Source organism: Mesocricetus auratus, unplaced genomic scaffold (assembly GCF_017639785.1).
Source record: "Mesocricetus auratus isolate SY011 unplaced genomic scaffold, BCM_Maur_2.0 Super-Scaffold_100018, whole genome shotgun sequence".
In the NCBI taxonomy this organism is placed as follows: domain Eukaryota; kingdom Metazoa; phylum Chordata; class Mammalia; order Rodentia; family Cricetidae; genus Mesocricetus; species Mesocricetus auratus.
The window spans coordinates 9,943,657-10,497,702 of NW_024429199.1; the positions used below are offsets into that span (position 1 = coordinate 9,943,657).

At 40.4% G+C, this 554,046-nt stretch overlaps 1 protein-coding gene and 1 non-coding gene across 2 annotated transcripts; both read left to right on the top strand.

The window, feature by feature from the left end:
• Positions 1 to 68,100: 68,100 nt before the first annotated feature.
• Positions 68,101 to 459,642, top strand: Slc35f1 (solute carrier family 35 member F1). The gene is made up of 8 exons (XM_005073294.4): positions 68,101 to 68,443; positions 314,729 to 314,904; positions 378,488 to 378,615; positions 414,572 to 414,731; positions 420,904 to 421,060; positions 423,016 to 423,068; positions 431,440 to 431,594; positions 456,220 to 459,642. The coding sequence occupies exons 1-8, from the start codon at positions 68,271 to 68,273 to the stop codon at positions 456,442 to 456,444; spliced, it is 1,227 nt and encodes a 408-aa protein (XP_005073351.1). The 5' UTR covers positions 68,101 to 68,270; the 3' UTR covers positions 456,445 to 459,642.
• Positions 287,285 to 287,391, top strand: LOC121132947. The gene has a single exon (XR_005869664.1). It is a non-coding gene; the product is annotated as a U6 spliceosomal RNA (small nuclear RNA).
• Positions 459,643 to 554,046: the final 94,404 nt, after the last annotated feature.

Consider the following 554,046-nt stretch of genomic DNA (forward strand, 5'->3'; position numbering starts at 1 on the left):
ACCATCCAGATGAATCCACTGCAACTGCTCAGTTGTTTTTAATAAGAAAGATGGAGCCAGTGTGAGAATGATGCAATCCAATGAAGACTGGACTGGTTTAGGTTGCTTTTGAAGAATAAATAGGTACACGCGCCACTCCCAGAAATATGGAAATCCTCAGGAACTAGAAAGAGCATTTTCCTTTAGAGGCTCCAGAGGGGATCAGCACTGTTGACACTGGTACTTCAACCCAGAGAGCTCTACTTTAGACATCTGACATCTGGAACCTAAGATCATATGTGTGTGTTATTTTAAGTCAGGGAATCTGTTGTCATGGCAGTAGGAAAGTAACGTACACAGTAGAGTGTATAGACCTTAAGTGTATAGTTTGTTAAGTCTTAGCAAACATCATCCATGTAGCCAACCCGCTTACAGGTGTTTCCAATCCAATCCTGTTCAAAGCCCCTTCCCCCAGAGTAGGCACTAGAGGTGCTAATTTCTATCTAGTTTTGTTTGTTTTACCTCAATATACACAAAGTAATATTCATTATGTGATAAACAAAACCTGACTTTTTTTTTCAACATACAGACTTTTAGATTTATCCACTTTAATTCTACCAATTGTGCCATCCTTTCTCTCACTTAGTACTTTACCTTTGAAGACACATTGCCAGGTCACATCAGGACTGTGTCTTGTCATTTCTGTCATAATCTGCCAGTCAAAGAAGTGAAAGCACCAACCCAGATTCAAAATGATGGAGAAACAATTCTCCTTGGTGTAAAGACTCTGTTATGAACCGAATTCTGTTTCTACCTCCCACACCCCAGAAGACCCTTAGGATGTGATGTTATTTGGAGACATGGTCCTTAAAAAACTAAGGTAAAATTAGGACGTAAAGGTGGGTCCTGATTCAATATATCTTCTAATTACAATTCAATATATACTAGGAACAGTATGTAATGTTCCTATTAAATTGTGAGAATTTCATACAATATATTTTGCTCATCTTTATCCTTCCTCTTAGCTTCTCCTAAATCCATTCCCACCTTCCTAGCACCCATCACTTTGGGTACTCTTTTTTTTTCTTTTAGAGTAAACCATTGAGTCCAATTTGTGCTGTCTTTGTACTCCTCAGTGTGGAACCATCTACTGGAGCACAGTGGCCCTACCAGGAACCACACCCTTAAAAAATTGACTCTCCCCCCCTCAAGAAACCAGCAACTCTCCATAGCTCCTCATTTATTGCAGGGGGCTCAGGAGTCTGAGTCTCTTCCCTTCCATGCTGGGGTGTTGTCTGACTTGATTTCACGCAGACAACTACAGCAGCTGCTGCTGCGAGTCCATGATGACAGCATGTCCTGTCATGTTCAGATGACAGTTCTACTCCAGTTCTCCCAGACCACGGGCTCTTACAGTCTTCCTGCTTCTTTTCCATCATGGTCCTTGAGCTTTTTGGGGTGTGTGTATGATACTGAGGTTCCATTTGTGGCCGATAACTCAGCTGGCACTTATTCTTTTCCCTTTCACAAGTTGCGAGTTTCTACACTAGCCATCTTCATTGCACACTAAACCTTCCTTGATGAGGCCTGAGGGCTGCACTAATAAATGACTACAGAGACAGGAATTTAGAGGGAAGTTCATCCATTTAGCAGAATAATAATAGTAGGTTTATTCTGGGATCCTGTGAGTTCCCCAACCCTGGATTCTTGGATACAGTTCCAGACTTGTGTATCCTCCTGTGGAGGAAGCTTTAAATTCAATCCGCATTCATAGCACAATTATACCCATGGGCATATCTTGCCACACAAATCATTATCATAGCTCACAGGGTTCATAGCTGGGTAGGACTGTTGATGACTTTTTATCCCCAGCAGCATGTGCTTTTAGTACTCTGCAAGCCAGTCAGCAGGGAGGAAGCTTTCTGGTTGGTACACTTGCTCTCTCTGTGTCCTGTCTTCGATGTGTGTGGTGAGTTCAGCAATAGAGTTCCAGTGAACAACTCAACACAGTGGCAATAGACTGCATTGTTGTTGGGTCTCTGGAATACTTTTAACCAACAACTTGATGGGAGGTATCTCACACCTGGCACTGGGCTCTTTATTTGGCAACCTGTGACTTCTGGGAGGAGCATTATTCCATGTAGCATAACCCTAAATAAACTCTCTCTGTCTCTCCCACTCTGTTTAGGAAGCTTATAAAATAATATGTTTCTTTATGACTTTGAAATATTAGTATTATCTATCTCTCTACTCTCTCCTCTGTCATACCCTTCCATCTCCCTCCATGTGTAAACCTCTTTCCCTATATTTTCTTCCCTTCTTCATATCAACTATGTTCTAATATCCTCCCTCTCTTTAGATCTTTCTAACCCCTTTCCCACAAGAGTCCCTTTCTAGTTTCCTGGATTCTAAAGGCACTCCAAATTAGACAAACAAATCAAAAGGTTTTATGCTGGCTCTGGTTTGATTCAGTCAGTATACTGTTTTCCAGCACCATGCATCAATATATCTTTTTAAAGATGTGACATTAGAAGAGAGACACACAAAAGGAAGACCCATGGAAGATACAAATAAAGACGGCCACCTAAGAATTACAACAAGGAACCTCAGAATGATGTCAACCATACCGACACCATGATTTTAGATATTTATCTTCCAGAACTATGAAGAAGTTGATTCTCGTTCTTTAATTCACCCAGTCTGTGGTATTTTCAGAAGTCCAAGCAAAGTAATGCAGACCCATTGTAGGGATCCACATTCTGTGCCTGCAGCTGGGTGGCTGCAGGACACAGAGGCAACAGTATTAACACAAGTCAGAGATCAGCCTGACCTGCACAGTGAATGTGTGGGCTGGAGGTTAGGCCTTGTCTCCAAAAGCTTAAAGAAAGATCTTTATCTTCTGTTTGTCCCATGTATTTTGTTGTGTTTTTTCTTTAAAAATTGCTCTTCTTTTGGCTCTATTGATTAGATTTTACAATTCTGTCTCTCATTTTTCTCTCTCAGTTCTAATTCTGTCCTATTTCTTTGTAATTGTTCTATGGGCCTGTAATTTATCACAGCCTACATGGACTCAGCATTATATTCTTCATGTGATATTTAAGATTCTTAAAACAGTATAAATATATTTTCTGTTCTTTTCATAGTTCCCTCATGCATTATAAAGATTATAATACAGTAGTATCATTGTTTATAAACAGTTGTATCTGTTACTTTCATGTCACAGGACAAAATATCTGATAGAAACTATTTCAAGGCGGTAAGTTGAGTTTTGGCTCATGGTCTTTGAGGCTTCATCCATTGTGAAGGACTGGACAAGGGTAATTAATGGCGCTGAAACATATGGAGGAGGCTCCTTAGATATTGGAACCAAAGTTTGAGTGAAGGATCAGAGACTGAGCTGTATCATTCAAATGCCTGCTCTTAGTGGCCCACTTCTCTCAGCCAAGCCCTTCCTCCAACGGTTCCTTTTGCAATCTCCCAAACCATGAACATTCCACACTCAAACCATAACAACAGTCAATTGTCTTAAGATACAAAGAAATCAGACCTTTATATACCTACCTAGCCTTGCACCTAAAACCTTTGGAAATTTTTCTTTTTCTTTCTCTTTTTCTTCTTTAGATTTGATATTCTGTGGAATGTTTGCTTTTAATCCAAAGAACTTCCTGTCATGCTTGTTAAAATAAAATTCTGATTGCCATTTTTTTCTTAGTTTTTACCACTGAATTATAAGTTTTCAAACAGTGTAGAAATGGCTACACAAACAAGACCTGAACCGTGGCAACATCAGTGGACAAGCTCGTGTGGAAGGGAGAAAACCTCAGTGGGTTCCACCCCTGAACAAGGAACTATAGGCAACTGATGACTGCTGGTAGAGGGAGAATTAACCTCTGCCAGGGTTGAGCCCCCTAATTAATTGTCCAAAACTGAATGGTCAACTCTGAAACCATATATACACAAGCAACAAAAATAAACTCAGTATGTTTTATTTATGTATCTGTGTTCCTGTGTGCACATAACAATAATAATCAGGAAGAAGAGGCTATCAATTTTGGGGGGGCATGGAAGAAGTTGAAGTGAGGAAACTTGGGAAGGGCTGGAAGGAGGAAAAGGAAACTCAATGTATTTTAGTTTAATTAAAATGTATTGAGTAGACTCTTGGTCCCCCCTCCACCCTCCACCATCTGCTTGAGGTGAGTGTGGGCTCTGCTTGGGCCCCAAATTCCACTATCATCCCCTCCTTGGATCTTCCTGGGCCTGGTCCTCAAGTAGAGTGGATGCACCTTGGCAGGAAGGACCACCCTGAGTCTGGCAACACCTCACTCTTGGTTGCCAATCCACTCTCTGCCCTCTGCTTGAGTGAGGAGAACACCAGGAGAGGCTAGATCATCCAGAGTTGCATACACTGAAGTCTTGGCCCACATATGTCACCGGGAGATTAGAGGAGAGGGAGAGACCCCAGCTGCACCCACTAGAGGAAGGGATGGGAAGACGACAGTATAGAACATACTTAACAGCAGAAAGACCAATATGACACAACCAGAATCTATGGACTCCTCACCAGCAAGACCTGAAAAGCCCAACACAGATGACACAGAAGAGGAAGACCTTAAAAACTATTTTATGAAGATGATAGAGACCCTTAATGAGGAAACGAGAAAATCCCTAAAGAAATAGAAGAAAAAACAAAAAATACATGAAATGGAGGAAAAGACAAACCAAAAAATTCAAGAAATAAACAAATACCTTAAGAATCTAAAGAAAGCCAAGAAAAAACAGAGTGAAGGAAACAATTCAAACAGTTCAAGGATTGAAAGCTGAAATAGAAACAACAAAGAAAACATAGAATGAGGGGATGCTGGATATAGAAAAGCTGGGCAAATGATCAGGAACTACAGATGTAAGTATAACCAATAGAATACAAGAGATGGAAGTAGGAGACTCACTAGAGGATATGCAGTCATCGACCAAAGAAAATCTCAAGTCCAGCAAATCGCTATCACAAAATATTCAGGAAATATGGGACACCATGAAAAGACCAAACCTAAGAATAATAGGTATAGAAGAAGGTGAAGAAATACAGCTCAAAGGTACAGAAAACATATTCAACAAAATCATAGTAAGAAAACTTTCTCAACCTAAAGAAGGTTATGAAAGTACAAGAAGCTTGCAGAATACCAAGTAGACTGGATCACAAAAAGAAGTCCCCTCAACACATAATAATCAAAACACCAAACTTACAGAGTGAAGAAAAATATTAAGAGCAGCAAAAAAAGGCCAAGTAACATATAAAGGCAGACCTATCTGAATTACACCTGACTTAGTCATGGAAACTCTGAAAGCCAGAAGGTCCTGGATAGATGTTCTACAAACACTAAGGGAGCATGGATGCCAGTCCAGACTACTTTACCCAGCAAAGTTTTCAATCATTATAGATGGAGAAAACAAGATATTCCATGGTATAACCAGATGTAGACAATACATAACCACAAATCCAGCCCTACAGAAAGTCCTGGAAGGAAAAGTCCAACCAACGAAGATAACTACACTCACAAAAACATAGGCAATAGATAATCCCACTTTACCAAACACCAAAAGAAAAAAAAGCCGGGGGACAGAATCTATATACAATAACACTACCACCAACAAATCCAAAACAAACAAGAATTAACAATCAATGGTCATTAATATCCCTCAATATCAATGGTCTTAACTTGCCTATAAAAAGATACATGCTAAAAGAATGGATATGAAGACAGAATCCATCCTTCTGCTGCATACAAGAAACATATCTCAATGTCAAAGACAGATGTTACCTCAGAGTAAAGGGTTGGGAAAAGATTTTCCAATCAAATGAACCCAAGAAACAAGCTAGTGTAGCAAATGTAATATTGAAAAATTAGACTTCAAATTAAAATCAACCAAAAGAGATGAAGAAGGGCATATCATATTTATCACAGGAAAAGTCCATCAAGATGAAGTGTCAATTCTGAATACCTATGCCCCAAATATGAAGGCACCCACATTTGTAAAAGAAATATTACTAAAGCTCAAATCACATATAAAATCTCATACACTTTTTAGTGGGAGACTTCAGCACCCCATTCTCACCACTAGACAGGACCTCCAGAAAAGAAACTTAACAAAGAAACAAAGGAAGTAACAGAAGTTATGACCCAATTGGGATTAACAGACGTCTATAGAACATTCCATCCAAACACAAAAGAATATACCTTTTTCTCAGCACCACATGGAACTTTCTCTAAAATCAGCCACATACTTGGCAACATCACAAACCTCAACAGACACAAAATTTGGAATAACTTTACAGCATGGTGGTCTGATAAGATACAGGGGGTATATTCTTTTGTGTTTGGATGGAATGTTCTATAGATGTCTGTTAATCCCAATTGGGTCATAACTTCTGTTAGTTCCTTTGTACTGAAATCAATGAAGTAGAAACTAGGAAAACAATACAAAGAATCAATAAAACAAAGAGTTGATTCTTTGAGAAAATCAACAAGATAGACAAACCTTTATCCAAACTAATCAAAAGGCAGAGAGAGAGCATGCAAATTATCAAAACCAGGAATGAAAAGGGGGACATAACAATGGACAGTGAAGAAATCCAGAGAATCTTCAAGTCATACTTTGAAAATCTGTACTCTACAAAATTCGAAAATGTAAACAAAATGGACAATTTTCTGGATAGATATCACTTGCCAAAATTAAATCAAGAACGATAAGCAATTTAAACAGACCTATAACCCCTAATGAAATAGAAGCAGTTATCAAAAGTCTCCCAACCCAAAAAAAAACCCAGATCCAGATGGCTTCAGTGCAGAATTCTACCAGAAATTCAAAGAAGAGCTAGTACCAATTCTCCTCAAAGTGTTCCACACAATAGAAGCAGAAGGTTCATTGCCAAACTCTTTTTACGGGGCTGCAATTACCTTGGTACCCAAGCCACACAAAGACACAACTAAGAAAGAGAACTACAGACCAATGTCCCACATAAACATTGATGCAAAAATATTCAATAAGGTACTGGCAAATCTAATCCAAGAACACATCAGAAAAATCATCCACCATGATCAAGTAGGCTTCATCCCAGGAATGCAGGGATGGTTCAACATTAGAAATCATATATGGATTTTAGACATGGATCAGGATAGTGCCAGTCTGTACTTACACTGACAGAGAGTCTGGTAAACATGAGAGAGATATGCATGGTACCCCAGAGAAGAGGAATGAGGCAAGTTCTTCTGAACAGATTGGGAACATGGTGAGGGGTTGGGGGGGGGGTGGGAGCTGGGAAGAAGAGAGGGGAAGAAGAGGAAGAGAGAGTAGGTCATGGGGGAACAGGAAGGTTGAGTGAGGGGTAGAATAGGGGGAAGAGGGAATCATAGGTTAGAAGACAGATCTGGCACCAGTGACACCTCTAGTGATCTAAAGGGATGACACCAACTGGCAAGCTAAGCAATAGCAGAGAGACCACCTCGAATGCCCATTCCTGATAATGAACTTGATGTCTATAACCATCCTGGAGCCTTCATCCAGTGACTGATGGAAGCAGAGGCAAACACGCACAGTTAAACACTGAACTGAACCCAAGGAACCCAGTGACACAGAGAGAGGAGCGATGTGCAAATTGGCAAAGAATGGGCTGGCAAAACCAGCCGAGACAGCTGATCTGAACAGGGGAGATCTCTTGGACCCCAGAAAGACAGCTGGGAGGCCAGCATGGGACTGATCTAGACCCCCTGAATGTGAGAGTCAGTGAGGAGGCCTGGGCAACCTATGGGGCCCTGAGCAGTGGATCAGTGTTTATCCCTGGCATACAAACAGACTTCATGTGTCCATAACACAAAGAGGAATGCTCTCTCAGCCTGGACTCTTAGGGGAGTGCCTGGACCCTGCCCTGAGTGAAATGACAGACTCTAGATATCTCCTATATGAAGGAAGTGGCTATAGGATAGGAGGCTGGGGGGGGATGGTGGAAGGGTGTGGGAGGAGGGGAGGGAGAGGGAACTGGGATTGACATGTGAAACAAGCTATTTAAAATTAAAATAATAAAATAAAAAAGAAAAAGAAAATCAATCAATGTAATCCACCATATAAACAAGCTGAGAAAAAAAAAACCACATGATCATCTCACTAGATGCTGAAAAATCCTGTGACAAAATCCAGCACTCCTTCATGATAATGGTCCTGGAGAGATCAGGGATAAAAGGAACATAACTGAACATATTAAAAGCAATATACAGTAAACCAACAGCCAACATCAAAGTAAATGAACAGAAACTCAACTTGATTCCTCTAAAATAAGGATCAAGACAAGGCTGTCCTCTCTCTCCATATCTCTTCAATATTGTACTTGAAGTTCTAGCTAGAGCAGTAAGACAACAAAAAGGAGATCAAGGGAGTAAAAATTGAAAAGGAAGAAGTCAAACTTTCATTATTTGCAGATGATATGATAGTCCACATAAGTGACCTGAGAAACTCTACATCTGAAATTCTACAGCTGATAAATACCTTCAGCAAAGTCGCAGGATACAAGATTAACTCAAAAATAAATCAGTAGTCCTATCATATACAGATGATAAATGGGCTGAGAAAGTAATCAGAGAAACATCACCCTTTATAATAGCCACAAACAACATAAAGTATCTTGGGATAATGCTAACCAAATAAGTTACAGACCTATATAGCAAGAACTTTGAGTCTTTAAAGAAAGAAATTAAGGATGATACCAGAAAATGGAAAGGTCTCCCATGCTCTTGGATAGGTAGGATCAACACAGTAAAAATGGCTATCTACAGATTCAATGCGATCCCCATCAAAATACTGGCTCAATTCTTCACAGATTTTGAAAGAACAATCCTCAACTTTATATGGAAAAACAAAAAACCCAGGATAGCTAAAACAACCCTGAACAATAAAGGAGATTCAGGAGGCATCACCATCCCTGACTTCAAGCTTTATTATAGAGCTATAATCCTGAAAACAGTTTAGTATTGGCACAAAAATAGACAAGTAGACCAATGGGATTGAATTGAAAGCCCTGATATTAACCCGTACACCTACGAACACTTAATTTTTGACAAAGAAGCTAAAATTATACAATGGAAAAAAGAAAGCATCTTCAACAAATAGTGCTGGCATAACTGGATGCTGGCATGTAGAAGACTACAGATAGATCGCTGTCTATCGCCATGCACAAAATGAATCACAAACCTAAATCCAGCCACATGGAACCTTTTAGAGGAGAAAGTGGGAGGTACCCTTGAACGAATTGGTACAGAAGACTGCTTTCCGTAGCACAGACACTGAGATCGACAATTAATAAATGGGACCTCCTGAAACTGAGAAGTTTCTGTAAGGCAAGGACACAGTCAGCAGGAAAAAATGGCAGCTCACAGAATGGGAAAAGATCTTCACCAACCATACATATGACAGAGGGCTGATCTCCAACAATGAACTCAAGAAGGTAGCCACCAAACCACCAAACAATCCATTTGAAAAGTGGGGGGTGCAGAATTAAATAGAGAATTCTCAATAGAGGAGTCAAAAATGACTGAAAGACACTTAAGAAAGCACTCAACATCCTAAGCCATCAGGGAAATGCAACTCAAAACAACTCTGAGATACCGTCTTACACTGGCCAGAAGGGCTAAAATCAGAAACACCAATGACAGTCTATGCTGGAGAGGCTGTGAGAATTAGAAACACTCCTCCATTGCTGGTGGGAGTGCAAACTCGTTTGGCCACTTTGGAAACCTCAGGAAAATGGAGAGATACTATTGCAGCCCAGATATGGGAAGGAGGTCCTGGGCTCTCCTCCAAATGATGTGATGGACTTTGATGGTCCCCTGTGGAGGGCCTCACTATCCCTGGGGAGTGACTGGGCAGTGGGGAGCATGGGAAGATGGCAAGGTGAGGGAATGGGGGGATTGATATGTCAACAATAATGCTTTTAAAATACTTAAAAATTACAAATAAAATGTATTGAATATATGTAAATGAATATAATATAAAATATTTTATTTTAAATTATGTGTATATGTGATTGTACATGTGGGGTTATGTACACATAAGAACAGGTGCCCACAGAGGCCAGAAAAGGGCGCTGGAGCCTCTGGAACTGGTGTTACAGGTGGTTGTGAGTCATCTGGTAGGAGTGCTACCAATAGAACTCTGGTTCTCTGCATGAGCACTGCATGCTCTTGGTTGCTAAACCCTTTCTTCAGCCCCAATATTTATTGTCTTTAATGATCACATCATGTCTCCACACTACCTTTCAAATTCATAGGTTGAAGACGTAACTGCTAGGACCCCATTGTGTGACCTTACTGAGACACAGGGTCTTTGTAGCAATAACTCATTTAAAACCAGTAGGATCCCTTCTTTTAGGACGACTGTTGTCAATACAGAGTGATGGAATGTAAGCACTACGATCTGCATAAGAGATGTTATGAATAGACACAAGGAAGGGGCACCCAAGTAGGGTAAGATTTTGTGTTCAGTGCAGAGTACTGGAGACCCTCAATGGTGCTTTCTTGTGTGAACAACACAAATCCAGTCTTCAATACCCTCAAACTCCTTTGCCTTCTCAACTTGCTGAATTCATGTTTTCTATCTGGGCACATATCTCTGAGTTGTCTGTAACTGCTCCGACCAAGAAAACAGCTAAGAATGTGTATTCACATTGTACATTCCCTATGTTCTGTGCAGCAAACCCAATGCTGTTAGTCAGTATCTGAAAAAAAAAACCCTCTGTAATTCATCCCACAGTTGTCTGTCTGTCTGTATGTATGTCTATCCCATACTTGATACAACAATGTGTGTAAGTGAATGAATTTGACTTGGTGTTTTTAGTGCTCAGCATGCAGTCTGGAGTAGCTGGTGCTAAATCAATGTTTATCCTAAAATTTAAAATATTTCAACAAGATGCCCTGTGAGCCTGCCTGCCACTGTGGCAATGTAATCAGGCACACTTTTCCTCCTCCCCTCTAATTCCAACACCTTTTCTTACCCCAGCTTTGTAGCAGACAATTCGCTGCAGCCTCTCCTTCTCTGCCCGTATTCACAGGGAATCATGCAGATCTTCTCCTGCAGCCTTCTTCCTCCACCCCATTCTGTTGTCTCAGCCTTCAACTCTTGCAGGCACTCCCCGAGAACCCACTAGCCATGGTGGAATGGGAATCAGGCATCTTCATTCTCTCTCCTCTCCTCCAATTCCAGTCCCCCAGTCTTAACCCAGCTCTGTGACAGACTACCTGCTGTGGCTTCCTTTTCCACCTTGCCACCATTTCCAGGTTTCTACACAAATCCTGGTGACTGCTTTCTTACCTACAGTGGACCCTTCCAGCCACTAACCACCCTGCTCCCAAAAAGCATCCAGAACTTTCCCATTCCATAGTGTCAACCTACAATACCTAGAAACACATTCCACCATGAATCTCCATACCTGGTCGACTCTCTGAACCATTCCCTACCAGGCAACACATAACTACCATTCTCTCCTAAGAACCAGAGAAGGCAACAGAATCCAAGGAACAGAACAGCCACCAAACAAAGACAAGACTAGATAACAACGCCTAGAATTAAAATCATCCAAAGCCCAGATGCCTAGACCAGCATAAAAGCACAATCAATAATAGCCAAGACAATATGTCTCCATTAGAGTCCAACAACCCTACCAGAGTAGGCCCCAAGTAAACAAAAGCAACCAAAGCACAAAACAGGCCTTCAAAGTTGTTATTATGAATGTGTTCAAGAACCTTAAATAGAATATAAATAAATCCATTCATTAAATCTATGAAGCACAAATAGTGGAGTGGAATGAAGAAAATTATTCAAGACATGAAAGTAGAGATGGAAGCAACAAAGAAACTCAACCTGAGAGAAAACTGGAAATGAAAAACTTAGAAATTCAAGCAAAAACTTCAGAGGCAAGCCCACTAACAGAAAGCAAAAGATGGAAGAAAGACTCTTAGGTGCTGAAGAAAAAAATAGAAGAATGGATATCTTGGCTCCCCTAACTCCCCACCCAAATGTTAAAACTTAAAAAAATCCTGGCACAAAAAAAACACACACTAGCAGATTTGATATAAAAACAGGGTCTATGCTCCTGCTACATCCAAGAAACACACTTTAACACCAAGAAGAGACATCGTTTCAGGGTAAAAGGATGGAAAAAGGTATCCCAAATATTGTAGCCAAGAAACAAGGCAGTGCAGCCATTTTAATCTGAAAAAATAGACTTCAAACTAAAATTTATTAGAAGATATAAGGAAGGACACTATATACTCATCAAAAGAGTAATCAAGCAAGAGGATATCACAATTCTAAACATCTATGCACCAAACATGAGGGCATCCATGTTGACAAGAGAAACACTACTACAGCTAAACTCACATATTGACCCTCACACACTGTGATAGTGGGTGACTTCATACTCCACTCTTACCAATAGATGATCACTTAGAGCAAAAGTAATCAGAGAGATACTGTAGATAAATGATATCATAAACCAAACAGTCCTAGCAGATATTTACAGAACATTTCACCTCAAAACAAAAGAGTATTTTTTTTTCTTAGCAGTTCATGGAACTCTCTACAAAAGTGGCCACACAGGTGAACATAAACCAAATCTCAATAGAGACAAGAAAATTGAAGTAACACCCTACATCCCATCTGATCACCGTGACTTAAAGCTGGACATCAACAACAAGAGAAAGCTTACAAACTCATGGAAATGGAACAACTTATTTAGAATTGAATGAAAATGAAAACACAGCATACCCAAAATTATGGGACCCAATGAAGGCAGTTGTAAGAGGCAAGTTGGTAGCTCTAAATGCCAACATAAAAAGTTAGAGAGATTTCATATATTCGTTACCTAATACTATATGTGAAAAGCTCTAGAGTAACAAGAAGAAATAACATAATAAAGGAGTAGACAGGAAGAAAGCATTAAATTCCAGGCTGAAATCAGTAAAATAGAAACAAATATAAAAATTAATTCAAAGATTCAATGAAACAAAGAACTGGTATTTGAGAAAATCAATAATACTGACAAGCCATTAGCCAAATTAAAGACAATCCGAAATGAATAAAAGCAGAGATGAAAAGGATGTAACAACAGACACTAAAGAAATCCAGAGAATCATTAAGAACATACTTTAAAAACCTGTGCTTCACCAAATTAGAAAATCTAAAAGAAATGGATAATTTTCTTCATATAGACCATCTACCAAGGTTAAATCAAGAACAGATAAGTCATTTAAACAGGCATATAGCCACTATATAATCAATAGTCTTCTTAAATACTAATAACAAACAGACTGAGAAAGAAATTAGTGAAATGGAAGCATTAATTAAAAGTTGTCCAACCAAAAAAAAATACCCAGGGCCAGATGGTTTCAGCAAAGAATTCTACCAGACTCTTGAAGAAGAAATGGCATTAACACTCCTCAAATTACTGCACAAAATAGAAACAGTAGGAATATTGCCCAATTCTTTTCATGAGGCCACAGTTACCCTGATACCTAAACCACATAGAAACCCAACAAAGAGTATTACAGACAATTTTTTCTTTTGAAAACAAATGCAAAAGTTCTTAATCAAATACTTGCAAACTGAATGAACACAAAAACAAAATAAAAAAGAACACTCACCATGATCAAGTATGCTTTATCCCAAAAATGTAGAGGTGGTTCAACAAATTAAAGTCAGTCATTGTAATGCACCATATAAACCGATTGAAAGACAAAAACACATGATCATCACATTAGATGCAGAAAAGACCTTTGACAAAATCCAACACCCTTTCATAATAAAAGTCCTAGAGAGACTAGTGATATGAATAACAGAGGTGATTTATTGCAAGTACACAGCCAACATTGACTTAAATAGAGTGAAACTCAAAGCAATTCCACTAAAATCAGAAGCAAGACAAGCTTGTCTACTCTCTTCATACCTCATTATAGTACTAGAAATCTTAACTAGAGCAATAAGACAATTGAAGTAGATCAAAGGGATACATATAGAAAGGGAAGAAGTCTTCAAATGGATCAAAGACCTCAACATAAATCCAGCCACACTGAACCTGTTAGAAGAGAAATTGGGAGGTACCCTTGAATGAATTGGTACAGGAGACAGCTTCCTGAACATAACTCCAGTAGTACAGACACTAAGATCAACAATTAATGAATGGAACCTCCTGAAACCAAGAAGCTTCTGTAAGGCAAAAGACATAGTCAGCAAGACAGAAAGGCAGCCCACAGATTGGTAAAAGATATTCACTTACCCCATTTCTGACAGAGGGCTGATCTCCAAAATTTACAAAGAACTCAATAAGTAAATCTCCAAAATACCAAAAGATCCAATTAAACAGTGGGTTACAGAACTAAATAGAGAATTCTCAGTAGAGGAGTCTAAATGGCTGAGAGACACTTAAGAAAGTGCTCAACATCCCTAGCCATCAGGGAAATGCAAATCAAAACAACTCTGAGATACCATTTTACTCCTGTCAGAAGGGCTAAAATAAAAAAACACTAATGACAGTTTATGCTGGAGAGAATGTGGTGAAAAGGGAACACTCCTCCCCTGCTGGTGGGAGTGCCAACTTGTACAGCCACTTTGGAAATCAGTGTGGAGATTCCTCAGGAAAATGGGAATCAGTCTACCACAAGACCCAACAATTCTACTCTTAGAATATACCCCAAAGACGCACATTCATACAACAAGGACGTCTGTTCCACTATGTTCATAGCAGCATTGTTTGTAATAGCCAGAACCTGGAAGCAACCTAGATGCCCCTCAACTGAAGAGTGGATACATTACACAATGGAGTGCTATTCATCGGAATAAAACAATGGAATCTTGAAATTTGCAGACAAATGGACAGCACTAGAGGAAACCATCCTGAGTAAAGTAACCCAGACACAAAAAAACAAACATGGTATGTACTCACTTATATTTGGATTTTAGACATGAATCAGGGGAGTGCCAGCATAGAATCCCAGTGCCAGAGTCTGGGAAACAGAACCTTCATTCAGTGACTGATGGAAGCAGAGGCAGACACCCACAGCTAAACACTGAACTGAACTCCTGGAATCCAGTGACAGAAAGGGAGAACTGTTGAGCAAAGGGGTTAAGACTGGGCTGGTTTAATCCACAGAAACAGCTGACCTGAACAAGGGGGAGATCTTGGACCCCAGACTGATGGCTGGGTGGACAGCATGGGACTGCTCCAGACCCCCTGAACATTCAGTGTCAGTGAGGAGGCCTAGGTAATCTATGGGGCCTTGGGTAGTTTTTATCCTTGGCATATGAATGGACTTTGGCTGCCCATCCCACAATGAGGGATACTCTTTCAACCTGGACTCTTGGGGGAGGACCTAGGCCCTGCCCTGGATGAAATGACAGACTCTGGAGATCCACCATAGAGGACCTCAACCTCCCTGAGGATCGCAGTGGAGATTGGGTGAGTGCCTGGTGGGGAGGATGGGGGAGGAGGGAAGGGAGGGCCAGCTGGGATTGACATATGATGCAAACTTGTCTCTAACTAAATTTAAAAAAAGGAAGAAAAAAAGAAAGGTGAGAAGTCAAAGTATTTTTATTTGTAGATGAAATGAATGTATACACAAGAGGTACTAAAGTTCTATCAGGAGGGCAAGAAAAATGAATGATTTAGTGGTTAAGAGCACTGACTCCTCTTCCTGAGGTCCCAAGTTCAATTCCCATCACCCACATGGCAGCTCACAACTGTCTAAAACTCTTTTTGTGGGTTCCAATTTCTCTTCTGGCATGTAGACATTTGTGGAGGCAAAACATCCATATACACAAAATACATAAGTAAATAAATATTTTTTTTCAAGACATGGTTTCTCTGCAGCTTTGGAGGCTGTCCTGGAACTAGCTCTTGTAGATCAGGCTGGTCTCGAACTCACAGAGATCTGCCTGCCTCTGCCTCCAAGTGCTGGAATGAAAGGTGTGCACCACTAATGTCTGTCAAGTAAATAAATCTTTTAAGAAATTCCACTAGGAATTTCCTACATCTAATAAACAGTTTCAGGAAAGTAGAAGTATAAAAAGTTAATACTCAAAAATCAGTACATTCCTATGTAAATGACAGACTGAGAAAGAAATTAGGGCAACAAATACCTTCCACGAAATACTAGAAAAATATGTTGGTGTAATTTTAATCAAGAAAATGGAAGATTTGTGTGATGCAGAACTTTTAAGACATTGAAGAAAGAAATTGAAAAGGATATCAGAAGATGAAACAATCTCCCATGCTCATGGAACAGTAGGGTTAATGTAGTAAAAATGGATACCCTACCAAAAACAATCAACAGATTCAATGCAATCCTCATTAAAATTCCAATGCAATTCTTTACAGAACAATTTTCAGCTTCATATTGAAACAAAAAAACCTAGTACAGCTAAAATAATCCTAATGCTAAAAGAATTGTTGGAGGTATTAGTATCCCTGATCTCAAATTGTACCATAGAGATGAAGTAATAAAAACTGCTTGGCATTTGCACAAAATAGATATGATTATCAATGGAATTGAATTGGAGACATAGCTATAGACCTATGTACACCTGTTTTTTGATGAAGAAATCAGAAATATATACTGGGGAAAAGACAACATCTTCACCAAATGGTGCTGGTCAAGCTGATGGCTGTATGTAAAAGAATGCAAATAGATTCATACCTATCATTCTGCAGAAAACTCAGCTTCACATGTATGAAAGATCTTGACATAGGAACAAATCTGTCAGAATAGAGAATGGGTATCTAGTCTTAAACTCACTGGCACAGGAAAGGACTCAATGTGCAAGAACGTAGATAGCACAGACACTAAGATCAACAATTAATAAATGGGACCTCATGAAACTGAGAAGCTTCTGCATGGCAAAAGACACCATCATATGGAGAAAGTGACAGCCTATAGAATTGAAAAAGATTTTACCAACTACACATCTGATAGAGGGCTAATATCTAAAATATATAAAGAACTAAAATAACAACAACAATACCTGGGCATTAAGAAAACAAATAACCTAATTTAAAAAATTGGATACAGACATAAGCAGAGAATTTTCAAAAGATAAAAATGACTGAGAAATATTTTTGAAGTTTTTGAACATTCTTAGCCACTAAGGAAATGCAAATCCAAACTGCTTTGAGAGATTTCATTCTACGCTAGTCAGAATTGATCCAGATCAATAAAACAACTGACAGCTCATGTTGGCAAGGATTTAGAGTAAGGAGAACACTTACGCATTGCTAGTGGGAGTGCAAACTTGTACAGCCACAATGGAGATCAGTGTGGCAGTTCCTCAGGAAACTGGGAATAGTTCTATCTCAAGGTCCAACTATACCACCCTTGGGCATATAACCGAAAAATGCTTCATCACACTACAGAGACACTTGCTCAACCATGTTTATTGATGCCTTATTCCTAATAGCCAGAAATTGAAGCAGAAATGTCCATTTATGGATGAATAGATAAAGAAAATGTGGTACATTTTCACACTGTAATATTACTCAGCTATAAAAAAAAGAACAAACAAAAAGACCCAGAGTCATGAAGTCGCAGGTAAACGGGTGGAGCTAGAAAAAATATGTTGAGTGAGGTAATTAATCCAGGCCCAAAAAGACAAATATGTTAACTGTTAAATCTTGAAAAAAGCAAGCTACAATTCATATTACTATAGAGGTTAGTTATAGCATAAGAGAATTAGGCGGGAGATGATGGGTCTCCCTAGGAAAGGGAGATAGAATAGATAGTTATGGATGGTTAAGGGTGTGGGGACAGGAATGGGGGGAGCAAATGTGGAGAGGGAAGGTAGAGGGGTACAAGGAAGGTAACATGAGGAGGATCAGCTGAAACTAAGATCCATTTGAGAGATCGTATGGAAACCTAACTTAGTAGAAGCTTTATAAAATATATACACATATGAAGGCAATCTAAATGATATTGTCCAATAATGGAGGAGATGAACTCCAACTGGATGCTTTGTGCTGTAGACAGGTTACATTTAATAGAGTTGGCCAAAAGGGTCCCATGGGAACCCCTGAAAGACACAGGCTATTGCCAAGGCTATTGGTTGTTCTTCACAAGACTATGGTAAGTCACTACTGCTGAAGGCAACAGCTACACAATATGGAGAATTTGAGCTGGTGATTATCTAGACCCTTCACCCTACATCCTAGTGTTCATGGCACTGGAACTTGGCACTCTGCATGCTATCAAAGAGGAAAGGTAAACACTAATCCAGCTACAAATACTTCCATCTAAAAAGGTCACCTGTAAGATTAGTGCATGAGTGGCACAAAGTTTGTGGAACCACTCCATTCAATGGGACCCATTCCCAACACTCCTCGGGTGGCTAAGAACTTGAGATCAGATAGACCAGGGACTAAGGGAAAAATAAAATGCTACTGTTCTGCTAAACAAATGAAACAACAAAATGACTCCTAAGGACATTTTGCTATATTCATAAATTAGTGTCTTGCTTAGCTGTCATCAGAGAAACTTCCTGTCCCAGTAGATAAGAATACATACAGAGACCTACAACTGGGTGATATGCAGACAGTGAGAGACATTGGAACACTTAGTCCTACATGGGATGTCCTCTATCAAATCCCTCCCCACCTCCAGTCTCAGGGAACCCTGTGGAGGAGGACGTGGAAAGATTGTGAGAGCCAGAGGATATGGAGGACACCAAGGAAACACGACCTTACAGACACAACAGTACCGACACACATAAACATATGAAGTCTTAGAGACTGTGCCAGCATGGACAGGATCTGCACATGTCTGTGCCATATGGGGTTCCCGAGAGGTCCTGTCCCTAATTCAGAAGCTGCCTTCTATTGATAACTGCTCACAAATTAGAAATTAGTTTTCTCCAACCGAGTCTCACTGAGGAGACAACTCACTCTTAAGGCCAGAAGCCCTGTTCAGCAGTAGATGGCCAACACACAACGAACTCAATGTCATCTTTGTAGGTTCTTTATCTCATAAGGTTTTTCCAGGGCTTTTGTTTATTTGTTTATCTTTTAGATCCTTTGCATATTATGGCTTGTGGATTTGTGACTTTAAAGGGCTCCCATGTGTGTGAAAGTGTGTGTTTCTGCATCTATGTGTGTTTCTTGTGGATTTTCTTTGGCTCTTTTTCTTCTGTTTGTTTTTGTTTCATCTTATTCTATTAGTATTCTTCTAATAAGGGACCGAAAGGGTTGGATCTGGATGGGAGAGAAGTTTCGGGAGGAGCTCTGAGGAGTTGGGGGAGGGGAAATCATACTCATTATACTGTATAAAGTAAGTCTGTTTTCAATAAAAGAAAAATAAAGTTCTCAAGTTCCACACTGGCCCCTTATATACACAGAAGATATAAACTAGGAGGGGAAGAGGGGAGTGTAAATACAGCAGTTTGTTTTCTATTTCCATCATCTTGTACTTCATGCAAGTAGAATGACATAGTTCATTCTTTGAACTGTACAGGGAAATGCTATTGAGAAGACAGAGGTACAGTCACAGGTACTTGCTATGTAGAGTGAAAACCATCATCTGCAGCACATTTGGCTGAGAGGAAGCAATTATGTTATTTCGATCCCACAAAACAGGTACACATTATTTCTTGAGACTATGAATAAGTGTCTTGACAGGAAGGAGCCTTGTATTTGACTGTCCATCCGTTATCAGCTTTCTAAGAGGCTCCACCAGAGAGAGGAGCCTTCCATTCTCTTTAGTAATTCCCACCTTTTGCTCTGAGGAATTGTTTTAAAAGATGTCTTCACGCAAAACCCAGCTTTGGAGCTCATCTGCACCTGCATCCCAAAGTCCCCTGAGTGTCACCGGGGAGTGTGGCTGTCGGCTTCTTTATGGTACTTTTGCATCTAACAGCATGGGCACCGCTTTCATGCTCACCGACTGTAAGGTCCATTGCTGTGGGTTTCAGTAAGACAATGCCTCCTATCTTCTGTTTCAGAGAGGGACTCACAGTAGAATTTCCTTGAAAGGGTGAGCTGTGAGTCATTGTCACAGCTTGGGTGACCAGTGGTGGCCTTTGACATCTGTTCTCCCATTCTGTGTACATTCTATATAAACATAAACCTATGTTATTTCCTCCCAAAGAAATAGGGAGATACCAGACTTAGAATTTGCTAATAACACACATGACCTTCTGTAGTACAGATTTTATTGAACAGTGATGGAATAGAATTATGCAGATTTCCCTAGCTGCCTGAGTGCTGACATTTCCTCCTTCAGAGAATTAACTTGATTCAGGACTCTGGAAAGCAAGAAATGAATAAGATATTAATGAGATTGATTTATGCAAAGTGAGTCACAACAATGAATATATTGTGTGTTATGCAAACCAGAGGCAATGTACTTCAGAACCAGTCACTTGAAATTTTAATTTCAATGGTGATAGATTGAAGCACTCTGCAGCGATAATGCCCCATGTTAAGAACCCACACCCAACCCCAAAGTGATCCAATAAACACTGTAGTTTTAAATGAAAGAAATGTAGAAAGCAATTAAAATAATAACATTAAATTGTTATGTGCTTACATATATTTCTCGACTGAAATGTGACAAGATGACAAAGGATATCAGGCAGCAATCATTTGACATGTGACACTTGACATGTGACTTTCTGCTTCACAACACACCTTATATGCCTAATGACGAGACAAGCTTTTCCTTCATAATACAATTTGTATCCCACTGGGTCATGAGGTAGTCATTATTGCACAGCTGTTAGCTTCTGGGTAATAAATAGATTTGAAACAAAGCATCTTCTATTAGCCAGGCCATTGCCATTCTACTAAACAGCAGTGACATTTCCCACAACAGCAATGATAATAATCTTTTACTTAGAAATATACAGTTTGCAAAGAGTTTGGTTTAGGAATAATAGTGCCTACCATGTAGGCACTTCTCTACATGAACTCTAGGTACCTGTTAGCTTAATGTTCATTGCTACTCTGTGAGGCTGTTACATTTCCTCTATTTTCCAGACAAGAACCACTCAGAGTTGAGAGATTAACTTAACTAAGGTCATATACCTAGCACAGGATGGGAGCTGAGATCCATGAGACTCAAAGTTGGTCATCAGATATGGTTTATACTATCTAACTGAATGCTCACAATCTATTCTAACCTTAAATGAATGTAGATGGGTCCCTACCTAGCTCCCAAAGTATTACAAAGTGTTGTGATTCTTTTTTTTTCCAGTATTATGTTTATATTTATTCTTTTTTTGATTTGATGATATTTATATAAGTCTCTTATTATTATAAAATTCATTGAATCATATATATATATATGAAGTGGGAAAGTTTGTTGCACAAGTTATATATCATTAATGTTATTTTTATATTTTATTTTCCAGTTTAAATTTAGATAAGAAACGAGGTTGCTTCACAAGTCAGTTCCAGTTCCCTCTCCCATTCCCTCCCCTCCTCCCGTGCCCTCCCCCCCAACCTCCTCCCCCGTTATCCCCTCATTCCCCCAGGGAGGGTGAGGCCCTCCATGGGGGTGTCCATAGTCTGTCATTTCATATAGGGCAGGGCCTAGACCCTTCCCCAAGAGTTCTGGGTGAGAGTGCACCTCACATTGTTCTATGGGAGTCCAAAGTCCGTGTGTATACTTGGGATGGGTACTGATCTGCTGCCCAAGGCTCAATAGATTCCCTAGGCCTCCTCACTGACACCCAGACTCAGGGGGTCTTGATCAGTCCCATGCTGGATTCCCAGGCTGTTGCCTGGGATTCAAGAGTTAACCTTTGTCTGGTCAGCTGTTTCTGGGGGTTAAACCAGCCCAGTCTTAATCCCTTTGATCATCAGTCCTCCCTCTCTGTTACTGGCTTTCTTGAGTTCAGCTCAGTACTTAACCAAGGGAGTCTGCCTCTTCTTCGATCAGCCACTAAATGAAGTTTCTGTTTCCCAGACTCTCTGGCCATAGGATTGTAGGCTGGCACTCCCCAGATCTATGTCTAAAATCCATATATGAGAGAGTACATGCCATGTTTCTCTTTTTGTGACTGGGTTACCTCACTCAGGATGGTTTCTTCTAGTGTCATCCATTTGCCTGAGAATCTCATGATTCCATTATTTTTTTCTGCTGAATAGTACTCCATTGTGTAGATGTACCACATTTTCTCTACCCACTCTTCGGGTGAGGGACATCTAGGTTGCTTCCAAGTTCTGGCTATTACAAATAAAGCTGCTATGAACATAGTGGAACAGACATCTTTGTTGTATGAATGGGCATCTTTTGGATATATGCCTAAGAGTGGAGTTGCTGGGTCTTGTGGTAGGTTTATTCCCATTTTTCTGAGGAATCTCCATACTGATTTCCAAAGTGGCTGAACCAGTTGGCACTCCCACCAGCAATGGAGGAGTGTCCCCCTTTCACCACATCCTCTCCGGCATAAATTGTCATTGGTGTTTTTGATTTTAGCCATTCTGATAGGAGTGAGATGGTATCTCAGAGTTGTTTTGATTTGCATTTCCCGGATGGCTAAGGATGTTGAGCACTTTCTCAAGTGCCTCTCAGCCATTTTAGACTCCTCTATTGAAAACTCTCTATTTAGTTCTGCAGTCCACTTTTTAATAGGGTCCTTTGGTGTTTTGGAGACTTGCTTCTTGAGTTCTTTGTAAATTTTGGAGATCAACCCTCTGTCAGATGTGGAATTAGTGAATATTTTTTCCCATTCTGTGGGCTGCCTTTTTGTCTTGCTGACTGTGTCCTTTGCCTTACAGAAGCTTCTCAGTTTCAGTAGGTCCCATTTATTAATTGTTGATCTCACTGTCTGTGCTACTGGTGTTATGCTCAGGAAGCTGTCTCCTGTACCAATTCGTTCAAGGGTACCACCCACTTTCTCTTCTAAGAGGTTCAGTGTGGCTGGATTTATGTTGAGGTCTTTGATCCATTTGGACTTAAGTTTTGTGCATGGCGATAAACATGGATCGATCCGCATTCTTCTACATGCCAGTCTCCAATTATGCCAGCACCATTTGTTGAAGATGCTTTCTTTATTCCATTGTATATTTTTAGCTTCTTTGTCAAAGATCAGATGTTCGTAAGTGTGTGGGTTAATACCAAGTGTTGTGATTCTTAAAAAGAAGATGTTTGTATAAAGGAAACAGGTAGGGAAAAGCTGATTCTTGGCTATTTTTCTTTTCAACTCCTTCGTTAAATTATTCCCATATCTTCTGTGCTCAGGATGCCATCTCCTCTCACCACCTAGCATTCTTTAGCTGGGCCTGGAAATAATACTCTTCGTGTGTGTGTGTGTGTGTGTGTGTGTGTGTGTGTGTGTGTGTATGTTGGAGTCAGAGATGGAGGCAGAGTCAGAGAGACATGGACAGAGTGATACAGAGGGAATAAGATCCCAACAGAGCCATATAAAGGGAGAAAAGATTTTTTTCCCTTATGGCAGCAGTGATGCCTTCTATGTATGGACTCTCAGCCTTTTTATGAATCATGCTGAGGATTCATGGCTGATACTCAATCCCTGAATGGTCTTTAAGCATCTACTCTATACCATTCTCTGTGTTAGATGTTGGAAATGCAGTGAAATAATACAGACATATTACCTGCCCTCATGGGACTTTATACTTCCTCTGAGAAAATGGATTCTTGGCTAAAAAAACATTTTTAGAAGGAAAATTATGACAAAGTGTAAGGCAGCAACAAGCAAAGATCAGGTTAGCTTTTGGGAGCAGAAAAACACCTCCTTCCAATGCCTCATGTTTCCACCTTACTGGAGGAGATAAATTGGTGTAACACCCAGCGCGCCTCAATTTGTGCTTCGTGTCTGTTGTCAGTATCGTGTCTTCACACTTGCTCTCCATTCTTCCCTCATCCAGCATTACTGTTGGGAGGAGAAAGCAGACATAGGCAGCCTCATGCCTCCTATGCCCTTCTCTGTGGGGCTTCATGATGCTTTTGCTCTTACGCATTTCTTCATGCTTTTCAGCTATTCTAGGCCGGTTTTGCCCTCTGGGAAGGCCTATAGATTTCAGCTCGGCATGAGACTGGGTGGATGAGTCCATTTGGTTCTGGGGTGCAGAATTAGAAACACACAATTGGTTCACATTTAAACCACACTCTTTCATAACAGCCCAAGGAATAATAACTGACATTTTAACACCAATGACACTTTACTTTTTGTGTTATTTTTCTATTGCCTCAGAGAATCCTTTGAGTGGGGGAGAGAATGGCATAAATTATTGACTTCATTTATATCCCCACTGAAGCCACTATAGATGACTGTAACAGTTACCTTTAAACATCTCTGTTAGAGGAGAGCTAAGAAACATAAAAATATTCTTGTAATTCAGTTGTCAGCATGACAACTATTATTTTATTTCTTAAAGCAATGCTATTTGAATAAAAGTGGTACTGGAATGAAAAGTTAGGGAACTGGTTTTGTTCAGCTAACTGGTGTCAAATTCCTTTGGACTTTGGCTACATATGTAATTATTAATGGTAAGGATAACTTGTGGCTGTTTATGAGGGAGTCTTTTTTTTTACATAACAGTGAACCATGAAGCTTCATTTCACTTTTTTCATAGCATACATCAAAAAAATTTCATCAAGTCTAAATGAATTACCATTGAACTATTGCTGTGCATTTCATTTCAGGGTGTGTCTTCTGATGGGGAAATGAGGTGATGACTTTGCTTTTATGTTTGTTGACTCCTTTATGTGTCAATGAAGTCCAGAAAGCTTTGACATCGGCTCTGCATTTGGTTCTTTGTTCTCTCAATGTTTTTCATTACATTCTCTCTCTCTCTCTCTCTCTCTCTCTCTCTCTCTCTCTCTCTCTCTCTCTCTCTGTCTCTCTGTCTCTCTGTCTCTGTCTCTGTCTCTGTCTCTGTCTCTCTCTCTCTCTGTGTGTGTGGTGTGCGTGCATGTGCATGAGTGTGCACACTGGGACCAGGGCACGTGTGTGGAAGACAGAGGAGCTGCAGGAGCTCATTCTCTCCTTCCACTTTGTGGATCCCAGGGATTGAACTCAGGTCACTGGACTTTGCAGCCTGCACCTTTACCGGCTGGCTCACCTTGCGGGCCCTGCCACCTTTCACAGAGAGTCTTCAGAGTGCAGCTGATGATCAGGACAGCTCTTGATATGTGAGCTGCCCATGCTGACCTTGTGTGTGTCACTGAGACTGTTGCTTCTTTTCGCTTCGGCTTGTCTCACTGCCAATGCCACTCCGCGCAGTGATCAGGTGGAGAGCCTGTTAACCTGATCTTGTTGCCTTTCCTCAGAGACTCATGAAGGATGAAGGGGAAAAGGAGTCCTTCATAATCATTTCTTATTTTCATTTTGAAGACATGAGTTATTTTCACAGATAAATCCTCTAGCCTCTCAACCCTGAGCTACAACTTTGCTGTACTCCAAATGCACTCAGTCTTTCCCAAGTACAATGTTTACTGTGTTAATTTGCAGTTTCTGATGTGTTCTTCTAGCCACTCGGTCATTTGTTTAGCATTAGGTAAGTCATGTGCTAGGTCCTAGGAATGGGAAAATGGGTAGGAAAGAGAATTCCAGCGATTACACAGTAGAGTTTCATAATCTATTTGAGAGCAAATCAAGGAGACAGTGCTTAACATACACTGGCTGAGGAGGGATTACATGGTAAAGGAGTCAGGGGATGTTTGCTCTAGCTTTGAGAGAGGTAAAGATAGGAACGTCTCTAGAAGCAGAGACGGGGTCTCTCTCTCTCTCTCTCTCTCTCTCTCTCTCTCTCTCTCTCTCTCTCTCTCTCTCCCTCTCTCCTCATATATTTCATTTGTCATCTTTTCTCCAAGTCTGAGCATCAGCAGCTGGGCAGACACACTGTAGCAAATGGCTAGGCTGTAATTCTTTCTGGTCCTCAGTTTTAGCGTGTAGAGTTGTATTTCAATTACAGAATTTCAGGAACTGAGACCTGTGTGGTTTTCTCCTCAGAGGTCAGGCGTCTCCTCTTGTGTCAGTACATACAGCTAGTCATTTCTCACTGTTCACACTGCAGGGACTGGGAAGACAGACTCTGGGAAGCAAGATGAACAGGTTCTAGAAGGTCAGGTGGTGCTGGTAGGAAAATAATTTCAACCACGTGTACATGCATGTGTGTGTGTGTGTGTGTGTGTGTGTGTGTGTGTTTGTGTGTGTGTGTGTGTATGGCCCATGCGTGTCTACAGAGGCCAATCCTTTCCCGCATCTGGCTCTTTTACCACATTCCCCTTGTCTTTTCAAAGCTAGTCTCTCTGTCTAGGTTGAACTTGTCATTGTACTTGGGGACTATTAAAGAGGAAGAAATGAATGCTGTTTTTTCTAGCACTTGTCAATTCTGGCTGAGTTACTCAGACAGTTGGAATGCTCTCCTGGGAATATTTAAAAAGCCCTGTCCTTTGGTAAAAAGAATTTCACAGAACATTAAAAGTTCATGAAGAAAATTTTTGTTTACAGTTTATGAATATTAGTATTTCTTTAATTTTTATCATAAGAGGATTTGTATGTGATGGCTAATATGCCACACTATATCATAAAATGGAAGCCATAAACTAAGGAGGAAACTGGGCTTACAAACACCTCCAACTTTTCATATTTTTTTCACATTGCTTATTTTCTGTGCTACTTGACTATTGCTACAAAAATGCTTGGATAAAAATGTTCATAAAGGGTTACTGCATACAAAAATAAATATTTTTGTTACTTGCATGGAATTAAGTTGATCTATTTCTGGGATCCCTTGTCCTGCTGGGGCTCAAAAGGAAGTTGCTTGATACAGGCTGTGTTAAAGTGGGGTTACTAGTATAACTTAGTTATGATCAGTGTGTCTTTATCGTTTACCACACAAGCTGGGCATATCCTTTTCATGGCACTGATGGAATCATAACAGAGTGAAACTGAAGATCCCTAAAAATTAGCTTGCACTTTGAACACCAATGCCTCTTCCTCATTATGTTGATCAATGCAAGCCACAAGACCCACCTAGAGTAAAAACAAACAAACAAAAGCAAAATAGATTCCACCTATTGAGTAAGAGGAACTGCAACTTAATAAGGGGATGCTACAGGAAGGAGGGAAAAACAGGGGTTATTTTAATAATGTGTCACATTTTCAGACTTTGTTTATGTAAGAGAAGATGGTTCATATCACAAGATGTACTTGAGTTTAGTTTTTGCCATGTGTATTTGTTCAGACTGTAAAACATTTATTGACTTGCCATTAGAATATGAGCTTTATAGCTTTGGCTAACACTAGACCCAGGCAAATTCTGTTCCAGCCCCTTTACCCTGACTTCTAGAATAATAAAGTCACAAAAGCTAAGGATCTGTCTTCATAGTCAGTAGAATTTGCAGCCAAGGAGCTGCAATCTATCTTCCTTAAAGATGACCCAATGGTATTGATTAGAGGTAGCCTCGAACAATGGGGTGTTTGGAGGGGGAGATAAAGGAGGTAAGGAGAAATAGGGGAAGGAGAGGGATGGAGGCAGAGAAAGAGGGAGAGGGAGAGAGTGAGGGAGGAGAGACTGACTCTTGGCCAAAAAAAAAAATCACCAGGGACACCAATCTACAGCTTAGTGCCATTCTGATTTGATGGCACAGGCATCATCTGAAGGGGCATGGGTGGAGCAGATGTTTCACCATCCAGGTCTAGTAGGTCTTTGTGCTTTTCTTCTGGCTGCTGAGATCCAATGCTTGGACATTCCAAGGGGCTCTGTAGACGAGTGTTTTCTGAAAGCCCTTATTCTTCAGAAATCACCTGTAAGGGACTCTGCTATCTGAAACCATTTGCTTATTTTCAGAAACAGAAAAGGTCTTATCAATTATATTAACACCCCATTTTTAAGACTGCTATTTTTATAAGATTTTAGTTACATTCAACACGGGTGACAGATCATGGACACTAGACAACCACATCGAATAATGTATGAGTTGGTATCCGTCTCTTTTTGGGAACTGAAGTGGTCTGAGCCTCTTCAAGGTAGCTCAGATGTCTCACTTCTTGCAGGCAGTGTGGCTCATGGGAGCCTCTTCTAAAGCTTAGCTTGCTCCAGAGTGTCTCTGGAAGTCTTTATAACTTATCTATGCTTGGGGGGGGCAGGACCTGGTGATAGCTGTTCAGTTTTAGGGACTTCCTGAAGCTTTAGAATTGTTTATCTCCTGCACTTAAACTTAAGCTTCCCTGCATGATAATCCAATCTCACAACATTCTGTTGGGCTCCTTTCTAGCATTCTATGTCTTAACAAGCTTCCCTCCAAAATGAATGGTTTTTCTCTCAGATGAATAGCTACACAATAGCCATTAAGTAAAAAGTTGCTTTAAATATATAAATTGCCATTTATCATAAAACAGTGATTAGTATTATGAATGTAAAAATAAGTTTATTGCTGGGTGGTGGTGGCACATTCCTTTAATCCCAGCACTCAGGAGGCAGAGATAGGCGATCTCAGTGCATTCCAGTCAAGCCTGGCCTACAGACCAAGCTCCAGAACAGCAAGGAATGTTACACAGAGAAACTCTGTTTCAAACAACAACAACAAAATAAACAAACAAGCCATTTATATGGAATGGGCTCTCAAAGTCCATTCTTACACCAGGGGTAAATACTAATCTATTACCCGAGGCCCATAGATTGCTGAGGCCTCCTCACTGACACCCACCTTTTCCCATTCTGTTGGCTGCTCTTTTGTCTTGTTGACTGGGTCCTTTGCCTTACAGAAGCTTCTCAGTTTCAGGAGGTCCCATTTATTAATTGTCTGTCTCAGTGTCTGTGCTACTGGTGTTATATTCAGGAAGCACTCTCCTGTACCAATCCGTTTAAGGGTACCTCCCAATTTTTCTTCTAACAGGTTCAGTGTGGCTGGATTATGTTGAGGTCGTTGATCCATTTGGACTTAATTTTTGTGCATGGTGATAGATATGGATCTATTTGTAATCTTCTGCACACTAGCCTCCAGTTATGCCAGCACCATTTGTTGAAGATGCTTTCTTTTTTCCATTATATAGCGTCTTTTTCAAAGATCAGGTGTTCATAAGTGTGTGGGTTAATATCAGGGTCTTCAATTCGATTCCATTGGTGTACTTGTCTATTTTTGTGCCAATACCAAGCTGTTTTCATTACTATAGCTCTATAGTAGAGCTTGAAGTCAGGTATGGTGATGCCTCCTGAAGTTCCTTTTGTTTTTCCATAGAAAGTTGAGAATTGTCCTTTCAAGGTCTTTTAAGAATTGTACTGATATTTTGATAGGGATTGCATTGAATCTGTATATTGCTTTTGGTAAGATTGCAAATCTCTTCTTATGCACTGATTTTGATACACTTTTTCAAAAAACCACATGTGGTAGTTTGAATAAAAATGATTTCATAGACTCATAGGTACTGACACTATTAAGAGGTGTGACCTTATTGGAATTGGTTTGGCATTATCAGAGGAAGGGCAGGCCTTGAGGTATCAGATGCTCAAGTCAGGCCTAGTGTGTTTTTTTCCTTCCTGCTGCCTGAAGATCCAGAGGTAAAACTCTCAGCTTCTTCTCTAGGACCATGTCTGCTTGTGAGCTGTCATGATGATAATGGGGTAAACCTCTGAACTGTAAGCCAACCCCAATTAAGTGTTTTCCTTTATAAGAGTTGCTGTGGTCCTGGTTCCTCTTTACAGCAATAAAACTCTAACTAAGACACCGAGAAGCACACTCTGTATCGCATTCTAAAACCAGACAAGCTTCCATTTTATTAACAGTTATACACCAGTTTCCTAACAACTCTCCACTGTTGGTCCACCTAGAAGGTATTAAACAGAATCTTATTTTCCTGAAGTTTATGTGGCTTGCATTGTTTTTCCTGCAGGCTAAAATATAACTCAAAGTATTTCTTCATCATACTCATGTTATCATCTCTTCAAAGACATATTACTGGATGTATTTTGTTTTGCTACTGTAGAAGAGCTGCTTACAACGAGTAACACTAAAGGGTATAGTAGGAATATGATAGAATCCAGAGACAAACTGTGTCTTGATGGGTGCTGCTCTACGTCTTCCAGCAGTGTGACCTAGAAAATTTTATTTCACTTTTCTAGAGGTCAACTTTTTAATCTTTAACATAAACACAATAGCAATATTATTTCATAAGATTATCAGGAAGATATTCAGACATAAATCACCTCACAGAGTATTAATAATATACATGAGTGTGAGCTGTGTTGTCTATGGACTTCGGTTATGGATTCTCATCCCTTTGATGCTGACAATGCCTTAGAATCAGATCTCCACCAACTGCACGCATATGTCCCCTGCTCAAAGTCAGGAACAATGACAGGCTTAGCAACATAGAGTGTGGAATTTGTCACTGAAATTTCATACAGCTTCACATTTCCTTCAAATGTCCTGGCAACTCTTTCTAGAGTGAGAGAGGAGCAAGTGATATCAACAAACCTTTACAAATTTCAGAAGGTATAGAGAAGTGAATGTGGGTTTTCTTTGTGTATAGCAGCTGAATTTGAAGCATGTTCTTGGTCAGAATTTCTCCCCAAATGGTTGTTTCAGTGCTTTCAGTGTAATTATTAAAATTATAGAACACTAGTTAGTATTTCTAAAATTGAATTTAATGGGACAGGAAAAAGAATGTTATAATAGAGTTGTAAATTTTCATCTGAGCAGAGTTTTCATGACTTTATAGTCAAAGTTTATGACCTGGAAAAACATATATAGTTATTTAACATATTAAATAAGCATTATGCTTCCAGACACTAGTATAACCACATTATTCTTACATCATATATTTATTTCAATTTTAATTCTTTTGGCTTCCTGAGACAGTGTCTCTATATATAGGCTGGGCTGTCCTGGAATTTACTATGTAGACCAGGCTGGCCTCAAACTCACAGAAATCCATGACTTCTGCCTCCCAAGCATTGCGATTAAAGTATAACACCCAGCTTACATTACATTATACATTTATTTTAAATAGCTAAAGCAACCTGAGAAAGTTCCTGAACAAAATTGAATGCTGAATATTGATAGGTTCCCTTGTGAGACAACTAGAAGCCTCAATAAAAACATTTATCCCTTCACGCTAAATGTCAGATGTCCCTTGTCACATGCACATGCCAGCTTAAGGGAAGCCATTGTTCCCCAGGAACCTCCTATCACCTCCACTTTATGGGGTTGTTGCAAAATTGACAATGAAACTGGTGATCATAAATTGATTTCTATAAATAGATGAACTTCAGAAAACAGAAACTCCTGCCTTGTAAATAACATTCTCAGATACTATATTTACAAGTAGCAAAGGAGATTGAGTGCCAGCGACAAAGTGTTCACCAAAAGGAAGTGACAGTGCCTTCAAGTTGTGACTGAAGATGGTATTTTGTTGCATCAGGCAGAAAACTTTCATTAACTGGGGTTAAATGTAAGAAGTATGAAACAAGATGAATAAAAGTAATAACTCCATTGTGTGGGATTTGCAACAAATGCCAGATGCAGAATATATTGAACACATTTTCCTATGAGTGTGTTATTATTAGCATTATTTTCAGTATCATGATGTGCACACTGGAGGGACCACACATTATAAATTGTGTATGTTTGGATTATTATGGTTTACTCATGTTCTTGAGATCTAGTCTGTGACATTTCTTATTCAGTTTTACATGTTCTCTGGTTTGTGCAAGCGTGGAATTTGCTGGATATATCAAGAGAAAGTGTGACCCTTGTTCTTGATGATACTTGATGATATTTCTTCATTTTGGCTTTCTTGTGGTGTGTTCCTGGTATGCTCTCTACCTCTGAGCAACATTACCAGGCCTTTATTGTGAGGAGTAGCCCTCCTGTTGCATTCTGGGGTCAGGAAGTAGGATTATGCAGTGCTAAGGCATACGAAAGACTCAATAAGTGGGTATACTGGTTTAACCATCCCTAGTTCCTCTTGAGTTAGATAAATGCAGTGTTTCTGGGGGCATATGTGGCAACACCTTATGCCTGAAACCACAGTGACCAGTGGCTAGGTAGTTCTTCACAGTTTGGATACTCTGAACAAATGATGATTAGTGTTACTGGTAGAAACCACCAATATGGAGAGAATTTAAATCATGTTATTCATTAGGGTTCAAGTATGAAAATTAATGATTGTTATTTTTAGAGATTACCACTTAATACTTTGGAACATGGTCAACAGCAAATAAATAAGACTGAAGAATGCAGAACTGGAGAGGAAGAGAGTTCTATAATAGATTTCTGCAAATTAATACAATACTAAAAATGTATTAGCTCAAATTAAAAGTTATTCTAAACTTACAATGTTACAAAGTAACCAAGACACAGTGTCAAGGCCCAGACTGGCTTTTATGCAACTGTGTATAATCAACCCTGTTCTTTATGCTGGAAAGTTTTGAGTAAATCAATGTTTATTATTAAGAAATCTTAGGAGCTGGAGAGTTGACTCATCAGTTAAAAGTGGATTCCTGGTCTTGTAGATGACCCAAGTTCATTTCCTAGCACCTCCACTGAATGGCTGACAGTCAATTGTTACTCCAGCTACAGAAGATCTGATGCCCTTTTCTGGTCTCCTCAAACATCCACATATATGGGGCAATACTCACACTGATACCTACACTTAAATAAAAATAAGTATTTTAAAGTCTTAGGCTAAGATGATAACCTGAGGCTATATAGGTTATAGGCTTCAAGGGACTAAGGGCTATAGGCTAAATGTACACAGTAATAAAATGACTCCTAATGACATCACTGTGCACCTAGGTTAGTGCATCTCTCAACCCTTCAAGAAGCCCCTTCTTGAAGTAGATGGCAATAATAGGGAGACTTGTAAGTGGTCCATGGACAGAGAATAAAAGGCTGTGGAATGCTCCACCCTAAAAATCCCAGCACGGAGCAGGAGGGGTGGGAACAAAGTCTATTCGTGAGTGACAGCTGACAGAGAGGGAGCGTCAGGTTTCCTTAAGGAGGTGGTCTCTGCTAGACTGAACACCTCCAGGGCAGGCCAGCCCCACTCCCAAGACTACTTGGCCAACATAAAATGGTGTCAATGGGATGGAAAAAGGACACAAAGTTGGGTGAATAGGGAGTGAGGTGGATCTGGAGAAGAGCTGGGGAAGGTGGCTTGAATGACCAAAAGACATCGAATGAAAACTCCCAAAGAATGACTAAAATGTCTTGGGAGCAATTTTAATCAAGCAAGTGAAAGACTTGTGCAACAAAATCTTTAAGACACTAAAGAAAAAAATTGAAGAAGATATCAGAAGATGAAAAGATCTCCCACGCTCATGGGTTAATATAGTAAAAATGATCATCCTACCAAAGGCAATCTACAGATTCAACACCGTCTCCCTCAAAATTCCAACACAATTCTTCATGGAACTTGAAAAGAAAATTTTTAGCTCCATGTGGGACACACACACACACACACACACACACACACACACACACACACACACAGTATAGCTAAAACCATCTTAGTAATAAAAGAATGGATGGAAGTATCAGTATCCCTGATCTCAAGTTGTACTACTACAGAGACATAGTAATAAAAACAGCATGACATTGGTACAAAAACAAATTTTTGTCAATGGGATGGAAATGAAGACCCAGATATTAGTCTACACACCTATGGACACCTGTTTTTGTTTTGTTTTGTTTTTAATGAAGAAGCCAGAAATACACACTGGAAAAAAAAAGCATCTCCAACAAATGGTGCTGGTGAAACTAATATCTGCATACAGAAGAATGCAACTAGATCCATTCTTAGCATCTGCCTGAAACCTTGTCTTGTTTCTGATTTTAGTGGAGATGTTTTGAACTTGTCTTCACTTAGGCTGATGGTGGCTGTGGGATTCCATTAAATCACATTTATTATGCTGAAGTGTATCCCTTATATCCCCAGTTTCTTTAGGACTTTTATCATGAAGGGATGTTGAAGGGATGTTGGATTTTGTCAAACGCCTTTTCTGCATCTAGTAAGATGACCATGTGTTTTCTGTCTTTCAGTCTGTTTATATAGTGGATTACACTTGTTGAATTACATATGTTAAACAATCTTGCATCTTAGGATGAAGCCTATTTATAATCATCCAACCTTAGGCTTTTGTTGTCCTTGTTGGGAGACTTTAATTACTGCTTCCATTTCACTAAGGGTTATTGTAGGGAAAAAGGACCAGCCAGAGAAACACACCCTGAGCAGAGCCAAAGAAACACACTTTGGACCTGGAACCAGAACCAAAGAAATGTATCCTGACCCTGAAACCAGTGCCAAAGGAACACACTTTGTCCCTGGAATCAGAGTCAGTGAAAGAAATACACCCTGGCCCTAAAATTGGAGCCAAAAGGCTAAAAAGGTCCAGAGAAAGAAACACACTTTGGCCCTGAAACCAGAGCCAAACCTGACCCTAATCCTGTGTAAAAAAGTAACCAATCCTCAAGCACAGCTCTAGCCAATCTGAGCTTAGCACTGAAATCGGACCAATCCCTACCCTGGAAAAACTTCCCCACTCCCAAAAATCCCTATATAAACCCTGTGTATGTTCAGCTTGGCTGGTCCAGCTGCCTTCCAATAAACCCTTTCGGATGAGCTTTGGGTGAAGATCTTCTTTTGCGGCGGCGACAGAGCAGAGGCGACCCTGGGCAGAGCAGAGCAGAGCGAGCAGGGCTGTAACACTTGCCCAGGAAACCTTCCCTTGGCAGAGTGGAGTGAAACTGCTACACTGGGTGAACATCCCCAGCAGGAAGACCCTGTCTTGCCTGAGCGGAGCCGATACACTGGGGAAGCCTTTCTCTGAGGCAAGGCTGTAAGTAGCTAAGCTTACTGCAACCTGTGGTGGTCCTTGGCTCCCTAGCTCCAGGATACCTTTCCATCTGAGCTGTGTAGCATTCAGTATTCTGTGACTCCCGAGTGCCAGAATACCTGATCCACTCCTGTCCCGACCCATTCCGAAACGCTTGCAGTTATGAGTCTGTTTAAGTTGCTTATCTGATTTTAATTTAACTTTGGTAAGTCATATATCCAGAAATTTATCCTTTCCTTTTAGGATTTCCAGTTTAGAGGAGTAAAGATTTTTAAAATAAAATTTTATGATTCCCTTGGTGTCTGTTGTGATGGCTCCCCTTTGGTCTAATTTTATTAATTTGAATCTTTTCTGTCTTTTAATTTGGCTAAATATTTAGCAGTATTAATGATTTTCTCGAAGAACTCACTTTTCATTTCATTGATTATTTGCATTGTTTTGTTTGTTGTTTCTATTTTATTGATTCCAGCCCTGAGTTGAGTATTTCTATTCCTTTAGGGTGGTAGTTCTTTTTGTACCAGGGCTCTCTGATATGCTGTTAGGTTACTAATATGAGATCTCTTCAGTTTTTAATTTTATTTTATTTTTATGTTGGCACTTAGTGCTGTGAATTTGCTTCTTAGAACTATATTTGTGGCTTCCCATGGGTTTAGATGTGTTATTTTTTTCATTTTCAGTCATTTTTTTTTTCTGAGACAGGGTTTCTCTGTATTGTTTTGGAGGCTGTCCTGGAACTCACTCTGTAGACCAGGCTGGCCTTGAACTCACAGACATCTGCCTGCCTCTGTCTCCCTAGTGCTGGGATTAAAGGCATGCGTCACTACCACCGCCTGGCTTCAGTCAATTTTTGAAAGTTTTAAAGCTCTACCTTAATTTGTGCCTTGACCCATTTTTCATTCAGTAGTGAGTTGCTGACTTTTCATGAGTTTGTAAGCTTTCTGTTGTTGATATCCAGTTTTAACCTGAGGTGGTCAGATAGGATGCAGGAAGTTACTTCAATTTTCTTGTATCTCTTGAAACTTACTTTGTGTCCAAGTATGTAGTGACTTTTGGAGAAAGTTCCTTAGCTGCTGAGAAAAAGGTATAGATTTAACATTTCTTTGACTAAGGCATTCTTTCTTCACCTTATCTTCAACATTTGAGTTTCTCTCTTCAATCTCTTATACTCTGTTGATGAAGTTTACCTGTGAGGTTTTTTCCTTGATTCCAGAAATTTTCATTTCTAGTTTTAGCTGTTTTTTTTAATGATTCTGTTTTTACTTTCATATCTTGAGCTGTTTTCATTATTTCATTCCATGCTTAATTTGTAGAGGGTTTATTTATATCTTCTTTTTTATTTAACATAATTTCCTTATTGAATCTTTGGAATTTTCACATCATGCACCCTATTTCTTCTCACCTCCCAATCCCTCCATATCCTCCCCTCACCCCTGCAGTGCCCTCCCAAAAGAAATTCGGTCTCCAGCAGGTCCTAGGTGGGGTAGATGTTAGGGTAAGCCAACTCAAGGCCTGGCTGTGGGCCTGGGTGGTATCTGAGTTGGTCAGTCAAGGCCACTGGAGCTGCCCACCTCAGGTGAGAGGTTGGACACCAACTCCCCTATGTCCATGCCATGAGGGTTAGTTCTCCTTAATCCATGGTGAGAGGTGGGACTGTCTCTCCTGAGTTCTGGGGCCCAGCTCTCCCATGAGGGTTGGGACCAGCTGCAGTGTCCAGTGAGTGTCAGGACCAACTATCCCAGGGTCAGTGAAGGGCAGGAATGACTCAGCATGAACCTCTGATTTCATCATACATGGCTTCTATGGGTCCCCAAGGTGACAGGAGCCACAGACATAAACACAGACCCCAACTGCCACTGGACCATGGACCCAGACATGGCCCTTGGCAGCAGCTTGGGCCCAGATACTGGGCATCCTTGTGGCATTTGGTGGCAACATGGGCCACGGCTGGCCACACACACCCTGGCTGAGGTGGGACTATAGACACAGACATGGCCCTTGGTAGCAGTTCAGGCCTAGACATCACCATGGTCCTAGGTGGCAAGAAGGTTTCCCCCATCCACTCCTTAGAAAGGGTAAGGCATCCCATGGGGAGTCAACAAAGCCTGGCACATTAAGTTGAGGCAGGACCAAGCCTCTCCCCCTTGTATCAAGGTGGTGCAAGTCCTCCTACAATAGGAAATGGGCTCCAAAAAGCCAGTTCATACTCCAGGGATAGCTCCTGGTCCCGCTGCCAGGGGCCCCACAAACAGATCAAGTTGCACAACTGTCACCCACATGCAGAGGGCTTAGTTTGGCCCCATTCAGGTTCTCCAGCTGTTGATCCAGAGTCCACTAGCTGGGGTCAGCTGTCTCTGTGGATTTCCCTGTCATGGTCTTGACCCCCGCTTGCTCATGTAATCTCTCCTCCCTGACTCCCAGAACTCAGCCTGGTGCTTGGTTGTGGATCTCTGCATCTTTTTCTATCAGTTACTGGGTAGAGGTTCTATGATGACAATTAGAGTAGTCCCCAGTCTGATTACAGGGGAAGGCCAGTTCAGGAATCCTCTCCACGACTGCTAGGAGTCTTAGCTGGGATCAACCTTGTGGATTCCTGGGAATTTCCCTAGCACCAGGTTTCTCCCTCACCCCATAAAGGCTCCCTCTATCAAGGAATCTCTTTCATTGCTCTCCTACTCTATCCCTCCCCAAACTCAACCAATCCATTCCCTTGTGTTATCATCCCCCATCCCCTCCCTCTACCATCCCCTCCGCCATCACCAAATAATTCTAATAGGTTAAAAACGATAGTAGGGCTTTTATTTTTTGTAAGCATCATAGAAGCCTTTAAAAATTCTTTGTGAGCGACAGTATCTTCTCTACCTTCATTTTAAACATAATTTAATTGCTATTTTATATGAACTAGCTTTTTGGAAGGAGGAAGTGTTTATTCTGGCACACAGTTCAAGGGTATACTTGATCAGAGTGGAGAAGTCGAGGCTGAGGGAGGTGGAGGCAGATGGTCACATTGCACCTTCAGTGCGGAAGGGGAGTCCTGGGGATGGAGGGATGGCTTTGTGGGTCAAGGTGTTTGCCACCAAGCCTGAAAACTTGAGTTTGATGCCAGGAACCCACTTAGCAGAAGTAGAGACCCAACTCCTAAAAGAACTTTAACAAAATAATTTAATACATTTATTCTTATGTGTGTGGCTGTTTTGCCTGTATGTCTGGATATCATGTAAAGTGCCTGGTATTCATGGAGGCCAGGGGAGTTGCAGACAGTTATGTGCTTCCATGTGGGTGCTGACAATCGAATCTGGGTCCTCTGATGGAGTAGCTAGTGCTTCTAACTGCTGAGCCATTTCTCCAGCCCCATATTCTAATTGTTGCTGTCTGTAACAACTGGCTTGCAAAATTTCAGAGAGTTTAACTATGGCTTCCAGGCCTCTTTTGAATGGTGACTGTTATCCTTGCCAATTCACTTGTCTATTTGTATTTCTGAGACTCTTCATTTCATTTTACTTACTGCCTGTTGCTGGTCCCAAGCGAGACTCCTTGAGGCCATACTTTGACCACCTGTTATACCTGTAGAGCCACTCATTACTCTCTTGACCCCAGTTTCCCTCCAGAGATGATTCCTCAAAGGACAGTTGTAGCTTGGGAAAGAGAAGACAACATGGGTAGGGGCAGTCACACTCCAGGTTCTGAAAGAGAAATATCGCATTTCTTCTCATACCAAGGGAGTATTAACTCAAGGGAAGGTTTGTTAGGCTAAAGCAGGAGTCCAGCAGCATTGACAGTGGCAGTGCTTAGTCAGCATGCATGAAAGAAAGCTTGAGTTCCATTCCCTGTACCCAAATTAAGGGGTGGGGTGATGCATGTAATCCCAGCACTCAGAAGGCAGAGACTGGAGGCTCAGAAGTTCAAGGTTATCCTCTACTATCCAGAGTTTTAATGATAGTGTCTGTTTATTGTCTTGTTTTAATGACTTTCTTGTAAGGTTTTAAAGTTTTATTTCCCCTTCGCTCATTCCATCTTTGTTACAAACGAGCAAGATAAATATTTATTCAGGTTACAGGTGAGGTTTAGAGAAATTGAATAACTTAATGAAGGTTCCGTCATCAAAAATTATACAGCAGATCTCAAACTTGGCCAGTTTCACCACGGTGCATACAGCCCCTCTGAGTCTTAGATTTATCTGCTTCTCCATCCTCCTCCAAGTAAGACAAAAATATAAATGGCTTTATATCTCAAGCCATCCCCTCCCCGTCATCCATTCTATCTTTATTTCTTTTTAATCCCAGGTAGACCATACCCCACCCATGCCAATCTCTTTCATCTTAGGGTTGCAACATACTTTACAAAATGTATCCTTGTGTCCTTCCTTTAGTATTTGTTTGCCACCTAAGTATACTGTTATATGCTAGTTGATATATAAGTTGTTGCTATTCTTACACATTTCATCTGATTTTATTTCATCTAAGGACACTTAGTTGGCTTTGACACTGTGAGTTCATTATCAACTAATGTACACTGCTTCCTCTTATTATTGCTGAGAACAATTCCTGTGTTAATGTGATTGCTGTTTACATAAATGTCTTGGCCTTGGGCTGGAGAGATGGCTCAGCCGTTAAAGGCTAGGCTCACAACCAAAAATATAAAAAATATCTTGGCCTTTATTTGAAAAATTTCTAAGCTTTGTATATTCTCCAGCCTTTCAAAACAAGTGGTAGTTTGTATTTCTGTATTTCAGTTACTTCTTTGTGCTCTTTTGTCATGAGATGAATACCATACCTTTAATTGAGGGGCATTTCCACATCTTCTTCAGGGTCACCTCTCCTCAATTCTTCTACATTCCCTTTCCTGACTTTCTAAACATATATTGGATGCTTGTAGTTTATCCTCCATATTATTTATTTATTTTATATTAAAAACAAAGGACATTTGTTCATCAGTTTTGTAGTTAATCCTCCGTATCATTTATCCTCCATATTATTTATTTATTTTTATATTTTAAACAAAGGGCATTTATTCATCAATTTTTACATAAAGTAAAAACTATATCCTTCAATGAAAAACAGAATTCAAAATCACGTCTTGCAGTAAGGTCATAGAATATGTGGACACACCCATTTTTTAAATCTAAAATTTAGTTTTATGTGTGTGGGTGTTTTGCTTACACACATGCCTGCCTGCACACCACTTGCAAGCCTGGTTCCTGTGGAGGCCAGAAGAGGGCATAGGTCTCTAAGAATTGGAGTTGCAGACAGTTGTAAGCTGCTGCCTTATGGTGCTGGGAATTGCACCTGGACCACCTGGAAGAGCAGCTAGTGCTTTTAACTTCTGAGCCATCTCTCCAGCCTGGCACTGTTCATCGAGAGACTTACACTGCATTGAAAATGTGTTATACCCTGAGAGAGCATCCAAAAGGCTTTCACAAAGTATCTGATATATGTAAACCCATTAGCATTTACTTTTTAAAAATTACCTTTACCTTCTCCTTTCTAGGTGTCATGCTATACCCACATATATATTTGTTTACTTGTGCATGTATATATTATAGGGCAAGAACCTCATAGGGGGAACATGCATTTTTTTTCTTCCCAAGATTGAGTGGCTTTGCTTAATATTATATATTCTAAGTTCATCCATTTTCTTGCAAATTTTGTGATTTTACTTTTCTTGAGATCAAATGATATCATATATATGTATATATATATATATATATATGATGGATTTTCATTATTGATTCACTGGTTGATGGACAGCTAAGTTAGTTCCATTCCCTTGCTTTTAGTGGATAAGGCAGCAACATACATGGCCATGCAAATATCTCTGTGATAAGATATGGGGTTCTCTGGGTATATGGACAGGAGTGAAATAGTTGGGTGATATGCTATCCTCCACATCTTTCAAATATTCATTTAAAAAATCTCTTTGTGCAGTGTTTCAATACCTGAAATGCACCGTACAATTCATTTCTTTCTGAATGCCTGATCTTTTATCTTTCGCTTATTCTTTATCTTGAAAAGATCAATACAGTTATTGTTAAAATTTACTTTTAGCAATGTTTTGGGACTTGCAAGATGGCACAGGAAAGAAAGTCCTTTGTAATGAGTCTTTCTTTGTCCCACCAGCCAGCTCCCAAATAATGACATGGAGACTTCTTATTAATTATGAATGCTTGGCCTTTAGTTTAGGCTTGCCCCCCGAACTATCTCTTACAACTTAATCTGCTTTTGTTAATCTATGTTCTACCACATGACTTTTTTAAACCTCTTCTCCACTTCTGACGTATTCTACATCTCCTGGCATCTCCGGCATAATCTGCCCACCTAGATTCCTCCTCTTCTTCCTCTCTCCTCCCAGAAATCCTGCCTCTCTCTCTCTCTTGCCTAGGTATTGGACATTCAGCTCTTTATTAAACCAATCACGCCAATACATCTTCACAGTGTACAAATACATTACAACAGTACTTGACATGCAAACCTCATGAGTTTGATCCCTGTAACTTACATATAAGAAAAGGAGATGGAGTCATCTGTACCTGTAATCCTAGTTTAAGGCAGGATGGGAGCTAGAGACAGGAGACTTTCCTGGGAAGCTGAAGGCTGGCAGCTGAGAGCATATCAGGCACAAGAGAGATCTTATGCAAACAAGGTGGAAGGAGATACAGAATCCCTAGAGCGGTCTTCTGACTTCCACATGTATGCTCTGGCACAAGCAACTCAAACTTACACACTTGCTTCATACATGCATGCACACACTACAAATAAGCACATATATATATATATATTCAAAATAATTTTCTTGGTCTCTGGATTTTTTTGTGCACGTGCATGTGTGCGTGCGTGTGTGTGTGTGTGTGTGTGTGTGTGTGTGTGAGTGTATGCTGTGTGGGTATATTGCCATGTGCACACACAAGGCAGAAGAAGACTAAGTATCTTGTCTTATTCTCTTGAAATAAGTCCTTTACTGAATCTGAAACTCGCTATTTTAGTTGACTAGCCATGGCCAATCAGCTATCCACCGTCTTCACCCTAGTTTAGGGTTTGCAGACATGTGCTCCACGCCCAGCTTTTATTAATCCTGAGTTTTGGGTTTTGAGATCAGGCCCTGAGCTTGCTCAGCAAGTCCTCTTTACCAATGAACCATCTGCTCAATCCCTCTGAATATATTAAGGAGGCTAATTTTCAAATTTCCCCTTAATAAAATTTTACTACTTAAACTCCCTGTGTGTAAAAAATTCCCTACTTCCCCAGTTTAATTCTTTTCTGAAGGGAGTTTTCACATCCATTTTAGAATTTTAGACACTGAGTAAATCGAATTGTTTTCCGTGGAGGGGTTTTGAATCTTGGATGCTGAGGTGCCTCCATGCTGTTTGCTTTCCCACATACCACAGCATATGACTCTTTTGTTTCTTTCTAGTTTGTGACAATTTTTAATGTTTTCTCATTTTCTGAAAATTTTGATGCATTTTAGTCAGTTATTTTATAGGCTATTTTCAATTTGTCTGATCAGTGTTATGGAGTTATTTGAGTGTGTGTTTGTATGTATACACATGAATGGTTTGTGTGTATGTGTGGTGTATGTGCTGGTGTCTAGGTCTGTGTGTTCATGTGTGTATGTGTCCCTGTGTGTGTGTATGTGTACACATGCATGCACAGACATTTACACATACTCACCAGACAAGTTTTCTGTTCTATCATTTTCCACACCATTCCCTTAAATACAGTACCTTCCACTGAACTTGGAGCCTACCTGGCACTCATCAAGCCCAAATGATCCTCCTGTCTCTGTCCCTCAAAGTGTTGGCACACATAGTCTTGTCTTGCTCTTTACAAGGGTGCTGTGATCTGAACTCAGGTCTTCATTCTTTGTTCAGTAAGCCTTCCTACTCACTGAGGCATCTTCAGCCATCTGTCAGATACTTTCTTTGTAATTACATTTAGCTTATAAGATTATTTTTTAAGAAGCAGAATGCCATTTCTTCTCACTACGTACCCAGGGCGCATGTAGCAAATGGCTGCCGTTGTTGATGCCAACATCAATCCTGTGCCATGTATTTCCATCACAAAGGGCCTGCATTTCCTTTCCAAGCCCGCCTTTTGCATTCAGTCACTGAGTGCACTCCACCATTTAAGATGAAGCCTCACCTGCTGGAGCTCATCATCTAGAAGTCTTTTCTAGGGACGACTCATCTCTTCCCTTCATTGATTTGTTTATTCCATAAGCTTAAATTAGTGTAGACTTTTGTAGAAGTATTCCATGTAATGAGCTTTCCTCCTGCCACCTGGGTCCTGTCACTGCTTTAGCCCCCAAATAACACACAAGGCACTATATTAATTATGAAGCTGTTGGCCGTTTGCTTGATTTCTCATCGGCCAGCTCTGACTTGATTATTAACCCATAATTACTAATATATATTTCTATAAGGTCTTACCTTACCGAGAACACAGAATTGCGTCCTCTCTTCCCGGGAAGATAATACTCTTCTTCATTACATTTCCCAGAATCCAACTAGACTCATAGTCCCACCTATCTTGCTCCCCAATTGGCCAACAGTGCTTTATTTACATATACACAGAAGGACTTTCCCCATCAATTCCATATTTTGGGTTGTAAACCAATAACTACATTGTTTATATTCTGATATGTTCATTCTGGATTTATCTATAGGGAGCTCCTTCAGGTTGTTTCCTCTGTCCTGTAAGCATGTTAGTATCCTTTTGTATTTGAAGTCTTTCCCTAACTTCTGGTACTATAGGATGCTCCATGAGAATCTTATGTTTTTCTGTTCTTGCCCTAGAAGTGGCCAGTTCTTGAAAGAGTCCTGGTTCTTTTATTGGAGAATGGAATGTAGAAAGTAAGATCAGATGCAGGTGTGTCCGTTGGGTACTGGGGTGTTTCAGGCCCTTTCAGTGGATGTGGCTGGGAAATATATGTGTAATTTGTATGTGTTTAGCCTGTGCTTATTATACTTCTTACTAATTTCTTGGTTCCAGCTTTACTCAGATTATGAGAAGCTTAACCAAGTCACACATGTGGAATAGCCCGGCCACCTCAAAATATATGTGTCTTGACTTAGAGATGTAGGTCAAATTTAAGACTTTCTCCTGAATAAAAATACTGACATGGGGCACTACAAAATGGAGATATTTCCCCACTCATTTCTCCATGCTTCCAGGCTAGGGATGAGGTCTTGGGCCTGTGAACAGTTTCTACTCTGTGTCATGGACTGGAAGCTGCTTCTGCCTCCTCTCTTTTGTGTAGAGAGCTAAGTACCAGTGATACACAGATACAAAATGTGCAGCGTCAGCACAAATCTTTCTCTGGCATGTTGTCTCATTCTCATATATCATGTCTCCTGACATGCCCTCAGGTCATTTAACATTGTAGTTTCTTTTATTTGAAAGTTATTCTTGTTTCTTATACCTAGGGGATATCTTTCTTCTTGCTTGACAGCCCTGGTAAAAATCAATTTTTGATGTTATGGTTTATCTAGCATCTGTGTGTGTGTGTGCGTGTGTGTGTGCATGTGTGTGTGTGTGTGCATGTGTGTGTGTGTGTGCGCGCGCGCATACTCGTGCACATATATGGGTGTGTGAACAACTACTCATGTGTAGACTCATATGTATATTCATCTTTGGACTGAATAGAATTTGGGTCTATTAACAGCTAAAGAAATGAACAACAGAAAATTGACATGACTCAAGACCACGTCATGGGTTAGTGCCCAGGCTGTTTGCATCTTCTTTTCTTGTCTTTCCTCTTAACTTTTCTTCTATGGTAACTGTGATAGTTCCGAAAAGTTTAAAGCCTTTTTACATATAGCTTTGCATTTCAAAAACAAGTTCAATTCTAAAAGCTTCCAGAATTCACCACTGTGGTTGACAAGGCCTGAAATGGTGGCATAAAATGGATGTGGGTGGGAGAACATCATGACAGATTGAGGGTGAGTTCCTTTTCATTGCAGAACAATATAAAAGATATTTAATTTGCAATCTTACTGTGACGGAACACTGCTTTGCAATTACAAATATTCCTAGAATTTCAAAATTTATTTTCCTTGAAAATTAGCAGACACCAGATTTACTAGAGTTTGTACAGACAACATGGGTAGCCCAGCCAACTCAAAACCTATCTGTCTTGACTGAGAGATGTAGGTCAAATTTAAGACTTTCTGCTGAATAAAAATACTGACACAGGGCATGTCAAAATTGGAACAAACATTTACTTTATAGCTTAGTGACTTAAAAATATTTAAATGTTCTCATTTTATTGGATTTTATTAATTCTTCCCTCTCATATAGTCTTTTTTAACAGTTAGTTGCCCATGACTGTCCCATGACAGCTATAATGTAATAATACTGAGAACAATTTTATATAACCAAATAGCCTCAGGGTCAAAATGCTTTACCAATAGTATAAAGTTAAGTATCATTAAGTTTAACATTGCATACTGTGCACACTGAGTGTGCACCACACTGCTGAATCATATCCCCAGGCCCTTATTAAAAATCTCTTCAGAAACAAGTGAAGTTAAACAAACAAACAAACAAAAATAGATAAAAGGCCTCTTCAGGCTTCTCACTAGACATGTCCAGTGATGAGGGTTGAATATTAGGTAAAAGGTGACTGATACCTAATTACTGAGATTATTTCTAAGCAGAAGAAATATACTCCATCAAAAAGCATCTTAAGTCATTTAGCAGCATAATGTACAAATTACTTAATAAAAATTTCCTGGGAGGAGGAGAGGGAGAGGGAGCTGAGATTGACATGTGAAATAACCTTGTGTCTAATTTAAATTTAAAAGTAAAAAAAGAAAAATTTCCTGCCTTAACTCTGACATTCTCATTAACATTGTCTAGTCTGTATAAAATTTGATGGTCCACTATACTTGTTAATCTGTAAAAGCTATCAATTAAATTTAAATTCTCTAATTTTTTGTTTTTGTTTTTGCTGATTTGGGATGGTCCTGTGGAGCCTGGACTAGATTCGAACTTAGTGTGTAGCTGAGGATGACCTTGAACTTTCTTCCAATTTTCCAGTTTTCCTGTCTTTGCTTCCCGAGTGCTGGGATTACAGGCATGTATCCCTGGGTTTGCATTCTTTTAGAAGCAAAAGTCGTGTGATGAATTGTTGGTGTCTTTCATTCTCCTCCTCATCTTTGTCTTTTAAACGATCTTACTATGTGTGCCAGGCTGGCTTCAGACTTACGACCTTCCCTCCTCACTCTCCTGTGTGCTGGATCACAGTTGTGCGTCGCCACATCTGGGTCTTCAGTGTCTTTCCTTGTGGAGTTTTCAAAAATTGTACCTTCAATTAAGACTTTACCTTTCTTGTGGGATATTAAGTCCTTAAAAGTATCTGTGAACCACAATATGCATTGTATTTGTTATTTATCCATAATATTCTTGAAACGTATTCATTATTTATTTGCTACATGCAGTATTCTTTGAAATTGAGGATTTTATATGGGAGTATAATGCATCTGTATCAGTTTCATTCCCTCCCCCTCCATTTCCTCCTGTGTCCTCTCAACCACCTCTCTTATGTTTATTTTGTTATATATATATGTCTACATATCTAATATCTCTTTATCTCTATATAAAGATAGATATATTAAATATATAATCCACTGAGTTCAATTAATGCTGTCCTGATGCACACGTGTTTAGCATTGATCACTTAGGATTGTGGACTTGTCTCTACGCACAAGTAAACAAACAAAAGCAAAACACAGAACAGCAGCCATTAACTTGCCTATAGCTCTTCAAGTGGGTGTGGCTCCATGTGGAATTCTCCTCCATTCATGTTTGCGGTGCCGACCAGTGTGGCCTCTGCAAGTTTTGTGCAGGCAGCCATATTGTTGAGTCCATGAGAGAAACATTCCTGTCCTGTCCTGTCTGGAAGAAACTCTCCTGCAGCATTTGTTCTGGTCCTTGGGCTCTTATAATCGGTTTAGCCTCTCTTTGGTGATATAACCTGAGTCTTCCATCCTGTATTTTAAAAATATGCATTCAGTTACAGAAATTGGAACTATATCCCAATGCTATATCCTAAGAACCAGAATGCAGTATACAGCCAGGAGTCTGGTTATGCTAATTGGAGACTAGAAAGTCTATTGAGTCAATATTTATGTCACTTTTAGGTTGACTCAGCTACATCGTTTGGTCTGAGTGATACAACTTGCTAAGCTATGGCCTTGACATTGACATCCTCTCTATACCCACACTTAGTGGGGATTTACCATAGCTATGTCTTCAAATATTGACTGGGAAGACTGAACTCTCACACTATGCAGCTTGCCTCTGTTCTGAAGCTCTTCTCTTCCACTTTGGTTTTCTTGGAGAGGTCTTCAACAGCAGTGTATTAGAAACCAGTGGTCTCATCCACAGCTGCCACCGAGTGAAGAGAACACTTTCAACTTGTTTACTCCTCACAGGACTCCCTGTGGGCATGGCAGGTAACAGTGGGTCAGTAGCATCTTGGCTCATAGATCAGAGTGCACAGTTTGGACACAGGCCTACTCCAATGTCCTGTTGAGGGTAAAGACTGTTGAAGTTAACAGAGCAAAAGGAGCAAAGCATTTTCTTTGTCCCTTCACCTGTTGTCCTTTTGGTTCCTCCATATATATTTCTCTCAAAGGACAGAGATCACCAACTGCACTTTAGTTCATTCTATCATCTCAACTGTGTACCAGGGAACACAAAGCCTTTTTGGTGGGACATTTTTATCTTTTTCCTTTTTCTTTGAGATGGGGTCTAGTGTATCCCAGGATGGTCTTCTGATCATCCTTTCTCCACCCCGTGGTCCTGGGATCACAGGGTGCTGGGGACTGAACCCGGGGTGCTGTGCATACCTAGCAAATGTTGTACAAAGCGAGCTTTGGCTTCAGCCTTGATTGTTGAGGGAAGAGAATGTAGCAGTAATAGTTACATAATTGTAAGAGTAGATCTGCTCTCCTATGTGTCTCTTTCTGAAAAGTCTAAAGCAAGTATTCTGTCTGTATGTGAGGAGAGAAGGCTCTCTGTCTCTCTCTGTCTCTCTCTCTCTGTCTCTCTCTCTCTGTCTCTCTCTCTCTCTCTTTCTGTGTGTGTGTTATGAAATAAGATGAAACACTTAAGTCATTGAGACAAGAGAAATGACTTTTTATTTTATGTCCCTTCCTCACTCTCCCTTCACTTAATTTGCCCACAATAACAAAACTGCAAAGAACACTCCCAAACTCCAAACTGATTTCCATAATGATCACTAAGCCAACATCTTATTATCTCCTTTATCTTGTCACCTAACAGATATTTATTCAGTTCTGGGTGACAAGAAAAAAACATTTTAAAGGATTTTGCTCTTTATTCTAAAGAAAAAATACCCTAATTACTTTAAAAACAGTGACACATTAGCAATTACAACCTTCCTGTCCACATGAGACCCATTTAGGAACATTAGCTTCCTCTATATTTAATGAGACTGTCCTAACTGAGAGGGCCTTCCCCAGTCACTTAGGTAGACTCTTTGTCTTTTGGTCTACCTCTGTTTTCTAGGCAGGCTTGGGAGTGTAGCGATGGTGCCACAGATGGCACTTTGGTAAGATGATCACACCCTTAGATTCTAGTAAAGTCCCACTGGGAAGAAATTCCATTTTGCACAAGTATTTGTGAAGAAAGTGACAGGCAGGAGTGAGATATTTAAAGTAGATTGATGCCCAGGTATCATGCTCACCTGCCCTGTACTGAGCATGGGGCAAATGTGTGGAAGGGAAACTCCTGGAATCAAAGTACAAGAGGAACTCGTTAATGCAGTCAGTGCAGCACATAGTGAGGGAGAGGTCTGAAGTCCTTCCTGAGGTCCCTGTTGTTGGTTTAATGAATAGATACCGCCTCCCACCTTGCTTCAGACAAAATTCCTGTTGCTTAACATTAATAATCCTCACTTGTATGCAACTGGATTTAAAAAAAAAGTGTTATCTTATAAAAGGTGTTAAGTCCTAAACCAGTATTGGGCAACACAGGCATATTATTGGTAACTCTTATCTTAATTATCCCTGCTCTTGGGGGTAGTAGTTAAAAATGCTTCTCAGAAGTCCAGTGAGGTAATATCCGAAGAGGTACCCATTTAGATGTCTAACAGATTTTCTTCAGTAGTTTTTCTGTCCTGTCTCAGTTTTAAACACTCTATGTAAAGGGCATGTACAAGAACTCGGTCTCTTTCCATCATCCTTGTAAGTCTTCATAAGAACTAAACACCCAAGTATGGCCCTGTAATGATAAATAAAAAAGAAAGGTGAAGTGGGTACCTTTCGGCGGACCCTGTCAAAGTATGCCTATAAGCAAACACACGCCGTGCGCAACAGAGTTAGTGCAAGAGGTTTATTGCGGGAGGAGAGGAGCAAAAGGCAGTGTTGGAGTGGGGACACGAGAGAGGCAGGTAGATAGACAGACAAGAAGAAAGGAAGAGAGGAAAGAAGAGGCAACGAGAAGAGAGGAGGCAAAGAGAGGAGACAGACAAGAGACGAGAGCCAGCTGCGTCTGGCAGCACTTCTAAGAGGTGCACATGTGGTATAGCTGACAGCATAAGGGCACCTGGGCGACAGGCGATGACGTAACTGTTTTGGCTCCGTTGCAGTGGAAACTAACAGATCCTGTGTATCCCTCGTCCCTCTCCCCTTCCTCCCCTTCCTTCTTCCTGACTCTGTTTCCCAGGGGGAAGCTCTGTGTGGCAACTGGAAAGAGGTGCCACGGGAGACTCAAGTGGAGGAGGGTCTCTGGCTTCCCTGGCAAGGCAGATGGCAACTTGCCTGGTTTTCTCATCTGAGTTTTTTGTCTGACCCAGTCATTAAGCAGTGGGGAGTCGTGAAGTTGTCTGGGTCCCTGTTATCATGCGGAATTCCCATGGCTCTTCATGCAGTTAGCTTTGTCTGTAGTAAATGGAGAGAAATGCCTCCTGGATCTTGCCATCAGCTGAGGAGCATCTTTAAGTAGCAGATCAGACATGTATACACCTTCTTTTCGGTCCTGTGAAATGATTCAGTGTGTGCTTAGAGGGATCATCTGAAAACATTAAAAGCTCTAGCGAACACTTTTACACAAGATGAGAAGTTCTTTAGTTAAAAATGACATAAATGCTGGCACACACGTGAATCATGAGAAAATACAGGACATGTTCATTGCTGCAGAAAATTCCCTCTTTTCCATTTGATTTTAGATATAGCTGCAAACAAAAATTATACAATATGGTATACTATACATCTAAAATATGTACAGATGGCATAATAATTACCACTGTCAAACTAATTAACATATGCAGCACCTCATAATTGCCATGAGTCTAAGTTTTGAGAGTGTGTAAGAACTTTGCTCTCTTTGCAGATCTAGAGTAATATAGTATTTGTTTAATATAGTAATACAGCTGTCATGCTGTATTTTCTCTGTTCCATGCAATAACCACTAGTCATGTGACTTTTGAGTACTTGGGAATTGCCTTGTGTGACTGCTGAATTGAAACGTAAGTTTAGGTAACTTCAGTTAATGGAAATTTAAATTTAGATAACAATAAACAAGCAAACCCCAAATTTCCTAACTTAAACTTTGTTTTTCCCGCGAGATTCCTATAGCAGACCAAGTAGCTTTGCCTTCGGTGCAACCACGTGATCCCTCTTTCTTTTCACCTTACTGAGTTAGCTTTCTCTCTGATCACTAATGTTAGCATTTTCACCACTACCTGCTTGCTTCTGGCAGAAATTCAGTGTTTTATTAGAAAACGTGCTTGTAGGAGAAAGCCTTTCCCCGCCTTCCTCCACAGTTCACAAAAGCTGCCAAGCACTGCTTCCCAAGGCACAGAATACTGGCCCCTGGGGGCACGAGACAGAATAGTGCACGTGTTTGCACAATTATATACTTATTTTTGTTAATGGATATTAGAACCATGCATTTAGCACTTCTGATGTGTGACTTCACAGATATTGCTGCTTACTATGAAACTAAACTAGGCATTTATGTTTTCGAGAGTCATTTAAATATCATGTTAAATAAATAGTAGTACCATTTGCTTTTGGAACGGTGAAATGGTCAAACTCTGGGAAATACAGTCACTGAGTAAACTTCTATACTAGCTCCAGCCACATATTGCCCACACGCCACACGCACGCCTGTCTTTGCCAAGTCTTTGTTGACTCGGTTGCTTCTGCCTTGAGTATCTATCTGGTCTTGACTCCTCACCTCTACACCAGGTAAAATTCTACCACCAAAACCGGATGGAGTCCTCAGAGAAACCTTTTCTGCTTCCTCTGTTCTTCAACTTTCTCATAAAGCAAGTGTCTCTACCTTTTATCCTTGTGCTTACTTATCTGTCAGAGCAGCATTGAGCACAAGTTGGTCTCATTGGTTATATATGTTTTGTTCATTAAACTAAAATTATGTGGAAGCAGGGACATTGTTTTAATAATTTTTATGCCTTAGAGTATCCAACTTGTCCTACGTTCTTAAGTATTTGTCATGGAATAAACACAGTTTTAATATAATCTTTATTATGTGAAGTCAATTTTTAATCATCTCCTTCCTTTTCTCTCATGCTTATTGTAATTGGAAGAAATGTTGGTCACCCTAGACTAGCAAATGCACAGGAAACCAAAGGGAAATAATAATCAATTATTATTATTTATGAAATATGTGTGAAAATTTTTCAAAGTTTTCCAAAACTATACCAAACTTAAAAAATGTTTAAAATTACTTGAACTTTTCTAATGAAAACTTTTAAAGCAAGTATTTAATTTATTAATTAATACAGGCTAATATATATATATATGCTGTATACTGAAACAATTTGGTTTGAATTATGAAACTTCTTGTTACTTTCCTTCGCCAAATATTTTTCCAACTGTACTTGTTATCTGACAGGTTGCTGGGGAAAATTCTTGATAAGGAGCAACTTAAGGGAGGAAGGGCTTGCAGTTCACAGTTTACAGTCTGAAGGGTAGAGTCCATCATAATGAGACAGCTATTGAATCAGGAGTTCGAGAGGGTGGGCATATGTTTTCTATAGTGAAGAAGTAGAGGTGAATATTGGCACTAAAGTTGATTTTCCTCTTTTATGCAATTCAGGGCTCCAGCACACGTAACCATGCTGTTCAAAATTATGGTGAGTCTTCTGGTTTCAGTGAATGTAATCTATATTAGCCCTCACGACATGCCCAAAGCTTCTCTCATCCATGATTTTAGGTAATGTCAAATAGACAATATTAGCTCTAACACCTGCTCTCCTCTTTACTTGCCTTGGGGAGTTCCCCTACAAATGTTAACACTGCTCATGCTATATGTTCTTTTCTCATTAGTCATAGAACCTTCTTATAAATAAGTTACTCAAACTTAAAATTAATTTGGAATTTTTATGTTGATGTGCATTTTGAAGTTGTTAAAAATAAGAAATGAATATTACAAGTAACAAATATATAATCTTGCATAGGTCTTTGTTATCAAGGTCAGGAACTAAGATGTGTAAAAAACATAGGAGTAAAATGAATTTTCATTAGTCTTCTGATGGGAGATGTCCTTCTGTATATGTGTTTCTCTTATTGGTTGATGAATAAAACACTGATTGACCAGTAGCCAGGCAGGAAGTATAGGCAGGGCTACCAGACAAGGAGAATTCTGGGAAGAGGACACAGAGAGTGAGCCACTGGAGAGATGCCATGTAGCTGCCGAAGGAGTAACAGGTCTGGGCATTCTCTGGTAAGCTCAGACCATGTGGAAATACTTAGTTGAAATGGGTTAATAATTAAGAGAGAGCTACCTAATAAGAATCCTGAGCCATTAGCCAGACAGTTTATAATTAATATAAACCTTAGTGTATTTATTGGGACTGAAGGGCAGTGGGACCAGGAAGAACAGAAACTGTCTATAGCTTTCTTATGTGAATAATGTCATTTCTTGTGTGTAGGATAATAAAAATGTGCAAGATAGCCAGGGTTTGTATTAACAATATCGGTTTATATGAAAAGTCGGCTGCATTAATTGACACTTACTTACTTTAACAGGTAGCATGTTGTTCAGGAGATATCTTCTTGAATGCTGTTGCACCTTCATCCTTAAATAATGACCAGCAGAGGATGCCTGGTTCTGGGTAGGCAAAACACTCACAATACAAACCTAAATTTTGTACACTTATTAGAAAAGTAGGTAGAAGTTCTTTAAAAATGAAGAGAGCTTAGAAATACAACAGAAATTATTACTGGTTTAAAGGTAGCTTTTCACCTATTTAATGTTTACAATAAAATGTTGAAAGGTATATAGTAGACAATGACTTACTCTCATCAATTTTCAATAGCGCATTGACTTGTATAAGCCTAAAGGGAAAAGAAAAATCTTCTATTATCTATCTATCTATCTATCTATCTATCTATCTATCTATCCATCCATCCATCTATCTATCTAATCTATCTATCTATCTGAGAGGACATGAAGTTGGGAAGGGAGTGGGAGGGGGTATGATAGTTGAATAAGAAGAATTCCCATAGGCTCATATATTTGAATGTTAATTCATCAGGGAGTGACACTGTTTGAAAGGTTTAAAAGGATTAGGTATGTACTTGTTGGAGTGTGTCACTGAGGGTGAGCTTTGAGGTTTCAAAAGTCCATGCCAGTGTCTCTCCTCTCCTGATGCCTGTGTATTTTCATGTAGAACTCTCAGCTATTTCTCCAGCACCATGCCTGTCTGCCTGCCACCATGCTCTAAGATGGGGGGTGTGTCTGAGAGGAGTTGGAGGGGATGGGTCAGGAATAGAAAAGTCAAAACATATATATGTATGAAATTCTCGAAATGAATAAAACATTACTAATTTTTAAAAACAGAGTTGACTTTGATGGGACTTCTCTAAGTTTGGGGCTCTTAGGTGTAATTTTTGTTGTTGCTTGGCTTTTGTTATTCTGTCCACTAAATCCAAGTTGCACATCAGAGTTTCCATCCCTGCTAATTCTACCCATTAAGATTGTTTCAGTGACTGAACATTATATGTCTTAATGTTGACTTGCAGATGCCTCAAGACAAAGACAGGATGTAATGTGCTTCATTTCCTTTTATTTGAGACAGGGTCGCATTTCCCACTGTGGCTCTGGACTTCCTTCCTTACAGTCACCATTTTCCAAAGGCTGAGATTATAGATATAGACTTTTATGTATAGCCCAAAATACTGCTTTCTGTCACTAAGGATTGAACCAAGGGTTTTGACATGCTAGGCAAGTTTCCAACCACTGAATTGTATCCTCAGCCCATGGTGTGCTTCATTTCCCAATCCACTGCATTGATTTCTGCCTTGCATTGGCTTTACCCAAGATCTGAATATCTTTTAGAATTGTTCAGGGGGGAGGGGAGAGTGAGCATGGGGCCTGTCTCAGGCACTCTTTGGTATTTCCTGGCCTGGGGACTGTGGCCAGGTTGACTTGCCCCAGGCAGATCAAGGCATCCAGAGTGTGCTGACATCTCCCTGCGAGTACCTCCTTCACCCACAGGGAGAGGGAGTGTCTTAGACTCACCTGCATCCATCACAAGACCCATCAGAGGATTGGACCTGCTTGAACCCACCAGAAGAGAAACATGGACCAGTACCCACCAGGAGAGGAAGAGACCCCACCTGTACCCACTGGAAGAGGGGATGGAAAGATGAACATATAAGAACACATTCAACAACAGAAAAACCACTGTGACACCACAAGAGTCTGGCAACTCTACACCAGCAAAACCTGAACATCCCAACACAGATGAAGCAGAAGAGAATGACTTTAAAAACAACTTAATGAAGATTATGGAGACCCTAAAGGAGGAAATGAGAAAATCCCTTAAAGAAATGGAAGAAAAAAAACCAAAAAAAATTTCAAGAAATGGAGGAAAGGACAAACCAAAAATTACAAGAAACAATTCAAACAGTGCAATATTTGAAAGCTGAAATAGAGACAATAAAAAATAAACACAGTCTGAGGGAATTCTGGAATTAGAAAATCTGGGTAAATGATCAGGAACTACAGATGCAAGCATAGCCAACAGAATACAAGAGATGGAAAAGAAAACCTCAGGCATGGAAGATACACTAGGAGAAACAGATTTATCGTCCAAAAAAAATCTTAAGTCCAATAAATCCCTAACACAAAATATCATGTAAATATGGGATACAATGAAAAGGCCAAACCTAAGAATAACAGGTATAGAACAAGGTGAATAAACCAAACTCAAAGGTGCAAAAACCATATTCAACAAAGCCATAGAAGAAAACTTTCCCAACCTAAAGAAAGACATGCCAATGAAAGTACAAGAAGCCTATAGATCACCAAATAGAGTGGACCACAAAAAAGTCCCCTTGCCACATAATGATCAAAACACCAAATATATGGAATAAAGAAAGATAGAACAGCAAAGGAAAAAGACCAAGTAACATATAAAGGCAAGTCTATCAGAATCACACCTGACTTTACCATGGAAACTAAGAAAGTCAGAATGTCCTGCATGTTAACAGAATGGATTTGAAGGTAGAATCTGCTGTATACAAGAAACACACCTCAACTTAAAAGACAGAAGTTACCTCAGAGTAAAGGGTTAGGATAAGATTTTCCATTCAAAGGGACCCAAGAAACAAGCTGGTGTAGCTATCCTAATATTTAACAAATTAGACTTCAAACTAAATTCAAGTTTGAAGATGAAGAAGGGCATTTCATATTCATCACAAGAAAAATCCATCAGCATGAAGTCTCAATTCTGAATATGTATGCACCAATACAAAGGCACCCACATTTGTAAAAGAAATATTACTAAAACTCAAATCACACCAAAAACCTCACACAGTTATAGTGGGATACTTCAACACCCCACTCTCACCACTAGATAGGACCACCATGCAGAAACTTAACAAAGAAACAAAAGAACTAACAGAAGTTATGACCCAATTGGGTTTAACAGACATCTATAGAACATTCCATCCAAACACAAAAGAATATACCTTCTTCTCAGCACCACATGGAACCTTCTCAAAAACTGACCACATACTTGGCAACATAACAAACCTCAACAGGTACAAAAAATTGGAATAACCCCCTGTATCTTATCAGACCATCATGCTGCAAAGTTAGAATTCAACAACAACACAAATTTCAGAAACCCTACAAACTCATGGAAATTGAACAATGAGCAATTGCACCATTCCTGGTTGAAGGAAGAAATGAAGAAAGAAATCAAAGACTTCCTAGAATTCTATGAGAATGAACCTACCCAAACTCTTGGGACACATTGAAAGCAGTGTGCTAAGAGGAAAGTTCATAGTACTAAGAGTCCACATGAAGAAACTGGAGAATAGTCACACTAGAGAATTAACAGCACAACTGAAAGCTGTAGAACAAAAAGAAGCAAACTCACCCCCAGAGGAATAGCTGCCAGGAAATAGTCAAATAGAGGGCTGAAATCAATAAAGTAGAAACTAGGAAAACATTACAAAGAATCAAAGAAACAAAGAGTTGATTCTTTGAGAAAATCAACAAGATAGACAAACCTTTATCTAAACTAATCAAAAGGCAGAGAGAGTGCATGATAATTAACAAAATCAGGAATGAAAAGGGGACATAACAACAGATATTGAAGAAATCCAGAGAATCTTCAGGTCATATTTTGAAAACCTGTACTTCACAAAATTTGAAAATCTAAAGGAAATGGAAAATTTTCTGCATAGATATTACCTACCAAAATTAAATCAAGAACAGATAGGCAATTTAAACAGACCTATATCCCCTAGTGAAGTAGAAGCAGTCATCAGATGTCTCCCAACCCTCCCCCTCAAAAAAAAGTCCAGGGCCAGATGGTTTCAGTGTAGTATTCTACCAGAAACTCACACAATAGAAACAGAGGGTTCATTGCCAAGCTCTTTTTATGAGGCTACATTCACCTTGGTACCCAAGTCACACAAAGACACAACCAAGAAAGAGAAATTCAGACCAACCTCCCATATGAATATTGATGCAAAAATACTGAATAAATATTGGCAAATAGAATCCAAGAACACATCAGAGAAATTATCCACCATGATCAATTACGCATGATCCCAGAGATGCAAGGATGGTTCAACATACAAAAATCCATCAATGTAATCCACCATATAAAGAAACTGAAAAGGAAAAACCACATGATCATATCACTAGATGCTATAAAAATCCAACCCCACTTCATGATGAAGATATTGGAGAGATCAGGGATAATAGGAATATACCTAAGCATAGTAAAAGCAATAAACAGCCAACATCAAACTAAATGGAGAGAAACTCAACGTGACTCCTCTAAAATCAGGAACAAGACAAGGCTATCCACTTTCTCCATACCTTTTCAATATTGTCCTTGAAGTTCTCGCTAGAGCAATAAGACAGCAAAAGGAGATCAAGGGGGTACCAATTGAAAATGAAGAGGTCAAACATTCACTATTTGCAGATATGATAGTATCCCTACTATATACATATGATAAATTGACTGAGAAAAAAATTCAGAGAAACATCACCCTGTATAATTGCCACAAACAACATAAAATACCTTGGGGTAACATTAACAAAACAAGTGAAAGATCTGTATAGCAAGAACTTTGAGTCTTTAATGAAGGAAATTAAAGAAGATACCAGAAAGTGTGAAGATCTCCCATGCACCTTGATGGGTAGGATCAATGTAGTAAAAATGACAATTTTGCCAAAAGCAATCTACAGATTCCATGCAATCCCCAGCACAGTTCTTTACAGACCTTGAAAGAATAATACTTAACTTTGTATGGAAAAACATAAGACCCAGGATAGCCAAAACAACCCTGTACAATAAAGGAACTTCCAGAGAGATCATTATCCCTGACTTCAAGCTCTATTGTAGAGCTACAGTCTTGAAAACAGCTTCGTATTGGGACAAAAACAGACAGACCAACGGAATGGAATTAAAAACCCTGATATTAATATTAACTCACAAACCTACAAACACCTGATTTTTAATGAAGAAGCTAAAATTATACAATGGAAAAAAGAAAGCATCTTCAACAAATGGTGCTGGCATAACTGAATGCTAGCATGTAGAAGACTACAGATAGATCCATCCTGTGTAAGGTAACCCAATCACAACATAACAAACATGTTATGTACTCACTCATATATGGATTTCATACATAGAGCAAAGAATTACCAGACTGCAGTCCATACTGCCAGAGAAGCTAGGAAACAAGGAGGACCCTAAGAGAGACATACATGGTTCCCTGGAAAAGGGGAAAGGAACAAGATCTCCTGTTCTAATTTGGAGCATGCGGGTGGAGGGGAGTGGGAGTTAGGAGAAAAAGAAGGGGAGAAGAGAAGGGGAGAAGAGGACATGAGGGAGCAGGAAGATTGAGTCAGGGGAAGAATAGAGGAGAACAAGAAAAGAGACACCATAATAGAGGGAGTCATTATAGGTTTAAAGGGCAATCTGGCACTAGGGAGATGTCCAGAGATCTACAAGGATGACCCCAACTAACAATCTAAGCAATAGTAGAGAGGCTACCTTAAATGTCCTTCCTATAATGAGATTGATGACTATGCTATATACTATCCTGGAGTCTTCTTCCAGTAGCTGATGGAAGCACAATCAAACACCCACAGGTTAACACTGAGCTGAACTCTGGAATCCAGTTGCAGAGAGGGAGAAGTAATGAACAAAGGCTTCAAGACCAGGCTGTAGAAACCCACAGAAACAGCTGACCTGAACAAGGGCGAGCTCATGGATCCCAGACTGATAGCTTGGAAACCAGCATAGGACTGTTCTAGACCCCCTGAATGTAGGTATCAGTTAGGGGGCCTGGGCAATCTATGAGGCCTCTGGTAGTGGCTCAGTGTTTATCCCTAGTATACAAATGGACTTTGGGAGCCCACTCCACATAGCGGGATATTCTCTTAGCCTAGACACATGGGAGAGGGCCTAGGCCCTGCTCCAAATGATATGGCAGACTTTGAAAAATCCCCCATGGAAGTCTTCACCCTACCTGTGGAGCAGAGGGGACGGGATGGGATTTTTTTGGGTGACAGGGGAGGAAGGGAGGGAGAGGGAACTGGGATTGACAGTTTCTAATTGGGATTGTTTCTAATTTACATAAAAAGGGGGGAGAATTGCTCTGGGGGTAGGAAATATCAATACTATGCACTCACATGTCCTGATCAACCATTTAATAAACGATACTTTTTATGTCAAATTACTTATATATACTTAACTGGTCTGCATGGATCCTGAAATACATTTTTTATTATTCCAATTATTTTTTCATTTCTTTTTTATAAGTATGTTTTTTAATTTAAATTAGAAACATGCATGCTTCAAATGTCAATCCCAGCTCCCCCCTTCTCCCTCCACCAGTCCCCCTACCCCCTCACCCCCAGCCCAATCCCTACATCATTCTCCAGGGAGGGTGAGGCCCTCCTTGGGGGGATCTCCAGAGTCTGTCATTTCATCCACGGCAGGACCTAGGCTCTTCCCCATGTGTCCAGGCTGAGAGAGCATCCCCCCCATGTGGAATGGAATGGGCTCCCAAAGTCATTTGTATGCCATGGTGAAGACTGGTCTAGTACCTAAGGCCCCAGAGATTTCTGAGGCCTCCTCACTGACACTGCATTCATGGACTCTGAATCAGTCCCCTCTTGGCCTCTTAGTCATCAGTCTGGGGTTCAAGAGCTCCCCCTTGTCCAGTCAACTGTCTTTGTGGGTTTCACCAGCAAGGTCTTGACCACCTTGCTCATCACTCCTCCATCTCTGTCACTGGGTTCCAGGGGGTCAGTTCAGTGTTTAGCTGTGAGTATCATATAAGGTAGTCATCAACCTTATCATCAGGTAGGGGCTATTAATGTAGTCTCTGCGCTATTACTTAGTTTTCCAGTTGGTATTATCCTTGTACATCTCTAGAAATCTCACTAGTGTCAGCTCTCTCCTCAAAGCTATAATGACTCCAATTATTATGATATCTCTCATCATGGTCTCCTCTGTTCTTACCCTGACTCAACCTTCCTGCTCCCCCATGTCTTCTTCTACCCTCCTCTTATCCCCCTCTCTTTTCCCTGGTTCCCTCTCTTTTCCCCCCATGTTCCCAATCTGCTCAGGAGATCTTGCCTTTTTCCACTTCTCTGGGGGTATAATGTGTATCTCTTGGGAACCCCCTGTTTCCCAGACTCACTGGCCCTGGGATTATAGGCTGACACTCCCCTGATCCATGTCTAAAATCCATATATGAGTGAGTACATACCATGTTTCTCTTTTTGTGACTGGGTTACCTCACTCAGGATGATTTCTTCTAATGCCATCCTTTTTCCTGCAAATTTCAAGATTCCATTGTTTTTTTTCCCGCTGAGTAATACTCCATTGTGTAAATGTACCACATTGTCTCTATCCACTCTTCAGTTGTGGGGTATCTAGGTTGCTTCCAGGATCTAGCTATTACAAATAATGCTACTATGAACATAGTGGAACAGATATCCTTGTTGTATGAATGGGCATCTTTTGAGTATATGCCTAAGAGTGGAATTGCTGGTTGGTGTGGTTGAATGATTCCCATTTTCCTGAGGAATCTCCATACTGATTCCAGAATGGATGTACAAGTTTGCACTCCCATCAGCAATGGATGAGTGTTCCCCTTTCTCCGCATCCTCTCTAGCATAAGCTGTCATTGGTGTTTTTGATTTTAGACATTCTGACAGGAGTAAGATGCTATCTCAGGGTTGTTTTGATTTGCATTCACTAATGGCTAAGGATGTTGACCACTTTCTCAAGTGTCTCTCAGCCATTTTAGTCTCCTCTATTGAGAAATCTCTATTTAGTTCAGTTCCCCACTTTTTAATTGGGTCCTTCGGTGTTTCGGAAAATAGTTTCTTGAGTTCTTTGTAAATTTTAGAGATCAGCCATCTGTCAGAAGTGGGGTTAGTGAATATCTTTTCCAAATCTGTGGGTTGCCTTTTTGTCTTGCTGACTGTGTCCTTTGCCTTACAGAAGCTACTCAGTTTCAGGAGGGCCCATTTATTAATTGTCGATCTCAGTGTTTGTGCTACCAATGCCTTAATCTATAAGGCATTTGTTCTCAGACAGTTTAAAAAATGCCTCAAGTAGATTCAGCCAAGAAATTATACTAGAGTTGGAACTGATATTATTTGGCCTCTCTTTTTACTGTAATATTTTTACTACCTAGCCAAGAATTAAGTATACAAGTAACACAAAATTTTGCATTAATATTATATGAACTAAATTATTAAAGTTATAAGCAGAAGATGGTAAGTGAGTTCAACATGAGAATTTTATTTGTCTAGTCACAGATAGTGGGTAACATAGTATTTAAAATAGTGACAATTTCTGAGGTGTCTCACTGGCCACTTATTTTCCATGTTGGGAATCAAACCAAGGCTATTCTAGAGGCTACACAAATTTTCTACCACCAGTCATGTTCCCTAGCCCTCCACAGTCACTTTTGCTGTGTACTTATCTATTAAGATGATTTTCGCCCCTTGAGGGAACTGATCCTACAGAACTAATTCTTTCACTAATAAGGGTGTAGGTAAATTATGATCCACAGAACCAAAGTATTTATTTAGCATTTGTGAGAAAACATGTATTACCTATTAACAGAGACTTACTATATTGCCATGATAAAGATATATACCTACCATGTGTTTAGAAAGGGAACATTTTGTAAAAATGCATAGATATTATAAATCTATCAAAGCATATTCCAATTATACAAAATTAGACTTCATCCACAACTAGTATAATCCTAATATCATTTCTCAATCCTCTTTATCTGGAGCCAATTGCAACCTACTGAGTCTTCTTAGAACAAGTTTCCAAACTGCGTAAGGAAAATTGGCATAGTTAAGCAAAAATAGAGTGTAAAATGGGTGACATCTTGTCTCCTGTTGTTTACTGTATCTTTCCCTGTTTTGTGCATATCACATCCATAATAACCATTTATAGACTATCTTAATTGATGGTGAATGAGTGCTCATGAAAGTTCTCTGCTTTGATGTCTCTATTATTTATCCATTTCTTGGATTTAAATGTAATGAATACACTCTGCTCTCCTTCTTTCCTTTCTCTTCATGTCTTTTCTATCTCTTTTCTTTACTCATGAATTTAATAGAGTGAATAATAACCTGAAACCTATCCAGATGCAATGAGTTCAACTGTATGTGTTATACAGTATGGTGGCTTGAATAATAAATATCCCCTAGCCTCAGATATTTGAGTGGGTTGTCGGCTGTTGGGAAGGATTAGGAAGTATGTGTGGTCTTATTGGAGTAGGTATGACCTTGTCAGAGGAAATGTGTCACTGTTGGTGGACTTTGTGGTTTCAAAAGCCCATGCTAGGGTTAGTGGCTCTCTTCCTGTTGCCTGTGGATTCAGCTACTTCCCCAGCACTGTGTCTATTTGTGTGACATCATGCTACCCACCATGATGATAATGGACTAAACCTCTGAGTCTATAAACAAGCCTCACTTAAATTCTTTCTTTTATAAGAGTTGCCTTAGTCATGCTGTCTCTTCACAGTAACAGAACAGTGACCAAGACAGAAATTTGTACATGAACTAGGCCTGACATTGTTAGCAAAATGTGAGAATTTGGGACTTTGGATTAGGAAAGTAATTGAATGCATTAAGCAAAGTTTAATGGGCCATACTAGTAGGAACATGGAAGACAATGCTGAGACAGATTTGAACCACTAGGGCTCTGCTCAGGAAGTCTCAGAGGGGAAGGATATTAGTTAGTGGCCATTCTTGTAGTATTTTGGCAAAGAATGTGACTGCTCTCTAAAACCTGTCTGGCCTAAATTGAAGAGTTTTGGATTAAAGGAATTGGCAGAGGAGATTTCAAGACAGCTTTTTTGTTTGTTTGTTTGTTTGTTTTTACGAGACAGGGTTTCTCTGTATTGTTTGGAGGCTGTCAGTCCAGCCCAGCCTCGAACTCACAGAGATCCACCTGCCTCTGCCTCCCGAGTGCTGGGATTAAAGGATTAAAGGTGTGCACCACCACCGCCTGGCCCAAGACAGCTTTATATTTACAGTGTTGTGTGGTTATGAGTAGTTACTCTTATGCAGATATTTGATGAAAAGGAGCAAGCTGAGCAAGGAAAACCTGTAAAGTTTAAGGAGAAAAGGAACACCAGGAAGTGTAGTGGAGCTAAGTGTAGTGCTCCAGGAAATAAAAAGTATGAAGAAAGTCTGATGCTAAATAGAATAAAGGAGTTGGTGATCTCAGGGTAAGACTCTACCCAGGTAGGCTTCCAATTTGTGAAAAGGAACTAAAGAAACATTTAAGCAGTGAAGGAAACCAACAACAATAGAAATATGATGCAGATGTAATTGAACAAGCGGGCCAGGTTCCAGTCCCAGCAAGCAGCAGAACTTGGTGGCTTTGGCCCCATGGTTCTGACTTTAGAGCCAATGATACAAGAGAGGGGCTGTGGAATCTCCCTCCATAACTGAGGAAAGTTGCTGAGGCCAGTTACATGTAAGGAGTGTCCTTGCATGTGGTCCTAGAGAGATCATTGTGTGAGTCTCTGAAAGTGAAGCCTGGATTACATTGAAGACTTCAAGGTGTTGGAGATGCTAGAGTCTTGAAATACCTGCAGAGGAGAACTGCTAACAGAACGTGAAACCACCCCCAAGAGTCAGAAGTACGCTGTAGTCAGCAAGTCTGAAAGGAGTTGGACATCTGAAGAAAACTTTGACGTCTGACATGGAGATGTAGAGTTTGTAGTTTGCCCAGTGGGTTTTCAGTCTTCCTTTGGTCCAAGATTTTCTCAGTATGCTCCTCCCCAACCACCCCTTTTGGAATGGTAATGTGTAACCTGTGTCATTGTATGTTTGAACTATGTGATCTGTGGTCTGATTTTTTTTTATTTTGATTTTACCAGGGGGTTACAGTTATGAGATTGCTGTGAGTCTCATAAGAGACTTTGACTTTTGGACTTTTGAACAGTGTTGAGAATGTGTTAGACTATGGGAACTTGGACTGAACACATTTCTTCATCATATGGCCAGAAAACTATGGGGGCCAGGGAGTGGAATGTAGTGATTTTAATAAGAATGATCCTCGTAGGCTCATATTGAATGCTTAGTCATCAGAAAGTAGTACTACTGGGAAGGATTAGGAGGTGTGGCCTTATTGGAGTATCTGTGGCCTTGTCGGAGGAAGTGTGTCACTGGGGCGGGGCGGGGGAAGGGCTTTGAGGTTTGAAAAGTCCAAGTCATGCCCAATGTCTCTCTTCCAGCTGCTTTTGCATCCAGATGTAGAGCTCTTAGCTATTTATTTGTCCAGTACCATGTTTTCCTTTGTACTGTCATGCTCCCTGCGGTGAAAATCATGAACTAAACCTTTGAAATGGTATGTCAGCTGAACTAAATGATTTCTTTTATAAGTTTCCTTGGTCATGGTGTCCCTTCACAGCAACAAATAGAATGAATTTTTTTAAAAAGGAAAGAAAATGACAGAGGAAGGTATTTGGGTCACTTCAAAGCAACAATGATAATCTAGACAGCTCCTTAAAAATTTGGGGACTGTCTCCAGGTACTTTTGAGCCCTGACTTTGATGTTATTTTTCACTATAATGCAAATGTTTACTTAATCCTAAACAAATTGATCAAAATGCCCAGTGACTCTGAGATCTGGATCTTAGACCAAACTATGCAATCCTTCCATGCATTAAATGACTTCAAAATGAGCAATGCTATTCAAAGATGTAGTTGAGCTGATAGCCAGCTTCCTTAAGTCATTCAACAGAATTGGTATGTGTTTTCAGAACTACTCAGGTGATATAGTAGTATGGCGGGAAATGCCTGAAGGGACATTTTTGCAAGGGTTATCAGGTTACTGACTGTGCAGAGAGCTGTAAGGTGATCCCTGTGGCTCTGGACCCATAAGCTACCAGTGAGAGTCAGATTTTCTTTCCACCCCTCCCCCAGTTTGATAGCAAGTCCTGGAGAATATTTTGAAACAAAGAGCAGGAAGGTGGCAAGAGGAATTTTCCATATCTTTTCTGTTTACTTCCATGTCAGACTTACTGCTCTTACATTTGAAGGTTTGACATCTGTTTCCCTATTTCTTACATGCTACTTAGCTATTCAAGAGTGTGGAACACTGAATCCGAGAGGTTTCTGCCATCTACGCTATGAGACAATATAAGGTCTTTTCTCACTAGCGGGATTAGAACTTGAACTAGTTAGGGTTACTATTGCTACGATGAAACACCAAGACCAAGAGTAAGTTGGGGAGGAAAGAGTTTATTTGGTTTACACTTCTGCATTGTAGTCTATTACTGAAGGAAGTCAGGGCAGGAGGGAACTCAGACAGGGAAGGAATCTGGAGGCAGGAGCTGATGCAGAGGCCAATGAGGGATGCTGCTTACTGGCTTGATTACCATGGTTTGTTCAGCCTGTTTTCTTATAGAACCCTGGACCACCTGCTGAGGGGTAGCACACCCACAATGGATTAGGCCCTTCCTCATCAGTCACTGATTAAGGAAATGCCCTACAGGCTTGCTTGCCTGGTTTTATGGGCATTTTCTTAATTGAAGTTTCCTCCTCTCAGGGAACTGTTGTGTTGAGTTGACAAACTAGCTAGTACCACCTCTGATCTCATTTTCTCACTGTTGTTTTCTCCCTTCCTGACTCAATGGAACAGAAGGATTTAGCAGTCCCTCTAGAGAAAGATGTGCCTGCAGACACGGAGGAGCAGTCACAGGGCTGAGTTGTGAGATGCCAAGAACATTTAGAAGGAATCAAGCCAAATGTGAGGGGAGAGGGCACTGAAACAACCAGTCACTCAAGGAAGACACCTGGAATGACTGTAAATGCTGTTTTAATAGAGATATTTCCATTGAGATTTGCTGCCAGGGCCAGCCGAAGTGCATTTTACTCATTCTGCTACGTCTGGTAGTTCCCCCAGGGCAAATTCATTGCAATCTATTGGAATTTTAATGTTCACAAGGTTACAAACCTTGTTCTTGTTTGTAGTAATTCGTGGACCTGTCCTGAAAATCTGGGGTGAATATTCTAGAATGAAAAGTCACCAAGGAAGCGTGAGGTGATGTTCTAATTATAAAATGGCAAATGTCCCAATTTGGGTGGAATTTTGTAGAAAGGCACTCTAGGGACAGACAGTTCAGGTAGAAACTGGGTTTGACAAATACTTAAATATAGACTAGAGAGGTTTTGCACGTTTTGTCTTGCTTGAGACAGGGTTTTTCTGTGCAATTCTGGCTATCATGGAACTCTCTTTGTAGACAAGGCTGGCCTCGGAACTCATAGAGATCCACCTGCCTCTGGCTTCCACAATTTCTTTTAATGACGAGTACCACCAATATTATAAAGCGACTGGCTTCTTTTAAAAAATATTTAAATTAGAAACAAGCTTGCTTCACATATCAAACCCAGCTCCCACTCAGTCCCCACCTTCCCAGTCTCCCATCAGCCCCCCACCCCAACCACCGATCCAATCCCCACTCTGCTCCCAGGAAGGGTGAGGCATCCATGGGGGATCTCCAAAGTCTGTCATATAATCCAGGGCAGGGCCTAGGTCCTCCCCCATGTGTCCAGGCTAAGAGAACATCTCTCCATGTGGAATGGGCTCCCAAAGTCCATTCGTATGCCAGGGATAAATACTGATCCACTACCTGAGGCCCTGTAGATTGCCCAGGCCTCTTCACTGACACCCAAATTCAGGGGGTCTGGATCAGACCCATGCTGGCCTCTCAGCTATCAGTCTGGGGTTCATGAGCTCCCCCTTGTTCAGGTCAGCTGTTTCTGTGGGTTTTTACCATCCCATTTTTGACTCCTTTGCCCATCACTCCTTCCTCTCTGCAACTGGGTTCCAGGAGTTCAGTTCAGTGTTTAGCTGTGGGTGTCTGCTGTTTCCATCAGAAACTGGCTTCTTTTTGTCCCTCTCCCCTTTTCCTCTTTTGATATAGTCTACTACTTTTGAATGTCATTTGCCTCCGAACATCCTAAACAGCAGTTTTTATCTGCTGGTTTCCAGAGCATTTAGATTCAGTGGCAGTATCAATGTGCTTTTGTGTGAACAAATGTACCTGTTAAACTAACTCAGTGCGATCAATTCCTATTCTGCAGTAAAATGGAGAAAAATCTTAAATGCATATCATTTTCATTGCAAGATCCTTGCCCAGGCAATCTAGATTAAGGGAAATTTGAAACAATTTCCAGAGTCAATTACTGACTGAAATGCAGATCAATAGGTATAAGGAATGCCTGGGACAAAGCCCATTTCGTAGCAAGTGCTTCAGGATTTCAGTAGCTAACACACAGTTATCCCTTTGACAACTGGAGAACCTTGAAGAAGCCATCCGGCCCTCCTGATGGGTAGTTTACTTCATTTCACTCTTAGAACATCCCCGGGAGTCTCATGAGTAGCTTTGTCCCAGAATTTAAGAAACCGCCTAGGCTCTCCGTTATTTCCAGAAGTGCCATTAGAGTCCGCAGGCTTTCCTTTCCGGGCTCCATCGCCTAAATGGAGATGTTTTGGGGTGGCTTGGTTTGCTTTTCACAATTCCCAGAATGCATTTTTGGTGAGAATCTGTTTTTCTTCCCATTTCCTGCAGATCCCTTCTGATGAGAGTAGTTGGAATATTTAGGGTGTTCCGTTTGGATCTGTAACCTGGACCAACAGCGGTCTAGCCGTGAGGCTGCCCCGGGCCGGTGGTGCTTGATTCCGCAGAGCCTCGGTAGAAGCAAGAGGGGCCCTACCCAATTCCAGAGGGCGAATCTATCCTGTGCTGCCCTAAAGAGAGAAAACCACCCACCCACCGCCAGTCACAACATCTTAGACCTAGGGCCTCTTTAGACGCCAGGAGAAGGGTTGGGGACACCAAGGCACAGCCGGAGCGCCCTCTGGCGACAGCAGAGCGCGCGTGTCCCCCCCCATCCCCCGCCCCGACCCCCTCCGCCAGCTCGGCGCCCCCGCCCGGCGCTCCAGGTTCACTCTCGGTCTCTCACTCCGTGAGACACAGACGGCAGCCTTCTTAGCGAAGCCGGCACCAGCTGAAGCAGCGCCACCGCAACTGCCACCGCCAGGACAAGCCCTGGGCACCGGGACAGAAGGCGAAGCCTGGCAGCCGGGTTCCTCTCTCTGCACAGTCCTTGCCTTGGACCCGGCAGCTCCGGGTTCCCGCCGACCCCCTTCGCAGCCACTTGGCGGGGTGTGCCAGGACTTGGGTCGCAGCTAGCGAAGAGCCCGGGCGGGAGGAAGCGGCCCGGAGCGGGGGTGTGCGGCCAGGACCCGGTAGCAAGCCGAGGGCACTGCGCCGGGAGGCGGCGGCCGGAGCCGCGGGTGCCTCTCCGCGTCGTCGCTTCGCAGGCGGCACCGCCTCCCGGGCCGGGGCTGCTTGGCCGGGTTCTCTGCGTGTTCCCGGGCCCGGAGCCCGCGCACTATGTGCCCGGCAGCGTTCTGATAGCCGCTCGCCACCGCCTCCGCCGCGATGATTCCCCCCGAGCCTCCGCAGCCCCAGCTGCAACCGCCACCGCCGCCGGCCCCGCCGAACCATGTGGTGACCACCATCGAGAACCTGCCAGCTGAAGGCAGCGGCGGCGGGAGCCTGTCCGCCTCCTCCCGGGCTGGCATGCGCCAGAGGATCCGCAAAGTGCTGAACAGGTGAGCACAGGCGCCCAGCGGGGACGCCAGGGACAGGCGCTATGGGCGCCCAGCCCGAGGTCTCCTCGTTCGATCGCACATCCCCGAGGTCCTTTGGGACTGGGTCCGGGCCAGGGGAGATCCGTGAGCCAGGGCGAGCTCTCCCTGCGCTCGCAGCTTTGTCCTGGCGCTGGGATCCCCCGAGTGGCGGGGCTGCAGGCAGGTCCGGGGAGCTAGTTGGGGAGAGGCGGGGTTGTTCTACCTGCGGCTGCCCTGTGTGTGTGTCCACAATTAACGCCTCGCATCAGCACGTTGTTTCACTTCCCTTTTCCACACTTATACCAGCTTCGCGCTCTGGGGACCCCCCGAACATGGCCTGGGCGGAGGCGGGAAGGCGCCGGGCTGTGGTGATGGCGTGGAAGTCACCAACCTCGCGCTGTCTTTTGCTCCGCCCTGGTGGCACCCACTCCCTTCCCCAGGGGCATAGGGTCGTGGTGAGGACCTCCACCCCAACCCATCCTCCGCCTCCAGACAGAAGGGGGAAAACACTTCTGCTTGATGCTTGAGTCGCTGTGCAGACTCTTGGTGGCTTCGGAGCAAGGAAAGAGGATGGAGGCCTGGACCAGACCAGAACAAAGTGCAAAATATTGAGGGAAGGTGTGAGAATCAGGTGTCTGGTTGCTGTGCTCTGCTCCGAAACTGAGCCGGGGAGGATCGACCTGGACTTCAGTGCTGGAATCCGTGTATTGGGTTATCAAGGACAGGAGCGTTTTAGGACGAGGACTCTGTTCTCTTGAAAGTGGGATCTCCTATAGTACCCCCACTTAAATGTGACGTGAAAGGGACTTTTGCCACTTACCTAACTTAAAATGATTGATGAGCTGATAGAGAAAATTCACCTAACCAGCCATGTGAGTGTGTGCTTTCCAATGCGTCTGCAGGGTAACCCATCCAATCGCATTATTCATACAGGTTTCTGTGTGGTACCATTTTTGGTAGCAGAAATTCCCTGATGTGCTCACATGGAACTGTTTGGGTCATAAAGCTCTACTGAGAGCATAAATACATGTAGAGAAATAACTTGATTTTTTTTATTTGGAGAGTGTGGTTGTATACTATTCAAAAATTGCTTGATAAAAACCTAATGCTTGTAATAACTTATTTTTAGACATTTCTGCTTAATATCAGATAAGAATTTCACTCTTAAGTGAAACATGAATTGGGACTAGAAAGTCCAGTTTTATCCTGTCATTTGTAGCTTTGGCTAGCACATCCCTAAATAGCACTTAAAAGATGATTTAAAGAGATGAAAAGCGAAAGGAATCGGGAGGATGATGGCACAGTTCATATTGTGTGTGTGCCCTGTTCTTTATGAATACTGAGTTTTAAATCGCCAATATTTCAAGCATAATACATTCTCAATTATTAAATTATTCTTTTTTTCTCATCAAAGTAGAAAACCTCGATGCAATAGTTCATTTGTTATCATCGAGGCCACAGTGCAGCTCTGCATATATAATGAATCTTAATGTCCACAATGATAAAATCACAAAGGTAGGTTTGAAGGGATTCGGGCATTTATCATTCCTTTGCCTCTACCTAGCCACAGGGCTGTGGCAGAGTCGTTTATCTTCTCTGGTCTTGGGCTCTTCGTTTGTAGAGTATGCTTAGTGACAACTGTTTCAACTCCCTGTCATATCATGATTTTAAGAATTAGATAAGGCTGAAGAAAAATATCATTTTAGAAAATGGAAAGTTCTAAATATCATTTATTTAGCCCAGTTTTGTTGGCCAAGACAGGTCCATGAGAACAACATAGGTAAAGAAAAGTGAAGTAAGGGCTTTCATGCTAGAACTTTGCATTTTCTAAGCCCTGTGCCATCTATGGGTTGAGTGGCATTATTTCCTATGTATAGAGGGGGAACGGAGACTTAGGTTGAGTTAATGACGTTTTTACCTCAAAAAATATATGGAGTGGAACCTTAGGACTAACAAAAACAAGCAAGCAAACAAACAAAACCCCGCAAACCAATTCTTCTTTGTCTCTCAAACTCTTTAAACATTTCAAAAATTTATCTTTTATATTACAATAAGTTTCCCTCATCCTGAAAAGGGTAAGGGCACATTATTCTTTTGAAAAAGGACATCTTTAAGGAGACAGAAAACATTTTAAAAATTGTGATGGAATAATTGTGTGATGGACTTGGCTTTTGTGTCAGGATTGTTTCAGCTAGATTAGCAGAAGCTACTGAATGGCCAGGCCCTCTCCTATGGAAAGAGCGTGGGTGGTGAGGCTGGCAGTCTTAGATGTAGCTCTTCTTGTTGAACCATCACAGAGTGCACTGGGTATGAAGTCAGCTCACTGGGGTCTGTGCATATGCACCTTATTTACCAAAATCTCATAACCCACTCATTTTCTTTTTTTTTTTCTGCCTCCTTTCCCTTCCCCTCTTTCCCTAACAATTCTGCCCCCTTCACCCGAGTTGTCTATCCACAAGGTGCTGTCAGCGGTTCTTTTTTCAACCATCTCTGGCATGCAGCAACTTAGCTCTTAAGAGAGATCCATTCCAAATCCATGATCTCCAGCCAATGTAAAAAATACATGTCCAACATTTGGCATTGATATATAGAGTTGGCAGCATTCTGTTGCTGTGAGCTGGTTTAGCAGCCTCTTTGTTTCCTGACTAGGGAGCAGCTCTAACCATCTCCTTGGGAATATTACTGAGAGAGAGAGGCTGGGGAAACAGGGTGGGGAGGATCAAACTGTGTGATAGGCAAGCCTAGTAAACTGTCCTTGGTCAGAGTTAGTGTCAACCAGAGAAGGGAAGGCAAACATACTAGTTGTCTGTCCATTCAGGGACGGTTAAAAAGAGTTAAGATGCTAATTGATACTTAACTAATGGTACCCACTCGCAGAAATTAGAATGAAAATAGAATGTGAACAGTATATGAGCATCCATCTCGCAGAATTGTGTATCCATTTCTTTCTTTAGTGGAGCACCAACTATTGACTTTAAACACCCACAGAGCTAGATTGCTGCATTTTATATGTGAGAATTAGGGCATCTCACTGATGGTCTAGTCTCCTTCTGAATAGCAATTAGAATAATATATTATACAAGACTTTAGGGAAAGAGGAGGATCATTCTTTTTTTTCCAGTTAATAGTATGTGTCTCTACTCAAAATTACTTTTGAGATAGGATGCAAGAAATAGAAGATGCTTCAAATCCTGGAGTAATGACTACCTTTTGATTTTAAAGATGCAAAATTATGCATTGATGTAGATAGATAAGGAAAATTATGACAAAATGCTTTTCACATACTTTTTGTTTTTATAGAACAACAGTATTTATTATCCTGCCAGGGACAAGCAAGATACAATAAAAAGAAAATGCTTCAAGGGCAACAGTTGATAACCCTTCCACAGAAACTGCTGACCAAGTAGATTTCTTTGAAACATATAGGAGTATGCACTATTAAAGTGCCAAAGAATTTCTTCTGAAATGATTAGATAATAAAATGTTCCTTAAAATGAGTGCATTTTTATTGAACTTTTCCTACTTGGACATCATGAGTTTCTAGTTTCTGATCCATTTTCTTCAGTTGCTGGGTTGCATGGGCTAACAAAGCTATCTGTGCTTTGACTCTTGTAGTATAGGTGTTTAATATTAGGTGAACGGGTCAGTGTCTTGGACCATCCATTAGTTTGGAAATACTTTTCCACTTAGATCTATTTTTCTAATTTTCAAACTTTGATGCTTTTTGAAAGTTGTAAACCAAAGAACAGTAAGGCAGAAGAATGCAGAAAAATTGGTAGAGAGCCTCATGTCATCCATGCCAAACCTGGGAAGATGCATTGTGAATACACAATCTTTCTGTGTCACTTACAAGGTAAATAGAACATTGTTAACTGATGGAATAGTTGCTGCTGAGTAAGGCTTTGCCTAAACATGGTATTAGATCTAGCACGAAGGCATGGTATAACATAGACTATCCTTTTTCTATGAAATTAGAAGGCTTTTGTTGAAAGATTGTTGGTGAGGTTCTGCTTCACACTGTTTCTTCTCACAGATGCCAAAAACAAGAGGAAAAGCAACTTATAATGAGGATACTAGACAAAAAATATACTGACTGTAACTGGGTGATTAGAAACAAACATTTATCGGATCAGTAGTGGATAAAGGGTGTCTGAAGGATGCACTTATTTTTAAGTAAAAGGATAAATTAACTTTTAAAATGATCACCTAGGACTTTCGTGTTTATGCACTGTACTTGGGTGAATGTTCAGTAAAGGAATATTTGGCTTACCTTGGTAAATGTGATGCATTTCCATCCAAGTAATTTGTGTGGAATCAGACAGACATGCATTTGTATAACTGTTCTTTGGCTGTTCACTTTGTCAAAATCTGGTAACTCCACAGGGCCATCCAAATAGATACCCATTGCCAAAATTCACTGCTGCAGGTGTAGATGCTACAGGCGATTGAGATGGTCATCCAGGTAACTCCGAAGAAACTGCTTAATGCAAGGGTTGCTATCTTACTATGTCGTTATTTACCTAAGAGGAAAATCGAGATAATGAAAGTCTCACTTTTAGGTGTATTTGTTTGTTTGTTTGTTTGTTTTGAGACAGAGTTTCTCAGTGTAGCCTTGGCTATCCTGGAACTCGCTCTTGTAGACCAGGCTATCCTCGAACTTACAGAGATTTGCCTCCTAAGTTCTGGAATTAAAGGCATGCACCACCACTGCCCGGCTTCCCCTTTAGGTCTTGTTTGAGTTCAGGACAATGGGCATTTACTGTACATTGTTCAAACACAGTATTGTTTGATTGCACATCTAAAGGAGTATGGCTAAGAAGTTAAACTCCACTTGACATATGGAAAAAAATCCATAAATATTTGATATGTTTCTTGACTGTCACAAACATATGTGAGTACATGCTCAATTATCCTTAGCAGCTACTATGCAATGGAAGGTGCATGTGTGACAAAACTATTTTCAGAGTTGAAGACCTCAAAGTCTTACTGGGGCATGGGGGACTTGGCACATGTATTGCTACAGAGAATGTAATGTTACAATCCACTATTTGAATTGTCTTATATAATTTCCTACTGGATGTGTCCAGATTTCTAGATCCTGGGACCATGCACACACACACACACACACACACACACACACACACACACACACACACACACACACATATATATGTTGTTCCATGCTGAGGTGTTTGCTTTATGTTACCATGGTAAGCCACTTAGCAAAAGCAGCTTAGGAGAGGAAGCGGTTTAGTTGGATTACCCTTCCAAGTGAAAATCCATCATTGAGAGAAGAGAAGTCATGGTAGGGACTTGGGCAGAACCTGAGACAGAAACCATGGAGGAACTCTGCTTTCTGTCCCATTTACAGACTTGTGTTGTGAGCTGTCTTATACAGCCTGGAAGCGCCTCCATAGACATGGTTTTGTCCACAGTGGGCTAGGTCCTCCTGCATCAATCAGCATTCATGACAATATCCCACAGAGGTGCTCATGGGCCAGTCTGGTCTTGGCACTTCCTCAGAGGTTCCCTCTTACCAAGTGACTCTAAGTTGTGTCATGTTGACAATAAAAGCTTACCAGGGCAAATTTGCAATTCATACTAAACTTCTTGCCAGACATTTTGTACTTACGCAGGGACTACTTGAATGCTGAGAAAATTCAAAGAAAATATCATTTGTTTATATACTATTATTTACTATTTAATTTTCTCTCAACTTAATTAAACTTACATTCTCATTTTTCTCTCAAAAATACTTACCAGTGCCTGATTGCACAAAATGCCTTAGATATTATTTTTCAAGTTCTGACATCATAATTCCTATTGTGTTCCACTTAGATTAGTTACATGGAACTACTGCAATGGAATAAATGATCTGTTTTATGTTGTTACTATTTTTTATCATATAGAGGTGAGGGAGTGTGCATCTATGGTGCATGTGTGTTGGTCAGAGGACAACTTGTGGGGAGTCAGTTCTCTCTTCCCAGCATGTGGGTCCTAGGATCTGATTCAGGTTGTCAGTCTTGGCATCAAGCCTCCTTACCCACTTCGATGCATCTTGAAGTAGGGTAAAGTGACAATTGATCCACCAAGTATCAAGACTTTAGACAAACGGTTTGGAGAATAGTTGAAATTCCTGCCTGAAAACCTCCTCATTCCCTGGAACAGCAATTCTTAACCTGTGGGTCTTGGCCCACATCAGATATCCTGTGTATCTAATATTTACATTATGATTCCTAACAGTAGCACAATTACAGTTACGAAGTAGCAGCAAAATAACTTTATGGTCGGGGGAGGAGGGTCGTCACCACAGCATGAAGAACTGTATGAAAGGGTCACAGCATTAGGAAGGTTGAGAATTATTGTCCTGGAAACGAGAAGGCATATAAAGTAGCAACTCATTTCTGTAGAGCGGGCTGTAAGTGGAGAGTACTACTTTCATGGATCTTACAGTAGAAGAGAGCAGGTCTTGAGTCTAAGAAGATGGGTCAGGGTTACCACACTTCTGTGCTCAGATCATTGATACCACTTCCCCTCAAGTTCTGGGGAGCACTGAGTAGATGCCAGTCAACCATTCAGCAAGCAGTTATTAAGTCAAAGGAGTGGCATGATCTACACATTTGGCTGTTCTTCGGGGAAAAAGGCAGCAAAGCACTCTATTCTTAGAAAGGCTAGATTCTAGTAAGTGAAGGCAGAAAATAACCACATCCGGATGGCACTCAGGAATGCTAGTACTGAGCTTAGAATTGAAGTAGGGTGACATGGCAGAGCGTAATGGAACTTTAACATGGGTGGTCCAAAGAGGTCTTGCTCTGGCGTCATGAACTCTAATCAGAATGACCAAAGGAACTAGTCACTGGAGACATAGAAGGAAGGACATTCTAGGTAGATTTGATGAGATAAACAAGTATAATGAACTAAAAGAAGACCAGAGTGCAAGAATCTGGATAGTGAGAAAAAGACTAAGGAAACAGGTAATACATTTTTAAGTAGGATGGAGAACATGTAAGAGATTTAAAATAGATTGGGTATTGGGTCAAGTTTGAAAAAATCATGTAAGCTGCTAGTGGAGAATGGATTGCAGGGGGAGGCCATACTGTGTAGGAGAGGCATGCTGGTAGCTGTTGGGAGTTGAACTGGGCAGGGGCAATGGAGATGGGGAAAAGTAAATACTTTTGGAATTATTTGCTTCAGGCAAGGGGGCCTTTGAGTTTTCTAGGGTAGCTAAGGGAAAGGAATACCTAAAAAAATCCCTGCGTTGGGGACTTAAGCCATTCGGTGGGCATAGTGCCATCTTGACAGCAGAGAAAGACAGGTGGAAGAACATGTTTGTGGCTGGGAAACCAGAGTTTACTTCTTCCAAGTTGAGTTAGAGATGCCTGGTCGGAATGCCAAGTAAAGGCTGAAATTCTGGGCAGAAATTAGTACTTAGAATTTTGGATTTAGGAATCCTAGTCAGGTCCTCCTGAAGCTGATGTATAGAAACAGGTAGAGAGGGGTCCTGAGCATGATCTGGAGGAAATACCAACTTTCAGAGTTAAAAGGAGAGTGACCTTGTCATGTCACGGTAGTGTCTGACTCCAGAGTTAAAAGGAGGACCCAACTAAGGTGAGAGGAGGAGTCAAAAGTAGGAAGTGGATGGGGTGGGTGTGGGGAGTATGATGTCCTGACATTAGGAGAAGGCATTTCCAGGGGAAGGCAATAAGGCATTCATTGTGATGAGAGTCCATAAAGAGCAGGCAGAGATGTGACTAATGGTTTGGTAACACACAAGACCTCAGGGACTGTGAGCGTTTCTATTGAGAGACACCACAACCATGGTAACTCTGACAAAGGACAGCATTTAATTGGGGCAGGCTTATAGTTCCAGATGTTTGGTTCATTATCATCATCGCAGGGAGCATGGAGGCATGCAGGCAGACATGGTGCTGGAGAGTTCTGCATCTGGATTGGGAGACAGCAGGAACAGAGAGTGTCACAGTGGGTCTGGCTTGAGCATCTGAGACCTCAAAGCCCAACCCCTAGTGACACACTTCCTCCCACAAGGCCACACTTCCTGTAACAAGGCCACACCACCTAATATTACCACTTTCTATGGAGGCCATTTTTATTTAAATTACCACAGGCTGTGACAATGAAGGATCAAAAGACCAACGCAGGCAGAAACCTGGTTTGGACTGATTGGGTAGAGGTGACAGAACAGAACTGTTGAGAAGTTTTGCCTTTAAAAGGAGGCATAGTCTCTAATGATGGGTCTGTGTGCTTGTGGCAATGGTTGCTGGAGAAGGAAGCCGCATGTGCAGTAAGGAGGGCGATGAAGGCTGAGGAGAGTCTAGAGAAGGCCCACAGAGAGCTATGTCTGACAAAAGGGAGCTCACTCTCCAATGCTCCAGTGTGTGGTGGGGCCTACATGGACTGGAAAAAGCCCATTTTGTGGGACTGAAAAGCAGTTTCTGTCAGATGTCTTCTCTCCTGGAGAACTGCAAGGTTAAGATTTCAGTTGTGAATGGAAGGTGCCAGGTGCTGGGGGGAAGAGTGCAGGGTGTTTATACAGAGAGAAGTGGGGGAGTAAGGAAGGAAACACACATTAAAATGTTACCTGCAAATGTGACACTTGGGGTGGAGGTGTGGTGGCACTGTTATTTAGCATCCAACTCGAAAGGGCTAACCCAAGTGAATTCAGGTGTGAAGTGGGGGTCCTGGGGGACCTCAAGAGGGGGAGGTCCTGTTTCAAATCTGGGGGTGGGAGAGAGAAGAGGAAAGTAAGGGATTTTATGTGGTCACTTGAAGGTTAGTGCTTGGACCATTGTGCCCCCCTGAGAAGGAGATGTCTTTTCCCTCAGGCAAGTGACAACTTGTGGGGCCTTCAATTTTCTCAGTGGTAAACCAGTTAAAATAATTCTGGCTCATTTCCCATTGGATGTTTGGGATTTTTTAAATGAAGTAACACTAGGGAGAGGACTTGGAAAGCTGCCAAGTACTTCACAGTGGTTATCCTGGTCACAGAATTAGAAGAAGTGCCTGAGTTCCCTTAGCTCTGCTCTGTCACCAAGGCGTGCTACATGCTGACCTGGCCGGCCTTTCAGCACACAGCCATGACTCTGCCCCCTCGGCTTGCCTCAGCGTTGTCAGTCCGAAGGGAAACCACCTAGTTATGAGCCAGGCACTAGTCTGTTTATATCAGATGATGATGATGATGATGATGATGATGAATTTCTTTTGGTAAATATACTTTTCCTTCCTTTTTAAAAAGAAAGCCTCTGGCAGAGTCTTTCATGTGGCACCAGGCATACGGTACGCTGTCTGCTCTCGGAGTTGGGGCTTTGGCAGCTCCTCTGGTTTGCACAGGAGGGTTTGACAGGCTTCAGGAAGGGGTTAGTACCTCTTGAACCCAGCGGGTTTCCCACTGAGGGAAGGCCTCAAAGGAGTGGGCTGCCGAGACAGAGCAGGCTCTGAGGGAAAGGACCGAGCTGCTTTAATATGCTAATGAGGGAAGCCCAGATGCAGGGCGATAACTGCAGCTCTTTGTGAGGTGCCCTGGCTGGCTACAGTCTCTGTCCCCGCGTGAAGACCGCTGCGGGGCCGGGAAACACTGCGTTCTCTGAGCTGCTCTCCGCTCCGCAGCCCTCCCCAGCAGAGCATCCCGTGGGCGGGCTGCGGCTGTGGACCCTGAGAGGACCTGCAGCCAGGGCATGGGCGTTGGGACATGCAGAATTCCAGCGCGATGGTGGGTGCTGGACAGGGTGGGCATGCCATGAACAGGAAGGACGTTTGTGGCCCCGCAGGGTGGGCTCTTGGCCCTCGCAAACTGCCAACTGGCTAGTGGCGTGTTTAAGCGGAAAGGGTTTAAGGCTGCAAGTCAGCCTTCAGTTGTGGGTTCAGTCAGTAGCATATCATGAAGCAACCAACCAAGCACCAGTGAGCTCTGGGGAAAAACATCTGCCTTGGCTATTTTGCCAAAGGATGATGTGGCATCCTGAAATAGGAAGGGGTTCGAGCACCCACCAGGAAGAAGATGCCAGTAAAGGTGTCTTCAAGTAGTGTCTGCATGGCAAGGACTTGGCATGTACCAAGGCTGTGTTTAAACAGCGAGTCATCTGCTCACACAGAAACTGGGTAAAGCATTACTAGCCACCCCAACTGCTGCCCCCAGATTTCACTGTAAAATCAAGGATCATATTTCTCTGAAAATAAGAGTTTCCTGATGAGAAAAATTAAGTGGAAACTATCAAACTGTAGTATTTTAACTGTGTGTGTGTGTGTGTGTGTGTGTGTGTGTGTGTGTGTGCGCAGGACAGAGGTCAATGTCAGCTGTCTTCCTCAGTTTTCTCCACCTTATTTCTCATTTAACAGTTTTTATAATTACCCATGTGAGTACTTACATTTACACCATTTCAAGCCCCCCAACGTTTCCAATGACCCTCACTCTCTCTCAGTGTCATGACCTATTCCTTAATATGTATGTGTCCCACTGAGTCCATTAGGAGCTCTCCTACACGTATGTATTTAGGGCTTGGACACCTGTCAGGAGACTCATCCCAGGAGAAGACCAATTCTTTTTCTCAAGAGCCAATGATTGACTTAAGCTCTTCATCTAGGTGTAGGGTCTTGTGAAATTTCTCCATCTATGTTGGCCTATCAAGTGTTGATTTTATTATGCAGGTCTTGTGCAGGCACCTACAGTGTTGAGAGTTCACAGGCGCAGCTTCTGGTTATGTCTTGAAGCAGGCAACCTGGTCCTCTGAGTCTTTCTAAGCCCCTTTCCCACAATGCTCCCTGAGCTCTTAGGTTGTAGGGGTTGCACTGAAAATGCAGCAAGTTGGTTTAGGAACACCACAGCTACTTATTCTCTACGTTTTGACCAGCTGAACCTCTGCAATAGTCTCCGTCTGTTCAAAACGGGGCTTCTTTAGTGAGGGGTTAGAGCTGTAATTACTGTGGGTATAGGGATACATGTTTAGAATACAGTTAGAAGTTATGCTATTTTAGGAAAATGGCAGTATATGTGATCCTCTAGAGTCTGTGACTTCTGCAGCACTTGGTGGTTGACTGGGTTTACAGTACCACACATGAATTCTGTACTCTTGAGCAGGCCATATGTCCAGTTAGACATATGTTGATTATCCCAAAGACACAAATGCCACTATTGCATTGTTAGGACCATCTTGCCAGGCCGGTCATTACTATGGTGTATAGACATTACAGTTGGGTAGGACTACTGGCTTCTTTTCTCCCTTGGAGGTTTGCATAAGCATCTTTGGACTCCATAAGAATTCTCATAGAGGAGGATTCTAGGTCATTTCCAGATCCATCATCTAAGTCCTGTGTCCAAAGTGCATGGAGTCTTTAGCAATAGGGTCTTACTTTCAAACTCTGGGAGGTTACCAAGGGAAATGGCAGCAGCCTGTATTGTTTTGGGAGTCTCTTGGACCCCCTGCTCAACAAGTTGAAGGGAGGTTTCCAATGCCTGGCATTGGGGTTTTTGTTAGGTAATCTTTGGCTATCTATTATGTATGTATTTTAAGTAAGCTTATAAAATAATGTTTCCTTGTGGCTTTTTCAAGTCCCAGTAATATTATTTATCTATCCTTCCTTTCCCTCCCATTTTGGTAGCCTCCCTCCCCACTTAAACTAGGTTCCCCTATTTTTTTTTTTTGGAGACACAATATCTTTATGAATGCCAGTTAGACCCAGGGTCCTTCTGTCTTCATCTCCCTAGCTCTGGGGTTCCTGGTGTTCACTGCAATGCCTGACTTTCTAACATGGTCCTGGGGATTAGACTCAGGTACTCATGTACCTTACTAACTTATCTACCCTTCCTTTCCAGAAAGAAAGTAGAAGACTTTTCCTTTCTGATTTTTTCCTGAGGATATTAAGATATTTATTTATAACCATATGCTATGTATTATTTCCCAAATAATACCTACTAGATTTGTAGTGGGCCTTTGCCTGCCAACATCTCTCTGTGTCTTTGCATTTTCTGTCTCTCACATGTGTCCCACACTCATAGGCAGACAGGTGGTTTTCCATGTAGAGTAATTTGTCCTTCTTAGCTGATGCTCACACTCAAATCTCCTAAGTCTTCTTTACACCCTGGGGGGTAAGAGAATTAGTTTTAAAAGAATGTCTTATTTTCAGTGTGTTTCATTTGTATTTTGGAATGGTATCTATGAAAATAAAAATATTGAGTGTGGAATTACCAACATGCTAGTTCTAACTAACTGTGTGACCTAACCTATAAAACAACTGTCTTGTAAGTTGTTTTCTGGACTTCCTGAGAACAGTGGTCCGGCTTTAAACCTCCTGTCTTTTTCCTTTGATTGTAGCAGGTTGAATGGTTTTACATTTTCCAGGCAACATTCTTGTCTTTTGAAAATTGAAATACTTCTTTCCTTGAGGCTTCCTGTTATTTACCACTGCTAACAGGATACATGACTTTCTCTAGTTAAAGCTGGGTCCTGTCATGCCTAAAAATGTATAAGCCTGCTTACTTTCAATTTGGAAAATTGACTGCTTTCAACTCGAATGCTGACAAATGGACTCAAGTATCTTCTATGTGAGAAAACCTTTCATAGACCCAAAGTTAGTTGCAACTCGAGAATATATCTTCCAGAGTGGCAGAAGAAAAGTGTCATGTGATATTTGATATTGTAAAAAAGATATCACATTGCTCTTATTAAGGTATCATGTTGCTCTATATATTTTCAGAGAAAGCAGCAATTATGAAAAGTATGTATATAAACAGACAGAAAGGTTAAATGGACAAGAGTATTGGGCTTTCAACATGTTAGGCTGGTTTTTTTTTTTTTTTTTTTGGTTTTACGAGATAGGGTTTCTCTGTATTGTTTTGGAGGCTGTTGGTCCAGCCCGGCCTCGAACTCACAGAGATCCGCCTGCCTCTGCCTCCCGAGTGCTGGGATTAAAGGCTTGAGCCATGACCACCCGGCAGTTAGGCTGGTTCTTAAACTTCTTCTGCTAGCAGTGATTTTGCAGTTGAGAAATTTTTATGAGACAGGTTTATAGGTATATAAATCAAGCCTTATTGATAATAAATCACAAAAAAGCTTATTTTAAAACAATTCTTTGACATACATATAAGTTTTGCATTTGATAAGGATGAAGCAAATTTGCATACTAATGAGATGGATGCACTTGCTTATTCTTACATAAAGAACTAAATCTTGGCTGATTAGCTGATGTTGTGGGCCATAGAGCATCATCAAATTGATTCATATTTTGGTTTTACATCACCAATGTTGAGAGCATTGCTTCACTTAAATGCATAGCACAAAATGGTAAAAGTATGTTTAGGACTACTTCAGAAAGTTTTTGAAATTCTGTCCCAATTTCAAGCCAGAATTCACTGAACTGTTGTTTATGCAACTCAAATTACAACTTGAACAACAACTTTAAAAATCAAATATTCTAACAACACATCCCAACAGCATTCTAATCTGATATTTACATTTATTGGAATGATGGGGGGAAATATTAAAACTCTTTGTTGTTCATAATTAAACCAATATGTTTATCTAACAGGAGAAACATTGTTCAATAAAAACATTGCAATTCTATTCCTCCCTCAACCCCATCCTGACAATGGTGTGTGTGTGTGAGTATGAATACATATGTATATCTTTTATACATACATATATATGTATAACAACAATTAATGAAAAAAGAGGCCATGACTTTGAAAGAGAGCAAGGCAGTGTATACGGAAGGAAAGGGAAGTGTGTGTGTGTGCAATGTAACCATATTATGATCTCAAAAATAAAGGAAAAAATCAAACAACATTGCAATTCATAGTCTACAATAGTTTTGAATATGAGCCAGTCTTTTTCAGGCTGTGGTGGTTGGTGCTTCATGGTGTGACTGCATGCACATTTCAAAGTGCACATTTGTGCATTCAGAACCAAATACCACAGTGAAGTTACTGAATGCAACACTGGGAACAGTTTCCAGAAATACCTGGTTTGTTGTGCATTTGATTTTGAGTTAATATCTAGTTATCACCTATTAAGAAGCTTCTCATTGTTTCCAATATGTTTGTGCAGTCCAGTTGTAACCCACAGTTTAAGAAACTATGTCTTAAACTGTGGATTGGGTGAACTAAGATGACAACAACTCAATAACCTTGTTGGCTTTAACATTTTGGGCATCAGAGCAGTGCCAGATGGTGGCTAACTGCAGCCATTTTTCCTTTCCTCTTCCCAGACAGTGTGTATCACCAGAGCGGGAAGTTTTCATCTAGCACAGAGTGACAGACATTTGCTTTATATTATTAGAAACAAACCTCTATTTCAAAAAGAGTTATGAAGTCATTTGGCTTACATAGTTGATGTCATTTGTATTGCCTCTATGCAGGGTTGCATGAGCAGTTTCCATAGCTGTTGTAAGCAATAAACCTATAAATGTTGAGTGCTGACTCAGCACAAGCCAGTCTGCAGGAGAAGATGATTAACTTGAGGGGAAGCTGGCGTCAGCAAGAAGAAATACAGCCATGCATTCAAAGAAATATGAAGCACTTACATGTGACATTTCAGGAACCATCTCAGGGGAGGGACGTGTGACTGTGCTAGGAGCAAATAAGTGTGTTCTTTCCCCTCTAATACTAGCATTAGAAAGTTTGTTACCTAAAAATCTCTTACCTGTTCTCTTATCCAATACATTCATTTCACCTGACATGACTGATAAAAGCCAAGTATTCTACAGACTCCCTGGCCAAGAAACTGCCCTTGGTCTTGAGATAGGTAAGGTTTCAGGTTGACCTGAACATATTTAAGGGACCATATTTCTGATGATAGAGGAATAAGCACCCTTTCCTTTTGTTGAGAGTGATAAAGGAAACATCTCCTGCTACTCCCTATTATAGGCAGTCACCTTATGGCTGTGAAAGAAGCCCAAGGACGTTTTAGGGTGTCACTAATACTAAGTAGAGAGAAGTTAAGTGCCTTGATTATCACAGTACATGCTTGAAGCTTGCCCTGTGCCATGGCTTTCATTTTGTGGGATGATTATATCTCTTTACAGCTAAAAGAGTTGAGACCTAAAATGTTATTTATCTATTTATTTCAAGATGTCTTTATGTAGTCTACACTGATCTCAACCTAGCAATCCTTCTGCCACCTGAGTACTGGAATCACAGGTACCAAGACCATTTGAGTTAAGATCTATTTAGCTTAAGCATCACTAACTGTTGTGCCTCTTTTACTTGTCCTTGAACGTGAAGACTTTCTTTGGATGCCATTCAGGCCTTTCCTTTCCCTTCAGTCTGGATGTCTCAGCCAAAAGAGAACAGGAGCAGAATGACAGTGTGGATGGTCTGGTCCAGTCTCTTCTGTAGATGGGTGGTTTTCCCAAGATGTTCCACTGTGGGTAGATTCTTGTGACTGGGAGATGCCGTAGATATCCATTCTAGTCTGTAGCATCTAAGATAATCTTGATTTGGTCTGACTTTAGACAGGTATATGGAGACTATTGGGATACTGGGGAAAGGCTCTTTCTATCTCATTCATTTATTCATCCAATAAGCACATATTCTGAGCTTTCATTGTGTTAAGCTGGCACAAGCCATGGGTATATGAAAGGATTCAGACAACACAAAGGAAACCCAAGAAAACATCAAATAAAAAAAGCCAGGGAAAGCATCTGGTGGCTTAAAATTAGAGACAGAAGAAGACATGGGCAGAATAAATGGAGGAGTATGTTTTTGTGAGTGCGTGGGTGGTGCTGAAGGTTACACAAAATAGTGTTTTGTGTAGAAGCAACATGTCAGAAACCTGAGAAGATGAAGTCATGTTCTACTAAGGAAAATAAAAATAGGTTCAGTATGCTACACCCGTGCATGAGAGGGAGTGGCCAGAGGTTGGAGGTACAGGTTGGGTCCAGGTCACGCAGGGTTTTAAGTTTGTTGTGTGTTCTTTACTGTGAGAGTGCCGATAAGTGCTCTTTCTAACTAGAAAGGTAATATGTTAGATGTAGGTGTCTGCAGTCTAAACAACGAATTTTAGTAGAGCAAGACAGATTGCAAGTATTGTGGGAAGGCAGCAGTCTCAGAAGAGAAATGCAGAGCTCTGATGGCCTCTTAACTACTTTTCCCTGGAATCATGTTCCTTGTAATTGTCACACAAGACAAAGCCCTATGAGCCAGGTCTGATGGTGGTCAGTGTTTGATTTTGCTTAGTGTAGCAGCTTCTTACTAACACTTTTGTTTCATCATCTGTGAAATTAGAATGAGAACACCTACCTCATAAGAAGACAGAAAGGGATTGAATAAGATAGTTATAATTCTTGGCACCAGGCCTGAAATACATTAGCCGTTATAATTGTTAATGTACTTGAGAGTAATATACAGCTTTGGAAGAGGCCCAAGAATAAAGCCAGAAGAGCTTCCATGCTCCTTCATAGTCTGGGAGTTGAGATTAACTTGGAAATGTTGAGACAAGTGCTAACTGCGGTGCCATCAGGTTTTATTTGGAAGCAGGTCTTGGAAATTATTGTGTTGGCAACACATTTCTAACCTGTGCTCCTGAAAGGAGAAATATAAATCAGAGGAAAAGATGGTAAACAGAAGATGTGCCCATTGTGCAGTTATGAGAAAGGCTATCAACTTCACAGGACAGGCTGAAAAGCTGAGTATCTGGGAGATGCTGGTAGAAGGGGCTTCCAAGAGTATAAGATTTCACTGTAGTGTGAACATTCAGCAGAGATGCACCTGGAAATCCTAGATAGATGCAGGTGCATCCTTTTAGGGTAAGGGCCTTTGTCTTTTTTTTTTTTTAAATCAGCTGCAGTAGTGCCTGCCAGATGGTAGTTATTGTAGTCAACAGTACTGCACGAATGGGAAGATGGGTCAGAATTTTTGCCTGGGGCATAGACACTTGTTGGGTAGGGTCCCCTCCATTTACTGCCTACAAAGCAGCTCTTGTATTTCCTATTGAATTCATTAGACAAATGATGAGAGAAGCTAATCGATAGCTGGTGAACTGATTCATGGGAATAGGTTTCTTAGGCCACAGTGTGAAAGAAAAGCATGGATTCTTTCCTTGAGCTGTATAAGCTATTTTTAGTGAGCAGATGTTGCAGCTTTCACAAAGCCTCTGGCAGGGTTTCCTTCTACTCTCATTTCATCCCAAGTACTGTAGCGTTCATCACTTCCACTCCAGAAACATGCTGCTTTCTGAGTAGACTAGGGGCTGCTGGGGGAAGAGTAATTAAGAAAACAAAATATTAAGCGCTTCACATGAACCTGGCCTCATAGTAAATGGGTGATAAACAAGAGTGAAGAAAGAAGTAACGTTGAGACTGTGAGTGGAGGAAGAAGATGGCCGATAAACACTGCTCCTTGATTAATATGGAAGAAATTTCTTTGCAGCCTTGGCAATAATATGCAGCTTTTGGATTCCTCAAAGTGAATCAATTTCTATACCCAGAGCCTAGGAGTATAATTTTAGCTGCCAATACCTATTAGTTACGGAAGGGCCAATCAGTTTTCTTTGTGCATTGCTTATAAACAAATACATCTCCAGATCAATTGATGAAAACACAGCAACATAGTGTTTTGAATAAGAAAAAGAAATGATCTTTAGACAGTATCATGATATGTGAAGCTCTGAGTAGAAAACTGTACCACCAGAACAATTATTTCCAATGAAAGGAAACCATGCTTGAGATTTATGTTAGATGTTGGAAACAGGTTTACACGCATTAGTTTCCTTGTTGTTTCTATGGTCCAATGTAAAATGCTGGTCTTGGGATTTGGGAAATGGTAGTTTGGGCATTTCTTGATTTTTTTGAAGAATAGTTCTAGAAATCAATCAGACATACAGTGGCTTTCTTCCATTGTGCTTTACATGGTCTTCAGTTATGGGTCATGTTCTGCTCTGTCCTGCAAAGGGGTTGGGGTAAAACTACATAGTTATGATATTCATATTTGCCAAGATTCTCCAGGAACAGAATTAACAGGATCTATCTATTCATTTATATACAAATAATGTACAATTTTATGAATGTAACATATATATATATTCATACAGGCATACAAATACACACAGATCTAGTGTTAGAAGCTGGGTTGTATTACTGGTTGGTGCTAGCAAGTCTTCAATTTGTAGTCTTAGTTAAATCTGCATGCTGGAACTCAGGCACAATTTCTCTTAAAGTCTTCAACGATTGGACGAGACCCAACCACATTATTGAGGTAATCTATTCAAGTCAGTTAATTTTGAATGTTAATTACACTATGCAATATCTCCACAGCAAGATTCACTCTAAGGTTTGTTTGACCAAACAATGGGGTACCAGGGCCTAGAGCCATATTGACACATAAAATTAAGCTGCACAGTAACAGTAATAGTAAGAATGATGTCAATTCTTGGACTCAATGGAATTACAATGTATATGTCAGTCACTGCCAAAGCCTTTGCTTGTTCTGTCTTCTTTGATCTTCTCAAACCTTCATTTTAAAGATGAAGATACTGAGTCAGAGAAGTCTACTCAATAGGTCAAATGTATAGATCTCAAGTGGCATGTCCAGAACTTGAACCTGTTTGGTTCTAAGCTACAGTTTTATAGTTTATTGTATAGAGTAGGTATTAATTATTACCATTTTATTTTCTCCCTATGATAGAAGCCTCTTTCAAGCTTTAGAGAGATACTATGCCATTGATTGACTCTTGTTTTCCAGACCTCCAAGGTCATTGAATTCAGAGGCTAAAAGGACATAGTTGTTGCATTTCTTGGCACTACTTTTTTCCTCTTAGTATGATTCCACAGAGGAAGAAGGCAACATTCAACAAGTATGTTAGAAAGGTGTTTTGTTCTTCTACAGCCCTAGCACAATTGTGGCCAATGGGCTGAAGATAGATGTCCCAACATTACAGCGAAACTTTGGGGGACTGTCCAGGTATTGAGATGTCTCTGTTAATTCTAGTGTTTATATATTATCCTTCTGTGGTCTTTGATGGAGTTGAGGACAGATAGTTGTAATTATAGTTTTCTTTAGTTATGATAAAAGATAAGCTACATATAAGACTTTATAACTCACACAGATAGGATAGATAATAAAATATTTTCTTTAAATCTTACTAAATGTTATGGACAAAATATTGTAACTATAGTTCTTACTTGATAACTTTTCTGTTATATATAATTTGGCTATGTTAAAGTTAAAACCTTTCTTTTATTTTAGATAGAAAAGAGTAGATGTTGGAAGACGTCATTCTGTAAATATGTGTCTAATTGGTTTGAATAAAGCACTGTTGGTCAATGGGGAAACAAGATAGGTGGGACTAGGAGTCTAGGAGGATTCTGGGAATTGTAGTGAGGAGAGCTCTCGCCATGTGATCTCCGGGGAGCAAAGGGCGCTCAGGAGTGTGTCCTCAAAAAGATAAGTTCTTATAAAATGTATATTAATAATTATGGGTTAATAATCAAATCAGAGCTAGCTGAAAAGAAACCAAACAAACTGCCAACAGTTTCATAAACAGCAACAGGGACCAGGCAGCAGGCAGGAAGACTAAATGTTACAGCTTTGACCTTGTTTGAATCATGTGCTAACCCTGATCTGTCCCTAGATCTAAAACTTGTCGTCTTATGATTGGTACTACATGGGCTCAGGCGTAAGTTTAGTTTGGAAGGTTTGAAATCCAGAAGCCAGGATATCACAATGGAAAGCATGCTAAAAAAGATGGAGTAGGGGGTGATGTAACACTATTACTCCTCTTTGCCTTTCTGTGTAGACACCCACCCCGGGAGGAAAACACCATAATGAATATTCCTATGACTGAAGTTGGGTTAGAATTCACGTGAAACCATTTTGTAGGACTATTGCTTTTGTGTAGTGTAGGCTGTTTGAAAGGATAGCCCTAAATTATTTAGAATTTAAAATATAGATTTAAAAGTCTTTTCTTTTGACTCAAAACATAGGACCTCAGCGGACTGCTTCTCTAAACCTCAACATTAATTAGCTTCTCAGTAGGTGCTTAAATAGCACAAGCTGTCTTAAGGCAGTAAGTACTGCTTCCAACGAATGTTCCTATCACATTGTCCTTTCTAACTTGTGATCAGAATTATCTTGAAATACAATTGCCTATGTTACCTAGTGTTCCTACTGTAGTGTGGGCTACCAGAGCAGGGAGGGCAAAACCCAGTCTTCTCTCCCTGGCTCCCTATAGTTCCTGGTGCAGATTTCTGTTACCAAGAGTGGCGGAAAGTGTTTTTGAGGAAGTGAATGAGTCTAAGTCATAGAGCGAAATAATCCATTGTATGTAGTAGCACATGAAGTCCTCCAGGGTAGTTCTCTGCAGGCCTGTGCCCAATCAAGGGCACTGTTCAGGGTCAGCCACTCCTTTTACTCTTTGACCTTTTAAGTCTATACCCTCAAATATGAAATGGGGATTGTACTAGTATCTACCCCACAGAGATGCTATGAAGGCACATTTTTAACCCCTAGGCCATTGTTTAGCATTTAAAACATTATCTATTACACTTAATGCTGTTTGGTTGATTTTGATACTGGGATTTTACCAGGATTTATTTAAACTAAGCAAGGGCTTGCCTCAGTGTTGTTTAAAATTGTGCTTCTATTACATGTCAGAACTTAGATCTATTCTTACTGGTATTGCAAAAGTGAAAACATATCTTTTAGAAAACAGGTTGCTTCCTTTTGTTTTTGTTAAAATCGCATTAATATGTATATCATGAAAGCTGTTACAAGAAATGAAGAGCACAGTGTGTGGGTGGAGGTTGCCTAAGGATCCCTGTTTCAGGCATGACAAAGCTGCTGCTGACTCATCTTGTTGATTCCCCAAAGACAGTTTTCAATTTGCTCAATCTATTTTTGCTGTGAACATGGCCTGTTTCTCTCTATGCTCATGGTCGACTAATGGTATAAACTGTGCCACATTAATTCTCTTACAGCCCTGTCACTTCACATGTTATTTGATAACATTAATATTCAAAATGCATCCAATCATGCATAGGTATCTCTCCACTCCTCATCTAGGTTTAGCTAAATGTACGAGGTACAGGAACATAGGGTAGAGTGTGTCTAGGTTTCTTTTGAATTCACTCTGAACTTGTAGAGACAGTAGGACTCTGAGTGCCCAGAGAAATCTCTAGATTTATACAATACCAAGAAGGCACTGCAACCAGTGACTGTTGCTACTTGTTTCTGTTACCTGATTGATTGATTGATTGGTTGATTGATAGATTAGAGTGCTGGGGACCAAACCCAGGGCCTTGTGCATACTAGACAAATACTGTACCACCAAGCTACATTCCTAGTCTTTAGTATTTTGAGACAATCTCCCTATATAGTCCAACAGGACTTCCAAATTATAATTCTCCCTTTTCTGCCTCTTGAATGCTAGGGTTATAGGCATGGACCTGACACCTGGCTTCTTCCTCCTCTTCCTCCTCCTCCCCCTCCTCCTCCTCCTCCTCCTCCTCCTCCTCCTCCTCGTCTTCTTCTTCTTCTTCTTCTTCTTCTTCTTCTTCTTCTTCTTCTTCTTCTTCTTCTTCTTCTTCTTCTTCTTCTTCTTCTTCTTCTTCTTCTTCTTCTTCTTCTTCTTCTTCTTCTTCTTCTTCTTCTTCTTCTCCTCCTCCTCCTCCTCCTCCTCCTCCTCCTCCTCCTCCTCCTCCTCCTCCTCCGTTGTTTTTTCGCAACTATGGATAAAGGTGTATCTCCAGATGGGGGAATACTATATGATATTTCACTACTGTTACCTAGTTTACAGCTACAGTTTAGATGTTTATATCCATTTATTACTAAGTTGTAACTTAAACCTCAAGGTGAATATTAGGAGATTTTCAGAAGGGGATTATCCCATAAAGGATCCACACTCATCAATGGGCTCAACACACTTGTAAAATAAATTTGCCAGGTCCTCCCATTTCTTCTGTTTTGTGTGGACATAAAATTTGTCCTCTTTGCTTTCTCTATGTGAAGACAGACATGAAGTTGACATTTTGGAAGCAAAGAATAGCTCTCATATGCTCTCAACATAGAATCTGATGAAGGACTCCTTCCTCTGGAACTGTGTTAAAGAATTTCTATTTTTTTGTTGATTGTAGTATCAGGGAGCAGATGTATATTTCACTTTCAACTATTATTATCTCTATTTGCCAAAGAGGAAAACCAAAGCACACAAGAATTAAGATAATAAAGTAAGATTTGAACTCATACAGTTTGTTATAGAAGTCTATAATCTTAATGATCACACAGTTCCTGGGAAGATGGCAAGATAGAGGATCTTTTTCAGACTCTATAATCACTACCAAAGTGTGTGTGTGTGTGTGTGTGTGTGTGTGTGATTTTTCTAGTAAAATCCAAGATGAAAATATTGAATGAACCAAATTTCAGACACTGATACTTCCTTCTGGGAATACCATGATGTTCAAGTCCTTGATCTCTATATATTAAATTTCTGGTATAATTTCATGCAGGCTAATTCTTGTCAGCTTTCAGGAAATGACAAGACCATGTTGGAACTTCAAGATAACCCACATTTTCCTCTGGAGGCTTTTGTCAAATGCTATCTTGTTTTAGAGAAGGGTTAAGGGGAGGCTGAGACAGGACCTGACTTTGCAGCCATGGTTGCTCTGGTACTCACTATGTAGCCCAGACTGGTTTCCTACTCCTGGTAATCCTCCTGCTTCAACCTCAATCCAGTTCTGGGATTTCAGGCATTCAACTCCAGGCACGGCTTTTAAAGACTCTCTTCCAGTGCCTAGAGAGATGGTTAAGAAAGTATTTGTAAGAGGGTCAAGTTCATTACATGGAAACCAATAGAGATAGCTGACCTGAGCTAATGGGAGATCACGGACTCTGGGCCAACAGCTAGGGAATCTATGGAATCCACCTAGGCCATCTGCACGTGGATGGCAGTTGTGTAGCTTGTTCTGTTTGTGGGACCCCTATTAGTGGGACCAGGACCCGTTTCAGGTGCATGAGCTGACATTTTGGAACCTATTCCCCATGCAGTGATGCCTCACCCAGCCTTGATGCAGGAGGAGGAGCTTGGTCCTGCCTCAAGGTGATATGATATGCTTTGTGGACTTCTGAGGAAGGCCTGCCCCTTTCTGAAAGGAGGAGGAGTGGATGGGGGAGCTAGATGGGGGTGGAGTGGGGTGGATGACTGTGGTTGGCATCTAAAATAAATGAAAAAATTAATTAAAAAAAGAGATGTTTGTTGCTCTTTCTGAGGACCTGAATTTGCTTCCCAGCACTCACATCAGGTGGCTCACAAATTCCTCTCATTCTAGCTCCAGGAGATCCAACACTGTCTTCTGGCCTCTGAGAACTCATGACATATACACACATACATGCAAATAAAAATAAGATACATCTTTTAAAATATATAAAAACACCCTTTAGAATCTACTTTTTTAAAAAAGAAACTCCTTTGATCCGAGAGACACCTACGCTGGTGTGAAGAGAATTTCAGAGCTTCACAAGCCTGCAGGTTGCCCATAGCCAACCCGTGTGCTTTGATTGCGTTGGTGTCTTTGCTGAGCATCTTAGAATATTGTCAGTAACAATTCTTCTGTATTGATATATATATATATATAAGCCTGAATGTATCGAATGTGTGTGTGTACACTGTGTGCATGCCTCATTCCCTTGGAGGCCAGAAGAGGATGTTGGATCTTCTAGAACTAGAGTTACTGAGAGTGCTGGAAATCAAGCTGATTCCTTTGCAAAGGCAACGAGCACTCTGAACTGTCTCCACCCCACATTGGTATCATTAAAATATCAAAGCTCTAGGTCAGTGCTTCTCAACCTTCCTAATGCTGAAGAAACCCTTAAATACAGTTCCTCATGTTGTTGTGACCCCGACCATACAATTATTTTCATTGCTACTTCGTAACTGTATTTTGCTATCATTATGCATCATAATGTAAATATCCGATATGCAGGATATACAGCATGTGATCCCAGAAGGATTGTGACCCACAGGTTGAGAACCATTGTTCTAAGGATTAATTTGGTACCTTTTGGTCATCTGCTTTTTATTCTTTTTTTTCTGGGAGTTTTCTCCTTCTTCTATTCTTTTATTATTATTATCATTTATTATTTATTTTTAAATTTAAATTTAGATTAGAAACAAGGTTGCTTCACAAGTCAGTTCCAGGTCCCTCTCCGTTTCCCTTCCCTCCTCCCGTGCCCTCACTGAGATGAATTGACAATGGCAAGTGAGCTCTTACTAGTGATAATTAATACTCACCTCTTTCAATTTCCACTCATACTGTCTCTTGGACATGTACATGTTCTCTGGAGTTATTAAGTACTTACACGTTAAATCGTTTCTTCATTAATAGACATGTTCCGTATTTAGATTTTACTTGTTCCCGATTTTTTTCCCAACAAAAGTAAGCCCTATGAAGTGCTCTAAATTGGATTATTTTAGAATGGCAAATCATCTTTAAAACAACATCATATACAAGAGACTCCCATTATTCCTAAGCATTTTTGAAAAAGAGAAAGCATAGATGGTCTATGATGTAATTGTTGCCATAGCAATTATCACCTTCCAAAAAGAATAGTGGAGAGTATAAATCCATGTAAATTATCCAGAGCACTAGTAGGAGCCGCCCTCTGGGAACCCTGATTTATGAAGTCTTAGAGAAAAAAGGATGCTTTCCTCCTTTTTCTTTTCAATGGGAAGAATAGAGAAAAGTGCTATTGTGCTGTGACTACCCAGCCTTCTCTTTTTGCCCCTGGAGAGTTCCAGAAGGTGACCATCAGTCTGGCAGTCACTGAAGTGGACAAAGGGCTCTTGTGGTAATAAATGGCAGCAAACACTTGACTGTGGTGGGATTTGTTGCTTTATGAATATTCTGCATTCAAACTGTCATCTGCCAGTACCCTTGTTGAGAGCTTGGTGCTCACAGCTCTGCTGGTGGCTCTTTTGCTTGTCCTTACCTATGCCTTCTTTCAAAGTGAAGTGGAATTGACCACTGATTTGATTTCAATTGTAATAACAAAAGTGAGAATTGTTTTTGAAGCTTGTCTAGTGAGTAGAGGTCTGCAGGGACTGTGGAAAGAAATTCATAAGCCACAGGAAAAGGGTTGAAAAGGGAGGAGCTGCTGAAGGGTGACTTCAGAAATGTAAGCTGTATTGAGCAATTGCTGTTTGGTGCCTAGTCTGGGATTCACCTTTTTAACTTTCGTCCTTTGACTTCCAGTCTTTTGGAGAACAGGCTGTGTTCACTGGAGATATGGTGCAGGTCATTGCGGCTGGGATACAGAGCTGTTCTCGGTTGAAAGTATTTCTTATAGAAAGGCTAATAGAAACAAGTTAATAGGGTAAAGGTGTTGTCAGCTAATGCAAACTCAGAGACTCATATTAAGAAGATATTCTGAGGGGAGAGAAATTTTGATAAAAGAATATCTTATAACTATTAAGGCTATATTTTTATATGGAATTAATTGTGCCACAATAACACCTCAATACTTCATATGCTGGTTTACCTCACTGTTTGAAAGATAATTTTACATGTCACTTGTAAAACGAGTTCTGGTATCAACAGATGCAAAGTTCTTTTGGGTACCTTCTATCTTAGTTTCTTTTCTATTGCTGTGATAAAACACATGACCAAGGCAGTCACTGGAGAAAGAGTTTATTTTGGCTTTTGATTGCAGAGGGTTGAGAGTTCACCATTGCAGGCATGCTGCAGGAGCAGAAAGCTAAGTGGCGGCGTCATCAAACCATAACATAATGCAGACAGAATGCCACCAGCGACGCATCCTTCAGCACGGCTGCACAAGCTCATCCTCCTCAAGCAGTGCCACCAACTGGGGACCAAGTTTTCAAATGGCAGAGACTGTGGGGAGTAGTCTCCTTCGAAATACCCTGCATTAGGCACTTCTCAGTTATGAAGTCTGTAATTTGCTACTTTAAGATATGACTATAAAACCATAGGAGGGCTGGGGATGTGGCTCAGTGAGGTACTCAGTGAGGGAGATAGGTGAGGTTCTTGCTGTCAAAGGCGCCTGATAGCCCAAGTTCAATGGCTGGACTCACATAAGAGAAAGGAAGAATCAATTCCTGCAAGTTGTTCTCAGAGCCCACACATTTGTTGTCGTTCTCTCTCTGTCTGTGTCCAGTACAATAAATAGATAATAGAAAAGCATATAATAAAGAACTGTTTGTTTAAATGACTTCTGATACTGTATAACAAATGGCAACATAGGAAATGTTCACATTTGGTTTGATGAAATGCACAGTTTAGCATCCTAGTTTAACAATGGATCTTCCTAATGTAAAACCCATTCACTTCCCCACTCTCAAGGAGCCTTTCATTTATTTCACTGTAACGACTTTACTCTTTGGTAGATCAAATGCCCGACCTCTTGCTCTCAGTATCTTTTGTGTTAGAAAATCTGCACATAGGAAAAACTTCTCATGTTTCCAGTATTGGAACTGTAGAAGAGGGACATTCGAGACAAATTAGAGTAACTCTAATGTTTCAGACAGATTTAGATTCTGTTTAGTCTCCGTAAATACTGGATTCCTACTGCCCAGCTTAATGTCTAAATGTGCTGCTTCAGATATTTGTCACTGCGGAGTCAGTCAGTAAGATTCTCCCTTACAGGTCACAGCTCCCACTAACCGTGCTGCCAGTAGACAGAGTCGATTGAATTTCTTCTTTCGGTTATCAGTGTTTGGCACTGTACACTCCAGCATATTTAATCTACAAACTGGCCTTCTACAGATAGTTACTTAGTAAATGTATAGGCCTCATCAACTCCATTTAAGCAGATGAGAAAACTGGGTCCATAGCAGTTATTTAAGTGAAAATTGAGATTCAGGCTAAATCTATTTTATTCTGACTCATACTCCTCTTGTACCTATTAATTTTCAGGCATTTAGGCAGTGTAGTATCTATTGTCTTACATGAAATCCTCATGGAAATACATCTTCTACAACTTAGAAGCAGCGACCAAGCCCTTGGGTACATTGTCTTCATTTTCTGGTGCAAAGCCCGTGTTGTTGGTGGAAGGTCCAAGGTTCCTCAGCATTTTGGGTGGATTCAGGGTGAAACAAGTTTCTAGGTATGCTGCCTGCACCAGCCTAGAACAGAACTGTTTCTGAAAGGCCAGGTGATCTTGGCACTTAGAAAACCGCAGTCCTAAATGTATCCTAAACTAGGTGGCTGTCAGGGTAGGAAAGCTTCTAGACCTGTTTCCTATGAAGATTGTAGTTTCTGTGGTTTAGGCTAAATATATCCAAATATGGCGTAGTGCGGATCCTTGCTTAGGATGTATGGACTCGATAGGGTATCCTGCTTCCCTATCTGGTGAGTGGTTTTGCCTTCAGTGTCCCTGTTCCCAATTTGACCTATTTTGAGTCAGGTCTTTGGTAAGATATGTCAATTTTTTCAGAGTGACTGTTTTCATGTTATTTGTAGTAAGTTGCAATGATAAAATGAGTGGAGCCCAAACTGGCAATCAAGAATTACAGGTGGCATTCCTTCCTAGCAGCTTCTCTTAAAAGAGCTGTCAAGGACTGTGACTTCCAACCTTAGCTAAAAGTTTTCCTGTAAGTCTTTAAGTTCCCTAGATTCTCCCTTGCCTAGTGTTCTTCTTGAGCCTGTTAAATACCAGGGCTTAAAAATCATCTTTGTCTCAGACTGGGCAATGTGACACTGGCTAGTAGATGCCATAAAAATTCCCACCAAAATAATCAACAATAACTGTTGTTCTTATTTTTGTTTAGTTTTTGTTTCCTAATGTTCTCCCATTCCTCACTATGCTGATAATACTTTTTCACTTATTTTAAAAACAACATAAATATTTATAATAGAAATATGTAAAACTTAGATCTATGTCTCAACAGTGATTGGTATAGTACTTAATAATGATTGATTTTGCATCCCATGTTGTCTTTGTGAATTTGTTATTTATTCCTGCTTTGTTTTGCTGAAAGGCCTAAGTCTTCTGTAGTAGATATGTGAATTATATATTTTTACAATCCTTGCATTAAAAGCAGTTGCTTACCCTTGAATGTTAGTTTGACTAAATGTATGTTTTAGTCTCAAATTGTTTCTATCTAGACTTTGAAAAGACTGTTTCATTTTTCTTTTATCAACCAGTGTTATCCCAGGAAAACCAGAGATTATAATAAGTTTTGAATATTTGTAGGAGACAGTATTTTCTCTCTGGAAGCATTGAGAATCCCCCCTCAAATGTTCTCACACATAGATTGCTTCCTTTTTTCCCTTTACTGTGCCTTTGGGATCAATCTGGCTTCATATAACTTGCTAATTTATTCTGCCATTGACATCTATTCGCTATTTTATATGTCTATTGATTTTTAAGCTTCTTCAAGCATAAGCTGTTTTCTAGGACTATTTCTCTTTCATACAGCCGATCTTTCTTTCAGTTGTTGTTCTTATCCATATGGCGATATCCAGTTGAATTTCATTATTTACAGTAGTTTTATAGTCTTTGAAATTGCCATGGTGAATGAATTGCAAATACCAAACCATTGATCTTAGGGAAAATACAGGAGTAGGCTCTTATTAGTCTCAGGTCACAAGATCACAAAGCAGATCACAGCAAAGTTACTGGTCTAAGGTAAGCTTTGGAACCAGAAAGAGAGTGTTGCTATGACTGACCTCAGCTGGGGATGTGCACACCAGTTGGCTCAGTCTTCACTACTGTTATGTGATGCATCGATGATCACCAGACTGCTAGGTATATTGATTTGGAGATTAGAAATAAATTGTAGTCAGTAGACAGATTCAAAAGGAGTGAAGATCAAGGATCTACTTGTTGAAGGTCATCACCTGTTTGTTCTACTCCCTGTTTCTTTGGGTATTTGTAGTTGAGGATTACAGAACTAAAACATCCCAGAACCACCATGTCAACAAAGAAACCATAACCTAGGTTCTTGTCACTGAGTTCAGTGGCTTCGTTCATGGCTTGGTTTCCTTGAAACAACTGATGACATTCATGCATGTATATTTTCATACTTGAGATTCCTCGCTGAAGCTGTGAATTCTGTTTTGGGATATCATGCTGTTGCATGGGAAGAACAGGTGGATGGTCTTCGAGGAGTAACATGCAGATGTTTTCTTCGTTAACATGGGAGGCTTCTGTTTCTTGGAGATACTGGCAATGCAAGTGATTCTCCAGTCTCTGTCCTACAGACACCAAGAGTCAACACCAGTATTTCCTTCTATAGGTAGAAGGATTATGGAATTGGGTGGGAATACTAAACTATTGACTGAGATATTTGCCTGGGATCTCCCTCCTGATATTTTGTCACCTCTGAGTCTTGAGTGTTGTCCTACAGTTGCTTTCTTCTTTGTAACAAAAATTTTGATGTGACCTTGGTTATGCTTTTTGCCATCAGTATGGTCCTGCCAGTCTTCTTTTTGTTTTGGGAATCTAAATTTCTGCCCATCAATTCTGTAGTTCAGTTTCTTAATCTGTGTTGTACTGTTTTGTTTCTTTTTATATGCAGACAGATTTTTTTCTCGTCTGTTTTTAAAATTTGAAGTGGGAGTAGATAGGAGTAAAGGCTCAGTGTGTATCATTTTAATCTTGTTTTTTATTATTCTAATTAGGGAAAATGTTCTTAAGAAGTTTATTTATTTGCAATTTTTTTAAAGACAAAATAGTCCAGATGTGGATTTCATGACGGGATTTATACAGAATCCTTTATTAATTGCTTATGAAAGCATCTATAAGAATGAATTCATAGAGATGAAGAGATAGCTCAGCTGGTAAAGAGCATCTGCTGCTATTCCAGAGGACCCGTGTTTGTTCTAGTACTCAGGCTTCTTACCACAGGTCTGCAAGTCTAGTTCTATGGGATCTGATGCCTCAGGCCTCCAAGGACACCTGCAGTTGAATGCACATTCCCACATGAAGTCATACAAACCCATACATAATTCAAAATAGTAAAGGTAAATTGTTAAAAATCATTTAGATGCCAACTAGTATATATATATACTTACTTAAAATGTTTTGTTAATTGCATGTTTATGACTGTATTTTACCTGTTAGCATGTGATCTTCCTAACTGTGAATTCCAAATAGTTTCTGGTTCATTATAGCATTTAATAGTCATAAAGGTCCTATAAGGTAGTAGATATGGTATTCATGTTGAACACAAGGAAACAGATTCACTGCCTTTAATTGCTTATGGGTCTCAAATAATTAAGAGAGCTGGTGTCTGATCTAATAGCTGTCTTTTCCCCCAATTAATCATTCAATCATATTCTCACAGAGGATTAATACTTATTTCAAAGATTCTAATTGTCCTTTCCGTGTATATTCCCATTCTCATGAAAATAAGGAAAATATGATGCATAACAAAATGAATCTACAATGGATGGGCTATGACAATGTTTGTGCATATACGCCTTCTGTTTTGGGGCTTATCATCATGGCGGAATGAACAGCTGTTTAAAAGTTCATCTTTTCAAAACAAATTACTAATCAATTTAGCATCATTAAAAAGTTCATTTCCAATCTATGGCATAGCAATCAAATATTTATTTAAGGGAAATAATTCTGCTCTCTATGTTTTTTTTCACTTGAATAAACAGATAATAAATCAAGAAACATGGTAAATAGCAGGCTTCTAGCTCAGAACTGCTTAAAAAAGTTCTCCTTATGTCTACATTGTAGAACACAGAAAAATTACTTGATAATTGGATTTAAGTTGTAAAAAACACCCATCCAGATAGATGATGAGTACAAGGAGATTCCAGTTTCTGATTTTGCATCTTAAGCTTTTCAGACATGGAACTCAAATTTAGGGAAATTCCCTACAAAAATCAGTGGGACCTACCTTCATCATCATCCCATTTCTGATGGATCATGTTGGAAGAGAGCCAGTAGGGTAGTAGACACTTCCAGGCAACACCCTCTTGGAGACACAATTTCCCCCTGGGTTGGGGATGGAGGGAGGTGTGACTGAGCCAGATTTTGAGATTAGTCCAATGACTCATGGCCTAATATAACAGAGAATTAAGTTAAAGCCAGTGGAAAGTGTCCTTGGTATAAGAGGTCTTTCTGGAGAGCCAAGTGTTCCCAGACTCCATTCTTTACTTTTTTGTCTTCCTTTGGTGGGATCATTGATGACTCTTGAAATTCATACTTCATTTTTCTTTTGCTGAATTTGTTATCTTCAGCATCTCATAAACAGAAATAAATCTCATAGAAAGTAAGCTCAACAAATTTCATAGGATTAAAGAAAATGAAGTCTCGTGGTTTACTCAATACTATCACCCTGGATGGTGTTGACATTAGTGATTCATGTCTCAGTGTTCCATGTCTGAGTTCTGACTGAAGCTCTGTCCAGCTCTCACGATTTTCCTTACACATCTCAAGAGATCCAGAATCCCCCTGACCTGGCCTTGTCCATACTATGCAGAGCCCACTGCCCACCAGGCCTGGCCTGCCCTCCTGCTGTGGCATTTGCCTCACTGGAGCCTCAAATATCCACTGAGTCACCTGGGAGTCCTAGCAACTCAATCATGCAAACTCTTGAGGAAAGGGGAGGAGGATGTTTCTTTCTCTTTGGGAATACTCTGCTAAGGACGTTCTGAGGGTTCTTGGGTTCAAACAGTGGGGGAGCCAAGGATGATGGCTTTGGCACTAGATGCAAGTCTTTTCTTGCTTGCACCATACTCATATCACAGGGTATTAGACTGTTCTCTCCCCTGGCTCTCAAGCCCACTTCTTGTTCCAGTGAGCAACTTCAGCCCTCAAATGGATTTTCTTTTGTTGACAATTACCCATTTCTCCCATTATCCTTGCATGTTCTTTTTTTTTCAAGACAGGGTTTCTTTGCATTGTTTTGGAGGCTGTCCTGGAACTCACTCTGTAGACTAGGCTGGCCTCAAAATCACGGAGATTCGCCTGCCTCTGCCTCCCGAGTGCTGGGATTAAAGTTGTGCGCCACCAACGCCCAGCATCCTTGAACGTTCTTTTCTTTTTACTTCCCAAGTTCTTTCAGGTGTGCTTGTAATATGTTTGAACTCCATGAACTGATAATTCAAATACTATTCTACCACCTATCAGGAAGATCTTTGATCTCATGTGAACCAGTGAATGCAAACTGGCACCTGAGAACAAGTGTCAGTTAATCTTTGTCTCAGGCTGGCCTAAGTCTCATTTCAGCCCCAGTATGGACTGCACATAGTTCCCCACTTGTCTCTTTTCTTCAGGTGCTTGCTCTTCCTCTGGCACCTTTATGGGAGAGAGGTGTGCTAAGATGATACGGGCATTCTGGATCTTGAAGCCTGCATTGGACCCATTTAGGCCCTCTGCATGTGTGTGACAGTTTTGCATCTTTGTTTGGGGGACTCCTAGCAGTGAGATCAGGACTTGTCCCTGGTGTTTGAGCTGGCATTTGGGAACCCAATCCCCAAGGTGGTTTGCCTTGCCCAATCTTGATGCGGTGGCTGGTGGAGAGAGGATCTTGGTCCTGCCTCAACTTGATGTGCCATGCTTTGTTGACTCTAATGGGAGGCCTGACCCTTTCTGAATAGAGATGGAGGAGGAGTGAATAGGGGCACGTATAGGGGAGGTGGCAGGGAGAGGAGGGAAGGGAGACGGGTTAGTATGGAAAATAAATGAAAAACCAATGAATTAAAAAAAACCCAAACCAACCAAGCAAAAAGAATGGATCCTAGGGGTATAAACCTGGAAGCATAACAAAAGCACCCTCCTGTGGCATTTTCAAAATAAGATGAGTTGGAGGAGTTCATTCAATAATTGGAAGGTTATGTCTATGTTCATGTTGCCTCCAAGTTCTATTTTATTACTACTAACATTGTTATTTTAGTTGTTGTTTTGAGACTAGGCCTCATGTGTCCCATGTTGCTCCTGACCTGGCTAAGTATCAAGGAAGATCCTGAGCTTTTCATTCTACTGCTTCTTCTCCCCTACAGCCCCCATACTGGGATCACAGCTGTATGCTAACTAGCCAGGTTCATGTTCTACTGAGGATTGAACCAGGGCTTTGGGCATGGCTGGCAACCACTCTACCAACTAAGTTATGTCCCAAGAACCTGGCTCTGCTTTTCAGTTAGGAAGCTTCTCCTTTCAAATTATCCTAGAGATCAAGAACCTCACATGTAGACTTAACACAGGTCACCGGATCAATATTCTTTGTGGTTTGGGAAGAAGGACTTCGGGTCCTGCATCCTCATGAACCAGCAGAGGACACAAAGGAGAATGGACAAATGTTACTGTGACAGGCCAGGGCCATTCAGGGGATGCTCTTTAAATTAATCTTTTCCTGATGAGCTGATGTTTAGCCGTCATAGTCTAACCATCTATTGGTGGACAGTGGCATGGAGGAAGTATGGGAGAAACAATTTATGTTTCAAAATGAGACAAGGGGGCTGGAGAGATGGCTCAGTAGTTAAGAGTGTGTACTGCTCTTGAAGGGGACTGACCCCATTCCCAGCATCCACAGTGGATGGCTCACAACTATCAACAGCTGGAGCTCCAGGTGAACAGATGAATCTGGCCTCTGAGGGCACCTGTATGCACACGCACATGCCTCCCACACTAGCACATAATTAAAAATAAAGTAAATATTTAAAGTATTAAAAAGTGTGTATAGGATGGAGAAGAAAATACATGAAAGCAAATAGGTCTTTCTTGAGTTTTGTGCTCTTGGTTCCTTGTAAGTCAGTTTAATGATTAGCCAGGGCTGACAATAGTACAACAGCATGAGCAAACTTCACTAAGCACCAGGGCTCTTCCTGTTGAAATGTTGTTGGAAGATTTTTCTTTTAAATCTCCAGAAGTTAACTAGAACATTTCATATATACCAAGCCCATGTGACTATTTATTTAACCAGCTATATTGAGTGACTAATACAAATTACATATGTTTAAGGTATGTATCAGTTACATTTGTGTTCATTTTACAGAATGCCTGAGAGGTTTCTTTGGCTCAGGATGCCAGAAGACTTTAGTCTGTCACATAGGGGAAGATGTGGTTCTGCAGTCCCTTTCTTGACAACAGGAGCCAGAGGTGGAAGCTGTTCCCATTGTGAAAGAGCAGGAAACAGAGAACAAATTGAGCCAGGAGGGAGCATAGAGTCTCCACAGACCTCAACCCTGTAATCTATACCTGTCTCCAAGAAGTTCCACAGCACCCCCCAAATATCACTATGAGCAAGGGAGGGATAGGGCTGTCAAAACTAAAACACATGAGCTTGAGGGGATGTTTAAAATTCAAGATATAGGAAGGTTCTATAGAAATTAAGAACCAGCAATCCTACACATTGGACACATTGTCTTAAAGGTATCTTCACTTCTATGTTCAGAAGCATTGTCCAGGGTAACCAAGATATAGACTCAACATAAACATCCTACTGCAGAGAAATGGGTAGAGATATATATTTAGATCATGTCAAGGATCTGAAATTTTTTTTCCTTCAATACAGCAATGACAACTTCCATTTGTAATGACACAGAGCTCACTGACCTGAAGGCAGGGCATCAAATCTGAACCTGATACAAGAGCACTAAACTGACTCGACAGGTTGTACTTATATTTGAAACAATGATAAAGAAAAGAGGCCACATATTTGCGAGGGGTGGTGAAGGGGGAGAATAGGAAGAGTTGGAAGTAGGATAGGGATAGGAAAATGATATAATTATATTTTAATTAAAAATAAAACAAAGCCAACTGGTTTCTGATCACATTATCTTACCTTTGATGTTTTAGGACCAAGGGTCTACATACTGGCGATGCTATTTTCATTTGGTGTTAAGAAGCTGGAGCCGGGCGTTGGTGGCACACGCCTTTAATCCCAGCACTCGGGAGGCAGAGGCAGGCGGATCTCTGTGAGTTCGAGGCCAGGCTGGACCAACAGCCTCCAAAACAGAGAAACCCTGTCTCGTAAAACAAAAAACAAAACAAAACAAAACAAAACAAAAGAAGTCCAAGGGTGTTAAGAAGCTGGACGTATTTTTCTGAGTTACAAATTCCACATTGAAGCAAATGCTCCCCAAAGCAAAAATGAGAACTCTAACACCTCTTGAGAAAATCTGTGACTAGAATCAATTATTTTTAGTCTTTCATGCTTCAGATGAGAAAACATGTTGGAGAAACTTTCCACTGTTTCAGAATACCGAGAAACCAATTCATCTGATCACATTGTTTGCATTCAAGGTAAAGCCTTTGTGGTTTTTATTTTTTTCTTTTGTATCTATAATGAAGGTGGAGAGGCTCATGGAGTAGGAAAATATCTCTGAAGAAACCCTGAAGTCAAGGTCAATCAATTACATAGTTAAACCATCACAGCTACTACAACAGAGAACCTTCAATTAAACAAGTAACCATAGGACTGTAGGTAGCTCATCTTCCTGGGACATACACACTTTCCCATAGGCCCGTTCCCTTTATTTCCTTCTTTGTACAGCACCGCCGCCTTTGAAATTACTGATTAAGTTGTATCTGATGAATTTTTGACTAAGAAACAAATCTATTCCATGAAGTGAGTTGTTCACATACTACTGAGGATTTAACCCTGTATTTAAACACCATACATAATTGTGTTCCTTGTTTAGAATGATAACAGGTTCCTTTTTTTCCCATCCACTCTGGAATTAGAGATAAATTGACATGAAGACTCATCAAATTACTGGTCACTCAGGAGTCAGCTGTAGATTTTCTCCTCTAAGGTTATTACCATTTGGGTAATAATCACTTGGTATTTGAATATGTGTAATATTTACAGCAATACCTTCTCACGATCCTAAGAATGATCATCATGGTGGAAAGTAGAAGCTGGTGATGTGTATTTTATAAAAATCATGATTCGGTTCTATCAAAATCACCTTGAGTTGCTTGGGCAATGACACATCAGGCACTCATTCGAGATGACAGGGCCAGTTAGGGCTTAAAATATGTGTCTTACTAACAGCAGGTCTGTGCTTCTATTCTGAGATTTGGAATTGATTCTGTTATAATTACAGAATATGAAGTATACAAGCACTATGAGCTAGATACTATAAAAAGGAAAGGGGCAAATTTTTGAACTTGTAGTCTATAGATCATGCAGCATTTTGCCACAGGTTTCGATTTTGAGAGTGTTAATGACCTCGTGGAAGGATTTAAACTTTTAGGGCTGTAAAGACAGCTCAGCAGGTGAAGGTCATTGCACCAAGTTTGACTCCAGTATCCCACAAAATCATTGCAGATAATCAGCTCGACTTCTAACCTTCATGTGCACTGTGGCACATGAGCACGTGCTCCCAAACATACACACACATGCATACACACATGTGCACACATACACATGCATATACACACATGAGCACACATGAAAATACATATATGCTTGCATGCATAAAGTCACACACATATACACACAAGAATTTTATTTTAATTAAAATTATTTATTTATTTAATTGTTTTGTCTGCATGGGTATTCTGCCTGAATGTATATCTGTGCATCACATGTGTACCCGATGCCTGTTCATGCCAGAAGAGGTATGTTGGATCCCCTGAGACTCAAGTTACAGAAGGTTATGAGCCACTGTGTGGGTGCTGGGAATCAAACCCAGGTCTTTTGGAAGAGCAGCCACTGTCCTTAACTGCTGAGCCATCTTTTTGGTCCCCAAGAATTGTAATAATGAATGAGGCTGGTTTACTCTTTCTTGGAAGCAGTTTCTCTAGTTGTGGTTTCTTCATGTCTGTTATTACATTCCTGGAATTCATTTCATTGGATCATATATGTTCTGTGTAATTTTTAAATCAATTTAACTTTCTGGCATGTATAATAAGGTTTATGATTACACTTTCTGTCACTAAAGTTGTTGTTTTATCATATTCAAACAGTCAAGTATTTGGCATAGCTAAAATTTTGTTTTTTTATGTTATTTCTAAGTTTTTCAATATGGTTTTGTAGCTATAGCTGTTATTAGAAGGAAGTCATGTGAAGCTGTAGCTGTTGTGACTTGCATTTTATGTTACTTATTTTTATGAATAATGCATTCACTTTCACATAAATTAACAACTGATAGTTTTTATTTTATAGGAAAGCCATGTGAAATATTATGATCAATTTCTCTTCTTATACAATTTATTCTTTTTCAATGCACCATGCCTGGCTTGAATTCTTTCCGTGTGATACAGTCAATAGTCACGTGCCTCCAAGAAAACTTTTCCTCTCTGATACACTGATCCAATTTGGAGTGGGTTTTATAGATTCTGTTTGTAAGATATACTAAACTTTACTTCAAATTCTGTTTGAATGTGGTATGTGTATCTCTCTAGCCAGGATGGTTGGTAGATGATTATTGCTGCTTCATATCACATGTTGAGGCTAGATCTGTGGAGGTAGCCTAAATGTGTTTTCTGATTTCTAATTCAATTTAAATATAATTAAAAATACATATATTGCCAAGATTTCCACTGAAACCCTAGCTTTTTAGTTGGATTTCAGGAAAGTGACATAATCATCTCTATGCATGAGTAAAATTCTTGTTAGGTTGGATGTGCTAGAAGCATTTTTCATCCAATTTTCACTGGGTTAAAAGAAAGTTGATGAAAAATTTAATACCAGATAAAGTTGAATAGGTTGAACTAATGCCACTTATTGAAAACATTAAAATTGATGTTGGTGTAGGATTGTGTAGTATAATGTATGTTTAAAGCATATATCAGCAGCATATATAAGAAATGATTGAAATCGGCTTGCAGGGGAAATTATCCAAATCCTTGCCCAAAGTTGACTTTACTTTAGATGTTCCATGAAGGATAAATCTTTCTACTTGATTATTGCACCAAGCATGAAGACTTTTGGCCAAACTCATAATGAAATGAAAACTCTCCATATTTGAAGGTCTAGTGTGTTTTTGAACTTTGGTTTATGTAAGAATTGAGTTTTGCTGCTACTTAAAGTAGTTATTTTAGTTTCATATCACTGTCTGACATTCTGTCTGCCTTTAGGTGTGGTTCTTTTGTCTTCTTTCATGTGCCCTGATAAACATAAGTCTGGATTAAAGATTGTGTTTCCATAGGGAATGGGCTCCCAAAGTCCATTGGTGCACTAGGGATGAACACTGGTTCCACTGTTAGAGGTCCCATAGAAAGACCAGGCCTCCTAACTGGCACCACATTCAGAGGGCTTGTTTCTGTCCGGTGATGTTTGCCCAGCTTTGTGACTGGGGTACTATTTCAGCCCAGATACATGAAGGAGGGCCTAGGCCCTCCCCCAAATGATGTGGCAGACTTTGATGATCCCCGACGGAAGGCCTCACCATCCTTGGGGAGTGGGTGGGGAGTTGACTGGGGGATTGGTGGGGGACATGGGAGGTTGGAAGGGAGAGGGAACAGGGGGATTGGTATGTAAAATAAGATTGTTTCTAAATAAAAAATTATTAAAAAAGATTGTGTTTCACTTTGTGACAGTCATAGCAGTACAAACTCTGATAATAGCACATGCATGGAAATATTCCTTTACCACATGTAGATCCAGTATTTTCATGCAGATATGAAGTCTCCTTCTCTGTTCTGATTTGGTGTGCTCACTCATTTAATGTGAAAAGCAGAATAAGGGGGGTGTCATAAGATAGCTTAATTATACTGACATTTCCAATGTTGTATTCTTTGTTATTGCTATGCAGTATCAAAACATGGACAATTATGGAGAATTATATCTACAAGTGAACTTGGCCCCTGATCTTGTATCTATCATTGCTTAGTTTACTATGGGCCATTTGTATATCCCATGGGGTAGTTAAAAATCATTAGTAAGGCTAAGAAAAGGGATTTGGCATAAGAAAAGATATGAATCATCTCTGAGATTACTCTATCACCAGCTAGCATAATAAATTCTGTTGTTGAGCTCAGATATTCAAGATCTTGTAGTAGATTAATGTTTAGTAGTTGAAAAGTTCAACATGTGAGGAATGAAAGTCCACGAGTAAATTTATTCTAACCAAAGACCTGTGGTAGAGTTTGTCTCTAAAGGATAATGTGGCAACGACTTGGACCCTAGGGAGGAGCTATGGGAAAGTTGTGGGACATGTAAGACATGAGGCTCAGTGGGAAGTCTTTGGGTTGCTGGGGACATGTCCTCAAAGGATATAGTGGGGACTTGGTGTCTTCATCTTCATTCCATTTTTGCTTCTTGACCACAGGTATAAGGATTTTTTCCTCTGCCTCTTGAACTAGCCACAATGTCACACTTTGGCAAAGCTGAAGAAGCCATGGTTCTGACAAGCCGTGGGCTGGAGCCTCCTGAAATACAAGCTCAAATAAACTTTTTCTTTGTAAGTTGATCAATTTTTTGAGGATTTATAATAAGGATGGAAGGTTGACTATCATTTCCATTTTTTTGGTTTGTTTTGAGGTTTACCTCTTTCAACACACCTGTGCACAGAAGCACACATAATACATTCTAAATGCAAACACATTTTAAGTATTTGTTGATTTGTTTCAACTTACTTTACTGCCGTCTTTATGGATGCATCTGTTCTAGGAAGAAAATGCCTGCATACAAACAAGGGAAATTTAACTAAACTTTACAGGATTCCAATTTTAAAGAGTAATTTGTGAGCAGTTTTAAAATGTGGCTCTCATTTCAGAGTGAAGTCATTCTTACCTTTAGTTTCAGTGATGCTGAACTTCAAATGCTTTTACTATGTTCCAAATGGTCTGGATTCTTGCCAAGTTTTTTCTGGATCTGTCTCCGATGGGATGCAGCAGGATTGCCACTTGGAAGGTAGAGTGGGGCAATTCCCCTCCGCAAAGTACCTGGGCAAGCTGCAAGCCTCTATTGCCAGTGCTTTTCCCATCCATGAGCTGTTTGGTAGTTAAGCCACTCTCTCATGTTTCCCATACCAATCAGGCATATTACTAACTAGCTCTTACATTTAAATTAACCCACATTTCTCATTTATTCTTTGCCAAGTGGTTTGTTCCTTGTTACCTCATTTTCAACACGTCCTGCTTCTTCAGCAGCTGGATGGTGTCTCCCAGACTCTACTCTTCTTCTCTTGTATCTCTGTTTGGATTTACTGCCTCACTCTATCCTGCCTTGCCCTAGGCCAAAGCAGCTTTATTGATCAACCAATGACAGCAACACATATTCACAACATAAAGACATCCCACAGCAATCTGCTTCAATCTACCTTTCTTCTTGTTTGGAGGTATTTCCTCCATATTTGCTACTAATATTTTGTTGCTTAATCGTCACAATATCTTTTGAGGGTTCATTCACTGTTTTACAAATATGTATGGAAGTATTTAAAGAGAGAAGTTCATCTATCCATCTGTACACACACACACACACACACACACACACACACACACACACACATACCTATAATAGTCACAGCTCACAATGATTATTTTTAGGGAAGCTTTTAAAGTGACCCCTGCTTCTAGTTTTCAACCTACAAGTAAAGACCTGCTTCCAGTACCCAGTATTGTAAGCTTAGTGAGACTCTCCACTGTTTTCACTGTCTATACTATGTTTGTTTGAGTTGCTATGAGTCTACCCAGCAAGATTATGATTGAAAACATGTCTCTTCTGGATAGTTGCAGGGGATTTCTTTCACTTTGCAGGAATATTTTCAGTATTGGGAAAAAGAGTAAATTGTTTGGCATTGTGGTTCATTACCCAGAATGAACCTTTAGAGATGGACCTTAAAAAACTTGAAGGTAGAAACTTCATAAGACACACCAGGATCTTGAGAAAATGACTGGCATTAGAATGATAAGTAGTTTCCCATGAGCTGCAAACGTGTTGACAGTAGCTACACCTCAGGTTGTTATCTTAGAATAGAAGGATCCAAACTCTCATTCTTCCTTTGTTCTCAGTGTTTTAATCAGACTTTGGCATGAGAATGAAAAGGAAATGAACTGGGTAGCTTCCCATTTACACCCATTTCCCTGTCTTCTCCTCACACAGAATCCCAAGTTCAGACTTGCTTTTGAGACTGCTAGAAATTGTTGAGGGTTTAGTTGGAGAAGAGGATGGTTTAAATGTGCTTTACAGACTCTAAAAAGTCTGGGATTAAAATTATTCTATTAATACAATGATATAAGATAAATAAAATAGTTATGAAAGCAATCTGCATGTTGCCATTCAACTATTATTTCCGCAAGAAGCATAGTTTGAGAGGATTGCTGGCTTTGTGCTTCTTTATTCAATCTTTGTTAGCTGAGATTTTGAGGGACTGATGTCTGCTCACAGAACCCTTCTGGGTAGAGCTTTGGTAAGAACTTAGGTGCCATGATATTCTATCTAGCTTTCTTAAGTCCATGATTGCATCTCCAGTTTATTCTGGCAGACAAAAGTATGAAAGATCATATAATAATATCTCCTCCAGGTGACAGGTTCTTTTGAGTGCTTTGGCCCAGAAGAAAACAGATAATGGATATCTGAAAACCTTCTGCCTTGTGAGATTGCTATATTGGTTGGGCTAAATGTAGACAGATTTTTCTCTATTCCACCAGCCAGCTCCCAATAATGACATGGAGACTTAGTATCAATTACGAAAGCTTGGTGTTAGCTTGGGCTTGTCTATAGCTAGCTTTTATAACTTAAATTAACACATTTCTATTAATCTACATGGGACCACATGGCTCATGGTTTTTACTTCTCCTCCTGTATGCCCTGCTTCTGTGTCTGGATGGAGACTCTATGATCGACTCTCATCAGATGAATGTGGATTCTGCCCTCTGAACTGAGGTTGGACTCTATTGGTGGTCACAGTGCAATCAACACAAACAAAACTCTCCCAATAGATGAATGTCTGTAGAACAACATTTATTTGTTGAGTCAGGACTGAGGCAATGGCTCAGTGTTTTCCTTACAGCATGAGGGCCTAAGTTTAGATCACCAACTCCCATGTAAAAAGCTGGTTGCTGCAGTACATGCCTGCAACACTAATGCTGGGATAGGGGGTTGACATGCATCAACAGGTGGACCCATATAGCTTGTTGGTAGCTTGTCTAGCCAAATAGAGAGTTCTAGGTTTAGTTGTTGATGCCGTTTCAGAACTAGTAAATATGTAAGAGGGTGGGACTGAAGGATGAAAAGGTAGTAAGGGAGGGTGTGTTAACCTTGTGGTGGTTGTACTAGGAAGCTCCAGAACTGTACTGAGCTTTGGCTTATGTCAAATGCCATTCAACTGATAACATGAAAAGACATTGAGAGTTAGTGCTTAAGATTGGCCTGGGTTGAAATCTGAGATCTGTGGCTTAGCATTAACTAGTTATCTAGTTTATTTGTAGCCCTTTTTATGATGAGAATGTCCAGTCTGGCAGTTAGTTGACAACTGGTATTCTCTATGATGTAAATACATGTGTGAAAAGGTCAAAGAACAAACTTTACTAATAAAAATGAAGCAATAAGGTGGAGAATGATAGAAGAAATATTCAGCATTGAATTTGTCCTCTACATATCATGCATGTACATACCCGCATGTGCATGTATACACACAAACCCATACATGCAACACACACACACACACACACACACACACACACACACACACAGGATGGTTGATTTTTTGGGGCACACTGAGATTATTTAGGCCATTTGTTAATGGGTTTCAACCAGTGAGGACTGCTCCTTCCTTCCTTCCATCCTCCCTCCCTCCCTCCCTCCCTCCCTCCCTTCCTTCCTTCCTTCCTTCTTTCCTCCATCCCTCCCTCTCTTTTTCTTTCTTCAATTCTTTTCCTTTTTTTTTTTAGCAATTATAGAATAATACATAATACTATATATTTGAGTCAGACAAATCTTAGAAGTGGGAAAACTTGCTGTAACTTGCTCATTCATCCAGTGGATGAGTTGAGTGTCCACTCTGTGCCAAACTTCTTTTTAGGTTTTGGTGAATCTCCGTAAACAAAGCAGTACAACTTTCCTTTCGTGGAACTTATATTTACACAGAAGATAGATGCTCCCCAAATCTCATGTCTTTGGAATTTGGTCTCCAGTACAAAAGTCCTGAAAGATGGGATCCTTAAGAAGTAATTATTTCAAATGCCTTTTATTTCTTAATGGACTAATGATATTGTTTCAGGAGTGGGTCAGTTTTGGGCTGGGTTATGCTATAGCATACTCATGGCTAAGGTAAAAACTTGAATTGGGTGGGTGATATAAGACATGGAAAAGGTAATGCAATTTGAAGTAATGTAGTTAGGGAAAACCTCAATGAGAATATGATTTTGAGTGAAGACAGGATGGTGTTGGGCACAGAGGTCTATGCCTGTAATCCCAGCACACGGGGTGGTGGTACCATACCACTAGGATCATAAATTCAAGGCCAGCTTTGATTGTATTTTAGGAAGCAAGCAAGCAAGTAAATAAGAAAGAAGAAACTATTACTGATGTTGTCTGTACATTTATGGAAGAGCTTCTCCGACAGTGGGAAGAGTTGGGCATGGAGGTCTATGTTCCCAGACAGTGGGAAAAGTAAGCATAACATTTATGAGTCTAGGTCCTGGGCATTCAAAGAAGTTCAGGAGGCCAACAGAGAAGACTGGGTAGCAAGAGAAGGTTCTAGAGAAGAGGGGAGCAGATAGTAGGAGTACAGCTTTGAGACCATTATAAAGACTTTGCCTTTGGTCCCAGAGAGAATGAAACTCAATTGTGTATTTTCAGGAGACAAAGAGTACTGTTTGGTTCCTAAGAGATCTCTTGTAAGGGACAACTTTGGTTGTGGTGCTGAGGAGAGGCAGTCTTAGGTGAGCCAGGATCCAATTATAGGGAGCATTTACTACATCAGTAATCTAGGTGTGACACAGTGGTGATGCATGATTTGTGGATATATGCTGAAGGTAGAGCTTTTATGAGTGCCAGGCTCCCTGGGTCTGGGATATGATCGGATAGCTATTAAAAGAAAGGCCAGTAGTTGAGTGTTGTTCTATACAGTGGATTATGTATTCAGTTATTCATGTTCAGCTGTTGCATAAACAGCTGGCAGAGGCATCTCGGGGCTGGACAGAGGTCTCTCCGGTCATGCACATTTGAGAATCACCACAACTGATATTTAAAACTGAATGTGACAAAAGGGAGAAGAGGACCAAATACTAAGTAAGCTCCCAGTCACTCCAACATTAAAGGAGACCAAGCCAAGGAGACATCGGCCGAGTGATTTATCAACAGCTTTGGGGTAAGATAAATAAACATTTTGTCTACTATTGGTTTATTTTCAAGATTTATTTGATTTGTGGAACAAATGACAATAAAGGAATGTGAAAAAGTAACTAGAAAAATAATTTAAGATGACAGGGTTTTGGCTATAATAATCTTAACCATATTAACTAGAAGAGATAAATGGATAGGGTAGGAGATGAAGAAGAAACAGCATTTTAATTTTTCTACCTTTTGTACTGATGATTTACCAATTCTAATGTTTAATGCTTTGGATTTAGTTTGATATAAAATAATTCAATCCATGATATCTTGGGTAGGGGATAAATAGGACTTATTCCTTTATTTTATTACAAATTTGAGTCCCTCACTTTTTAAATTGGTTTTGTGTGAGTGGGGAAAGGTGTTGCTTTCTTTTGCTTTTCATTCTTTTCTTCTTGTATGTGAGGGTTAGGGCAGTCATTTCAGTTGTCAGCTTGTCATCAGGACTGTCATTCATTTATTGAACCAGCATTTTACTGAATCTATTTCATATCCATCTTTTTTTTTGATGTTGGGATAACTTTCTTTCCTTAAATATGTCCAACTTTGGTGTGAATGAGTACTAAGAAGGTAGAAGAATATGGAGAGGAGAATTGAGAGACTTGTTATGGAAACTCAAGGAGACAATGACCAACTTCCTGGTAAGGAATGAAGTCTTTTACACACGAGGTAATATTCAAGGTTAGTCTTGAGGGGTCAACAAAACTTTTCCAGGGAGCAGGAAGGCAATGAATCAGACAATATCTTTATTTGGAAATTAGTATGAGAGAATAGTCCAGAGTTTAGAATGTATACTGGGGATAATATTAGAAACCTTAACAAGGCTCACACAGTCTAGGTTGATTTATACCATATAGCCTATTGGTTTATTAATCCGTTGAATTTTAAACAACCCTAGGAAGTGATACAATATTAAAATCATTTTTGTAAATGTATATAAACAGTGTGTGACTTCACCCCACAGTCATAGTAATGAGCTATAGAGCAATAATATGCACATTTGATGCCATGTGAGTTCTAAGGTCCCCCTTTGTTTTCTTCTTGAGACAATTATAAAAACCTCCATTCCATGTTATTAATTATTCTCTCTAGCATATCGTCTGTCCCCTATCAGATAAGATTTGAAAAAACCTTTTAATTGTTGTGGCTCTGTTTTCATTTTCATTCTACAAATATTAATTCAGAGTCACTTTATTAGGTTGGCATGCCTCCCACCAAAGACTGGTTTGTGGGAGATGCCCTCAGACCCCTTCCAGTAGCTGATGATCCAAGTGTTAATGAATAAGAGTACAAATACAAAAATCCTTCTATCTCAAACACATCTATGGAACTGACTGCTCACACCTTGTGCTCATTTCCCTCACGTAATTATCACCTTTGAGTTGGATTCGAAGACACCACCTGTCTACCTGTATCCACAAAGCTCTTAGCTTCCTAACCACTGTCACTGTCAGTTTCCTCTGACAGAGTTGAGAATGGTGGTGTGGGTGGCATGTGTCCAGGAAGCTGGTGTATCAGCTTGTAGGCACAGGAGGTTTGCATTCTTCATCTTCAGTAACGTATGTCTCTCTCTGGGGGATAATGGGAATCCTTGCACTGATAACACATCATCTTTAGTGTTCTGTGGAAGAAATCCTCCTCCCTTAGCAGGTGTCTACATGCTTTGTTTATAATAACACTTGGCATTACATTTCTGTCTGTGATATAACCTCCATCTGTGGCCTTTCAGTCATGCCTGACTCCATGTTACTTCTTTTCTTTCTCCATATCCTCACTCCACTGTTGTTCTTCTGGAAGTTGTTTGTGCCTGACGATGATTTGATAAGCCCACAGAGATGTGTTCTTCAAGCTTGCTCACACCCTTAATTAGCAAAAAGTTGGATTGTGACTTGCAAGGTAGTAATGAAAACTGCATATTTAGCCTGGAAATTTAGCAGGGTGTGGCTGAATCAGAATTTCCCCACACTCACCCAGCTTTTAGCATTTGGATGCCTGGTGAGATTAAATAATAACCTAGAATCTAGAACCTGGGCCATGTATGCCATCTTCTGCTGTCCCTCTACTCCATAACAGCACTATCAGCAGTTTTCTAGTTTTGTTGTTGAACACTAATTGAGTATCATTTACCAAGAACTGCATGGCAGATGCCATAGAAGATCCTTGTCATACAAAGACATGTATTCTCAAGGAGGCCTACTCTTCAGTGGAGTGATCCAAGTGATACTGGCCATTGACTCAGTTAAAATATCCAAGACACAGGTAACCACCAATCCAAGTAAATTACAAGATTTCCACGGTGCAGCTGCTCTGGTGAAGATAAAAAAGCCATCTAAAACAACTTTTGAAGCTTTACAGTAAACATGATTAAAACCTTTAATTTGAAAATGTGCAGTGTTGAAATTATAATTTCTCAAATTGCAGTTAAGACGTAGAAGAAAGCAGGTGTTGAGACATCAATGTTGATAAATAAGGCAACTTCAAGTAGTCAAAGCCTTCCGTAGGAAGTGGCAATATTTTTTTCCCCAACTCTTTAACATAAACTGAAGGAATATATTTTAAAATATGTCCAAAGGAAAAGAAAAATCACAGACATGCACAAGTGAGTGAATTAATTTACTATTTATTTCTGTCTAGATGCTTTATTTTTAGACTTCAATGGAAATAGTTGTCTTCATAAGGAGTTTTTCTCAAAAGTGTGAATGTTATCTATGAAAGAGAAGATGTTTTACAGGGTTTAGCCACAGTCCAGAATCCTTCCAAAACAGAGTAAGGGAGCTAGAGATTTGGAGTAAGGTCAGAAGAGTCTGAAAGGTTTAGAGATAAAATTCAGTGCCAAGCTGGAGAGATGACTCAGCAGTGAAGAGCACAGGCTGCCTTTCCACCACTGGTAACTCCACTTCTAGGGACCCCTCCCCCTCTTATGGCCTCTGCAGGCCCCAGATATGCTGCACAGACATGCATGCAAGCAAAATACTCATACATATAAAATTAAAATAAACTAGTTCAGTGCATAAAAAGAAAGGAGTAATGTGCTCCTTCTCAGACAGAAAAAAAGGGAGGGGTCATAATAGAATGAGAGAAGGATTGTTTGCTGAGTTAAGATGGAAAGGGCTAAAAGTGTCCTAAGGATGGAAAATACTGGAAACAACCATGTGATTGCATTTTATCAAGAATTTAACAGATGGGGAGGCAGGAGTGGACATGATCTGAATACACCATATTCAGTATGAAACCATCAATGAATACATGACAAAAATAAAAAATGAGAAAATGAGATTTATAAAATCAACTAAGATTGAACTCATTTTGTGCAATCCAAGGCAAAGGGGGAAGTTAGGAGTATTGTATCTTAAACATACTCTGAAGGAAACACAAAGATATCTAAAAGCCAAAAGACGACTTTTCTGCAAGTTTGAAGGCATGCTGTGATTTCTTTTCTTCCTTTTACATTCCTGGCTTCTTTGAAAGAACAGTGAGCACTCACCAGCTTGCTTCTTTGTGTAATAATGTAGGCCAAGGAATGTGCCCAGGGTGGAAGACCTGGAAAAGACCCATGTGCAGACCTAGGTTCAAAGACCCCACAGGAATGCTCTTTTTGCCAGGACTCTAATCCTTGCCGAAAACCCTAGGTGCAAGCAGAGAGGGTTGGCGAGGAAGCCAAGGGACACGAAATGGACTCGGCCCTGATTGCCATGGCACTGCCTAAACACGAAGGCCCCGGGATTCCCCATGGAGCGCCTGCCCATGGAATGCAGGGCTTCTGAAAGGAACCTCACTGTGCAGCTGGGCGTGAATGTTACTTGGACTGTGCTTGCCAGCCGGTGGCCAGCCTCATGCTGTGTCCTTCTGCGGAGCTGCCATCTGCTGCAGCTTTAATGAATGAAGCACCGCCCACCCCCCTTTGACAGAACAATAGCTTCAGTGATGTGATGCGCATTCCTATAGATTGAGTCTTTTGCTCAGTCTTGTGTGTATGAGGGGTGAAGGGGGCTAGGAAAGAGACTGGTATGTCTGAGTCTTCTCAAATTGGCCATGACTTATTTCAGATGGAGCATTGATGGATGTTGTTGAGGTGGTTAATGTGTTATCTTTGCTTTTAATTGGAATGTTCAATCAACTTTGCGCTGGGGACTCATACTGCTCTGTGCTCCGCTTTCTCTACATTGTGTCTGTTGTTCTTCCTCTAGCCTGACTCAGAACACAAGTAGGTAGATTCGAGGATTCTTTTCCTTTTCTTAAGTCACCTGATGTTAATTCCAGTTGATTAATTCCCTTCCTGTAACCTGTGCCTTGGCATTGTCCTTAAACCCATCTTGCTACCTTTGATGCAGTTCACAGGCTGAACCCTCCGCAGCAGTTGTCAATACTTTCTTACCCTATGGGGTTCCTCAAACTCGGGGCAGAATCTTCTTAATTACAAAGGAAAGAAACATGCAAAAGACGAATCAAAAACTTTGCCAGGAGAGGATTGATTTGATCTTTGGATTAATCATCCTTCAAAACAGAAAATCCTGTTCTGCCTGTCGATTGCAGCCCTGTGGTTAATAATCTTTAGCCTCCTACAACTAAGAGGCAGCTAATTGGGGAGAAACTTGCAGGTTGGTTATTGAACTCATTGAGGTCATCTACGTACTGATTTTCAAGAAGTGATATTCTCAGTTAAATGTTACCCGGACCCTTCATGCATAAACCAGCCCTAACTGTAAATGTTCTGGTAGGTGTGGAGAGAGGTGAGCAGGAAGTGGGGGAAGGCTTGCCCCTCGCTGGCCAGGTTCAAGGGCTGTCCTGACCAAGTTCACAATGCTACTTACTAACCACAGCCTTGGGGTAAGACTCCACTAAACCTTAGGAGAAAGTGGATGCCATTTAAGTTTTCTTTTTCTTTTCATTCTGCCTTCCAACTGTCAGCAGTATTGCTACTTTATACATTCACTGGGATTTCTTTCAAGTTAGGCTCTATCAGGCAAAGGATACAATAAGTGAACACTAAAAATCCCTTCCATTCTAAAATTCAGAGGGAAAATACCCTTGCTGGTTTGCCGCTATGGAGAGTTGAATCTTTTGTACATAGTAGTCATGTGACAACCTTGACATTTGTAATCTATTACTGTAAGTTCTATGCTTTCATTGTTATTGATGTTCTTCTAAGCTTTTATTTAAGTATTATATACAAATATATTTGTGTGCATAAACATAGCACTTGTCTGAAGTATGTATAGCTCATTCAGATATTTATAAATGTGTACTTGCACACACACACAGTGGTAGGGTAGACATACAGGGCCCTCAATTTCATTTTTTGTGCATACTGTTTCCAATATTAAGAAAAATCCCTTTCATAGATCCAATTTTATAGTGCAGAACTATCTTCAAACCCTCACCAAATACAAAAGTTGTTGATGTTTTCTAGGCTAGGGACTAGAATAGCCATCCAAGAAGGCAGGTGCTATCAATCTCTGTGAATGTTTCAGAGTTCACTAATATTCGTGGAATCTCAGCCAGTCTGGACATAGGAGGACATTCACATCTCCAATAAGACCTCATGAGAAGGTGTAGGAGTGTCGTTTTCTTGGGGAGTAGAAAGCAGATAATTTATCGCTAAAACCTGGATTGTTTTGCAAGCGAAGGGAACAATTCATTGCAGGGCTGGACAGCAAATATCAACTAGGGTATATGGTTCTGGGTGTCTCCTGGGTATCTACAGATAATGATTCTCAGCTCTACAGGTTTCAAAGTACAGCCTTACATATGTAAATAACTATGAGCACATTAATAACTCCAGATAAAAAACCATCTGAATATTCTAGAACTTGTGCCTTGTACAAATATCAGTGGGCTACAAAGGTTTTTAGCTCCATCATATATTATAAAAATGGCACAAGAGAACCATTTGAACAACCGTTAGTGCTGAACAAGCTAAATATGGTGACTGAGAAGACAAGGGATTTGGTTTTGGTGGTTTCCCCCCATTCTTTTGTTTATTGTATGTATATGGAATGCAATTTATATTTTTACATGACCTTGACTTTAGAAATTTAGTTAAATTCAGTTATCATTGGTAATAATTTTAAATATGCTTTTTATTGATATAGAATGACATCACTTCCCTCCATTCCTTTATTCCCTGCAGGCAGGCCTTCCCAGCCACCCTCCTTCAAATCTTTCTCATGCCTCCCTCTACTCTCAAGCTGACAGCATCCTTTTCTTTGATTACTCTTTATTATTTGCATATGTGTGTGCATACACATATATATCTGTATATATGTGTGTGTGTGTGTGTGTGTAATTTGTTGAGTCCATTTTTGTTGTTTGTGTGTACATGTTTTCAGGGCTAACCAACCTTCATCGAACAACCAGTAAGTATGTTCATCCCTGGGAGAGGCTGATTTTCCTTCTTCCTCCCAGAAGTCATTAGTTGTCTACAGTTCTTTGTCTAGTGGTGGGAACCCAAGACATTTTCCACTTTCCATGTCAACATGGCCACTGATGTTGCCATTTATTTTGGTCTTGTTGATGCATCCTTTTTAGAAAAAGACTGTTTCACAGCAGACTTTTTGGTGTTTGGCTCTTCTGTGATGTTCCCTGAGTCGCAGTTGCCTGAGTGGTGATGTAGATGATGTACCTTTTGGGGCTGGGCTTTCCATAGCCTGTTGTTCTCTGCATTGGGTTCAGGTGTGTTTTTTTTGGGATGGTCTCCATTTGTTGTAAAGAGAGGCTTCCTAGATAAAGAGTGCTGACTACACTTACCTGTGGCTCTAAGGATAAGATTTAAGAATATAGTAAGGAATTCTACTGAATTAGCAAGGTGGCAGTGGTAGATTATTTTCTAAGATCTATGACACCTCTAGTCCTAGGCTAGGTTTCTAGCACCAGGGTTTATCTCCCTCCTGTTGAGTGGGACTTAAGTCCAATTAGGCAGCTGTTGGCTGGCCCTGCCACATGAGTGCCACTTATAGCACCTTTATGAACATCTTGCCCTGCTGGTAGTTTATAAATGTTGCATCTGGGGAGGACAGTAATTGCTTCCCTCCCTTGGCAGTTTGTATAATATTTTCTGAAACCACGGAAGCTAGACTATAGGAAAGAGGCTTTTGGGTCAGAGCCTGCCTGAAGCATCTGAGTCTTATGTTCTGAGGATGCAGTGTCTTCAGCGCCAAGAGCCACATCAATAACCCGTATTGTTTGGAGAGCAACCTGGACCATGCGGACCAACCATTCAAAAAGATGGTTTCTTGTGCTTGGTGCTGAGGTTTCTGTTTTTGGGGAACATTTTCTTTTAAAATTTCACCAGTATAATGCTACCCAAACTATCTCTGCAATATTTCAAGTTCAGAAGCAGTGTCTATAGTCAGAAGTTAGTCTCCCAGCTAGATTTTTTCACTTCAAACCCAAAGTTTCCAAATGATGGATTTTGCATTCATGTGTCTGGTGGTACCTAATTCAAGGTGGAGATCTATGGAACAGAAAACTCATCAATATATATGTTTAAATATAAAAGAAACATTGTGATGACCCCAAGATTTTCTTCTTCATTGATTACTAAAATATGCTCAGTATGAACTTGGGAATGTTAAATATATTTTAATTATTTGAAAATGTTAGATAACACATCTATAATTTATTTTGAACTCTCCATTAGCTTTAAATATTAAATTAAGCTTCAAAATCCACTCTTAGACTGTTCCAAGTATTACCTGGGAGATAATACTTCACTTTGAAATCTTGTCATAAGAAAATCCTTTCTTATGGAAGAAGAGGCAGACTCCCACGGTTAAGTACTGAGCTGAACTCAAGAAAGCTAGTAACAGAGAGGGAGGACTGATGACCAAAGGGATTAAGACTGGGCTGGTTTAACCCCCAGAAACAGCTGACCTGACAAAGGTTAACTTTTGAATCCCAGGCATCAGCCTGGGAATCCAGCATGGGACTGATCAAGAACCCCTGAATGTGGGTGTCAGTGAGGAGGCCTAGGTAATTTATTGAGCCTTGGGCAGTAGATCAGTACTCATCCCAAGTATACACACGGACTTTGGACTCCCATCCAACAATGAGATGCACTCTTACCCTGAACTCTTGGGGGGGGGGGTCTAGGCCCTGCCCTGGATGAAATGACAGACTATGGACACTCCCATGGAGGGCCTCAACCTCCCTGAGGAAATGAGGGTATAATGGGGGGGGGTTGGGGAAAGGGAAAGGGAGGAGGGGAGGGAAAGGGAGAGGGACCTGGAACTAACTTGTGAAGCAACCTTGTTTCTAATCTAAATTTAAACTTAAAAATAAATAATAATAAAAAAGAAAATCCTTTCTTATAGCTGATGCATTTTGTGAGCTCTTTGTTGACTAAGACTTGAAGATGACGTTTGTGCCACTTCATGTTTTACAAAATCTTGATGCTCTTTTATATCTTGAGACGTATAAATCTGTGTCTCTAAGAGTTTTAAAATTTGCTCTTGCAAGAAGAAATGCTTGTTAGGATTTTCAAGCACTGATGAGTACTTGAACTGCATTTATAATATGTATCTGTTACCTAAACTGTAGAGATCCTCTTTCCAAAGCTAAGCATGGAACCCACTGTCCAGTGTATGACCTGACAACTGGCTTAAGAAATGGATTTACATTTGGAGTTGGACTTGACTCACCCCGAGGATTGCATACCCAGAACAGCTCACATAGTGTTTAGCGCAAATTTGGTAGAACAACTTCTCAAGCAAAATTTTATTTCATCTGGTCTCAAGTTTTTACTGTTTCTTTGTCTCTTCGGAGGCCGTTTGATACTCCAGTAAACAATTATAGATAGATTTCCAGGCTCCTATTGCTCTACCAAGAAATTTATCACCTTTCTGCTTCACTAGAGACTAGATAAGAGAAAGAGTTGGGTAAGTAGAAACTAGAAATGAGAAAACAGTATGGAGTGTGTTAGGACTCAAACTAAGTATAATTTTGCTTCAATCTGATATTAATCATATTGTTTCATACATACCTGTACTGATTCCATACCCCCTTTTGTTTTGAACACACCTGTATTGATTCTGTACCCATTTTTGTTTGGCACATGCCTGTACTGATCCCATACCCCCTTTTATGTATATATAAGTGCAGGTACTGGGTCATGCCTGAAGGAAGCCTAAGGTATAAAATACAGATGTGATGTGTCCTAGAATGAAGGTCTGAAAACATATGTAGACATTTTATAGCCATGGACAATCACTGACCAGTACCATAGTGGTCCATCACATAAATGGTGTGTGGGGTCAAGGTTCTGTGATCTGGCCATTGGGGGTAACTTTGGAGGTTGTGTACATGATGATTTATAGGAATATCAGATATCTTGAACTGGAACTGCCACTGATTATTAGGCATCCTTTCTACATGTGTGCTGACTGCCCCACAGTAGTTTATAGACGCCTGTTCTTTAGCTCACAAACATCCAGTCATTGGCTTGGCTAAGGCAGAGTCCTTCCTGGCAAATATCACGAAGCTTCCCAAGCTCTTTGTCTGCAGTTACTGACTGGAAGGATGGTACCACTCTGCTGGGCAGTCGGCTGTGGGGCACTGTGGGCATTAGGCTTTCCCAGGAGACGAGTAAGCCCTGGTCCTTTTGCCCTAGCTCAGCTGGAGATAATGTATACAGTGCAATGCAGAGTGATGGTGCTGTCTTTTGATGTGTTGTTGGGATGCCTTGTGCAGAGGAGGATTCTGGCCCTTCCATTGTGTGTGGGAAACTGTGATTAAGCCTTCAATGAGTGCTTCTTTACTAGGCAACATGGGGACAGTGCCTGGAATCTAGTCAGTTCATTGATAAAACTCGAGGTTGGAAGCATGACTGTTCCTTTGTCTAAGTGCATCCAGGCCTCAGTAGTGGGCTACTGCCCAACTCTGCCGCCTGAATCAGCTGCTGGCTGATCTGGGGCTTTGCAGAGGCCATTTAAAAACACCTACAAGGGAAGCTTTTAATCTTTCACTGGGAAACTTCAGGATTCACCGGATGTCACTGAGGCTCCTGGTGGCCAGTTAGGATTTGAGTTGGGACTATGGAAAGTTAGGATTTCAGTAGCTTTCAAATGCTTAGATGGTCAGTATTTTTTTAAAGAAATATTTGACTTCAAGGCCAAACCTTTGCCATAATTCTTAACATGGAAATGAAACCCAAGACAATGAAGAAGATGAAGCAGGGTGCCCCTTCTCCATCTTGTCCGTGGAGCAATGTTCTGATTTGAGTGATGCCTTACTTCCTGGCCGGGGAGGAGGTTTTTCTTTAGTGAGATGCTCACCACTCAGGTTCTCTGAATGATTGACGATTTGACCTGAGCACCTAGTATCTCGTCAATTTTCTCTCACTGCTTCTAGACATATTTCTAGGTAAAAAGAACAACCACCCAAAGAAAGAATGACTTCAACCTTCCCTGTGTGACTTCAACTTTCCCTGTGAATATTTTAGGATTTCAGGAATCATTTTTTTTGGTCATTCCTCTAGTCTTACAGAAAAACTTTTATCCCTTTGACTTTCCAAAGGCTAGTGAGCCTTGATTCATATAATACTAAGGCTTTGTGCTTTAGAGAAAAGCCACCAAATTAAAAGAAATAGCTATCAAAGGGTAAACCATTATCATGGCATTGACTGTCTCTTCAGATTTTCAAAATAGGCTCTCCCAAGCATCTGAATTAGCTTGAATTTTAGATTTAGTGAGCCTGATAGAGCATCTGAAAAATAGTTTCGTGCTAGAATCTCTTATTCTTTTGGAGTATTTATTGGGAAATTAAAAGGATTTATGCAGGCATATGTATGTATATGGTGGTACTTTGTGGGGATGGATATCTTTGTAATTTGAAGAGTAACAGTTTTGTACTTTTGAGGACAGTCACTGATTTCAGCCTAAAGACAGTTCAGTGGAAGACTAGTAAGAATGCTTTCACTGACTAGACGTCTACTTTCCCAGAATTTCCCCAACCCCTTGTTATTTTTCCTATTCCTGTGCCATTTCTGTCTGAAGAAGTGCTTTTGTGAGTTGCTTAGAGAGAGCCTGGAAATCAGCTCCTTGTTGTGTAACAAGATGTCCCTCCTGCATGGTACACAAATGGTCCTGGGAGAATCATTTAGGCTCCTTGTGCACTGATTTTTCATCAATAAAATGGGGGCTATTTGTGGAATTTTATGAGATTTGTACATGTGGTCTAATGTCTAGAGAATGGTGTGACACATGGTGAACATTGTGTTTGCTATTCCTGACACTCTACGGGTATGAGATGGTCACAGTAAATCTATGAATAGGAATGGGAATTGGATGTGGAGGAGACTGACATGGACTCTGTTTTTTCATTAGGGATGTGTTGGGAACTGTGTACTCTGGCTTTTATTATACTGTACCAAATGCTGTGTCTACATATTGTATGTGAAACTTGTATGAAACAAGAGCTTTTTCACATGTCAACAACCAAATCTCCACGTACAGGGCAGAAACAAGTTTTCCAATGCTCAGGATTGTTCTACAACAACAACAACAAAAATTCCATGCAAGTTCAAACATGTTGTATTCAAGGAGAGGAAAACAGTTCTAGCATCCTGAAATAGATACACCTTGCTATATCTGAGATGCAGGAAAAATAAAACATATTTGTACATAATTGAAAAGATTAAAAATAGAACTCACCCAAAAATTGTCTCAGTAGTAAACAAAGCAGAGGGCCTTGGGGAGGTGGCTTGGTTGGTAAAGTGCCTGCTGTGCATTGTCAAGATTTGGATTTGATCCCAGCATACACTCTGAAAGGTTGGGCGTGGTGGAATGTTCCTGAAATTCCAATACTTAGCAGCAGGAGACAAGAGGATCCCTGGGTTCACTGGTTAGCCAGTTTAGTGAAAAGTGAGCTCCAGGTTCAGTGAGGGACCATGTCTCAAAAAACATGGTAGAGAATAATTACAGAAGACCTGCAGTGTTTACCTCTTGGCCGTCATACATTGTCATAGTCTCTCTGTCTCTCTCTCTGTCTCTGTCTCTGTCTCTGTCTCTGTCTCTCTCTCACACACACACACAGAGAGAGAGAGAGAGAGAGAGAGAGGAAAGCAAAACACAATAGCATTTGAAATGTTTCTCTTTGCTGTACAGTTGAAGACTAGTCTGTAGAACCAATGATATATGTCTTATACCACAGTTTCAAAGTATGTATGTACCTGATATTTATAATTGTATAACAGATGCTTATACATTAAAGCAATAGATTTTGATTTCCTCCTATGTGACAACCAGTCTGTTAATTTCATGAATATTTTGCATAGACAAGAGTTACATATGATTGTCCTTGTTTTTAACAGAGAACAAAGCTTTGATCTTTAGATATTTGAGTAAATAGAGAGCTAAGAAATTTACAAGGCAGAAATCAAATTCAGGATGTTTGGGTACAAATTCACATAATTTCCAGTATAATCATGTTGTCTTTTGAAGACAATTTGATTCAGTTCCATAGGAAATTCCTAAGCCCCCATAGCATTCAAGGCACCAATGAGATGCAAAGGTTAAGTAGACCCAAGAACATGCTGCCTACCTTGATGACAGGGGATCACAGTATTATAATCTCAATGTCCTTCCATTCTGATGAGTAATTTCACATTCTGCCTTTACCTTCCGTATAGTTTAGATAACCCATAAGGTACTTGGATCCTTCAAATATAGTATTTTTGAATGCCCTTACCTGTGTAAAATCCTTGTATTTAACGTTCTTTCCATTACTGAACATTGTTATCTTACATGGTAGTTTACCGATTAGCCTATGTGTATTATAGATTAGGTATAAATTTGGTCACCTTAAAGAATCAGAGAAAAAGTATACTTTAGCAAGTTGTGATGAATTTTGTAGGAAGATAAGCATCTGCTTATATCATTGTTTTACTCTCAACACCTAAAGAAGAATAGATTGCCTTAGTGTGAGTGTGGGTAGATGGAAAAAAGGACCTGGAGGGCAGCACAGATAGTTAGGATAGCCCCTTGGAAGAGGGAGGGCTGCAGATGAAGATTCCTCATTGCAGAAAGAAAAGTTGGGTATCTCAACCATGCTTGATGGACAGTGGACAAATTATTAATACAGGCATGGGAGAGAAAGGCAAGGTGATCAAAAAGTCAGGGAGAAAAGTGGCTATGAGGTATACTTAAGAGTTTAAGGAAAGTTCGAGTGTTTAATATTTCTCCATAATTGTCTGAAACTTGTGTTCCTTCATTGACTAGGCTCTCTGCACCTACAAACAGTTCTTTTGTTCGATTGAAGAGCTCAGGAAGTGAAAGCCTGATCCCACAGGTCAGCCTGCTCAGAGTTACTCATCTTTGATCCAGTACATTTTCTTCTTATCTATTCTCAACACGCTGTTGGTCACCTCTTAGGAACTTTGAGGAGGAACTCCATGAGTGCAATGGAAATGAGAACCCCGACTTTCTGTGAATAGAAAGGCATGCAATCCCAAACAGCTTTAGTAATTCTGAAAATAGTTTCTGTTTTATCAGCAAAACTATTCATAAGGCCATCATGCCTGCAGGCAGATGATACAATCATGGATCATCTCCACATGATGCTAACACTGAGTAGAACCACATGGAACATTTGTAATTTATTCCTTCTTCGCTGACTCCCAGGCAGTCCTGACAAAGACTGAAGGTGGGAAGAACTCAGCCTCCAGGTCTAGAACTGACTGACTGGCCTCTTCTCTCTTCCCTGTCTGGTTGTCCAGTCTCAGTTAACACAAAGCACTGTCATAGTATTTCTCAAGGGACTTGGCTACAGCTTTTTTCCTTGATTCCACTGCTCTTCAACCTAAAGTCTCATGCTAAGTATATAAATGCAACATATACAGTTTTAATATTTCCTAGTAACCCACTGAAAAACAAAAAATTGTCTTCCAGTATTGACTGTAGTAAGGTGTGACGCATCTCATTTCCTAAAATTCAATACAACTCAATTAAAAGCCCCATGTAAATTGTTTTGTCTAGTTTTATAGATTATAGATAAAGATACATGGAGGAAAGCCTTGGCTGGAGTAAGATGGCAATGATGGTGGAACACAATCTACACACAGAACAAACATCTGTAATGAGTGTTACTCATGGGCACAGCAGGACCTGTGTCTGACGTCACTACTGCAGATGCTCTGGTGATGTTTCTACACCTGGATATTTGCTAACTTCTGGACAACAGACTGAGTCACTGAGGTTTCAATTTGAGGTTTAGTGTATTTGACAGATAATATTTCTCTAGAATTCAAGACTAGTTCAGTGGCAAGCTTGCTGTAAAGTACATCCAAGAGATGGGATAAGCAGTACCTCCCATTCCTGTGCTGGCTGCTAGTGTCCAATCTTTACCACTGTGTAGAAGGAAGAAGCAACATAGCTCACAAAGGATTCCCGCAGTATATTAAGACAGAAAGAGAAAACCTGAAGAGGGATAATCTGTAATTTGTGTTTTCCCCTCTGGTTACTAAAGATTTTTCATTGTTTCTACAGCATTTTCAGCATGCTTGCTTTTTGAAATGACCTATTCCTTGCTTTAAAAAAAACCTGCAGGTTCTTGAATACCATCACACATACACAAACATACAGACAGTTTTACCATGCAGACTTCTTTGATATGAGACCATGGGGTTTTGTATAATCATCTGCTCACCCAGAGAGCAGCTGCTGTTCTTCTCTGGCAAACAGAGTTTGGAGGGAAAGGGCAACAGTACAGGGAAGCTGTAGCCCACCACTCCTCACGATCTGACAGAAGCTACACGTCTCCAGATGGCCTTGCCAGCTCTCATCAGCTGCTAGACAAGGGTCCTCCAGAGGGTTCAAAGAAGAAATTGTCATTGGAGTGTAAAAGTCTGGAGAAGAAGCGTTGAAAAAATTCGGATAGCATCACTCTAGATCAGCTGGAGTGCTCTCACTGTGAAAGACTACTCTAGCCAGTCTCCATAATGCAGAGCAGCTGATGTTTGTGTGGAGAGTGCCTTCTGGTAGAATTGTGGCTCATGGGCTCAAACTTAGTCTCCCTACTTTCAGCTCCCCGAACTTCATGAACATCTTAAGGTCTCTAAGTTGCTTTTCTCAGGCTGTGGCTTTCCCAGCAGCCAGCTGCGTTAGGGGAGATGAGAGCCTTGGTTGGTACCATTTTTCAGTTTCCATGGTGTAGATGGTGTAGTTGCTTCCTCTCCTGTAGTTCCAAGTTCCAGAGAGTTGTGGCCTACAAAACTCCAGGGTGCTTAATAATCTATTAATTAGCTGTTCCAACACATCACCGCTGAATGTGATAGAGTTTACCTCACATGACAGTAGTGAGGATTCCTGAAAAGATGCAGGTGAAGGTCTCAGCATCCTAAGTGTGCCACGTAACAAATTCTTACAATCTGGAATACTTTCCAGTGACTTTGGTTGAATACTACTTTTGGAAAGTCTTGTTATTAATGTAATAATTAATCTGACTTCAGGTTGTTCTATCATCAAAAGTTGTGATTTTAAAACTGCACATTCTAAGGGTAAATCTAATATTTCATTTATTGGAACAATCCCTATGTACTGTACAGTTTTTGAGAAAAGAAGGATATTTAATGATGTGAAGACAGCTTTCCAAAGAAACCATTAACCAATGCTTTAAAAAGCTCTTAGCATCTTTACACACAATTATCTTATTTTGACGTTTTGAAGCTCGTTGGCCAAGTCTTGAGGACTTTTTGCAGCTTTCATGCCTGGTTCTGTGCCATTTGCATCAGCTGTTGATCTCTGCCCTGTCAGGTATCTGCATGATGTTTTGTTTCCTCAAACCGTTCTATTATCTATTATGTTCTCTCTTTCTAGCCACTGTGCTGTACTAGAAACATCCCTAGCTTTTCTGATTGCTTTGACATGCAACCACATCAGGCAATCCAGTCCTACTCTTTACTCTCCTATCTCACTGTAAACATCCTTGTGGATCCCGAGCAATCTCCATCCAGGGCTAAGGGGCTGGAGGTGGGACCTATCTGCTATTTTCACACTGTTTCCTCTGTTCCTCTCTGCAGTATCCTCCAGGATGAGAGCATGAGAAGGGTCATATCTTATCACATAAATGAGGAGTTATACTTCTCCTTTTGAGCAGTTACCATAAACGTGCTTCCTCTTCTGAGGAGTCTGGCCATACTGTGGGAGCACTGCAGATATTTCCCTTCTCCACCTTTCATTGCATCAAAGGTTTAGGCTCAAGCTGACCAGTGTTTTTCTTCTCAACTTCACTTCTAGCTTCTTGGACAAGAAGAGTCTGTAGTGGGACTCTCACTCTACATCAGAAGTCTACAGCTTCCAGCGGCCTGCAAGTCAGGCACTGGTTACAAACCCTTGTTCTAGTGAGTGGTAACAGCAAATGTGGAACTACTGGAGAACATTTCCTCCATCTTACCTTGTCCCTTCAGCTATTTTGAGCTCTGCCAAGACAGGCAAAAGCTGCTACTAAAGAAAAATTCTAGCTAGGGAATAAATTATTACTTTCTTCTTTTATGCATTTGCCTCAGTCTTTTACAATGGCTATTCTTTTTTTTATTTCTTTAAATTTAAATTTAAATTAGAAACAAGGTTTCTTCACATGTCAATTCCAGGTCCTTCTCCCTTCCCCTCCCCTCCTCCTGCGCCTCCCACGGATCCCCTCAACACTACCTCATTTCCCCAGGGAGGGTGAGGCCCTCCATGGGGGTGTCCATAGTCTGTCATTTCATCCAGGGCAGGGCCTACACCCTCCCTCAAGAATCCAGGCTGAGAATGCATCTCTCATTGTTAGATGGGCTCCCAAAGTCTATTTGTATGCCAGGAATAAATACTGATCTACTACCCAAGGCCCGATAGATTGCCTAGGCCTCCTCACTGACACCCACATTCAGGGGGTCTTGATCAGTCCCATATTGGATTCCCAGCCATCAGTCTGGGATTCAAGAGCTAACCCTTTTCAGGTCAGCTGTTTCTGGGGGTTAAACCATCCCAGTCTTAACCCCTTTAATAATCAGTTCTCCCTCTTTGTCACTGGGTTCCTTGAGTTCAGCTCAGTGTGTAGCTGTGGGAGTCTGCCTGTGCTTCCATCAGCGTTTGGATGAAGGTTCTGTTCCCCAGACTCTCTGGCTGTGGGATTGTGGGCTGGCACTCCCCAGATCTATTTCTAAAATCCATATATGAGAGAGTACATTCCATGTTTGTGTCTTTGTGACTGGGTTACCTTACTCAGGATGGTTTTTTTCTAGTGCAATCCATTTGCCTGCAAATTTCAGGATTCCATTGTTTTTTTTTTTCTGCTGAATAGTACTCCATTGTGTAAATGTACCACATTTTCTCTATCCACTCTTCAGTTGAGGAGCATCTAGCTTGCTTCCAAGTTCTGGCTATTACAAATAACACTGCTGTGAACATAGTGGAACAGATGTCCTTGTTGTATGGATATGCATCTTTGGATATATGCCTAAGAGTGGAAATTCTGAGTCTTGTGGTAAGCTTATTCCCATTTTTCGGAGGAATCTCCACACTGACTTCCAAAGTGGGTGTACGAGTTGGCACTTCCACCAGCAGTGGAGGAGTGTTCCCCTTTCTTCACAACCTCTCCAGCATAAACTTTCATTGGTGTTTTTGATTTTAGCCCTTCTGACAGGAATAAGATGATATCTCAGAGTTGTTTTGATTTACATTTCCCGGATGACTAGGGATGTTGAGCACTTTCTCAAGTGCCTCTCAGCCATTTTAGACTCCTCTATTGAGAATTCTCTATTTAGTTCTGTACACTACTTTTTAATTGGATCCTTTGGTGTTTTGGAGACTTGCTTCTTGAGTTCTTTGTAAATTTTGGAAATCAGCCCTCTGTCATATGGGAGGCTAGTGAATATCTTTTCCCATTCTGTGGACTGACTTTTGTCTTGTTGACTGTGTCCTTTGTCTTACAGAAGCTTCTCAGGTCCAGGAGGTCCCATGAAGTCAGGGATGGTGATGCCTCTAGATGTTGCTTTGTTGAATAAGGTTGTTTTGGCTATCCTGGGTCTTTTGTTTTTCCATACAAATTTGATTGTTGTTCTTTCAAGGTTTGTGAAGAATTGTGCTGGTATTTTAATGGGGATTGCAATGAATTTGTAGATTGCGTTTGGCAGGATTGCTATTTTTACTACATTGGTCCTACCTATCCAAGAGCATGGGAAATCTTTCCATTTTCTGATGTGTTCTTTAATTTCTTTCTTTAAAGACTCAAAGTTCTTGTAATACAGGTCTTTCATTTGTTTGCTTAACATTGGCCCAAGGTATTTTATGTTGTTTGTGGCAATTGTAAAGGGTGATGTTTCTTTGATTTCTTTCTCAGCCCTTTTATCATCTGTATATAGTAGGGCTACTGATTTTCTTGAGTTGATCTTGTAGCCTGCCACTTTGCTGAAAGTGCTTATTAGCTGTAGGAGTTCCCTGGTACAGTTTTTTGCATCACTTATGTAACTATCCTATCATCTGTAAATAGTGAAAGTTTGACTTCTTCCTTTCCAATTTGTATCCCCTTGATCTCCTTTTGTTGTAATATGGCTCTAGCTAGAACTTCAAGTACAATATTGAAAAGGTATGGAGAGAGTGGATAGCCTTGTCTTGTTCATGATTATAGCAGTATTGCGTTGAGTTTCTGTCCATGTAATTTGATGTTGGCTGTTGGTTTGCTGTATATAGCTTTTATTATGTTTAGGTATGTTCTTGTCATCCCAGTTCTCTCCAAGACCTTTATCATGAAGGGGTGTTGGATTTTGTCAAAGGCTTTCTATGCATCTAGTGAGATGATCATGTGATTTTTGTTTCTCAGCTTGTTTATATGGTGGATTACATTGATGGATTTTTGTATGTTGAACCATCCCTGCATCCCTGGGATGAAACCTACTTGATCGTGGTGAATGTTTGTTTTGATGTGTTCTTGGATCTGATTTGCCAGTATTTTATTGAGTATTTTTGCATCAGTATTCATGTGGGATATTGGTCTGAAGTTCTCTTTCTTAGTTGTGTTTTTCTGTGCCTTGGGTACCAAGGTTATTGAAGCCTAATAGAAAGAGTTTGGCAAAGACCCTTCTGCTTCTATTGTGTGGAATACTTTGAGAAGAATTGGTATAAGCTTTCTTTGAATTTCTGGTAGAATTCTGCATTGAGGCCCTCTGGACCTGGACTTTTTTTGGTTGGGAGACTTTTGATGACTGCTTCTATTTCCATAGGGGTTATAGGTCTATTTAAATTGCTTATCTGTTCTTGATTTAATTTTGACAAGTGATAGCTATCCAGGAAGTCGTCCATTTCCTTTAAATTTTCGAATTTTGTGAAGTACAGGGTTTCAAAGTATGACCTGATGATTCCCTGAATTTCCTCTGAGTTCGTTGTTATGTCCCCCTTTTCGTTTCTGATTTTGTTAATTTGCATGTTCACACTCTGCCGTTTAGTAAGTTTGGACAAAGGTTTGTCTATTTTGTTGATTTTCTCAAAGAACCAACTCTCCGTTGCATTGATTTTTTTGTATTGTTTTCCTAGTTTCTACTTTATTGATTTCAGCCCTCAATTTGATTATTTCCTGGCATCTACTCCTCCTGGGTGAGCTTGCTTCTTTGTGTTCTAAAGCTTTAAGTTGTGCTGTTAATTCTCTTGTGTGACTATTCTCCAGTTTCTTCATGTGTGCATTTAGTGCTCTGATTTTTCCTATTAGCACTACTTTCAACGTGTCCCATAGGTTTGGGAATGTTGTGTTTTCATTCTCATTGAATTCTAGGAAGTCTCTAATGTCTTTTTTTAAATTTCTTCTTTGACCCAGGAATGGTGCAATTGTGCATTATTCAATTTCCATGAGTTTGTAGGGTTTCTGCAATTTGTGTTGTTGTTGAATTGTAATTTTAAAGCATGGTGGTCTGATAAGATGCACGGAGTTATTTCAATGTTTTTGTACCTCTTGAGGTTTGATATGTTGCCATGTATGTGGTTGATTTTTGAGAAGGTTCCCTGTGGTGCTGAGAAGAGGGTATATTCTTTTTTATTTGGATGGAATGTTCTATAGATGTCTGTAAATCCCAGTTGGGTTATAACTTCTATTAGTCCCTTTGCTTCTTTGTTAAGTTTCTGTCTGGTATTCCTGTCTAGTGGTGAGAGTGAGGTGTTGAAGTCTCCCACTGTAAGTGTGCAGGGCTTTATATGTGATTTGAGTTTTAGTAATGTTTGTTTTACGAACGTGGATGCTTTTATATTTGGGGCATAGAATTGAAACTTCATCTTGGTGGATTTCTCCTGTGATGAGTATGAAGTGACCTCCTTCAACTCTTTTGATTGATTTTAGTTTAAAGTTTAATTTGTTAGATATTAGGATTGCTACCCCCGCTTGTTTCTTGGGTCCATTTGATTGGAAAATCCTTTCCCAAACTGAGATAATATCTGTCTTTGAGGCTGAGGTGTGTTTCTTGTATGCAGCAAAAGGATGGGTTGTCTTTGAATCCATTCTGTTAGCCTGTGTCTTTTTATGGGCGAGTTAAGACCATTAATATTGAGGGATATTAGTGACCATTGATTGCTCATTCTTCTTTGATTTGGAATGGTTGTTGTTGTTGGAATTATGTGTGGAATTCCACCCTTTTTTTCTTTTGGCTGTTGGTGAGGTGGGATTATCTAATGCCTATGTTTTTCTGGTTGTAGTTAACTTCCTTGGGTTGGAGTTTTCCTTCCAGAACTTTCTGTAGGGCTGGGTTAGTGGATACATATTGCTTGAATCTAGTTTTGTCATGGAATATCTTGTTTTCTCCATCTATAGTGATTGAGAGCATTGCCGGTTATAGTAGTCTGGGCTGGCATCCATGGTCTCTTAATGTTGGTTGAATATCTATCCAGGACCTTCTGGCTTTCAGAGTTTCCATGGAGAAGTCAGGTGTAATTCTGATAGGTTTGCCTTTATATGTTACTTGACATTTTCCCCTAGCTGCTCTTACTATTATTTCATTATTCTGTATATTTCGAGTCTTGGTTACTATGTGGCAAGGGGACTTTTTTTGTGGTCCACTCTATTTGGTGTTTTGTAAGCTTTTTGTACCTTTATTGGCATGTCTTTCTTTAGGTTGGGGAAGTTTTATTCTGTGATTTTGTTGAATATGTTTTCTGCCCCTTTGAGGTGGTTTTCTTCACCTTCTTCTATACCTATTATTCTTAGGTTTGGTCTTTTCATGGTGTCCCATATTTCCTGGATGTTTTGTGTTAGGGGTTTGTTGAACTTAAGATTTTTTTTGGTTGATGAATCAATTTCTCCTAGTGTATCTTCAACACCTGAGATTCTCTTCCATCTATTGTTGGTTATGCTTACATCTGTAGTACCTGACCATTTGCCCTTGCACTGTTTGAATTGTTTCTTGCAATTTTTGCTTTGTCTTTTTGTCCACTTGTTGTATTTTTAAAAATATTGGCTTGTTTTTTCTTCCATTTCTTGCATTTTTTGTTTTGCTTTTTCTTCCATTTCTTGCATTTTTTTGCTTTGTTTTTTCTTCCATTTCTTTGAGGGATTCTCCTATATCCTCTTTTAGGACCTCTGTTTCATGAAGTTGTTTTTAAGGTCATTCTCTTCTGCTTCATTTGCATTGGAATGTTTGAGTCTTGCTGGTGTGGAGTTTCTAGAATCTGGTGTTGTCATATTTGTTTTTCTGTTGCTGAGTGTGTTTTGTATTGTCTCTTTTCCATTCCTTCTTCTAGTGGGTGCCCCTAGAAGAGCCCCTTACTGATCTGGTGGTTAGGGGACCAGAGTTCCCTTTTGGTGGGTACAAGTAAGCCCGATACTGTGGTAGTTCTCCTCTTCCTGGTCCTAGTCCTGGTCCCCAGGGTGGAGAAGAAGAAGACTGGGAATCTGGGGTGAGGTTGCATAGGTACCACTGGTGGTCTGCAGACACTGGTCCTGGCCCCTGGTCCCATTGGTGGAAGAGAAGACCATGAATCTGGGGTGTGTGGCTCCTACCAGGAAGGGAAGCTCTCTCTTTGGCAGCCCCTAGGTAGTCCCAAGGCACTTGGAAGGTAGAAGGCAGGCTGGGATACAGGGCCCTGTTTTACCTGGTCCCCTGGTCCCCTTGCTGTTCCCTTTGGTCAAAAAGAAAACCAGGAATCTGGGGTGTGTGGCTCCAGCCAGGAGGGGAGGCTCTGTAGCAGTCCCCAGGCAGTCCCCAGGCACTGGAACACAGGCCCTGATACAGGGCCTGATTTACATGGTCCTGTTGGTGGAAAAGAAAACTAGGAATCTGGGATGCGTGGCTCCGGCTCAAAATGACTATTCTTAAGTCCCTCTCAATAATATTAGGGACAGAGAAATCCCTCTAAAGTACGTTTCACTATTAGCCCTATATCATACAAGAATCAGTGATAGTGATAGTGATAGTGATAGTGATCCCATTATTCACTTCCACACTTAGGTGTATTTTTAGGGCTACTAGAAAGAAGTCCTCTATCCTGGGTATATATGAACAATGGAAGTCTGGACAACCATTCTTGAGGCTCAGTGTCTAAGATCCATGTGACATCAGGGTTGGTTGTTCATACTCCTCATTCTTTCTCTTCTGCCTTTACCTCTTTTTTTTTCTGTCCCTCTTATCATTCCCCTTTTATTGGTTGTTTTTTGGAGGCAGGCTTTTACGATAATGATCGGCATGATCTTTATATTCTTTATAATTGTCACTCTACCTACCTTCACCCTTTGAAATGATGGGACACTAGTATGACAGCCACACCTAGCCACAGTTGACTTTTATTAAGTACCCCCTTTTGTGTGTGTGTGTGTAAATCACCATTTTCCTTTGTGTCTTTATATCATTTTCCCTTTTTGTACTAGGTTCAGTTTTCTTTTTCTTCTGAGGCTACCAGTCTTATTGGTTAGGACCATGCTAATGGCCTTAGTTTAATTTAATTGAGTCTTTTAAAAGCACTACCTACAAATATAGTTGTATTCTGAAGTATTGGACATTAGGACTTCAATATATAAATGGAAAGAGGTTGTCACAATTTGACTTTCACAATCTAATTTGTGTCTCAATTTTGAAATGACACAAAAATACCATTCAAAATTATGTCCACTAGAAACAGAAACAGCAGATACCAAGCATGTGTAAGAGCTTTGCTTTGTCCACATCACCAGAGTAATTGAAAATAATGAAATAGACAAAATAGAATTTTAGCCCAAATGGCAGAAGAAGCAGAAAAGAATTAAGGAGAAATTTAACTATGAGATATTGGAAACAATCATAGGTCAGCAAAGAAGACATCAAAGGAAAGAATGGAAACATCAAAAGTCTACTTTGAAACTAAAGAAAACATCATATCCTTTAATAAACAAGGAAGTGAGATCCTGCAGTAAGAACAATCCATTATCTGGGCATAGTGGCTCAAGAGTTTAATTGTTGTCCTTAGGAGGGAGATGCAGGTGGAGCTCTGTCAGTTCAAGGGCAGTGTGGTCTACATAGTGAGTTCCAGTACAGATAGTGTGACACAGTAAGATCCTGTCTCAAACAAAGAAAGGACCCCAAGCCTCCAGAACCCTCAAGCCAAGACAAGAAATAAACAAAAACACCCCACTAAAAGATTATTTTTAATGAATTTGTCACTACCTAAATTGTTATGGCAATGCATATCAGCAACATGATTCATACTAGGTTTATGTTATCATTCATATTATGGCTTATTTAATGCTTTTGCTTTAACACTTTAAGATGATGTTTATTCGTCTCAAAAGTGGACCCTTTTGTTCTTGTTTGCTGCTCTTTGCAAACCTAATTGTTGAATTCTGTCTGTGAGTTCTATACTCTTCACTTATGTGAACAAGCCATTGAGAAAAAATATCCATTCAAACAATATTATTGGATGGATGAGTTATTGAAGTTTCCTCCATGAACCTTCTCTTTGGTGGATACCATTACCAAAAAGTAGTTTGCCTTAAGTCCATGCAAAGGAAAGAGTCCAAGAATAACTTGGGAAAATAGCCAAGAAACCAGTATTTGTCTTCACTTTAAAACTTAAAAGAAAATTCTTTGAATTTTTAGTTATGCTAAGAACCCAGAGACGTGTGTGTGTGTGTGTGTGTGTGTGTGTGTGCTTAATAAAATACTGTAGACTGAAGATGTCATTAACTATTCTCTCAGAGCACTGCTTTTATTTAATTTCAGAAATAATGGAAGAGACAGGGAGAGATTCACTGTTTGGATCTCTCTTGCATGAAGCAGAGCTGAAGCAATGGTATGAAGATCACCAGAGAGGCAAAGGCTTGTTTGCAAAGTTGGGTGTGCGTGTCAGAACTCTCTCAATACTTCTGTGTTTTCAAATAAAAACTATGGCTTGAAGTGGCTAGGGGGATCTTCTGTTCATTTTTATAAATTCAGTGACATTTAAATTATTGCTGATATAACTACTTAATAATCAACCCTTTACATTGACAAAGACCTTTTGAGAAATATGGGTCTGTAGTCTAGGGTACTCATTAATCTCACTGTCCCTGGGTCCCCAAGATTCTGATCCAGTATGTGCAAAGACCTGTGCATGTCTAGGGAACGTCTTCATGATTCTGGAGTACATACATCTAGGCAGCAATTTCTCTATTCTGCCCCATCCCATCCCATCCTGCAGCCACTTTTAAATAATCACTCAAAGGCTTAATATTAGTAATGAAATATTTGGCCTGTAGCTCAGGCTGATTAGTAACTACCTCTTACATCTAAATTAATCCATTTCTATTAATCTAAGTATTGCCTTGTGGCTTGGTACCTTTTCTCAGTACAACATTCCAATCTTGCTTCTCTACATTTGTTGGTGACTCTGCCTCTGCCTTCCTCTTCCCAGAATTCTCCCCATCTGCCTGTCTAGCTCAATCTCTTCCTGCCCAGCTATCATCCAATCAACTTTTATTTAACAATGAACATAATCCACAGCAGTACAGGCCTGGGGACTACTGTCTTGGGGAATTACTCTGCTTACTGATGATATATCCCTAGTACCTTTCATTGTCTCTGTTGTGCAAGTTCATTAACTACCTGTTTTGCTCAGAAAGGACTTAGATGATTATTCTTCTATATGGGCTTCATATGAAGCCTATAAAATGGCAGGTTTTTCTCTCTGTGTTTTCTTTTTACTAGCTGAAGGTTATTTCACAATTTCAGTGTAAGATTGTCTTTCCCAAATGTCTATTAGTCTGCATGGCTGGATTTCATCTGGAAGAAATGAAGCAGGAGAGGTGATATTTTCTGAAGAAATTTTGTTGTCAAAATTTCACATGTTCACAATCCATTCCTCATCGATTCTCAAAGTTTCACCTCCAAGCAGAAACAATTTCACCCGTGTTTAGACAAAAATATGCTGCTTGTATTTATCCTCACTCTCCAAAAGGGCAGGTGTAGACTAGGAGGAGATACCAGAGATGCCATTGAAATCAGAACTCCAGTGACATTAATGTGGATTGAAAAGACAGAAAAAGTTAAGGGGACATGAGCAGGAAAAGATACCTCATCCTGGTATCTAGTTTGTGTTCCTGTGAGATGAGAGTCAAGAAACTTCAACACAACTGACAAATATAATTGTTTACAGAGGTCATGCCTGTTTCTTTAAAGACATCTCAGACAAGGATGCTCTAGCCAATAAACTGTATTTACTTAGGGCCAGAAAGTCTGTAGCCTTAACTTTCATTTTTTTCAGATGGTGTCTTTCCTCCCTCCCTCCCTCCCTCCCTCCTTCCTCCCTTCCCTCCCTTTCTTCCTTCTATTCTTCCATTTTTAACTTTATTTTTGAGATTATAACATAATTACATTTCCCCCTCCTATGTTTTCTTCCAACCTCCCCTCCTATACCTCTCCTTATTCTCTTTCAAATTCTTGGCCTCTTTTTTTCATTAACTGTTATTGCATGCATATTTACATATATATATATATATATATATGAATGTATATATATATATATATGAATGTATACATGTATATATTCCTAAACATACCCTTCTCTGTCTGTCTAATATCATTTATATTTATGTTGTGGCTGACCATTTGGCATTGATAACCAACTGGATTGCTCTTCTTTAAGGAAGATTACTTCTCTCCATTTCAGCTTTCCTTACTTGCCTACAGTTCTTGGTGTGGGGTTGAAGCCTATTGTACGTCTCACCTCCACTTTAGTATGTCAGATGGTTTTGTTGTTTTATTCATCTCTTATTTGGACCGCCATGTTGAGGACAATTTGTGGATATAGTTTCTGACATTACTAGGAGATACAATCTCACAGTGAACTCCATGGTCATGTCTCTTACCATCTTTCGATGGATCCATCTTTAAGAAAAGAAAAATATGGAAACCAACTCAATGTATTTTTATTTAGATTTTCAACTTAATTTTCAAACTTCAGTTAATCTTGAAGTCTGTTAAACTATAATCTTGAGCAATTCAGCGTAGAAAGCCATAGGGTCATTTCTAGCCATTGTAAGGGCAGCCCAGGTTTGTGTCTTGGAGAAATCAACTATGCTTAAACACTATCCTTCTCTCTCTACTTAATGAACTCTCTAACTTCGCTTACTTTTGACTCCTTTTGGAACCCTTTCTGGTAGTAATCAAGAACTAGGCTTTACTTGAATGGAGTCCTCAGGGGAAGAACTCTTTAGGTTTCTGATGCTAGGTGGTGTTTTCCTTCCACCAGGGATCAGATGGTCAGTCTTGTAAAAAAAAAAAAGAAGAAAGAAAACAAAACAAAACATTTGCCTTTTCTTTTTTCTTTTTTGATAATTCATTCATTCAAGATAAAGCCATTCTGGAATGTATGAAATGTAACAAAATTTAAAAATAATATAAACCACCTGCAATTCCATGACTCAAGCTTCTTTAACGTTTGGGACATTTTTCTTTTCTAAATCATATATAGCTATTTAAAATATTTTGTATGTATGTCTATGGACATTGCTAATCATGTTATGCCTTTAGGATGAATTTCAGAATGTGTGTGTGTGTGAGTGTGTGTGTGTGTGTGTGTGTGTGTGTGTGTAGTGGGGAGAGACAGAGACAGACAGAGTGAAGGTGGGGGGAGAAAGCTTTAGGATTTGATATGTATTTGTAAATAACTTTCAATAAAATGATTCTAACTGGCATTTTTAAAGGTTACACTGAAAATTCAACCACACAGAATTCAAGTGGATGCTCCATCCCACCCACTGCTCTGGAATGACAATATTGCCTACTTTTAGAAAGATCATAATTTTAGTGTTTCTGGGCTACAGAAATAGTTCTCACCTAAGGTCCTTTCCCAATGTGATGTAGGCCCAGGGTTTGATCCTCAGCACCAACAAAGAAAACCACAAGCAGAATCAATGACTGTGTCTGAATTTTGTGACTTTCTTACAATTTGGGGTTGAGTTTTCTTGTCATCTGTGCTTGAACACAACACTGCAGTTAGGTGATGTGTTCTGCTCTGTCTGTGACCATGTCTGAAGTTAAGAATACTACTTATAGGTCCCATGTAATACTTCTCTACATAATCTTTAAGCTACATTCTCTCCAAGGAGCTCTTCAGGCTTGTAATGCTGGTGGGAACTGTTAACATTGGCAACATCTCCTCAGCTGCCAGCTGTAGCTTTGTTCTTTGCTGTAGCTCATGAAGCAGCTTAGCTGAATCTACTTCCCAACAACACTCTAGAATAGAAGAGACATGTGTGGTCTTCAATTTCTATTTGTACTTTGTGTATTAGTCCCTTTGCTACATCAATGTCCTTTTCCCATCAGCCCATGAGGACAGGGAACTCTAGACACCATCTGTCCAGCCTCCCTCACATAGATCTCCCTTACATAGATACATGAACTTCTACTTTTCTTATCAGACAAGTATATAGACATGATACCTTAATAAATGTACAAGGATAATTTTACAAGTTGAAACTAGAACTTTCAGAATATATTTGGTGAGAGTGTTAAGCCGATGCGGGCATCTAGGGCTTCTGTAGCAAATTCCACAAGCTAAGTGGCTTATCGACAACAGAAGCTAATTCTCCCACATCTTTGGGTGCCAGGAATCCACAACTAAAGTGTTGGCAGGCTTGGTATCTTTTGAGGCCTCCCGGAGGCCCTTTCCCTGTGTCCCCACAGAGCCCTTGTGATTATCTCTGCTTTATTTCTCTTACGAGAACCCCAGTCTTACTGGAGTAGGATATACCCATATGGCTGGCTTTTACCAACTTCTTCAAAATCCCTGTTTCCAAATGCTTCCTCATTATGGAATGAACTTGGGGTTTGGACCCTAACACAGATGATTTATTTCCATACCATAGATGGATTTTTCTTTGGGCCACCAGCTCACAAAAAAGATACGGAGACTTATTAATTATGAAACTCAGCCTATAGTTTAGGCATGGTCTCCCCTTTTTCTGCTATGTACAGCATCCACATTGGTTGTTATGTATAGCAGATTTTTTTCTTTGGGCTTCCAGCTCACAAATAATGACATAGAGATGCATTAATTATGAAAACTCAGCCTATAGCTTAGACTTGCCCCACTAGTTCATATAACTTAAAGTTACCCATTTCTGTTCATCTACTTACTGCCATGTGACTCATGGTTTTTACTTCTCTTCCTGCATGTCTTGCTTCCCCCTGCATCTGGCTGGAGACTTCTCCCAGATCTCTCTCTTTCCAGAAGTCCCACTTATACCTCCTGCCTAGATATTGACCATTCAACTCTTTATTAAACCAATCAGAAGGCATCTTGGCAAGGATGCATCTTCACAGCGCACAACAAGATTATTCCGCCTTAAAATGCAGACACATAGCTTGGGGTAGGATGTGTTTTGGGTATCTTTTCACATTTCAAATTGAGACTTCATATGTATATATACACCCATATTTTACTCTTTACTCAATGAGTTAATCATTTTACATCATTGTCACAAATACTTGATATAAATAATTAAAAAGAGGGAAATAGTTACTCCATTTCATGCCCACCTTGTGGCAGCCATGGAGCAGAGAGACTAAGAAAAGGGGTGTGAACGGCTTCCCCTGAGCAATCAGCACCCGTCCCTTGGACTCTTGTCTTACTAACCTGTTCAGCTATGAATTGATGGATGAATTAATTCAGTGTCAGGGTCACTGCACCCATGCTGTACTCACCTCTCAGCAGCACCCCCATTTGGGAACCAAGCCTTCAACATGTGACTCTTTCAGACATTCTAGTCATAAGATAGCTTTCACTGCACATGTTAGATCCTTTCTCCACAACTGTTATAATGTGAGCAAGTTAAGGGCATCTAAAATTCCCATAAATCTAAATGTTTAGTTTTATCCATGGATCCCAGGAAAAAATGCCAAGTCACAGTATCTTCCAGTCAGCTATTAGTAGTCAAGACTCTACACTGCTTTGGGGTTTGTACTGTACTGTGCAGTGCATTTGTTATACCCAGTTTCAAGACTTTGTTGGATAGTGCCAGTTCATCTGGTAGAGATTCTGTGGTCTGAGTCCCATCTCTGCCACTCATCAGCTCCCCCGACCCCCGGGCAGTTTGCATTATCTCTGTACCCAGTTTCCTTATCTGTAAGACAGAAAGGAACATGATAGTTGTGTCAATAAGTTGTGTCTGGCACATGGAATACTTAATGAACGTGGGATTTTGTTATTATCTAGGGGTAGATTAATGTGTTTTTCAGGCTGAAAAGGTAGCTCCTTCTCTCCAAACCAGTAACGCAGCAAACTGCTCTCTTTGCATATGGCAGGCACTTTGTAAGTTTGTACAAAGTGAGTGATACGAAAGAATTTGCTCTTACATAATTTGCACCAAATGGAATTCAGTTTGGACGTTAAGCATCAAGGTCAGAGAATGATGCTTTCCAACTCTAGAGAAGAGCAGAAGGCAGCTTCATCTGTGACAGGCCAAGATTCTGAGTCAAAACGGGGCTGGGACTAGGGCGGTAGCTCAGTGGGTAAAGAGGCTTGCCACCAAACCTGACCACAAGTTTGATCCTTGGAACCCACGTGCAGAAAGAGAAAATAGAGTCCTACAACTTTTCTTACAGTCTTCACATTTGTACTGGCATGCTTGAGTGTCATCTCTCTCTCTCTCTCTCTCTCTCTCTCTCTCTCTCTCTCTCACACACACACACACAAATTTAAAAATGTAACTGAACATGATAACAACAAAACCCAGAAGCTTGTGACAGCTGTTCTCAAGAATTTTGAGCTCAAGTCTATTTATATTTTTGAAAATTATGGAGGATCTAAAGAGTTTCTCCTTATACATGTCACACCAATTCATATTCATCACATTAGAAATTAAGACAAAAAAGTTTAAAAATATTTATGGAATTACTAAGATTATAAAAGTAAACCAATTGCAGGTTAAGATAAATGTCAAAAAAATAATTGTACTTTCCAAAAAAAAATAACTGAGAACCATGCTGCTGCTTGATGCTTCTACAAACTCTTTCATACCTGCATTTACAGGGGAGAGGCCGAGTCATTATTTGATTCTGCTAAATCTGTCACAGTATGTTCTCTGTGTACATTCAGGAGAACAAGAGTGAAAAGGTGCAATAATGAATTGGTGTGGTTGTGGTTCTGAGTGTTGGGGACTCCCACAATTTCTTGGAATTGGAGAGCTTCTGTCCTAAGTTGTGTCCATTAGGAATGCATTGAATAAGAACTTTTCAGTTCTCTATGTATCAGCACTGATGAGGGGAGCAGATGGCAACGGTTGCATCCTTCCTCTGATGTTAACTGTTGACTGAAATGCATCTCCAAAGCCATATTCATTCACCTTTCTGTCGCAGAGTCCATTCTCAAGATCAATGAGAACATGGAAGGGCGCTGGGGATTGTCAAAGTCGTTTGCCTAAATAAGTAAATATAGAAAAGAGAAGAAACTCTGGTTAGAGTTTCCTGCATAACAAGGGCCTGTAGACAGTGTGCTTTCTTACACTAACTGAAGCTCCTCCAAATGGGGGTGCCAACGAAGCTTTGAGGTGGGATTGGCAGAGGGCAGCCCACAAGAGGCATGGCGCCGTGACTGCAGTGCAGTGTAGTGTCTTAAAGCACCCTTTTCATCTTAATGTAATGTTCTCAGATGTGTCCAACGTAATTTTCTCAGTCCACCAGTTGTGTAGAACCCGACTATGGGAAGATGCAATAAAGGAGCCCAAGCTGTGGGAAGTTCGGTTCTTTTGGGTGTCACCTGGAGTCCCCTCTGTCCTTCTTCCTACCCATGTTCCTGCTGTGCCGAGGACATTCCCAGCCCACTCCACATGCTATTTAATTCCATTTTGTTCCTGACTTGACCCATTTTTACAACTTTGACGTTTTGAGGGATGATTTAGGATTTTTTATATTAAGAATTTACAAAAGCAGCATTTTCTCTCGTTTAAGCAAAAACTTTTTTCTTTTTTCTTTTTTTTTTGTTTTTTGAGACAGGGTTTCTCTGTGCTCTGGAGTTTCTCTGTGTAACAGTCCTGGATGCTCTGGAATTCACTTTGTAGACCAGGCTGATCTTGAACTCACTGAAATCCCCTACCTCTATCTCCCAAGTGCTGGGGCTAAAGGCTGGCTAAAACTTTGAATTTTTAATGGAAATGATGAATCTCGTGTGAGTACAGTAGAGTGCATGTGCCTCATAGATTGTCATGGGATTCACCTTAATAGCCCTGCCATTTGAGTGACATACAGTGAGAGAATATCCATGTGTTTCAAAACAAGCTACACCTCACAAATGCTCATCAAAAATTCAGTAATTAGATAGTCTTGAATGAGTTTTCTCTGAGTAGTGTGCACTTCTCTGTCTAGTGAGCATCACTGTGCATTTCTGTCATGGTGTACTAAACGCACCAAAGTCTAAATAATATGCTTTAAATAATTTGCTTTAAAATTCTGTCCCATGCTCACAAGAGGGCGCTAATTCACATTGCTGTCTCAAGTGGCAACAATTTACTCAAACCTTTTATCTTCAAAGTCAAACTAGAAAAGTAGGCTTAAAGAAGGCTGTTGAAAGGTTTATTTGCTTTGTAAAAAAGTTTCGGATTTGACAAATATTGGGTTTAAAGAAATCAGATATCATATAGTTGGTTTTATTTATGTTGCAGACTCAGCTTTTAAGAGAATAAGTGAAATAGGGAACAAAGATTTTTTTTTCGAGACAGGGTTTCTCTGTGGCTTTGGAGGCTGTCCTGGAACTAGCTCTTGTAGACCAGGCTGGTCTCGAACTCACAGAGATCCACCTGCCTTTGCCTCCTGAGTGCTGGGATTAAAGGCGTGCACCACTAATTTTATTTATTTTCCATATTTAGTATAATTCTTGTTTATTCTCTACTGTACACTGAGATAAGAATGGTTTCAGGAAACAAGCACTCCATAAATATGTAATTACAGATGTTGAAATAAATACTAAGAAATTTAATGTCTCATACCTAAGCTTGATGTGCAATCTCATATTAATTGATGTTTCCATTTTATTATAATGAAAAACTCTGTACTAGCTAGAGTTAATTCTGCTGTTTTTCTCCCATGATTGGAAAAATAATACACATATTGTAGAAAGCTCAGAGAATTCTGGAAAATATTTAAAGATAAACAATAATTATCCTATAGCCACAGCTCATGTTAATATTTTGGTGTATTCTGTTGCATGTTTTGCATATACAGTTGCACTTACATCATATATAGATATGCAAATGAAGTTTTGTGTGCTAGTTTGAAAAATGTACTGAAATATGGTTTTCAGTGAGTCATTTGCCTTATTTAAAAAGTAATTGTAGTGACTGTCCATTATTCCATTTTAATTATTCTCATATTAATATTTATATACATTTTGCCATAAATAATGATGCAATAGATATTTTTGACCATAACTTTTAAACAATACAGCTAATGACTTTCTTATAGCAGATTTCTATAAGTAGAACTATTCCTAGATGACAAACTTGATCTATTCTTAAAGCTTTTGACACATACTGTTTAACAAACACTTTCTAGAAAGGTCTTTTTCAACAACTTATAAAATAAGATATTACTGACACGTGATTTATTAAAGCGTGACTGATCATTCAGAAAAACAAACTCAGCCTCAAGCTATAGAGATTAGTGGGGATACACAACTTTAATCTCAGCATCCGGAAGCTAGGAGGGGGTGGTACACACGTAGTCCTAGGACTCAGGATTAAGAGGTAGACAGACCTCTGTGAGTCCAAGGCCACTCAAATCTACACCAGATTGATTCAGTCTAAAAGAGAATTATAGCTCACACCTTTAATCCCAGCACTAGAGGGGTATAAAGACAGGAGAAAGCAGTCAGGAAGAGGCATTCGTTCTCCAGCCACCTTGAGGAGAGGCAGCAGGCTGAGACTTGGTGAAGAGGTGGAGTATGGATCAGCCCTTTCAGCCTGAGCTAGAGGTGACAGCTAGTGGCTGGCTGCTTTGCTTTTCTGATATTCAGCTTCAAGTCTGAACCCTAATATCTGTCTCTGGGTCTTTTATTTTCCATGCTACAATCCAACTACCTTCATTTAGTACTCAGTGCTTTAATTTCCCCCAGTACTAGCTAAGTTGATTGGTTTCAATGTTATCTATCCAGCATGTCACACAATATGGCCTTCTGTCCTGCTGGGGATATTGGAAGCTTTCTAAGATCAGTCAGTCATTTTTATTCCCGTTTCTGTGAATTGCATTTTTCTCGACTCTTGCCCATTCTTAAATCTAATATAGAGGATTTTGCCATTTTCAGTGAACTGGAAAGACTGCCTAAAGATGCCCCAGACATTCCTAAAACACATCACCTCCAGGATAAGTCCTCCAACTCATATAATATAATTCCAAAGGTGGTGACCGTCATTGTACAGCCCATAAACGCCTCAACCCTCCATTTTCCCACTGGAAGATTTCCCCCATGAGATTAGTATTAGATTCTGGCCTCTGAAAGCAGCTAAGACGATTTTAATGAGGGTAAAGCGTGCCAGCACAGGCCGTGGAAGGGCTGGGCCTGCCTCACAGATTCTCCCTCTCTGGACGGCAGTCAATTTCAGATGCATTGCTTTCACTCCATCCAGGCTAGAGAGTATTAATAGCTCTTTTCCTTTCACTAACACAGCTTGTTCGCAAGTCATCAGCATCCTGGTATGTTCCTGATCCCGCTGTGCCCAGCCTTACATCAAGAAGAGAAAATCTTGCTTATAACATCCCTTTTAAAAGCACAGTGGCATTAGAATTCTATTATTCTGCCTTCCTACTCCTTTCTGGGGCTCTTAGCCCAAGGTTGAATGAGAGGGTCCTTAGCAAGAGATGGCAGAGAAAACCTAGCCCTGTCTCCACTAGGATGTCCTGGGAGTGTTCCTTTGTCTCCATCAGATCCAGCTGATGTGACTTCCTGGGGGAAGCCTTCTGTTTCTTAGCCTGAGTGAGTGATGAATTTTTTGTATATTCCAGGGGAGATAGTTGATTCATGTTTCTTTAGCCCTGCCAGCAAAAATTACTCGAAGTTCTCTTCTCTTCATAGTGGCATCATGCTGCTGATAGTATCCCTTCTTCCTGAGGGTGGGGGTTGGGGCCTCCATGTCTTTCTTGATCCGTGGATGGATTTCTGTTTATGGGTGTGTATGGTAGCCATGGAGCCAACTGCTTTGCACAATTGTCCAAAACTTCATGAGTAGGATTGCAGTGACAAGCATGGGACTATTTATGTTACATTCTTAACAGTTTTTGATTGTGAAACAGTGTATAGGAAAAATCTTCAGAAGCCGGCATGACTAAATTTCCTCACCAAGGTGCCGGTGCTCAGGTGGCCTGGAGGGTCTATAAGACCCCAGCTTAGGGCCTGTTACATCAGGTAAATGTGGGAGATGGAGGGGAATACAGATGTCCACAATCACTCCAAGAAAGGCCTAAATAGTCTCACCTCTGAAGCTTAATGACTTTGCAGATTTGGAAGAATTTGGGTGAACACCCAGTTCCAGCATTGTATGTGTTACAATGCCTATTTCAACAATTGTGAACAGCAATGGAAGTCCTTGTAACTTATAGAACTACAAAGTGATTTGGAAAAGGACTAAAATTGAACAGAAAGGAATTTATGCTTTTATCCATTTATTTATTGGACAACTGTTAGGATTTTCCTTTTCCAGCCAAGGTGTCAGTCACTGGGTGAATAAAGTTTCTAGCTATTGGGCTAGTCAAGTCTGTGTCTGTAAGGATGATGGAGTTTTTAAAGAAGTGAGATACATAATTTTAAAATATTAACAGGATATAGACTAGGAAAGACAGTCTAGAAATGCACACAGTATAAAATGGGACCTAAGAGTGTGTGCGGAGCATTGAGTGCCAACCAATTGTTGACACTGGTGGTATACATGGGTAAAAGGGAAGGAGGTTTGTTCACAGGGAGGCGTGAGTTCATTCTATGGAATGAAATCCTCAACAGCATCTTGTATGTGTGCATCATGCATCATGTTTATGTTGGTGCCCATGCTCACACGTGAAGGTCAGAGGCCAATTTGTGGGTCATTTCTATCCTTTGCTTTTTTTGAGACATTGTTTCTCTGTGTAATTCTGGCTGTCCTGGAACTCACTCTGTAGACCAAGCTGGTATCCCACTAAGAGATCTGCCTGCCTCTGCTGGATAAAAGGCATGTGCCACCATCACCTGGTTTCTCCTTCTGTTTTAACATGTGTTCTGAGGATAGAATTTACACTCTCAGGCTTGCAAGACAAGTGCCCTTACCCACTGAGGCATCTTGCTAACCCAAGAAGCTAAAAAAAAAATAAGATTAAAACGTTTATTTTATAGTAGTCAGAAACCCTGAATTGGATCATTGACTTTGGATTACAAGATGGAACAGTTAGGACAGTTATGGCCTCTGATGAAAGTGTGTAACCTAAGTGGAGCAGAGTTAGGGGACAGGACAAGTCAGTAGCTGGGTTTCTGTTTTCGGTTGCCATGAGATGAGATGAGCAGAACAGTTAAACTATTTTGGCCATGGGCTAGAAGAGGAAGATGCAATTGTTGAGATTGGGTTGTCTGAACTGGAGGGTAGAATGGAGATGGTGCTGGAGATGTGGATAAAGTCATTCCACAAATATCAGTGTTGGTTCAGAGCGTGGTACTGGAGGAAGCCATCCAGGGAGTAAAGTTTGTGAAACTGAAAGCAGAATTTCTTGAGAATTTAATATGGGGAGGTTTAAGGAGAGAGACAGAGAGAGAGAAACAGAGAGAGAGAGAGACAGAGAGAGACAGAGAGACAGAGAGAGAGACAGAGAGATTGGCAGCTGTGGTGGAAGGTCTTCTGCTTGGGTGGTGATGACACATGAGGGAGAAGGTGAACAGGGCTGGGATTTCCTGGGGGTGGTGTACCAGTCAGTCTTTCAACTCTCATTGGTAGCTACTTGTTTAGATGTCTTTCCATGACCCCACTTTCAGGCATCACTGAACTATCCGGGATTTTGACTTTACTTAGCAGAGATGAACATACGCTACATGAGCTTGTAATGGTTGCTGTTTATTTTTAAGAGTCTACATTCAGCAGCTACTGTATTCTAAATACTTATCCTTATACCCACAGATAAATGTAGCGCCTACCGATCATCAAAGATGCTTCCTTTTGGGACAGGGACTGAAACAGAGATCCACAAGTTCTCAGAAGGCTGAGAATAAGCAATCACAGGATGGTCCGTCCAATACACACCCCCTACATCTAAAGCTCAGGGGACATTGCACAAAAGGAGGAGGAAAGACTGTAAGAGCCAGAGTAGTGGGAACCTGGTGCTACATGGTGTCTTTTTAGATATGACAAGGAAGCTGCACCCACCAAATATCAACAAACCTGCACAGTGACAATACAAGTTTTAACATGCCATCACAAAAAATTCACAAGGTTCCACCCTGGATGAAGAGCTACAGGCAGTCAATGGCTGCCAAGGGAAGGAGAGTAATTTTCTTCTCTAGGGATGTTAATGATTGGTAGGGTTTGTGTGTGTGTGTGTGTGTGTGTGTGTGTGTGTGTGTGTTCCAAGGACAATTAGAGAAGAGATCATGAACTTGAGAAGGAGTTATAGGGAGACACAAAAGGAATTGGAGGTGGAGAAAAGGAAGGGGTAGAAATGATGTAAATACAATACTTATGCATAAAATTCTCAAAACAGAATTAAATCAATAAACTTAATAGGATTAAATAAAAATTTAAATTCTAAGAAATATAAAAGCATGAGAAATGATTTTTTGCATTGACACCCACAACATCCACATCCTTGTATTACACCTGCCTTTAGAGTGGCTATCAACATTGTTTTCACCTTGTCTTTTGCTTCTCATGGATGCTAAGGATACACAGCTCAGAGTTGGGCATGCAAGGCATGACATCATTCTAACTTTCAGGACCACAGAGCCATGTTTAAGAGGGTAATAAAATACCAGGTTCACATTTAATCTTTGTTCAATCACAATCTCTGAATGTGTCTCCGTAGAACTTATGTTAAAATACATTTATTGATTTAAAACTTCTACCTTTTTCCCTCTAAATACGTTATCCTGTTAAGATCTCCTTTCATACTGAAGTGGCTCATTTCCTTAGACAAATTGTATATAGGAAAGGAAGTAATTTTGACTCTGCGTGGTGATTTGCTGTCAGACTCCATATTAGCTTTCCTTTCTAGAAAGACAAGTCCCTCTGAAAGTTACTGAAATGCAAAAGAAATGTAGGAAAGAAGACAAACAAGTCAGTATTTAGTAAGGAGTTGGGTTAGCCTTGAAACCTTCATCTTCAAAGAAACCCCAAACTTCTATGATTTCAGAGAGTACAGGTAAAGGGAACCTTGTAAGAGACCACATTTCATCGTGGACTCCTCTCTGGCTGGAAGGTGCTTCCAGCTGGAAGGAGTGTGCAAATCTTGTCAATGAGAAGTTCTCAGGGGAAGCAGCTAATACACACTTGTGCAAAGCGGGTGGCTATGGAGGATGCACATGGAACTGAAACACAATCTTAGATGCTTTGTTCCAAAAATTCTACACTTCTCCAAAAACACTGAAAAGTTAACCATCCTGAATCGACAACTGGGTTAGTTTCTATTGCCTGAGAGAAATTGTCTTAAAGGACAGATGGTTTGTTTTGGTTCATGATTTCAGAATATCATCATTTGTCTCCCTTTCCACCTCCCCAGGTAAGGCAGTGTTGTACAGTGATATGACCAACATCATGTTGGATGAAAGAGAGGAGAGGAAGAAGAAGAGAGAATGGGAAAATATAGTATCTCAGGGAATGGCCCTAAGAAAACTCCCTTCTCTTCGACTAGGCTCTCTTTCCTGATTCTATTACCTCTCAGTGACCCATCAGATGATGAACCTACCAATGGATTGATCCTCAAATAGTATCAGAGACTTGATAATCCAGCCAGCTCCCCAAAGCCCCACCTTTAATCACTGGTGCATTGGGATAAGCTTGGGGATATTCAGATTCAAACTGTAATGGAGATACTGCCCTGGAGACTCTCCAGATACATTTGTTGGCCTTCTCACATCATCAGATTCTCTAACTGATCTTCATTAGCCAGCGTTATCCACTGATTAATACCTTCATGATAGTGGTAGCACTTACACGTCATTATCTCATCTCCCTGCTTTTCCTGATTCTGTTCATTGGTCTGAACTGGTTTAGACTAGAAATTTGGTCAAGAATAAGGACAGGTATAATTGTCTTCTCATTGTACATGTGTTGACATACTTACCACTGCGTTCCCCCTGGAACATGAGGGCCTTCTGCAGCAGGCTGGTGACCGATGATTCTGAGACCTGAAAAGCCAACCCAAATCATTGTTATGTGTGTGGTGGCTGGTTACCTCTGAATTGTAGATGTAAAATGTGCTTACCCAACATGAGAAATTTAAAAATGGATTTCCTCCCATTCCATTGATATGCCCATTTCACTGTCTTATAAAATGTAGAAGCTACTGTAAACCCATACCATGCTTTTAGAAAACCAAAGAACTTTTTTTTGACCTGGGAAACTTCCAATGTTTTCACCTCATTGGTGAATTACAGAAATATCTTTAAAGATAAGATAGTTAAAAACCCATTTGTAGATCAGAAACAAGTAGAAATTCTGGTTTCACTCCCAAGCCTCTGTCACGCTTGGCCTGCCTGAAGATGGAGACTACTGTGGGATGAGAGGCCTTCTCCACTCCTATGTGAACTCTCTGAGAGGTATATCCCACTACCTCATGGGAATCCACCCTCATATTACTTTAATGGCATTTGAAACTGAAGAAACGGAAGTGTCTTAGGAAATGACTTATTATTGATGGTGGTACAATCGCTGCTGTTTTCAGTCATCGTCATTAGCAATGCTGGTGCTATGTTCTGGACTTGCCACAGGGCAGGCTCACTACCTGTTCTTGTGTGCCTTGCAAACCATGGATCACTTTCACATTTTTAAGTTGTACCAAAAAATTCAAAAGAGTTGTTTCGTGACAGAAAAAAAATGCAAAATGCAGACTCCAGTGTCCAGAAGTTAAGTATCAGAGGACTGCAGCCACACCTATTCCTTTCTGTACTTCCTGTGACTGCTTTTAAGTTGGGTAGTTTCTGCAGAACCTACATTTATTCTCTGTCCTTGCCAACTCCTTTCTTTGAGGGATGCTTTAGAGATATTAGTGTATGTGATTCTCTGCACAGCACTATTCTGTGTGTACATCCATTGTTCTCTTCTTAGTGATGAGAGAGGCCTGGCTTAGGAAGGAGATGAATTGACCATGCTGAAATGACTGGGGAATGACAGAACAGCACAGTAGCCAGTCTGTTTGGTATGCAAGCATCAGGCCCTTTGTCACATGGTAAATTGCATTTCTTATTGACTAACGACTCAGTCCATTTCCACAACAGCAGTCTCTGCATAGATTCTTAATTCTCAATTCTCCACTAGTACATTACATCATTGCACAGGAAAGGTGAGCTTAATCTGGTTCACGATTTCACAAACCTTGCTGTAGTTGACTAATTAAGTTGCCAAACTGTGCACTTTACTGAGCCTTTTGTAACATAATCTATCAAACTATGCAGTTGACTTACTCCTTGGGTGTACCTAAGAATAAAAACAATGTAGCACCCTTCCTTTTGTCATTATTTTACCAGTGCATAAATGATGAATGTTCTAAAGTAAATGCTGAACAAATAACTTATGTAATACAGGCTGGAATTTAAAAGAGAAATTGCGCTTCCAGAGAATAATATCTCAAGTAGGTAAGAGTTTTGACTTTAGTGTCTGTGTGTGATGATTAATCACAGATGTCAACTTGATGAGATCTAGAATATCCTGGGATGTGGGTCTCTAGTCATACTCATGGAAGATTATCTTAGGTTAACTGAAGTGAGAAGACCTGCCCATTGTGGGTGGTACTATTCCCTGAGTTTAGGTCTTGGACTACATAAAAAGGAGAAAGTGAGCTATTTGTAAGCATTTGTTATTGTATGCTTCTTGGTGCATGCTATGTGACCAGCAGCCTTAGTTTTCTGTCCCTGTGAATTCCCTGCAGTAACAGACCTTACCCGAATTGTAAGCTAAACAAGCAAACAACAACAAAAACCTAATCTACCTTTTCTTCTTTCAGCTGTTTTGTCAGTGGATTTTAATCAGAGAAACACGAAATGTAAGCAAGATGCTGTAACTTGAGCTTTTAAAACTGAACAGTAATTATAATCATTTAGGCTCTTCAGTTTCTCACGTTAATACTTAGTTAACACACATTAGATAACTCACAATTCACTCGTAATGGGCACATAGGAGGACAAAATGCTTGAGAGAAACTATCTGAGTTTATAATTTAGCTTGCATGCAGAGTTGTTTGTCACATTTCAAAAGTCATTGTGCCATACACGTTAAGTACAGCATCTGCAGATGCTCATTAGCCAGCAGAAAAGAGCATCTGAGACCATCCACTACCTGTTGTGTGACTGTCTAATATACATCTGCTAAGTCACACGCTCCCTCCACTATTTAAGTATCTTCTAAGATGACGGAGATGGCTCAGTCTGCAAGTGCTTGCTGCACACCTGTGAGGATCAGGGTTGATCCCAAGCATCCATATAAGAGAGCCGGATGCTCCACTGTGCCTATAACCCAGGCATGGGGGTGGGGTGGATGGGGTTGGGGTGAGGGTATGGAGACAGGATGATCCTGCAGCTCATTGACCAGCTACCCTAGCTGAATATATGAATTTCTAGCTTAGCGAGAGATGCTTCTTTCAAACAGTAAGCTGGGGAGAGACCGAAGAAGGGACCTGGCTTCAACCTGTGTCATCTGCAGGTGAATGCATATGTGTGCATGCACACACAGCACTATCCTCAAAACAGTCTTCTAAGAAATTATATACCATTTCTCTCTGCAACGCTCATTTTTGTTAGTTCTTATTTACACGTCTTTCAACGGTTGAAGAAGGAAGGAAGCTCATGAAGGAAGTTTATAAAAATGTTCAACTTTTTTTCTTAATGATTTTACACTTGTGGAAAAGTGAATACACATGTACTTAGGTCGGGTACCATGCTGTTAGCTGCCCTGACTGATGAGCACCAGAAAATAGCTTTAGCTTGAATAAAGAGGGCTAACTGTGTTGTAAGCAGAGGAATAATTCTGTTGGGTCCACAGGCATTGATGGGACAGCTTATTACAAAGGACAAGGAGGCTATGGACATGTTTGGAAGGTGGCATCTATGGTCTATCTCCAGCTCTCTCAGGCTGGTTGGTCTCTTGGTTTAGATTCTTTGTTGGGTCTGTTTTAGGCTCGATTCTGCAGGGCTGTCTCTTCTGCTTCTCCCTTTACACATTAGAACGTGGGCTTTTCACTGCTTGCTAGAGGCCAAGCAGCATCCAAGATCCCAAGCCTGGCAGTGAGAATCCATTTGGCTTAGTTTTGATCAGGTGGCCAGCCAGGGCCAGCCAGGGCCAACCAGGGCCAGACAGTTCTGGATGAGGACAGAGATACTAGCATTTAAATATGCTACCAGAGCCAGTGATGCTGAAAAGCAAAGCCATCAGGAAAACGAAGCAGCAGGATGGGAAAGTCTCAGTAGGGGAAATCTCTGCTGCATGACCCCATGTCAAACCCAGCGTTAAAAAGCTACTCGCTTACTAGTTTTACTTTTCTTGCTCAACTCAGAAAATTTTCCTGAGCTTGTAAGTTTTATTTTTTAACATAGGGTCTCACTATCTAGTCTTGGTTATCTTGACACTCTCTATGTAGGCCAGGATGGCCTCAATCTCACCAAAATCCACCTACCTTTGCCTCCCAAGTGCTAGGACTAAAGGCATTTGCCACCATGCCTGATATAGTTTTGAGTTTATGTTTCTTCTGCTTATTTTCAGGAGATACTAGTACTACCCACTATGAAGGGATGCTTGAAATGGAATGTTTGCAAAGTTGGCTGATGATTGATTGATCTGTGCCCACACACTATTCTGATCACAGCTGCCCATGGGTACCTGCAGTCAGATTACCTCTGCATGGCTGACTTCAACTTGTACAGCATGCTTTATTGTCAATTTTAGTGGAGACTATTGTTTTCTTTCCACTCTGGAAAGTTTTGAAAGATGAGGAATTCCTACATTGACTTCACTTGTTAAAGGAGAGAGAAATTTCCTGATATCTCTGAGGCACCATCTCTCCTGGAAACTGAAGTAGATTTTTGCTATCTCTGGAGCTCTTTCTAGAGAATGTGTTCAGTTCCCAGTCTTGGCTTATATCTGAGCATGTGATAAGTAGCATGATGAGTGATATAACAGAGTGGAAGGAGTTTGTTTCAGTGGTTAGGTAGACCATTCAGAGAGGTACAGAGGGTTGAGGAGCAGAGGAATGACACCTATACAAAGTGCTGGCATGGGGAGAAGCTACTCTTGAAGGTCAGGTTAATGGGTCAAGCCTGAGCCCCATGTTCTGCTCCTCCATCAGCTCTACTGTCCCCAGACCAGCAGTATCACTTTGTTATAAATTAGATAGCTGTGCATATGCAAAACCACTTAGGACTGTTCACAACTGTCCATGCTGAAATGAAGTTATACTGTCTTAAATACTAGAATTTTCTAATAGCTTTGGTATCAAGTGATGTGAATGTTTGGGCTTTCTTCTTCTCCCTCTTTTTTCCAAATCCTATTGCTCAAGAGCATCTTCTCTTTATAGTCCCTTTCTTTTCTCTCTCCTCTATGCCCTCTCCCTCTTCTCTTTCTTTCTCCCTATTCCCTTCCTCACCCCTCTTCCCACAGGACACCTAGCCCCAGCCTTTGAGTGAACTTAAGAATTTTTACCAGGGCTTTTGAATTTGAGCTTGTTCAGCTATTTAAGCCAAGTATCACAAAGCCTGCTCTGACTGACTTAGAACCTGGAGGGGAAAAGGATGGAAGAAAAAGGGAATGAATCTATGAAGAAAAACAGTGCCCTGCATATACAAACCCCATGGTTAGTGAAGTGCTATTCCATACCAGGAACATGAAGATCAAGATTGTGAATCATCACATGCTGGGACTTTCTACAAAATGTATTATTTTATGTCGGCTAGATAAGTAACAACTTCCACTAATAAAAGTTCATAAAATTTAAGTCTAGGAAGCGCATTTTCTGAAGTTGAAGAAATGGGTTGTCTTTTTAGAAGCTTGAAGTTTAGTTTCTATGTCATGGCCCAGAGAGGAGAGCTTTCAATCTCCATCCCTCCACTCAATGTATCCTTTGAGAGCCGTAAAGCAGACACAGACACACATCAGTTCGCAAGAGATGGGTGAAACTGTGGATGCCAAGCCTCTAGCAAAGTGCAGGGACAACACTAGCTGTAGGTGTAAAACAATGACTGCTCTATGTTTGAATGACCCTAAGCTACCGTGCTATTCTATCCTCTGGTAGGAGGCAAAATGGTAGATTTTCTGCTTGCAGTCATTTCTCTTGTCATGCAACAGCAAGTCTTCCTGGGCCAAGAGAGTTCCAGCATCCTGCCTTGCTTCCCAAGTAAATGCAATTAAAAACTGTAAGGCCTTCTCTATGCTATAGAATATTCTATTTAAAGCAGAAGAAAAATCTTAATCCAGCGACAGCCTCCCGTCAGAGTTTGTGCAAAGTTAATGAACAAAGTTGATTAGTCTGTCCCCCTTGACTGGGATGAGCCATCTTTGGAGAGAGGCCTGGTTTGCAAGGTTACAGTTATGCCTGCTACTAATATTGATCAACTCTATCATTATCAGATTTCTTTTGTGATGCTGAGGAATGCTGTTAGCACAAAGGTTAGGCTCCTAGTATTTATTATCAGAGTTTTATTTTAGAGCCAAAGGAAAGGTATGTTGTAAACGGATTCAGAGTTTCAGTCTTGGGTGGTGGGTGGTGTTGTTTTCCTGAAGCTATGGGCGATGAAACAAGAACCACAAAACTCAACAAAACCCATGTGGAGTTTATTGGGAAAAGGGAGCAAAGGGAGGGTAGGTATTGGCCAACCTGGAACAGAGATGGAAGGGGAAGGGGGAAGGGAAAGAAGGGGATTGAAGTGGGAAGAAGGGATGAACAGGTGGGAGGTGCTCGCTTAAAAGGGAAAGTTTGCACATGCATGCAGAATCCTTATGCAGCCACATAGAGTGTGACTATCTGCCTGAATGCTAGTTGTCAGGGGATGGAGTCAGCATAATGCCTGAATCATTATAATGGGGACATTTGGAGGATAGATAGTGGGAACTGTTACACAGTTAGGAGAACAGACTTAATGCCACTGAATTATGGCCTTAAAAGATGTTAAAAATGGTAAACTTTATGTTGCATATACTTATCAAAATAAAAGTCCTGGTTTTTGGGTCTCCGGATCTATTGTTTTAGTGAGAGCAGCAGGGATGTTGGTGGTACCCAGGGAGCCACTGGAATTTCAGGTCCTGGCCTTCTCAGAGGTCACCTGTGTGAGGCTCACTATATTCAGCTGATGCACAGTCGCTGACCACACCACCCACCTAACCCTTCTGGCATTGTGGCAAATAACAAGCCTTAGTCTCCAGGCAGAAAGCTTATACAAACATCCCGGGCCATCCTGAACTGAACACGTTCTGCGCATTCCCCCAAGGGGACCGTGTGCACTGTCACCCTGGTGTGTTATGGTTTCAGAAATGCTGTCAGCTTTGAAGGAAGCGCTTCCCACCTGCGACCTGTTGGGTAACTGGGGACTCTTTGGCATATTAACTGTCACATCTGGAGACAAAACTTCTCAAACAGTGTTTGCTTGGGTTTTCATTTTGAAAGGATTTTAGTATCAAGAATTTAACTTTAGGGCACTCTGAATCCTTATTTTACAGTGAAGAGGTTAAAATGGAAATTAGATGGCAATTTCTCAACTTACAAAAGTTTTGCCCTTTTACTAATTAAAACACTTAAAATCTGAAGCATAGTGTTAAGGTTAGGCTTTAAGACCCTGGGAACAAACAAGTACTGTCCTTTATGTTGAATTTAACTTATCTTTTCAGTGAGTATATGTGCTACAATCTCCAGTTTTTAGGCGGGATAAAGTAAAACAACAAGTGACAATAACACCTATGAACTTTGATTGCTTTAAAAAAAGAGAAAGCAAGGAAACCAGACAGAAGCCTCTAACATAATTTTGTAACAAACTCTTGTAGAAATATGGCATTTGTTTGGTCTGACAAATGACAATATATTTTTTTCATTTTGGAAGCTCTTTTGTTTTCTTCCCTTTCCTTTCTTGATAGCCGAGCTGAATTCAGTTTAGTGTATCACCATGAAAGGGAAGTGCCTAAATTCAGAAGTTTCTTTCTGTCCAAATATCAGATTCAAAAGGGAACCAGACAGTTTTTGTTTCCCTGGTTTTACAATGGTTAAGTGAATGACTTCCATGCTGAGGATATCTGAATCATTTAATAATTGCAAACACAATCTGTGTAATTTCATTTAAATTATACATACAAAGGTATATACACACTTATATGTATTACATGTCACTTGAGATAAATATAAAATATGACTCTCTATGGCTTTTTCCTGATACCTTCAGTGTTGCTTATCATTCTTCCCTCGGTTTCCTGCTGATGCTTCTTCCTTACACTTCTCCTCTTAAAGCCCCCACTTTTCCCACTTTCCTCTTCGTATCCCCCTCTAGAGCTCTTCCTCCCAATGCTTTGGCCCCTTTTTATTTTTCTTGTTTCTGGTTTTCCTGGCTATACACTCATGTTTAAAGGAATTTAAAAGTCACCAGGTCAAGTGCCATTGGGATTGAAGTCATTTTCTCTAGGAAATAACAAGATCTATAGACTAAGAAACTTCTGTTTCCTTGGATGCCACTTAGACTTTTGAATTGTCTTAGGCTGAATATGCACCGTATGCTTCTCTTTCCTCTTTCTCCCAGCAGAACATCTTCTCTGCATCATCTCCTGGTAAAATTCCTTCGAGGTTATTTGATGACTGAAGAAATGACTTTAGAAATCATGTAAAAGATATTAAAGTATTCTGTTGTACTAAATAGTACAGCTCAAGACAACCCATTAATTTCTGGCTTCCAACACTTGAATTGCAATTAGCATTTTGCAGAGTGAGTTCATGTACATCATCCCAACGATGCTCTAAGGATGCCCAAATGCTTAGGTGTTCAAGTTCTTTGCATAATATAGTGTGGCATTTGTATATAACCCAATAATTTAATTACCTCTAGATTACTTACAATACCTAAAAATGTAAACAGTGTGAAAATAGTTATGTTGTGTTATTTAGATACCAGTAATGCAGAAAATAGTCTGTACTTGTTTACTATGGCTTGTCCCTGAACATTCACTCTTGTTTGTGAATCCAAAAATGTGTAATGTATGGATTCAGAGGAAGGGCAGACATCCACTCTTTGGACCATGTGCCTACTGTGTGCTAATCCCTATTCTATCTTTCAGAAGATGTGTGAAAAGCAAACAAGATACCTATATTCTTGGTTGTATGATGCTTTAGAAGTTAGGGTTGTGACACTGAGATCGACAATTAATAAATGGGACCTCCTGAAATGGAGAAGCTTCTTAAGGCAAAAGACACAGTCAGCAGGACAAAAAGACACCCCACAGATTCGGAAAAGATATTCACTAACCCGACATCTGACAGAGGACTGATCTCTAAAATTTACAAAGAGCTCAATAAGCAAGTCTCCAAAACACCAAAGGATTCAATTAAAAAATGGGGGACTGAACTAAATAGAGAATTCTCAATAGAGGAGTATAAAATGGCAGAGAGACACTTGAGAAAGTGTTCAACATCATTATCCATTAGGGAAATGCAAATCAAAACAATTTTGAAATACCATCTTACTCCTGTCAGAATGGCTAAAATCAAAAACACCAATGACAGTCTGTGCTGGAGAGGATGTAGAGAAAGGGGAACACTCCTTCACTGCTGGTGGGAGTGCCAACTTGTACAGTCACTACGGAAATCAGTATGGAGATTCCTCAGGAAAATGGGACTCAGTCTACCACAAGACCCAGCAATTCCACTCTTAGGCATGCACCCAAAAGACACCCATTCACATAACAAGGGTGTCTATTCCATTATGTTAATTGCAGCATTACATGTAATAGCTAGATCCTGGAAGCAACCTAGATGCCCCACAACTGAAGAGTGGATAGAGAAAATGTGGTACATTTTTTATTTGCCTTTTAATTCTGTGGCATATATGGTAACAAATTAAGTTGGTGTAAGCTGAATTTTATCAATAGATTCTTTTGACTTCATTTATTGCATAGAAAGACCTTTCCTATCCTGAAATTGGATACTCAGGATTTTCTTTTAGTTTTTAAACATTCATCCCCTCTCCTTAACTTATTATGTTTCTGCTTTCCATGTTATATGAGTTGCTATTTGTTTTCATTTACCTGATACTTGACGTCATTGTGTTTGTTTAATTCTTGAATTTGGGGAATTAAAGAGGATCTCTTTGAAGTTGATCAAGGGTCACCACTTGATTGATTGATTGAGCAATTGAGTGTGTGTGTGTGTGTGTGTGTGTGTGTGTGTGTGTGTACCCATGCGCGCATGCGTGCTCACCCATGTCACTAATGTGTGTTTGGAGGTCAAAGTCGACTTTCAGGAATCGGTTCTTGCCTCACACCTTGTTGTTATTTTGAGACAGGGGTCTCTCTATTTGTCTTGACTTTTCTGGAACTCACTATGCAGACAAGGCTGGCCTCAAGGTCACAGAAATCCCCTGCCTCTGCCTTAGGAGTGAGAGATAGGTGAGTGCCTTAAGGTATATGTCACTGTGCTTGGCTCCAGCATGTTGATATTTCATCTATCTTGTTTCTGCTGCACTGTATCCTTTAAGCTAGCTGAATCTTCCATCTTTGACTCCCATCCCACCTGTGATGGTTTGAAAGAAAATGGACCTCAAAGGAGTGGCACTAGTAGGAGGTGTGGCTTTGTTGGAGAAAGTGTGTCACAGTGAGGGTGGGCTTTCAGGTCTCCTATACGCTTAAGCCACTGCTAGTGAGTCAGCCTACTTCCTGTTGCCTGCATAGCAAACGTGTAGAAGTTCCTTCTCTAGCACCATGTCTGTCTGCACACTGCCATGCTCCCCACCATGAAGATAATGAACTAAACCTCTGAAAATGTGAGCCACCCAAATTAAATGCTTTTCTTTTATAAGAATTGCCATGGTCATAGTGGCCCTTCACCACCCATAAGAATGCTTAGACTACAGATGCAAGCCACATCTGCCTTTATTTTTGTGAGTTCCAGGAATTGAACTTAGATAATCAGACTCGTGCGGCAAGCATTCTCACTAAATGAATCATCTCCCTGGTTCCTATGTCTCCCTTTAGTACTGAAACCCTCTGTGTACTGGAGTGGGGAAAACCATATTAAGTGTACTTTGATATACATCATAGTTCCCTGTTCCCTTTCATTGTATCCAGTTTCTCTTTACCTCTCAATTAATAAATGCAAATCCTATCTTTTGTCTCCTCATCTAGGCTTGTATAAAGATCTTGGTCCTAGAGAAATCAAGTTAGGAAATGTGACTGCTCTCTACTCAATATGCCTTTCTAACTAAGAGAAAATGCTGACTTTTTCAGACATCAGAAATATTTTTCTGTGCAGCTCTATTTTTCTGTGAGAGCAATTTCTAATGGAATGGCTTATGGCTGTTTTTTAAAATGCTATAAAGAGAGTCTAGAGTGAAAGATTGTTAAAGCTAGAATGGTACACAGAGAAATTCAATTTCTTATTCTGAGATTAATTGATAGTCTTTCCAGCAGTCATTGGTTCTCTGTAGAGTATTTTAGTCCCATTAGCTTCACTCTCTATAGTTTCTATCAGAAAGATAGGAATTTTGCAGATGGCATTGGGCCATGCTTCATTTCTGGTCAGATCACACCATAATGATGCCACTTATTCATCCATAAAAGCTTGTGGAAGTGCACTGAACATCTGCACATAATGCAGCCATTCATGCAAAGAAAGCGGAGGACCCTGTTTATCACAAGGGATCTGCAAGCTCTCTCTTCCTGCTCAGTCAGCCTCAGAAGTTTCAACTGCCATGGGAGACAAGTGCCAACAACCCATTAGCCTGATGAGCCAATCTGCAGAAACATGCTCTCCCTGCCCCTTGCATACCTCGCCTGCATGCTGGGGCTCAGCCAACATGCACTGAATTCTTCTAGAGCCCCAACAGTAGCAACTTCCTTCTGTAGCTCCACTCCCAAACCACTGCTCAGACATACGGCTTCCTGTAGTTGTGTTTACTCTTAACCACATGTTCTGCATAAGTTTTTTTTTGCCAAAGCAAATTGGAGGCTTTTGAAATTACAGTGCTCTTTCAAACTGATGGGTCAGGAGTACTGTTTCAATGAAAGCGTAACAATCGCTCTCATTTGTAGGCATTGTAAGTGTTCATACATGCACCCAATTAGCAGATTTGCATTGACAGCTGCCATGAGCTACATCTTATGGATACAGCAGTGAAGACGGAAGAGACTGTCACATATCCAGCCATCGAATTCAAGGACAACAAATGAACACAGGCGTTAAGAAGTTTATTATTTTCCTAGAGAAAACTTTAGTTTTTGTTCATAGTTATAGCTTAATTTAGATCCTAGTCTGAAGAATCCAAGTGTGATAGTTTTAACAGTTGTCCTCACTCTGTACCTTTAGGTGCTTTCTGTTGTTTATTAGAAGCATAATTCATAATCTACATGTACGGTAATAATGGTGATGCAGAAGGCATAGAGTTCAGCCCCATGATGGCCTCAAAGTATTAGTTTTCTCTCCCCATTGTAACAAGTTACCAGCAATTGTGTCTTAAAACAACACATATGTTAGTATAGTTGTGAAGTATAGAAGTCTATGCTTCTTGCTTCGCACTGGGTTTCACAAGGAAGAAATCAAATATTACCTGCTGAAGCTCTTAGGGAGAATCAACTTCATGCCTCATTCAAGTGGTTGGCAGAATTCAAACCCTAGTAATCATGGGCCTGAGGTGTCTGTTCTCCTGTTGACTTATCGGTCAGGGGCCTCTCTTAGCAACTAGTAACTACTTGTCCAAGTCATCTTGTTGCCACCGCATTCCTCAATCAGGAATGTCACTTCGCTGGAGCCTCACCATTCAGTCCTCATTCATTTCTGATAACCAGACACAAATCTTTCAGTTGCTGGTGTGATTACACTGGGTCTACTTTGATAATCTAGGATCATCTCCCCGAATCAATAGCCTTATTTACATCTGTAAAACCCCCTTTGCTATGCCAAATCACGTATCACATGTTCCAGGGATTAGGCTATGAGCAGCTTGGAGGTGTCCTTTCATAGCTTTTGAAGTCCTCACAAGTGCTATTTATGACTAGTTGAATACTACAGCCTAGGAGATGGCTGTGTACATATTTGTTCATTATATAAGCAAAGAAACAGAAGCTAGAGGAAACATGGCACTTACTAGACCATGGCAGCTGTCAGTTTTGATACTGGGATTAGAATCCAGGCTGTCTCTAAAGCTATCCTGCTTCATTTCTAAAAATCAACCATATGAACCATAAAGCAAGGAGTGGTGGTACATGCCTGTAGCCCCAGTACCCAGAAGGCTGGAACAGGAGGTTTTTGAACAGGTTAGAGGATAGCCTGGATTACAAAATAAGACCCGATCACCAGAAAAAGTGGTGATAAAATAATAAAATATTGTTGTTGAAGAGATATTTGTTCACTGACAAAAATTAAACAATTGGCAAATGAAAGCTCCTCAGAATTCTCTGGGGTTCCCACACAAGGAAGAAAGTTGAGGTTTAATATAAATCACTTTAAGTAGTTTCTACACAGAGGAACTTCATTCATTTTCTTTTAGTTTTTAGGCAAATCAATTAATTTAGTTAATATGTTATTATAAAATGAATGGCAATGCCTTACTATTTATGCATTTGGTATCTTAGTAAATATCTTGATCTGAAAGCAATGTTTTATAATGTCTGTATTCTAGAATACATCTCAGGGCGACCTAGTACCTTAGGACAATTTCTTCCTCCTTTAAGTCTCCTGGTACAACTCCTGACTTTCCCACATCACATACCACTCCTGACTTTCCCAGATTATCCTTTTTGGTTTTTATCCCACTATAAGAACACTAGCAGTTATAGAGTTTATTGTTTAGGAGATAGCTATCTTTATTAAATAGCTTTAATATGCATGAGTTCTTTTTATTAAATTTCAATTCTGTTTTCTGCCACTAATATAAAGCTGAAGACAAATTCTAGATATATATTTTGAATATATATATTATATTTGAATGGTAATTTAGACAAAACTATCCAAGTGTTAGGTAATTGTCATTGATAACTTTTAAGAATTCCACTCAAAGTTGAGTTCAGTGAAGGGCTGGGGAGTGCAGTCTCACATGCTCACTACCTAGGACCTGATACAAGTAAGTGCTAAGTAAATACATACTGAATGAAAGAGTCAATATGAATACTTACAGTATAAGCACAAGGGAAAACAATATATTTATTTATCAGAGAGAGAGAGAGAGAGAGAGAGAGAGAGAGAGAGAGAGAGAGAGTCGCACTGGCCAGGAGTCAGAAGCGTGGCTGGCTTCCAGGAGACAAAAGGGAGGTTCCTTCTTCTTTCACTTCCTTTTATATCTACCTGTGTCAGTTTACATGTCTCCGCCCTCATGGGTGGATAGCTTTCTGGGGTTCACTCCTACAACTTACACTTTCCATATGAACAATGAGGCCTATGCAAAGGTCTGCTTTAAAAGAAATCACCAAATAAATTTTATTTGTGCATTTTAATAGAGTAGATAACTTTTACTATATCATTAGTCATCAGAACATTCTTCATTTGAAGATATATAAACTACATTACTGTTGATTATACTCTAAGTGAATTAAACTATCAGGAAAGAGAACTCCTTAAAACCATTTCCCATCTTATTGAGCCAGGATTCCCCATGGGTGAGGAAACAACACAGAGTCTCTGGTGCATATTTTACGTCATCATGTTTATTTTTACTTTTATGATTCAGACACTATAACATCTATCCAGTGTGTTTTTATTTCTGAAATACCATAATGTAAGGAAATATAAAACTCCACACTTACTTATCAATGTGAAATCTTCAAAAACACCCTTCAGGTCCACACTTAGAGCTTAAGAGCATCAGATCATTGCAGCAAATATTTGCATAATTGCACTGGCCAGGAAGAGCATCCTTCTATCTTAAATACTAGTTTTCCAAGGACACATTAGACTCTGTACCAAATAACTATCTCCAGCAAAGACAATGCCAGATATGTGCCAAAAATTGTACTTTCTTGTGATATAAGAGAACCTTATGATATAGGATAAGAGATAATAAAAACCTCAAAATTAGTTTAGAGGAGTTAGAAAGCATTGGCTGTCATTCATACAACTCCAAATATGCTATTTATATTCATTCTATTATATATTATTTCAGCTTTACATACATTCTCAACGACTGCTTTATTCGTTCTCTCTTCCCTATGAACAGTCATGCAATATTATTATTTATCCACACAATATCAGATTCCCCTTAGGAAACTGAGCAGCATATTTGTGTTATATTACTGATTCATTTAGAAGAAAGGGGGTTCAGATGGATTCATTTTCTTAATTGCACTCAAAGACGTTTAATTATACAACACCCACGGAACTTCTATGTCAATGATTTAAGATGCATTATCTCTCATAGCTCTGCTTCCAAATTTCCCGGGAAATATCTTGGCTAAATCCATGTGTTCTTTGGGTGTAGGGTTGGCTGAACCAGTTAAAATAATTCTCCAAGCAATCCCATAACAGTGAGACTCCTTATATTTGTTGGTAGGTAATTGCATAGTTGTCCAGAAAGCATCCTGGAGGGGATAAGCCCAGATTCAGAAGGTTGTGAGTTCATGCATTTCCTTGCTTCACAATAATCTACAGGCTGTGGTCTCTGGTCAGATCTCTTACAAGGGGCGTGGAGCTAAGCCGGCTTTTCTCCACTGTGCATTGCCCTGGACAGGTATCGATACTGGTATGTCTCTCAACCAACAGTTCTTGTCATAAGCTAAGAGTATGCCACGTTGATGCTGATAGAAAATCATAAAGAGAGGAACTCTAGGCTGGAGTGATAGGTGAGTCAGCAAAATATTTGCCTTGGGAGCGTGATGACCTTAATTCAGACCCCCATAAACAGTCTGGTGTAGAGGATGAGGAGACAGGCAGATCCCTTAGCTTGCTTGGTAATCTTCAGTCTAATGAGAGGCCCCGTCTCAGCAAACAAGGTGGGTGACTGCAGAATGATAGGATTGCCCTCCATCTTTCTGCACACACATGTGAACACAGGTGCATTTGCACACTGAGGCATCTGCTCACACATGTACCTGCAAACACGCAACAGACTCTCTTTACACACACACACACACACACACACACACACACATACACACACACACAGAGTCTTTAAGCTGTGACGCTTGTGGGAACTTATTATATAGCTATCTTAGGGTTTCTATTACTGTGTTGAAACACCATGACAAAAAGCAAGTTGGGGAAGAAAGGGTTTATTTCCCTCACAGTTCCGTATAAAAGTTCATCATCAAAATCAACGAGGGCAGGAATTCAGACAGTCAGGAGCCTGGAGGCAGGAGTTGATACAGAGGCCATGGAGGGTGCTGCTTACTGGCTTGCTGCCCGTGCCCAGTCTTTTCTTTTATAGAACCCAGGACCACCAACCCAGGGATGGCACTGTCCTCAGTGGGCTTGGCCCTCCCCCATCAATCACTAATTAAGAAAATCTCTATTGAAGTTCCCTCCTTTCAGATAACTCTAGCTTGTGTCAGATTGACATAGAACTATCCAGGGCATTCTCTCTCCCTCCCTCCCTCCCTCCCTCCCTCTCTCTCCCTCCCTCTCTCTCTCTCCCTCCCTCTCTCTCTGTCTGTGTCTCTCTTCCATAACACACACGCACGCACACACACACACACACACACACACACACACACAAGAAGGAGAGGGAGGAAGAAAGAGCGACAGTGAGTGATGGGTGGGGGGAGAAGAGAAGAGGAGAGTTGGTGCACTTAAAGCAAAACTCAGCTTTCTCAGTTGTGAAAGGATAACCACGCTGCTTAACTACACAAAGTGATGAAGACCATTGCGAGTTAATATGTATAAAGCTTTAAAGCCACCCTCGCCAACTTCTCCTTTCATATCTACTGTTTGCATTTTTCTTCTTTAAGTGGGTACTCAGCACCATATGGAGCTTCAGATCTCACAGAACATGGGTCAGCCCTGCTTGGCAGAGAGAAGTAAGAACAGCAAAAGTCAGAAAGAAGCAGACTCACCCCAGAAGTAGAGGAGAAGAGAGCAGAGCTTTGGGACTCCCTCTCCGCTGGCTTCTTTGTCCATTTTCCTAAACAGTGATCCTTGACTGCCTGCTTTACAGGGATATTGTGAGGGGCAAATGAAAAATGCATGTGAAAGCAATTTACACATGCAAATCACTAAGATAGTACTACCAGTTAGCAGTTTTTTTCTGCAGGTGCAGTAATTTACAAACACTGTAAGCAATCTGGGAAAGTATGCAGAGGGCACCTGCAAATTGTTGAAGCTTTTCTGTTTTCTTGAAAGTCGGTAATTAAACAGGATAATTTAGTTTTGAAGTTTTGAAGTTTTTACTTTTGTTCATTTCAAATCCTAAAGTTGATCAATCTCTCTAAATATTCTTATAGAAGTAATAGAGTTTCTGTTTTATCACAGGGAGTTTTAACAATAAGTGTACATACTAAGCTAAATTGTGGTTATTTTGCTTATTGACTGAACCATCCATTCTTCTACAATATACTAACCATTGGCTTAGAGAAAAAAATTCTAAACTGGGCAGTGGTGCAAACCTTAAACCCGGCACTCAGGAGGCAGAGGCAGGCGAATCTCTGTGAGTTCAAGGCCAATCTGGTCTACAAAGCTACACAGAGAAACTATATGTCAAAAAACAAAAGCAAACAAACAAACAAACAAACAAGAAACAAAAGAAAAGGAAAAGAAAGAAAATTTTAGGTTCTGTTCTGGCATCAACTAAAAATTCAAGGGAACTGAATTCAAATTCTCCCGACACAGATTCATGTCTGCTATATACAAGCTAGTCCCCAATGTGGCTTGTGCTCTCATACAGTGGTGTACAGTCTTGGGTGGAGGAAAACAAAACAAGTATAAATGAAGCATCCTGATGGAAATAATTATTCACATGTGCTATCTAGAATACAAAAGGAAGAATGATTTTAGTTTGACCTGCAAGTCCAGAGAAGATTTTGTAGGGATTTGACATGTGACTAGGGAACAGTGCTTTCAACATGAAGAGGAGGAAAGGCATGGGGGGATGGGTGGTCTCAGGTTTTTAGCGGGCTTCTGGTCACATGATTCTAATGCATGTGCACTACTCACATGCATATGAACCGTGAAGAGACCGCAGGGAAGCTCAGGTCGACATTGATCAGCTTCGCCTTTCTCTCAAAGTCATGAGTACAGGGTCTTGCCTGTGCCTATCAGTGAAACCACTTTGCTGTGAGTCTTGTGCACTGGAAAGCATATGTCGTTTTATAATTTGCCTTTCCAGTGCTACACACTATTTTATAACCTTCCTTTTAATTTTTTATTTTTCAGGATGTGTGCCATCACATTAGTTATGTGGTGGCTCATGTCCCCATACCTCATATAACTCCAAGTATCAAACTAGAACGCACTTACATAGATACTTTTGTAGTGTGTTCATGATTCTTCACCAATTATATTAAAACATATGACCACAGATTTAGCAGTTTTGCACAAGAATCCATTTCTTACCTCGTATTTCCATGGGTTGGAAGTCCAGGGATGGGCTAACTGAAACAGCTTTGTTTCATGTGGTTGGGTACTGTTGTCATTTGGAAAACTTGCTTTCTTTTTGTAGGACCGACATCTCATTGTTTTGTCAGCTGTCAGTCAGGAGCACCTATGGCATCTAGATCTCCACAGGCTCCAGCACCACACAGACCATTCTTTTCTTCCAGATAATTATGGATGTATCTCTCTGGCTTCTAATCCCTTTCACACCCAAGCGGAATTTTCTGTAATCATTATCCAGTCAAGGCAGTGACTAATCCATTGTGTTGGCTCTGTCTACACTCAAGGGAAGAGGACTACTATATAGATTGTTCGTATCTGAGAATTCTGCCTATTGTGTCCATGCCTGAAATTGATGTGTTTGGGCCTCTAGTTGCAACTTGGGATTTACAAAGAAAATGGAAGCTGGGCCATGAAAGAGATTCACTACAAATGGTGGGACTCTGGCTGTCACAGTTTATCAGATGTTGACTTGGGTGGGCCTTGGTCCTCACCGTATGAAGAACTTAATATTATCCCTGAGTTGTCACTATCCTGCATAGAGTAAGGGGGGATTTTCTGAAATCACTGAGAACGGATTCTAAACTTATAGTTGATGCTAGTGGCGACCAGATTAGATCTAAGCAGATGGCTGGTGACAACCACAGATGGTGACAGGCTTGGTTTAAGAAGTCTGTCTATTGCTGTGGGGAATAACACTCTTTAATATTTTGCTTCCACAGCCTAAACTCCCTCTGGGGTTGGTTTCTTTCTGCTTTGCTTTAGAATCTGGCTCCTCTGCCCATGTTTGTCTTCCTGTTATTAGAAACTAAAGACCCATTTGAGGAATTTCAGATGGCGCTATTATAATTATTGAACATACCACATGGAGAGCTTAAAATTATGATAGACCTTAGAAATATTTGTTGTCCTTACACTTATGTACCACCCTGAGCGCCAGTTACCAATTCCTACACACAGAGTCAACTGACAACCAACAGATCAAGCATTGTATTTTATTTTTTTTCCCGTGAGTTGAGTTGCTAATTTACTCTGCAGATATTTGCTGAGTGCCAGTTAGTTACATGCAGGCACTGTGCTTGGGTTTGGGAAAAGGCAGGATACACAGGCTCCCGACTTTAAGGGCAAGGAACAGAGAGCTTACAAAGGTTCCAGAGAGCCTAAAGACAGCAAGAGCCTTTTACTTATGGAATTGGGCATGGGGGATGTTTTCTTTTTTTTTTTCCTTTTTTAAATTTAAATTAGCAATAAGCTTGCTTTACATGTCAATCCCAGCCCCCTCCCCCTTCCCTCCTCCCCCACCCCTCACCAGCCCTCCAGCCACCTACCCAATCCCCACTCCATTCCCCAGGGAGGGTGAGGCCCTCCATGTGGGGTATCCAGAGTTTGTCATTTCATTCAGGGCAGGGCCTAGGTCCTTCCCCAAGAGTCCAAGCTGAGAGAGCACCCCTCATTATGGGAGGGGCACCCAAAGTCCATTTGGATGCCAGGGATAAATACTGATCTACTGCCCAAGGCCCCATAGATTGCTCATGCCTCCTTGCTGACACCCACATTCAGGGGGTCTGGATCAGTCCCATGCTAACTTCCCAGCCATTAGTTGGGGGTCCAAGAACTCCCCCCTGTTCAGTTGTTTCTGTTGGTCTCACCAGCCTGGTCTTGACCCCCAATTCCTCCCTCTATGTCACTGGGTTCCAGGAGTTCAGTTCAATGTTTAGCTGTGGGTGTCTGGCTCTGCTTCCATCAGTCACTGGATGAAGGTTCTAGGATGGCATGTAAGGCAGTCGTCAACTCATTATCAGGGATGAGCATTTAAGGTAGTCTCTCCACTATTGCTTAGTTTGCCAGTTAGTGTCATCCTTGTAAGTCTCTGGAAATCTCACTAGTGCCAGATCTCTCCTCAAACCTATAATGACCCCCTCTATTATGGTGTCTCTCATCTTGCTCTCCTTTATTCTTCCCCCGACTTAACCTTCCTGCACCCCCATGTTCACCTCTCCCCTCCTCTTTTCCCCCTCCATGACCCATCCCCCCATGCTCCCAATCTGATTAGGAGGTCTTGGCTAATCCCCCCTTACCTGGGGTACCATGCATATCTCTCTTAGGGACTTCCTGTTTCCCAGACTCTCTGGCAGTGGGATTGTAGGCTGGCACTCCCCTGATTCATTCTAAAATCCAAATATGATTGAGTACTTTCTGTGTTTGTCTTTCTGTGACTGGATTATCTCACTCAGGATGGTTTCTTTTAGTGCTGTCCATTTGCCTGCAAATTTCAAGATTCCATTCTTTTTCTCCACTAAGTAGTACTCCATTGTGTAAATGTACCACATTTTCTCTATCCACTCTTCAGTTGAGGGGCACCTAGGTTGCTTCCAGGTTCTGGCTATTATAAATAATGCTGCTATAAACATAGTGGAACAGACATCCTTGTATGGATGTGAATCTTTTGGGTATATGCCTAAGAGTGGAATTGCTGGGTCTTGTGGCAGACTGAGTCTCATTTTCCTGAGGAATCTCCATACTGATTTCCAAAGTGGATGTACGAGTTGGCACACCCATCAGCAGTGGAGGAGTATTCCCCTCTCTCCACATCCTCTCCAGCATAACTTGTCATTGGTGTTTTTGATTTTAGCCATTCTGACAGGAGTGAGATGGTATCTCAGAGTTGCTTTGATTTGCATTTCCCTGATGGCTAAGGAAGTTGAACACTTTCTCAAGTGCCTCTCAGCCATTTTAGACTCCTCTATTGAGAATTCTCTATTTAGTTCTGTACCCCACTTTTTGATTGGATCCTTTGGTGTTTTAGAGATTTGCTTCTTGCGTTCTTTATAAGTTTTGGAGATCAGCCCTCTGTCATATATGGGGTTAGTGAATATTTTTTCCCATTCTGTGGACTGCCTTTTTGTCTTTTTGACTGTGTCCTGTGCCCTACAGAAGCTTCTCAGTTTCAGAGGTTCCATTTATTAATTGTCGATCTCAGTGTCTGTGCTACTGGTGTTATGTTCAGGAAGTAATCTCCTGTACCAATTCATTCAAGAGTACCTCCCACTTTCTCTTCTAAGTGGTTCAGTGCGGCTGGATTTATGTTGAGGTCTTTGATTCATTTGAACTTAATTTTTGTACATGGATCTATCTGCAGTCTTCTACATGCCAATATCCAGTTATGCCAGCACCATTTGTTGAAGATACTTTCTTTTTCCCATTGTACAATTTTAGCTTCTTTGTCAAAAGTCAAGTGTTTGCAGGTGTGTTGGTTAATATCAGGGTTTTCAAGTCGATTCCATTGGTCTACCTGTCTATTTTTGTGGCAATACCATGCTGTTTTCAGGACTATAGCTCTACAACAGAGCTTGAAGTCAGGGATGGTGATGCCTCTGAAAGTTCCTTTATTGTACAATGTTGTTTTGGCTATCCTGGGTCTTTTGTTTTTCCATATAAAATTGATTATTGTTCTTTCAAAGTCTGTGAAGAATTGTGCCGATATTTTGACGGGGATTGCATTGAATCTGTAGATTGCTTTTGGCAAGATTGCCAGTTTTACTTTGTTGAGCCTAAGTGTCCAAGAGTATGGGAAATCTTTCCATTTTCTGATACCTTCTTTAATTTCTTTCTTTAAAGACTCAAAGTTCTTGAGATACAGGTCTTTCACTTGTTTGGTTAGCGTTATCCCCAGATATTTAATGTTGTTTGGGGCTTTTGTAAAGGGTAATGTTTCTCTGATTTCTTTCTCAGTCCATTTATCCTTTGTATATAATAGGGATACTGGCTTTTTTTTTAGTTAATCTTGTATCCTGCCACTTTGCTGAAGGTGTTTATCAGCTGTAGGAGTTCCCATGTAAAGTTTTTCAGGTCACTTATGTAGACTATCACATCATCTGCAAATAGTGAAAGTTTGACTTCTTTCTTTTCAATTTGTTGTCTTATTGTTTTAGCTAGAACTTCAAGTAAAATATCGAAGAGGTATGGAGAGAGTGGACAGCCTTGTCTTGTTCCTGATTTTAGAGGAATTGCATTGAGTTTCTTTCCATTTAGTTTGATGTTAGATGTTGGTTTACTGTATATTGCTTTTATTATGTTCACGTACATTCCTGTTATTCCTGATCTCTCCAGGACCTTTATCATGAAGAGGTGTTGGATTTTGTCAAAGGCTTTTTCTGCATCGAGTGAGATGATCATGTGATTTTTCCTTTGCAGTTAGTTTATATGGTGGATTACACTGATAGATTTTTGTATGTTGAACCATCCATGCATCCCTGGAATGAAGCCTATTTGATCATGGTGGATGATTTTTCTGATGTTTTCTTGGATCCGATTCGCCAGCATTTTATTGAGTATTTTGCATCAATGTTGATGAGGGAAATTGGTCTGTAGTTCTCTTTCTTAGTTGTGTCTTTGTGTGTCTTGGGTACTAAGGTAATTGTAGCCTCATAAAATGAATTTGGCAACGAACTTCCTGCTTCTATATTGTACAATTATTGTCCCTCAAGAAATCAAGATCGCTGGAGGGTCATATTAATGGTGATATACCAGTGTGCCATTTGGTTCAGATCATTACATCATCCTCCCATTTTGAAAATAGATGTAAAGCTAAGTAGAACTGTTTTGGGAGAGAATATTGCAAAAATAAAGAGAAGAGAAATCATGGCTCTGCTCTTCAGTTCCATTTGCATTCTACACTAATGTGAGTAAGCAATGTTGCCCAGGGTCACAGACCTAATTAGAGGTAAGACAGTGGTTTAAATCCTAGGAGTCCAATCATCTTTTGACGATTCTAGAAAATAGTTTAACACCCTCTATCCTTTTGTCTCTTCTTACCATGTTCTAGTGTGCTTATAATTATCCACTCTGTAAAATAACTTCCAAATGACTACTCTGTGCTTTAGCATAATTTTATTCTCATCTACTTTAAGATTTTAAGTACAAATTAATCCAACTATATTTTCAATTAGAGTTATATTCTGCATGTAGCTATTGAAGACGAAAATTTCCTGGTGTTAGAGACACAGCTTTCGATGAAGGGATTTTATTGTTAGATATGCATGCAAGGAAATTAGCAGTTCCCATGAAGGAATGACTTGGAAGTATTGACTGTGTGTTTCATAGGTAACCACTGAAGATAGAAAGCATGTACACCTGTGTTATTGTTCTTTAGCTTCTTTTAAAGTTAATATACTTTCATAGATGGGATGTAAAGGGAGGCTTTTTCCTTGCTGCTGCTTTGGTTTATCCCCCGCCAGTATCCTGGGCTTTGCCGCGTTATAGTCACCAAATAACACACAAGACGCTGTATTAATTATGAAGCTGTTGGCCTTGCTTGTTTCTTACGGGCTAGCTCTAACTTAAGTAATTACTCCATAATTGCTAATCTAAGTATTTCTCTTACCAGAGAGGTTTCTGGGCTTCTTACTCCATGGCGTTACATCTTGACTTCTGTGTTTCTCCTTCCCAGAGTCCTTCTGGACTCCTAGTTCCACCTATCTTACTTCCCTATTGGACAACAGTGCTTTATTGACATATACACAGGACTTCCCCCATCAATGGGAATTAGCAGAACATGTTCCTAATGGAATTTTATTTTGCTAGCATGGAGAAGAAGTTTCCTATCTTGAGTTCAATGTTGAAATCTGAGATGGTAAATATTCCATTATGGCTTGGGAAGTCTCTTCTGCACCTAAGAATCCAGTTTGATGATGTTTGCTGCAAACACTTCCATTTAAATATATCTTGTTAGTGTCATCTCAGAACAGCAATGCAGTAGGTTTTTCCATTTGTTTCCTTAGTAAGACAATTAGTTTTTCAGTATTAATGTACTTCAGGGATGAATTGTTTGTGGAAAGTTTTGATATATTTTTAGAGCAGAACTAACAAATATTCTTATGGTAAAGACAAACACATGGGAAAATAAAAGTCAGGTTATGTTAAGAATGAACTCTGCTTCTTAGCAATTTTTATTTGTTGCCATTTCATTAGACCATGTCAATAGTAAATGCTAAAAAATTGCTCTGTTAGGCTAAGTTCTCTTGTATTATTTAAAATACTATATTACCCTTTGGTACTTTTATTATGGTTATGGACATTTTATTTTTCATTTAAGAAATGGAAAATCCTTTAACTAATCTGGTGCTTTTTCACAAGTTTCATAAGATCAATGTGAAGTTATCAGGGAAAATATTTTTACACATTACTCATCTATGCTTTATCCCGCCTGAAATAACCACCCTTTCCAACTCATACCCACAGAACACTAGGCAGTATGATGTAGCGGATGTCTCTCTGCTGGGAGAACTTTTGCCCCACCTAGGTGTTCTGTGTGACCTGGAGAACGATTTATGATATTTGGGTTGTAGGTTTTGAAGGAGTGAATTTGTGAAGTATATAGTAAACAAAAATAAAGGAATAAATATCAAGTAGCAGATAGAAGCAACAGGGACCCATGACATCCAGCAGAAACAAATAGAATAGTATGATTGAGAAAACAAGCAAATGTAAATATAACCAAATCAGGAGATTACAAACATCCAGAAGACATGGACTGAGAAAGCCTGGCCAGACTGCCTGCTAGAGTTCCCTACTGAGAGACTCCCAGGCAAGTAAAAAAAATAGTGAGCAGAGAGAATCTCACCGGACATCATCATTGGGGACTCCCAATGTCATCACTGGGAGCTCCCAAGCCCAGCACTAATTGACTAGGGAGCTGGAGGTCCTGTCTGAGCTTTCACTCCATGGTGTAGCTTCTATTCTACTGTTTCCACTGCAGGCATTGTCTACCTTCTAACTGTTCTCAAGGACCCAATGTTTTTGATATCCTGAACTGCCTGCTATTTTTCTTTCTCCCTGTTATGGAGTTCGGGGCTAGTCTGCCCCAGACAGGGAGTTGTGTATGGGACCTGATAAATGTGCTTGGGTCCAAAGTAGAGGAGGAACCCAATTCCAGTTAGAGCTTGTCACTGAGCTCAACCAGAATATCGGAGTTTATCAGTAACACCAGGTGACATTCAGCACTGCCTGGATCACTGGGAAATGGAGGTGGTGAGGGAGGGAATTGTTGTTGGCATCCAGTAGAAGAAGCCAGGGATGCTTCAAAATATACATCAGCACACAGGACAGCTACACAATACACAGAATTGTCTATCCCAAATGTCAGTTGTGCTGTGGTTGAAAAATTATGAGGCAGAGACAGAAACTTGAGGCTGAAGGACAAGATGTATGACATGTATTTATTCTTCTTCATTTCTTATAGGACAGGCAAAAAAGGAAGGGGAAATGATTTGAATCCTCAGAATGAGCTCCGTAAGCATAGCATATAATTAAAAAACATGCACTTTAAAGGAAAAGAAAGAAATCTAGAAGGTAAAGGTTCAGAGAAAACTGTCATGATGTTTTAGTATAATCAGAAGTGATGTCTTGTTACTTGTAACATGGATAGTCACAGAGGAAAGGAAAAATTAACATGTGGAAAAGAGAGAGGGGAGGAATAAAGACAGAAAAGGCTGTGTTTATTTATTTAACTGGCCTTATGATGCTCTCTTATCTTTTAATGAACTCAGGTATTATCACTTAGTTCTGCTTCCTGGAGAACTAAGTTGGAGCTGTCTCAGTTGAAAGCATGTAGAGACAATAAACACGAGAAACAAAAGAAAGTAGACTAAATTGCAGACAGGATATTTGGATACACAAGTATGAGGGTTTTCATGGTGACAGCAGCTGTAAAGGTCGACCTGTTGTTTCCCTAGCCCTATTTTCAGAGTTCCCTCCCTATTGGCAAACCAGGGCTGAGGTGCCACATGCCATGCTATGCTTGGTGTGTGGGCCCAGTGTTTCTGAAGGGTCTTGCTGTGTCTGTCCTGATTCATACTTACTCATTTGCTAAATGGATCCTGGAAAACTTACTTAACCTTCTTGAGGTGGGAATAGTTTTTCTGTATTTACTTTCTATAATTGGATAATGATGGAGCAATACAGGGGAGTGTTGAATCCAGAGCTACATTGTTAACCCATTCCACCATCAAAATGGGAGTGAGGGCTACAGTTATAAACTATGAAGCACCCTGCTTGTGTACAGACTCCCTGTGTCATCTACAGTTATAGCTGCAGATTTGGCAAGTAACATCTACCACCAGTATGAGCCTGCTTTGGTAACTCGGGATATGAATAGATGTGAACAGCTTTTCTTTTTGAGGAATTTGTTCATTATTGCGGCAGTAATCATGAGAATAGGTCACAGTTCTTTTAGTCTTGGGTTCTTATGCCCCATCTTCTAGAGAATGGTGCTTAAGTATTAATAGCATCACTGGGAAAACATGGCAGCTATTTCCCCGTTTGCTTCAGCTCAATGAAGAGCTGTTCAGTGTGGACCCCAGTGCACTGATCTCATGAATGGATGTGATTGTGAGAAAGTCATCCCCTCCTAAGGCAAGATGTGACACTGGAAACAAAGACTGGATTTTTAGCTTATGTGATGAGCTCACTCCAGGGCCCATGTGGGGACCTTGAAGCCTGTCCAGGTGCCAGCTTTCTGTGTATATGACATTCTTGGGGTATTTTTGGAGGCTGTGCAGTAGCCTTTAAACATTGATCTGCAGTGTGAGAACCGCAGGGTCAGATAGGGTAAAATCTCATAATTTCTATGTTGCCTAAATTTTCCTCAGAGGACACAATTCTGTGCAAACAGAAACCACAATATTTTCAATCCAGCCAAATCAATAAAGGCTTTACAAAAGAATATTTATTTAACTGTTTTCTGTTTGCTTTTTTTATAAGAAAGTACACATCTCCCGTTCAGGACCCACTATAACTTTTGTGAAGAGAAGCTGCTAATTATTAGGAGAAATGCATCCAGAAAACCACATTCGAATAGTTGCTTGAAGTAGGAAAACCTTATGGAAACTGCTTTTGATTTATGTGATGTCTAAAAGCCATGCTGCCTGATATTTCCCCTCATTGAGTTGACTGATTCCATTGTTTTATTATCCTTTAGTCATAGCTTATTATTTTGGCTCTATGGAAAATCCATCCAATTTATTGTGGATCAAAGTAAACTTGAAAGGCATTAGCTTGTATTTCTACTTGCATAGTGAAAATTCCTAGGCATACAATACATTGTAGGCACAAATAGTCAATTAGGCACCACAAGTATGCTTCATACTGCACTGGCTGTTCTACAAATTTAGAGTAAGAATGATGCAGATGTAGTAAAGTATTACAGAATAAATAATCCAAGTCTATGATTGCTGCACAATGAGGAAAAGACCAGCATTTGAGTCAGACTTAGGCTTGGACTGAGGTTTATTAGCTGAGTTTTCTTAAGTAAATTGATTTGTCCAAGCTTCACTTTCCTCCCATGTCAAATTGACATACTAAAACTTTCCTTAAATGCACATAATCTTGGCAACATAAAATACTGTAACTAAAGTACCCAGCCCCAGTGAGCACCATGGGACCCATTGTTATGCAGATCCATGACACGGCTCTGAGAATTCAGAGACCACTGTCCATAGGAATTGGAGAAGGTCAAGAACAATTCTTCATGAGAATTAAGCTGGACTGCTAAGGTCCATGAGACATCATGAACCCCAAGTGGGTGGAAATCCATAAAAGCTGTTAGCATCTGTTATAATGCAAGGACATGTGGAAAATAAGACTTGGTAAACATAGAAACTGGTTGCTGGGAGTAGACCATAGAATTCATATTTGAGACTCAAACTTGCACTTGTCACTTCTTTAAGACTGAGTTGACTCCAGGTGCCTCACTGGAATTGGGGGCTTTCACGTCAGGAAGCAATGTCACTTTTCTCACACGCTAGGACTTTTGGAGCAGAAGTCAGAGCTTCAACTAAGAGCTCAAGATCAAAGCTGCCACCATCCTCTCAGAATCAGGGAAGCAGAAGTGGGGATGGGTACATACACAGATCGAGTGTACAGAGTGGCAGAACCAATGCAAGTAGACTAAGAACAATCCAGAAGGTCTCCTAGGAGCCTTAGTGCCAGCTGTCCTCTATAGCTTGTTTGTCCTGACAGGTACATGCAGGCTGGAGACTAGGCACGATGCAGTTCTGACTGGCAGGTGGAGTCAATAGCAGAATGGACATGTCTCTGCTGCCCCTCTCCATGACCTTCTCCCTCCCACCCCCCGCCACCATTTTCTCATTTCTCTCCTGGTTCCTCTTTGCCTCCTTTCTTGTTTTTGTTTATTCTTATAAGAGTAGTTTTATGAATTCGAGTTTTTATAATCTGACCCCAAACTTTAAGATTCAGTCTACATGAAAAGTCATGTAGCCAGAAAGCCTTATATAATAATTCTAAATTATTTTAAGATACATTCCCCACCTGTTACCCCACTGTTCTTTGCTGGAGTGAAAACTCCTTTGGGGCAAGAATCATCCTAGCAAGTTCTTGTGTTGAACACTTTCTGAGAAATAGCTGAGGCCTCAGAGTACCACAAACTTCTAGGAAGCCTTGCTATTTGCTCAATAGATCTGTATAAACCATCTTGGAAGATAATTAGCAAAACTCATCTAATTTTCTTGAGATGACTTAAAGCAACAATCTATCAAATTTGAATGATCATAACATCTTTTTGAAATATATTGATTTCCAAAACATGCCTTCTTTTTCCAGTATTTTTGTTTAATGGGTCTTGCTTCTAGATGATTCATCCTCTCCTAACTAATCTCCACACCTTAGCTTTGGAATCAGTTTGCTGTATTTTTTGGAACTCAAGTCTTTAGAACATACTTTGTCCCAAATGATGTTTTTAAGCCAATCAAAAAGAATCATGCAGTACCTGAAGCAGGTGTCCCATTGTCTGTGTCATGTGTGCACATGTGTTTGCATACACATGACTGTGCATATATGTGTGTGTTCATACAACAGTGGTTGCACTGTATATACATACGGAGGTCAAAGGACAAATTCAGGTGTGTCATTCCTCAGCTACCATCTGTCTGGTTTTTTTGGTCAAGGGTCTCTCATTGGCTTGCCACTCCACCAAGTAGTCTATACTAACTGGCCAGGAACCTGCCTGTCTACAGTTCCTATCATGTCAATGCTGGAAATACAGGTATAAGCCACTAAGTCTAGCTTTCCCCTGGGTTCTAAAGGTCAAACTCAGGTCCTCATACTTTTGGTGGACGTGGTTTCCACTGAGACCATTTCTCCAGCCCTCCTTCTGTCTTGATTGAATATTTTTACAGTTGTGGCATCTACTAATGTTTATTTTTGTGTATGTATATATTTTAATCCTTAGAATAAACATCATATTGAATATTTATTGTTTCATGTTGAATACATGAAGACATTTTTTAAATGTGTGACATTGTTTACTGTAGAAATATTAACTAGCTTACAATCCCATTGCCAGAGAGTCTGGGAAACAGAACCTTCATTCAGTGGCTGATGGAAGCAGAGTCAGACACACACAGATAAACACTGAACTGAACTCCTGGACTCCAGTGTCAGAAAGGGAGAACTGATTGTCAAAGGAGTTAAGACTAACCCACAGAAACAGTTGACCTGAACAAGGGGGAGCTCTTGAACCCCAAATTGATGGCCATGTGGAAAGCATGGGACTGACCCAGATCCCCTGAATGTGGCTGTAAGTGAGGAGGCCTAGGTAATCTATGGGGCCTTGGGGGGGTAGTATTTATCCCTGGCACAGAAATAGACTTTGAGTGCCCATAATGAGGGATGCTCTCTCAGTCTGGACTCTTGGGGGAGGGCCTAGACCCTACCATGGATGAAACAACAGACTCTGGAGATCCACCATGGAGGGCCTCACCCTCCCTGGGGATCGGTGTGGAGATCAGGTGGGGGATTGGAGGACCTGGTGGGGGAGGGATGGTGAGGAGGGGAGGGAGAGGAGCTGGGATTGACATGTGAAACAAGCTTGTTTTCAACTTAAATAACAAAAAAGGAAGAGAAAAAAGAGGGAGTATGGAGCTAGAAGAAACACTGTGGAATTTGGAGATAATCTTTGGCTAGAACTGTTTTGTTAGAATATTATTTAAAGTGGCTGAAACTCACTTTCATATTAGTAAATAAAAACGTATGTTGTACTGAGGAGAAATAAAATAATGGATATGAAAGAAGCAAAAAAAAAAAAGAAATATTAACTAACTTAAAGAAAGGCTGAGAAAGTGGAATTCTGTAAGCACCTTATCCATTTAGAAACACTGTTTTTCTAACCTGGTTCATTAGCAAGGGTGGGAGAGGGGGAAGATAGCCTGAGCTTGGTCTCCATCTTAGTCCTTACTTTGGACACATGTTGCTTTCTTAAATCAACATTTTAGGGCAAAGTTGCAAATATTCTTTATTGAAGCCCATGTTCTATAGAATGACCCTGGTTCCAGGCTACCATGTATAGATGATTACTGGTCCTTCATTTGCTTAATGCTTAACCAACCAGCGTATGATTCCTAGCTTGTGTCCTGGCTATTTCTTATTCCTGAAGCATTTTGGGTTTTTTTTCAGGGGGCGGGGATCTTTCTCTCCTAGGCTGGCTTGAATGCACTTAGAGCCCAGGCTGGTTTCAAACTTGCAGCAACCTTACCTGAGTTTCTGAGTGCAGAGATTATAGGGATGGGCTGCCCTTAATGAATATTTTTAAAAGGAAAAATATCAATAAATCTTTTCTCTCTACAGTATACCCTTAAAATATCTACTCACCTCAGACCCCAACCCTGCTCCGCCAATAACCAAGCATGTCTTCATATACAATCCTCCAGTGAAATTTCAGCATTGTTTAACACATGTCAGCTGCTGGAAATAAAGAAATCTGTGAAATCCCTTTGTTTTCTGTGTTCTCAGAAGGAAAGACAGTTGCTTCAAGAGCTAGTGTAGAAGAGGGAAAATGGACCCAGTTATCTTCTTCATACTCTAGAACACATATAAATTGGGGGAATTCTGAATGTTGTCCCTAGGCAGGTACAGATTATGTTCAGTGACCACATTAGTAGCAAACCCCAGGGACTAGCCCTGAGCCTGGAGGGAAGCTACAAACAGAGTGTCTCAGCAGTGTGGTAATAATGGACAAGCAGATCTCAATATGGGAGTGTTTGCATGGTGTTCAATTCTCAAGAAAGGAACCAATGTATTTCTTCTTTCTCCTTCTCCTCCTCCTCCTCCTCCTTTGAGTTCAAAGCAAACCAAATGTAAAAATATGCCTTCTTATTGGAGACCTCTGAGGGATGCTTATCTTAGTATTGTCTGCGTTATTAACTAATAAAATGTCCCGGAACTCACAGCCGGATCATCTGCTCTCTAGCTGCCAGTCTTCAGTTTCTGCTGACAGTGATGCTTAGTGTACAGCAAAGCTCAACTTCAAGTAGAGAGGGCTCTTCTAAATAATAGCGACTTGGCAATGGCGTGAGCTCACTCTCATTATGTTTCTGTCATTCATCTGTGGTAGATCTTTTGTAGCTCTCGAATAAAATAGCTCTGGGGTATTATTTCTGCACTCTTCTGTAAGCTCTGCTCATTAAATAGAGTGCTCCCCGTTAAGTTCCTTTTTAATTTTGTTTTCTAAGATAATCATGAGAGAGGGATTGGATTGTAGTGAGCCCTTCTCATGGAACAGTTAATGGCAGTTTGATATAAGATCACGTTTTTAAAATGCATAAAGTCAATGAGACTTATCATTGTTCTATCCTCCACTTTTTAAAGTCCTCTAGCATTTGCCCAAAGTGGCACAGGCAGAGTTCATACAGTGTCTCACAACTAGTAATTATCAGGACGTGGGTTCTTTAAGTGCAAAGAGTATCCAACCTGTAACCACAGCACTTAGTGGCTGCACAAGCCCCTTGATTTCTCTTAACATCCCTTACCATTTGGAAATGATCAGAGTAATTCCTACTTTGCAAGGTTGTTGTGAGATTAAATTGTGTTTCCTTATATAACACCAAAGCATTCTGCATACTGACAATTATACATATTTTTGGTCCTTTTGTTACTGCTATTACTGATTCAGATAAGGATATGCTAAAGATACTTTCCTATGTAAGATAAAAGTCTTACATTTGGCTGGGCGGTGGTGGCGCATGCCTTTAATCCCAGCACTCGGGAGGCAGAGGCAGGCGGATCTCTGTGAATTCGAGGCCAGGCTGGACTGACAGCCTCCAAAACAATACAGAGAAACCCTGTCTCGTAAAAAAAAATAGTCTTACATTTGGAAGACATCACAGGAGTGTAGAAATAAGATGGTATAGGGGCCCTGCATATTTCAAGATTATGAGCATTTATGCAGGAAACATGCTACCAAAAGTCTCATGCTCTACTGCTGGTCCCACAAAGCTAGTGATGTGAGCCTAATGGGACTGGAAGGGAAACATTTTTCATACTCACATTGCTAGAGTATTTTGGACACATTGCATAGACTGACCTTTATTGACTGTAAACTTGAGAACTTTGAGAACACTAGAATTTACATGTCATGATGTGGAGAGCTGCGACATGCCACGCCTTAAAGATGGCGCTGGCTTCCGCCTACCACCCTCCCGATGGTGAGCACTCTCGGAGTAAACAACTCCATATTTGGTCAAGGCTCGGGTCCACGGCTTGCTTCCGTGTATGTGGACATATCTGCTGTCGCCAAGTGGCATGCTGGGGTTGGCTATGCCTAGGCCATATAAGCTGTGGGCTGGCTTTCCCCGAGGAAGAAGAAGACTGTTTCAAGGTTCCTGAATAAACCACTTGGAGAAGAGTTCCCGAGTCGTGTCTTCCTTGCTGGTCGAGGTGGTCATGACATCATGATGGAACTCCTTTGCTTTGTGACAATAGTCCTGATGTATATGCATATATGTATTATGTCTTGTTTGTCATTTTCAGACCAAATAATGATCTTATTTGAGTGTGGTTATTGAATACATATGGTGCATAACTGTAAAAAAAGAATAAATTAAAGAATAAAATAATCAAAACCTAAACAAAGTTAAACAAACAGTCTACAAAAATGGCATTGTGTTTGTTTTGTGTCATTTTGTTTGGGCGTGGGACCTGCCTTGGTATGGTTGATATACCCAGTGACACTCTGATGGAAAAGAACAAATTTCTCATTGCCAGCAGGTATTAACTTCAAATAGCTTCTTGCTTAAGAGTAGGACCCATGTCCACTTCCTCCCCTCAGTGCTGGGACCCTATCTGGCTTGAAACTATACAGGTTTTATGTCTGATGAGGTAGTCTCTGGGAGTTCATATGTGTATCAGTTCTGTTGTGTCTGGAAGACCTTGCTTCTTTGGAATCATCTGTAACCTCTGACTTTTACAGTCTTTCTGTTTCCTCTTCGGTTCAGCTCCACTAGTTTGAAGGGAGGGTTTTAGGGCACTGAGTGCACTCTAGTCTCTCACTCTGTAGATTTGCTCAGTTGTGGGTCTCTGTGTTAATTCTCTTGTACAGAAAGAAGTTTCTCTGACATTGGTTGAATGAGGCATTGATCCTTGGATATAGTGGTATGTCATTAGGAGTTTATTTGTCTGCTTTTATTTTTGTTTTTACTTGTTTTCTGTTTCTTGTTTTTTTATTTTTTGGAGAGAATAAGACAGAGTGGAGAGAAATAGAGATAGAAATAGGGATAGACATAGAGATGTAGATAGATAATAGACACTCAGAGAGAGACAGACAAAAAGAAGACAGACAGACAGATAAAGTTAGTTGTATAAGGATGTTGGGGAAGATCTGGGAGGAGTTGAGGGAGGGGAAATGGCACATGCCTTTAACCCCAGCACTTGGGAGGTAGAGGCAGGTGAATCGCTGTGAGTTCAAGGCCAGCCTGATATACAGAGCAAGTTCCAGGAAAACCTCCAAAACAATACAGAGAAACCCTGTCTTGAAAAACCAAAAAAATAAGTTAGTATAGATATCAATATTTAAGCAAGTTAAACACTTTCTTTCTACTTTGCATAAATGTGTTTTATTTCCACCATCAGAAGATACTTAGCACCCACCACATGATGACATGCTTTTGTGTAGTCACTGAAGGTTGGAGAAGTGGGAAGAGACACAGAGAAACTTGGAAAGAATTCACATATTTTCCATTAGTGTTTAGGAATGCATAACCCTTAAATCCATGTTTTCAGTAGCTTACACTCTCTGTTTCAGTGTATGTAATGCACTAGATAATGTATCATCCTGACCTTCTACCCTTACCTGATTTCAGACTGAACCTCTTAGGCAATGCTAGTGGGAAAATGTAGGTATATTTTTACATAATAGTGAACTGGGGTGATATCCTTCAATTAAATTGCTATTTGTGTTTGGTAAGAGTCTTTTTTTTAAAATAATACTCTCATCCCATTTGTGCTGTGCTCTTTATCACAATGGAAAAATACACCTATTTTTCCCCCAGTGATTGTTTTTATTTTAAAGCATTACACAAATGCCACAACATTTGATACAATTTCAAAGGCTGCACTGTAGTTGGATTTTTTTTATTGTTTGGAGGCCCACCGCCCAGCTTCCAAATAAATACATGGAGACTATTTTATGTAAAGAATGCCCAGCCTTAGCTTGGCTTGTTTTTATCCAGCTTTTCTAACTTAAATTATCCCTTTTCTCTTTATTTATGTTTTGCCTCTGTGCTTTTTCCCTTTCTTTATTCTATATATTTTTATTTCCTTCTTGCTCTGTGGCTGATCATGTGGCTGGGTGGCTGGCCCCTGGTGTCTTCCTCTCCCCCTTTTCTTACTCCTCTCTCTTCTCTTGAGCCTAGATTGTTCCTCCTATTTATTCTCTGTGCCTGGTAGCCCCACATGTTTCTCTCTTCTGCCTAACTATTGGTAAATCAGCTCTTTATTTGACCAGTCAGGTGTTTAGACAGGCAAAGTAACACAGTTTTACAAATGCAACATAAAAGAATGCAACAGATCTTTGCATCATTAAGCATATATTCCACAGCATAAATGAATATAACACATCTTAAACTAATATTCCACAACATTGGGCCCTGGTATCTTTTAAGATGTAGTGAAAATAGACATGCTATTTCTTTCTTTTAAGACCAGCCATAATGAGTCATTATGGTATCTGTATTTCTGCTCCCTTTCTTTGAGATGTGGTTAGGACGTGTAATTTTGTACCTACTGTAAATGACTAACATTGAACACTAACCCCATCCTGTACACAGTGAAGGTTGTGTGATACCTGCATATGGACAGCTAGTTTATGTGTTAGATTGACTGTTAATTAAGTGCTAAGTGTGATAAGTTTACTGGATGGAGATTTGGCATGGTATTGCCCTGAAAAAGTATAGTAAGTGGTTGGAAAATAAAGGAAAAGTCCACAAAGGAAACATTTAGAATTCAAATAATTGATGGGGTGGATGGAATAAAACCCAGGGACTAATGTGATGGAAAGCTTGTCAAGGTGAGTATTAGAAAATACATTTAGATGCACTTGAGGGGAGGAGTATTGAGGAATACCGTGAGACAGAGACTGAGTATACTGTTTGGAGGAAATAGGAAGTAGGAACTCTTATAGGCTTATGTATGAACAAAACAAAGTTTGTTAAACATGGATATGAATTCAATGCTTAAATGTTTAGAGGGTACAAGTTTAGGGCCCAGAAACTAGTAGAGCAGAGGGATTGCTACTGGGGACCTAGACACAGGCTAAGTGAAAAAGAATCAGAGATACTTTGAAATAAGTGGTCATCACAGAGGAGCCGAGTATGGAAGCTCATGGGTTAATCTTGGTCCAGTCCAGATCTGAGCCCCTGTTTGAAGCAGCAAAGGGAGGGAGGGATAAGGGGAGAGAAGAAAGAAAGGAAGGATAGGGGAATAGAGGAAGGGAGAGAGAATATTCTAGATCTCTAAAGGGGTGAGTTTAAATCCTACCTAGAATCATACCCCTGCCACATTTCACTAGTCCAAGTAAGTCATAAAGCTGGCTCAGATTGGCCAGTGGGGTTGGAGCAGGACTGCTAAAGTAATGTTGGAGTGCAAAAGATTTGTGGCATTAGAATATGGCCAGATTTTATTATAAAATGACTTAAAGCATCAAATGGATGTAGAGGGAAAGAAGAAAACGTAGATAGACTGGAAGACTGGAAACACTGGAACTGATCAGATTGCTAAGAAGTTCCTGTCCTTATGGTAAAATAACAAAGACAACTTATGGAAGGAAAGAAGAAAGGAAGAGGAAGGGAGGGAGGAAGGGAGAGAGGAAGGGAGAGAGGGAGGGAGGAAGGGAGAGAGGGAAGGAAGGAAAGTATGTTTATTTTGCTCACAGTTGGAAGGTACAATCCATTGTGGGGTACAAGTCATGGCTTCAGTATCCTGAGGCATCTCGGGCCATGGCATTGGCAGTCAGGAAGAAGAGAGAAATAAATGTGGGTGCTCAGTTCTCTTTCTCTATTTTGTGAGGTCTTGGACACAAGTCTAGAAAAAGTACTCTTAGGGTAAGTCTCCTCATCGCAATTCAATGTACTCATGAGAATCCCTTGCAGGCATACTGGAGTCTAACAAAATGTAATTAATCCCTCACAGGTGTCTTTGATAATCAACATTAGCCACTAGAGTAACCTAATCAGAGAGAAGAAACTGGAATATGTCAATGAAGGAAATCAATGAGGATGAGCAAATATAGATAGCCCCAACTCTATTAACATGAAAATGAATGGAAATTAATTTGTGTGGGTTAGATTCTGCTTTGGAAAGTAAGAAAGTGATGACATTCATCAGCACTGGGGACACTGGTGAAGTGTCTGTTGTTGAGAAGGGAGCTGGCAGAAGACTTGGAAGGGAGCGCTTTAGTTGAACACTTGCTAGAGAATAGGAGTTATGAATTCTCTTACAGAGAATCTGGGTTTGCTTCCCTGGACCCTCATGGTGGCTCGTGAACACCTGTAGCTCTGTTCCAGGTGATTTTCTGTCCTCTTCTGGCCTCTGCTAGCACAAGGCACACACATGGTACACAGACATATATGCAAGCAGAACACCCGTACACATTAAGAATAGCATAAATTTAGAGACAGAAAGAGGGAGGGAAAGAGAAAGAGAGAGAATGATGTGTATACAGTCCACTATTTCGAAGGTACTCTATGATTCCTTTGCTTAATATAAGGATACATTTTTGGTAGTGATTTCTGAAGATCAAAACACAGAGGCAGTGGGAATAACTCTTTATGTAAGTTTCATGGAATGCAAAATAAAATGGAAAATAATACAAAATAAAAATGGCCAGTCCCCTGCCTCAAAGACTAGGGAAGAGTTTAAGACAGTGGCAATAAAGGATTAAGGCAAGCTGAGAGGCTTCTTGATGGTGGAGTCCTGGGTGATTTCACCTTGTCACTTGCTCATGCAGCTGACCTGGCAATGGCAAAGCCATCAGAGGACTGAGCAGAATACAATCTCTGCATGTAACTTTGGGTATTTCTTCTTCACTACTTTCTTCCTTTTCTTCAATTATACATAAAAATAGCTAAGGTAATAAAAATGATGGATGCTGGAGAAGTCACAGGTGCGGAAATGGATTGGAAACATGATATATGTGAGGGCTGACCCTCACTATTCATCTATGCCAGTTTAAATGGGAAAGTTGATGTCTCTGGCCTCAAGCCCTATATCATGATGTCGCGCTGAAGCAGCCATGGGAGTGTCCAAGTGATATTAATATTAGGATTATCATCTTAAGCATAGTACTCCTAAAACCATCTGTTTTCTTACAAACAGATGTGGAGCTTTCCTCTTTGCTTTCCTTGAATCTAGCTGAACGCCAATTTCTTTGTGATGGTGAAAAACCAAGCTCCTTTCTAGCTATTTGGAGACCATTTTCAGAGTCATGAAACAAGAAACAAATTTTGAATTGAGGCTGAGTTAGCTCTACTTTCCTCTACGAGTCATATCTTCTGAGGCACAATTTCTATGGAAGAGTAAAAAATTCCCATCAATTTAAGAGATTTTTTACCTAAGAGAAACTTTTGACTTACCAAGGAATTAGGCACATAGTAGCTTTTATATTCAGACTTCAGACCTTAATGCTGGAATAAATTTAGACATGTGTGATTGTCAATTATAATCTTTTTTTATCATTTTTTATTTTAATTTTAAATAGCTTGTTTTACATGTCAATCCCAGTTCCCTCTCCCTCCCCTCCTCCCGCACTCCCCTTCCCCCCCACCCTCCCACCCTATTGCCAAATCCTTCCACATAGGGGATATCTAGAGTCTGTCATTTCACTCTGGGTAGGGTCCAGGCACTCCCCTAAGAGTCCAGACTGAGAGAGCATCCCTCCTTGTGCTATAGGCACACGAAGACTGTTTGTATTCCAGGGATAAACACTGATCCACAGCTCAGGACCCCATAGGTTGCCCAGGCCTTCTCGCTGACACTCACATTTGGGGGGGTCCAGATCAGTCCCATGCTGGCCTCCCCACTGTCGGTCTGGGGTCCAAGAGCACTCCCCTGTTCAGATCAGCTGTCTCTGCTGGTTTTGCCAGCCCATTCTTTGCCAATTTGCTCATCACTCCTCTCTCTCTGTCACTGGGTTCCTTGGGTTCAGTTCAGTGATTAATTGTAACCATCCAGGAGACTTCATTCTGTGACTGATGGAAGCAGAGGCAAACACACAATTAGTCAATTATAATCTTTTTAATTTTATAAATGAAAAACCTGAGTCCAGATTACGACTTGTCCAAGATCAGCCAACTGGACAGAAGCTAGTTGTGAGGGTTAGAACCACTCCTGCAGTATCCTCACATCCTTGCTTCTAGCCCATCCTCAAAACCAGCTTATTTGCTGGCCAAATACCCAAGAGGAAGCAGTTTGAGCTAGGAAAATTTCCTTTAGAGCTCATCATGGTGGGTAAGTTCTGTTGGCTCACGGCTGTGGCAGCAGGAATGTGAGGCCATCTGGGCAGGTCAGGGGGTAGAGAATGCAGGTGCTTTGCTGCTTTCTTACTTTCTGTGATGATGGAGGAGGAGGGGAGTGTGCTTTAGATATTCCGTTATGGCTGAGCACGCCACATAGTCTTATTCTCTGCACTTGGGACAGTCATATGTTTCTGTATTAGCCACCATCCACTGTGCAAAAAAGAATTTTTAATGAGGACTGACAGCTGAAATAATGTATAGGTAGAGAGATGCATATCTAGAGAGCAGGTTGATACTTATGTCTATTTATCAAAATACTAGTAGTAGGTTCACTTCTCATGCTATAATTAAGTCAAACTGAGTTCATACATTTCCAATGACATGGTTCCCTATGGCAAGTGTCTCATATGATGTAACTCAAATCTTTATCATCTAGAAAAAGCTTGGGATTCAGAATGTTCTAACGTTTAATTTTTAAAAACTAAAGTTTACATATTGGGCATTTTAAGCTGAAAAAATTGGGCTCTGGACATAGCTCAGAACTCAATGGCAGAGTGCTTGCCTAACGTGTAGAAGGCTTTGGGGGTGGGACTGGAGAATGAGAATTGCAAAGATAGTCCAGATTTCTCCATACTTCCAACCCAGATTTCCCTATTGTTACTATGCTGCTTGAATATGCTATAACTAATGAACCAGTAATGCGATATTTTAATTAGACTCCACACTTCATTCAGAGTTTGTTTTCCTTTATTTTTTTCTTTTTCTGCCCCAGAGTTCTATCTGAGGTAACAGGTCACAGGTTATTATGTGTCTCCATTCGCCCTAACTTCTTGTTGGTATAACAACCTCTGGCATTTAGAGGAACACTGGTCACTCAGATTTGTTAGTGTTCTCTTAGGATTGTGGTCCATTCTGTCAACCAGACACATTATTACTGACATTAATGACCATATGGCTGGGGAAGTGCTCCATAGATTTTTCACTACCACCCCTTCATTTTTATTGTGGCCTTTAGAAGGAATTCGCCACATATAATGCACAATTGAGTAAGGAGTGATGATCCCACATTAAGGGAGATATTTACATACTTATTTTTTGGAATTCCATGGCAGATATACATATATTGTCCCACCATCATCTATGTATTTATTCAGTCACACATCTGTGCCATTATAGATGCATGGATATATTATTATAATATTTTTGGCTTTACTCTCATATGCATCATTTAATTTGTTCAGTGCACTTCAGCTTTGACCTTTGACCAGAACATGTCTTTTATTTTAGAGCAAATCTATTATCTTCAAAGAAAATTCAGGTCAGTAAAGTATTCCAATAGTCTGACTTTCTGTGATTGCAACAGATTTTCTGTGTCTGTGTCAAAACAGCAGCAAAAAAATCTTTCATTTTTATAATCCCCATTCTTGTTAACTTCCATTCTTATCCACATTGGTGCCTAAAATGTTGTCAGCACCAGTTTAGTGATGCATTGCTACACACTTTGAATAATAAAAACGAAGTTAAGACTAGAAGACTAGAAGCTTCTTGCTGCAAACAGAAGAGAAATAAAAACTTATACTGTAAAATTAAAACAACTCTGGGGGTTCAGAAGGAGGATATAACCAAAGTGTCGGATTAAGCCAAGCACCATGAGTGATGATGTCAGCGTTCTCATGGACCCTTTCTGATGTCAAAATGCTTTTTTCCCATTACACAGTCACAAGCTACAATTTTGTCTGCTCTATTTGCTTAAACTAAATACACAATCTGCAGATCTCCACCTCACAGAATCCATGATCCCCACCAAGCTGGTCTCTTTGCTTGCCCACACAGAGACACTAGTCTTTTGAGGAATATATAAATGTACTATGTTAGCGTAAAATTTGGTGTGTTTTGGCAGGTACTCTCAGTTGTATAAATAGCTCATTGCTTTTCTTCTATTAAGTTTTCTGGTCCCCCTTGTAGTTAATGCCTTTCCCATTGGCAACCCTTGGCAACCACTGACCTGATTTTTGTCTTTGCCTTTTCTAGTGACCATGCAAACAGAGCCATATGGTGTGCCAGCTTTTGTATCTGACTCCTTTCACTTAGTCTAATGCTTAAAAGATTCAACCTTATCAACACTTGCACTATAATGAACTCAATTCCCTCTGTGCAGAAGACAGTCCATTTTATTTCTTTATCCATTTAGCATTTGATAGACATTTATATTGTTTCTGACTTTTGGCAAATGTGTGAGCTCAGTCCTATTTACATGGGTGTATATTCCCCCTAACTCTAGTAAATACCTAGGGGCTCAAGTGCCATGTCATTTTTAAACTTTGTAAGAAATTATCATAAGGAATTCCACAGCAGTCCTACCCATTTGCATCTTTACCAGTAGTGTACGGTCATTCAGTGTCTCCATGTCCAATCTTTTAAATCTCAGTCCTTTTAATAAGCCTTGCACAAGGTTAAGCCAGCCATGTACCTCTGAGCTACATCTTAACCCCATTTTACACTCTCTGTGTCCTGCCTATGAAACTTATTGAGATTTCTTGTCTTCTAGAAGCTATATGGTATTTAGTTTTGGAGATACTTTAGGCTTGGATCTCTTTTAAACTAACTGTTTAATATGGAACAATGTTATTTTACTAACTTTTAATAGACTCTTAGGCTTCATATTCAATATAAAATCCAAAATATATCTGGATGTTATATTGTTTTTACGTCTTTCTTTGTTCTGTGCTATCCACTCATGTAGTGAAAAGTTGCTGGTATGTTAGTAGCTGAGAGACAAACTCTGTAAGGGATAGCTTCCACTGTCTGTCTTCTCTTTGTACTTGTTTTCCTTTTGCCTCATGAAAATGAACAACAGTGAGATTTCTTTGAAAAGTTGTCACAGCCAAAGCTCTCTTCAAATTTTTTCTTCTTTTCTTAACTCATTGAAAATTTCATACAATGTATTTTGATCATATTCACCTTCCAACTCTCCCAGAGATCCATACTCCTTCCATACTAATCCAATTTTGTTTCCCTATTCTCTTTTAATTTCATAGAGTCAAATTTGTGTTTACCATTTCCTATTGATTATGTGGCCATCAGCTGGTTGACTTAGGAAGGGCCACACCTATGCCCTCTTCTAGTAGCTATTAAGTGCCCGAAGCTCCTTAGTGAGCGATGAAACTTCATGCTGCCCTCCTCTTTTGAGTATGTTGAATGGCAGACATGGAAGAATTGGGGTTGAAAATAGTAAAGAATGTGGATTGTAAAATAATGTTTTTCTGAGGACAGCAACTGATCCTATGATGTCCTTTGGAAATATAACCCCAGACTCAAGGTACCATGAGGATCATTATAGAAGCAGACATGAGGAACATCAGATGGATCTCTGCAAGGACAGACAAATGGCAGAAGAAAAGTAAGCTTTGGAAGCATACTTAGTTAAAGATCTAAGCCCAAACTGAAGGCTCATAGATGGAGAAGTATATGGAGAGGACTGAGATCCAGTAGATTTGGAAAGAAGAGATAAAGCAGAGGGAAGACCTAGAGAAGACAGCTACATCTGCCCCTGGTGATTTTAACAAATTGTTTGGGGGTAGGGATGGAAGGTGTGAGAGAGAAAAAAGGAGATTGTCTCTTATTAGTCTTTCCTGACTTGAATTCTCTGACAGCAATTAGTAAATGTTACAAGATTCAGTATTCTGTTTACAGAACCATAACAAAGTTGCTGACTTGGTTTAAAATACTTCAATTTTTGATACCTAGCAGCCTATACCATGTTAATGTGAATTATTAAGTTCTAAAAGGAAGACCTGTCTGCACGGGCAGCATTTCTTACTTCCTAGGCTTTGTATCCTTCTTATTTATCTTATTTATTATCTTTCATCTGTCTATCTATCTATCTATCATCTATCTAATCTATCTATCTATCTATCATTTATCTAATCTAACTATCTATCTTTCATACATCTATTTTGTGTGCCTGTAGGGGTATGCCTGTGCCACAGTTCATGTGTGGAGGTCAGAAGAGAAGTTGTACAAGTCAGTTCTCTTCGTCTACCTTGTGTGTTCCTGGAACCAAATACAAGTCTTCCAGTGAGTTTCAGTATTGTTTATGTAGCAATTTCTAAGAGAGACTGTGTCACAGCAGTCTTCCTGATATTCTGGTTCTTATAATCTTTCCACCCCCTCTTCTGAGATGTCCCCTGAGCCATAGATGCAGAAGCTATGATGTAGATGTATCTGTTGGGCTGGGCTTTCCAGGATCCATCCATATCTGCATTTTTTCCAGTTCCATTTTTTTTTGTGATGCTCTGCATTTGTTGTAGAGAGAGGCTTCCTAGATAAGTGGCCGTAGCCACACTCTTCTGAGGGTATAAGCATAAGGTTTGGAATGTAGAGAGGAATTATGCTGGTCTAACAAAGCGGTGGTAGTAGATTCTTTTCTAAATTTCATGATGGCACTACCTCAGGAAGGTAGCTATGTTTCCAGTGCCAGGTATTGCTTCGCTCTTGCTGAGTGGTGATGGGGGAAGTACTTCTGATTCTCTCTTTTTTCTCCTTCTCTCTTTTTTAACTTAATTAGAAACAATCTTGTTTTACACATAACCCCAGTTCCCTCTCCCTCCCATCCTCCCATGCCCCTCATTGACCCCTCATCCCATACCCTTTCTGCTCCCCAGGGAGGGTGAGGTCTTCCATGGGAGATCAACAAAGCCTGTCACATCATTTGGAGCAGAGCTTAGGCCGTCCCCCGTGTGTCTAGGCTGAGAGAGTATCCCTCTGTGTAGAACGGGCTCTTACTGGTTAATGAATAAAACATTGTTTGGCTAGTGACCAGGCAGGAAGGATAGGTATGGCTACCAGACAAGGAGAATTCTGGGTAGTGTAGGCAGAGACACCGTGTGAGACTGGGAAGGTAGGATGTACCGGACCCTTCTCTGGTAAGATAAGATCACATAGAAATACTTAGATTAATAGACATGGGTTAATAATTAAGACAGAGCTAGCCAATAAGAAGGCCTAGTCATTGGCCAACAGCTTTAAAATTAATATAGCTCCTGTGTATTTATTTGGGGCTGAAGGGCTGTGGGGCCATGCAGGCAAGAACCTCTTGATACAGAGTGAGACTTAAGTCTCATTACATAGTTGTTCATTGCTACCTTCCATATGGACTATGAAAATTACTAGTGTAGCAAGATACGCATAATGGTACCTATTTTTTTAAGGAGGAATAAAAGTGAAAGAAGACACAAGAAAATGTGAGAACAGGTTTAGATTATATATACATATATACATACAAGCATATATATCTACAATGACTGAATCGTGGGCCAGTTTTGTATTAATTTGTCAATTGTATGTACTTGGAAAACTTTAATTAGTCACCTATATATGTCCAAGTGTGCTTGGGTTGAGACACAGAGGGAGAATGATAAATATATATGTACAAATAGGCGGGCTATGTAGATGCTTCAGCATGAAACACCCCCACAACCCTTCCCTACCTCATTCCCTTTTCCCTTTTCCAACATTTAGAAATAATAGGAATCGAACCTTAAACATCTCACAAAAAATGTCGGTTGTTTCTCTTTCAGTCTATTTTTTGTCACAGGTGAGTGCAGTACAGTAGAATATACTAGGAAAGGTGGTATGTATGTTTTCAAATTTTAAATGCTTTTCTTATTTTATAACTTGTCATCATGCTTTTTGGTAACATAGAAAAACCACTGACTCTTAAGGTCTCATTAATACCCATGTAGGCTACGTCACTATTTTACTCTACATTCTTTAGGTCATTAACAAGTTCAGAATCTTTTCCCTGTCAGAATGTTCTGGAGTTTTGTGCTTACCTAATCCTGATCTGTCTATTTCTTTTGGAATCTGATGCTCATAGGCGATGTATTGGTGTTCCTGCCTCTCTTCTGGTAGCATCTTCTCTCCAAGGACAAGACATTCTGATGTTCTTTCAGTGGCCATGCTGCCTTATGAATATGATAATCTTATTGAACACTTTTACATGTCTGTTTTTTCTGGACAGTCTTCCCCCACCTACATTTTATACTTCATGGAATAAATATATTACAGGCACATTCCCCCGAAGAATAACATCATTTGCATTTTGTTGAACATTTTACTCCTTTTATTATTATTAATACTGTCCTTGACTTCTTTTTATAGTCTCTTTTAATACCCCTTTGGATTTAGAACTCAAATAATTGTCAGTGGCTAAGTAAATGTTAGGTAATTCCTTTTCACCAATTAAGATGCATGGCCTTTGGATTTGGAGATTTTTACATTAACTTTAAAATAGGGAGTTATTTTTGGATGCATTAATAAAACCTCCTAGGCATTATCTTCTGTTAATGTTCAAGTGCATTAATTTTTATTTTAAATATGAGACTTAAGAAGCTTTACTTTGAGGGGACTAGGGAATCTCAATCTCAGAACTACAGATGCTACAGGGTCACAGTCACACCTCATTTGCTTCTCTGCCCATTCATTTGTTTTTGAAAATCTTTTTCTTCCTGAGGTATATTGTTATTCTCTATATTACAGAGTGAGACTTCTCAAGTGCAGGGGAGTGTCACACCTAGCATAGAATGCAGGATCAGCATAGCATAAGGCAATGGGGCAGGAATTCTGAGCTCACCTCATCATTGTTATTCATGAGATACTGGTAAGACTTCTCCAAAGTGACTGGCATTATCACCCAGCAAGCATTTAGATCTCTGTTGTAAACCGGTAGGGCTTTGAAGTCAAAGATTGTCATCTTGCTTGTCATCATATTGCAGATACAATGTTGCAGAGTGAATGGCAGGCAATTGGACCTTACTGTGAATTTTCTGTATGAGTGGATCCATCAGTAGGAGACAAAAACTAAATGGAAGACAATAAAGATGCTACTAGAGACTTAGTAGACAGAATCCTCCTTACAAAAGAGTGATAAATGGCTGTTAAAAGCATATCACTCTAACAAGGTTAGCAAACCTTTTATGCAGAGGTCTCACAGTAAAAAATCTTAGACTTCATGGACACATATTCACATAAATAGATGTCCTGAAATCATGGTCTCTGTGTCTGGAGTGTGAATGCTATTACATTTTTCTAACCTAAAATTCTGAAACTCATCAATGTTTCATGAATAAGAATCCATTCTTATTTGTTTATTAATATTTGTTGCACTACATTTAACAAGGTGGACTTTTTAAAAATTTCATTTATTTTGATCCAGGGACAGAAATATGAGCCAAACATGGATGACTTTACCCTGGTTTTAGAAAGTATTATAAAAGCAGTGTGGTGGTGGTATACACCTTTAATCCCAGTATCTGTGAGAAAGAGGTAAGAGGAACTCAGTTAGTTAGAGGTCAGCCTGGACTACAGAGAGAGTTCCAGGACAGTCAAGGCTACACAGAGAAACCATATCTGAAATGAAGAAGTAGGGGAGGAGGAGGAGGAAAAGAAGAAGAAGAAGAAGAAGAAGAAGAAGAAGAAGAAGAAGAAGAAGAAGAAGAAGAAGAAGAAGAAGAAATCACTCTATAGGTACTATGTACATGAATGAATGCCCAGTGTTTTGATAAGAATATAAGAACACTGTCTTACTTACTTTTTCTCTGTGGTAAAGCACCCTGACAACTTAGCTAAAGGAAGATATGGGTAATTTTGGCTCAGAGTTCCAGGGTTCAGTCCATCCTATGGAACATGCTATGGGACAGAGGATGCTATGGAACTCAGAGTAGTGGGATCTTGGGGCAGCTGGTTTTGCCACTTTTCTAATAAGGAAGGACAGGGAGATGAATGCTATGTTTAGCTCAGTTTTTCCTTTTTTTACAGTTTAGAGAATGGTACAACCCACAATAAATGGGTTTTATTATCTCACTTAACCCAATCAAGGTAATTATGCCTCAAGAATGGCCAGAGGTCAATTTCCAAGGGGACTCTAGATCTCATAAATCTTACTGCTGGTTGTTCTTAACCATCCCAATAACTAAATCAAGAAAACAATGAGTGGCATAATTTATGTGAAATTTAGAAGATCTGGTGATGGTTTTAGTGGTAGAAGTAACCAAACTGGCTATTAAAATGTATGTTTTTAACAAATTTATTAAAATATACAAGTTTTACACAGGAGAAACTTTTTCAAAAAAACTTTTATTGATTCCTTGTGGATTTCACATTACACATTCTGATTGCACTTATTTCTCTGTGCCCTTGAATCTGCTCTCTGACCTTGCCATCATCCTCCCTAAAACAAAAGCAAATTTAAAAGAAAAACCTAAATCAAAATAAAACAAAGAAATAAACAAATCAAACAACAACAATAAGAAAATCTTGTCATAGCAGCTGTAGTGTGGCCCATTGAGTCACACAATTTACCCTTTAGTCCATTCATTTTAATTGCAAGTGCTCATTGCCACAAGTCTGGCTCTAGTTTCTGCTACATCAAAAATAATGGGCTCTCCATGGGCTCTTGTTGGATATCCTGTTGCTGTCCTGTGTCATGGAGATCCTGCTGTTTTGAATACGTAGGTTCCTCCCCTTCACATACTCCAACAATTCATAGGTTCAGTGGATGTTTGGATGGGCCAAATCATAATCCTGGTTCTTGGCCTGAGTGGTAGCTAGGTAGATCAGCCTGCCAGCTCTCCCTCATTATCACTATCTGGGCGAGCCCTCCACCACTGCCTAGGCTAGTTCACCCAATGCTCCTGCAGCAAGGATCAGGGACAGTTCTCCCGCTCTCAGGTTCTCAGATCTATGTCACCCGCACTTAGAACACCAAGGCAAGCTCTACTGTTTTGCCCAGGCAAAGTGCAGGGCCCTCTCTCCTAACTGCTGTAGGTGTCATGGTGGGGGTGTCAGCTCTCACGGTTGGCTCACCTGTGCATCCCCACCAAGAGGGTTAGCTGTAGTGTGCTTCCCAGATGGGGTGCAGCGCCTGCCCAAGGAGAGTTTATAAAGGAGAACCTTGTTTTTTCTTCCTTTCTTCTTCTCAAGACGTCTTCAAAATGTCTTTTAAATAAGCCTATTTTGCAATCTTGTCTTCCTGTAAAACATTCTCAGTACGCGTACTTCAGTTCCTCTGTTTCATTCAAGAGTCTTCTGTCTGTCAACTCTGATGCTAGTCTCATCTAATACTTCAGTCATCTGGATAATACTTAGTGAATACCAAATAGTATTCTAAGTAGTGAAGATGTAGTGATGGTGTGGGGATTGGAAGACGTCTGGACCTAAATCAAGTAAGTAAGCATTAAAAATTTCCAGTGGAAAATGGGTTATAGGAATCAAGCTCCACTAAGTGAGACAGGATAGGCTGAGGATCATGGGAAAGGCCTCGTTGAACAGATCATATTTTAACTCAATGCTAGCTACTCTCCAGTCATCTTACAAGTAAAGGCGTCATCATGAAAAATGCCCTAAAGCACATGCAAGCTTGGGCTATCTGGAAGATGGAAGGGAAGCTGAATAGGGAGAGTGCAGTTAGGACTGGACCCAGGACCTTGTGGTGCGTGCTAAGCAGGCTTTATATCACTGATCTATCTTCCCAACCCTTTCTTATCTCATTGGTAAAAGTAAAATTTAAGGCTAATATCAGTCATGACATCATTCATAATCACCTTGTTCTTATTGTCTATGCACTCATTCACTCACCCACTCTTCACTCATTCTTTGAAACTCAAGCACACACTACATTTTTCTCATATCAGGCACTGTGCTATTACTAAAAATATGAAGAGAAGACATTGTCTTTGCCTTTCAAAATCCCATTAGTTACTGATGAAGAACAATGGTTAAACTACTATTTAGTATTCATATATTTGAGCAGATATTAAAAATAAGCATAGTAAAATTGAGGTATGCTGTTTGGCAGTATAGGGGGGTGCAAAGGGACCCATTGCCTTCAATTTTAATAGTGTTTCAAAAGATGTATAGGAGTATGATTTGCTGGGAGAATGAGGAAGGCCATCTCAGACACTAGATCTTAAAGAGCAAAGATGCTAAACCTTAACATTTATAGAAGCTGCTGGATGAAACTCTGAAAGTTGGGGGCCAAGTTCAAGAGGTTGAGCAGGGCTTTTCACACTTTTGACAAGGATGCTGACTTTTATGACTAAAAGATATTGTATGATATTGCTCCTGGTGAGATATGAACAAATGTTCACTCATTTCACATATGGAACCAACAACAATCAAATTAAAGATACTACCAAAGTATGACTTGGGGAGCCAATGAGTTCTGTTGGAGTCATGTACATGCATATGGGTGAGAGGTTTCTTATAGCAGCAGAAATGACTAAAGGCAGATGCATCATCATGGGTGAGGATGGCTCATGAAAACTGGAACCCTAGATCTTAGTGCAGATCTTATAGGCATCTTGACAGATCAAGGAAGGCCTCTTTCAGGCAGGTTCATTGGTCTGTTCTTTACAACCTGATTTTTTTCTTTTTTTACTTAATTTATGTTTTTAAATTTCATTTTACATTCCAACAAAAGTTCTCCCTTCCTCCCCTCCTCCTGCCCCTCTCCATCTCCCCTGCAACCCATTCCCCCATCTACTCCTCCCAACAGATAAGGGCTCCCACAGGGAGTCTACAGTGTCTGAATCATTAAATGGGGCAGGACCAAACCCCAACCTGCTGTGTTAAGGCTGAGTATGACATCCCTTCCTAGGGAATGAGCTCCAGCAATCTAGCAATCTAGCTCATGCACTGGTCCTCCTGCCAGGGACCCTTGCCTCCATGATAGAATCTTCACCTCCATAGAAAGAATATCTTATCTTAAGAAGCTTCCTCCAAGATGGACATTGTCAGCTCTGAGGAAATTGTTCTATGGCAAAGGGAAAAGAAATGTAGATAGTTACTATGTGGAAGTAAGAAGGCTAATCTTGGGTGTGAAGAGCAAGAAGATAAAGATGAGATGTGTCAGATAATACAAATGAATGATGAAGAAGTGTATTTAGAATGACAGAAGGAATGAATGGAAGCACTGGATTTAACAAATAATTCTGCCCTTAAGAAACAACCAGTATAGGTGAACAATTGGATGTGGATAATACAGAGAAGAAAATATTGATGAGTAGTTACCCTTTCTAATAAAATAGAAGACAGAGGAAGAAGACCACAGTCAAAGGAAGGGAAATTAGTTTCTTGTTGAGCATGTTATTTTAAGTTCCCACAGTACACTCCGACTCTTAGTTCACTCACTGAGTTTACAACTCAGTGGGTTCTTGGAAGCTGCTGAAGCGTGTCCTATGTCCTGAGTATCTGTATATATGTATGGCTCAGCTGACTAAGCTGAATGCTGACAATAAGAACACAGAATCGAGCATTTCACTTTTCCACATGTTCCTTAGCAGCATGCATATGTTTTGTCCCTAGCAGGTGCTGACTTAATCCATTTCATACTGCTGTAACACACTGGGTACATTATAAGAATAGAAATTAATTCTGTTTATTGTTTTGGTCTAGTTTCTGATGAGGGCTTACATCCTGTCTAACATGACTATGGTGAAAGGGTAAGTAGACATGAGAATGGAGGAAGAGGGAGTAGGAGCGAAGGACAGAAGAAGGGGAGAGAGAGACAGAGATATACAGAGAGACAGACAGACAGAGAGAGACAGGGAGAGAGAGAGAGAGAGAGAGTGTGTGTGTGTGTGTGTGTGTGTGAGAGAGAGAGAGAGAGAGAGAGAGAGAGAGAGAGAGAGAGAGAGAGAGAGAGAGAGAGAACAAATCCACTTTTACAACAGATAATCCACTCCTCCCCTCGAGTAGCGGCATGAATCTATTTGTGATGTAGGGACCCTTAAGACCTCTCTTAATGATCTCACTTCTTAATACCTCAAATGGCAACTAAATGTCAGCATGAGTTTTGGAGAGGACATTAAAATCACAGCAGGTTTTCAGTAAAAGTAGGGTAACGAATAAGTGAGTGGAATTGACCATGAAAGATTCTGTCTCCCAAGAAGACTAACTGTCCCTTACAGCCTGTATTTTCCACAGAACACTGAGTTCATGCAGTGCATCCTGGATTTCTCTGTGATCTAGGAAAAGTGTTTTAGAAGAAATGCATCTCTAGAGGAGAATTCTGAGGAGGTCTTTATATTTTTTTAAAATTAACTCTGAAGATATACGTACATAATACATACATACATATACACACATACATATATATGACGGTTTGTAAATTTGCATATATTTTGATCATATTCTTCCCTGCCTCAGAGTTTTTTCCAGATCCTCTCCTCCTCCCTTCTCATTGAACTTTAAGTTCTTTTTACAAAAAAAAAAGACAAACCACAATACAACAACCCCTCAAAAAGGAGAAAACAAAAGAAAAAACAAACAACAAACTGTAACCAAACAAAAACACACACACAAAAATGAGAAGTCCATTCATTCATTTAAAAAATATGTAATGATATGAATTCAAAGCTAGCTCATTAAAGTCGGACAAGACAAATGGGAGGAAAAGAGCCCAAGAGAAGGCACAAGAATCAGAGATCTACTTGTTTGCACTTAGGAATCTCACAAAATTACTAAACTGGAAACATATATATATATATATATGTATATATGTGTATATGTATATATATATATGTGTGTATGTATGTATGTATGTATGTATGTATGTATGTATAGGACCTGGTAAATGCTGCTTCAGTCTGGAAGTCATGTGAGCTTTGCTCGTGCTGATTTAGAGGGTCTTAATTTCTTGGGGTCCTGCATTCCCTTTGGCTCTGACACTCTTTTTTCCTCCTCTTCCTTGGGGTTCTCTGAGCTCTGAGGGAGGGATTTGATGGAGACATCCCGTTTAGGGCTGAGTATTCTAAGGTCTTTCACTCTCTGCATAATGTCTGGTTGTGGGTCTCTACATTTATTCCCATCTGCTGCAGAAGGAAATTTCTTTGATGATGGGTGAACAAGGCACTGATCATATTTGTCTTTCTGGGTTTGGGAGACCTCTCTCAGGATGATTCGTTTCTAGTTCTATCCTTTTGCCTGTACATTTCATGATGTCATTTTTTGTAAATAGCTAAGTAATACTCCATTGGGTAAATATACCACATTTTCTGAATCTGTTCTTTTATTGAGGGACATCTTAGTTGTTTCCAATTTCTGGCTATTACAAATACAGCAGCAATGAACATGGTTGAACAATTGTGTCTGTGATAGGATGCAGCATCCTCAACAAAATAAAGGCAGTTTGAAGCAAGCCCATAGCCAACCTCAACTTAAATGGAGAGAAATTCCAAGCAGTTCCACTAAAATCAGGAACAAGACAAGGTTGTCCACTCTTACCATGCCTATTCAATATAGTGCTTGAAGTCTTAGATAGAGCAGTAAAACAACTTCAGAAGAGCAAAGGTGTGTGAATTAGAAAGGAAGAAGTCAAAGTCTTGTTATTTGCAGATGATACAATAATATACATAAGTGACCCCCCCAAAATCCTGCCAGGAAACTTTTACATCAAACACATTCAGCAAAGTAGCTGGATACAAAATTAACTCACAAAAATCAATCGACTAGAGGTTCACCAGTTAGACACCGTTACAAAAGAGTCTGAGCACATTTTGTTTCTTAGACTAGGGATGAAGATGCTTTGTTTTTGTTTTATTTAGAATCTATATTAAAATCTGAATACATCTGGTTCACTTCTGCCCACACTCAGGGCAGAGGACAGAGGTGAGCTCTGGGTCCCCATCTTAGACCTGAATTCCTCCTGCTTGCACTCTCTTGGATCCCTTGACCTTGGGACTGCAGCCAGGTAGACTTGCCCCCAGACTGATGACCAAGCTACCAGAAGCCTGCAGAGAAAGCAGGTCCATTCCTGCTCGTACTCAGGACAGAGGACAGAGTACAGAGAGCAGAGAGCAGAGGCCAGAAAATACTGGATTTGCTTGTACCCACCAAAAGGGAACCCTGGTTGCCTGCCCACGAGGAGAAGAGGCTCTTTCTACACTCATTGGAAGAAGTAATAGGAAAGAGGCAATAAGAACACACTCAGCAACCAAAAAACAAATATGACACCACCAAAGTCTAGAGATTCTACACCAGCAAGACCTGAACACCCCAGTACAGATGAAGCAGAAGGGAATGACCTTAAAAATACCTTCATGAAAATGATAGAGGCCCTCAAAGAGGATATGAGAAAATCCCTTAAAGAAATGGAAGAAAAACCAAAGCAAAAACTCTAACAAATGCAAGAAAGAGAGGAAAACACGAAGTAAAAATTACAAGAAACAATTCAAAGAGTGCAAGGGTTGAGAGCTGACATGGAGACAATAAAAAAAAAACACAGTCTGAAGGAATCCTGGAAATAGAAAAACTGGGGAAACGATACAAAGAATCAATGTAAGGAAGAGTTGGTTCTTTGAGAAAATAACAAGATAGACAAACCTTTATCCAAACTCACGAAATGGCAGAAGGTGAATATGCAAATTAACAAAATCAGAAATGAAAAAGGAAGACATGACAAGGGTTTGAGCAGAGATCTGGCACTTAGTGAGAACTCCAGAGATGTACAAGGATGACACCAACCGACAAACTAAGCAGTAGTGGAGAGTCTACTATAAATGCCCCACCCTAATAATGATTTTGCCGACTATCTTACATACTATCCTAGAACCTCCATCCAGTGACAGACGGAAGCAGGGGCAGACACCAACAGCTAAACACTGAACTGAACTCCTGGAACCCAGTGACAGAGTGGGAGGAGTCATGAGTAAAGGTGTTAAGACTGGGCTGGTGAAACCCAGAGAAACAGGTGACCTGAACAAGGGGGAGCTCATGGACCCCAGACTGATGACTGAGAGGCCAGCATGGGACTGATCCAGAATTCCTGAATGTGGCTGTCAGTGAGGAGACTCAGGCAATCTATGGGGTTTTGGGTAGTAGACCAGTATTTATCCCTGGCACACAAATGGACTTTGGGGACCCATCCCACAATGAGGGATTCTTTCTCAATCTGGACACTTTGAGGAGGGCCTGGGTCCTCCCTGGAATGAAATGACAGACTCTAGAGATCCCCCATGGAGGGCCTTACCCTCCCTGGGGAATGGAGTGGGGATTGGGTAGGGGCTTGGGAGTCTTGGGGGAGGGAGTGGGCATATAAAGTATTTTGGAATAATTCTAAACAAGCAAGTAAAAGACTTGTATGATTAAAAACTCTGCAGGTTATGTGGCAGATGGCATTGTTAGGATACTAGTGGGAGGAAGGGACCTAATCTATTTTATTTATTTTTTATTTTATTTTCAACTCTTACCTGAGATCTAAAGCTATATATATCTACAATAGTAAATGCTAATAAACATTTGACAGATAAGCAGAAGACTATACATTTTTCTGCTTCTATAACTCACTGGGTATTTTTGTAGCATACAGTATTAGGCACACTCCCTCTCACACAGTCTTCTAATTCTCAAAGTACTTCAAATATCTGCACTTAAGCACTTTTTGTGTATTTAACTTTCTGCCATTTGTCAACTTTTCCAGATAGGCAGTGTAAAAAGCTAAAATCCATTACTCGCATCTACAAGAAGAAAAACCTCTCTCTCCTTTTGCAGCTTCTCCCAGAATTGATTTTAAATCAGGCGTTTTAGAGGACTCTGATTCCATCTATTGTCTGTTCAGGGTGAGGCTCATTTAGTCTGTGGTGATGGGCAGAAATGGTCTCTTAATTGACTGGAGTGTGGTGAGCTGGTGGCACTTTAAGATGCAGGGATGTTCCCTGCAGGTCCCCTCCCTCACACCTGCTGGGATGTGAAGACAGAGCCTGATCTACCATAAATGGAGTGGCTACTGACCTTGTCTCCTTTAGCTCGGTCTATTCTCTTTGTTTCCGCCTTGCTCTTTGGGGGAAATATAGATGGTCCTTCTTTTCTCCTGTCTGGCTTCCCCACCTCTGCTTCTGCACTTCATCCTGTTTCTCTGAGTTCATTCATCTGTAATGTGTGCTTGAAATCCTTCCCTGGGGACTTCTTTTGAATCTGGGTTTAGGATTACGAGAGTTTGTTGCAAGTCACTCACATCCCAGGTCCAAGTTTCTATTTTTCTCCAAGTCCCTTACCAGGGGTGTTAGTCAACCTCAGTAGTTCAGGCACACAGCTGAAGAGCCTAGATACTCTCACTCACCAGCCAAAGTGAGTCCTGGGTTTTGAACTGTGCTTCATGATTACCTTAGATCTTTCTGCTTCTGCCCAGACAATTTTCCCAGATCTGGTTAAATACCACATTCATTGCAACTTGCCTGCTTTCTTTCTTCACACTTGATCAAGAATCTGAATTCAACTCTATCTCTGACAACAATCATCCTTCTAATTTAGGAAATGGGAGAGAGTGAAATATCTATCTATCTATCTATCTATCTATCTATCTATCTATCTATCTATCTATGAAGCCCCTGAAGTCTCTTCTTGCAGTGACTATATTACATACTATAATATATGTAATTTGTTAACCATATGTTAGTTTACATATTTTATATAAGCACTATAAGACCAAGTCTTACATATACTAGTAGGTGTGAGCTTTTTTTCAAGTACAAGTTAAATTACTTGGTTATACTATTTTTCCCCTAAAGCTAAATTGTGAACTTTCTGAAGTTTCTCTTTGCTTGGCAAATTTATTCTTGAATAGTTTGCCTTGTGGTGTCAGAGCTCCTGAAATCATCGGGTGTGATAGCACGAACACACCTTTAGGCAAGTGGATCTTTTCGAGTTTAAGGTCAGCCTGGTCTACACAGTGAGTTGCAGGCCAGCCAAGGCTACATGGGGAGATACTGTCTCAAAAATCCAAACAAAGAAAAAAGGATGAAAGGAAGGAAGGGAGGGAGGGAGGGGGGACAGAGGGAAGGAGGAAGAGAGGAAGGAGGGAGGGAGGGAGGGAGGGAGGGAGGGAGGGAGGGAGGGAGGGAGGGAGGGAGGAAAAACTATTGCAATCATGTTCTGGCATCTAATCCTCCATCAAAGGCTTCACACTTTCACAATGGAGAGATGTTTGAAATAAGACCCCGGTATTAAGGACTGTGTGTCAATAGCATCTCTAAGGTAAGCAAGCCTAGGTAACACAGTGAGACCTCTTAGTCTCAAAAAGAAGAAAGGAATAAGGAGAAAAGAATTAAGAAAGGAGATAGACATCCTTTGCAACTGGAAAGGAGAGAACCTTTAAGATTGTGTTCCCCGGGCTAAATACAGCACAGTGGATCTGTAAAGATCAAGTCCACTAGACACAAAGTGTCCATGGGCGGTAGGAGTCTTAGAGTACAGTCTGGAGCCTGGCCTTAGGAAGCTCTGGTTGGATGTTTGCTTTGAACCTAAAACTTTAATACAGATCACTGACCTATAATAGCCATTTGTCTGTCTGTCTTCCTTCCTTCCTTCCTTCCTTCCTTCCTTCCTTCCTTCCTTCCTTTCCTTTCCTTCTTCCTTCCTTCCTTTTCCTTCCTTCTCTTTTTTTTTGAGAGAGTACAGGCTGGTCAGGAATTCAGGATGTAGCTGTAGCTGTGGCCTGAAGGCACTATGCTCACCCATGATGTCCTTTAAGTCAATGGCAGTCTTCCTGACTCACTCACTCTTACACTGGAATTACAGTGTGAGCCGCCATGTCTAGTTTAGTTATTTTTCTTTATTTCCAAACGTTCATTTTACTCTGTAGCTCTTGTGTTAAGGAAACTTTTCCCCTCAGAGTCGTAACATTTACAACATTACCTCTTATAAGTGCTTTAAGATGATGCTAATCAGTTTACTGTTTTTATTGGAAGGAAGGGAGAAGGAATCCGTAGTATTTTTCCATAGCTTTGGCTAGTTGTTTTCCTTTCTTTGATGTTGTCATTAACTGTTTTTCTAGCTATTAGTTGTCTCTGAGTTGAAGCTGAGACAAAGCTGATAGGGAAAGTGGCTAGATAGATAGAATATATTTTTCCTGAAGTTGTGGCTCAGTCAAGTGGACACAAACCTGCTATGTTTGGAAAGAATTTCCAGTCCTCACAACCAATCGGCTAAAATACACAGGCATCTGAAGAAATGTGTGATTGCTCTTATAAAATTACCTAGGGATCTATGGATGCTTTTCCTTCTAGAGAGTTGGGTTGGCTTTGCAAATCTTGACATCTTTTAAACTAAACTAAACTAGCACTTTTTCATTCATCGTTCATTACCAAAATAAGTTTTACTACAGTCCCAGCTCAGCTCTAACCCTACTCAGTGGGCATGCTGTCAGTAAGAATGGGATGGTGGCCAAAAATTCATGATGCTGTGAAGCCAATGTCAGTTCTTTCCTTAGCATTACATTTTCTCCCTCTAATCTCAGTACAAAGAATTTGTATCCATTTCCCAGTCTCTCCTCTCCAGATTCCTACACTGTTTCCTGGATCTCACTGTCTTGTCTCTCTGACTGGTGAAATGATGCTTCCCTCTTACTCTGATTCTAAGTGAGGTACAGCTTTAGAGGATGTGAGGGATATGGGGAGTCATCAAGCTAACTACTGACCTCCTCTCAGTGGTAAATCCTCCTAGGATGCTCAGGCCTTATCCACTTGAAATGCAAACACTGAGAATGACAGAATGAGTGAGGGAACAGGTGGGAAAGGCTGCCTGGGGCAGTCTCCCCCAAGACTGTATCCACCTCTGGAAGAATCAACCTTTTTAGAGCCCCGACCCAGGAGTGATGAGCTGTGTGGGCTCTAACTGGATCAGGCTTTGTCCTTGTTGGCATTCAGTAACGTACAGGTCCTTGGATGGACCTTGTGGGCTGCAGGCTTCACACTCAAGCTTCTTCAGCGTGAATGCTGGGATCTGGTGGAGTTGCAGAGACATTTGCTGTCCTGGAGAGAGGATAATGATTCTGAGAGTGCAACGTGGGTATAGGGAGGTTATTTGAAAGCCAATGTTCAGAATCATGAGAAGTGAGAGAAAAAGGGGGATTGGGATGAGGCATTAGAGAACATAGGCTTAGTCACTAGGATTGGGTGGGTCTTGAGAGCCCCCTAGACTACTTTCAGCATCCCCTGGGGGACTTGGGAGCGGGTAATGTAGTTGTAATCAGGAAACTGCTTGAGGTCAGGAGCTTTGAGTTACAAGAAGCCATCATCCTAAGCTGTAGGAGATAACAGTGGGAAGTAGAGGACCAATGGCAGATACAACTCACCCTTTGCTTTTTAAAAGGAAGTTAGAACTCTCATTTCTGAGACACTTTCTTAGCCTTATAGTGACAAATTAGTCAATTTTTATAGAATTTCATAAAAATCTCTAAGGATCAAATAAAGAAGTTTGTAGACCACCTTTGACCCCCAGATAACCTGAACAAGTGATGATGTTACATGCTCTACAAGAATTATTCTAATTTTTGTTTATTTTCTCAAAAAGCAACAATAACAAAAGGATTGCCATAATTATCCACATTTTCTGCATGGGGTAGTGAGAAGGTAGAACATTGTGACTAAGTTATTGTTAGTTGATAGGCACCTGGCTTCTAAGCAAAGGCAGGGAGGGCTTTGCCCGGGTTTTGCCCTCCAGCCTAAACTCTGTAGGAGGAGATAAACTGAATGTGGCCAGCAGTCCAACTGTACCCACTAAAAGTTAGCCTTAGATTATCCATGTTTCTAGTTGTGTGATAAAATGGTTTCCAAACAGAAGTCTGGATATTGAAAAATACTTGTTCATTGAAATTTTTTTGTCACAGGGAGTTTTATCTATGTAAGAACAGCGACCTGAGAGTGAGGCAGAAATTCATTCATAAGTAAACTAAGTCTGGAGACTAAGAAGCGTTTCCTGAATATTCTTCATCTAGAAGAACCCCTCCCCGGATTCTACTAATTATCACACAGTTTTCTTTTAGCTGAATGTAGGACAATGAGAAGCCTTGACTCATGTGTAGGTGTGCTTGTGCATGTGTGTGTATGTGTTCATGTGTGTTTTAACTACTGGAACATTCTGTGTTATGGCCCACATTGATTCAGGTGTATGGGAGCTCTGTTTGTAAACATGTTGGATAAGATGTGGCAATGTTTATCCTATTCTTATCTTTACACGGTATACCTTTGCTAGGTATAAAATTTTTATCATATCGTTCCAATTTTAGTATATATCTTCTCTAGATGCAAAGGGGAATTATGTTTGTGGACATGAGCTAGTGCACCCATCTGACATCCTTCGTGCCTCCCCTATAGACTTTTGGGCCTAGAGTAATGACTGCCATCACTACATGTCTCTAGGGCATTAGACTTTATTTGGAATATTTGAGTGATTTTTATAGATATGTTTTTTTTTGCTTTTTAAAAGATTTATTTATTTGTATTCTTTTTCAGATATAAATTTTAAAGAGTACTCTTTATTACTTTCTTGGTAAAAAGAAAAGTTAGTTGGACAAACTCAATACTTTCTTGAAAAATGAAACTTTACTTCTCTGAAATCAAATGTTGTTCCTTTACTGTGTGGTCTTTGTTAGCAACCACATGTGATGATTTCCACACAAAGTCAATGTTTCAGCAACATATGTTGCCCTATTTCAGTTCCCTGGTCTTCAGATGGCTCTAACAATCAGAATTCACAACTGACACCAGAAATGACAGCAATAAAAAGAGGGCACCTGCTCTTATTCACTACTTAGTAGGGGAAAAGAAACAAGCACCCAACTCTTAAGAACGTGTTACAGTAAAGGAATAATTACAGAAGTTCATATACAGTGAGATCTGGCTGAAAAGGAGGCACTAGCTTCATAAGTGAGAGGCATAAAACCAGAGAAGAACCCTTAGAATCACAATAGTTAAGCAAGAACAGGACTTATCTAGGCAAAGCCAGGTATGGTGGTGTACACTTGTAACCCTAGAGTTCAGGAAACAGAGGCAGAAGGAGCATCTGTTTGAGATCAGCAAGTCTAATGTGTACATAGCAAGGCACCATCTCAGAAATAAAACAAGATAAAGAGAAAGGAAGAGAATTCTCCAGGCAAAGCAAGGTAGATAGAAAGAGAGTGTTAGGTGGAGTAAATAAGAGGGTTAATAGACTGGAGGAAATGGACATGGGACTGAGGGGAATTCCTTATCAGACCCTAGATGAATGAGAGTGGGAATGAGCAGGAGGAGTAAAAGGAGGGCAGAGGCAGAGCATAGAAGTACAAAGATGGAGGAAGAGGTCACAAGGGTGAGCGGAGGAGGAAGCAGGATGGCGTAATGAATGCATGCAGCATGAAGGTTCTGGTCATACTACTGCGGGGAGGAGGTGACCAGCAAGGGTTCAAGGAGAGTGAGCTGCTGAGGGATCAAATAAGAACAAAGTACATATATGCATAAATATGTGTGCATGTATATATGTATATGTGTAGACATACATACATATGTGTAATCCTTTTCATATGTATAACCATGCATATGAAAATGTTGTAATGGAGCACAATACTTTGCTGCCAACTAAAAATTAATACTTGAGAAAAAGGTAAAGCCAGCCCAGGCCAGAATTTTTTGTGGACCACGCCAATGTGACCTTTGGGGTTAGGAGTGTATGTGGCTGGTAATGCAAGGCTACTTGACTCAGTACAGTTTCCACCAGACCTTAGCAGTTGAGCTTTCACAGAGAGTCGTGAAGAGAAGACACAGAGCAGGTGGCTTCTGACTGCTGTACGTATATGTGTGGGACTGGGGGAGACACCAGCTTGACTAGCGACAACCCGTGAGCTGGTTGTACCCTAGAGTGTGACCTTAACGATGAATACATTGACATCTAGATGTTTCTTCCCATCTATCAAATAACGTTATAGAAAAACTCCAGGTTCCATTGAAGGATTTATCTTAAGGATTTGTACATTCTACATTAAAATTATACTGCAAAGTCACTCTCCTAGTTTTATGGACTGTTGACTTCTTAGTGTCTTTAACAGTTGTGCCTAGTTAATTACCCTAAATCCATTTGTCTTAGAGACATGTCATTTAATTTCCTTTAAAAGAAGCTCACATTATGTTTCCTTTTGTCTTTTATTCACCACTACTTTTTCTCACCATGTACTTACTGTAGAGCTAGCCTTATTGAGAGCCTTGACCTTGGCTATTGCTCAGGTTGTCAAGGAATAATTGAGTAATTTTCTAATCATCTGGTTTAACTCCTGGTGCTCATGTATTAAATTTTAGAAGATAATTAAAGAACTGGAAGGAAGACAAGTATACTCTTAACCTCGCTCACCACATACTCATCACCATTCATGACCCAAGGTTCTATCACTATGACAAAATACCTGGCTTGGGTACAGCAGAAACCATGAAGCAAGGACATTTGTTTGACAGATTTGGAGGTTAAGAGGGTAAGATTGGTCAGCCCTGATGCTTTGGCTTCTGGTGAGGGCTGTACATCCTGGCAGGAGTCTCTAGAATCAAACACTGTTTTGAACCCAAGGTGAGAGCGTGCAGGCTGAGAAACTGCAGCCCGCTTTCCCTCTCAAGACCATGCCCTCAACCTCACTCATGTCCCACCTACTAGAGAGCTGCAGCATCTTTCAATACCACCACCCTGGGAAACAGTCTTTATAATTAGACTGTGGGAGATGTGTAGCTCCAAACCATAGTAGAGGGCTTAAAAAGCATGTAAAGATAGAATACTCTGTCTAACAGTTCACAATGTGGGTGAGGAACAGATCACAGGTGGAAAAAATAGAGTCATACAAGGTTAACACCAAAAGCTCAGAGGTATGGTTGAGTTTCCAAGTGCAGTTTTGGTACAAAGAAAGAGTCCCTTAGCATGGCCCAGAATATTTGAGTAAGTTTTTGTTTTTTCCAGAATGGATGCTGGTACTCAAATGCCATTTCCTCGGATTTCCCCTTCTAAGTCATTTGTGTGTCACAATGGTGTCCAGGAATACTGATAGTGTTCTGGATTGGTCAGTCAGTGTCACATAAATGGATGCTGATATTATGTGCATGGATATTGTGCAGTGATTTCATTTTGCAAAGAAATTCTATCTTTTCAAACATGCAAACAAAAGATTTCTTTTAAGGAGTCCAAACAAACTGAAATGTTGTTCATTCCAGAAATTTTAGGAAATAGAAGCCTGTTATGAGATTCTTGGACTTCTTGGCATTCCAAAGAGGGAATTTGTGCCTTTGCTGGGACTCAGGAATGATAGAATTTAATGACTAGAAATACGTTGCTTTCTTCAAAAAGGAGATATGTGAAACAGCTCTAAGAACTGAGGCTGGGACTCAGGTCATCACAGAGATGAATAAAATACAGCCTTGGTATAAACCCTGATGTCAAGGAAATACAATATTTTTTTGCCCTCAGAAATACTCATTTGTAAAAATACTATGTCAATATTAATATTTGGAGTCATCAATTAAATCCCCCACACCCCTATTATCTTGACATTCTTAATTATGTTTAACATTTTACTTCCAGTTTTTGTTCCTATCCATATGCTCATTTCACCAATTATAATTTATAGTGAGCATCCAATTTAATAGTTATTTTTTACTTAATATTCTTATTTTTCACTTAATGTTCTTAATGTTTTCCTTGTTTTTTCATGGTTAGTCAAGGATCTCATATCTTCCTGCCTCTTCCACTCAAAAGCTGGAACTTCAGGAATGTACTCCTCTTGCCATCCCTTACTTTTACAATGCTTATATTCATAATTTTATGTCTGTATAACATCCTTTTGAATAGACTCTCCAGATTTTGTCTAAAAGTTCATTTTATGTGTTTTTTTATTTTTTGTGTTATAGGTATTTAAGATAGTAAGCATCTCCATGCTCATATTATTTTGTAATGAGTAGGTCAATGAGCAAGAACACTTTTATGATCTGGATACGTATTGCTATATGTGTTCAAAAGGAGGAAAGCCTAGTTATTAGATTGTTAATCATTGTCAACACCGGTATACCATTGATACACCATACAATACCACCGAGAAATTTTATTCTGTTTTAAAATAGGATAAGTGGCCTTTTACTCTTATTGGAATGTGTACTGTTTGGTAATTATTAAGGCTGAATATATTTGACCTTCCTTTCATGAAAATTGTAGTAATTAGATCCTTAGATTCTTTCTTTGTGACCATCACAAATTTGCAATTGGTTAGTAGGGAGCATGGCTGTGGACAGAAGTGCTTTTTAAAACAATGGGGCTTTCAGAGAGAGGGAGCCCTGGGAACAGAAATGATTTCACTGTGTTGAGATGCTATAATAGAATCCTCTTCTCTGAGTGTCTGTCCATTGCAATGGATGAAAATAAAACGGATACTGTTTCTGCCATATATCACAATTCGATTTCTGAATCCCTGAGGGATGCTATTTGAATGACTGGTTGAAATGTCTTTGGGACAATACATGATGATTGTTTTCCATCAGGAAATATAATTCTCTGTACTTGGCTCAGTTGTAGCTTGGGATTAATGAAAGGAATTGTTTTTCTTTTAAAGTCTTGCACTGAATAGATGTCATTTTGGTACCAAGGCTGACATGGGTCCCCATGTGTTTCTGATATTTCATGTTACCTTATTCTTTCTCTGAGACTGCTTCACCCTTCTGTGTTAGAGCTGATGGGCAGGTAACAGGTTGACATTCTGAGGAGCACTTTTTCTTCAACTGATGGGAGAAGCCTGCTTCTAGGTGGGTTGTGTAAGTTTCATTTGCTGCTCTTTTCAACCATTGAGGAACATGTTCAAGCCCAGAGAGAGCAGGAATTAACATGTAGTATAAATTCTACTGGGCTATACTTTATTATCTCTTGAATATTTATCTACTTTAAATTTTGAGTTAATAGAAGCATTCCTGGTAATGGCTGTGTTTAAACATTAAACCATGAAGTTCCTTAGTAGAGCTCTGTTTGTTTTATCAGTGACTTCATTGACATAGCACTTATAGTTCAGATATTTAGTACAGGAATAACATTTGGTGTTTTTTCTTAATATTTGTTTCTTATGTATGTATTTTTTTTCTGCGTGTATGTTTGTGCACTATGTTTATACAGTGCTTTCAGAAGTCAGAAGAGTGTACTCAATCCCCTAGAACTGGAGTTACAGATGGTTGTGAGTTACCATGTGGGGTACTGGAAACTGAACCCAGGTATTTTGCAAGAGTAGCAAGTGCTCTTCGCTGCTAATTTATCCTTGCGGTCCAATGTTTGGCTGTTTTAAACTTAGTCAAATGTGATTTAAGGAACTGAGCCTGTTTTGGGTAGTATAGTGAACATTAGGAATATATGCTTCTTTGGCATCTGAGATCTGTGAAAGCCCTTGTAATGACTTTTCACATGAACTAAGTAATATTCCATTTTATCAGGAATGTAACCTTAATGTGGTAAATTATTTTGATTTTTATTACATTTATATAGCAATCTTAGCATAAGTCATTGAGGGAGTCCTTGCAGGTGTCATACAGGGAAGTGAACCACACAAAGAGATAAGAATGAAAACCCAATGCAGGTTGATTTTGTCAACCTGGATCAGACACCTGGTAGTCTCATAACAGCCAGTTTATTCCCAATGTACTTAAGCCCTGCACAATTTGGAAAGAAGTTTCCTGGTATAATGCAATCCTCATTTCACAAAGAAGCAAAATTATGTTGAAACTCTACTCAGGGTACATGTCATTTCTTCCAAGGTGGGTTCTAAAGATAGGCTACCTGTACTAGCTTAAGGTTCTGGCCTGATCTTCGTCATATAGATAATGTAGAGGTAATTTGGATTATTAGCCATCTCTGGTCCTGGTTGTAGGAGATTGGGGGAGCTCTTGATATTACGATCTTTTAGATTACTAGCCATATCTGGTCTTGATTGTAAGAGCTTGGTATGGTCTGACCCAACAGAAAACACAGATAACCAGACTGTTAATCACTTCCAATTCTCAGCTTTCTGAATGGAAGAACAGGTTTCTCATCTTTCCATTGGAAAGACAATCTGTGTGCTTAACATTACCCATTTTTCTGGAGATCTGTGGATACAAAGACCTTCATGCTATGCTCCCAACAAATCACAAAAATATTTGACTATTATGTAAAATATTTGGGGGGATCTTCAATCATGCAAGTTACTGAAACCATTGCCATTGGGGTAACAAAGTTTATGACCAGGAGAAGCATGAGCCACAGCTGCAGATAGATAAAATCTAGAGAGAATGAGATCCACATCTAAAGACAAAGGCAGAGCATAGACAAGCATGAGTCAAAAACTGTTTGGACAAGAATGCCTCTGGAGGAAGAGGTTCCTTGGTCATTGGCTGGCGTCAAGACAACCAAACATGCTGGGATGCATTAATTAAGAGTCAGGTTTGCTCCACTGTAAAAGGAGTCCTTAATTGGTCTAGATAAAAAAAGGCCAGAGTCAGATATAGAGGAAAATGCTGAGAGGTCAGAGAGAAGGAGCAAGCCACAGCCGCATCTTACCTCCTAAGTGTCTCCACAGAGAAGAGAGCGATTTGGTTTGTCTTTGTTTATATACTGTTACTGCCCAGCTATCTCACTTCCTGCCTGTCTGTACAGACCTCTAGACCTTTATGGTTAGCTAGTGGCAAGCTCCATTCTCTGACTCCCAGACAGGCTTTATTTGTACAAGAAAGATATCACCACACTCCACTTTGCAAACTAGATCTGCACTTTGGTTCACAGACAGGAGTCAGCACTGGAGACAGAGCCATGAAGACCACTTCTGTGCTTTGCAAAGGAAAAGAAGTTGATGTGGCCTTTCCTTAGAGATGGCTCAATTCTTCACATCAGGTTTATCTGTGACATTCAAGATCTCCAGATAAATCCTAACTCCCCGTGTAACTCTGTCAGTTGTTTACCTCCTTATTTATGTCTGAATTCTTTTTCCAAATGGGAAGGGCCTAGGGGGCAGAGCTTGGGGGAAAACAGAGGGGACACAGCTGTCTTGCTTCATGCAATCCAAAAAGGAAGAAAATGGGTATCAGTAAATGACAGAAAATTGGTCTAAAGATAAAGAGCCAAGCAGACAGATGTGCCATGTGGGTCTGGAAGGTTGGAAGAAGGTAGAAGGAAAGCAGAAACTGAGTGGAACAAGAGAATCCTGACTGTCTGGTGGCAGACAGACTGGACATTCCCAAGGTGCTGGTGTAAGACATAGTTATAAAGTACCTGTGCTTGACCTCTGGCTGGACATCAGCATATCTGAATCTGCTTCCTTGAGGATGCTTTATCCACTGACTAAAGCTTTTGACTCAGACTCAGTACAAAAGTGTCTTTTCTCCTGAGTCCAACTCCAAACCTCAGAATCTGCCATCATCAATTTAATAAGGTAGTTTCATCTAGACCCCAAGGAGGAGAGTTAAGAGAAAAGGAGGATGTAAAGGGAACTCCAGAACTGCCCCAAGGAGGGGGCCAAAGTGAGTCTCAATTCAGAAGATGCAAAGAGAGCTGCAATGGTGTGCGTAAGCTCTGATTCACTTACTCATTAACCTGGCCTGTTCAGTATTCTGGAACTAGAGTCAGGAAAGCATTAGTGATTCCTGCTAGGCAGGAGGGCAGCAGGGAAGGCTAGAGGCAGGGTGTAGTAGTCAGGGATCTCTAAAGGAGCAGAACTGATTGAAAGAAAATGCTACACACACACACACACACACACACACACACACACACACTTATATACCCATATGAATTCAGTAACGTGGCTTACAGACTATTTTCCAGGGACCATGACTGTCTCTTCCCCGCCTAAAGGTCAAGAATCTGGCAATTGTCCAGTCCATGAGACTGGATGTTCCATCAGTTTCAATCTGGTGCTGGAGTCCCTGAGGATTCCTAAAGAGTTGCTGGTCTTCAGTCTATGTGGGAATCCTGAGGAAGTGGGGTGTATTCTCAGGTAAGGAGTGCCTCAGCAGCAGGGTAGAAGAATTTGCCAGTGAGAGCAAGGGCAAGCAGGCGAAATGTGAAAGCTTCCTTTTTCCATGTCCTTTTATGTGGGCTCCCACTAGAGAGTGTCATCCAGGGTTCTCACTTCAAATAATCTAAGCAAGAAGATCCCTCACAGGTATGCTCAACTGCCTGAGTTTTAGTTGGTTAGAGAGAGCTAAATTGGCAACCAATACTTATCATCAGATAGGCCTGTAAGCATGGTGGAGCACCAGTGTTCTCTGCCTGCAATTAGCATTTCAGAAAGACCTCTGGTTTTTTGTTGTTTGTTTGTTTTTGTTTTTAATCTTACCTGTATGTCTTTGTCATCATGTTGTTTGGAGATAGTCACTTATAATTCAGACTGGCTTTTAAGTCACTAAGACTGACCTAGAGTACTAATTATCCTGCCTCTACCTTCTAAGTGCTGAGATTATAGGTGTGCACCACCATTTAGCAGTAAACAACTTATACCTGTATTGGGTAATGAGCCTATTAACAAGACTCTTTAAATATTGGAAACAGTCAATGTATTATTTGAACTATTCATAAAACATTCCCAATGTGTTTGTACCACTTAGATAGAAGTCATCATTTTCTTAACTCTTTTTTCCCTCTAGCATATATTATTTTCAGGTTTACTTTATTTTCAAAGTACCCTTAGATTAAAATCTAATTTAAAAATGTGAATTCAATTTTTATATTATTCTTAAAATAATTTTGTCTCTTTTAGCTATGATATCTTTATTCTAGTTTCATTTCTGTTGTGGTGGTAAACTTCAGACGGAAGTATTTTAGCTTTCAATTCCAGAGTACATCCATCACGTATGGGGACTAAGGTTAGAGGGAACCTGAGGGAGCTGGTCACACTCACAGACAGGATCAAAGAGCAGATGAATGAATCATTCCCATTGGCTTGTCTATGTGCACTCAGCTCAGTCACTTCTCTTATAGGTGGGTGGGGACTCTCTGCCTAGAGAATGGTACCACCCACAGTGGGATGGGTCTTCCTCTCAACTAATGCAGACAGACCCTCATCAACACTTCCTTCCCAGATGGTCCTAATATGGGTCAAGATGACATTAAAGCTAACCATCACAATCTTGTTACTTTTACTTTCATTGAAGATTAATTAGTAAAGTTTCTTCCGAGAAATAAATCCAGATTTACTGTGAACAGATTGGTGGACTTCTCAAAAGCAACGCTAGTCTCACAACATTTAATACTTCAGATTAAGAAAAAAGATAGTTTGATGTTTGAATTCAGATGAGCACAGTTTCCTGGGAGAAGGCAGTTTTGTTTTCTACATTTGGGCTAGCACCCTGAAACTATGAATATTAAGCCAGAACCAAGTCAGTCTGTAACAGCTCCAGTCAGTTTCTCAGATTAACTCTGATCATACTCTGTCAGTCAGACAAAATAACTGTCACAATTTATGGTGAGGTTGATTCGGGTAGTCTAGTTCAGTGAACCCCAGAACAGGGTGTGTATTCAAGTGAGGAAGAGGAAAAAAAGGATTTGTTTTATACAAATCTTCTTGTAGGAATTTCCTTGTGCCCTGTAGTCAATTTCTTGGTAACTAATGCCCAGATAGAAGGAAATTGGTCTTTATGTTGCACCCACTTTACATTTTGAAAAACGAAAGACTTTTGAGTTGTTAAGAAGAATTTATCTTATTTTGATTGCTAGATTATCTTATTTGTCAGTGACACTGAGCAAGAGAACTTACTTTTCTTTGTATGTAGACATTAAAGCTGTTTAAAGAGAACAAGCAAACAAGAATAGAAGGGAGAAGTCCCAGATTAGTTCTCTTCATGTAGATTCATTGATGAGGAGAAAATTGGGTCAGGGAGTCAATTGCCTCTGCCCTGTACACACTTAAACTGCAGACCTGTTGAGAAGGTTGTCTTTTAAGTTGACTATCCCACCATCATTTAATAGGAGCAAATGGAATAAAGCACAGAGCTAGTTTGATTAGTGTTTAATGTACTGGTGAACCAAAATGATGTTACAGATATCACAGATCTCTATTCAAATGTCTTAATGTGAATGGTAGTAATGACATCAGACAGAAGAGCTGTCTGGGTATGTGATCCTACTTGGACAGGAACACACTTTTACCAAAACTTGAGAATTCTTTTAGTGGTTCCAAGTAGGAAGACAGACTATTAGGGGAATTCTAAGCTTGGCATCAACCATTGTGGGATTCTTGCAGATGAGGTGTATGGTAAAATCTCATGAATTAACATAAACAAGCCTCCAGGGAAGTAGACTTAAATGAAACACATTCCCCTTCCTAACTTGATGTCTACTAAATAGTTTGTCCTACAGGCATCTCAACAAAAGTGGCTTTGAAATGGAAGTGCAGGTTGCTGTGGGGAAAATAAAATCTTGATGTATCAAAAACTTGTGGGAAATATAATGAACGGATGCAGTTCGGCGACTGTGTGCAATATGTTTTGTTAGAAAACAATTACTCTTCACATGAAACCACTGAGAAATGGGGACAGCGGGGCACCAGAAAAGGAAAGAATTTGGTACATGAATTTCTGTCATTTTAAAAGAGAAGATTTGTAACAGACACCATCCTCTGCTAAGTGCATGGAAGCATGCAGATCCAAAGAACTCCAAGATGTTTGAGGAGGGTGAGAAACGAGTTTGTGTGTGAGTAGGCAGTGCGCCTTTTTGTAGAGTTTGTGTGTGAGTAGACAGTGTGCCTTTTTGTAAGGACCGAGGGCATCATTGCTCTTTGCTGTGTAGGTAATGGGTCTCCATGTAGGACAGAGAGCATCAGTACTCTTTGCTGTCATAGGATGGCAGGCTGGCACAGGAAAGCCGTTTTCTGAGTACTGAGATGCAGAAAGAAATACAACTTTAATTATTCTGTATATTTTATATTTGTCGTATTTTAAAAATATGTGTGATGTATTGGCTCAGATTTTCTTTTATACATGCAGTGCATGAATATATGTGGGTGTGTGAAGGTTCACGTTCCACTTTTGCTATTTTTCTTTAATACAGCAACAAATTCAGAATATTTAATGCTTCGGAATCACCCTGCTTTCTTCCAGCAATTCAGGCTGGACTGTTAAAAATCACCACATAAACCAGAGACCCAAAGAACTGGTTTGTTTTTATAACCTAAGATCAAGATTTCTATTCCTGTCTTGCTTCTAAACATCTGTTTTTCAGACATTATACTTTTTTATTCCTTTAAAAATACTATTGTTTTGTATGTATTCCTGTGTATCACCTAGAGGTTTTTGTGGACAAGGGGGGCATGTGTAAGTAAAGTTGAAATGCTTAAAGAATGCACAATTCATCATGACATTAAGTTTTTCCAAAGCAACATCATAAAGAGTGTGCATTTATCTTTTATTTTATTTTATTTTATTTTCCAGTTTAAATTTAGATAAGAAACAAGGTTGCTTCACAAGTCAGTTCCAGGTCCCTCTCCCTTTCCCTCCCCTCCTCCCGTGCCCTCCCCCAACCCCCCCCGTTATCCCTCATTCCCCCAGGGAGGGTGAGGCCCTCCATGGGGGTGTCCATAGTCTGTCATTTCATATAGGGCAGGGCCTAGACCCTTCCCCAAGAGTTCAGGGTGAGAGTGCACCTCACATTTATCTTTTTAAGAAATATTTATTTTTATTTTTAACTATGTTTATTTTTGTATATCTCTTGTGGCTATGTGCAGGTAAGTATAGAGCCCACTGAGGCTATATGAGAACATTGGATCAACTCAAGGTGGGCACAGGCTGTTATGAGCCATTTGATATGGGTGCTGGGAACTGAATGTGGGTCTTTAGCAAGAGCTGCAAGTGCTCTTCAACACTGAGCCACTTCTCCAGCCCTGTAAGTGGGTATTTCTACTATAAAAGCTCTTAGAAGCTTGAAATAGTCAACTTATTAAAAGTGCTATTTGTCTTGATAATCATGTTTTTCTAATAAAGCTGCACATGGCTGTTTTCTATTGGTCTCTGATATTACAAGGTGTAATTGAAAAGAAAAGTTCCTAAAATAGAATTCAATTCTTTCTTTATAATAAGATCAGCTATAATTTAGTTGCAGTGCAATGAAAAACATAATGAAAGTCTCAACTTCAGGCCATAGATTTTGGAGAAATTTGCTGTCAATAGTAAGAGGCAATTCATAACCTTTTCAAGATGTAACAAAATATTTCATTTGTCACTGAAATTATTTGTGGGGCTTTAAACTTTTTTGATGATAAAGGATATTGAAAAGTCAGCTCAGAGGGATGGCTTTGCTGCAGTTCATCATTATGACTAATTTAATTAGTTATTCAGGATGTGGCAAGTTATACACCACAATGTTTAATCACCATGTCCAGTATAAATGCCTAATACATATTTGAATAATCTCTCAATTTCTCTGCAGCAAAATGGGAATCTTTTAAACTACTTTTTTTGTGAACATTGGACTAATTTATGAGAAAACTAAGTGTTACATAATATCATTTAGAACAGCATTCACTTAAGAGAATTACTTATGCATTAGTTCAACCACAACTTTCCAGCCCCACCTAATTTATTCCTGGACAGTACCAAGAAGACAAATGGTGGGAGAGTACATTTTAAGAAGAATTAATTATGTCCTGGCATATTATCACCTTTAAACTGGCATATTATCACTGTCAGAAAATGCTATGAAAACATTACAGTTATCCTTTCAAATGTCCAATTGGAAACCTAAAGAAAATGCTAATTTGAGTAGGATCAAAATGCCACCAAGGCAAATTGGGTTATGATGTAGTAAAAGACAACAGTAGGCTACAGTAACTGTGTGTCTTGCTCAAGCCACATGTCTGTCCTGGGTTGTTATCATAGTAACTCAAGTGCAGAAAGCCCATCTCCACCCATGATTCCCAGATTGTTAACAAATGAGGAAGTAGGACATGAAAATTCATGTGCTGACTGAGAAAACTTCAGCTAGAATTGAAGCTCAGCATTTTACTGTGGACATACTGGTTTGAGGCAAACAGAGAGTTTTACAATTCTACTCATACTCAGTACAAACAATTTTGCTTTGGTAAATGGACTGTCACAGAGGCTACTGATTGAAAGCATCCTACTGATCAAATGGCACTATTGTTTCAGAAAGATGAGAGAAGAAATGCTTTATTTTACAACACTTAAGATGTTTATAAAACACGTGGATGGCTTGATATTAAAGTAAACACTGCTAATGTCCTCAAGTAGCTTGTATTCTGAAGGGAAGAACTAGGCCTATAATTGCACAAGGCCAGATAGTGGGATCTGGTTAAAGGAAAAATAAATTATAATAATTAAAGACCCCTGTGGTCATAAGAATGGGAGAGCTATCCCTGATCCCCACAAGTTGCAACACTCTAGAGAGCTGACCGGCCAGCAAAACAGAGCCAACCCTGTTAGTATAGATATGGGAGAGCCAGCACCAAAACTGTGGCCATGTCAGCATAGCCCATCTGTGTTGTGCTGACATGGGTGGAGGAGAATTACCCCCCTCCCATCAATGTCAGAGTCAGATGGGAGACCTAGCCCTGTGCTCATAAGAGTAGGAGAACTATCCCTGACCCCCACCAGCTGCAGCACTCGGGAGAGCAGGTCCTGCACCCCACCAGGGCAGCACAATTGAGCCAACACTGTTAGTGCAGGTGTGGGATAACCAGCCCAGAAACTGTGACCATTGGGCAGCTTTTCCCATTTTCTATCTGGCGGACCAACCCTGTGGCTACTCAGGTCCAGACCCAGGGCTATGACTTGGTCTCACCCAACAACCACCCCATATATGATCTTCTGTCCCTCAGACCCAAAGCTGCAGGATCTCCATAGCACAGGGCGGCAGCTGCAGAATGTCCAGGAGGAGACCTAGTGGGGGCCCCGCATCGGACATGTAGTGAAGGCCAGTGACCTCGAATAAGACCAATGACTCTTGCAATGAACACTTGTAAGCAGAGATATGTGGATAAAGGGTATACGGCGTGACTTTAATTCCTTACCATTTTTTATTTTTATCATTTTCCTTTCTTTCATTTTTTCTCTTGAATTTTGTTTTATTGGGGGAGGGTTGGGGTGGAGGGCAGATGTGAAGGGACGGGAAATGAATGGGATCAGTATTCACGTTTTGAAAAAACACGGAATAAAAAAAGAAAGGAATGTAAGCCAGAGGACAAACAAGAAAAACATGTATTTTAGCATGAGACTTGAGCTTGCACATGTTCTCTTCCCCCTAGTCATTGTGTGATTTTTCCTGTATGTATTCATAAATGGGGACTGACATCCGTGTCATTGCCTTATTTTGAAGGTCGTTGTATGGGAAATTACAGGGCTGTGATGTAGCTCAGAGGTAGAGGACTTGCCTAACATGCAAGAATCGCTGGGCTAAAATCCCAGCACTGAACAAAAAAGGGGCATTATAAAGTGCCTGCCAGCTAGTGGGCACTTGACCAGTGATAATAATTATTAGAACACCTAATCTACAAAATATTTTGCTTTGACATAGTATATTTGTGGGCAAGGAGCTTTCTAAATGGACTCACACACGTATAACAAATTATTACTTGGTGAGACTATTGTCAGCCATCTTCTAAATTTACTGCAAAGCATTCTTGGACCCCAGATATCAAGTTCCCGTGGTAAGACATTGCATCTTTTGTAAATAAGAGGGAATTAAGGGACACAATCAGGTAATTATAGTGCATGAATGAACAAATTGTGGAAAGACCAAGTTTTGTGAAATAGAAAGCAGTTCTGTATTATTTTGCTAACTTGACTTGAGGATGTTGAAAAAGACAGATACTATATGATAACTAACATGCGTTCATTCACTTAATTCTGAGGTGATTGGCGGCACTGCTCCATGAGGCCCAGGGCAACTGAGTAGTTTGTCCTTCACTGCACTGAGATTAGGAGACAAAACCAGGTGGAAAACACAGTGTGGTCCTTAAAGCCCACACTCCAAGCTCGAACACTCTGCCCTGCTGCTGACTCACCCATTCATTCCTCTTCCCTTTCCTTTGTGTCTTCTCTATAAATGACTTCTCTATAAACTTACCAACCAGTTCAGGACAAGTGACAATCACAGAACAGACAGTAATGTGTTTGAACATCTTCCTATCCCATGGAAGGAGCAGAACAGACCATTCACTCCCTAGAGAGGGTGGAGGCCTCCATCGTGGACATGAAATTGCTTTTCACATGCATCAATTGAAATGGCCTCCGCACAGCAATTAGATTTAATGAAGGGAAGCTGCTGATACCAAGGCAGGCTGCCAGACCTTCTGTTGCTTATTTTTAGAGGAAATAGATTGTACAACCTGTTTGGTCCCAGTGCCTGTCTCTCTAGAATTGCTTTCTCTTGATGAATTTCGGTTCTTTTTCTGAATTAGAAAACAAGAATGAACTCCTAAATATTGCTTGTTTGACAGCTTCAAACAAATGCTATCATAAAAAACAAGACATGAGACAGTTCTCATTCGACCAGGTAGACACAGAGGTGGTGTGTATATGCATATATCCATATGCACATTTACGTGTGTGTGGTTGTTTTATTTTTATATGCTGTAGTCTTTAAGTTTATGATTTGGGTCTTCATATTATGTAGTTATATTCATATTCTACTGTTTTGTTTCATGATTATAAACAGCCACTAGATGTAAAGAATCCATACATGCAGAATTCAGTATCGATTGTTTGGTTCTGGATCTAAGCACACAAGCTGACATGTCTGAGACATTCTGTGTAGTTCATGTCTCCTCATACTCATGATTCTCCTGCCTTAGCCTTCTGGGTGCAGGGGTGTATTTGCCCTCCTGATGTTCAAATGGTTTTCTGTATTGTTTGTTTTGGTTTATGGTGCTGGGGATTTGGCCTGGGGTCTTACTCATGTTAGGCCAGCACTAAAGGCACTAGTAGTCACATATTTTTGTTTGTTATTTTGAGACAGGCCTCAAGAAATTTCCCAGGATGACTTCAAACTCAGTGTAATATAGGCAGGTCTTGAACTAGAGAGTCTTAACCACAATCTTCTGCCACCACCCCAGCCCAGGATGATTTTCCGTGGTTGAACTTCCTATCCATGACTGACTGCAGAGGCTATTCTTTAGGGAAGGTGCCCAAAGCTCCATGAGAACCTGTTGCAAATGGAAGCAAGGAGCCGACTGACTATCAGTTTCCCCGTTATGCGTTTCTCAGTTTGACATCTAAAAAGAGATATCTAAATGGACTTATAAGTTGCCATTTATTTTCACGAATTTCTGTTGTTGGATGCGTTTTTATATTGTTGTCTTCCCATCCCTTCTTCCAGTGGCTGCTCTTCTTCTGCTGGTGGACTTTGAGAGTTTTTTGTTTTCTAATAAAATCAGAGATTTTTGAACATAGTATAAAAAATTAAGACATAGTAGTCCTATGGCAAATAAGACTTTGAAGGTAAACTTTATAATAATGACATAAACTTTTGGTTTTAATTAAGGAAAATTTTGATTGATTATAATGTGAAAATGACCAGATATTAAGTTAAAAGAAAAAGTATGAAGTCCCACCGTCACACTATTTAATAAGTACTTGAAGCTTTTCTTAATAAAAAACAATAGATGAAGTTGTAGTTTGTTTTTAAGGGGTGAAGAGTGTTTGTTTTTAAGCCATTTTATTTACTCCTATTGTAGGGTCTGGGGCTGTATTTCATACCGTTCTTCCTTGTCTCATGTTTGTGTTATAAAAGAGAACAGCTGTCACATAGTTACTGTCTGGAGAAGTGCAGTCATCCTTGAGGAGGAAATAAAACTGACTATGGAGAAAATGTTTATGAATTTTCTTGTTTAACATATTTTCTCATACATTTTTGTGTTTAATTTGTTATCAGTTGTTTAAAGATACATTCTATATTGCTTTTCATTCAGTTTTCAGTGAAGTGAGATTCATGATACTGTCACAGAAGATTCCAAATAGAAAGGAGAGTCTTAACTACAGAGAGATTTCGTATATTCTCTTTCCGTGTCAGCTGAGGTCTCCACCTGGTCAGTCCTCCAAGACTTATCGCAGAAGTGAAAGAACTCAGCATGTAGCCAACATTAGGCCCAAAGAAATTATGTAGTAAATATGCATTTTTGTGTATTTTTACTGACAAGCTTCTTAATTACTCATTTTATAAAAGGCTGATTGTTTTTGAGATTCATCAGTGGGTCAAAAGTCATCATTAATCCTGCCCCCAATCCTATGCCAAAGCTTTGCATACAATTGGGCACACAGTAAAGACATTCTTCCTTCTCTTCAGTGACCATTGAGTGCTGACTATTGTGAGGACTGGATGGACATACTCAAAGTATATTTAAGCCACAACCAGTCCAGGGAATCTAGCCAGCTGATTCCTGTATTGCTGATTTCACTCTAATGGATCTGAGATGCTTCAAAGAACCTTGAGTAATTTTGTAATACTTTTGTTGAAAACCTAGTGTTAACTTAAAAAAAAACCACTGCAATGAATGTATAGTAATAGATAGCAAGTGATATGAGCAGTCATGCCAAGGAAATCAAACCCATATTTCCTTTGTATGTTTAGATTGTTTTGATTTTTCTTTGTGATTTTCTTTTGTTTTCTTCTTTTTTTCCCTCAGTGCTTCAGATTTAATTTAGGTTCTAATACACACCAGGCAAACATTTCTAGGACTGAGCCTTTTATTTTTTATTAAAACAGGGTCTTTTATTTATTTTTGTTTTTATATGCATTGGTGTTTTGCCTGCATGCATGTCTATATGAGAATGTCAAATCCCCTGGAACTAGAGTTACAGACAGTTGTGAGCTGTCATGTGGATGCTATGAGTTGAGCCCACGTCCTCTGGAAGAGCATCCCGTAGTCTTAACTTCTAAGCCATTTCTCCAGCCTCCATGAAACAGGGTCTTGCTAAGTTAGCTAGGCTGGAACTTTCTCTGTATCCATGTGGATCTTGAAGTTGTGATTCTCCTGCCTCAGTTTCTCATACTTGGTGTTGTAGCCCATGTTACCAGGCTGAGATAATGATAATATAATTTAGAGATAGTTGAAGTATTAGGAATTGCTTTCTGCCTCACAACATGAATATATAGAGTAGTAGCTTCCAAGTCCAAACCAGCACTGTAAGAGTCATCACATTATTAACAATCCCTAGAGTTGCTCAGACATCCCATTATTTGTATAACTGGCTACCGAATAGCTCTGGTCCATTGTGCAGGTGACTGACTGAAGGAATTGAAAGTCAAGTGTGAACGAACTAACAAGACTTTTGTAGTCATAATACTTGCATAGATAACACCTCTGTAAGGACGTCTCAGGTTTCCTTACATTCTGCTAGAGAACTAGAGTGCCTAATAGTATTTAAATTATGAATTAAATTCTGAATTTGTGTCCAAGCTTTATATTACCCTAAGGAACTTATTTTGTTTCTGTTGCACCTCAGACATTTTATTTATCTGTAGTTGTGCATTTTTTCTCTTTGAAAACATTAAAAATTGCTATCTCCCATGTGTTTTCATCCTCCCTAGGGTCTTAAGCTTATTGGCTACTTCATGTAGATATGATAACTGAATTACTCTAGGCACAAGAAACAAAGGGGATGTTATGCCCCCAACTAATGTACATGAGAATGATCACATAGCCAGTCTCAGCAATTTGAGATGGAGCTGATGAGGATGGCTGACACAGATACCTGAATCAGCTGCCTTTGCAGTGGGGGAGTCTTACATGAATGCATGGTCTTCCACTAGAGATTTGTAATGAGGTACAGAGGGATAGGAGTCAAATTCTGCATCTCCAGTGTCTTAAGATTGTGTTAAATGTAGCCATACTGAACATCTTAGACAATCTAAGAGAGAGACCAGCCTGCTTCTGGTTATGTTAGTACAGGACAGAAACCTAAGACTATGAACTCCTTTTTCAATGATCTGTAACCGGCTTTTCAAAAAAGCTAAGACACACAGGCAAATTCAGCTACAGACATTGTTCCTCTTCTGATTATTGGTGATTGATAAATTTATTCTGCACTGTGCTGCCCAAATCATGGATTATCCACAACAAAACAATGTTCTGAATATGAACTAGAAATAAGTTTTTACCTTAAAATGTTCTTTTTTTCCAATTTCAGATTTTGGTGATCCCATACTTTAATCGAGAATAGATACAAAGATTGTTCAGAGAGAGAGAAGTAATAAAATGAGTATATGAAATGGGATTTATCAGGGGAGTTGGCTCATGAGATTATGGTGGATAAAAAACCCCATAAAAAGCTGTCTGCAAGCTGACAACGCAGAGAAGCGCGTAGTGTGGCTAACTCCAAGTGTGAAAGGCTCAGCATCAGAGAGTGCCTGGCACAATTCCTAGAGTCTGAATCGTGGAGAACCCAGAGTTCTGATGCCCGAGGGCGGCAGAGGGAGGATGCCCCAGCTCCGGGAGATGGTGAGCCAGTCTGTCTTTGCTCTGCTCTCCCAAGGCCCGCATATGCTGTCTTCAGATCTTCCCTGGCCAGCCTGCTGACTCACAGGTCAGTCTTCTCCAGAAACATCCCCGAAATCCCTCTTACTGCTCAGTCCTCTCGGTTCCCCTTCATCTCGTCAGAAATCAGCTGTCACAGAGAATAAGCACAGAGCAGTGGCCACAGCAGTTCTTGTGAAGGTTAGATGCCTATGAGAGGGAATCCTTTTCTTCCCTCTGAGGAGGAGAAGCTAAAAGGTCGGGAGCAGCCTTCCTCTCTCATAGCCTGCAGCCCGAGCAGGACGAACAATAGTTATGTTTGCTACTGGGAACTTCTACTGGCAATTACTTTTGCCATTTCTGAGCGGGAGGAAAGGCAAGGGTGATGGGAATTATTCTAGGGAGATTTTTCCCCCATTATACTCCCAGTCTGATTGAAGAAAGCTATATGCCAGGGGAAATACTCCATTGGCTATCTTCCTTATTCCCTAAGCACCACAGTGTGTTTTAGGTGTTCCCCATGTAGCATCTTATTCAAATCTTATAGCCATTTGACAAGTGTGTCCTTAATTAAAACAATCACTTTTTTCTCTTAGAAGACTACAAGACAATATTTAAGTTTAAGAGTACAGAAATTTAAAGTAACACTCTATTAACAATAGATATAAAGTCCATAGCAGAAGCCCTGGATATGCTGGAATAAGATTTATTAAGCATTCAAGAACCAATCTTAGATCCTTGTGTCAGACTGAGATATCTATAAAGGAATTTTAAAACAATGATAGAAAATTGTTTTCCTTTAATAAAATTGTTAGTCATTATTTCAGATACAACTTGTATGGATCATTTGTTTACTCATAATCATTTTTCATGTTTAATTGAAATTGCTTAATGCTAATCAGTAGAAATTAACTGCACTATGTACACAAGACACAACTCTTCTGTTGGTCACTTTCTCCATATGTAAAGGTCACATTAAATTACATATCAAATTTAGTCTACCCATCATTTTAAAGTCTGTCCTGGAGACTGAGCAATGTTTTTGATTCTCTTCTCCTGATGATCAAGTTGACTTTAGTAGGAGAAACAGTGATCAGACCCCTTCTTTAATATCTCTTGGGTAGGCTCCTTCTCCCTAGATTTGAACCTAGAAAAATCTCTAAGCTCTAGTTTGAGAGGTAGGATGTTCTTCTAGAATTCCTGAGGCTGGCACGAGCTGGTTTCTGGCAGCTCCAGCTTGCTAGTCAACTTTGATAGTTTTATGAGACACACACATAAATGAGAAGATAATCATAACAGTGATTACCCAACTTCTCTGCTGGCTTCTCTAGCTAATATCTAGTTATTAAAGTATTTTATGCAGGAGCAACAGTTACATTTATCAGTTCTGAATGATTGAGAAAGTACAGTTTACCTTATGGTGAACACTTAAAAATAAACTCTGTCTTTTGTGTCTGGAAGAACAGAGACTTCCAGTACCTAGCAAGTGAGGTCATTTATGCAAGAATTTTCATTCAATTATTGGTAACTTAATTGGTGCATAAGATATTATGCAGCAAGGGGTAAGGGAACATAATGGAGAATGAAAAAATGCAAATTGCATTTACCTTCAGATAGAGGGAAAAACTAAAATTTCAAGGAAATAGCAATGTACACTAAATCTTATCAAGTGAATTTTATTTTCAAGTGACATTTATTGCCTTCTGTGGCACAGGAGGTATGAGAACATAAATCTTGCATAAAGAAGCTGAAGTCTACTTTTTTAAAAATGGCAAATTTGACTTTCTAGCATATGAGTTAGGCACAGAAACTCTACCTGTTCTGTAGAAAAGTATATGTATATGCATTTTTACTGAACATATGCATGTATTTGTCTTGCTAATTGTATAATACAAATTCCTTCCTATTTAACCACTGCCCACCTGCCAACATGCATGTTGCTTCCCAACTCATGATATTTCTTCCAGTAGCTAGTTTCATATCTCTAAATAATGTACCTTTCTTGTTATTACCTTTTTGACAAATTTTAAGATGTTATCTGAACTTCTTGTTATGAGATATGAAGATTTTTTATCATAATCCAATTTCTGTCTCCTTGCCTCCCAATATAGTGAGAGTACTACTGTATATACATACTATAGTTGCTGAAGTTCACTAAAATTAAATTACTCATCTGTAAAATGAGCTTACTTGTTGCAAGTACCTCATAGATGATGGTGACTGAATGAGGGACATCTGTAATAGTTTAGTATGCTGTTGGAATATGGCAAGCACTCAGTAAGTACTTAGTATTATTGCATTAAGGTAGCTATAGCCTAAGTATAGTATTGTAACAATTAATGAATGAATACACTACTACCTATATATTTAGATAAAATGAGTAAAACAAGTATAGGCTTCATCAGGTTTAATTATACCTGTTTAGCATATAACACCGAAGTGAGTTCAAGTGAAACTTTGTGCAATATAATTGAATGGATACATGTTAATACTATTTTCAGTGTCAATATTTGAAAGTATTTCCTGCTTTTATTGTTTAAATGGTGATTAATATGTGTTTTTACATGTAGCTGCATAGTATATTTTAAGAATATCATTTAATCCCTACTGATTTATCTACCATAAGCCAAAGAAATATGGTCAATATTTATTGTTCCGATTCAGCAAATCCAGAGAAAAGCTGCTGTCAAATATGAAAATACTTCCCGCCAATTATATATGTCTGATTAGCTTAAGGTTCCCCTGCCCAATAGACACTGGGTTAGCATTCACTGTAGCAATTGCACTCAATGGAAAGCAAATAGCCTTGTACAAAAAGGTGGGAAAGTTACATTCTGTTCTCACATCTATTATAGACCAAGTGTGTCCTTTCTGGCCTCTGACATGTGTAAAGTTTTATGTCACATGATGCTAGTATGATTTTTCAGATTTGTTAAGAGTTGCCCCTTGCAGGTCAAGACCAGGCTGGAGAAACCCACAGAAAACAGCTGACCTGAGCAAGGGGGAGCTCATGGACCCCAGACTGATAGCTGGGAAACCAGCAAAGGACTGACCCAGACCCTCTGAACCTGGATGTCAATTAGGAGATCTGGGCAATCTATGAGGCCTCTGGTAGTGGATCAGTATTTATACCTAGTGTACAAATGGGCTTTGGGAGCCCATTCCACATAGAGGGATGCTCTCTCAGCCTAGACACATGGGGGAGGGCCTAGTCCCTGTTCCAAATGATATGACAGACTTTGAAGGTTCCCCCAATGGAAGACCTCACCCCTGCTCCCTGGGGAGCAGAAAGGGGTTGGGATAAGGGGTCAGTGGGGGGCATGGGAGGAAGGGGAGAGGAACTGGGATTGACATGTAAAAGAAGATTGTTTCTAATTTAAATATATATATGAATTGCCCCTTGCCATCACATGATACTGGTAGTGGGGTGATAGGGCTTTTGCAGTTTGATGCTGTTTTATTGCTGGGCAGAAGTGTTATTGGATTGTGGCCCTTGGCCTGACTGCCAGGGCTTCTCTGCAGCCCATGGTCTGTGCCTCCCCTCCTCCAAAGCACATCAAAACTTCAACCTGGAGCATGCTTGGATTCTTGTCTTTGTTGGTGGCAAGGTTATTTCACATTCTCTAACCCTCAGTTCAAGGATGTCTGGACTTAAATAGTGTGCTTGAGGCCCCAATAATTTATCATGGTATGAAGGAAACCGATCTGGTAGTTATCAAGAGAGTTTAAGGCACACAAATTGAAAACCATGGGTCCACGGAGGCTCTGTACTCCAACTCTCGTACCCAGCTGTTGAGACTGACTTTCCAGTGTGTTGTTCACACAGCTGTGTTCTGGCTCTGATATAATTTTAATGAATGCAGTCTGGGTAAAGTGATCCTCTGTCTTAGAATATGTGCTTGCTTGGTGAGAGTTTTGGATCTTTAAACTAATTTAGTTAAGTTACTCAGTTTTGAGTTCTTGAACCTACAGTTGTCTATGTTGGTTAGAATGTAGATGGGCTTAGAGCACTTCTCACTTCCAATTATAAACTTATACTTCAAGGGGGTTTACTTTCTCCACTGCCTTTACATAAATAACAATGCTTCAATCTACATAAAAATGGGAGCTAGTGTTATTTCCAAAAGGAAACCTTTTATCAATTCTGTGTTGGCAGCTCTTAGCATTATTAAATAGTCATCAGTCTGTGGTCACAGTTTTTTCTTCTGGAAGTAGTTAACAGCTGTAAGCCTAGGCGTAGTGAGTTAAATGTGAAGATTAAGATAACAGGTGTTATAATATAGTTCACGAACAGCAGTAAAGAGCCCACAATATGCTACTGAAAGCTGTGTTTGTACTTTTGTGTGTGTGTCAGTCTTTGAGTTGCAGCGTATCCCATTATGCTAATACAATGCCTAATCTTGTAAACAACCTAGTCAGACTTTGGAGCTGTTAGTGGTGTTCAGTGAATACAGACGTTAAGATATGTATCAGTATACACAGAGTTACGACTTTTTCATGTGCAAGAGAATTACAATATTGTCTTGTTTGTCTGCATTTTCTTCCATGCCAAGTACGTTGCACCAAATGTTTTACATTCTTCCATACTATGTAGTTGTGTTAGATTTGTGTTATTGTGACCAACTTAAGGAAGGAAGCAATATTTGGAATCATAGTTTCAGAGAAGTCAGTCCATGTTTGCTTGACTCCCTGCTCTTGTACAAAACATCATGAAGGGGGGGGTATGTGATAGGAGAGAATCTTCACCTCATAGTGGACAGGACATACACACACACGTGCACACACACACACACACACACACACACAGACAGAGAGACTGAGAGACAGCGACAGAGACACAGGGATGGAGAGGGAGCAGGAGAGAAGAGAGGTGCAGAGGAAGTGAGAGAGACATTTACCTGAAATAACCCATTTCCTTCAAAAGGTTCCCACTTTCCCACTTTCCCCATCTCCCATTAATGCCATTTTATTATGACTCCATCAAGGGATTAACCACCCACTAGATCAGATCCCTTAGAATTCACTCCCCTCTCTAGAGCATATAAGCTGTCAGGTAAGATGCCTGTATACCTACCAGCCGTGTTCAAACCATAGATCCCACTCTACCAGCCGTATACAAACCATAGATCCCACTCTACCAGCCATATTCAAACCATAGATCCCACTTTTCCAGCCATGTTCAAACCATAGATTCCCACTCTACCAGCCGTATACAAACCATAGATCCCACTCTACCAGCCGTATACAAACCATAGATCCCACTCTACCAGCCATATTCAAACCATAGATCCCACTCTACCAGCCGTATTCAAACCACAGATCCCACTCTACCAGCCATGTTCAAACCATAGATTCCCACTCTACCAGCCATATACAAACCATAGATCCCACTCTACCAGCCGTATTCAAACCACAGATCCCACTCTACCAGCCATATTTAAACCATAGCTCCCACTCTGCTAGTCATATTCAAAACATAGATCCCAGTCTACCAGCCATATTCAAATTGTAGATCTTAGGCTACCACCTGTATTCAAGTATTCAAACCATATTAGGTTTTAAAAATCAAGCCAACAGTTAAAATGTAATATTCTTTAAATATGAAAGATCTCCTAATACTGAGCCCCTGTAAACAGCGCCACTATCTTCATATCTATGCATTGCCCCCCTACCATGATTTCTTTAACCCAGAGGCCCAGTGCCATCTTCCTACTAAAAAAGTTACCATGATTCTGTTGTTTGCTCAAGTCTGGTAATTGCTTGGTTAAGGTAAATGTTTAGACCTGATACTTGCTTGAATTTTGTGCTTTTTGTGTAATGCTTGAAAAACTGTTCCCAACACCAAATTACATTGTTTTGTATATTTCCTTTGGATACTTTATGCCTAATGTTTATACTTAAATATTCACTATGCCAAGAATTTACTCTTCATCTACTATAATGTAAGAAACTTTATCTAGCTGTTATTTCCAACACTGTTAAGTAATTCATATTCTCACCGTGAATTGAAAATTCTGTTTTATTGTGTAATAAGTTATTATATGCAATTATATATACTGCTTCATAGGTAAGAATTCTTTCATGGTTTAATTACAGCAGGCTTATAAGTCTTGCCACAATTATTACAATATAAAACCAGCTTTCTTTTATTTCTGAAATGTATATTGCCTATTTTTATGCAAATATATTTTAAGTTTATCTTAAAATTACTTCTCAAACCTCATTCCTCTCATCTACTTATATCTCTGTTCCCAAATTCTACCTTTAAAAAAAAAGAAAAATTGAAATGACATTGTCATGAACTGATAGAAAATCTTTGGTGAACACACATCTAGCTTTGAGTATTTTTACATCAGAGATGCATTTCTTCATTGTGAGCAGGAGATTGGAACAAGACAAACCCTTAGGACTGGCCAAGTACAAAGTATATTCAGAGGCAAGAGATCACTCACCTCAGTGTCAGAGACTGAGGGGAGTCTCTGCAAAGGTTGCTTTCTCCTCTGATACTTATGGATGGATGGAAGCATCCAGAAGCAAAACAATATCAACACAGAACTCATTGACCCTACTGTGCTGTAGTATTCCAATGTGTCAGCGTGGCAAGAACAAAACCAGACATTAATATGTGACTGACTTATAAACGGGATAAGGAAATGCCCTTTAGAACCTAAGTCGTGTATGTTTGTTTGCTGTAAATGAAATGGTTATAATTCTGTCATGGTTTTATTTTAATAATCCTCCCCGACTTTTTTTACTTGAACAAACTTTTGTGAATTTTACTGTATTCCTAACATATGGACATTGGCATCCATTGCGCATCTTCAACAAGGTGATATATGATCTCAAAATGCTAGGCAGTAGTTTGAGGGTTGAGATGGTCTTGTGCTACAGGTATAACGGCACACTCCAGCCATCCCAGCAGTGAGGGTGATGAGCCAAGTAGAAAGGTGAAGCTGGCCTGGGCCGTGTAGAGAGATGTCTGTCTATTGAAACAAAGACATGTTTACTTTCAAGTAGTGTCAGCATGCTGAAGATCATGATGAGCATGCAGGTGACCTTGAAGCTTCCTGCGACAGGATAATCTGCAGATGAGACAGAAATTGTTGGCTTTAAGCACTAAAGAATTCCAAGAAATCTCTGAAACCACAAGAAACTACCGTCTAAGACCTTCTTGTCCAGCCACAAATGCACTGTTTAGACCATTTTCCTTCTAGTCTGGATGTGTTTTAATTTTCTGGCTCAGGAAGTTTTTCATAGTAGAGGGTTAGTTAGGCTTGCCATTGGTAGTCAGTGTCAGACAGCAAAGACTGAAATAATGAAACCTGGTCTTTTATTGTTTTTTCATGACTCTCATTTCATTGATGTAACCTCAAAGTCATGGCCCAGATGGTGGACAGTTTTTTAAATTAATGGGAGAAAAATATTGAGATTTTACACTTTCCATATTGCCACTTAAATTGATAGAATGTAAGGCAAAAAGTGTGTCCCAATGTAAAGATAGTTCAAGTTGAATGCATTTAAAATAAAAGAGATGGAAATGTTTGTAGGTCACTAAAAAAAAGAATGGATGAGATTTAGCAATTTAGAAAGAGGCACAAACTCATATTCTACTTTGGTGATTTAAGATTGCAAAATGTGTTTAAACAATTAAACATGTTGGAGTAGTAGGAGAAAGCAATAGCAATGCATACCTGGTACACCCTGAGCTACAGGCTTTATAGTTACATTCCCAGTTTATCAGGAGACTAGCGCTTGCATAAGAAAGAAATTTAAAAAACTTTGTACAGCTGATCTTATCCTATCTCTTGCAACTTTATTTCTGTGGTGTCATGTTGCAATTTGGTATTTACTATTATTCAACTCTAGTTAAAGGCTTATCAGTTGGGGCCTGCTCTACTTCATCCCAAGATGGAGTCAGGGCAAGCACAGGAAGAAGCTTTTGTATCTCTTAAATACTGGTACATCTTGATGGGGAGATGTGTGATGTGCTTCCCTCCCTGGTGGCATGTTTTGAATCCTCTTTGGCCACTGTGAAAAAGTCCTTCGGCCTTTGTGAAAATGCCCTTCAGCCTACCTGAACTCTAGGTGTTTTGAGCCATGGCCGTTGGGAGCTTGACTTTTGGTATACTTTGTGAGTATCCACTGTGGATCTCCTTTGTCCCTGCTGTGGATTTGGACATTTCATAGTCCCCTGTTCCTGTTATGAGGCTACTGAAGTCAACTTTAAAAAGTATTTGTGTGTGTGTGTGTGTGTGTGTGTGTGTGATAAAATACGCTTACCATAAAAAATTCACCATTTTAGCCACATTTAGGTATAAAATTCAATAACATTAAGTACATTCAATCAACATGCAACTTCCTCTTCTATTTCCAGAATTTTATCCCTGTCCATAATAGAAATGCTATATCATTAATCCCCACTCGGCTTTCCTCTCAGCTCTAATAACCTAAATTTTGCTTTCTATCCTTCTGAATTTGACTAGGTATCTCATATAAGTGGATCCACAACATTCATTCTTTTGTGTTTGCTTATTTAACTAAAAATCATGTTTTTAAAGACACATCCATGTAGCACCTATGAGACTTGGATTCCTCTTTCCGTGTGGATACTGTTCATTTGTAATAAATAGTTGGCTTATCTGTCAGACTTGGTTGTTTGTGCTTCCTGGCTACTGTGACATTGCTACTGTGAATACTGGTTTATGAGAATCCAGTTAAGCCTCTGGTTTCACTTCCTTTGACCATATGTACAAGAGGAGAATTACTCTTTGTGTCAGTGATATCTTGTTCCTATTAGAGACAGAGAGCCTGGCAACTGATCTACCCATACTTGACAGAAGTGGGCAGGGCATTGTGATGTTGCCTTTGCATCTGTCTGGCTACATACTTTCCTCAGTCTTCTCTCGTGTGCTTCTCTCGTGTGGCTGAATGAGAGTACTTAAGTGTGACAGATATTTTCTGAACAAAAGAACAGTTTACTATGCCCTGTGATTCTGTCCAACCTTTTTTGTTAGGTTTCACCTAAGTGCGGATGAGCCAAGTCACTCACACGTCTTCTCCTCTCTCACATTTGTCCCTATCCACCAGTCAAAAGATGTTCTATTTCCTACTCTTGCCAGGGATTTCCTTTATTCCATATACTTTTTGACTTTTAGGGAGAGACATACCAAGAAGCATACCTATATCTCTATTTTAACATTTAAAGAGTGCTTAAATTTTTGGATCTGAATTTTATCAATATTTTTAGTTTAAATTAGAAACAAGCTTGTTTTACATGTCAATCCCAGTTCCATCTTCCTCCCCTCCTCCCCTGCCCCCCACTGACGACCCCCTTCCCATTCCCTTTCTGCCCCCAAGGAAAGGTGAGGCCTTCCATGGGGGATCTTTAGAGTCCTCTATATGGAGTGGGCTCCCAAAGTCCACTACCAGAGGCCCCATAGATTAACCAGACATCCAAACTGACATCCACATTCAGGGGATCTGGAACAGTCCTGTTTTTTTTAAGCTTGAGATTTCAAACTGAAATCTACCTTTTTACTTTTTAGATGATACCATAACTCCTGAAATAATAGCAGTATCAATTCAGTAAGTGGGGAATTGCAAGACAAGAAAAAACTGTGTGAATCATATATTGGAATGGCTGTCTCCAGTATATTAGTAATATTTATCTGGTCCGTTTCTGCTCTTTGCTCCATTTTCTACTGTACCACATGAGCTCTGATTTGAATTAACACATACCACTGTGGGCAGTTCATAGGGCCACAGCTTGAGGGGCTCTGTAGAGAGGCTTCAGATATGCTCCTCTTATTAGTATACACACTTACAGTTTTATTTTCAGATGTTGAGGGAATCATCAGGTCAAAACACATTGCGGGTCAACCTTCAATAAATATTAAAGTAGCCCAAGAAAGCTAGAGATGACAAATTGGCTGGTTTTATTTTCTTTAGCTATACAAGTTTAGACTACTATTTTGTCTAATTATTGATTTCTAATGGCTTTGCCGTAACCTTAATTGGGCAATTAGAGGCTAAGCCAGTTTTGTAGATATGCAGGCTCCTGGGCTGATTGAATGGTGATTGAGAAGGCAATGAGAATTCTCACTGATGTTCTTGGGTTCCTAATGACTACAGAGTCATAATGAATCATCACCATGAATGGAAACAAGGAGCTATCACGAGTGACATTTCCATGGCCTTCAGCCTGGAAAATAAGAAGAAAAACCTGTGAACCCTCTATGCAGAGGAAACTCTGATGCGGAAATCAGCGGACTTGCTCTCACCATATTAGTGCTTTCTACTTTCTTTGCTAATGACTGCCTTCAAATTTTAACTTCTAGATCTATTCTGTCCTAGCCTCCTTCCTTATTACATTTGCTACAACTGAGAAGCTGGTGAGCTAAAGTTGTTTGCCTTTCCCAACACGGGGTCCTCTACATCCCAAACTGTCCTTGATTTGCTATGTGGCCAAATATGACCATGAACTTCTGGTCTTTCTGCCTTCACCACTCAGGAGTGTTGAGACCACAGGTGTGTGCCACCACATCTGGTTATTTAGTGCTGGAGTTGAGCCCGGGTGTTATGAATGCTAGGCGAGCACTCTACCAACAGAACAGCATCTGCAGCCTGAGCCAAGTCTCTTGTTCAACCCCTTTCTAATGTCAGAAGTTCAGAGATTCTAATGGACTCTTCTGTTTAATCTCTTCTCTACTCTCATTTATCCTGATATGGTCCTGGGATGGGTGGTCCATGTATGTGGGTCCTGACATTTGTAATGATAGACAAATTATTCTCCTAAAAAGCATTTTACATCAAAACATAAAATTATCAAGCGATATTTGTGTCCACAAAGAAATGGCTAGGATGATAAAACCCAGCACTGTAATTATGAACTGTTTACTGTCCTGCACGTTGTGTTTCTTTGAAAACACTGGGCTTGTTTCTGTCCGATGCGACCTGATCCATTCTTCAGCCTGCTTTGACCATGGTCCATGCATGTCACTGGGAAAGCAGATTCTAGTCAGTATCCAATCTTCTAAATTTTGTGACCACTTAGCCCATGTTTTTCTCAGGCGTTTCCTCTGTTTCTGCAAAGTGGCTGGAAATATTGATTCACAGAAGGTAGCTTGGCTCATCGTTTAATTTAGAGTTCTTATACTTGACTGGTCGTGAGTATCATCTGGGGATCTATAAAAACCTTTAAAGATTCACTAAATCAAAATCTTCCTGATGCTCTCCCTTGGATCTGCTTTTAAGGGTTGCCCATGATTATTACAATCACCCAAACTGGGACCTTTCATGTTCAGGTCAGATGTCTGTCTAATTTAGGGAATCCCCAAGCCCCAGGTGTGCATGTCTCTGTATATGTGTGTGTGTGTGTGTGTGTGCGTGTGTGTATGTGTGTATATGTGTGTGTGTGTTGTCTATGGGTGTATGTGTGTGTACCTCTGTGTATATTTGAGTGTATGTGGTTGTATCTATAAGTGTATGCATGTGTGTACATTTGTGTATGTATGTGCCTGTGTGCGTATGTGTATATTTGTGTGTGTGCGTGGGTGTATGTATGTGTGTGTCTATGTACATGTGTGCCTATGTGTATATGTGTGCACATGTGTGTATACTACTACAAAGCTCTCTATGTTGGAGACTCAATCTCTGAGCTTTGCAGATGATTCATTGAGACTCATCTCTAAGCAACTGTAACATTTGTGACAAGGGAATAGATGGTTCTTGGCTTGGGCTCACCTCTGCTAAGACTAAAGAACTAAAGAAGTTAAAGAAACACCAATTACAAAGTCAATCTGGCATGCCAGTGTTTTCCTCAAAAAACTATGACTGAGCATCTTTTGTGAACATAGGTGTTGGCTTTGCTTTGTAACTTAAAGCAGAATTCTGAACGTCTCAAGTGCAGCTGCATTCCGGGACTCAGGCTGTCAGTTCTCTGTCTCATTATCTCATTGTCCCTCGGCTGCTTTTCTTGTCACATTGTCTCCTCTTCAAGCGTTCTCTTCAAATGATAAGAAAAAAGATGGCTGCTGACCAGACCAGATACTTTTCCTTAAGCAATGCAAAAGGAAAGAAGTCTCCTCTTTCATAGTGTCCAGTCTAAATGCCAAGGGAAAGCAATCACTAGCCACGATTGAATCACCCTTCCTTCCCTGAATTTGTTAAGACAGAATGGGGAATCATTAGCCTATGTGACACTCCCCTGAATTTGGGGAACACTGCATGTCTACCAGCACCACTGAGGGTAGAGAACAGTTGCTTGCAAGGGCAAAGGGGAAAGCTAATAGGTAGAGAAAACAACAATCAATGTTCTCTTAATAACAAAGCAAATATTTGCTATGTCAGCCTAAAACTCTAGCAGTCACCCAACCCTGTGGTTGGCAGGGAGGCACGCATCATGCACTTCTGGGGCAGGAACAGTGAGATTCCTTCCTGGCTATTTCGTAATGGCCTGTGAGAAGGGTATGTGACTGAAATGGATCAACATTTTGGCACACATTTAGTCTTATCCACCTGCATTGACATAGAAAATGAACATGTAGACCACTATTTTTTAAAAAGGACTTATTATAAACCTTTCTAAGATAAGTATGCTGACCCTCATGGAAAAGTAATACAGAATTTACAGCTCTCAGATATGTGTATGCAAATATGCTTGTACACCAGATTATGACCTTGAACCTGAGCTGCCTATGGTGTCCTAAATCCTGTTTAGTGACGCTTAATAAGAAAAGATGTAATGTGAAGCTAAAAATGTGTAATTCAAAATTCATTAAAATTACCCCTGAAGTACTTCCTCCCAGGTATTGAAAGCAAGTAATTAAAGCAATCCTTTTTCCTGGGCCCAGTGATGCCTTCATGGCATTATTATAAGTCAAGGTCAAAAAATAATTTAGAGTTTGGGTCAGTATTGTATAATGTGCCCTTTAAAAATGTTCCATGGTGGATTCTGATTGGTATTTGGCAATATACTTTGTACCTAACGTCTGGATTCCTATGAACAATAATTTGCAATTTTGCTATCACTAATTAGCATCATTTAAGGCAGATCATTATTGCCTCTTCACATTATGAAAGGCATTTTTTTCCTCAGCTTTGCTACTGCAAACTGTCTTTGCTGTTTTAAAGATTTAACCATTTGAATTTAGGTTACTGAAATAGAATTACAGGCCTCCACCATCCATCCTGCCTTCTTTATACACTTGCACACAATGGAGGAGGAACTGGGTGACAGACACCATTCTAAGCTTTTCCTCTGCATTTTACCTATGTCTGACAGCAAAAATGCTTTGATTGCCTTGTTATTGCTTACGATACAGAATCTAAGTAACTTGCAGAGTCACGTGGCTATTTAGTTCTGACACCAGGATTCCAGCCCAGTTTTGTTTGCTTTCAAAGTTCCAATCCTTGGCCCCAAATCCTCGACTCCTGGTCTTTTTCCTCTCTTTCTCTCTTGCTCACCCATGATTTTACTAAATCTCTTGAATTATATGGGGGAACCTGAGTGTATAATTCACCCATCCCTCCAACCTAATTGTTTTTATTATTAAATTGGAATAGAAACTTTAAAAGATGTTAATGTCTATTTTAGCTTTTTTTTATATCTACTTATTCACAGACATTTCTAAACCAGACTCTTTAAAATTCTCTCGTCCCTACCTGTTTGCTAAGGTGTAAAATGAGAAATAAAATAATTCCAGGACAATATTGACCTGTAGTATTTTACTTTGTAGTCGAGGACATGAGAGTGGCCTGCTGTTTAGCTGGGTTGGGAAATATTTAGCCTAAGAGAGGAGTACCCAAACGATCCCATTGGGAGACCAAAGAAAGGGGCCTTATATGCGAGGTGATGGAGTCAAAGCATTTGCTGGTGGAGCTTTGTCATAGAGTGCTGCTTCTTTTTCAGACTCAAAAGGAAAGGGTGTTCTAACCTGGTACACCTGACACAAGTAGCCAGGACATGTAGTTCACACTAAGAAGGAGGGGCCTGGCCAAGTTTCCTCCATTGTTTTGGGCAGAAACCTGAGTACCTTCTCAGTGCCTAGGAAAGCCTACTATAGCCTTGGTTGACCCTGACTGTCAACTTGGCTGCATCTAGAGTTACCTAGGAAACAAGCTTCTGGCCTTGCCTTGCTGGATTATCTAGATTAGATTAAGAGTCCAGTTTGTCTGGGCTCATCTGTGAGTGCTTTTCTGGAGTTGGTTGATTGCGGTGGGAAAATGCATCCTAACCCTAGACCAATACAAACCAGAAAGTGAGCTGTCAAGGTATCTGACAACATACCCCAGTGGTATTTTTGGTCGGGACAAAGAAAGTGTGGGTATGCATGTGTGCTAGAGATCTGAAGACAGATCCAAAATGATTACCACAAAGTGTGGTGTATGGTGTGCTTCAAAGTGTCACTTTTGTAGTATACCCATAAATATATGGGACTCCAAAGAGAAATGGTCCTGCTTCTGGTAACGGAAGGCTGAGCTTCGAGGACTGGATTATTAAGTTATTGGCAGATGATTTAAGAGAAATTAATGCCTGGAATCTGAAGTAAAATAGTGACAGGGATGTAGGGAAACTTATTTCTTTTCCCAGATGTTGTTACCTGCACTGAGGTGTTCATGGATGGCTTATCAGTTCCAGTTTGGACCACATTGCCTGGTGTCTTCATTACTATGCTATTGTTGTGACAAAACCAAAGCAACTCATAAAAGTACGCATTTAATTGGGGATTTGCTTACAGTTTCTGAGGGTTAATCCATGGCTATCATGGTAAGGAGTATAGCGGCAGGCAGGCAGGCACTGGAGCAGGAACTGAGTGCTTACATATTGAGATAATAACTATGGGATTATGGGAAGAAGCAGACAGAAATAGATCACTGGGAATGGCATGAGCCTTCAAAACCTCAAAGGCACCTCCAGTGACACCTTCTTCAACGAGGCCACACCTTCCCAAAAAGCTCCATCAACTGCAGACCAATCATTCAAACATATAAGGGTATGGACCATTCCCATGCAAACCCCCATACCTGATATCTTCCTGGCGTAAACTAAAATGAAAAGCACCCTTGCACAATCCAGTTTTGTATGTTTTATTCACTCCATCCAGTTGTAGATTAGCTGTGCATGCTGTCGTTAGGACTTATTCTCAGGATAAGAGAATCTGCCACACCAACAATAAACATGGATTTACACCAGATGAATTAGTGGGATTACGTCTAACAGAGGATTATATTAATGAGCAGCTTTGAAAACTAACGTTTCTCATCGTGGGGCATGTTCAAAAAGAAAGTGGGTTACAAAGTTAAGCATTTCGATGGATTAGGAGCTGACGTTGTCTGAGAGACCCTCCTAGTTCTGATATTCTACAGTTCTATTCAATCTTGAATTTTATTTTATTATTTTGTATGTCTAAGTGTTTGCCTGCATGACATATGTACATCACATGTGTGCTTTGTGCCCACAGAGGCCAAGGAGGGCAACAAATCCCCTGGGACTGAAGTTACAGATGATTGTGAGCTGCCATATGGGTTCTGAAAGCTGAGCTTGGTTCCTCAGGAATAGCAGCTAGTGCTCTCAACTACTAAGCCATCTCTCCAGCCCCAGCTCTACGTATTTTTTCAGAATGACTTCCTATTGGCTTTTAATTTACCCCTTAAATGCTGCCAGGTCCCTATTTGAAGAATTCCCTTGGGATTGCTGTCACAACTCCATTTCTGGCTTGTAGAGTACTTTTATCCCCCCCCCCCCATTTGGTGAAAATCAGGCCAACTGATATGCCACCTCCTGTCTCATCTGCCTCTTGCATTTTCTGTGCTTTTCTGAAGGTTGGTGGCAGCTGTTCCATTGCTCACTTGTGAGTTCTGCTGTAACCTTGAGATGTGACATGTTGATGTCAGGGTACTTGAACACACTCAGAGGAGCAGGTGCTCTCTGTAATCCTTTGCCTCCCTGGAATGTCGGTTCTACTCATGCCAAGGCTCATTCCTGTCTCTTTATTCTCAATGACAAAGACAGAAGCAGAGTTCCATCAGGCTCTCCTAGCAGCTGTCAGGGAGCACTGGAGCATTAGCACAGCCTCCTGTGACCTTGACCGTCATTGCCACTTTGAGCTTTTGCTGTTGACTCAAAGTTCACTGTGGCCTTTATCTTGCTGTGCTTTCTCATTAGCGTGTATCTGTCAGGTTTGTGTTTTCATTGCTTGTATGTCTTTTTCTGCATGTTTACTGGAGAGCAGCACTGACCGCTGTCTGGGGTGTCTGATGACCACTGCACACATCTACCAATCTCAGTACCAGTTGCGGAGTGTTTTTTGTTGTTGCTTAGCCTCAACAATGTCAGTGCCAACAAACAGTAAAGATTCTCTTGGCTGGCTCAGCCAGCATCCCAGCAGTGGGTTCTATCTACACATCTGGAAAACAGCCCAGGTACATGCCCTTCTAGTCTTTACCCTACAACCATCTATCAAAATGCTCCTCATCCAGTAAATTCAATTCGGAGGCCACCATGATTTCCTGGGCCTGTACTGATATCATAATTTATGTGTATGATGACTGTCCGAGGTAACATCATTTATCAACTTTACACACCTGTGAAGAGGCGACCTCAATTGAGGAATTGTCTCCATCAGATTGACCTATGCACTCTTCTGATAGACATTTTCTTGACTGCTAATTGATATACAGGAGGGCACAGCCCATGTGGGTAGAGAGCCTGGGATGTAGAAGAAAGGTAGGCAAACCAGAGGAATCAGATGAGTAAGCAGAATTTCTCTTTGGTACACACTTCAGTTCTTGCCTTGATTTCCTGCATTGGTATTCCTAAATGGATGATGGATTTTAACCCATAAACCAAATAAAAGATTTTCCCTTCCAAGCTGTTTTTGTTAAGTGATTTATCACAGAAACAAAGAGGCAAATCAGAACCATGAGACATATGAACTTCATGTTCCTGCTGCATTGTGGTTATTTATTCAGCCCTTTTTACTCCTGGAAGATAGTAAACACTCTATAGACACTCTTTGTTTTCATGCTCATCTTATTTACCCTAAAGCACCCAACATTTACTTTGTCCCCAAAGCCACCCAGTAAGCATTAGATTGGTTTAAATCTTGTAGGCTTATAATGACTATCAAAGCAATAAACAGTTAAACTGGATTCTACAGTTACATGTATTCTTTAAAGTACTACACAACAAATCATTGATAATGCTAATATACTCACCAGCCTATTTTTGGTAGTTTTACTTTTAGTGGTATTTAAAGTATCCAACTTAAAATGTGCATCGTTTCATATAGTTTTCATAGTATTATTTGTTCTAAGTGCTAATTTCACATTTATTATTTTTGATGGATTATCTATTGATTCATTGTAACTTGTTTCTTCCACATTTATTTCCTAGCTCTCAAATGAACCAAAGATTGGATCTTGCATAGAATGATCCCTGGTTCCGTAGTAAACACTAATTAATGCAGGGCAGGTCATGGAGGATTCCTTGCACTTCAGCTTTGAAATGTTGCCATCTGACCATTGCCACTAAAGAGTTATCCTCGAAAGCAGCCCGTTTGAAAGAAACATTGAGGCTAGCAACATAGAAGCCTTGCTTTTAATTTATCTCGTGGCCATCCTCCTTAGGTTTCATTCACAGAGGGAACCATTCATTCATTTTTACTTACAGGAAATAGTGAGTACCACCATCATAATATTTCCTTAGACATAAAAAGAGCAAGGTGAACGAGAATGAGGTGACAGTGGAAGGTACAGGGATGGAGAGGCAAGTGGTTTTCAGGTTATATACTGAAGGAGGGTATTCAACCAAAGGAATCATAAGGCTGACATCAAACTGGTCAAGCCTTATCAAACCACGTGCCCTGACATAAAGTGGAGCAAGTGGAGAAGGAAAATCTATTTTATAATTAGGAGGCCTTCTTCATTTATCAAGCTTTGCATGGTATGGATGCATCTATCCATAATGGACACTATCTTTTGTAACTTAAGACACCTCTGAATAGTGAAGGCCATTACACCTGATGCATATGTACCATTTTGTGCAAGAATAGAACGAGAACAGTCACTTAACAAATACAAGGAAGAGTGATGGTGCCTTGGACAAAATAATGACACTGGAGATGTGATTGGAGAGCCTTCTGTTAAACTGGAAGCAAGTGGAAAGTGAGAGGGAGCCTGACTCTCGCCTGAGCATCAGATGGCTATGAATGGCTATTGTTCCCTCTACTGAGATCAGGAAACCCATGAGGGACAGCCAGAATAGTGAGGGTGAGATCTAAAAATTCCCTTTTGAGATGCTGCCTGGGGATTTCCTATTTTAGACATCATTGGAGCCCCATAAACTGGCCATGACAGGGCTCAGCCTTCTGTTGTCCTAAAGCCTAAGAACACAAGAGACTGTGCTGAGAGTTTAGACATTCATTCAACATCTCTGGGCCCTTTGCCATTGGAATTAGGTCTTCATCACTTCCAATGTCCTTTCCTGTCATAAAACACAACTATCCATTTCTATTTTCTTTTGCTTATCTTGGTGATACTCTCTGTACCAGTTCAAAGACAGAGACTGGCAATGAAAAGTAGCAGCAAATCAATGCAGATTCTCTAAGCTAAAAAGACAATATCGACAACAGGTACCTAGGCATTTTTACAATGGTGACAGATACTTGGAGGCTTGTGGTTTCAGTTTCAAGCGTGTATTGCCAGTAAAAGGCCACTCCTTCACCGTGGGTTTAGGGACATCATAGTTTGTTCTTCTGGATAGCCATTAGCCTCCAACCTGACTTTGCAAAATTGGAAGGAAAGTCCTTTTTTTAGGAGCCAATTTCATGAAACACAAAAACAATGCCTCAGTTCTTGACTCTAAGCCGAGAAGCTGTAATGGTCCCATAAATGATTAAAACAGCAGCTGTTAATGTCTTGGAAACAGATTGATCAGTTGGAGAGCCTTAAAATATATCTGGGTCCTGCATGCCTGTGAGCAATATGAACTAATTCTGGTGTGAGACTGAGAATGGGATCTGAAGATGTCAAGATAATTGTGGAAACCCTGGCAAGGGCTGCGTCTCCCTCAGGCAATTATTTGTATATTTTAATTCTTCAAGAAAAGACATAAAATTAGGATTTTTGGTGTTTATAAACTCATAGTGGACCCTGTTTAACTGGTCAGGATGCTTGAAGTAAAATATCTGATTACTGATATTTACTTAGTAAAGATGAATTCTGTGCTCAATGTGTACCGGCTATGGGTTGCAAGTGGTACACGTCACAAGATTCCTATCCTCACTAATCTTATATCGTAATATAGAGCAGGGTTGCTGCAACTAACCCTTCAATACAGTTCCTCATACCATGGTGATGCTCCAACCATAAAATTATTTTTGTTGTTATGAATCATAATGTAAACATTTGATATGCAATTTGTAATCATAGGTTGATTGACCCACAGGTTGAGAGCCACTGGTATAGAGAAACCGATAAGTACCTAATAAGTAAATGGTATATGATAATTTATACAGCAGTAATACCTATGTTGAAAACAAAGGTAAAGTGTTGGGAAGGTATGAATGTAAAACATACAAGAGGCCTCCCCGAAAGATAGCATTTGAGTAGAGACTTCAATGATTAGAGAATAGGTGCCTTAAAAAAGACTTAGGGGAAAGATACTAGCCAGCCAGTGCATGGGAAAGGCCAGAGATGATATTTTGCCATGGTTCACAAACAATAAAAAGGGAAGTAAGATTGAGTCTGATGTGTAAGCAAAGAATCATGAGCAATAAAACAGGAGTCTAGGTGAAGTGTTGCCTTCTAAAGAGTTAGGTCTACTTTTGTGGGAAATCAGTAACAAACTTTAATAGACACTAGACTGGAATAGGATGAAACGTGTTTGTTAAAACATACTTCAGAGTGCTGCACAGAGAGTGGGCTGTGAGAGCCCTAAGTGGAAGGAAGATCACAAGAAGTAAACCCAGGGGTGCAGGGAAAAGCATATGGAGGGAGGGAGGGCCTGAACCGGGGTGGAAGTGGAATGCTGATCAGAAGTTGGTTAAAACGGGATGGTGTGTGAAGGAATAGCTGACAGGACTCAGATTTTGGTCATGAGGGAGAGAGAGAGAGAGAGAGAGAGAGAGAGAGAGAGAGAGAGAGAGATCGAGAGAGAGAGATGATAAAGTATCTGTGAATGTTTAAAGAAAGGGAGGGCAGAAAGAGTATAAGAGATCTGGTAGGACCAGGAAAAAACAGTACATTCAGGACAAATCCACTCATGAACTCACAGCCCTTGTGGCTGCCTATATAAAACATGAACAAAAATCAAGCCTGTCAACATTCCAACATGTAGTTTGTGTCAGGGTTCCTGATACACCCATCCAGTTGAGGAATTATTGGCAGTTAATGGCTTCTGGGTAAGGAAAGTCAGGTTAAGATTGTGACCACTGGTAGGTTGACTATGCCCCAGCATATGGCCCATGAATAGATAGGCAACATACATTGGACTCAGTTAAAAAAACAAAAGAAGAACATGAATTTGGGGTGGGATTCAGATCTGGGAGTAGTTAGAAGAATGTGAGGATGACTATGATCAAAATACAGGGAATGCATTTATGACATTTACAAGGAAATAAAAATAGTATATGTATTAAACAAGGAATAGAAACTTTTCCTTAAGTATTTCCTTAAACTGTCTTGTGAATTGGTCTTACCTGAATGAAAGAAGTGAGTTTTAAGTGGATGCAGTGGGAGAAGAATTCAAAATTTAGATTGGTTAGTATAAGATTCTTACTAGACATCCATGTGATGTTCTCAAGTAGGCAGTGAGATAGTCTAGTAACCAGGAGAGCCATGAGGACCAAAGTCTAAAACACACCCACTTCAATAAGGGCAGGAGAGCATTCAGGATGTAGAAAGAAATCAGGAGCATGGTATCCTGAAACCCAGGGGCTAGGAGTACCCAGAGGATGTAAGAAAGAGACTGACAGTTAACCATAATCTTTTACAGGACAAAGGTCATAGCTCTACTTGACAACAGAAATTTTCTTCAAGAGGCAGGGATAAAACTGCAATGTAAATGCTTGTGACAAAGACAAGTCTCTGTAGAGAGTTGAGTGAGAGGAGATGAGGGGATAACTTGAGGGGATGAACTTTCTTTTTGTTGTAGGTTTGCCTTCCTCCCTTCTTTCCTTCTTTCTTTCTTTCTTTCTTTCTTTCTTTCTTTCTTCCTTCCTTCCTTCCTTCCTTCCTTCCTTCTCTCTCTTCCTCTCAAGACAGAGTTTCTCTGTGTAGCAGCCCTGGCTGTCCTGGAACTTACTCTGTAGAGCTGGCTGGCCTTGAACTCACAGAGATCCATTTGCCTCTACCTTCCAAGTACTGAGATAAAAGGTGTGTACCACCACTGCCCAGCTTTTGCTGTGGTTTTTATGTGGCAGTTACAATATGCTTCTATGGTGATAAGCATGAGCTAGGGAGAATAACCGAGATGCAGTGTAAACTAGGGGGATGTAGTCAAGAGTTCTTCAGTAAGTAAGAGATAATGATATATTGGGCACAAATGTAGGGCTGGACATTATTCAGAGGAGATAGTGAAGCACCAGGGAAGACAGAGTCTACATGGCCTAGCTTAAGGAAGTTTAGAAAGAATTTGGTTTTGACCTCACAGAGTTGTTTTGTTGCTGGTGTTTTCTTCCTGCAACTGTTTGGCCCCCAAATAAACACACAGATGCTACATTAGTTATAAAACTGTTGGTCAGTGGCTAGGGCTTCTTATTGACTAGTTCTGTCTTAATTATTAACCAATGTCTATAAATCTATGTATATCCATGTGGTCTTTTCTTACTGCAAAAGGGTCTGGGCCTGTTACTCCTTCCTTGACTACACGACATTTCTTCATGGTCTCTCTCTGCCTACCTTTCCCAGAATTCTGCTGGTCTCCTAGCCCCACCTATCTTCTTGCCTTTATTGGCCAAACAGTGTTTTATTCATCAGTCAATAAGAGAAACATATACATAAGGACATCCACATCATTGTTTCTGTTTTGGAGTAAAGTATGAAGAAAATTCATCATCTAAGAATTGCATAGGAAATGGTGTTGAAATTTAAGGATAAAGAGGGATAATTTTCCAGGGAGATAGAGTGAGATTAATGACCATATTCAGGAGGTATAGGGCCATGAATCCAAGTTTATGTCCTTTGTTCCAAACAGATATAGTGCTGAATAAAGAGCATAATATTGGTCAAAATGATGTATAGGGACTAGTTGCATACATTTGGGAATGGCATTTGAGATTATTATGAATTTTATTTGCAATAGGAAACTGTGGTTTTTTTAATCAGGAAAGATGATTATACATATAAAATTAGGCAATATGCTGCAATATGCTGGATTGGATTTTCCTGGCTTTATTTCTTTATTTTCTAATATATATATATATATATATATATATATATATATGTATATATATATATGTGTGTGTGTGTGTGTGTGTGCATTTGTGTACATATATGCATGTGAGTGAGTGCAGATACCCATGGAGTCCAGAAGAGGGTGTTGGGTCTCTGGAGCTGGAGTTGGAGTTGTAGGTGGTTGTATGTTTTCCAGTGTGGGTGCTGGAACTTGAACTCTGGTTTTCTTCAAGAGCATTACACACTCTTAACCACAGAGCCACTGCTCCAGCTCTGCTTTTGTTTTATTCTGTTTTGTTATAAAGAAATTGATGATCGGGCTTCTCCAACTTGTATGACATTGGATAAATTGCTATAGGAAACAGTTATTTTTTTATGAGGCCATTTACCAAAACAGTTAAATGCTCACTGCCTAATGTGAAAATTGTGGGTGTGATTCCCGAAATTTGATATTTTGGGAGTAAGTAATATCATAGGGGTGGTGGCTTAACTTGACTGGATTTAGGATTACCTAAGAAACTTTCCTCTGGGAAAGATTTTGTGTGAGTCTCTAGAGAGATTTAGCTGGCTGAACTTGAATGAGAATGGGACTATCCCAGGGGTTCAGGACTCACACTAAATAAAAGAAAATAAGTGTACCACCAGCATTCCTGTCTCTTTGCTTCTTGACTGCAGATGCAATGTGACACTCTTGCCATCAAGTCTTTCTCACTACGATGGACGACGTCCTTTTGAACTATAACACAAACTGCATTTTTCCTCCCTTCTGTTGCTTCTTGTTACTGGTCACAACAACTAGAAAGATAACTAATAGCACAGGGTTCTCCAACTACATCAAACATAGACTATAGGCTTCTCAGGGTCACAAATGTCCCAGTCACTGTGCTATTGCTGCGAAGAGAAACCCTGATCAAGGAAACTCTTGTAGAAGAAAACATTTGATTGGGGGCTTGCTTATTGGTTTAGAGGTTTAGTTCATTATCATCATGATGCTGAGCAGGGCAGCACACAAGCAGACTTGCTGCTGGAGAAGTAGCTGAGTTTTCAGCATCTCAATCTACAGTCAGCAGAGAAACACTCACGAGTGTGCATGCACCCAAACACAGAGAGAGAGAGAGAGAAAGAAAGAAAGAAAGAGAGAGAGAAAGACAGAGAGAGGGGGGAGAGAGACAGAGGGAGAAAGAGAGAAAGAGAGAGAGAGATTCAGACTGGACCTGACATGGGATTTTGAAACCTCAAAACCCATCCCCAGTGACCATATTCCTCTAACAAGGCCACACCTCCTGATCGTTCTAATCCTATCAAAGCATTCCACTTCCTGGTGACTAATCAAATATATGAGCCCACAGAGGTCATTTTCAGCCAAACCATCACACAACTAGAGGCTGAAATCATTGCCAGTGGAACAGTGGAAGGCTGGAGCAGTGTAACATGGAGGTGCGGTTGAGAAGCAGCAGCTGGGGATAAAGGAGGACGTGACACAGGAAAGCAGAGCAGGGGTCAGGAGCGGCAGAAGGTGGACTAGGTGAGGTCACATTAACAGCTCCAGATTTTTGTTCTAAGCTGATGTGGCTCCTTGGACAAAGCTTCATCATAACTAATAGAGTATGCAGTCCCAGAGCAGGACTGGCAATTTACAAAGCTTGATAGAGAAGCAATGTAAGATTAGGGTCCACATGAAAGGCAACTTGGGTTGTCCTATACTTTCCCACAAATGGGGAAGATGAAAGATCAACATTAATGAAAGGCTGGACTATTATTGATACAGCTGAATTTTCTCTTCCAGTCCTACACTGTCAAATGAATCATGAAAGTTTCTGATTGAGGCTGAATAAATAAAAATAAGAAAACACTATAACATTTGAGGAATGCAGACACAGACATAGGTAAGCGTCAGTGTAATTTGGCCTTTGAACTTTGTACCCCCTAGCTGCCCTCGCCTCCTTTTGTGTGGGCATCATAGAAGACAGAGAATATGATCTGTAAAGAACAAAGTCACTCACGAAACAAATCCTTGTAGACAAACCACCTCTTTTAACCACTTCAGATCTTTCTGGAAAAAGCCAGGCTATAAATAAATGGCCATAATGTCTCAGCTGAGTGTCTAGCAGTTGGGCATTCAGGTCTCCCTGGACACACACTGAGTAACTCCTCGTCACCAGGTATTGTTGTAGCAAGGCATTCAAGTGTACAATGAGTGTGCTTTCATTACGTTTCAAAAGCTTGTCGACTGACTGCCAAGGATCACACTTCATCTTCTGTCTTCTTCATTCTCAGACTTTACACGGAGAGGATGCTATGTCACTTTGCTTTCAGGTCACTTACCCACACACTGCCTAATTGTAGCCACGAGATAACATAGCTGAAAATGTAGAACCATGACAGAAAGCATATTCTGTTATTCGTGACATTCTTGTCTCTTGCCCTAAATTTGCTCTTTCTCTTAAGCCGATAGTCCCTGATCTGGCTCAAGCAGGAGACTCATTTACTCTTTATTTATAGACAGTCATGTTTATGACATACTAATGTCAGTTCTACCTCTAGGATTTGCTGGATTTGATCTCTCTTCTGTATCTTCTATGCCTTTGCTTGGAATCAAAGAAGATTGCTCTAGGTTGCCGTTTCCTTCCTTTTAAATCTGTTTTCGGTGGTTTCTCGTTGTAGTTTGAGTGAAAATATCCCCACTCTTGAGTGCCTTAGTGTATCCATGTGTATATGTGTGTGTGCATGTTTGTGTGTGTTGTGTATGTGTGTGTATGTATCCATGTGGGTGTGGATACATGTGTGTACATGAGTGTGGAAGTCTGCGTTTGATGTCAAGTGTCTTCCACTATCTTCATTATCGCTCTCCATGTTAGCTTTTGAGCCACGGTCTCCCTTTCATTGAGCCTCGAGCTCCCTGATTCAGCAGTGTTAGCTTGCTCAAAGTTCTAAGGTTCCTGCTGTCTCTGCTTTCTTAGTGCTAGGATTATAGGCATGCACCACACGACTAGCTTCTGCATGTGTGCTGGGGCCCTGATCTGAGGTCCTCATAATTGTGTAGTAAGCGTTTTACTAATTGAACCATCTTCCCAGTCCCACTGAGTGACCTTTTGAAAAGCCAAATCTATAAACAAATTACAATAATATACATGTATGAAAATGCCACAAATCATTATTTTGTATGCTTATTAAAACTTAATAATAAATACATACAATAAAATCCACAAAACTGCCAGGCAGTGGTGGAGCATGCCTTTAATCCCAGCACTTGGGAAGCAGAGGCAGGCTAATCTCTATGAGCTCTAGGCCAGTCTGGTCTACAAAGTGAGTTCCAGGACAGCCAGGACTATTACACAAAGAAACCCTGTCTCGCGAAAAGCAAAAACAAACAAAATAAAACCCAAATAACTGCTTCCAATTGTCCTAGATTAAGGCCTTAGCCTGATACTGATTCACAAGTTCCTTCCCCAATCTGTGGTCTCTCATGTCACTCCCTACCCATCTCTGGTCTCTCAGACTCCAGTTTTCTCAGTACCCACAACCACACTGTACTTGATACGTAGTTTTATCCTAACTCCAAGGGGTAAAGGGCCCCAGTTAGGAAGGTCACCTCTTCCTTTAAAACATCACTGCTTCATTTGTAGTTTTCCTAAATCCAAATCTGAATATTAAGTCTTTCTCCTTTCTTTAAAAAAGTATTTCCAATCATTTGTGACCCAGAGGTACACACTTATCTCTATCTCTGACCCATTTCCTGTTGGACCAGAGAACAGAGAGTGATGGAAGTCATTTGGTTTAAATGTCAGCTGCCTTGAACTGGAAGTCAGAGTGCATTGCTAGAGCTGATCATGTCAGTGGTATTTTTCCTGCAAGATTGATTTATATAGAAAAGTGTACTTAAACCACAAATCTCATTTAGAGAATCATTTTGTTACTAACATCAGCTACAAGGGCTGATAATGCCATAGTAGCCATTCTTTGTACCAATTAAACAAACTATACCAATCCACTAAAAACACCACGGAGCTTAAAATCCATACCAATCATCTAAAACAATTATCAGTCGCCTAGTAATTATCATAGATCAAAGTTTTCAGTCCCACAAAATGAGTAGGTGTGGTTTAGGCATTCCTTAATCTTTTCACATCTAATTATAAATAACTCTTTTTCTAAACTGAGTTTCTCCTTTCTAAAAATAAACCTAGTCTATGTATTTCCCATGCACCATGCTTTGAAACAGCATTAGCAGAAGAAAGCTTACACTGGTACCTACATCCTTAAGTGATTATAAGAGGGCATCAATGCACTCAATAAATTCTTAATGAGTATCTATTATATGTCATCATAGTTTTAACAGATGGATCAATGGGCTTCATGTTATTACTTCAAGCCAGTTGTAAATGGCTTGTGTGTGTGCATACAGACACAAATATCCCCACACACGTTTAAACTTTCATAATAACATCATGAAATAGATAAGGTAAGATGATTGTCACTCTTTCACAGTTAAGGCAACTCGGGCTCAGACTGCCGTGGTGACTGAAATAAAGGACACCTCACTGGGAGTGGTAGACGGGAATCCCAGTGTGATAGCTCATGCTGTTTGTACGCTCTAGAGTTCCCAATGGCCAAGGTTCCTTGAATCAAAAAGTCTGCACTGTGCAGCAGTGGAAATGGCTGAAAGCTCCCCCACGGGGAGACTCCCGGTTCTTCTGTTGGCTGCCTGTTCTGTATGTCTCCAGTGACTTTTTGCCTCCTCCTCTGACTCCCACCTTGCTTGGTATTCAACATAGTCTTTCTGTATCTGAGCTTCCTCCTCAAAAGACTTTCCAAGGAAGAGCTGGCACCCAGTGCTCCCTGTGTGCTTTCCTTTCGTAGCTCGGTGACCATACGTCATGATGTGCTCTTCACTAAAATGATTGGATGTGAAATTTTATTTACAGTGCCAGGGACAAACCTTTAACATTCACTCATTTTTTTCCTTTTTAAAAGTTTCATTATTTAGAAATTATAGGAATGTGAATGCACACACACACACACACAAACACACACACACACACACACACACACACACACACACACACACACACGAGTACAGGAACCCATGGAGTCCAGAAGAGGGTGTAGAATCCCTTGGAGCTGGACTTACAAGTGGTTGTGAGTCTCCAAGTATGGGTACTGGGAAGGGAACTCAAGGCATCTGGAAGAGGGGTGCAAGCTCTTGATCTTTGTGCTGTTTCTCCAGGCCCAAGTATTTTCTTAATAGCACACAAAGAAGAGAGGAAGGAGAATGCTGTTCTTTTTACTCATCATGGCCCTTTCTGGTCCCCTTCATTTTCTTACTTCTGGGTTTGGCTTGTTCTTTGAGATACCTGGTTCCCATACTCTTAGAAATCTGTGCACCATGAAAGTTGGTGGAGACTGACCACAGATCCTAGAGCTAAAGCAGGATCAGGAAACCTGCTTCTGCCAGTGTATTATGTGGAGGAGGTCTCAGAAGGAATCAGGCTGCATACCCTGGAGAGATGTGGAGACTTCAGCAGGATGCCAGTGAGGCTATCAGAACTTTGGAGCTGACTAAGGCTCTCTGGTCTGATGGAACCCCACTTGGAGAGATACAGTCACAGAGAGCAGTGCTTCTTAAACGGTGAAGTGGGAACCCCCCCACCCCCATGGAGGCTTTGCTTAAAACAGACTGCAGAAACCCCTCACAGAGTGTCTGAGTCAGTGACTGATGCTGTCACTTGGGAGATTTTGCTTTGAAAGCTATTGATTTAAATGCTACAACTATCAATTAGAGAGGGATATAAGCAGGAGACAATATGCATTAGGGTTGGCTCTTTCTTGCTACCTGTCCTCCTCCTCTTCCTCCCTTCTCCTCCTCTCCTCCTCCAGAATTCTTTTACTTGAAGGTTAAGGCTGTCTCTTTTGAAGTGCTGATATTTTTGCATGCTACTTCCTTCTCCTGTCCCTCTTGTCCCCTCCCCCTCCCGTCCCTCCCCCTCCCCTTAATTCTATCTCTGTCTCTGTTTCTGTCTCTCTCCCACTACCCCTTCCTCCCTTCTCCTCCTCCTCCTCTTGCCCTGGAGATCAAACCCAGGGTCTTGAGAATATAGAACTCTATATCCCTAGAGCTTAGAGTTTGTTTCAGTTTGTTTTTCAGACAGGGGTCTTGCTGTATAGCCCAGACTCAACTTGAACTTCTGATCTTCCTTCAACTGCTGAGTGCTAGGATAATGATTGTATGCCTTCACAAACAGCTTATGCAGTGTTTTAAAAATGTAAATGGAGTCTGGGTGACAAAGGCATTTATAGAAACGACCAGGCAATTTATAGAAGGAAGTGTTTATCTGGGGCTTACAGATCCAGAGGTCTAAGACTCCATTGCCATCCTGGCAGGGAAGAATGGCAGCAGGCAGCAGGCAAGGTGGCTGGTATAGCTGAGAGCTTATATCACCAATCACAAATAGGAGACAGAGAACTTAACTCAGAATGGTACAAGTCTTTAAAGTCAAAACCAGGCTCCAGTGACATGTTTTCTCCAGCAAGGCCACACCTCCTAAGCCTGCCCAAACAGTGCCATCAACTGGGAACCAAGTCTTCAAATGCTCAAGAATGTGGAGGACATCTTATCCAAAGCACCACAGGTAGCATTCCTAATTGACCATCTATGCTCTAAAAGCTGCAGTAGAATCAACCCTTGACTAAATGTCTGAGAGCCATGATTTGATACCAAGTTCAGATAAAAGATACTTCTGCCGTGTACTTCTTAGTTATTTTATTAGAAAATCTGCACTCATTTGTATAAAGCAAATAACATTTGCAAACACTTGTATGTAGTGCATTTTCCTCACAACCGCCCTTTAAGACAGCTACTATTATTGCTATCTTCTTTTCATAAATGAACCATCTGCGGCCAGAGAGCTTAAAAACCTTGCCCCATGTCATCAAGCTGGAGGTGCAGGATTTGCACGAGGCAAGCTAGTGCTGAGCCCTGGACTTGTGTGCCATCACTGAGCATGTTTATCCTGACCAGCTTCCCTGCATGCATCTTGACAAAATCACCCCTAAGTTTTAAACCTAATAAATCATTGTGATGATGAATCCTGATTGCCGCCTTGATTAGATTGAGAAGTACCTAAGGGGTTAATGGGATTCCCCTCTAGGTGAGTCTGTGAGGATAATTGCATGGAGAATTAGCAAAGTGGAGAATACCTTACCTGCACATGCTGTAGTATCTTGCAAAAAAAATAAATAAATGCCAGCATAATTGCATGCCCCACTCCCAGCTCCTTCTGTGCCTAGCCACCCGGGGTGAGCCTCTTTGCTTTACTATATCTTCCCCTTGGAGGACTGAAACCTCTGAGCCCAGAGGAAAAACATGCTTCCCTCCTCTATTGTTTTGCTGGGTATGTGCCACAACAATGAAAAAAAATTACCCATTGCTAATCAGTTGAACATTAAAGCTACACAGCCCCCACCAGACTGTTCTTACTCCCTGTACCAGCTTCAGACCGTGAGCTAACTCTTAATATGGAGCCCTATAGATTCACTCAGTTTCTATCATTCCCTACAACATGTAAGACTCAGGAAGTGTTTTATGTTTACTTGTAGAGTTCTTAAGTCTCTGTTGTCCTCATGGACACATTAGCCTCTTAGGATCAATATATATCCTTCCTCGGAGTGTTGCTAGCCAGGGCAGCTCACCTGAGCCCTGGTGTCCTGAGTTTGTTTACCATTTTCTATATGGGTTTGTTGAATCGAATCAGCTGCAGCTGATGAACTCAGACCCTCCTCTCTCCTCGCTGGAGATAGGGCTGATACGTGCTGCAAAACCCCAATCCTTTAATCACATTGCTGTTTCTGGTGTGTTGTGTCCCCATCTGGAGTCACCTTATAACCATAGACCACCCCCTGTAGTCCAGGGGCCCCGCCCTTGGTAGCAAGACTTCTCTCAATTGGCCCAGGAGATCCCCTGGGTTGAGAGGGTCTCCCAGGAACTTCAGACAAAGGGCAGCTAAATTCTTTGTTGCACAAAAGCACAGCCGAGAGAAGCTGTAGAACTAGATGGCGGTTCAGATGTGAATGCATGACATCATTCAGGTCAGCAGCTCTATTTTTATGCCTGGCGATAGTCTCACTCTCATAGGTAAGGGAAGAATTTCTCCTGGAATTGCAGCAACCAACATACAGTAAGCCAGGATAGGTAACTCTGGAGGCTGAGCGTTTAAATCAGGAAGCTGGGGAGTTCTGTTCCATGAAGCAGATAGGAAGGTAGCCTTGCCAGAGTGAGGGGTATCTCCTGGGTGGGGGGGCATCTGCAGTGTGAACTGGGGTCCTCAGAGCCCTGCTATGGGAAGATTTCACACACCCGATGTGTAGACCACAGTATATGTGAATGGGTGTTAGTTCACATGTAAATGAGAAAGATTTTCAGTTACTCAAGTCTGGCCTTTGAAAAGAATAGTTGTCTAGGAACTAAAGACTATTCTGAGGTACTCGCAAATAAGATGGAAGGAGAGAATGTTGTTCTGATTCCAAAGGACTTCTAGAATGAAAGATAATGAGGGGTGGGAAGAGGGAAGGGAAGGGCAACAACATCACAAGAAGCAATCCTCCGGAAAACCCATCTGTGTGCCCTTAATGCATGTCTTTCCAAATAAGAGCAAGCAAAGGAGAAAAGAGCAAGGAGGTGTAAATACAGGCTGGGTGAGCACAGAGGGAGGCGTGCCCTGCATGCATGGAGACTCTAATTTTAGAGGGCTGGCTCTGATAGTAATCCTTAGGTTACACACTTGTGTTTATGACTCACTCAAAATACAGGATTTCCTGTGATTCTCTCTCTGACACTGAAGCTGAAGCCCCTCAAACCTGATGAGTTTAATCAAAATCCCCAGGACAAAGCAGGAAAGGTGACAGAATGCTTAATTCAGCCGGACCGTGCATCTGAGGCCCCTGGCGGTTAGCAAGGTTGATTTGTTTTGCCTTGTCCTGGCCATGCCTGCTTTCTCTTCACTGGCTTCCTGCAGGTGTGGTAGAGATTTGGTTTGGTGAGAGCTAGAGCAGGCTCTGAACTGTTTCATTGGCCCAGTCCATCAGGTCAGGTCTCAGTAGCCGATTTAAGATACAATAACCGGAACATAACAACCATAAGTGACAAAGAGCGTTATTACTCTCGTTCTCCATCTTTTAAAGAGAGAATTGCATTTCAATCAATCCCACCATCTAAGAGGACCCCCAGTATTAACACAGGAGGGTCTTGAGCCCTGGAAGGTCAGGCTGGGCTACTGAGTAAAGGATTGTACAAAACAGAGTTGGGGATTGGGGAGGAAGAGACGAAGGAAGGAGGAGGAAAGCGTGAAAAGTTTGTTAATATGTAAGTACAGCAGATGGCTGTGATTCGTGTGGCAGCCTTGGACAATAAGGGACTAAAGATGTCTGTGGAGTCTGGAAAGTCTGTTCAGCAGTTAAGAGTGCTTGCTACTCTCCCAGGGGATCTATGTCAGGTGGCTCACAACCTTCTGTGATCCAGTTCTAAGAAACTCAATGCCCTCTGCCTCATGGAGCACCTGCACTCATGGGTACACATCCATAAACAGACACATAACCACTGTTTTACATTAAAATCTCCATGGATACTGAGTGATGGATGCTTTCTCAAGTCTTGATCTGGTCACCTCAGCCACACACAGTGGCTTCAGCTGTGGAGGAAGCCAGTCCCAAAGCACCTGGCTAGCCCTGATCTTTGAGGAAGAATTCTTCCCATCCTGAGTTCTTGGGAAAGGTCTGTTCATAATCAGCCAATGGCAAAAGGAAGGACAGGAACTCACACAGGGCTGGAATTTGGAGGCAGGAGCTGATGCAGGGGCCATGGAGGGGCGCTGCTTCCTGGCTTGCTTCCCATGATTTTCTCAGGCTCCTTTCTTATAGAACCCAGGACCACTAGCCCAGGAATTGAACCACTCACAGTGAGCTGGGCTTTCCCCTATCAATCACTATTAAGAAAATGCCTCACAGCCCCTTCTTTTGGAGATGTTTTCTCAATCAAGATTCACTCCTTTCAGATAACTCCAGTTTAGGTGTCAAGTTGACCTAAGACTAGTCAGTGCAGGCCAGTTTCTGACTAGACTTCCTGGGGGGATAGCAGGAAGCCAGGGGATTGGACACATCAGGGCTTGGATCTGCTCAGGCCACCATGCATGCTATGTTTAACAGTGTGGGCTTCATTCTCGGGCTTCCACTTCCTTGTCTATAAAACTGAGTGGTCAGGAGGTCTGCCTCCCAAAGCTGTTTTGGAGATTAAGTCAACATTTTTGCAGTTCTCTGGAAAGGCAGGCACCTCCTTCCCAAGGTCTGATTTGCTTTGTAATTGAGTACACATGAAGAACATTGAAGACTATACGGAATGTCAAGTGCGTGGAAACCTAGCACAAGGTGGAAACAGGTAGAGGGTTATCTTCAACTTTAAAAACTGATGCCCAACGTGTCTCATGAATTTTCAGTTATTGCCTGCTGCCTCAGGTATCCTTGGACCTGAGAGCATTTGCTTCCGACGATGCCTCAGATTACCCCACTACCTGCCTAAGCAGAAGGCCAGGCCAATGCTGTGGGTGCAGGCTGGAACAGACACACATGCCAAGATTATGGACATCCAGGTCTGGGCCACCGTGTTCTAAGCTCAGGCCTGAGGGGACGCATTTAATCTGCTAGCCAAACACATTGCCCCAGGAACAGCTGGGGTGCTAGCCCCCCTCCTTTCCTTTGCAAGAGAAGGTAGAGACCTGTGACTGCATTGCCACCCAGCAGGTCTGATTTGCTTTGTATTTGAGTACAGCTTGTCCCAACTCCAGCCATTGTTCTGGCAGCCTTGACATGCCTTTTCAGAGTAAGGATTTAGTTTTCCATCATTCTGGTCTGCCGGCAGCTAGTTTTAACTGTACCACCTCACAGTTTGCAGCTGATTACTGTATTTTACCAGTAGGCAGTTTTAGTCAGCCTTGAAGTGCTGCATATTCCATTAAGAGTTATCCATGGAGCCCTTTAAGGAATGTTCACAAGCACACCAGATCACAGATATGTCTGCCCTTTTCATCCCCCATCCCTCTTTTCCTCCCTCTCTTTCCTTTCTTCCATTCCCTATCCTTCCTTGCTTCTGTTTTCCATTCTTCCTTCTTTTCTATCTTGGCACTTGTATCTAAGTCCTCCATTGGGATATTTAGATATTATGTTGTAAACCTAGCATTATTCAAAGGCAGGATGGGATACCTGCATAGCAGTTAGAATAATACTGAGGTAAAATCTTGGTTCCAGTGACTGGAGAGACGGCTCAATGGTTAACAGCATTGACTGTTCTTTCAGAGGACCTGGGTTCAACTCCTAGCCAACCAACACAGGCAACTCACAACTGTCTGTAAATCTAGTTCCAGGGGACCTGATACCCATGGCTAAAGCACCAATGAATATATAATAAAAGTTACTAAATTTAAAAGAAAAACAAAATTCCTTTTCCAGGACAACCCAAAACAATACAGAGAAACCCTGTCATGAAAAACAAAAAACAAAACAAAACTCTTGGCCCCGTCACTTATTAGCAAATTCTATGCAAATTATTTAACTTCCTCTATTGTTTGTTGCAGCATTCCCGCTCATGAAACAATGTAACTACTATTGTTCTTATACAATTATTGTGAGTTTTAGATAATGCATGAAGCACGGTGCCAGATATGTAGGAAATGCTCCATAAACATCGGACAATAACTTTTTTCCACTCAGAATTTTGTGTGATTTACTAACACTATTTTTATGGTTTGCGTTTCATTGTTCTACCTCAGGCACTACAAGAGGCAGGAAAGGGGGAAAAGGTAAAGCTAGGTATCATTCTTTTTCTAACAAAGTATTATAGGTAAAGAGAACAAGTCACTCTGAGAAGTCTTGGTATTTCTCCCGAAAGAGAAGCTGCAGAGCCTGGCCTGAGCCACCTCACCCCTATGGGTCCCTAACTCTACGCATTCTTCAGTTAGACAGCCCCATGAACTAACCCTACTTGTTCCTTCTCTAGACTCTACAAAATGAACACTTCTCTCCAAGTCCCACTCTTCTTGTCCGTCATAACTATGATGCTGCAAGAATTTGTTACTCACACAGACCCTCTTGCCCCTCTTTTTAATTCCCAAGGTGCCCTGCAAAGCGTCCTATCTCCACAGCATGAGCCCAAGGCCATCTTCTCCCCTATGTGGCTCTTCCCTAAAGACAGTGCTTTGTTTATCATCCTCTCACACAGCAATAGAGTTTGACCTTCTGTCTCTGGCACTGGAGGTGGATCTAGGGCTCAGTTTGCTTCATCACATTGAGCTATGATCACCCCCCCCCAGCTTCCAGAATGTGATTCATGAGTTCTCCTTTCTCCCCTCTCTTTGCTTGTCTATTGCCCAGTCTTGCTCATGTGTTGGAGTTGCTGGAAATTGGTTCACAATCTGTCTTTGTCTCAAATGAGGGTCTAATGCCGAGTTTAGTGTCCACCTGGAAGCCCAACAACTTGAGGCCCAGTTCTGTCACCTACTTGTTTAAGCCTTTCTTTGTCTTCTGTCACCCTGGAAACCTACACTTGTCTAGTCATAGATGTTGTTGCCTTATATTTAGGCTTCTGCCTTCTCTCTTCCCTGTCACTCATATGATGACCGTTTTTTGATATTTTTTAGTAGCCACCACACATCTTTACTGACATAAGATTTTATCATAGATTCCAGGGCCTACTTTCTAGCAAGACTCATACAAACACCTCTGAGTTTTCTGTCTGAGTATTTCCCATGCATCTGTTGGATAAAACATGGATTTTTTTATATCGTCCTCTTATTCTTAATTTGCACTTGTACCTGGTCATTGGGGAGCTGATTAAATGTTGAGTTGTGTGTTCCAGCTGCCAAGCTCCCTCTCCTTCAGATGCTCTGTGTTCATGTGGTTTTATGGCTGGATCTAGTTAAGTCAGCTTTTAGTAACTATAAAAAGATACCTAAGATAATCAATGTGTAAAGGGAAGAGGCATATTTGAACTCACAAGTTTAGCTATTCTAACCCATGATATGGCAGAACCACTCTATTGGACCTTACTTTGAAGGAGCCAAATGGCAACAGCAAGAGGCATGGTGGGGCAAACTACTCATCTTACAGAGAGGAAGTCAAGGATGTGATATACAGACCTCCTTGACTGCAAAACTTGTATGAGCTAAGGATCTCCCATGAGTGTAAACAGAGTTTTCTGTCTTGACCAGTCTTTCCAAATAACAGACTCAGAGGATGAATATGAATTATAAATGCTTGGTTGATAGCTCAGGCATATTATTATTACTAACTATCTCTTACATTTCAAGTTAATCCACATTCCTTATTTATGCTCTGCCACGTGGCAGTACCTTTATTCCCATGTCACATTCATCTCTTGCTCCCTCTGCATCTGGCTGGTAACCCTCTGACCTCACCCTTCTCCTTCCCATCATCCTTAGTTTGGTCCGTCCTGACTATAATTCCTACCTGGTTACTAGCCAATCAGCATTTTATTAAACCAATTTGAGTATACAAGAGGATTATTCCACATCACATGAGGCCTCATCTCTTAGCTTCCAGTATCTCCTAATAGAGTCACTACTGAGGCATGTGTTCAACACCTTTGGAGGATATTTGACATCCAAACTATAACAGGTCTCTTCTTACCAGTTTAGTCTCCACTGAAAAAAAAGTCACAATTCTCATGAAAGCCTTTTGTAGCTATTGTGCATTTCCAAATGAAAAAGAAATTCTACCTCCCAACAAAACTGAAAATGTTATTTTAATGCTATGGTGTTTTCATGCTTTCCCCCACATAGACAGAAGGATTAGTAAAGAATAGGGCTCTAGCCTGTATGTTTTGTTGCTGTTCTCTGATATTTGGAACAATGTAAAATATACAGTATATGTTCAATGTTCACTCTCTTTATTCATGTATTATCCATTTATTTTTGTTGTTGTTGTTTGTTTTGAGACATCTTGCCATGTAGCCTTGGCTGACCTAGACCTCGCCAGGTAGCCCAAGATGATTCTAAACCCACAGTCCTCTTGATTTAGCCTCCTCAGTGCTGGAATTACAAGTACTACATGATTACAACATCAGCACACCCAGCAAGAATGTGTTTTTAAAGGAATAATCGGATGGACAAAATCCTGACTCTTTCCTATAAATACAGAAAGCTGTTTAAGTCTATGCCTTCTCCAAGGAGAAAGGAAAACATGAACATAATCTTTCTTTCCAACAACTTCTATCAGTTCCTGCTTCATTTTCTTCTTACCAGCTCCACATCCTTCAATCTCTTCTTATGAACTCTTTTACTCATTTGTCTTCGGGCAACATAGGGAGCTAGAAGGGACCTGAAGCACATGCAAAAATATCCACTTTTCATAGCTGCTTATCCTCAAATGGAATGCTGGCAGACCTTGTAATAATACATATGTCAGGGAATATTTTATTCATTGCTCAATGAAGCTAGAAAAATTAACATATGGCCTGTCAATGTTGGATTCAGTGTCTACTATCATCAGCTGGAGTCTAGATTTAACAGGGGAAATACTCAACCAGTTTTTCTGCAAAGGAAACTGCTCTCATCATACTCTTGAGCCACTTTAGACCAGGATTATAAGGCAGACTCGGATGCCTATAGTAAATAAGTAACGTGTGTGTGTGTGTGTGTGTGTGTGTGTGTGTGTGTGTGTGTGAGAGAGAGAGAGAGAGAGAGAGAGTGAGTGTGTGTGTGTGTGTGTGTGTGTGTGTGTAGGACTAGTCAATGGAAATAGTAAGACTAGTCAATGAAGACAGTAGGACTAATCAATGAAAACAGTAGGACTAATCAATGGAGAGGGTAGGAATAGTCAGTGTGTTAAGGATCAAGGCATGAGTTTAGACCTTTCCAGGCTCAAACACATCTATAAGCCTTTCCTCAGACCTCAACGGATTCTGACTTGCCTACAGCTTTATCAAGAGGAGATCACTGCAGCCCGTAGTTCCTACAGGTCTCTAACACAATGAGAGCATTCGATCCTACCCTGAGGTGCAGTGCTTGTCATGCTTTCTGAACAATTCAGGAAAGAATGAGTGGTGGAAAATCATGGGACTACAATCAACATCATTATTTGGAGAATGACAGTTCCTGTCTAGTGTACACTGTAATTCTATGTAACTAAAATATTTGATAACAAAAACTATGCTGCTGCCCAGATCAAAGAATCTATTGTTTTTCCAGGCTGGTTTAATAACTTGCTGGAACTTGATATTTAACTGTGAACATGTATTAGTTCCATAAACTTTTTGTCATTAAACTGCAAAGTAAGCAAGGTTTTATATTAGTCAAGGTCTATGTATACTGCCATCACACTCACTCCATCTGGTGCCTAAGCAACTCCTGAGTAAATCTGAGTCACTGAGGAAGTTTTAAATGTTGATTTGCTCCTCTTTTTGTTCTCAGATAATCTGCCTGTTTATCCATAGCTTCCTGTGGTGGGAAAAAGCCAGAAAACTCATTAAAACAATGACCCTCAAAAATATTAGTAACACTAAGAATCCTTTGTGTGCAGATTGTTTTAAACATGCACAGATAGAAATAGATTGGATGTCTGAATAAAAGGAAGGAAATTACTGGAAACTCTTTGCTCGGGAGCGCTTGTTTCCCTAGAATTCCTCATCTGTTGTAGTATCAAGTTATTACCAGAGAGTGGGCTGGGCAATTGCTGCAGCCCATTTGTAACATGCTTTCTCCATGCTGAAAACTATCAATCAGCTACTACCCATTTAATGTTTTTTCTTAGCAAACTGTAGATGGAAGAATGAGTTTAGCTTCTTATGTTTCAGTGACATTTTATGGGCTTATTATTTTCTCACACTGGGAAAATTAAACTTCTCATAAGATTAAATTGCAGTACTTATTGCTTTTCTTCGTTGTGAATCATTCTAAAGTCCTCTATGCCTATATCCCCTTGAAATTTCTTGAGTAAATTATAAAAGCTTTAAGGAAAAGAGAAAGAGAACATATAGAAAAGTTAATAAAGAACACTGTTTGAGGAACAGAGTAATTTAGAATGGTCTCCACATATAAACAGCTCCCTCATTATTAAAGAATCATAGTAGAGGAAATAAGAGATTCAGAAAGTGCAAAGAGAAGCTCTAAAATAACATTGGAACGTTTTAAGCAATGGGATCTAAAAAGTTTGTCTACTTAGCTGAAAAAGCAGATGTGAAAAGTGGAGAAATTCAGTTCACCAGGCCACTAGCTATAGTGTAGACCTCCAGGACCGATGTGACCCTGGGACTTCTCATAGAATTCCCAAAGCATGGTCAATATCTCTGACACTGTTTGCTTTACCACTTTGAAGCTTTTATTTTATCTCATAGCAGAGGTACCAAGGTTGTTATCCAATGCTCCTTGTTAGATTTCTGAGGCATTCATAAAGGGAAATAAGGCAGAGAGAGATCGGAGGCTGACTGTCAACAGGTAGGACTATTCACTAGTAGAAATCTGGCTGGAGCCATTTATAGGAGCAGAGAGAGAGAGGCTTGGGAATGAGGAAATTGTTGCAGTCACAGGAGGCTATGTCTCTACTTTCTGAATTGTTTTCCCAAGGGGACCAGGCTACCTTAGGAGATGCCTTTCTGTACTGATATAGGAGGCTGAGCAAAATCATTGGGAATCTCATAGGAACCCTGTCTTACAACTGAGGCACTAATCACTCACCAGTAAACTTTACCTGAACTTTATCTAAAGCAGAAAGTTCCAGCTTCTCCCTAGATAAAACCCACATTCAGCTTCCATTGCATATAGACATCATGTTAGACGTTCAACACCTATTGTTTAGAATTTCAGATTGTGGGCAACATACAAACATTTACTGGTCATAAATCAAAGAAAAGAGTTGAGCTAAACTTCTGAGATGAGTTACATGGTAGGTAGAGTTATCTAAGTTACCTTGTTTTACTGTTGGATTAACCCACCTATAGTGAAAGGATCCATAGAATCCTCACTCCCCTCCCACACAAAACATCACCAGAAATACATGCAGAGCAGGCATTCAGTATTTGTTGGATGAAAGCAGTATACATTTCTGAGTCATTAAAACCTCCTAATGAGGCCAGTGAAGCAATACAAGTGTAAAGTGGATTTGGAATAATCACAGATATATATGGTAAACTCTAGGGCAACAAGTAAGCATATTTTCAAGAAATAAAATCAATGTGTTTGTAAAAAGAAAGAGAATCATATAAAATGTCCAGTTAACACCACAAAAGAGACATGAAGGCAGAAGGATGGTTATTGGAAGGGAGGGAGGGGACTAGGAAGATGGGAGAAGAGAGATAGAAGGTAGCATATTGTGAGTCAAGAAATGTGTGTGTGTGTGTACACATAATTAGTAAATGTCATAGTCATAATGAAATCTATGATTTTATACGCAGATTAGAAAGACTACTAAAAATGAAAATCAGTTTAAGATTAAAAACTGACATTTTAGAAAATATGAGTTACAAATATCACCAGTACTAGTTAATAACTGTCAATGTGAATGATCTAAATAGTGTAATTGAAAGGTAGAAATTAACCCGAGGTTGTGGTTTGGTGGCAGAACATTTACCTATCATGCACAAGGCCCTCCAGGGTTCAATACATAGGAAAAACCAAAATGAAACCCAGACAAGAATGGACTAAAAAGGAAGCCCCCATCTCTGTGCTGTCTATCTTTGTTTCTGTCTCTGTCTCTGTCTGTCTGTCTCTGTCTCTGTCTCTGTCTCTGTCTGTCTGTCTGTCTGTCTCTCTCTCTCTCTGTGTGTGTGTGTGTATCTTTCTAGCATTCCCAGTGCCCATCTCAATCACCTGTCTTCCCAAGAAACCTCTACTCTCTTTCAAACTGGCTCATCTACAAGTTCTTTTCTGCCACAAAATCAAGAATCCCATCTCCCTTGAAAAGAACTAGTTAGGTGGTTGTAGTTGGCAATGTGGATCTATGTCTTTGGCTCACACCCTACTGCCTGGGATAATACCAGGCATGGTGAAGCATACATGTAATCAGGGCTACTTCAAAAGCTGAGACCAAAGTATTATTTTCTGTTTCAATTCTGTGCTACAACTGCTAATGTACTTGCAATGCTACCCTCTGTCACCTATTAGATGATATATCTACAGTGTTTAGTGGCCTATTTGTCTATCACCTAACGTAGAAAAATTGCATGATGAGACAAAAGTGCTACTATTAGCTAACTAATTCAAGCCCTTTTGTATGAATTCTATCACTTCACTTTTGTAATAGATAAATGCTAGTATTATCTCTATTGTACCAATGAAGAAATTTATCCTGGGAGAAAGTGCAGAACATAGTCAAATTAAAGTAGCAGAGTTCAGGCTAGAGCTTGGCTCCATTGGATTGTAGAGCTCAAACAATTAACCACCATGTATTACCTTTTCTCTTTATAAAAGCCGAGTTTTTCACACATACCTTGTTATATTTTCAGTTTATTATCTGGCCCACGATACTGGATTATTTTAGCTACCAAGTGACTTACTGCCTGTATATGCTGCTAGTTTCTTATTTTCAGCATTTCCTGCACCATGTTCCTTTCTTCACTCCCAACTGAATGGCCCCCTGATTTTCCCCCCAATGTTTCAAGCTCTCATTCCTGTTCTCTTGTTCACCAGTTGTTGTATTTAACATACAGCTTCACATTTTCATTCTAGAGCTTAGGTTTGGGACAGGGCCAACTTGTTATTTTGGATTGGAATCACAAGCAATGTGAAGAGACAATTGATTTGAACTATTTGGTCTTTTCATTAAATGTAGGCAAATGATCATCTTTTAAAATGCTGTACAGTGGGTGCACTGGTTAGTTTTAATTGTCACCTTGACACAGCTCAGAATCACTGAGAAGGGAGCCTCAGTTGAGGTAGCGCCTACATCAGGTTGGCTTGTAGGCATGGCTAGGAGAATTGCCTTGATTATTAATTGAGGTGGCAAGACATATCCTGAATGTGAGCAGTGTTCTTTAGCTGGGAACTGAACTCTGTAGGGGTGATGGAAGCTAGCTGAGCAGAAAGAGCAGGCATGCAAGATGAGTTTGTTTGTTTGTTTGTTTTGCTCTTGTGAGTGTGATGTCACTCTCTGATTGATTCCCTATGTTGACATCTGGGAAATAATGGACTATAACCTGGAATTGGTTTATAAATAAACCCTTTCCTCATCCTTGTTGCTTTTAGTAAGGATATTTTATCATAACAATGGAAATGAAACTCAAGCAAGTGCTATATAGGAAACATATAATTTGCTTCATTCATTAGCTAAGGCTGATACTGGGCATAGGTAGAAGCCACTTGTTAAAGAGGCTGTTTGTTCTAGAAGTGTCTGACTGTTGCTCTCAAACTGATGCATGGAATAATGAGATGACTTTTAACTTTGCATTCTGTCTTGGGAGCTCTGCCAGCTTTTGCCTTGGATAATGATGAGCATCAACCAGTTGGTTTTATTGCCTGCACTGTTTAGCATCAATATAAAACAGGAACTAACAGTACTTAAAAGTTGTTCCTTCTTCATGAGGTGCTTTGCCATTGTCTTCTAATTAAGGGTAGGTGTGTGATTTCAAACTGTATTTCTTTATAATTAAAGCCTACTGTGCGTATCAGTATGGGAAAGTAAATATCTAACCACTGAATGGGTAGAGCAGTGGTTTTCAACCTTCCTAATGCTGTGACCCTTTAATACAGTTCCTCATGTTGTGGTGACCCCCAATCATAAAATTATTTTCGTTGCTCCATAACTATAATTTTGATACTATTATGAATCATGATGTAAATATCTGATATACAGGATACCTCATATATGGGTCCTGTGAAAGTCATAAACCATTCAGAGAAACAGCATCTCATTTAAATTAGCATTGCTTTGGTGAAACAGAATTACAGTGTGTGTGCCATTGAAAAAGGCTGTCCTTCATCTTGAATGTTGCCGTTAAGGTTATAATCTATTGTTCAGAGCTGCAACTGTGCTTCAAACCTTGTGGCTGGTCCAGCTGAGTCCTCCAGCCGCAGCTTTATCCTTAATTTCTCATTGAGGAGATTGCCACAGCCCCCTAGAAAGAATGATGTAGGCTTGGGCTATGTCAAAGCTAGCTCTCATCTATCTGAGGGATAGAATAAAGGGAGATGCGTGGATGGAGAGCATGTACAAAAGCTACCTGGGAGACAGTGCACTGAGAAGATAGTGGCTATGCCCTGAGGACTTGTCAGTAGACAAATGGAAGAGGAAGGAAAGTAGCAGAACTGCCAGGTTCAAGAGCTGAGACGATGGGAGGACTAGAGTAAAATGGTGGTTTTAACGATTGTCATTCATTTTATGTTAGATCAAAAACACCCGTAACTGCAGTATTTTTCCTTTTGTACAATTTTTGACAGCAATTGCTTATTTAGAGATTCGCCACCAGGCCTAGCATAGGATGGTTTGTAGACATTACAAATAGTGAACAGGATTCCTGGTCCTCTGCATTGTGCACCTTAAACTTGCTGTATATAGCACTACATGGCAATTCAAATGGTTCTTAACCTCATCTCTCAAATTTCATTCTCATTCCTCTTCCCAATACTGTGCGACTCCAGTAGCTTAATATGATTTACAAACTATAAGGAAGATCAGGGGATGGTTGACAAAGTGACATACTGTGTTCAACTGAAAATATTCATATGTAATTTATCACGCCTGGTAATCACTTGGTTCTTGTAGTTAATAAAGGTCTTGTTAAAAGGTTAACTTAAAAGTTTCTTCTAAGTCTGAATGAAAATACCAGATGTTAACTTATCCTTAGTGTGGGTTTTGTTTTTATTTGAAGACTAACTATGGATCCACTAGAGGCAAATGATTGAATGGAGGCAAACATGGGCATTTTCACTTTCTTTCTGAAAACGTTTGAATGTGCAACAGAGTTGTACTTCATGCCTTGTCAGAGTATTTCCAACTTTCCTTTTGGGTACTGTGCTGAACATGTCTTCTGGCCAAGAGCTCTGTCTACTGTGACGAAGGTGTGGGTGAAAAGAATGTCAACAGATGTTGAGAGGAGTGCTTCTAAGCTACCAACTTGCCACCAGATTCAGCCAGGAAAGAACCTTATGAGCTGATGGTCTGGAAGTTGGTTATCTCCAAATTGACCATACTTGTGGACTTTAAGAACATTCCCTTAGCTTGTATTGAAGATCACAGTGCAATAGGGCAAATGCCTACGTGCTTAATATTTTACAACTTTATGGTAAATAAAATCCCAGGAGCATTTATAAAAATAAAGTCCTTTTACAGAGAATATTAAATATGCATTGGCTGAATGCAATAACTACGACTGTAATTGAATTCAAGCCACACTTATTAACATTTAAGGCAGAGAATAAACAATACATACCAAAATGAAAAGCTTGACAGTTTATATTATTAAAGAAGTTTATTAGCATTCTAAATGCAAACAAAAAGTACATTAAGTCCTATTAAACCATGGCTTCACTGTTCTCTGAAGACTTTTTTGCTTTCCAAAAACGAGTCTCACTATGTGGTCCAGGCTAGCTTTGAACTTGCAACCCTCATGCATCTATCATCTACCCAGTTCTGGAATTATAGATATGCACCAACTTATCTGGTGATTTTTTTAAATAGAAAGAAAATAGAAAAAAAGTTTTGTGTTGGATAAAATAGTACAATTTTAGAAAAACACACAAAAAAGATTGAAGAATGGCAAAGGTCTACATGTAATGGCTAATGTACTATAAAGGAGTAACGATTCTTACATTTTTTTATTATGAGCCCACCCTTAATGGCTAAGCCCTCTCTCTAGCTCAAGGAGCAATGACTCAAAGTGTGAAAGTCTGTCATTGTTTGCATTCTACTTACCAGTTTCCTTCTGGAGCTTTGCTAGATCTTTCCTAATTCTAATGCAACTAATGTGTTGCATTTAGTAAGCATCCACCATAGGCTGGAACATCGCTGCATGTCAAGCACTGTGCAGAGAACATGAGCTGCCAACCATGGACAAGACAGTAGAGTGAGAGGAAGCAGCCAGGAACTGCTTGTTATTAGAACACTTGGCTCACACTCCGGCTTTACTAGATCCTGCAATCAGAAGTCTTCATCTTATTTGAACCACAGTTTCCTAATCTGGTAATTACAAGGTGATTCCTGGCTTATTGCTGCAGTTAAATAACATCATGTCAGTTTCAAAGACTTCTTTGCAACTTTTGAAGTTACAAACTTTTGAACCTTGGGAACTACCATCAATGTTGAGATTGTTCCTTGAATTCTTTCTTGAGCATGTTTTGTTTCACCTGCATCATCAAGTCCTTACAGAATCCCCAGACCCTCTAAATACAGCTTCAGTCAACTCTTTCCCCATTGATTTCTCTATCCACTTTATCTTTAGTGGAACAAAGTGTACTCTTCACTTCAGGACACAGGTTGCCTGATTTCCTTATTCTGAACTTCCAGGGGGAGATGCAAGACATGTGACTAATCTGTCCAATGCATGCCATTCTTGAATGGACACCTGTATCTATCGAAACAGCCTCCTACCCACTCCTTCTGTGCCATGTATCTGTAAATGCTCAGTTGCTCATCCCTTCTTTGGAAGACTTTCCTTCACACTTTTCCAGTAGAAAACTACCACCTGGCATGACTTCACATGCACACATCCTGGTTTTTCCTTCCTCCCCCTTACTTTGTTTCCTTTTTCAACATGCTTCTGTCCCTTTATCTTCAAAGCTCATCTTAAAAGAGATGGGAGGAGATTTGTGAGGACAAGAAGATACTGCCACACTCAGAGCAGGATGATTTTTCCTTTTGTAACCTTAAAGATTATTGTCTAATTAGTTATTTTTGAAACAGAGGACAGAGGATTATGTAGCACAGGTTAATCTTGGACTTCTGATCCTCCTTTATCCACTGTCTGCATGCTAGGATTATAGGAATGTACTACCATAGCATCTAGTTTTCAGGTTTTTTAATTTTTTAATTAAAATTTTAGATTTGTTATGTTTTTCAGTGTTTTTGCCTACACACATGTATGTATATCATATGTGTTCCTGGTACACATGGAATTCAGAAGAGGGCATCAAATCCCCCATAGCTGAGGTTTCACATGATTATGAGTCACCATGTCTGTTCTGAGAACAGAACATGGCTCCTATGCAGGATCAAATGTATTTAACTGTTGAGCCATCTCTCCAGCCTGTAGACATACTTTTTAACTGATATAAAAACATAACAATTGTTCCTGTTGAGTACTATATGATGTTCTAAAATACATATATGTTCATTGTGTAATGTTTAAATCAAGTTAAGACGTCTAACTTCCCAAATATTTACGATTTGTTTATAGTGAAAAGATCTAAAAGCTTTATATTTTGCTTTTCAAATCTATACATCGCCTTGTGATTATCTGAAGTATCCCCTACTCTGCAACAGCATCTTCTTCCTGTAAATTAGTCTCCTTTAATTCAGTCTTCCCACCCCTCCCTTAGCCTGGCTTGTCAGTTTGTGGTAGCCAACTTCTCAGATTTACCCAGCCAAATATACTGTGGTCATTGGTTCATTCTCTGTGCAGCTTCACCAAGGCTGCGGCTGCTGAAGCTGAAAATTAAAAGGTTCTTAAGGATTGACATGTAAAACAAGCTATTTAAAATTAAAATAAAAATGATAAAAATAATGTAACTGAACATTAGTATATAAGCATTGAATGAGACTTTGGGAGAGTCAGACAATCTAACCTTTTGCTGGTGCTGCAATAACAACTGTGACCTTACAATACTGTGTATCTAACCTCTGCATCATTGCTTGAATGAAAACGTCTAATTCACAGAGAGGTCCATTCTCATTTCAGGGCTCATCTTTGTACATATGCAAACCCTGTAACTTCAGCAATTGACCCTTGTTCTGATACCCAAGGGTCATACCTGCAGCAGATGAATGAGTGATTTTTTTTAACCTTGTTGCTGTAACAATTTTGTTTGCACAGTTGATTCTAAGCATTAACGTCTTTATAAGGGTATACATTTCCAAAAGTTTCTTATGAAGAATACCAACACAACCTCAGAAGGGACTTTGGAGATTATCACAGTTATTTCCTTGGTAACAAAAGTCAGTAATATGATGTCAACTATATCACTCTGTATTAAGTAGAATGAGTCAGAGAGATAGTTAATAGTAAGACATACTAGAGTATTATCAACATACAATGAACTCATCTTTATAAAGTGCAATTTGATGACTGTGAATAATTATATACAATCATACAACCATTCCATAGAATATGTCCCTTTATTCCTTTGTATTAAATCTCCTCTTCTGAGCCACAGACTAGAATTTCACTGAAAGGAGATCCCACAATGTTTTCTCTTTTGTGTTATACTTCTTTCCTTTAACATCGTGTCTATAATTCATCCATGTTGTCAAGGGCATTGGTCTTCCATACTCTTTTCTTGCTGGAAGTATTCCATGGTATAGTAAAATGCAGCTTGATTACTCACCAGTTGATAAAGGTTCATATTGTGCTCATTATGAATAACACCACTGTAACACCCATGCCTATAATTTTGTGTGCACATATGAGTGAAATACCTGAATCAAAATGGCCACCTTGCAGAGAAAATTAATGTTTAACTTAATAAGGATTCCCCAAGTGCCTGTACTATTTTGCATTCCCCCTGCAAGCAATGAGACTTCCAGTTTCTCTGAGTCCTTCCTGACCCTCTGTGTCAATTAGGGTTTATAATGTATAGTGTAGAGTGCCATCTTTTGAATTTCCCTGATGGTTAGTGATGCACACCATATTTGGACATCTGTCTTGCTCATCTAAATATTTTATGAAGTCTTTCAGCTTTTTGTCTTTTAAAATTAGCATATTTCCTTTATTAATTAAAAAAATAATTTTTGAACCAGAGTCTCTCTATGTCATCTTAGATGTCCTGAAACTCACTATGTAGACAGGCTGGCCTTGAACTCACAGAGATCTGCCTGCCTCTGCCTTCCAAGTGATGGGATTAAAGGCATGTACAACCATACCTGGCTTAAATTGCCTAATTTTCAAAATAGATAAGTAAGTCTATGAATTTTCCCAACACTTTCATGTATGTAGAAGTAACAAATCTCTGGATAGACAAAGTAAAATTCACCCCAGAAAGGGACCAGGCAGGAGCCAATGAGCCTCTCTTCCCTTTGTGGCCAATGGCTGACCTATATATATTGGAGTACTGATGCCCATAGCCAGGTGTTATTAGAAGCTTCCATAATATCTTAGGTTTTTGTTTTTTAATCTGGTGATAGTTGTACTTCTTCATTGATTTTTTTCTTAGAGAGTCCAGACATAGACTGCATTGAACTAAAGGAAAAACATAAATTATTGCGTTTGCTAATGTAAATTACTTTAACATAGTGCAAAGTGACCCTCAGACGTCATCTGGGATAGGAGGTGTTGAGGGCTATGTGAATATAGATCCCAGAGCACAACTGACTTGAAATCAGGTAAATGTTTACCAAGAATTATTACTTCTTGTGCTAGAAAAAAAGGAACGTAATCATCTTTTGATATCTAAAATAGGATGCTTGTGTGTATATGATACAATATAAACTAATTTAACAGTAATGTTATTTCTTATTATAAAGAGCACAAAGATTTCCATGTTATTTGCTAGTCTATAATAATGTCTAATACACAGTAATTTTTTACTAAGACATTATTACTACATAATATTTATTAAATATCATCGTGTATATTATGTTGCACCCATAAGGGTTACTCAATATAATTTTAATAATCATGTCCATTTTTCTAAAATTTATAAGAAGTATAATATTATGTTCATTTTTACAAAATGGAAAAATAAGCATGCACCTTTTTGAGGGAAAATCCAGACCACAGTGGCTCTTCTTTTGTAGGTTTCCAATTCAAATTACATAAATAGCCTACATTTTGTACCTGTATAGCTTAATAGAGTATATAGCAGGTAGAGCGACTAGAGATAAAGTTAATTGGTCAGTCAAACATGCTGAAAGTCTTTGTGAAAATAACAAGGCCATGTATTGAAAATGACCATCTTGGAATAGAAACGTGGAAAAATGGCTTAAAGCACAGCTTGTGGCCACAACACATATAGATAATTTGAACTCCAGACTCAAGTTGGAACATATGAGGCCCCAGTTTAAGATGCATGTCTTTATTTCTTTATTTTGCATTCATTTGACTACCAATAGTAAACACACAAATACTCTCCCATAGTGCCTGACTTAGAGTAGGCAGTCAGCACAATTTCTGGTGCTATATGGGAATCCCAAGAATTATATTCAGGGCAAAGCACGTTAGTCTTTGTTGTTGTTTTGTTCTTTGTTTTTTATTGTTATTTGCTTTTTGTTTGTTTAATCTCTTAAGTCTGGTGCTAAGTAGTTATAGTGCCAACAAAGTTAGCTGCAACCATGCTAATGTCCTCTGATTTACAGGGTATATTTCTGAAAACCTCCCTGATTTTGAACAAATTCCTCCTTATAAGACATACCTGCCTGTGGTGGTTTGAGTAGGAGTGACCTGAATAGGCTCATATATTTGAATGCTTGGTCATTGGGGAGTGGTGCTACTTGACCTGTTACCTATTTGGAGGAGATGTTACCTTGTTGGAGGAAGTGTGTCACTGGAGGTGGGCTTTGAGGTTTCAAATGCTCAAGCCAGGCCCAGTGTCTTTCTTCCTGCTCCCTGTGGAACTAGATGTAGAACTCTCAGCTCCTCCAGTACCATGTCTGCCTGCATGCTGCCTTTCTTCTGGCCAGGTTGATAATGGACTAGACCTCTGAAACTGTAAGCCAGCTCCAGTTAAATGCTTTCCTTTAAGAGAGATTCTGGGCTCATAGTGTCTCTTCACATCAATAGAATCTGACTAAGACACTGCCCAGTGGCTTTCTCATCATAGAGTCACATCTCTGATTGGAAGCATAGGTGAGAACATGTACTATCTCTGAGATAGCCATTGGGAAACTGAGAAGGGGAAGGATTTGATCGAATGATTTCAAATGTATCAAACCTGTGTTGATGCAATTCAGTCCTTAATAATGTGGTTGGTTGGGTTATACTTTCTGCTCCTGTGAATTTCTCACATTTTCTCCTTATAAATTCAAGACAGGAACAATGGCCCAACCTCCAAACTCATTAAACTTGAATAGGAAACACTTGGATGTAGAAAAGTTGATGCTTGAAGATGATTGGTAAGTTGGGGGTTCTCAAAAGAGTATCAGCAAGCCCTAGGAAGATCCCACATGGTGACAATATGAGTAAAATTAATTTAGTGGGATTCTTAAATGGTTGTTAGTGAAAAGAGCCCTTTGTCTCGGCTGCAAAGACACTCAATGCTAATCTCTAGTGTCAACTGCAGTAACTAAATGATTTTCTCTGTTTCTGACACAACAATTGATTTTCCCCCTTCTGTCCTTTAATTCTCTTTTTAGTTTAAGCTTTTAAAATCCTATCAGAAATATATTTTCTTTGCATTTATGTGATCTCAAAATCCTTTGTTAAAAGCAGAGTACTAGATAAAAATAACAAAATCTTACAGCAATGAAAGGAAGCTTAACAATGGAGTCTTCAGAGACCCAGGCCAACAAGAGGATGATGGGACAGAACCCAGTAAGACAAGGTCAGCAGGACAAAGAGCCACAGGAAAGAGAGTCTCTCCTTCTTCCATAAAGCCAAACTTCCGTTCCTTTTTGTTATATGGATGTCCTCCAGAGAGACAGGCACTATGCCAGTTGCTTGAGTCTACCACACCTGTGTTCTTAAGTAGCCGAGGACTAATATCTCAGACCTGGCTGATAAGGAGGTCCATAGCACTGGCAGGTTATATACAGTCCCAAAGCACATGGATAGGGAAGGAGAAAATGACACAGCTTTCACACACCGTTTTCATACCATACTAAATCTCTAAGAATGAGACACATAAGAAAAAATGCTGACACCTGTGTCTAATAAAGTGGTAGAATTATTCCAATAGCATTATTTAGCCTGCAAAATCTTCTTAAATGAGAGAATTCATCATCTTGTCTAAACAAATGTCAGTAGTTCTCACTCCTTTAAACCCATCAAATTGAACTTTGTAATCCCAGGAAGCTATGTTGTAAAGGATTGGAGGCAGGGGAGTTATAGTTGGCACAGGCACCTGGATCTGATTGCCAGGGTGTAGTTTTCAGTGGTAATAGTGTCAGCAGTGTCCCCAGTAGGGTGACATTTTAAATGGACACCAGATTTTATAATTAGCTGGCTAAGATGGTGAATTTTATGGTTTATTAAATAGAAAATAGAGCAAAAAATGCTCAGAAAGGAAAGAAAAAATATTATGGTTACAAGTTATAGAAAAGCCAAGGGCTAGGCAAATCTGACTTACCACTTGTTTCTTTTATCTCTCTATGCATTTTTGATGATAGCACTAGCTGGGGGAATGTTTACCACTTCATTTTTATTAGATGCTTGGAGGAGTTAGAGTTACAAGTTAGAATATTTGTGACACTACTCTAGTTTTAGAGAGTTGAAAGGAGCCTTATTTTAAATAACAAGTAGTAAACACACAATGATAAAGACGGCATTCGAAGGACTTCATTCTTGGTTCTAAATCTAATCTTAATGAAGTCATTGGGCCTCATTACTTCCTTTCTAAGGTTATACTCGAGACATTCAATCTTTTGTGTGTATCATTGAAGGTCACCAAACCAGTAGCAGAGCAAAGATTTGAACAGTGTTCTTAGCTTTGTTGTCCACGGTATAAAGATCTCTTTAAGGAGTAGCTCAACCAAATAGCCTCTCACACATAATCACATTTAAGTTATTCATGAAAATGTTTATCTTCAAAGACAGTCATATCCTTCCCGTAGAGATATATTATGCTATTTAGCAGCCCCTTCAATGGTACCAAATTCCTCTTTATGTCTATATTTATTTTATATGCCTTCTCAAGGTCTTTATCTTTTTCTCCATTGAAGGGGGACTTTTAGGTATATCAACTACAGAGCATGGTAGATATGAAGGAAAATCCAGTTCTCAGATCTTTATATTCTGAAATAGTCTTATATCAAATGACTTAGTGCCAGAATGACAGAACTTAAGGATTCGTGCTTCATACACACAGTATCTGAACAGCAGACCCCACCTTTCAGAATCAAATATTGCCATCAAATCCCACGAGGAAGATACTTCTCTCTTCAAAGTTACATTTTCTCTAAAATGGAAAATTACCCTTAGAAAAATGTGAACAGCCAATAAAAATGAGTTAAAATTTTATTCCTAGGGTTCAGTGATATTTTATTTTTGTATCTCCATAGATGTGAAATAATGATAATCTGTCTTAAATGAAAACTTGGCAGGGCATTTTTGCATGTCTTATATAAAAGCATCTTTGTTCTTTGATTTCTCCCATAGCCTTACTTTTTTAATTCAAGGGGAAAAAAAACCACCGGAAATACAACAGAAACATTAACTCCATTGTTAGCTAGCACTACTGCAGTTAACAATGTGATAAATTTATAATCACATGGTGCCAGAATTTCCAGGAAAGCTGACTTTCCTATAATTGTTGGTAAGAAAAGACTCAACACCAAGCAAAACACTCATTGAACAGGCTTTCCTACACAGAATAAAGCACCAAGTTCAGTGCTAGCAGTTTCCATTGTAACCCTAGTAATGGGAATCTGAGAGGGCTTGGGAATGAGATATACACAAGAAAATGTGCTTTTATTGTGTGTTTTTAATATCTAACCTTGGTAAACATGCAACCAGAGCTTCCAACTAAGAAAATGGGCTTCTTCAAGTTTCTAGGTGTTTCTCTCTACCTCTGTCCCTCCTCCATTCTTGAAGGCACTAACAAGCTGTACTGTGGCCAAAAGGCAGAGGTGGCAGAGAAGGCAAAGGGGAAAAGCAGAGTCCATCTGATTCCAGACCCCGGCTAATTGGCATCCAGATAATTAAGAATAACCAACACCTAATAGGGGATCCGTGCTGAACCGGGCTCAAAGCAGAGCTCTGAAAAAATTTGGAATATTTATCAACTAGTGAAACTCCAAGGCTAAACGCAGGAAGCGAGACAGGGCAGACAACCCCAGTATAAGAAAGGAAATTAGCAGCTAGCTGGCAGCAGCAAACAATCTGATAGTTGGGAGAAAAAAAAAAAGGCAGCTTTCGCTTCCAGTGGCGAGATGTGGGTAATTGGTAGTTTCAATAGTCTTGGATTCTTTATTCTCAAGAGATCCTTTATTTTTTAAAGCTTGTATTGTGCTCCATCTATGTTACATAATAAATATCTATCTGTAAACTGAAGATAAAACCCAATGCAAAGTATTTCTTTGGCTCCATCTCAAGGTTCAATTAAAGTGGAGGGTGACAGCAATTACCCAGATTTAAAGGAAAGTTATCTTACTTTTGCTTATTTTAACAGGCAAGTTCAACCCAAAGTTATAGTTGGCTTTAACTCCAACACCTAAAGATCACTGAGTAGAGCTGGCCTACAAAGGAAATACATTTTTTAGATGTTAAAAGATCCATCTTAGGAATTCAATATCCAATAATAGCATATTTTACAGTTACCATGCAGATAGATTCTACACAAAACAGGTAAAGTATTTAATAAATGGTAAGACAAAGCAATTACCTCAATATACCTTGAAGTGATGACTTCCCTCCAAGCCTTGCTAGTGCTACATGCTAATGCTTTGGAAAATGTCAGGTTTAGAGTTGTGCATCTGTACAGTCCTTGGTTTTCCCTAATAAAGAGACTCAGGCTTACAGTGGAAAACACTTTTGAACTGATACATAGAGCCTACGGGGATGCTCCTATCTCTTGTCAAGAGAGCAACTATTCTCTGAAACAATTTGCTTTTCTTCTTTTATGCCCATGATCTGAAGTTCTGGAAACTATGTAAAAAAAGGAAATGCTGTGGCATTTCTGCTTAGATCAACTATGTAGAAGGACTCTCAGAAACCTGTTCAGTGAGCTCAGGACAGTCATTGTTGGCCAAGTGTGCTACTGTCTTTGGGGAGGTGGTAGTCAGTAAATGATTGGTCCTAGCCACATCAAATAGACTCCTGTAACTGCATCTTGAGACGATTCACAAATAGCAGAAAGGAGATGACATTTGAGTAGATTTTTTTTCTCCTGGAGAATTTGTGGTCTTTCTTTCTTTTTTTCAGTTTCTAACATTTAAAAAGTAATTTTTTATTATTTTTATTTTTTATTTAAAGTAGAAACAAGCTTGCTTCACATGTCAATCTGAGCTCCCTCTCCCTCCCCTCCTCCCCTGCCCCCCACCAACTCCATCAACCCCCCACCCAATCCCCACTCCACTCTCCAGAGAGGGTAAGGCCCTTCATAGAGGATCTCCAAAGTCTGTCATATCATTTGGGGCAGGACCTAGGCCCTCCTCCATGTGTCCAGGCTTAGAGAGCATCCCCCCATGTGGAATGTGCTCCCAAAGTTCATTTGGATGCCAGAAATAAATACTGATCTAGTACCCAAAGAATGCTGAGGCCTCCTCATTGACACCCACTTTAGGGAGTCTGGATTAGTCCCATGCTGGCCTTTCAGCCATCAGTCTGGGGTCCATGAGCTCCCCCTTGTTCAGGTCAGCTGTTTCTGTGGGTTTTTCCCTTTGCTCATCACTCCTCCCTCTCTGCATCAGGTTCCAGAAGTTCAGTTAAGTGTTTAACTGTGGATGTCTGCCTCTGCTTTCATCAGTCACTGAATGAAGGCTCCAGGATAGCATATAAGGTGGTCATCAATCTCATTACAAGGCAAGGGCATTTAAGGTAGCCTCTCCACTATTGCTTAGATTGTTAGTTGTGATCATCCTAATAGATCTCTGGACATTTACCTAGTGACAGATTTCTCTTTAAACCTATAATGGCTCCCTCTATTATGGTATCTCTTTTCTTGCTCTCCTCCATTTTCCCCCATCTCAACCTCCCTGCTCCCCCGTGTCGTCCTCTCCTCTTCTCTTCTCCCCCTCACTTTTCCCCAGCTCCATCTCCCTTACCCCTATGCTCCCAGTCCACTCAGGAGATCCAGTTCCATTCCCCTTCTCTGGGCTACCATTCATATCTCTCTTAGGGTCCTCCCTGTTTCCCAGACTCTCTGGCTGTGGGATTGTAGGATGGCACTCCCCTGATTCATGTCCAAAATCCATATTTGAGTGAGTACATGCCATGGTTGTCTTTTAGTGACTGGGTTACCTCACTCAGGATGGTTTCTTCTATTACTGTCCATTTGCCTGCAAATTTCATTTGTCTCCATTGTTATTTTTTTTCACTGAGTAGCACTCCATTGTGTAAATGTACTACATTTTATCTATCCACTATTCAGTTGAAGGGCACCTAGGTTGCTTCCAGGTTCTGGCTATTACAAATAATGCTGCTATGAACATAGTGAAACAGGTGTCCTTGTTGCATGAATGTGCATCTTTTGGGTATATGCCAAAGAGTGGAATTGCTGGATTTTGTGGTAGACTGATTCTCACTTTCCTGAGGAATCTCCATACTGATTTCCAAAGTGGGTGTATGAGTTGGCACTCCACCAGCAGTGGAGGAGTGTTCCCCTTTCTCCACACCCTCTTCAGCATAAACTGTCATTGATGGTTTTGATTTTAGCCATTCTGACAGGAATGAGATGGTATCTCAGAGTTGTTTTGATTTGCATTTCCCTAATGTCTAAGGATGTTGAGCACTTTCTCACGTGCCTCTCAGCCATTTTAGACTCCTCTATTGAGAGTTCTCTATCTAGTTCTGTACCCCACTTTTTAATTGGATCCTTTGGTATTTTGGAGACTTGCTTCTTGAATTCTTTGTAAATTTTGGAGATCAGCCCTCTGTCAAGTGTGGGGTTAGTGAATATCTTTTCCCATTCTGTGGGCTGCCTTTTTCTTTTGTTGACTGTGTCCTTTGCCTAACATAAACTTCTCAGTTTTAGTAGGTCCCATTTATTGATTGTCGATCTCAGTGTCTGTGCTACGGGGGTATTTTCAGGAAGCAGTCTCCTGTACTAATTTGTCCAAGGGTACCTCCTACTTTCTCTTCTAAGAGGTTCAGTATGTCTGGATTTATGTTGAAGTCTTTGATCCATTTGGACTTAAGTTTTGTGCATGGTGATAGACATGGATCTATCTGCAGTCTTCTACATGCCAGCATCCAGTTATGCCAGTACCATTTGTTGAAGATGCTTTCATTTCGCCATTGTATAATTTTAGCTTCTGTGCCAAAGATCAAGTGTTCATATGTGTGTGGGTTAATTTCAGGGTTTTCAATTCGTTGCCATTGGTCTACCTGTCTATGTTTGTTTCAATACCAAGCTGTTTTCAGGACTATAGCTCTATAATAGAGCTTGAAGTCAGGGATGGTGATGCCTCCTGAAGTTCCTTTATTGTACAGGGTTGTTTTGGTTATCATGGGCTTTTTGCTTTTCCATATAAAGTTGATTATTGCTCTTTCAAGGTTTGTGAAGAATTGTGCCGGAATTTTGATGGGGAGTGCGTTGATTCTGTAGATTGCCATTTTTACTGTGTAGATCCTACCTATCCAAGAGCATGAGAGATCTTTCCATTTTCTGATGTGTTCTTTAATTTCTTTCTTTAAAGACTCAAAGTTCTAGTTATATAGGCTTTTCACTTGTTTGGTTAGCATTACCCCAAGGTATTTTATGTTGTTTGTGGCTATTGTAAAGGGTGATGTTTCTCTGATTTCTTTCTCAGTCCATTTATCATCTGTATAAACTCTATACGAGAACTCCTACAGCTGATAAACACCTTCAGCAAAGTGGCAGGATACATGATTACCTTGAATTTGTGGTCTTAAGGTATTTCTATTTTCTCAAAGTTAGGGTACCTGGAGCCCAGGACTAGCATTGCCACTTGCAAGTTGTGACCTTGAATTATTCATCTATTTTGTTTGAATTTTATTTTCTTCTGCTCTAAAATAAAGAGGTTCAACTATTTGACTTTTGAGGTCACTCAGTCTCTCAGAATCTCATGTTTTTATATAAGTGTATAATTACCCTATGATCTCAAAGGCCAGGGTAGCTAATGCTGGATGACTTAGTTTACAAGATAAAATAATGGAACTGCTGGTGACAATTTTTTTCTCTGAATTGTGCTGTCTATGTTGGGAGTCTAAGAAACTTCTTGCTGGGACTAGAAAAAAGCAAAAGGAAAGAAAAAGATAAAAACCATTATAGTAAAACAAAACTGGAAGATAGAGAGTCTCCATAGTCTTTACCTTCTTCATTTGACTGAAATCTCTGGTCCTGTGTTGTCACATGTGCCCCAATCACATGACTGGTCTCAAGTGATGCCTTAGGTCAACTGTCATAAACACTTAAATCTCATAAAAGCCTCAAAACCTCGTTTACCAAACTGGAGTAGGACTCAAGCACACATATTCAAATTTTATATTCAGAACAGCTCAGACTAAAAACCTAAACACTAAAAATGGCCAGCAGTTACACTTGTAAATGCTCCTCTTTGGCTTATGTTTTCTACATTTCACTATTTCTCACATTATGCAAAATAAATGGTGTAAAGATGAGTCAATAGTCAATTATAATGAAGCAGAACTCAATCAGATAGGAATCATAGGCCAAAGAAATGCTTAATTTCTAATAATTCCCTGAATATTTACTACTCAGGAAACTTTCCACACATTTCTAACATCAGATAAATAGATGTAGAAGTAACTGCTTGAAGGCATATGCCTGTGTTAAAAGAAAAATTGAGAACCCATTTAATCACAGAAAATAGGAAGAAAATGGTGCTTGCACCACTAAGTCCTCAATATTTTCCTTTGACTGCTGATTCAATGCTACTGGATAAAATCTACTGGTTTAATGCAAGGCTGTCTCACCTTCCCCTCTACGCTAAATTAGCTACACAATTACTAGAGAAAAATTACCAATTAAATTCACAAAATAGGAAAACTACTTTTTTCCTCATTAATGGGTCTTTGAGTATATACTGTCAATGCACTATGCTTTTATAGTGACACATAGTTACTCAGTAAAAATTTTTCTGAAAGGTGAGAGTGACTAAAGTATGCCTTTAAGAAAGCTTTAGGAAGAGAAAACCCTAGACTGTCATTGCCCCTGCTTATTTGTGAGAGTGTCCTTAAAATTCTTGTGCTTTCTTGGGGAATCAGCATCCTGCCTAGCCCACACATTGTCTTCTTCGTTAGCATTCATGAAGTATGAGAAATCTCCCAGATACACAGTGGCTAGACAGTCTTGTGTATTGGACCCCATGCTGGTTCTACCCATGCAGGATTCCAAGACAGGGGCTTTGCCAGTGCACCCGAGGTGAATGAAGCAAGCTAAGCCACATGACACCTGTGAGTTGATGAGATTTGGGATAGAAATCATATTTAGCACATGACCTTGTTAATATCATTAATGCCCATTGTCAGCTTGCCAGATCAGTGATGGAAGAGGGCTGGCAAGTTTCAGGGTCCTGGAGTGGCTCCTGGGCCAGTGCCCATGGATAATTGCCTCTCCCCCTCTCCTCCCCCCAGTTCATTTGGCTTAGTTCCTACGGCACTAGATATTCATGCTGGTGTTTTCCCTTGGAAAACTTAACAGAGTTAAAAAGTGATACAGGATTTTCTGGGTAGAAGGAAGAAAGTTGATATAATTTTTGAGATCAAATATACTTCTTGTTAAACACAGCTAAGAATTGAGTAGTGTGCATTTCTGTATCACAGAGAATAAATTTCAGGTGTTCTCATTATCAAAAATGTTAGATATCAAGGGTAATAGATATATTAAATAAAATTATTTTGTAATTTATGAGTATGTATATCTACAATTTGTCAATATATAAAATAAAAATTCAAATCCAACAAGAAGTGACATTGGGTAAGACATCTTTTACAAAATGAATTCTGTGTTTGTCTCGGCAGCGCATATACTAAAAATGAAATGTTTTGGGGAAGGTTAGCATTACCCTTGTAGAAGGATGACTTGCACATTTTTGTAGCAGTCCTTGTTAATTAAATCATGGGCTGAGTCTGTTGTTCAATGGTAAAGCACTTACTTAGCATGCATAAGGCCGTAGGTTCAATTCTTTGTCACAGAAAAAATATTATTCAGAACATGTACAATACAAACCTCCCCTGGCAGGCAGAACAATTATATTTAAGCCTTCAAAGACAGTGGCTCTACTGCTCCCTCTTCCCTGGAAGGGACTTTTGGAGGGGCCTCATGTTTCATCAGTGAAAGGATTTAACTTTACTCTCTTCCAAGGCTTCTGATAGGATTAGATGAACTTGTTTAAGTCAAACATTTAGAAAATAGCCTGCCACATAAGTTCTGCATTTGAATACATTTGAAATTGTATCTTAAGAATTTCAGTGATTTAACTTGGGTATTTGACAATAAGCAAATAAGCAATATTTCAACACACTTGGCTCCCTATCTAGTATCTCCAGTTTGTCTTTCATCTATGGAAATAGCCATTAGTTTTCTCATGCAAGAGCAAGTTTGGACACAGGGGTGGATGCAGCAAAGAAACAATCCTTACTGCCTCAACAGTTGATTGACATGTGGTGCAGCTACATGAATTGTAAGACATTGTCTAATAGACATGTAAGCAATAATTCAGAAATCCTTTATTTTAGGAATTTCCTCACTGAATGTGAGGACACTGGATGAGTTTCAGAACCTTTTGTCTTTGCTAGGTTTCCAGTTGCCTTGCTATTCATATTCCAAATTCTCCATGTCTTAAAACAGTGTAGTTCTATATATTAAGCTATATGTTTACATAATTCATTACACATTGAAATCTTTTAAAGCTTACGATAGCTTTAAGTAGCAATTTGTATTATGGGCAATTTGAGGGATTTGTCTTCCTAGCTGGAAACCTTAGGCAAAGGGCTGGATTTCTCTAACTGCTTTCACATCTATAACCTGGAAATTAATGGCAGTGCCTTGTGTAGAAGGGTATCCTGAACATTATATGAGAGTACTTATAACATGTATGTAAATACTTACAATTCAGTATATTGGGGGTATTGTTTTTATTAATCTACCCAGGTTATTTAGAAAGTGCTAGCTTTAATGACTTTCATGAGCAAAATGAAAATAGTTCCCACCACCTAATGGAATAAGATTCTGCTTGACTGTGGAATATCACATCTTTTTTGAGGAGGTCCTCATTTCAGAACTCAAAGTTTTAGGCTTTGGGGTGGATTACAACAAAGTCATAGTACACATTCTGTCATATCACACCATGTCAAATGTTCAGAAACATGGACCCATATGTCCTTAATGGCAGTTGCCCCTGTGATTTTGCATGCAATTGTGTATTCAGAGAACTACCTCTATTTAGTGTGCATGAGACACCATTATTTTTTACCTGTTTATACTGTGATAAAATCTGAAAGGATTGGAGCTGGATTACAGAAAGCGATTGGAGATTATAAATCATCTTAATGAACTTTGCAGAATTAAAGCCAATAAAGGCAAAGAAAAACCATGTAAAATATTATAAATAGGGGATTTTGTTTTTGATAGCCAGGAATTTTTCATGCAGTTAATTCAGAGTAATAAAAAAGTGATATGCCAGCATGTATATTACATGTGTTGGTTCAAGGTCATGATTTCCCTAAACACACAGTGTTTTGATTTCACCTATCACATTATTCTATCATGTCCAAGTTACTTCACGATTTAACTCAGTAAAAGAGAATATATTTAATAGTAAAATAAAATTGTTGAATGCAAAATTTAAAGTTATGTAGCTGCACGTGTAAATTTTGCATTCTGACATTCAAGACAGGCAAGTGCACTCTTTCTTACCCTTTATTTTATTACTTATCCAGTCTCACACATGCATACCCAAATCCTTAAAAAATATATATTGGTAAGATTTAGCAGCTCACTGACAAATCATTTTATTGCTATGCTAAAACCAATGGCTTTCGGGAGGTGTTACGTATGTTTCTCTAGAAATAAGTAATATTACATAACACTTTCAGTGTTTTGATAAGAAACCGCATAATCTTCCAAAGTATCAGACACACAAGCCATCTTCTACATTCTGTTCTATAGGGATCTCAAGAGGCGATACACGTTAGTGAATGATTTACAGACCAGACACTGCTCTCTATTGGTTACTTTAAGAAACACAAGCAGGTCAACAAAGGGCTTTCAGAATGGGCTGTATTTCCTTACCCCTCCCCAAGCTCTCTGCTTGTCCCATCCCATCTCACATCATTTTGTAGTTAAGGAACATAAAGATTCTAGGAGTGAAGACTCATAAGTGCAAAACAAGGCAAAAAAGGACAAGTAAATGATGGTGTGGGGCTGGAGACATGACTCTTTAGTTAAGAGCACCTGTTTCTTTTGCAGAGGTCACACGTCCGGTTCCCTGTACTCACAGTCATCTGTATGTAACTCCAGATCAGGGGATCCAATGCCCCCTTCTGCCCTCTCCAGTCAACAAGCACACATGTGTTGCATACACACACACACACACACACACACACACACACACACACACACACGCACGCACGCACGCACGCACGCACGCACACACACACACACATGCAGACAAACCACACAAGTAAAAGAAACACAAATCTGTGTAGAAAGTGATGATGTAAGAAAAACAGCGTGTGTGACTGGTGCGTCTGTGTGACTGATGTGTCTGAGTGCTTGGATGTGGCATGTGGATTCACTGGTGTGTGGGCTTTTACTGAGAAATCAGAAACTGGCTTCAGCTTAAGTTTAGATTTCCATCGCTTGTGTTTACACATGCAGAGGTTTTCATGTGCGCCTTATACAAGTTGCTAATTGCTTTGTACTTCTGCTTGTTCATCTGTGAAATGAAGAAAGTAAAAATAACTACTATTCAGACTTTTAGTCAGTATGAAAAATACCAAGAAAAATAATTTAGAGATGGAAGGACTTATTTTGGATAATAGTTTCAGAGGTTGGGGGTCTATCATGACATAGAGGGCATGGTGCAAGCAGAGTTCTCCTGTCCCAATGCCCTGTTCCCAAATACCTAGCAGCTCCTTCCCAAATAATCGACTCAGAGGTCTAATATAAATTATAAATGCTCAGCCAAAACATCAGGCTTATTCGCTAACTTTTACATTTTAAATTAACCCATATTTCTTATCTACCCCCTGCCATGCGGCTTGTGGCTTTACCTACCCTCCAGCATGTCCTGCTCCCTTTGTGGCTTCTGGTGCCTTCCTCTGATTTTGCCCTTCTTTCTCCATGTATCCTCAGTTTGATAACCCTGCTTGTATGCTTTTTTACTCAGTTATTGGCCAATCAGCTTTTACTAGCCAATTGAAGTAATATATATTCATAGAGTACAAAACGATTGTTCCACAGCAGTGTTGTGGTGCAGAACAATTTGCCTCATAGTGACCAGGAGAAATAGAGGGAAATCTGTTCACAGTCTACAGGATGGTACCCCCATATTCACACTAGGTCCTCCTGTAAAGTAAATTGATCCTTTCTCGGAATGCCTTCACAGACACATTCAGAATGCACTTTGATAATCTAGGACTGTCTCAATCCAGTTGAGTTAACAATCAAGGTTAACCACCACACAAACATGACGAGATGGTAGGACCAGTTCATGTGTAGCTTCTAAAGGGTTTAGCTCTTTCTAAGTACTACGTGATTGTTAGTCATGATAATTGTTATTATCTTGGCAATAATTGAAGTCTCTAAAATGATTTATTTTCTCAATCAAGAATGATTGAGTGTTCATTTTATTCTCTTTTATTTTTTGACACATCTTAGATGCTCCAAGGTATTTGTTCACAGGGCATGATTTGAACATTATCTGGAAGATTTTTGTCTTTAATATACCCTGGTTTGTCAAGCTCCATGATTAGAGACATTTTTTCATGTCCAGTTATGTCCCACCCATACTGCCGTCTTCTGAGACGCACATGGTGACACTAACTTGTGTTCTCGTTGGTGTTGGCTGGATACTCGGTATTTTCTTGAGTGGCGGAGGCCAGACATGGGCCTGTGCTGCTTCTCAAAAAAAAAGAAAAAACATGACGTGGGAAAGGCAGACTGAGGACAGTGGTGCTGAAGTGCTCCCCCTACTGGAAAGAAGGAAGGGTAGACAACTGGTTCCAGAAGTTTCCCTGGGGTGCACCTGTGCCAGGGATGGATGGATCAGTATCTCTGGTAGGGGTGGGTCCAGAAGTGATATGGTTTATCTGAATAAGTGGTGTCTGCATTACACTTGAGTGATTTCCCAGTATCAACAGGACCTTGAATCCTGGGGAGAATTCATGCCCACAGAGCCCTGCAGGCAGAATTTGTCTGGTGGAAAAGGAAAACCAGAAAAAGGAAAGAAAAAGATTAAGTAACACCCAGCTGCAAAAGCATACTGTCTCAGTGCTATGAATGAACAGAAAACTGTTGCTTCAACTTTAGAAAATGGTTTTTCCCCTATTTTAGAGACTCCCCCCACTCCCCACCATGTTCCCCTTCTGTTCAGGAGATCTTGCCTCATTCCTCTTCTCTGGGGTACCATGCATATCTCTCTTAGGCTCTTTCTTGTTTCCGAGACTCTCTGTCAGTGGAATTGCACTGTGGCACTCTTCTGATCCATGTCTAAAATCCATATATGAGAGAGTGCTTGCCATGTTTCTCTTTTTGTGACTGGGTTACCTCACTCAGGATGGTTTCTTCTAGTGCCATCCATTTGCCTGCAAATTTCAAGACTCCATTGTTTTTTCCTGCTGAATAGTATTCCATTGTGTACATGTAGCACATTTTCTCTATCCACTCTTCCGTTGAGGGGCATCTAGGTTGCTTCCAGGTTCTAGCTATTACAAATAATTCTGCTATGAACATAGTGGAACAAATGTCCTTGTTGTATGAATTTGCATCTTTTGGATATATGCTTAAGAGTGGAATTGCTGAGTCTTGTGGTAGATTGATTCCCATTTTCCTGAGCAATCTCCATACTGATTTCCAAAGTGGGTGTATGTAAAGGGAAGCCTTTTCCTTGAGAGAAGCCTTCCCACCAGCCTGGTTCTAGAGCTGTATCAGTCCAAAATAAACACACAGGAGGCTATATTAATTATGAAGCTGTTGGCCTTGCTTGTTTCTTACTAGCTAGCTCTGACTTAAGTAATTACCCCATAATTGTTAATCTAAGCATGTCTCTTACCGGAGAAGTTTCCGGGCTTCCTACCCCATGGCGTTACATCTCGACTCTCTGTGTTTCTCCTTCCCAGAGTCCTCCTCGACTCCTAGTCCCACCTATCTAGATTCCTATTGGCCCAACAGTGCTTTATTGGCATAATTACAGGACTTCCCCCCAACATCTCCTCTTTTCTGTTTAAACAAAAAGAAAGGTCTTAACTTTATCATAGTGAAATTATATATAAAAGAACAGTTATCAAGTAAGAACATAGTTACAATATTTTGTCTATCAACATTAAGCAAGATTTAAAGAAAATATCATCTATCTCATTCTTGTGAGAATCATGTCTCCAAAACACTAAGAATGCAATTAAAACGTGGGGTGCAGTCTAAAATGGCTGAGAGACACTTGAGAAAGTGCTCAACATCCTTAGCTATCAGGGAAATGCAAATCAAAACAACTCTGAGATACCATCTTACTCCTGTCAGAATGGCTAAAATCAAAAACACCGAGGATAATTTATGCTGAAGAGGATTTGGAGAGAGGGGAACATTCCTCCATTGCATCCTTTGGTGTTTTGGAGACTTGATTCTTGAGTTCTGGCTTTCATAGTTTCCATTGAGAAGTCGGGTGTAATTCGGGTAGGTCTACCTTTATATGCTACCTGGCCTTTTCCTTTAGCTGCTCTTAATATTTTCTCTTTATCCTGTAGGTTTGATGTTTTGATTATTATTTGGTGAGGAGACTTCTTTTTCTGGTCCAAACTATTTGGTGTTCTGTAGGATTCTTGTATTTTCATAGGCATATCCTTCTTTAGGTTAGGGAAGTTTTCTTCTATGGTTTTGTTGAATATGTTTTCTGTACCTTTGAGCTGCATTTCTTCCACCTTCTTCAATACCTATTATTCTCAGGTTTGGCTTCTTCACGGTGTCCCATATTTCCTGGATATTTTGTGTTAGGGATTTGATGGTTTTGAGATTTTCTTTGGTTGATGACTGTATATCCTCTAATGATTCTTCAATGCCTGAGATTCTCTCTTGTATCTCTTATATTCTGTTGGTGATACTTGCATCTGTACTTCCTGATCATTTACCCAGCTTTTCTATTTCCAGCATCCTCTCTTTCCGAGTTATCTTTATTGTTTCTATTTCCGTTTTCAATCCTTCAACCGTTTGAGTTGTTTCCTTCATTTGCTAAGTTGTTTTTTCTTGGTACTCTTTAGATTCCTTAGGAGATTTGTTTATTTCTTGAATTTTTTGGTTCATCTTTTCCTCCATTTCATGTATTTTTTGTTTGTTTTTTTTCTTCTATTTCTTTAAGGGATTTCCTTGTCTCCTCTTTGAGGGTCTCTATCATCTTCATATAATAATTTTTAAGGTCTATCTCTTCTGCTTAAGCTGTGTTGTGCTTTTCAGGTCTTGCTGGAGTTGGGTCTCTAGATTCTTGTGGAGTCCTGTTGGTCTTTCTATTGCTGAGTAAGTTCTTATTCTGTCTTCTTCCCGTCTCTTCTTCCAGTGGGTGCAGGGGTTCTTTCTGTCTCCACTAGTCTCCTTCTTTCCTGAAGCTGAAGCTGAAGCTGGGCATGCTGGAGGGTGAGGTCTGGAAGGGTTTATGTCTTTCCTGTGTGGGCTGGTCCTCTGGATGTCAGGAGGGGCCCCCGGAAGATTGAGGAAGTAGGTGGTGGGAAGGGGAGGGGTCCCAGGAGGACCCAAGGACACCTGGAGCTGGGCGTGCAGGTGTGAGGAGAGCTAAGAGTTGGGTCTGTGAGGACTGACACCTCCCCTGTGTGGGCGGGTCCTCTTGATGCCAGGAGTTGGTCCCGGAAGATTGATTAGCCTGTGACCATATCTGTGGGGCATTTTCTGATTACTCGTTGGTAGGACAGAGTCTATCCTGTTGTGGGTAGTGCCATCACTGAGCATGTGGTCCTGGGTAGTGTATGAAGGCAAGATGAGCAAGTCAATAAGCCATTTTCCTGCTTGGTATCTGCATAAGTTCCTGCCTCTGAGTTGTTTTGATTTGCATTTCTCTGATAGCTAAGGATGCTGAGCACTTTCTCAAGTGTTCCTCAGCCATTTTAGACTCCTCTATTGAGAATTCTCTATTTAGTTCTGCAGCCCACTTTTTAATTGGATCCTTTGGTGTTTTGGAGACTTGCTTCTTGAGTTCTTTGTAGATTTGGAGATCAGCCCTTTGTCAGATGTGAGGTTAGTGAACATCTTTTCACTTTCTATGGGCTGTCGTTTTGTCTTGTTGATTGTGTCCTTTGCCTTGCAGAAGCTTCCCAGTTGCAGGATGTCCCATTTATTGATTGTCGATCTCAGTGTCTGTGCTACTGGTGTTATGTTCAGGAAGCAGTCTCCTATGCCAACTCGTTAAAGGGTACTTCCCACTTTCTCTTCTAAGAGGTTCGGTATGGATTTATGTTGAGGTCTTTGATCCATTTAGACTTAAGTTTTGTGCATGGTGATAGACATGGATCTATCTGCAGTCTTCTGCATGCCAGCATCCAGATATGCCAGCACCATTTGTTGAAGATGCTATCTTTTGTCCATTGTATAATTTTAGCTTCTTTGTCGAAAACCAGGTGTTCATAGATTTGTGGATTAATCTCAGGGCTTTCAATTCGATTCCATTGGTCTATTTTTGTGCCAATACCAAGCTGTTTTCAGGACTATAGCTCTGTAATAGAGCTTGGAGTCAGGGATGTTGATGCCTCCTGAAGTTCTTTTATTGTACAAGGTTGTTTTGGCTATCCTGGGTCTTTTGTTTATCCATATAAAGTTGAGGATTGTCCTTTCGAGGTCTGTGGAAAAATGTGCTGGTATTTTGATAGGGATTGCATTGAATCTGTAGATTCCTTTTGGTAAGATTTTCATTTTTACTATGTTGATCCTACCTATCCAAGAGCATGGGAAATCTTTCCATTTTCTGGTATCTGCTTTAATTTCTTTCTTTAAAGACTCAAAGTTTTTTTCACTCAGATGTTTCACCTGTTTGGTTAGTTATGCCAAGATATTTTATGTTGTTTATGGCTATTGTAAAGAGTGATGTTTCTCTGACTTCTTTCTCATCCCTTTATTGTCTATATATAGTAGGGCTACTGATTTTTTTTAGTTAATTTTGTATCCTGCCACTTTGCTGAAGGTGTTTATCAGCTGTAGGAGTTCCCTGGTCGAATTCTTTGGGTCACTTACATAGACTATCACATCATCTGCAAATAGTGAAAGTTTCACTTCTTCCTTTCCAATTTGTATCCCTTTGATCTCCTTTTGTTGTCTTATTGCTCCAGCAAGAACTTCAAGTACAATATTGAAGAGATATGGAGAGAGTGGACATCCTTGTCTTGTCCCTGATTTTAGAGGAATCGCCTTGAGTTTCTCTCCATTTAGTTTAATGTTGGCTTGCTGTATATTGCTTTTATTATGTTTAGGTACATTTCTGTTATCCCTCATCTCTCCAAGACCTTTATCATGAAGGGGTGTTGGATTTTGTAAAAGGCTTTTTCAGCATCTAGTGAGATGATCATGTGGTTTTTTCAGATTGTTTATATGGTGGATTATATTAGTGGATTTTCATATGTTGAACCATCCCTGCATCCCTGGTATTGAGCCTACTTGGTCATGGTGTATGATTTTTCTGATGTGTTCTTGGATTCGATTTGCGAGTATTTTATTGAGTATTTTTGCATTGATATTCATGAGAGAGATTGGTCTGTAATTCCCTATCTTGGTTGTGTCTTTGTGTGGTTTGGGTATTAAGGTAATTGTAGCGTTGTAAAAAGAGCTTGGCAGTGATCCTTCTGCTTCTATTGTGTGGAACAGTTTGAAGAGTATTGATATTAGCACTTGCTTGAATTTTTGGTAGAATTCTGCACTGAAGCCATCTGGCCCTGAACTTTTTTTGGTTGGAAGGCTTTTTATGGCTGCTTCTATTTCTTTAGGGGTTAAAGATCTGTTTAAATTGTCTATATGAATGACACCAACTGGCATTAAGGCTACCTTAAATGGCCTCCCCTGATAATGAGATTGATGACTACCTTATATGCCATCCTAGAACTCTCATCCACTGGCGGAAGCAGAGGCAGACACCCACAGCTAAAAACCGAACTGAACTCCTGGAAACCAGTTTAAAGAGGAATGATGAGCAAAGGAATCAAGACCAGGCTGGCAAAAACCATAGAGGCAGCTGACCTAAACAAGGGGGAAGGCATGGACCCCAGACTGATGCCTGAAAGACCGGCATGGGACTGTGCCACGCCCCCCTCCCCAAATCTGGGTGTCAGAGAAGAGGCCTTGGAAATCTGTGGGACCTTGGAGAGTAGATCATTATTTATTCCTGGCATATAAATAGACTCTGGGAGCCCATTCCACATGGAGGGATGCTCTGTCAGCCTGGACACATGGGGGAGGACCTAGGCCCTGCCTGGGATGATATGACAGACTCTGAAAATCCCTCATGGAAGCCCTTACCATCCCTAGGGAACTGGGGGGGGGATGGAGTGTGGTGGAGGGGTTGGGAGGACTGAGGGACTGGGGGAGGAGGAGAGAAGGAACTGAGCATAACATGTGTAAAAAGTTAAATAATTAAAAGAAAAAAAAGGTTCCTGCCTCCAAGCTCTCTGTTCTAGTTACTGCTTTGGCTATCCTTGGTTTTAGATTGCTTTTGGTCAGTGTTTCATCATAGCAACAGAGCAGTAAATTAGGATAACTGCTTTAGCCTGGCTTGTCACAGTCTCTATATATAAGACTTCAGAATTGTGGGCACAACCTACATGTCTAGTGCCTGGCATTGAGTGGTTGCACGGTATGACATAGAACACTCTACTTCCTAGAAATGCCTTTCTCTCAGTGGAGAACCTTGGCTAACACTTGTTCCTTATGTGTAGGTACCTTTCTTTTTATGAGTGTCTCTGAGACCATCAAAGCAGTCTTTCTGTGAGTGTCAGATGTTTGTACGTGTCTTTCTACTGCCTGTTTATAAGACAAAACAACTCATTCTTAGAAGTGTAAAGCCTTATGAAATCTGAAGTTAATGCAGATGTATTAGCAAAAGGACACACCAGGATCATGAGGGGGAGAAACTGTAATGCAGGACAGCACTTTATACCATGTTGAAATGTGGATTGCCTAAGAGAATGGTAGACTTAGGAACACCTAGTATAATAGGCAAAGATATGCTTCAAAGAGGAAAGTAATGTGACTGTATCTTTTCATGAGTTATTTCATTACTGACAGAAATACTCCTCACTGACTTTTGAATGCTTGCTCTTGCATCTTTCATGACCTGTTGGCAACAGGGAATTAGCAATACTGGCTGCCTCCTGTTCTGACTCAGCACTCCAGAGCCTGAGAGTCAGGAGAGATAAGTTAGTTCACAAATGATCTTTTCATAAGAGCAGGTGGTTGATGAAGGCTAGTCTGTAAGAAATGCTGAGTCCCATGATAATATGATGAGGGAGGCAGAGTTAAATAAATACAACTCAAAGGTGGGTTTGGAAGTCACTTGATGTGGTCAATGGCACACAGAAAGCTGGTTGTGATAGCCTGGGTTTCCTGAGTGTGATTGTGTAGGTAGGTTGTCCTAGGGTTAGTGTCCCATTAGATTTCCTACTTGCAAGAAAAGCTTCCAATACTCACATGCCTCACTAGTGGCTTACAAATGAAGTGTGCAGTTGCTGTTCCTTCCCTCCAGAGTGTAGAAAAATGAAACACTAGGTCAGCCCGCTGCCTTTTTCCTTTCTTCCTGTTTCTGCTCATCCCAACCCCCAGACACTCATCTTCCATGTTGTTTAACCTGAGATTACAATCAGCATGTGCACTTCATCTTCTGTCAAAGTGAAGTAAAGTTGGAAAGTATACTCCTTAACCTGGCTTATACGAGACCATCAGTAGATGAAATCTAGTCTGTAGAGATCTACAGCAAAGGCATCACCTCTCTGTGGGCTTACATTTTCTTCTTCATCACCAGCTATAGTTCTAAAGTAAGAGGATACTTCACAGAGGATGGAGAAAGTACGCTGGCCTCGCTGTTGTCTTTAGTGTTCAAGTACACTGAAGACACATAAGTTTAACAGTTACCAACAGCTAAGATACCCAACTTTGAGTTCTGCTTCTTGAGTAATGATGTGCTAGCAAATCAGGAGGCTAATAACCAATATGTCCTTCAAGGTGATTCTCCAAGTTACATTCTCTATCAATCATAACATTCTCTCTAAATTACCATTTATGAACGCCAGTGCTACTTGGATTCTGTATTTTGTTTCTATGGAGGAACATTGTGTATCTTGTTTAGCCAAAAGATGCATATTTAATAAAAGAGAGGATGTAAGTGTTGTAAAAGGCCTGTTGTCAGAATTATTTAGATATAGATACCAGCCTTCTCGGGGTGGGGGTGGGAGTGGGGTGGGAATCCTGCCTTCATCTGACTTGGCTGCTATGCAGAAGTTCCTGCTCACTCTGCAGTCCAGCTGGATCTTTGCATCTATCTGTGCATGCGCAGACTAAACATCCGCTGGCTACAGTGTAAGAGTCAGAATTATTTGGGTAACCTTCCTGTTGCTAGTAATAGCCTTCATTTGCCTTAGAGTATTTGTAAAGAATCCAGTAACTTTACCCTTGTCTTACATTTAGTCTATCTTTACTGAGCACATTGTTCTATGTTTTCATTGCATTTATCTTTGAAGTAATGTGGACATATGACTGTTCCCATTGTGCTGAAATAATGAACATAGATCAGTTAAAATATATCCATGTTTGTGTAATAGTTTTGATCTATGTTTTTAAGTTTCTAGGCTAATGTATATACCATAGTAGGAATAAGCCTTTTGATTTCCCTTGGCTTCTGATGTTATTAGAGTTGGAAATATATAAATATATCAAAGAAATGTTTGTAGAAGTAGAGGATGAAGCCCCACTTGTTCTTCATTAACACCATGCTATGGTTTAGATGCTTAAGTTCCTATGTTGAGCCTTGGGCTCCACAGCGATGTCACTGGTATATATTTGGGAGGTAGGGCCTTGTGAGAGCTTTTTTAGGACATCAAGGTTTTGCTTTCAACAGGGAACATGTCTCCACCTTATTTTTCTTCCTTTTCCTCTTGGCTTCACACATTGAGCTAAACACTTCTGCTCCTCCACATGCATCTGCATGAAGCTTTGGTCTACCATGAGCCCAAAACAATGCAGTCAATTGATCATAGCCCAAACAAATCTTTTTTCTTAATGAGTTGGTAATACCAGTTGCTGTCACAGCAACCAAAGTCAACTCTCATACCCTATCTGTGTCTACCACTCCAGTTTTTGTTCTTGAGTGCTTACCTGTGTACGCATGGTGTGCATGTGCGTATGTGTGTGTGTGTGTGTGTGTCTGGTGTACATGAGGTTATATGTGTGGTGTGCATGTGTGTGTGTGTGTGTGTGTCTGGTGTACATGAGGGTATGTGTGTGGCATGCATATATGTGTGGTGTATGTGATGTGCATGTGTGTATTTGTGGTATGTACGTTTATGGGTGTGGGAGCATGTGTGTGGTGTATATATGTTCATGTGCATGGGTACACATGTGTGTAGATGCATGTGGAAATCAGAGGTTGATGATGGTGTATTCCTTGAATGCTTTGCACACTGTGTTACAGATTTCTGACTTGGACCCAGAGGTCACTCGTTCCATTATTCTACTTAGCCAGCTTACCCCAGGTATCCCTGTCCATACTCAGCATGAATAGGGTGCTGGGTTTCTAAACTATGTCGTGTATACTTTCATGGCAAGTACTTTACCCACTTCATTCATTTCCTCTCTATTACTGTAACAAAAAAACCGTGACAGAAAACGACTTGGGGAGTAAGGTCTTTATTTCAGCTTATAGTTGTAGTTCCTCATCCAGGGAAGTAAGGTAAGATCAAGGCAGGTATCTGGAAACAGAAATGGAAGCAGATGCCATGGAGAAACACTGCCTGCTGGCTCACTCTTCCTGGCTTTGCTTTGTATGCACTCCTGGGCCCCGTGCCCACGGTGACGTGGGCTCTCCCATGTTAACCGTCAATCAGGAAAATGCCCCTCAGGTTTGCCCACAGTTCAGTCTTATGGGCAACATCTTCTCAACTGAGGTTCCCTCTTCTAAGATGATGCCAGCTTCTGTCAAGTTGACACAAAATTACCAAGCATACCCACTAAGTCCCCCTGCTAGTTATATTCTTTTAATAAGCATTTTCATAAAATTGGAAAATGCTGAAGGATGCTTTCTGGTATTGTTAAATAAATCAAACATGAAAAACCAAAACATATAAAACCAACCATTATTTGCCAAACATGAAAAGCCAAGTTCATAAGAAAACTGGTGTGTCTTATCTCTCACTAATATATCTCATACAGAAGTGGGAGTATAGAAAAGAAAACTATTGGAAAGCATTTATGAAATATGTATCACAGTAGTTCTTCTGTTCTGTTCTTCAAGGGGCTTGTTATCCTGCTTTCCTTGGATTGGCTATGTATGTAGAATGTATATGAGGCGCTACTAATGCATTATTGGCCAGATAACCTATGCAGGTCCTCAGTTACATGACTTTGATGTTTTAGAAAAATGAATGTATCTCAGGACAGTTCTCTTTTTGCTGATACTATTACTGATACATATGATCCCTTATTATTCCTCATTTATCTTTTTCACTTCAATTAAGTTTCTTTTATATCTAGACCTTTCCTTTCTGCCTCTTTCCTATCCTCCTCTAACTGTACTCATTCTTGACTCCAACCAAAAAGAACTATAGCCTTTGTCTATAATAAAATGATGAGCATTTGCAAAAGTATTAGAAAAACAACCACATATTTTTGTTTTTAAGGACGCAAGATACTTCACTTACAAAGCAAAATAGAAATACACTTTTCCAAGAGTGGAAGTACAGAGATATTTTACTCTACAAAATTTAACAAAACAAAACCTGAATCCAAACTCTTTTGATTCTGTACTCAGAAGAAATTCTCAACATCTAGGATAAAGAATAGGCTTCTTCCACTCTCCTCCCTTCTCCTCATCTCTTCCCCTCCTCTGGGGAAATATAACCTAAACCTTTTTGTCCATTGTGTCTAATCTTACCTACTCTTCTAGAGTAAACAGATTAGAGTCTTGTGTGTAGTGAGTGAATCATGTACTCTTTTGGGATGCATATTTTTTAAATCCAAACTGTCCCTTGGAATTGAATCTTTGCAGGCTTTGTGTCCCCCTTGGGCAAAGGAATCTGTCCAAGCTCGGGGCCATGATGCTTGAACACAACTTCCCTAAATGTTCATCAGAGCATTCTCTACACATCTGTAACCTCCTGAGTAGCATGAAGGGAGGAACCTAGGTGCCTCCTCTCTGTAAAAGCTATCATAGTTTGGGGACTTCTTCCCCCAACTGAGTATTATCTGTGCCCTCTTGTCTCTAGGATAGCTCCCTCCCTTTGAAATAATCTCCTCTGGGGAAATTCTAGAAACAAGAAGAGCACTCTTCCGGGAACATTCCCTTCTTAGAAATCATTTTAATACCAGTGAACTCAAAATCTTTGAAAAAACATATATAGGTATAAACTCATCACTAAATGTCTCAGTAAATTATATTACCATCAGCATATGGTAAGGCCAATTCTCTTTTCAGCCAGTTCTTCTGAAGTTAATATAATATCTGTCTCCCTAAAGGAAGAAATGACCCAAGGTCAGCCTGACCTCTCCATCACTTCAAGGTAATATATCAGCAACCAAGTCATTAACCAAGACTCATTCTACCTTCTTCACTTACAGAACTTCATTAAGTTTATCTGAAATGTGCTTTAAAAACAATCTAATTCATCTTGCTCCAAGTAATTTAATTAGAATCCAATTAAATTCAGCAGAATGCATACATCATTTTACATGTTGCACCTTGATTCATTTAATTTGCAATTTTATTTTAAAGATGCAGAGGAGTTATTTGGCCCCACACTATTCGATCCCAAACAATCCATTTCATGCATAAACTAACTGGTTCTCAGGAGCGCCATGGGAAACAAAAATGTGCTCATCTTTATGCATGTCACACACCACTAATTTGAATTTCATATCCTGGGCAATGTGTGCTCTTATGAGAGCTAGAGACAAGTCATATCAGTTCACTTTTTCTTACAGAGAGATACTTTCTTTCCCTTTTCTTCCTTTTCCCTCAGACACAGAGACAAAAATGGATAACTAAAGAAAAAAGAATGGTATTCAGATCCAATCTACATGACTTTCACAGTCACAATAAAGTGTCTAGGGATCAAGGGGACCAAAGATGACAGTAGAACTCCTTTTCTTAGGAGATTACTAGAAATAGCTTTTTTTGTTGTTCCATAGACACACTGTATTTGCTTGCAATTGGCCTTTGTGAAGGTGTTTGTAACAGGTCCAGTGCCATATGAGTACTATATGAATGCCATTGTGAGGATGCTTGCCTACTTCATCTTCCAAGAAAGCACAGGACTACTTTCGAGTAGTTGGCATGAATCCTACTGATGTAGAAGAAATCTTCCAACACTGTGTTTCTGTGATTTCAGAGACCAAAAAGAATATCGTGTCTTTTCTCTAGATTTTGTTTCTCTTTTGTTCCAGTCATTATTTTTGAGACAGGGTCTCATATAGCCCAGGTTGGCCTTGTACTTGTCATATAGAGGAGTTTGCTTTAACCTCTTAAGTATTAGTGCTACAAGCAGAAGCCACCACAACTTGTTCCCCTGAATTTTCTTAATCTGAACTTACTCAGAGTTAAGACAAATGAATACAGTGTCTTTTTAGTTCTAGGGTGTAATGGGACTGTCTGTATGCTGTTCTTAGCCCACAGATGCACTGTGGCAGTTATTGTATCTTAAGAGGCATTTAATGATTTCAAGACTTTCGTAGGGGTAGTAAAAGAAAAAAGATAGAAAAATATACCTTACCAAAGAAAGAAAGAAAATAGGTAAAGTCAATTTGTAGCTTTCTTAGCTATTAAAATATTAATTTTCCTTTAGTGGGATTTTTAGGCATTGAATGAGGCCATATTTATTTCTCATCTGAAAGTCAATATTGTGACATTCTTTTGCCATATCTTCATTAAGGTATATTTTCATGGGGAGACAGGAAAAACTACTCACTCTAGATAGGCAACAATAACAGGCCAAACAAATGATTCCACCCAAATCTATGTTGATGAACCAATGAGTATATTTGTCTTACTTGCAAGATCATGGGTAAGAGGAATAGGGATGATGTCAGAAAACTATCTCACTGAAAGACTCCACCCAAGCAAGGATGATGACTTCTCCAAAGCTGAATAGATGGAGCTCTTCTTCAGTTAACTCCACACTATATATTCTAGAACCACCTGAGATCACATGTTGTGGAGGCAAAATGACCTATAGCTGGGAGGGTGTGAGTTAGACAGAAAGAGTGGCTGAAATCTCAGAAGAGGGGCTGATTAACCTCTTTATGCTCTTCTTCTATAAGGAATGCTGCAGGTTCGATCTTCTTGAGGGGTTCCAGTGGGTAGTCACCACTGTTCTGGTTAAAATAGTGAATAGCCATCTAATGCACAGAAGACAAAGTTCTACAATGGATGTGTTCTTGGACAGTTTGGATGACTTGAAAACATTACAATAGCATTTACTGGTGACATAGGTGTGTTGGATGGTTAATGTCAAAGATCTGAAGTGATACTGATTTACCAATCTTGACATAAGAGTAAAGAAAGTAAAGTATCTTAGTTTAAAATATTTTAACAAAGTACTGTGGATCAGATGGCATATATACAACAGAAATTTATTTCTTACTATTCCGGAAGATGGAAATTCAAGATCAAGATGCTGGTATGGTTGAGTTCTGAGGAAAAGCCCTCTTGGCTGGTACACACTGCTACTTACCTCATATGGTTTAAGAGCCCTCAGATCGCTTTTAAAAGAATTGGATTCCATTTATAAGTACTTTAACCTTTTAACCTACTAATCTTCAAAAGTCCCATTTTAATGTTATGGCATAGTCAGGGCTGCAGTATATGAATTCTGGAGAAACATAAACATTTATCCATTCCAAGGCAGTTTATAAATGATCGATTGCTTCCCAAAAAAGGCCCCCATAGAAGCATAATAGACTGAAGATTAGTTAGAAAGGGACATCGGCTTGTCCTTTTCCATTCTGGAGACAGAATTTGGTGAGGCTGGGAATGTCAGAGTGCATCTCATTATGTTAATAGGTTATTTTTCAATGACTCCTAGTAGGAAATGTGCACAAACAAGAACCATAACTCATTTTCCATCCGTATTCCTGAAGGGTCAGTAGTTTCCAGTAGGTGAAGGTCTAACACTGGTCTTCAGTTATAACCTTAGCAGTGCTCCTCTGGTAAGGACATTACATGGGACACAGTGTCAGTGAGAAAAGTCATTCACGATAGACATCATTGTTGCATCCCTGCTTTGTAGCACCACTGTCTCTTTTGTTTCACCTGATGTTTTATTAGTCTTAGTCTTGATAGCTTTTTATAAAGGTAGAACACTGCATATCACATGAAGAGCATGAGTTGTCTTTTAATAGCCATCAGTTTAATTTCAATGTCTTTGTGTACTCTCATCAGCATCCTCCATCTCTAGTCTTTAGATGTCCTCCACAGACCCCCTCCATCTATAGTCTTTAGATATCCTCCACAGACCTCCTACATCTCTAGTCTTTAGATGTCCTCCACAGACCCCCGCCATCAGAGTGGCTCTCCCATTGGTCTGTCCTTCTGTTCTCTTCAGGCCTAGAGGCAGCCAAGATCCTTCGGGGAATCTCACACTTTGAATAATCACTTTTTCCATTTGCCTTTGCATCTCTGCAACTTGAACCTGGGGTAGCAATAATTGAATTTCCTGTTTTTGTTATATTTATCCCTCCTTAGAAATTTCAATAAATCAGTTTCTTCCCAGTCATGTTAATAATTTTACTAAATAGGAGATATTTGCTTCTATAACAAATTTTTCTTAGTCCATGCTATAAAAATACAAATTTGACATAATTTTGAGGTGTTTTTGGGACAATCTGTCAAAAAAGTTTAAATTAAAAACCATTCCTTTATTGTTCTATCATTAAATCAGAGTCATCTCAATCATATTTTGATGCAAAGAAAGAAGAAGAATGTTTATTAGCCTCTGTGAAGAGGGATCCTTTTCCTTGGGAGCAAAAACTACGTGTTTTGTCTTCTAAGGTGAGGAAAGATTTTTCTACTTAGCCACATTCCCTGCACGGTCTTGCAAGTGAAGGCATAAGCTACGATCACAGTTGATTTCACATTTCTCAAGTGGATTTTCTCTGTATGTGGAGAAGTTTGGCACTAAGAGGAATATAATTTCCTCATACATCATGGGTAAGACTGTGTTACATGTGGAATAAAAAGATGAGATCTGACATTGGTATTTATGTTAAGACACAGTGAATCAGTCTGTTTTTGTTCACTTGGTGGATTTCAAAGTTAAACATTTGCCTTTTGGCCCAGAGTTCACTAACATAATTCAAAATGCAAAGCTAAAAAGTATTTTGAAATGAAAAATGTCAAAATCATTTAAAATGCATAAATCAAACAGTAACACAGTCATCCTAAAAGGTTACACTGACTCTCTGCTCTCCAAGAAGATGTTAGCAAGTATGGGAACTAGTCAGAAGTTCCTGCTGGAAAACTGTTAAGTTGTTCATATTTCTTTCTTTTTTTCCTGCTGTCATTTCTGGCTTTCCTAATTAGAGAAAATATTTATTAACTGGATAGCAATGTTCTGAGAGTATCAGACCAGTAATATAAATAGTAATCAATGGGCTGGTACTTACAAATAGGCTTAACATTAGGGGAGCCATATTGTGAGTATTGCCCAATAGTCAGACACTACAGGAGGCCATTCACATGAACTACCATGTTGTTGCCACAGTGATCTTCGGAATATATATTACTATATACGCTACTATCTACATTTTATACTAATGTTATTGACATGATTGGGATCTAAATCTAGACTTGTTCAGTTTCAAACCATGTTCTCATTTTACTACACCCTGTAAGTTGCTAGAAGAGATGTACATACTGCTACATTATTAACAGTGAATTTCCACAGAACAGTAGTGAGATACAATAAAGGTAAAATAAACCTTTGAGGACCTCAAGATGTAGTCATCTCCAGAGAGCCCATGTAGCTTGCATGTAGGAAGAAGAAAGACTTTCTCGTTGTTCAAATGCACTAATTACATTTACTGTCTGCTTGTTCATGAGTGGGTACTAAACAGGTTGCCACAAAGGCCCAGTCCTCCCTTCCAGCTGAGCACCTCCAAGTCAGAAGGCACAAGTTACACAGCAAGAGCCTAAGGTGCAGGGCCACTGAGCTAGGCCCACATAACACTGAGTGTAGTCTATGTAGAGATATTCACTATAGTTACCACTGGTGCTGGATTAAGTGTCATGGACCCTGAGGGAAACCAAAAGAATCTGAAGAATTGTTGAAAGTAATATACGTACAGGCCATTTATATAACCTTATTTTACATGGAGGATGCCAAGCCCACGTAGGAGATAGTCAAAACCTTGGTGCTTGCATAGTGGAACTGACAGGGTCAGAAAATTCCAACTCTCTCCTTGATGCCTTCTCTTCTTTTCTCTGCACACAATACATGAAGCATCCTCGAGCATCTGTAGCTTACCTTGTCACACTACAGTTCAAATATCTCTTATACTTAGGACATCATAGATATATGGCAGGAAGGCCTCCTGGTAGCTTTCTTGATTTCTTCTAGTTGGTGACAAATACTATTCAAAATGATGACACAGAGCCAATGAATAGATTCAAGCCCAGGAATTCAGATTTGAAAGAAGGAAACCCCAGTCAGTGTTACACCTCTCAGCATAGCATTTCTTCTTGGCCCAATAATCACCTTATATAGAAATTGACTAATATTTGAATATAGTCAAAATCTACTTAGCAAAGAGCTTCTCAAAGTCAGTGGTCTACCAGCAAGAATCTTACCAAAGAACATAGTAGACAATGTTTCTCTCACATTCAAGTAGCATTGTTTTTACAGTAACCCATATATTTAAATATTCTTTATGTATGCATGTCTGTATGTGTATGCTAACAAAAATCTAATGAGGCTTGCCTCAAACTCATTATCAGAATGAAGATGCCTCCACAGAAAGGCTGACTTGCTCTAATTCAAGATGATGGCATAATTATTCCACTCTCATGTCCAAGAATTGCAGAGCAATATAATTATGTAATGTTGTGTTGACATTCTTCATACCTTTTAAAAGAATATATTCTTATGATTAAAAGAAATGGAATACAATTCATGCTTTATTTTTAATTTTATTATTATTTTGAATGTTTAATTTGCAACAGAAGCTTAGCCCCCCAATGCCTAAATTCTTCTTCTTTAACACAACCCAGTGCTGTTGATAATGGGCATGTCAGTATTTATGAGTACAAGGTCTGTTGTAACAGGTATTCAGCTCCCAGCAGCACCATTTTTTCCTGAGACTCATGCATTTTTCATTGTCTAGTCCATCTGAATTTAAAGCGGATGAGATGTCCTTTTAAATGCACAAACAACGACAATGAAAATGTGTATCATAGCCTCCTCTCCATTTCTGTGACTAAAATTATAGGAACTAAGTATCTTATGTTAGAATACATCTGCTGTGCTATTCTGTGTACTACATGAATAACCAAGAGCTCACTGTGAAAAATTTCACTCAGCATCAATTTTAGCATCATTTTTTTTTGCAAGATAGCACCTTTCAGGGCTTGCTCAGAAATGCACTAGAAAATAGCTTATTAATCTCAGCTTATAACTGGCAGATGGGTTACAGTAAATACAAGGGAGTCTTCTGTTTCATTCTGGTAAAATTTCAAGCTAGGATAAGGGGCTGCCCTGCCAATCTTCTAACACTTTTCCATACACAGTTCTCTCAGAAATGCTTGCATTCTTTACTGAGTATCTATTTTCTTCTGTCCAGCAGTCATCAGAGTTTGGGAATTATTTTTTATTTTATTTTATTTTGGTGTTTCAAGACAGTGTTTCTCTGTGTAGCTTTGTAGACCAGGCTGACCTTGAACTCACAGAGATCCGTCTGCCTCTGCCTCCTGAGTGCTGGGATTAAAGGCGTGTGCCACCACTGCCCAGCGAGCATAGGAATTATTAAAGGCCATTCACTCTCTTCTTCTCGAGAGCTCATGAGCTACACAATATAGTCAATATAGATAGAAATAGAAACACACACCAGAAGACACTTGACTCAGCCTTGGGGATCAGTAATGGCCAATGAGAGCTTTTAAAACAAGTTGGTATGCTCAGGCCTTGAAGATAAGGACCCACAGAGCAATTGCAGTGATTACTCAAGAGAACAATGTAAGAGGGATAGAATGACAGTAACTAACTCAAGGGGGAAGGCAGGGTTGGAGTTAGTAGAATACCAGCAGTTAGGCATTTGGAGGTCTTATTTTTACTTTATTTTGATGCCTCTAATAAGTCCCTCAATCCAGTATATCTGTTATCTAGTCCCTTTTAGTCAAGAAGGGGCTTATGAACTGATCTGGTAAGAGGTTTCCTAACCCACATCATGTTTGCAAGCATGGCCTACAAAACTATAGTTTGCATTCTCAATCTGATCTCACAAGCAGTGTCTGAAAGACATGACTCAACTAAAAGCATGTGCTACCATTAGCTGTGGTTTTTGTCTTTACTGTTCCTAGTATGTTTCTGAAAACCAGCCTGTTAGGTTAGTGTGGTCCACACACTCTCTGTGAGCAGGAACTATTTTGGGCGGCACAACATAGTAATTTAGAAGTTAGGATTTGAAATTATATCACCTAGCTCCCACCTAATGTCTTTTCAGTATCTAAGTTCAAAAAGAGTGACCTTGGGCAGATACTCTGCCTCTCTGTGCCTTATGTTCTTATCTAACCAGAGGCACAATGGAAGTATTTGTTGTACAAGATGCTCTGAGGATTAAAGAAAATAGTATAAACTAATCCCAGTGCTTTAAAATATGAATCATTAGGAATATTTCCCCTTATTTTCTAATTCTTCATATTTTCTTTTACTAAGCTTCTTGGAAATACAGTGTCAAAAGTTTGGTTTAATGGTCTTTCCATGAAAGACTATATATTATTCATTTTACATGCCTTAGTACAGCATATAGAAGGCTATTTTGTAATATGTTGGGTGCAGTCACATGATGTATTAAAATTCTATTTTCTTGTGTAAGTATTCTGCAATCTTGTGTGGCTTGACTTGGTTCAGGATACTACCAAGGTTTGAAGCATCACACTGCTATAATTTGAGTAGGTCATAGTGTTGTTTTGGCCTTCTCCAACAAGAAGGTACACTCCATACACAGGACTTGCTAGTGTATATGCAGCATCAGAAACAACCATTTAATACACTAGCTGTAACTTTACCTGTATCGCTTCTGTTTTAGTGTGTACATTATTTGGCAAATGATAAAGAAAGACCAATCACAGGGTTATTAGCAATCTACTGTAAATTAATTACCTGCTATGATTAGTATTGTGCTATGTGGTGTAATAGATCAAACATCATCTTCAAAGAAGCCTTCAAAGGCAATATCTTTTATTCCTCACCACTTTCTACGCAGGTAGTCACCATTAATGATTCCACCTAAGTTCCCAAGCCTAGAATTGACAGATAGGTTGACATGAAATTGTAAAGCTTCCATACAACAAAGGAAACCATTGATAGAATGAAGAGACAGGCTACAGAATAGGAGAAAACCTTTAACAGCAATACTTCAGATAGGGGACTGACACCTAAAAATAATAAAGAACTGCTAAAAAATTTTCCAATCAATAATTGAGTCAAGGAACTAAACAGAATGCTATCTAAAATAAGCAACAGGTCTGAGATGTAGCTCTCAGTTTGTGGAGTACTTGCTGAGTTTGCATGGCATCCTGAGTTCGACTCTCAGCCCCGCGGAAACAAACAAACCCTGGATATGTTAGCACAACTAAATTCCGGAGGATCAGAAGTTAAAGGTCATCTTTGACCCCATAATGAGTTTGAGGTCGTCCTGGGATACTATGAACTGTCTCGAAGAAGAAATGGCAGGAGGAGGAAGAAGGAAGAGGACAAAGCCTAGGAGAAGCAAGGGAAGGAGGACTGAGTGGAGGAGGCAGCGGAAATAGCCACACCAGCACAATCAGTCACTAAATAAATGTTTTAAAAGGTGTTCAACATCCTAGCTGTAGGCATTTTGGGTGAATGGGATGGGAGAGGTATTCCGGCACTCAGGAGTCACAGAATACTGAGTGTTATACAGCTCAGATGGAAAGGTATCCTGGAGCTCGGGAGCCAAGGACTACCACAGGTCACAGTAAGTTTAGCAGCTTACAGCCCTGCCTCAGGGAAAGGCTTCCCAGTGTATTGGCTATGCTCTGGCAGGAGAGGGTCTTGCAGCTGGGGATGTTTGCCTGGTGTAGCAGTTTTGCTCTGGCAGGAGAGGGTTTCCCCGGCGAAGTTGCCACAGTTCAGCTCTGCTCCCAGGAGAGTGAAGAGCAGAGTTTAACAACTCCGCTTTGCCAGGCAAAGGTTTCCCTGGCAAAAAGTGTTACATCCCCATTCGTTCTGCTCTGCCCAGGGTTGTCTCTGCTCCACTCCAAAAGATCTTCGCCCAAAACTCATCCAAGGGGTTTATTGGGAGGGAAGAATCCAGGAGAGCAGACAGCCGAGTAGCAGGAACAGCCACAAGCTGAACAGACCCAGGGTTTATATAGGGCTTCCAGGGTGCAGGTTAGTCAGACTTTAGTCTCCTGCTCAGAGATTGGCTAGTTTTCTGCATAGGGTTAGGGTAGATTTGGCTCTGGTTTTAGGGCCAAAGTGTGTTTCTTTCTCTGGTCCTTCTTAGCTTTTTGGCTCTAGTTTTAGGGTCAGGGTGTATTTCACTGGCTCTGATTCCAGGGGACAAAGTGTGTTTCTTTGGCTCTAGTTTTAGGGCCAGGGTGTATTTCTTTCACTGACTCTGATTCCAGGGACAAAGTGTGTTCTTTTGGCACTAGTTTCAGGGTCAGGGTACATTTCTTTGGTTCTGGTTACAGGGCCAAAGTGTGTTTCTTTGGCTCTGCTCAGGGTGTGTTTCTTTGGGTGGCCCCTTTTCCCTACACTAGCCATCTGCAAAACACAAAGTAATACAGCTTTGAGATTCCATCTCACTGCTGTCAGAATCGCCAACATCAAGAAAACTAACAAGTGCTGGTGAGGACGTGGGGAGAGAGAAATCCCCTTTCACTGCTGGTGGAAATATACACAAGTGAAAACACTCCAGAAGTAAGTGCTGACATTTCTCAAAAACAACAAGAAAGACTACAAGTGCAATATGACTCTCCTACACCACTCGGGCATATATACACAGGGAATCCAAAGTCCTACCATGGAGACATAGTCACTGTTACTCTGTGTACAGTAGCTAAGAAAGGGAACAAGCCTAGATGTCTATCAGCAGACAGATGAACAAGAAACTGTAGTATTTATATAAAAATAAAATGAGAACACTTACGGCCAAATGGATGGAACTAGAAAGTATTCTACCAAAGTGCCCCAGACACAGGAAGACAAATACTACAGTCCTCTCACATGCAGATGCTCGATTTTAATTTTTATATATTTACAAGTGTTTGTAGGGACTGCAAATTATGACACTAGAAAAGGGACTGCTGGGGAGATCTTAAGAAATGATTGGGGAGGGGAGAAAAAGAATGATTTAACAGATGTGGCATGAAACCGAAGTGTGTTGGGGGAGGGATGATGGGGGCCAGGGAGATGGAGGAGCGGAATGGGGGGAGAGGGCAAGAAAAACAAAGTATGTATGATAATGTCATAATTAAGCCTATTATTTTATATCCTAATTTTAAAAACCCTGTCATAAATCTTTGAGTTTATTTGAATTCTTGTTTACTTTTTATTTTTCTTCAGTTGATGGGGAGTTACTGTTTCTTTTGTAGCATTGAGGGCTGAACCCAGGACCTTGCCCATGCTAAATAAGTGACCAGCCATACCCCAAACTCTCAAACACGTTGACCTTAAAAAAGAAAGAAAAGCCTTGCCATTCTGAGCTAGTCAGTGATGATTATACTTTACCTATGTGTCTTCTAATCCTTGCTTTCACAATCCTCTGAATCACATTACATGGATGTAGGTATGGGAAAACTTATAAAAATCATGATAAGCAAAAGACACTAAAAAACAAGCAATCAGAAATACAATACAATGAGAGAGTAATAAATGAGATGTGTCCCGAGGGAAAGAAAACAGTAAGACCTCACAAAGCAAGTGGCAAAAGAGATAAATCTTGAAAACCGGAATAGGAGTCAGATTAGAAAAGACATGATGCACACTCAGCAAATGATAACTTGTATAAAGGAATGTGAGAAAAGAGGACCACTGTTCACTGTTGAAATATAAATAGCTCTAGAGTTCGGGAACTCCAGCTTCATGGAAGAATGTCATAGGGCTGGGGAAGCAGGAGTTAATGACCCAGAGGCCATTGGAGGAAGAACTTTAAGAACCTCATTCCAGTTGCCATATGACTCTTGGAAAGTCATGTGTCCCAAAGCAACACCAGTTTCATTTTTCTCATAACTCTCCTCCTTGAGCAGGTTGGCTTAATGTGTTGGAGGCAGGAGACTCCCAAACTCTCATTCCATTTGTCACGGAGGCTGCCTGGATTTCTTTCTTTATTTCCCAGGTGTCTCTCAGTATTCAGTAAGACACCTCAGGCTCCTTGTGGAGAAACTGTTTCCCAAGAGGAAAATATGAGTTGCTACAAAACTTCTCAAAGGTTAGACCCAGAAGGCTCATGGCTTCATGTCCTCTGTACTCTTGTAGTCAAAGCAAGGCAAGATCAATCTAGCTTCCAAAAAAGGAGAAATAGACCCAGTCTCTATCCAGAAAAAGAAAAAGAAAAAAGAACTCATGTTTGCCATAAGTCTTTGTGTTTAAACTACTGCTTTCTTATTTTATATTGCTATTTCTATTAATAAACCAGAAAGATCAAAAGAGACTTTCAGAAAAAAGTCCGCCTCCTATTTCCAGAGCCTTTCCTGTCTCTCTCTCTCTCTCTCTCTCTCTCTCTCTCTCTCTCTCTCTCTCTCTCTCTCTCTCTCTCTCTCTCTGTGTGTGTGTGTGTGTGTGTGTGTGTGTAACTAGCAAGCTGTGTAGGCATCTCATTTCCATGGAAACGGAACACTCTGACTCTTGCCTTCAGTCCCCACTTCAGTAGCCTACAAGAGCACAGCCTATGAAAATGGCAATGAAAATATTTGCATAACTATTATGCTACTGAAGTCATGAGTCTATTTCAGGAATAATAGTTTTAATATATAGGCAATTGTAACTCGAGAAGCAAAGGATAAAGACCCAATGCATACTAATGCATCTTAGGACAGAGTTCTGAAGTCCAGGAGGGCAGGAGAAGTGGTCCTTCTGGATTTCCAGAGGCTTCTATAGACATTTCTTTTGTTTAAAATTTTTCCAAAATCCTTTTAATACTTTTTTCTTTTTCTTTAACAGTTTAGAAGATACAAATTCATTTAAAAAATGAAAGTCTATAAATCATATGCCTTCTAAAATAGTCATTGTGCAACATTTAAACATCTATACTGTGTGTGGGCGGGTATTTGAATACATGTGTATATGTGTGTTATGCAATTATAGACATTTCATCCAAGAGTTTCCAGATCCAGGAGTTTGGTCTGTAAAGCAAAGGGTCTCCCTTTATTGCATTATTGTACACACAGATGATGCTGGAATATGTTTCCCGTTTGCCAGGGTTGGGCATACTCCCAGCATCCCTAATGCACAGTACTGTGGTAAGCATCAAGATGATATAGTCCTTTTCCAACAGCCTCTGGAGTACCATGATTGGGAGGGAGCCAGGTTCCCATGCAGAGGCTCGATCTCATAACCAGGTTTTGCTTTACCCTCATTATGTGTTCTGAGAGCAGATTAATTAACCATGTGAAGCATTAGTTTCCATCTCTACAAAGCCTCAGTAATAACTGTACAGTCCCCCCAGTATCGCTTCAATGGGCTACAATAGATAGTATTCATTGCCCTTAACTCAGTGCCTGCTATGAATTATCAATGGAATTAGCTGCAGTTATTTTCACGGACTTCCTGCTGACTAGGCTGTGTTTCTCTTCATTTCTCAGGGAGATGTTAATCTCTGTGGCTTTGGGCCAAGTGTTATCCCTTCTTGTTTGTGGAATCGGCTTGACCAGCAAGTACCTGGCAGAAGATTTCCATGCCAACACACCAGTCTTCCAGAGCTTTCTGAACTACATCCTCCTCTTTCTGGTCTATACCACCACCCTAGCTGTCAGACAAGGTAAGTTGTCCCTAAGCCCAGGAATATATTTACAAGCACATAGAACTTTCTGAGCCATGGCTAGACATCGTTTTATCGCTAGTAGCATCAGTGAGGCAATTCAAATTCACAGACCTCATTTAGTTACTTTGCAGTATCACTACAAAGAAAATGAATGGATGTATCACAAAGAAATATGTGTTGTGTGAATTCAGCAAGAAGTTATGCATTGCAAAACAAAGTACACTTGCTCACATTTTAAATTCCTTTTAAAATTTTGATCCTCTTCATGAATCTAAATAGAGTACATCCTGCAACCCGAAACAGGCCCAGTACAGCTGTCCCAAAGAAGCTAGCCCTGAGCTGTTGGAGGCAGCTGCAGACTTTACTGTAGGAAAGTGACCCAAATATGAGTATAAACAACTCAAGTAACAATGCAAGAGGAAAAAAAGGAAACACAAACGGCCAAGTGTGATCCTTTTTTAAATTTAAGATAAATAAAGCCATAAAAACAAGTTCTCCAAGCATCAATATAAGGAAATGCTATTTAAAAGAGTAGGCCCAATAAAAATTATTTGGGAGGGGGATGCATCCTGGAGGCCTTTCAGGATATAATCCTTTACCTATGACCCTAGAAAAAGCCAAAAGTTTCTCCTGAAATGATAGCTGTTGATTATGATCCATTGAAAAAAATCATTAATAGGTTAAAAGCAACCATATACTCTTATAACAAACAAGAACCTGTATATTGCTAAATATGCCAGTTTTAATAATTATACTTTTTGACACTTTTATAAACACCATCAATATTTCATTCTTCCTTGTCCTTATTTTGAGTTCTCTCTGGACTAGGACTGCTGCTCAGTTATAATGACTTAGCCAACACTAGACTTCATCTTAGAAGAGAGTAGATCACAGGTGGCAGGGGTGAACTTAGTTACTACAGGTCCTTCTTTACAAGTATGAAGCCTTGAGTTCATATCCCCAGTACCTACCTAAAATTCTGGACATAAAGGGGGAGCTCATGGACCCCCAGAGCGATGGCTGAGAGGCCAACATGGGACTGATCCAGATCCCTTGAATGTGAGTGTCAATGAGGAGGCCTCAGCTATCTTTGGGGCCTTGGGTACTAGATCATTATTTATCCCTGGCATCTAAATGGAGTTTGGGAGCCCATTCCACAGGGAGAAATGCTCTCTCAGTCTGGACACATGGCGGGGGGGGGGGTATGCCCTGCCCCGGATGATATAATAGACTTTGGAGATCCCTCATGAAGGGCCTCACCCTCCCTGGAGAGTAGAGTGGGTATTGGGTGGGGGGTCGGGGAGTTGGTGAGGGGCGGGGGAGTTGGTGAGGAACAGGGGGGGAGGGGAGAGAGAGGGAGCTGGGATTGACATGTGAAGCAAGCTTGTTTCTAATTTAAATAAAAAAATTCTGGATATAGCCACATGCATCTGAATACCACCACTGGGGAGGCAGAGACAGGCAAATCCCTGGAGCTCACTGGACAGCTGGCTGAGCAGAACTGACAAGCTCCAAAAGTGGCAAAACACTCTGTCTCATAAATTAAGTTAGCGAGTAATTGAGCATGGTACCTGACGTCAATCTCTGGGATTTACATGTGCACATGCGCGCGCACACACACACACACAGAGGAAATTATCACACTAGTACTCAAATGATTTTCCAACTTGTTGAAAATACATTAGAACATAATTTAATCTGCTTTCCCTAAGTTTGTGTTACTTGAGGTTTTTTGTTTGTCTGTTTTGCCTTACTATCAATAGCTATAACTACGTTTAAGAATAAACTGTCAGCCTTCAAAAGTTACAGTCACTACAGCTCAGCTACATTTCCTCATTGTGAGTCAGAAGCTGATGAATTTGAATGATATAAGTGTGTTGTCCAACAGTTCTCCCACTGTTTCTTGAATGGTGCTTCAAGCCAGGAAAAGAATCCAGGAAGTGAGGCAATGGAGGAGGCATACAATTGGTAACTCATTTCTGAGAAACTGTGGGAATTCATCAAAAAAGGAGAGATAAGGGATGAATATAAAAATTCATTTGATGTGAGCTTGAATCAACATTAAAGAGAATAGTAATATTTAACCCAATATAAGGAGTATAATTAAGAATAATGGGATTAAATTGGGAACAATTTTGCAATAGCCTAACACTGAAAAAATTTTCATGTGAAAATGGTGAATTCATCCTTTGTGATCTTTAAGCACCATAGGATTTTGAGATCACAAATTGTTTCTCCCCTTAGAATTCTTGTCTGTACTGTTTTCTAAGAGTCCAATGATTTAGTAAGAGTCTAGATCTAGGACAAATAAGGAGATTAAAAATCAAAAAGAATGATTATAACAGTTGTAGGTAGAAGCTAGAAAATGAACGTATGAAAAGACTCAGTGTTAATAATATTAATAATGCCATTTACATGATAATGTGCCTGCTACAGTGTATGTGACATGCCTTCATACTACTTCAACCTTAGGAATTAAACATCATTCAAGGTTTTATAAGTAAGACAACCAAGGATGCTGCTCAAGGATGGGCACTAGGGAGAGGCAGATGCTGTGATGGGCTAGGACTGGGGCGGAGTTACCTAGAGGGCCCATGTTTCTTCTTGTGAAGTTCACAGGAGGCAGAAGGAGAATGGGAGACCCTTTAGAATAAAAGGAGGCATTCGTGTTTCTTGAATTTGAAAACCCAGAACAGGAAACTAGCCTGGGGTGTAAGGTATAGTGAGACACAGCAATAAGATCAGATAAGATCAGAACAGAGTCTTACAGAGAATGGGAGGAGCATCAGGGTGGACAAGGCAGGGGACCAGAGACTGAAGACTGGGCAGGAACTTGAAGGCCCTTTAGAGGAAAGACTAAAGAGGGCTGAGGAGATCCTGTCTTCCCAGTCAACAGAGCAGGGAGTCAGTTCCCACAATGCACTGTTCTTTCTGGAGACGTTTTACCATCACCCTGGATGACCACTGAACTTGCTTGTGAGTCTGTGTCTGTATTTGGGTGTTTACTCACAATGTTTGTCTGACCTTTCATCTTTAGAGTTTTAATAGACTGGTATTAAGCTAACATATTGAAATTCACATAGTAATTTCATTAAGTTTGTGTATGCTGAGTCACTTTGATGTTCTGGAAGCATAACCTTTGTGTTCAGGAACTTCAAGATTAGGAGAGAAGTCTGTATGTAAGAGAGTCTTTTACAGTCAGTCTCTCCTTTCCCAGTGTTCTTCACAGTCTGCAGGTAGGATAAAGTTCTGACCTTCCCATCTTTCCAAGCATGAATAGCACCTACCTAGTTGGGCCTCTATATTAATGATATGTATGTCTCAAACACCTTGACAGTAAGCGGTTTTCTGGCTGTATTTTATTTTATCTTAAAACAGTTCTCTGTCATTGTACTCATACAACTTCGAAAACTTACAGTTGTCAAATTTTAAACCCTATGAGAATATTTAAGCGTGATGTCACTATAAGTAACCTTGCCAAAAGTCTGACTTCAAGGGTAGGGCAGATCCTCCCTATCAAATTTACACTAGATCAATGCCCAAAGGATGTGGAGGTAGCAGGTTCCGGCAAAGATTCTAGTAAAAGTAGTTGTGAACTTGCCTGGGTATTAACTGACTCTTGGGAAAATGTGGGTGTTGTTGTCATTTAAAATAGTGTGGCATGCTGAACACATTCTAAGTGTGACCTGAAAGGCTGAAGCTGTACTTTCCTCCAGTTGGTTCTAAAATTGAGACAATAAGTACTGTACCTAGCAAAGTTCTTCAATAATGGGATCCCATAGAAAGAAGTCTAGTTTAAGCTGTAGTTTGCACTGATGTCTCCAGTTCGGGAACTAAAGTAAAATTGAGGGTACTGTTACTTGAACCACACTAAAAAGTATTTGGAAAGTAAAATGTGTCCATAAAGAAACTCGAAAGCATGTAACTAAGAAAGCAAGTGAGGCTTCAAAACCTGATGATCTGCCCAAGAAATGCATGAAGACTCTGCTTCATCTATACAGCCTTCTTTTCTTCAAATTTCAGGTAATACTAACTGAAATTCAATAACCAAGAGACACAAAATGTGTGAATACTGTGCAACAAGGGAAGACAGGCTGGAGTTCAGCTGAAGACTGAATTCTTGCTTTTGTCAGACAGAAGCAAGAAATGTGACCACTTTTAAAATTAAAAGGGACATGGGATACATATCTTACCAGTAAATATTTACCATCATCAATTTTTTGCCCAAAATCATCTCTTACTGATTATAACTATTTCCCAGAACTACTGTCAGTGCTTCCTCAGTAATAAATGAAGTTAATTTATTTACTACCACATTTATATATTTGTTCATAATTAAGGGAAATGAAGAAAGTGAGGGTAAGACAGGCTGCTTAGGGAGAAGCAAAAGCACACTCAGAACTTGTGATCTTCGTTCTGATGTGTGGAAAAGGATGTGGATGTCTGAACAGAACCAGAGGAGTCAACCACTTGTATAGACCCTTCAGTGTTCCTAGTGACAGGCTTACAAGGATTGCTGTTTCATTGGAAAGAATTTCTTTAAGCTCTTCCAATTTTGAATAAAAAAAATCTTCTAGCTAAAGCAATTCAATAAACATCTCATTCTTGAAGATAGACTTTCACGTACTTTCTATCATGTCTTGCTTTGTGTGTGTTAGATAATGAAATAAGCCTCTAACAGTACAATATAACACTCATAAGCAAGTCTTAAAATATTCACATAGTTAGAAAAAATAATGTAGAAGGTCGTCTTTAAAAAACATGGGGTTCTTAGCCATAAGGAAGTCTTGGCAACTGGAGTGCTTGCTCCTCTCAGTGCACATTCTGGTGCTGTCTAAGGATCTCTTTCTCTCTCCCTCCCCTCCTCAGGTTCTGGCACTCCCTACATTTGGGAATCTTTGCCCTTGCCTGCACTGGAAGGTGTTTAGTGTTTGCCGCAGGTGGCCAAAATCCCAATTCAAAGCAGTAAAATTAGTTACAGCAAAATCCAGGGTTTCCTCAGAGCAGAAGACCAAGGAAACCTCTACGCACTGTCAGTTCCCAATTCCTTCCTGAAACACTGAAGAGACGGGGGGCGGGGGGGGGACTTGGCAGGATAAGAGAGCACTTGGCAAAAGTAAATATGGAATCATACATCCCCTGGGAGCCATGGAGAAACTAGCACCATCAATTTCCTAAGACTAGTGAGGTAATTTTTATTGGACTCTCTTAAAATCTCCCTTGTGGGAAATTACTTGGCAATCTTCCATGCCTATTCCTTGTCAGGTCACATTTATTTTTACTTCTTAAGTGTGATTGGAGAGTTGTAGTCACTATAGTACAGAAAGATTGTACTTGAGGGGTTTCTGAGATGAATCCTTGTGGTTGCTCCTTGAGAAATACTTAACGTTGAAATGGAGAAGGACAAAACAGGCTTAAGGTTGAGGAAGCAGATGCATCATGTTAGAAAATTGACAAAGAAAAGTCACACAAAAGAGTTAGAGCCTACTTTTAACAAAACTGCCTGTCAACACACACAGCTCTTGTGTAATATTGGTGGAAGAGAATACTTGCCACACTTACTTTCAAATCCAGCTTGGCATTTTCTTATAAAGTTAAACCTGTACTTCCTATACAATCCAACGGTTCTTTTCCTCCAAGAAAAATGAAAGCGTGATGTTGACACATAAAACAGTATGCAAATGCTGCTTTGTTTATAAGTGCTTTTAACACCCGCAAACAACTCCTATGAATATCTGCTAGTCTATGAAAGGGGGGAGAAAGCTGTTTTTGGTGATGTCCACCAGCAATCCCAGTATTCATGAGGCTAACACAGAAAGGTTGTCATAAATGCAAGGCTGTCTTAGGCTAAAATTATCATGCCAGTCAGAGATACATAGTAAGACACCTTGTCAAAGAAAAGCAAGGAGGGGTGGTGATGGGTGTGGTGGCCATTGAGTTGGTTCAGGGTAAAGGTACTTGTCACACAAGCCTGATGTCTTGAGTTCTGTCCCAGAAGCTCACCTGGTAGAAGGGGAGAACCATCTCCTTCAGATTGTACTCTGTCCTTCACATGCATGGCATAACACACGTGTGCCCACACTCACACACATACACACAAAATAAGAAATATATACATAAGTAAATAGGAAAATGTAATAAATGTATATAATCCAGTACCACTCACTAATAAAAAGGAATAAGGTACTGATACATTCAGCTATGTGAACTAATTTTAAAAGCATTATGCTAAGTGCCAGAAACCAGATGCAAAATTTATACTCCAAGTGAACAAATGCATATCTGGAGAAAGCAAAATAATAATGACAGAAAGTAGATGCATGGAGACTGAAAGTGAGGGCAGGCTGCAGAAAGCACAAAAACTTTGTCTTGATGTCATTGTTCTCTGTACCTCAATTGTTACAGGCACTATATAAGAATAGGCATGTGTCAAGACTCTTCAAGCCGTACATTTAAACAGATGAGATTCATTGTGTCTATATTATACTTGATGGGAAAAAGGAAATAGTCTATTCCAACACTATGGTTACCTGACTGGAATAATACACTGTTGGGTTTCCAGTAGATGGCTATTCTTTAGGTCACTTACTGATATCAGGAAATGCCTTTGAAAGCATCTTCCTTCATTGTGGCATCCTTCTAGAATACCAAGGACTTTGATCCATCAAGCTCCAAGTTATGCATCTGATGGCGCAAAATACACATAGTCTATGCATATTCAGTGTGTGCAGGATAAATGTGCAGCAAATGGAGCATCCCACAATCTTGATAATACTTAGAATACTCAACAATAAGCATTATATTTATGCTGCAGTATATAATCACAAATACAGGGTGCTATACACAGAGCCTTCAGTATCAGCTCATAAATGACTTTCAGATAGAAAGAAACTGACAAGAATATGCAACGCCATCTTCTCCTTTTAATGAATACTCATATGAATTCTCACACACACACACACACACACACACACACACACTCATATATCATGTCCTTCTGCATTCCCCATGCTAAATACCTCATTAATGAATTCCCCTTTGATTCCTTCATTCCAAACAGCATCTAAGCTTGCAGGAAGGGATTGTCTCCCTGTTGTATCTGGAGTCCATGTTGACTGTTAATTCTGGAAATCTTTAAGCATTCATCTTTCCATGCTGAGAGCTGGCGAAGAGCAATACTCATTCCTGGCACGGAGCTCCAGTGTTCATGTGGGAGATTGAAGGGTGGTTACAAGATGATAACTGTATTGCCTGAAGCAGATAAGTCCCTTCTGCCAAAATAGTGCTTTGTATGTAATTAGTGTAAAAATTCAGAGGAATAGAGTTTATCCTTACAATCATCTTTCTCATTAAAAAAGAATCATAATGGAGGAACAAAGTCATCCCTGCAGTGAGCTGAATTGCTTTCCCTAAGTTTTCATTAAATCAAAGACTCAGCAGTTGGGACTCTTGCATACGCTATTGCATGCTGCTGCATGAGATCTGCAGGAGAAAATGATTGTTTTTCCTCCAAGGATTAGAATTGCATTGTGATTATCTTCAGATCAGAATTCCCTGTCTGTGCATTTTACCAATGTTCCCGTTCACTGGTTTCTATTTTTGAGGATTCTGAGGAGGAGCAGGGGAAAGATCACTCAACTAGACACTTAAATGCAGTACATGAAAATGGGAGCTCTGCTGTGGGCCAGAGTCACTTCCTACATGAGGAAAAACATAACGAAAATAACCTCAAATATGAAAATGTTCAGAACTTATGTTGCTTCTCATTGTGCTTTGTGTTAATATTTAGTAATTCCAAGGTAGAACATAAGCATCCCTTTCTTTTACTTTTATCTCCCTAATCAGTCGTTTTCTAAGGATGTCTTTTTTATTCTCCTTGTGATCTAATTTCCTTAGAAGAAATTACAGTAGTTCTATATTTTATAGTAAAGAAAAATGCCCCTTTGTGCATTTGACTACATTAAATATTACATTGTTCATCCTTGATTATTTGATTAAACACTTTCCCCTTAACATGAATTGAGTATTCTTTTTCTAATTAGTAGAAATATGATTTCTGTTCAATTCTATTTATGTTTTTTTCATAAATTACCATTACATGTCCATTCTCTTTACTAGACTATTGATGAAAAAGGTTTACATTAGCTTCTCATGACTGAATCTTTTCTATGGTCATTTAAAACAGTTACATTCATTTATATAATGAATTCTAGTTTCTCCTTCCCATTACATTCTCGAATCCCATTGCCTCTCCTTATGAAGCCCACAAGCTACAAATCTCTTTCAACTTTCATTTATGTGTATAACCCACTGAGTTTATTTAGTTTATTCCCTTAGTGTCTCTAGGGATCTAATGTTTCTGGCCTCCTTGGGTCCTTAACACTCAGGTGCACATACCCACACAGAAAAATACACCTCTGTGGATAATTTAAAAAGATATATATATATATATATATAATTTTAAACAATTGCTGTTGAGACCTTTTCTGGATTCTATTAAATGAAAATTCAAGAACCATTGGGGCTGTGCTGCTTCTCTTTACAAATCTGGATAATAATGGTAATTGTCTTAGGAGTTTTGTGTGAGCTAAATAAGGTGTGGGAGAGATGTGAGACATACAGAAAACATTAACTGAACATGACAGACATCAGAACTAATTTACTTAATAAATGCTGAACCTTCTCCCCATCCATTTTGGGTGTTGGTTTCTTGTTTGTTTTTGATACAAGGTCTCACACATGCTGGCTTCAACCTCCCACATGCTAGGATTGTAGTCATGAATAACCATGACCAGCATTTCATCAGTTTGAATTGTATATGCAAACTTTACATTTTGAATAAAATCCCCAGGGGGACTCTGGCCAGGAGTCCTGCATGCATGGTCTCTTCCATGGGAACTTGATTGTCAGAGATGCTACATGTGTGATTCCTAGAGGAATCCAGGAGAAAATAGTTGAGATGTTCTCTTCCCACTGTGGTGGCCAGTGTCAAGGGGAGTTCACTCATGTACTGTACAAGTGTGTGACTCTTCTAAATATGCACAAGTTCAAAAGCACCCTTCCAGTGCACAGATGGGGTCTTTCTGCCTATGCCAGCCAAGCCAAGAGAAAGAACAGGCACCCAGTACCTTTGTCCAAAGGATTCAGAGATGTTCTCAGTCTTTTAGCTGTGAGTGCATCTACAGGATTCACTGAGACTGGGGAAGACAGCCAAGGAAGGAGCTAGAGGTCAATAAGTATTTTGTTTTTAAAGAGCTCTCCTTAGGACTCCAGATTGGCATGATATTGTTGTTGTTGTTGTTGTTGTTAGTTTGTTTGTAGATAGGTAGAGCTTCCTTTGGAATCTAGGCTGGCCTTAAATGTGTGGCCTCCCCCTTCTCAGTTTTGGGACTGTATGTGGCTGTCCTACACACCCAGTAATCACCATGAAATATAGAGGCATAGCTCCTTCCCATCCTGACTCTCACTCTTGTCTATGTGTGTACTTCTTATTTCCTTTGTTTCTTGTCTTTAGTCTAGCCTTTTCCTTCCCAGGTAGCCTTAATCTCGAGTCAAATAGACAGAAATGGGAAAAAGAAAATATTTGCATTCCCTTGATGGAAACAGAAATGTCATTACAAATCCTGGATAAAGGAGAACAAATTCAGGTTCCATTCCAGGCCCATCTGCAGATAACCTGTCCAAGTCACTGTGCTTGGTTCAGTGAAAAGCTACAAGCACATGATGCCTGCTAAAGCATGTATTAAGTTAGGCTGGACCACTTTCTTTCCTGGATGGTTTTCTTCTGCCACACAGAATGCATCTGTGACCAACAAACACTCTTGTAGAAATCGAAGAGGAGCCAGACTAGCTGGGAAATCAAACTCCCCTGCTGACTGAGGCTCGTGGCTGCTTGAGAAGTTGAAGAAAAAGAAATGTGGTTTGGTCAAAGCCAGGGCACTGCATGTTGCCAGCAAAAGATCAATTCTTGGGACAAGGAACACAGATGCTTAAAAATGACCCTGTCACCATGAAATCCTCAATGGATTCCAGCATGGAGAACCAGGTCCTTGCTTTACAATCAGAATCCCACATTCCGGTTAACTGATTGGAATAACAAGAAGCCTATCTCATTTAAGAACAATGAAGACCACAGTAGGAAATATGCAAGTAGTAATGCAGGCTTACTCCAAGAACCAGAATTGTTCTTGATTGAGCTCATTCAAAAGACTCTTGGACACATACTCCTGTTTTCTTTTTTTTAATTATTTATTATTATTGTTGTTGTTGTTGCAGAGGTAGAATAAAATAGCTCTTTCTGTCTCACAGTTCAAAACTAACATCTGTGTAGGAGGGAAGAAAAATGATATAAAAATCCAAGATAAAAAAAATGCCCTCAGAGAGCACAAAGAACTGGGTAAAAAGCTAGGGAAATGGCCACCTGTGTTGGGGAAACCATGCTTTTGGGGATCACAGAGGTGTTGCATAGCCACTGTTGAGCAGGGGCACATCACCGATAAACTCAGTGAAGCAGTCACTGACCCCTCCCGGATTCAAAGCACAGCTGCCTCCCTTGGCCTTCCTTTGATGGTGTGTACGCCCTTTGCACCAAGACCCCGACTTTGCAGGAAGAAAGCAGCGGTCTGCTTTCCCTCTACCTCCAAGCACTTTTCAGCTTTGCCTTTGGTGGCTTAGGTCGAAACTTCCAGCTGTGCAGTGTTAAACTCACAACTATTATAGCACAGCTTTAAGCCAGCTATTGATTTTAGACTTTTGTTAGTCTCAAAGAAAAGTGAGGCAGACCATCCAGGAGCAAGCAAAGAACATCTAAAAATAAAGCCCAGGAACTTGGTAACTAACTTCTCACAGAGAAGTGTGTAGGCACGGCTTATGTAAGTGACATGCATGGGAAAGTCTTGGTACTTTTAAAATTGTAAGTTATTCACTATATGAAAACTTATTAACCCATAATCCTGGGTTTCCACTGTTTTGACTTCAAGTTATTATCATTAACTGTGATAACTGAGGGGAAAAAATCCTGTGACAAATGTGTTCCTATACAGAAAATGGTAGCCTCTGAGGGTGTCAACCTGGTATCCAAGGCAAGAATGTGAATCCTCCCCAGAGGTGTTTTACAGTGTTAGTGCTATCTATGATTCCTTTAAACAGAACATTCCAGAAGTCTCCCATTGAGTACATCTCGTTCAAATTTCTACTATATAACTTCCAGTTCTCTTACCTACCCAGTCATTCTTTTTCCTTTCATGTGGATACTCATTCATCTTTCCATTCATTAGTCATCAATTCAACAAGTGTTTGGGGGAATACACTGCTGTGCTTGGTGTTGGTGACACTTGAGTGAAGAAAGGCCATCTCCCTTCTTCTGTACCTCCAAACTTGCTAGAGATGACTGACAAGGAAGGATGCCTGTGAATGTACAAGTGCAAATCTGAGGGCCTCCCTTTCCGATCGTCTCCAAACATCAATGCAAATGCCTTTGTTTCTGTCCTGTCTTTCATTCTGTCTTTTTACCATTCACTCAGAGGCCTCCTCTTTGCTAACTCAATTCATTAGAAATGGCTAGAATCAATACATTGCCAGGCTGCAGCGATAGATTGCTCAGTGTTTAAGAGCACTGGCTTCCCTTGCAGGGGACCCAACTGTGATTCCTAGCACCCAAGTGTCAGCTTACAATGATCTGTATCTCCAGCTTTAGCAATCTGACACCCTCTTTTGGCATCCATGGGTACACAGATATAACTGAAGACAAAGCACCCATACACATAAAAAGTAAAAAAAAATAATTAAAAGAATAATCAGTTCATTGCTGCCAGTGATCTCTCCTTGACCTTCTATTTGATATACAAGTGTGCTTTTCACCAGGACCTTAATTGACTGTAAGAAAAAGCCATCTACTTCTCAAGTTCCTACGTCACTCCCAGCCCCGACCGTCTCCCCAGAGAATACTGCAAAGCCATGGTCACCCACCTGCTCTACTTCATTCATATTTATCTGTTGTGACTTCTTATCCACTGGCCTTCTATGAGCTAGCCCACTTAAAAGTATACTAATGGCTTCCTATACTTTTACAGTTCTACTTCACCCTCAACAGTGGTTATAAATGGATCACAGTTTTATATAATCTTGCCTCGATTAAGTGACCTTTTCATAAAGAGGCACCACACCCCTGATGGGGGATGTTCCATCTATTTTAGAAAAGAATCTTTAATAGATAAGTCTTTGGACACATGTGATAGATGGCATATTGTAGTTTGTACTTCTAAAAATGTAAAGAATGAGTCTATGGACATTCTAATATTGATAAATATCACCAAATTCTCTCCCACCCTACATGCCCTCCCCAAAAGTCAGCAGCAAATCAAAGCCTGTCAATAGCATCTGAGAGTAACTTTTCCCTACTTATCTTTTACCTTTGGACATTATCACTAATTTTTGTCATCCTGAAAGGTGAAAAGTGCCACAGTCTTCAATCCCATTTCCTTTATTATCACTAAGATGTTCACTGCGATCCTGACATAACCTTTTAATCCCGACAGCACGCAACAGCAATGGCCTCTCACAGTCTGCTCTGGTCATAAGTACGCATTTCAATGTCTGCTTGCCCTCTGTTGCTCAGCTTTCTTCCTCTTGTGTGTCAGGGTGAAGAAGGAAAATCAAATGATCCCTGTGATACCTTGCTTTGGAAGAATGCCATACGACAGCATTGGATAATAATACTGAAATTTATATCATCCATAACCCTTTTATAGTGGTGTAATTAGTAGGGCCATTTAATACTACCCAAGCCTAGCTTTCTTTATTGCTGTAAACACAGCTTGTAATCACATAAATGACATCAGTAATAATCCTTCAGGGTCTCATGTAAACCTAAGCACTTGAATTGGCTAGAGCTAGGGCTTCATCATAATCTTCATTCAAAGAAAGAGCCTAGAAAGCAGAATAGGAGGGAGGACCATTTGGGCATTTTCTAGCATTTTGGATTTTGGATGAAAAGCAGGAAGTTAGCCACTGTTATATGGAAACAATGGGTGGGAAGACACAGAGGAATTGTCAATATCAGTGCAAAGTTATGCTCCCTTAGCCAGACACTGCCTGTCGTTACATCACCAAGCCACTTGTGTATGATCTCTGCACTCATTGGTTATTTTTATTAATGTTAATCCAAAAAACAGCTTACCTGTTGAGTATGTTCTTCTTATGTCTTCAAAAAATGTGCCTGTGCCATAGAGACAGTTTCCCAGAGTCCCATGCTGTGGATTGTAAGCACACTTTAGATGAAAACTGTGGAGACTAAGAGTAAAATAGCGGCCAAGAAGGGTCTCTGGTTTATGTTCCTGTCTTAAGCAAGTCTCCATCTTCTCTCTGTGATTCAGATTTTCCATCTCAATAAATGGGAAAGTCTTTCAAATAACATTATTAGCATGCATTTCTCATTTTATATGAACTTGTATGATATCTAATGATATTGAAGAGATAGTATTTGATTGTCTATAACATTTTAGAGTTGGGTATTAACTTACATAAGTCAACTATCTGAATAAATCTAGTATATTCTATGATAAGAAGGACTTTTGGAACAAAAGGTAGAAAGTTGGTTTACACAGCTGAACATGGACAAAGAGAAGAGCCCACTTGAAAAGTGAGAAGGAAATGGTGTGCAGCTAGCTTGATTTTGCACCCACCCTGGGAACTCTTTAAAGGGTCATTCAGGGGCAAAAGCATAAGGAAATACAAATATATACCATCTTACATCATCTTTTATCCCTATGATAAACTTGTGTTTTTTTACAGTTGGAGAAACTAAGGCTCAGAGATATTAATTAACTGATCAAAAATGACCTAGTAACTTCTGTTTAGTATACCAAGTTCTAACGATCACCATGCTGTAACAACAAAAATGTGCCATAGATACAAAACCATAGTTTCTCTGACACCTGCCCCGCCCAGATAGTTAAGAGTGAAAAGAAACTTAAATGTGCAAAACTATAAAAACCAAAAAAGTCACAGTAGAGGAATCAGCGATAGAGATGTCCATGAGTACAGGGACCTTGGTACAGACTGAAGAGCAAGTAGAATTCTCTAGCACTGGAAACAACAATCTGTTGAACTGTAAAGGCCATTGTTAACAGCTCAAAAATGTGCTGGAAAGGCAAAGAGATCTCCAAAATTTCAGCAATCCTTAGACTTCATGCCTGGAGGAAGACAAGCATTGGTTGTGCTCTCAAGGGCTTGAAAATAGGTTGGAAACATGGTTCAGTGGTTAGAGCACTTCCTGCTCTTCTAAAGGCCTTGTGCTTAGTTCCCAACTCCCAAACTGGTTGGCTCACAGCCACCTGATCTAATTCAAACTGAAACGGCAAGAAATCCCATTGTCAGTGAACAGTTTGACTCAGTTCCCATTCAAGACAAGAAGGACACACCTGCTTTTTAAAATATGAAATATCCAGATACACGGAAAAAGGACTAGTATGTAAATAAATTAGAAAACATAACTTATGGCCAGGAGAGCAGAAACATAGTAAGAAGAATTGGAGGTATCATACATGTTAGAATTATCAAAAAGGTATCACATTTCAGTTTTAGGAGAGGATGCTAGCATTAATGAAAAGTGGGGAATTTTACCAATGGGAGGGAGGAAATGATACAGAGAGAGAGAGAGAGACAGAGACAGAGACAGAGACTGTGAATTTGAAGAAGAGTGAGGAGGAGAAAGGGAAGGGAGAAATATTGTAATCAAATTATAATCTAAAAAACGTAACAAAATAAATGTGTATAGGACTCTGTGGAGGGAAGAATATGAACTTGAAGGCAGGTGAGTATAAAGTATCCAAACAGGAATAAAACAGAGAGCAGTGTGGAGGACAACAGAGTGGATGGCCCAGTGTGAATGTGACAACATGAAATGATCCAGCATACATGCAACTGGAGTTGTGGAAGAAAAGGAGACAAGGGGGCAAAGTAAATGTTTGAAGAGATAGTAGAGGGGAAGTTTTCAAAGGTATCGTAAAGTGTCTCATGGATCCCATAAGCTTGTCAATACCCAAGCAGAAGAAACATAACTTTAAAAAAATCCCACCTGGGCACCCCATGATTAACCTGATTTTAAAAAAAAGCAAAAATAAAGTCTTGAGAGAATAAAAAAGATCATTATGTATATAGAAGACATACTTCTTACCAGAAGCAATGGAAAAAGGAAGGAATAAAGACAGTTAAAGAATGAGAATGAAATAAAACGACCTTAAGTCTATAAACAGTGGGTGCTCCCTTTAAGGAAGAAGGAAGGCAAGAATCATAGTTAGCACTAACTACCAGGAAGGAGTGAAGGGAGGGTCTAGACATGGCAAGATTGATACTAGAGTGATGTGTGCCTTTCAACATTTGATTTTGACAGTTCATTTTTATTAAAAAGTATGTTTACTTTAAAAAATCAGGTTACTTTCCAACACTTCTCAGTTACAGAAAACTTTTACAGGCAATGGCAGTAAGAAATTCAATCTTTTTTCCCCTTCCCCACCCAAAAATAGCCATCAGGACGAGTAAAGTGTTCTAATCAATATGCCACATCAGCACTAAGAGAGTTATTTGGATTCTAAAGGAAACCAACAAGTCTTATGTGGTTTCTTGCCATCTGTAAAAGGATTGCAGTCTACTAATCCACCTGCCATGACTCAGGTGTTTGCAAGCTCAGTTCTATCAGTTAGCTCTTCCCACACAAATATCACTATCGGCGTGGGCATGCATGTGTCTATTGCCAGCAAAAATGACTGGTGTTCTTTAAAAGTAATGTGCTTGAAGCAGCAATTTTGAGGCCCAAAGTGAAAAGTCACATGGGAAGGACAAGGAGGAGGTGTGAACAAATGTTTCATCTCCTCTTGAGACGGCATCTGTGATGGTGAATACTGATGGCCAGTTTAACAAGCTGGAATCATCAAGAGCGCCACCAGCTATGCCTGTGACAGATCACACAGATTAGGATGACTAAGGCAGAAATCCTATCCAAATGGAAGGTGGCGTCATCCCCGTGGGCTGGGGTTCTGGATTGTGAGAAAAGGAGGGAGTATGGTGACCACCAAGGGTCCAGCTCTGCTTCCTGACTGTGGGGGAGATGTGACCAACTGCCACACTGTCCTGCCACCTTGCCTTCCCTGTGTGATGATGATGGACTGGGAGCTCTTGGACTGTAAACCAACACAACCCCTTCCTCTCTTAAGATGCTGCTTCTCATATTACTTTGTTACAAGGAAAAAAGTAAATAACACACTAACTGAAGTCATTCTCTCATTCCAAATTTGCTAACAGATTTGTAGAGAGAGCCAAAGGATAAAAAAGAATATTGTTCTGGTATAAATTGAAAATACTTTTAAAAAGTCACTGGTGAAGATTTTAAGAGTCATATATTTTAAATGGGGAGTCTTTATTTCTACAATGCCTGGGCCAGAATCTCAGAGTAGATTTTAGTTTCTTGAGCTTATCAAATATAGGAAAGGCTTCCCTTCAGGGCTAGCTGTGGTCATTGTATTTCTTCCTTATAATGGGTCAAATTACGTTTCCCTTTAACTCATATGTATTTAGACCCCATGATATTAAATTGTTTTTATGAGGTAGTTATTAAATTATTTGAGGACAAATTATACATGCATTTTCTTTGCTAAACCAACCATCCTGAACCCCTCAAAAGTCCCCTACTGCCCATTCCAAATACCATTCTTTCCTCATCTTTCCTGAAGACTGTTCTTTGGGGTAGGACTGGGGTCACTTCTCTTCTTTTTCTAAATATACCCTCAGCTATAAAGTTTAGACATCCACTTGATTCTATTTCCACTCTCAATAACCATGCATAGTTACTCCCAGAGGAAAAGGTAATTGATGTCTTTAGACATTACTGTATTCTGAATGCAAGAAAGAATTTTCCACAAACAGATAATTCTATATATTTTAATTTTTTAAAATACACCTAACCACAATGGCTTCCTTGGTATTAGAAATTCATTTCTTCTTAGTAGTCTTTCATATCCTTCAAAGTCACTGTACTGCCTGTTAAATCACCAAAACCTTTTCCTCTTAAGGACCACTGTGGACTTTGAACCTGTCCTCATGGTTCCTATTTTCTATGCCTCTCATAGCCTTTTACACACTTCCAGACTCTCTTTCATCTCATCACACTCTCTCAAACTGTGAGACTCTAAATTAGATACTGCTAAATATATAATAACTGATAGAACTTTATCGGCTCTGAGCAAGCTTCCCTAGCCCTTTGTCATCTCTGGCAAGAAGCATTTTGTATTTCTTCCTCACTAGGGTGGTCAATGAAGTAAACTGGATCATCCAATGCATGCACCCTGCCTACACTTCAGCTCCCCCTCCTGATGCACTTGGAATAAGAAGGACACATGAGTTTCTTTAATAATTTCATCTCGTAGAGGGCCCATTGTTGTATGACACTATAGTTCCAGGTACTGGAGTAGCTGAGGCAAGAGGATTGTTTGAGCCCACATGTTCAAGGATAGCCTGGGCAGCACAGCAAGGTTCCATCTCAAAAAAGAAAAAAATCTCTCAGATCTGCTTTTTTGCTTTGTTTATTTTAATTTAAAAGACTGACAGTCTCTTTTTATTATTGTCCCCTAACCTCTTCTCATTATTCTTTAACAGATGGATACAAATTGCAGAGATTTCTTCGGTCTTACTGTTATAGTAAATATTCGTAATTTAGGAAGAGTCTTCTTCAACTGTAGCTTTGCTTTTCTAGGTAGACAGTTTTAAGATTTGCTACAGTAGTTTCCAAGTCCCCTTTGGACTCTAACATGAATCTGAAAAATGGTCTCTGCCTACATAGGAGTGCTTTTCCTTGTTTCTGTGTGAGGCAGCAATAGGTATGCATAATGCATTGGTCTCTGGTGGGAAGGGAACGCCTAAGTCAAGGGCTAGCTTTTAGAGCATCTCTCATTCTTTACTCCTTTTCTTTCTGTCTCACAAACTAGAGAGCCCCCCTTCCCAGTACTGAGGTGAGGTGGATGCTGACCTTATCTGCTCAGCTCTGTGAGGAACAGAGATGTTTTGCTTCAACAGCTTTTCCAATCTTCCAACTCATCTGTCTACTAGAACCAGAAACCACAGCTAGTTAGTTAGCCTCTCACCCCTGCTCCAAGTGTCTGTGGTCCAGATTCCTGGGGGATGTCTACATCACAAAATACTGACACTTCCTGGCTCAGTAACTGGAGGTTTTGGCCACTCCCTGAAGAATTCCAATCCTTCTTTCCCCACTTTCTCTACCTGGAATGTAGAGAAAGTCTCCTGTTAGAGTTCTTTTGTTTAGGGCACAGCTACTTGCCCATCTGTGGGAAGGTCCTGTGTTCCCATAGCTGCTTTTTGGAATGTTCTCACAGCCTTTTAATTTGGATACAGTTCAGCTGACCATCCTATTTAAAGAATTTATTTTAGTAAATGTTATATTTAACCTTCCAAGCAAATTTTACCACATTTTTATCTTTCTAATGAGACCTTTTAGGCTATCCTTTACCTTTAAGGAGGTATGAATTATAGACAGTTTAAGAGAATTTACATAAATAAAACACAGACACATGTTTTGCCCATTAAACTGGGGATAGGGGGGAAGTTTGCTCTGTTCACTGAATGTAAGGAGATGCTGTGCTCGTAGGCAGAGTCCACCAGAGGAGACTCACAGATTCTGCAAAGAAAGCCAGAATGTCTCAGGATAGAGGTAAGATTTATCAGGATGATGACCCTTTTGTCTTTTCCCCCAGGGTACTTCAGTCCATCTGAGAGGAGATTTGTGTACTAAATACTCAGGTCTGTGATTGACAGATAATCAGATTCACCTACAGAGGTTTTGTAGCTCCTTCTCTCACAACCCAGCTTAAGTAACAGTTAAGCAATTTGGAGCATTCTCTTTTCAGCTATATTTCCTTTGTTTTTTAATTTCCACAAGGGCCATAATCAAAAGGCCACGTCCATGTTTAAGGAAAATTACTGAATATTTTCAAATGTAGGCGGGACATGACTAAATTGATCTCTTTTCTGAAGATTAACCTAATTATTTTCTGAGTTATATCTTTATATACCCCTTCCAATAGCCAGAGGCAGATTACAATTTGGGGGTTAAGGACCAATGTCTTCCATCTGTATTTGTCAGCACTCTGGAGAGAAATGAGTCACTAAGAAATTTTATGTTTAGAACGAGGAATTGACTCATATAACCATGAGAGCGCAGAAGCCCCTTGACCATCTGCAAGCCGTTGAACCAGACAAGCCAAATGAAGAAATATGGCCTGAGAATAGGGTAAATGGAGATTATTGGGATAAGTCCAACACTCTGAAGGACTACGAGCCAGAAGGAGAAGGCAGGAGCAGATGAATATACTTACTCTAGAAGACTTGATCTCTCCCTTGATTAGACGGTGCCTGCTCACATTGGTGGGAGCCATCTTTGTTACTCAGTTTCTAATTAAGATACTGTTTTCTTCCAGAAGCATTCTTCCTGATACACTACGAAACAGTATTTTACCAGCTATCACCATCTGTAAGTCTGGTCACATTGAGGCATACAATGAACCATTGCAGAATTCTAAGATTTTTGTCATTGTTTATAGATACACTATATGTGTTCTGGGGCAACCTTGTGCAACAGAGCACTGCTACCTGGTACAAGACAGTAATCAGTGGTGGCTGGCTGCTCATACCTCCAAGTCTTTTACCATGAGATATATGGCAGCTGCTCACTATTGTCTAGACTTTGGGTTTTAATAGTCATGGTATTCAGAAGCAAAGACCTGGAGCACAAGGGAGTTACACAGATTCAGGCGCGAGAGTAAATGTAGAACTGCAGAGAAAAACAACCCCCCTCCAGTGATAAAAAAGAATAAATTTTGTTCTAAAGGAGTGTGTACTTGTTTGATCTGACTGGAATCAGCCAAGAGAAAAGGATTCTCCTCTGGGAGTTTCTGATCAGAAACTTGTATGTGTGTATATTTGGAATTAGAAAAATGCATTATTTGTATGAATTCAAAACCATGAGTTAAAAATTAAGTAGTTGCAGATTGGCAGTTTCCCTGGGTGTTTGGCATAAACAATTATGTATCTGCTGGAGGATATACTCTAAACTTAGATATCCAAGAATCCCTGTAGGTCCAGTTGTGAGAATTAGGAACTGAGCTGCTTAGATTTTGTCTTTAAAGATGAACCAAGCGCAGAAGCCCGAGTGAAACCCTGCACAATAACAAACCACTGAAACAGATCTTGGAAGGTTATGGATGCTGGAACTATCAAATAGGGTGATTTAAAGTAAACGTTTTGAACAGAAACAAAACAACAACAACAAAAAAAGAGTTCTCGTATGACAAAGGAAGAGGCCAACAAAAATTTATCAGGCAAGTATAAGGAAAAACTGAAACTAAACAGAAAACAACAACCATCCCTAGAAATAGAAAGCAATGGCTTAAGTTAGCTAGCCATCAGTGGTTAAACAGCAGGTCCACTGAAGAGAACGTTAATAAACAAGATGGTTTCTTACAAATGCTTTAACATTTGCTTCACAATAATAAAAATATGAAGTAGCTGTCCCCTGACATGGTGGACAATACTATGCATCATGAGTATGATTCTAGAAGATGATTAAAGAGATGGGAAAAAATTCCCAGAATTAAAAAAAATCTCTCAACTCTCAAAGTCTAGTGAATAAAAGCCGGAAAACAAAAAATAAAGCCATGATGGGGGAGCAGGATAGTTGAATAGGAGGAAGGATAGAGGAGAGAAGGATGAGAGATACCATAATAGAAGGAGCCATTATAGGTTTGAAGAGAGATCTGGTACTAGTGAGATGTCCAGAGGCCTACAAGGATGACACCAACTGGCAATCTAACCAATAGTGGAGAGGCTACTTAAATGCCCTTCCCTGATAACGTGATTGAAGACTTCCTTGTGTGCCGTCCTAGAGCCTTCATCCTGTGGCTGAAGGAAGCAGAGAGGCAGACACCCACAGCTAAACACTGAACTGAACTCCTGGAGCCAAGCTTCAGAGAGGGAGGAGTGATGAGCAAAGGGGTTATGACTTGGCGGGGGGTGGGGGACCCACAGAGACAGCTGACCTGAACAAGGGGGAGTCCATAGACCCCAGACTGATAGCTGAGAGGCCAGCATGGGACTGATCCAGACCCCCTGAACATGGGTGTCAGCGAGGAGGCCTCAGCATCCTTTGGGGCCTCAGGCAATATACCAGTATTTAGCCCATTCCACGTGGAGGGATGCTGTTTCTGCCTGAACACATAGGGGAGGGCCTAGGCCCTGCCCTAGATTATATGACAGACTTTTGAGATCCCCCATGAAGGGCCTCACCCTCCTTGGAGAGTGGAGTGGGGATTGGAGAAAGGGTTGGTGGAGGGTTGAAGGGGGGCTGGAGAGGAGGGGAGGAAGAGGGAGCTGGGTTTGACATGTGAAGCAAACTTGTTTCTAATTTAAATTAAATAAAAAATAAAGCCATGTCTAGATGTATTACAATGATACTGTAGACCACCAAAGCAAAGGTGGTCATCGAAATGGTGGAGGGGGGGCTGGGAAGACAGACTATATGCCAAGAGTAAAAATTGATGAAGAGTAGTAACATTTAGAAGCTAGTATAGCAACCAGGAAAAAAACCTGCTGAGTTTGAAAACAGGGTACACTTCAGATATTTCCTGACAGAATAGAGTTTGCTATTAGAAGACTCAGAATTTCAAAGCCTATGCTTCAAGGAGATAAAAAAATGGGCCTATTAAGAGCTACAATTGAAGAAGAAAGCTAAGCAAAGAATATGGCCCAAAAGGAAGGCAAAGTTATAAAAAACATTAATCATGTAAATATTAATCTGAGGTTTTAGTTTGAAAAAGAAAGAAAGGAAAGAAGGAAGGAAGGAAGGAAAGAAGGAAGGAAGGACAACAGTAGCACATAAATCAGAAAGCAATGTGGTTGGGATTACAATTCTCCAAGTTTCTTGTGTTGATTTAGAATAGAAGAAAACTAACTGTAGTTACTTCAACATTGTGTTTCTTAAGTTCTACAGAAAGAATAGTAATAGAATGCATAAGGATCCCACCCATGTTTCGTGGGCAGGACTAATTGGATTCAGTAGGTTAAAAAACAAAGATTCCTTTAAAAGAAGAAAATAGCATTAGAGAGAAGGAAATGCAACATAGCAGGAATATTCAGTAAATTCAAAAGACAGCAAAGTGTGCTGCAGGAAAGAAATGATGTGAGAATCAGATGAGTCTGAAATGACATCACAAGTAGAGATGGATCAGAATTTACGATTAACACAAGTCGTAACCGTCTCCAAAGAGAGCACCATCAGAAGGAATCGTTTAGCTGTTTTGAAATGCACTTGTCTAGTGTGGTGTCTGTGGGTATGTGGGTGTGTGTATGGCCACACAACTTGCTGCAGTAATCTGTGATGGGGGAAGTCCTGTGTATATGTCAATAAAGCACTGTTGGCCAATAGGAAAGCAAGATAGGTGGGACTATGAGTCCAGGAGGACTCTGGGTAGGAGAAACACAGGCAGTCAAGATGTAACGCCATGGGGTAGGAAGCCCGGAAATCTCTCTGGTAAGAGAAATACTTAGATTAGCAATTATGGGATAAATACTTAAGTCAGAGCTAGCCAGTAAGAAACTAGCAAGGCCAGCAGCTTCATAATTAATATAGCCTCCTGTGTGTTTATTTGGGACTGATGTGGCTCTGGAACCAGGCTGGTGGGAAGGCTTCTCTTTACAAATCTGTATTCTTTTACCATGTAAGGCCTGGGAATCAAATACAGGCCAATAGATTTAATAGCAAATGCCTTTACAAACTGAGCCACCTCAGTGGCCCAGAGTCAATTTTGCTTTTTGTTTTGTTTTGTTTTATCCTGTTTTTTGAAACAGTTTCTTTGTGTAGTCTTGGCTGCCTGGAACTCATTCTGTAGACCAGGCTGGCCTTGAACTCACAGAGATCCACCTCCCTCTGTCTCCTGAGTGCTGAGATTAAAGGAGTAAACCCACCACCTGACCAAATTGGATTTTTAAAATTATAAATGTATACTGATTATAAAAGGTATATTCAGTAATGGAAATGCATTTTAAAACAATTGAAAAAAAAGAACAGGGAAAAGACAACTTGTAAAAAATTTTAAACATAAGGGGAGCTGCTACAAGTGTATTTGACAAGTATTCAAAACAAAATCTTTATCTAGTGAAGTTAGTAAACATATTACTAATTGTAAGTTTAGCTAATCTAAGGTTCCTATGCCCACACCTCAACAACTAGATCCAAAATGTCTGAAGTAAAAATTGGTCCATCAAAATGGCAGCTGTTTAAGGTGACTGTTAATGACTGGATCAAGATGTACTCTAAAATGACCTTGCTCTTTATGATTTTTAAGGAAGTAACTTTTGTCTGGGCTGATATTTTCTATTATATAATTTAAAATTAATTTTTCTGTACATTTCCTTCATTACTCCTTTGTTATTCGTCCATTGGGCTTTAAAAATTAGAGTATGACATAAATTCAAGGCATCCACAAGCCCAAGCATGAGAAGCAATTTAAGGATAATCAAGAGTCAAATGCACATGAATGTTCTAAATTATTTATTGTTAAAAATGATATCTTTATATATACTATATTCACTATGCACCAAAGTGTTCATAAGACCATTGTAAACTTATCAAAGACTCAATGTGAAATAACTTTGATGATACATTTTTTCCGACTGAATTCAGCAATGAAAGGCCATTAGAGCTTAAGTAGTCACAGTGATTTCCATGTTCACATGGATATATCAAACCCTATTGTGTCTTGGAAATGCTCACCTTGGAAGGATTTCTTTTTGATCTGGCTCTAAAAATTAAAGGCATTTTTCAAATGTGCTTTCAAAATAAGAAACACTGTGTGGTGCAGATAGCTACAATTCGCCATGATCACTCAAGGCATCTTGAGATCTTAGTCACAGTGGAGATTTTCATTTTCTGAAGCTTCCTCAATGACTTTGAAATCCATCATGGAAGGCCTGTGACTAGTGGCTTGTTTGTCTTTCACAGTCACAATTTGAGCTGAAGCTTCCATCCAGAAGCAGTGAAATCTGCCTCCGTGGAGAAAATCTGCCTCCGTGGTTAGGATGCATACGGGATCTCAGAGTAAACCTGAGCAGAACCCATGAAATGACAACACTAGAAATTATCAATCACTGCTTGATAGTGGCCATAAATAATGACAAGAAAAACAAAAACAAAATAAAACAAATAAGAAACCTTTTTTTTCCTTCAAAATATTTACTTAGAATTTAAAGCATTCATTTCACCAGTAAGCACTTGTGACTTTGAATACTTAACTGGTTCATTCTAGAAGAAACGGCCTGACTTAAAGATGCCATCTAGATGGACTTAATGTCTACGACTACAATTAATATACTATCAGCAGATGTGGTGATAATATGGCATTTTCAAGCCATATTTCTCTTTGTTTTGGTTGGGATTTTGGTTTCCTCCTTATAAGCACAATACTTGCTAATCTTTGACTCTCATTCAAACTCATTGTCTTTCTGAATCAGCAATAAATTTCTTTCCATCTCCACCTACAGAACAGAGGATCTTTTCAACAAACATGTCTGTGGAATTGCTAGTGAAGGAACAAGTAGCTTACCCCAAGGGCAGATGCAGTTCTTCTGAGTGGTTTAAGTATTGCTAGCTTTCTTGGGTGTTGTATTAAAATAAAACAGGTCAGAGAACACAAGTTGTAGCATAACATTTGTGAAGACTGAGTATGACGGCCACACATGCCCATCTCCTCTGCTGTGCATGCATGGAGGAGCAATTATGAATGAAGAAAGTTTCCCAACTGTCTCTACAATAACCTGACTCCACCATGCACAAAGAGGGAACTCCCAGAGGTCTCATGCCAGGGTCTCTAGTTGCTGAAGGAGAGAGACATTCTAGGTAAAGTCTAGTACTCAGAGACCATGGCATGGCAGCAGAAGTCCCAACTTCTCTCTCCTGCTTTTCCCTGTCAAACATCCTCCTAATGTCTACAGAGAATTTGCCACAAAAACATATTTGGGGTATTTCAAGATAATGCATGCTAAGCAAGCACTCTACTGTTCAGCTACATTCCCAGGTATCTTTTTACTTTTTTTCTGACATAGGGTCTTACTATAAATTGTCCAGAAGTCCTTGTTTTGGCCTATGGATTAGCTAAGGGTACAGGCCTGCATCAGCGGGCCCTAGTAGTGATTTCTCTCTTGCCTGTGGCAGGAAGTAAGTGCTATTTTGTCCCTTGGCTATCTCAGAATGTCTATGCTGGAAAAATCCTTCTTCCTATCCCTCTGCAAATGACTTCTATAGTCTCAAGCTTGAGGAAAATAAAAGTCAGAAAGATTTGCAGGCTCCTTTTGGACTGGCCCTGCCCGAGTTCCTGAGGCTCCAAAACAAAGCTGGCACCAATTTGAATTAAGAGTAAGCAGAGGGGGAAATACAGAGGAAGGAAAAAGTCTCCAAAGAGCCACTACCCACAAAATAAGCAGGGAAACCAAACAATGTACCTAGTGCTCCTTATCCATATGGCAGCTTTAATGCTGATGCTTCTTCCTGCCTGTGAGAGACAATCACTCCTTATAGCTTCAGGTATCACACACACACAGAATTTGGAAACTGGCAGTCTACAGGCCAATTCTAGACTACAGATAACATGGTATTTGAAATTCACAGTGTTTATATAAATCCTGATTAATTGGAAGCAGTTTTAAAATGAGGCCATTTCATTTCAAAATACAGAGCTCCAGATTCTATTGAAACTCAGAACTGAAACAGTGGATCTGTGGGAGACTAATGGCAGTAACCCAGACTGTGAGCTGAGTCTCACTCTTGGGCATTTCATACATCCTTCAGTTGGCTACAGCCTCTGTGAGTTACACATGCGTCTTCGAGTGTTGGTCTGTCGAAGGTCCTGTGTCCTAAGTTATAAACACACTTATTAAATTTGATATGTATTGATGTCTTAGTTAGAGCTCTGTTGCTGTGAAGAGACACCATGACCACAGCAACTCTTACAAAAGAAAGCTTTTACTTTGTGGCTTGCTTACATTCAGAGGTTCAGTTCATTATCATCATGGTGGGAAACATGACGGTACACAGGCAGACGTGATGCTAGAAAGGTAGAGCTGAGACTTCTACATCTCAGCAGGCAGCAGGAAGAGAAAGAAAGAGATAGACACCAGGCCTGGTTTGAGCATTAGAAACTCCAAAACCCATACTCAGTGATGAACTTCTTCCAACAAGAACTCAGCTCCTCCATCAAGGCTACTTGTCCTAATCCCTTCAAATACTGCCACTCCCTAATGACCCAGGCATTCAAATATATGAGCCTATGAGGGCCAGTCTTATTCAAACCACCATTGTCTCTCATGAAATAGATTCAAATTATCCTTCCAAAAAATGGTACCTCGTTTTAATTTAACTCTCTGTTAAATGAAGATTTAACACACAAAAGATTTATTTTTGTAAAGACTTTATTCTGACATATACATGCCACATACAAAATTAAGTCATGTAAGTTTTATTCTTAGTGGCTTCTAGTGGGGACATATGTTCATGACCTATTCAACTTCCCTGTGTAGCCATGTCTACAGTTGTCTCCTCTATACATACATTCATCACATGTGTGTACTCACATATGACAACATATGCCCTGCTGGATCTGGAGTTGTGTCTGTGATGTGTTTCGGGCTAACCACCCCTTCTAGAATGTGAGTGCCAAGAGAGAAGAAAATCTTCTTAGTTCATTGTACCCTCACCTAGCACCAAGCATGGCATGGGAAGGGTACTTTGTATTCTTTATGAGTAGAATCAAGCAGACAGACCACAGTTTCTTCAGCTCCCACTTACTCCTCGGGAGCACAGCTCTGGGTATGAACCACAGTGACTTTGCTTCAGGTTCCTTTATCTTTTGTAGTGTCACATCTGCATTTAAAAATATTTATTCCTTCTTTGCCATGTAAATCACTCTTTCCCACTCCCTGTACAATCTCTACATTAAAAATAAAACTGTTCCTAAGATAAAATAAGTATTTAATTTTGACCACATTTCCTGGGAATGAGTCTGCCCATGTTTCACATGATAAATATGTATTGGTTCGCTGCTCATGACACTGATTCAAAAGGATTTGTTTACTTGGCTGCTTTGATTTGTTAGGTACCAAGCCAGTTTCTAGAAATTTACAAGTGAGCAAGAAGGAGTCAACATGGGTGCCTACCTGTGGTCCTAGCATCAGGAAGGTTGTAGCAGAAAGACTGTGAATTCAAGCCCACCTGCAGTACACAATGGATTTCTGTCTGAATACACACACACACACACACACACACACACACACACACACACACACACACACACCAAAACAAAGAAAAACAACGTTAAGGCCAGCAGCCTGTGACTGTCTAAATGAGATCACAAGTAATCCATTCCCAGGATATGTGATGAGCTCAGAGGCCTGTCTGCATCACCCAAACAACAATTTAGCTCTTCCTGTCTGGTGAACTTCTATAGCTAGATGACAGGTTTTCTAGATAGCTTGAACCAAATTAGTTTCCCAGGGTCATATATTCTAAAGTTTGAGTGGGCAGAGACTCTATAGCAACTCATTCCCTGAGACTGCCCATTTTTCCCGCATCAATTCCATCATTCCTGCCCAGGGTTCACTGTGTCTGATTCCATTTCAACCTGCAGTCTTCTGAAAAGATCTCATTTTCTTCAGGGGTGCCCAAGTCGAGATTGTTTGCTCCCAGAGCTTCCTGTCTGAGTCAAACTGTGAAATGAGGTAATCCTTGTAACAACACCCTGCACAAGGCCGGCATGTGAATGGTACCTCTCCCTGCCCTTCCCCTCCAGTGAAATGCAAAGGCTGGAATTGTTTTTCTGTCCAGTGGAGCCCTCCATGTTGAGAGTATGGTTTCCTTTCTCGTTTACTATCCTGGTGGGGACCTACAAGTGTACCATTAATGTTCAGCCCCTCTCTCCCAAATATAAGCCTGGGGGGTGGAGGTGGTGCTTGAAGTAGTGACTACATCACGAAAGTGGTTTTCTGCCGTGTATGTGGAAAAGAAATTACAAACACAAGTTGGATGTTTCCTGCCCCTCACATTCACTCTTGGGTCAGGACTGGCTTTCCCAGATGATGACAAAGTTTACACTTTGCTATGTTTGGGTTTTTTTCCTTGACAGCTCAGTAGTTAGGTTTCCTCTAGTTATGCAGGGTGTGCGTGGCTGAAAAGAGTTTTCCAGAAGCTTCCAAAAACCGCCTCTCTTAGAAATGTGCGAACCAAGCCTCCAGCCCCCTCAAAGTACAGATTTTAACGAGGCATTTCAATTTTAGGAAGCATATTAATCTAAAATGTGTCTGAGCCAGAAAGCAGGGTTTTCTCAACTGGGAGTTAAAAATAGCCTTTGTTACAGGCAAGGGGGAAGTACTTCTGACTCCTGTATCTGAATCGTTTGCCAGATCCTCACATGGGAAGAGGCTTAGGCCACTTGCTGTTCCTGACCAATGCCAGACACAGTAGTTTCAAGCATAACAGCTTCAATTCCTATTGGCTGGTTCCTCTGTGAGCACTACACAATATGTTTAATTCACATTGGATCAAGTCATTGAGCAGTCAGTCAGCTCTCTCCAAAGAACTCACTTCATACTCTGATTGTTTCATTATGCTGTTCTCTTGAGTAATGCCACAGGAACACTCAAATCTGACAAGACTCCCCAACTCACAGACTCCCTGCAAAATGTTCCGCTCTATTCTAGGGTTGACATTTACCAGTCTCCCCAAAATGCCTTTTATAAAGTGTCATGTTCCTGCTGTATTTCAGACCATTCGTTTGCTGAAGTCCACCCAAAGAAACTTACAATATAAGAAACCTTCACCTCTCCTTTAAGTCCTTTAAGCTGTGGAAACATTGGTAGCTCCATGGGAGTTGAAAAAAAAGTCTTTAAAGAAGCTAAATAACATATCTCTAAATACTTCCCTCCCCCCATCTCTGGGAGTGGTGGTCATTTCTTTATCTTGAGTGTTGTGACCGACTCGAAGAAAGAAGAAACAGTAGTAGGTGGTTATGGTAGGTTTTTTTTTTCATCTTCATTTTCTGAGGAACCACCCTAATAGAGTTACCAGTTAACATTTTTTGAACAGGATGCATTTTCCTTACCTTTATCAGCACTTCTCATTGTTGCTTGTGTTGTTTCATTTTGATGACAACTATAACCGAAGGAGCTATTCTAGCTATGAACTGGTATGTCCTGCTCTGATGTGCATGTCCCTGGTAACAATGATTAGTAACGATGAACACCTTTTCATTCACCTACTAGATATTTTTTCATCTTCATGGTAGAAATACATGTTCAGGTCCTTGTCTCAGTTTTTAATCATCATTTATTTTGTTAGTGAGTGGAGTAAGCTTCATATGTATTTTGAATATTTATCCTTTATTGGATATATGGCACACAAATATTTTCTTCTGACACATTTTGTTGATTGTTTCTTTTATTGTATATAAGGTTTTCAGTTTTGCGCACTTGTCCAACTTATGGGTTTTTAGTTAGCTTTGTATACCTGATGTTGATATCTAAAAACTCATTCCAAAGGCCAAGGGACTTAGCCTTTCTAGCCTCTTCTAAGAGATTTCCTGTGTCTGTCTTATATTTAGTTCTTTAACCCACTGTAATTTATTTTGTATGCCGAATAAAGGATCTAATTTTATTTGTTCATGTATTCAGTTTTTCCAATGTTATGAGTAGAAGAGAATTTTTCTCATTGTGTCTCTTGGGTACCCTTGTCAATATTACTTGACCACATATACTTGGGGTGCTTCTGGGCTTCAGTTCTATTTCACTGATGTATGTATTCGTTTCCATGCCAATATTGTTTTCATTAATATGGGTTTGTGTTGTAACTTGAAATTATCAATACATATAAAATAAATGTTATTCATAAGCCAAAGAATGAAAAATACTACATGATGTCACTTGTAAGTGGAATCTTTTTAAAAAGAGGAAGAAAGAAAATATAAAATAGCAACAGAGAGTAGAATGGGGGACAAGGATTGGGAAGACATAGAACAAAGAGGACACAGTTGTATTTATATACTGTTGTTATGGCAGTACCATCCAGGGACCCATACAGGAGGGGAGCATCCAACACAGCAATATCAGCCACTAGCCTCAAAGATGAAAGGAAGAAAAAAATATAAATTGGTGATTAAATGGAAAAGGAGTTTATTTTCAATACAGTTGTATGGGGAAGACAGAGATAAGTCACCAATAGCTTTGGGTTTATACTGAAAAGGAATAAAGGCTAAGTCTGAGGGAATTTACATAGCTAGTTTGGTCACATAATGGGGTGGTTTACTACTAGCCTGGGCTGACCATGATACAGAGTTTTATCTTACTGCTGGCATGAGGATGTGCTTTCAGTTATTATTATATGATACTTACGTTAGGTTTGTGATGCTGAAATTTAAAATAAACTGAGGGGGCAAATTGTAGTGATCATTGTAGTTATTGGTATTTTTATTGCTAGATCAAATAACTCAATGAAACAGTTTAAAAGAAGGAGGGGCTATCTGTTCATGGTTGCAATGATTTGGGTTTGTAGTCCTTACCTCTGTTGATCCTGAGCCCATGGCAAAGGAAAGCATTGTGACTGCAGAAAAATGGAGCAGACTCTTCACCTCATGGTGGGCAGAGAGCAGAGACAGAAAGGAATACAGAGCAAGATGTTCACCTCATGGTGGGTAGAGAGCAGAAAAAAATAGGGGCTGAGAACTGTGTGTAATCAATACAGACATACTTTATTCAGCTAGACTCCAGTTCCTAAAGTTTGTTTTACCTCTGGAAATAATGCCCCAACTAGAGACAAAGCATTCGTGAGCATGTGGAAGATATTTCATACTCAAACTGTTTATGCAACACAGGTCCATTCCAAAGGGGATAAGAGATCAGTTGTCCTGAGACCCAAACTATTGACTATTGACTGGAGACACAGAAAGTCATGAACCAGTGCATTTATCAAATACATTGGTGAAGACTCAGACAACTGGGTTACGGCAAAGTAGGGAAATTACTGCCACAGGTTTAGATGATATGTGATGATGTTTTAGCTTTGGGTTTGGTGGAAACCGGAGGCCAGCTTAGTTAATACACTCCAAAGGTTTTACTTGATTGTCAAAGGATAGCAGGTCAGATCTAGAGCTCAGTGATAAATGGCTTTAAAGGGAAATTAGGGGACTCAAGAGAGTTTCAGTTCTTATCTGTGGTTCCATCTTCCAGGTCTTCACAATCATATAAGCTCCAACACACCAGTCATCTGCAGGTGTCCAACATGCATTAGACTTTTCAAGAGACTTTAGTTTACACAAAGGATCATGGTTAGAGTGGTGGAGAGAAGGAACTCTCGAAAGGAGGCTAGCAGTAAACAGGAACTTTAGGGAAAAACAAATAACTCAGAACAGGGGAGAGATGACAAAATAGAGGGAGAGGGAGGAGTGATAAATAACACCAGTGATGTTTGAAAAAGTCATGGGGAAGCATTATTTTATGTTTACTTAAAATGGAACAGATTGGGAACACGGTGGGAGGTGGGTGGATGGGAGCTGGGAAGAAGAGGGGGAAAAAAGGAAGAGAGAGTAGGTCATGGGGGAACAGGGGATAGTATAGGGGGAGAACAGGATGAGAAATACCATAATAGAGGGAGTCATAGGTTTGAAGAGAGATCTGACACCAGTGAGACCTTTACTGATCTAAAAGGATGACACCAACTGGCAAGCTAAGCAATAGTGGAGAGACTACCTTAAATGCCCATTCCTGATAATGAACTTGATGTCTACCTTATATGCCATCCTAGAACCTTCATCCAGTGACTGATGGAAACAGAGGCAAATACCTACAGTTAAACACTGAACTGAACCCAATGGAACCCAATGACAGAGAGAGAGGAGCAATGAGCAAATTGGCAAATAATGGGCTGGCAAAACCAGCAGAGACAGCTGATCTGAACAGGGGAGAGCTCTTGGACCCCAGACCGACAGCTGGGAGGCCAGCATGGGACTGATCCAGACCCCCTGAGTGTGAGAGTCAGTGAGCAAGCCTGGGCAAACTATGGGGCCCTGGATAGTAGATCAGTATTTATCCCTGGCTTACGAATGTACTTCGTGTGTCCATAACACAAAGTGTGATTCTCTCTAAGCCTGGACTCTTAGGGTAGTGCCTGGACCCTGCCCTGAGCGAAATGATAGACTCTGGATATCCCCTAGTGGAAGGAAGTAGGGATAGGGTGGAAGGCTGGGGGTTCAGGAGGAGGGGGGGAGAGGGAACTGGGATTGATGTGTGAAGCAAGCTATTTAAAATTAAAGTAATTAAAAAAACAAAAAACAAAAAATGCATATATAATATACAAATGTATGTATAAACACACACACATAAACAACATTAAAGAGACTCAGCAGGCTGTATTTATATGTGTATATGTAAAAATAATTAAAGAAGATACCATGAATTTGAGAGGGAGTAGGGAAAATTCTAGGAGGAGTTAAAGGATGGAGAAGGAGAGGTGGGAATGATATCAATATAGTATCCAAGCATGAAACCCTCAAAAAGATTTTTAAAAATGAAAATGTAAAATGTAACCCAGAAATGAACAGGCCAGAGAGGAAGACATGAACTTAGGTCACTGATGGTCCTTCACTAGGAGGAGTAAGTCTTGAAGTCTGATGTATGAGAAGTGTAGGATCTGCTTTTGATTCAATGTAATTTCTTCATGGGATCTTTGTGGATTTCACATCACGCACCTCAGATCCACTTACCTCCCAGTCTCACCATGTCTTCCCCTCCACCTGGCAGCCCCCCAAATGAAAATTAAAAAACAATAATCATACCAAACCAAACCAAAACAAGCAAACAAACAAAAGGAAAAAACCCCAAATCAACAACAACAAAAAAAACCCTCTTCAATCCTCCATGTTTCCCACCTCTCCAACATTCATTGCAATGAATACTTGAAAGTAAAGCTGACTGGACAAAAGAGTATGTACCGTGAGACATACCTCTGTTCCCAGTGCCACCAGGACAAATGAAGAGGTAGAGGAGTATAGTTTTTAAAATAATTTACATTGGAAATTTATTAAAGTGGCTAGGATTTTAGGTGCTCTTACACACACACACACACACACACACACAAAAGTGGAAGTGAGATGATGTCTGTGTTAATTTGCTTGACCATTAACATGTATTTACTATACACAAAACATCACATTGGGGCTCAGGGTTCATGTAGATCAGGGGCAGAGAAATTTGACTGCCATGCCTGGGTCCCCAAGTTTTATGCCTAGCAGAGATAAAATCTTGTATTCCTTACACACATGCAATAAGGGAAATGGTATGTGCACAGTTATTTTACCTGGTAACTGACTCAGCTAAACCCTTCCCCATGTCTTCCCTCTTCCTGTCCTTGCTTTTCTTCCCTACTTTCTCCTTCACGCCTTCCCAGTGTATGGGAACTATATGTTGTGATGATAAACGTGTCACTTTGACTGTATGGCACATGAGTGAGATGTGACCTTATTATTAAGTTAGTTTCTACCAAACCTAGGAAGTACAACAAACAGATAAGCTATACTCAAAACCTGACTCCAGAATAACATTCCCAGAGGGAAACCATGATTTGGGGAATGCAGGACTCAGAGCTTGTAATTTATCTCCTCTTCCCCGGGGGCTTGGACCTGAACAGAGGGTCCTTTACCCAAACTGTACTCACCCTTCCAATTACCCATGTAACAATTCAGGGTTGAATTTTTAAGACTTTAAGTTTCTGCTTTCAGAGGAAAGAAGACAGAAAAAAATCCTACTTTACATCTGAAAGAGTCTGAAACAGCTGGTTTGCACTGGGAGAGCCAGGCTTGCCTGGCAGTGGCTTTGTGAAGGCATTCCACTAAGAAACTTGCACACACAGACAAATGCTGCTTTAATGGAGGCCTTTTGGTGCCCAGAAATCTGTTGTTCGCAGCGATGGAAATTTTACAGAGGGAAGAAAAGTGTCTTCTATTATGAGCAATTCTTACAGCATAGACACTGTCTCTCCAGAGTACTTCCCCATGGAATATTCCATTGCCTTGCAGGCATCTCATGTGTGGGAAATGCAGTGACTGTTTTATTTTCTCCTGTAAACAGTTAGTTCATCTCAAACTCAATCATGCAATCTGTAAAGACACGCATGGTTGGTTTATTTTTAGGATATGCTAGAATAGAAAAATCAGATTTTGAACTGAAGGATTATAACAGTATTCAAAAATACTCTAGTTTCTTTTTTATAACTCTTAGTGCACGAGACTTTGCTCAGATATCATGAGACTGTAAATTGACCATAAACATGTTTTATTCTTTTAAGCTGACTGAAAAGAGGCCTTGTTATTCATGAGGGGACAAAAGACAGAGATGGAGACTTTCTGGACATAACTGCTGCACAAAAGATTGTGTTTTTAAAGTATGAACACGAACGCATACAAGACAAGATTATTGTTTATCAATTGTTTTCTTAGTAACTATATTTAGAAAAATGAGAAAGTACATTGAAGTATAGAATATTTAAACCTACTTCCATTCCCAGAGACAGTCCCTCATTACACTGATGCGTGCTGTTCCAGAGCTGAAATCTCTCTCTCTCTCTCCCTCTCTCTCTCTCTTCCTCTCTCTCTCTGTGAGTGTGTCACTCTCCCCTTTCTCTGTTCCTCCCCCTTCTCTCTCTATCTCCACCCCTTTTCTCTACCTCTCCCTCCCTCCTAGAGGTGACTCCAAACACCATGTCAGTCATTACTAAGTTTCTTGGATCTGGCAGGAAGTTTTGCACTAACTTAGAGGCCAGAATACAAGTCTGATGAGACTGAACACTCTCATAGTCTGACACACAAAGTAATAGAAGCCTAGGCCCACAGAGACTGGTTTCCAAGGCTTGGAAAGCTGCCCAGTGTCAGTGTAGTCTTCACTACACATGTCCCACCTGTGACAAACCTGAGGGACACTTCAAGTATTTTAGGTCTTATGAGAATGGTGGTGCCAAATTTTCAGATCCCCAAAGATACGGAACACTCCTAATGTTAAGGCATTAGCCAGGGTTCCAAAAGGAACATAATATAACATATAACAGGTGTTTATACATATCACACACACACACACACACACAGGATTTATTAGAGTATCTTACTGATCCCACAGTAAGCTAATCCCACAATGACTGTCTCACAAGAGAAAGGCGGAGAATACCGTTGTTCTGTCTACAAGGCTGGGTGTCTCTGCAGTTATGATCTAGTGTTAGAGCCCTGGAGGATTCCTGGAGAGCTGCTGCTTTTAAGTCTATGTTGGAATCCTGAAGAAGCTGAATGTCATGCTGGCCACAGAAAAGGGAAAGATGAACTTGTCAGTGAAAGTGAGGGCAAGCAGGCCAAAAGCCTTCTTCCCCATCCTGTTATGTGGGCTGCCTTCAGAAGGCATTACCCAGATTTAGGGTGGCTCTTCCTGCTTCTTACAGGAGGCCTAGGCAATTTATGGGGCTTTGGGTAGTAGATCAGTATTTATCCCTGGCATACAAATGGACTTTGGGTTCCCAGCCCACAATGAGGGATACTATCTCAGCCTGAACTCTTGGGGGAGCACCTGGGCCCTGCCTTGAACGAAATGACAGACTCTGGAGATTCCCCCCATGGAGGGCCTCACCATCCCTGGGGAAAGGAGTGGAGATTGGGTGGCTGGACCAGGGGAGGAGGGGAGGGAGAGGGAGCTGGGATTGACATGTGAAGCAAGCTCGTTTCTAATTTAAATTAAAAAAAGAATACCCTCCCATAGGTGCCAACCAGCTTGGGTATTATTTGATTCAGTTGTAGCCAAGTCGATAACCAAGATTAGCCATTACAGCATTATAGTATACCTTGCTTTAGGAGAGAGAGCACAGGCCTGAGCTGTTCCAGACAGGTTTTCCTTAGCTGAGAACTATCAAAGAGTTGAGAAGGGTGGGACATCCAAGGTCCTTTGGGGACTGTCCTGACTAGTTTTATGTCAGTTTGACACAGGCTAAACACAGGCTAACATCATCTCAGAGGAGGGAGCCTCAGTTGAGAAAACACCTCCGTAAGACCAGGCTGCAGGGCATTTTCTTAATTAGTGATTGACATGGGAGAGCCTATCCCATCGTGGGTAGGGACACCTCTGGCTGGTGGTTCTGGGTTCTATAAGAAAGCAGGCTGAACAAGACCGAGTCGTCAGCTGAGCTACTCCATAGCCTCTGCATCATCTGCCATCCCCAGGTTCCTGTCTTGACTTCCCTGGATGATGGACTGTTACTTGGAAGAGTAGATGAAATAAACCCTTTCCTTCCCGCATTTTTAGTAGTCATGGTGTTTCACCACAGCAACAGTAACCCTAATTAAGGCAGGGACCTATACTCTGTGTGTTTATATTTACATCTCCAAACACAGTGAAGTTATATTGTGTATTTAGTTCTATGAACTATTCTGTTGATATAGTTTCCTTTGTATCCACTTTTAAAGCTGAATAACATTTTGTTACATAGACATCATAATTTATTTACAAAATCTGTGCATCAGATAGCAAAATCTAAATGCTACCATCCTGACTCCCAAGGAATTTTAAAGAGCAGATATCAAAGACTTTATTTATTTCACTCATTAATGAAGTAACCAATGAGATAGTATAACCAGTTCTAAAGAGACCTTTCTTATTTAGAGTAGAGTAGATAGAGAATGCTGGCAGAAATTTGTAAATGGACATGAAAGTAGTCTAGCCATTCGGTATCCACATGGAAAACATTACATTCTATTAGAAACAAGTTTCAATCAGTAGACAGTTACTGCCTGGAACATACTGAAAGACTGATGAGCTGAAGTTAGCTCTAGTACTGTCCGGTGGGGACGGATTAGCTAGGGGAGAAAGGAGTCACTGAACGCTCCTCCCAACACAGCCAGGCAGAAACGGGCTTTTGAGTATTGAAGAGTCTTCCAAGACTTTGTAACTTCTAATAAAAACTTTATCTCTTTAAAAAATGGAAAAAAAGCCAGGCAGTAGTGGTGCACGCCTTTAATCCCAGCACTTGGGAGGCAGAGCGGGCAGATCTCTTGAATGCACTTTTCATGAAAGGTGTCTAAACAGCTATTTCATTGCCCACTAGAAAATCACAAGTTAAAACGGCAATAATCCAGGCATGGAAACATAGTCCCAGCTGCTCTCTGCAGGAAGAACCACAAGTTCAAGCTCTACCTGGGCAACAAAGCAATTTCATGGACACAAGGGACAACTTAGTGAAGTCCTGTCTCAATGTTTATAAAGAATGCTTTTTTATTAGCTGGGTAGGTACTTGCCAAGTGTTTTCGGCCCCAGGTTCAGTTCTCTGTGTCACAAAAATAAATAAATTGCACACATATATCCATCTATACAAATATGCATTCATAGATACTTCCACACACAAAATGACAGAAAATATGTGTTGCCAGATGTAGTGGCATATGCTTGTAATACCAGCTCTTTGGAAGTTGAGGGAGGATTACCGCCCAGTTGGAGTCAGCCAGTGAAACATAGCAAATGGGGGGGGGGAGAATGAGAGAGAGGAGAAAGGGGGAATCATGTTGAGGAAGTGGGTGACTGGTGAAAGACTTCGTGTTTGGGGCTCAATGGGACATGTTCTTTTATATAAAATATCTATAGAATGGTTGTCAATAGCGCATACAACAGTGCAGCAGGGTCCCCAAGGAAAGTTCAGGACTATATGGAGCGGGACTCCCCTTCTTACAGGTTTCAGAGGAAAGGGGTGGGAGATTGAAATTTTTCCTTGTCAGGCTCATGGCTGTCTGTGGCTGAGGTAATCAGTGAGTAGCCACTTAAAGAATCTCAAGTTAGGATAGTCATCTGGCACTGTTACTTGAGGTCAACAGAGCAGGAAAACCAAGAACTTATAGAACAGGTAGCTTTAGTTCTGAAAAACAAATTGCTATGGTTGCAGGAATTGTCACAATTCAACCACAACAGAGTAACGTTCTGGAGTAGTGTGCCTCTAACTAACCCTCTGATATTGCTGCTCTATTAGTGAGAATATAGATTAGTACTACCCTTTGGGAAAACTGTTGTGTACTATCTACTAAAAATGAATATATACATATATATATGTGGGGTGTGTGTGGGTGGGTGTGTGTGAATGTGTGTGCATATTTTTTTCAAGGCTCTGACATTTCTCCTGGTGATGATAAATGCTAAACTATTTTCTCATTGTTAGGAACAGTACTGTTAATATTTAGGTGTTTGATTTATGATAGGGGCAATACTCAGTGGGTGGGGTACTTGCTGTTCGAGTGTAAGAACCTGAGTTTGGATCCTTAGCACTCATGTAAAAAACTGTGTACACTGAGAAAAGTTGAGAAAAAAGAGTAGACTCTTAGGGATTGATGGCCAGCAGTCAATTGGTGAGTTCCAGGTTCAGTGAGGGATCCTATTTCAAAATAATAAGGTGGTGATAAAGTAAGACACTCCATAGTGTTCTCTGCACATGTGTGTGCACACACACAGAGGTGTACTCACGTGTGTGCACACACATGCTCAGCTGGTAGAGTGCTTGCCTAGCATATATAAAACCCTGAGTCTAACAGTCAAAAGCCAGGTATGGTAGCACACACTTATAATCCCAACACTCAGAAGGTGAAAGCAAGCGATTCAGAAGTTCAAAGTCATTCTCAACTATATAGTGAATTTAAGGAGAATCTGGGGGTACATAAGACCTTTTATCAAAAAAGAAAAGAAAGAAGCAAAGAAAGGAACAGAGACAGACAGATAGCAAAGCCTCTTGTTTTAGAACTCAGGATACTGCAGCTGAAGGGGTATACATTCAAGGTCAGCCTCAGCTATGCTAATTCCATTATACACCATTTAGACAAGGTTTGAATCAATACACAATATAGTATAAAATAATATAATATATAAAATAAAGCAAACCCTTCCCTTTGAGAAGTGTAAAGGCTCTTCCTTAGAGAAGAATAATGTTCTCTCCTCTCTCTCTCTCTCTCTCTCTCTCTCTCTCTCTCTCTGTGTGTGTGTGTGTGTGTGTGTGTGTGTGTGTGTGTGTGTGTGACTCACACACTCCGTCTTCTAATATGGTGGTCTGCTTCCTCCATTCCTTTCGTGTAGAATTGGTTTCCACCTCGGTACCCCCCACCCCCGTGTCCTGCCAGAGCCCTCAGCTGTGACAAAATCTCCAGTTCTTTATTTCAGTCATATGTAACCCTGGGAAATCATTTTTACCTTTATAATTCAGGAATACCTGCTAATGAAATGAGAGCCAACCATGGAGTGTGAACAATGATGAAAAATCATGACAAATAACTTTGCAATTTCCTTTGACCAAGACATTTGCTTGGTATTATGAGTTAAATCATGCTCCAGTTTCTCTATAAATCTTTCAAAATGTGATGAGTTCAAATTTCTGTGAGGGAAGATTTATTTTAAAGTATTCCCTCCAAGTTTTTTGGCTTGGCGCACACAGATTTTTGCACATAAACAAAAGTGTCATATAATTATAAAAAGCATCCATACTTATTAGGAAAAAAATCAGAAAATCCATGCAATTAAATGGAAAATTACCCCTTGTACTACCATCAAACCACAAACACCTCTAACAATATTTGGTGTCATATTTCAAACCTTTCTCTTCTTAGGTTTTTATTATTTTTATTTTACATAATTAAAGTCATGTTGTGTTTACGGTTTTCACATTTGTGTTTTGCATGCTTCATATTTCATTATACACATTTTTACACTGTCTTTCTCAAGATACCCTTAAAAGTAACTTTTTCTGCCTGTGGTACTCCATGGCTGTAGTTCCTGCATTCAGAAGGTCAGTGCACAGAGATATCAAGTTTAAGACCAGTCTAAACTCTCTAGCAAAACCCTACCTCAAAACCAAAACCAATAAATCCCCTCATCCAAAGATAATTATTTATAAAATATGTAGTGAAATTGTCCTCTAAGGTTGGACAATGTATAATTGTCAAGAATTTTGAAAACTAAGTCTGTCAAATCCTAGAGCCTAAATTTATTTTTCCACTTTTTAAAATGATATTTCAGATGCTTTGATAGTAGCTTTAGAATGCTGGCCCCTGTCCATTAGAGTAGCACAATTACTTTAAGTAGTCTTTCTGAGGAGTCTGTGTGTCTGAAGGGCAGTGGGAATCTAGCAAAGTCCTGTCTACTTTTTCACAAATACTTCATATCTTAAATATTTAATGTTTACTTCCATTACTCCCCTCTCTTCCACCTTCCAAGACAGTCTACATGGCCAAAAGAAACAGAACACATTTCTGATTCTACCTTTTCCAAAGGTTTAATCTACACTGTTGCTGTTTCAAAGGAAAATCGTCACATATTACCTTAGTGGTCTGCAGAGACAGTGGCAGTGGTGCCCCAAGATGCTTAGCTATAGTGAAAAGAAGAACAAAGGGAGCTTAATTATGCAAATGAATGCCCATTTGCAGGAGCTCCTCTGCCTGAAGGAGCTTGATGGGATAGGAAAAGTTGGCAGTTTAGTCTATTGCCTCTCTGGGTGATTATCACTCCTTATAATTAAATTTAGAGCTAACTATTACTGGAATAATGTCTGTGGCTGCTAAGCACTCAAAAGCCAATATTACGGGGTGAGGGTTGGTACAAAGGATTCAGGTTTATTCAAAGATTGTCATCTTGAAAAGAGGGGCTGTCAACCTTAAAGTTCTATTGTGGGAATTTTGGAGGCATGAGGGACTTTTATAGGAAAGGAAAGAGATTCTCTAAGACAATGTAAAGGAAGGCTGTATGGGGAGTAGGGTCTCTGTCACCATCTCTAATCTCCTTTTGTTTCTCTGCCCAAAACATCTGGCCTTGACTTTCCAGGATTGTTTCCATGTTTTCTTGCAGCAAGCATACATTCAACTTCATAGCATCTTGAGTGCTTTGTGTTGGTTGATACAATCAGAGACCAAGGGGAAGTATTATGAAAGTCATAGACATTCTGTGCTGTACTATTTAAACCTAAAGGAAGGCCACTTCTTTAACTACATGGGATGAATGATATAAGTAATATATTCAAATGCTTCACATCACTCATTTTCTTTTCTGTGTCGTACTATACAGCCTAGATGTACCTTTAATTCTTTTTTTTCCTGCCTCTGCCTCCCATGTACCGGGATTACATATGTACACTGCCACACCTTGCATCATGTCTATTCCCTCCAATCCAACCTCAAATAGAATCCAAGATCAGATGTTCTGCGTTCAGGGGACGTGGCAGCACATGTGTCTGCTAGTTTCTAAATCTTTTAAAGACATAGTTTGGGTTTTGTTTTTTTGTTTGAGGTTTGTTTGCTTTTACTACCCAGTTTATGGAAAGTCTTGTCTGGTGTATGTATCAACTGGAAATTTGTGGTTACAAGTGTCCAAACCTAATTGTAATTTTATTTAATAAAACAAAATAAACCAACAAAACAGAAATTAAAAATAATTATGCATCCCAAAGAAATAAATACATCCAACAAAACAGAAATGAAATTCAGAGGGAAGAATGAAAAATGATTATGCGTCCCAAGGAAACAAATATATCACCCTTGTAAGAACTATCTTTTGATTTTCTGTTGTGTTTTTTGCCTTTCTTACTTTCTGCCTTGTAATGCAATTATGCATATATCCATATCTCACATCTTTCTTCTAAGACTATAAAATCTTTGTGAATAAGATCTGTTTATTTCATTTTTAAAAATACTCATAATATTCTTATCAGTTCATCAAATAACTATAAAATACCTACTATAAATTATGAATATTCAGCACACTAGGCACTTAATGATTTTTGCTATTAATGTGATAGCAAAAGAAGAGGGTGACAGACATAAGTCATTATGGAATGCCAGTTCTTAAAAGATATGCGATCAGTTGAAGAACAACAAAAAACATCTGGGCATATTCTTCAGGAAGAGAGTTTGTGCCATGAGCATATGCTGTATGCAGACTACATGACTTTTTTTCTATAGTGCTAGGTACTTGAGTGATGCTAATAGGGCATCACCATTATAAATTCCTTATTTGACCTTAGCAAAACTTTGTACACCTAACTAAAAAGGGGTTTGAGATCTTAGTTGATGTACTCCCTAAATAATGGAATCCCCCATGTAAGAGTATTAACTGTAATTTTTCATAATAATTCTAATACACCAGCTTCTACAGTTTATAGAAATAGAACTGTATAGAATAAAACCTATAAGATACACTGGTATTTCTATTCAACAAATATTTCTGCTCCCTAATTTCAACAGAAACCCTAATGTTGTCAGGAATCTACTCCATCTCTTACTATAGGCTGTATGGCTCTCGGGAAAGCCATTCCACAGTCCAAGGGTGGCTTCAGCTTCAAAAGAAAGCAGGTGGAATTAATTCTTCCTTTTAGGATTCTAAGCCTTGACCTCTGTTATGAAAAGATGCAAAGCACAGAACAGAGATGATTAGAGGGCCTCTGTTCTTCCAGCAGTGTCCTGCCCAAAGAGATCAAGTGTGCTCATGCTGCTTTGGTTCTTGACAATTTGATTGTCAATCAATCTGCCAATCCAGTTCCAGAAGATGGGATGCTCAAGAGGTTTAGACCAGAGGGATTCTTCCTAGCTGTCCACCCACATGTGACCACAGAGCAAAAATGGATCAAAACGCTGCTTAAAAGGAGTAGGAAATGGAAGACAAGACACAAGGGCAGCTACCTACAACAAAATGCGGTACTCACAGCACCTCACTCCCAGTTCCAGAAAGTATCTACTTCTTCAAATGGGAGTTTTGGTTCAGGTCTCCTTGCCTTTGTCCCCTTCATTGATTTCTTCAGCATAATTAGGAGGTATAGGCCTATTACTCATGGGCTGGAACTGTGCATTATCAGGCTGGATGAAAGAATTGCTCACTCCTTAGGGTTTTTTTCACTTAGACCTGAATATGTATTAAACTTTAACACTACCAATAGGCATTTCAGCACTGAGTCTTAAGGAAACTTTAGACTAAAACAGACATTTCATTGTTTATCTTTTGATAAGGGGGAATAAGTTTTATTTCTCCATGAAGTTTTTGTAAATGGAATAAGAAAAGAGGATTTATAAATATACATGGGTGTTGAGACACTGAGAGACAGGTGATAATAGACTCATCACCCTCCCTTTTAAGACAGTGTTTTCAGAACAAGCAATTTAGCTCAAGCACATAGAGTGGAATTCAGTGATTTAGAATAAGATACAGCACCATCATCTAGAAGACTAACACAGGACTGTAGGTGGACATCAGTAAAAAACTTAACTAGCTTTTATATAATGGGGTCTGGATGTGTGTGGTTAGGGATGAAAACAGGAGCAGGATCAAATTGGTAAGGAAGTAGAAATGAGTCAAAGGTGGTTCTGAGGCCCTAGACCTTCTATAGTTAGTTAAACTGGGAGTGTGTTAGAAAAAAAGAAGAGCTTCTGTAGAACAAGGGAAAATCAAGCTGATGTTGAAAGAAATTGGTTCACAGGGCTAGAGAACTGACTTGGTAGTTAAGGGCAATGGCTTCTCTTAGAGGACATTGGTTCAAATTCCCAACACCAACACGATAGCTAACAAAACCGTATAACTCCAGTTCCAGGGACTCTGATTGCTCTCTTCTGGTCTCTGTGGGCACTGCATCGATGTGGTGTATAGACACATATTCAGGCAAACACTCATAAAATTTAAAAACAGGAAGAAATCAGTCCACTTGTTTATAAATCATTGTCTTGGATACTTAAAGGAGGCTGCTGGCTTTCCCAGAAGACATTAGAAATAATCCCAGTTGGGTTTTGATATCATTGTGTCAGTCTATTGGGGCACAGAAACCATGGTTGTATTGACCATTCCTGGCAGGCAGTAGACATTAGATATCAGTGACTCTACTCACATAGTATTCAACATCTATTCACCTGTAGTTGAGCTATATTTCCACTTCTTTTTTCTCAGGATAATGTGCTCTTTCCCTGTGTGCCTCTTGGTGTAAGTTTATTCAAGGAGCCCTGATCTAGAAAGTGATTCAGGCTAGGTCAATGTTTCCTCTTTTCTGAGTCTTGAATATGAACAGAATAATGAAAACTTCAAAACCAACAGGCCTTGATTTGTCCTAGAAAACTGTCTTTAAAATATTGTCTTTACTTTGCAGTTTTGGTAATGGGACCCAGGAATGCCCCTGAGCTGCATCTTTGGCCTTGTTCTTTTTTTCAATTTTTCTGGAACTCAAACTAAGGTCATCAGCCTTGAAGTACCCTTACCCACTGAGCTACCTCCAAGCCTTTGCCCTGGTTTTTAAAGAGAGGATCTCACTATGTAGTCCAGAAGGAACTTGAACTCTCCATCCTTTAACCTCTGACTCTTGAGTGCTGGGTTACAGTTGTGAACTACCATACAAGGCTAATGAGTAGCTGGTTTTGTTACATAGGTGTTCCCTAAGTCAGGCTTTTTGAATTTCTTCAACACCAACTTCTCAACCTCTAGAAGTTTTCTTTCAAACTTAAAATCAACACAGATATTGGTATCAACTGTGAAAAGCTTTATGTTGAAATCATCATGAGTTAGCACATTCTCTTGGTGACCCTGGTCTAAATCATTTAGGACAACAAGATATCTAATGTTCTCAGAGTTATAGATACCAATTAATTTTGGGAAACCTCCAAATCTTTGAACACCATTCTTATTAGAAATTATAAAAAGTTAAAACCAAAAATATTGAAAAATATGGCATAAGGGCAGAATATTCTATCACACTTATAAGCCTGCTAGAACAAGTTAAAACAAGTTGGGATGTGTCTGGTCAGTGTTTTAAACTCAGCAATGCATAACAATCTTCCTGTTCTGTTGAAGTGATCACATCTCAACTCTATAAGTCTTTTCTGTACCTCTTAAGGAGAATCCACTCCAACATTAATATCAAAGAACCAGAACCAACAGTGACAGTGTATTCTAATTATTAGCACTGTATTAGAATTTATTTAAGGATTGCTGGAATTGATTGCCTTAGTCATCAAACATGAAATGGATAATAGACTACATTCTATATAATGTGTTTAGTTTGCGTTTGCAAGAATGGAGAGAAGGGAATTTCTCTACTGCTGGTAAATTATAAATTTGTATAGACACTTTAGGGAGTTATTTGGTTGTAGCTAGAAATATGAAAAATGCAAATACTCCATAAGCCAATAAGTTTGTATACTGGCAAGTTTTACGCATGCCACAAGACATATTTATTGTAGTATTGTTTACGATAAAAGAATTGAAATAACCTGTGAATTTGGGGATGAAAAGAATGCATAACTAAAATGTATCATGCAGTGCTGCATACGTTTTAAAATGAGCCAAATTTATTTGCATATAACAGGGGTAACTTGCAAACAATGGTGAATGAAAAAACTTAAATTACAAAGTGATGTTTATCTATAGCATGGTACCAACACTATAAATTTCATAAATCCCTTACAAAAAGATACTATATATGAAGATATATACATATACACACTCCGATGTATAAATATAAGACAAAAACAGCTTGAGAGCCAATTCACAAATTCCTTCTCATTGTTTATGAGAGTGGAAGAATATATTGGAAGTGAAGGAAAGTGAAGATTTAAACTTGACACAGAAGTTTTAAATTGTTACTTTTCTCTTTAGAATGACTTTGAAAACATTTAAATGAGCAATTCTCCATTGTGAAAGCATTTACACAGCCAGTTTTTCCTGCATTTTCCACTTTTTCAAAATCAAAGTGTTCTTGTTAAGTTTGCTACAACCTATGCTGTGAGATGCCTGATTTATCCATTCATTCTTCAGTGAATGCATCACTTGCTATTATGTATATGAGTCTGTATTTGGTACCATAGGAAGGAACAAAAATGACGTGACATGATGGTTCTACCCTCCAAGATCTTGTAAATATAGATTTGCAAGTTGCCAATGAGGGAAAGGATTTGTGAGTTTGAGCGTGCCTCATTGCGGAAATATTAATAAGCTTATGAATATACTTGCTATGAAATTACATGCAGGTGGGCTTCATTACATGAAAACATAACAGGAAAAATCACCACTTACAAAAGGTTAAATTGGGGTGTAATTGTCAATTTAAGAGGGAATTAGTCATTTTATAAATGATTCATTGTAGGTCTCTTCTCGAACACATAAAATTGTGACGCTATTTTTTTAATGTCCTTGTGTTAGTCTTTAGTCTTGGGAGAGGTTGATGTGGTCATTACATGAAGTCATGTATAGGACAAAGCAAATGTTTCACCCAGTATATATTGTTACTGGCACACAGTAGGTTCATTACTCATAGAAACTTGAAGCTGAGTACCTTTATAATCACTCAGAGGGGAGGTGGGTAATTCTGCTTAGCATGAGCTAGAGCTTCACCATTATTACCTGGGGTGTCTCCATTACACATACCACTGGCAACTATCATCTGATATAGTAGGGAATGTGCACACGATTGCAGATGGCTACAGCAGAAGTGGAAAGTGACTGAGGTGACTGAATGCTGCCTCTGCATGCTGAAATGCTGAAGGACCATATCTCTCTTCTCACTAGAAACAAGGAGAAGGAACTAAATTGAAAATAAAGTCTGCTTTCTTTGTAAAGCCAGATTTGTCAGTGGAAGGAAGGGAAATAATGTGGGGTTGAGATTAAAGGAGCAGGCTTCCAAGACTATTGCTAAGGAATTTCTCAGAAAGACCTGCATCTTCCATAGAAACTTACTTGATGTGTCGAGTAACCAAGGCTCTGGGCTGACTCTTGGATGCACTGCATGTGCTTACATCTCCTGGGACATCAACAGGGCTTGAATCTGCAGTGGAGTCCAGCTTATTAACTCTAGAGGTAAAAGTGGAGGCAAGGCCGGAGCCCTTCCAGCCCCTCCTGCAGAGGACAGTCTCGAAATTCCTGCACTGAGTTTATTCTCTCAGTTTACATAGGGCCTTTGACTGCTCTTAGCAACACTCTCCTCTTTATGGACTCTTCTCTGAGGAAACCAGGTCCAACACGCTAAGCAATTACAAGAAGACAGAAAGGGCAGACAGCTGGGGAGGTGGGGAAATGACTAAAACAGAGAGGGGAGCGAAGGACAGAAAATCGGAGACATACTTGGCCCATTTTATAAGTAAGCTTTATCCTTTAATTTCTGATATCTTTTAAATTAATTAATTAATAATTTTACATGCCAATCAGTTCCCCTCCCTCTTCTCCATCTGCTCCCTCCTCCCTCCTGCCCCCACCCCCAATTTCTGATCTCTTGAAAAGCATGATGAATATCACATATTGCTCTGTATCTTTAATCAAAAATACATGACTTGAGCCTTTTCTCTAGGAACCTTCTCCCTGATATCAGGAGGGAAAAAACATTCTAGGCAGCCTCCTGATCTAGTCATAAGTATCCTTAATACAAGTAAAGTGGACTTTCTGGTACAAATCCCTAAGTCCCAGGAAGGAACTGTCAACCACAATGCTCTTTGCCGTTCGGACATGTTCGGCTATCCTAGGATTTCTTTGTTTGTTCACACGGCAGGGCTTTGAGGTAGATAGAGGAAGTACAGAGGATCAGAAAGACACATGCATTTCTTCTTGTATCTAAAAACAGAGAAAAATGTAAGGGAACATGAGAAGAAGAATTTCTGGAAGTTTTCAAAAATAAAACCACAACCAAGAAGTGGTTTAAGGTATATGTAAAAAGTCATTTGCCTGTAAAGATAAGATGGTCTTGTTGCTAGGCAACAGGCACAAGACAATGGTGAGCCATGAAGGTAGAAGCCATGAGTATTTTAGTGTGAATTCCTGTCACAATAGGGAGCCTGCTAATGAGCTTCTCCCATAACAGGAAATGGCTGAAATGGAGACATGACAGCTAAGAGAGGTGAGTCAGTCGTCTTGAGTTTTGTTGGCTAGCATAAACGGTTGTGTGATACAGTTAATACTTCCGTTAGTGCAGAGTGGTCTGTTTACCCTTTTAGGCATGTTTCTAGTTTCTCGCTTCCTATCTGATGACTGTGAGGTTTCAGGTGCTGATACCTAAATGTATTTATCAGTTACCATGCGCAGAGGCAGCATTTCATTTCCTTTGCCAATGAGTACCCATATTCTGAATGTGAAGCAAGGAAGTGAGCCATCACTCACCCAGCAATGGAATTTTGTTGTCACTTAAAAGTGACATTCATTTGACAGGTGATGGAAGATGTTAAAGTGTGCTTCATACCAGCGCTCTGTTTCCCCCCATAGGAATATGAGCACTTTGTTTCCGACTGGTGTTTGTGGAAAATTAACAGGGAACTTTTAAATTAGTCTATGTCTAAAGAGCAAGGCTAGTCAGGAAATAAGTGCCTGAACTGAGTTGTCAGAAGATCCCACGATAATTTATTTAGAAGAAAGCTCACATCATAAAAATTGATGGTATGTGTTAACTGTCAGGAAGATATTTATTCCAAGTAAATTATATTTCTTACCACGTTAATTGAAGATTCCAAAAAGTTTGAATGCCAAGCAGCACCACTTATAGCTGTGTGTGCTACAGTTTACCCTCATATAGGGGTGTCTTGCTGCAGTTTATACTCACACATGAAGTGTACTTCAATCTATCTCCCAAATAGCGAAACTCCTGTTTCTGATGAAGTATGAATGTCAGACTGTATAAGACCTACTCCCATACCTAATCTTTTTCACACATAGTGGCTTTGAGTTAAATTCCAAAGTGATTCAGATAGACTTTTCATGTACTATCCAGTGTTCCAGCCATTTGAAAGAGCCAATGAGAGGCCAAAGAGGATCCTAGGCAACTGGGAAAAGATTTCCCATTAGCTCAATTCTTCACATGACTATAAAAGAGTGCTACCTCAATTTAGGTTCTTAGTAGAGATTTGTTGCAGTTTGTGTGTGTGTGTGTGTGTGTGTGTGTGTGTGTGTGTGTGTGTGATGTATGTACAGGGTTCCCTGGAGTTGAGGTTATAGGCAATTGTAAGATGCCAAGTGTGGTGTTGGAAACCAACTCAGTGCTTCTGGAAAGCTAACAGGCACTTTCAATGACCACACCATTTCTCTAGTCTCTATCACTTCACTTTCTATTCTTATGTATATCTTCTAAAAAATGAAAATAGGCTTTCAAACAAATAATCGAACAAGCAGTGTTATTCATAATACCAAAGGTGGAAACAACCCAGTGTCTATTAGTGGATGAATATATAACCAAAATGTAGTGTGCGTGCACACACACACACACACACACATATATATACATATATACATATATGTATATATATACCAGCCTTAAAAATGGTTGAAATTCTGATACATTGTGAACATCATAATGAACACAGAAAGCATGAAAAATCAAATGATTCAGGTACAGGAGGACAGGTAATGTGTGCCTCCATTCAGGTTAGGTACCTAGAGTATTCAGATTCACTGAGTCTGCTTCTATTGATATTCTGTGACTGAAGATGGTAGAAAAGGGCTGTTGTTCAGTAGGTGCTAAGTTTTAGAACACAATGATGAAAGTTCTGGAGCTCTATTGTGGTGATGGCTGAACAATAGTGCCAATGTACTCAATGTCATTGAAGTGTAAACGTAGTGCACAAATGATAACTTTTACACTATTCATATTTTATTAGAGAGAAAACAATAATCTTGAAATATACCATTGCCTCATCTACACTCAACCCTTGAATCACTCCTGGCTGGCACTATGCCCTTGTGCTTCTTTCTGCTCTGACCTCAGGCTTAAAAATACAGCAGTGGCATCCTCACAAGCCTTAATTTAAACTCTAATGGAATGTTACAGGGTCAGTTTAGTAATTTCCTCTGTTGCAAACATAACTTTCTTGATACATTATTTATCTGTCAGTTTGCTTGCCAATGCCAGCCACATACTTGAGGCAACACAGATACATCAAAAGGGAAGTTTAAATTTTCTTAAGTTAGGGATTCAAGGACAGATGGTATGGTACAGATGGAAAAGCCACAGACTGGACAGATGGCCCGATCTTTATTCTGAAGTAGAAGGTACTTTGGGGTATTTAGACCCTGTTATACCAGACCATGGATAAGTCACCGTTTCCCCTGCAGAAAAGAAGAATGACGAGACCATCAAATGTGTTTGCAAGAGTGGTGCACCAGATGAGTGGGATGAAGCCCTCTGAATGTCATGATGCTACTAAATCTGTGCAGGTCAAGTTCATTAATAAGGAGTCAGCAATGCCACAGCTAGATGTCATTTCTCAGCTAGATGAATACCTACAACATTCCAGCACCCTCCATGTTTCCAGCCATACTCTTTACAAAAAAAAATCCTACTCTTTTCATTGAAGTGAGATCTAGAAATAGCCTGGATTTAGTAAATGCGAGTGTATGAGTCTTTGAATTAGACCCAAGCTGGATCTTTGAATTAGACCCAAGATATAAGAAATGAAGAGACCACAAAAGGTCAGTGGAAGTACTGTGGAGAATAATGTGAACTGTCTCCCACTTGCATATTACAAATCCCAATTTTAGTTGGTGAGTCTCCCTTTTCTCATGTCTTGACTACTAACTGGGAACCTAAAGGCTTTCCTTTCACTCACATATAAGCTCCCAATACTTTTCTATGTCCAATGTGAACCAACGTAATATCATTTTAAAAGCTGCTGAATAACCAGTGACTACTGAGGACACATTGGCATCTGTTTTGGTTCCCAAAAGTTCATCTCATACCAGTGATTCTCCATATTAAGCCCAAGTCTAAGAACTGTAGAGGTAGGTTGTTACCAGCCTTGGATAGTGTTAATTAACAAGCCCTCTATTAAGTATGAAATGATGGAGATATCCTTCTGTATGCTGTGAATATATGTTTTTCTTATTGGTTGATGAATAAAGATGTTCTGGCCAATGGACAGGCAGGATATAGCCAGGCAGGAAGTATAGGCAGGGCTACCATACTAATAGGATTCTGGGAAGAGGAACACAGAGAGTGAGCTGCGAGGGAGATGCCATATAGCTGCTGAGAAAGCAAGAAGCTCAGGCATCACTGGTAAGCCAAGACCATGTGGAGATACACAGATTAATAAAAATTGGTTAATTATTAAGAGACAGCTAGCCAATAAGGAGCCTGAGCCATATGCCAAACAGTTTATAACGAATATAAGCCTCTGTGTGTTTATTTGGGACTAAAGGGCTATAGAACTGGGCAGAACAGAAACTTCTGTCTACAACGAGGGGCAATTAACTTCTAGAGATACTTACCTTTCAATTTCTAGAGATTTCCATGTTATCTATGGATACATATCTGAGAAAAGAACCTCATGTTTTTAATAAGGACAATTAGTATGGACTGCAAGTGATTTTATTTGTTATGTTTTATTTTAGGATTAAAAATCCCTTATGGTCGAGTTGGGGGAAGCACAAAGAGGGACAGCAAGGAAAGAGACAACTCGATAGAGGGAGCCATTCTGGGGTTTATGAAAAACCTAGCACTAAGGAAATTCCTACACCAAAAGTTACCTTGTTTATAGCTTTGAATTACCAGCCAACAATTAGCAAACTCTAGAGAAAATGTCTGAGAGAGAAACATGTCCAGATTATGTATTAGTTAAAAATCAGACTGCCAAAATGTAATCAAATGCAAGCAGCATCAGAATCTCCAAGAGGGTTATCAGACCACCATGCATTAACATTAGAATTCAACAATAACACAAATCGCAGAAACCCTACAAACTCATGGAGATTGAACAATGCACAATTGCACCATCCCTGGGTAAAGGAACAAATAAAAAAAAGAAATTAAAGACTTCCTCGATTTCAATGAGAATGAAGACACAACATACACAAACTTATGGGACACTTTGAAAGCAGTGCTGAGAGGAAAGTTTATAGCACTAAGTGCCCACATGAAAAAACTGGAGAACAGTCATACTAGAGAATTAATAGCACAGCTGAATATTCTAGAACAAAAAGAAGCAAACTCCCCCAGGAGGAGCAGACGCCAGGAAATAATCAAATTTAGTGCTGAAATCAATCAAGTAGAAACCAGGAAAACACTGAGAAGAATCAATGAAACAAAGAGTTGGTTCTTTGAGAAAATCAACAAAATATACAAACCTCTGTCCAAACTAACTAAAAGACAGAGAGAGAACATGCTAATTAACAAAATCAGGGATGAAAAAGGGGACATAACAACGGACTCTGAGGAAATCAAGAGAATCATCAGGGCATACTTTGAAAATCTGTACTCCACAAAATTTGAAAATTTAAAGGAAATGGACAATTTCCTGGATAGATATCACTTGCCAAAACTAAATCAAGAACAGATAAATAATCTAAACAGACCTATAACCCCTAATGAAATAGAAGCAGTCATCAAAAGTCTCCCAAACAAAAAAAGCCCAGGCCCAGATGGCTTCAGTGCAGAATTCTACCAGAAATTCAAAGAAGAGCTCATTCCAATACTCGTCAAAGTATTCCACACAATAGAAGCAGGAGGCTCACTGCCAAACTCTTTCTATGAGGCTACAATTACCTTGATACCCAAGCCACACAAAGACACAACTAAGAAAGAGAACTATAGACCAATTTCCCTCATGAACATTGATGCAAAAATACTCAATAAAATACTTGCAAACCGGATTCAAAAACACATCAGAAAAATTATCCACCATGATCAAGTAGGCTTCATTCCAGGAATGCAGGGATGGTTCAACATTAGAAAATCTATCAATGTAATCCACCATATTAACAATCTGTGAAAGAAAAACCACATGATCATCTCACTAGATGCTGAAAAAGCCTTTGACAAAATCCAGCGCCCCTTCATGATAAAGGTCCTAGAGAGATCAGGGATAACAGGAACGTACCTGAATATAATAAAAGCAATATACAGTAAACCAACAGCTAACATCAAACTAAATGGAGAGAAACTCAAAGCAATTCCTCTAAAATCAGGAACAAGACAAGGCTGTCCACTCTCTCCATATCTCTTCAATATTGTACTTGAAGTTCTAGCTACAGCAATAAGACAACAAAAGGAGATAAAGGGGATACAAATAGGAAAAGAAGAAGTCAAACTTTCACTATTTGCAGATGATATGATAGTTTACATAAGTGACCCAAAAAACTCCGCAAGGTTACTCCTAGAGCTGATAAACACCTTCAGCAATGTGGCAGGATACAAGGTAAACTCAAAAAAATCAATGGCCCTATTATATACAGATGATGAAGTGACTGAGAAAGAAATCAGAGAAACATCACCTTTTACAATAGCCAAAAACAGCATCAAATATCTGGGGATAATGTTAACCAAGGAAGTGAAACACCTGTATATCAAGAACTTTGTGTCTTTGAAGAAAGAAATCAAAGAAGATACCAGAAAATGGAAAGATCTCCCATGCTCTTGGATTGGTAGGATCAACATAATAAAAATGGCAATCTTGCCAAAAGCAGTCTATAGATTCAATGCAATCCCTATCAAAATTCCATCACAATTCTTCAAGGACCTGGAAAGAACATTAATCAACTTTATATAGAAAAACAAAAGGCCCAGGATAGCCAAAACATCCCTATACAATAAAGGAACTTCAGGAGGCATCACCATACCTGACTTCAAGCTCTATTATAGAGCTATAGTCCTGAAAACAGCTTGGTATTGGCACAAAAATAGGCAGGTAGACCAATGGAACCGAATCGAAAGCCCTAATTTTAACCCACACACCTATGAACACCTGATTTTTGACAAAGAAGCTAAAACTGTACAGTGGAAAAAAGAAAGCATCTTCAACAAATGGTGCTGGCATAACTGGGTACTGGTATGCAGAAGACTGCAGATAGATCCATGTTTATCGCCTTGTACAAAACTTAAGTCCAAATGGATCAAAGATCTCAACATACATCCAGCCACACTGAAACTTTTAGAAGAGAAAGTGGGAGATACTCTTCAACGAGTTGGTACAGGAGACCACTTCCTAAACATAACACCAGTGGCACAGGCACTGAGATCGACAATTAACAAATGGGACCTTCTGAAACTAAAAAGCTTCTGTAAGGCAAAGGACACAGTCAAAAAGACAAAAAGGCAGGCCACAGAATGGGAAAAGATATTCACTAACCCTACATCTGACAGAGGGCTAATCTCCAAAATTTACAAAGAACTCAAGAAACAAGTCTCCAAAACACCAAAGGATCCACTTGAAAGGTGGGGTACAGAGCTAAATAGAGAATTCTCAGTAGAGGAGGCTAAAATGGCCAAGAGACACTTAAGAAGCTCAACATCCTTAGCCATCAGGGAAATGCAAATCAAAACAACTCTGAGATACCATCTTACTCCTGTCAGAATGGCTAGAATCAAAAACACCGAAGACAATTTATGCTGGAGAGGATGTGGAGAGAGAGGAACACTCCTCCACTGCTGGTGGGAATGCCGACTCATACAGCCTCTTTGGAAATCAGTATGGAGATTCCTCAGGAAAATGGGAATTAATCTACCACTAGACCCAGCAATTCCACTCTTAGGCATTTATCCAAATGAGGCAGGTTCATACAACAAGGGCATCTGCTCCACTATGTTCATAGCAGCATTGTTTGTAATAGCCAGAACCTGGAAGCAACCTAGATGCCCCTCAACTGAAGAGTGGATAGAGAAAATGTGGTACATTTACACAATGGAGTATTACTCAGCAGAAAAAAACAATGGAATCTTGAAATTCCCAGGGAAATGGATAGCACTGGAAGAAACCATCCTGAGTGAGGTAACCCAGTCGCAAAAAGACAAACATGGTATGTACTCACTCATATATGGATTTTAGACATGGATCAGGATAGTGCCAGTCTGCACTTCCACAGATAGAGAGTCTGGGAAACAGGAAAGAACCTAAAAGATATGCATATATGCATAGTACCCAAGAGAAGAGGATGGAGCACCAGAGTGACCTCGAGTTATCTAAAGGTATAACATCAATTGGCAAGCTAAGCAATAGTGGAGGGACCACCTCGAATGCCCATCCCTGATAATGAACTTAATGTCTATAACCATCCGGGAGCCTTCATCCTGTGACTGATGGAAGCAGAGGCAAACACACAACTAATCACTGAACTGAACCCAAGGAACCCAGTGACAGAGAGAGAGGAGTGATGAGCAAATTGGCAAAGAATGGGCTGGCAAAACCAGCAGAGACAGCTGATCTGAACAGGGGAGTGCTCTTGGACCCCAGACCGACAGTGGGGAGGCCAGCATGGGACTGATCTGGACCCCCCCAAATGTGAGTGTCAGCGAGAAGGCCTGGGCAACCTATGGAGCCCTGAGCTGTGGATCAGTGTCTATCCCTGGTATACAAACTGTCTTCATGTGCCTATAGCACAAAGAGAGATGCTCTCTCAGCCTGGACTCTTAGGGGAGTGCCTTGACCCTACCAAGAGTAAAATGACAGACTCTAGATATCCCCTATGTGGAAGGATTTGGCAATAGGGTGGGAGGGAGGGGGGAAGGGGAGTGCCGGAAGAGGGGAGGGAGAGGGAACTGGGATTGACATGTAAAACAAGCTATTTAAAATTAAAATAAAAATGATAAAAAAAAAGAATCTCCAAGAGGCTTTCGAAAATACTACAGATTCTTGAGTCCCAGTCCAGCCTTGTCTGCGATGAAGCCCAGGAACTGGCACTTTTAAAGGCACCCAAATTTAAGAAGCAGACTAGACAAAGTTGGGGAGAAAATGACAAAAATAAGATGTACTCACATAATATACAAACATTTATGTAATTTTATAGACAATGGAGTCCCTAATATTATAAAGAAGTTTAAACTGTCTTACTTTTTTTGTCATTTCCAAAATATTTCATTATTATCAAATGCCTGTCTGTGTGTGTGTGTAACATCATCGTACTCTTCCCTGTGATGTTTATCTCTCCAATGTATTTGCTGCAGGAGGCTTTTCTTGGGATACTAACTTCTTTTTTTTGATATCCTTTCCTCTTTCATTAATGAGTCACATTTTGAACCATTAATCTCTTATCACAAAGCTAAATACTACTTTGTTCAGTTGTTTCTGTTTTTCCAGCACCCTGCCTCAAGATAGCAGAGCTAACCACTGACAGGGCAATACTCCAGCAGTTTGGTGACTCTCCCGTTGCTAACTCTAGAAACTGCACTGCACAAAGAATTCCCTACAAGGACTTTTGTGGTCCATACATAGAGAGACACTTTCTGTAAAACATGCAGCAAGGACAAGATATTACTTCCCATCAGTACAAGAGCAAGGTATCACCACAAAAATCCGGAGACCGGGAATGAACAATAGGTTCTTAGCTATTAAGAGCTTGTCAAGGCCTGTGCCAGAGGAGTTGTCAGATATCCCTCCTGACCTCCAAGACTAAAACAAGGGCAAGGACAGAATGCAATTCAAAGCTCTGCATTTTCTAGCTATTAAAAATGTGTAATACCTCTTATAATTCAAGGCCACAATAAGGATGAGTGAGGTCTACAGAAACAAAGACAAAGTCACCGTTGATATTCATGTTGACAAAAGCTTCTCTTTATAATGGCATTCTCTATTTTTTCTTCTACAATTTTCTTACTATGAGAATTTATAATAGTAGAAAAGGAGAAAGAATATTATTTAGAACACCAGCAGCAATCTTTCAGCTGCAACAAATTCAACTGATGGACAAGCTAATCTTATCCTTACTCTCACCACTCACTGTCTGTGAGTACAGTTTCAGGCTGCATGCATTTCATCTATAACTATTTCAGTGTGCACTTCTAAAAGATAATAACATAATAACAACAGTACAATAGTGTCATGATTACATTGAAACATATAATATATATACATACATATACATACATACATATATATACATATATATATATATATAAAGTTTATTCAGGTTAGGATGCAAACAATGGCCACATTGGTTGATATTTTTCTTATGTTCTTTCAATCTATTTTTTTATTTTAATGCAATGAAAAACTATCACCTGATATGAGCTATTCCTTTCAAACAGTAATACATGCATGCCTCCTTGGTGGTTTTAGCAAAGATATATATTTCAATCAATTGGTTTGGGTGGAGATGGGATTCTGCATTTCTTAGCAAGCTTTTAGTTACTGTCATTGAAAGAGCAATCATCAAGCAGAAAGTTTACAACATATTTATAATCTGGATTTTGCTGATTGAATCTTCTTTGTGTACTTTAACGTGTTCCTCTAACACCTGTCTCCTGAAGTGGTACCTGAGTCATAAACTTGTGCAAACATAGCAGGGTGTAGGCAGTGTTTTGTTCTTGTCAAGAAACAGGAGACACAATGTCCTGTTGTTTCTTTCTGTAGACTACTAGTGTCAAGGCTTATCTCCACTTATTCATAAAAGAGGTACCAACTATGACATTCTACTCATCCTACTGTATATTCATTAATTAGGTAGAGTTTGATCATAAAGCCAATCTCTTGTCTGCTGTTAGTTACTCGGTGGTGGAGCTCACACAGAATCATGAGAAGAAGAAGGGGGAAGAACTTGATACTTTTACTTTGTCTTCCAATTTTCAGAATCCTGACTTGGTTTAACCAGCATCTTTCGATAAAAACCAGGTCTTATTTTTGTTGGTGTTTTCTGTGTCTCAGAAGTTATGGTGGTTCCTGGTGGTTTTTTAATTCATCAAAAACTCATGGGTCTATAAAATTTCATGCATTTTTGCTAGCATGGGTATTTCCATCTGAAAGTTTCTTCAAGTTGGCCACTGAATTCTTTCGATAACACTCTCTAGTCCTGGAGCGCCCCTTTTCTCCTCTGTGTAACAAGATATTCTAGACCCAGCTTGTGAATTATATTTCCTCACCCATATCTGCATTCAGCAATTTTCCCAAAGGCCATTGTTTCTTTTAGTGAAAATTGTATTTCAAGATGATAAATACATTCTTCAATATTTTCAGTTGGAAATACAAACCATACACATGAGGGGGCAGTAGTATACTCTATTGTCACATTGCTTAAAAGATGGCTTTTCTTTTTTAACTTAATTTCAGGAAAAAATAATATGAAGCATTTCTAACTTGTTCCATTAAATTTTCCATGTAGGCAAAAATATCATTCTTAGAGTATTAAATACTTCATAATAAAAAATCAGAACAGACCTTGGAAAAACTACGTAACTTCTTCTAAATTCAATTTTCTGATCTGAAAATATCTTCCTCTCAGCACTGTTAATAACAAAGCTATCACCTATCCAGTATTTACTTGAAGTTAGATACTTTATATGCATTTTCCTCACTTCATCCTCATGAAAACATTTTCAAGTAAGTGGTATTTGCTTCATCTTATAAATGAACACCAATTTTCAAGGTGACACTACTTGTAAGTGGCACTGGTGTTTTCACGGAGGTCTCTGACTCCATGCTTTTAACCTAGACTTTAAAATGTCTGGCAAATAAGAGAAAGAATGCATGGTGCTTCTTGCAGAGTGCATGACAGTTGTATTCAGTGGAAAACAAATGACAGTTAACAGGAGTAGCCTTGGTACCCACTAGGTCTCTGAGATCGGGGATAGGAGACTGGGTAGTGAAAGCTTGCCAGCCAGCTTCCTGCTTTACCAGGCATCTGGCCCACTGACACTCCATCCTGTTAATTTCCCGTGTTGGGGCTAACCTATGTGTCCACCATGACAGCTGCTCTCATGTCAGAGCTCAAGGTCAGCCCTCAAGAGTTCAGGCTGGCACCTTCTGTCATGTTGTCTTTGGAATATACTCCGTGAGTGGCAGACATCCAGAGGCAAGCCCACTTTGGCCTCTTCCCCTTACATCGTGTGTCATTAGCTGAGACATAGGTCTTTGTTCAAAACAAAATTCACAAACCTGACAGATTCATCTGCCTAATGTCATGAGGCATCAGTACCAATTACAGGATAGTTCCAGAAGGCAAATGGAGGCACTTTTCACAAAATGGGATGAAGAAAGAGGAAATAGTCTTGTCATTAAAAAGGACAAATACATTTTCCTCTCAGCAGGCTCACCCCAGGAAAATTGAGAGATTTATATTAATACAGAGTTCCATTATGATTGCTCTGGATAATTTCAAATCAAAGCATCAACCATTCACTTGTCCCCAGCAAACCTACCATTACAGATGCTAGCTAGTGAACAGTATTTTCCAGTTCGAAGTAGTGTCTTCACAATGATAGCAGCGTGGCGGATAAACCCAAGAATTGTGATTTTTTTTCTGAAGAGAAAAAACATTTTCATTATTTTACAAGGAGAGGTGTGTGTGTGTTTGTGTGAGTGCATGTGCGCATGTGCATGAGTGTGTGCGTGCCTCTCTCTCTCTCTCTCTCTCTCTCTCTGTGTGTGTGTGTGTGTGTGTGTGTGTGTGTGTGTGTGTGTGTGTGTGTGTGGTTACTTTTAATCCAAGTCTGGGCCTTCTAGGACCTTGTTATACTGGAATGCATCTCATATGCATTCGGACTTTGCATAAGAGTGTATGATATTTCGTTGTGTTGGAAGACAACCTACTGAAAAGGCTTAGAAACACAGTCCCAACACTGTCTCCTCTTATGTTAACTTCCTAAACTTAAGCTAATCAAACAATAGGAAAACTGTAATTTTATAAGACTACCCTCTAATCTGACACCTGTTTTAAAGTTTTGTATGGGGAACTTTCTTAAAATATTCTGAATCTTGGCAATTTTAAAGAAAGTCTCACACACCCACTGCTCTGAAATAGAATCTGGCAGGGGCAGAGGATAGCCTTCAATGTCATCTATACTACATCCTCAAAAAAATCTGAAACAAACATCCCCAAACATTGGCATTTGATAAATCAAATGGAGAGTACATTAATACTTTCTAATCCAATATTTTTATTTGCATTTAGTCATACAGATACTAACACATTAACAGACAGAATATATTTAAATACCAAACTGCAATTCCAAAGATTCTATTCATTGCTCATAGATTTTATTACCCTTTACAGTTAACAATGAAATCTAGAGGTGATTTTCAAGCATTCTTATTTATCAGTTATAAGGGTATTCTATTCCACGATTCTGAATCTATTTCATGGATTCAGAAGGGCCTTCAGCATAGGGATTCCAATAATGTATTGCCATTATTTTAAAGTTGTACAGCAGTGAGTCAGATGCTCCTTTTAAAATAAAGTCTCCCTCCATCCTGGATAATTCTATTAATCAAGTCTGTTGAGTGTTTGCAGAGTCATAAATGAAACTCCATTGGAAGCATTTACAAGGTGTGTATTTCCTCGAAGTTGTTATCCTCAGACCAGCAAGGCAACCCATCCTTCACCTGAGCCTATATAATAAATGGCTTTGGACATGTTCTTGGTTAGTGGGACAAGTAACGTCGCTATAACCCCATTTTCCAGTAACATGTGTTGAGATGTGGCTTGTAGGTCCTGAATTTGGCAATTGTTCATCATGTAAAATAGCAGAACAGTGACCTGTGACTTTAGAATTGCTGCTCTGAGGTTAAATACACCATTAACAACTTTATGGCTTCTATCCAGTGTATGATATGTCAAATACTCAAACACATTAGTTTCATCAATGTCATAGTTTTAACTAGAAAAATATTTCAGTCGAAGAAGCAAGAATGTTTGTGGTAGATGTATTTTAACTCTCTCAATTTCACTGTTACTGTGTTAAGAGAAGCTTTTTCTTTGCTAGCCGCTTTGGTTTATCTCCCGCCAGTTGCCTGGGCTCTGCCGCTTTGTAGTCCCCAAATAAACACACAAGACGCTGTAATTATGAAAAAAAATTTCACTGTTACTTAAACTTTCTGAGATGACTAGATGTAAAATTTATTTGCATATAATTTATTGACTATTTGTCATGGACTTTTGGATCCTGGAAATAAAGGACAAGATAATGCCAATTTGTTCAAATTTTGAATAACCTAATGTGTAACAGAGATAAGAAAATATGCATTCTGTATGTGGTTGGAACACAGTATTTAACAGGGTGTATTACAGAGAGTCCCAACCCAACAAGCAGAAGAGTGCCAGCATTCCTATTAGAAGTGTATGCTGGTGCTTCATTTGGACACTGGAGTGTTCAGTGTCTTGCTGGAACAGTACTTATTCAGGGTTTCTATTGCTCTGAAGAGAGACCATGGCCAAGGCAACTCTTATAAAAGAAAGTATTGATTGGAGACTTGCTTATAGTTTGAGAGGGTATATAAATCAGGATTCTCTAGAGTGACAAAATTTATATAATGGATCTCTAAATATATAGAAATTGGATTTATTAGAGTGATCTATAGTCTGTTGTCTAACTGGATGTCTTCAGTATATGCTGGAATCCCAAAAAGTAGGCTGTCATGCCCATGACAATAACCTGCGACTTTAGAATTGCACTTGGAAGCAAGGGTGAGAGCCAGCAGGAAAAGAGAACAAGCTTCCTTCTTTCCTTTATATAGGCTGGTGGCTGGTTTGGTCAGGACTTCAGGGGGATCTTCCTATCTCAAAAGATCTGCATTAAAGGTTTGCTTTTCCACTTCAGAGATCTAGATTAGAAGTTGGTCTTTCTATTTCAAACGACTTACTTAGGAAAAAAAATCCCTCACAGGTGTGCCCAACCATTTGGGTTTTAGTTAATTCCAGACATAGTCAAGCTGACAGCCAAGAATAACTATAACAGAGATTTAGTTCATTATTATCATGACAAGGAGTGTGGCAGCATGCAGGCAATATGGTGTTGGAACAGTAGCTGAGAGCTTTGCACTCTAATCCACTGGCAATAGGCACAGAGAAAGAGAGACACAGGGCCTGGTATGGGCTTTTGAAACCTAAAAGTCCATCCCTAGTGATACATCATCTCCAACACAGTCACACCTCCTAATCTTCCCCTCATAGCTGCCAGCAAATACACGAGCCTATGGGAGCCCATGTCATTAAAACCATCACATTTCACCTCTAGCCTCCTCCAGGTTTATAGTTACATTATAATGCAAAATGCATTTAGTTCAACTTCAAAAATCCCCATAGCCTTGCAGTCTTAAGACTGTTTGAAAGTCTCTTCTGAAACTCAAGGAAGTTTCTTTTTGCTGTTGTTGCTTTGCTTCATTATTTTGGTGCTTTTGTTTTTTGAGAAATGGTTTCTCTGTGTAGCTTTTAAGCCTGTCCTGGAACTCACTCTGTAGACCAGACTGGCCTCAAACTCACAGAGATCCTCCTGCCTCTGCCTCCAGTGTGCCAGGATTAAAGGTGTGCACCACCACCACCTGGAAGCAATTTCTTAACTGTAACCCCCCAAAAAATAAAAAACAAATTACATACTTCCAACATACAATGACACAGGATATATATTATCATTCCAGAAAGGAGGAAAGGGGGCCTAATAAGAAGTACTAAGTCAAAGCAAGACCATAAACCAGTAGGGCGAACTTTAAACTGCATTTCCATGTCCCAAGTCAAAGTGCTCTTCAGGTCTCCAACTCCTTTGCTGGCTGTGACACACTTCTCTGTCTTTGGCTGATTCCACATCCAGTCCCCTGAGGCGAAGGACTAAGGGCCTCCAACATCCAAAAGACCCCTTGTCATCAATCCTTCAGATAAGACTGAACCCTGGCTGGCAGTTTGCCTGGAACTTACTGAAGTCTTGAATCATAAGCATTCACTTGAGCTGCACCAGATTCTTGTCCCCTTTGAAACCAGAACACAATAAACATTTCTTGTTTTAAACATCTATATATTGGAATAATTTGTTATGCAGTAATAAGTCATATATAGCATCACTATTCCCTCAGTGTCTGTATACTCAACATGGTCTGTGGAGATGTCACAAGCTGGGCACAAAGAGCTGTATGTAATTGTCGTTGGGCCACGTTTAAAAGTAATATTTATTTCAGCTTGGGATACATATAAAAGTAAGAATGGCGATATCTAAAGTCTGTTCAGATGCTATAACTGCAAGACAAGGTAATGAAATTAATTGGCAGCACAGAGACAAGGATCAGGTGGTGGACTTTTCCATCCTAAAACTTTCTCTCCACACTTCACTCACACATTTCTAGATTAAACATGGTTATTCAAGCAAAAGAATCTTCTGGATGCCATCTTAGAGTTTTACTACAGACCTACTGCCACACACAAAGCTGCTTCTAACAGGCTACTTTTCTTTTGGTCTGTATCTGTTTTTAGTACAGTCTTGAAATTTAGAATGGTCTGAAGTTTTTTGTGTGTGAGTGCAATGCTATATATGTGTGTGTATGTATGTATGTATGTATGTATTCCATGGTAAGCAATGACTTACTTAGTCTCACCCTGGTGTAGAAACTTATTTGGAGACCAAAAGTGACCATGAGAAAATTTCCTAAGTAAATCAAGTGAGTCTTTGATATATTAAGCCACTAAAATGTTGGGTAAGTTTCTGGTAAAAAAATGCATATGTAGGTACATAGTGCAACAATATGTTAGTATTCTCAATATGTAATGTGTTGTATGTCAAGCACTTAATATGTTTTTTCTTAACTTTGTAACACAGGAGAAGAAAACCTCTTGGCAATTTTACGACGAAGATGGTGGAAGTACATGATCCTGGGACTTGTAGACTTGGAAGCTAATTACTTGGTGGTCAAAGCTTACCAGTACACAACTCTGACCAGTGTCCAGGTAATGATGCTTCCTTTCCTCTCAAATTTCCAGATACAGCCCACCTTTGAGTTTAATTTGTTTGAAATCTGCATGGTTTTTCTTTTCCTTTTAAATTCAATTTAATTTAAAAATTTTAAAGAGAAAATAGGTTCTTTTGTCATTCAATACATCTCAAACACAGCCCCTACTCCCTCCACTTCTCCTAGCTTCCCCTCCCCACTTCTCTCTCCTCTAGATCCACTCCCCTTCTCATCTCTCTTTCAAAAAAGAGTAGACCCCCACCAAGAGATTACAGCAAAAAAGATAAGATACAATAAGATAAGGTGAAAGCCCTAATATCAAAGCTGGACAAGGCAACCCAATAGGAGGAAAAGAGTCTCAAGAGCAGGCAAAAGAGTCAGAGATACACTTGCTCCCATTGCTAGTTCCACAAAAACACCAAGCTAATAGCAGTAACATTCTGTAGAGGACTTCTTCTTGCAGACCTATGCTTGCTGCTTCAGTCCCTTTAAGCACATGTGAGCCCTGCTTCATTGTTTCAGTGGACCATGTTCCCCTGTGGTTCTTGACCCTTTTGACTCCTACAGTCTTTCCTTTCCTTCTTCTGAATGGCTCCCTAGTCTCCAAGGGAAGTAACCTGAAGGAGACCTCAAATTCCAATTTTACTCTCTCTCTCTCTCTCTCTCTCTCTCTCTCTCTCTCTCTCTCTCTCTCTCTGCATACTGTACCTACTCCCATTTGACTGGGCAAGGCATTGATCTATAAGTATAGCAGAATATCATTAGGAATCACTTCACTGATTTCTTTTTGCCTGTCTTGTTTGTTTCTACACTAGGTTTCTGGGTTATCCGGTCTCTTGTTTCTGGCCATCCAGGGCTATGGACTCCCTCTCTTGTTATGGTCCTCAAGTTAAACCAAACATTGGTTGGCCACTCCCCAAATTCCATGCCACTATTGCCCCAGCACATCTTGCAGGCAGGACAAATTGCAGGTGGAAGGTTTTGTGCTGGGTTGGTGTCCGGTTTTACTTTCCAAAGTCTGCAGAAACTGCCAAAGAGACTAGACACAGGTGTGAAGACTCCAACCAGGCATCAGTTCCACCTCTCTACATTCAACAAGCTGTGTAGATTTGTCTTTCCCAACGGGGCCCACTATGAAATATCAGAGAGCAACCTGATGTCCTAGCATCAGCCTGGTTTGTTTGGGGACATCCATGGGACTTATAAAAATTCAACCAAAATTTCACCACTAGAAATCTTGCCTGGATATAAACGGTCAGTTCAGAGTGTATTCTCCATTACTTGAAGTCGTCACTAGGATAACCCACATAGATCCCAGGAAGTTTCCACTGCACTGTATCCACACCACCCCTCATGTACCCCCCCAGTTCCAGCTGTCTCTCCCTGCCCTCTATTCCTCCATCATCCCCCGCCCATTCCCATCCCCACCTTTCCCAGCTCCACCTGAAAATCTACTCTATTGCCCCCTCCCAGGGAGATCCATGCTTCTCTTCTAGAGCTCTCCTTGTTACCTAACGTTTGTGGTGTGTGAATTGTAGCTAATATACATTTATATGTGAATACAGACCATTTTTGTGCTTGTGGGTAGGGGTTACCTCACTTAGGGTGATTTTTTTTCTAGTGCCACCCATTTGCCTACAGATTTCATGATGCCATTTCTTTTAACAGCTGAGTAAAACTCTATTGTGTAAATGTACCACATTTTCTTTGTCCACTCTTCATTTGAGGGACATCTAGATCGTTTCCAGTTTCTGGCTATTATAAATATAGGCCCAATGAGCAAGAGTCCTTGTGGTATGATGAAGCACCTTTTGGGCATATGCCCAAGATTGGTATAGTTGGGTCTTGAGGAATATTATTTAAAAACTAAAATTCATTTATATGTCATTAATTTTTACTAAATCAGGTACAGCTTTTTCCTCTTGTTCTATATATATCAAAATAATCATTTACAATGCATAAAGTAATTCATGGATTTGAATGCTGCCAACTAATCTGGTGTCAGCAGGAGAATTCTTAATAAGTATAAAAATAAATCTGATTTCATCACATTTAACTTTTTAGAATGTTAATAGACTTTGATTAAGTAAGCAAGCTGCCTAATAATCTTTTCTTTTAGTTTTTAAAAATGCACTCAATATGAAATCTGAAGGGATATGGTTTTTCCCTGAAAGAATAAAAATAAAATTGTTAGAATGTGCTATGTAGGAAGATAGCTACTGTATGCCTGTCTGTCAATTTGTTTCTCTATATATACTCTCTCACACAGATGTACACAAACACAAATGTCAGTTGAATCTATTTCTATAATTATTGAATACTCATTTTCTTTGCTACTCAAGCTATCTTGATTGATTTGTTTTACCTTTGCTTTTTTAAAGCAGAAATACTATTGATTTCACAGCTATTCTAAAATTTCAAGAAAACAATAAAACCTTATTCACCAATGAGCATGAGCTGAGATTTGATATCAGTCATCTTCTTAATTTATCTTGGAGCTACAATGACATAAATGAATAAACAAATACACAAAGAACCTGAGTAAATATGTACAACACAGACTGTGTGAAAAGTGACTTAAATCTTGTTTAATTTTGTTATTTAGTCACTTTCCTAAATTCCAAATGAATTTCAAAGATGATTTCTTGGTCTTTTGTGATTATGATAAAATACTAGAGAGTGGACAATTTATAATGAATACAGAATTACTAGATCACTGTACTAGAGGCTGGGGAATTCAGTATCAAAGCGTGAGAAGAAGGACAACAGTAAGGCAGATCAAAGCCCACTGGATAATGTCCCTGATCTCACCAGTGACTGTAGATCACCCGTAGTCTAATGACCTCTTAATGAGTCTTGGTCTGTATGTACTCTTGCCATAGCAATTTAACATTTACATGAGTTTTGGAAGATACAAATATTCAAGCAATGGTAGATACCTTAAAATAAAAGTAGCCAACATTTTCCAGAACCACATCTACATGTGGTTTGTATTCTTTTTTACATTATGTGTGGACACATGCATGTGTGTATGTTCACGTGTACGCAGGTACACACATGTAATGTGGAAGTCTGATGACAACCTTGGGTGTCATTCCTCAGGCACCACCCACCTTTATTTTGAGACAGGGTCTCTCATTGACTTGAACTTACCTGGTAGGCTATGCTGACTGAGCAGCGAGCTCAAGGCATCTACCTGTCTCTGCCTTTCCAGCCGCTGATATTACAAACTCATGCCATCTTCCTCAACATTATTTTTCACACGGACTCAGGATCAACCTCAGGTTCTTGTGGTTGCAAAGCAAGAATTTTGCTGGCTGAAATATCTGCTCCACCCCACTCCAGCTCCCTTCCACACACATATGGTATTCTGAGAGTATCTGTAAGCTGAATTCCAATGAAGATGCACACTGATGCAAGAAGTGAACCAGTGGAGAGGACCTGAGAAAGCCCTCCTAATTTACTCTTTAAAATCTGGTGGTTTGCGGGCTGATATTGTAAGGTACAAGCTAATGTCCAAATGGAGAAGACCCAGAGGTCATGCATCCATTCTTTAGCACTGTCGTTTATAACATTATGTGTATGGCATCTTTGCTTCCTTGGGAGCCTTCTTTTATCCAGGTGCTTATTTACCTGTTTCCTATTTCTACATTTTCCTTCTTACCATTTCCTCTACAGAAAAATAATTTTCAAGATGCTCCATGCAAAATATATATATTTCTTTTAGTTAAAATATATCTGGACATGCTCACATCCTAAGTTCTTTGTAAGATTTTAGACATCTTCAAAGCAGGAATTGTGACTTGTTAGAATAAGTTAGAAATCATGCATAAATTAGCATTTAGAAACATATACATCTAATACAAATATGGTTATAAGATTTCCCATTTATATTTGCTTCGATTTTTAAAAAAAATATCACCAAACTAAAAAAAATTAGAGAGTTGAAAGCTCTAAATGGAGAATAATTAAGCACTCATCTTTCCTTTAACAGTGATCATTGAGGCTTTAAAATGGAAAATCCTTTAGTTAGACTTTAGTCACACTAACAATTTACATGTATATAATGTATATAAATGAAGTAGGTTTTAGGAAATGACTGCTTTATTACAAATTCTATTTTTAAAATCTTTTCTCTGTTTTCAATAACTATTTTTTAAATCATGGAGATAAAAACTCATTGGCAATGTTCTCTGCAAATGTGATATTGGATATTCAGTACATGTTGCCGCTGGATAAACAGTCTCCTGAGTCCTTTTTCTTTGCCTTTTTCAATTAGAAACAAGGTCTTTTTTGTCTAGTCTTTTTCAAACGAAATAAGATGTAAGAGTAGGTTGTCTTCTACTGCAGTAGCCCCATATAAAAAAATCTTCTTCAGATACTCCTTACCCAACACATCAATACACAGAGAGAGAGAGAGAGAGAGAGAGAGAGAGACAGAGAGACAGAGAGAGACAGAGAGACAGAGACAGAGAGCAATTTTTCAATACCTTTGGCCAAGCCTTCTGTATTATTTGAAATATATCTCTCCCTTTATCTTCTAGCTACTGATATCTTGCTCACTATAAAATCCTTTCTATATCCAGGATGTTTTCAATTCATTTACTAACTTAAAGGACAGAGAAAACCATTTTTAGTGGTAAAGAAATATATTGGGTCTCATAACTAGAGCCCCTAGAGAAAGGGAAGTCTTCAGCATAGTCAGTCAAATTTCTTAATGATGCCATCAGTATTTTTATTCCTCCCTCTTCTGTCCCTTCTGTTTATCCTATGAAGACCCTGGTTATGGTCAAAGGTAGATCTCTGCAAGCACAAATAAGAGCCACATGCTTCTTCATTCACAACCAGTGAAAGACAAAAACATCCTTTATCTATAACCAATGATCAAAAGTCTATACATCTACTCTCACTGAACCATATAAGTAGATAGGGGAATAATGGAATATTAATAACTAATAGGCTTAGTTGTGGCAAATAGAGTACTACTAAGAGTCCAAGTCAGGACTGGATCACTCTCACCCAGTTATTCTCTGTCATGTATTGTAGGAAAGACAGATGGATGCAGGAGGACGAGCTGCAACGTCCTTATACCTAATTTAATGTCTAGCTCAGTTCTGTAAGCCCCACTGTGAGAAGGATTCCTCTGGCTCCTGTGTTTCCATGGTACTTTGCTCTTACTCCATTTTCACAGCCTCCTTCCTAAGAACAACTTAATATACCTCTATTTAATTCACCAAACTCAAGATCTTTAACTGCAAACACAATTTCTTTTTCACCTTTGATGCTCTAGTTCCTAGTAGAAATCCAACACATACTGAATAATCAATATTTTTAAAGAGGTTAATTAAATTGCCTCAATCCCTAGCATTCAGGGGCACAGGAATTCCCAACAGTTCCCTACCTAAATTTAGAGACTGCTGGCACATCTATGAAGGCATAAACGTACAGGAAAAATGCTGGACAAGAACCAGAATCAAAGTTTGTAAATGAATGTAGTGATAATAGGGAAGCCTTTCGTTTGGAACCATGTTTGGTGTTTCTTTTTTCTTTTCTTTTTATGTTTAGTCTTCAAAAGTCACAATTGGTTACTGGTCTCCTATGATTTGAGCTTTTTTAAAGTTTTTGTTTGTGGGGAAGCAGTAACAATTAATTCCTAACACTGGTTCACTGAGCCTGAGATATTTATGCCAACTTATGTGATACACTGTCTTGGTTTGTTTTCTATTGCTAGGGAAAAAAACTGCTATAACCAAAATCTAGAGAGGAAAGAGTATTTGACTTACAGGGCCCACGCATTGTGTATCACTGAGAGAAACAATGGAAGGAACTCATGTAGGAACCTGGAGGCTGGACTGAAGCAGAGGCCATTGGGGGATGCTGCTTACCTGTTTGCTCCTCACTGCTTGCTCAGCCTGCTTTCTTATACAACCCATGCCACCTGCTCAGAGACAGTACTCCCCAGGGTGAGTGTGGCCTTCCCACAACAGTCATTAATCAAGAAAATGCCCCACAGGCTTGCACACAGGCCAATCTGTTGGAAGGATTTTCTCAATTGAAGGTGCCTCTTCCCATGTTTATGTGATGCTGGTTAAGAACAAATAAATAAACAAAACAACCAACCAGGACCTGTTCCATCACTAATACACCCAGGTACACAGTTACCTTTCTCAAATTAGCTTCAACACCCCCAACAAATAAGCCAATTAAATAGTAATTAAAAAGGTCATGACAGAAGATGTTTGCTGTAGGAACCATGACTGTGCTGCCTCTTACTAATTCAATTCTGCTTGTTCACTGCACACTGGTGAAGCTAACAATGATCTATAATGATGTGCCCCTTGTTTTTGGAAATATCAACTGCACATACAGTATGTGTGTCAGTACTGGTAATCAATAAGGGAAATACTAAGCCCCTGAAACTTGTACCAGCCATTGCAGGTGATGTAAAGAGGCATGAGTGAGCCTTGCCTTCTTCCAGCAGATTATGGGCTGGTAAAGGGGAAAAGAGTGGTGGTGGCCGACACTGATCCTGAGCACAGAAGTGCAAGAGTTACTGTTTTTGAAGAATGCGGGGAAGATGGCTATCAGAAAGGAAAGAAAATGCCCATCCTGGGGACTATGAGAATGGATAAAGTGTGTTAAGAATGGAACATAGATAGGACTCTGTACAAGAAATCAATAGTTATATAGAAGCTTGGGATTAAAAACCCAGGAGCAATATTTTAAAACAATTATTCCTATTCTATTCATACAGTTACCTCAAAAATAATTCCTGAACACTTCTGGGTTGGAAATGTTGCATTAGACAATTCAAACACTTGAAGGAACGTACAATTTGTGGCTATTATTCCCTGAGAGCTACTGCTACTCTTGGGTGTGCTCACTTTTCTGTAATACACTGACATTTGTTTTTCCTAACATATATGTATTTTATTAATATTTACATATTATGTATATAAACCCCATATTCTCAGGAAAGGTAGCATTTCATCAAGTAACCACAGATATAGTTATAATAAATAATTTGCTCCTAGAGAAGATTAGCATGGTTCTATTGTAACATTCGTGAAAATGTCCTGGCTGAAATGAATTGGGGAAGAGCTTTCTGAAAACCAGGATTGAAACTGAGAGATAAAAGTAGAATATGAATTGGAAGGGAGCAGGGTACAACAAGCAGAGCGTCATGTTCAAGGACATATGGTAGGAGGACAGGACCAAGGACAAGGCACATATGCTCAGAAAAGGAGGGAAAAGAACAGTTTTAGGAGACAGCTGGAGGAAGAAGTGACCAGCCCAAGGGTTCAGATCTTCAGGCTGGCGCAGAAGAAGTCACCAGATGTGTTAAGCTGACACTAATGTGTGACATTTTTGATGATCAAGGTTGACTTTAGTTGTGGTGTATTCAAGCAGTAGATTTTTACAAGGAATGGAGGATGACAAAGAAAAAGTAAGTCTGTGTTGCGGGTCTTCAGTGAGAGAAAGAAGATGACAACTTCCTCTTGTAGGCAGCAGAGAGACCTGGAGGCTTCTGAAGAACTGAATGGTATGATTCAACCCAAGCCTACTGTGTGATAAGTCTTCGGAATACTCTGGTTTTCTCATCCTCTTTGAAACTTGTATAGAATGAAAAGACAGGAAGAATGACTCCTTCCCAGATTTCTAAATTTCTGCTTGTCTACACAGCTTATGTGGTGTAAGCCAGACCCAGAAAGATAAACACAATATGTACTCATTCATAAGTGGATATTAGATATAAAGTGAAGGACAAACAGGTTACAGTCCTCAGCCCCAGAGAAGCTAGGTAACAAGGAGGACCCTAAGAGGACCCATGAATCTCCCTGAGAAGAGGAAATAAATGAGATGTCCTGGGTAAACTGAGATGGGGAGAGGGGAGTGGAGTGGAGGGATGGGAACATGAGGGATCAGGATGGTTGACTTGGGGACAAGAAGGAGGGGGACAGTACTGAAAGAGATATCTTGATAAAGGCAGTCATTATGGGGTTAGGGAAAAATCTGGTGGCAGGGAAACTCCCAGGAATCTACAAGGATGGCCCCAGCTAAGACTCTTAGCAATAGTAGAGAAGGTGCCTGAACTGGTCTTCCCTAGTAATCATATTGGAGACTACCCTAATTGACATCATGGAGCCTTTGTCCGGTTCCTGATGGAAGAAGATGCAGAGATCCACAGCCAAACACTGGGCCATGCTCCAGGAGTGCAGCTGAAGAGAGGATGGAAGGATTATATAAACTAGGAGGGTAGGGTCAAGATCATGATGGAAAACTCACAGAGACAGCTGACCTGAGCTTGTGGGAGCTCACGGATTCTGAATGGACAGCTAGGGACCAACCTAGGCTCTTTGCATCTGGGTGACAGTTGTGTAGTTTGGTCTTTTGTGGAACCCTTAGCAGTGGGACCAGTCCCAGTCCCTGGTGCATGAGCTGGCTCTTTGGAATCTATTCCCTATGGTGAATTATCTTGTTCAGCCTTGATGCAGGGGGGAGGAGCTTGGTCCTGCCTCAACTTGCTTTGTTGATTTCCATGGGAGGCCTTACCCCAGCTTAATGGAGGAGTAGATGGATGTAGAAGAGAGGCAGGGGGAGGGGATGGGAGGAGAGAAGAGAGAGGAAACTGTGGTTTATATGTAAAATAAACTTTAAAAGATGAATTAAAAAGAAGAAGAAAGCTTATGTTTAAATGTCACCAGTGATATATGGAGCCTCAGGGAGAAAGTATATTTTTAAATGATTATAAGCATGAAGGGAATCTCAGAAACATACAGTATCCTTTGAACACTGCATACAGCTTTCCTGATGGTGACATTTTCTATGACTTAATGTAATGTCTAAAACAGGATATTGACACTGTTATGACATTATTATCTAGGCTATAGATATCATTGCATTTTGTATGTTTTACCTTAACTGAGTGTGTGCGGGAGAGAGGGGGAAAGGGGGGAGATGAAGGAGGGTGGGAGGGAGGGAGGGGGAGAGAGAGAGAAAAACACACACGGTGATCATGGGGAATATGGAGAAACAGAGGCAGATTCATGTAATCACAACCACATCAGAGCACAGAGCAGTCTTAGAGCCAGTAAGCATTTCACAATGCTACCCTTCCACAATCACACTGATCCTAGCTAGCCCTCCCCTATCAGCCTGTAATCACTAATTTGTTCTCCATCTGTATGTCTTGTCTGCAGGAACATATTGTATAAAGTAGAATCACACAGCATTTGATCTATTGAGGTTTTTTTTTCCCACTGAGCTCATAGTCCTTGAATCCATCTAAACAGTTGTAGTAGTCCATACCACTGACTGCTAATACACAACAATGAAAAATTTTCTTCTTTTTTACTGCTGTGTATTGGTAGTCCATGGTATGAATATTCTAGTTTGTTGAACTCAAGGAAATTTGTGTTGTTTTCAGCTGTCAAACTAAATAACAAAATCTACAATAAGCATCCTTATGTCTTCTTTGTATTGAACTATTCGCTCCTCTCAGATAAATGATTAAAGCTGCCATTGCTGGGCCATAAGGTCAATGGTCAATGCATATTTAGATTTAGAACATGTTAAACTAGTTTCCAGAGGGGCTGGCTGCACATTCTCACCTGTAATCCAGGACCAGCATAACCTGTATTTGTGCCAGCATTTGCTAGTATCATTTTTTATTTTTAGCACCCTAAAAGGTATACAGTAGCATTTCATTGCACTTTTAATTTGTGTCTCTCTAGTGACCAATAATGTGAAATGTTCAGGAAATGTTTTAAAACTTTGCTATTATAATTGAAAGATAACAGCAGTCTTTAAAATGCCTTCTATGTGGGAAATTTATAATAAAAGAGAGCACTGAAGGAAAGAAACCCCGCTGCTTACTTTAAGAGAAAGTAAAAGGAGAAATAGTAACACCATCATGCTGGATTTATAAGGATTTTCATTCTAAAGACACATTTGTGGGTTTTTATCTCTTGACTAGCAAAGAATGAATAGGTTGTGGCTGTGACTCTGAGACAGATTAGCAATGACATTTGAGTACATTTAACTGCTATGCTATTTTTATGCCTGTGCTATATGAACCATTTCAGTAGAAATACCAGCTTTACGACTTCGTGCCCAAAGATTATTCATCTTTCTCAGCCGTGTCGTACAAAAAGCAAGCAGGTTAAACCAGCGCTTCAGTGAAGTATAACGACAGCTCTCTTCAAACCTGAAAGCTTGGTAATTAAAATAAACTCACACCAGAGTCATTTCCAGCGCCTCTGCCAACCTGCCCTGAGGCCTGAACCTCTGATAGTGATGCCATCCTTCCCATAGTGTGGATCTCACAGTTTCTCTCATCTTTTGAGAAAAAAACAAGGGATGCCTTCAGCTCTGTTTGTTGTCCTTCCTGTTATGAGCATGATGGAACAAACGGCAGCTCCCCAGGGTGCAGTGTGGCACCACCCCTGAGACTAACCCTGCAAGGAATGTATGAGAACCACAGTGTATGTCATCCCTTTCATCAGCCCCTGGGCTTTCTGGGGTCACCCTTTTTGAAGTTTTAGTAAACAGAGCATCAGAAGACAGGGAAAGTATGTACCCTCTCCGCAGGCTGAAGCTGAAGCCACAGGAATAGATATTCCTTCACTGATTGAAAAATGCCTGGCCTGACCTAGAGAACACAACTACTAAGAGAGAATCCAAAATAGTCAGTGAGGTGATCAGAGGTCTCCTAAGACTCCGTGGGCACACAGGAGATAAATGCTCACCACCTCCGTGGCCAACAAGTTATTGTACACTAACTTGTTGCCTGTAGCTAATTTGAATGTCTCTCCTTGTGGATGAATCCAGAGGAAGCACAGCTATGCACATTAGAATCCAGACCCACCTACAGGCTTGAGTTTATGATTACAAAGCCAGATTCTAATACTGGAACATCTTGCTTAACCTTGATGTTTCTACCAGTCCCTAATTCAGGTTTGTGGAAATTTAATAACTACTCATGAGACATTTTCAGTATAACTAAAGGCAAAGCTTTTAAGAACAGAAACATTTCTTACCCCTAAAGGGAAAATGATGTTTGGAATCTTTCAGATTTCTTTCCTGAGATGCCCTAGTCGTGTGTTTGAAATAACAGCAACTTCAACCTATGGTACCTAAGTCTATGTATTTGACCAATTGTTCTAGAACCCCATCCACCCAAAGAACATACAGAAACATCACCTGCCCACACATCACTGTGCTTTCTCCATATCTGTCTGCATTGTCAGCAGAAATATCCAGTCCAGGCTATGGAAGGAAGCTTATATATTCACTGACTACGGTTACCAGGCTAATAGTCCACATGCCACTGGAGGTGACAGAGATCAAGAAAGCCACTGGAGGTAGCTGTTTCCTGAAGTGGTCTTCCCAGCCTCGTTGATGGCATCCTGCCATACATTTATTGATGCTGGGAGCTACAGTGCCTGCCAGCCACACCCACCTCCAATTGTTTTCTATGGTGTCCTCTTCTTGGCATAGCACTATCTCAAAGGAAAATGACACCTCCATTAAATAGACACCTCAGCCATTTGTCCTGGGTTTGAAATATCTGATGATAGATATTTCAAAGGGTGGGGTATGCTGTTTTCTGTAACAGGTAAGGACTGAGGGATGCTGGGAGAACATGGCAGCCAGGTCTGCTTTGATAAGTTAAATAGGCTCCTCAACCATTTGTCCTGGGTCTGAAACTTAACAAGTCTGCTTTCTACTTTCTCTTAAACCATCTAGCATTCTTTCCTCACTCTGAGACTTCAGAAAATGAGACATCAGCACTCGACACACATGTAGATGTCTGCTTCCTTTGCTTTTCCTTTGAATGAAAAAAAATGAAGTAAAAGGAGTGAGGACATGACTACTCCTAAAGTATGGAGAATGTTTTTATGGTAGATATAAGGAAGAAAGCAGGCCGAGGGAAGAGACCAGGCTGAACATGGCTGACAGACTAAACCGTACTGTGAAGAGAGGGGTAGGGAGAGCAAGAGAGAAGCACCCAAGAGGGGTGCCCGGGTCCAAGAGGACAAGAGATAAAAAGGCCAAAAAGGACTGATGTGGCCAAAATGGCTGATTCTATAGAGAAGAGCTAGTGGGGAAGGGCACCCAGTTCAGTCCCGGGACTGGAAAAGCTCAGAGTAGAGGGTTGCATATGCCAGCAAGGAGGGCCTCATAACAGGTATGGACTGGGAGACGCTAGGGGAGCCTGGTGGCCAGCATCAGCTTTTATTTGTTAATAGGCGCCTTAGCTAGCCTTTTATCCTCAGGTTTGAGGCATAACACCCTTGGATCCGCAGGTGGGAAAGACAAACACAGGTCTTACTCTTCTACTGGGGCGGGGAATTCTTTTTCTTCCATCCTTCCACTTCTGGGAACACCAGGCCTCCTAGCTCTCTAGAGGGAGGAAGTGACAATCTTTGTTGAAGAGAAAAATATAGGATTAGAATCTTCCCTATCTTCATGTGTCTGACTTTCTACATCTTTCATTGATAAAGAGGCCCGAAAGCAGGGAGCTGTGTGTTTTCCAAGTCAATCAGTAGCCTCTCTTTTCTATAAAGGATCCCCCATCTTGTTTTCTCCAGGACTCAGTTTTAGGGGTACATGGCTCAAATGTGTATGATTTAACCTTTTTAAATGTGTTCGTATTTTACTGGAAGACAACGTGAAGCATGATGAATTGGTGTAAAAGAGCTATCCACAAAACACCCTGGAATTAAAAAGGAGTGACTGACTCTCCTGACACGACAGGAAGGACTCCAGGGGTGACATTTGAGCTGGATTTATTGACAACAGGAACCTGACAATAAAGCAGGCCAATGGTGATTTTCAGCTTCAGTGGTGCACATAGGCAGGTTATAAATAAGTGAGATGCCCTTATATGCTTGTGCTCCCCACCTCTCTGTCTCCCCTCCCTTCCTCTGTTTTCCTACCTATAATTGAGCATCTAAATCCTTCTCTGAGGTGATCACAGTATGCAAGCATAACATTTTATTTAATGTTTCTCCACTAGCCCTAAGGATAAAATAATGCAACCACCAATAACGTATCTTATTGTTTATATCCTGCCACCAGTTCCTAATGCAGTCTCCAGCTCCCTCTGCAATGAAGTTCCTCTGCCCTTCCTACAAGGAGAACTTCCTGTAGAGCCTACATAGGTCTTTCAGCAGTATTAGGGTTCTTTAAGATTCTTACAGCTGGGTCGGCCAGTAGTTGCATAATATACTCCAATTCCTTTCGCTTAGATTATTTCTATCTACTTCCTCTGTTCTTTCCAACCACCCAATTTAAGGGGGAAGAGACACGCATTTTTCAAACACTCCTTCTCTTTTCTACTTTTGAACTGAAATTTTAAGAAAAGTGGTGGCTTACAAAGCTATATACAAAGTAATAATAATAATAATAATAAAAGAGACCTGCTTGAGGTCCAGGAGGAGGTTAGGAAACTCACCTCCATCTAGCTTTGGAATGATAAATGAAACCGTTTACTTGTCGATAAGGGCAAGTGAATCTCCTGAAGATGACTGAGATGGTTCTCATATGAACAAAACCCTTCCAATATACTATGCTTTGTGAAGACATCATGGAGAATTGTCTGGGCACATGTGGCAACAACCCACTTAAAGTCTTATTTTCTTAGTACCAGGCTCTAACCCCCACCACCCCCTTAAGGCTCTGAAATGCCACTCTTGTCATATAAAATCAAGAACACTTCAGGAGTACAAGGGAACTGCCTGAGTGCAGTGGGCATACTCCAGACACAATATTTTCAAACAGATTTTGACAACAATTAAATAGTTTTACACACCAGAAAAATACATCAGAGTATTTTTTAGAAGCAGGGAATTATTTTGTACTCATACTTTCTTCCTTATGTGTGTGTCTCGTGTAGAGTGTGTGGCAAGAAAAACACTTAAAATTGAACCACAAACAATGTTTCCCATTTAAGTCCACAAAGCTATGAAGCCAAATTGACTAGCCTGGAATGGTTGGTTGGAAGGGAAAACTGGACAAATGGGAAGACTGAGAAACTCGATTGCTCCAAGCCCTCCTTTAGTCGGATTAGTCTGGAAACACTGACCACATTCTCCTTCCAGACATGACTGCCACCTACAGAACAGAGCTGGGAAATTATGAGTGGACAGAGGCACAAAATGAACCATTTATGCCAGTGCTTTGTTCATGTAAATAAGGAAGTCTATATAAACTTAGTGAGCATCTCTGGGATGTATATGTGGGAGGAAAAAGAGGGAAAGAGCCAGGAGAGAGGGGGGAGAGGGAGAGAATGGTACTCATATGAAAGTCACTTAATTGTTCACTAAATAAAAATTTAAACTGTACTCTGGAAGCAGATTAGAAGCCTCAGCTAAAATCTCTTGGAAGTAAATGAACTCAGAGTGTTGCAGTCAGTTCCATTCTGAGATCTCGCCAATCAAAGTGTACTCAGAGGCAGAGCATATTCACTTATCCTTTCAGGGAGGTCTATGAAGAAGGAATCTCTTGGTAGAAAGTTGGAGCCATACCCACTACCTTCCTCTGAGAAAAATTCTAAAAACAACTTAACTGATTATTTCTCATAATTCATTCTGGGTCCTTGAAACATTATATATTACTGATAAGATAAAGAAGTCAAAGATTTTCTGTGTCAAATACAATGATTGAGGACTTTTAAAGTCAATGATCTCATCTGGGGTCATTTATGAAGCTCTACTCAGGTAATACATTATGAAGAGACAATGAATTAAAGAACTAGTTTGTAACACATGGCTTCCATGATTAGGCAATCAAATAAGGATTAAGAAACTAGCAATTCCCCAGTGATTTTTATTAGGAACAACTTCCCTTATGAGAACTCTCTGTACTTTTTAGTAAAAAACATGTTCATGAAGTGCTAACAACATCTTACTTTATAGAAATAGAAAGTGATTAATAAACAACGCAAAGTTTATACAGCCACAGCACTACTGTGTTTCAACGTCCTCATTTCTCAACCTGATACAATTGTTCTGATGACCATTGTTCAAAAGCTTTCAGAATCTCTCCTCTGAAGTCACTTTCAAAGACAATTTGAAGGCATGTAGGTTTCTTTATCCCTTCTCTATAGACCCAGAGAGTATCCAACATTTTGGATTTTTCCAAATAATAAACCTACCCAGAAGAATGAGCAATTGCTTCCATTAAGTACTCAGAAGCAAGTTCAGAGAGTTAAGATGGTTTTGAGCGAAGAACACTACATTAAAATACAGCCATGACCTTCCAGAGTGACTGTCGTGAATGACAACTGTGCTCAGATGAATGAATTCCAGGGCATTACAGGAGATTAGATCTGTAAACACCTACACGACCTCCTCCAGAATTGGCAATTTTCTTCTTCCCTTAAAGGAAATTTCTCATTATTTTCAATACACCTCTCATTATGCACGAACCTAGTCGGAATGTAAGGCAGAATAATATCCTTCCAAAGATGTCGGTGTTTTAATCCCGCAGCATGCAAATGCATTACTTTAAGTGGCAAAATAGATGCAGAGTTGTGATTAAACTAATGATATTGAGATAGTGAGATTATCCTGAATTATCTGGGTGACCCCAATAATCGCAAATATCCTTGGAAGACAGAGATGGAATCTGGGTAGGAAATAAAGCAAAGGAATATGTGGCCAGATTATCAGAATGGTTTAAAGATGCTAAACCTCTGCCTTTGAAAAGGGAAGAAGTGATAACAAGCCCAGGAATGGAGACAAACTCTAGGAGCTACAAAGGTGAATTCTCTCCTAGAGCCCACAGGATGACCTCTCGAAGACCTCTGACCTGGAACTAAGAAAAGGAATTTGTACTCTTTCAAGGCAACAAATTTGTAATATGTATTGTAGTATCAATTAAAAAAACAGCTGGAGACAATATTTAATTTTTTTCTTGCCTACTACTGAGTGTTTGTTCTCTACTTTCCATTCACATGATTAAATTCTTACCCTGAAATTGCAATATGTAGAAATAGAGCCTTTGGAATGTAATTAAATTATGCAGAGTTCTTAACAGTGGGATAAAATACACCCTACTGGCTCCCTACAGTCTTTCCAATATATGAGATTATCATGGAAAAAAAAGTAATCTATGAGCTAGGAGGTGACCACATGTGAAGCCTAAAGATGTCTTGATTTACACTTTCAGCTCCAATAACTGTAAGTAATCAGTAGGCACCCAGTCCATGGTGTTTTGTAACAGCAACTGAGTGAACTAAGATGCTAGCCAAGGCAAATGTCTTAGCTATGTTTTCTGTTGCTGTGGTAAAATCCCTTGACAAAAGCAGCTTAAAGGATGACAGATTTCTTTTGCCTCATGGGTCAGGAGTATACGTCTTCATGACAGGGAAGCTAAGTTGGCAGGAGCTTGAAAAGGGCGCTCATAGTTCATCTACAGTCAGAAAACAGAGATGGGTGGCTGTGTCCTACACTTGCTCCTTCTCATATGCTTAAGGACCCAAACCCAACCTCTCCTCTTAGGATGGCTCAGTCCCTTCTCAGTGCTGATGGGTATCAACATAACCCCTCACAAGTATGCCTAGAGCAGTGGTTCTCAGCCCTCTAACACTGATCCTCATGTTGTGCTGATCCCCAACTATAAAATTAATTTCATTGCTACTTCGTAACTATAATTTTGCTACTGTTATGAATCATGATGTAAATATTTGTGTTTTCCCATGGTCTTGGGTGACCCCTGTAAAAGGGTCATTTGAATGGGTCATGATCCACAAGTTGAGAATTTCTGGCCCAGAGACTTCTCACAAGTGGCCTTAGATGCTATCATGTAGACAACACAAAACATCTCAGCAAATACTAACCTTTGGAGGCCCTTCCATGGGTGCATTCTAAGCTCTCTGAGCATCTTTGAAAAAGGAATCCTATGCAGAGGGTGCTCCTCCTTCTTTATGATGGGAATGATATCAGTTCTCTCAGGACTGCTCATGAGGATTGTCTGCCCAACAGATACATATCAGACCCTTCTGAGTCTTTATTGCTTCCATTGACAAAGTATTCACTGTGAGTTGATCACTACACAACATTGACCTATAATAAATCAATTACAATGGAAAAGCATCCTTTTAAAGAAGAAGGATAAGGAGGAGGAGGATAAGGAGAAGACCTTAGTAGCCTGTTTCCTTCAACAATGTATTTGAGGACATGCATTTGTTCATGAACTTGTGAAAACTTGTGAGCTGCTTTATGGATGAAATGTATAGCCTTCTTTTTAAAAAGATTCTTTTATTTTATGTGCATGTATGTCTGTGTGAGAGTGCCAGAGCCCCTTGAACAGGAGTTACAGGCAGTTGTGAGCTGTCTTGTCAGTGCTGGGAATTGAACCTGGGTCCTCTGGAAGAGCAACACATGCTTTTAACCTCTTGAGCCAATTCTCCAGCCCTGAAATACATAGTCTTCAAGCATCTGGGAAGTTGAAATATCAGGCAATGAGACTTCACAGAAGCACCATGTCTGCCATGGTGGCAGGAGTTATTTTTGTCTCTCTTATTCCTTTCCCCCCTTTCCTTTGCACCTTCTGAGTTGGGGCATTTTCTAATTAAAGAGATATCAAATGGACTTCTGGAGTCTGTCTTCTGTGAGAAGACGGGGAACTGTAGCAAGATCTGGCCCTGAGAATGATGACAGGAACCAGGGATAGCACAGAGGCATTGCCTTTAGCTCCTCATGGTGGAAATCAACTCAAAAATATGTAAGTATATATACAAAGATATATGAGAATAAGACACTAATCTATAGTTGGGAACTTAAATAGCGGCTCCTAGAGGAAGTATGGTCTAAACTGAATTTAGCACTTCAATGTGAGTCCACCATGAAAAGGATGCCAATGGAAAGAAACCCAGGTAGGAGAAAGAATGTGTGCAAATAAATGAGACCAGAAAGACCATGGCATGCTAAAGAACTAAATTTTGATTTTTTGTGGTTCTATGGGGGGCCTTCTTTCCCTCTCAGCCTGTTGGTCATCAATCTGAGATGGGAAAGAGCCAGAAGAGGTGACAGAAAGTTTTGTATGTGGCCCATGAGCATGGATGGAGACAGCCCTCCAGGAAACAGGCTTAGGTGAATCAGTTCAACTTTATTTCAGAGTGTAAGGAATATATAGGATTGGGGAGCCTGGGGACAAACCCTGATTTACATTAAGCAGCACACTTCTATCACAAGGCTTTTTACGTGGCAGTAGGGTCCTATAGCAGAGCTCCTAGAACAAATCTAGCAGGAATGTGTGACAAAGTTCAAGCCAAAGATGAATCAGGCATCTGGTTTAGAGACAGCTTTCAGATAAGGGTAGTTCTCCAGGATCAGGGACATTGTCCAGATAAGGGCAGGTAGAGAGCAGGAAACCTTGCTGGGAAGGGAGGGAGTTTCCATATTACAGAATCTAGAGAAAGCTGCCAGGCTACAGCAGACTACTGCCTCTAACCAGCCAGTAATATCTCCCAACAGTGTTCTATCCTTTTGCCAATTTTTAAGTGCATAATATAGTGTTACCAATTATGAACATAATGTACAAAAGAAACTCTGCAACATATTGTCATATATAACTGACATCATGAAGTCTCTAAAAGAAGAAACAAAATGTATGGAAATGGCTAGGGACAAATCATGAAGAAATTAATAAGCCACATTAAGGAGTTTGGATTCTATTCCATAGTTTCCAAGTATAAAGAATAAATGAATGTGGTTTTCACTTTACAAATTGAAAACAACTACTGAAGACAACGTTTTCTTGAGGTTTGGAAGAATATAGAAGTAAGTGCCAAGGACTGAATCTACAATTGAAGAACCAAATATTGAACTGAATCCAATACTGAAAAACTAAAAATACAAGGTGTGGTCAGGTGGTAGTGACATATGCCTTTAACTTGGGAGGCAGAGGTAAGAGGATCTCTGTGAGTCTGAGGCCAGCCTGTTCTACAGAGTAATTTCTAGGACAACCAGAACTAAGTGGTGAAACCCTGTTTCAAAACAAAATCAAAATCAAAATCTGATGTGTCCACAAAAGACAGGAGAAAGGTCCAGCTGGTAGAAGAGGTATATGGGAGAACAGTCAGATAAAGCACGAGAAGAAAGAAACAAGGAAAGATTGCTTCTGGGATTGTTAGAGTAAGAGTCCAAGGCACCATGCAATTCCACTTTGGTGACTGACTTTTATAAAGGGATGTGTTCCCAAGGGGCTTCTAGGAAAATGGATGAAGCCAAAACCCAGAAACTGTGACTTCAGATTGATGCTCATGGTCTAACTCTGAAGATGGGAAGACAAATGACCAACATAGTAGTCTCCCATTAATAATAAGACCAACAGCCACTGCCCTCAGACTGGAGAAGTCACAGACTCTAGAAGAGAACTTACCATTATTTGGTTAAACTTTCCTGTTGCCAAACTGCCTTCTAAATACTCACCTTTAGACTTTATCTGAGGAGCTACTTACCGAAACAGGCAGTAGTTAATGCCTAACTGGTCAAAGAATGAGTGATGGTGGCATGTTTGACCCAACTGAGACAACTCTAACAACCCCTCAAGGTTTAAGGAACATCATGAAATAGGGGTTGGCAAGGATGGAAGAGCTGAGGAAGGGAAGACACCCAATGAAAAGATGTCACCTGGACATGGTGTGGCTATCGCATCATGAACTCATTACACTGGTCAAGATTGGGGCCATCAGCATTTCGTCATGGATAAGTCCCCACCACTTCCAGAGGGGCCATTCTCAATGGCACTTGCTTAGGAATAGGGTGCCATTTTCTTCAGTGGTAACCATAGATAGATTGTCTGTGTTCCACTGAGTGACTTCCCACCCAGGCTTGAACAAGTAAATCTAATTAAACTCTGTGGGTCACACACAGCACAGAAGAAAGGAAAGTAGGACAGGACTCACTGGGAAGAAGGGTGTCAGTGGAAGACAGAGGACGGTGTGGGAGGGGAAGAGGGGTGAAAAATGACAAAATTCATTGTACAACTGTGTAAGATTGTCAAACTATTAAAAATTAGAAGAAGTACAAAAGATTAACTCTGGGACTGGGGATCTAGTTCAGCTGGTGTATTGCAAGCAAAACATGCAGGAAGCCCTGGGTTTGATCCTGAGTATAGTGAAATCCTAGCACTAGTATGTAGATGTAGGAGGACCAGAAGTTCAAGGTCCTAGGCTACTCCCTGTTGCTATATAAGGAGAAAGGAGGGGAGAGAAGTATGGAGGGAGGTAAGGAGGAAAGGGATGGATAAGGCCAAAAATGTTGCACCCTTCCCCCATGGGGGTTCTGTTGACAGCTTGTTACTAGGAGCTTTTAGCTAAACACTTCTCATCCCCTCCTCCCAGTAAGGCCTGCATGCAAGTTCCTGTTTTCTGTCCATCCTTTGTCTAAACACTAATTCCTGTTTTTGACCCACTTTTTGCCAGAGGGCCCTGGGAATGTAGGCTTCTGACCTTGATGTTTTTCCACCATACCTGCCTTTGGCATTTAAGGCTCTACTCTTGTAACAATAAACTCCATTCTCCTTGTAAGAATGATCTGCTGTCTCTGTCTTTATTTGCATCCTTAGCCCTTTGCCTCAGATGGTTGTGAAGTAGTGTAGTGCTATAGCCGCTCGTAGCCATGTGAACACCGGCGGCTAGCTACACAAGATGAACTAAGATATTGAAGAATGGTTCCCAGTAGGAAGGGATGAAGACCAGGGACTCATGAAATAGAAGTGAGGCTTCAGGGTCAGCAGGGAGCGACTGAGTGTTCCAGACTATGGCAGGATGATCCTCAGTGCCTGATAAGTACATAGAGAAAGAAAACAAGTGTGTGAGCATGGAGTAGGCCTTCCATAATTATCTGATGAATGGACAAATGACTAGTATGAGATGGAGAAAATCTGATTTTGTCTTTAAAAAATACCCAAAACCTAGAATAGGGATGCCAGAAATAGAATCCCCTGAAGTACAAGATGTTTTCCTCTGGCTTTTGAAAGTGTTCTTCCCTGCTGTGTGGTTTTAATGCTGGGAGGCATCACAAGTGCTGCAAAATTAATACAGAATTAATATTTTATCAGAAAACTTTCATTTCCTCCAATATGTGCTTTGAAATGTGTATGTCCTCATGTTCATGAATTCTAGAAATAAAAAAGATACAAGTTAGGGCCCAGCTTTCTTCAGGCAAAATTGTCTCGGAAAAACACTCAGGCAGGGACACCACTGAAACCATTCTGCTTCTCGTGGGCATTATCTTGTATCCCAAACTTCAAATATAAAAATGCAAAACAAAACTCTCAACCAGTGATGACTGCCAACTTCGTTAGTGTTGTCCCCTTTCCATGTGAGAGAAAGCTACAGAAACTTAATAACCTTTGTCAGGACAAAACAAAAACAAACAAGAACCCCTCCAGTTCGTATAAGGAAATGGCAGGGGGAAAGCCACTGACAGTCATGCCGGCTACTATGTGATTGTTAGGTTAATTTGAAAAGTTCAATGCACAGTGCAGAAGTGGGTTGTCTTCAAAAGAGATTTATGAAGAGAGTTGCAGTGTTCTTTCATGAACAGCAATGCTAGGGTCCTAAGAGAAGACTGATCCTGGCAAGTGAAGGGGAATTTCTTGCTCTTACACCTAACCTCCATGCTAGGAGTCGAGGAGGAAGGAAGGCAGTAAGAAAATAAAGGTAGGACTCACAGTTGCTGTGGATATGGAAAACAGGAGCCTAGACTTGATCAAATCCACCTGAGGATACTGCCAGCCACAGCAGTTCAGCTGATCTTTGCCCGTGTGTACTAAAAAGAGAGATGGGGCTGTGGGGAGGCAGGGCCTGCTTCTTGAGAAAGAGACAGGCAATAGGAGCATCTGCAATCTAACAGTGACTTCAAGAGAGTTGCCTGTCTTTAGAGCTCTACTTCTTCATCCGTAGGATGGGGGGATTAAGGACCAGTCATGGCAACAGGGCTCTGAGTGCTCAGACAAAGGGAGTCGGGTTTTTTTTTTCCTGTGAAGTCCATTTGCTGGTAATCAGAGCTTCTTGCTGTGATTAAAGTTCCTGAGATGCTCAACCAGAAAGAAAGTAGGGATGTGTCCTCCCTGAAGGCTCTCTTCTGCCTCGGGCAAGTTTTCTACAAGCCCTGTATCTAATTATCTTTCACTTCTGCCCACCTAGATTTCTAGGCACTTGTCCCAGAATTTCCATGCATGGAGGTGCCGCTTCTCCCTCCTCCTCCGACTCCAGTCGAAAAGTAAAGTGAAATTGCCCAAGTAACTATGACATTTTGGTGACAGGCCTCAGGTGACAGACAATTTACACACACGTTCAAGTCCCGTTGATACCAGAAGGGAAGCAGTGTGGTGAGACTTTTCCACTGCACTGAAGAGGCATTCCCTGGAACACTGCCACCGTGGCAACCACCTCTTAGTCCTTTTCATGTCTTGTTAGCAATGTGGTAGAACTACAGCTTCAGCAGCACAAGTGATTAAAGACAACAAGATATAAGCATTAAGGCCTAAGGTATGGGTGTTGGTAGAGAATGGTTTGAATATAGTAGCCTGGTGAGAACAAAACAAAACAACAGTGTAACAGTGGCCAGTGGTTTTCCTGCCATAAACGACTTTTCCAGATGGAAGATACTGCTGCCTCATGATGGACTCCGCAGGTGGATTTTCGCCAATGCCTGCAGGCCACAGAATACAAATGGTTATCCATAATATGTGAATATGCATTTTCCAAATTACTGTCCCTTCACCAGAACTGCCAGTCCAAAGGGGACTTCGTCAACTCTGTTCCTGAAGGCTGTGTGTTTACAGACTTTTCTGTGCTGATGCTCTGGTTGTCCCCACAAGAGATGAATTTATAATGCATGTCACTTTTAGAAAGCAGGGGGAATGACCAGCTAGAAGCAGGGAGGGAAGCATTCAGGATGGCTCTTTTCCCTGGAATCAACCATGGTTGCCTCAGGTGGAACTTCTGACAGCTGGGCAGGTGAGGGGAGCTCCTGCCCTGTGAATAGCTGGAGGGGAACGCTAATGAGGAGCAGAGGGCTGCTGGAAAGAGGGATGAAGTCACCTCATTCTTCTCTGCTAAAATGGGAACACCTCTGTCTTATTATTTTGCTTCCTTTTTTTAGAATAAACTCTCAACTCCCCCTGAGAAAGGCTTACCTGCCTGAGAGATTCTTACACTTTCATTACGTGTTACTTTATGTATTTTGAAAGTGGCATACACTCAGGAAATATAAAAATGACAGAGGATTTGCGCCATGGGACTAGAAAGATGCAGTCATACCATCACAAAGATTATCATTGCTAACATTTTATTCCTCAGATACTGATTTCTTCTGGAGACCTTTATACAAGATGGTCTTTGATCAGGACACTGACTTTTCTGTGGGCATGTATATCACCAGAAGCAAGCACGGTGGGGAAGGAATGTGAAGATGTTGCTGTTCTCACTGTAATCCAGGGATCTTCAATCTCTCCCAAAGTCTGCGATGGCTGTCTCTCTTAATTCCGTATCTGCTCTATGCCAACCCACCTCCAAAATCCACATCAACCACAGTGGTTGGGGACTCTGATGCTTTAAAAACAGAAAGGAGGGAAGACAATCTTCCGTGTGCTTCATTGCTGCTGGGCTCTATGCACTGGTTAAGATGGTCCCTTGCTGGAAGGAGTCCGGAGATAGGGTCTGGGAACTGATGAATGTCTCTCTCAGGGTGTCTGCTTTCAGGCTTCTGGGAAGTTAAGTGGTAATGGGAGATGGCAGGCAATACTGCCTTCTGCAGTTTAGTCTGATGTTAGGGCAGATGGCCTGATCTCCACTTACTTGCTTAGGTCTTTTCGGTGACTGCCCATATCCGATCAGTTTGACATAGAATATGGATCAAGCTATTTTTCTTTACTGTCCAGATCCTAGAGCAAAGAAGTCAGTGATTGGAACCATAGGCATTGAATAGCAAAAAAGAAAGTAGTACTTGTAGCATTTTAGACACAATAAAGCACCTGAGTGTACATTTCACCAGAATGGAATTGCCATAAGGATGAAGAATAATCCATGACAAGCCTTTAGGAGTAGAGGATTTCCTCAAATGCCTGTTCTTAATTGCAGGACAGCTTATTTTCAGATTTTCTGATCATCTTCATCCATTTTACAACACATATATGTCAGACAATACAAAATACAGTGATGTACTAGATATAAGATTATCTGATCGTTTTTAATGAGTTAAAATAATTCTTTGAACTAGGTGAGACCTAAATTAGAAATTTGATCTCTTTAGAATAAAAATTACTTCCTACATTTAGGAATTGAAGAAGCTTCCTAGCCTTTCTTCATGCATGCAATCAAAGTTATTCATTATTTTGAAAATAAAACATTGTCTTATAGGCTATTGCTTTTGTTCTTGGTTGCTACCCAGAGATGGAAGGTAAATCCCTATTGCTGAAGACACCATGCACTTCAGGAACAGAGCCCAGAAGTTCCTGAGCTAGAACTGACACAAAAGCCTCCACCCTGAGGACTAACTTTTGTAATACCAGGAGGCACCACGGAAGCTTCCAAAGGAGGAAGCAAGCTGCAGTCCTACCCATCTTTGATGCCTGTGAACCACAGCAATGACAAGCATGGCAAGACAACCCTATGGGTGTAATAGTGGTGTACCTGCCTTTGCAATAACCAACAGTTCTCTGATTGAACTTAAGACCCATTCAACAAGAGGGAAATTATGTCTGGTATGGAAACCTAGCCAGTTACTACTCAGGACTAGTTAAGCCATGAATCTTGAAGGAGCACCTATAACCATCGCTTTACTAAATCAGTATAATCCCTAGCTGCACGCTGAGTATTTGTCGTTATACCATAGATCAGTGCAGTTCACACTCCTCAGCAGGGAAACTTCTTTTGCAACAGAGAGACACCATTACAGAAAGTCACTGCCAAGCAAAATGCAGATCTGTGAAGCACAGTCCCAGTGGATACATCTACAAACTAAGGTCAGCACCAAAAGCTCAGGGAACACTGTGAAGAGAGGGCTGAGAGATTGTAAGAGCCAAATGATCAGGGAGTTTGCTGTGAGACTGTGTCTCCTAGAAATGTCAGAAATTAGACTCCCAAAGTCTTACCAACATGAGTGCCTAAGCATGAGAAGAACAAGGACATCAATAGACCTAATAATATGTTCAGATGCAGGGGAGACCAGGAGACCTCAGCCTGTGCAGAGAACTACAGGTGACTAAGGAATACTGAGATTGGATAAAAATAGTCTTCCTGGGGAGGAGTACACAAATTGGTTTTCCAATACCAAATGGTCAGCCCTGAAAACATAGATACAAGTAACATACAGACTGAGAAGACTGTACTTAGGAATATGTATATGTGTATAACAGCAATTACTTTTTTTAAAGGTCAAAAATTTGGGGGAAAAAAGAGAGCAAGGAAGAGTATTTGTGAAGGTTTGGAGAGCTGAAAGGGAAGGGAGAAATGAAATAATTATATAATAATCTAAAAAAATAAAAGAAAGCCGGGCATTGGTGATGCATGCCTTTAAACCCAGCACTCATTGGGGGAGGGGAGACAGAAACAGGAGGATCTCTGTAAGTTTGAGGCCAGCCTTGTCTACAGAGCAAGTTCCAGGACAGCCTCCAAAAAATACAGAGAAACCCTGTCTTAAAAAAAACAAAAAAAGTAAAAGAATAAATAAATAAAATGTTGACATACTCTGAATTACTTGCCACTAATAGTAAGCTAAAATAGAGAATTTAACTGCTTTGACTATAATTTTCCTGATTTGTTTCATTCAAGAATAAACCCTCTGTGATGTTTATCTGACTTCACTAGACTCTTTTTAAAAAGCATAAATTACAGTCAGTTGATATTTTCCAACAACCAAGATAAATGCCAATATCCAAAATCAAAATTTCATTTGAAGCTCTGTAACAATTTGGGAAGAAGGTAGAGGGCATTGAGTTTTACTCAAATACTTCATTTTATATTTAGTAATGAGATAATGACTGTTGCCAGAGATTTTTGAAATCACTGGTAATTTAAGTTAGGGAAATGAAAATTTGAGAATGGGATGGTAAATTTTATCTGGGAAGAAAAAAATAACCCAAACAGATAAGAATAGTTAATTTTGAAAACAGTGAATAGTGAAAATCAATTTACCTGAGAAGCCAAACCTTCAGCAATGCAAGCAGCATAAATACTTTGACAGCAATGCTTCATGTGGTCCTAAAATAGCTATTTTCTCCCCTGGTGGTATGGATCAAATGTGGGCACTGTAATCAGTAAGCAAGTGTTCTACCAGTGAGTATGCCCTAATCTTTATAACAGGTGTGTGTGTGCGCGTGCGCGTGCGCACGTACGTGTGTGTGTGTGTGTGTGTACGCACGTGTGTGTGTCCTTTTATTGAAAATAGAATCCCCTCCCTCTGCTCCTCCTAGTTCCTTCTCTCCTCCCCTCCCATCCAGATATACCTACTTTCCATCTCTCATTAGAAAACAAGCAGGCTTCTAAGGGATAATAATAAAATAAGATAAAATATAATAAGATAAAACAAAAACTAACACATCAGAATACAACAAAAAAAGTCAGCAGAAGGAAAAGATTCAAAAGAGAAGGTACAAAAAACAGATATAGACACAGAGCCCACTCATTATAATGCACACCCTGGAATCCCATAAAGACTCTAAACTGGAAGCTACAATATATACATAAAGGAAAATAGGATTAAAAGAGAGAATAAAATTATGAACAAAGTAAAATAAAAATAAAACATAAGATAGAATTTTTAAAAAGGAAAAAAGCCCAGATATGGTATTATGAAACAAGAAACTTCCAAAGATGCCACTGAGTTCATTTTATGTCAGCCATCTACTCCCTGGCATGCAGCCATCCTTAAGAGTAGTTTGTTTTCCCAGTGAGACTTCCTTTGAGGAAACTAAATTTGAGTCTAGCAGAATGTCATTAAGATTCATTATTGCTACCCTAAGTGTCTGGGTTATCTAGTCTCAGGTTCTTGTCACCCAAGGGAGCTTGCCATCAACTTATGGAAAATAACCTATAGTCTTGGCAACAGCCTGGGTTATTTGGGGGTTCTTTTCGGAATCCTTTGGCTAACAACTCATTTAGATGCAACCCACACCTAGTATTTGTCATTCTGGGTCTAGAAAAAAAATCATCTGGAGTAAGGAAACCTAGACCCAGAATGACAACTTTGGTTTATATTCACTTATAAGTGTATATTAGCTGTTAAGTTAATGATAACCCAGTTACATTTACACAATGTAATATTACATTTACCTGTGAATGTCGTTGGTTTAAACTGAGTAATATTACATTGTGTAAATGTACCATTTTCTTTATCCATTTTTCTCTTAAGGGACATCTAGCCTGTTTCTAGTTTCTGGATATTATGAGTAGAGCTTCAATGATCATGGTTGAGCAAATGTCTTTGTGGTAGGAAGCGTCCTTTGGGTATATGCCCAAAAAAGGTGTAACAAATTGTGAAGTATATTCCCATCTTCTTGAGGAACAACCATACTGTTTATTATAATGGCTGTATGAGTTTGCACTCTCACCAGCAATAGGTGAGTGTTCCCCTTACTGCAGACCTTTGCCCAAATAAGCTGTCACTGGTTTTATTGATCTTAGCATTCTGACTGGTGTAAGATGAAATCTCAAAGTAGTTTTGATTTGCATTTTCCTGATGATTAACGATAGTGAAGGTTTCTTTAAGTGTTTCTCAACCAATTGTTTCTTCTTTTGAGAATTTTGTGTTTAAATCTATACCACATTAGTATATTTTGTTACTTGCTTTCTTGATACCTAGTTATTCAAGTTCTTTGCATATTTTGGATAATAGCCTTCAATTAGAAGTGTAGTTGGTAAAACTCTTCATTCTGTAGGTAGTTGCTCCATCTGAATGACAGTGTCCCTCACCTCATGGAAGCTTTTCTGTTTCATGAGGTCCCATTTATTGAATATTGATATTAGTGTTTGTGTTGATGGCGTCCTATTCAGAAGTCTTTTCCTGCACCCATGAGTTCAAGGGTATTCCTACTCTTTCTTTTATCAGGTGCAGTAAATCTTGTTTTATGTTGAGGTCTCTGATCCATTTGGAGTTGAGTTGTGTGCAGGGTGATGAGAATGGATCTATTTGAATTCTTCTACATGCAACTGTCCAGTTTGGCCAGCAAAATTTGTTGAAGATATTGTCTTTTTCCAGTATATATTTCTGGCTCCTTTATCAAAAATCAGGTATTCGTAGGCATGTGGATTTATGGCTGTGTCTTCAATTCATTTCTATTGATTACAGGGGCTCTTTTTATGCCAATGCCATCCTGTTTTTATTACCATATCTCTGTAGTACACTTTGAGGTCAGGGATGGTGATAGCTCCAACAGCTCTTTGATTATTCCGGATTGCTTCAGGCATTATTCTAATTGGTCTGTCCATATATGTTACTTTATCTTTTTCTCTTGCAGATTTTAATATTCTTTCTTTGTTCTATAAATCTAGTGTTTTGATTATTATGTGCCAAAGGGAATTTCTTTTTTGGTCCAGGCTATTTTTGTGTTCTGTATGCTTCTTGTACCTTGACCGGCATCTCCTTTTTTAAGTTAGGAAAATTTTCTTGTATGATTTTTATGAAAATTCTTTTTTTAACCTGCATTTTTTCTCCCTTGTCTAATACTATTGTGCTTAGATTTGGTCTTTTCATAGTGTCTCATATGTTATGTTATTTGCTTTATTTAATGCTTTCTTTGACTGAGGTATCCATTTTTTTTCTATCATGTCTTCAATGTCCGAGATTCTCTCTTCCATCTCTTGCATTCTGCTCAGTTCTTAAATTTTTCATTTCCAGATCTCCCCCAGTTTGGGTTTTCTTTATTAACTCTATTTCCACTTCCAGGTCTTGAACTAGTTTATTCATTTCTGTCTATTCTTTGTGCTTTCATGGGTTTCTTTAAGGGATTTATTCATTTCTTCTTTAAGAACCTCTACATATTCATAAAGACTATTTTAAAGTCTTTGTCTTGTGCTCAGCTGTCTTGCAGTTCTTAGGGCTTGCTGGCATGGGGTTGCTGGACTCTAATGGAGATATATTGTCCTAGCTGTCATTGATTGTGTTTTTATTATGACATCTAGGCATCTAAGTTTGGGGAAATTATAATTCTAGATGCTAATATCTGGTCTTATCTTTGTTGGGTGGGTGTTTTATTCCTTAGTTTTTAGGAGAGTATGGTGGCTGTGCTGCCAGGTAGGGAATTCTTCTGGGATCCTGATAGGTGTGGCCACTGTGTAAAATGTGTTTCTAGGTACTGGGAGCTGACACTTAGGAGTGGGGATGGGCTAGGAGTGGGGGCTAAGAGGACCCACAGGAGAGTGGAGAGCAGGGTATTCAACAAAGATCAGCTTGGTATCCTGGAAATAGGGACAAGACTGAGGATAAGTCACAGCAGATATTTTGCTACAGAACTAGGGGTGAGACTGGGACTTTGGATTTGGAGGAGTGAAGGAAGAGGTGAAGATTTATAGTTTGCCTACCTGCTTCACTGGCTGACATGGCTGGTGTGTTCTCGGGGAACCCTAAAATAGATCTTAATATATATGAAACAAATAATGGAGGAAACAAGAACTTACTTGGTAAGAAAAATGAAAAGAAAATTTACACAGTATCAGAACAATAAACAGCAGTGAGGATTTAGGATCATGTATGCACGGGTACATGGACAGGCTAACTGCGGCTGTGCTGTAGGGTTGAGGAGGAACACAATGTAACTATGGTGTGCTGGAGAACACTCAGCAGGAGAGAACCTTGGAAGCAGGGGAAAGGGTAGGGCTCTCTGGGACAGCTAGGGCTTCCTCTTGGAGCTTCCCAGGGTGAGGGATCAGCTGGCATTCTGCTGCTTCTACAGGAATAAGACCAAAGCACCACTAGGCCAGCAGACTTGTTCTCCTCCTCCTGTCAGTTCTCCCCACACCACTTCTCTGACTCTGCAGTGTGCTAGCAGTCACTGTGCAAGGGCCTTGCATATCTCATATGATTATACAAGAAGCCAGGTCCCCACTGTCAGCCACACAGCTGCTCCTCTCAGAAGAGTGGGTATCTCAAGTGGACAACAAGGTGGTCTATGGAACACAGGCAAGTGGAGGAAGCACATAAACAGAGAGAACAACCTGAATAGGTACTGAAAGGAAAAGATGGGGGATATGCATGGGCATATAACCAAGTATGATTAAAGACCACAGGCAAAAATACAGTGGCAAGAATGTCAGAAATAGAGTAAATTAAAAAGATAGCAGAGAGGAAAGGTGAACGCTGCTGTAACACACATGTCTGTGAAAATGCATGCGTGCCCCCAACCCCCCACAGAGAGAGGGGGGGGAGAGAATGAATCATCCTAAAGCAATGTCAACACAGACCTCTAAGTTGAATTCTGACCTCAGGGTCTAGAAACTTGTATTTTAGGCCCACTTCAAACACTAATTGGCTCTACTCCTGGAACTCCAGTTTTCTGACGTTAAAAAAAAATGAGACCAGCCATTGCTCCTTTAAAGGGCTCTTTACAAACTGTAAGTGGAAACAAGGAAACCCTCAGTAAATGTGGAAAATTGCAAGGTGCAAGCAGCAACCCCAGTGCTGCCACCATGGCTCTGAAAGATCTGTCTACACTACTGTCAATCAACAAAGTCAGATAAGAACCCCTCTGGAATGAGGCTTTATGATACAAGGATAGTAAATTAGTTTAAATTCCTAAGGGAGGAAGCGCTATGTAAATCCAAGAGCAATGACCAATTTTCATAGTATTTGAGGTTTTTCTTTGTTTGTTTGTTTGGGTTGTTCTGTTTTCTGAGATGGTTCTTCCTCTGTGCCAAGACTAGCCTGGAACTCATTGTCAGTATTCAGTACTGCAGCCACTATATAGATATAGATATAGATATAGATATAGATATAGATATAGATATAGATTAGATATAGACATAGATATATCTATGTATGTGTGTTCTCTTTCTCTCTCTCTCTCTCTGCTACTCTGCCTGAGTCTCTGCCTCTGTTTTCTCTTCTGCTGCTCTTGTCCTGAGAGGCTGGTCTCCCCCACTCACCTCCCCCTTTTTCATTCCCTTTCCCTAATAAAAACCCTCCACATGAGCTCTGTCAAATGATATCTTTCTCCCACTGCTTTCTAAATAACAGCACTCATGATGCTTCTGCCTCTGTCTCCTGAGTGCTCTGATATAGACTTTGCCATCATACCCCGTTCCAAAGTGCTTCTTGTACTCTGAAATTTTTCAGAGTGTAACTTGGTCATAAAATAATGGTTATTTATCTTTTGGTGTTGGGATTTTTATAATTTCTTCTTCAACAGAGAAATGGGTTTAAAGGAGGATGATTCTCCTCCCCCCAACAGGAGGAGTTAGATTTCGTATCTCTGAAAAATCCCTCCATTACTAGTTATTACTGAGGAGAACACAAGAACCAGTTCAGCATGAAGAGAATACCATCATGTTGAAAGCCTGACAAAGAAGATCTATTTTCCTATTGAACTCTTAGTTTTGCATTTCTCATTGAAATAATCATTTTAGTTAAAGAACTCTCCTCACTTTGCATTTGATCGTAGTTGCTGACAATTTAAAAGTGTTTAATGTTAGAGGTTGCTTCTTATATTTAAAAATGGAGAAACACTTATTGGTCTTAGAAACCTTGGGAACAGAGTGAGTCTTTCATCTTTGAGGACTTTGGCTTAAATCTGAATCAGTTCAAGAGAAAGCAAGTTTGGACTCATTCCTCAAGTTTTCAGGGTAAGCAATAATTACAATGAACTCAAATCCCCCCAAATATGTAAAGAATATGAAAAAGATTCCATTTGAAATTGGGTTCTTATAAACTCTTTAGTAACAGAATTGAAGGTGAGCTTGTTTACATTTTCTTGTTTACCAGGCCTAGTAGTGGGCAGCTATTACAATGTGCTTCTGTTCTATGATCTGAGCAGTCTTCAATATGGAGTTGAGGTGGAGGCAAAAAAAAGTCACAGAAAACTAATGACCGGTTTACTAATAGTGGCTGCCAACAACTTCTCACCGGCAATGACAGACGCCATGTTGAGGACTCAGCAGCAGCAACTCTAATGGTTGCCATTGATTGCCACTGAAATACTGTTCAAAAGCATCATTATTCATAACCACTGCTGAGAACAGAAATTGTGCCCAACTTTCAAAGAACTGGATTCTACACTGGGGAGATGCTACCCTAAGAGGATGTTGGTAGATGTGTACACCTGCTTTAAAGGCAAGGGCAGCAGTAAAAGAAGAGACACTCTTGCAAAATGAAGAATTGAAGCTGAACTCCAAATGCCTCTAATGGCCTGGATTACTTCTTATGGCCCTCCTGGAAGTCAGGGATGTGTCTATTATCCAAGCATCATTTACCAAGCCCAACTCCAAACGGAGCACCAAACTTCTCTGGAACAAGCATCATGTGAGCTCTGGCTTGGTGACATTCTTATTTCCATTCTTTTCTTTCTAAACATGTTTCATCCTTGGGACCACCTAATACTTGCAAACAAGGGTTTTTATACCCAAATTGAGAAACAACAGGTCCTGGGGCTCACCAAGGACTCTACTGTTTCTAGCGATGCTGAGAGACAAAAAAAAAGCCCCCTTTAAAGCCTGGATGATGTGCTGCTCTGCCCTCAATGATCCAAAAATGAAACCTTTAGCTTTGTAAAAGATTCTTTTGCCAGTCAGATGCAATGCCAACTGTATGGCAATTAGTAAAATATTTCAACTTAATCTAATAATCCAATCAGTTTCAATTTGCAAAGTGGAACAATGACTGCATTATGTGTAGTGAACAATTTCCACTGGCAAACTGAAATTTCATTACATGGCATCTGAAGCCAGTTGTAAAATCTAACATGGTGCATATAGCCATTCAGATAGGTCATTAACTTACATTGTTAATTTACTGTGCAGGGAGCAACTGTGGGCTGCCCAAAAGCAATTCCACCAACTGCCGCTGCTTATACAGAGCCCCAACTGAAGTACTGTGACCAGCCCCCAGGGTTCACACGACTTTTGGCATGACATTCACATGGTGATTCTCACTGTGACTGACATCCATCCAGTAACCCTGGAGATGACTGGGCACGCTGAGTGCCTTTGTCATTTGGCAGGAGAGAAGTTCAATCCACAGAGACGCATGAGGGCTTGTTCACATCACAAACATCTTTGGAGAGAGCAGGAATTCTGAGTGCTGTTAAAGCTGCCAATTGACTAGGCTGACATTCAGAGATACCGTGTGAATGCCCAAGCCTTCCCCCAGACGTTACTGATCTCAGGGGCTGGATTTTGATGCTCCAGATCATTAGCAATCTGTGTGTTCTTGCTTAGTGACTACTATTCGGTACTTCTCATGAGCCTGGGCAGCATTCTGTATGCTGGAAACAGGCAAGTGAATAAGTAGGAACATTATGTCAAAAATGTATTGACTAACTAGGGTTGCAAGGGCACTATGAAGGAGAAAAATGTGCAAGAAAACTGTCAACTGGGACCTGACCTCATCTTCAGTTCTAGGAGGCTTAAAGGGAAGGGAAACCAGAAACTCAAGAATTAGAGTGAACCATTTCAGAAGCAGAGGTGGGCTCCAGGAGTGAAGGCTCTGGGTCTAGCAGGAAGGGCTTGTTTCCAGTAGGAGAGGATGCTAGCTCAGCCTTGATGGTTTAAGTGGGAGAGGGTGGCATGAATATGAATGGCAGACATTTACAAGATGGAAGTGACAGATCAGATCGTGCTGATCAATTGGAGGTAGGCAGTGGGAGTGGAGAAGCATCAGAGATCACTCCCTGCCCGATGCTGCTAGCTGCTAGAATCAAGTGTTTAGGATTCTAGTGAGGATTTGTAAAGTGTGGCAAATCCTTCAAAACATGGAAGCTGAAGTCCTGTGGGACATTGGTTTGCCACTACAGTCACCCAAAGTTGGACAAGCATTTTCCAAGGATTTACCTAATAGAGACAGATCCAGGTCCAGGGCACCTAAAGCATTTGGAGGCTTCTAAACAGTCTTTGTGGGACTCATTTTAAAATATTTTGTTTTTACTTCTATTTTTATATATCTTTTTTTCTTCCTTTTTTTATTTAAGTTAAAAACAAGCTTGCTTCACAGGTCAATCCCAGCTCCCTCTCCCTCCCTTCCTCCTCCCCACCACAAGGCCCTCCAGTCCCCCACCCAATCTCCATTCTGATCCCCAGGAAGGGTGAAGCCCTCTGTGGAGGATCTCCAAAGTCTGTCATTTCATCCAGGGCAGGGCCTAGGCCCTCCCCCAAGACACCAGCCTGAGGGAGCATCCCTCATTGTGGGGTGGGCAACCAAAGTCCTTTTGTATGCTAGGGATAAGTACTACCCAAGGCCCCATAGACTACCTAGGCCTCCTCACTGACACCCACATTCAGGTGGTCTGGATCAGTCCCATGCTGTCCACCCAGCTATCAGTCTGGGGTCCAAGAGCTCCCCCTTGCTCAGGCCAACTATTTCTGTGGGTTAAACCAGCCCAGTATTAACAACTTTGCTCATCATTTCTCCCTTTCTTTCTTTGGATTTCAGGAGTTCAGTTCAGTGTTTATATGTTGGTGTCTGCCTCTGCTTCTGTCAATCTTTGGATGAAGGTTCTGTTTCCCAGACTCTCTGACAGTGGAATTGTAGGCTGGCACTCCCCTAATTCATGTCTAAAATCCATATATGAGCAAGTACATACCATGTTTCTCTGGGTTACCTCACTCAGGATGGTTTCTTCTAGTGCCATCCAATTGCCTGCAAATTTCAAGATTCCATAAACTGGTTTTGTTATTGTTGAGAAAGAACCTCATACAGCTCAGGCAGGCCTCCCACACAGGGTGTGTCTAAGGGTGACCTTGAATGTCTGGTTCTTCTTCCTCTGGGCTCAGAAGCACACAGTACCATGGACCTGTTTCACGGTGTGCTTCAGCTTGAATGTGGGGCTTTGTGCATGCTGGGAAAGCAATGTAGCAGTTGAGCTACATCTTCTGCCCTTCCTTCTGTTTTTCAGACATGGTCTCACTATGTGGCTCAGGTTGGCCTCACACTCATGATGCACCTGCCTCAGGTTCCCCTGTACTTGGATTACAGGTGTGATCCACCATGCCCAAATACAAAAATACTTCCATACACATTAACTCTGAGTTTTGCACTGGTCACCAGAGAGAGATGATGCGGTCATTTTCTTTGTAGTGTGAAATAGAGGCCTCCTGAGTATGTGACAGCCCAATGCCACAGAGCACAGACTCTGATTCTCTGCACAGGATCCCTGTCATTCCCCCTCATGTCACTGTGTTCTCCTTTTACCTCACCAAAGGCAATTGCCCCAACTCTCAGGGATTTACATCTCCCTATTTATCACACTAATATGCATGGCGATATTACAAGTGAAACAGCAATTATTAGATTAGAGGCTCGTCAGTATTAGAAGGGAGATAATTGCTGATAAAAAGTAAGTACACATTTTCTAAGTTCTATTAATTTACAAAATCTTGTAAGACCTCTCTGTCCTCACCTTTCATTTTGATATCTACTCCTGAAATGGGGAAACAGTGTGAAATGGCTCAAGGTGTCCTCCCCCATGGCCCAGGTGTTCAAAGGAATGTTTTCATGGCTCAGAAGACACACAGTGAAACTGGCTAGATACAGAAGAGAACAGGAAAATCTTCACACCATCCAGTCTCATCCGTCTTTCTTCTTCCCTTTCGTCAAGTCTTGGGGATGTTGGTGGTTAGGTGAGAAACAAAGCTGTCTTGTGTGTAGGTCTCAGGGAGCCTTAACTGCCTCTGCTTTGGGTCCCACATAAAGACTCTGTTCTGGAAGGACTTTCCATCAGAATGGAACTTTTTTCTATGTCCTAGCATCCGTGAGCCTCTAACTTGTTTCCGTTGGTGCCCCCAATAGCTCCTGGACTGTTTTGTGATCCCAGTGGTGATTTTGCTCTCCTGGTTCTTCCTGCTGATCCGGTACAAGGCTGTGCATTTCATCGGCATCGTGGTCTGCATCCTGGGGATGGGCTGCATGGTGGGAGCTGATGTGCTCGTGGGAAGACACCAGGGAGCAGGTGAGTGCTGGGATGGTCACCAGGTCACTCTTCTCTTTGATGGAGATATCAGGGAGACCTAGAATATCTATGGTTGAACACAGGACTCCTAGGAACTGGGTTCTTCCTGTGACAGAGTTCATGTTCATGTTTTTGCCCCACACCCAAAGTAAGGTTTCTAAGGTTCTGAGTGAATGTGAAATGTAAAATTCAGAGACATTTGCACAGTTTTTAAAAGTGAGGTCACCATCTAGGCATCTAGGTGGTAGAAGTTTTGAAGATCAGAGTTGCTGGTCTGGAACAGCCAGTTAAAGGTAGTGTTGACAAGTCAAACAGCAACTCAGCCACAAAGCCTCCCCCCCTCCTCCTCACCCAGCCCCAGCTCTGTCAGGCCGGAGACTAAACTTCACAACTACTGGGCGATGCTTGGTTTACAGGCGAGAGAATAGGTATTTACAATCTGAAGACCAGAGCAGGATGTATCATTTCCAGAGGCTAGGTGGCATCTCATGAATGTTTTTTTAATTTGTTTTGATGGGAGGAGTTGTTACATTGATCACATCTTATAGACATAGAGTTTTGTGATTAAGTCAGCAAGTTCCTGTGAATCTTCCAGGGGAACCTTGATCTTAGTGTTTTCTCAAAGGACTTTCTAAATAGGTTTCAATTCTTGAGATACAGAGTTTTAGAAGAGACAAAAAAATTTGGCACACACCCCTTTGCTATCATCAGAAGTGGAGTAGACAGCGTTCACCTTCTAAAGTTCATGGAAAGTTGCCCTTTCTTTTAAAAAGTTAGATAATGAAGACTCAAAATTGTGTCAGTTTGTTTTATGAGACAAGGCTATGTGAAGTTTCTGAAATGATGTCACTTATATTCCATCATAGGACCTTCTTCAGCCTCCTTTGCATTTGACATGAGGGAACATCAAGTTCTGGGAAAGCCAAGTGAGTTACCCAAGATCACAGTGCTGAAATGAGAGGCTAGGCTCCTGGACTCCCAACCTTTAAGTCAGGCTTTCTTCCTTCCACACTACTAACAGTTAAAGTGACAACAAAGAATACAGAGACATCCTCAGTCTCCTGGACCTGCAGCCGAAAGGTTATGAATTGCTACCTCAGCAGATGGCTTAAAAATATACACCCACCATCTCCCCAGTTCTCCCTTGTGAAACACTTGTTCTGTGGATCATTGGTCCATAGTGTATCAAAGGTCTGACTGTGTGCTTCATAAAGTCAGCCATCTTGATAGTAACCTCTTCCGAACTTAACAGATAGCATTCTGTCTGATACAATGTCACAGTTTGGCTACAGTTTCTAAGCTTTCTTGGCACTGAATAAGCACACATGAAACAGAAGTATACACCCCTATTTAGAAAAAATTTGGCTGTTGACCCCAGCTGTTCATTCTAGTCATCTTCTTATTCCATAGTCAGTCAAGACAGTTGTTCTCATAACTCAGAGTATTTTGGGTTCCAACAGTAAGTTAACTCTGAACTGATTTCTTAGATTACATACACTAATTCTGTAAAAAAACATTTTCTGGCTCTGAAGGGGTAGGAAAACAAATCGTCTTAAGAGCCTTTCCTTAAGCAGTCACTTGTCATTGAAATGAAGACACAGCTAAAACATACTGAAGTGGTACAGCACTGTCCCTGTGGACCTGCTTGGGTCTCAGAGCGTTGCCTTTTGTGACATGCAAAGCTCTGGTGTTGACAGAATTAAATCTTATCTCTGTAGAACACACCCTGTGCTAGTGAAGTGGTGCCCACGCAAATGGATCAATGCCTTAAGGCCAGCCCGAATATGAAATTCAGGGGCTCATTGACTACATATACTTTATCTCTATAAAATACCAAATTTGGCAGAAATCTTAGCTATTATGTAAGCTATTTTTAAAAACACATTGCTTTGGGAATCAACAGAATTTTAAAATTTATATGCATTATTGCTAAAATTGTCCAACTCGTTTCTACCTTTACAATACAGTGGTTCAATTGCATTAATCAGCCAAGATTGCCAGGCTTTTCTGTAATATTTTGGAGACTCACAAGAACTTTAATGAATCATTAGACTCATCTAAATTCTTACAATCATATCAAAAGATTTCAAAGGAAAAGAGGATGTCTGACTTCATTTTTTATTATATTGTTTAAATCCTGTTTGCTCTGAACTTAAGATTTTGACAGTTTTTAGCCCACGTTGATTTTAGCCCACTCACAATTACTTGGGCGTCATTAGAGTTAATTGTTTTCATTTTCTTTGTTGGCATGGTTCTTCTTCAGCACACCAGGAATTCTTCCTTGATTTAAGCCTGGGTGGAGGAACCCTCTCACATAATATCAGGAATTGCATACAAAAAGAAAAATTGGTCCAGGCACAGAATGAACGGTGCTGATGAAACTTGCCCATCATGTTTGTTTACTGCAGACAGGGTCAAAGCGAGGCACCCAATCTCCTGGCATAAGAGACCTCACTTTGACACCCATGGAGTGCCTGTCACAGGCACAGCTGGTCACCCACCATAAGAACTTTCTACATCATTAAGCTCTTCTAAAGTAGATTTCTTTTCCAAGTTAGTCAATAGAAACATTGGACCTAAATATGTAAATTCTCTTTTTGTCATTTAGCTTCCCATCTGCGTCACAGACCTCTCTGAAAAACCAGCTATGCCTTTGCTGATGTGAGTGGTGGGAGATATCTAGTAGATGGTGGAAATGTTAGAAATGGAGAAGAATATAAACATGGTTCAGTAAAGCCCCAGAGATGCATCATCATGACCTCTACTTTTCTAACTTGTGGGTATAAATCCAAAGGATGAAAGCTATAAGATGAAGACAAAAAATTTAAATAATGCCCTATTATAAAATATTGCTTCTTCTAAAAATAGCCTTTTTCTACCATATTTATTGCATCTTTTAGGTCAATAATTTATTATTAGCTACAACTTTGTACTTATTTCAATACTTTTAACAAGCCAGGCATCTCAACAGAATCAAATAAAAGTGACATTTTTACTGACTATGCCATGCTGCCAGATACTTTCTTGTACATTACCTCATTTTATCCTAATAACGCTGAAAAATTATCAGGTTTCATCCTCAGAAATCAAGGTAGATTGGTGGCTCAGATGGAAAATCTTCACAGTTTTTTTTCTATTCGACTCAATTCTTATTTTTCTATAATTGCATCTTGTTTGGGAAATATGAAAGTCTTTAAACTAGTTAATTAGAGTAAAGACCATCCTGGATTGCTCAGGATGGAGGTTTGCTCAGATGTGAGATTTTAAAGTTAGCATTGAGTCCTATGAAAACAAGACAGCTAGTTCTATATTTAAAACTCCAATGCATTTCAAGCGATGGGTACATTTTCATCAAAGGAACTAGCAGTCTTCCAATACTCCTAAATAATAAAGCTCATTCTTGAACTAGTGACAACTCATGATTTTTAGTTAATCTTCTCTTAGTACCACACATAACAAATATATACCTTAAAAAGATATTTCTGGTGATTAAATAATATATAATATGGAAAACTAATTATTGAAAAGCAATTATGAAAGTGTTGACTAGAAAACATGAGCAATCCAGAGTGAAAAATGTCCTATCCATACAGACAGAAAGTTATTCAAATAGAATGAAGATTAGCCCTTTAAAAACATCATTTGTGAACAAGCAGTGAGACATGATATGTTCAACATTCTACATACTGTTTTATTCTTACAATACTAACAATTAAGATAAAGAAAATAAGATAAAGGAAGACCCTGTAGTTCATGACAGGTGTGACTTACCCAGCTCTACCTGAATGGAAAACTATCAACATTCAAAATACTGTCATATGAGAGGTCAAGACATTTCCAGTCAGATAATTAATTTCAACATTCTGAGAATTTAGAATGGTGTAGTACAGTACATCAGGGTGGAAGGATATAGCAGAGGGGAACTGTTCCCTTCATGACATACAAGAAACAGAAAGAGACTAAGAGGAATGGACTGGGTGTCAATATCCTCTTTAGGGCCAGGCTCCCAAAGACGACTTCTGTCTTCAGCTCTACCTCCCATCAGTTCCACTCCTTGTCAATAACACCATATGCTGCGAGCCAAGTCTTCACAAGTAGGCTTTCAGCAATATTTAAGTCCAAATGGTAACCCCTGCTATATGCATATACATCTACTTTAAAGTAACTTAAAAACTGATGAATAGGATTACTGGCAAGTCACAATAAATTCTATGCAATATTTTGTCAGTGATAACTTTGAAAATTTTTCTGAATTGGAAGTTGTATGCAATCACATTATTATCAAAATTATCTCAGAATAAATGAAGATTTAAAGCACTGATTACTGCATTTCCTTTAGTAGGTCCATCTGCAGGCTAGTCCATAACTGTAAAAAACGGGTGGGTGGGACTCTGCCCTTCCAGAGTACCTGACTGATTTTTAGCACTCATATCTGGCATCTTACAACTGCCTGTAACTCCAACTGCTGGAGATGTGACACCCATGCGTGTGAATGGATAAGAAGAAATCTTAAAAGATAAACAGTTGTATAAGACTAGTCACCAAAACCAGGGGCCACTTTTCAGGACTTTCAAACGATAAACTGATGTTCCTCTAAGTCTTATTAAAATATTTCATTATGACTTTGTTTTCAGGAATCCATTCATATAAAATTAACTGTATTAACCAAGAGTTCTATTAAGAAGTCCTTGTATATTTAACTAGTACAACAATAATTGATATTCATAACAATGACTTCATGTCATTATGAGAGTCTGAACTGTTTCCTGAATGAAGAATGACTAAAAGATATGCTTGAGAATTTGAGGTATAGACTGTGTCAAGTTCAAAGATGTTCACACTTCAGTAGCTGACACATAGAGATTAGTCAGTTGTTGAAGATTTCCCTCCTATGGCAACCTTCATTTCTCTAACAGAGGTGCCCAGGGTATCTTCCCCCAGGCCTGCTTTCTCATCAGGGCCTCATTAACTTTTCTTCTCATCTGGTGAGTAGTGATGGTAGCTCCTCGTGGACTCAAGGAAGTCTCACAGCCTTCCCAGAATCACATTCTCAATTTCATTCCCTTGAGACTAACTCCAGCAAGCTGTTGTCTTTCAGGGTCTCTCCCACTGTCCTCCCACTGGGAGTGGGAAGTTGCCTGGAAGAGGGTGATGATGCCATTTAGCACAGAGATATAACCTGAGGTGAACAACTGCAGAAGTTCATTGCAACCCTGCTTTGATTCATGTGAACCCTCTACTTAGACAATGTCCCATGCTCTCCAAAGAACGGTGACTTCCTTCTTCTACAGTTGTATGGTTGTTCAGATAATCTCAGAATTCAAAGTTTCCGAAGGTGGGTCTCTTCCTTAAGGGTGCTGTCGCAGTGGACGCCTTCCGCATCCTTCACTTCTCCTCCAGAGCTGCATGTCTACCTAGAGGACAGCTGCCTGGCACCTGATGCACGGAGCTAGGAGCCACCGGAGAGTCCACCAGTGAGGCTGCTGCCACTGCTCATTTTCATTCTCTTTCCAGGGCTTCCATGCACACTACCTGAAGTGGGAAGAGTTTGCTTAATTATAGGATAAGAAATTTATTTAAAACTGGACATGAACGAGAACCAATCCATACTGAGTTTGAAACCAACACTGTTTTTGTTTGAAAAAAAATTAATATTATGGTGAATTATATCTTGAGTTGTGTCAGAGAAGTTGAAATCTTACAAATCCTGTCAGTTCCCTTGTCTAAGTATGTACACATTTAGCCAATGATCAAAAACAGAGTATTGACTGCTGCTATAACTTCTCTCTATGCATTGAAGAGGCTGGAAATTGACTTTATTGGGTTTATGACTGATTCACCAAACAACTGGAAATGCCATTAAACAAAAATGATACATATACATAATAGCTGCAGACACATCCCTAGACAGAGATATGGGCTTGGAAAGAATTAACCTGAAGAAAACTTCATTCTTTAGGAAAATTTCCAGCTCCACTAAGATAGGTAGCTTTTTATATCCCAGCATATCTAGAAAACATATTTTTAAAACCTTTACTTGATTCCAGTTGGAAATTGCTGGGCTTCTTATAAAAGTGTCAGAAGAAAATAGACAGAGAAGCTCAGCTTTCTGGTGCCAGATTCTTGTTAGAAAGATTTTCCTGAGGCTCCATCTGTTTTCTTTGTTTCCTAGGGGAAAATAAGCTGGTAGGGGACCTCCTGGTCTTGGGAGGAGCCACACTGTACGGCATCTCTAACGTCTGGGAAGAATCCATCATCCGAACTCTGAGCCGAGTGGAGTTCCTAGGAATGATTGGTCTCTTTGGTGCATTTTTCAGTGGAATTCAATTGTAAGTAAAAACAACAAGAACCTTGAAAACTATAAGGAGTGAGTTTCATTTTTCCAGTTTTTGCCCTCAGAGTGTAAAAACCAAGGCAGAAAGGAAGTCATCAACCTCCTGCACAAAGATCTTATTCAATATACAAAATATATCCTCATTAGTAAATTACTTCCCAACTAAGTAAGTGTATTATAAATTATTATAAAGCATTTAATAGATTCTGAAGCTGATTTTGAAGAATCAGAAGTACATTCCTTCTCCCAGTGAGTGGGTTATAATTCGCAAAAACAGTATAAGCAAAGCACAAATGTCATGATTTGATGCACCTCAAAAGGGCTATGTTTTGTTTATTACTGGCAACTGTTAGGAAATGCTTACTTTAAAACTGCCCTTTAAAAGCACTGGCTGCTCTTCCAGAGTACCCAGATTCTTGTATCAGCATCCATATGAAGGCTCACACTGTTGGTAACTCCAGCCCCAGTGTATCTGATGCCCTCTCCTGGTCTACTTAGACACCAGGCATATGTGTGGTGCAGAGACAGAGACTAGCAGGCAAAATATACGTAAAATAAAATGGAAACACTTAAAAATAGAATTGCCCTTTTATAGGTATTCTTTGTTGTCTATGTGTTTGCAAAGATGAACCACATTTCAAATTCACATATTAGAATTTAGCATTCTCTTTTCCTTAAAAAGATAGAGACAGAACATTGAGAGTTACTAAAATGCACTGCACATTCAAATGCCAAAAAGCAAAATGCACCAGTTTATCAATAATTCCAAAACTGGAGCAAAAGCCCCTCCTTAATACACTATTTGGTCCCTCAAAATTTGTTGTAAATGAAGTATCATTTCCTACCAGTGAAGAACACACATTTCAGTCCATATGAGGAACAATCTAGTTTCATCCATATAAGCAATTGATATTCCATGAAATTTCTTTCCGCAAAACAAACTCTTTGTAATTGTATAGGTTTGTTATCAGAAATTACTTGAGGAAAACCTTTTGGCATCACCTGAAACATTGTGTATATAGGTTGGTCCCAGCACGTTCCTCGAATCCTGTGTCCTGAAAGACTGCAAACTCTCTAGAAGGCACACAGAAATGGGAAAACTGGTGATTTATTTGGGTTTCGTTTTGAAAGTGTGATGTCATTTCAGAGTTCCTAAATTTGCCAATCCATTTTTGTGAGGGGGATAAAAAGACTATTAGGTAAACTACTCTTGGCTGACATTTTAAAGATGGGTGGTCCATTTTATACATTATTAGTAGTGCTGTTGCATCAAAACATATATCCAGAGATCTGCTGCTTGTTTGCTTGGTGACAGTCTGTTGTGGTTAATGGCGCTATGGGGGAGGGGCATTGCTGCCAAAATAAGGGCTTTGTTTGGTGAATCAGATAAGTTGAGATTGCAATGGACCCAAACCCTTGCTGGTAGAGTTATTGAAGTGGCACCACCCTAACCCCCTGATCCTTGGACCAACAACACTGCCATCACCGAGAACTAGCCGTCAGCTAAGTGCCTCCCTGAGCCACTTCCAAGTTCATTTGAATCCAAAGGTCTAGAGAGGAGGTTCCAAAGACAGTGGCTTAACTCCCCGGATGACTATCAGACACATGTAACTCTGAGAATCACTCCTGTATTGAATGTTCAGTGAGGAAATCAAGTCTGTGAGCATAGAGGTTTCTCAGCTTTGCCGTCTGCTTCCCCCAAAGCGCACCAACAAAAAGCAACTCAAACCCTGGAAACCTGTTTGATGGAGGGTAGTACGATTTAAACTCCACCAGACCCTCACTGCTGCTGGCCACACCTGGCAAGACCTTGCAGGATGAGGCCACATGCAGAGACCAACTTAGTTCTGAAGTTCAATTGGTTTCGTTAGTATTTATGTGAATGATGTCAATGACAGGAGAAGGAAGCAATGCGTGTAACCCTCCCGCTCATTTCCTTTGTCTCTACAGAGCCATCATGGAACACAAGGAGTTGCTAAAGGTGCCCTGGGATTGGCAAATAGGTAGGCATCTGCTTATTCAAGATGATGTTTTTAATTAGTGAACCTGAAGAATGTGCTTGAAAAGCTGTATGAGAAGCCTTGGATGGGGCAGACAAGGAAGGGACTTAGAATGACAGGGGACACAAGAAGATGAAATCACCTCACCACGTTGGGAAGCCCTTCACCCAGTAAGAGACTGGATTTCCTGAATCATCTAGCTTCCTGCTTGAGCCTCTGCAGTTAACACTGTCAGGGTGTTTTATGGGAGACACAAAAGTGTGTTATTAGGTTAAAGACCAACTGGAAAAGAAAGGCCCCAGGCGGTAGCGGTATAGAAATGAGAGCAATTTTCTTCAGTCGAGAAATACAGAATTGATGTGATCATTAAAAAGCAGCACTTTGGGAAAGGGGGAAACTGAACTTAACAAAAGACATGGAAAGAAACAATGTAATGGACATGCCCACTCCTCATAGCCTTTTCAGAAGGGAGCACTTACACTTAAGAAATTGTTAATTGATCTCTAACTGGCCATGGAAATACTAGACAGGCATTCAACTACTCCATAGAGTATCTTAGATTCTACCTGTTTCTAAACTCACTTTCTTCTAAAAAAATTTTAGGGTAAGGCTCTCAGATCCATGGTGATACTCTAATTGGCAATCACTTGTCAAGCCCTGGAAGTAAATGCCCCTTAATTCATTCATAAAGTCTATCTCGAATGAACAGATAACAGCAGTGAACAGGACTTGAGTTTAGGCCAGAGGTTCTTAACCTGTAGGTTGTGACTCCTTTGCAGTCGTATATCAGATATTTACATTATGATTCTTAATAGAAGCAAAATTACAGTTAAGAAGTAGCAACATTTTATGGTTGGGGTTGCCACAGCATGAGGAACTGTATTACAGAGTATTGGCGTTAGAAATGTTGAGAACCACTGGTTTAGGCCAGGTGGGGTAGTACTATAAATATGTGTGCAGAATAAGTGTAAATTAGGGTTGGGGGATACAGGTGCTGCTGCCACACATCCAATATGTATAGCTTTGGTATACATGACAGCTTCCGTATATTTGGGAAAGACTTCAGACCCGCTGTGTCTGCCCCCCTTCCCATAAGCATCCAAAACTGGTTTACTACCAGCATTATGCCCCCTGGTGGCTGACTGAGTGACAGACGTTTATATGACCAGGTAGGTTAGCTCAGGGACTTCAAACACGGGTTAACCTACCCCCGGGTTTGTTTCAGAGTCCTGCATTTGCTTGTTTCACAAGTATGGATAGGAAATATTATAATTAAATGAAAATCGATAGAGAGGAGGGTGAGGGAAGAGGAGAAGTAGACAGCTAGGAAAGAAAGCAGCTGCTGGATCCAGAAGCATGTGCCTTTGTGCCTCTTGAAGCCAGGTTGCTTAAATGTGACATGCTACATAGCACTTCACAGTGGTCTGTGAGGATAAATTAATTCGATATTGATGGTAATGGCAGTAATCAAAAGGAATTTGTCCTCTAATTATGGAGATGTCCTGTGCATGTCCGCCGAGACTTTGTTATAATTCAGTGTTAGTTAAATGTGCTGTCACAAGGTAGTTTTATCCTGAACTCTCATATTGCCATTAAGATGTCAGTCCCCTGCAGCTCAAGATGATGAAGACTGTGTAAAAAGAACATATCACAGGGCCATCAAATTAATTCCTGGTAGGAAATGAAGCCAAAATGGCCTAGATATAGGATCAAATATTCATTTTCCCCCTTTCCGAAGCACTTGCTCGCTTTCCGAAGCACAGCCACCTTTGTCCCTGTAAACTTACTCTGATTGACTACAGGGTCTGGTTGTATAGCTCAGTTATACTCAAGTGACATTCGGTAAACCACTGATCATTAAATGAGCAGGTGCATGGATGACAGAAGAAACAAAATGGGTCTCTGTTCTAACAGAGACAAAAGGGAAGCAGTAGGGACCATAGCATTGAGATAATGCTGCCCTGTCTTCTGAGTGACTGAGAAATGGCAGAGCAGCAACAAAAGTTCATGGGTCAAAGGATCAGGGAGACACTGGAGGAGGTCAACATCCTGTTACCCCTCCCCCAATACTTCAGAAGGTCAGCCTAGAGTGAATCAAGAGCCCTACCCTTCATGGGTGTGTCCTGGAGAAGAGCATATGTCACTCTGGTGAAGAGAACAGAATCTAGGGAGGCTGGAATACAGTTTATAGGTAGAGCCCTTGCCTGGTATGTTCAAGGAGCTAAGATCAGTTCCCAGTAACACATGGGGGGAGATAGGGGCAGGGATGACACTGAACCAGAGACTATCTTCATTCACCATGGTCTATTAATGAATTTTCCCTACCTCTCTGTCTACAATTCTAATATACCTCACAGAATCTCTGGGGGCAGCTCCTATTTTATCAATGCAGAGAGTGTTTTTTCCCCTGTGATGTAAGTAGGAAAAGAAGTACTTCATATTTTCTGGATATGAAGACTATTTTTAATGGATTATTGTTTTTGTACAATGTGTGGACTAATTTGAAGATAGAGCGATTAAAAACAAGACGATAATGGTTATCATTGTTTTCATTCCTTTGTTTTACTCCACTGAGCAGAAAGATTGCTTGTGATTATCTAATCAGTAAACTCAAGTAAAACATAGGACTTAATACAGCCAAACTGTCCTCCCCCAGAGCAGGAATGTTAGCTCACAGCCAGAAATCTAGTAAACAACTTAAATATTCCCTTTATCACATGTGCCATTTTGTGCTAATGGGTGTAGGAAAAAATGTAGGCTGATGTGAAAGTCAAATGTGAAAGAAAGAATGTTCTGGGGGTCAAGAGAAATAGGTTTGCTTACATGGGTGTGCCTTTCCACTTTGATGTGATAGCTGATGACTGTTTTGTTACCCCACCTGGCAATGGGATCATGAGGTCACAGAACAGGGAATTTCTGAAAGATCCTTTAGGATGCCTTCAGGAGTGCTGGGAGAAGACTCAGTAGGTAGAGTGATGCCTGAAAAATATGAGGACCTGAAGTCAGATCCACAGAACTCAGGTAAAAAAACAGACATGGTGGAGTGCATCTGTAGTGTCAACACTGGGGAGGCAGATATAAGTAGATCCTGGGGCCTTATTGCCCAGCTAGTCTAGTTAAACTGGGTGCACTGAGCTCCTGAAGACTTCCTGTCTCAAAAAATCAACAGAAGAATGATTGAGAAGACACTTGATATTGATATTTGATCTACACACACACATACACACACAGAGAGAGAGAGAGAGAGAGAGAGAGAGAGAGAGAGAGAGAGAGAGAGAGAGAACTGTACACAGAGGCACACAACAGAATGTACAAGGATGAAACTTACACTGGTGTTTCTGAGGTTACTTGACCAGGCTTTGAGTTTCCTGTGATAGAACAAATTTGCATTGTCTTAGCAGATCCAGACAGCCCAGTGCTCTTAATATGTTTGACTTGATGCATATGCTCTGTGAAGTCATTTTATCTTGTGATTATTAATAAAAATGTCTTAGTCTAGTGTATACAAAGGGAAGACAACACCAGTAGGATGTCAAAGGAAAAGAGGAGATAAAATTCCTATAGCACAAACAGATACACACTATATACACATATGTATACACATACACAAGATGAAATAGTCATTTGTCAAACAGGGTGTCCAATTTGTGTCCTGAGGTCCTTGGCCTGTTTCTTACAGATCAATGTCTTCCCCTCCCACTGTTCTATGCATACAGATGATCCTTCCCAGACTGGGAAGGTTTGGTCAATGAAAGGAAGTAGTGGGAGATGAGAAGGAGAGAAGAAAGAAAGCAGGTGTTTGTTTTTATTCCATACTGTTAGTGTTCAGGTCTCCAGAAATAGCTGAGTCCCTTGTGATCTCCCTCTGTTGCACTCCTCTTGTTTCTGTCCATAGGTAATACAAATTATGCCTTTATTTCTCTACATCATGGGTATAATTTGTAGTTATTGCTAGTCTCTAGTTGCCTCTTCACTCCTGTTTCCCCTATCAACCATTCAAATATATTTGTAGCAGATGTTCTGTTAAATTTCCTCTGTTCTATCTGGTATGAGCAGTATTTCTTGATCAACATAATCCATAAATCCATCTCCTATCTACAGTAGCAACAGCAATTCTATTGCATTGCTTTTGAGATTAGCTAGTGCATATACTACCCATAACAGATAGTAAAGACCCTATCATGATTAGTCACTAGTGTTATTTTCAGTTCTTCTATCTTAAGTCTCTTTAGTGCATGATGACAAGAGAAATCAAACTCTAAACTTAGTAGAAAATACATTTCAAAAAGAAATGGTTATATACACACTCTGTTTATAAATGAACTTAATGCAATCATTATATATTTACTAGACAAAAATAGTTAATTTGCTTGATCATGTCTATTGATTGGAAATTCTCCTTGCACATCAAATTGGGTCTTGAGGTGAACTGCTAATGTCCATTAACTACCCATACTTCATCCCCCTCCTGTCTAATCATGTGTCTGTTTGACTGACTGCTTCATTCACAAAATAGAGTATCCACACAAAAGCCCTTGCTGGCTTAGTAGAAGCAATCAGCTATGATGGTGTATGTCATCCCCACCTAACTTCATCAATGTTATGGAATATATGTAGAATATTTAAACTGGAATCATCTTGAGTTGACCCGAATACTAGAGTGATGGTCTGTTATATAACTGTGTTCCTACTCTACTTAGGTCAGCAAACGTAGTTTTTGAAGTCCTGTCTCTTCTCTCAGCCTAATCATGATACATCCAGAACTCTACTAGACTAATCCACTTGAATGGTGAACCATTATCTAAACCGACACATTCAAGTGTTGTTTCACTCCTCCTGAAAACATAACCTCTCATTGCTCTCTCCATCTCAGCAAATGGCACCACGATTCACCCATTTGCTACAGTAGAGGGATATCAGCTTCCTTCATGCCCTCCTTTCCCACCACAACTTAACCTCAAGACGTCAACAGGTTGGCTCAGACCCAGCCAATTCCCTTTTGCTCCCCAAGTGAATGACTACACTTTCCTGCCTGATCACAGACATCACTCTCCCCACAACTCTCTTTTCATATTGTCCTCATTTCATTCCTCCTCCAAAGAGTAGCCAAAGTTATCTTTTTAAAATGTACATTAGATTGTGTTAGATCACTGGTGCAAACTGCTCAGGGGATTCCTAGAGCAATTAGAAATTTCTTTCTAAGACATTCGGGCCTCTGCATGATATATGGCCTCCTTAATTCCTCTACCTCACTCTTATGATTCAGTCATTTTGGCCTCTGGAAGGCCCTAGAATAAACTATAACTTTCCCCTCATTGAGAATCTTTTCAGGTGAAGACATCTCTGCCTCCTCTCATCTCCTGCTAGTCCTTAAATTCAAAGTAAATGCCACCTCTGCAGAGCAGACTTAGCTGAGGATCCTTCTTAAAGTAAGCCCTGGCCATTGTCTCCAAGAAACCTGTTCATTATTTCACCATGAACAGCTTTAAGCTTCTTGTCTGTCCCCCATTTCACTGGATTTCTAGTCAAGCAGAGGACCCATGGCACACTAGGCTCGCAATGAAAAATTGGTTGAAAAAGGTAGAGTTGAGGGACCAATGGGGTAGGAGAGCAAGGAAAGAGATATCTCAATTGAGAGAGCCATTATAGGGGCTAGGGAGAAACTTGACGTTGGGGAAATTCTCAGGAATCCACAAGGATGACCCCTGAAAGACTCCTAGCAGTAGTGGAGAGGATGCCCTAACTAGCCCTCCCCTATAATCAGATTGGTGGCCACCATAATCATCATCATAGAACCTTAGTCCAGTAACTCATGGAAACAGATGCACAGATCCACAGCCAAATATAAGGCTGAGCTATGGAAGTCCAGTTGAAGAAAGTGAGGAGGAATTATATGAGCAAGGGGTAGGGGGTGAAGATCAAGACAGTTGACTTGTGGGAGCTCACAGACTATAGACTGACAACCAGGGGGCCTGCATGGGACCAAACCAGGCCCTCTGCATGTGTCCAACAGTTTTGTAGCTTGGTATGTTTGCAGGACCCCTGACAATGGGCCAATGATCTATCCCTAGTATATGAGCTGACTTTGGGGAACCTTTTCCCCATAGTGAGTTGCCTTGCTCAGCCTTGATGGAGGGAGGAGTGGTTTGCTTCTGCCTCAACTGAATATGCCAGGCTTTGTTGACTGTCCATGGGAGGCCTTACCCTTTCTGAAGAGTGAATAGGGTGGGTGAGGGATAGGTGGGGAAGGGGGGAGGAGGGGAGGAAGGGGGAACTATGGTTGGTATGTAAAGTGAGTGAAATAAAATATTAAAAAGAGAGTGAATACAAAGCATCAGAGCCCACAAGTCACTGTCCATGTAATCTTTACCAGAAAATAAGATAGAAGTTTAGGAAGGAAGGGAAGGAGGGAGGGAAGAAGGGAAGGAGGGAGGAAAGGGGGGAGATAAGGGAGAAGGGGAGAAACAGAGAGGAAGGGAGGGAGGGAGGGAGGGAGGAAGAGAGGGAGAGAGGGAGGGAAGGAGGGAGGAAAGACAGGCAGGCTCTGGTGTGTCTGGACTATATTCTACCCAAATTTGATTATCTTTAGTAGAATAATTTAAGAATAGCACTTGTTCCTTGTCTGTTAATGGCAAATTTCTCAAGGAATTCTGAATTAATTCTCAGGTCTTTTTATGTATTAGTCATAGGTTATCTAGTATTTGTTATATGTATTTTGTAAGTTGGTTAAAAGGAAAGTCAATTATAGGTAACATGAAGCTCAAGTGAAATTGACTCTATGGAATTAAATTTCTGATGGAGAGTCACACACCACATACTAGTATTTAGGCAGACTATATATGAACAATGAGGTCTCCTAGCTTACTGAACCCAGAAACAGGGATATCATCTTACTTGGTGCGGAGGGCATGTCCACCACACTAGAGGGGGCTGTTGTACTATTTGCTTAATGTTCACAATGATTTTTATATGTATCTGATATAACTTTTCTTAAACTTAGAATCAGAAATATAGAATAAGCTCTGTGCCCTTTAGTATATCTCCTAAGAGAAAAGCAATGGAGCCATCACTTATTCAGATGACCTGAACATCCGATAGTGACCAAGTCCCCCTGAACTCACAGGATTCAAAGGAAGCAAAGTGCTCAAATTCTACACCAGACACCTTTAATCCAAGATTCCATGGGGGAGGTTGCTTATGATACCCAGAGAATCATAGAAGTGTATTGTGTCTTGTTCTTTCAGAGAACAAGCAGAGAAGTGAGCATTATTTTTGTGCATGTGTATCACCTCAATGTCTGGGAAATGATGGACACTACATCATCTGTAGAATCCTGCTATATACAATCCAAACCCTGTACTCACAGAATCAATATCAACAATAGTGTGTCTAGAGTCCATAATAACCTAGGAAAGCTGAAAAAGGATAACTCTGAATTTCTTTGGTATAGAGATGAACAGAATTCATTAGTTAAAAAAATTTAATGGATTTCCTATGTTCAAAGAAATTCCATTGTCTGTCCAAAGATGTAGTTTAAGTCTTCAGTTTGGTGGTCCAAGTTAAGGTCTCTGATTTCAGTGTTGTGTAGTTTACCACTGAGAGCAGTAATAGTATATTTCATTCCTGTTTTGCAAATAAAACCTAAGTGGTTAAAACTGTTTGGAAATACATGGACAGGCCATGAGAGATGGCTCAGCAGCTAAGGGAACTTGACTGTTCTTGCAAAGGACCTGAGTTTGGTTCTTTCCACCCATATTGTGGAGTCACACAATGGCCTTTAACTCCAGCTCTAGAGAATATGATGCTTTCTTCTGACCTCCTCATTCAGACAGACAGACAGACACACACACACACACACACACACACACACACACACACACACACCATGGGGGTGGGGAATCTTAAAACTGACAACAGTTGCAGCAAATTGGGGTAGACTTTGGGAACCTGTCCATATTGCCACTAAGAAACTTTTCTGAGCTGGGTGTTGGTGGCGCCTTTAATCCCAGCTCTCGGGAGGCAGAGGCAGGCGGATCTCTGTGCGTTCATGGCCAGCCTGGTCTACTGAGCAAGTTCAAGGATAGCCTCTAAAACAATACAGAGAAACACTGTCTCGACAAAAAAAAAAGCTTTTCTGGAAGCAGTAGGCTGTCAGCTACATGGTAAGGAGAATGTGCATTTTCCAAGCACAGTTTTTAAGTCTCCATTTTATGTTTTCTCTGTGTACTGGCCAATATCAAACACCACAAAATGCAGTGAAAGGAAAAAAACTACCTATAATGAGTCATGGATGATGTGCCCTGTCCCCTTGTCGTCCAAATCCAGACGCTGAAGATGCCCTGCAGATTCCCTGACACTTCTCTTTGTTTCCCAGGACTGCTTTATGTTGGCTTTAGTGCCTGCATGTTTGGTCTCTACAGCTTCATGCCAGTTGTCATAAAGAAAACAAGTGCCACCTCTGTCAACCTGTCTCTGCTCACAGCAGATCTGTACAGTCTGTTCTGTGGACTCTTTCTCTTCCACTACAAGGTAAGTTACGTCAGAGCTTTGTGACACTGACAGTTACAGGAATATCAAGTGCCGTAGGACATGGTATGGGATTTGGTATGTATGGTCCTGATTCTTATGTGGTGAGTGGGAATTCAGCTCTGGGTGGAGATCCCACAATTTGGATATCCATATTTCAACTCAGAATAAAGGTAGCATTTTGTCCTGAGAGACCAGTAACTAGAGACTATAGACAACAAAAGGTAAGCAACAGTCATGGGGAATTTATCTCTTTAATAATGAGGGACAGCTCAACCCAGAAGCTATGCTTTCCAACCTGAGATTAGAAAGTTTATATTCAATTTTTCACTCAATTCCCAAGCTGCATCCACAAAATAGATTTTTATGAAGACTTCGGTAGTATATTTTCTCTTTGGGGAAGTGACATAATCCACAGTGCCCCCCAACTCTGAGTTGCAGATATTCTAAAGCAAATATGAATGGAAAAGGCCATTGTGTTCCCTCAAGGAAGTATAATAACTAAAATACCAGGAAATGGGAGAAGACAGAAATGACTTGTTACAAGAATTTGTAGTCAGTGTATTAGCCACCCCCCCCCACCAAAAGAAAAAAGAAATGACTCCTCCAAAGATGGCCATCTCTTCAAACTCAAGATGGTACTTCTCACTTTTATGTTGTCATAGAACACCCCGACAAAAGCAACTTTTGGAAAAAAAGGTTTAGTTTTAGCTCACACTTCAGAGGGACTCCGGTCCATTCATGTGAGGGCAGGACTGGCACCAGAAGCATGAGGCTGGTCTGCCATTCAGGAAATGCAATGGTAATATCCCATGCCATACAGAAGACAGAGAGAAACAGGAAGTGAGGCCAGTCTAGCAAACTCTCACAGGCACTCCAGGGACATACTTCCTCCAGCAAGGTGCCACCTCCTAATAGCTCCATACAGTACCAACTGGAGATCAGGTCCTCAAATACACATGCCTACTGGGGGGTAATTCTCATTCAATGCCCAGGAAAGACCCTACACACATCGTCACAGAGGCAGGCATGACTAACTGAGTATTACATGCTAAGATCCACTGCTATTCCTCTTAACACTCCACTTGCTGATCTATTAATAATCAATTAGAATTGGCATGTGAGAAGAGACCCACTTTGCATTCCTTCAATAATCCTGTAAGACAAGGATTGATGGGGAATATGACACAGTATGGCCAAGTGTGGAATGTCCAAGCGCATATATCCAAAGTAGGATGTGCAAAAAAAGAAAAGGTAGCAAAGACCCTACACCCTTCTGGTCAAGGGCGTCAGTCAACATCATCAGTGCAATGGATGCTGAGGCATGTTAGCAGATAGAGCTCATTCAACCACATGAAGTTGGGCTTGGGTTGTGAGGTGGGGTTCTTGGAAAAATGATAAGCTGAGAAGTGTCGGTATTAGAAATGATAAGAGGCAAAGCTGAAGTGAATAGTCAGAATTGTTGTAGGAAGAGGCTGGAGTCCTATCAAAACACAGAGAGGAGAACACAGGCTAGGCCAGTTGATAGGACAACTGGAAACATGTCTAGAAGACAATGCAGTCAACTAGAAAAGATGCTATGGTTTTTCCCAAACGCAATTGACAAATTCAGATTGTATTTATTTAAAGCATATGTGAAGGTTTGAAATAACATGTCTTCCAAAGGGAGTGGCACTATTAGGTGTGGCTTTGTTGAAGTAGGTGTGGCCTTATTGGAAGAAGTGTATCAGTGTAGGTATGGTCTTCTATGCTCAAGCTTCACCCAGGATGACAGTTCACTTTCTGTTGCCTGTGGATCAAGATGTAGAACTCTCAGCAACTTCTCCAGCACCATGTCTGCCTGCATGCTGCCATGACTCACCACTGATAATGAACTAAACCTCTAAGACTGTAAGCCACCCCGTATTAAATGTTTTCCTTCCTAAGAGTTGCCATGGTCATCGTGTCTCTTCACAGCAATAGAAACCCTAACTCAGACAGCATAGAACAAGATGTTTCAATTCGCATATTTTGTAAAAGGCTTACCACAATCGAGTTTATTCAAACATCCATGTCAGCTCTGATGTCTATCAGTCTGTCTGTCTCTGTCTCTGTCTCTGTCTCTGTCTGTCTGTCTGTCTGTCTGTCTGTCTGTCTCTCTCTCTCTCTCTCTCTCTCTCATTAAGACTGTCTTTTCATATTTCAAGCAAACATTCCCATTACTTACAGTCATCACTGGGCCCTAGTGTCCAGAATCTTCTCATTTTGAAGCTAGAAACTTGCTTTCTTTGACTAATATCTCCTTACTTCCCTGTGAGTCTCTACTTTACATAGGGCCTTTTGTTGAGTATAGTGTCAAACTGACAGCTAAAAGAAGCTTCTCAAGGCTGGACTGTGTTGTTGTAACTCATTTTGTCTATGCCCTGAAATTCTGTGTCCTAAGCTCACCCAAGTCCTGATATGGATACAATCATGCTCCTCTCAGGTTTTCCCTTAACCACAGTGCCTAAAGAGCCAGGTTCCCTCAAAAACCCAATTATTTTCTAGCGCTTTGGAGACCACTTGCCCATGGTGTCAATACTACAGGAGAGTGACCATCTTTCTCCCCTATGGTTAAGTATTCTGGTCTGGTCCACTCCTTAGCATGAACTCAGTTCTTATCAGTTACCCTTGTAATTGATACTGTAATTATCAGTTAACAGCTTCATTGGCTCTTAAGCCAGAAGAATCTTTTGTTCATCACTTTGGGAAGGATGACTAAAGCCATTGCTATAAGTGAGGACCAAGGTCAGTTTTAAACAGTTCAGACCCATTACAGCCACCAGCATTCCTCAACACAGTGTTCTCAGAAAAAAAATTGCAGACCCATCACCATCCCTCAAAGCCTCAGAATCAGAATCTGGGGATGTATCTAGGAGGATTTACCTAAACAGCCAACTGCTCCATGAGTCCAGTGCTTTCTGAATATGAGCAATTTAAAATTGAAGCAAAAATGTTAGTAAATCTTATAAAATTAAACAATAGGCATGGTAATAAAGTATTAATATGCCTGTTTAAGTAGATATTGGAAGAAAAGCTGACTATATTTTTATACATCTATTTTAGAAAAATATCTGTCTAAGTCTTTTGTTTATTTTTTATTTCATCTATCTGTCTGTCTATCTTTCTATCTAGAGATATGTTGCCACGTAGCCCAGACTGACCTCAAAGTTACTCCGTAGTTGAACATAACCTCAAACCTCTGATCCTCCTGTGTCTACCTCCCACATGCTGGAGTTGCAATTGTGTGCCACCGTAGCTGGTGATGGGTATTGAGCCCAGGCCTTCATGCATGCAAGGTAAGCAAGCACTGTACCAATGGAGCCAAATTCCCAGACCTTCTTCTACATCTTGCATTATGTCTTTATTATTGAATTACAATAGTTCCTAGTATATTCTATATACCAGACCCTCATCAGATAGACGGCTTGCAAATACTTCTCCCTATTGGTGGTTGTCTCTTTGCTTTTTTTCCAATGTCATTTGAAGAACAAAAGTGCTTTAGATGACATCAAACTTGTCTAAAGTTAAAGAGGCTTATTTAATTGTGGAAGAAATCAAGTCATCCCACTACTGCTTTGAGCCTCCAAGTCTTCTCTGAATGCTTTCTGTGTTTCTATGGATTCCTTACCTGAGGCTACTCATAATATCTCCAAATTGCTTTGTTCTTTCTACTCTAAAGGAATAGTTGACAGCCACAACTAAGAAAGACAACATTCAGTTCAGGTGAGGATTTTGTAACTATGAAGAGTAGGTGCAAGCCAGTAATTCTCAACTATTACTTCTTAGGAAGAGCTTTCAGAATCCTGTAGATAAAAGCTGATAATTCTAAACTATGGCTTCATGTGAGGAGTTTTCAGAATCCTGGTGTACAGTCTCCAGTATCACTGATCCAGGCACTCGGTGCATCTAATGCTTCAAACCTATCAGTGCATGCTACTAGTCACCTGCAGTTAAACCCCTGGTTCAGACTTATGAGAAAACAGTGCTAGGACAAGTGGTGCCAAAAGAAATTACTGCAAAATCAGAATACTGTCAGAAAGTAATCATTCCAGATGTGGACTTGACTGTCATAGGAATCAGTTCTCATCACGGCAGGAGACAGGACTAGCATAGGACAGCAGGAATATAGAGGGCCTCATGCTCTGGTGCTGGGGACTAGACCTGTGATCTCTGGGCTCTCTATAGGTTTTACTGTAGCCAGCAGTTAGAGTTTATCCTCTCACTTCATCATGATGTGTTGACACCACCTTCTGGGATGGTTATAAATGTCTGTAAGCTGAGAGGAAAGGCAACTTGCTCACAGATGTTGCTTACCCACATAGAATTAAATGACTAAATGAGGCTCTTCTGCCCAACATTCATTATTCCCTTTTTCTTACTTTATATCCTCAGTGGGGAAAATCCATTCTTTCTCCCTCCCATTAGCCCCCAGCAGCATCTCTGCCTTGGTGCTGACTGGGCAGTACAGCCTTTCATCCTGGAAAGCAAGTGTCTTGATTCTAAATGAGACTATCTGGTTGGAATGGGGGTGCATGCAATCTCGAAGTTTACGACTTTGGAAAGTGGCTCTGGGCTTTTGTTCTTTATTTCCTGACAGCAATATTGAATCCAAAACAGTAAATCTGCAGCAGCCCATGGAAATGCTGGGAAAAGAGCCTTACTCAGCTTTAGAGGCCGTTGAAACCAAATCCAGAGAGAGATTGATATAGAAACTTTTCAATTTGATAGTCTTGGCTTTTCAAGGTCAGAGCCATATATGTGTTGTGTAAAGAGTATACTTAAAATTTAAACTTGCTGCTTTAATAACTTACCACAAACCCAGTGGCTGACCAGGAGCTTAACGTTATCTAGTTCTGAAAGTCACCATGCTCTTCACTATAATCACATTTGGGTGGCTTCTGGGAGGCTCTGGGAGAGAACCTTGTTTCTTATCCAGCTTCTAAGGACTGCATGTATGACCTTTGTGGTCTGGCCCCTTCCTCCATATTACAAGTCAAGATACAGTATCTTCAAATCTGACCATAAGTCCTGCTTTCCTATTAGAGACCTTTGGCAATCTCCCTTAATTTAATGCCACCAGCTGAGTCCCTTTTGCCATTCTAAGTAACATAATCAAGGATTTCAGGAATTTGGATACATCATTGGAGAGCACATTTTTCTGACTATTAGCAGCCACAGGTGACAACCAGAATACCCTGGCTTCAAGTCAGGCCACCGGGGACATGATGATGTCCTGCTCAGAAACTATGTCTGAATAATAAAGGCACACATTCCTCAGATGCCTTATAACTCTGGTGGTAGAATTTCTCAACTGACTTTTCAAAGGGATTCCAGTGTCCTGATAATATGTGATTTTAATAATGAAATTAGTAATCCATGTGGAGAGAGGATATTTACAAACATCCTTTAATACCCACTGTGTGAAATATGAATTGAACAGTTGAGCCATGAGATGTGGCAAAGAGTCAGAGGAGCTCAGAGATAAAGTACAGTTTGCACTTACTCCTTAAATTCTTTGGGCTGAATATATATTGTCTCTAGATATCAAGGTGATGAGACTTGCCATGTGTAGTTTTTCAGAAGAGTAAGTTGGAAGACATTAATGTTTAGCAATGACCAAGACCATAGGTCTCTCTGAATAAATGTATCTCAGGTTTAGTAATCTGTGTCTCATTCTTGTAGAGAGAAGCCTTCCCGCCAGCCTGGTCCCAGAGCCGCATCAGTCCCAAATGAACACACAGGAGGCTATATTAATTATGAAGCTGTTGGCCTTTCTTACTGGCTAGCTCTGACTTAAGTATTTACTCCATAATTGTTAATCTAAGTATTTCTCTTACTGGAGAATAGGGTCTGGACTTCTTACCCCTATGGCAGCTACATGATGACTCCCTGTGTTTCTTCTTCCCAGAGTTCTATTCGACTCCTAGTTCCACCTATCTTGCTTCCCTATTGGCCAACAGTGCTTTATTGACATATACACAGGACTTACCCATCACATTCTATTGTTTCTTACTATTGATTTTAAAATTGTATAACTGGATGAAGCTCTGAGCAATTTGTTATGAGTTTTGCTACCTTATCTCATGCTTGAAAAGCCAAACTTGGTCTCTTGCACATGAAAATATAACCTGGGTGGTGATGGTATGTACCTTTAATCCCAACACTCCAGAGGCAGAGACAGGTGGATCTCTGTGAGTTTAAGGCTGGCCTGTCCTACAGAGATATCTCCAGGACAGTCAGAGATACACAGAGAAACCCTGTCTTGAAAAACCAAAAGAACAAAAACCAGAAACCAACACCCCCAAAAGTATAGATGTGTTACATCAGTCAGTTTCAACTGAATTCTTTGACTCTTTTCTTTCTTGCAATAGATTTTCATGAGTAAACCAGAAACACAAACAGCATTTGAATGTTGTTAAAATAAAATGACATGCTATCGTGCACAGAAAATTCTTCAGCAAAATAGTCACCAACATTGAATGTGTGGAATATTTCTTTCTTCCCGACCTTTAAACTATGGAATGACCTCCACACATTTGCTGTAACCATTTCATGGCTTTTAACATTGCCACAGAACTGCTACAATAATTAACATTTAGAGGAATTTCATAAGAAAGTACTGATTTCACAGTTTTGGTAACATACTCTAGAAATTGACAGAGAAAAAATAGCACCATAAACTCTCTTCTAGTCCTCATCAAGCCCTCCACTTAGGTCATCTGCTCATAAGGCTCTCCACATAGAAGATCATGAAGCTAAAAGTGACCCAGCTTGCAGAGTATATGCTAGAATGACAAGTCTCTATAAAACTTTACTCTTGTATCAAATGTTTTTACCATCCAAATGTTCACCAGTAAACAGGTGGAAGATAGCTTTTAAAATGATTTATCCATGAAAGTGACCTCAGCTGTTCTGTGGAAAATGATGAGTGTCCATGTTGCAAAATTTCATCTGTTTTCATTAGGAAACATTTAGAATATTTTTGTCTAAGCCTTGTATGAGATAACTTATCCGATGATCTCCAGGAGTTATAAAGCAATCAGAAAAGTGTCTCAATAATCCCAGGCTAGATCCCTCAAGGTCAGGGACAGAGTTCTGTGACACCCTGACCCTCCCTTTTGTCACTAATGTTACAGCCCACATGTCACCTTCCCTTTCTGTTTCACTGTTATTATGAGAGATTTGGCATGCGAAATTTAATAACGCTGAGCATGATTCACTTCAATGACATATTGTCATGCATTAAATTGAAAATAACTTTATCCCACAAATATTTATCCTGTGCCCGTTATGTACTGTCTCTCTTATGTGATTTGCCACCTTATTTACAAAGTTGACAGAAGCACTAAAAATCACCAGGCAGACTAATGCAAAAGATGAGATTCCAAACCCCAGAAACTCAAATTGGCGAGCAATTTCAAATTCGTGACAGTCTAAGTGCTCATGCCAGATAGTTTGCAGTGATGGGACCCTTTCATTAAGAGTGGAATCTTTTATTAGAGATAGGTCAAAACCCTGAACTGTGTAGCCCTCTTGATCCTCTGTGGCAGTGAGCAATTTCAGTAATGTGCCTGTTCTTTAAAAGTCAGGACGCACAGCCTCTTCCCATGACAACTGGTAAGCATTAGGGCAATTCTTCACATCATCGTAAAAAACACCCTCCCTCACATACACTCCATTATGTTTCTTTATTGTAAAAAAAAAACAGAGAGAGAGAGAGAGACAGAGACAGTGAGACAGAGAGAGAGAGAGAAGTAGTGGATTTTAAGCTCATTATGGCCAAACATAAATTTGGAATGTGAGATTTAAAAATTAATACCTGGATTTTAATGACTGTCTTAGGTACATTAAGACCATGTCAGATGCCTAGAGAATTGAAGAAACTCATATTCCAGGCCAAAAGCATTTCACATGAATCCCCATATAGAATGAACACTTAAACTTGGCTTCTCTGTGCCCAGTAGCCCACAGCACAACCGGTTCTGAGACTTCTTTTTCTGGGATGACTTGGGGTGAGTGTTGCTGGGTTTAACACTGGGCTTCACTGCTCCTGTGCAGTCACTCAGGTGCCCAGGCTGTGCCTACCATCTGCTACCCTCTAGTGTGAGGATCAAATATGATAATATGTGTAAATATGATAATATGTGTAAATATGATAATATGTGTAAATATGATAATATGTGTAAATATGATAATATGTGTAAGCCACATACCTGCTCTTATAAAATTCTCCTGAGGCAGACCTATTGCTTTGTGTGCAATGCCCATGTTGATTTTATTTACTAACTCGGGGCTGGAAAATGGTTCAGAGGTTAAGAGCACCATCTGCTCTCCCAGAGGACCCAGATTTAATCCCCAGCTTCCACAGAGCTGAAGATGGAGTTTCTTTCCCACATTGTCCCAGAGTTGTTTAGTTCCAAACAAACACACAGAGGCTTATTTGGACGATGGCTCAGGCTTCTTATTGGCTAGCTCTCTTTTAATTATTAACCTATTTCTATTAAACTATGCGTTGCCACAAGGCTGTGGATTACCCATAATGCTCCAGCATGTTACTTCTTTGACGGCCACATGCTGTCTCCCTCACAACCCACTCTCTGCCTTTCTTTCCTAGAAATTTCCCGCCTATACTTCCTGCCTGCCTACTGACCAATCAACCTTTTAGTAAACCAATATGAGAATCATATACTCACAGCATACAGAAGGACATCCACCATCACAGGGCAGATCATAACAGTCTGTGACTCCAGTCCCAGGGGATTCAATACCTTGTTCTGGCTTTTGGGGACATTGCATGCACATGGTGCATAAACATGTAGGCAGGCAAAATACTTATACACATAAAATAATAAGATGAAATAAAAATATTTACTAGGTATGAGAAGAGTATTAATATCCTGACTAGGCCTTCAGTGGGTGTCTCTTGTAAGACAGACTGGTGATGCGTATGACTATGAATACCATAAGTGTCTTTAACCTCCTCTCCATTTTATTGGTCAGAATTCAGTCACATAGCCACAGCAAGGTTGAAAATGTAGTCAAGTCATTTATGTAACAAGTAAAGAAAATAGATTTAGTGAACAAGCATCCATTTCCTACCATATTAAAATTTTTCATTTACCAAATATTCTGGAAGGAATAGAAAAGTTGTGGACAAATTGTAAAATATTCCCAGAACAACAGAGAGAGATCAAAGTTCCTTCTATTTAAGTCAATTATAAAGTCTATATCACAAAGATATTTGAAACCTGTAACACAATAACAAACTTTTAGGAAAAATGACCAGGTTAGAGGTACTGGGTTGAGTATATCAGAGAATGAACATCGCTAGTTATCTCCTGAGAGGATGCAGGGGCATGTTTATCCTCAAAGTGCACGCCTGGCCCTATCTCTTATTCTAATACACCTACCTTTCACAGCAAACATATAAAGATTTATCTCCCTTGGCCTAGAATATTAGTGAGCCAAGTTCACAGAAATCGTAGGATCTTTTATATTTAGATAAAGAACAAAGATTGGCTCCAACATAAAGAAAGTAACAATAAAGGTTCAAGCTTTCCATCCAGATCACAGACTTCTCTGCATTAGAGGAGTCTCTCGCATGTCACTGGGCATGTCCACAAGGCCAGTACTTGGGAAGCAGGAGGAAGAGTGCGGGGTTTGAGACTAGCTGAGTTACATAGGCAGATTCTGTTTAAAAGCACAGAAGCAAAGAGAAAACTCTGTGATTTGGTGCTGTTATAACAGCCTTGAGTAGAAGTTATTTCCCTTAGTGTTCATTTCCCCATTGGGAAAATGGGCTATTGGCAGTACTCATTTCATAGGGATAGTTTGAGGAGTAAAAGAAATGACTTTAGCATCAGACCCAAGTGTTTCCCCATGCAGAATGTGTCCCTAATAAGCTCTCTAAAATGTAAAAATTAAATATTACATAGCTCTTTATGTGCAGACCTCTTTTTGAAACTATTTGGAATTATTTTTTCACCCCATTTTGGAACACATAGAGTATTGGAGTTCTTGGTGGCATCTAAGGCTTTGTAATAAGGGTGTAGTGGGATGCCTTCAGCTCAGTCATTTATGGCTTTCATTTTTTGTAAAGAAATTAAGGTGAACCACCGTGAACCAGCCACTATGAACTTAGATGGGAAGGAAGAAACATTACAGCCATATCTTACACCAAATAATGAACTGTTGGTGAAGCCAGGGAAAGCATAGACAGGGAGAGCATTCCAGACTAAATTTGTACTTTTCATGCACCACAGGAGCTGCAATATCAGGCAATAATCACATGCACATATTAACTTGTCCAGAAAAAGAGAGCATTATACACACTGGTTAATTTGACAATAAATGACCTTTCTACATTACAGGTCTCGCATATGTTACTTTGTTATCCCCATATCTTTCCAAAAAGAGAAAGGGAGAAAGAGTCAGACAGATGGTTATGTATATATTGGTTCATGGATGTTAAATTTAGAAGGTATTTATAGACTTTTGGAGAAAAATTGTCTAATACTAGTAGTAGAAGAACACAAAATTCCATTTGAACTTTAATCTTAAATTAATTATATTTTCATAATAATTCCAAAGTTTAGTTTAAAATGTAAGAATTCTATCAGTGTTATTCAGTGTCTCACATTATCACAATATTCCAGAGATTTCAAAGATTATACAGCACTGTGCAATTCAGTAATTATGGCCTTGTAAGATTTTATTGAAATAGTTCAAGCTTCTGCAACCAGAACTTATGGCCAGAGCCTGTACACATCTATATTCTGAGTTTTAAAATGGATATTGAAGATTATTTAGTAGATAGCAACTCTGTATCAGGAACCCAACTGCTATTTAGAAATAAAATAGCTATTAAAACCATAATGTAATTTGTTCCTTCACAGCGCCACACCAAAATTGTCTTCACTCATAAATTACTCATCCATGTTTTTCATTCTCCTGTCCTTCTTGCCATTATCACATACAAGAAAGAGAAGGAATAAAGAAGCCCAGTGTGGCTACAGGAAGCTGCATGTTACTTTGTCAAGAGTTCTGTCCCTCCAGCCATCATCACAATATCCCTTAGCCATTGCTCATTTCTAAAAATTGAGAAAGAACAGCTCCCATGTTCATCAATAATTCATACAGATATTAAATGAAAGCTGAATCCTCCCGTTACTCAGTAGCAGCGCGTATGTGCCTACAAGCTTGAGCATTGAAAATAGTGAAAAATGACTTTGTAGTACAGTCCACTAAGCAGCTAATGTCAAGTAGATGAGTTAGAACAGACCAGCCAAGGATCAGAGTCTGCAGGCACCATGTTATCTGTCACTGTTCACCTTGCAGCATGTCCCTTTTCCTCAGCATAGGGCACTTATGGTAATCTGTGCTTCTCTGGAGGTCTTTCCTTCCCCAACTAAATAAGATGTATACAAGAAATATTTTGGAAGATGTCCATTGTAGTTTTGTTTGCTCAGGTTTGCATGCCTAATTTCGAAAACTTTGTTGTACTTTTCTGAATGCTGTTTTCCTGAGATATTTTCAGGCTACTGGAAAGAGATGAATTAAATAATGAAAGAACTTTTGGGACTGGTAAGAATTATACCCTGAGTAACACATAGCTTATACTAGTAATATAGAAGATAAATGTACTTCCTCAATGATTAAAGGGATAGCATAAAGAAGAATAGATACGCTGTGAAAAATGCACTGAAGAATCACTCTTGGCCTACAGAGATAGCTCAGTCAGTAATGTTCTTGCCTTTTAAGCATAAGGACCTGAGTTCAATCCAAAGAACCTATGTCATAGAGGCCAGCAGCCCTGGTGTGCACTTGTAATCTTAGACTGGCAGGCAGAGACCGGGAGATACATCTGGGGCTCATTTGCCAGCCAGCCTAGCCTATTCAATGTGTTCTAAGACAATCAGAGACCCTTTCTTATAAAAATAAATTGGAATAGCTCCTAAATAATGACACCTAAAGTTTTTTCAGGCACTCATGTACACATGAGTGTGCATGCACACGCACACACACACACACACACACACACACACACACGGTCAGAGACACAGTGTCATGTTTCCTAGAAATAGTCTCCTTTGGTAACTGAGATTCACTATTAACTCCCTTCACTATTCTCCCTTTTTCTCTTTTTCGTCCCCCACTTTTCAACTACCTTCCTCTAAAATGGATTTTCTTCTTTTCCTGCCACATGAGTCTCCACCGCACCATTCATCTAGACCACACACTTCTGTCTTGATCGTCCTCTGTCCTCTCGCCTCTTTTCTATAGTTCATCTTCCACTAGAGTCATCCCTTTCAATTACAGATTAGGTTATGCTCATCTGCTAAGCATCTAGAGATACTACTTATTTCTCATTGCATTTCAATTAAAATGTAAATACTCAGGTGACTTCTGAACACTGCCCCTGTCTATGGCTCCAACACCTACCTCAAATCATTCCATGCTTCATGGTCTTTCTCTCAGAGAAGAAGACATAATAATAATTTCCTTATGAATTTTAAAATGTGAATGGGTACAATGTAAACACATGTCTGGGCATCACTGTTAAGTATTAGACATGAACAACACTGGCTTTTCTTAGGTTCTTGACCTATGTTGACTCCTGTGCTCCTTGGGAATTTTGTTCTTGATGTCCCTTTGTCTGGGTGTTCTTTCTCCAGATCCTATCAAGGACACCCCTTTGGTCCTTCTTAACATTTCCCTATATTGAAAATCAAATCCTAAAACTTATTTCAATCTCTGAAAGCTAGAGTTATACCCACTCTACTTATCACCATAGTCCAAGCATATGGCACAGTGGAAACTCAATTGTATTTATTGAACAGATGAGTGGGTAGGTAGTATCCAGGTTCATAGCTAATAGTTAATGTTCAACTACTAAGTGAATGACTCATTACCAACCCTCTCCATTTCATACACCAGCTTTTATAGACTACCCCAAAAATGGTGGCTTAAAACAACAGAAACTTATTCTCTCACTGTTTGGATGTCAGGAGTCTAACCTGAATTTCATTGGCCAAAGATTTCATTCAAGATAGCTCTACACTATCCTACGGCTCTGGGTGAGAATCTCTTCTTCTCCAGCTTCTGTGACTGCACTGTTCCTCACAGGTTATCATCTTTAACCTCCATATGACTCAAGCTATCATTCCAGAAGGTTCTGCATCATTGGAGTCCTGCTTAGATAGGATTGTTGTAGTTTTTCATTGACTTTAATCAGAAGACTATAGAGGCATCCACAGTGATTTGTATCCCAGAAGAACTCTACATTACCTCCTCATTCAGGCTTCCCACAACAATCAGGATTAATCTCTGAGCCAGACTGTTGATTTGTAAATGGAAGTTTCTGTCCCACCTGGTCCCACAACCGTTTAGTCCCAAATAAGTACACAGAGGCTTATATTAATTATAAACTGTTTGGTTGATGACTCAGGCTTCTTATTGGTTAACTCACTATTAATTATTAACCCATTTCTATTCATATGTATCTCCATGTGGTCTTGGCTTACTGGAGAATGCCCAGGTCTCTTGCTTCCTTGGCATCTCTGTGACTCCACTTACTATTTTTCTTTGTCCCTGTTGGGATTTCCTGCCTGACTAAATCCTGCCTGTCCATTGGCCAAAACAGTTTTAACATATATTCACAGCATACAGAAGGACATCACCCATCATGATTCAAAAGCAGGAGTCCAAAGTGGCCATGTGACAATCTCAATTTCCAATTCAACATAATAGAGCTTGCTTCTCCTGGAACTAAAACGTATACCAGTGGGTCACCAGGTCAAATAGTGGGTAGTGGCACTTGTGTGTCTATCCCTTGACTCCACTGAAATGGAATAGTTGATCTTTGGGATTTGTGACCTGCAACACACATCTACAAACAAAATAGCATTCACCAGTTTTTCACATTTAGTCACCTCCTAAATTACTTCAACCCTTGGTATATCTTTTCTTGTGATGAAGAGATGTGTTGTGATGCAAGAACTCCAGTGGTGTGAAGGCCATGGCTCAGTGCATCTCTCACACATATGACTGCATAGTGATAATAAGAAGGGTTCATGGGAAAGTGATGTAAATGAGTCACTGAGCACCCTTGGTTGAAACTGAGCCTGTAATTAAACACTCCCACTGAGAAAGCCCCTTGACTATTATAGTCTTTTTTACTGGACTCTATGCAGTGGAAATCTACATGAGTGGGTCTTTCTAGCAATTCATCAAGGCAAGTGGAATTGCCTGTTTGTAATATAAAAGATAATGGCAGAAATCCATTTTTAACTCTCTATTGCTGCACTCATGTGTGAAATTACCCGCAGGGGAGGATATTTGCCTGTAAAGGAACTTTATAGGGACTGGCTGCACAAGCTATAGTACCAAGGGAATTGGATTTGCAAACCAAACAGAAGGCCTTGTAAACCTAATGGGAACTGTGGTCAAAACAACGTCTTACCATGGGTGACAATGGTATGTATGGGGAGAAGCTGGGAACCTCATGGCCACTTCGCTCCTTTCAAACAAGGTTGATTCCCAGAGAATAAATCTTTTTCTGAAAAGTAAATCTTAATTACACCTTGGTTTTCCAATTTAGATAGACAAGCCGTTTAGCATTCTAACTAAGGTGCTTGGTCTTTTCCTATCTGTACCGATAACATTAGTCTTAATTTGGGTTTGAATTATCCAGAAAAAGAATGGTTGAAAGGCATTAGGAAAAAGTATTCATAGTCTCTAGAAACTGCTGATTTGGGTGACTGTCAGAAGATAGTGTTCAGTGTTCACATTTGGCATCTTTCAAAGTATTTATAGAAGAAAGAAGTACTACAACATTTAACTAGCAAGAGTTAGCTCTTTTGTTTTTTTTAACAAAAAGTAAGAGAAAAGAAAAGGGGGGAAATGAGCTGAAACAATGTTAGGGTACCACTTGGGGAGTTGGAAAGTACTTGACAAAATGCATGTCTCTCACCATGTCATTTATTTCCTGGAAGTAAACCCAGAAGTTAAATATTTTTAATGGAGTTAATGATAACACAAAATGATTTTGTTAGTGTAGTTCATAGACAAAATTAGGCAGTCCCACACCAGCATGTTTGTGTTTATGTTTCTCTGGAGCCAAGTCTGTCTGGCATCCTTGGCTCGAATAGCAATTGGCATGGACCAGAGTGGTAGAGATCAGGTCCAGGCAGGGCCTTTCATCAGAGTGTTGTAAGCAGGTCATAGCTTCCATTATGTCCAAAATTAGCCACCAGCATCTCATGGCTCTGTCCTCAACAACTATCCTTTGAGGCAAAAGGTGTGGCCCCCTGGGCCCACTGAGAAACACATGGCTACAGAGTGACTGCCATTGCTAAGCTAACTTCTCCTTCCAACCCCAGGACACACAATAGGTTGACTATTTCTCTTTGAAGTGGACACTCTTCACAATGTGTCCACCTTTAATCCCTGTGTAAAGTAGAGGCTCAACAGACTAAGGAATCACTTTTAGCTGGCCTTCACCAGAATGACACCACATTCAACTTCATTGGCATTTTACCTTACTTAGTCATTGAAGTGTCATTATTCTACTCTGATACTCGAGACCAAACTAACAACCATCCTTTATTTTAAAAACACTTACATTTATTTATTTTGTGGGATGCATATGCCACAGCACATGTTCAGAGATCAGAATCAATTCTGTCTTTCACCATGTGGGTTCCAGGAATTGGACTTGGGTCTTCCCAGTTAGCAGAGAACTCCTTTACTGACCGGACTATCTCACAGCCCCCCCACCAAACTTCCTTTTTAAAAATAATTTATATAAATATATTGGAAACTACTTTATCTACTAGTTCTTCAAAATTAGACACAAAGACATGAAAAAGAAAGCAATATGTTTGAACATTGGTGAAGATTTACCTCTGTCTGCCATGCTAGCCATAGAAGACGCTGCCAGATCAGGAATGATGTTTAAAATTATTTGTATTTATTCATTGAAAACTTTATGCTTGTGTACAATGTATTTTGATCATACCAACTATCTATTTCCCTCCCTCCAACTTTCTCTAGTCACCCCAACTCCCCATTCAACTTGATGTCATCTTCCTTTTATTTATTTATTTTATATCCAATTAGTGGCTGTCCATAAGTGAATGGAAAATGGGTGTGAGATTACCTATGAAGCATGACAACCTACCAGTGGCCATATACCCAAGAAAAACGATTCTCCCTCCCCTACAGCCATCAACTTCCAATAACTATGCAGCTAGTTGTAGAACAGAATGAGCCCTTCCCCAGCTATGCTAAAGTTTTCATGATTCAGGAACCATTTTTCTTGAGAATTTCATACTTGGCTACACTATGTTTATATCATTTCCACTCTGACCTCTCCCTATTTTAACTCCTCCCATGAACCCCTCCCTGGCCATAACCCTCCTCTTTTGTAATTGCCTGTTAAAATTTGCACATCAGTCTATGAGACTAGCTGAGTACTTCTAGGAGTCATTTCACTGACAATGTCTCCAGTCTTGTTTAGTTCTATCTTGTGTCTCTGGTGTGTCCTGCCTTTCTTTGGGTCTTGGCCCTCAGAGGTGAGCTCCTTCTCAAGGACTCTAGCTACATCCATCATTAATTGGTGAGTCCCACAGTTTCTGTGTTATCTTTACCTCAGCACATCTTGTAGGCAGGACAAATTGTGGGTTGAAAGGTTTGTGGTTGGGTCGCTGTCTCAGTCCCTCCACTGGAAGTCTAGCCAGTCAGCAGAGAGGCTTCACCCAGCAAATAGGAACAAATTCAGAGACCCACAGCCAAACATTAGGTGGAGCTCAGGGAAGCCTGCAGAAAACAGGGAGGAAGGATTATAGGACCCAGTGGGTCAAGAGCACAAGAAAACTCACAAAACCAACCAACCTGGGCCCATAGGGGCTCACAGAGACTGAACTGGCAACCAGGGAACCTGCATAGGACTGACCTAGGCCATCTGCATATATGTTACGGCTGTGTAACATGGTCTTCTTGTGGGACTGCTAACAGTGAGAGCAGGGGCTGTTTTTTACTCTGACCTGCTTTTGGGACCCATTCCTCCTAATGGACTGACTTGTTCAGCCTTAAAAGAAGAGAAGTCTAGTCTCACTGCAACTTGATATGCCTTGGCTGGTTGATATCCAAGGGAGGCCTGCCTGTATCTGGAGAGAAACAGTGGAGGAATAGGGTGGGGGTGGGGGGTGGGAGGGCATAAAGGAGGTAAAGGGAAGGAATTAGGAGGAGAGGGAGGGGAAACTTTGTTGTGGTGGCAAAAACAACAAAAAAATAAATAACAAACAAAAAATGATCAGTTCAACTTCCCTAGATGGAAATGCTTATCAGCAGTTCTTGAATTCATGGTAACAGCCATAGTAACAGCCATGGTAACAGTGCATAGCCTTGGGAATGACCAGTCTCTGGTATTTACTGTTCTTATTCATGGTAGTGTTGTTTTCTGGAGCACATGTTAAGCGAGCAGGTTCCCAGGTGCTACCCTCTTAGATGTTGAAAATACGGGGAGGTAAGTGTCCTTTTAAAGAGTAACTAGAACTAGAAATTATATAATTATTGCAGTCACATATATACCACATAGGTGTGTGTGTGTGTGTGTGTGTATGTGTGTGTTTTAGAGAAAGAGAGAAAACAGAGACTGTAGATCATATGCATATTGGCTTAATTTAGATAAAAGACAAATATTATGTTTATCCACTTTTGCTGTTTCCTCTTAGCTACTGAGACCATTTAAATACCTTTTCCTTTTAAAAATTTAACCTGATTCATCTCCCACCTTCCAAATGCATTGTTCTGTGCTTTCTTGGCCCCTATATGAGACATAAATCCCTCTTGTGTCTTCCTCATCTGGATCTTTTAAGACAGGGTGCCCTGTATCCTAGGCTGGTCTCAAACCCACTACAAAGCCAAAGAGGACCTTGGTTCCGAGTGTTTGCCACCACATCCCTTCTGCATTTTTAGGTATCAAACCCAGGGCTTCAAGCATTCTAGAGAAGCACTGAGCAAGCGAGCTATATCCCAGTCTCTCCCATTCTTTGTCATCCTCATCCTCATCATTGTCTTTCACTTCCTCTTCTTCATCTGTGTTTCTTCATATATATCCAGAGCTCCACTCCAAGTCTTCCATTCCTCTACTCCCTTCTTCCAAGAGACCTTAGTATTATTTCCATTCTCCCTTCATACCTCAGGGATAGTAATCATTTTGAGTATGAAAACTGTCATACACTTAGGAAATGTGGATCCTGAGGCAGTCTTTTGCACATGGAGGACCACTCAAGTTCTCCTTTGCTAACCTCTATGGATTTTCTAGACAAGCATCAAAAGCAAAGCTTTCCTGGAAGCAACTTCTCCCTTCCTCACATAACAGTGATGTGTTATCCATTGATTGCGATCAGAGCAGAATGTATACAACGGTGTGTTTCATTATGCCTTATTTTGGTTTTGGGGTGGGGCTTTTGTTGTTTTAGGCAGGAGTTCACTATGTAGTCCCTGCTGGCTGGGAAGCCACTACTTAGACCAGACTGGCTGGAACCCTACCTCTGCCTCTGCTTCCTGAGTTCTGGAATTAAAGTAGTATGTAGCCATGCCTGACTCATTTGACACTTTGATATATATCATATGTAGATTATACCAGCCATCCCACTGCTCTCTTTCCCCCATCTCACTAGAACACCTCTCTATACTTATTTTCACTGGGACTGTATGAATTTATATCCCTACCAACAGTGAGTGTAGGTTCTTTCCCTCAACATTGCTAGAATGTGTGCACTCTTCTCTCTCTCTCTCTCTCTCTCTCTCTCTCTCTCTGTGTGTGTGTGTGTATGTGTGTGTGTGTGTGTGTGCTGAAACTTCATATGTCTGTGTTTTATCTGTAAATTTCCTGTTGATTTCTAGGTTGGTTCTACTATAAGATAATGTAAAGTAATTATTTTATTTTAGTAAGATTTGTTTTATGATGTAAGGTATGGTTAAGGGAAGTACAATTACAATTTAGTTTCAGAATTTAAATTATGTCCATCCATGCTCTCTGCTTGTCTGGTCTTTAGGGTTTCTTCTGAAGTCAGTTTTCACTTAGATCTTCTTTATAAGCAATTTGACACTTGTCTCTTTGAGGAATCTTCCTTTATTCTGTGTTCTTAGCACATTAGCTATAATGGCGCTTGGAAAGGCAACATTCTGGTCTTGTCTATTTGGGGCTCTAAATGTCTCTCGCACTTGGTTGCCTGTTTCTCTCCCCAGAGCAGGGAAGTTTTCTTCTACAATGTTCTGGGTGTGTTATCTAAGCTTCTTACTTTGCATCTTAGCTTCCTTTTTCTACATCAGGGATTTGCAGGTTTGGTCTCTTAATTGTGTCTTGAGGATTTAAATATTGTTTCCAGGATCTTTTTCTTTATTGCTATCTGAGTGCAATTCCTCTTGTTTTCAAAGCCTGTTATTGTTTCTTCTACCTGGTCCTGTCTGGTCATGCTTCTTTTCACTAGTTGAATTGATTTATTCAACTTCATATTTCAAAACTTTCCACTTTCCTCTGAATGCCTACTTTCACGCTGAATTTCTCATTCAAATTTCTGAATTCTTCATCCGGGTTTTAAGTTGGCTTATTCGCTTCATTAATCTTTTCCTTTGAATTCTTGTTGAGGGCACTGGTCATCTTTAAAAGCAGACTCTTAAATTTTATGTTCAGCATTTTGACCATTTTAATACTTTTGGATTCAGTTATTGAGAATTACGAAGCTTTGGAGCCCTGGTGCTGCCTGGCTTTCTCACATTTCTTGTGTTCCTGTGTTGTAACTTCTATGTCTTTTGTATCTTGTCTGGGTTGGTATATGGATCTTTCTAGAGAACAGCTTTCTCTTGAGGCCCCAACACCCAGTGCTGCTTAGTGAGGAGCAAATAAACTCTTGCAACAGCAACACCAACTAAGCAAAGTAGGTTGTATATATTTTTGTCTAACTATAACAAAAAATTCTTTTTTGGATGTATTTATTTTATTTATATATATATGAACATGTTGTTCACATATATGTATGCTCAACTCATACATGCCCCGTGCATGAAGAGGTCAGAGAGTATCAAATCTCCTGGAACTGGAGTTATAGATGAGCCCCTGTGTGGGTGCTGGGAGCCTCTGCAAGAGCAATAAGTGCTGCTAACCATCTCTCCAGCCCCCATAAAAATAAATTTAAGAAAGCTGATAAACCACCAGTAATCATAAAATAGAAAGTGGCAAAAATAACCTAAAATAAAGTAAGAAGTTAAAATTAATAGGATAATAACAATAAATGTGAAATAAAATGTCATAGAACTAAAGAAGGTGAACCAAGTTCAAACAGAAATAGAAAACTAGAAAGGAACACAAGAAATAGGAGGAGAAAGGAACAAGAAATTGCAAAATGTCGGATTACTAAAAGAAAAAGTACATAGACGAAATTTGATGAGAGAATGAAGAGGACTAAAAATTAAAACACTGGGGAACTGACACTCAGGGCTGGCAAATATCCAAATTAAAGTGCGTCAGAGAGATGAGAAAGCAGAGACCCGAATTCTTCCCTGAAGGAAGAGCGCTGAGGAAACCCAGCTCTCCACCTGCTGGTGTCTGTGCTCTCAAATCTTGCTCCACAGTAAACTTTCTGTAAGAGAGGAGCAGTCTGATAATCTGGGTTTAGAGTTCTTGGTCCCACCCAGAAGCAAATCTCCCGTAGCAAGGAGGCAGATTCCAAGAAGACAGGCCTACCACCAGGAACTCAGAACCCTTAGACTCCTAGTAGTCTATGGTGGTAGGGCTAGCTCCTTAACGGGTCAGGCCACTGTCAATGCACCCTTCAGAGTCCAATTTCCCCATTACTTCAACTTCCCATAGCAGTTGTAAACCTTCCAGACATTGTCACAGGGTGGACCCAAGCTACCCGACTGGAGGTTGTTACTTTTTTTCAGGCCCCAAAGTAGTTCCATCTCAAACAGCAGGTCCCTCTCTCTCAGGATAGTAACTGATAACAACCCTCTGAGATACTTGGAGTGATGGAGCGGATTTCTTTAAAGTGCTGCCCTGTTACGAGGGAAAATCCAATGTCAGTGGGATTTATCCCACTGGTTTAAGGATGGCAAAGACCATGGCTTTCCTGTGGCCAGGACAGTGAGTCTTGTCTTTAGGGTTGCCTATAATGGCCAGGCTTTCCTGTGCCCATGGTTTTACCTACTCTTTCCCCTAGGAATCTGTGATCAGTTCTCTGCACATTATCATCTTTCTGTTTGTTCTTTCATTACAGCTTTCTTGTCACATTTTTCTTCCCAGTTCTCATTCTCAATCTCTCTCTCCTTCCTGCCTCTACTCCTTCCAATCCTCCCTCCCTCTGCCTTTCTTTCCTAGAATACAAACTTTCTTTTATTATCCCAACTCTTCCTATTCACAGAATTTCGTGATGGAAACTGATAATTCACCACCTTCCTCCAGAAACCTTGATATATTTATCAATGTACTGTGGAATTTTGAAATCTTTCTATTTGTGTAGGTTGAAGTCTATTGAATTTATGGGCTTATTAAAATTCAACTTACACATCTGATGCCAAAAATAAAGTGAAAATTTGGTGTCTGATTACCATGTTAACTAAATACAGTAGCATGATAAATGAAAGACCCAGAGACAGATATTGGGGTTCAAGCATCAAGTTGAAGATTAGAGGAGCATAGCAGCCAAGCCACTAACTCTTAACTCTACCTCAGGCTGAAAGGGCTGATCCTGTCTCCACCAGCTCTCAACAAGTCTTAGACTGATGCCTCTTAAAGCACGGCTGGAGAATAATCCTGAGACTGACTACTGAAGACCCTGCTGCTATCTTTATACATCTTTAGTGTTGGGATTCCAGGCTATCCATCTTTTGAAAAAAGATTAGAGTGAGTTCTGTATAGGTTAAATAGGAATAAACTGGAACTATACCACGTGCTTCATTCAAAAGCTGTGCCCTGTTGTAGATTCATGGATCGAGCTTATAGTTCCACATCCAGAACAGGGCTGATCCTTATGAAAGATACAACTACAACAGTGGCAATGAAACTAATATGAATTGCATGTCTGTGGCAAGGTGGCTGTTCCAAGTGCTTTACATGTTTTCTCTAATATGATTTTTAGAGTTATCATACACTCTACAGGCATTGATTGATGTGGAAGTGTACCTGAAAAGTACAAGAAAGTTGTCAAGAATTAAAGCTAGGAAGCAGCAGGGCTGAGACTTAAATCTGGTTCGAGGGTTAGAAGGTAGCAGTTAATACAAAACCCCACTGTTGGCCTCCCCATTTTCACGTGCTGAAAGAGCAGTAGGCACCTACGGCCATGACACAGTCTTCACTTGAAACAAAAACACGTGAGCAGAGTAGCAAAAGCATTCATAAAATATTCAAGATGATGATGATGATGCTATTAGAAGCAAAGCCACTCAGTGTACCAAGAGCCACCTGAAGGATGAGCCCCTGGACTCTGATTTCAGGAAGTGAGCCTAGAGGTGAGCCAGCTTTCTGAGATCATGGAGAATAGCACTGGGATGCTCATTTTTCCCTGGATTTTTTGAGTCGTGACTCAAAGAACAAGCCACATTTATTTTCATTAAGGAAAACCTATTAATTATTTCAAGTTAATTAAGTGGATCTGCTCCAAGTTGAGTTTAGTATATAAATCCACATTCAAAGTGCTACCATCTGACCTGAATGTGAAAAAATAAGGGGATCTGGGAACAGAGTGAAGAGTTCTGTGGGAAGAAAGTCAGAAAAGAGCCTTTCATCTTAGCTACTCTGGTTCTGCAGAAAGAGAAAGATGGAGAGAAAGTACACCATAGTAAGGCTTTTAGCCTCAAGCTCAATTTTTTTCTGTGTGTCATTGACAAAACTGTCTTTTCCATTGTTGGGTAAGCATCCTTCTAGCTTGTTTACAATCGCCATGTAACTGACCTTCAAAATCTCAGCATCACCTTCCTATTTTCCCTCTTTCAGCTTTAGCTCATCTTCGTCTGTTTACCAGTTGCTGCTACTTCTAGAGTATGAACTTGAAAGACAGACAATAAAAATAAAAGAGATCTTTTCTGTAATAGACAGAGGGTGTGGTGTGTTAGTTACTTTTCCATTGCTGTGGTAAGAAACCATGACCAAGGGAGCCTGTGAAAGAAGGCATCTGTTTGGGACTTACAGTTGTAGAGTGAGACCATGTTCACCATGGTGGAAAGCATGGCATCAGGCAGGCAAGCATGGCAGTACTGAGGCAGTACCTGGGAGCTCTCACATCTTGAGACAACAACCATGATGTGCAGATAGCCAACTGGGAATGGCATGGGCTTTTGAAACCTCACAGCCTGACTGAAGTGATATACTTCCTCCAAGAAGGCCACACCTCCTAATCCTTCCCAAATTGGGGACCACGTATTCAAAAATATGAGCTTATGGTGGCCATTCTCATTCAAACCACCACAGTGATCAAGACTGGGTTGATAGCAATTGTCTTAATAGAGGTCTGGTATGTCCTAATTGCATTGTATTGTTTTGGTCTATCTGGACCTCTGTTTCTCCAGGGACTAGTAAGTCCTTGAAGGGGAGAGCCAGGCTTTTTTTCCATTCTATTTCCCTGGTACATAATTGCATGTTTCAGTCACAGCAGACATTGTAAGAAACCATGAAGGGTTGAGTGAGTAAATCTATAAAGAATAAAGGAGTGAAAGTGTGTAACTCAGTAAAACAAGAAAATTGGCAATTCTTGTCTTTTAACCTTATTCTCTCCAATGAAGCTCCTCAAGAAGGTCCAAAGTCATAATTTTTCACATGCATTCTGGACATTATAAACCTATACAACCCACTCTTACACCACACATACACACACATACACACACACACACACACACACACACACACACACACACACTCCAAAGCAACAAAACTACAAGACATAAAACCCTCTGAAGTGTCAAGCAAATTGTTTAGAAAGAAGAACACAGCACATTTGGACCGGTTTGGTTTGGTTTCTGATGAGTAGGGCAGGAATGCAGTGTTTTACTGCATCTCCCGTTCGAGGATAATCTAATCTTGCAGTGGTAGTTACTGAAATCAGTAACAGTTCTTACAAGGGAGACAAATCATATCTGCTCTGGGTTACAGCAAAACAGAATGCCCTGCCACTGCTGTCAGTAAGAGCACCCTTGTTTGTAGCTTCATTATGCCCTTAAATGAAATATCTATATTTCTTCTGGGTTTAATGAGGCCATAGACAACTGACTCTCTACAGAGTAATGTTGGAGATTTTTTTTTTGCTTTGAATGTGATATATTCTAATTTGTGCTCAACTACCCTTCCCAAGCAATTCAGGTTCTCAAATGGGCATTTTAGGGACAATTAGCTAAATGTTCCTCTCATTAGCCACAGGGCCTAGAAAAAGACAAAGGGAATCAATAAGACAAAGCCAGTCTAGGAGAGCATTCACTGTCCATCAGAAGGACCAGCTACCTCATTGAGTTATGTGTTCCTGCAGGAGGCAGCTTCTCCCAGCCCATACATCATTAACCTGTCAGTGGCGGCTACGATTATCTGCTCAATCACCTTTCTGTTCTGTTTTAGTTTTCAGGGCTTTACCTCCTGTCTTTCTTCACCATCCTCATTGGGCTGGTGCTCTACTCCTCCACCTCCACGTACATAGCCCAGGATCCCCGAGTGTACAAGCAATTCCGTAATCCTTCAGGACCTGTTGCGGACTTACCCAGCACGGCTCAGGTGGAGCCTTCAGTCACCTATACCAGCCTGGGCCAGGAGACAGAAGAAGAGCCCCATGTACGTGTGGCCTAGGGTGAGGCCTGCCCTGCCCACTAAGGACAACTCAAAGGCCATGCGTTACTCATCATCTCTGTATTGTACATAGAGAAAGGTATTTAGTAGGTGCAGTTTGACAGGTGGACCGCAAGGTAGCTATTCCTCCTTTTGTCAAAGGAAACAAGCTGAAGGCCACTGGAGACACAGGCTTCAATCCACCTGATTCAGAGAGAGGCTTGGATATTATGTGTCCTGACCCAACCCCCCACCACCCTGCATTAATTACTGTGAAAATTTTTGAATCAAAAGCAAGTATTATTGTTACTATGATTTTTATTATTGTTGTTACTGTTATTACACCGACTTTCAGGAGGAGGTTTTGTATTCCTGGTGGGAATTATTGCCAGACCCTCACGAAGTCAGCATACACCCCTTTTCTATGGCAAGTCACTTTTTAAGAAGCATACTTTTTGTTTTGTTTTGCACAGACTATATGAGTGATGCATGCCACAGAAGCTCTACCCTTCAGATGTTCCCTCATCCTGGTGACCTTGTGGCTAATGGTTTCCTCTGTCACCTGTTGGATTGCCTGCTCAATAAGGATTTTGTGCTGTGACCCCTGTGGGGAGGGGAAACTGACCATATAATTCTCTATTCTAGGAATAGATATAAAACAAACATTTTAGCCTTTTTATATTTCATTTTCTGCTTACTCCAGGCCATTGGGTTTCTTTTGGGCCAGGAGATTCACTTAATCAGGCCGTGTGACTACAGGATAAGAATTCTCCTATTTTTGTAGCTTGCAGGAAATCCTCTAAGTAAAATCACTTATGTTTAGGATTGTAAGATTTTTTTTCTGTCCTTCCCTATATCTCTCTCCTCAAAAATTAGCTTCTGTTTTAATTTTTTCTCAATGATGTCATGGAAATTAATCAAATACTGAAAAAGCCATGATCTTTGCCCTCTTAGTTATATAGTACCTCTTTGGGAGTACGTCAATGACGACACTATCTTTATTGTGGGACATTACTTTTTATGCCATCTCTTGGAGCAAGGTACTGATGTGGAACAATCTCTGTTTGTGGCTCATGTTCTGCCCCCCTAGTAGTGGTAAAGATATCACTACTGAAAAGTCTGGCATTTTGGTTACAATGGATACCCATCTAATAGCCGAATACAAAGATAAGCATTCATACGCACAGAGGATACTACAGTATCCCAGTAAAGCTTGATACATCGCTAGTTTAATCAGTTCTGTTGTCTCCACAATGTCTTCCCCCACCACCAACAGAGGAAATTGAGAACATCCACAGACTTTTATAATAATTTAGAATATATTCCTTATGTCTGTGTGGAAGTACTCTGTAACTTGACTGACTCCAACACCATTCAAAAGGATCCATTATGGAACTATGGATTTTGTGTAAATGTTCATGAATTTTGAGACAATTCAAGTCAATATATTTTAATCAAGCAAGCAAAACAAAACACTAGTGGGGGGGAATCTCATAAAGTAAGAACAGATTGCAGTAGGGCCTGGACAAGGCCTAAACGCGCCAGGCAGGGCCCCTGCCTGTTCACCAGTCAGCCTCTGGCCTCTTTGCCATCCTTCTCCTGTGAAGTCATCGTGATCCACTTTGACAAGTCTCATAAGAACAGCACACATCCAAAATGAGTAATGTGCTTGGAAACTGTAACTCAGTTAAAGTATTTTTTCATTGGAAAATATAACGTTTCTTCTAGAGTATTATTTAGTTCTGAACTAGGAGAAAGGAAGAAAAGTGGGTTTCTGATATGCATATTTCATGTCAAATTTCCCCTATGGAACTAGGTTTCCTTTGCTTGGGTGGGGTGGACATGGGGGAGAAAGGTTTGGGCTAAAGCTACAAGTCACATCCTACAACCTTGCCAACATCTGCTCTCTGCTCTCTGCTACCTTTTAAGCCAATTAAATACCTTTCTCTGAAGATTTTGTCTATTCAGATCCGAAGACCTTTACAGACTGTGCTTTTATTTTTGTGTTTACATTCCTTTGATTTGCATAATTTACTTGATTTGTTGCATTTTTAGTATTTATTTTAAGCCAAATGTCTTTGTCTTTTTTACTCATTCTTATGACACTGATTTGTAGACACTCGGTAAACTCTTATGAGAAACAAGTGGCTGAAACTGTTTCCGAGTTTGTTCAGTGGGCTAGGAACATGTTTAAGTTTAAAGTATGAAAAGGTTTGCAGTTACCTGATGGCTGAAGGTTGCCATCTGGACCATTTTTATAGGATGTTTTAATTGACTCCATTGTATGAAAATCAAGTGTAACTATCAAGATGAATTCAGTGTATACTTTTTGTCATTGGATGTCTTTGTTATCAGACATTCATGCCATTGGATTACTTCACCTGTGTTGGTTTATCACCATTTATAAAGCTGGCCATCCAAGATCAGAAGTTTGGAACTGACCCTTAAGGAAAAAAAGACAAACGTTTCAAAGAGCCATGTTTTCAGTAGGAAAACACTGGTGGTTTGAGAGTGGGGAGGAGTGGGAATAGGGTAACATTAGCCGTAGCTGTTTTAGTTTCTGAGATTCCATAACCTCCTCGGTAGACACCAGGAAGAATTTCAGCATTTTACTCCACCACTGTCCTCTCCTCAGTGAATGAGAACAGTCCTTTGTATGACTGCTGACAAGGAGCAAACCACAGCTCTCTTCAGCCTTGCCAGAGATGAGTAGTGGTTTTCACTTCCTCACTGGAAACTTGCACTGGGGACAGAACTTGCCTTGGTCAGTCAGATCTCCCCACAGCTTCAAACACATATCCAGGTAGACCAAGCAATGGACAATTTTACTCCACTGTGTCCCATCGAAGCATTTCTATGTTTAGTTTAGGCATTGCTAACTTGTGCTATTAACCTTTTGACAAGCTTGTAGTATTGTTTGCTTGGGGTTTATTTTTGATTTGTAACCATTTAGTAGTCCCCAGCTAGCTATCAGTACAGATTTTACCCCATGGGTAGGAGTCTATCTTCATACCACGTAACGAAGCACACTAATCCTGACACCACAATGGAAACTATGAACCAAGATAGAAACAAAAAGAGAAAAAAGAACTTCACACTGGAAACCTGAACAAGCAATCCACCTCTCCTATGTGCATGCTCCCCCATGGACTGGCTGTGGCAATGTAACACCTGTACAATGTTTTCAAATAAAAATACATGCTTTAGGAAAGCAGCCCACTTCTGGCTCTCTCGCGTGTTTGTCTGCACTGTGACAATCGTGACAGCAGTTCCCTTGAGATGCTAGAAATAGCAACAACGGCAGAGAACCCAGCACATGTCAAAATAAAAACCAGAGAGAAAATAGCTCCAAATTAGGTATGGCATAGTCTCTGAACTGGAGTTTCAAGAAATAGAATTAAACACATTTGTAATTTGCTTCAGGGCACTAAAAAAGGCTGTTGGGATACAACTTACATGTCTAGATGGAAAACTCATTCAGTATAACGAAAAACTACCCCCTGAGAAATGGTTTCTGATGAAGAAATTTCCGGATACCCTGCCCTGGGCACAGCAGCAGGCCTAGCCGTGAGCATTCTTCCAGACTAGGACATTTATGAAGCAGAGAGTACCCAGGTTCCTCCTTAGAGAGCACCAACCCTCACCTCTCCCCAGCTAACTGCTTTCAGCCTTGCATCCAACCAGTCTATGCATTTACTTTGTTTGTACATCCTTGCCACTTAAGTTCATAATCAGACCTTCAAAAATAAATAAACCAGCATGATTGTATGTCTGAGTCAAAATATTTTTAAATCTATTTTTCAGCAAAGAGGCACAACCCCACACCAAGTACTTTTTAAAACACTTTACAAAGTGCAAACTGACATCAGAAATTTAACACGTATAAATAATTTGCTTCAAAAATACTTTTCCTTATAAACCTTTCTCTGAAAACTATTTTATTTTATTTAGGAAGCTCCTTGGTCAAAAATGAAATGAAGTTGAACTTCAGTCCAGTCCTGTGTCCAGACATCCAGCAGTTTCAAAAGACTTGGTCCAAATTACCAATGTGTGTGTTATGTTCCACCTATTTGCCCAATGAGTTGTCATTTTCTTAAGAGAAAGAACCAATTTCCTAAATACAGACCTCCGGCAATAGCAAGATGAGGAAGCATTAGAATTTCATAACTATTTATAAGAAGGAAAACAACACAAACAAACAAAATAACACTAAAATTCACAGGCCGGCTGTCATTGAGTAGATTGTCTTTTTTCCCCACAAGAAAATAAACTGTAATGTGTGATATAATAGCCCAACACAGATCCAGCTAATCTGTTCAGTGCCCAGAAAAACACTTAGCACATGGAAGTCATTCATACATCTTATTTTACTAGAATCCACCTGCAAACCCGTAAATACAAAGCACAAATGTGAATAATTCTATTACAAAATGTTGCCTTCCTTCTCTGAGCTCTTTTTCATTCTGATAAAATCCTTGTTCTTGTGACTGAAAAGAATCAGCACATCCACTCAAGTTCCCGCTTCCAGGGAACTTAAAAAATCACTGACAATGTTTAAAGACCTCCAGGTTCGAGGTGAGGTAGAAAACAACAAAAATCTTCATTTTCAAATAAAATTTTATATTTATATCATGCCTTCTTAATCATGCAATCCAGTCACACTTTTTTATTCTTCATTTTTTGATATTCTTCTCTCTTTCTCATTTCTACAATCAGAGGGCTCATTAGGGTCCATATATGAAGGGATTAAAAAAATCTACTGCAGCTGAAAAGCCCTGCCACTTCCAGGTGGCCTGTACTGAGACTCAAGAAGATAAGACATTGAGTGTCACTCTTCAGACAGTTAGTCAAGTCTCCTGCAAACATGACCGCATAATGGTGAACAAGGCCAACAATCTATCAGAGGGAGCCAGTCTGATGGAATAGGCTACAATATCAGCACCACCCATCTGGTGTGGGCAAGAAAAAAGTCCATAAAAGCATAAAAAATGAGCTCGTTCATTGGGTATTAGCCATAGAGCTAGGGGAATCCCACAGACTAAAGGATCATTTCACAACAAGAAAGATAAATGCTACTTTGCATCCTGAAAAGCAATCTTACTGAACTCATTGTCTCAAATTGGTGTCGCTGGTTAAAATGTATCACCTATAGATGTATGTACAAATTGCATTAAGTAGGCTGAGCACAAGATTCATGATAATCCATTAATACTTTCAATGCAAAGTCAGACATTGATAGCTATACACAGACAATAGGTGCAGATCTGGTGCAACCTGGGAATAGAGTCATACTGACTTTAAGACAAACTGATTCATCCCTACTCATGCAAGCTGGCAGCATATGGCCATGTCTTCCAGCCTAGATGAAGGTGAGTCAGAATATGAAGACAAAGCTTGCTCTCCTGCTCACCGTTGTAAGCTATTAGTGACTTCTCTTTAGTGTTCCCAATCTTGTGTAGGTCTCCTGTGAATGCTCAGTCAGAGCTGCTGGAAGTTCAAGAGAGCAATAGCCATGTCATGCCTGTGAACGGGTATCCAAAACAACTGTAACACATTTTACTGCTGTTAGAGATAGCCCCTACTTTGATTCTGAAACAAACCCTACTTTCTAAAAGAGGATCCTGGAAAGCACCTCTGCCCTTGGCTTCGATCTAACTATTCAGGTATCTGTAGTCATATCCCAATGGCAACATCACCAGCATCACTACTGTTTCATTGCTCAAATATGAACCTAAAGGAGAACATTTTGCTGGAGTTATTCAGAAGCAAATTACAGCAGAGACTGACACACCCATGCACTTCAAGAAGTGTGGAACAATGAGTGAGTATTGCACAAATGAATGAGTGTTCCACATGGGAAAGAGGTCAGTCCCTAGAGGCCAAAAAAAAAAAAAAAAGACAAAGGACCCACGCCACTCTTCACTTAATGTTTTCCAAACAATGCACATAAGTACTACTTCTAGGACTTCAGGCTTCATTGAAACATGGGGTGATAATACCTATTTTGTTGTGAAAGGGGTGGGGAGTGTCTTCTCTCCTCCCTGGGTCATGTCTCTGTAAGCAGGAGTTACTCCCACGGTACCTGAAGAGGTTCAATAAATTTTGAGTAACAGCAATAATTGCAGTTTTACAGATGGTTGGCCACTTGCCAGTTTCCCGGCAACTAGAAAAGCAATAAAAACATCTACTTGTTCTTAAAGTGACTACTGTTCTAAATGAAATTACTAGAGAGAGAGGAAATGGCCTAATCACTCCAGTAATCAAACCAGTCTCATTATGGGGCTCCCTGTGAGCTTTTGTTTGAATTTTCTAATGTAGTTTTTGGCATTAAATGGGATTTTAAAAGCTAAATAGGTCACACGTGCATACAAATGGTTGAGTGAAGCACATAACAGCTTTATGTTTCCAAGATTTTGCCTATGAGGCTCCTTTTTAATTAAAAGGGAAAGTTGTCAGGGACAACTTAATGTGGGAAATTCAGCAGTCGTAGGGAAGAATGATGACACTTGGATTAATAATCTAACTTCTGCTGCATCATCAATACTGGGCCCACACTGGGACCCCTCCTGGACATCCTGTTGTTGCCCAGTATCACAGAGACCCTGCAGTTTTGTGTCTGCAGGTCTGGACCCTTCCACACTCCATCCATTCATAGATGAGGTGGATGTTAGGGTAGGGAGAACCTGCAGAAAGGAAACTCGCTCAGCTGTGTTGACCATGTGCACAATGTGAGAGGAGTCTCAAAACTGTCCTAGGCCAAGGGATCCCCGAGATCAAGCACACATCTAAGCTTCAGCAGTTGGTCATAGGCTTTGTCAGGGGACGCCTCACCCGCGACAGGTCCTTGCTGTCACTGACTGCATTCTCCAGTGACCTATGTTCTGTCACTGTCTATCAACAACCTCCTGCTCATTTGTCAATCAATGAAGGTCAATGACCTTGAGGCATAGGAGTCTTGGTCTCCTCAGAGGTATTGGAGCAAACTGAACCTCTCAGTCAAGGGGCCCCTGAAGCATGAAAAGTGAAGAAATCAAAAGCCCTGAGCGTGAGGTCAGTACCATTGCGTTACTGAAAGTTGCAAACGTGGGTAAATGTGGAGCCATAGTAACCAGTGCAGATCTCCAGGTGGGGGTGAATGTCAGCCCCAGCAAGGGATCTCGGGGCTTCTCTCTCTTTAATGTTATTTGACCTTTGTTAATCTGGAGCATACTAGCTCAAAGTTTAGTTATTACACATTAAAACATCTTAGTTGATCCGTTATTGCTGTGTTTTTGTGATGTGCACTGTGGGGGTGGGGGGCATGTTTGCCGCAGGCTGTGTGGACTTCAGAGGACACCATTGCCCACTCCCGTCTCTCCTTCCACCTTTATGTGAGTTCTGGGGATTGAACTCAGGTTTTTCAGGCTTGAAAAACTTTACTGGCTGAGCCATGTCACCAGTATCAGCTACTAGAACCTTTAAAATCATTGTAGATTGCATAGTTAATAGCTATAGTTAGCATCATTTATTCTATGTGCACAGCACTGATCTATTAGAAAAGTTGTACCTTTTAATCCTCAAAGCACAAGAAGAGTCATACAGTGAGAGCTAGTTTACTGATGAGTTAGTGAAAGCATCAATGAGTTACATAAAATGACCAAAGTCACACATGCAGCAAGTGAGGAGGCCAGGACCCAAATCCAGTGTGTCTGGCTTCAAAAACATTTAAGTATACAACAGCATAAAATGCCTCATGGAAGTTCAAACAAGCAGTTAAGCTAGCAAAACCTTTGAGGAACTGTGTATAAGAACCCTGTTTGTTGAAGCCCATTCCTTAAGGTGAGATGCTATGCTCAGAGGCAGTAGGACCATGATATAATCCCAGTACACGAGTTAGCTTGTTGGAGCCCATTCCCTATGGTGGGATGTCGTGCTCAATCTTAATGCATGGGAGAGGGGCCTGGTCCTACCCCAACATAATGTACCAGACTTTGTTGACTCCTCATGGGAGCCCTTACCGGTGAGGAGAAGTGGACTGGGGGTGGGCTACGGGGGAGGTGAGGGAAGGTGAGAGGAGGGTTGGGAGGGAGAACTGTGGTTGAAATAAATAATGAAATAAAAAACGTACAAAAAAAGAATCCTGTTCTATCAGGTTTTTTCCATTGTTTTGTCATTGCTTTTTGTTGTGCTTTTTATGTTCAAGTAGAAAATTAGCGCTATTAAACCAGTCAGCGTAAGAAACCTATGCTAACCGTATTCATGGCTCATCACTGATAAAGGAACGGGGTGACAAGCAAATCCCTCTCTCTTCAGAACTGACAGAAGCACTGGGTCATCAGCCAGGAGAAGTATCAACTTGCTCTGCTGATAGGAAGGTGTGGCCTGTGTCAGTGTCCCCAAGTCCTCCGATGGGCCCCATTCCTGCCTACAGTGACTGATCTCCTCCAATATGCCGCTTGTGTTTACGGTGCTGTGTTCTATGATTATTTCTGTCCCTCTCTATTCGTAGCCCCATAGGAGCATTGTGGCACAGCTGAACCCCTCCCCCTCTTTCTTCAAACAGTTCTCTGGAGCTCATAGAACCCCTTTCTCCTGGTGTCCTGTCAGGACACCCCTTTCTATATCCACAGCTGCTTTGTTTTGATGGTTCTGTGACTAAGTGATAGAGCTCATTCACGTCTCTGCCCTCATTCCCCTTCTCCCTGAGTTCACACTCACTCCTGCTGCCTCACACTCAGGAGTCACCGGCATGGATCTCTCTGCCTGTTCAATGTGTCGGGATTGAACATCTAGCAAGCTTTTCGTATAAATGTATCCAAAATATAATTCATGATTCCCCCAACACCTGCTTCTCCTCCAGTCCTCCCTGCCTCACTTCCCAGAACCATGATGTGCCAGGTGACTTGGGCAAAATGCCTGCGATTCAGCCTGGGCACATTCTTGGCATCAGTATCATGCTCTCCCCTTCTCTCCCCCAGCAAATGACTTGGCTTCTGACTCTGACTCCCGACCACAGATGTTACTGACCACTTTCATGCCATCCTCCCCTGTGTCCTTGTAGCCTCCTACATACTCTCTGCATCTGCCTCGGTACTCACCATTCTCTACAGAGTCATCTTTTTAAAATGCAAATTGCATCCTGTCATTTCACTGCACCAAGCCCTCAGTGTCCTTTTTCAGCATTAGAATAAAATTCAAATGCTTCACCATGACTCTCAAGACCCACCAGACCTAGACCCTGCCTTTCTCAGCAGCTACATCTGTGTCCTTGCCCCTCATTAAGTCACCACTGACACCTAAGCTCGTTCCTCCTCATGAACCTTGGAGCCATCAGCCTGGGCTGCTCCCACAGGTCATCCTATGACTGACTCCAAGAAGGACCTCCTTCACTGTCCTTAACATAGTCACACTCTTTCATTATCCCGTTCTAGTTTGCTCATGACACTTCCTGCCATTTAAATAGTCTTCATTTTTATAGATGCATGAATAGATCTGCCTTCCACTACAATGTGTCCACAGAGATTGTGTCCTGCTCATTGCCGTGTCTTGAGCCCTGGGAATAGCCCCTGACACGTGGTTGGTCCGCAGTAGAATGAGTTTAATAGATGGAATCGAAAATTGGAGGACTAGTTAAGGTTCTAGAATAAGACAGTTACGTGTTAAGGCTCAATAATTCCTACAATCCATTACAATTGATTCCAGGCAGTAGCCTAGTACATACTGGAGGTATTCAGGGCAGGAAATCTTATACAAGCTTTGAAATCCACTAGGACAATGTTTCTCAACCTTCCTAATTTAGTGACACTTTAATACAGTTCTTCATGTTGTGGTGATCCCCTACCATAAAATTCTTTCATTGCTACTTCAGAACTGCAATTTTGCTACTGTTGTAAATATTTACTGATGCAAAAATATGATATACTGGATATTTGATATGTGACCCTTGTGAAAATGTTCTTCCACCTTGAAAGGAGTTGCAACCCACAAGTTGAAGAGCTGGGGAGACACACAATATGTAAGTGCCCTTGGCTTGGGTATACATAAACAGACCAAAGACTTTTCCTAATTTCTATTCAAGTTTATCTTTCAGTAAGCTTTAGGAGAGAATATACAGTACAAAGTTTGAATCACCAGCAAGAGCTAAAGACCCAACAGTGAGTCTCCATAAATATTTTTTTTCTCTTTAGAGCTATTCCTCACTTGGGCTATTCTCCTGCCTCCCAAACTGGCGGTCTGCCTGCCTTCTTTAACAATTGCCTTGACTCCCCAGCAGCATGTCCCCAGCAACCAACAACAGCACCTTCCTGTACCATTCCATGAACAATCAAGGCGAGCTTAGAAACTTATCAAGCCTACAAATCTCCCTCTGCATCCCATGGGCTGCTCAATCTTCTCACTGACAAACAAAGGAGTGTCAAATCCAAAGTATAGATCAATTCATATCCTCGGTCTATACCCCTGAATGCAGAGTCAAGATGGGGAAAATGAAAATGCTGATAGCTAAATGTGACCTGTGGGTAAGAAGCCACCTTAGATCTGACAAAGAAGGAGGACCCTTGCACAGAACTAACATTTCATTCCATAACCAATAGCTGATCGCCTACTGTATACCAAGCACTGATCAAAGAAGATGACAGCAGTGGGGAAGGAAACAAGTTTTTATGCTCTAATGGAGGAAGATTTAAAACAACGTAAGAGAAGTTTCAACAGAAACTATGAGTGAGCCCGCAAGATGGCTCAGCTGGTAAAGGTTCTTGCCAGCCAAACCAGGCAACCTGTTTGATCCCCAGGAGCCACATGGGGAAAACAGAGAATCAGTTCCCACAAGCTGTCCTCTGACTTGCACTTTGTGGCTTGCGCACACACATGATGTTTAAAAATTAAATAACTTTTGAAGAATATTGTATATGCATGTATGTCTGTGGACTGTGTGTGTGTGTGTGTGTGTGTGTGTGTGTGTGTGTGTGTGTGTGTGTGCCTGGCACAGGTAGAGTCCAGAAGAAGGTGTCTGACTCCCTAAAACTAGAATTAGAGATACTTGTGATCGACCTTGTGGGCTGGGAACCAAACCCAGATCCTCTGAAGTGCAGTCAGTACTCTTAACTGCTGAGCCCTCTTTCCAGCCGCTGTAATAAACTTTTTTCTGAAAAGGGTGGAATGGTAAGGTGAAGGATGGTGACAGAAACCGATATGGGGAACACATGCTTTGACTTGGCAATGTAAGGTGAAAAGTCCAGACGGACAAGACAGAAGAAAACATGAGCAGAGGGAAAAGCAAGGGCAAAGAGAACTTAGGCAGACACCCATTGGTGGCATAACTGGTTAGGCACACATGCAGACAGTCTATCTCTTTACTTTGGGGAAATTTCTTAACATGCCTGGACATGGGTTCCTCATATGTAAAAGATGACGCTGTCATCTTGACAGCATTACCTTGCCAATTACACGAGAAGACATATACTGCAGAACATGTCAAAGGTTGCAGGAAGGGCTCAAATGGTTTTACAGTCATCGTGTATTCTAGAAGATCGGGATTCTCCCTACTCGTAAATAAAGAATCCAAGTGCCAACATGCATACTTTGCATTCAAATGTTTCATTCAGCCACCAAAAGCTGTGGCGTTTGACCAGTTTCTCTCTCCTCTCTCTCCCTCTTTTTCTCTCTCCATTTTGTTTCTGCTTTTGATTTGTTTGCTCTTTTGAGGTAGAGGCTCATTATGTAGTCCTGGTTGGCCCTAAACTCATGATCCTGCTGCCTCAGTTTCTGAGCCCTGGGATTTCAGGTCTGTGTCTCTCCTTCATGCAGTGCTGAGGTTTTCCACTGGCTCCAACCCCAGAGCTGATTCCCAGACTCCGCGTGGGAAGCCATCACTAATGCCAAGATTCTGCCAGCATGGTTCAGAACTCCCACCCCAGCAAAAATGATCCCAAAACAGGGGGGGGGGAAATGATCATGCTGTTGCTGCAACCCTGACACTGAGCCTTTCCCAGCTCTGCCCCTGGGCAGGAAGATAAACAGCTGTGTCAGTCAGAAATCTCTGCCCAAAAATAAAGACCATGTGCTGGGAATTTCACTTTTATTTAAAGTTCTATTTACATGGGGTCAGAAAAGCCAAATTCTATTTCAGTAACTTCCCAACAGCAATTATAAACATAAATACTTAATAAATATTTTTATCCATAAAAATGTTTGGACAAAGTCTTTTTCAGACTTCCTAGTCAAACAAACGGGGCCTGTAAATGAATAGTAATGTTTGTCTCTTCATTACATAACCAGGCAAGGTATATTTGCCTCCATAAATGTCACTGAGCTTGTCCCCATTTCCTCAAGCTGAACCACTTGATTCTGATTTGGCTCACAAAGTCTTTCACCTGAACACCTGCTTCTACTCAGCCTCCCTCTGAGTCATTCTCTACTTAGCATCTAATACACTGCTCTGACCCTGCCATTGTCCAGGCCTGCATCCTTCCCTGGCTCTCTGCTGCAAACTCTGCAGGAGGCAATTCTCATTCCCTAAGATCTGAATAGAGTAGGCTGCATTCAGATCAGTGTCTTGCTCAATCATCACCAGAGAAGCTTCCTCTTGCAAGAGATGGGAACAAATCAGAGACCCATGGTTGAACAATGTGCTGAGAATAAGAGATTTTGGAACACTTAGTCCTAAATGGAAGGTCTCCATCAAATCCTTTTCCCTCTCAGGGAACCCTGCAGAAGAGGAGAAAGAAAGATTATAGGAGCCAGAAGGGAAGGAGGACACCAAGGAAACAAAGCTTTCTGTCCTGACTAGTTTTATGTCACCTTGACACAAGCTCATCAGAGAGGAGGGAGTCTTGAGAAGATGTCTCTATAAGGTTGAACTGTAGGCAACCCTGCAGGGCACTTTCTCAATTAGTGATTGATGCAGAAGGGCCTAGGCCATGGTGGGTGGTGCTGTCTCTAAGCTTTTGGTCCTGGGTTCTATAAGAAAGCAGGCTGAGCAAGCCATAGGGAGCAAACCAGTAAGCAGCACCCTCCTATGGCCTCTGCATCAGTTCCTGCCTCCAGGTTCCTGCCCTACTTGAGTACCTAACCTGACTTCCTTTAATGATGAACAGTGCTGTGGAAGTGTAAGCCAAAAAACTCTTTCCTCTCCAAGCTGCTTTGGTCATGATGTTTTGTCACAACAATAGAAACCCTAATTAAGGCACCTTGTAAACGCATCAGGACTGACACACATGAACTCACAGATACTGTGGCATGCACAGGCCTTGCCTGGGTCTCAGCCAGATGGGGTCCCAGTGCTAAGAGAGGAAGTTAGCACAAGCCCTGTCTCTAACTTAGAAGCTATCTCCAACTGATAACCACTTACAAAGAAAAAATTAGTTCTCTCCCATAATGTCTTACTGGATATATACATAGCACCCTCAAGAACAGACCCCAAGTCCAGCTGTAGTGACTAATATACACCATTAAAAATGCCAGGAAGCACCTGCCCCATATAAATATGAATGAATGAATGAATGAATGAATGAATGAACGAATGAACGAATGAATACTTAGCTAAGGCATATACAGGAAATGACAAGCCTTCCCAATCCATGAATTCTCCATTGGTTCCTATCACACAATATTCTCACCATGAGAGATTTCCTCACACTCAAGCATATACAGTATTCAAAATCATGACAAATGAGTTATCTAATCTTCATTCCATTAATACACTGGTTATTTCTTCTGGTCTAAAATAGAACCTAAGCCATAATATCAGTTATATTGAGATGAAGAGATGGAAAAAAATGCTTCATGACAGGTGGGGTAAAGAATGGCCTAAATATAAAAAAAATGTGACCTGGTATACCTCTTCTAACTTTTGCTTATTACCAGCATTGAAGAAAAAGATATTTCACAACCCTGTGCTTTCTGTTTATCTGAATAGAACGTATCATTCTCTTATAAAGAGGAGGCTTCCCTTCATCCACAAGCGGTACTCACATCATGTTATCATGCTGTCACATGTAGACTCGGAACACGTGGCACACGCTACTTATAAATGGTTGTTCCAGGTTTTCCTAGCTATCTTAAGCCACGTCAAGGACTGTGGAGATCAGGATTTAGTTCACTCAAGACTCTCCAAATCTTTTTCTAGATCAGTGCGAGCTAGCAGATTACTGAGCACAAAAATCATGTTACTTTTACTGAAATGAAGTTTTAGACAATGTTACTAGTTAGTGTTGAAGGCTGTTAATAAAATGATGTGTAAAGATTCACTACTGTAAAGATAGTATCAATGTTTGCTCCCTAGAGCACACAGTATCTGCTCAGTTACAACCCACAGGAGATCTTTTATCCTGGCTTTAATATTAAGAAAAGCTATGCTATTGACAATATGTTTTTGTCTTATGTCATGGTCACAGTACTGAGAATCTTGGAATGGCTCTTATTTCCCTGCCCTTATCTCCTTGCTCTTACAGAGTCACAATAAAATTGGATGCCTTTCTCTAACATGCTCATGAGGGTCTTAGAATGGCTTCTTTTGTACCAGTCTAACACGTGGGTTCTTTTTATTCACCTTCTTCAACAGATTTCTATTTATTTCACCCTTGTCATATTGATTATTTCTTCAATCCACTTTTGACCACTATAGCAGCACAGTGGAGACAGAAAGAATGTGAAGGGAGAAGAAGAACTGAAATAAAGAATGTTGACTGCCTTAAAATCCTAGAGCTATTAAAGCAAATCTATCTGTTTGGCAGAGTCTTACCCAGTAGATAAACTCTCCAAGGAGATGATGTAACCAATTTTAATATACTCAAACATGTAGCTTTACAGAAATTAAATTATGGGTTAAAAGTATCACAGTCTGATTATATTTAATGCTACTAATTTATGTACTTGAAAATGATCAAAATTATGGTATAATGTAAATTACATTATATAAATTTTATATTATGTGAAATCGCACATTTATCATTGCAATTTTATATATTATATAAATTTTACCACAGAAAAATATAACCATGCTAATTAAGATACAAAAATATTCAGTAACCCTAAATCTGAGGCTTCTTAAAGAACTGTCTGATCTTTATGGGATTTTTTTACCCAATTGAACTTAGAACAATAAAATATGCATATACTATTTGTTCTGTTTCTTGAATCAAATTCCTAGTATATATACATAGACATTATACATTGACAATGGCCCATTTGTATGTGACTTGGGGTTTCCAAAGTTGCAAATTCAAATGCATCTCTATTATTTCTAATAACTGAACTCCCTACTATTCCTTTGTGCTAAATCCATACAAGAGGCAGATCTTACAAGAGAAGAACAGTCTTAATGCACTGCTGTTTACTTCATTTTGAGTCAATAAGCATTAACCCAAAAACTTTGTACATGCTAGATGCCTGGCCCTCAATGCATTATTTCTTAAACTATCTAGATAAGAATATGGGTCGCAAAACACATACATTTTGGTAGAGGCTGGAATTAGGAGGTAAAATAGAAATAGTATTTCAAGCAGGGTACATTATAGAACAGAGAAAGGCGGAAAGGCCTGGTGAGGGCCGGTTCACAAGGTGCTATAGAAAGCAAAAAGGCTTCCAGAAGGCATGATCAATATGTAACCCCTTGGAAAGACACTCTGAAAGATAGGGAAAGGGTGGTGAATTTCTAAAAAGTATTTCTATGAAGTTAACGACTCTGTTGTAATAGCTAATCTTGAACAGTTTGATTGAGACTCCCCAAGCAAACACACATTTGGGTATGACTATGAAGGTATTTCCATATAGTTTACTTAAAGAAAGAAGACCTAACCTTTCTTTCTGGAGTGAGTAGACATGCATGTGTTGCCTCTCACTAGGAACAGTCTGTTACATAGCATCATTTAACCCTTGACTGCCCTGTGCTATTTCAATGCCTCCACAGGCAAGGTGCAAACAATACCCAGACTCACCTGCACCACCCAGTTAGCATTAGGGCAGTTTCCTTACAGGTTTAAAAATAGAAATTAGAGTCTTCAGATGAGCTGGATCCTGGCATTCTAAATGACTGATGTAAACACATTCCAAGGTAGGATATTTTGTTCCTTTCCTCAAATATCCAAGCTTTCCCTCTTTTCCTTTTTCTGCAAAACAATATATGCCCATCTCCAGCACTATCCCCTGAAGTCCGAGTTCTAGAAGAATATATACAAATAAATACTGCCAAAACTACCAAATACTTAGTATAAAATAGACACTGTTCTTAGGTAAGTAACTCCATAATAATCTGAGGCCGGTATTTGTTATCCCTATACAGATAAGACAGAGACACACAAAGGCCATGCGACTTCCCATAGCTTCACCACCAATCAACGGGCATTTGACTGGCTCCAAGGCCAGGATTAATATCCACCCAGGAACTGAAAGTGCTGCTTGGTAAGTCTAGCTCAACCCCTTCCTGCACCTTCCCATCCGGAATGGCCTCTCAGTACCTGGTGCTGAGTCCCAGAGCTAGAAGACAGTGCATTAGCTTTCCCCCCCTCTGTCATCTTTTGTTTGCTTTTTTGAGATCCTAGGGACTAAACCCAAGACTCTGCACATGCTAGGAAAGCAGCCCACTGCTGAGGTACATGCCTACCTCTTTCCCCTCAGTCACTCTGACTCTGTAATCACAAGTCGTTCACCAATGGCTACCACATTCTTAGCAGAACCAGGAGAAAGGCTGGGAATGTTGGGCTGAAGGTTTTTCAGGCTTCCTTTGTGCCATTCCTGTCATTAAGTATGTGTTGAGTCACTGGGAGTCTAGGACTGAAGGAACTAGGGAGTAGTATCCGCCGAACTCATTTATTGATTAACTATTGAATGACCTCCACCCTAGAAGTCAAATGAGAGGTATTCAAATGCCCTAGACACATGTTCTTCTTTATGGCAATATTAACCACAACAGTCATTTAAAAAGTACTATCTCATTCTGTCAATATTTAGGCCATACCATTAATAAGTGAACTCTTATGAAGATGATTTCAGTCAAATATTACACAGCCAATTCAATTATCCCAATATTGAATTTCGCTGAGGAAAGGGGTCTTCTGTGAGCTGGGGAAATGGAGATTAGAAAGAGCTTTAAGGAAGATGACTCAGAGCCATCTGATAGTGAGCTGCCATACTGTCACATGCCTTGCCAAGAAAATGAAAGCATCAAGTTGACCTCACATTTGCTCACATTGTTTTACTCTGTGCTCATCCCTTCAGGCAAACAGAGTGAAAGCAGGCTAACCATCCCTGAAGATTCCATCTCTGAAACAGTGATTGGGAAGAGAACTGGTCATAAGGAATTTTCTGGACTTCTAAGTATGTATTTTTGCTCCAGTTCCTCTTCATCAGTCATGATTGTTGGGATAATCTGTGATCCCAAATCCTCTGAGTACAGATGAGTGACTCCTTTAAAACAAAGTGAGGTTCCTGAGATATTTTACTTGCACTCACCTTGTGTGTCCAATCTGTAGAGTAGTGACAGGTTTTAACCGTAAATTTTCTGGATTTCATCAATGGAATAAAAAGGGAAATTCCACATGGATGACCATCATGGATTAGAAAGAGATTTGAAGAAAAAAAATGTTGCCCAGGTATGCTAGAGCATACATGCCTGTAATTCTAGCCAGAAGATCACAAACTCAAAGTTTAGACTGTGCTACACAGGAAGATCCCGTCTCAAAAATACAAAGGAGGAAAAGGAGGAGAATATCCACAGTAGAGTCCAGTTTTTTAAAATCTGTGGGCATGTGTCTGTGTGTCTATGTGTGTGGCGGGGAAGGTTGCATTAGTACAGGTACCCACAAAGGCTAGAGCAGCCAGATCCTTCCAGAGCTGGGTAAGGCAGTTGTGAGCTTCCTAATGTGGATGCTGGGAACCAAACTCTGTAAGAAGAATATGTGCTCTTAACCACTGAGCTATCTCTCCATCCTCCAGAGGCGATTCTTTTTATTGGTATGTAACACATCACTACACTTACCATTGCAGGTGTACCAATCTAGTACATCCACCACATCCATATTATTGTACAACCACAGTCAATTGGCAAAATGTTTCCATCATTCCGAAGAGTATGTTCATTCAGCAGTAAATCCCTGTTCTCACGACCCCCAAGTCCCAGACACCTCTGCCTGTCTCTATTAATATGCTACTGTCATATACCTGTCCCTCGTGTACATGGACTCAGAAGATGTTTGTCCCTTTATCCCTGATTTGGTAGTACAACGGTCTCTGCATTCATCTGTGTTGGAAAATGTACTATTCCTTTTCAAGACTAAATAATATCTCTCTGTGCAGCTATACCACATTTCGTTTATTCAACCCTTGAGCATTTTGGCTGTTACTGCCCTGAGCCATTGTGACTAACACTGCTATGAGCATGGATATCTGCCGGAGCACTTTAAGTAAAAGAATAATAAAGTAAGACAAACTTCAGGGGGAGAAATCCCTAATATCAGCCTTATTCGTGCCCTTACATCAAGGGGCAGAAATCACACAAGTCATTCACAGAGTCAGTTATTACCAAGTTCAGTGAGGAGGCAATAAAAGAAAACTGCATCATCACAGAGGTAGGAGCATCAGGAAGCAGCTCCCGCCTGAGGGCTGGGGAAAAGTTAGAGTCAAGCACAGAAGCCCAGGGGAGGTGCCTGGGGAACCCATGCTCAGGCTCTGGAGAATGGGATGCAGGGATGCTGGTGGACTGTCTTTGTGCTCAGAGGCGATAGCCCTTACATCAGGAGTCCCCACACTCCAAAACAGGCATTGCCTGTCTGCTCCTGGTGCTGGTGTCTGAGTGCATGTGAAAACAGTTGCTGTGAGCATAGAAAAGACTGGAAATTGATTCAGATGTTCCTACTGGAATGAAGTAGTGAGCCAATGAGAAATGGAAGGAAGACAGCAAGATGGCGTGAGTTCCTTCCCATCCCATTTCTCATGGGCTTCCTCAGTGCTTGCTCTGCTGGAGCAGATGTGGGATGCAGAGATCCAAATCACAAAAGAGATGGGTGGGTTCAAAGATAGGATACAGCTGACTACTGGAATAGCTCTAGAGATGTATGGGAAACAAAGGAGGAGATGACTCTGAATAAGAGAGAGTTGGGTTAATTCTCTCTCAGGAGACAACCCATGGCACTGACCCTCAGTTTTATGTCCCTATATTGGGATTGGTCATTAATCATTCCTAGCCTATGAAACTCCATCCACTGACCACAGCTGATTAACCTACTGAACTCACTTGATTCAAGCAACATTCAGATTGTCTTTCTGTGCTTTGAAAATTTTAAAGGATACACGTGAAATGTGGAGTTGGGGTCAAGTAAATAGATCTGCAGACATCTGTTGTAGAGGTCACTAGAGCAGAGCTGTCCCTTGAGCTAGTCAGAATGGCCACCAATCACTTCATGTGTTATCTACACTCCCAGAGTTTGTATTTCTGGGACATTGAAGGCACTTGAACAAATGCCACCACTCAGAGGTGCATTGTCAAAGAAGGAAGTAGAGTGGGAGAACTGTGGGTACCACACAGCACGGGAAACTCCGGTCTATGGGTTAGGACCAAAAGTGGAGAAGCAGGAATAGGGTAAGTATGAGAGAGAGCCAAGCATTCTAGATGCTGATCAGTTCAGAGGCCCAGAGGCAAAAGATGTGAAGCTTGCAGAAAAGAAAACAATCTAGCAAGACTAACAAAGAAGGAGGTGGAAGCTGGACCCTGTGCTGGCTAGATTTATGTCACCTTGACATAGCTATAGTCATCTGAGAAAAGGAAACCTCGGTTGAGAAAATGCCTCCACAAGGTCAAGATGTGAGTCAGCCTGTAGAGCATTTTCTTAATTAGTGATTGATGGGGAAGGGCTTAACCCATTGTGGGTGGGGCTGTCCTGGGTTCTGTAAGAAAGCAGGCAAAGCAAGCCATGGGAAGCAAGCCAGTAAGCAGTACTCCTCCACGGCCTCTGCATCAGCTTCTGCCTCCAGGTTCCTGCCCTGCTTGAGTTCTTGTCCTGACATCGTTTGATAACAGTGATGTGGAAGTGTAAGCCAAATAAATCCTTTCCTCCCCAACTTGCTTTTTGGCCATGGTGTTTCAGCACAGCAATAGAAACCCTGACTAAGACAAGCTGGTACTAGCATAGTGGGGTATTGCTGTGATATACCTGACCTTGTTTTGAGAAAGATTGTGAAAGGACTTTGGAATTTTGAGCTAGAGAAGCCATTGAGTGTTGAAAGCTCAGTGGGATGTTACATTAGATCTTCGAAGGTGAGAATGTTGAGAGCAGAACAGAAGATGGAGGCCTACCTGGTTTGTTTCAGGGAGAAATTTAAAGATTATCAGGGACTATTTGCTATTTTAAGTTAAGATTCTGTCTTTCTAGTCAGCTGGGCTGAAGAGTCAGTGTTGTTAACAGGAGACTGGTACAACTGAAGTGAAACCTTTGCATTACTAAGATAATTGATGCTGGTTAGTTGGAACTAAGAAATGTCAGTGATTAAAAAGAGACAGCATAGTTGAGGTGAAATCTGGGAAGTGTTTCCTAAGGGTCAGCACAAAGAGACTGTGTTCCAGAGGTGGCCAAGGGTGTATGTCACAGTGACAGGCAAACTTGGTAGTGTAAGAGTCACCAGGTGATACTGGCTTTGAAGGCATGAAGGGGTTATGGAAAGCAGCTGAGGCTTGGCACCATGAAAGGCAGGAAGGCCATTGGTGAAGGTGTGTAACCTCAGTGGCAGTTGGAGACCCAGGATTGAAGGGATCAGACAGAGAAGCTGAGGCTTGGCAGCATGAAGAGAGTCTATTGATGAAAGTTCATCCAAGATGCAGCAGAGGACCCCAGCAGTTTAGGAGATGCCAGGTCCATGGGTGACCACCAAGAACAGTAGCCTAGAAGACAAGCTGTGTGTGCTGCAGAGGGCAGGGCTGGAGAAGTGACCCAGTGCCTTTGGAGGAGCCCAGAAGATCGCAAGAGGATCTCAGACATTGGTCATTCTGTATATACACTGTGGGGAGTTTGATTTTGCTTAGTTCAGATGGTGACTATGCCCTGATTCTTCCCTCTTGAAGTGAGAATATATTTAATTTAATTTTAATTTTTATATAAACCCAACAGCTGAAAGCCTTTGAACTTTCAAAAGAGATTTTGGATTTTTAGAGAGATTCGGTATTTTAAAGAGACTGAAGTTTTAGCATGTTTGAATTTATAAAGACGGTTAGACCTTTAAAGTTATTTGTGTTTTTTACTTTGTGTTCTTGGGGATGAACAACCAAGGAACGATTTGGCTTAACAGCAATGTGTTTGTGTGTCAAATTGACAAGAGTTCAGTTGTGCTAGCTAGATTTATGTCAACATGACACAAACTATGGGCATCTGAGAGAAGAAAACTTTGATTGAGAAAATGCCACCGTAAGATCAGGCTCTGGGCCAGCCTATAGTGCATCTTCTTAACTAGTGATCAATGAGGGAGGATCCAGACCACTGTTGGTGGTGCCATCCCTGGGCTGGTGCTCCTGGGTTCTACAAGAAAGCAGGTTGAGCAAGCCATGGGGAGCAAGTAAGTGTCACCCCTCCATGGCCTCTGCATCAGCCCCTGCCTTCAGGTTCCTGTCCTATTTGAGTTCCTGCCCTGACTTTGATGATGAATAGTAATACAATAAATCCTTTCCTACCCAGCTGCTTTTTGGTCATGATGTAGTATCACATCAATAGAAACCCAAAACAGATTGTGGATGGACAATGGTTCATTTCTTGAGGATTTGCATGCCAGGCACTGATCTAAATCATCACAGGGAGGGACAGACTCATCCTCCCAGCAATGCAATGGTGTAGGCAATGTTGTTGGGAGACATCTCTCCACAGTCCTCTTAAATTTCTTCACATCTCATGAACAAAGTCACTGGCAATTTTTCTTGCGGGTTTCTTTCTCAAGGACATTGGGATTACAAACAACCTTCACAAAGATTAGGCCTTCTCCTGAGCAGAGGGCAGATGTGTTTGCTGTCTATTAGAAAAATAATGTTTCCCGCTGGAGCAAAGTTCATGTGTATTTGTTCATAGCCCATGTGAAAGGAGTTAGAAAGTCTAAACTTGGGGTTTACTGGCTGTGATGCAAACTCACTGTCTGAAGCATATACCTGGCTTGCAGTACCCTGGAAACATTGGAGGACTAGAAGAACTAATGTAAGTCTGAAGCTGATGCTGTCTGCTGTTCTCTTAGGAGCCAGGAGCCTCCTGGCTTCTTTTGCACCTGTGAATATAGTAAGCTATCTCAGGAATACACTGAAACTTCAAACCTTCACAACACTTAACAAAGATTATTGCCTTTTACTGAGGGGGAAATGGAGACACAAAGAGGTTAACCACTTTGCCCTCTAGTGAGGGAAAAGTCTGAAGTCATTGTGGAACTGCCTTGGAGCCTGTAGACATAACCACAGCAGTGAGGCCAAGGACCCTACATGACCCCATCAGTCATATTTGAATTTCAAACCTGCCTTGAATAAAACAACTAATTTCAATCCTGGCTTGAATATGACATCCTCAGCTGTGGTGCAGACTTTAAACTCTGTCCTAAAGGTAACAAAGCTGCTTTCTATGTGTTAGCTAACTGCTTGAACAATTAGGTCACCACATGGAATAATGACTCAAACACAAGAGAAACTCACTCTCTGATCACACAGCAGTTTGAAGCTGACTGGTCTATTCCATGGGTATCTCTCCTCCACCAGGACACTCGGGAGCCTGGGCTTCTTCTCCCTGGCAGCTACATCAATCCCAAGAGCCCCATCTATTTCCAACAAGAAAACATGAGATGTCAGCGTGAAAACCACACTTATTTCTTAAAAGCCACAGCCCCTAGGTGCTTTTGCTGTTATTGAATCAACAAAGCTACTTACATACTCACAGTCAGAAACAAGTGGGATGTAATGGTTGATTTTGGTTATCAAGTTGACTGGATTAAGAGATGTCCTAGACTGGTGAAGCATAAGTTACAGGGGAAAGGTTGGTTGACTTCCATACATGCGGCCGGTGACTACTAGCGGGATGGTCTGCCCTGCATGTGGCCAGCAACTTCTAGCAGGCAGGTAGCCTAGATAAAGCCGGAAATCTGATGAAGGCAACTTGCAGCCCTGCAAGCCGCTTTCAGGGTATGTGCATCATCTCTTGCTTCCTGCTCACATCAAACTCCAGATTCTCGGAACTTTCTCCATGAATTCTATCCTTCGAGCTTGCCAAGGGGCTAGGCTGCTGGAACTGCTGGGATTCCCCATCTTCTAGATTGAGAAGCTGGGTCTCTCCTTTTCCACTATTGAATGATCTACCCTTTAATGTGTAAGCCAAGCTAGTGAATCCCCTTTAATTACATACACACACACACACACACACATGCACACACACACACACACACACACACATTGGTTAATTGATGTACAGCACCCTGCCTAATACAAGACATTTGTCAAAATGTAGTTGTTGCTTTCTAAAGGCAGTTTTGTGCCATAAAAAGAGATGATGGCCTTCCAAATGTGGCACCAGAATATGTTCAGAGATTTAAATAGGTAAGGTAAAACATTCCAGATTTATACCACAGGTCACCAGCAAAAATATCAAATTTGATTAGAGAGAATGAGATGGGAGACAGAACATAAGTATAGTAATAACCTAGGTAAGACAGTGAGTTAAATTAGGCAAGAGAAATGAAGTTGGGGAGAGGAAAGTAGGAGAAATCAAACAATATTCACAAAAGAAAATCTTCAGGGTGTTGTCTGTGCTGAAGTACAGCCATTCTCTCAGATACCTATGTATTTGTGGGCCTCTTGTGAGCCTGACCCTGACTGTATTTCTGTGCTTACATTCACAGTATGTTAACACATCTTAAGATGGACAAGATAGGAGAGTTTAAGGGATCTCAGGAGACACTTGAGATAAACAGGCCCGAGGCTGAGATGAGAGGGCCTCAGTTGTGCTCAGTCAGCTCACAACAAGTGAAAACAGCACACAATATACGGATACAATTTGTGTGACAACATGTGGACCATATTTCGCAGCATCCCTTATATTCTGATATGACATGTGATAACTAGCCAATGGATCATCAGTGGATGTGAGATATGCCACATCTGTGGACATGACCTGCTGTTTTAGTTTGCCCAAGACTTGGGGTTTCCATGAGTGTCTGGTTTTTCTATACTAACTGTACTATAATTCAAGGAACATTAAGTTGAATTAGTTACTCTGCTTCTTGTCATAACTCTTCTTTTATTAATTTTTTAAATTAGAAACAATCTTATTTTATATACCAATCCCAGTTCCTTCTCCCTCCCGTCCTTCCATTTCCCCACAATCTCCCCATTCCACCCCCATCCTTTCCTCAGAGAAGGTGAGGCCTCCCATGGGGGATAATCAAAGTCTATCACATCATTTGGGGCAGGACCGAGCCCCTCCCTGGTGAGAGAGTAGAAGGCCCAGTCATTAAAAATGCTAGGCTCACAGCCATCACTCTTAAAACCCTTGAGCAGATCTGCATGCTGTGGTAATATTTTGCTTTTTTGGTCTTTGTTGGTTTGTTTGTTTTTCCTTTCTTCTACCTCCTTAGATAGACATATCACCAATGGCAAGGTTGTAAGCCGTGTTTTGAATATGGCAGAGCCCCGTGAAAGCCTGGATGTCACTTACTGGCACTCTAGTGACAGCCATATCTACCATGGGCTTTACTTGAGTGAAAAGTAACTTGGTGGCTTCTGACTCCTTACTTGTTTCTATTTTCCCACCTTTATCCTGACTGAAAGATACTTGGCAGCATTTAAGTACATATTTTGCAAACTGTCCAGATTAGGGTTTTTATTATTGCTGTAAGTGATGAAACACCATGGCCAACACAATTTGAGAAAGAAAACGTTGATTTATCTTACATATGCCTGTTCATCATTGAAGGAAGTCAGACAGGAACTCAAAACTGACAGGAACCTGTGTCAGAACCTGATGCAGAGACCATAGAGAAGTGATGGTTCTGCCTCATGTTAAGATGCCAGAAAGCCAGCCAGCACAACTCACCTCATGTCAGCTTTAACACAAACACCTCACTGTTAAACCACAGCCTTTCCTTTCCTGTTCATCTCCAGATCACTCATTCATAAAGATACCACAATAATACAAATAACTCAATGTCCGATACCTGGGATGCACTCACAGTCTTCTGGGCTCCTCCGAAGGGCTTGGAGCCCTTCTCCAGCTACCCTCAACTTGTCTTCTAGGCTCAGGCTGGCTTCATTCCACTGTTGGGGCTGTTCTTGGTGGTCACCCCATGGTACTAACATAGCCAAAATTCTGGGCTCTTCTGCAGCAACTAGGTTGCACTTTCAGCAACAGTCTCTCCTGGTCTCGCTTCAGGAGAGTCTGGCCCTGCCACACAGATGCCAACCCTCATTCGTGACTTCTCCATATCTTCAAAACCAGTACCATCTGGATGACTCAGCAAGCTTGACTGCCAATAGGTGGTACAACCTTGGCTGCTTCTGGAACCCAGCTTCTGTGTGCTGACCCTGAGGAAACACTTCTAGGAAGACTTCACCTCAATGGCGCTTGTCTCTTTTTAATCACAGCTGATTCTTCAGTCCCAGCAGACCTGCATCCATTGTCCCAGCCAAGCAAAGGTCTTACTTTAGTGGTTCTGGTCTCTTGTTAATCACATCCAGTTTTCCAGCTCCAGCTGAACAGACACCACAGATACTTCACACAAATATCCGAGGCAAGTCTGTACTTCCCTCTGAAACCTCACAAGCCGGATTTCCACCACCTGAACTGCTCTCAACACTCAATGACTTTTCTAGCCAATGTTCCAAAGTCCTTCTGCAGTCCTCCCAAAGACATGGTTAGAACTGTCACAGCAATTCCCCACTATCCTGGTACCAATGTGTCTTAGTTCAAGTTACTGTTGAAACACCATGATCAAACCAACTTGGGGAAGAAAAAGGTTTTTCTCTCACCGCTCCATATAACAGTTCATCAAAAGCAGTGAGGGCAAGAACTTCAGGAGGGCAAGAACCTGTAGGCAGAGACCTACCACCTTGCTCGCCATGGCTTTCTCAACCTGCTCTTAGAGAACCCAGGACCACCAGTCCAAGGATGGCACCACCTATAATGGACTAAACCCTCCCTTATCAATCATTAATTAAAAAATACCCTACAGCCGGATCTTGTGGAGGCATTTTCTTAATTTAGTCTCCCTCCTTTCTGGTGACTCTAGCTTGTGCCAAGCTGACATAAAGCAGGCAGCACACAAACTAACACCAAGTCACATCTAAAACGTACAGGCTGATTCACTGGGGAAGCTTGTATAAGGAAGAAGGAGTTTTAGAAGAAATGAATGACAAGGAAGAGTGACAACTCTGATAAACCTAGTTTAAGTCCACCATGAAATAGTCTCAAATCTACTCTCAATATTCATAGTCTAATCATTAAACGCCCCTTAAAATCAGTCCAACATTGAAGAATGCTATGAAGGACAGAACAGAGTTAGAATTTAATACAAATGGGAGCATCCCAACTGCACTGGATAGCATCTGAATGAATACTGATAGGCCAGTGACCTCTCTGGACCTTAGTTCTCATCTGGAGTGCAAAGTGAATTTTATTTCCGATTGTATAGACATTTTCCACAAGTCAGTTCTAGGACAACCACTGGGTTTATTAGATCAACAGACACAACACATGTCAGGTAGTCCAACAATTGCTTTCTGCACACCTGAGAGGCTGAAAACCCGAGTGACTGTTCAGGTGAGCACAAGGCTGGTGCTGAAAGCGTGGGGCTTCCTGGAGTGCTGCAATCCAGCTGGCTTTCAGTGTCTGCAAAGGATGGCCGCAGCAGAGGCAGCAACAAGGTAGATGCACTCGCGAGTAATAAGCAAAGGCATAAAGACTAAAACCAAAAGGTTTTTCTTTTCCCTCTCAAAACTTCTTATAACTGGGCCACAATATGCCCACTCCAGGGGAGGGTCTTCCCCCTCAGTTAACCTCTCTAGGAAATACTCAGACAGATCCACTCAGAGGCATTTCTATTAGTTGATCCCATGTCCAATCAAGCTGATGCCATGATTAACTAACACAGTAGGATAAATATAGGATGTCTTAAAAGTGGACCATCATCTGAGGCTGAAGTCAGGGAAAAGGTGAAGGAGCCCTTTAAGATGGCTCTGTGTTCCCAGACACGAGCAAGTGAGTGAATGATTCTGTCAGATTGCCATTAGTTAGTGCCAGAGAACGATGCCACTATGCTCTATCTTATGAACAATAAGAAGTGGCATTCCCTTCTCCAATAACCATTCAAACATGCATTCAGTACCCACCATTGCCATCAGTTAGTGCCAGAAAATGATGCCGCTGTGCTCTATCTTATGAACAATACGAAGTGACATTCCCTTCTCCAATAGCCATTCAAACATTTATTCAATACCTACCATATAGATTCAAGGCTAAGGACACTGCTGTCTCCTAGTGCCTCATAGCTCAATGGAGCATGAGATAAATACATAGCACAAAACGGAGCCAACACGGTGACAAACAAGATGAACTTGCAGATGTGATGACATCTCTGCTAGGCAGAATTAACAGACACTGGGAATTGTTTACATCTTGGGCAGATGCTAAAAGAACCTCAGAGGCCAGAGGTGTTGCTTATCCAGGGAGACAAGGTAAATAGCAAGCTTCAGACATCAAAGGGCAGAGTAAAATGGAAAATAGAGCAGAAATTGAGTCTGTCGAAAGCTGTGATGATGAAAGGCTGACTTAGTGATAGCCAACAGTCAGGGAGACAGAGTGCCCCTGGTAACCTCAGGGATAGTGGCTATCTCTTCATGGGCGGGCTTTGCAGCAGGGAAAGGGGAGGGGTGAGAAGCAACAATGGAGGGAAGACTGCACAGCTCAACCACTGTCTCTCAAGTGCTTAGCGTGGATGTTTGCCATTACAAAATATAAAATGGTGTCTGCATGGCAGATGCACAGGCCCCACGCTAGCTGACAGCCACAGCTGATGAGGCTATGGTTTGATTAGGTAGTTTCAAAGATAGTTTATATGAATCAGAGCCCTTCAGACTTTGGAGTCAGATGCTCTTAAAATGCTCTGTTTCTTGTCAAAAGTTCACAGACTCATTCTTTGATCATTTAAAACTGGAGGCTGAAATAAAAAGCTAGAGATATCATTTAACTGAAAGAAGAAAAGAAAACCATTAGCCATGTCTTAAGTATTCACCATGGTAGTAAATGGCCACCCTTCCCTTTTCCTTATGTTCGGAAAATTATGAGGCAGTGGACTTGAGGCAGAAATTTAAGAACACAAATGACTTAGAGAATTTAACTTGTCATTTGTGGTTATTAGAAAAAACAGATTTTTTTTGGTCCTACAGAAATGTGTCTCTGAAGCCTGAGTGTGTAGCCTTCAAATTCTTCCCTACCAGATCTCAGCACTAAAGTCACTCTTAGCTTCGTGTCACAGATCAACTGACCTGCAGATGGCCATGCCACAGACAGAACGGTCCTCTGACACCACTGCCATGGTGCAGAGACCAGAGGAGCAGGGAGAATAAAAGGGCAGGCTCTGGTTTCATTTAAGTGGCTTCTGCCCATATCTAACCCGTCAGCTTGGCCATACCACCTCATTTGGCTTATGAATCACTCCTTACCTTGCCAAAATGAGACAAATACTTCCTTATTAGGAAGAAATCTAACCACATACCTTTCCCCCAACTGGCCCATACAGTCTATGTGATACACATGCTGTTCTCTCTGGGGCTCGGAACTATTTGGCTTAGTTATAATTACTATTTAAAGTTAACATTTTATGTAACCGATTCTACCAACAGAAGATGTTTATCTTCCAACCATTGGGAGGCCCTTTGGAATTCTGGTCCTGGTTGATCTACTCTTTGCTGTCACATCAAAATGTCATTTAGTTGAAAATTCCTCTGGGGTGTTTCTTTAAGTAGACAAAGGAAGGCTCCTAGCCACAGGGAGATAGATACTTTGAGGGTTGCATTTTGGAAACCCTGTGCTGCATCATAAACACAATCCACATATTTAGCCCCAGCCACTGCCCTGGACAAAGACCAGAGAGGGCACATTCCAGATGGGAGTTTGCAGGGACCCATGGGGCATGCAGGTTTACATTAGGAAATTACAAGCAGATGAATTGTGTTTATCCTCATTTATAAAATTCATCCTGGCTGAGATACAAAAGCACATTAGGAATCTACCGAGCTCCCTAAGTTGTGAGCTGTGTTGCCTGGGTGCCAAAACAAAAAGCAGGTTTAATGAGTGTAAACAATCAACTAAATCTAATGTTTGACATCATACAAAACTATACAGTAGACTGTGTTCCAACAAAGGCAGACTTTGCCAGCTTTTTTTCTTATTTTTTCTCTTCTTTCTTTAAAAAATGTCATTTGGGCACTATACATACAGTGTTGTTCAGGGTCTAAAATTTAACTTCGTGTGTGTGTGTGTGTGTGTGTGTGTGTGTGTGTGTGTGTGTGTGTGCATGCCTGCATATGTTTAACAAAAGGAAAAGTTTCTTTCATTTACTGCAAGGGGAAGTGGGCTGGGCTGTAACAAGAGTACCTCTGGAAGCCCTACTGTGTTTTTGGTGGGCTGTGTAGTTTGAGGTCTTCTTTTTCTAAAGCTGCAGATTCAATTCTGGATTGCAAAGTAGAGTCAACTATAACCATTATAACCATTTGAGCCCACAAGAAATCTCTTCAAGGCTGCTAGGTATCTTTTCCAGAATCTGTTTAAACACAAAGGAATGGAACTTGGTCCTAGGTAGCCCTACTGTGTTTTTGGTGGGCTGTGTAATTTGAGGTCTTCTTTTTCTAAAGCTGCGGATTCAATTCTGGGTTGCAAAGTAGAGTCAACTATAATCATTATAACCATTTGAGCCCACAAGAAATCTCTTCAAGGCTGCTAGGTATCTTTTCCAGAATCTGTTTAAACACAAAGGAATGGAACTTGGTCCTAGGTAGCGAAGACCGATGAGCAGTTCTAAGCCAGAGAACAGTGCTGTGATGCAGCTGTAACCTGCTCCCTCTCACTGGGAAGCAGTTCCTCTCTCCCTGCCTTTAAAAAGAAGACTTGGATGGGTAGGTGGGTTCATTGAAGAGTTGTAATTCAAGAAAAGTTGGCATCTAGGTTCTAACTCCTACATTATGGAAATGGGAACTAAACAGGATCCCTATATACAGAATAGTTGACTATTCAAAATACCATGGCCAACTAAAACACGACAAGGAAGGTTTCTTTTACCTGTTTATGGGGATGAATACAGTAGGGAATCAGCTGGTTTGGATTGACTAATGACTGGAGAATGGACTCTAAATTCAAATAAATGCATCTGTCAGTAAAAATCATCTCTTCAAGGCAGATATGAGGGCCAGTGTGGATATGGTTTATGTGGCACTGTTAAATTGGCAGCTTAAAAATGGAAAAGGCCTTTTTCAGATAGCATAACATTTCATCATGGTGACATCACAGGGGACTTTATGCTAGATATAGAAGAACCCTTCTCCCCTCCTTGAAATGGTTTATAGTTCATGAAATATGCCTCTACTTATGTGACATCTTTTCCTTGTGTCAAAAAAAAGTTTTTTCGGACTGCACTCTGAAATTAAATCAGGTTATAAGCCAGGAGGAAAGTATTCTATGTATTTATGTCCACCAGGTTTGTAGATTAAAGTTCTGGGAATTAACTGTAACTGGCTCTCCTTTGAGTGCCTCATGAAAATACTCATGAATTAAAAACACAGGTGCATTAACCCACGAGCTGTCTACAGGTTACGTGGACAACACTAGGAAAATTCTTATTAGTGTCAGGAATACTACAGGTACATCAACATTCCATCAGTACTCAGTGTTGTTTTGGGGATTGGGCTCTTGGAAAACAGGTAAAATACAGATGGCAGTAGAGAAGAGAAATGAAGGAGCCGGGTGTGACAATGCACACCTTTGATCCCAGTGCCTAGAAGACAGAAGCAGGCAAACGTGTTCCACACTAGCCTGATATACAAAGTGAGTTCTAGGCTAGTCAGGGCCAAGTACTGAAATTTGTTTCAAAAGATTTTTAAATTCTAGAAGAAAATTTCAAATTCTAGAAAGAAAGAACCATAATTTCCTTGTGGTATAATTGTATTCCATCCTGCAAACCCAAGAAAAGGATAATTTTGTTAAGAGTAAGATAATTGAATAACATTATAAGGCAAAAGATTAATAAATTAATGGTTTGACAAGAAAACTGAGGGATGTCACAGGGCGAAAGTTTTATTCATATAATAACAAAAATGAAGAGAACAACAAACATGTTAAATAAATTAATAGTGCATATATAAAATTTATAAGAAAGAAAAATGTGAAACCTCTAGGGAATACAGGAAAGAAGACTGAAAAAAATCATATATTTCTCTTTGTGAAAATTATTCGTGAACAAGTGAAAAATCATACCATTGCCTTGATAATACAGAACTCAAGTCTCCTTTAATAAACTCACATTTAGAATGTTCCAAAAGGAAGATCTACCACGATATCTTTTATCCAGATATCTATTCCAGGGCATTCACATGCCAAAATACCCTGAGAAATTTCTGTAGCTTTGAGTAATGGTAGGGTATAATTCTTCCAGAGTAAAAAGATAAAGGTAAAAATAAGCATTGATTTTTAAACAGTGGAATCCTAAACATTATCAAGTAGTTGATAAATAAATATGACTCAGTTTTCAGTAACAAAATAGTGACATATAAATAAATGATGCTTTCCTTTTTCTTATAAAAAGGATGATGAAAACAATGGCAGTGCAGCCTGCAGCAGTGTGCGATTTTGCAGTTCTAAGTACACACTTAGCAGAGTCTCATGCTAACGCTTTCAGGGTCTTGATGAACTAAGATTTTTTCTGGGACGTATAAATCACCAACGTTGTATCTAGAAGTAGAAAAGCTGAACTGACCAATGACAAAGAATGAGCAAAAAGCTCCAAAGGGCTACCTCTCCAAAGCTTCCATGCTATCACTAATTTCCAACAAACTCTTTTTCAAATTATCACAGCATCACGAATTACCATACCACATCTGATACATATTCAATGATGATCATCTATCACAGCAGAAAAGTAGCACACTAGTTTATACAGAGTGAACTACATCCTGGGATTGATCTACATTTTGAATATGAAAAATAGTATACTATAAGTGAATTTGCATCATATATAAGGATAAATCACAGAAAAATAAACTCTAAATATATTTAAAATATAATTTCCTCCATATTAAAATATTAATGCTTAATAAATCTACCAATACATTCTATAAGTAAATGAAATATGAGAAAATGTAGTTTTAATTTCTTTTAAGCATTCTAAATTGAGTGGTTAAGTACCAATGCCTATGTCTGTTTTCTTAAAAGAACACAGATAACAAGAAATAAGATTACTACCTTATGATCACAGAATATTTAAATAAATAAATGGGCAATACTATATGCGTCTGTTAAACATCAGAGGCATGGAATTAAAAGGCAGAGATGAGCATCCTTGCCTAGACTACTATTTGAACATGTTCTATAGACCTTGGTCCACACAAAGAAAAAGAGTAACTGAAATAAATGGTAAAATGACAACACAAGGACATGATATCACAATTGCTTATAAATTGTGTGAATAGATAACTACTAGATTTGAGAAAAATCAGCAAAACTGTTTGAATTATTAAAGATTTTAGTAAAGCAGGTAAGTGCAAAAACAGTTTTCCTTTATAACAATAAACAGAAAACACTGTGTATACCTGTAGATCTGCCTCCAGGTATAGCAGTTTTTACTGTAGAAGGCACAGGAGCAATGCCTTAAATATATATATTAATGCCTTAAATATATATGAGACATATGAAAAGAACTATATAAACTTTCATTGTAAGAGCAATTCTCCAAATTTGAAAATTAAAAGAAAAAGTAAAAAACCAAAAGAGGGATGAGTATTTCCACTTTTCCATGGTCAATAGAAACCTTTGCAAGTAAAATAAGGGGAAAAAACTGACGTAGTTTACTGTCTGAAAATTGGAAGTGTTGAAATTTTTAACAATTTAACATGAAAGAAAACTCATAAACAATTGGGTGTGGGGGTCACTCATATACCACCAGCACTAGGGAAGCTCCAAGGCAGGGGAGATTTCTTCAAGAATGGTCTGGGCTGTGTAAGCAAACTCAAATCCAACCTGGACATAAATAAACACTGTGAGTCCTATCTCAAAACAAACGAAAATAGCACTAAACCAATTGAAATATAACAGCACACAGAAAAATACTTATAACATGTAACAGCTCATTGATAGTTTCGCCACAGTAGTTCTTACAAACCATGAGACAAATAACCCAATGACATGGTCAAAGGATAAGGGGGGAAACAGCACCCAAGAAAGACCAACCCTACTGAAACAAAGGCTCCTAAATTTCTATAACGAATGATACTATTAACAACAAACACTTGCCATTAAATAAGGACTCAAATACTTCGGACAAACCCAAAAATTTGCAGTAACTTTATTGAAAGAAATTCACAACTTGAGCTGAATCTTGAAATAAAATCCATGCAGAGTCATTTTGCTACTAATTGCCTTTTCTGATGAGCTACTTTTTAAATATATTCAGCAATAATGTTCCATCTGTGAAAAAGAGAAAACAGATGGTTGATAATACCAGGTATCTATGACAACCAGCTGCTGGGGGAAAGATAGCCCATCCCCATGGAATTCATGACCAGTCTATCTGAGAGATATTGTCATGGGGGTAGGATGAGTGTTTGTTGATAACCCAGATTGGCTGTACAGATTCAAACTATAATAGAGATAACAAAATCTGAACTTTGAACTGTTACTCATTAACAAGAGAGATTACTAGCAACAAGAAATTAAGCCCAGGCTGGGGCTGTGACTTGGTGGTGGAGCAAATTCCACATTGCCTGCACAGCCCTTTAGCTCGATCTTAAATAAAATAAAGACAAATGAAGAGAAATAAAACCCCATTGAAAGCAAGCATAGAATGCAGAAAACAGCATCCCGGGTGGCAGTAGGGATACAACTGTAAGAAGCTTGTTGGCATACAGTTTAATGCAACTTTGAGAATAATTACTACAGTTAAGAACTTGAATGTCCCCCAAAGGCCCCTGTATTAAAGGCCTGGTCCTAGGACGGTGGTACCCAGAGACGATTGCACAGTGAAGCTGGACCTTGGCAGGTACTTTTACCTACAGAGCCACCTCTCCAGCTTGCAGGAATCTTTTCTGTGTACCCACCTGTAACTTCCTGACTGAACCTCCACCTTCCGGATCTGTTCAAAGGGTCAAAGAGACCCACCTATGTAATCAAGTTCCACTGGCATCATCTGGTGTCGGGGTGTAGTCTTGGGGGAGTGAGGATTGGGGGTTAGGGGGTAGGGTGCTGTTAAAAAGTACTAGTGCTAAAAGAAAACCCTGAAATCTGGTCCCAAACATTTAGGATAAGGGATACACTCAACATGCATGTATGTACTGATATATTTATATTGGTAGATTGTTCTTTCTGAAAATTCCTTATCTCTGGTTCTAGCAGAGTATTTCTTTTAGCAGAGATGACATATAAAATGAATTCATAAAAGTAAAGTTTAATTTTGTCTACTGCAACAACTAGTAAATAAATTAACCAATTCTATTTTCAAAGTATCAAAGTGAAATCTTCAGAGAATAAATCTTACAAAATACGTCATGTTTACACAGAAATGATGTTGTTGGTGAATTTAAGTATACATATGAAATTCTGATGGTTGTGCCATATTTATTCAAGAAAAATGTGTAAGACAATGTGTACATTCAAGACAAGTTTAATTTTTAGATAAAAAAGTACTGGCGCTAGGTATCATTCTCAGAATCCTGATTTAGTTTGACTGGCATATAGTCTTGGCATTTAACAGTTTTTAAGTCCATCTCTTAGGTTATTCCAAAATGCCTGAATTTTAGAATCACTGTCCTAGATCTTAGCACCTTTTGTCTTTGCTGTGTAACCTTTTTCCGGCTACAATAATTATGTGCTTGTTCATTTATTACTGAATGCTATTCATAAAAGATGGGCTTATGTACCACCAAAAGTATTTGACAAGTGAATATATAATCGAATGGAAAATCTGTGTGAGCCTTTCATGTTCTAGACTTAAAATATTAAGATAGCCCCCAAACAAAGCTGCTTTGAGAAGAATGTATCTGTGGGTCCCCTGGTGTCTTATTTAAATTGGGGTTCAGATTCACTTAGACTTGGGAAAGAGTTGACTCTAATTAGACTCCTAATAAGCTACCAAAGGAGGAACAAAAAGGTCCTAATGAAGCATTTTCCAGAACCTAAAGTCACCTGGGCTTCTAACAGAAAGAACAGATGGTTTGAGTAGGGTTTCCACAGAGGGAGACTAGCGGTCCACATACACAAAAAGCATCAAGAAGCTGGTACTTGATACCTTCCTCCAGGTCCATTCCACTGATGAGACTTTCCACTGAACTTACCTGACTGATTGCTTCTCACTTCCACCTCATATCAGTTAAGATTTCTTCAGTATTCTTATATCTTTATTGAATTCTACTTTCATATCCTGAATTGACCTCCCTAGTTCATTGAGCTGTTTGCCTGTGTTCTCATAAGTGTTCATGTTCTCTTTGAAGATTATAAACACACACACACACACACACACACACACACAACATTTCTTTTAATTCTGTGTCTGGAATCTCACCTAAGTCATTTTCATGGGGGTCATAACTATGGGATTGGTAATTTTTAGAGGAGACACATGGTATTGGTTTTTTGTGTTACTTGTGGTTTTGCACTGAGGTCTGCTCATTTAGGGCTAAATTATGGGTTAATGTTTTTGATGTTGTTCTTTTTATTTGGGTAGCCTGTCTTCAGTTGGAGGTGTTCACAGTATTCAGAGAGACTGGGTTGTAGTGAAGTTGTGCCTATGTTTTCTCCTGTTAGATTGGTATTCCAGTCACCAGATTATACCTCCAGTCTATTCCTGTTGGTTCAATAAAATCTGCAGCAACAGTCACTGTATTATTTTGTAAAGGGAAGCCTTTTCCTTGAGAGAAGCCTTCCCACCAGCCTGGTTCTAGAGCCCCATCAGTCCCAAATAAACACACAAGAGGCTATATTAATTATGAAGCTGTTGGCCTTGCTTGTTTCTTATTGACTAGCTCTGACTTAAGTAATTGCCTCCATAATTGTTAATCTAAGTATGTCTCTTACCGGAGAAGTTTCCGGGCTTCCTACCCCATGGCGTTACATCTCGACTCTCTGTGTTTCTCCTTCCCAGAGTCCTCCTGGACTCCTAGTCCCACCTATCTAGATTTCTATTGGCCAGCAGTGCTTTATTGACACAGGACTTCCCCAACAGTATTAGTTAGAGTTCTCTATAGTAATCGAATTGATACATATACATATGTGGGATTTTACAGGCTGTAGTCCAGTTAGTCCAACAGTAGTTATCTACCAACAGAAATTCCAAGAATCCAGTAGTTGTTCAGTTCATCAGGCAGGATGTCTCAGCTGGTCTTCAGTAAATGCTAAAATACAAAAGAAGTAGGCTCTAATGCCAGTGAGGGCAAGCAGGCAAGGAGCAAATGTTTTCTTTTCCTATGTCTTTTCTATAGGCTATCACCAGATGTGGCCCAGATTACAGGCTACTGAATCCCCCCAAGGGACCTGGAGGCAGTACAGAGCAGCCAGCATCATCAGTCACCATTCCTGTCTTGGCCCTCCACCGAGAGAGAGAGAGAGAGAGAGAGAGAGAGAGAGAGAGAGAGAGAGAGAGAGAGAGAAGGAAGAGACTCCACCTGTACCCACTGGAAGAAGAGATGGGAAGACGACAGTATAAGAATATATCCAACAACAGAAAGACTTATAGCACCACCAGAGTATAGGGATTCTACACCAGCAAGACCTGATGAATCAGAAGAAAATGACCTTAAAAATAACCTCATGAAAATGATAGAGGACCTCAAAGAGGATATAAGAAAATCCCTTAAAGAAATGGAAGAAAAAATAAAGCAAAAAAAGCAAGAAATCAACAATCTCTTAAAGAAAGCAAGGAAAGCCAGGATAAAACAATCAAACAGATGAAGGAAACAATTCAAACAGTTTAAGACCTGAAAACTGGAATAGAGACAATAAAGAAAACACAAACTGAGGGATGGTTGGAAATAGAAAAGCTGGGTAAATGATTAGGAACTATATATGCAAGCATAACCAACAGAATACAAGAGATGGAAGACAGAATCTCAGGCTCTGAAGATATACTAGAGAAAATAGATTCATCAGCCAAAGAAAATCTTAAATCCAACAAATCCCTAACACAAATTATCCAGGAAATATGGGATGGTATGAAAAGACCAAACCTAAGAATAATAGGTATAGAAGAAGGTGAAGAAGTCCAGTTCAAAGGCACAGAAAACATTCAACAAAATCATAGGAGAAAACTTTACCAATATGACATGCCTATGAAAGTACCAGAAGCATACCAAACACCAAATAGAGTGGTCCCACCCCCCAAAAGTCCCCTCAATCACATAATAATCAAAACAGCAAACATACAGAATAAAGAAATACTATTAAGAGCAGCGAAGGAAAAAGGCCAAGTAACATATAAAGGCAGACCTATGAGAATTACACCTGATTTCTCCATGGAAACTCTGAAAGCTTGAAGGTACTTGATAGATGTTCTACAAACACTGAGAGACCACAGATGACAGCCCAGACTACTATACCCAGCAAAACTCTCAATTACTATAGATGGAGAAGACAAGATATTCCATGACAAAACCAGATTTACAGGATACATATCAGCAAATCCAGTCCTATAGAAAGTTTGGGAAGGAAAACTCCAACCCAAGGAGGTTAACTACAGTCACAAGAACATAGGCAATAGATAATCACATTTTACCACAAGCCATAAATAGGGGAAAAGCTCAGACATAGTACCACCACCAAAAACAAATCCAAAACAAACAAGAATCAACAATCAATGGTCATTAATATCCCTCAATATCAATGGTCTTAACTCACCTATAAAAAGACACAGGCTAACAGAATGGACACAGAGACAGAATCCATTCTTCCACTGCATACAAGAAATGAACTTTACCTTCAAAGACAGATGTTGCTTCATAGTTAAGGGTTGAGTTAAGATTTTCCAAGCAAATGGCCCTAAGAAGCAAGATGGTATAGCTACTCTAATATCTAACAAATTAGACTTCAAACTAAAATTAATCAAAATAGATGAAGGTAATTTCATATTCATCACAGAAAAATCAATCAAGATGAAGTCTCAATTCTCAACATCTATGCACCAAATACAAAGACACCCACATTCGTTAAAGAAACATTACTAAAACTCAAATCACACATTAAACCCCACACGCTTATGGTGGGAGACTTCAACACCCTATTCTCACCACTGGACAGGACTATCAGACAGAAACTTAACAAAGAAACAAAGGAACTGACAGAAGATATGCCCCAATTGGGCTTAATAGACATCTATAGATCATTCCATCCAATATCAAAACACAAAAGAATATACCTTATTCTCAGCGCCACAAGGATCCTTCTCTAAAAACGTGGCAACATGGCAAACCTCAACAGACACAAAAAATTATATTATCAAACCAGCATAACTTAAAATTAGAATTCAGCAACAGCACAAATTTCAGAACCCTACAATTTCATGGGAATTGAACAATGCTCAACTGCATCACTGTTGGGTAAAGGAAGAAGTAAAGAAAGCAATCAAAGTCTTCCTAGCATTCAATGAAAATGAAGGCATAACATACCTAAACCTATGGGACACTCAGAAAGCAGTGCTAAGAGGAAAGTTCATAGCACTAACTGCCCACGTGAAGAAACTGGAGAATAGTTACACTAGAGAATTAACAGAACACCTGAAAGCTCTAGAACAAAAGGAAGCAAACTACTCAGGAGGAGCAGACACCAGGAAATAATCAAATTGACAGCTGAAATCAATAAAGTAGAAACAAAGAAAACAATACAAAGAATCAATGAAACAAAGAGTTGGTTCTTTGAAAAAAATCAGTAAGATAGACAAACCTTAATGCAACCTAACCAAAAGGCAGAGAGAGAGAGAACATGCAAATCAACAAAATCAGAAATGAAAAAGGAGACATAACAACAGACACTAGAGAAATCCAGAGAATCATCAGGTCATACATTAAAAACCTGTACTCCACAAAACTGAAACACAAAGGAAATGGACAATTTTCTGTATAGATACCACTTATTAAAATTAAATCAAGAACAGATAAGCAATTTAAATAGACCTATAACACCTAAGTAAATAGAAGCAGTCATCAAAAGTCTCCAAACCAAATAAAGCCCAGGGCCAGATGGTTTCAGTGCAGAATTCTACCAGAAATTCAAAGAAGAACTAATACCAATTACTCCTCAAATTGTTCCACACAATAGAAGCAGAAGATCATTACCAAACTCTTTTTATGAGGCTACAGTTACATTGGTAGCCAAAACACACAAAGACACAACTAAGAAAGAGAACTACAGACCAATCTTCCTCATGAACACTGATGCTAAAATACTAGCAAACTGAATCCAAGAACACATTAGAAAAATCATCCACCATGAACAAGTAGGCTTCATCCTAGGGATGCAGGGATGGTTCAACATATGAAAATCCATCAATGTAATCCACCACATAAAGAATCTGAAAAAGAAAAAACACATAATCATCTCACTAGGTGCTGAAAAAGCTTTCAACAAAATTCATATCCCTTCATTGTAAAGGTCTTAGAGAGATCAGGGATAACAGGAACATACCTAAATAAAATAAAGGTAATATACAGAAAACCAACAGCCAACATCAAACTAAGTGGAGAGATGTGGGAACACCAGACCTTGAGCAGAGACCCACTTTCCCTTCTGCCTGGGAGTAGGCAGCTATAAGACAATGTTTAGTAAAAACATGTTTACTAAAAACGATACAATAAGTTCTTGGCCACTTCCCCTTCTGCCTGGGAGTAGGCAGCTGTAAGACAATGTTTAGTAAAAACCTGTTTACTAAAAATGATACAATAAGTTCCTGGGAAAGGCCTTCCCACGGAAACCGCCCTGACCTCGACCTTGTCCAGAGACTAACCGCACCTTCAAAAACCCACACACATCCACCTCTGGTGTCAGAGCAGGACCAGCCAGGGGAGAGGAGAGAGCAGAGGCTTCTCTGGTGGGAGCCTTTCTTAGGAAGTTTTTCTTGAACCTTTTTGGAGCCTGTTTAAAGTTCTCTTTATATCATTGAACGAGTCTCTGTGTTATCAATACCCGACACCCTCCGCACGTTCTCGGACACAGGCCGCGCAGCAGTCGTGACAATTGGAGGTCCCACTGAGATCGTGAAAGCGAGGTAAGTGGACGGGGTTAAGAAACTATGGGGAATAGTTCCGGGAAGCTAGAATCATTGCAGTATCAACTAAAAAAGTTACTTAAAGAACATGGGACTGCAGTCAAGTCTAAAACCCTAGAAGGCTTTCTAAAATCGATCGAACGAGCCAGTCCATGGTTCATTACTGGGGGAAGCTTAAATATTCCAGATTGGGAGGAGGTTCGCCGTGATCTTCATAGACTTTTACGAAAAGAGGGATCTGAGTCCTTGCCCCCTATGACATTCTCCTTATGGAGATTAGTGAGGGGAGCACTTTTAACAGATAAGGTTCGTCACCGCCAGGTAGTTCAGGACACAAAAGAGGCTTTTTTAGAGTTACAAGAGACTGAGACTCAAGCCTCCTTGAGTTCAGGGGCAGAGAGTGATGATGAAGAGACCGTGACTAAAACTAGAGGCTCCATTGTTAGTGAGGATGAGGAGGAGTCTCTTAGTAACAACAAAAAAAACGGGTAAACATCTCCGGGCGCGACCCAAAAAGAAGGACTCCGGTCAAAATCGGTTATATCCTTCTCTATCAGACCTAGAAAATGGAAGTAACTCAGACTCAGACTCGTCACAGTCTAAAAAGAAACGGTTACTTGCTGAGATCGCGACCCTTAAAAAAGAACTAAAAAAGATTCTAATTAAGAAAAGACAGGACAAGGAGAGAAACCCTTCCCCATATTCTGAAAAAAGGGACTCCTCCTATGAGATAACCCAGTCCTTCTCAGACCTGGAGGGAAGACCAAGAGGAGGGGTCCAATGCTGCCCGGTGGTGGCCCCAGTAATGGAAGTTCCAGATCCAAACAATTCTAGACAGGTCATTAGGCGTCATAACCCTTTAAATTTTAAGGATATAAAACAACTTAAAGAGACAACTTTAAATTATGGAGCACAGGCTCCCTTTACACTTTCCTTAATGGAATCTTTTACGTCTCTTAATTTGACACCTGGCGATTGGCAACAGCTTTACAGAGCAGCTCTGTCGGGGGGAGATTATTTAATTTGGAGAGGTGAGTTTCAAAAAAAATACAGCCAGACAGCCCAAAGGAATACACAGGCCGGACAGCCCCAGAGAAATGTGGAGATGCTTACCGGAAGTGGTCAATACGCCACCATTCAACAACAAATACAATATGACATCGCAGTCTATGCCCAAGTGACAACAGCGGCCCAAGGAGCTTGAAAAGCATTGCCTTCCAAGAAAGGAGGAGATCATCTGTCCAAAGTCCTTCAAGGACCTTCCAAACCTTTTCAAGACTTCGTAGACCGTCTCAGTCAGGTAACAAAAAAAATATTTGGGGGCATTGGGCCTGCGATGCCAGTCATAAAGCAGATGACATTTAAAAATACAAATAAATATTGTAAGGAAGCCCTTCGCCCCTATCACAATAAAAGTCTAAATGACTATATTCGGATCTGTAGGGACATTGATGGGAACTTCATCCAGGGCCAAGTGTTAGCTGCTGCTATTCGGCCCCAAGTGGGGAAAGAAAGACCTACTCTGAGAGGGAAAAAAACATGTTTTAGCTGCGGTAGGGAGGGACACTTCCGTAGAGAGTGCCCTCAAAATAGTACTACGGGTCTCAAGAGACCTGGTTTATGCCCCCGTTGCCGAAGGGGATATCATTGGGCCAAAGACTGCTACTCTAAAACTGACTGGGAGGGAAATTTCCTTTCTACTAATAATAATCAGAAAAACGGGAGGAGGGCCCCGCCCCAGGGCCCCAAAACCAATGTGTACGGGACAATAACCCCTGCTCTGGGCAGTGGCAGGACTCATTTTCTCCCCCAGAGCAACCCCTTCATATCTCAGACCTCCTTAGAGCCACCTCGGGGAGTGCAGGATTGGACCTCGCTCCCTCTGCCCGGGCAATCCTAACACCGGAAATGGGGATCCAGGCCCTCCCTACTGGGGTACATGGGCCATTGCCCCCAGACACGGTCGGACTACTTTTGGGACGGTCCAGTACTATTCTTCGAGGCATCCAGGTACACCCCGGTGTTATAGACCAGGATAGTGAGGGGGAGATTAAAATAATAACATCAGTGGGCAGTGGGGTTGTTGCCATCCCTACAGGAAAACGGATTGCTCAGATACTCCTTCTCCCTACAACTCCTTGTGAGGCTAAAAAAATTAAAGAAAAAAGGGACAACCAAGGTTTTGAAAGTACCGGCCCGACAGCATTTTGGGTAGCCACTATGGAAAACCGCCCCCAGCTTACATTAAAGATAGAAGACAAGTCCTTTAGGGGCGTCTTAGATTCTGGGGCAGATTTCTCTGTCCTCTCAGATAAATTCTGGCCCCCCACCTGGCCGAAAGAGGAAGGGACAGTGACCCTCCAGGAAATAGGACAGGCTGTGCCCCAAAAAAGCCTCAAAATCTTAAAGTGGCAAGACTCTAAAGGCCACACAGGGCTTTTCCAGCCATATGTTTTGCCTGGCCTCCCTATTAACCTCTGGGGACGGGACCTCATGCAAGAAATGGGAGTGGTCCTCACCACTCAGACACCCAAGTCCAAAAGCAGGGGCCCCCAGATGATGCAAGGGAGGGGCTGGAGCCCGGGGAGGGAACTAGGTAAACTAGAACAGGGAGAGGTTTGCCCTGTGGCATCCCTCCCTTTGGAGACCAGGGCCCCAGGGGATAGGAAGGGTTTTGGCCATTTTTGATGAGGGTCACTGTTGCGCCGCCAGCCCCCATGCCCATCACATGGCTATCAGATGATCCGGTATGGGTGGAACAGTGGCCCTTACCAGCGGAGAAACTAAGGGCGGCTCACCAGTTAGTTCAAAAACAATTGGAGGCAGGTCATTTGGTTCCTTCCACGTCCCCTTGAAATACCCCTATATTTGTAATAAAAAAATCTTCAGGGAAATGGAGGTTACTACAAGACTTGAGGGCAGTAAATGCGACCATGCAGCCTATGGGGGCTCTACAGCCTGGCTTGCCCGTGCCTGTGGCCATTCCTAAAGACTGGCATTTGATTGTTATTGATTTGAAGGATTGCTTCTTTTCTATTCCCTTACATTCTCAAGATAGTCCTCGGTTTGCGTTTAGCCTTCCTGCGATTAACTTTAGGGAGCCTGCCCTTCGCTTCCAATGGGTGGTGCTCCCCCAAGGGATGGCTAATAGTCCAACTATATGCCAGATTTATGTAGCTGCCTGTTTAGATCCCCTCAGATGTAAGTTTCCTGATCTTTACATTATCCACTACATGGATGATATTCTTTTGGCCGCGGCCAAAGAAAGACAATGTTACATAGCCTTTGCAGAGCTACAGAAACTTCTGGAGGCCCGCGGATTTATTTTGGCTCCTAAAAGATCCAAAAGAGACCCCTTATACTTATTTGGGTCATCAAATTCAACAAACTGGCCTCCGGCCACAAAGACTCCAAATTGATTGTTCAAATTTAAAAACACTTCATGATTGGCAGAGATTCTTGGGAGAGGTGCAATGGTTTCGCCCTTCTCTTTCTATTAAAACAGGGGCCCTTAAAGCGCTTTATGATATTCTTCCTGGAGATCCTGCTCCAACTTCCCCTAGACAGATTACCCCAGAGGCCAGGGAAGCCCTACAATTACTGTTAAGAAGTATAGAGCAAGCCCACCTTTGGCGTATAGATTATGGACAGCCCCTTGTTCTGGTTGTACTTTCATCTAGCTTTTCGCCCACGGCCGTGTTTTGGCAGACTGGTCCTATTTATTGGGTACATTTGTCAGCCTCCCCTAAGAAGGTAGTGACCCCTTACTATGATCTCATTTTACAATTGTTGTAAAAGGCACACAAGTTTAACATTCAAACCTTTGGAAAGAGTCCTGATAAAATTATCCTTCCTTATGGTAAGGAGGAGGTGGAACATCTACAGATCTTCCATGATGGGTGGACCCTGTTTATTACATCTACAGGCACACAGTTTGATAACCAATATCCCAACAGCCCCTTGATGTCTTTTTTCAAACAACACCCTGTGATCTTTCCCAAGATTTTAAAGGAGAACCCTCTAGTTGGAGCTCGCTCAGTCTTTACAGACGGCTCCTCCAAGGGTTTCGCGGTGGTGGTTTCTTCTCAGGTGCAAAAGAGGGTACCCACAGGACAGATGTCAACACAAGCCGCCGAGTTGTTTGCTTGCTTGATGGCTTTCCAAATGTTTGAGGGAGAGCCCTTTAATTTATATACTAATAGTGTTTATGTTGCCAACATTGTTAGACCTTTAAAAACTTCTCCATATGTTCTTCCAACCTCCCAGGTTCGTTCCTTATTAGTTCAACTCCAACATCTTATTTGGCAGCGCATCCACCCTGCTTATGTGGGATTTATTCGTACACATACTAACCTTCCAGAACCCCTTGCCCAGGGCAATGAAATTGCTGACTCCTTGACCCGCCCTAGGGTCTTATTTACTCAGGAGCAGCTGGCCCACCAGCTCCATGAGAGGTATCATCTAAATGCCCGCTCCATTAAATTTCACACTGGGTGCCCCTTATCCATAGCTACACAGATTACCTCTCAGTGCCCTGATTGTGCCCCTTATCATAATTCTCCCAATGAGGGGGTAAATCCCCGGGGCCTCAGGGCCAACCATCTCTGGCAAATGGATGTCACTCACCTGCCGCAGGCAGGAAAATTAAAATATATACATGTCTCTGTGGATACGTATTCTAAACTGATTTTTACCTCTCTCCACTCAGGAGAAAAGATTAAAGATGTTATTTCTCATTGCCTACAGGCCTTTGCCTACATGGGCATACCCGATGCCCTAAAAACAGACAATGGCCCTGCCTATGCCAACAATCGCTTTGCTGCCTTTTACAGGAAACATCACATTGTCCATTCTTTTGGTATTCCTCACAACCCCACGGGACAGGCTATTGTGGAGCACACCCATGCCACTCTCAAACAGTATTTTAAGAAAATAAAAAAGGGGGAGTATGTTACCTCCCCCAATATTCAGTTATCCACCATACTTTACATTTTAAATTTTTTGACCGTAGACTGTAATAATTTGTCTGCTATGGAGAGACATTGGAACAAACCCTCCCAGTCCTTGGGATGGGTCAGATGGAAGGATTTGATTACAGGAAAATGGCAGCCACCCACTCCCCTACTAGCTAGGGTCCGAGGGGCTGTTTGTGTTTTCCCTCCAGGAAGTGAGAAGCCCATTTGGGTCCCCGAACGGTGCATCAGGCATGTCGACCCCAATACTACTCCGGATACTAGGAATGCTCACCATGATAAAGATCCAACCATTGCTAAACACTCAGAAAAAGAATAAAGCTTCGACAACTGTCAGACCATTTAGTGAGATACATGGAGCAGAGAAAAACTGGACCTGAGACCATGAGAGCCTACCTAAGCCAGTTTGAGTGAGATCTCCTAAATCAGTGTTCCTGACCCTTGATGTCATCGAATCTACAGCCCAAAAAAAAAGAAAGAAAACAGTTGGTTCGAGATTTCCAGTTTCTCAACAGACCTGCTACATCAACCTTCCGGACCCATGAGTTTTCATCATAAAGCTAACAGAGAAAAAAGGACCCATTTAAAGCATTTGGACATTGGTATGGACTATGATGAGTGACAAAAGCCTCTTTTCAGTATTTAAACAGGACATGGTCACTTGATGGTTCCTGTTTCTGGAATCACGACTAGGCCAGTGTATTTTTCTGGAGAAATGCAACTTGTCCTAATGCGACAACTATTGTTCATATTTTTCGTAATGCTACATGTGTAACATCAATGATTGTACCTAATGTATCTGTACAAGTGCACTTTCTAAATGCTTTCCTGAGCAGATCTTAAAACGATTAAAAACTTTATCAAATTGTAAATGTAAATCACATGCGGGTTACCCTTGTAAGAGACAAAGGCTGGTAGAATGTTATGGCCCAGATCTGGTGATGGGTATGGTAATGGAGAGGCGCTATGTCGATGGGGGTCCTGGAAATGGTGGCAGTGGCGGTAGGCATTCTGGCTTTATGCCGAGCTCAAACGTGCCTTGTTCCAGAGACAAAAGATCCGTAACCAAGTATTGCTTAGCTTAGCCCATGGCAATCCCGATAGCCATAAAGGTTGGTTACAGATGATTTAAGGTTGGGGTATCTCCGATGACGGGCAACCTGTGGGGAAGACCCCTCCCACCTAAAACAGGGGTTCAAGGTCCCCCAAAGACGGGAAAGGGAGGGTGACCCTACTTGACCTAAGCCAGGAGTGCCTCATTTAAAAATAAAAAGGGATAAATTGTGGGAACACCAGACCTTGAGCAGAGACCCACTTCCCCTTCTGCCTGGGAGTAGGCAGCTATAAGACAATGTTTAGTAAAAACATGTTTACTAAAAACGATACAATAAGTTCCTGGCCACTTCCCCTTCTGCCTGGGAGTAGGCAGCTGTAAGACAATGTTTAGTAAAAACCTGTTTACTAAAAATGATACAATAAGTTCCTGGGAAAGGCCTTCCCACGGAAACCGCCCTGACCTCGACCTTGTCCAGAGACTAACCGCACCTTCAAAAACCCACACACATCCACCTCTGGTGTCAGAGCAGGACCAGCCAGGGGAGAGGAGAGAGCAGAGGCTTCTCTGGTGGGAGCCTTTCTTAGGAAGTTTTTCTTAAACCTTTTTGGAGCCTGTTTAAAGTTCTCTTTATATCATTAAACGAGTCTCTGTGTTATCAATACCCGACACCCTCCACACGTTCTCGGACACAGGCCGCACAACAGTCGTGACAGAGAGAAACTCAATGCAATTCCTCTAAAATTAGGAACAAGACAAGGTTTTCTACTCTCTCTATATCTTTTCAATATTGTACTTGACATTCTTGCTAGAGCAATAAGACAACAAAAGGAGATCAAGAGGATGCAAATTGGAAAGGAAGAAGTCAAACTTTCACTATTTGCAGATGATATGACAGTATACACAAGTGACCCGAAGAATTCTACCAGGGAAGTCCTACAGATGATACACACCTTCGGCAAAGTGGCAGTATACAAGATTAACTCAGAAAAATCAGTAACCCTACTATATATAGACAATAAAGGGGCTGAGAAAGAAATCAGAGAAATACCACCCTTTACAATAGCCACAACGCTATTGGGGTAACGCTAACCAAACAAGTGAAATACCTGTGAAGCAAGAATCTTGAGTCTTTAAAGAAAGAAATCAAAAAAGATAGCAGAAAATGGGAAATCTCCCATGCTCTTGGATAGATAGGATCAACATAGCAAAAATGGCAGTCTTACCAAAAGCATTCTACAGATTCAATGAAATCCCTATCAAAATCCCAGCACAATTCTTCACAGACCTTGAAAGGACAATTATCAACTTTATATGGAAAAACAAAAGACCCAGGATAGCCAAAACAACCCTGTACAATAAAGGAACTTCAGGAGATATCACTATCCCTGACTTCAAACTGTATTATAGAACTATAGTAATGAAAACAGCTTGGTATTGGCACAAAAACAGACTAGCAGACCAATGGAATCTAATTGAAGACCCTGATATTAACCCACACACCTATGGACACCTAATGTTTGACAAAGAAGTTAAAACTATACAATGGAAAAAATGAAGCAACTTCAATAAATGGTGCTGGCATAATTGGATGGTGGCACATAAAAGACTGCAGATAGATCCATGCACAAAACTTAAGTACAAATGGATCAAAGACCTCAACATAAATCCAGCCACACTGAACCTCTTAGAAGAGAAAGTGGGTGGTACCCTTGAACGAATTGGCACAGGAGACTGCTTCCTGAACATAACACCAGTATCACAGACACTGAGGTCAACAATTAATACGTGGAACCTCCTGAAACTGAGACGCTTCTGTAAGGCAAAAGATACAGTCAAGAAGACTAAACAGCAGCCCACAGAATGGAAAAATATCTTCACCAACCCTATATCAGAAAGAGGGCTGATCTCTAAAATGTACAAAGAACTCAAGAAGCTAGCCACCAAAACACCAAATAATTCAATTAAAAAGTGGGGTACAGAACTAAACAGAAAATTCTCCATAGAGGAATCTAAAATGGCTGAAAGACACTTAAGAAATTGCTCAACATCCTTAGCTATCAGGGAAATGCAAATCAAAACGACTCTGAGATGCCATCTTACACCTGTTAGAGTAGCTAAAATCAAAAACACCAACAACAGGTTATACTGAAGAGGATGTGGAGAAAGAGGAATGCTTCTCCATTGCTGATGGGAGTGCAAGCTTGTACAGCCACTTTGGAAAATAACATGGCGGTTTCTCCAGAAAATGGGAACCAGTCTACCTCAAGATCCAGCAATTCCTCACTTAGGCATGTATCCAAAGGATGCACATTCATACAACAAGGATGTCTGTTCAACTATATTCATAGAAGCATTATTTGTAATAGCCAGAACCTGGAAACAACCTAGATGTCCCTCAACCGAAGAGTGAAGTACTACGGGGAAAAATGGTAAATGGATGGAACTAGAAGAAACCATCCTAAGTGAGGTAACCCAGTCACAAAAAGACAAACATGGTATGTGCTCAGTTATATATGGATAGTAAACATAGAGTAAAGGGTTATCAGCCTACAATCCACACCTACAGAGAAGCAAAGAAACAAGGAGGATCATAAGAGAGACATACATGGTTCCTCAGTGAAGCGGAAAAAGACAAGAGTCCCTTAACAAATTGGGAGTATTGGGGGAGGGGGAGGGAGGTAGGAGAAAGAGGAGGGGAGAAGAGGAGGGGAGAGAACATGAGGGATCAGGAAGACTGAGTAGGGATAGGAATAAAAGAGAACAAGAAAAGAGGCACATCAATAGTGAGAGCCACTATAGGTTAAAAGAGAAAGCTGGCACTAGGAAATCATACAGAGAGAGAGATCCAAAAGGATGACCCCAACTAGGAACCTAAACAATAGTGGAAAGGGTACCTTAAATGCCCGTCCCCTATAATGAGAATGATGACTACCTTAAATGCCACTCTAGAGCCTTCATCCAGTAGTGATGGAAGCGGAAGCAGAGATCCACAGCTAAACACTGAGCCAAACTCCTGGAATCCAGCTTCAGAGAGGGAGGAGTGACCAACAAAGGGTCAAGACCACGCAGGGAAAACCCGCCGAAACAGCTGACCTGAGAAAATGGAAACTCATGGACCCCAGTCTGATAGCTAGGGAACCAACATAGGACCAAACCAGGCCCACCGAACATGGATGTCAGCTAGGAGCACTGGGAGGTTTATGGGGCCTTTGGCAGGGGAACCAGGATGTATCCCTAGTGCACAAACGGACTTCAGGAGCCCATTTCCCATGGAGGGATCTTCTCTTAATCTAGATACATGAGGGATGGCTTAGGCCCTGCCCCAAATAACTTGACAGATTTTGATGATCCCTCATGAAAGGCCTCATCCTCACTGGGAAGTGGATGGGGGATTGGATTGGGGGGTCAGTAGGGGGCATGTGAGGATGGGAGGAGGAGGAAACTGGGATTGATATATAAAATAAGATCAATTATAAAATAATAAATAAATAAATGAAATTTAAAAATCCAAATCTTGGTTAATGATAGACTAAAAAGAGGGAAGTAAAGTTGTGTACTAACATGTCAAACACTGGGCCCGTCTTGGGGCTCTGGGAAATGTAGTGTAAAAGGAAATGTTGCAGTAAAAGAGGGGAGAGAAAGTAAGAATGTGTGGCCCTGTAATGGGGGCTCATGGGAGGGGCCAGGACCGGGATGCTGCATGACGTGGTAAGAGAAGGAATCAATCAGTGTCCAGGTGTGCTGGGTCTCTGGCCTCAGCATTGTCTTCCTGTTGGTGGCCAGACCGTACTCCATGTTGATCCTTACCAGTCTTGGTCTTCTCTTGTAGATTCCCAGCTTTTTTTCCATGTGGGTTTTTCTTGGGGAGCCACTGGGCTCTGTTCTGTTAACAGGAGACAGCTGAGTCCAACTTTGCCCAGCAGCAGTTGCTGCAATCGCACCGGGCCAGCACCAGGGGTAGCTATCCAGAGATCATGCTTAACACTAAAACCTTGGTGTTGCAGGTTTAGGTGCCAATGGCATTCTTGGCAGCAGTCACTGGAGCCCTCTTCTGTAAAATCCCTGTCAAACCAGCTTTTGTAGATTCCCTGAAGGAGATCTTTTAATCCAGTTTGCAGTCCGCTCCTAGAGTGGGCCAGAGCCTGTGCCTGTAGCAGCCACTGCACTGGCTGAACACTTACTGTGTGAAACATGTGACAGAGTCTCCCTTCCCATGGTAGACCCAATGTCCTTCTCCACGCCAAGCTCTTGCTCCCTTGCCCCTGAACATAGAGAGAGGATTGGAGTGTCCATGTCACTAAAACACAGGTGAGCAGAATGCTAAAAGCCAATATTCTGAGCAGGGTAGCCCAGACTCCTAAACAGATAAATAATGACTTGTGGCCATTTAAGAATCTCAGAGAAGCTCAGGGTGCTGTGGAAAGAGAAAGCAGGGTGGAAGTAAATGTATCCGGTATGTATGTGTCTCTACTGAAAGAAGGATGGTTTATTTATCTTGGGGAAAGATTTCCACATAACTAACAATGACATTCTTAATCAGAGAAGGGCAATGGCAATTGGAGACCTTTGAGTAATTATTCTCCTTACTTGATCAAAGTTTTAAAGGAGGTGTTCTTAAAGTCACAGGCCCCTCTAATTAGCAATGCTTAGTTTGAAAATAATGTAGAATATTCTAAAATCAACTTAGATCTATGGGCATCCTCAAGAATTCTTAGAAATATAAACCTTTCTACTAAATGGCAGGTAAACTCCAAAAATTGTGGCCTTCTACATTAAATACATGGCAATGCCAAGTAGACAGCCACAAGAGGGAGCGCTGCATTGAGAGCCTCTACCACATTTCTGTTCTGGTCTCTCAGGTCTCCACCGACTCTCAGTATCCCCGAAATACCTTCTACCCTCACTGAAGCCATTCTGAGAAGAAGGCCAAGCTTCCCAAGGGCCAGCGACACCTTCAGAAATCAGACAGAGTGGAATCACCTAGAACCTTTTTGATGTCTCCCCCCAGATAAAGAGCTACAGGCAATCAGGCAATCAATGACTCTAAAGGGGACTCTTCTTTCTCCATGTTGATCAATGATAGGTTGTCCAATGCCAGATGTTCAGCCCTAAATACATGCACATATGGACAGCACTGAATGAACTCTGTAGTGTGTGTGTGTGTGTGTGTGTGTGTGTGCATACACATACATATATTCATAGATTTGAGGGGGCATGAGAGGAGTTGTAGGGGTAGAACTGATATAAATTCATGGATAAAATTCTCAACTCAACAAAAATACATTTTTAAAAGTAAAAGCAGAATAAATATTACGTCTACTGTATAACAAACCTTTTTCAACAGCCTCTGAGCACCCAAACATAATGGTCAGAGAAGAAGCAGGTGCTGGTCTGGTTTGATAGGCAGCATTATCACATGCTAGTTAGAGTGTGTAGAAGGGTTTCTTGGCTCTGCTCGAATCGTGGAATTCTGTTTCCAACAGGCTTTCAGCAGCCATGGCTCTGGATCACCTGTCTGGTGACCAGAAGCCTGGATCCAACATCGTGTACCTCCTCAGATAATGAGGTCAAATGTGCCAGACCTGCCAGGGGCCTGATAACTGGCTCATTAACATCTTAAATGATAGCACTTTGATTAAACTTCACATCTCTGCATGTTCCCTAGCTTATCCCTTCTAAAATTAGAGCTGGTATTTTGCTAATCATGCCCTTGCTTCAACTTTAGGTTAGTTCATGGGCAGTAGAAAATCATGATGTTCCTTGCACATTAATTCCCAAGGACAGAATTTTCTGGGTCACAGAACCTTAGGTTTTCATTCATGCCTTACTAGCTGGTCATTCTCCTCCCTTAGAATACTCTTGGGTGTTTAAAGTCCACAAAAAATGACATAAAGTTTTAGCACTAGACACTAGAATCAGTGCTTTAATGACAGCTTCTGCCTCTAAACTAGATGTGGAGCAGTCAGTTTGTTAGCATGTGCTGCAGTTTTCCATCTGGTAAAAGGAAAGAAACTCACTGCTGAAACCAGTTGGAAGAATAAAAATTACCTGTGGGATAGGGAGAGACCTGTTCACGTAACTAGGGAGTATTATCATGATCATTATTCCCATCCCATGCTCTGTTCCACAACCACGTTGTTCTGTTTGAAAACTTCAGTTACTAAAGTCAATTGGTCCTATTTTTAGCTCAGTACTCAGTACATAAAATTTCGTAAGACCCTGGAACTAGGAACCGACAATCTTATCAGAAGGCAGAAAGCTTTAGAGCCCCCACAAAAACTGAGTGAGGGAAAGTCAAAGGGCAGTCGACTGAAACCAGAGGGCAAGTGAAGGAAGCTGAGATCAGGATGTCAGTGATAGCCGGGAGACTTTGAAAATGAGCTTCCACTTCCCGAGGCACAGGCTCCTGGCCTTGGTTACCTACAGTAGGATTGCGATACCGTAGCAAAGATGGTGGGAGAGAAGATGTGAGGGAACTAGAAGAGAGAAAATGAAGGCAGCATGCATTAGTGGACCTTGGAGTTGGTGGTAATGTGAGAATACATTGGGATTTGGAAAATGACAGAATACAAGCAATGGTGCTGAACTTGAGGAGGCTGAGAGTCAGAGCCATTGTCTTCACTGCACATTGTGAGTGGGGTCTCCCAAGAAAAAAGTGGGGACTCAAAAACAGCAATGTCATGATGTGCTGAAACCTATGCATCTGGGTCCTGGAAACCTGACTGGGGCAACGAGGGAATGAAGAAAAGACAGATATAGAGACATACAACCAGAAAAGCTGGGATTAGCTGGGTCATGTGCTCTAATGGAGACACCCCAGTGGCAGTTTGTAAGCTCAACATTGTCATTCTATATACTTGAATATAAGAGGTGGGTTTATTGTTCACAGCAGAACTGGAAGGACATGGGATAGCTAACCCCAGTAGGAATTCCCAGTAGGGGAGCAATTTCAGGTTTCAATCATCTGAGTGGAAGATATCGTAGTCTGCGTTCAAGGTCAACCATTTGTCAGCACTCAATCTCAGACTACAAGAAGGCTCTGCCCTTTCTTGAGTCTGACTAGGGGAAGGCTTTCTCCTAAAATTGAAGGAAAGAGCCAAACATGTAGAGAATGGAGAGTGATTAGGAAGAAAAGGAAATGTAATAGTTGGGATGACAGGGCTCTCTACCTAAAACAAGAAGGGTATTGTCTGGAGTGCCGACTATCCTGTTACTTCCTACCTGTCTTCCTCATCCTACCCTCAAACCTAGGAACAGAACTGGTAATGAGGAAAAAATAAATAACACACAGTTCCACTTCCTATTGGAAAATCTGTGACTAAAGACCCTTTTGCCGGATGACCAGACAGTGACACAGGAAGAGGAAGTAGGAGGAATTGATCTGTGATGAGTATGATCAGGTAGAGGACTGATGGGAACACATTTGGGTTCCAGAGTGCTGGCAGAAGAGGCCAGGAGAGATGGCAGCCAAGGAAAGATGAAAGGACATGCAGATCACAGTACTAAGATGAAGGTGTATTTTGCAGTTGGGGCTGCCTACGTAGCACAGATGAGAAGAATGGGTAAAATGAAACAGGGTTCTGAGTGGGACTCTAGGCAGGCCGAGACCTCAGGCCTTTTCAGAACTCCATTAGCAATGTGAGAGGATGTGTTATGATGTAGACTAGCCCAGGAGCCCTCTCACATACAAGCTTGGAAGCACAGCCTTTCCTGTATTCTGATGAAGTGGTATTTGCAGGTATCTGTGACCTTCAGCCTGCAAGGGGGTCTGCCAGAATTCTCTCTGAAGTGTGGTAGTCTGAACTCAGCTCTCAGTTATCAAAGACTAGCAAAACACGCTCCTTGTATTCCAACATGGAGTTCCTAAATTGGGTAAAGATGTGTACTGGCTCTCGTCTTCCTCTTTTGCCTTAGCCCCTGTCTTCTCCGTCCCTTTCTTCCCATCACTAGTGACCTTGAAAAACTGCGAATAAGCTAAATATGCAACACTGGAGACATTAAATAAATTATCACACATTTGCGCTCTGGAGTACCAAGAGGCAAATTGTTAAAGAGGGTGGACATGTGTGCTGTTGTAGAATGGGCTCTACTATAATAGAGGGAATAGGATCTCATGGTGGACAAAGGAAGAAGGAAAAGGAAGAGAGAGATGCATTATGGAGGGAAGTAGGAATACATACATACATACATATATATATATATAGAGAGAGAGAGAGAGAGAGAGAGAGAGAGGGAGAGAGTATGTTTTGTGAATCGACATTTTTAAAAGATTCTGTACTGATAACTAATGACTCCCAGGTGTGGGTCTGGGGTTGGGTTAGAAAGAGAAAATTTTGTAGTAACATTTCTATAGCTCTCAAATGTTTACAACTATTATTATGCATTACATTAGTCATCAAAGATACAAACAACTCTATAAATGATTCTATGTGGGGCTGCATGAGCTCTGGTGAGCATTATAGTTTTATTAACTTTGGATTTGGACCTGATAGAAGCAGGCAGCAAATGTTTGTTTACTCATTGAAGACCCATTGTTTGGGGCCAGGAGGATGGAAGTAATTTGCAAAACCACTCAGCAGAAACAGGAGAATGTTGTCAATGAGTTGGAAAATTACTCTGAACAATATGTGATGAAGGTTGTGGCTGAGCTGAAGCTGAGAAATTTGATCCTCCATTTGCAGTCTCCTGATTGCAAATGAGAGCGAAATTATTAAAGTATAGAAGCAGCCAGTTTGCCCACTCTTAAATGAAGAATTTAAAGGTCACACACAAGTAACTGCAGATTATAAAGTATAGTACCTGAAACCTTGCCTAAAAGAATTTTGAAAAGTAAATTCAGTTTTATGTTAAAATACTAAAAGGTGAAGATTTATAATTTTCATATTTTGTTTTTATAATTTTCTGTTCTAAGGCCAGAACTTAATCACTCAAAACTATTCAGGGTGATGCCTGTGACTTCACTTTCCATTAGCTGCCTGCTAAATATACTTCAGGACAAAGTGCTGCAGACAAGTTCAGTGTGAAACCTTTTTTTCCTCTCTCTCATACAAACACCATCTTTCAAATAGTGTGAATGAGCTGCACTTGGAAATCCATTCCCTTGTGTGACTTTTCTGAATCAAGGACATGTTACTCAGTCTCCCTGGCTGGAGTCTCAAGGGGAAATTAAAAAGAATAGCAGATGACTGAAGCAGATTCATCCCATAGCCATTCCCTTGCATGTTTTCTCCCTGAACCATTCAACCCAGGAAATTAGTCCTATTTCCCCCTCAAACTCCTGTTTTGTCTCACCCCTACAGTGCTGGATTATTCACTCAAGATCACTACTCAAATTCTCTATAAAATTGGCTAGAACATTTTTAAGAACCAGATCCAATGATACACACACACACACACACACACACACACACACACACACACACACACACACACCCCATGGGCTTTTTGCATTACAAGAAAGTATGAAAAATAATTAAATTTAATTTCTCTACTTTTAAATCAAATTCAACTCAGAATTTTCTAGTAAGCCATGTGACTAGCCAGGGCCAAAATTATTTTGTGGTCAATTTAATGCTAGACAAAATGCCTGTAATCTCTTGGTGATATTCAAAACATGATTAAGTCACTCCCTGGTGGTCTAGTGGTTAGGATTCTGCACTCTCTCTCAAAACATGATTATATGGTCTGAAGCAATGACTTAGCAGTTCAGAGCACTTACTGCTCTTGCAGAGGACCTGTATTCAGTTTCCAGCACCCACATGGAGGCTCACAATGGTCCATGACTCCAATTTCAGGGGAAATGACACCCACTTCTGACTTTCATATGTACCAGGCATGACACACACATACTGTCTTAGTTAGAGTTTGTATTGCTGTGAAGAGACACCACGACCATGGCCACTCTTATAAAGGAAAACACTTACTTGGTATGGTTTACAGTTCAGAGGTTTAGTCCATCATCATCATGTTGGGACATGGCAGCACATAGGCAGACATGATGCTAGAGAAGTAGCTGGGAGTTCTACATCTTGATCCGTAGACAATAAGAAGTGGACTGAGTCAATGGGTGTAGCTTGAGCACAGGAGACCTCAAAGCCCACCCCATGGTGGCTTCTTCTACAAGGCCGTATCTACTCTAACAAAGACATATCTCCTAATAGTACCACTCCCTTGAGGTGGCATTTTCTTTTAAACCACCATAAGATAAGTAAAAAAAACATTTAAAACACAATTATATATGTGGAATTTTCATGCAGCATACCTTATTGTAAATTGCAACTTCTTGGTATCTATCTGGGTTGGGTTTTTGTTGTTGTTGTTGTTTTCCGTAGTAATTCTTAAATATTCATTTACTCACTCAGCAAATACTGAATTATTATTATATTCTGGGTAGTGTTAGGGTGCTAAGGAAGGTCAATGGAGACTTTCAAGAAGAGAAAATCTATAAGCTGACTTACCACAATAAATGGCCAGTCTAGTTGCTGTGTTAAAAAATAGACCATAAGGGGATGTAGGCAAAGAAGGAAGCAGGAAACCCAGCTAAAAGGCTCTGCCAAGGAGGAAGCAGGAAACCCAGCTAAACGGCTCTTCCATAAATACAAGCATGGTGGTGAGGATCAAGCTGGCAGTTGGGATTAGTGACATTTTGAAGGAAGAGACAACAGGATTTACTAGATGCACTAGGTGCAATTATAAGGCAAAATTATCAGAGGGGGGTTGTAAAATATTTAGTCCTAGCAATTAAAGAGCAAAGCTGTCATTAAATGAAAAAGGGTGAAAATCAAAGATGAGAAGTAGGGATATTAAAAATATATATATAGCCGGGCGGTGGTGGCGCACGCCTTTAATCCCAGCACTTGGGAGGCAGAGGCAGGCGGATCTCTGTGAGTTCGAGGCTGGGCTGGACCGACAGCCTCCAAAACAATACAGAGAAACCCTGTCTCATAAAAACCAAATATATATATATATATAATTCTGTTTAGAGCATCCCATGCCTCAAACTCTATAAGACACGCAGGAGTGATATAAATAAGTACAGATGGGCCTAGAAATTTGGAGTTCAGCGGAAGTGCTGTTTTTTTCTGAGTTGGACTTGGAAGTTGGACTTGAGAGGTTTATTTATAGCTCACCACCCATATGGCCTGTAAGGAAGCATTTCACAGAGTGAAGTGACTATTCTATTATCTTAATTTGAACCATTTCTTATTTATTTGGCCCCAGCACAAGTTTCAAGGGTAAAAAGATGGATGTGGCCCATGTTCTGTGACTAAATCCAGAGGTGGAGACAGAAAGACAAACTCATTTTAGCACTATAAATGCTGCAAAAGCTTGCTAGAGCTGCTAATGAACACACAGATGCAGACATAAATAACTATAACCAGGAAGGGCAGAGAGTATTTGAACAGTGTCTTGCGGGTTAAGAGTTCACTCGAGGGTAGTGACAGTTATCCCAGGCAATGCAAATAGACAAGGATTATGCAAAAAATGAAGAGAACTCATTCTGGAAGCCATAGCTTGGACCGTATGTAGAAGACTACAGAAAGCTGGGATGAAGAGAAAACGGAGGGTGTGAGGGGAGTGCCTCTGGCTGGGTTTGTCTCTCTGCAGCCTCCTACAAGATGGGGGGGGGCACTCTTAAAACAGATGCATAGGACTCAAAGAGATGCTGTGGGCGCGGATCCCGCTCTGCTTCGCTCGTCTCCCGGCATCAGTGGAGGTGACCCTGCTGTCTGGGGATGAGAGACAGTTGCCAGGAAGTGACCTTGGCTTGAAAGTGTGCCCTTCTTTATTTTTCTACAGCTCCTGAGCTCTGCCAACCGCACACTGTGCGTGAAGATTGCTTCTGTCTGAGGAGACAGTCATGGAGTCACCAGAGAGCTTTAACTCAGCAAGGCCTGGTGCGTTGTTCCTAAGAGGTTCCTCCTCCCCTGGAGACTGAGAGGAAGCGATGCGTCCACCAGAGCCATCCATCTCAGCGGGCATGCGGGCATAATGACCCTGCAGCCTGTGCAGGGAATGCTGATGCAGAGACTCCACCGAACTCACCAGCTTTTGTCTGCTTACATTGTACCTGAAACAGTGGCTTCTGTGTGGTCTCAGTCTTCAAGAATCAAAAGCAAGTATGCGTGGGGGGGGGGGGGACATGCCGTGCCGTGTGTTAGTGGGTGTGTTCCATAAGTCAGGCAGTCCTACTTATGCTTTAAGGTCTAGGGATAATACAGGCCCAGGCATCTATACAGAAAGCCCAGTGCCCTTATCAAGGACAACCTAACTCTGAGGTTACTAGGGCAGCTTGGTGATGGTGCTTTGACTAGGTTGTTTTGTTAGTAGCATCACTGGCCCTACATGTGATAAGCCTGGTCCATACCATGCAAAACCAGCCATGGGTTCAGTCATCAACCAAGCTACCCTACATTGCACTGTGAGAAACAATGGACCATTACATCACAGCAATTAATACATCTGTATGTGTGTGTGTGTTCATGTATGTGTTTGTGCCTGTATGCCTGTATGAGTGTATGTCCACATGAGTGTACACACACGTGTGTTCATGCCTGAGAAATCCAGAGGTCAACCTTAGGTGTCTTTCCTCAATGGTCATCTACCTTGTTTTGTGATGCAGTGTCTCCCATTGATCTGGGGCTCACTGAGTAGCTAGACTAGCTGAAGGATCTGCCCATTGGCTTCTCTAGCCCTGTACTTACTAGTGTGCACCACCACTGCCAGTGTCCTTGTGTGGATTCTGGGGAGTCAATTCAGGCCCTCATGGCAAGTCCTTTACTGGCTGAGCCAGCACCCCAGCCTTGGCAATTTTCTGCCTTATAGCTGAATAATATTTCATGGAGAATAGATACAACTTTAAAGATAGACAATGCCATCTCTTCTCACCATCCTGCAGCCTCTCCATTGTGCTGCCCTTTGAGTTGGTCCTTTTTCTCTCTCCCTTCCTCGCTCCTTTGCAGGAGCTTTTAAAAATATCTAAGTTTATAAACATGTTGGAGAGTTTCCTTATATTCTGGAGGACAACTAATAATCCCCATCACAACCTGCAGCACACTTACTCTAGCCCTATTCCTTACTCGGAGACTCAGCTACCAATGTCATCACTGATCTGAGAAAGAGGAAGTCCTGATGCCCAGGTATGACCTGGCCAACCCTGGATGACTGACTCCACAGCAAAGGACCGAAAAATCAGTAGCTGAGATCTTCGGCTAGTAATGTCACAGGTTATTGCCATAGTCCTCTTGACTTATTCACACGTTTCAAAACTGTCAACCATAGTTTCTTGCAGGTAAAATAAATAAACAAATACCTTTTGAAAGTTTTGGACTTTAAGGGGCTAACAAGGTATATCAACCTGCTGCCAAGGATGAAGGTCTGAGTTCTATTAGCAGAACCCACTTAAAAACACAGACAATACTCCCAAGGCTCAGGAAGCATCAAGGAAGAGGGAGTAGCGTTGTGGGAATTCAGTCTGCCAATAGCTTTGGGGACCCGGACTTAGGGCGTGGTTTCTTGTCTGCAGACATGATCTCTTTAAAGGAGAGAGGTAGAGGTCAAGCATTCTCTTGGGTTGTGAAGACCAGGTTAGTCGGCATGAAGAAGCATGTTGAGGGGTCCCAGCTCCCTTGGGAAGAACTGAAGGACTTTGCAACTGGTTATAGCTTGTCCTGTATCCGTGAATCTGTTTTCCCCATGGCTATAGAAACTAACAACTACAGAGAAAGAGAAAGAATTAGTCTTTCTCAAGGATGAATCCCCTAATCGATTATCTAATAGAAAATGGTCAGCTCGCCGGGCGGTAGTGGCACACGCCTTTAATCCCAGCACTTGGGAGGCAGAGGCAGGCGGATCTCTGTGAGTTCAAGGCCGGGCTGGACTGATAGCCTCTGAAACAATATAGAGAAACCCTGTCTCATAAAAAAATGGTCAGCTCTAAAACCATACAAGCAACACTAAACAGACTCAGTAGCTGTTTATATATTTATTAATATACTAATATTTTATATTAATGCTTATATATTATACAATATTAGCATATTATATAATATGTATTTATTTATATATGTGTAGTGATAGCAACTGAAGAAAAAGGCAATGTATCTGAGAAGGAGCTGGAAGAGGGTACATGGGAGAACATGGAAGGAGGAGGGCAAATGATATATTTTAATTAAAAACAAAATGATTTTCAGAGATTTTATGAGTATGAGTGTTTTGCCTGCATATAAGTCTAAGCACCATGTATGTGTCTAGTTCCTGAAGGACCCAGAAGAGGGCATTAGATCCCCTAGAACTCAAATTATAGACAGTGAGCTGCCATGTGGGTGCTGAGAACCAAACTGAATCCTCTATAGGAGTAGCCACTGCTCTTAACTTCCGAGCCATTTCTTCCCCCTTAAATGTTTTTAAAAGTGAATGGAGAGAACCAGTCCACAAGATGTTCCTCTGGCTGGTGCACACAATATCATATTCTCTCTCTCTCTCTCTCTCTCTCTCTCTCTCTCTCTCTCTCTCTCTCTCTCTCTCTGTGTGTGTGTGTGTGTGTGTGTGTGTGTGTGTGTGTGTGCGTGTGATTAATAATAAAGAGATGTTCTGGATAAAAACAATAGCAGATTCCTTGGGAGAAACATGGAGGGGAAAGATGCAGAAAGATGAAGATGAAGATGCTGAGGATGGCTGGTACTCTAATGGAAGGACCAGTGAGCGCATGTCAGCCTTTGTGAGTCAGTATCTGTCACAGTCACTCAGCAAGCCCTTGTCAGAATGCAGGCACATGCAATACACAAACAATGACTAAGACTGTGTTTTGATAAAACCTCATTTATAACCGTGGGTTTAAAAAAAACAAAGATGTCACTCCTGAGCTGAGATAACATGTCACATGGTGATAAGCTCTACATGAGCTTTATGGGAGCTTGACTGACTGAAGGAGAAAGTGAAGGTGACACACCAAGGAATTCTGCAGTTATCAGACACTCTTTCAATCAGGATTTTTTTTAATTAAAAGAAAAAGAATTTTGTTCCCTCAAAACTTTGAATAGGTTTAAAAGGAGTTGAAAGGAATTAGAGAAAAATATACATGATGGTAGGAAACAGTCATTTTCTTTCTTAAAATGACTATTTCACAGTAGATGCATCCAGTGTGGTGTTTCAATCTAGGATTGTCTGGAAGATGTGCTAACCCTTACTGAGACTTAGAAAGTAGCATAGGATTACTTACCTCCCAAGATTGTGTATGTTTTGCACACTTTCCACAGGCCAGCTTACCTCAGCAATACTTCTTGTCACAGGTACTGCTGTTAGATGTGTTGAATTGAACCTGAAGGAACCAGGCTTCTTTGTTGTTGGAGGGAAAATAAACACATACATAATAAGAATGGGACCTACTCTATCCAGGAACAGTGGTCAGCCATTTAATCACAGCTACACACACCTTAATCAAGAGAGAAACAATGAGCACTCAAAGACAGACAGACAGGCTTTTTCTGGGGGGGTCACAAATGGGAGAAGTCAGTAGAAAACTTATGAAGTATATAGTGGAGCCCTTTAAAGCAAGAGTAAGCTTAGCCTTAACTAAAGGTAATTTCCCATAGAGGCCTAAAACTAGGTGAGAAGAATGTGAAGGAGGACCCAGGTGTCAACTCCTACCCACCCCTATGGGACCCAAAATGGAACGAGGTCCTACAAAAGAAAGAGACATGTATCCTTCAAGTTTGTTTCTCCAAACGGGGTCAGCTTCATCACAGCTGTGACTGTTTTTTGCAAAGTCTGGGTAGTCTACCTGGAGCAGACATTTTCTAAAAGAGAAATAAGATCTGCATCCTCTTCCTTCTGCCTCATGACCTCTGATAGAACCTACTGAGAGTCAGTACATGCCCTTGGGTCTCGTCGAAGCAGAGCAGAGAGGAGGAGGTGATGCCTCACTTACAGAAGGAAGTTGATACTGTCTCTGAAGATTGTTTCCTACATGGTGTGTTCGCTATTTTTTTCTTCGCTGCGGTAAAGGTTTGTTTTACCTTGTGGTTTGAGGGTACAGTCCAGCACAATTAGGAAATCATGACAGAGTTAATGGCAACAAGAGGTGGGAGTGGGACTCCTTATTTCTTGCTAGATCAGGGAGCAGAAAGAGGTAGACAGCAGGAGAGGTGGGGTGTAACCCTCCAAGGAGTATTCTGTGTCAGTCATCAAGGCCTCCCAACCAAGTGTCTAAACACACACATGAGTTGGTGGGGAGGGGGTGCGCACTTGAGACTCAAGTTGTAATGCATAATAATCAGTGACAAGCTTTTGTTTTTGATAGTGGTCTTGGACCTTGTTAGGAAATATACTCCTTTTGTTTACAGTGTGTGTGTGTAAAAGTTGTATTAAAATGGCTTTATGTAACCCTGTAAAATCAAGTGATAGTTTTTCAATCATATTGTTGCTGACAGAAGTAGGAGAGATCATTAGAGGACATAGATGATAGTGGACTTAGAAGATCACCTTCTCATTTGGAGTCAGGAGTCGGGAGTTATGAACAAGCACACTTCCATCATCAGTGCTGACATACCTTTGGGGGCATTCTAACAAGGAAGTAACCAGTCAGTCAGAAGGAAAACAGGTCAAATTAAGTGACTTTACTGGGAAGAAAGATGAATAAGTACAGACAATTAACTTTCTCAACGAATAGGGTCAGAGACCCTGATCAATATCCATCTGCAGATAATATATTCAGTTGATGGGTTCTGGAACAGTCTGGCAGGTGGATGAGTACAGAAATGAACCAACTGTTTAAACTCATGACATAACTGGGAGCACTTCAGACACAAACTATAACACATGGCAATAAGCCATGACAAGCTTTTGCTTTCAACATCCGTCTTAGACTTTTGTTGGGAAATACACTCTAGCCTTCATTTCTAAAAATGAAAATAGTGTGTCATGTCCCACCTGACTCCCATATGCCCATCAATTTCCATGAGCAATTTCAAGGTAACGTACATTGACAGGTCAATCTATCTGGATAGCTGAAATCTCCTAAGTGTCAACAAGAAACGATTTTGTCTATTTTTAGGAACCAAGACATTTCATTCTACTTGCCTGCCTCTTGGGTTGAGATCATGTTTTGAGAGAGAAAGCTAATCTGTACTTTCATATCTTATAAGCCTTAAGTCATCAATATAGTTGAGGACATTATTTCAGGGTAAGAAACAAGATGAGAACATTCCTGAGCCAATCATACCTGTCTGGATGCATTTGAAGTAGAGCACACTGGAAATCAGATCCCATACTAAAGATTGTGACTAGATGGGCTTATCAAAACTGTAGAGAACTGAAAAAGTCCTGTTTAGAAGCTGTGTTTGGCAAATGGAATGGGTCTGCCAGGTGAAGGGGGTTTGGCAGGGCACCCCACAGAACTACAGAGAAATCAGCAGAACAAGCCTTTTCAATCCTACTGACTTCCCCCCTTTCAGATCCTCCTAGGTTGTGTTTCAACACCCTGTGTCAGATGCCCACACTTTGTGCCCTCTTTCTCTGTCTCCTTAAGAGTGCAACAGTAATAAAAAGACAGCTTAGGTCTTCTGACCCCAAGGACTTCCATTTGTCAGAGTTTCTGTGTCAGTTTGAATAGTCAAGCTAAAATGAAAATTGGAGAGACAAGTGAATGAAAATTCTCTGAGGAAAACTCCTGTCTTCTACTTTCCCTGGCCTTCCAAGTCACAGCAGGACTGGAAAAGATGACTCAGTCGGTAAGTGCCTGCCTCTCAGTCATGAGGACCTGTGTTTGTATCCCCAGAACACACATACAAAGCTGAACTTCGTGGCTTGAGCTTGTAACCCGAGCACTGGAAGGAGGAAGAGGCAGGACAGACCGTTGAAGCAATCTAGGTGAATCAGGGAGCTTCCAGCTCAGCAAGAGACCCAGTGGATACTGATTAAGAAAAGATCCCCAGCATCTACCTCTCACATACACACATACACACATGCACATACCTACCGTAACAAGCAAGTACACAATACATGCACCACACATACAGTGAAAAGAATCATAGCAGAGCAAGAAAATGATAGCAAAGGCTGTATGGTGTGCTCTACTTTAGGGGAGAGGCAGCTTCTGGCTCTAGAGATTTATTATGAGTTTATAAAATGTAAGCACTGCCAGGAATTGTGGTATGTACCATTAATAAAGCACTTAGAAACTGAGGCAAGACTGAGAAGTTGCGGACCAGTCTCACAGTAACCTTGTCTCAAAAACAAAACAAAAAAAAACCAAGAAAGCCAATCTCGTAGCCAAGGGTTCTGAAGGCAGGACCACATAATTGCTCTTAAACTGTGATTGGGTCTTTGAAGAAGTATTCTTATTTTAAAAGATGTATTTATCTTATTTATGTATATGAATGTTTTGCCTGAATGTACATATGAATGTATATTGTACACCCATAGAAATGAGAAGAAAGTATTGACTCCCTTGGAACTGGAGCGTCAGATGATTGTGAACTGCAATGTGAGTGCAGGGAATTGAACTCAGGTCCTCTGTAAGAACTGCCAGTGCTCTTAACCACTGAGCCAATCTCTCTAGCCCCTGAAGAATTGTTCTGAAGAGTACCAAATTTACTCTTCTTTCCCCAAATGGAATATATATATTTAGAATTTATGGAAAAAGTTGACTGTATAGATGGGCATGATGGTAGACAATTGCAATTCTTTTTTATATTTATTATTTTATTTAAATTAGAAGCAATATTATTTTATATATCAATCCCAGTTCCCTCAATTGCAATTCTAACACCTGGGAAATTGATGCAAGAGGACCTGGCATGCAAGGCCAGGTCTACATGAGACCCTGTCTCAAAAAAGAAAAAGAAAACTGTTTGGGGAGGTGCCCCAGTAGGTAACGATCTTTCCACACAAACATGAAGACCCATGTTTGGATCCCTAGAATCCATATAAAGCTGGACACAGTAGCAGATATCTGTAATCTGAGTGCCCCTACAGAGAGATAGGAGGTGGAGACAGGAGAAAATCTGGAAGCTTGCAAGCTAGCTAGCCTGGTATACATAGAAGTGGACAGCAAGAGACCCTCCCTTAAACTAGGTAAAAGGTCCACCACACTTGAATTGTTCTCTGACCTCTACACACGCACACACACAAAGGCACATAAGCACACACAAACATGCACATACATACAAACACATAAGATTTTTTAAAGGGACTCCTTGTTACCTTGAGGACTCAAGAAGCCTTCAGGGCTGAAAATGTTTAAGAAGATGGGGGTCTGAGCTGTGATAATCAAGGATGGCTGAGCTGAAGTAACAGGTATACACTAGAAGTTCACTGTCTCCAAGAACAAGTTCATTAGTTTGTTTCTGCTTTTGCCCAAGGCAAGCTCTTGGTCAGTGGTATGCTGGCCCCCCACACATATTTTCAGAGTTCAGAGTGCTCACCATTACACTATGGAACCCATTTCACACCCACCTTTTCAAGGAGCAATGCCAGTGACTTTACTGGACATCACCATCTCATTGCCATGGATGAGCGAAGGACACAAATCCACGCAGGAAGGGTTGTCATGGGAGGGCAGCAGATCCAGCCCTGGCCCCTTCTTCAACATCCTCATTGCTATGATGGTTCCTGTAATTGTCATCTTGACAGAATCTAGGATCCCCTGGGAGATGGGCCTCTGGGCTTGTGTGCTGGTTGGCTTCTGTTGTTGTTTTAACTTGATACAAACCAGTTGTGTATGGAAAGAGGGAATCTTAACTGAGACAACACCCCCATAAGATTGACTGGTAGGCAGATCTGTGGGGAATTGTCTTGATTAAAGGCTCATGTTGGGGGGCAGCCCACTGTGGGCAGGTGGTCCTAAGTTGTATAAGACAGCAGGTTGAAAAGGACAAAGGACAAAGCCACTAAATAGAATTCCTCCATGGCTTCCACCTCCAAGTTCCTGTCCTGACTTTGCTGGATGGTAGACTATAGGCTATAAGCTGAAGCAAACTCATTCCTCCCCAGGTTGCTTATGGCCATTGTATTTTACCACATCAATAGAAACCCCAACCAAGACAGCATACCTATGGGGAATTATCTTGATTTTGTTGAGAAAGTAAGACACAGAATGAGTGGATCATTACTTTGCTATAATCTTGGACAGTCTAAGGGGAGAAAAGAAACTGGGTAACAAAATCATCAGTCTCTGCTCGCTAATTATGAATGTGACTGGCTCTTTGACTACCCCATCATGATGGACTGTACCTTGAACTGTGAGCCAGTATAAGCCCTTTCTCCCTTAAGTTACTTTAGTCAGAGTATTTTATCATAGCAACAAGAAAATAAACTACAATCAGTACATTGTTAAAACTCATCCTCTTGGCCCAAAACTAAATGAAAAGACAGGCAGAAACATAGTCTACCCCATGATCTGAGATGAGTGATTTAGCATCTCAGCTACATTTTCTTCCTCTGCAACCATCAGATCATCTCAGTGATTTCTGCCACTGAAGTGAAAAGACAACCCACAGTGTGAATTGTAAGTATGACATGGATTTATATCAACATGATTATAACAATTTTAAAACAATTGCAAAATTATAAAGAACTTTTCCCTTAGGAAGCATATAAGTTACAAGTAAGTACAAGCAAACAGCATAACAGCATTAGTCCCAGGGAGCATGAAAAACAAAACTAATTTAATACCTGTCTGGATGGCCAGAATCAAAAAGACAATAGTAAGTGTTAACAAGAGTATAAAGAAATTGCACTCCTTGTGTATCACTGGTAATTGCATAAACTTCTGGCTACTATAAAATTAAAATTGGCTGTTGCTCATAAAATTAAATATAGAGTTACCAGATGGCCTACTAATTCCACCCTTAGGTTTAGAACCAAGCTGGTGTCCATAGACTACAAATACTTGTACACAAATTATTCTTAGCTGAATTATTCATAATATTCAAAATATGGAAACAACAGAAAACCCAGGTGACCATCCCTCGCAAATGAACTGTTATGTAAATATAAGGGAATTAACTCTTGCCATGAGAAGGAATGAAGTACTGATATATATATATATACACATATATATATGTGTGTGTGTCATATATATACACATATATTATATATATGGGACTTGAAAACATTAGGCTAAGTAAAAGAAGCTAGACACAAAGAGCTACATGTTATATAATTCTGTTTATAGAAAATATCTATAATAAGTGTATCTATAGAGGGAAAAATGGTGTATTACTGGTTCCAAAATCTGAAGACAAAAATTGATATCTGGCGATAGATAATGGATTTCTTTTTGTGGTAGCAAGAAAGTGATGGTTTCATAACATTATGGCTATACTAAAAACATCAATAATTATATATAATGTGTAAAAGGGTAAACTTGGTTGTGTGTTAATTTAAATAATGAAGCCATTCATCAAAATAATACCTGCCAACACAAAGGTTACAAGTTATTGCCTCTGTATAAATGGGGTTATAGTTGACATATGGCTGCATTAATTAGATGGCCATGAGATAAAGTCCCACAAATGAAAAATGCTGGAATATCAATAACTACAAGAAGCATGGGAGCCAGATTATTCCAAAAACAGAGCCACTGTTACCCCAAGAGTATAGATGACATTTGAAGCTGAGTTCCAGATATTCTGAAACATTTATAAATGATTACAGGAGAAACACACTTAAGTCACTCTGTTTCTGAGTTTCTTTGTTATACATGCTAGTGCTACTCTCATACTAAGGTAGATAAATGAGATACTGTATAACAAATATCTAACATGACATTGGCTTAACAACCACATAGTGAATGGAAAGAAAACTGCAATGATGGATGAAAAAGTTAGAACATTTGTTTACCACTCCCCCCACACACACAAACACTCTCCTGAAATAGCATGCCTACTGAGTCAGTAGCTCTAGGGAAAGCACTTAAATAAAACTGAATATTTCTGTGTGCTGCCTACTTCTTGTTATTTTTAGCATGTCTTTAGAAAATTGAGAACTCAGAAAAAATTGTTTTTTAACCAAAAATGGAAAGAAATAGCAAAAGCACAGAAAAGTATAGTTTTGCATTCATTTATTTGTTCATTCATTCAACAGACATGTCCCAGGCACTTGGAATGCATCAGTGAATAAAAACACAAATAATTTATATTCCATCTGTAATGACACACAACAAGTAATATACATCCTAATATGTTATCTGTGTTACAAATAGGTTATGAATATTTTGTTTGGTGGCTTACTCCAACAACCCCAACACTGGGAAGGTATAAGCAGGAAGATAAGGAGTTGCTATGGTCAGTTTGAGACCCAGGATACATGAAATCATATTTCAAAAAAAATCAAACAAAATGCTACAGAAAACAAAATCATGGGCTGGGATAGAACGCTTGCCTAAAATGTATGAGGGCTAGATTCAATCTTCGGCACCAATCCTCCCCGCCCCCCAAAAAATCACAGAGGAGCACATTTATGACTCTGCGTAAGGATTGCCTTCATTGAAAAGACAAGGGCAACGATCTGTACAGGAAGGGCTAGATGTACAGATGGCTATGAAAATTGTGTGCCAGACAGAGGGATCAGAGGAGCAACACCTGAGGTGAGGATGTACCTAGCATTCGACAAGCAAAGAGAATTATCTGTAAGCATTAGTCATGGTGAAAAGTGGGCTGACTCCATGACAGTGTTTGCTCATGGTGAAAAGACAAAGCTTTCCAGGGTGTTGCTCCAAAGAGTGACAGTTTAAGGGACTCAACCTTGCTGCGAGGAGAAGCATCAGCAGGTTCCAGCCACAGATCCATCATGCTGAGATGATGGTTGCTCCCAATGGGACTGTGACACTGGAGCTAAGAGAAGAGGAAGGTTCCAGCTCGTTGTGGGAGGGACATCCTCATGGAAGGAGTGGAGGTAGCTTGTGAAAGAAAGGCTTGAATGAGAAATATCCTGTATAAGCTCACCTATTTGAACACATGGTCCCCAGTTCCTGGCACTGGTTGGAGAGGAACCTTTAGGAAGTGGATTCTTGATAAAGGAAGTACGTCACTAGGGGTGGACTCCAGATCACTCTGCATGTGCCGGGTTTATGGTTGCAGATGTGGCCTCTCTGCAACCTGCTATGCTGCTTCTGCCGTGTCCCACCCCCTCCCCGTGTAGCTGCCATTTTGGACTCTCCCTGTGAAAACGCTAGCAAAATAAGGTCTTTTCTTCTTAAATTTCCTGTGGTCATGGTATATCATCACAGCAATGGAAACGTAACTCTGAAGTCATTACAAGAACAAGAAAAAGTGACACAAATAGCAAGAACAGAACAAAGTGAAACAGAAACGAAAAAGTCAGGTTACCCACCCGGCACTGCAGAGAACTGGTCATGGACAAGTCAAATAGAATTCCCTGGCACCTTCGAACACCGCTGAGTTAAACTAGCTGTCCAAAAGCTGAACAATTTAGAGCTTGCTTTTCCTTCCTAATCTCCTTTCCATAGGCCTCACAGACAAGTGACTTTTGGGGAGGGCTGATTAGCACATAGGGAGGACCACAAGAGTCTAGTGCATTTGAGAACAAGTGAGCCAACAGAACAGAAGGTAGAGAGGAAAAAATTTAAAAAACATGCTTTTTATACTTGCTTTTTGCAGTGATAGGGATTAAAATGAGGGCACCATACATGCTAGGCAAGTGCTTTGTGACCAAACTGCATCTGCAGACCCCATTTACCTTTTATTTCACCTGCCTCCCCTCTCCACAGTAGCCTACCAGGCAGGGTGTTCTTGGCAATTGAACAATGGCCGCTTTCTCCCTTCGGAGAAAGAGAACAAGGTACTAAAAAGGAGTTAGACATGTTCCTTGGAAACACAAAGAAAATAAAATAAAACAAGACATACATTTTTCACCATAATAATGATTATGAATCAACACCCATAGAAAATATTTAACCTTCAAACTGAATTCTTCAGAAAATGTCTTTTTTAAAAGTGTATCAGAAAGAGCTAGGTCATTCTACTTTCACAATATGGCTTTTCAGACCATGATTTTTCTCCAGAGGTAGCAATATTATGAAAGCAGTCTAGATTTGGGAGAATCATACTTAAATCAGTCCTGTTCTCAACCAGTCCACCTGCTAGCTATGTGGCTTTGTAAAAGCAACTAAAGTTTCTAAGATTGAGCTGCTTTGAGAAAAGCTATGGTACTAGATAATGGAGCTTGGCCCAGGGAAGGGGACTATTATAGGACCCATCCCACAGACAGCAGCAACAGAACTCAGGTTCTCCACACATAGGAGGTTCCATAGCAACGTGACACCAGCTTCCTGGAAGACTTGGGAAGATCTCTCCAGTTTGCCAAAATCAAATTTATTTTCTGTGCAGACACCTTTGCTTCATTTAGGGGGCATCTTCTGAAAGCTTGTTGACCCCAAGCACAATGCTTTTGAAAAGGACCCATCTTCAAGAATTGGACAGACTCCACTACCCCACCCCCTTTCTACTCCCCAGGGGAAGAGGAGAGGGAGAGGGAACTGGGATTGACATGTAAAACAAGCTTGTTTCTAATTTAAATTAAAAAAGAAAAAAAGAATAATTCACTCAAAAAAAAAAAGAATTGGACAGAATGATGAGAAGAAACATCTCAGAAAAGAAAAGATTTCTGTGGTGTCTTCTGCTCCAGCTCAAAGTCTTACATTTGCCAGTAGATCAAATAAATAAAGCCTGTTGTAAAAATAACATTTCTGTGGAGGTTTGTTTGTAGAGTCCAACCTGTTCTGAGGCTGCACTTCTCCATGATTTCATGGTGTGGAATTTCCATTGATGGCATTTCAGTTGCAAGTACCAATTACAAACTTTTCTAACACCACAGTACTGGCTCAAAACTCCTGCTAATTATAGGAGATGCTGAGCAGAATCGCGATAAGGGGATTGCAAACGCTTTGATTAAAATGACATTTACAGAATTGACATTTAAATGACTAATTTGGTTCTTCTTCAACGCTCTAAGTTAATCCATCTTTTGTGGTGTTTATGAAAGATAGTTTGGAGAACTCTTGGAGCAAACTAGTGGCAGCAGCTGTCTATGAAATGGGAAAATCCTGTTGCTACTTGAGTGGTGTGGATGTAATACTGGATGAGTAAGTTGCCTCATAGCCTTCTTGGACATATGTCAGCACTTCTCCACAGTAACCTGTTCTTCTGCATAAAGCAGAGCTCAGAGAAAAAAAAAGACTAGAATTTAGAATAGAATAGAAGTTCTTGCTTTTATTCTCAGGTCAGCTGGCTGTTTGATCTTGCATATTAGAAAAAAAACTATTTTCTCTCATGCAATTTGGGGATAATGCACAAGATGTTTCCAGGGTCTAACAAAACTAATGTTAGAAAATATCTGCATCAGGGAGTAGTATCCAGTAGTCAGTGGAAAAATGGTCACTATTATTTACATAAATCACTGTCCTGATTCTTTTAATATTTGGAGACCTTGTCAAGGAGAATATGATGTGAGATCTTTGTCAAATCACATACCTGCTGGAAAGAAATCTCTGTATCTGTGGGAGAAAGAGAAGCAAAAGAAAATGAAAGAGCCATGTGTCAATGGCCAGCCATTTTTGGTGACAGGAGATGCACTGAGACATTGACAAGTGATCTCATTCAACACTCTCAATAATGTATTTCTTTTTATATCAAGATAAAATGCACCAGTTTAAATTATGTAATTCAGTGGTTTTCAGTCTATCCACAAGACTGTGCAGGAACCATTACTATCCAATTTTGGTACGTTTTTCATCAAGAAAAGAAACTACAAATCCATTGGCAATCACACCCAATCCCCCCCTCCAGCCCTTGAAAACAAATATCTCCTAATTACGCTACAAAAAAAATCACAGGGAAAGTAATTTATAAATAATAGAAATTTATTCCCAGATGAAAATGTCAGCATCAGGCATCTCGCCTTTGTGTTGAGTGTTTATATGATGGACAGGATTGGGATGGAGCTCTCACTGAGCACTCACTGCTTAGTCACTGTTCAAAGGACTTCACTGGTAGGAGCAAGGATTAAGTTTCTTTGAAGGGGGACACGTTGAAACCATAGAAACCATTGATCCACTTTCTATCTCTATGGAGTTGTCTGGTTTAGATTTTTTTATTTATAAATCAAATGTTCTGCAGCCTTTTGTGTCTAAATTTTCCATTCTGCATGTTTTCCAAAGCTCATCTGTGCTATAGAATGTTTAGTATTAATTCTATTTTATGGTAGAGTAATGTTCAGTATTATGGATATACATTATTTATTCTGCCATTAATGTAGAATAACAGTTTACAGTTGAGAATACATCTCTATGTGTTTTATTTTTTGTCCTACTGGCATTTCAATATCTTAATGTTTTATAGGTTATTAATGCAGATATTATTTTGACACTAATAGTTTATTTTATTTATTATTAGTATGGGGAAGGCAGGGAGTGCTGGTGTATGCCATGGCCCACTTGTAGAGGCCAAAAGAGAAAGTTGGGGTCTCTCCTTCTACTGTGAGTTCCAGGAATAGAATTATATTCTTTATCTTTCAATTTTTAAGCCATCTAGGATTAACTGTATATATAAAATGGTTAAAGGTTCTAATTTCATTTTTCTTCCAAAACTTATTCTATCCATTTATTTCATGGTGATAGAGGAAATATAAATCTAGAGCATAGCATGACCCCATATTAAGTTCTTTCAAATAGCAAGCACATGTGAAAGCTTAACAATAATCAGCATTCAGAAGTTCATCTTGGGTTACTCGATATGCTGGCTAATTTTGTGTCAACTTGGCACAAGCCAGAGTCTTTTTGAAAGAAAGAACCTCAATTGAGAAAATACCCCCCACTAGACTGACATGTGTGCTAGCCTGTGGTGCCTTTTTAAATTACTGATTGATAAGGGAGGGCCAAGCTCATGGTGGGCAGTGCCACCACTGTGAAGGTGGTCCTCGGTACTATAAGAAAGTGAGCTGAGCAAGCATGAGGAGAAAGTCAGTAAAAAGTGTTCCTCCTTGGCCTCTGCATCAGTTCCTGCCTTCAGGTTCCTGCCTTGAGTGATGAAGTGTGACTTGAGAATTGTAAGCTGAAATAAATCCTTTTCTCCCCAAGTGGCTTTTGGCAATGGTGTTTTATCACAGCCATAGAAACCCTGACTATGACACCTTTCTACACTCCCCCTCATGTCTTGTCTATAAACATCCTCCATTCTGTTCAGACCATCACTGTAGGCCTTGGATTCAAAGACAGAGGGCTCCTTTACCAGGAGACAGTCCCCCACACTTTTGCTGTGTGGTCTCACTTCTGCCTTGGCTCTATCTCACCTGAACCTTTTTTTTATTCCCTGAGACCACTAAGTCCAACTTGAACAACTTGAACTTATCAGTAAAGCTCCCTCCTCCAGTTGCCAATGGCACCATTTCAGCCTCATTGTGCTTCCAGAACTGAAATCTGCAGACTCCAGGAAAGTCTGCTTCCATATTTCAGCACTCAGAGATGAGAAAGAAAAAAATAGCTTCCATCCAGAAACTCTTGAGAATAATGATGGACTTCTAGCCTCATGAAGAATCACCTTTTCCTCTTCACAATGTCTTATCTTCCCATGGATTTCTTACAACCTAGAATTAAGAGCCAATACACCATTGGACTTGAAAATACAGTTGGGGCGGTTCAGAAATGAGTATTGATAGCACATACTTTTGAAGCAAAGGAGGTCATGTGAATGCATCACGCCAGTTGCTTCCTTACAGAAGTAGGGGTAGCTCATTTCTTTGGATTGTCATTATTACCCATTCTTCACAAGGCATCTGCTTTTAGAAAGGAGTTTCTAATTTGTAAACTACCTCTTGATTTCTTTTGTCTTATGATACCACTAGGCTATGTTTATAGCACCATCACCACTTCCCAAGCAACACCCTAAGCAGTGGTAAACTGAACACTAGGGGACACTGAACCCATAAAATGTAGGAATGTTGGTCAAATACTACATAATAAAAATACTTACTGAAAAATAAAGGCAGACATTTTTGTTGCTTATGGATGACTGTACTGCATAGAGAACAAGTAACTCTTGACTCTCAAAATAATGTGATAGTTTGTACTTTTTCTTGCTTACAGGCATTCTCAGTTGCGGACAGGAAACAACCCCACACTCGCTAGTTTACCCAGAAAAGTGCCTGGCACAACTTGAAAGTTGTATAGAAGTAAGGGGAAGGCTAAAGCTAAGAGCTCTGTGCCAGACCAGTGGGAGCTCATCCTCGCTTTAGCTTCCTTCCACATTCTTGGTTCTAACACATATTAATTAAAAATAACTCACTTGGCAATACAGGCTCTTCTCTCTCAGACAACTTTTCTCACTTTTCTCCGAGCACTTTCAACCTATCCATGTGGGCTGCAAGAATCTGCAGAGCTTGTGGTCTCAAAGGTAGTTGAAAAGAAAATGAACTTTTGGAATTATTCCTTGGGAAAGGGACAGGAGTTGTTTGCTAGCAAGGTTTTGAACTTCTGTATGTCCTTTCCTCAAAATGTGGTCCTATAACATGCTGCATTGATTCTTACTGTATCATGATAAATGGCAACATGACTTCATGCTTTTGTTCTTCTAAAGCCATATTTTCTTCATTTAATGGAGTACGGTTTTTGTTCTGTCTATGCTGTCTGAAAATATCTTTTATTGATTTTTTAAAAATCTTATCTAAAAGAAAATAAGTGTCTTTCAGTGAAGCTAAACCTATTGGTATCCTGCCCACCCCAAAGAGTTACAAGTTAAGAAAATAACTCTCACCTTTGCATTTGAAAATAGTAAAGGAAAAACATTTGGTTCTATACAAAAAAAATCAAACTTAGATAATCCAAACACTCCACTTCCAGACAGGTAAATGTGGAAACTGCCTAAAGGAGGAAGTGACTGAAAGACTGTAGATTTGAACTCAGAGAATCTAGGCAGTGAAAGCCAGTGTTTCAGAACTGTTCTTTAAAAGCATATGATAGTAAACCCGCAATTGCATGCACCATACAAAAGCTGATGTGATACACGCTCAATCCTTGCCACCTCCTGCTTACTTCACCACCATCAACTTTTTATTATCTGGAGATGTGTAAGCATTGTGTCTGTGTGGTACAGGCACCACACAGTGATGGGTGTCTTACTGTGCATCTCTCCTAGTCCTATGTGCACTGGCATGAAGTCAGCAGATTGTGATTGGCCAGCTTGGAGTATTTACATCACGGAAGTTAGCAGATGACACAAATCAGGGAATTTTCTCCAATCTTCCAGGTTTTCCCCCAACATTTATCAAGACACAGCTACTAAGCAGAATAAGAAGGACCTATGCTAGAATGGAGTACCCTGCTCACTTGTTGGAGTTTGCCTTCCAGCATCCTTTCTACCTTCATCTTTTATTATAATTCCTTCATCTACTGAATGAGTTCTTCCTCATTTCATTTGCTTGGGGCAAAGTCTAGGATACCTAGACCTTCCTTGCCCTATGGGTGGGCTCAAGTCTCAAGGCTAACCAGCTGTCATACTTACCATTTATCAGAGCAGTTGGTTCAGTAACTAAGTTAGAGTGGGGTCCTCTAAAATAGAGTGGATGATTGCTGGCTGGGATGAGGACCTGCAGCTGTGGGCCTAAGCTGCTGTTGGCTGTCTTCTCCAAATCTGACGATACCCGAAGGGAAGCAGGACTCTGATGTCATAACTTGGAACTTGCTTGAAGCCAGATGCTGCTTAGACATGCCCTAAATAAGAGGCTTTGCTCCAACTGAGCCTACAATCAGCCATTTAATACTTTGTCAGTATAGTCCCCCTTGTACATGATTGATATGCATTTCATCTTGAGCCACTCTTATATTGACATATTCATATGGGGGGTATTGGTTCTTCATGCATTGAACTGACACAGACACATAAGAGAGACAGAAGATGCTTTATATTATGACTATATCTATAGACTAATAAGATATTTTTAAAAGACCTCATTTTACATTTATTGACTGAAATTTATACAACTTTTTTAAAAATCCTATTATCTAAGACCTGACATGGTTAATTAACTGATACTCTGAAGTTTATGGGTATTCATACATTTCAGGTCATTACTATGAAATACCATAAGCATTTTATAAAGAAAAAAGTTTTATTTCACTCACTGTTCTTAAGGGTCTAGTCAAGATTAGGTGGAGCCACTAGTTTAGGGGTGACAGCAATAGCAGGGTATAGGTGGTAGAGAAACCTGCTTAATCACAACATCTGGGAAGAAAAAGAGAATAAAAGAGAGAATGGACCAGCATTCCACTATCTCCTTCAAGACCTCACCCCTAATGACCCAATGATCTTCCTTAAGCCCTCCTCTCTGAAGGGTCTAGCAACTCTTAACAGTATTTTCCTTGGGGACCAGGCCTTTGACACAGACTTTTGGAAACTGTTCACCATCCAAATTGCAGAAAAGGGTTAGGAAAACACCAATCCTACCACTATGCTCCCAGCATGTCCCAGCATCATAAAGCACAAACTGAAAAATCTCTGAGGAAATGTCTGCCGACCTGAGGAGCCACCACCTGCACCTGAAGACTGCACTTGCCAATATCATGACAGCAACTCAGCAGAGTATATGATTCCTCATAGCTCCTTTGTGACAGTGGTGTATAGACAGCACTGTGGTGTGTGTGCCAGGGTAAACTGGCTCAAGAAATGGAGACACTCTAGTTTATCTGCATGCTGCTTGACTTTGAGAGACACGCTCTTGTTTGTGTCTAGGCCACGTCTCCTGTTTCCAAGACTCTGAGTCCAAAGGAAGCAAGAAAGAGAAATACCCCATCTTGCTTTATAATAAACTAAACAAAAGGCTAATCCATTGACTATTTACAAAGGAATCCAAAAGCTGAAACAGGGCTTCCAGAGTTTTAAAAATAGTTTTCTAATATATTTTACATTTATCCACACAACATTAAGTGAGGCCACTTTTGTCTACACAGGAGACCTGTTGGGCAAACAACAGTCTCCCTTTTTCAAAGTCATATGGTTCTGAAGGAAAAATATTAAAAGAAATATCTCCAGATTGTCTTTCTTACCTTCTACTTATTCTTCCTCACTGAAGCAAAAACAAATCTGGTTGGGAAGACCGAGAACAATCTGGCATGGATTTACCATGCTGAGTGGGACAGGAATGACAACACACCAAAAGGACATTGCATACTGCTCACTCTTATAGTTGGCCTCCTTTCATAGCAGGCATTGGGGTACAGAACAGCCATACCACTATGTGGTCAGCGAATTAATGTAGGTATACATTCTTGCTTGCAAATGGGCACTTTCCTTAGTAGATTGAGATCACATGTAGATTCATAGCCTGCCCATTTACAGAGATCTAGCTACAGACTTCCTGTCTCCAGTCTTTCTATGGTGCTACTTCCAGTTCCTGACAAGCCAGAGAAACCATTATCAGAACCATCACCAAGCTGACCATTTGGCCATCTCTCCATCTAGCTACAGTGAATAAGTGACTGTTCTTGAGTCTAGTTCAGCAACACTGTTCTTTAGTTTTGGCCATGAGTGCAGTTGGGAGAGATAGGCACCATGAGTAAATATCACAGGAGTTTGAATTCATTATTCATGAAAATTAACTGACTCTTCTGGACCTGCATGAACCAGGTGTAACATTTTCATACAATGATAGAGTGCTGCTATTCATGATAAACTTCATGGCTCCCTGGGTCATAAAGCATCTAGTTTATGCCTGGCAATCACGCAACAGGGTCTCACAGCAGTTTGGTAGTCCATGACCACAGGCATCCAGCATCTGCTAGTGCTCAGAGATAAGCTGACAGCTGCTTCTAAAGAGTTATCAGGACTGGAGAGATGGTTCAGTGGTTAAAAGCACAGGCTGCTCTTCCAGAGGATTCATGTTCAATTCCCAGCACCCACATGGCTGGTCACAACTGTCTATAAACCCATTTCCAGAGGATCCAACACCCAAACACAGACATACATGCAGGTAAAACACCAATGTACATAAAATAAATTTTAAAAAGAACTATGAGAGAGGGAGAGAGCGAGGCATTATCTTCAAAGGTTCCACATTGTGATGATCTGTGTGGTCATTTATCTACAAATCTGCAATTTAAAGCTATCCATAAAAAAACTGTCAGATTGGACAGTCATTCGTAGTGTACACCTTTAATCCCATCACTCATGAGGCAGAAGTAGGTGGATTTATGTGAGTTTGAGGCCACCCTGGTCTACATAGAAAGTTGCGGACAGTCAATGCTACTCAAATAAACCCTGTCTCACAAAACCAAAAACCAAGTGTATATGTACACATATATATAAAGATATATATATTATTTTTAAAAACTTTTCAGATTTGCTGGATCATGCAATATTCTTACATTTGTGTAGTATGTATTGCTAACCATCTGTTACATGTATGCCTTTCCAGGATTTTTAGAGTAGTTGCTCACCAAATTCTATGAGCATACCATAGTGTAATGGATTATCCAGGTATGCTAGGGAAGAGAGCAATGACTGAGACCCCTACAGACAATATTTGACATAGGACTGGGGAACTGATACAGAGCAAATGTAATACAGATGATACTGACTTAAGAGAGTTTGATCTGTGCGTTTGGACTTTACAATGTCACAAAAGCCGTATGTGGTCGATAGAAACCTTAATTCTAAATTTGAAATTAGTTCTTTTTCTGGGTTAACAGTGTGTTATTCTGTTAAGTCAGATTCAAGTAGTCATGGTTCCCCCATCAGCCATGTCAGCATGAGAGTAAATCACCAATACACTGATTGCTCTTAGTGGCTGAGCTGTGATGGTCAGAGGGCTGAATGCATTTAGACCTACGATACCTTCAATGTATTAAGATGTATCCCTGTTGCAAGTGAAAAGGTTTCCGTACATTGATAGTCTTGCCAATTAAACAACAACTGCAACCTGATTTGACAGTTTTACTAATAGGCATTTACCAAATCAATAGCTGCCTTCCAGGTGCTTAGGACATATGTCGATTTGCTCCAGAATGGAAGGAACATCTGGAACAGTCACTGTAATTCGCATCAACATCTGATTAAGTTTATAATAATCAGCTATCATTCTCCAAGATCCATCTGTCTCATTCACAATCCAGATAGCAAGCAGATAGCTACTTGCTGAGAATCAAAGACCTGGATGGTGATGGTGATCTGGTCCTCCTTCTGGGGCTGCAGAATTGTTGCTGGTCTAACTAATTCTGGAAGGAGAGGCGGTCTTGATTACCCCAGCCTCTCCTAGCATAACAGCTGACACTTCACGGAGCGCAGAACTAATTTGAGGTTTCTCTTCTTGCTGAATATGTCTTTTCCAATATGGCAATCTGGAGTTGGGTTGCCAGAATCCCTGCCAAAAATTTGAGCTGAGAGAGGAAATCTGAGTTTGTAGCTGATATCAACAGATTTCTTCCAAACAGCAGTTTCTACCTTAAACCCAACCCTAAGGATCCAACCTCATAAATCAGTGGTTCTCAACCTGTGGGTCACAACCCCTTTGGGGGTCAAACAACCCTTTCATGGGTTTGCCTAAGACCATCAGAAAACACAGATATTTACATTATGATTCATAATGGTAGCAAAATCATAGTTATAAAGCAGCAACAAAAATAATTTATGGTTGTGGATTACCACAACATGTGGAACTATATTAAAGGGTCATAGAAGGTTGAGAACCACTGCCATAACTACTTTCCAGGTTTCAGATAATTTAAATTGTCAAAAAGAAAGACCCTTGCTCCCCTGCCCCCTCCCAAGATGTAAGTTGTGCTTTTCTGTCTCCTTGGAGGGAAGTTTTTTATCTTACCATTTAGAGCCTGGATAAAACTGAGTCTTATAGGTGAGAAACAGTAGGATGTGGAGGACTTATAGTCTAGGGAAGGTTAGGAATCCCCTCAAATTCATTATGACTTCTTTTAGCAAGGAGGCACTGGTTTTGTCAGATGAGAGAGAAAAGGCTAACTCCTTTTTTTTTTTTTGAGCCTTTGGATCATTAATATCTTCTTTTTATTGAACTATACATTTTCCCTACTCCCCTTTTCTCCTCCCCTCTCCCCTTCCACCCTACCCCCTACCAACCATGCTCCCAATTTACTCAGGAGACCTTGTCTCTTCCCATTTCCTAGGTGAATCCATGTATGCATCTCTTAGGGTTCTCTTTGTTACCTAGGTTCTCTGGGATTGTGGCATGTGGGCTGGTTGTCCTTTGCTCTATGTCTAATACCCACTTGTGAGCGAGTACATACTATATTTGTCTTTCTGTGTCTAGGTTACCTCACTCAGGATGTTTTTTTCTAGTTCTGTTCATTTACCTGCAAATTTCAAGATGTCAAGATGATAAATGATAGAAGGAGTAAGGATGAACCTTATAACTCTTCCCCAGTTGTTCATTGGAGATAAGTCCTGCCATCTGGTCCCAGATGTTTTCAGATGGTTAGATTGGTAGTTAAATGTTGCTAACACTTGGAGTCTCATTTCTCTGGATCTTAGGTATAAAAAATCCTTGACTGGAAGGAATTTGAGAGCTCTATGACAGGGATGTCTGAATAGGCTCCTGAAATTTCAACTTGTAACTGCTAAAATTGAATTAAAGAATAAGACTTGTACCTAATACACTATAAGATAAAACCTCATATATTTCCCTCCTCAATTGAAAACAGATGAGCCAATAAAGAGGGGAGAGTTGACTGTGTACCTCAGCCACAGGCTGAGAGAGCATGGAATGGATGGATGGTCCTTCTGTTAGAGAACAGAGAACCCAACTCAGGGATTAGAAATAGAATGTGTGCTACTTACTATACCTGATCATAAGTAGCTCAAAATGCTAAGGCAAGACAGAGCAGGGGTGTCTTCTTTCTGCTTCCCATTTGGTTAAGTGATCAGCCCCAAGGGAAAGGGTAAGGACATGAGCAGTCTTCCCTTCTATGGAACCACACAGGTCTCTCCCCTCTGTAGACCTGATCAGAACTTGTCTCTTCTACATGGAGGCAGGGCATATAGGTTTGTGGAGGAGCACTTCTCTACACTCTCTAAGGATTCAGTCCCTGGCATTGTAAGAAAATGGTTCTTTCCTCTCAGTGGAAGTATGATGGCTAGTAGAAGTCTACATCTATTAAAAAGATTTTAAAAAATGTAACTTACTTCTGTGATACCATCACTTAGGGGCTGATGCAGGAAGCTCAGGAATTCAAGGCCACTCTGGGATGCGCGCGCGCGCGCACACACACACACACACACACACACACACACACTTGTTTATTTGTATTTGAAACCTTTTAAAATATAAAAATTACTAGAAATTTGCATGCAGTTTGGAAAGCAGGGTGAAGGTGATAAACCAGCCATGTTTATGCTGGAAGGGTTGGTGAGGCCTTAGCCAGTATGCATGTGTCTGGATGGCCTGCCTGGCCACCAGCAAGGTGATCTATACACACTTCAGGCCTATCACTGGACATGAAGTCACATGTATTCCCTATGGCTTATTCTGGGGCCCATACCATAAGCACCCATGTTCCCCGATTATAGGAGCTGCCAGATATTGTTTTCAAACTCATAGCTTTTGAAAGCTATCCAGAATATGCACTGCACTATCTTTGGAATTTTGTTACAGTATTCTACAAAAATGACTTCATAGGATTCTATTTCTTATTCAAATTGTCAATTAGATGCCAAATTTAACTGACACCTTTTACAAAGTTTCCAGTTACTTGTTCCTTATACAGGACTGTGATGTAACAAACAAGTGATTACAGGTCTACAGAACTCTGGTACATGTAGTCCAGCCAGTTGTATAATTGCATTTAACCTTATGTTAGCTTCATATTTAACCTTATATTAACCTATGTTAATCCTGATATGAAAGTTTCCTTCATTAACTTTGTTTCCTAAAGTTCCCCACACAGTTGTACAGTTATTACCTCCTGACTTATGTTCTGGATCTTAGTCATCTGTTGAGTTACATTGTGACTCCTTGGATGGAACCTCCTCTAAGGCACTCTAGCTGCTGCCAATTCTACATTTCCCCTTTTGTCAGCTTGAAGCAGTTAGAGAAATCAACACCTCCAAGCCCCTGGAAGGAGTTCTAGTAGCCTCTGAAGGGGGGAATAATGGGCCACTGGCCATCCAACTCATTCTTATTCTTACCACACTAGGCATTGCTTGCAGGACTCAGAACTAAAGCAGTTGGACAGAAACCTTCATTGTGTCAGTTAGCTTCTCTGTCTCACCAGCTCTCAAAAAACCTTAGAGAAATTTCAGATCAACTTAACATCCTTCAAGACCAACTCCATTATTTGGTTGTTGTAGTATCCAAAATTAAAGGGGACTAGATCTGGCTTCTGCTAAAGATAGGACTTGTGTCGTCCTTCACAAATAATGCTGCTTCTTCACCAACACACCCTAACTGGTTTGAGATAGGGACCAGACAAAAATTCAACCACAATCCTCCTTTTGGATTCCTCCCACTCTGGCTCCTCCCCTTAGTCACTTCTTTGCTTCTTATTCTCACCTTGCTCCTGTTTTTGCCTGAACTTCCCCCTATACCCAAACAAAATATTCCGTGTAAACTCTTCCAATGGTCCTCACCCTACAACAGCTCCATTTGTTCTTGATACATGTGAAAAATTACCTTTTAGGCATCATGAAGAAACTGTGGACGGAAGGGATCATCATCACTTTCACCCCAGGCCAAATAGAATTCTTTGTATCAGTCCTCTATTTTCTCTTGTGCCCCATTCCTGGTAGTGAGTCTAGTCACTGTCACCCTCAATCAGCTCTATACCCACTTCCTCTCACTGACTGTCTCAGTTTCTCCCACCTCTAGTCCTTCCCCCACCTTCCTGGGAAATCTCTCATTTTGCTCTGTAACCAAATCATCTGCTTATAACCTTCTAACAATTGTTTTTCAGAAGTCTCTCCAAGAAGGTATGATACAATCACATTATCCATCACAGATGATCAAGCTAAAACTCTCCTCTTGCTAAGTGGCCAGAGGACCCCCTCTTCAATGAACCCAGGACTATTCCCATTTTTCTGAGGAATCTCCATACTGATTTCCAAAGTGGCTGTACGAGTTGTCACTCCCACCAGCAGTGGAGGAGTGTTCCCCTTTCACCACACTATGGTACCAACTCGTAAAAAATGAGACTTTTATATCAGGTGTATTCTGAAGAAGGAATCGCACAAATAGTTAACAGGAGACAATGAGAGTGGCTGATGATTCTTTCCAAAGCTCATTGTTTCTGCATGACCTATTTGTATGCTATTGAAAATCCAGTGAAACCCTGTTCCTTATATTTTTAATATTTTTACAGCTTTACACTTACTTTTTATGATTTCCAGAAAATAGAAACAAAACAGCAACATGATCTATGGTTTCCAGAAAAAAAGGAACGAAACAACAAAATATGTTTCCTAGTATCAAGCTACAAATTCAAGCTTAGTTCAAGAAACTAAAAATCTTAGGTCCAACCCCTTCTATAGGTACAGAAGCCAGTGGGGGCTCAGCCAAAAAGAAAGCAGGCACAGAAAATGAAAGTACTAGGGAGGAATGAAATCGGCCAGATCCTGCTCAGTAATTCCACTGACTGCTAAATCCTGGGGTGACAAGCTCAATTCCATCTCTCCTTTTACAAGCAGAGCTTCCTGACATTTTCTGAGTACCAGAAGCATTGCTGATTACAAGGTGATTGAGGTTTTTTTGACAGGAGCCAGTATTTAAAGCTGGCATCATAACTAGCCAGCTTGAAACCAGGAATAAGAACAAAGCATTGCCTGGTTTATATAGAGCAGAGCCATTCGATATTCCGGTATAATGACGCTACGTTTATCTGAGAACAGATTTAGGAAGTTGGGCTGCATGGAACCACCTTTGTGTGACTTCTTCTGTCTCTGACTAGATGGATAGATGATTAATTTAACAGTCACTTGGGGCTGCTGCCACCAGTGCACTTCAGTGAAGACCAACAGTACTTTCACAGCATGTTACGTGACTAGACACAATCAGGAGGCCATGGGCAAGATTCTTATTTAAGGAGAGAAAGCTGGCAGTAGTTCAGAGGAGGGGTTATGGGAGATGTATGCTGACTTTTTAAAACATCCTAAGAATCAAAGAACACAAGTAGATTCACAAACTTATTCAGGATTACCTAAAATAGCAGTTCCTACTCTCCCTCAATGCATCAAATGCTTAAAAATGATGAATAAAATAAAAACTCTCTTCTTCCCTTTGACACATTTTCATAGCTTTCAGTAATAAAAAAAGTAGTGGCTCCTTTGACAATTTCTAAGGCTTAAAGGAAAGCTTATAATGCCATTAGCATGGAAATAGTAAAACCTAAGCCATCAAGTATTCATTAAAAAGGCTAAAATGACATTTAATTTTAAGATTTAACCTTGAATGGAGGTTCAATCCTCTTCAAACATATCCTAAAGATTGGGCACCCTGATCTGCTCATCGTATTTCTGTGAAGGAGGTTACAGACTTAAAGGAACACAGGCCATTTTTAAACCAGTCAAAAGAAAAACAGTTAGCTATCAAGGGGAAAGCTTTGTTATGAGTCCAGAAAGCAATATCTCTAAAACACAGCTGACAACATGGTATATGATGTACTCTAGAGAAATGGCCATGTGTTCACACAGGAAGTGTGCTACAAAGGGTCTGTGTGCCCGAGGTTTGATGGCATTTGCTGAGTCCAGTCATTCGTGGTGACTGGACTGTGACAATAGTCTCACCACTGGTGAGTTCATACTGAATGGACAATTAGGAGATAGCATTTGGTTGGAGCAAGTAGGTCCTTGGAGGCATGTCTTTTAAGGGTGAATCTTGCCCTGATCTCTCCTCTCCTTACCCCATCCTCTGCTTCCCAGTTGCTATGATTGAGTAACTCTACTACACTACAGTTTTCGGCCATCATGCTTTTGCCTCAGTCCAGGCACAACAGAGTCACCTGCTATGATAACTGACTGGAAACTCTGAAACTATGATCTCAAGTGGTTACTTTTTGTGTAAACTGCTTCCTTCAGGCCTCTGACATCATGGTAAAAGTCTGGTGATACATCATGTTACCTAGCCTACTGGTTTAGTTTTACAAAGCCCCATAGGCCTTAATTAAACAATGTATAACTTATTAAATTGTCTAAATTTTATTTATCTAATGTTTATCTATCTTAATATTTCGTAGGTTTGATTCATTACTTTTGTAGAAACCATTGGAGAGATACCTTTTAAAAAATATAATACTTAGCCCAGCGTTGATGATACATGCCTTTAATCCCAGCACTCAGGAGGCAGAGGAAACAGATCTCTGTGAGTTCGAGGCCAGCCTTGTCTACAGAGTGAGTTCCAAGATCACCTCCAAAGCAATACAGAGAAACCGTGTCTCAAAAAATATATATGTATATATATATATGAATATATAATCTTGTAGCTGGAGAAATGACACAGTTAGTAGATGTCTCAGTTAGGGTTTCTATTGCTGTGAAGAGACACCATGACCATGGCAACTCTAATAAAGAAAACATTTAATTGGCTGGCTTATAATTTCAGAGTTTCAGTCAATTCTCATCATGATGGAACATGACAGTGTGCAGTCAGACATGATGCTGGAGAAGGTAATGAGAGTTTTACATCTTGATCCACAGGCAACAGGAAGTGTTCTGAGATACTGGGTATGGCTTGAGCATATATGAGACCTCAAACCCACTTCCCCAGTTACATACTTCCTCCAACAAAGCCACAACTTCTAATAGCGCCACCCCCTTTGGGAGCCATTTTCTTTCAAACCACCACATTAGTTATGAACATTTACTTGAGTTCAGATCCCAACAACCATGAAACAAGCTGGGGATTCCATGAACTCCTGTAACTCTAACTCCAAGGAAGCATATCTGGGATCTCCGGGGTAGGCAAAGCATGACCCAGGGGGACACCTGACACCCTCTGCTGCCTTCTGCATGCACACATCCATACAAATACATGCACAGAGATACATATACACAGGGATAAAAAGCAAATAAATATTTGAAAATATAATGCTTGCACAGAGACAGGGTATAACTACAACCATGAATGAGGTCATAAAAGAGCCTTTGAGCAATAAGTGTTGGTAGTTTTGGTTTTCTGTATTCCAAGCAGTATCTGGTAAAATATTGTTTGACTTAACCTGAAGTCCCTAGGAAGCAAAGTCCTTGGAGACAGAATCTTCACATTTTATTATTTTGTTAGTAAAAGAAATATCAGGGGAACCAAACTGAGGATAAGGGCTTTTGTGGGGAAAATAAAGAGAGCCATTTTTATTCTGCACACCTCTAAGCACAAATATGTGCTCCTCTCATGAGACCATCCTCTGCTATGCATAAAAGTTATAGTTTAAGACAGCGGCCCTTAATTTCCAAGTTTGCAGGCTTAGGAGCTGCACAGGTACTCCCCATAACTCATCCCCGAACTCATAAGAAACACAGAAAGCAGTTCAGAATCAGCTCCTTATACTACATAAGGAGTACTGGCATAAGATGGTAAGAGCTCACTAGAGATCGGTAAGGAACACAGAGTCTGTTGTTCTACATAGGAGAAGAGGATACAGCATACTGTATATTTTTTTCTGAAAGCATATAGCTCCATTATAATAATATCAGTTATTAGTGAAGAGGTGTGAAAAGTAGACAACTATTCCATAACCATCAGTGACTTAGTGAGGACACCACACAGGTTCTACTCTGAGTTAGTTTCATGGGTGAGTTTTAATTACTTGATTCTTCATAAGCTCCCTCTTCAATTGTCAGCTTGACATAAAAGGAACAGATTAATGACAAAGCCATCACTGATGGACATACCCTTCCTCCAAACTAAAGCATGAGGCAATTCATGAATTTCATAGGATCAGGGGTAACAAATATCTCAGTTAGTGTTCATGTTTCTTGAGCTCAGTCACTCTCGTATGCACTGGCCCTTCCATTATCCTGCCACCCTTCAAAGACCAACTGGGAAATCACTACTAGGACATCTTCCCCCTTACTCATTGTCTCTTTCCGCCTTCTTTCTGTTTCTTTCTCCTTTTCTTCCTTACCCCTAATCACTTTCAAGGGCTTTTAAGTGACCCAGTCACCAACTATTGTAGCATTTATATTCTATTGGACTTTGGACTATGTCTTTCCTCTAGATGGTCAGCTCTTTCAGCACTGAGACATTTCTCAGCCCAGGATACAACACACAGGAGACAGCCAGTGAAGTTCAGCCTTAATGAAAGACCAAGTAGGTCACTTAGTGTGGAGAGAAGCATGGTTAGTTAAAGCAGGCTAGTCAGAGAAACGTTGCAGGAGGTGGATGAGGGATGAACATAGAAGAAAGCTTGGATTGATGGGTGTGGAGAAAGAGAATTACATTCCAAGCAGAGTACTGACTATGAGGCAGAAATGCACCCAACCGACTCTAAAGCAATAACAGTTAAACTAGTATGGAAGGTTCTAGAAAAAAATCACTAAGAATGAAATGTCAGATTGGCAGCCTTACCTGCTTTCTCTATTGTGGAGTTTTGACCAAATGGAGTGATAGGCAGATGGCAGAAGTAAGGCCGGGTGATGCATGTTCATTATCCTAGATACTCATGAGGCTGAGGGGAGACGATTACTTGAGATCCTAAGTTCTAGACCCACCTGAAAAACATCGTGAGATCCTCATCTCAACAACAGTTAAACTAGCAAAGAAATACATAAAAAGACATGTAGAAGAGTAATTGGGTTGGAAAAGAAAACCAATTCAAATGGAAGAAAATATATCTCCTTGTCAAAATATGAACCAAACAAATAACATAAAATTTGGCTTTGGAAAATTAATGATTTTAGAGCATTTGCAGACTATTTCCAAATCAGAAATTTTCTACCCTTTGTTTAGACTTTGTCTATCCCATGGCACATTCAAGTGACACAGTCTAGTCTAATGCCTTCTGTTACTAAACCAAACAATTAACTGTTTTCACACATGACCTGTTCTGCCACATTTCTGAGAAAACCTTCGGCCTGGTATGTTTTGCCTTCAACCCATTTGTTCCTGTCAGAATTTGACCTGTGTTTCAACCCTCTCTTCCAAGGTTACTTCATAACAGAGAGCCCATGTGAAAAAGTCACTCTCAAGTGACACAAATCCCTGGTATTTGGGCCTCCTGGTGACAAGCTCTTCTATTTCACATGTCTGTGTCACACACACAGGACTAAACTAATGACATCTCTCTCGAGGATTTTTTTTGGATAAGAAATGAGGTGTTATATGAAATGACAGACTATGGACACCCCCATGGAGGGCCTCACCCTCCATGGGGGAATGAGGGGATAACGGGGGGGGGGGGTTGGGGGGAGGGCACTGGAGGAGGGGAGGGAATGGGAGAGGGACCTGGAGTTGACTTGTGAAGCAACCTCGTTTCTTATCTAAATTTAAACTGGAAAATAAAATAAAATAAAAAATAAAAAAATAAAAAAGAAATGAGGTGTAATTGTATTCTCTAGAAAAATCGTGTATTCGCTAGAAAAAACAATTGATAGGATGAAAATACACACACACACACACACAGTTGCATTTATACTTTTAGAAATATTTGCTTCTAATTAGACATACCCTCTCAATGCTCTCTCAAACTGATTGTTGTCAATGCATTTTGTATCAGTTTAGTTCCTATATTGGGACAGAAAACGAAGAGGTAATATCCTGTCTCCCATCCCGTTATGTTTTCTGGGCTGGTGTCGAAATGTTAGCAGGGTAGTGGGACATTTCCATTTGAACCATTCTCTCCCTTTGGGTGGGTCTGGAAGCCAGGGTTTAACAGTGTACAGAATGGTAGATGTCTAGAGGTTCCACTTGAACTTTTATGTTAATACTGACTTAGCTGCAATTATCAGCTTCATGCTATTGGACCTGAAAGACCCCCGTAGAGATGCTTTCACGGAAGGGAGACCCGTACCCAAGGAACAGCGAGACCACGAACTTGGATGCAACAGCAAGAGGCTTTTATTGGTAACATGCGGGTACCTGGGCGTCTCAGTCTCGGGGAACTGAGCGCGCCGAGCTGGGGACTCAGGGGTTCTTTTATAGCAAAAAGTGCGGGACAGAAGCGAGAAGCTTAGTAACAGGACCCTGATTGGACAATTTAAATGAGGCTAGGGTTCGGGGCAATTGAGGTTTTTCTTGGAACTCTAGTCTTGGCCCTGTCCGAGGAACAATCGGTTTCTGTGTTTGCTCAACCCTGCTGAGCTGACCATCTGGCCGCCTGCAGATATCTCTGTGTTTGCCACCAGGCAGCCTGTGTCCTTGGGCTGAGCTTCCTTTTGATAGGCAATGACTATGCAGCTGTGGAGGAACGGAATTTTCCATAAGCCTCAGCTTTCAGCTGCCTGTTAGACTGGGCCAGGGTCTTTCAGACCCAATGGTGGGTAGTTACATGTTTCAGCACAGGTGAGGCATGTGCCTTTCCCTTAGCCAAGCTAGTGGCAGTGCATGTGTTAGAGGCTCAAATGAGCTACCCACACTTCAATACTAAACAGGCATTTTGTTGTTGCTGTTGTCTTGCCTAATTCTGCTAGAAAATGCTACTTACTTGCAGGGTCTACTTCCACCACAAGAAAAAAAAATGGTTGGGGGAGTGGGAGGGTGGATGAGTCATAGTATTTTCTAGATGCCACAATGTTTATCAAGAAGAATCATTTAGCATTTTATGAGGATGCCAGTCTTAATCAAAGGTCTTTGCCACCTGGAGTTTTATAATCACTATTATATGCAAAACACCCTAGCATTTCTCTAGGTAGATGATTGTGGTGGTCCCTAATGAGTTTCTTGATTCCTACTTTTTCTCAATACCAGAATTGTTCTTGCTTACATAATTTTTGTCTTGAAGACTAGCATAAGGCTTTTTCCCCCAAATTTGAATATTTAAATTTTTTTATGTTTCCACTATTTTGTGTTTGGTCCATGTACACATTGTGCAAGTAATAAAACAGAAGTCAGATTGATAAAAGTTCACTGCATTTTTTCACTTTGAAAATACACAGGCATTTTCAAATACTTCATAATAAGTATGTTCTATTGTAGGAGCTAAAAGGTATTTTTAATGAGATAAATTGCTGTTGTTAAAGACAATAAGCATAGTCACCTTTAAAATAATTGTTAATAGCAACATAGAAAACAATGTGTGTGTATGTTTTTTTTTCTGGCTTTTCCAAAAGGAGAAAATCTAAATCCCTACTACCTTGAGAAAAGTGCATTACTGGACCCATTACTCTTGGTGACTTAGAAAAGGCCCCTACTCTTGAGTTCTGGAAAGTGGTCTGGCAATTAATTTACATTTGGATGAAAAAAATCCTCATTTCATCTCAATTTTCCCAATTTCCAAGTTATTGTCATATTGTGGCTTGAGTCAAAAAGGATCCCACAGGTTCCACAGAGGCATTCATATGCAGTTCAGGGCAGCCTGTGGCTGAGTCTCCAAGCAAATTTGTGAGGACATCTGGCTGGCCATGTGCCTATACATGCTCATACCTACAGACCTGGCCAACCTAGTTGTGTGGCTACAAAGCAGTATTCACCCTTTCTGTACATGATTAACCCCTAGTTTACAGACTTATTTTTGGGCTGGGTCACAGAACTAAACTGATACAAGGCAGATTAATTAGCAGGAGAAAAAGAATGCAAATACATGGTTAAGTTCCATTTAACACAGGAGCCCTCGAGAAGAAACATAGGAACAGAAACCTCAATGTTTTGTACTAGGTAGGTATCTTAGGGTTTCTATTGTTGTGAAGAGACACCACGACCATGACAACACTTTCAAGGGAAAACATTTAATTGGTGCTGGCTTACAGTTTCAGTGGTTTAGTCCACTATCATCATGGCAGGAAGCATGGAAGAAAGCATGATGCTGAAGAAGGAGTTGAGAGTTCTACATCTGTATCCACAGGCAACAGGAAGAGAATATCATACTGGGCATGGCTTGAGCTTCTGAGACCTCAAAACCCACCCACTAATGACAAATCTACTGCAACAAGGCCATATGTCCTAATAGTGCCACTCCTTATGGCCAAGCATGAGTCTATGGGGCCTTTCATATGCAAACCACAGCAGTAGGACAAAGAGGCAACCAGAAAAGGAAACTCTAAGCAGAGTAAAAGAAAGATATTTATCTCAAAAAGGTGAGTCTGTAAGAAGTCTCTCATTCTCAACTTCTTGTCCTGGATGAGAAGAACACTGCATTCCTTTATAGTACAGAGAAGACACCTTCTGATTGAGAGCATTCCAGAAGAAAGAAGTCAAAGATTGCCTTCTTGTACTTTTAAAATCTATTGCCCTTCAGATATATTTCTGCACCCCCAGCTGGAGATCAGAGCAATAGTGGTTCAGCTACACTTTCCTTTGTTTTTTTTTGGTAGGTCAGGGAAAGTGACAATACTCCCTCCTCAAAGTTCCATATGTTTTGGAGCCTGAATATTTGTTGATAATATTCCAAATATAGCATTCTCAGCAAGTTGTGTCCTTGATTTATACTGCCCTGTACTTTTTGGCTGTGCATTATAGTGGCCTGTTACTTGGAGGAAATACCCAGAGACCCCAGGCAGCATGGCAGTGACAAAGAAACCCAGAAAATCTGCAAATGATTTTGCTAGCAGTAATCTCTTGGATTCTGAGAATTGAAAAAAAAATATTCATTCAAAATAGTAATTGACTCCAGGTTCCCTTCAGCGTATCTTTACTAAACATCTAGACTTACATGAAGAAATACTCAAATGGAAATATCAAATATTAGTTATGGTGGCTTGAAAGAAAATGGCCCCCCAAAGGCACTAATGGCAGGTGTGGCTTTGTTGGAAGAAGTGTGTCACTGTGTGGGTGGGTTTTGAGGTCTCCCACGCTCAAGTTACACCCAGTGAGACAGTCCACTTCCTGTTTCCTGCTAAGCAATATGTATAACTCTCAGCTCCAGCAGCATGTCTGCCTGTATGCTGCCATGTCCTACCATAATGGTAATGGATTAAACCTCTGAAATTGTAAGCCACCTCATTAAATGTTTTCCTTTATATGAGTTGCTATGGTCATGGTGCCTCTTCACATCCATAGAAACCCTAAGACACTAATAATATTAATGACAGAACTCTTAGCTCATTAATGTATGAAGAGCTTTTACGCTTTCATTGCAAACCTACCAAATAAATGAGCTGGGGATGGGGTTGAGGGCTGTAAAACTAGCCAATAAATAATAAGGAGAGAAAAATAAAGGAGTCATAGTTCCAAAAAGTAGAAGATAAAATCTGTCAAGTGATGATGCCCCATAGCTGGCTGATATACATGGAAGACCTACATTTTTCTGAAAGGCAGGGAGAAAGAGTGGATGGGAGACATGGGGAGGTTGGGGGAAGGAACTGGGAAGAGAGAAAAAGACTGATCAAGCTGGGAAAAATTAACTGATTACTTAAAAATAAAAAATAAATTGAAAAAAAGATAAAAAAAATTACCAAGTGAAGTAAAGCTGTATTTCCTAAAGGAGAATGCTTTTATACAACAGATTTATAAATGACTAGCTTCTGCACATCTATCCCTATCTCTGACCTTTTTTCTTCTTTATTTCTAGTTGTTCAATGAGGAAGTATTACATCCTCTAGATTGGGTTTTAAGAGAATTTATAAAAGTCTCCTGTACCCACAAGCCTCCATGTTGTCCATCCCTCAAGCCAAAAGAGAGACAAAAGTTCAGAGAAATTTACAAGGAGATGCGTAATATTGAGGAAGTCACTAAGTATTTGCAATAGGGAATAGTGCATCATTGGATACACATCATGTTGCTATTTAAGCTTTTCATAGGCCTTCAGCTATTTTACAATTCTTATAATGGAAAGACAAATAATAATTATGAACAATTCTTGCTTAGCAATACACTGTAAATTGCATCTAGTGGAGGTTAAATTAATGCCCCTTTCTACACATGGGAAGCCACCTTTGCAATCTCTTGCATATTCATTTCAACACTTCTGAGTTATAAATGTATCTATCCGTTGTTTTCCCCTTACATCAGTTATAACAACACTCAGAATTCTCTCATTAAATTAATGAATTAAATAAAATATTTGACATATGTTCATTTTATATTCATATGAGTCAGAAAGCTACTTTTTGGGGGGAAATTACCCTTTCACAGATTTAGGAAACAAAGTATTTCATCACTTTCAATTTAAAAAGAACCCTTCAATTTTTACTGAAAAATGAACTCAACCAGTAGATTAAATTTAACTGAATTTACATTTCCTATTATATATTCTTAACATAGAACTCTTATATGAAAGCATTGATTCCTTCAGAAATGGATTGACAGCTCAAGGCCATTAAATGCATGGTGTTTCTACAGTATCCCCATTGTGATGGCTTTTGATTAGATGATTTCCTTATCAGCCCTGTTTTACTCAAAAGAAAGGTTGGGATAAAGTCACAGAAAATGCAAATTAGCTTGGCTTGCCTTGAAAACTAGCACATCAAAGTCAAGGTAGACAACAGTGTGATTCTAAAAACAATTAGTTGCTTGATGATAATGCAATCATTATGTTTGGACAATAACTGCACAATTTATACATCATGGAATAAGAGAAGGAACAGAGAAAGGAATATATCCTTCAGCTCAATTCTTCCTTTGAGGGATAGAGAACCCATTTTGGACCAGTCTGGTTGGAGTTGACTTTCACATTCAGACCTCAGGTAAACCTGAGACCAAGTCAGAGAAAATGTCTTTGGTGTAATTTAGTTGTCAATTTCTGCCATGCCAAAGCCTTCTGCTACCACAACAGCCGCTTGTTTTGGTTTGATGTAAAATGTCTCTCCATAGGCTCATGTGGTTGACCACTTTTTCTCCAGTTGGTTGTACTGTCTGGGAAGGTTGTGGAAACTTTAGGAGATAAGTAAGTCATGCTGGTGGGTCATGATGAGTGGAGTCATGAGAGAGGTAGCAGAACTGTGTGAATGTGACTACCCTCAGTCTTTTCATGATTCCATGGTGATTCCATGAGAAATCCCAGATGCCTGGCAAGGAATTCTGGGATTTGGTATCTTCCCTACTGTGTTTCTGTCTTGCTTTAGTCAACCAGACTTTCCTTGCTATGTTCCCAGTCCTCAATTTTGGAGTGGGCATGCATCCTCTGTGACATTGCATGTTAGAAATTGGTATAACTTAGTGTTGATTTTCAGGGGAGCTCACAGATGTGTCCAGACATTGTCCTGAGTATCAGATAAGATGTGAACTTTGAACTTTTGAACACTATTGAGACTGTTAAAGACCATAGACATTTTTAAAGTTAGATTGAATACACTTTTCATTATGGGATGGCAGAATGTGTGGCTTGAATATGAAATGTATGCCCACTGGGCTCAAATCTCTGAACACTTTTTTCCCAGTTGGTGATTTGATACTGATTTAATTGGGAATAGCATGGGCTTTTGAAACCTCGAAACCCAATCATGGTGTCATACCTTCTCCAACAAAGCCACGCATCCTAACCCTTCCCAAACAGTTTTACCACCTGAGAGCCAAGCATTCAAACATATGAACCTATGGGGAGAGGGGCATTTACAATAAAATTATGACAGAGTCTCAATGGAAGAATTAGGTAAAAGGAGATAGGCCTTGAAGCTTGTAGCCTGCCTTCCCTTCCCATTTACTTTCTGCTTTCTAAGTACAGATACAATGTGACCAGTCAGCCTCCTGTTACTACCACTGTGCCTTTCCTGTGTATTGTGATGTCTCTCTCATCAATGATGTAACTGTAACAATAACTTAACTGTAACCTCAAGCAAATCTTCTCCATTGTTGCTTTTGTCATGGTATCCCATCACAGTAGCAAAAACTATCTAGGGTACAATCTTTGCTGACAATAGTAGATTTTAAATAACTTTCATTTACAAATAGTATCTACTTTCAACTTGTTAACTTTTCTAGGCAAATACTACTTTTTTTTTTAAAGTTGAGGTTGGTGAGATGACTCAGTGGGTACAAGGGTGTGGTGGTTTGAAAGAAAATGACCCTCAAAGGGAGTGGCACTATTAGGAGGTATGGCTTTGTTGGAGTAGGTGTGGTCTTGTTGGAGGAAGCATGCCACTATGGGGGCAGGCTTTGAGGTCTGATATATGATCAAGCTACACCCAGTGTCTTAGATCACTTCCTGTTGCCTGCTAATGAGAAATGTAGGACTATTAGTTCCTTCTCCAGCACTATGTCTGCCTGCCTGCACGCTGCCACACTTCCTGTTATGATGATAATGGACTAAATTTCTGAAACTGTAAACCACCCTAATTAAATGTTCTCTTTGTAAGAGTTGCTGTGGTCATGGTGTCTCTTCACAGCAATAGAGACCTTAAGACAAGTTGTTTGCATAGAAACTTGAAGAATCAAGCACAAGTCCCAGAACCCATATAGAGGTGAAAGGAGAAAACAAGACTTTACAGAGTTGTTCTTCTAATTTCCATACATGTGTTAATGGCACACATGCACGCGTGCGTGTACACACACAAACACATCATACCACACACAATGATAATAAATAAATAACTGTATTTAAAAAAGGAAACTAAAACCCATGCAAACTCAGTCAGGTTTTGACTGAGAAAAGGCAAATTAGTGGAGAAAAGAGAGCCTCTCTCCTTTTCTAAAACATGTTCAAGGTAGATCATAGACCTAAATGTATGACTTGAAACTACAATTTTTCTCTAAGGTATCATGTGACAAATCTATGTGGCTTTGAATTTACTGATGATGTTTTAGGTTATCAACTAAAAGCATGATCATTAAATAAAAACTTGCTAGATTGGGCTTCATAAAAATGAGAAATCTCTATTCTGGAGAAGACAAATAAATATAAGCCAGAGACTGAGAAAATATTTGCAAAACATATCTGATAAAACATGTTTCCAAAATATACAAATAACTAAGAGCTCAACAAAAAGAAACACACTTGCCCAAGTGATAAGTAGGAGAAACTTCTGAAAGCATGCACATCTTACTGCATCCTTCTGGAGGATGAACACACAGCAAATAAGCACAAGGAAAGATGCGAGTCCTTAGGGAATTGAAAGTTCGAATAATGAGAAAAAATTCCACATCTATTAGAATGCTTCAAATCTCAGACATTGATGATACCAAATGACAATGAGACTGTGGGGCAATTCATCCCTCGTGTGGGGGGCAAAATGAAACCCACTTTGTCAGCTAAAGATAATCTTTATCACATTAATCAGCAATCACATTCCTACATTTTCTTAAATGAGTTGAAAACTCATATTAATATACTCTTACATTCCAACTATATATTTGAGAACAATGAAAAGATCAGTAGTCTACACAACACGTTCTAAGCTGCCCATACCTACTTCATCCTGTCTCAAAAATTAGTGATTATTAGGGGCTTAGAGAAGAGGGGAGAGAGAGAGAAAGGAATGGCTAGAGCATATTTCAGAGAAAACTATTCTGTGTGACACTGTAAATACAAATAGCTCAAAGACCCTGAAGGTATACACCAGGTGACCTGAAGAAACGCCATGTTCAGTCACCATTGAAAATAGTAAATGGCAGCCACCATGAAGGAGCCACACCTTCCACTGAAACCCAAGCCAGAGCACTGTCCTGCCACAAGAAACTTGGAGAGGAGTTTGGGACGACAGGTGGGTCCTCAGTGCCCTGCTTGGGCCAACAGACCCTGCCCATAGCATGGAATTGCCAATGCCAAGGAGCTGTCTGTGACCTGGATCAGTTGGCCTTCTGAGGGCAGAGAGGCGTGCAGAGGCCTGGAGTTCTAGTGGATCCTGTTCCCAGGATGCCCTGACCAGCCAAAAGATCACCATGGTTTTGGGGAACAAGAGGATCTCTGAGAGGAGTCTTGGTGATAGTCCACTATTTATAGTGCTTCAGAAACCAGAGCCCTTGAATGAGACCAGTGACTCACAGCAATAAGAGTTTGCATGTAAAGCTGCTTGGACAAAAACATCCCGTGTGACACGCTGCAGTTTGCAATGCCACTTTGATGAATAAAGATGTGATGGAAAGGTGAGAAAGATGGCAGAACAGAGTGAGGTGGCTGTGGCAGAGAGGGACAGAAGTAGAGATGCAGTAGCATTGAACCTTCTCAGAAAGCCTCCATGGTCT

What these genes read in the sequence shown, in the direction of transcription:
- Slc35f1 (XM_005073294.4), top strand. Translation starts at nt 68,271, where the DNA reads ATGATTCCCCCCGAGCCTCCGCAGCCCCAGCTGCAACCGCCACCGCCG. An exon ending in GGGAAGACACCAGGGAGCAG is followed by an intron (nt 414,732 to 420,903) that starts GTGAGTGCTGGG and finishes TTTGTTTCCTAG; the next exon opens with GGGAAAATAAGCTGGTAGGG. An exon ending in TTTTTCAGTGGAATTCAATT is followed by an intron (nt 421,061 to 423,015) that starts GTAAGTAAAAAC and finishes TTGTCTCTACAG; the next exon opens with AGCCATCATGGAACACAAGG.